This window comes from Lissotriton vulgaris, chromosome 8 (genome assembly GCF_964263255.1).
Source record: "Lissotriton vulgaris chromosome 8, aLisVul1.2, whole genome shotgun sequence".
NCBI lineage: Eukaryota > Metazoa > Chordata > Amphibia > Caudata > Salamandridae > Lissotriton > Lissotriton vulgaris.
Genome location: NC_141696.1, coordinates 206,103,928 through 206,680,643, shown reverse-complemented (window position 1 = coordinate 206,680,643; position 576,716 = coordinate 206,103,928). Strand labels below are relative to the sequence as shown.

The following is a 576,716-nucleotide window of genomic DNA, read 5'->3' as shown; positions in this document are numbered from 1 at the left end:
AGCAGAAGTGTTGAAAGCATCTTGTCTGAAAGGAATTCATTCTGCTCAAATAGCAGAGTTGATTGCTTTAATACGAGCATGTGAATTAGGGAAAGAGGTGAAAGTAACCATAGTGACTGATAGTCAATATGGTTATGGAGTTGTTCATGATTATGGACAGCTCTGGTCCCAATGAGGCTATTTGACCTCTGCAGGAACACCTATTCGGAATGCAGAGTTTGTGAAGACACTGATAGATGTAATACAGTTATCTGAAAAATTGGCTGTGGTAAAATGTTCTACTCATAAAAAGGGTGAGGATTATATCACAAGAGGAAACAGTTACGCTGATGCAATTGCAAAACATTGTGCAAAGAATCAAATTTCAATCAATCGAGAAAAAACTGAAGAACATTTTTCCAAGTTCTTTAATGCTAACCACTGTAGTTGAGACTTGGCAGGAAGTGAAGCAGATGCAGGAAGAGGCAGGAGCAGAGGAAAAAGATATCTGGTTAAAATCAGGCTGCAGACAAAGGGAGGAAGATGAAATTTGGGTTTACAAATATGAAAGACCAGTAATGCCCGATAGCATGATTTCAGATATGGCCCAAATGTACCATGGTCAAGCCCACATTGGTAGAGATGCTATGATTTGTCTCTTTAGACAGACTTGGTATAATCCAAAATTCAGAATGATTGCCGAAAGTCTGTGCCAAAGATGCTTGATCTGTCAACAATTTAATCCAAACAGAAAAAATGTTGTAAGCTTGGGAACCATAGGACGGAAGGGTGGCCCATTCACAAGAGTTCAGATGGATTTTGTTGAGCTACCTCCATGCAACAGACTCAGATATGTTCTTGTGATAATCTGTTTGTTCTCTCGATGGGTAGAAGCTTTCCCCACTTGGAGGAATGATGGATTAACTGTTGCTAAACTGTTCTTGCGTGAGATAATACCACGCTTCGGATTTCCGGTGACCATTGAGTCGGACAGAGGCCCGCATTTTCAAAATGAACTTATGCGAAGCTCTGGATATTCGCCAGAAGCTGCATTGTGCATATAGACCTGAGGCTTCGGGAGTAGTTGAACAGGTGAATGTAACAATTAAAAACAGAACTACAAAGATGTGTTTGGCAACAGGAAAGCAGTGGCCTGATGCTTTGCCACTTGTTTTAATGACACTGAGAAGCATACCTGACAGAAAAACTGGATTAAGTCCACATGAGATCTTGATGGGCAGGGTGATGACACAGGCCTATGTACCAGTTGATAAGTTGTTGACGATTAATGATGACATCATACTGGATTACTGCAAAAATCTGTCTGATCTGGTAACTTCTGTGCTCCACCAGGTGGGAACTGAATCAAATTCCAAAGAGAAAAATCCAGCTCATGATCTAGTCCCTGGGGACTGGGTACGAGTGAAAGTCCATCGCAGAAGGAATTGTTTGGTACCAAGGTGGCAAAGACCACGTCAAGTTATCTTGGTCAGTACTACTGCAGTTAAGTGTGCTGGACTGAAAAGGTGGGTTCATGCTAGTCACACCATCCGTGTGCCTGAACCTGAATACCCATACGACGGTGAAAGTACAACTGACTCTGATTCTGAAGGTGAACCAGAAAAGAATCCAGATATTGAAGATCGACAGGAATGTCGACATCTGGAAGTATCAGAAGCCAGTTCTGCGTCTAAAGGTGAAGGTGAAAGGGAGAGTGCTGAAATACCTGATTCAGAAGATCAACTTGAAGATTGAGAATCGGTAAAGACAAGCACCAGTAGAGACGCAAAAGAAAGTAAAAAGAAAGTTGCTGAAAAGAAGGAAACTGAAAAGCAATCTGAAGACTCTGAAAGCAGGAACGGAAATCCTGAGACTGGGGAAGAGGAAGTAACTCACAATAAGGATGAGATTCCAAGTACCAGTTATGAAGGTGTTCCTAACAGAGTAACAGTAGAGAAAACCAAATCTGATGAAGACAAAGACATTGTGAAGGTCATAATTAATGATACAGCAGAAGACACTGAAAGTGAAACTGATGACAGTGCAGACAAAACTCCATTAAGAAAAAGTACCAGAAAAAGAGCTTGGAGAGTGGAGCATAACTCAATAGAGCCAAAGACTAAGAACGTCTGTAAAGGAGACAATTGGCCTAAAGAAGCTGGTGGATTGAGATTCAAAATAGTGAATAAAACAAAAGAGCAAGAAGACCAAGTAAATGAGATCACCAGCCAGAAAGAAATACTTGGAAAGAAAATAGCGACTATTCAAAGGCCAAAAAGAGTAAGACGTCCAAATCAGAGGTATAAGTCACCTGAGTGGACATATATTGTCCTGCCACCAGTTGAGGAGGTTAATAGTAGTCAAGAAAACCTGTACAACCCAAAGCCAATTGGGAAAAGTGAGTAAAGAAGTCAACTAAGAAATAAAAGATAGGTGCCTAAAGTATATGATACTAAAGTAAAAAGCCTGAAGTCCTGTGAGACAAATATTGTAAATATAGGAGAGGTCGGAGCTGACAAAAGTTCGAAGAAAAATTGTTAGAAAAATCTAATTATGGTATAATTTAGAATAGTTATTGACATAAGGTCGAAGAAAACTTGTTAGTGTGTTGAGTGAGATGTGCAACTTGTAAGTGACATAAGGCCGAAGAAACGGTGTTAGAGAAAATGGCAATGAATAATCACAAAACAAAATGTTCTATTTTTAGAAAATGGTGTAGATGCTTTACAATATGCATGGGGTTGTTGATTATATTGTGGATAATTTTAGCTATTGTGATCCTTTCCAAAGTAATTTAACAAAATTAAAACCGAATGTGAGTTCAAGTAAGCCAGTCGAGAAAGAAAATGTGCATGAAACTCATGTGTACAAGCCAGAGTTGCATCAAGATAGGTCTATAAGTGATTACACCAAAAATACTTTTTCAAAATTATTACTTGAGTACATTAAAACTATGAATGTTGATGACTTTTATGTTTGTGTAAAATTACCAGCATCAGTGTCAGAAGGGGATGTCAGAATACGCTCTGCGGGATCTGGTTGTTGAGATAAGGGTCCACCTCCTGACGTTACCAACATCCTGAATGCAAGAACACAGGGTGTTCGCACTGTCAAGCGAGGGACAAAGGGAAGGGAAGGGGTCAGCAGGGAAAAAGGATCTGAAATGACAAAACAACACAATGTATACATTAAACAAGCACAATGTGACTACTCTCATACACTCTCACTAAACCCTTAATACCTGATAGAGCCTTGTGATAATTCCCACTGAGTACATGAAGCTTCTGTATGTATACGGGAGTTCCTAAGAACAAATCACATTTAAGAAAACAGAGATTATACTTATGACTGGCCAGGACATATGTCATATAATGTGAAAGCACCATTTAGGAATAAGCCATATCCCTCTTTACCCTGTTGAACTGTGGCTTAGAAACATCCCTTCCCTTTGATGGATATGATGAAAAACAGATGGATAACATAAAGAGAGACTTCTCCATCCAAAGCGCTTCCTACGGTTCCATCCGACGTGTGGAAGGCAAGTAAAAGAAATACCAAAAGCTTGAATACGGAAACGGGTAGTTGCGACCACCACTACCGTTCCGCCTGGAGAACAAAGGAACAGTTTTATATATACGCAGACAGAAACGGCAACACGTGGTTCCTATCACCACCGTGTTCCGCTCTGAACAATCCTCAGAACAAAGTGTCACTGTTAGCTCTTACCGGAAACGGGTAGTTGAGACCACCACTACCGTTCCGGGCTTCTACAGAGCAAACTTGTATTAAGTACCTACGGTAGTGTGCAGCAGCCTACCACAACACTCCGCATTTGAATGGAAGAATCCACTTGTTAGTTTCAGCACGGCAACTCGAGGCTGGTACCTCTGAGTTCCGCCCAGATTCAAAAAAGCACAAGGGAAAGTTCAAGGCACTCCGCTTCCAGTAAATATCACTCGCAATCCCAAGATTTAAAATACACCACATCCGGCGAGCGTCTCTCGCTAAAGACTTACCCGGTATCCCTCTTACCGGCAACCATGGGGCACTAGGAGTTCCGCACCAGGAATCCAAAAAACGGAACAACAGAAGACAAAGGCGTTCCTCACTCGGCATCAGCGAGTGAACACCAAACAGGAAATTGAATTACGCGCATCGACCAATAGCGCATGTCAGCAATATACTCCTCCTATCCAGGAGGATCATGGGAGTTGTAGTCTTACCCATTAGGCAGGCGCAAGGTAGTCCGGTCCTGACATGGGTGACATATCACCACCTTCCTCTTACATATGGAGTAACATGTAGTGTAATTGCAAGTTTGTTTTACATGACTGGGAAATTGGAATATCATTATTCCAATGTAGATGAAATATTTGCAAAATTAAAAATTGATGGTACATTAAATAAAAGAAAGCCTGCAAAGGAAATGGGAGAATATTTCTTAGAAGTAGATGAATTAGCACATGAATATGCTTTTAATCATAATTTGACATGTAAAATGAGAGTTGAGGAGAAGGCATTCTTAAACATGGTTGAGGAAAGAAGAACTGCTTACAAACTAAATGAGAAAATGAAACATGCAAAGTCTAAATATTACACATTTGATGATGAGAATATTGAGGATAAGAATGTGAATGTAGCAATCAATATAGATGCACCAATGTTGGGAAAATTGTGTATTAGAAGAGACAACTCAATGTATGACAATTATTTTGTGGGTGCAAGTCAATGTGAAGATACCTATAGAATTATAGGGGGTTGGGGATTTAAAGGAGGAAATGATCCTGTTTTTCCTGGAATTTATTTTATTTGTGGAAATCGAGCCTAATATAGATTACCAGACCATTGGTATGGGACATGTTATGTGGGTTTGGTCTTTCCTAAAATTTTTCATGTAGATAGAGGTACTGATGGAAAGCATGAGATAGGTAAAGTTCTAAGTCGAAAAAGAAGGGGAAGTGTGTTAGAAATATTAGGTGATGTATTTGGAGCACTGATACCAGCAGTGGGAATTTCATTTAATGCAAATAGAATTTGAAAATTGTCTACAATAGTGGATCGATTATCAACAGATACAGGAGGAGGATTCCTGATGGTAAATACTGAAATGGTTGCCATGAGAGCCATGGTTATGCAAAATCGACTTGCCCTTGATATAATTTTAGCAAAAGAGGGAGGAGTCTGTGGAATTTTGAAAGTTCAACATTGTTGCACTTATATTCCAGATAAAAGTCAGAATATTGAAAAGTATATTATAAATATTACAGATTTGCATAGAGAAATTGAACCACTGGAGGTTGAAGGTATCCTTGAAAGGCTGGGTAAAAGTTTCTCAGCAATTAAGCATTGGTTTCAAGAAATAGGTAGTACAATTATAGGTAAAATACTAATACCGATAACAATCTTTGTGATAGTAGATTTTATGATATGATTATGCTGTATATACAAAGGTAGAAGAGATTTTAGAAAGTCAATAAGGAAAAGGAATGAGGAACAACAGGCAAGAATGAGAGAAAAGAATGAAATAGAAATGGAAGAAATAAAAGAAAAGTTTTTCAAAAATTCAAAAGAGAAAGAAACAAAAGTATAGATGATATTAACAAAAGAAATTGAAACATGTTCTGCTAAATTTTCCAAAATGTTGAGAGTTATTTGGTGATAAAATCACCAGATGAGGGAATTGATGGAGCGAGGTGGCAAACGCAAAATTTTGTGTACCCCTCTTGAAGTCAATGTCCCATAACGATAACATTTTCTAAAGGTGTTTTGTGAAATTAACCAACCATAGAATAAGATGCAACATTTTATTATACATGAGAGTACTAATTTTGCTTACATGTTGCCATATAATTAATTAATATGTGTTATCATTGTGTTGTGAATTAATGTGCAGCTTAAATATAAACAAACAAACAAACAGACTAAATGTGCTTATTGTATACGTTTTTGTGCTAAGAAGTGGTCGATTATGTAAGTATAAAAATCATTTGTGTGACTTGTTTGCTAGGTAACAACTAATGGGAAACATTAGTATGGTGGGAGGTAAACAGAATGGGTTTAAATTCAATAACTAACACAAATTTGTGTTTGTTTCTATGATAGTTCCAAAAGTGGCTTCTGAGGCCTAGATAAAAATGGACGCTCGGGTAAACAGTGAGCAAGAGCTGGACAGCGCAGGCACGCCAAAACCTGCAAGTCAGAGTGAACAGCCTGTGCTCGATGAGGTTCAAGGCTGCCTTGGCCCAGAACCTAGGATGGGTGCCAGACATGGACGCTTGAATTTTGTGATCGTGAGAACGGGAGTCGATGTTTCAACTTAAGGAAATAGCTGAGCTATGGACTGTCCTAAAACAAAGACCCTTTATTTTTCTGCTGAACCAACGAGAAAATGATGTTGTAATGGTGAGATGATGCTCACCCACCTCGAATTTGTCCAATCAGAGTTTGAATAAGTATGATAGTAACTTTTTAGATAGATTAAGTTAGGGAATTAAGGTATAAAAAACCCTGGTTTTGTCTAGAAGGAGTCGCTTTTTTGATTTCTACTGGAAGTGCTGCCGACTGATGACTGATTCCTGGATGTAAGACTATTATGATTTATTTGTTTGCTTTGCAGGATTGAAGGATAAGATGAGGGTGTTAGTTAGGGATGTTAGGAGAGAATGAATTTGGAACTATCTGTTCTTTGCTAAACTTTAACTGATTTCTAAAATAAGCGATTTTTCCTGAGCTCTAAATAAAATAATCATTTTGAAATAAAGATTAAGATTTTACTGAATAAAGAATTCATTAATGCATAAATGTCAGACATAATAAAGTTTTTCTTTTAATAAAATTGGGAAAATGGAATTTTAAAAGCTGGTCTTGTGATTTTCCTACGCCTAATTTTCTTTCTAGCAGATCCATTGCCACTATGGTTGTGCGTATAAATAATTAAATGTTTGAATAAAACCATGGTAAAGTGTAATAATCTATAGGTGTAAATAATAACTGATTTAAATAGGTTTTAGACACTCCACCAAATGTTACAGCATTTCTCCAGTATGATTCACCAAAAGCCTTGAAGCTAAGTGTAAGTGTACAAGAGTAAACATGCAGTGTTATGGGCCCCACTGACGAATGGTTGTGTGTTTAAAGGTTTCAGGGTAATGGTGAGTAATGATTAGAAAGGATTTCTGGAGCCGCGCTGTAGCATAACCACCTACAACACGGCCTCCAATCAAGTTGCGAAAATCATCCACAAACATTGGAAAATCATCCATTCGGGGCCCAGAGAATGGGACAAACCACGTTTTGCATACAAGAGGTCCAATAACCTAAAGGACCAGCTGGTGTCCACTCCTCCTAAACCCGACACCGGGAAATAACCTAATACCATCCTAAATACCTGGGGGCTCCCTAAAATCACAGGCCACTACCCCTGTACGATTGCAGTGTGTGCCACCTCACCAGACATACCAAAACTCTGGATCTGGAACCAGGCAAGACCTGGACCCAACGTCACCACACCAATTGCAACTCCAGCAATGTAGTCTACCTCCTATCATGCTCTTGTGGCTTACGATACATCGGCATGACCACACGAAAAATAGGCACCAGAGTGGTAGAACACAGAAGCACCATCAGATGCAAGAAAAACATCAGTAAACTGACTGACCACTTCCTACTCCATAACCACACCCCCAACGATCTAACTTGGACAGTAATTGAACAGTTCATCACCAGTGGGCATGACAATGAAAGAATACTGCTCAACAAGGAGCAACGATGGATTTACCATCCCTTCCTTAAAAAAAATGGACTCAACTACTCCATCCCATGGAACTCTCTCAGCCTTTAATACCCTGTAGACTCAGCTTCTGCAATACTCCTCCTTAATGGTCCTCATTATACTTATGTATGTCATGAACTAGGCGCAGCCTTTGGCCACAACCCCCCCCCCCACTGATGTCCCTAGTGTCAACACGTGTCGTTTTTGCCCCAGACACATTTGCATAACCACCTCCCCGCCCCATTTAGGTACTTGAGGCATGTGGGCAAACTGACTGCACTGTAATGCACGACACACTCTTTGAGCATGTACCGCGCTGACTCACTCCTGCGCGGTACCATAGGCGTGCTGGCGTGCTGACAGGGCTCTCTCTGCGCATATGCCGCCTTACTTGGAACTGAACATGCGCCTCCTCACGAACACGTGTTCCACCTACGCTCATGCGCATAGCGGCCCCATCTCGGCACTGGCAGTCTGTCTACCATTACTTCCAGGTGCCGGCAATTAACTACAACATAAAAACATCACCGCCACCCTCACTCAGGTTCCAGAGGTTGATAACAGCACAACAGGTACTCCGCAGACCTTGGCCCAGAATCCTGTGAGTATGATGACCAACTCAGACAACTTCTGGGTAAGCGCTTCTCTCCCCACAGGTTGTCTAACTATCAGTGGTCCCTCATTTTTCTTTCTAGGGTCAGATCACTTGCCGAATCACTCCAGGGAGCATTCACAGCAAATCGCTAGCGTGAGAATACAGTCCTTACGCTCCTGCCACATAGTGTGTGTGATGCTCGCTCTCTAGCCTCACCAGCCCTACGATATCTCCAGATAAATATCACTAACAGTACCACCAGTACTGTTACACCTTCGCCGTTTTTTAGTCTCCCCACGAAGCACTTAAAAAACGGCAATCTCGTGTTTTGTGTGACCATAAGCAACATGCTAAATGACTTTCTCTTCTGTACGTCTTGTTTTTGTCATACATGTTGTATGTTCAGGTATGCTTGATGAGGGAATCCCCCTCTCACACCTATAGCACCTTAGTGAGTGCGACACATAGTCTTAACACACTCACTGAACTGTTTTTAACCTGCACCTGCACTATTTAAGGTCATGAGGAAAGCCAGCATTACTAAAGGCACTGGCTGAAACATGTCGACCAACACTGGATGTAGGAGGTCTTAATCTTGCCACCATAACATCCACTTGACTTGTTTTTAACCGCTGACGGGGGCCCAGTTATTAAAATGTAATTTACCCTCGGGTACTGGGACCACCGTTAAGCTATTTTAACTTCACTTCACAATCCACCACACTGCACTCTCAGTAAAATACCTGCCCAGCTGTAAACAGGCGTCGAAGCACACCTGGGACACACTTGGTGTCACTGGGTGGGCCCGATGATGAAGCATGCCCCCAACTAGGTTGGTGGGTGAAGGCTTCATGAAAACACCCAATAGATGCCTGCTGATAATACAGTTCAGAGTTCTATAAATGGTCACACTTAGCTAGTCCTTGTTGATAACATATAAATCCCTGGGGATACGGACTAGCTTTCTAGTCCTCTCTCTCTCTCTCTTGATTCGCCCATTTCTGAACACAGCCCACCGACAACCCAGCACCAGGAGATCAGGCACTGTTCGCATCGCCCTAAAGCCGGCCCTGACTTAAGCAGTCAGCAGTGAATCACCAAAAATAAATCTTCTACGTTGCTCTTTGAATGTACATCTGGAATGCCGGGATGTGGCCAGATCTATAATTGAGATCTCTAATGGATGGAGAAAAAAAAAGAAAGTTTAAGCTTGAAGTTTTCATAAGCTGGATTTGTATTACTGCTTTGTGGCTAAAGTTCACAATTTTGGAACCTTAACCTGAGAAAAATGCTTCACTGTTTTTATTTCAGCGAGTGGTTTCCAGGCGGAGAGATTCTTCACTTCAGAGAGAACATGGGCCTCCAGATATGTTTATTTTGTGAGACAGGTAGGTTACAGAATCTCTGTGTAAAGTTCTGTACACTATGCAGGCCACCTTGAAAAAGATTCTGGTATGAATCAAGAGCCAATTTAGAATGCTCAGGGTCAGAGAGATATGGTCAGATCTTCTAGCTCCTGAGATTTACCAAGCAAAAAAAGAATTTGGGGGAATGCCAAATTCTAGGGAATTTCTGTAATGAGCCTTGCAAGAACCTGTATTGGACTACTGTTTTAAAGTCTTCTGTAGGCATAAGGGATTTGTTTCTTCAGAGTAGTCTGATTTTAAAGTGGGCTGTCTTTCTAAAGCACTGGTGTGGGATGGAGATGTTCAAGGTGAAGCTCTGTAATTTTGCGCTCCTGATGAAAGAATGTTTGCAACCCAGTAGATTCATTTGATAAGGGCAAGTTCTAGGATTTTTGGGGCCCTGGGCAAAAGGGGAACGTGCAAGGCCCCTCTAATTTAAATATACTTGATCCATTCAAGGCTGTTTGCATCTGAATAGATACCCCTGCTCATGAAGCTGCAGCCCCTACCTCTCAGCCACCTTTAATCAGCTCTTAACAGCTCATCAAGGGCTGAAGGTGTGAAGGTTGCTTATCTCCATACTACCAGGGAGCTAAACAGCAGGGCAATAGCCATCCTGCTGTGCCTCCGCATGGGGTGGAGGCCTAATTGCTGGACAAACCTGAGTTTGCAACTGGGAATGAGGAGGAGGGCCCCCCTCTCCTCTGGTTCCCCTTGCTACACCATAGCAGTAAGGCCAGGGGAGGGGGCCTCCTGAGCTGCCACACTTGCAAAGTGGCACCTTTCATGCCGTGGTCCGACTGTCGCATTGCTGCGGGACCCCAAGTTGGAGGGCTGACAATGGGGCCCTCGGCAGCGGTCCACACTGCCTATGCCTATTGCCTGCCCTGCATTTAATCCAGCCAAGTCTGAACTGGAGTACAGCAGTGACGAGGTGAGAGCAACCGGAATTCAGGTAACTGTTTTTTTTTCTTTCAGGTTGTGTGCTGACATGAAAGCCTAAAGATCCACTAGTGCCTTTGAATGGTCTGCTGTGTATGCAGGAGAGGTTCAAGTAAAGCTGAGTGTCATCAGCATAAAAATGAATTAAAAGCAGCTAAGGGCTCAATGTACAAGTTTTAAAGAGACAGGTACTCCTTGTATAAGTTGCAATGAGATGGAGACACAGTTTGTGAGTTTGGTGTGTACAACAATTGTGAGGCTGGTGCAGCTTAGAAATGCCACTGAGACCCCATTGGCTCTTCCAGTATTTCAAGCAACAAGACATGGTTGACCGTGTCAAACCCTTGGTAGATCCAGGAGGATGTAGAGGCAAGATGTGGTAATGTCAAGGGTGAGCATCCCATCATCAACTACTTTAGCTCCACTGTTTCTGTGCAATATACAGATCTAAAACCTGATTGTTGACTTAATTGCAGATTCTTAATTGTCTGATTTTCAGGATTTGTAAGGGTTTTTCTTTTACCTGTTCGCCGTGGCAGAGCACTGCTCCCCTAGCAGCAAATCCCTTCCTCCTTGGTGCCCATGGGCTCTTTACGTTCACGGCGCAATCATCCTACAGCCCCTTGGTACTCGAAAAATTGAAAGAAGGTAAACTAAACTGTAAAAAACAGGAACGGAATTCGAATCAGCTTATGATCCTGTAAAGAGACATAAATACAAACAAACTTTGAGTAAATATAAAGAACTGATAAGGAGCGAAAAAGCGTTATACTTTTCCCAAAAAATAGAAAATGTCAAGAACTCCTCTAAGGAATTGCTTATAACAGTAATGTTCCTTACCTCTCCACACACTCAAGAGAATGTACCAAATCGATCTCTGTGGGTCAAGATTGCCATGCACTTTGTGCATAAAGTTTTATTAGTATTATTATTAAATTAGTTTTGTAACGCGTGCAGCTACCCAAAAAGGGTTTCCCGGCACCTATCAAACAAATTGCTAGAAAAGGAGCCGTCAAGAACGATTTGCTACTAAAAGAGCCAAGTTTTAAGATTTCTTCAAAAACTGAGATAGGACAGGTCATTTTTCAAGGACACCGGAAAAGAATTACAGATTTTTGGGCCAAGACAAGAAAAGGAACAGCCTTCCATTCTTGCAAGTTTAAATCTGGCAATCACGAAGTCTCTGTAGACTGTAGAGCGCAGGGGACGAGAACGAATGTAAGGATGGGTGAGCTCTTGCAGATACGCTGGTGCCACACCTTGTTTGATTTTAAAGATGTAACACAGGGTTTTAAATTTAAGTCTTTGATCAATTGGAAGCCAGTGAAGGTCATGTAAATACGGCGAGACTGAAGCCTGTCTAGGAACTTGACAAAGAAGGCGTACAGCAGAGTTCTGAACTACCTGTAGCTTTCTCAGTACCGTTTGGCAGCTACCGAGATAGAGAACATTGCCGTAATCGAGGCGAGAGGTGATGAGTGCCTGGACTACTGTGCGTTGGGTTGAGGCAGGAAGCATCCAAATGATCTTACGAAGCCACCTCAAGATCGTGAAACCGATGGCAGCAACACTCGCCACCTGTTGTCTCATAGAGAGACTATCATCAATAATGATGCCCAGATTACGGACAAGGGTGACAGGTAGGGGAAAGGAACCCATTTCCTGAGGCCAATGGTGAGGGCCCCATAGGTATTTGTGCTTGCCCAGGATAAGGACCTCAGTCTTATCCCCATTTAACTTCAAACAGTTAAGGCGCATCCACTCTGTCACTTGCCGTAGGCTGCACTGAAGGGCAGATGTCGTAGCGTCTTTAGTGGTGGAAAGCGAGAAGACAATCTGCGTATCATCCGCATACGAATATAGGGAAAGACCCACCTCTTCCACAATCTCTGCCGGAGGTCTGACATAGATGTTGAAGAGCAGGGGGATTAAAATGGATCCCTGTGGGACTCCATGTGCTGATACGCAGATCTTAGATGATGCCTTAGCAGAAAAGACTTGAAAAGTGCGACCCTCAAGGAATGAAGTAAACCAAGATAGGGCAGTGCCGTCCAGCCCAAGAGACCTAAGGGCGTTAAGCAAGATGTTATGTGACACAGTGTCAAATGCGGCACTCAAATCTAATAGACTAAGTGCCGCAGTTTCCCCTTGATCTAAATGCTGGCGCAGTTTCTCAGTAACCCCAAGCAGAGCAGTTTCAGTTGAAAAGTTGGCTCTGAACCCCGATTGTGAATAATGAAGAAAGCCAACTTTATCTATGTGTTTTGTCAGTTGAGTATTGACATGTTTCTCCAAAATTTTGGAGAAAGCCGGAAGCAGAGATATAGGTCTAAAGTTAGATAGTACAGAAGGATCTACTTCGGCCTTTTTCAACAAAGGGATGACCATGGCTCGCTTCCAATCGGGGGTACCAAGGCCTCCCAACTAGAGGCGTTAAGAAGATCGATTAGGACGCCTGCAGATGTGACAGAGAGATGACAAAGGATGTTAATAGGCAAAGGATCAAGAGGACACCCAGATTTAATACTGTTTCAACAATTTTGGAAAGACGCCTCTTCAAATGGGTGCCAGGAAGAAATCTTGGCTATCTGGTCACAATTACTGTGATATGTAGGGTCAAATGCAGGAGCCATACTATACAAGGAAGGGGAAGGAGCAGAGAGTGACTTGTAAATAAGTTCAACCTTCTGAATAAAGAAGTCAGCAATGTTGTTACATTGATTTTCATCAAGGAAAGGAGGAGGAGGAATGGTATCAGAGCCAGCTAACTTCTTCACTACCAAAAATAGAGCCCGAGAACTATTAGATTCCTTAGTTATTGTGTTAGCAACGTAAAAAATGTGTGCCTCTTTACACGCTGAATGATAACTTTTAAGAGCAGCTTTGTAAGCATCTTTACAAGTTAAAGAGTACGATCTCCTCCATCTTCTTTCTAGTGCTTTAATAACTTTAAGATCGTTTGTAAACCATGGGGCAGGGGGGTGATGAGTAAAGCTGTGTTTGGGCACAGGGGGCAGACAGATGTCAATGGCATTGGTTAGCAAGTCCGGGACAGCAGTATTTAATGAAAGCAAAGGTAAAATAACATTGGGTATGCTAGTAGACAGAATAGTATTAAAAGACTCCATATTCAACTTGCCCCAAGATCTGAGACTACCTGAGCTAGTAGGAGGGGCCACTACCCTAGATGTGGAAGGTTGCAGGTTGAATGGAATTTTAAAATGGTCAGATCAGTCTAACTGAAGCGCAGGAGTACTACAGTCATAGCAAAAATTTGACAAAATTGGATCCAGAAAGTGTCCCGCCTTATGAGTAGGGCCCTGATTGCATAACCGTAAGCTTAGAGCCTCCAAATCAGATAAAAAAGTGCGGCAGATGTTATTCTGATTATCTTCTAGGTGAATGTTCAGGTCACCTAGAATTGCTAAATTTGCTGCCTTTAAAATAAAGGGAGCGATAAGGTCAGGGAAAGTGGAGACCCAGGGGCCGGGCTTCCCCGGAGGGCGATAAATTAAAATGCCAGACAAGGTCAGCTGAGGGGATACAGAGAGTTTTAAAAAAGTCGCTTCACACTCTGTGATGGAAATAGCTTCAAATTTACAGAAATGAGTAGATTTATAAATTATAGCAATCCCCCCGCCTTTGCCTGTGGCTCGATCTTTCCTGGCAATGACATATTCAGGAGGAAGAGCAGTGGCAATGTCGGGGCCCGAACTGGCATGAAGCCATGTTTCGGTCAGAAAGAGTGCATCTGGATGTTCAGTACTAAGAAGGTCAAAAATATGCTGCTTATTTTTGGCCAGAGAATAACAGTTAAGGCTTAAAAAGTACAAATTCTGGCGACATGCAATTTTGGAAGAGGTGGTGCTGTGACAGACCTGAAGTCAAGTAAAGCCGCAATAAGGAGGAGTACATACAGCGTATTTAGGAGAAATATATTTACTAAGTCTGGGAAGTTGCACAGCTGAGTATGTAATTCTCTTACTTACAGTGATCACATGTTGGCCATAATTTCTGGCCGCTGAGCGCGTCCGGGCGTGGACGGGAGCAGACGGGCTTGCCTCTGGTGCGCCCGCTGCGCGCTGCGTGTTGCGCGCTTGCATCTGTCCACTAAAATAGAGTCAAGGACCATAGAGTGCGGCTAGAATGTCGCTCGAAATGATACCAGCGAGAGGTGTCTGTGCGGCTAGAGAGGCTGAAAGTCAGGGGGCGGCCATACCATAGAGTATGGGATCATGCAGAGCCAGGCAAATAACTACCACAGGTACAAATTTAAAACGATTTAAAAAAAAGAACTTTCCAAATGAAATACAACAAAAAAGTATATATAGAACTAAATTCTAAAGCAGAGAGTTATGTTACATTTGCATAACCTGATCATGTCTTAATGTTATTATTTATTCAGTGTTCTAATTCCATTAGAACTTTATTCTAGAATGTTAGACTCCTGGGTATTGAGTTGCACTGGTACTCTGGAGCTGTTCAGTGCCTGTTGCTGTGCTGCTTATATATATACAGTAAATAATTATGATTTAATTAATTTTGGAAGATCTTTTAAGTACCTTAAACGAAGGAGGCATTCTTGGATCTAAGGTGAAATTACTTACTACTGACACATAGTTTGTAGCAGTTTGACTTGGCGGGGAGCCAAGTTTGGGAAAGTTCACTGATCTAAAGAAAACACAAATAATAGACTTAATGGCAAAAACTAAATCATGATCTCCTACGGAACCCTGCCCAGTGGCTGTGGTAAAAATGGCAGAAGAGGTAGTAGCAGATAACTTGTTAAGAATTGTTAACTTGATCTTTAAGACAGGAGTATTTCCAAAGATGTGGAAAGCAGCCTCAATTCGGCCCATTGTTAGAAAACTTAATTTAGATCCATAGGACATTAATAATTACCGTCCTCTATCACTATTACCTTTTCCTGCCAAACTCATAGAGAGAGCAATGAATATACAGCTTTTGGAATATATAGAGGCACATACGTGGCAAGATGAATCAGAACACAGCTTTAGAGCCGAACATAGCACAGACTCGGCCTTGATCAAATAGGTCAAGAAAATCAGGGAGGTATTGGATAATGGTGGGAAGGACTCCCTCATTCTATCAGATCTGTTGGTGGCCCTCAACACTGTCCATCACACCATTTTAGTGGAGAGGGTAGCAGCAATAGGAGTGCAGGGAGTAGCTCTCCGTCTGTTTGAATCTTTTCTGGAACACAGGACACAATTTGCAGCTATGGATTCGTACAAGTCCTCTTTTATCCAGCTTCCATATGGAGTACCGCAGGGCTCTTCGATGAGCCACACTCTTTTAATATATATATATTGCAGCCCTGTCTCCAGTTGTAAGATACTTTGGGATCACATTACCTCTTACGCTGATGACACACAAATTATTGTAGAAGTCATGGATCAATCTCACACCATTAGTAAGCAATTTAGTGACTGCATATCAGCAGTAAACTCTTGAATGAGTTTTAACTGTTTACAGTCAAATAATAATAAAAACAGAGGTGGTGCTGTTTGGTAATGACCCCTCTTTTTGGTCCCCTAGCTGGTGGCCAGTGAACCAAGGTAAACTACCTGAGCCAGTTGAAAAATCCAAAAATCTTGGGATGATTATAGACAACAAGCTTTAATTTGGGAATCTGATTAATGCCTTGACATCATCCATCTACTTCATTCTAAGGAAAATTAGGACGATTCTAGTATATATACCAGAAAACACCCAAAAGCTGGAAATATCAGCTTTGGCACTGGCAAGACTAGATTATTGTAATGGTCTTTATCTCAATCTTAGGGCCAAACAGCTTAGGAAACTACAGGTACTCTGCAAAATACTGCAGCCAGAGTTTTAACTCATACTCCTAAACATGTTTCGGTTAGGAAAACCATCAAGCTGCTGCACGGATTGCCAGTGAAGAAGAGGATCCAGTGCAAGGCTTTGTGTTTTGCCTAGAAAGCCTTGCATAAACAAGGACACAGCACAATACCTAAGCCAGAAATTTAGACTGTACATACCTACTAGGATACTTAGGTCAGCTAATCTGAACCTTATGGTGGTACCAACATTTAATAGAAAGAATTGGGGTGGTAGATGTTTCTACCAAGGAACCAAACAATCTGGAATTTACTTCCATTACCCATTCGATCTGTCAAGGCCGTCTGAATCCAGTTCCTCAGGGTTGTGTGATGCTCTATGGGGGCCCACCTCTGAATCGACCCAAGTCCGGTTTGCAGCACGCACAGACTTTTGGGAGCGATTGAGCGAGGGAAAAAAGAAACAGGGAAGGGGACTGCAGGGATGTAGACCTGCAAGGGAGACAAAAGCAGACAACAAACGGTCAACACCTTATCCTTCCCTATTCTATCGATCTCACTCGCTATATGTTAGATTCTGTTCTCATACCTGCATGTAAAACGAGATCTCCTATATCCTGGATGCTTTTAGAGAGATAGATTCACAGTTTTGAGTTCAATATCTCTAGCTTCTTTTATATAGGAACTATATCAAAAATAGAACGGATAGAGGCGATTACACTTCTTGTAATCCAATGTAGTAAGGAAAGAATAGTTACAGGAATCCTTGTAACAGCAGGACTCCTCAGCTAGGTCTTCCCCCTATACGTTGCAGCTGTGGGTGAAATTATATCATAGTGCCACTAATACTTCTTAGATAACACATAGTCATGTAAAGAACTTGAAATATAAGATAAGCTGAAGGACAAGGTAATGGGTGTTTTAACCTCTCTGCACGAGACAAGCCTGTCTCCTCCAACAGAGAGAACAACCTCCAAGCGCCTCTAGGTGCGCACTCCTCCTCTGCACGAGTACGCTGGAAAATGCGACTCAGCCAACAGAGGAGACTGCGGGCATTTTAACCTCTCTGCAAGAGACCAGCCGGTCTCAGCCAACAGAGAGAACAACTGCCCAAGCGCCCCTAGGTGCGCACTCCTCCTCTGCACGAGTACGCTGGAAAAGCGTCTCTGCCAACAGAGGAGAATACCAAGTTTCCCCACGATACCTGAGACGAGGTCCAATAAAGCCGGAGGCAGCAAATGCCTTCTCCTGACACCGGTGGACGGTAGTCTCGTCTCCGCCAGTAATCCTGCTGTGAACGAACTTGCCGCTGTGGACCCAAAGCACGTAGAAACAATTATCGGCAGCGCTCCTTGGCGTTCTTGCCGTTTTGTAGCCTACTGGGTGTGTCGGAGCGACGCCGCGCTTGATTTCCACCTGGTGCAAGAGCGCGACTCGCGCTAAGCGTCATGGGAGACGTAGTCTTTACCGGTTTCTTTGGTGCCGTATCCCACGCATCTCGCGTGTGCTCCGTTGCGGTTTCTCCTCAAAGGTAATCACGCAGCTAGTTTAATAACCGGTGCCGCTTCAGCGCGGTTGTGACACGATCCACCATCTCCATTCTTAAATTTAGACAGGAGTTGAACATTTGACTTTTTAGTGTATCAGATTTCTGGTAAAGATACATTTTTATATTTCAGATCATTGGTTAACGCCAGGACACAGCTTGGTATCAGTGCGCTTTACAAATCTCACTAACATTAACATTCCATGGGCTCACATCTGCGGCTCTGTTTCCATTGGTCCCGACATGCCATGGAGTCCCCAGCTCCCATCTTGTTTTCCTTCAAGTATGCTTTGGCTATTTTGGACCTGTGCAGTGAATTCTGGAGCGACCTCTACTGCATGCAGGCTTGTTGATAATGCACATACAGGAGAAATTCGGCTACCACAGCATCTTAGAACATACGCATAAATATATTTTAGAAATTAGTATCCTGAACTTTGTGTTTTTCTTGTAAATGTCTTCTTTTACCATATGTTATACTGTGATGTTTTTAATAAATTATCACTTACTCGCTTACCCGTCGCGCGCTGTTGTGATCTCCAAAGAAAGTAAATTCAAGGAAACTCGTTATAATAACATTCAATTTACATTGTGTCATTTTTATTGAAACGTATTCATTTTAATATGGAAAACCTTTCAAAGTGTCGTTTTAATTCTATTTATTTATTCGAGTGCTTGTGGATACATCGATTTTTTGTTTGTCCGTCTGGTGTGTAAATCAGTATTCGAAAGATTATGAGGGCCCTAAGGGGCCCATATTTAAAAAAAAATTATGCCAGAAACCTTCGCGGGAGTGTACTAAACAACTTCCCAAAGTTTCCTGGCGATCGGATGAATGCTGTTTTAATTCTATTTATTTATTCGAGTGCTTGTGGATACACGATTTTTTGTTTTTCCGTCTTGTGCGTACATCAGTATTCGAAAGATTATGAGGGCCCTAGGGGGCAGATATTTTAAAAAAATGTAGGCCAGAAACCTTCGCGGGAGTGTACTCAACAACTTCCCAAAGTTTCCTGGCGATTGGATGAATGCTGTTTTAATTCTATTTATTTATTCGAGTGCTTGTGGATACACGAATTATTGTTTTTCCGTCTTGTGCGTACATCAATATTCGAAAGATTATGAGGGCCCTGGGGGGCCGATATTTTTAAAAAAATTATGCCAGAAACCTTTGCGGGAGTTTACTCAACAACTTCCCAAAGTTTCATGGCGATCGGATGAATGGTGTAGTAATGCATAAAGGACAAACAGACAGACAGACAGACATACATTTGTTTTTATATATTAGATTATAACCCAGTCCAAGATGGTCAAACCACTTTCAGCATTGTGTCACATTCTTTTTGGCTCTATACCAAATGAGCCCATTCCGAGTTTAGTTGCATTGCAAAAGTGCTTGCTTAATTGCGCTCTCTCTGGATTCATGGAATATCCGCCTTATCCATTTCTTGCTTGTTTTTCCTTGCTCTTGGCTTTCCTAGATGGCCTTGACAGGTGGAAGGGTATTATGGTTTCCAGTTTTTTCCTTCCTGCTGGATAATATTTTCTGGAGCATCTCTAGGTTTTAACCACAATGTGGCATCTGGGTTAGTTACTGCCGATATTAGGGCGTTCCTATGCACCAAGAAGATCATAAACCCTATGCCAAATAAAACGTGTTCTTGCCAGTATTAAACCTGTTGTTAGAGAGGTATTGCGAGCATAGGTAAAGTAAGGGGTGCGGGGTGAGCTTAGCTAAACTTACACTTTTAGCTGGTATGGGATTTGTGAAGTTAGAGGATGGTTTCAAATCGAAAATGGGCTCAGCCAGGTTTTGCTGCAGTTTTGCTGCACTGACATATTTAATGAAGACCAAGTTGCCTTGTGTCTGTCGGGAAAAGTAATTTGCTTGTGGTCATTTTTCGAGGTAAGAGCCTTTCGTTGAGGGTTAAATTTCGTAGTTTCTATTCAGAGATATAATTTGCACTTTGTCAACAAATAAATGAGAATACTTTTCACAATTATTTTTGGAATATGAGGATATTAATTATGAATTTGTTTCACAAAACCGTAGAGTTTTCTTTTTCAGAGTTTAGTTGCTTTCTGATGAATGGCCTCAAGAACATGATTTTATTGGACCTGCACTGTGTACGTAGGTCAAAAAGATTTTTGTAACTGCGCCAATGGCAGTCCGCTGTTTGTAGACACCTGTTTCATCTCTCAACTCTCTAGTGAACCATGGTGCAAATGTATTGTTTTTCAGTCTGTTTTTTTAAATACAGTGAGCAAGTTCGTCAGTCACCTTAGTCATGTCTTGGTTGGATTGCTCTATAACTGAGTTTGCATCAAGCTCAGCTGAAGTTTTTGAATAATTTGCAGTGATTTAGATTTCAGCACAGACTGGTCAACGCTGTTCAAGTTTCAAACCCAGGGGCATATTATCAACAACTAGCGATATTTATCGCTAAAGAAGCTTAGCAACATTTTTTTTATCGCCAAGCATCGCCGGATTTTATCGCAAAGATATCGTGCTATTAGCAACGTTTATCTCCAATGTGATAAAATATCCGGCAATAGCGCCGAAATGCGTGAATATCGCTGGGAATCCAGCGATATTCAGGCATTATCGCTAATAGGGTCTTAACCTGAATATCCACCTCCCATTGGATATACAGGTTAAGAACTGGTCTGAGCAGGCGTTAGTTTTCAGCGATATTTGCGCTTAGTGCGAATTTGTTTATCGCTACGCCTGCCTTGCTAATAGGCGATAGCGACGTTAGCGACTGTTTTCAGTTACTAACTGGTCGGGTACGCCCACTTTGCATGTCATTAGCGATAAATATCGCTGACATGCAAAGCAGGCCCCAAACTGCTCGCTATCACCTAAAAGTTTTCGCTTACTGATGTTAGCGACAGCTTGCTAATAGGGGGATGAAATTATTGACGCTTTGCGGACGAAAACGGTCGCAAAAGCGGCAATAATTTTATTTCGCCTGCCTTGATAATATGCCCCCTAATTCTTTGATTTTTTGTGTTTATCGCAAGGTCAATGTCTTTGTCAGAGGAGGCAGAACAGAACAAGCAAGAGTTATACCATTCCACTGGAATAGGAGTGGGGCATCAAATATGTCTCTTTGTGAAGATTAGGAGACCCAGGGTTGAAAACGTTCAATATCTGGTTCCAAGAGCAATATTATTCAAGGTCATTATTGAATAGGAAGAGGGAAACCTTTTTATGCGGGTGAGGGTGAGTCAGTTGAATCGCCCCAATGTAAGTCGAAATCTCCCACGATGATATTTTTTGCAGTAGAACTTAATCTTTCATCAAGGAGATCAGTCAGTTGTTCAAAGAAAAGGAAGTTCTGCTATGAGGATGAAAGATCATATGAAAGGTTGTGGGGTTTTCTTCTAATGCTTTTACCTCTGCTAGCAAATAATGAGAGGAGGAAAATGTATAATTTCTTTTGCATTGAATGGAGAATTTGTGGATTGGTGTGACTCCCGCCTGCTGGTTTCTCTTCTCAGTTCAAGCAGACGATAAAGTATGTGGAAGGTAGAAGCAGGTCAAGAATCAGTGGAGAGGATTCAATGAGCCAGGTTTCCAAAAGGAAAAATAAGTACAGGATATCATTCTGTGACACACCTGAAATTTCTTTTTGTGTTTGGCCATTAACCTTTACGTATTGAGCAGTCCTTTAATGAGAACAAGTTGTGTTTTAAAGTGGGGCCTGAAGAGATTGGAAACTGAATGGCATTACTAGGTTTAACAGAGGTCTTGCTTTCCCTTGAAATATGGACACTATGGTTTATAATCATTTCAGCACTATGTTTAAAGTTTGGACCACTTAGGCGAGAAGCACATTTGGTGCAAATATGGCTCAGCTTTGCAAAGAGAGTAGGGCAGTTTGAGCATTTAATGATACATTGTGCATTACAAGTTGAGCAGGAAATGAGGCATGCAGCAAGTTAGGCAGGTTGAGGAGTTAATGAGGTAAGCTGAGGAGTAAATGATGCAGAGCAGTGAATAAAATGGGTTAAGCAGATGGTGGGCCTGAGGGTACAGTGAACAGGATAGGAATACTTCTCAATTGGGCAGGGTGACTAGTGACCACCCAGTAAAATATTCTTCTGATAATGGCCAAACTAGCGCAACGCACAGCAGATGCTCCACGTTTATGAAACTGATGCCTGAATGTGTTATCAACATGTATGTCCAGTCAGAATGATTGTGAGATATCTCAGTAATACCAGAGTGGCTTTGAAATATTATATTTGTCATGCACATACCTTGCAATTATAATCATTTTGGGAGATATGGGATCAGAACAGAAAGACAGGTAGACTAACATTCTTGATTTTAGGGGAAGAATATCGTCCTTAAAGCTTTCTACACCATTTTCATGCCCTTTCTCCATACATGTCCTTTCCCCATACATCATTACCCCTTACCTGCTATTCTCAACCTTATTGATGCTAGGTTTTTCATATTGCAAATGTATTGCCCTGGCAAGATATACAAGGAATTACAAAACGTATTAGTTATAAAGTAAAAAACTGGATTACTACATTCTGATTTATTATACATGTTTACAAAACAGTGAATGTAACAGCAATAATGCAGTACTTCCGTAACAGATTGGGGATAATATGTGTGGATTGCATTTAGATATATATGAATATGTAATCAACACATGTCAGTAATGAAGTTATTAATTTTAGAGGGGTTCCCCACAAGAAGATTTACAAAGTAATTTAGTAAAACAGAGAAAAATGTAATTGGTTAAAATACACCAAAATCATCAAAATCAGATCAGGGGACCCAGATATATGAATTCTTAAAGTTTTATGCCAAAACATGAGACAGTAAAGTGGCAATCAAGTCACTATTTGTGGTTGACCGGGACCTAGCCGTAATTTCAGGCTGACTGCGATGAAACGGAGGACAAATACAACAAGCAGGTCATCCTGGTCAAATACTTTATCTTCTAATCTAGTCTCTGAAATAGAAGTCAAAATCTTCTGATAAGTGGTATTTAGACAATCAAGTTAGAAATATTAGAAGCGAGGGGGGCGTGGCCAAGACCCAGAGCGAGATGGCTGCCTAAACCACAAGCTCCGTAATATCTGTTCTCCCCTCGTCGATCCGCCACATGAATACAGTTCCCCGAGGTGGGGATACGCACAGGAAGGCGGGCACAACGGCTGGCGTTGCCACCTGCCACTAAAATCTGCCAGCACTGGCACCCGCAAGCCTTGCAAAGTTGCGCGCTACGGCCACTGTGAAGCCAGGGACTCAAGTTTGACACCCTGCCGATGTGGGAGCCTCAGTGATGGCATCGGCTGCTTCCGTGCTCTGGGATATACCTGCACTCTGTCGCCACTTGGATCACAGCCCAGCCCTGCAGAGATCGTCGGATTTCCTATTGAGTCCTGCGGTCCTTCATGAGTGAAGCAGGAAACCAATAGTAGCCCGTGAGTGCAGCTGGGATTAGTGCTTGGACTCGGGGCCTCCTTTTGCTCAACGCGCCACACCGGAGGCGAGGTGAGAAGGAGGGGGACCCCCAGGTTTGTGAGCGGAGCTGAGGACTTCTCCCCCCTTCCCCATATCATGCAACACGCCTAACACGCTACCGCCTGTCTTGTGAGGGATCGCTTGGAGTCACAGTAAGCCGTCAACTCGGCAATCAGCCTGAGTAGTGCAACCAACATCGGCCTCGCTTGGCACTGCCAACTACACCGTTGGTGAGGTGAGATGACAGGGGCCAGCACGGTGGTAGTGGGGTTGCGGGTCCCTCTCCCCTCTCATGGCCCACCACGTCAAAAAACGTTCCTCCTGTTTCGTGTGACTGACCAGGGTGCGGGGCTCGCTCCTCCTTCTTCTTCCAGGAGGCAAGGGAGCATTGCGGTGAATGGCGGAGGCCGCACACAACGCCTCCCCATTGCAGACTCTTGTGTGGAGCTGGAGCTCAGTGTATAGATGGCCCAAGGCTTTCATAGCCTACAGAATAGCGGCATGCTAGAGGGTGGCGAGTAGAATTCCACAGGGTGATGATTTATTGACGCTCTGCAACGGGTCCACTTGCCATTAGTATGGTTGCTCACTACTAGCCCACGTTGCAGTGACACTGTATTGTCTCACCTCCCCGACTTGATCCCCTTGCTATCTGGCAGCCGGGTGCTGAGGGCCAACACTGCTCTGGAAGTGAACTGTAGCAGGGACCTGAATTGGCAGAAGGTGAATAAGTGGTCCCCGAAGACAGTTTGTGGCAGCAATGGAGAAGGGCAGATCAGCGGGCACGAAGGGGTCCAAGACGGTGCAATCTAACAGGCTGGACCCCTATACCCTCCCAAAAGACATGCTCCAGAGCCGCCAGTCCAGGGGTAGTTCTGCTAGTGAGCAAGGAGAAGAAGATCAGGAGCTGTCCCTTAAAGACATCATGGACGCGATAGCCAGCGTCAAGACCTCCTTGGAACATAAAATAGTCACAATGGCTATTGACGTCACCTTGATACGGGCAGAGCTCACCAAGCTCAACGAATAAGTCAAGCAAGTGGAACTTACCACCTTTAGCCTTGTGGGAGATGTTGCCCAGCTCCAAGCGGAAATGCAGGACATGCAATCTTTTCGTAACATTGACAAACTAAAACTAGATGATTGTGAAGGGCACCTGTGTCGCAATAACCGACGCATCTTGGGGGTACCGAAAAAAGCTGAGGGGCAGTCCCCAGACCTCTTCGTGGAGGACCTTATACTTCAACACTTAGGTCTCAGCAAGTTTTTCGTCATTGAGAGGGCGCATAGGGTCCCAGAGGGTCGCCCTCAGATTGGGGCGTCTCCGCGCCCGATACTGGCCAGAGTGGATAGGGATGTTATCCTCCAGAATGCTAGGACGGGGTCGCCCTCCACTACGAGAAGGCTTACATCTCCTTTTTTCTGGACTTCACACAAAGAGTGCAGAAGCAGAGACGGTGATTAATGGCTGAAAAACAGACTCTCAGAGACAAGGGACACAAGTGCTCCATGTTATTCCCTGCAAGTCTTTGTGTGGAAGCAGAGTGAAAAACTTGGTTCTTCAAGCGGCCAGAGGTTTCAGCTGTCTGGCTTGAACTCCACACGGACTGTGCCGCATGTGATCGTTCTGCTGGAAAGGACATTGCCTCCCAGCCACAGGGGTCTGAATAGAAGAAATGGCTCCACTGGAAGGGAGCATTCCGGTGGCAGGCTGGGACGGTACCGGGCGGTATGGTGCCCGACCATTCTGGGGGTTGCCCCCTTTTGAGGGCCACTGCCCAGATCTACTGTGCGGGACTTTCTTGGGGAACTTTATGGTATTCTGATGGTGAGGGGGGACATGGACACGGTATGCCACGTCCTTACACTTTCTACTTTTAGTTCAGCTACAAGGCGACAGGCACTCTTCAGAGTTCTATATGGACAGTTTTACGCCCGGAGTGCAGGGCAGCATGGTGGGGGGTTGTTGGGTTTATGTTTTTGTGTTGTTCAATTTTTCACATCAGCAATTGATCTGGACTTTCTAGCAGAGGATGCTGCAATCTTTGCTTAACGAATGGGTACACAGGGAGACAAAATGTTAAGATACTGAGTTGGAATGTTAATGGCCTGGAGGACAAGATTAAACGTAACCTGGTGATCCAATATATTAAGTGGCAAGCCCCAGATATTGTCCTATTACAAGAGACACATCTGATTGGCAATTCATGTGGGTGAAGCTATAAAATGGTGGCACATGCAGGATTTACCTCCGTTTCGTGGGGCGTGGGTATCATGATGAAGAACTCTTTCCCCCTTGCTGTGAGCTCCACTTGGATAGATACATTGGGGTGTCGGGTACGTGGAAAGGACGCCCCATTACACTTTTGTCCATATACGTTCCACCAGGACTGCATGGTACCACCTTTGCGGACCTGGGCTCTATCCTACTCACCCTCCAGATGGCCTACTGATTCTTGGAGGCGACTTGAATGCAGTGGTCTCAGGCGCATTAGATCAAACCCCGCACTGGAGGTGGGTCCCTCCTCTCACTGGCTACCAGAGTTTCTCGATACAATGGGCTTAGTGGATGGTTGGAGATCACATCATCCAGATCAGAGGCAATACACTTTTCATTATGGAGCTCACCACAGTCTCTCCCATTTAGGCTACTGCCTTGTTCCCGCAGCACAAGTCACACACATATGCGAAATCAAGCACTTGGCTAGGGGCATATCTGATCATTCACCAGTGTGGATACATGTTGTCCTCAATCACATTGCAGTGGGGCAACTAGCCCCCATTAACCCATGGTATTTCCGGGATCCGAAGATCCGTAAAGACCTTATTAAAGCCATAGATAATTATTTTCTGGATAATGAGGGGTCAGTGTGCTCATCCCAGTCATTATGGGAAGCCTTTAAGACTGTCATCCGAGGCCAGGCCCTGTCTTTGATTTCTGGAGCTAAGAAAGAAAAACACAAAGAAGTTCTAAATATAGAGGCTGACATCCTCAGGTTAGAGGGGGACCTTGAAGTGGGAGTGACACCGGAGAAGCTTCATTTGCTGAAGCAGCACGACTATAAGGCCTTAGTGACGGACAGTGTCAAAGCGCTAGGCAAGGAGCGATTGGGCAGGATATACAACCTGGGAGACAAAGCAGGGAAACGTATAGCGTGGCTCGACAAAAAGGAATGGGCAAGCAGGCTAGTTCCGGAACTTAAAGTTGATGGTGATACCTCACTTACGGAGCTGCAGGCAATTGCGGATAGGTCCGCCAATCATTTTGGTAAAATATATACGACCATAACATCGCATTCCGAAGAGGACTCTCAGGAATTATTACAAGACATCAAGCTCCCCCAGCTCTCCTTAGCTGACCGTACATATTTGGACAGGGAATTCACGACGGATGAGATAGCACGAGCAATCCGCTCCGTAAACTCTGGGAAGGCCCTTGGTCCTAATGGACTTCCCATCGAACTGTACAAACGTAGGCCCAACAAATTGGCACCCTATCTGAGGGCCATGTTTGAGGTAGCTAGGGAGGGTGGTATGCTGTCCAGGGAGCAGAGGATCACTACCATAGTCACAGTACATAAAGAAGGTAAACCCAGGACAGACTGTGCCTCATACAGACCCATTTCCCTCCTAAAAGCAGAACCCAAAATCCTGGCCGAATTCTTGGCTACTCGCCCGGTCAAAATATTGAACACTCTGGTCCATCTGGACCAATCCGGCTTCATGCCTCACAGAAACACGGCCTTAAATTTGCGCAAAGTTCACAGAGTTGTGGGTAGAGCACCTACCATTCACGAGCCAGCGGTACTCGTGTCCTTGAACGCGTCCTATCAAGTGGCCCTACCTTTGGGCTGTGTTGGCTAAGATGGGCTTTGGCCCAAAATACATCCAGTGGGTCTGTCTCATACAGTGAGCCTCTGGCTCAGGTGGTGGTTAACATTAAACTATCAGCCATGTTCCGACTTAGTGGGGGAACATGTCAGGGGGGCCCACTTTCGCCGCTACTTTTTGCTCTTTTCCTTGAATCTCTAGCGGCCTGCATCCGTAGAGACCCACAGATACGGGGGCTGAGATGGTCCCCGGAGTAGGAAGACCGCATCTCACTCTATGCGGATGATATATAACCGTATCTTGCCTCCCCCAGGAAATCCCTGATTGCAGGTGTAGATATCCTGGCTATATTTGTTAGATTATCTGGCTTTACTGTCAACTGAAGACGTATCCAATACAGATCAACAGTGTGGGATTCAAGTATTTAGGGATCTTTGTCTCCCTCGACTCCTCACTCCAACATGTCCAAAATCTTCTTCCACCCTTGCATAGGCTGAGAAGGGACATAACCAGATGGAAAACACTCTCCCTTTCACTATTGGGCAGGGCCGCCCTGTTTAAAATGATGTCCCTTTCCAGATTCCTCTATGCTGTTCAGAACACTCTAGACTTTGTCCCTGTGCAATACTTTAAGGAAGTCGAGAGCCCCCAGAGAGACCTGCTATAGGAAGGAAGGCCACGCATTGCCCTGAATAAATTGACGCTACACTGGTATGATGGAGGCATCGGTCTCCCTGATATCAAAAAATATTACTGGGCACCTCCGCTAACACCTGGCACCTATGGTTGTCCTGATGACCCTGGCTACGCCATGGATAAATTGCTCCTCCCCGGAGGTAATTATGACAGGTCATTATACACACGGCCTGACCGATACTCACTAACAGGCCCCACCAGACACACTGTCCAAATTTGGCATGACGCTACTAACTCGCTTGGGTGGGGTCAGAGATTGACATTAACGACTCCTCTTTGGGACTCCGAGAAGCTAGGCAGTCTATGGAGATCAAAAGGGTTTGACAGATGGAACCTCATCGGGATTTTCTATATCAAAGATACTTGGGGAGAGGGTGGGGTTAAGTCCTTTCCCGAGCTTCAGAAGGAATACGATTAGGCGGACTTGGAGTATTTCCGGTATGCACAGGTGCGGCACTCTCTTCACTCTCATATACTGCGGGGCACTACTCCTCCTCATGCCTCACCACTGGAAGATAGAAAATTGGACGGGCACATCCCAGAAAAAACTATTTCCCTAATATATAAGAAACTTGTAAATAACATGGAAGACCGCCTCCAGAAATTGCAGGTGAAATGGGCAGGGAACGGGGTAGAGCCTGATGACGAGGACTGGGTTAGGCGGTATCCTCTCCTACAGGAGTCGCTATACCGGCACAACTTAGATTAGTACAGCTCAAAATTCTCCACAGGGTATATATTACGGGACCCCAACTGGTATACATGGGGAGAGCTGATGGAGGGGACAGCAGGAGGAGATGTGGACACATGGGTACATTTATGCACATAATCTGTGAGTGTGCTGCTATAAACTCATTCTGGCGCAAGATCCTCAACATTATCAACACAGTACTCTCAGTCAATCTCCAACTAGAGGCTCGTAGGTGTCTCCTAAACATCTGGGAGCCTACTGATCTCAACACTCACCAGACACAATGGACCACATTAGGGTTCATGATCGTGAAAAGGAATATTGCACATCTTTGGGGTGTCTCCCACCCACCCACAATAGACGCATGGGAGAAAGACCTTGATTGGTGTATGTATAGGGAGAAGACGGTTTACTTGGCCAGGAGCTGTCCCTAAAAGCGGACTCAAATATGGGGCCCTTGGAACACCTACCGTGGAGAAATATGTTCACCGCCTCGTTGTATTGCTCATGAGGACCCCTCTTCCCCGTAGCATTCCTTTCCCATGTAATGACGTACCATTTCCCATTATATGTCATTGCAGTGCACAGATGTGTTGATTCCTCTGTAATGTCTACAATTAAACCGATGTATGTTTAAATAAAAAGATTTATTTAAAAAAATATATATTTGAAGCATTTTTCTAGTACTTTCAGAGGGAGAGACAGGAAATAAAGATTTTAATCCCATCTAGGCATGTTCAGGCAAAAGCCTAGCAAATCTTACACATTGAAAAAGCTTTGAGGTTTTATTTCCATGTGACTGCACACTAACTCTAATATGCAGTGTACCCAATTTTATATATTAGTAATTACCCTGTGGGTAAACAAGGCACACTACAGGTGACTTATGAATATACAAAAATAGGCTTTTCCTACATGGCAAAGAAACGTTTTGATACCATGTGACACTGCAGCGTGTTTAAACCTCAGCCCAGCCAGAGCACAGTGGTAAATTCTTTTACATATACATGACTATTGTAAATACACACTGTAGCCTACAAATGTCATTTAATCTTCCATAGAAAACCAGTATATTAGGTAATATTTACAGAATTTTTGGGAAGTTAAATAGGCCAAAATTGGAATTCCACTATGCATATGTTAAGGGGAAAGCACAGATGATTTACTACTGCTTAGCAGTGGTAATGCACACAGAGTCCTACAGCCAGCAAAATCTGATAGTCAAAAATTGGTGAAGCACAACAAAATTGGTGTCATTTCTCACATTTTATAATATTATTGAAGTTTATTGATATGGATTACAAACAGCATACCTATGTTGTGCACTCTGCTTGTTTTGTTCATACAAAAAGTACTAAAATTATTAAACAAAAACTACAAAAGTATACAGAGGTATGTAGATGATCATATGGTGATATTTAGTACACAATAATAATGTTCAATTAAACTATACAATTGTATTTCAGAAGTCTCGCTTATAGCCTAAGGGTTTTGTATAATCATTTTTCAGGCAGTCCGTCTTAAACTGCAATTAACATTGAATTTAAATCATCAGGAAAGTTTTAAGTTTAATTCCTCTTAGGTGGAGGACTTGACCCTTATGTCTTCTGCAATAACTTTGTAGTTTAGAGGACACACATCATGTCTTGTCAGAACAGTGTAGAGAAACCCCTGGTGCTCGCACTAGGGTTTCCTTGCTGTCTCTTCTGAGATGTTGATTACAATGCTGTTCAGAAAGGATCCAAATGGCATTAGGTTAGTCCGAATCAGATTTGGAACCCGTCTTTCGGACCGACTCAGACACTTTTCTGAACTACCGATTATTATGGTTGTAAACCGGTTGGACTTTCCAACTCGGTTCCGAATGGCATTCGGAGTAACTGAGTCGGTCAGAGCCAAATCGTAGTGGTCTACGGACCTCGTGTCCGACCGAACAATTAGGATGTCGGATTCGGACAGCCTTTCCAAATAGGAAGTTCCGACATGAATCAGCTGTTAGAATTTGACATTGGGGGACCCTAGCTGGCCACCCCTTCACCAGGTGGTCTCAGAATGGGCCCGTGGGGGAACCCATGGGTCCCCCCTTCCATGCATGCACAGTGTGGCAAGCACCATGGGGTGCCCCCCACAGGGTGCTTGATTTTCCTCAAGCACCCCTTTGTTGAATGGGAGCCCGTGTAGTCAGTCGGAACAAATGCTTTCATTGAAGTCAATGGGAGTCCGACCGAATGGTGTTAGGAACCATCGTAATCAGTCGGTTGGACTCCATGAACCCTAGTCGGTCAGAAAGCATTCCGAAACCGATTCGGTTGGAATGCTTTTCCGCACAACATCGTAATCAACCCCTTAGTAGGGTTGATGTGCAAGCGGTTTATTGTCAGCACCTGAGGCCTCCTTTGAAATATTAATGACATTAGTGCACCAGAGACATGCTGCATCTGACAGAAGCAGCAGTGCTCCGGGGCACAGATCAGCTTTCCGATATTGATCAGGATGGCAGAAGTACCTTTGGAAAAAAAGAGCTCTTCCTTTTCAGTGGTATCTCATCCATTTCTGCTTGGCGATTGTCACTGGAGGACGATCTCAGAGCAGGAGTTCCTGGCACAAACAACAACGTGTTACATCCACAGGAAGCACCACTATTGCATAGGACAAGGCTACCAACACCTACATGGCACTGCCAACATTTTAACCACTCTGGAGGTGAATTTTAGGGATGCGCCACTCAATCTGGCCTGTCATGGGGTTTTTAAGAAGCAGTATAAACCAGGAAACATAAAAATAATACCAACAAATTATATATGGAAAGGGAAGGGCCCTTGCTGGTATCAGGACACATACCAACGCCAGAGGGCAGTCCATGACTTAGAGAAAGAATGGGTGACTGATAGAACTCCCTCACAGTGATGATGAGATACATTCCTGACAACATCTATGGATTTAACTGTGAGACCAAAGATATCTACAGGCTGTGGCCTGATCAGTGGCATCCAAGAGCCTGGAGTCCAAGAGTGAGCCTAGGGTAACTAAGGACTTCAGTTGAGATCTGTCACACACTATACCAACACGTAGACATGAGTTCAGTATTTTAATAATGACCTCTTTTCAGTAATGTTTAACCCTGGGCGAGGTTCGCGGAGTCGGACTCCGCGGAGCTACGCGAAGACGCACTTGCACTCCGCGAACTACGCGTAGCTCCGCAGCCATGCGTAGTTGCTTGCTAGACCCGTTCGCGCGCCGTTTTTCGTCTTCGGGAGCACGGTGCGCGTGTTCGGGGCATTGCCTGCATGCTTGGGATGGCTAGCGCGCTAAGTTACCCAAGAGGTTTGTCCCGCCCGCTTGCGTTCCCTTATTTCCTGTTCCGGGTCACAAGTAACGTGTTCGGGTTGTGCAAGACATGTTCGGGAACTCGATCTTACCAACAAGCATCCTCGCGCGTCCTTATGACGCTATCGCGCATCCAAATGACGTTATCGCGTTCGCACAGTCGCACAGAATTGTGCGGGAGGGTTTACAAACATGGTGGCACACGCGACCGGGAAAATGCGAACGCAGAACCAAGGTAAGCTATTGCCCCGCACGCGATAATGTTATTCAGCGCGCGAGAACTACGCTACGCACCGGATCGCGGAGTAATCGACAGCTACGCGTTCTTCGCGGAACGCGGAGTTGCCGAAACTCCGCAAACTCCGCGAACGGAGCGTAGTTCTTCGCCCAGGGTTAGTAATGTTACCTTTGTTAGTTATATGTCATATTATATTATGTATAGCTTGTTGTATATTCACTCTGTGCATTTTGGAATGTGAGGGTGGAGGGAAGGAGACAGTTTGCAACAAACCTAGGAGATGGACACTGTGGGGTCCTCCTCCTGTAAAATCGAATAAACTACAACTTACCTTTAAACATGTGGTCCCTCCTTTCATCATTGTGATGACGAGCTGCACACCCACAAAAGCAGTCAGTGGGTTGGCATTTTAAAATACAAGGACCACTAGTGGGACGTCTTCAAGGATAATGTCTTACATTTGCAGGTAGTTAATCACCTTTGAGCTGCTACAGTCTAGTTAGGGTAGTGGGGTGCGCAGTTTTTTTCAGTAATATATCTTCCAGTCTTGTATCACTCAGGTGGTTGTGCGCATGACATACCTTAGATCAGGTCGGTTACCCATATGACTTAGATGCCGTGTGGAACTAGCGCGGTGCATCTTGAATACTAGGGGGCATTGAGTTGCGTCGCCCTTGCACCACACAAGGAGGCACAAGGGCTACATAATTACTAAATTAGATTTAAGCCCTGTGTGGCTTGATCAATCTAGATTAATGTGTGCTGCATCCTGCAACACACATAGAAAGAGGAAAATGCCTCTGGGAGTTATTTTTGTGCTGGTTGGTGTCCTTACTGCATAAACAACCCTGCCTACAATGCAGGCACCCTCGCACCATGATGCAAGAGTACCTACGTTGCCGCTAGGCTGCTAATTGTGCACAGGCAGAGGACAGGAATGCACAATATTTTGTTAGATATGTGCACCGTCTTTCATGCAGCACAGCAACATGTCATGCTGCGTATTGCCCTTTATTCAGCAACTTTAGAAACAATGCATCTGATGTTAGAGAGGCGTGGTTAGAGTCATTTGAATGCTGAGTACAGAGCATTTCACTACAGTGGCGTTGAAACTGTCCACTGGAATTTATTATGGATTGTTTCACAGCATTGTTGATGTCTATCGGATGTTATTTTGTGTAATCCTGAAGGAGATTTATCAGCTATGGCATTTGTAATGAGAATAACTTACATTACATGCATAAATGCAAGCAGGAAGACAAGACTGTAATCTAGTGAATGGAAGAAAAAAACATTCTTAGTTTTTTTCTACATTTGTGGATAAGCTCAAAATATTTGAATTACTGAGCTAAACAATGACAATATAGTTAATCAATCTTCCAGTGACTACAGTAGTCATTGTTTCAACAATTTATGGATTCGTTTAGCATACTTGGTATTTTCCTTTAGTCATACCATTTTAAATAGCCACAGACCTAAGTTTTAATAGTTTGTTGACAGTATTCTCTGTGGTCCTACAAATTATGGGCAGTTTTATGACTTTATAAAACAACAGAGGAGTGACTAAATAAATTGAAAAAAGGATTTAAAGTGAAGTGAAACGTGGAAAAAATAATAATTTTTTATATATTACCCTCACTCACCCAACTATTGGGTGACATGCTTCATCATTGAGTAGTTTTCACCGGACAGGTAAAATACCTGTCTGGTGTCCTGCGACACCTGCAGTTGCAGTGGAGCTGGATTGAATAAAAACCTGACAAGAGGAGAGAGAACAGCACTCCAATAACTCAAGAAAAATCATGAGTTAGTGATAAAACTGGAGGACAAAGGCGGGGCCATAGTCCTAATGAGATACACATATGTACGCGGAAGAGTGCCTACGCCTTCTGTCAGACACTACAAGCTACGAGACACACCGTAGTGACCCTACAACACGGATCATGAACAAAATTGGAAGCCTGGTCAGTGAAGGTATGACCAACGACTGGATCACCAAACATGAGGCAGAGTTCCTTATAAACATGGAACAGAGAACACCTAGGTTCTACACGCTTCCCAAAATCCACAAAAACAGGACACCACCCCAGGAAATCCTATAGTGTTGGCTTTGGCATTGGCCCAGCACTTGAACCTCTGTCGCAATTTTGCAATTGGTTTTTAAGATCCATTGTGCAAAAGTCCCCGACATATCTCAAGGCTACGAAAGATGTTTTATGCTATCTGAGAGATCTGGAGGTCAACATCAATGAGGACCTGTTCATAACCAAGGACATCGAAGCGCTCTACACGAGCATCCCCCAAAGACGCACCCTGGAAGTGGTTGAACAAATTCTTCTGAATCAAGATTGGATCTCCATAACACTGAGACATTTAATTATGGAATGTACGGAGATGGCCCTCACCACATTTTTTTTCAAGTTCAAGGATGTCCTGCACCATCAGCTTTTCCCGCCCAGCATGGCGTGCCTGGATGTCCACCAATTCGAGAAAGACTACATCTTCAACCCTAACAACCCATTCGCTCAGCAGATGAAAATGTGGAAGCGATATATAGATTATATTTTCATTGTGTGGCATGGAATACCGGAGGAAGCCACGAGTTTTGTGTAGTGGGTTAATAGCAAAGACAATCATCTCAACTTCACCCATACCATTGAAAAGAACCACAGTATATTCCTCGACCTGGATATCACCCTGATGACCGAGGAGATCTCCACTAAAGTACATGTAAAACCCATGGATAGGAACAGCTTATTATTGTACGACAGCAACAACCCCAAAGCACTGCACCAAAATCTGCCAGTGGGACAATTTCTCAGAATACGGAGAAATTGTTCTGAACTTGAAACATTTAAAGAACAGGCAGAACACCTGGAGACCAAGCTTCTGGCAAGACATTACCCGAAACAAATGATCAGAAGAGCCAAGAAAAGGGCCAGGAATAATAATCGGGAAGCACTGCTGGACACCAAAAGAAAAGAAAAATCCTACCGCATGGTATGCATAACCACGTACACTCCTGCATTAAACAAAGTCCAAAGCATTTAAAAGAAAAAATGGGCAATTCTTAACAGCGGACATTGACAGTGGGCACCACACCTGTTAGTTTGTAAGAGGACTAGGAACCTCAAGGACGACCTGGTACACTCCAAAATCAAGCATGATGAGGATGATTGTCAAAATACCCTTTGGAGCCAACCAAGGCCCACAGGCCATTTCCCATGCAGCAGTTGTGTCTGCTGCCCCCTGACTATCACCACAAAAGAAGTGGATATTAGTACTAACAATCCATGGAAACTGAAGGACTTCAGCAATCACAATACAGAGAATGTAGTCTAGCTCTTGAAATGCCCGTGCAACCTGATGTATGTGGGTATGACAACAAGGAAAGTAAAAACACGGATCAACGAACACCGAAGTACGTTCCTGTGTAAAAAAATCGAACACCAGACTGACAAAACACTTCCTAGACCTAAACCACAAGGAATCAGATCTGCAATGGGTGGTACTGGAAGTTATGAAAAAAACAAAAAACGGATATCATTAGAAACCTGCACGTCAGGGAACAATGTTGGGTATACCGGTTGCGCACATGGGACCCAGGCCTGAATGACGAAATCCCATGGCTGCAGTTGGCACGGTAATCCATCTACAGTGTCATAATCACTCCCAAAACAAAGCAACATAAAGGACTAACAGCTGGGTACGTAGCTCTGAAATGGGTTACTTAAACGGGTACACTCCGTGAATATCTTGAAGTTGCATACCTAATCCACTCATCTTATCACTCCCATCATTTTAACATGGGCAGACTCAGAATACACGGCAAGTATGAATGGCCTATATAAAAAAAAAAATTAAAACCCTGGATATGATCGCAGGAAGGAGAAGGGCCCACCCACATCACACGCAACATTACTCCATCTTGGTAATACTTGGTGTTTGCACCGCTAAGGTCAATTTATATCATGCACCCCCACTTGGGGATGAGACACATCAACCATCATGCACCCCGGGTGGGAGGAAGATGGCGGCGGGTTGACGCTGGCCGTGAGAGCTCTGTCCCTGATCGGGAGTTGTCTGGCTGTACTGGAGTACTTGCACCCTCTTAGCAAGGTGGGAGGAAGATGGCGGCGGGTTGACGCCGGCCGTGAGAGCTCTGTCCCTGATCGGGAGATGTCTGGCTGTTCCGGAGTACTTGCAGCCTCTTAGCAAGCTTTTCAACTACAATTAAGCGGTGAGCATAGGTGGATGCTTATTTCCCTTTAAAACATTCCTCTTTTACTAATTTGCTGTACCTTTCTATTCTGCCGTGATCCCACTGAGAGCGAGCCGAGCCCTGCTGAGGGTCGAGCACGAGGACCCAGAGGCTCGATGGGCGTGGATGCCAAATTTAACATCGGACGCGGCGAGGCCGGGGACCGAGGCGAATGAAAGGTGATCGGTATAGTGAGCCGTTCCTGTATATGGTGCAGGATTCAGATAGCATCAGCAAGAGTCTACCCTCGAAGATGCGGGATTACGGCGGTGAGCGAGTATCGGTCTTGGGCCAGAGAGGAGGGAGGAAATTTGTCAGGTGCCTGCAGTGTGTCTACCATATGTAGGGTGCCTGAAGAATGTCATAAAATTACACTTGGGGACTGTTTGAGGCCACAGTTATGAATACAGACCTCCTTTGGTACGTCTACAGGTCCCAAAAGGATGGACACTGACATAAACTTTAAGGCTATACAGACCTCCTTAAAAACACTGAAACCCGCAACAGGAGAATCAAAAGAGAGGAAATGGCAGTTTAGAGATTGAGGAAACACCAAGAGTACTAGAAGTCGCGGTCACAGCTCCCCCAATAATAAGGAGTAGATATCTCCTCCGCTCTTTACCTGAGAGGGAATTCTCACATTCGTCCTTGAATCGAGCTGACTGCTTGCTCCCTGTCCCTTTGACTCCGCGGCAAAAAAAAAAAGAGAAAGGAGGAAGAGAAATAAAATTGAAGAGTTGAAAAAACAGAAAAAAAGTTTGGCTATACTAAAACCTGTTCCCTCTCTGAAATCATATTTCAAAATAATGGAGAAAACGGTATCTAGTTTAGACGTGGCGAGCAAGCAGGCAATGCCGCAGACTGAATCTCAGGTGCCTACTACTGCCCCTGCGTCCCGCTCCAGTTCCTCTGTGACGTCTCAAAATAAGTATGCTCCTCTGTTGTCAGAGCCGGAAACGAACCTGGGAGATTTTACATTTAGCACTAATCTACAGGATAGTAGCGGTGAGAATTCTATTTCTCAGACTTTCGCTGGGCCTCCATCAGGTACTATCCTACAAAAAGCAGTTAGTATTGCTGGCAGTTCCTCATCTGAGGCACCCGATCCCCCATGGGAGGGTGTTTAAAGAGTGCATTGTCAACAGCAACAGCAACAGGAAGAGGGAAGCGGAAATATGGAGAGCCTACTTAGATCCCTCCGTGAAGATCTTTTGGCAAAACTATTGCCCAAATTTGGAATATCTGAAGGAAATCTGAAGGACATTACTGAGAAGTGTACCAACCTTGAAAGTAAACTAGATGACATCTGTACAAGAACAGAGGTGTTAGAAGGGGAGGTAGCAGTGCCAGTCTCACAAGCTCATTTGAAAAAGATATCTGAATTGAAAGCTCAGAATCAGACTCTACAGCAGGATATGGAACGTTTGGAGATACATGCAAGACGGAATAATTTGAAATTTTTTAAAATTCCTGAAGGAGCTGAAAATGGAGATGTAAAGTCCTTGGTCTGTAAGCTGCTGAGGGAAGGAGTCTTGAAGGATAGACCTGATATCAACCTCGAGAATGAAATACAGCAGGCGCATAGAGATCCCTTCAGACGTCATCCTGATAGGAGTGCCCCTCGGAAAATTTTGGTAAATTTTCTTACATACTTAGTAAAAGAACTGATTTTAGGTAGGGCTCTCATTGATCCAACACTTCAGATTGATTCCTCCAAGTACTTAATCCGCTCAGATGTAGGCAGAGTGACAGCACAGAGGCAGTGGGAGTTGGGGTCCCGGATGCAGGAATTGAGAGGGTTAGGGGCTCAGGTCATGATGAAGTTTCCAGCCGCACTACGGGTGGTATGGAATAATAAAACATACAATTTTACGTCCCCTCAGGAAGTCGATAGCTTTCTTATTAGTTTGAAAGAAGCTTAACCTTTCGATAAATATTATAGTAAACTATACGAGAGGAGTAAATATCGTAAAAATCTGATTGTGAGAGCATACTGGGCTTAGATAATTGGAGCACAGCATATATAGACAAATACATACTTATATAGGTGTGGAAAATAAAAAATGAAAAAAAAAATATGAGGGGCACTTATCCATAGAGGAAAACAAAAAAATAATAATAATATACATAAATAAGTAATTAAATAACACAAAAATATAAGATGAAAATTGGGTGTAGGTAAATTTTTTACATAGCAGACATCACTGGGGCCGGAATCCAGATTAGGGATAGGGCCCTCAAATGGCGATACAATCGCCAAGGCTTATAAGGGGGGGTTCCTCAAGGGGGGAGGAGTGGGGTGGTGGGGGTGAGGGTCTCAAAGAGAAAAAATTTTCCTCATATTTCTAGAAAAGCTTGGTTAGACATGATTCAAGTCCTAAATAGAGTAGATATTGGAGCCAAATTAGTTATCAGATATCTTTTCTCCTATGATGGAATATGGACAATAAAATAAAAATAATACGTTGGAATGTCAACGGGTTGAGGGAGGGTAGGAAATTTAATAGAATCTGCCAATTTTTGAATAAGTCTTGGGCCCATATTCTTCTTCTAGAAGAAACCCACCTTGAGCAGCAGGAATGTAAGGTAGCTTTTAAAAATCAAAAGTGGGTACAGGATCTCCTATGTTCTAAACAGAGTGGTAACACCAGAGGAGTGGCTATAATTATTCGCACCAATAGTGGGATAAGAGTCGAGAAATACGAAACTGATTATACAGGTAGATGGCTGACCGCATCTTTAGTCATAAAAAATACACGGTTGACATGTGTAATCTATTATGGGCCAAATCAGGGTTCTCCAGTGGCTCTGATAAGCTTAAAAACTAGCCTTCTTGACTTGAATGCTACTATTATTTTAGGTGGTGATTTTAACTTGGTAATTGACCCAAGTTTGGACTGCACTTCTAGGGTTGCCTCCCCCCCATTACATAAATCAAAGAGAGAGCTCAGAAGTATAATGAGGGATTTCAACCTACTGGATGTCTGGAGGGTTAAGAATCAAAAAAATAGAGACTATTCATTTTATAGCCATAGACACAGGCATCATTCGCGCATTGATTTCTTCCTCATTGACCAAGGTTTACTTCCTGAGACCATGTCCACTTCTTATATTCCGGCCATATTATCAGACCATTCCATGGTAGAATTAACGGTTAAATTTTCACAGGGTATACAAGTCAGACGGTGGACCTTGGATAGATCCTTACTTTTACATGAAGGGTTAAAAAATGATCTGCTGAAGCAAATGGCGGAGTATTTTAAGTTTAATAGTGCCACTGCATCCGATCAAACAGTGTGGGAAGCTTTTAAGTCTTATTTAAGGGGGGCATTTACCACCATAGTGACACAGAGAAATAAGACCAGGAGGAAGACAGAGGAAGATTCTTTACTCAAAATAAAACAAAAAGAGCAACAGCTACAGAAGGCCTCCTTAGAACAGCAGACTAACTTGATTGCCATTGAGAAAGATCTAGAGAGCTTAAAAGCTAAATATCAGGCTAACCTGGATAAAATCATTAAAGAAAGGTGGGATGCAAGCAGACTGCAGAACTTCTCCTATGGAGAAAAATGTGGCCGCATCTTGGCATGGAAGGCCAGATCTGATCGAGCTAGGAATCAAATAAGCAGATTAAAGATACAGAGCTCTGGAGACATATCATATGATAATGATGAGATCCCTGTAGAAGTTAAAACATATATGCAGAATTTATACACGGGGAATAACGATAAAACAACAACCGAAGGCGCAGTTCATTAGTTAGAGGGGTTATGCGTTCCACAGTTAACTGAGGCTGATAGTTTGTTTCTGGGTTCTCTAATTAAAGAGGGGGAGGTCTACGATCAGCTGAAAAGAATGGTTAGGGGAAAAGCAGCTGGCCCAGACGGGCTTCCAGTGGAAGTATACCAAATAGGATCTGATATCATTGTTCCTATCCTCACGTCCTTATTTAATAAAAATACATCAGGAAGGAGAGCCTATCCCACTGACTTGGTTGGAGGCCACAGTTACGTTGGTTTTGAAGCCCAATAAGGATACCCTGATTGTCGAGTCTTATAGGCCAATCTCGCTGCTAAATACAGATTATAAAATCTTTGCAGGTGTTTTGGCGGCAAGATTGGCCAAAGTAATCAAATCAGTGGTCCATGAGGATCAGAGGGGTTTTATGCCAGGCAGGCAGCTAAATGAGCTGACTTTCCAGGCCATTGCTGCAATCGACTTTGCTACAGAGGAAAAAATCCCCTTAACTATCGTAGCCATCGATGCCGGCAAGGCCTTCGGCCAAGTTAGTTGGTTGTACTTGTGGGAAGCTTTATCAAAGTTTGGTATTCCAACAAATTTTATAGCATCCATAACAGCATTGTATCTTAATCCCAAGGCCAAGATTGTTGTGAACAATTTACTTACAGACTGGGTCCAAATAACACGTGGCACCAGACAGGGATGCCCCCTCTCCCCCTTATTGTTTAATTTATATATAGAGCCCTCAGTTATTAAGTTAAGATCGGATGTTTTAATTAAACCTTTCTGCATGAATGAATTACATCTAAAATTCGCATTATACGCAGATGATCTTTTAATGTATAATTCTAATCCTGAGGTAGCAATCCGCCGACTATTTCATCAGGCGGAAGTTTTTGGAGAGGCCTCAGGATATAGAATTAACAAAGAAAAAACAGAGGTCATGCAGTGGAACCAGGAGGATCCACTCCCCGAAACGAAGCCCCGGATGAGATATTTAGGAATACATCTGGTTCAGAACATCTCGGAGACATCTCAAGTAAATTTAGATAGAGTCTACAAGGACATCTGTGGGCTCTTGCATTGTTGGTCTGGACTGCCACTAAACATCTTCGGGAGAGTAAATCTAATAAAGATGGTTATTTTGCCAAAGGTTACTTTCCTCTTTAATTCAATACCCTTGACATTCAATCCTAAAGATATAGCCAAATTACAGGGAAATATTGGATCTTTCATCTGAAACTCTAAATCGCCCAGAATCTCCTTGAAAAAATTGAGAAGAAAATTGAAAACAGGTGGTCTTGCTATGCCAGACATACTTCATTATTGCCACTCTTTTCATTTTAAAAACTTTAGACAAATGGCTGATAAAGCTGATACATCTTGTTTGGGACAAATATTTCAGGCGCTACTACATGGTATCCCTCTAGGGCACGAATTCTTCTTATTTAAATTTGGGGACCCTAGATTTTACAAGAAGGTTAGACTAAAGGTGTTAGATACGGCTCTGAGGAATTGGGTGTTTGTCAGAAAAAAGCTAGGCATACCATATTACACACCTCAGGCCCCCATATGGGATTCCCCGGGGACATCGGAATGCCTCAGAGACGGATTATCGCTTCCCCTCAAAGCAGCTAGTATAATGCAGTGGCAGGATCTCCTCGATAACTCACAGCTATTGGGGTGGGACTCACTCTTTAGGCTGACAAATTGAACTCTCACTAGGTTCAAATATTATCAGTTATCTAGCTGGTGGACTACCATTCCGTGGGATTTAACAACTAACCCTAAGATTGAACTGGTGAAGAGAAAAGGGAGTTGGAAAAAAGAGATTTCCTTTTGGTATGAGGCACTGAACGAGAAAGACGAAGTCACAGAATTTGAACTTAATAAGCTGTTGGGAGGAGCGGAAGCTTTGCAATGTGATAACTTACCAACTCTATGGGGAGATTCTTTTAAATTGCTAAATACAGTGGTGAAATCGGCCCCCTTAAAACGGAATCATTTGTTCACCCTGTATAGAGCATACATATCCCCGAAAAAATTGGTAAAGATTACGAACCTTGAATATTGTTGCCCACGTTGCAAAGCCTCCGCTGTGGATGATTTGCATATGTTTGTAGAGTGTCCAAGATTGTTACCCTTTTGGTCTAAAATTGAACAATTCATAACAGAAGTTTTGGGTATACATCTTGTGATTACCCCAAGGATGATTCTCTTTGGCCTTGGGGTAGAGTACCAGCTTAAAGATATGAGGACCAAATTTATGTATTATGTAATGATTTTAGCTAGGCGGGAAATTTGTAAGGCCTGGAAGTCAGAGAATGTTCCCACCTTTTCCGAGTGTCTGAAATATATTATATATATAAGTGAGTCTGATATAGCATGCAACAGTTCTAGCCAGGATAAGATCTGGGCGGCCCTTGTGGCATGGCGGAACAGATGAGAGTATTCCGATGATTTCACCTGGGTAGTGTTGGCGCTTGGTCTCCAACCTAACCAAGGGCCTCCCATTTTAAAGGGTATGGAGTGGACAAAGCAAACAGCTAAGCCTAGAAGGGTTTCTCTTTCCTCTTCAGTCTTGGGATTAAATCCTTGTGGCCGGTACATCGTAATATGGAGAGGTGGAGATTCCCTATCTAGAATACCCATTATTGATATATGAGGAATACAGAAAAAAAAACATCATGCACCCCCACTTAGTGATGAGATACATTAATCATTACGCTGGAATAATATGTGGCTAACTTTTCTAAATATTTGTATAAATGATGAACAATGGTGCCCATACTGAGATCATCAACACCTCTAATATCCTGTGTTACAGTTACACTGCCGTAGAAACTTGGACTATGTCGGGCTTCAAATTATTTTTAAATGTGTCAAGTGGGATGCCAACACCTTTTTAGCATTTATTTTGCCGTTATCAGAACGCAGGCACCCGCTGATGCGTTTTGCAAGTCCAGGCAATGCCTGACTTCAAACAGTGGACACAACGCGCATGCGCGATATGCACATGTGCATCGAACACATGTGCGTTATTTATTCTGTACGTCTACCACACCCACAATTGGAGAGAGAAGCTGAAGGCACACACGCTTTCTACCCAGAGGTCAGGGTCATTCCCTCCCAAACCACGCCCATTGATCAGGGTTGTAGTGTCTCATAGCGGGACACGCAATAGAAACCTCACTTCCTCAGGCATTTCTTTGGAGTACTATCCTGACGGGAATAGTGATATTTAGACACCCCCCTTTAGTGGATAATTTTTATTTTCATATAAAGATGCAGCCCTTTAAATATATGGTCCTGATGAATGCTATGTACCCTCCGGGGACACTTAGCAGAAACATGTTGGTCACATCTAGCATGGTGAAGGGATATAAAGTTCCCAAATCACCACTCACTTCTTTTAATACCATACAGTTGCCCAATTAATTAAAAGTAAGTCTTTACGACAACTGCAATGGTTTTTAAATCACTTTCACTATTCACGGTCCCCCACTTAGTTTAGAAGTGCATCCCTGTCTTCAGGTGTATGCCTGCCCTCTATCAAACCGAGTTTTTAGAGGGCAAGGACGGCCTGTGATGAAGCATGGCACCATGTGATGTGTGAGGCTAGTCCTTCATTTATTATGAGATGCCCCCACTTGACGTGCATCTCTAAAAGTCCTGTAGTAATCCCAACTAAGGACAGCCCCATTTGTGTTTACATGTCTGAAACTTACCTGTAATCTGTTATTAGTCTTCCACTATTCGAAGTACAGGAGACTGTTTCTGGAAGCCCCAATGTCACAATACATTTCTGGACACCCAAATCTCATAACACATATGTATTGGGCAAATGCCCTCAAGAATCAGCCACCTTCTCAGGAGGGAAAAGACAAAGGCAAAAAACCTCCTTGCTGGAGGAAGACTTCAAAAGGTTGAAAGAAAACCGTAGTCCAGAATCCGATAGTGAAATTCTTAGGCAGCAAGGAGTCAGAATCACCTAGTAGAAGGCACGAGCAACATGGCTTTATTGCGACACACCTTCCTACAGTACCGAGACCTTTATATAGTAAAAGAATAGTAAAGATAATTACATCAAACATTATGTGACAGGAAATCCAAAGGATTGGGAAATCTGAAAGGAATCAAGGAAGAAACAGCCATGATGGAAAAAGGAAAGGAGCAGAAACGAAAACCTGAACCAGACTAGCTGAAGAGTCCTACTGCCAACTCAAACGAGATGAGCACAAAAATGGAGTAGGAAGCAAAAAAGTCAGGATTGTCGTGTTTGAGCCGGTGGGGCCAAGAGGAGCCTAGGAGTAGAGGATAGACAGCACAAGGTGAGTGAAATTCACAGCTCATAGCTGTGGACTCCATATGGCATTTCCTCAGAAGTATGCAAGCTAACATGGTTCACAGACCCACCAGGTGGCCGAGATGCTGCAGTTGCAACAGTGTGGGAAATAAGGTTAAATACATCACGATGGAAGAAGAGGTTGAACCAAATCTAAATCCAAATGTAATTTCTCTGTGTGAGAGATGAGGGTGATAGTAATTTCCCAAAATGTAATATAGGTAGGCATGGCAAGAATGTATTCATGATGATTAATTTATGTGAGTGAGTGAGTGAGTGAGTGAGTATTTTAATGATGTTGCATGTTTGTAGATTGAATGGTCAAGGTGTAGCTCAAAAGTAAACCACTACCTAACTAGATAGTATGTAATGACTCATCTATGTGTTCAGATTATATTCATATAGTTGTATGTATACTTAGTGAACTATTGAGAGGTACTCAACCGATTACAGGAGTGCAAAGGTAGTGAATATGTGATTTTAAAACGACATGATTAATGATTGACTGAAATCACCAGAACTTTAGCAGTGGTAAAGTGCACAGAGTCCTACTGCCAGCACAAATAAGATCAGCACACAATAGAGGAGGAAGCCAAACAGTTGGGGGCGGGGGGCACTCTGATTCCCTGTTGGTGTGAAATTTGAGACTTGTGATGTCTAATGTGATTATAAAACAACCTGGTTCACACCTTATGCCATGGGTTTTCCTCAAGAAATCTTTTGTGTCCCTAATGTAGGGGATCAAACCTGTGACATATGGAAAAAGGAGAAAGTCATTGTAAAGAGAGGTATAGGGAGACACTAAGTACATTGCAAACTGCACCAGTGTCATATTATGCAGGACTTGGAGAATTGAGGACACCAGTGAGGTGCAACACCATAACTCACCCCCTTCAGCACACCACAGGAAAGTTTGCACTACTTAGGGCAAAAGACCCTACACTCAACCCTAGGGTATACGACCCCAAAACACTCAGCACTGCATCTGACTGGGCCAAAGGTTTCAGTTTAAACAACTGCCCAGGATACATGACCCCATCAACGCACACAACTCGCAAACCTGACAGGATGGAAACTTTGAGGTACAACAACTGCACATCGTACACGACCCCAGAGTGCACACAACTCGCACACCTGACAGGACTGAAAGTCTCAGGTAAATCAACAGCACTGGATATACGACCCATCAACACACAACTTGAACACCTGACAGGACCGAAAGTCTCAGGTAAAACAACAGTACAGGGTGTACAACCAGTAACTTGATAAGATTCTGCATAGCCAATGCCACACACTAGACCCCCACACACGAGAAATTAATGGTAGCATACTAAAACAGCATTGCATAAATAATGTCACACTAAAAAAGAGAAAGAAAAAACAGCACACCTGCAGAAAATCCGAATTGCATTAAACAATCACACTATGGCTGAAATCACGTATGGCATAAGACAAAACCATTGCAACACACTCAGCAAAAAAAGTAACTGCATACCCTCTCCTACCTTGCATCCAACAACTAGATGAGGAGTAAGCATAGACAACATAGCCTCACATCCTACAAGGGATCACAACTACCCCCCCCTTTTCTTCCAGGAGCAACTACTATTCATAAAATACACAAATAAGCATACTCTAAATAAAGTACTATCATAAGCGACCAACAACACAATAAAAAAACTATGCACTGTAAACTGAAACGTCATTCTGAACTCCAACTTGTGTCATCTTCCATGTCTTGCGACCATCAGCCACAACACGTTACCATTGATAAAAGAATTTGGAGTAGCCCCAGAGGATCATCTGCACCAACAGTTTTCATTTCCATGTACTTCGGTTCGTTGAGCTGCTCTCCCCGGGAGAGCTGCGGCGGCTGAGGTTGGTGGTGGTTCATGTCACCGGCCTCCCTTTCCCACCTGAAGCCCAACCCCGGGCTTGCCTGCTGGCTGAAAACAGAGATGGCGGCACGCAGGAGTAAATGGTGTTCGATGGCTCACAGCGTGTGCATGCTCCCAAAATGTCCTGGGACAGCTCACGTTCTTGCATGTCTATAGAGATGCCGCTGATGTTTTCACAGCACACTCAGATGAGCCCTTGACAACAGTAAGAGGAGCCGAACTGCAAGGAACGATTATCTTGTGGCCCATTCAAATGCTGCACCATCGTAACGGCAACTCGGCAACTCAATTTGGCATGACCCCATCATAGCGCCACTGTGGTAACACATTTGATTGGAATGTAACTGGTCACCGCAGCCAGCGCCTAAGCTTTGTAATAAAAGCTCACAACGTTTCTGGTTACTTTAAAATAAACGCCTCAAAGTACACCCCCAGGGCTGGCTTCTGCAGTGTCCCGGGGTGCCCACACCTGGGACACTGCTGTTTGCTATGGCAGGGCCGGAGCGCGGCTCCCGCCCTGACAATGCCTGCATTGCTTCATGGAAGCGGGAGCTGGAAAAGCAATGCCAGCTCCTGCACGAGGCGGGGAGCCGGTGGGCCCGTGGGGGCATTGGGGCTCCCCCCACAGTCCCCAACTGTGATGCTTATTGTACTTAAATGTTGTTTAAAAAAGTGTCTGTACAGTAATCTGTGTATTTTTTAAGATGATTACTGATGTAATTAATTAAGCTTGTTTTTAAGTCTGTACAAAGGTATAGTTGAATGATGCCACATATTTTTAGATAGTTGGTTGAAGATGCAGTACACATGTGTCGGTTGAAAGACGTTCATATAAGGTGTAGTTAATTATGCTTCATTTTTTGTTCTCTCTACAAAGGTATAGTTGAATGATACTGCATAATTATAGATACTTTGGTAAAGATGCAGCACAACAGTGCTGTTTGAAAGATGATCATATAAGGTGTTGATAATTAGGTTTCTTTTATTAGTTTATGCAAAAGGTAAAGTTAAATGATACCATATATTTTAAGATAGAATGATGAAGTAAGGTGCTGTTAATTAGGCTTCTTTTTGTAGTCTGAGCAAAGGTATAGTTAAATGATGCCACATAATTTTAGATAAAAAGATGAAGATGTACAATAAAAGTGTGGTTTTAAAAATGCTCATAAAAGGTGTTAATTAGCCTTCTTTCATAAGTCTGTTGAGAGTTATATTTTAATGATGTCGCATATTTGTAGATTGAATGGTCAAGATGTAGCTCAAAAGTAAACCACTACTTAACTAGATAGTATGTAATGACTCATCTATGTGTTCAGATTATATTTATATAGTTGTATGTATACTTAGTGAACTATTGAGAGGTGCCTGACCGATTACAGGAGTGCAAAGGTAGTGAATATGTGATTTTAAAACTACATGATTAATGATTGACTGAATCCATATTCTGCAATCACCCAGTTAGTATCCAAGCACTACCCATGCACTCATGCAATGACCCAGGCACTACCTCATGCACTGCTACAATCCCTGAGCACAACCCATGCAGTCCAGTCATTGCCCTGTCACTACCCATGCACTCCTACAATCACCCAGCCAGCACCATGTACTTATCCAATTCACTTTCCTTGCAGTACTCTAATCATCCAGGCAGTAACACATGCACTGGTACAATCACGTGTGTACTGCCCATGCAGTCTTCCAATCACCCAGTCACCACCTTGTACTTATCCAATCACTCTGACAAAACCCAAGCACTTATAAATTCACTATGCACTCTCCTTGCAGTACTCTCTTCATCCAGTCAGTACCCATGTATTCATGCAATGACCCAGGCACTAACTCATGCTCTGGTACAATCCACTATGCACTACCCATGCAGATCTCTAACCACCTACACACTACTGATTCACTCTTCCAATTACCCAGGTAGTACTCATGCACTCCAGTAATCCACCTGTCACAACCTATGCACTACTCCAATCACCCATCCAGGATCATGTACTTATCCAATCACTCTGCCAAAACCAAAGCACTTAAAAGATGTACTATTGCCTCTCCTTGCAGCACTCTAAACATCCAGCCACTACCCATGCACTCATGCAATGACCCAGGCACTAACACATGCACTGCTACAATCACCTGTGCACTTCCCAGGCAGTCAAGCCATCGCCCTGTCAGCACCCATGCACTCCTCCAATCACCCAGCCAGCAGCATGTACTTATCCATTCACTCCTCCAATACCCAAGTACTCATAAATTCATCATGCACTCACCTTGCTGTACTCCAATTATCCAGCCACTACCGATGTACTCATTCAATCACCCAGGCACTAACTCATGCACTGCTACAATCAAATGAACACTACCCATGCAGTCCAGTCATGTCCCTGTCATTGCCTATGCACTCCTCCAATCACCCAGCCAGCACTATGTACTTATCCAATCACTCCTCCAAAACCCAGGCACTTATAAATTTACCATGCACTCTCCTTTCAGTTCTCTAATGATCCAGTCACAACCCATGTACTCATGCAATGACCCAAGCACTAAGTCATGCACTGGTACAATCCCCTGTGCACTACCTATGCAGACCAGCCATCGCCTTGTCACTACCCATACTTTTCCAATCACCCAGCCAGCCCCATGTACGTATCCAATCTCTGTGCCAAAAGCCAAGCACTTATAAATTCACCATGCACTCTCCTTGTAGTACTCTCATCATCCAGTCAGTACCCATGTACTCATGCAATGACCCATGCACTAACAAAAGCGCTACTACAATCCCCTGAGCACTACCCATGCAGTCAAACCATCTCCTTGTCACATCCTATGCACTCCTCCAATCACCCAGTCACCACCATGTACTTTTCCAATCACTTTGCCAACATTCAAGCACTTATAGATTCACCATGCTCTCTCCTTGAAGCACTCTAATCATCCAGTCACTACCCATGTACTCATGCAATGACCCAGGCACTAACACATGCAGTGGTACAATAACCTGTGCCGTGCCATGTAGTCTTCCAATGACCCAGCCAGCACCATGTACTTATGCAATTTCTCTGCAAAACCCAAGCACTTATAAATTCACCATGCACTCTCCTTGTAGTACTCCTATCATCCAGTCAGTACCCACATATACATGCAATGACCCAGGCACTAACACAAGCTCTACTACAATCCCCTGCGCACTACCGATACAGCAAGCCATCTTGATGTCACAGCCTATGCACTCCTCCAGTCATCCAGTCAACAGCATGTACTTTTCCAATCACTCTGCCAACATTCAAGCACTTATACATTCACCATGCTCTCTCCTTGCAGTACTATAATCATCCAGTCAGTACCTATGCACTGATGAAATGACCCAGGCACTAACACATGCACTGCCACAGTCCCCTGTGCACTACCCATGCAGACCTCTAACCACCTACACACTACTGATTCACTCCTCCAATTACCCAGGTAGTACCCAAGCACTCCAGCAATCCCTCTGTCACTACCCATGCACTACTCCAATCACCCATCCAGCATCATGTACTTATTCAATCACTCCGCCCAAACCCAAGCATTTATAAATTCACCATGCACTATACTAGCTGTGCTCTAATCATCCAGTCAGTACCCATGTACTCATGCAATAACCCAGCCACTAACACTTACACTGATACAATCCTCTGAGGACTACCCATGCAGTCCAGCCATCTACCTGTCACTACCCATGCACTCCTCCAATCACACAGCCAGCACCATTTACTTATTCAATCACTCCGCCAAAAACCAAGCACTTATACATTCAACATGCACTCTCATTTCAGTACTCTAATCATCCAGTCAGTGCCCATGTACTCATGCAATGACCCACATACTAACACATGCACTGCTAAACTCCCCTGAGCACTACCCATGCAATCCAGCCATCTCCTTGTCACTACCCATGAACTCCACCAATCACCTAGCCAGCACCATGTACTTATCCAATCACTCTACCAAAACCCAAGCACTAATACATTTGCCATGCACTCTCCTTGCAGTACTATAATCATCCAGCCAGTACCCATGTACTCATGCAATGACCCAGGCCCTAACACATTCAGTGCTATAATCCACTGTACACTATCCATGCAATCCTCTAAACACGAAAACACTACTCATTCACTCTTCCAATTACCCAGGAAGTACCCATGTAGTGCAGGAAATCCCATGTGATTTCAAAAGAAAGCATTCCATTGGTTTTTTATGTAGAAAATGTTTTTTTAGTAATATAATAGTATATTTCCATATAGTTATATTAATAATATTACATTTTATTTAGATATTTTTCATCATCATTCAGAAAGACTTACCATGACCAAAAAAACACAAAAGGGAAAAGAAGAAAAGAAACAATACTATTTAAAGAAAAGACAACAGCAACAATTAGATTGCATGTGGGAAAAAAGAAAAAGTCTTGCGGTAAGAGAACAAAATAATTTATTAAAAGGCGTTCAAGAACTAGAAAGGGTTTTGAAAATGTAGAAAATAGAAAGAATACCTCAAGAACAAAGAATAATGAAATGAAAAAAAGACAAATGAATGGCAAATCACGTTCTGAAAAAACAATCTATGCTAAAAGAAGATTCAATTGGGTGAAATAAGGAAACAAATGTTTCACAATAGAGTAGAACAAAATTCATTAAAAGATGGCACGGAATACAAAAAAAGATCAGCATCTTATAAAAAGATAAAGACAGATTGAAACTATTGTTGGAAAGGCTTTTGAATTAAAAAGGAAATTATTCATTTTAGCTTTAAACAGAATGTGATCATTAGTTAAGCCAATGCATTTTATGAAGGCCAAAAGTAAAAAGAAGAGACTAATTATTAGAACTAACTTTTGTGATTTTTTTGGGTGAATGGAAGCATCCTACAAGTTCGGAGCCTTTTTTTAATGAAGAGAGCTATTTTCAAATCAATACATTAGTTCATGCAGTTGATACCAGTGGTCGTGCTTATGAAATAAAAAATGGTTCTGCAATTGAAAAAGAAAAGATGGTTCCTGGAAATGTAGAAGAAGTGATAGCTAATGAAGTTCTAGGGAGATGTACTAAAGCCCTAGTGTATACTTGGGATTGTAGCAGTATTTGTAGTATACAACAGGAGTCTATTGATATTTTACTCAATTTGTTACGAGCGTACAGTAAAAAAGTGTTAAACAAAATATTAAGATACTGCACAGACTAGAGCCTTGCAAAGTGAGAAAAAATTCGGGGTTGCAAGGTCATTCTCTTGTTTGTCTTTCTAGAAAAGTGTGTAAAAGTGTTTTTCATCATTTGAGAATGTTAGCAGTATATCACTTTCAACTGCAGAAGTTAGTAAGAAGATTGTACTACGCAGAAAGTCCAGTAATAATTTTAAGTGATTTAAACAGTGCTCTTTTACATGGGTCAGTATCATGATGTAAAAAAAAGTTTCTGATGAAATAGAGTTTTGTTACTTTGGTTCTGAACAAGAATGTAGAGAAAGTGAGAGATTGATAGAAGTAGGTGTTGAAAAAGATGTGGAAGATAGTAGTCCTGAGAAGTTTGAAGAAGAAATTATGAAGTTGAAGGTAAAAGACCACACTATGTTTGTATTTGTTGTTGATGAACTCACTATAGAAATCAAACTAGGAATGTTGATCTGCATTTAAAACTTGAAAAAAGAAAAAAATGATAAATGGAAGGAATTTACAACTTATTTGTAGGTAGAAAATTGCTTTGATTTGGGTAGTGATCAACGTATTTGTAAATATTGTTATAACAAATTAGAGGACAACAAAATACCTGCTAGAGCTGTACAAAATAACCTAGAGTTGGTAGGTATTCCTCCGAACTGGTAGATTTAAATACTTATGAGTCCATTCTAATTCAATCTGTGCACCCATTTCAGGCTATTGGTCGTATGGAGCATAAAACTGGTAAGTTGCCTCCTACAGATTTACAAAGAGATTAAAAGGAAGAGTTGTGCATTTACCTTTAGGTTTAAAGCAAAATATTGAAATTATTAGTGTAGAGAAAGAGGAATCTGAACCTGTAGTTATCCTGGGTAATGGTGTTCCTACGAAGAGTCGGAAAATATGGCAAGAATTAGTAGATGTGAGCAAAGTGCAAAAGGCTGCGTTATATCTCATAAAAAAACAATGATTACTACAACCGTGTATGTGGAAGAAGAAGAAATAGTTTTAGGGGATGATAGCTAAATTTCAAGTGGCTAAATTGAAAAAGTGGACATCTCCAAAAGTGAAGAAATTTATGAACATTTAGTGTACATCCTTTATATTCAAAGGAAGTGATTGGAAATACTATTGAATTATTCCAAATAAAGAAAGCGAAGGGGACTCCCATGAGTGTTTGGGAAAAAAGTTTGGAAGCTCGTTGTTTTCCACAGCTGTTCCCCACTGGAAAAGGTGGACAATATAACGGACGACCAGTACAGATTCCCGCATCAGAATATTGTACAACAAGATTGCACTCAGAAGATCCAAGATTTCGACAATGTATCCCATATATATTTCATCTTTTGTTTGAGAGACTTGTCTGGACTTTCATATGCAGTCAACCACATATTAAAAACAGGAGTTCATCTTCAAAATGTTTCTGCAAAGGAACTCATGGACAAAGTACAACAGAGAGACGATCATTTAGAATCTCAATTGATTCATTTGATGGCGTGTCAACGTGGTACTAATGAGTATTGGTATCATCGTCATGGAAAACTTAAATGTATGTTATGGAACTTAGGAGCCCCTACATGGTTTGTTACGCTAAGCTGTGCTGAATATGCATGGGACGATTTACTTGAATTTCTTTGAGAAGCAAACTCAAATATCAAAAACATTGAATTCAAGACACCTGGAGAACTGTGTTCCTTGGATCCTATAAATGTTTGCAGATATTTTAATCATAGGTTTATTTATTTATTTATTTATTTTTTGCATTTGTATGGCGCTCAGCAACACAACAAGGGTTTCCCGGCGCCTGTGACAGTGAGTTGGATAAAGGAAATGCTGAGTTTGTTGATTAGCACAGTTGTTTCTGAAACAGCCAGGTTTTTACGTATCTCCGGAATTTAGTGTAGCTATCTTCTTTCCGGATATGCAGGGGGAGCGAGTTCCACAAAATTGGACCTCTAACAGTGAAGGATCTCCCGCCAGTTCTTTGAAGTCTAAATCTAGGCACGGCGAAGTTTGAGGCCGTTTGGGAGCGGAGGTTTCTTGTTGGCAAGTAGGGGGAGGCTAAGGCTTGAAGATAGGAGGGAGCCGTTTTATGTTTAATTTTGAACATGTAGCTCAGGGTTTTGAAGCTGATCCGATGTTCAACCCTGAGCCAGTGTAGTTCGTTCAGGTGTTTTGAGACTCTTTCAGCCTTTGGAATCCTTCTCAAGAGTCTTGCAGCGGAGTATTTGAATTTAGGTTTCAAGCTATGATGTCTTTTATCTGCAATAAAAACAACCCACCTCTTGGAGAAGCTATTGATCTCTTTTGGAGAATAGGAGTACCAGGCTAGAGGTGCTCCTCATATGCATATTCTTTTTTAATGGATCAAGGATGCACCCAAATTTGGAACTGATTCGGATAAGACTGTCTTATCTTTTATTGAAGACTATGTTACATGTGCTATACCAAAAACAAGAGAAGAAAATACCTTAAGACAATAAGTCTTACGGTTTCAAACTTTTTTTTATTTTTTTATTATGCAAGTTGAAAAATAGATACATCTCAAATATGATTGCATTGTCATTTCATATTTGATTATATACATATCCTTAATCCTTATGGTAGCCACAAAAAGACTAATGAAAACTGATTAACTGAAAGAACATAAGGAAAGGGTAAAAAAAAACAACAACAAAAACCACCACAGTACAATTCATTATACAGTAATCCACCGTTCCCCGCTCAACAATTATATTTACAATATTTACACTATTTAACAGCATTTTACGGGAACACGCTATAGCTCCTCTTTAACTTCTTTGTTTTTCCCTAAGCCAGTAAATCATAGGGGCCCAAATCTTATAGACTTGCTCCTTAGCTCGTCACCCCTTCTTCTCATTTAATGCTATTTCTTGAGTATATATATTCAGAAGTCGATAAAACCATGCAGAGTACTCCGGTGATTCAGAATCCTTCCAAGCCGTGGCTATCAATAATCTAGCTACTGCCAATGTAATAAATACAAAAATTTTTGGAGATGATGATAGACCAGCTCGATTGTCATATCCAAATAGCATTAGTGGCAAGCTTAGATTTATTTTCTTATTGATTATTTGCTCCCAAAATTCTTCCATACCCATATTTAGAGATGACAATTTACTACATGTGGGAAACATATGTATTATAATTGCTGGACTAGTTTTACATCTAGGGCAGTTGTCATTTTCCCGCGTGTCCTAATTAAAGAGTTTTGCGGGCGTATTGTATAGATTGAATAGGGTTTTATAATGCTGACACTTAAGATTTGCTCAGAGAAAGATTTTTTTTGCCAATTCCAGTGACATATCTAGATCAATTTACTCATCCCATTGCTTTTCTGACCGTTTAATCTCAACTTTTTCCAAATCATCAGGAAGAGTTTCCATCAGGCTATTATAGTAGTCCCCAATCTTCGCATTCCCCGATAAACCATATCTAATACTGGTATAGCACCATGATTAAGGGTCCCTTGGGCAAAAGTCTTCAAGTAGCCCCAAATTTGGATATATTTGAACTGGGACCACTTATCTATCCTCTTTGCTGAACCAATTCCGAGAAGGGTATAATCTCTAGTTTTTCATCTTACAAATTGCCAATTATTTCGGTACCTGCCCGTTCCCACCCTTTCGCCATGCCATCATCTATTTCTGCTGGAAGCGTTGGTAGCCCCCATAAAGGGGTATACCTATTATACCTTGGGATGTTCAATACTTTACTCACTTCCGTCCACACCCTCCAAGCAGCTTTTATACATTTAAATCAGGTCTTTTTCTAATAGCTGGGTTCTAGTTTCTTTAGAAACAAACCCAAAGCTTCCTGACCTACAGCTAGGTGATAAATAGAAGGTAATTCATTTCCCCTCCTAAGCCTACGCGTAGTTAGAAGAGGTCCCATCTGTTGCAAAGTCACTGCCCAGAAATAAAATAACAAGTTAGGGGCGGCCCATCCACCTCGATCTTGCAAAAGTGTTTTAGGGATCGCCTAATTTTCTGATACTGCCACACAAAATTTGAGAACATTGCTTACATTTTCTGGAGGGCTGTACCTGACAGTTCAAAAGGAATAAAGTGAACTAGATATAGAATTTTTGGGTAGATTTTCATTTTCAGTACATTAACCCTACCAACTATCGTTAATTGAAGTTTATCTATCCACCTTCAGTCAGTGCCTATTTCATCCAGCATTGGATCAAGAATATTTGCCCATAGTGTATCCAAATCGGCTTCTACCCTAACCCCCAGATATACTGCCAATTCAACTTGCAGTTGATCTTAAATATTGTATTGCTTTGAGCAGGTTATCTGTGTCTTGCCCTTGTTCAGCAAATATCCTGACCTACTCCCAAATTCCCCCGCCATCCTTTCAATTCCTTTAATTGCTACCTCTGGCTCAGACGCAGTGATGGCATTGTCGTCCGCATAAGACAGCACCTTGGTTTCATAACCATTGGCTATTATTGGCTTAATTCCAGGGTTCAAGTGTAGTTGCTTAATAAACGGGTCTAAGGAGATAGCAAAGAGAATTGGGGAGCATGGGCACCCCTGTCTTGTCCCCCTGGCTACCTTTATTGCTCCTGAAGTATTTCCCATAATTTGTAATTTGGCAGTAAGTCTATAATACATCGCCCGAATTGCTGTAATTATCAGCGGGCAAAGCCCTCGCTCTGATAGCGAGTCCCACAGATATTGCCAGGCCACGCGGTAAAAAGCCTTCTTGGCATCTAAAAGAATTAAAGCCATATTTTCCCCCTTAGCCACTGCTATATCCAGTAGCAATTTCACCCGTCTTATATGATCAGTGGTTCCTCGGCCAGGAATAAAGCCTTGCTGCCATGGCGAAACTAATTTGGCTATAAACATCTGCAGCCGGTTTGCTAAGGTTTTTGAATATATCTTCGCATCGGAATTTATTAATGCAATCAGGCGGTAAGAGCTGGTAGCTCTGCTGGCTTCCCTTTTTTGGGGAAAATTATTATATCTGTTTCCCGCCAAGAGATAGGTGGAATTCCCCGATACTGTACATCCAAAAATAAATCATGTAGTATTGGAGCCAGGTCTGACTGAAGCAGCTTATAAATTTCAATAGGGATTTTATCCGGACCGGAGGCCTTTCCTGAGGTTAAAGAATTTATTGCATTTGGTATTTCATCCAATGTAAATTCTCGTTCCAATTCTGATTTCGTACTTTCCTCAGTCTTACTCATGCCTATATCCCCTTCCCCATTTGGTTGTTGAGCTAGATCAATCAGATCTACTGGATATAATTTGTGATAGAATTGCTAAAAAATAGCTATAATTTTTTCCATATTAGTTTCATATTGGCCTTCACTACTCTGTATTTTCATTATGTTGTTTCTAACCACTCTCTGCCTAGTTCGATGGGCCAGCAATCTGCCTGCCGTTTCCCCATATTCATACATTTTCTTCTGGTATGCCTGGTATGTCTGAGCAACTTGTACCTGAAAGAGCTTATTTATACCTGCTTTTCAAATTGCTATTTTAATCTGCGCTTCTCTTAATATCTCCTGTCCCCCTTGAACTATTGTTTGGTGTGTATTGCCTCTAATTCGGTCAGGTTTGCCATTAATGCATTAACCTTATTACGTTGGTCTTTCCTTCTTTCCGTAAACCTGCTTTAAAAGCATCCCATACAGTGGTTCATGGGGCACCTTATCTATTCATATCGAAATATTCTCTAGCCCATCTTTTAATATGACACCTAAATGCCTCATCTATTAGGAGTTTGCGATCAAATGACCATTGAGGTATTTTCCTTCCCTCTAAATCCCGCCAGCTTATTCCCAATAGCAATGGATTGTGATCGGAAAAGATTTGGGGTAGTTTACTTTTTGCCATACTTTCCAGCATCATAATAGGAACCATAAAATAGTCTAAGGGCACATACTTTTGGTGTGGGTGTGAATAATATGTATATCTGGGATCCTTGGTATTTTTATATATCCAAGCATCCAACACCCCACATGTTTCCCTTCAAGCCTTTAAAGCCCAATAGGCCTGTGTTTTCCTACCCTTATATTGAAAGCCATCCTATCGAGAGATTCCCTGGTGTATATTAAAATCCCCACATATTATTAATGGGGTTGGCCAAGAAGCAAGCTCAACCTCAAGATCACACCAAACTCTGGGATCATCCTCATTTGACCCATAGACAATTACAATTGTAAGCCCTATTCCTAAAGTGACAATAGCCCATCTCCCCGTTTATCTGCCTACATTATGCCGCATAAATATTGCAACTCCCCTTATCGTTGTTTGCGATGAGCAGACTATGATTTTATAGCCCCTTATCTGCAGATAGTTCTTATTGCCCCATGGAATATGGGTCTCCTGTAGACAAATAACTTCTGGATTCCAAAACCAAAGAATCTCATATACCCTATCCCTTTTCTTTTTATTATTCAACCCTCCGGCATTTACCGAGCAAACCCGTATTTTATCCATACCGATTTGTAAAAAAAACACAGTTTAAATTGACCACCTTTCCGATTTAACCCCTCCCATGCGACCACGATTTTGCGGAAGTGCGGCACTTCCGCAAAACGGGCGGGGCCGCGTCGGCCATTTGCTGACGGCAGCACCACGGAGGTAGCGTTGCCGTTGGCGAATGGCCGACAGACGCATGGAAGGGGTTAATGTTCTTCTTTTTGCTTTCAATCTCTTACACCTTGCTAGTTTTTCCCCCTTTTAAGCCACTTCAAGTTCTACCGTGAGCCACCCCCTCCCTGTGCTCACCCTCCCCTTACCCGACCTCCCCAAACTCCCCCCCTCCCAGTGTCTCCCCCATTAGAAGTTTCCAGACATAGGTCTGGCTTAAGATGAACACGAAGCCACACCCCAATCCATTATCCCCATCCCTTATATTTGTCAGGGTTTAGCCCTTGCGCCTACCTAAACTACAGTTCCCAGGTCAAACGGGCCTGAAACTACATGTCCCATGAGCCTTTGCCGCCGATCGGATTTAGAGCGGTCAGACTGAATGGGCGGCGCTCGTGATTTGTTGTTCGTTCAGCTGGAGCGGCTGCTCTCGTTTCTCCTGAGTTCCAGGGAGCGTATTCAAGGGGAGTGTTCGGCCGCGTCTGGCGTCCAGCCTTGGGTATCGTTACCAGCAACTTTGACTTGCCCTTTTGATTATTTAGAGGAGCGCCGTTGCGCTCGTGTTTACTGTACCTATTAAGACAGCCCTGGCTCTTTGAGGAATCGTGTTTGTTTCCTCGTTTTGTTTCCTCGTCTTCCCTGGCTAGGGAGGAACTGGTGATTTGCATGTTGCACCTGGAGTGCAGGGTACCCTAATTCAAGTGACGGAGTGCAGGGGGAGTCCTCCGCATTGCCGTCATGGAGACATGACGCTATTTTGATTGTTCTGTGTGGAATACAAATGCCAAGGCGGGCGGCAGTGGCATATACGCTACACCTCACCGTATTTGGTTTTGATTTGAACCTTGAAGGATTATATAAGGCATTCATTGGTATAGATGATGCAATCTATATCAGTTGCTTTGAAATAGGATCCAGCACATTATTTTTTGTTCATCACGTTCTCCTCCTGTGGTGTTTTAGGAAGCAACATATTGGCCAAGATTCGATTGGCAATAATGATTAATTTACTTTGAGTGATCTCACTCTGGGGGTGCGTTACTTTTATGAACAGCATACACTTTAGATAGCGTGTTGATGATTGCCATGTTTCTAACTGTGCTTCTTGTGTTGTGTAGGGAAAAGAAGGAAGGGAGAGTACCATCGTTTGGATGCTAGAGTCATAGTCAGCACAGGTCACCACCTATTTCAGTGAGACTTTAATGAGAGTTGACTTAGGAAGTGTACTAATCTGTTTATTTTGTTTTACAGCTTCCTTTCCTTGCTGTCCCTTCCTTCCCCCCCCCCTGGGTTTTCCCCTGTTGGGGTTTTCAGTATCGCTCAAATACCCTGTGTTTATACGTTCAGGGTGTTTGGGAGGTCCGGAGGTGGAGCTTATCACTGCGAGCGAATCCTGCAGAGTGCTTATCCTAACAATATTCATTATTTAAAAAAAGCACACATCCTACACCCATGTCAAGCGAGCAATGAGTTAAGTACTACCCCACGTTTGACCATCTTTAGGTATTCTCATTGCTTATTTAGTTCATCTAGGAATTCTCTAGCTTTGATTTCAGAACTAAAAAAGCAAGACTTATCTCCTACAACAACTTTCAATTTTGCTTGATTCATAAGATAAGCCTGCATGCCTTTCTCCTGAAACTGATTTATCATTTGCCGTAGGCGCCATCTCCTCTCTATAGTGACATGGCAGAAGTCCGGCAGTGCAAAAAACTCCAAGCCATCCACTCAACATTTCTTGTCAGGTCTAACTATTTCAAATATTATCTGCCTGAGAAGGTAGATAGCAAAATATACTAATACAGCTCTAGGTCTACTGTCAGCTCTGTTACATTGCTTGGCTACCATAGGAATTCGATGGACCTGTTTAATTACTTGAGCCCAGTTCCAGCCTGTAACCTCAGGGAGGGCTTTTGCTAGGATATCAGCCATAAAGAGGTGCATGTCCGTATCCCCTTTATCCCCTGGGATACCCAAAAATCTTAAATTATTTCTTCGCTGACGGTTCTCTTGATCTTCCAGCTTCCACTGAAGGTCAGCTAGTCTTGCCTCATGTGACTCAGACTGTGCTTGGACTGCACCAAAATCCATTTCCAGATTCTCTGTCCTTGTCTCCAATGTCATAAGCTGATCTGAGATCTCCCCACAGACTTTGGCGATTTTTCGAACTGACCCTTGGATTTTACGTATAGCTGCCTGTGAGCATCTGTTGTCTTGTCTACTCTCCTCACGGTGAGCTAATACTGATTGTAAAATGGTATCCAAGTAAGCGTTTGAGTTGTTTTCCAGCCCAGGTAGTCATTCTCCTATTTCCCCGATAAGAAGATTGGTAGGCATATAGTCCCAATTTAATTTTTCCTGTTCTTGCCCTCCTTTCAGATCAGGGAGAGCCGATACCTGACTAACTTTCCTTCTGGTTGCAACAGAATCTTTCCCGATGGTGTCCAAAAGGCTCTTACCTCCACTCGAGCTCAGCATTGCAGGGAGTCCTCCACTGATGTTGTATTAGATAGTGAATGAAAGTGCTCTGACATTTCCTTTTCTATATCAGTCATCTATCGCCTGCTGTGCTGAATAGCATAGTCACATTTCGATCTCTGCATTTGATGTTGGTGCCATTTAACGGATTTTTTGCCTTAACCCTAATCTTATTTTTAGTAGCCAGCATTGTAGCTTTCGCTTTTCTTTCTTTGTACTTGATTTCCAGCAGGGCTCACTGAACATGCTTCATGTTCTGAAAGAATTGCTTGAGTGGCACATGGTCTACTTGTATTTGCTGTGCTTGAGGATCCACCCCCTCAGCATTAGTCGTGTTGTCTTGAGTTGTATTGACACTCTCTGTTCGATTTTGCTCCCTTTCTTCTTCTACTGCTCCTTTACCACTAGACATCGGGAGCTCCTGAGTCTCGCTTCCCATCATCTGTTCATCCCAAGTCGGGGGCAAGACAGTCACTAGATCATCACATTCTGTTTGTCTTGGTGCTACCTGCCCCCACTCCTGTGTATTTACTTGTGGAGTTTGCATTTGTGGAGTCGCGGCCTCAATCAGTCCTCCATCTAGCCCCTCACCATTTTGCAGCATCTTACCATCCTCCCGCCCATCAGGTTTCCATGCTCCGGTAAGCAGTTCCGCAATTGTCGGGCCGGGTTTGCGCTGCTGATTCACCTCACCTTTCCCCTTCCTCTCAGAAGGCTCCTTCTGGGTTGCAGTCTGCCCGGGCGTCCAGGTCGCCACGGAGCTCCTCCCGGTGTATTGCAGATTTCTGGTGCGGGTCGGGTAATCTGCGTTGCCGCAGTTGGGCTCAGCCCATTGATCGCCGCTTTTCCACGGGTCAATACCGCCGCTGTAGTTGGGCCCTTCAGCGTCATAACTGTGAATATTTCCCCGTACCCTTCACTAGAGTGCCATCAGCTGGCACGGGAATCAGCTTTCAGCGTTCCGTATATCCTCTGGCAGGTAAGTCTCAGCTCCTGCTGCGTCAGTGCCACGATTTAGGAAGCAAGGGACCCCTATAGAAATAGCTAGCTATAACAAAGGGAAATAAACTAGTATATGGAAATTATAGCTAGCAAAGGTGGCAACGGAACTTATTAATAAAAATACCTCTCTATACGTGAAATATTTAAATATATTTAAGAAGCACCCTAATACAAACAATGTATACATATAGAAAAAATTCTTCTCATGATACATTTATTTACTTATTTTTTGTATAGTTCATAATTCATTGAATATTACAGAATTTCAATTGTGCATATAGGATTCAAGAATAAGCATTTCAAAAAAATCTAATTAAATTAAACAGCCAACATAAGTATATACAGATCCAGATGATAGACGAAACATTGATTCAGGCAGTGCGGCAGATATCTACAACGCGCGTTTCGGCATACACACCTTCATCAGGTAGCCGTCTATTGCTCATATAACTTTATTCTGGATGTAGAAAATGATATAATGTGGTTCATCAATTCTCTACTTTAAATTAAGGTTCTGCAGAGCTGAGGGAACATGTAGATGATATTGGCCACAAGACTATGATTACATCTTGGCAGGGACGTCTGAAACACGAGCTTCACTTAAAAGACGATTTCGAATAACCGGAGATGATCTCCTGGATATAAAAGATTGCGATCCAATAAGGCTTTCTATCAGAAATGCCGTCCGTCAAGGATAAGACCAAACAGCCGGTAAAATACAACCCAAATGGACCGGGTAATATCTCCTAAAGGGTCCAAAACGCCCCTCGCTAGGATGTCATAGGCTGAGAGTATGCTCTGATAAGAGTGATACAAACCAATCAATAAAAAATTTTGGAAATGCTTATTCTTGAATCCTATATGCACAATTGAAATTCTGTAAAATTCAATGAATTATGAACTATAGAAAAAAATAAGTAAATACATTTATCATGAGAAGAATTTTTTCTATATGTACATATTATTTGTATTAGGGTGCTTCTTAAATATATTTAAATATTTCACGTATAGAGAGGTATTTTTATTAATAAGTTCCGTTGCCACCTTTGCTAGCTATAATTTCCTTATACTAGCTTCAGTGCCACAAGACAGGAGGGGGTACAATGGCAGGTCTTTTCTTGAAGTAGACAAAGCACAAGTTCCAAGGTTAGCTTTAGCATTCTTTTCCTACCGCTGGTGGGTGCATTTCATACGAGTGGGAGATCGCGATGGATCAGGGTGTTAGCCTCGTAAGCAGTGCCTCAGCAATGCCCCAGCCTTCCGCCATCTTGCTTCTCTCGTTGACCAAGTCTCTGACACCCACAGGTATTTACGGTTTCAAACTCATCGATGTGGCAAATACTGTTGATGGAAATACAAGTCAAAGGAAAAGTTTTATACCAGAGGTCGTTTTGGATTACCACGTCCAGTAATATCCAAAGAAAGAGTCATCAGTTTCATGTGAACAGTGAGGCATACTATCGCTAGAAAATCTCGAAAAAATACTTACAATTTAAAAAGAAGTGACCAATCAAAGTATATTAATGATTATAATCCAGTGATTTTGTCGATGTGGAATGCAAATATGGATATCCAGTATGTTGCGGATAATTCCACTGCTGTTGCTCAGTATGTAATGTCATACATACCAAAATCTGAAAAGACTGAGTTGAAAGAAATGTGGGAAGAAATTTCCCAAAAGAAGACTCTTAGAATCAAATTGCAAAGCTTTAGTTTGAAGATGCTGTCCCATAGAGAGATTGGATCCTATGAATGTTCGGATCGGTTGACCTCTGCAAGTTTATATTCAAAGTCAAGAGGAATCATTTGGGTTAGTCCAGGTCTTGCTGCAACACAAAATCGAGGAATCAAATCTATACAAGAAACGAAACATTTTGCATTAAATGAACCGGAAAGCACAGATATTGTTAAAATAACCATGTTGGATACGTACTATCCAAATAGAAGTCCCCATGTTGAAAACATATGTCTCTATGAAGTACTGTAATATTACAGCTTTAAAGGAAATATTACAGAGAACATAAATGAAGAAAAATATGCATTGATTGGTTCAGAAGGATGTTTGGTGAAACATAGTAAAGGAAATCTGATTAATCACAGGAAACTGAGTTGTGCTACTCCTGATAAAAAGGAATGTTACTATTTATCACTTCTGCAACTCTTCAAGCCTTGGCGTACTAGAATGGAATTACCTGGAGATTTTCAGTGGTATGAATAATCTTTTAAATGCATGTAAAGATAGCATTGAATGCACAGTTTTTCCAAATTATCTCCAAACGTTGAATGAAGAAACTGAACAGGAAGCTAGTATTGCAGTTGAGATTGCTAGAGACAGTTCTCAAGATAGTCAAAGTTCTGCTCCACTGAGTGAAGATCCACTAGGATAACCAATTCTTGAAAATGAAGCTGCAATAGCTATGAGTGAAGTGGAAACAGCAATGCATCAAGCTCAACACGATATTAAGGACTTAGGAAAATCAAAAGAGCAACTAAATATTGAACAGAAAGAAATATATCAGCAAGTGACACAACAGATCGAACATGGTTTACTTCATGAAGAAAAGAATGCAGCTGCACCTCTTTTAAACCTATTCAAATGCATATCAGTGGTCAATCTGGTACAGGAAAAAGTTTCTTAATTAAAGTTTTGACCAGTTATTTACAGAAAACCACTGAATCACATTTATCTTGTGTTGTAACCGCTCCAACTGGGTTAGCAGCACACAACATTAAAGGGATTACATTATATTGTTTACTAATGCTACCTGTTGAACATGAAAACAAGTTGAAATATCACAAGCTTTCTGGAGAAGCTGGTTATGAAGTTTCAAGAGTACTAAAGAAAATTAAACTTCTGATTATTGATGAGGTGAACATGGTCTCAAACTTAATGCTTGCCTTTGTGCATTTAAGAATGTAGCAAATTTCAAAAACAGAATATAATGTGTTATTTGGAGGAAAACATGTGATAGTTTTCGTCGATCTACTGCAACTTACTGCTCTAAAAGGGCAACCAGTTTTTAAAACACTTGTGCATGAAGACACCAGAACATCTTTGGGAAGTATTGGAAATGTCAACATTTGGTCATATTTTGAATACAAATAACTTATTAAAAATATGCGACAGGCAAATGATGAAGATTATGGAAGCATTCTTCAAGATATAAGAATTGTTGTATTGACAGAACATGGTAAAGAAGCTTTGCAAAGTCGACTACTTACAAACTTGTTTCCAAATGAAAATGTTGCTCCGGAAATAATATACAAAAAAATTGGAAAAAAGAAATCTATAATCTGCCTAATGCCAAGACTGCAAGAGTGTCCTACATTCAATGAAGAACTTTTGAAGCTAGAAAAACAACAAATAATAAAAAAGGAAGACATTGATAAAATAGAGCATGAAGGAATTACTATTATTTTAACGGAAAAAATAAAAATAAAATTGGATTAATTGGAAAAATCTATATCTAAGGCTGCTTGCTTAGAAAAGAATGTATATGTATGTGAAAACTGTCTGGTAATTTTACGACGCAATTTGGATGTGGGAAAAGGTTTAGTAAATGGAGCAATGGGAAAAGTTGTTGATTTTGTTAATTATCAAAATAGAGACGGAATTGAATTTTTGAAGATTACATTTGATCAGATTGAAGAAGTAAAACAGATTGAACGTTGTCCTGTTTGTTTCTTACTTGTTAAAGATTTGTATGTTTTTAGAAAACTGTTTCCTCTTTTTTTAGCATATGCAGTGGCTATTCATAAATCTCAAGGTTTAAGTATAGATAGTGCTTTGGTAAACATTGGAAGTACCGTGTTTAAAGCGGGAATGGCATATGTTGCATTGTCCCGAGTCAGAACTTTATCTGGATTGTATTTGATTGATTTTGATGAGAGAAAGATTAGTGCAGATGCAAATTGTGTAAGAGAGTATAATCGGCTAAGAAGACTGTAAGCTTCCAACTTAGGTGAATATCCTGTATATGAAAAGCATTTAGTATGTCGAAAACAAACATATGAGAAACTCTGTAGTGAGGTTGAAAAAAAATCAAGAGAATGTTGAGATGCCAAACAAAAAGAAAAAGGACAATGTTGAAGAGATTGCAGGATATCAGTTAGAAAATAGATCAGGTATCAACTGCTTTGCTAATGCAGTTGTGAACGTTGTATTTCCTCTACAAATCTCCAACAACAAATTATGGAGAATCGAGAAAAAAAAATTTGTTCCTTGTTGCATTCTATTTTTGAAAACTTGAGAACTGATAAAACTGAAATCCTAAGTGTTTCTGGCATTTGGAATCTTCTGGACATATGTCCTGGTTCTTCACAATTTACACAGAGTGTATAGCAAGATGCTCAGGAATGTCTTACGTTTATGCTTGCAGTATTGGAAGATGAAGGAATACAAATTGAAATTCTGTTTAGACTTCATTACAGATGGGAACATGAATGTGAAGATTGTACATTTACTTCTACCACTAACATAGACACTGAAATATTCATATATTTGACAATACCAGATTGTAAAACAGTGTCTTTTAACAAATTAGTTAAATCAGCTAATCAAAATATGGAGTGCAGACACTACAAATCAGAAAATCAACATTATTTATAGAAAGATGTGGACAATGTATCCTTTTAATGACACAACATTGTAGAGCAGATGGAAAAAAACTGGAAACTAAAAAGAAAAATGTTGTGGCAAGTCAACTATCAATAAGAACTTTCCAAGCAGTGGCAATTATTTTCCACGATGGACCTTCTACAACATCTGAACACTACACTGTGCATTTGAAGTGCAATAAAGGATTGACACATTTTAATAATGCCCATTTGCATTTCAAACATCGGTTGCCTAGTTAATTACAAATTCATACCTAATGTTTTTTATGCCAAATTTCTGAGAACATCATTCGGACTATTGGGGAGATGTCAATATGAATTAATAAAATTATTTTGGATATTTTTAATACAAACGATTCTCAATGCAAATGATATCAAGAACATCATTTAGACTATGGGAAAGATATCAAGAATGCCTGATTCAATTATCGTTTCTGTTCTTTGATATTGTATTTAGAGAATTGTTTTAGAAAGAAGCATTTCATATATTTGATCTTAGTATTCTATGCAATGTTATTGAGGATGTTTATTTTAGGAACTGTGAACAGATAGTTGAGTTTGTTGTAAATATTTTGAACACAGATTTGTTTTTATATATACATGTGTATATATATATATATATTTTTTTTTTTTTTGCACTGAAAAGACCATAGGTGTCCAGGACATTATAGTTATTTGCACATTTTACTTGAACAATACCTTAGAAATTCCGCTGTTTGAGTTAATTGAGCTAACTAGAACTTGCGCCCCCGCAATGCACTGCTGATGATGTCACATAATACATCATTCATGACATGGCCAGTGACATCACTGATGACATCTCAAATGACATCACTGATATTACTGATGACATCATCCAGTGAATGTGTTACTCTTTAAAATTTAAATATGTATTATATAAATACCAATCTGTATTGAAGAATGAGTGGATGTATAAGTGTCTGGATGGAGGATTTCATAGGTGTGTGACTCACTGTTTAAGTGAGTGATTAAATGTGTCTTACTGAATACATGGGTTAGTGACTGAACTGTATGAATGTCTGTATCAGTCTGTCTGTTGTTTAACCTGTTGCATCAGTTGGCCAGTATCTCTATTGCTGTCTATATGGATTATTAATTAGATGCCTGAGTAATTGTATGGGAGACTGAGTGTTTGTTGTTGGGTGGGGGGGTGTCTGTGCATAGATGTGTGAGTGGTTGATTGACTTTAAGAGTGCAGGTTGAAACAGTTCTATGGGTGAGTGACTGTGTGTATGGATGTGTTGGTGAGTGAATGGATGTCTCAATGGTAGACGTCCAAGTATGTAGAAAAGTAAAATGCAGTGTATGTGAGAGTTGGAGTATATAAGTGACTATATCTGAGAGTCAGTGATTGTGGGAGTAGCTGTATGGATGAGTGTATGCTTGTATTCGTGATTATATAAGAGAGTAAGTATGTGTTAGTATCTGTATGAAAAACGAGGTGGTGTGTGTGTATAATCGTATAGGTTAGTAAATGGAACTCCGATGGTTTCTTTGCATCACTGAGTAGGATGAGTGCATGACTAACTAGGATGAGTGGTGGTTTGTGAGGGCCTGTATAGGTGTATGAGTACATATGAAAGTGTTGTATTGATCAGTGACTACATCTATGAATGGTTGTATGGATGAATGAGTGCATATGTCTGTAGACCTAGGAATTAGTGAGTGGGTTTGTAGTAACTGGTGTTGGTGTGTGAATGGTTTTGAAAATGGTAGTCTGTGTTTTACAGGGGGTGTATCAAAGGTTATATAAGGTGTGAGGAGGTGCATCAGATTGTCATGTGGATGATGTCATCAGTGATGTCATTTGAAGATGTCATCAGTGATGTCACTGACCATGTCATGAATGATGTAATATGTGACGTCATCAGCAGTGCATTGCGGGGGCGCGAGTTATAGTTAGCTCAACTAACTATAACGGCAAAATTTCTATGCTTTTGTACGAGTGAAATTTGCAACTAACTATAACTTCCCTGAAACCTATGGTTTTTTCAGTGAATTTCAAAGGTTTTTTAAATGCTAATTTGTAACTATAACGTCCCTGAAACCTATGGGTTTTTCAGTGAATTTCAAAGGTTTTTTAAATACTAATTTCTCATTATTTTCTTCTTTAAACCGATAGTTTTTTCAATTATTTTAAATTATCACTTCATTGTCAACCTAGTGAAAACAGTCAATATCCCCAGTTTTCCAGCAATAGCTTCTACACAAAAAAAATCGTCGCAAATGAGAACAACAACTAACGGTAATAATATACAGAGTAGACGTCCCGGTGCACAAATTAACACAAAAACACCAGGTCTCGATATTTTCAACCAGCAGCCAAATTTGGGTGCGATCCAAAAACAGGTAATAGGCTACATTTGCAGTACAAATCTAACATCTGCATTTTTCTGGTGTAAACCAGGACGACTACCTACAATGTGAATGGGATCGCAATGCAGAATCACATCCAAAGAGCAACATGTGTCATAGACTTACTGATCACGCAGTTCAAACACCCATGAAGGCGACAACACTCACTGCCACCAGCCTCAGGACGTCCCCCCCGGACCACCACCCTCCCTACTACCACAGAGGCATCGCATAACAGGACAGCGGACCTTCCATAAACTGCATGGTCACTCAGCCACACTATTCTTGAATGTTGGCAGATATGGCAAGCAAATATGTGTGTAGGACGCAACTCATCCATAAATAATAATAATGCACACAATATCAAGAGTAGCGGTGATGTGCTGGACAGAACTTACTATATAGATCATAAACCTCTCCATCTGTACATATACTGCTGGTGCTTGTAGTGTTGTGCACAATCGATGCAACCATGTTACCTCAGGCAATGGGGAAGATCTCGGACATGCAGCTGTGTTGTGCTCCCCTGCGAGAAGAAGAGCAGTGGGCTGGTCCAAAGTACGCCACTCCAGCGTAGGAGTAGGAATTAATAAGTCGGGGATCTGGGCGCGGTTCACTTGTGAACTGCGAAAACCAAGGAGTCTGCAAGAGCGTCGGGCCTCATCCTGCCACGTGGCTGCCGCCATGACGCAGGTCTCCTCGACACAGGCCCTCTGCGAACCCAACGGCACAGCATGGCAGACTTATGTCTGTACAGACTACTGCCTTCCATCTACACTGCGGACAGCAGGGCTCACAATTCATATGGAGTGGTGATTGCAGACCACGCAGTCCAGTATGCAAAAGACATTGCTACCAGTGTGGCCCCCCAAGACTACGCAACATCCAAGAGTCCGCACACGCTGAGCGCCAAAGGTATCACTAGCTCCGTGCACCACAAATCAACGCCACGTGGCCTTTTCGAAGCAGCATTTAATAGACAAAAGACATTGCTACCTGTGTGGCCTACATGCACCACGCATCATCGCACGCTGCGTACACGCTCAGTGCCAAAGGTACTACTAACTCAGTGCACCACATGTCAATGCCACATGGCCTTTGGGAAGCAGAATTCAATAAACTAAAGACATTGCTACCAGTGTAGCCTTCACGGACCACGCATCATCGCACGCTGCTTAAACGCTCAGTGTCAAAGGTTCTACTAACTCAGTGCACCACAAGTCAACACCACGTGGCCTTTTCGAGGCAGAGTTCAATAGACAAAAGACATTGCTCCGAGTGCGCCCCCCCGAACCACACATCATCGCAGGGTACATACACACTGAGTGCCAAAGGTACTACTAACTCAGTGCACCATAAGTCATTGCCATGTGGCCTTATTGAGGCACAATTCAATAGACAAAAGACATTGCTACCAGTGCAGCCCTCGCGTACCATGCATCATCACAGTGTACGTACATGCTGAGCGCCAAAGGTACCACTAACAGTGCACCATAAGTCATCGCTAGGAAGAGTGAACAATTTGATGTCAGCAGTGAGGTATATTATCACTCGAAAATCATCCCAAAATACTTATAATAGAAAAAAAACAGAAGAATCGAAGAACATTAATAATTACAATCCGGTGATTTTGAAGATGTGGAATGCAAATCTGGACATACAATATGTTGTAGATAACTCAACTGCTGTATCTCGCGATGTCACGCCATACATTACCAAACCTGACAAGACAGAATTGAAAGAAATGTGGGAAGAAATTTCACAGGAAAAGACACTTAGCAAAAAAATGTATAGCTTCAGTTTGAAGATGCTTTCGCATCGAGAAATTGGATCCTACCAATGTTCGAATCGATAGGCATCTGCAAGTTTATATTCAAAGTCAAGAGGAATCATGTGGATAAGTCTAAATCTTGCTGCAGCACAAAATTGAGATTTAATATAAATGATATAAAACAAGTTAGTGATGATATAGAGTTACATTTCTTTGCTAGTGAAGAGAAGTGTACCGAAAATAATAGTTTGATTAGTGTAGGGTTTGAAGAAGAGATAGAAGATAATACTGATGTGAAGTTTGAAAAAGAAATAACAAAGTTTAAAGTAGTTTCTGGTGAAAATGCCAACTATGTTTGTATTTGTTGCTGACGTAATCACTATAAAAGTCTTTCTAGGAATGTAGATGCGTTTTTAAAAAGTGAAAAGGAAAACGATGATAAATGGAGAGAATTTACTGCTGATCTGTTTGTGGAAGGTCGTTTTGAGTTAGGTACTGTACAATGTATTTGTAAATATTGTTACAGTAAATTAGAACAGAACAAAATGCCAGATAGAGCTGTCTATAATGACTTAGAATTAGTAGGTATACCCCAGAACTTAAAGATTTAAATATATATGAGAGTATCCTTATACAATCTGTGCACTCTTTCCAGGCTATAATTCATATGCAGCCTAAGATAGGTAAGCTGCCTTCAACAGATCTATAAAAAAAATTGGAAGGAAGAGTTGTGTATTTACCTTTAGATTTTAAGAAAAATGTTGAAACTGTTAGTGTAGAAGACACAATACTGAACCTGTTGTAATTCTTGTTAATGATGTACTCACAAAGAGTCGGAAAATATGGCAAGAGGTAGTACATGTCACAAAAGTCCAAAAGGCTACATTATATCTGGTGCAAAACAATATTTACCATAACATTGTAAATGCAGAAGGGGAAGAAATGACTTTAAAAGATGAAACATATTTCAAGTCGACAATTCAAGAAAAGATGAAATTTACGAACATTATACTATACATCCTCTACATTCAAAAGAACTGACAGCACATACTATTGAATTCTTCCAGATGAAAAAAGCAAAACAAACTCCCATGAGTGTGTGGGAAACAAGTTTGGAAGCTCGTTGTTTTCCACAGCTCTTCCCTACTGAAAAAGGTAGACGATATGATGAACGACCAATTCAGATTCTACCTTCAGAATACCGTACTTTACAACTGTACTCAGAACAACCAAGATTTCCTCAGTGTATTCCATAAAAGTTTCATCTTTTGTTCCATACACCTACACTGCGGACACCAGAGCTCACAATTTAAATTGAAACATGATTTATTTATTAGAGAGAATTGTACTCTATATCCTCGAACTTTATCAAGAGAAAGTGACTAAAAACATTCCTCGATGCCTCGAATTGCGATTCTGTGGCTCGCCCGCACCACGCATTATCGCTGCCTGCGCAGACGCTAAATGCTTCTGATGCCCCTATCTCAGTGCACCACAACACATGCATCCTTTCTGATACAATATTTTGTGTATCATTTCACATCTGCTGTAGTACCTCAGCGTTTCAGAAGTCATGAATCCTGTATGATAGAATATCTTCTGTATGATTTCATATCTAGTACCCATACCTTAGTGCACTACAAATCATTGACCCATTATGATTGAATCTGTGTGTCTGAGCCAATGATTACTGTTGTACTTGTTGCCAGCACCAACCATTCCCGGAGGGTTGGCTTACAATCACACCACACGCATCCACCACCGATGTCACTGGACTTGTGACCCTGGTAATAAAAAGGATTTGAGCGCACGTGCCCGTACTCAGTTCCACTATCTATCTGTGTCCGTGTGTTCTTTATGTATTCAACATGCTGCCCTTGGGCCCTACCACATTACATAGTGCTCTGGACAGCGCATGCAACCATCTTACCTTTAACAATGGCGGAAAACTTTAGTTATGTAACTTTGTCTCGGTCATTGTACAAGTACGTATGTTTAAACTGCATCATGAGAGTACTGCAAGAGAGTGTACAGTGAATTTATAAGCACGTGAGGATCATCGTAGTGATTGTATAAGTACATATGTTGGCACAGCCTAACTCTGACAATGAGCTTGTCTCTAATTAGCTGCCCTCAATGTGCCAAAAACTGAAGCTTCAACTTTCCATGGCCCTGAATTGCTACAGCTGCAACACTCACTAAATGTGGAATAAACATTCACATCCACACAGATGTGTCATGCCCACCATCTTTCTTGTGTGGACCTATGGATGAATGTAGGGTCAGTAATTCCCCCTACCTTCCATGTTGGCCATGTTGTGGGACTTGGCTCACAGAGTGACACATTGATGCTTGCGACCCAGGTGACGACAGCACTACAACAAGGACACCCGCATCCAGTGTTGTCAGATTTTCTAAGCTTTCAATAGCCCACAGCCAACCTAAAAGTAGCCCAAAAGTGCTACTTTAGAGAAGGTGGGGCAGGGACAGCGTCAAGCACACGGTGAATGCATTGGAATTGATGTTGCAGCAGGATGGCAAGTAAATATTTGTCTAATAAAGCGCTTTAACATACTACTTTGCTGGAGCGCTGTATATATATTTCTAATCTGGCAACTAGCACAAACCAAAAAAACAAACTTTTACCACACAACTGGCAAAATATAGCCAATTGTGCGTGATCAAGCCCCATCTGGCAACACTGATGCCACAGCCACTCCCTCACAGTTGATATACACCAACACCACACCCATCCAACCCAGGCATTGCTAATATAAAAGACCGGGCACACGTGCTCTACGCCATTTTAGAATTTAGAGTGCGTGGCCTCACTTCTCACTTAGTTAGTAGCACCGCAAGCACTAAGCAGGTGTACAACCTGCAATGATGATAGGTGCACTAGAATGTCCTCTTCCATGGGGATATCAAGACTCAGTTCCAAATGTGAGACCTATTACCTAGCAGAATGGAGCTAGATAATGGGGAGGGTGCAGTGACTGCAAAAAGGTGAGCAATGAGGCCTTGGTGCGCAGCGTCGGGCAGATACCTCTGGGTGGAGGGAGTGGATGGGATCCAGCAGCCTGAATCCAGAAAGACGGCAGAGAGATTTAGCCGTATGCACTCGTTTATACTCTACTACAGCGTCGGATTGGTAACGCAGGCACTGGTACAATGCCCGAGGGGCCGGGGCCCAGTTCGTACTGTGGGCTGCTTTTTGGAGCAGTCTGGGAGGCAGATTTGGGCGTTGTCGCTGTTGTTTGGATACAGCCAGTGAATCAGGTGGGCATCTGAATGGCCTTTCTGGAGGCACTTTCTTTCGCAGGGCCAGCCCATTATTGTATGCATACCTGGCAGGGCAGGGAACCTAAGCAAAAGTGGCCTCACATGTTTTTAAGTAACCAGTGTGAACAAATCCGTGCATTTTTTTTGCATCTCCCCCACCCCCTTTTCTAAATACAATTTCACCAAAGCAGTGTTTTAAGGAAAGGCAAAATGCCAATGTGGGCCCTTTTTTTTAGAGTGCCCGCTACGATTTTGAATCCTAATCCAACCCTGCTCTCCGTTACTAATTCTGTACTATCTTTCAGATGTAGGAGCTTCAGAGTACCTCTAGATTGTGGCACTTGTTTGAAGACAGAGCGGTGGAGTAAAGGTAAGCTGTGATGGTTTTGTGCACAGTGTGGGCACTCAGTATCCCTCCTCATCTCTTTATCTCCCTTACACTCTTTCTATCTCCCTCTTCGTCTAACACTGTTTGTCTCTTCCTCTCTCTCTCTTCCTCTCTCTCTCTTCCTCTCTCTCTGTTTCTCTCACTCTTCCTCTCTTTCTCTGTTCCTCTTCCTCACTCTCTCACTGTTTCTCTCTCTCTCTGTCTTTCTCACTCTTTCTCTGTGTTCCTCTCACTTTCTTTCTTTTCCCTCTCTTGCTCTCAATATTTCTCTTTCTCTCTGTCTTCCTCTCACTCTTTCTTTCTTTTTCTCTCTGTCTTCCTCTCACTATTTCTTTCTCTCTCTCTCTTTTCTTTGATGGGCCCATGATGCACAACCCTATCTTGCTTTTTATCTAGCAGGCTGTGATTCACGAATCAACCCCCCCCCACACCACCACAGCTGAACGCGTGTAGAACCTGTGATGATGCGTGGCCATCCTGACAAAGCGTGAGAAGGTTGCTTCGACACATGGTGGACCCTCTTACACACACGCCGGTGGCAGAAGGTGAGCAGAGCGACTTCTTTCCGCAGCAGCGGGCAGTCACCTCTGGGCGGTGGGAGTGGATAGTGTGCAGCAGTCTGTGCGCACAAGAGCGCACAGACACCTCCAAGCAGTGGGAGTGGTTGGGGTGCATGAGCCTCAATCTGCATTGGGGAAACAAAGAATTACGCATCTGCAGTTGTATGTACTCAACAAATACTAATTCTATACTATCTTTCAGATCACCAAACTTGAGGGCTGCGCTATCTCCCGGCACGTGGTTGGAGACACACCCGTGGCACAAAGGAGAGATGCAAAGACACCCTCTCCATCTCTTCCTTTCTCTCTCTCACACTTTCTCTCTTTCTCTGTCTCGTTCTTTCTTTCTCTCTTCCTCTCTCTCACTCTTTATCTCTCTCTCTTCCTCTCTCTCACACTGTTTCTCACTTTATCTCTCTCCCTTCCTGGCTTTCACACTGTTTCTCTCGTTGTCTTCCTCTGTGTCACTCTTTCTCTCGGTCTGACTTGCTCTCGCACTCTTTCACTCTTCGTCTCTCACTCTTTCTCTCTCTTCCTCTCTCTCACTCTTTCTCTCTCTTCCTCTCTCACACGGATTCTCTCTTTCTTCCTTGTATCTCACTCTTTCTCTCACTTTCTAGGTCTTCCTCTCTCGCACACTGTTTCTCTCTTCCGTGTAGCTCACTCTTTCTCTATCTTCTTCTCTCTCACACTGTTTCTCTTTCTCTCTTCCTTGTATCTTACTCTTTCCCTCTCTTACTCTATCTCTCTTTCCCTGTGTTCCTCTCTCTCTCTTTCTCTCTTCCTCTCCCTCACTCTTTCTCTCTTCCTCTCCCTCTCTTCCTCTCCCTTTATCTATCTCTCTCTATCACCTTTGCTGGACGCATGACGCACCATCTTATTTTTCTTTTTGTCTTGCAGGCTATGAATAACAAATGCACCAGCGATGACATGCCACGGCTGTAAATAGTTATATTTCCTGTTGTTTTGTTTAAATAAAATGTTTTATTTGTAATTCTATACATGACTAAGATTCGTACTTGTCTAACCGCACAGGGACACATCCGGGCCCAAGAAGGTTGCTGGGGATATGCTGGTGATGTGGGAAGAGGGTGCATTACCTGGTAATGTGGGGGGACGCAGCGTGAAAGGGGTATCGCTCACAGAAAGACCTCCGGTATGTTTTCAGAACTGCCTCAGACAGATGCCAGCGGACTGAATCACAAAATGGCTTTTCAATGCTCATATAGTAAGACTTATGAACAGTTCGTACCCAGGCTCGCAGAGGGAAAACTGCTGCCAGTCCGCTTGACTCACTGAGGCAGAACTACGAGCCATCCACTCCCAAAGCATCAGCAGCGTAGTAGCTCGCAGAGGTACAGGCACAGCAGTATACTAGCTCGCTAAGGTAGGCAGCTGCGAGCCAACAGACTGGCTTCTAAAGGCATACCTCTGAACTGGTAATGTTGGGAACAGGGAGCGTGAAAGCGTTATCTTCCTACTAGTTTCCTGAAGTGGAAGTCGTGCTGCCTGGCGCTCAGCTGTTTCTCCTTTATTGTTAATAAATCTTAAACTTTCACTGCGTCCAAATCATCATTCCACAGAGCTCCGCTATATTAAATTGCCCCCGGAACCTTTCTTTTATATTTTCATTCGATGTGAGGCACAAGATGGCTGCTAACACTTCCTGGTTTAAAGTGTTAGCAGCCAATCAGAGGACACTTCCTGCTTTGAAGAGTTAGCAGCTAATCAGAGGCAAACCTGTCCTCAGGAGTAAGGCACTGTCCGGTTTTATATATATATATATATATATATATATATATATATATATATATATATATATATATATATTTTTTTTTTCCCTTTAATATCTCAAAAACGACTAAACAGATTTACACCATTTCACCAAAATTGTGCTTTCTGGACCAAAACCTTTATCCCTGCCAAATTTAACGTAATTCCGTTCAGCAGTTTAACCTGTAGCCATCTCTAAAGTTTCCTATGGAAAATCCATTGAGAATATACGTGTACACACACCCCTTTTTTTATAACCCCCCCCCTTGACCTTCACCCCTAAACTTTCAAGATAGGAGCTGATCAAAAAAGAGAAGCTTTTTTAAAAATTTCGTAAAGAATCATCAAAGGACGCCAAAGTTATAAGCAGATGAGAGCTCCAGGAGTGGGGCCGCGCAACCCCCTCCCAACATGAGTGAAGCCCCAAGACTACGAGGACCCCAGTGGGCACCCCAGCCCCAGCATGCCCCGCTATTATTTTTTAAGAAATGCCCCCGGTACCTACCCATCCTGGGGTCTCGTTAAAATAAAACACAGGAACACGCGACCCCAGCGCAAATTACGCCAATTTTGATTGTTTTTTAAATTGGGGGCCCTGGGGGTCCTTCTGGGACCACCTGACCAGGCCTAGGGGGTCAGGGTGTTCCTACTCTGCCCCTTCTCTTGCTTTCTACCTTTGATTCTCTATTTTCTAGCGAATCGCTTCTACCGAGCCACAAGATGGCTGCCAACATTTGCTGGTTTGCAGTGTTGGCAGCCAATCACAGTGAAGCTCGTGCACAGAACTTAGGCTCCGCCCAGATATCAAAATGTTTATTTTTCTATTTTCTCAGCAACTACTAAACAGATTTTCACCATTTTTAAAAAGGTCGTTCTCTGACCCACACACTACTTTTGTGCCAAATGTGGGGTAATTCCTTTTAGTAGTTTTGGCTGTAGCCTTGCACAAAGTTTATATGTGAAATTAATTTTTTGAATCGTATTTTTTGAATTTCTCAAAAAACGACTGAACGGATTCACACCATTTAAAAAAAAGGTTGCTTTCTGAACCAAGCTCTACTTTTCTGCCAAATTTAGGTTAATTCCGTTAAGCAGTTCGGGCTGTAGCTCGTCGCAAAATTTCCTATGGAAATTAACATTTGGAAAACGTGTTTTGGGACCCCCATTTTTAGCTCAGCCCCCCTGAAGAATCACCCCCAAACTTTCAGGATCATAGCTGACCTTGATAGACTTTTTTTGGGTGAGCAATGAGGCCTTTCAGGAAGATTCGTCAAACGATGCCAAAGTTATTAGCAAATCAAAAAATTATTTTCCTATGAAAACTAGGTTGTAACTATAACTACCTCCTGGCAACCGCCAGTAGGATATATATATATATATATATATATATATATATATATATATATATATATATATATATATATATATATATATATATATATATGTATATATAAAGTTCACATCCTCCCCATAGTCGCCGGGACACCAGGACATCGGTGCATTTCAGGGGCAGAGGTAACCCTGTGTCCAAACTCTTGTTCACAGCGCGTAGCCACCGCTACGCAAATGCACTCACTTACGAAAAAAACTAGATCACTTCAATCACTCTTTGCGCTTTCCAAAAGTAGATTTATTATTTCATTTGCTGCATCGTGAATACGGGCAAGGAAAAAACCCCAACGCGTTTCGGCGAAGAACTCGCCTTGGTCACGGGTAATTTCATCAAACGTGCACAAACAATAAATAAAGTTACAAGTGACAGATAATCAAAATAAACAAAGGACTCAAGCCCACAATATCGCGCCCATCTTTGAATGGAGTAAATGTTATACTTCTAACATCTAACCAGCTTCATAAATTCACCAGTGTGAATATTTAAATCAACCTGCATGATTAATCTTTATCACTACAAGGGAGGAATTATTTATATGGCACCAGAAACAATTTTTTATCAATTCCCGACTTGCATGAATATTTTGAGCTATAGCATGTCACGTAGTAATTAGTTTTACATAACATTTTGACTCGTATCCTCCGAACGAGTCATGTAGTAATTACCAGATTTAGCATAACCATTAACCAGTTGGTTGTAACCAAAAATACATTTCCTCAGTGGGTAACGTTTCAATACATCACATTACTACATGTTTTATATTGTTGTAAAGCCTCTTGACGGGATATATTTTACATTCCCCAGTGAGAGTTCCAAAATACAGTCCAGAAATATTCTGAATCCATTCTTATAGCCCCAGTGGGATTCTTGTCCGGTGCACAGCTACACTCCCATATCCTAAAATTAAGAAGAAACGGAGGGGGGGCGATCAGAGAGAGATAATGCTACGTACGGCCATCTTTGAATGGAGTAAATGTTATACTTCTAACATCTAACCAGCTTCATAAATTCACCAGTGTGAATATTTAAATCAACCCGCATGATTAATCTTAATCACTATAAGGGAGGAATTATTTATACGGCACCAGAAACAATTTTTTCTGCGGACTAAAATATATCGGCAGCACAATTAACAATGTGAAGATACGAATCTTGGAACACCAACGTGCCATCTGCAATAAAGATGTAAATTATCCGGTGGCACAGCACTTTGCCAAGGAACATCAGAGTAATAGGGATCTATTACAATATTTTGGCATAGATCATGTTCCGATAAATCCCAGGGGAGGTGATAGACTTTTGAGGTTACGTAGACTAGAATCCCGCTATATCATTGATTTACAAACAAAACATCCACATGGGATGAATAGTGGAGAGGAATCAATGGTACACTTAGGAAAATGAATGAATAACTTCAAATAGTTTTCTGGCTAACTTATCAATGAATCTGATAGTTTTTTGTTTTTTATCTTGTGCTATGTTGTCCGATATCATGAGACTTTATGGAGACAGAGGCCTCTGTACTCCAATTGATTGAATGCTGCTTTGTAAATGTAATGATATTATCATTGGGACATGCCTATGATGAATTTACTAATAATGGATTTTATTCAAAATCACATGGAGCAAGCGGAGGTAGCTGGTGATATGCCGATCCACGGCTCTATAGGAAAGTTACACCAGCCCTGCGGCCACCAGGCCGATACACAGCTAGATGGGCATTATAAATGGCTAAAAGACACACTATAGCGCATATTTTATGCGTTCCAAGATGGCCGCACCTTTCGCAGAGGCATACATGCGATCTCGATACCCATTTGAATAACACTGCTGGGCGTGTCAGAATGATGTATATAGGTAGCCGCCTGACGGCGCACAAAGTTAACACTGATGAAGGACTCACGTCCGAAACGCGTCTGTCTGCGACTAATGGCGAAATGAAGAAACATCTGCCTGTACCCCGGGAGTGCTGAACTTTGTTTTCATAGCGAAGGAAATGGAGTGTGAGCCATTAATTTTGAACGTGTGTACCATCGCGTTTTGAGCACCCGCTCGGGAGTGACCTGTGATTCATGGTACAACACGAGCGTCGATATATATATTAGTGGGAGACAAACCTACAAAATAAAGCACTAAATAACCGTGAAAGTGGTGCGCGGCGTCTTCTTTATTGAGGATTTCTTTGCTTTCAAAAATTAAGCGAGGCTGTCCCATCCCTCGCCGCCAGCGCCAGCTGTTGTCTGCTCCCCCCGCCTGGGACATTTGCTGTGTGATATATATATATATTTTTTGATACATTACTTTCAATGCGTATAAAATAAATATCTGAAACAAACACCATATTTATATAAGGGCTTTACAGAGGCAGGGACATTTTAAGGATTTCGGGGGAAAAGCTTTGAATTTATAATCCAGTTTCAGCTCTTTCATTACCTCTTTGGCCAGTACACAGGCACACTGCTCACTTATATTATTGCATATAATATTTTTGACCCCTCCTATTTCTCATATGCGAGGCCCTGTTTTGAGCTGCAACATGCTTTTTAGGTCTCGCCTGGCATTGGAGCGCGCATGCGTTCCTCGCCTGTGAGAGCCATAGTCAACAAGTCAGTTTCGAGAAGGGGACTAGAGTACCGCCCCTCAATTTCATTGGGTAGCATCTATGTTAAACGTTGGCTTCCCATTGAAAAGGATGGTTTTCGAATGCCGCCCTTTCACTTTCTTGGACACCCCCAAGGACTCGGTCGCCTGCATTACGGCTGTCGTGACAAAGTTTCTTATCAGAAGCTTTGTCATGCTGCCTTGCATGCGCCCGTACCCTCTGTGATTGGTTGGCAACTTGCAAATAAGCAGTGTGATCGCTGGGCATGGACATTGTCAACCAATCACAGAGCGTACATGTGCGTGCAAGCGGTGTGAGCAAGACACGCTATAGACTCACTGTCCCAAGGGCAGCAACGGCGCCTATTCGTTTAGGTCACGCGACTCCCTTCCCCCCGCCCCTCAGGAGAAACAGACGGTACGCGCGACTTCTGTTTCCGTCCCTCCCTTTGCTACACATCTACAAGGATATATAGCAGATACTACTACGTAGAGGTTACCCGGGTCTCCCTCAGTCAGCCCCACTGACAGCCTAATCTTGTAAACTATGATTAACAGGCTGTGTACCCCAGTATGTAAGGTGCAAGTGAACAGTCAGCTTCACTAAAGGTCCAAGGAGTATAATAACACCACAAGTCCCACCGTTTCTATGTTACCCAGTATGTAAAGAAGCACATGATCAAACCAGCACACCACAAAGGTATTTAGATGGTTGTGATGATGGGGAGGAGGGAAAGAGTATGAAGAGGGTCAAAAGAAAACGAGGCTGCAGCCTGAATCAGCTGATAACAAAAACAGTCTGTTATGATTCAATTCGGCTTTTAACCCCTTTGCTGCTAGGCCTTTCCCCCCTTATGCTAACCCTTTTTTGGGTGCTTGGGGTAGTTAGTACTTAGGCCCCTGTAAGTTTTGGACCACATAAGGTATCCAGATGTTTGAAAGCAATATACTGTTACATCTGCTGTACCCTTCTGGTTGTGAGGATACATTGGAATTGTAGGTCCACCAAGAACCCCAGAGCCAATAACTGAGCAGCGTCTTGCAATGGTTTTTTTTGCGTACCGGGTATATAGCAATTAATTTGGGAAAATATCAACAGGGAAAAATTGGTATGAAAGTCGCCTATGTACTTCTGAAATAGGAACAACATATAGAGTTTATGAACAGTAGCTATTTGCACATCTCCGAAATTGTGATTACCCATACCAGCATGTGAATTATAGGTCATTTTTCAAAGTGACTTCTTTTTTACACATTGTCTTACATTTGGAAGGCAGAAATGCATTGAAAGTCGATAAGAAGTGCTCTACAAATGTGTGTTCCCCTAAGACTCTCGATAAAAATTGTACCTCACTTGTATGGGCAGGTGTAGAGACTGCGATAGGAAATGGCCCAAACCGCAATGTGGACACACCACATTTTCACAGTGAAAACTGACCCTTTTCTTGCAAGGTGCCAAGCTGTAGATTTTGAACCCTAGCGCTGCAGCACCTAGGGGAATCTAGCAAACCCATACATTTTTGAAAACTTGACATCCAGTGTGGTAGGACATTTCTGCCGGCACGGTGATTCCACACATAAATATGTGGAAAATGTGTTTTTTTAGGCTAAATTTGAGGTTTGCAGGAGATTCTGGGTAGGAAAACTCTGGCTGGTCCACGCAACTCAAGCCGTACCTCGCTGGACTCCCTCAGGTGTCTAGTTTTCAGAAATGTGTGGGTTTGGTAGTATCCCAAGATGGGCACTGAGTCTGGGGCCGAAAACCCAGATGACCCCCCGTTTAAAAAGCAGGTTGTTTTTGTGATAGGTAATTTTGATGTCTCCTAAATAAGTTTAGGGCCCTTGCCTGTTGCGGGTACTTGACCCACCCACACAAGTGAGGTACCATTTTTCTCTAAAGACTCTGGGGAATGTGGGGTGTGGAAGTTTGTGGATCCACGCAGATTCCAGAACTTCCCACCACATAAATATGAGGAAAATGTTTTTTTTTTACAAATTTTGAGGTTTGCAAGGGATTCTCATCCTGGATTTACCTGGTTTCTAGTTTCCAAAAATGTATAGGTTTGCGAAATCTACAGCTAGGCACTGTGCAAAAAAAGGGTTCATTTTCACTGTGAAAATGTGGTGTGTCCACATTGTGTTTTAGGCTGTTTCCTGTCGCTGGCACTGGGCCTACCCACACAAGTGAGGCATCATTTTTCTCAGAAGACTTTGGGGAATGCGGGGTGGGTGGAATTTTGTGGATCTACGGAGATTCCTGAACTTTCCACCAGAGAAATGTGTTTTTTACAAATTATGGTTTGCAAGGGATTCTGGGTAACGGAACCTAATGAAAGCCAGACAAGTCACCCCATCCTGGGTTTCCCTGGTTTGCTAGGTTTCCCTAGGTGCCAGCAGAGCTAGGGTTCAAAATCTACAGCTAGGCACTTTGCAAAAAAAAAGGTCAGTTTTCACTGTGAAAATGTGGTGTGTCCACGTTGCATTTTGGGACATTTCCTGTATTGAGCACTATGCCTACCCACACAAATAAGGTACAATTTTTCATAAAAGACTTTGGGAAATGTGTGGTGCATGAAATTTTGTGGATCCATACAGATTACAGAACTTTCCATCAAGGAAATATGAGGAAATTTTGTTTTTTTAAACTAAGTTTGAGGTTTGGAAGGGATTCTGGGTAAAAGAACCTGGTGAGAGGCACACAAGTCACCCCATCCTGGATTCCCCTTAGTGTCTAGTTTTCAAAAATGTACAGGTTTGCTAATTTTCCCTATGTGTCGGCTGCGCCAGGGCCCAAAATCCACAGGTAGAAACATTGCTAAAAACAAGGACATGCCTCGTGGGCTTTCTGCTGCCCTGGGGGAATATCAGGGGGTGGGGTTGGGGGGTGTTGCCCCTATATGTAAATGTAAATGTGTTTCGATTTATATAGCGCACTTTAACCCAAGGGTCCCAAGGCGCTTGCTTAGGGAACCCGTCCTGGTATTCCCCTGTGAGATATCCCGGCCGGGTATCCACAAGGTGAAAGCCAGGCATCCCGCCGCGAGGGGCCGTAGTGGAGATTAAGCAAGCTATTGACCAGAGCCGCAGAGTGTGACCCCGTGAGTCGAGTAGGCACCGGAGCGAGAATTGTCGACTCCGTGGAATTTTTGAGCCCGAGACCCGCTGAGGCGGGGAGTCGAACCCTGGTCCACGGCCGATCTCAGCTTCTGGGTCTGCCGCCTCTAACCACTGAGCCACGCTTCTCCACGCTTCTGCCCCAAGGGGGGCAGAAAGACTGTGGCAATTAGTTTGGGGGTGGAGGCATTGGCATGCCCATTTTGGGCAGCCCCCATGCATAAACAAAGGCAGCGTATCGCTGGCGCCTAGTGTGCTCTCTGATGCCCCCTGGGGGGCAGATCAGGGTCTACTGCCCCAATATGCCTCGGGGGCAGAAACACTGTGGCATTTTGGGGGCATGGTAGGGGCATTGGCATGCCCATTCTGGGCAGCCCATACCCCTGAATTAAAAATAAAAATATTCCCTGATGCTTATTGGTCTCTCTGTCCCCACCCACGGGAGGCAGATAAGGGACTTTTAGTCCCTATGTGCCTCCTTGGGGGTGGGGGGCAGAAATACTGTGGACATTTTTTGGGAGGTGGGGGCATTGGTATACCTATTCTGGGCAGCCCCCACCCCTACGTACATTAAAGGAAATCCCCGGTGCCTTGTGGGCTTTCTGCCTCCCCCCGGGGAACAGATGAGGGAGTACTGCCCCCATATGCCTCCTCGGGGGCAGAAAGGCTGTGGCATTTTTTTGGGGGGTGGGGCATTGGCATGTCCATTTTGGGCAGCCCCCAACCCGAACATTGGGGAAAAAAATCCCTGGTGGCTTGTACCTTTCTGCCCCCTCAAGGGGGCAGATAAGGGGCTATTGCCCCATCTACCTTCGAGGGGAGCAAAACGACTGTACCATTTGGGTGGGGGCAGGGGACATTGGCATGCCCATTCTGATCAGCCCCCACCCCAACGTATATGTAAAATAAAAAAAAATCCCTCAGGCCTGGTGGGCTTTCTGTCTCCCCCTGGGGGAAGATCAGGGGCGTCTTCCTCCTGGAGGGGGGGCAGAAAGTCTTGTGCCTTCTTTGGGGGGGTAGGGTGGTGGCATTGGCATGCCCATTCTGGGCAGCCCCTAACCCTGGCATATAAAAAAATCCCTGGCGCCTGGAGTGCTTTCGCCCCCCCCCACCCCCATAGGGGGGGAAGAAAGGTTGTCTGGCATCATTTTATGGGGGAGAGCAAAGGCCTTTGCCCAAGGGATCACTCCCCTATCCCTGGTGCCTAGTGGGTGGATCCCTGCTTGGGGATCGCCCTCCTGGGGCGATCTCCAAGCAGGGATCCAATAGGGAATGTACCATTGAAAATGGGAGATTCTCCCCTCTCCCATGTTTTTCGATGCTGGGGTGGCTGAGATACCCCCACATCCACAGAAGCTGTAAAACTGAAATTAAGTTTGTTTCTTTTTCATTATACTGACGACGGTGCACCATGCACGCAATTTTCATTACAATAAAAACAGCCAGTTTGCTTTGGGAAGTTGGAGAAGCTCTTCCCCACCTCCCAAAGCAAAAATAAAAACGTGGAATCCCTCTGCTGTTTACAGCAGAGGGATTCTTTTAATGTGGACTCTTGACTGAATGGTTCCATCTTGAGCACACTGGCACTTATGCTCATGACAGAACAATTCCTTCCTGAGCATAGAAGGGGTTAAATACTACTAGCAAATGGAAGTCCAAATGCACCTCACTGCCCCTCCAATGTGAGTATGCCAGTCGCATTGAGATTTCAACATAACGACCCTATATTGACACATGTCCAGGCCAGCTCTATTAAGTCTGTCACCTGGTCCATGGGTACATTGTCGTCTTCTATAAGTTAGCATGAGCTCCTCTCAAGTTGCCCACTGCTTTGCACATGTTACTACAAGACTTTATTTTTGCAACTATCTCTATTGCCATTTTCACATGAGAACCGATCGCTGTGTTCACACTCTGCAGATTCCTGGGATTTTGTTAGAACATTGTAAGCAAGGTCTAACAACAGTGCCCTGTGTTGTTTTGTTCTGGCAAGGACTTAGCACCTAGACAAAACATACCATTGCAGCTTTTTGGTACAACGTACTTTGGTCTTATTGGAATATACGAATAGGTAGCAGACACTTGGAGAGGGACCCTTCCAGAGAGAAGAATGAGATAACACCTATGATGTAGATCTACCATACTATAGGCTAAGGTATGGGGTCTGCAGCCAAAGCCCAGTGATCTTCTAATATATAATACCACTTTCTCCTCGCCCTCCTCTAATAATGCTTTAGTTTCAATGACAGTTATTAAATGGTTCAGAAAATAAGTAACAAACATATTCCAATTAGATCCAAGAAAAAGCTTTCTTTTAATTTACCAGACACATTTTACTGTTTGGAAAACTTTTTTTTGCACGATGGGTTTAGAAATCGTTATCGAATCTGAATTTGTAAGGGAAGTGTTCTGCACTTCCCTTCCAAATGCTGAATCAAATTCCTAAGTATCTATGGTTTAGGACCGTAACTCCGTTTGTAAACCATTGATAAGTTACTGACATGGGTAATGATTTGCAAAGAAGAGGGGATCCCCTTTGGTTTCCTTTACTTTTGGGAATTAGTGTCACACATTCTGGTAGCAGGCAGTAGTCCAAGGGACAACTGCCAACTCTCAATGTAGTTCTTGATATTCAAAAACGTTTTTTGAAACAGCCTTGTTTCTTGGTTCCTTTATGGAAATCGGGCTGCTTTCAAAACAAACAAAAAATTCAATTTTGAAATGCAATCACAGGATGGTGGTCTTCTGTCCCTAGCAGGCCCCATACCTGTGATTGTACCCAATTGCAGGGGTTTATAAATTGCAACCTGCCAAATAATAATCAATAGGAAATTTGTTCTGTGATCCCCTAGGACTCTTTATTTTGAGAACCAGCCTATTAGTACATAGATTGATACGCAACATTAGAAACGGGTCATGTCAGGATTCACCAATGTTTATACTAAACTTTTGGGTGAGGGGGCAGAGAACGGTTTTTTAAATACAATTGATTTTAGCAATTTAAGCACACACGATTCAAGACACTAATGGCGGCCTATAGGGTCTGGAAAGGGATTACAAAGAAAATTGGCCCAGGAAGGTATAATAATTATACACGACTGTATACGAACTGTTCACTACCGAGGGACATTTTTAGGGATATTACTATGAGGGACTGGAATAGCAAGGGGATTGTGAAAGTGGGTAATCTATTGGATAGCCAGGGGAGCATACTACAGTTTGGGGAGCTGCAAGTAAAATTCGGGCTAGAACTTTGTAGTTTCTACAAGTACTTGCAAATTAGAAGCTTCTTTATGCAAAAGCAGGGTGGCCCTGTAGGGCTGGGTCAATGTAAAATCATGGAGTATATAGAAGGCTCTAATATGTGCACCATTAGGCAGTTGTATGCGGAGCTGAAAGCAAGTAAAACTGACGACAGGGGGAAATATGCTCTAAAATGGACAGAAAAACTTGGGGCAGAGTCAGAAAGTTTTCAGGTATCTCTTGATCTGGGAAGAACGGTGCTATGTTCAGCTACCTTACAATCCCAACATTTTAAGACTGTATACTCACTGTACCACACTCCGGCTAGAATTGCCCAATGGGGCGGTACGACTGGAATAACATGCCCCCGCTGTGACTCAACTGATGCAGACATCGTACATATGTTTGCACAATGTCCTCAATTGTACACCCTAAAAAATGCCATTGAGGAGTTTATGGATAGCACGCTAAAGATTAAGATAAAGCTTAAAGATGAACTAATTATTTTGGGGGTGGGGGATATGGCAGATGGATTGCCTGTAGAATTCATGTTTGTCTCCCTTGCGGTGTTTCGTATATGCATAGCAAGAACTTGGTTGGACAAGGCTCCCCCCCCCCCCCGTTTCAAGTATGGAATGCAAGTCTACTTGCTATGTATAATCTAGAAAAGGCAATTTATGATAGGAAAGGTAGGAAAGCTAAGTTATTAGGTCAAAGGATATGGCAGCCTATCACAAACTGGAAAAGCCGCAGGCTAGAGATAGGACAGGCGGGGGAAGTGTTGATACCTGCTATGTAAGGTCTGGCATATAAGGTGGGTTAGGTCAATACGCAAGTTGTGTATCTTTCTTTTTCCTTTATGGTTGTTTATTTCTTATTGCTTGGAAATATATTGTATGTTTATTTGGGGGTCCTCTTATGATGCCATGTACTAGAAGCACACTGTAATTTGGTTATGTTGTATAATAACCTGATGTACTGTTGTGTGCTGTAACACATACTGGAACTTTGCAGAAAAATTAAAAAAAATGCTTAATAAAATATTAAAAAAAAAAAAAAGAAACGGGTCATGTCGCAATTTGCTACCACTTTTTGCAACCAGTATCATAGTATAACTGGAAGTCACTCTCTGAGTTCCTACAGTCTCCTTTAAAAGCACCTCAAGGCTTGATCTTTGTTCCCAACTCTTCGACCTGTATGTGATGCCACTTGGCAACCTACTGCACAAGAATGAGGTTTCGTTCCACAAGAGATACAGCCGAAGTCCTGCGAACTCTTGCATCTCTAATGTAACACACTTGATGAAGTCGATGAATAAAAATTAATGGACAAAAACTGAATTATTTTCACCTTCCCTCATGCTCAACCAGGAGCTTTCACAACCTCAATGGATCACGTAACAATCATGGTATTCGTCTAAACTGCTCACCATGGCTAAACTCCTAGCTCTCATCATGGATTTAAAACACATCCTCGATACAAATGTTTCGCATAAGTAATACCAAATATAAAATCTGATATTTGCCTCTCGGGAAAGCTGCAAAATACATGTTACAGTTATCTCATGGGCAGGATATGGAAATGGGATACTCAGAGGTCTCCACAAGGTCCGACTCACATTCGTCAAAGCAACCCTTCAGTGGAAGACAGCACCACATACAAGACTGACAGCCTCACATGCATGTTATAAGAAACAAAGCAAGATGGGAGTTCACCTTGTAAAGACATGGTGGTGCCTCTTATATGATATACATGTACAGTACCCCTCACTGGTTAAGCAATCAAATTACTGTTTTTCTCAGGGCACATACAGGTGTCAAGTGTTTGTTGAAAGCATATTTTTCTTTTGTAAGCACATTCATAAAAGATACTAACCAGGACAGTCTACAAGAACATATGTGAAAAAAGGCTATTCTTTGTTGTCTTGTTTGTCATTTGATACATTTACAGATGGTACATAAATCCATACCTTAAACCAAAAATTCAATTTCTAGTGATTATTGCCATATGTGTACTCATACATGTTCTGTGAAAAAACATAAAACATTGTGTACATATAGAATAGCATAAACATTTAATTCTTATGAACAGTATAGACGTATTTCATTACTATAAATGGGAATTATTGGATTATGTCTTCTTTTTCAACCAGTTCAGATATCACTGTATAAGTGCTTGAAGGGACAGAAGTGCGCTAAGTTATGCTGGCCCCCTATTGACTCTGGGAAGGAGGCTGCAGATGAGTTGTTGGTAACAAAATGGATCCCTCCCTGGCCATACAGCGTAATTATTCATGTTCTATCCCTTCCAGCATCTAAATGTGTTATGCACCTTATTTGAACTCCTCTAAAAATTATTGTTGACAGTCCTCTTCAGGACCAGTGCTTGGTGTGCTGCTGTATCTGAATAACTTAGCGCTGGGGACTCAGTTTTCTCTAGAACCTATACCAGCACAGACAAGAACTATTTTCATCTAAATATTCAACCCACTGCATAGGAAAGTGAGGGGTTCTAAAGCTAGCTAGCCCAGCTGCATACCTCTCAGCACTGCTGTGCTCTTCGAGCTACATAAGAAGTTTAGCTCTTTATTTGAACTCTCTGATCCTCAGAGAGATACCATGGAACAAGGATTATAATTCACTTCAGTAGGAATATAGCATTCTACAACGCATGCTTTTGCGTTCCATTACAAAGCGATGATCGTTACAACAACCGTGTTGTTAGAACGGGATACAACATGTACTATTCCAACTCCACTATGCGCAACAGTAGGGAAGGTGTTAGAATAGTAAATCATACTATTCCTTAGGTTGTAGCATCATCTAGAGCAAGTCGATGTAATGACTTGCGCTGTAAAGGTATTGCGTTGTAACAACCGCATTGTAAAGGTAGCGCGATGTAACAACCACATTGTAAAGGTTGTCCCCCCTCCAGTAGATCTTAACTAGCTGGAGACCAATCGAAATGCAGTATTTTGCCATTGTATAGATGCCCGGTTTACAATTAAGTTCAATCGATATCAAAAGTGCAGGCACCAACCTATGGAACAAGTACAATGGTAACATAAAGTTTTATGTACATTTATTTACTGGGAAGGAACAAAAGAGGCCACTGGGCTCATGAGTAATTCTTACAAAGAATGCTCCCTTGCCACTGTTGGAGGGGCTGGACGTTGTGCTATCAGGAACTCTATTGTGCTTTTCGTTCTTTATATTTCAACTCCACTCTTGAGCCTTAAAGAAAGAGTAATGGAAATATTGAATATCTTGAAATGCCCTTGAAATTCAACTAGCGAGTTCACAATAGGAAATGGTTAAAAGGTTTCATGGTTGAGAAGTTTTTGATTATGTCGAAAAGTAGTCAATTACACATACTTGAGCAAAATAACAATCAATGTTGAATATGCTCCTGAAAGGCAGAATAAATAACTCTATATTTACAATAAATCTGATGCTGTAGATGTGAGCTCAGTTTTATAAGGGCTGTCATATGCTATGCTTTGCTGTTTAGGTTTTGAATGACTAATTATTATTATTATTATCGTATTTAATATTGGTCTAAGTATCGGAGCATGGCACTTTACAGATATAATAATACTAAGATCATATCTGGAAGACCAGATATATCTGAAATGTGGAAACATATAAAGCAATTTTTCACATTCAATGTGAACTGGCTCAGAGCTGACCACAGGTATGATTATTTCAATATGCTTAAAACTACTCAATGGATCGAACCAAAAATAGTGAACAAAACCAAATTGTTGCTGTATATGGTGAGCTGAAATGCTAATTGTGCTAAGGCTAAACAGGGATACGATAAAATAACACAACTAACAACCTGATCTGTATGACGATACAGAAGAATTTTCCTCTGTTGACGTTTTTTCCAACGTTTACATTTTCAATAGCTTTATCAATTCTCAAAGCTTAAAAAAAAGATTAAAACGTCTGCTAAAAGGAATTTTGGAGGAGAGGATCTGTGGGATGTGAGAGAATTAAATTCTCTCACGAAAAACTTTTCTGTGATGGTAGCAAATTGAGTGCTACCAGTAGTAAGAGCACAACAAGGGCCAGATTTACGGAAAAATTGTGTTGCCATTGCATCACACAAAGTCAGTTTTACCAAGCCATTCAAAGCCACCATGAGTGGCCATATGTTGCTTAGCAAATCTGGAGTAACGCAAGGCAGCGTAAGTTGCTGCTTTGAGCTACTCTTCGTCGGGAAGCATCTACATGCTTTTTGGCTCATTTCCAGATTTTATCAAGACTGGTACACCTAGGAGATGCACCTGTGCGCCAGGGAGAGGTACAGAGTCCTCAGAGGATTGTGGTAGCTTTCTCAGCAAACCCCAGAAGAATTTCGTTTTATCTCTACTGATGAAGGATATAATCCAGAAACACATGGGTCTAGAGATTAACAGCACTAACCTGCACCAACTTTGGTGAAACACTCTGCAAAATTTCTTTTTATTTTTTTTTAAATATTTTTATTAGGTTTTTACCATCATTTTTTTCCCCTAACCCAGGGGTGTGCAGCACATCACTATTTACAATCCAATTTTCTATACACCATATCGTTGAAAAGATTCTCATCGTTCATAATTTTCTACAAAAATATATACAAAGAAGCATATACACTACATACAAAAAAAAATAGAATAATGTCCAATAATTAGTTATCACTAACCTGTAAAGAAAGAAAACACTTATATTTAATACAAGCCCGAGAGGCCCATCATCATATACCTCTAATCAATCCACCCAATTGGTCCCACAAAATGGCTATACTTCCTCCTTCCAAATTGATATTGGCTCCCATATTTTCAATCCCAATTTCCTCCCCTTTTTTCCTTTTCTAGCATAGATTGCCTTTTCCAAATTGTATATATTTAAAATCCTGGCTAGCCACTTTTGGAATGTGGGTGGTGCCTGGTCGAGCCACGCTGAAGCGATACTTAATCTCAATACAGCCATTGCTACGAAGATAAAGTAACATCCTTCTCCCAGAATACCATCTGAGTTCACCCCGAGCAATATTACTGAGGGGGTTAAATTAACAGTTAATTTTAAAGCTCCTTGCAAAAATGTCTTTATTTCTTCCAGTGTTGCTGATAAGTGCGGGCAGGTTGCAAATATGTGTACTATATCAGCCTGGATACTTCCACATCTTGGACAGTTAATTCCAGTAACCGCTCCCCATTGCACAAGTGTTGCCGGAGTATAGTTAAGACGATAAAGTGTCTTATAATGCTGTGCCTGCAATGCTGCAGAGCATAGTACATTCTGTCCCAACTCTAATGAGACTTTAAAGCATTCCACTTCTACCTCCAGCTTACCTGCCCAACTTTCCCCCCACTTGTCCATATCGTCTTGTCTTAATTTAAGTAATTCAGCATAAAACTTTTTAATTGTGCATGTAACTCCCTCCTGTACCACCTCCAGTATGGCATTTTTCTCAAAACCGCTAGGGCCCCCCCTTTTATTTGCCAGAAAACGTCTTACTTGTAGATACTTAAAATAATGTCTTGTATCTATGCCATATTTCGCTTGGATCTCGGCAAACTGCATCATACCCTGGAGATCCATCAAATCTCCCACCCTCATAATTCCCTTTCTTTGCCATACCGCAAACACCGCATCGGAGAAAATATCAAGAGGAAATATTGGGTTATTCTTCATTCTTGTATATCTATTAATTTTCCCCAAGCCATACTTTTTACAAAAGGCCTTCCAAATACTGTGTGCGGGCATAAGGGTCTTAAACCGAGTCCTCTTAAAATAGGCTGTGTTAAAGTGTCTGAGAAGTATATTATTTACCTCCTCTCCCATTAAAAGACCATATATTGCTAATGTTCCTAATTCGTCCTCCCCCTCCGCCTCTGCTCCACCTATCAAGCCAGGCATATATTGTAGGGCAGCAGCCCAATAATATAGTTTCAAATCTGGTAGTGCCCAGCCTCCTCGTTCTCTTGGTAATGCCATGAATCTTAGTGCTCTTCTAGTCTTACCTTTAGACCAAATAAATCTATTAATCATAGCTTCTAATTTTTTAAACCAGAAATTATCAAACATAAGTGGGATTGCCCAAAAAATATACAAAAATTTGGGAAGAACGAGCATCTTAATAATATTTGTCTTACCAACTATCGAGAGATGGAGATTATGAAGTCTATCTAAATCCTTACCGACTTTAGTCATAATAGGGTCAATATTTAATTCTACCACCTTCTCCAAATCTGATGTGATTATAATTCCAAGGTATATTCCCGACTCAACCACCCGCCGATCCTGACATATTGTTTTATCATTTTTAATTATTTGAGTCTTGTTGGTATTTAGGGAGTACCCTGATACTTTTCCAAATTTCTTGGCCTCCAATTCCACCTCCCTAATAGCCTCTGTGGGTGTTGATGTTATAACAGCCATGTCATTGGCATATGCAAGTATCTTACAATCCCCTCTATATGTACTTATAGGAATTATATTCTCGTTCAATTCCATCCTGCGGATCAGTGGATCCAGGTACATAGCGAAGAGCCTCGGGGAGCACGGGCAACCCTGTCTAGTTCCCCTATTGATTTGTATTGTTTTTGTTAATCCTGAATTTATCCTTACAACAGCCATCGGGTCCCTATATATCACTTTTATTGCATTAACAAACCTCGCCCCAAATCCTGCCCTACTTAATACACTCCATAGATAGTCCCAGGAGACCCGATCAAATGCCTTCTCAGCATCTAAAAGTAGTGCCGCAATCGGGTCTCCTGCGACTTCCATTTTATCGAAAAGGGTTATAAGTTTCCGTGTATGGTGGGTAGTTCCGCGCCCTGGTATGAACCCATGTTGGTTATTGGTGATTAGTGGTGTTATAATACTTGCGAATCTTGTTGCTAAAACCTTTGAAGAAATCATTGTATCAGTGTTCATAAAAGTTATTGGTCTATATGACCCAGGTTCCGTGGATTTGTTTCCTTTCTTCAGGATAACTACAATTTCTGCAGCTGACCATGAGGCTGGTATCGATACCCCCATCTGAGCCTGCTGCATAGTAACCACTATGTCCTTCCCCAGCACTTTCCAGAAAACCGTATAGAACTCTAGCGGTAACTTATCCGGTCCGGCTGCTTTCTCGGAGGGGAGATTTGAGAGGGCCATTTCAACCTCTTGTAAATCAAGTGGAGTATCTAATCTCCTCCTTTCTTGATCTTCCAGTTCCACCCTTGGAGTATCATTCAAGTATGCTGTTATTTCCCCTATATCCTTCCCTTGCTGCTCTTCGTACAGTTTCGTATAAAATTGTCTAAAAACTTCTCTAATCTCCTGGGTATCTGTCACCACATTCCCGGAACTATCTTTAATCGCTTTTATCTCCCCTAGCACTGTTTTTTGCCTTGCTCGGACTGCTAACGTTCGTCCTACTCGTTCGCTTACCTCATGGCACTTCTCCCTGTTTGACACATATATTTTTGCCGCCTTAAGTGCAATATATTCCTCTGCCTCCATTCTTATCTTAGCTAGTTTAACCCCTTTGAAGCTAATGACGAGCTGGGCTCGTCATGGCGCTTACCTGCCGTGCGCTCATGACAAGGCCAGCTCGTCATGAAATAATGTAGTACAATCATCTGCAGCGCAGGACGGGAAAACCCACAGCAGCAAAGGTGTTAATTATGGCAAGCTCCACCGAATTATCAGGTGGTATAGTTACTGCCCTTGCTGCATTCGCTGCACATTCACTCAACTCTTCCTCAGCTAAAAATATCTTTTTTCTTAAAGTTTGATTTTTGTGTTGTTCCTGCTTCCTTTTATTTACACTATAACTTAGGGTCTCCCCCCGCACTCCAGCCTTAAAACTATCCCAAACCATACCTTCGACTGTAGTGCCCCTATTTATTGCCAGATATTCTTCAATCCAGCACATCATATGCTGAATATACATCTCGTCTTGTAAGAGTGCTCTCTCAAAAGTCCATACTATGTCCCCTCTTGAGGTTGCTGTCCCTGTTATGGTTATAATTAGGGGATTATGGTCAGCCAATAAACGTGGCAGCCTTTCAATCTGTAAGTTTGAGATATAAGTACTACTAGCCAGAAAATAGTCCAATCTTGTACTCACCCTGTGAGGTGCAGAGTAGTATGTATATCCCACCTCTCCTGACTTTAGGACGTCCCAAATATCTAATAAACCATTATTCCTTGCCAGAGACCAGACTGCTCGGAAAACTATTTTTTTCCTTCCTTGGTATCTTACAGACGGTCCTAAGCCTAATCCCAGCGCCCCACCTCCATTGATAATAAAGTCTCCACCAAGCACAACACGGGGTGCCCAGGTAGCCAATTCTACATCTAACTGCTCAAAAATTTCTGGGTCAACCCCTGTAGAGCCATAAATAGAACCAAAAGTTATCCATTCCCCGCCCACTAAACATTCTATCAAGGCCCATCTCCCCCAAACATCTTCCAGTTTCTTCCTGGTGGTGACGCCCCTCTGTCTTGATAGTATTGCAACTCCCCTATTCCTAGACGCCTGTCTTGAGAAGGGTAAAACAGCAAACCCCAATTGCTCCAACAACTGTACTTCAGATGCCTGGATATGTGTTTCTTGTAGGAGCAAAAAATCCAATCTCAAACTTCTTATTAAAATAGATACTTTCTGTCTCTTTTGTCTATCATTTAGACCACACACGTTCCATGTCATTATCTGGAAAGCCATCAGGGAGGATCAAGTGTTTGGTCAGATCTTATTTTACCCCTCACATCAAACATTATATTAGACAAACATAAATTCCACTTGTGTTTAATATTCGACGTCTTCTGATTTCTCTTTTTTGTCCCCCTGTAGTAACTTGTTACATTGTGCCCCACACCCCCCTCACACACCCTCCCCCTCCCCTGTGTTCCCACCTCGACAATCCCGCCCTCCCTACTGGCAAATAGGTCCGCAGGACCTATGTGTGACAGCTGTGACCATGTGGGAGTCTCGTGCCCTCCCCCTCCCCTACCGTGATGCCTACCATAACACACCGAAAACACACCAAGCCCCTAAAACATGCACATCCCTCAAGTTATTGTTGATCTATATTCCCTTCCTTTCATTTCCTATCACATAACATCTAGATCTACATCTAGTTCTTTTTACCTTCTTGTGATGCCAGAGCCACTGTACGCTCCTTATCAGCATGTGACATATTCTCTTTTAACCATGTCAAAAATTCTTGGGCTTTGATCTCAGAGTAAAAGATCTTAAACTGGCCATCCCTTACCACTTTCAACCGACTGGGGAACATTAAATATGCCTCAAACCCTATCCTTTGAAATGGTGAGATCAGCTCACGCATTCTCCATCTCCTTTCCACTGTCGTGTGGCAAAAGTCTGGCCTTGCAAAAAATTCCACCTCCTTATACCTACATTTAGCCTGCGGTTTTGCCTTTGCCATAATCTCCTCTCTCAAAAGATAGTTGCCTACATATAGAAGAATTGCTCTAGGCTTAGCTGACCGGTTTCCCTTACTCTGTGCAAATGGGAATCTGTGCGCCCGTTGTATTTCTACTTCCCAATTCCAACCTGTCATCTCCGGGAACGCACCTTTAAATAATTCAATAACAAATGCCCGCACATCCTGCCCCTCCTTCCCCTCTGCCACACCCAAGAGTCTAACATTGTTCCTTCGTTGTCTATTTTCGAAGTCTTCCAACTTCCATAAGACATCCGATGTTGTTTTTTCTTGTTCTTGTTTAAACTCCTGCCATTTCCGAAATTCGTCCTCCAAGTTACCAGTTCGCTCCTCAACTTCTGTAACCCTTCCCACCAAGTCCGCATATAATTTATTCACTTTACGGAGAGAGCCTTGTATCTTTTTATTTTCTTGTCTTGCTCTGAGACTCTCCACTCTCGCCTCCACCTGAATCTGCTTTAGCATTGAATACATCATATCAAACCCCGGAGACGGTTGTCCATGACTCTGCCTCTGTACCTGGTCTTCCAGAGGGGGAGCCTCTGCCCCCTCTTGATACAGCTGCGATGTTGCAGAGTAATCCCAGCCCAGTCTTTTTATCACCTCTGTGTCCAGAGGACTTGTATCCATTCTTTTTTTGCTTCGTCGCTTTTTTGTTAGATTTTTTTACTTTCTGCAAGAGGGTGATCTTTGGATGGTATCCTCTCCTGTACCTGAGGTGTCATATGAATTTGAGACTAACCCAGATGCTTTTAAGTCATTTTCCGTGTCTGAGGGGCTCGATGCAGATATAGAGACAGTTCCTCCCCCCGTATCCCCTTCATCCTCCTCACCCTTCATTCACAGAGTAGAAACAGTCAAAATTTCAAGTAAGCATTTAAATTGACTGCATTTACCAGGATGCAAAGGGGCGAACTGTGCTGGGAGGTGAAGCAGTGTGCTCCCATCCCCCTTCTGTTTAAAAAGGCTCCCTTGAGCCACTGGGCTGAGGAGCTCTTGGAGATGCACCTGTGCGCCAGGGAGAGGTACAGAGACCTGAGAGGATTGTGGCAGCTTTCTCAGCAAACCCCAGAAGAATTTTGTTTTATCTCTACTGATGAAGGATATAATCCAGAAACACATGTGTCTACAGATTAACAGCATTAACCTGCACCAACTTTGGTGAAACACGCTGCAAAATTTCAAGTAAGCATTTAAATTGAACTGCATTTACCAGGATGCAAAGGGGCGAACTGTGCTTGGAGGTGAAGCAGTGTGGTCCCATCCGACGACTTTAAGATAGAGGTGTAGCGAGGAGTAATAGATGTATTTTGCCTTGTTTCCTCTTTCTAAGTCTGGAGTTTTCTGCAGCACACATACAAAGAGGAAAATGGCTCTACGGATTGTTTTTGTGAGGGAAGGTGTTCTTTCATACACAAAAATATTCGTGCCTACAACTCAGGCACCCTTGCACCATGGTGGAAGGGTGCCTGCATTGGGGCTAGGCAGCACACAGTGCGCCAGTGTAGGGAGAGAGCAGGAATGCACTATATCTTGATGGATATGGTGCATTCCTGCCTTTTCCATTTGACGCAGTGCAGGATGTTGATTTGCTGCATTCCGCTGCATCAAATAATGATAAATCTTAGCACTAGTCCGTGCAGTCAAAGGTCGTGTTTTATAGAAAATCTCTTTAATAAACTATGAACAAGTGTTATTCTTGTAATAACCACATTTCTACAAAATAATAACATAAATATAAAACCACTCCATGAATAAGAAAGGTGCAAGGTGCGCGTCAGCCCCAGGTTTTAACAAAGAGCCTACTAGGCCCTGAGAGAGTCGAACATTGAAAAATTAGCAAAAATACAAACAAATGATTGCCACTTCAGTCATTACTGATGACTTTTTTATTAACCAGATAAAATACCTTCAACTTAAGCACACAAGAAACTAATTACATGTCAGCTTACAGAGATGCTAAATATACATTACTTATTTATCCAAGTTGCGTCAACGGAATCGGTTTTTATACCATAATCTGTATATATTTTTCTAAAATTATTTTTTACACAAAAGAATCACTTTTTTTTAAAAACAGTAAAAGAAGCAAGAGATGAAAGCAAAGAGTCTCATAATTTTGAGTCCGGGAGACATGAAAGCACCGGTTTAGGGATTTGTCCAAACTCAACTAAATGGTCAGTCACAAGTGTTCACACAATTTTTGGTCCTGGTGATTTGAATGGATTCTCAAGTATTGGGTAATCTGTGTTGTTTCCAACACAGCATTGTCCTACGCCACTTCCTCCAAGGTTCCTGCAGCCGCCTGCACAGTGAATGCTGCAACAGAAATCTGCTGCCTTACTTCTTCCCAGGCTTTGGATTGATCAGCTTTGTTCTCAATATCAAACATGGCGTCGTAGATCCCAGGGAACGACTCTCCTGCATACTTATTTTGACTACTGGGTGCGAAAATGATGTGCCTGTACATGCAAAAAAGAAAGCATAAACAGATTGTTACAACTGCATAATTAGGATTAGGATTTTGACAAAAATTTCCAATAATATTCAATGATCATATTAGCTTTAGTAGACGTTTAAGCTCTCGGGAGAGTTTGACCGACCGAGTACAATGTATCCGGATGATTACAGATACGATTTGGTTGGACTTCCATGGACTTCAATGGGAGCCTACGTTCCAGCAGAATGCATAGCCTCCGGTTGAAGAAAGGGGTGGCTGGGGAAAATTGGGAAGCCTGTGGAGGGCACCCACTGGTGCCTGCCACACTGTGCATGGCTGGTAAGGGGGAACCCATGGGTACCCCCACAGGCCTGATTGGGAAGGCTTCAGATGCAGGGGGCTTGCTATGGGCCCCCAAAGTCTTATTCCAGTTGCTGATTCAAGTTGGACGTCATGATTCGGAAAGGGTGTCTGAATCTAGCAGCATACTCAATCATTCGGAAACGCGGCCCATAGAGATGTACGATTCTACTCCGTACAGCTCGGTCATTCCAAAAGCCAACGGGTTCAGATTGGGATATTCCTAACGCCTAACTTGTATTGTACTCAGGTGGTTGGAAACCTTTCTGATTTGGTCGGAAAGACACTGTTCCGATCCGATTCGGACGGAGCAAATGCCGTTAGGAGGTCTTTCTAACCACATTGGAATCAGGCCCTAAATGTCTTTAACCAATCTGAGGATATTTTTATTCATGCACTGATGAATCTGCAAAGCCCATCCGTTTCAAAGGAGTTCACTTTCTATGATTGAATATCTATTTCTGTTGCTATGTAAACCTTTCGGATTCTTTAATTACGTGAGAAAAGTACCAATTACTGGGTGAAGTATATCACCAAATTCGATAAAAACTGATATATGCCATGTGTCTTGGGTTATCAACACTGCCAGCATATGCTGGGTGTCATTACTTGTCTTTTGGTCTTGCTGAAACTCTATATGTGATGAAAATTATTTGAGTGGATTTTAGCCTAAAGAGACCATGTGATGAATTTTTTCAAGCTAAATCTGTTTTTTTGTTGTTTTTACAGTTGAAGTGCAATTGAGATACTAGGGGGAACGCGTCACTCATCCTTTGTCTGCATTATTCCTTGCACTACTTGGGAAAATCAGACCTAAAGTTCTATGCACAAGAATTCTATTTGATGTGATAATGGTTGATGATGTCGTATGAAATACCTCTAATTGTTTTTCCAGTGTTTTACAATTTATTTGTTTGTAGCAGGGGAACACCGGACATGGGGATTCGACCCCAAAGATAACTCATGAATATGAAATAAAAGGGCCTGATGTATTTTAAGGTTAAAAGCCATTTTTGGTGCTGTATTTGCAGGTGGTATATTTATTGCCCATGGCTTTTGTCCAGAATAAGTGATTTATGCCCACATGCATCATTGAGAATTGCATTCGCAAACGGTGCGAATCGCAATTTTCGGCCGTTTGCGAATGCAATTCTCAAATTTGGGATGCATCATGCTTTTCGCAATTTTAGGAATTGCAACCATGTTGCGATTTCTAAAAATGCTATTGCATTTAAGAAATCGCAATTTGAGATTTCTTAAATGCAATGCATGAACATTTTTAATTTGCGAATTCGCAAATAGGAAGAGGTAAATTAGCATGAAGTTGACCTTCATGCTAATTTGCGAAAACTTTCAAAAATGCACAAAAATGCATTTTTGAAAGTTTCATGTTACACACACACATGTGCTTGGGACATGTGTGTGTGAAACTTGCACTTAAAGTTACATTTCAGGGGTGCAGGGGGGGTTCCTTTAGGACCCCCCTCTGCACCCTTGAAAATGTATTCACAAATTGCGGTTCGCAAAATGCTAATCGCAATTTGTGGATGCCTTCCCATTCATTCCTATGGGCCTCTTGGCCCATAGAAATCAATGGGAAGGGATTCCTTAATTGCCATTCGTAAATTGTGAATCACAATTAAGGAATTTTTAGAAATCGCAAATAAAAATGCGATATTTTGATGCATAGCAATTTGCGATTTCTTAATTGCGATTCCTCATTTTTCGCAATTAAGAAATCGCAAATGCTAACTTTGATGCATGTGGCCGATAGTCTTGTTTTACCGTTTTGCCTGGTGTACCTATCTGCTGTTGGCCACAGAGGGTAATTTCAGTTGATTTTGTACATTCTTACAGTTGCCCTTCTGGGTGGGGGCGGGGTCTTAAGTGTCCGGGTGGGGCTAAGTTTCATCCCAGATGATCTGCTTTTTTGGGCATTTTCTAACCTGCATGTGGCTGATAGTTTTTAGGGTGTTCTGCAACAAACAACAAATTCATGGCAGGAATATTCTAATGAATCCCAGCTACTGGTGATTTCACAGCAACACATCCCAGTCCAATGTTTTTTGCAAACTGTGCCATTCCAGACAGGGGCCAGCCTTATTCAAACCAGCCTTGGTCTTGCTCCAGTAAGAACAGTCCAGCACAAACTGCCAGGCTAGGTCACACCAAAAAGGGAAAATAAGCATTTCCAGGCCAGTGTTGTATTACTAAGGTGTCTTACTCAGTAAGGTATAGCTTTATACTTGTGGTGCTGTGAGCCAGGGATTGCATTTAGGGCATCTACTGGAACCAGCTACAAAGTTATAGAAGAAATGTATGAATTAATCTCACCCATTAGCAATCACTCGAGCCACACCAGGGTACAGAGCCACGTTCCCTTTATTCTCTATACCACATTACTTGTCACATGCTTGTACGCCATTTAGTCAAATAAGTACGTGTCTGTGTGTGTTTGTGTGATTGGTGATTAATGCATGTTTATACCCTTTTAAAAGACTTCTGCAGGAAGTATCAGGGATACAAGACAAATATCTTTGCTGATTTTATTATAAATGTTCTCCAATTGCTTGGGGTCTTATAGTAAGTAGTCTGTGGGACACTGATATTATTTTATTTTTAGCTCGTTTTGCTAGTCTACCTGTTGCTGGTTTTTCACCGTTGCAGCTTTAGGAGTTTGTGAACGCCTGTGAAAAACAGATTTTAGTCTTGGCATTAATGGATTTTTCACAGTCTCATATTAGGGGTGTCAGGGAAAATCAGATTTCTTGCCAAAAGCAGGGTAATTTTGTGCAATTTTAGTCCAGATGTTTGGTGGTGATGCCACAGATAATATTTTTTAAGAATTTTGTTTTGCTATCTTATTATCTATGTTGCTGCCCTAGAAGCCTCCAGGGGGATTGTCCGGCCCCTTATTTTACACTTATTTCCATAATTTACTCCACTACATTTTACTCTGGTCGTGTGTGTGATGCCTTATGTGCTGTGTAGTGCGTTGTGTGCAGGTCTATCTGATGCTCTTCTTGGAGCCATACGGGGCCCGACTGATCCCTAAATATTATCACAGATTTTTTTCCCATGCCCTCTCCCAAATATGTTGTATATCAATCTGCTGCCCGTGGCATTTTGTGTTTTGTTAATGCCACGTTTTTATTTTTGCAGAATTCTGTGTCATTTTTTAAGTCCTCCTGTTGCTCTTTCAATGTCTATGTGGAAGGCCCTTCCTGTTCTTGTGCTACAGGAAATACATGTATTTGTCAGTGCCCACATGATTCAATTAGGTTCCTAACTTAATACCTTTGTATTTATTACTGGTTTATCTTATCTCTTTGCAGTATGCCTCTGTGAATGTGGAGGGAGGTAGGTCAGACTCACTGGTTTCAAACAATCACACCAGATTTATGAAGACTCCTGTGATATCAGGTTTTCAAGAAGGGTTTGTACCTAGTTAATACACTTTTTATAGTTGTCAGTTATTGCACAACTAAGTACAATAGCCAAGTCTGACAGTCTGCCCAACTATCTCACCATGCCTACAGGTAGGTGACAGTCTAGTCATTCTCTCTTCATGAATTTCCTGACTCCAGATCTCTCACCTAACCAAGAAGAACTGAAGATGGCACTGAGGAGATCAGTATCTGCCAAGAGTGTGGCCTGTGATAAATCCAACACCTATGCAACGAGCACCATTGTGCAGTGTAGCATCAAAGCCCCTATCTTACTGGCAGAAGTATGCAAAACAGCATACTCTGTCACACCCACTTCTGGACCGCAAGATGTTTGGAAGTGGTCCTGGATCTTATCTGCCATCACCACAATAATTGATTCATCAGAGAAAAGTCCCTTTCCCTCAGTGCTGAGCTGGCAGCAGTCATGACAGAGTGAGGCAGAATTGTTCTAGCAAACAGAACAGGAACCTGATGAGGTAGGAGCAGTACTCGATCATAATTTTCTTTAACATCTCCTTTTCCATGAAAATAAACTTCTCCAGGCCCCCATTCAGACGAGGGAGGCAACAAGTGGACCCCAAATGCCGCCATTGAAAACACATCTAGAAACTTGACAGAAGTCAAGCTAGAAGTGGTCATTGCGAAGAGGATGGTCATGTCATTGTTCAAGTACAGAGTGGCTCTGAGGAGGTCGACTTCTATTGAAACTGCTACGATACCACCAACTGCCCCATCTTCTTCAAAGCAATAATTCCAACAGCAACCCCCACCTCAGCCCCAGCCCACCCTAAGCCAACGGATTCCAGCTGTACAACAGGTACTATGTTTAGCATTTAAAACACACCGTATATCCAGTTTGGAATTTTTTCACAAGTAGGAATGAGGAACATTTTGCAGGCTGTACACATTGCCTTATTGAAGTGGGTAGTGGGGAGATGAGCAGACATTTTGGCACTAGGGGCCCATTTGAGAAACAAAAATGCAATTAAATGTGCAGAGCATCTAAGAAAGATTGATCCAGTATCCGAAGTAGTCCAAGGTGATGGTGATGACAATGGCACAGACGATGGTGGTACATGAGTCCACCTAGGTCATCACAAACATGACAGATATCCCCTTCACCATATTGCAAGTGCCATTGGCTATGATGTACTTGTAATACAGTGGACTGTATATGCATCACGTTTGTGACTGAGTAACCTGTCCACCAAACTCTAATTCAGGCCTTCTAATGCACCACAGCACTCTGGGTCATGTTTAAGGGGGTTAATAAGAGGGCATCTACAACCAGTACTGCTTTTTAAGAAGTCCATCACCATGCAGCATAACACATACAGCTATCACGGTCCAATTAGTATTCATTGCTTCAGTCGATGAATGGCTTTAACCCAGCAGTGCCAGGACTGAATTAATTGCCATGACAAAAACAATAATGTTATCTCTGCCATGTCAGGTGCAGATACTTCTGTGGGCTCCATTTTGCTCATTGCATCAGCCTGACCGTGCATGTCTTCCTCATAAAAGAAAAACCAGACCATGACATAGTGATTTTCCGTCGCAGAAATTGCACACATTTCAGACATTTGTTTAAAGTCTAGAATCAGCTGACAGCCTGTAAGTGACCTTTACATGCTCTCATGCAGGGGATATCAACCCCTTGTAACTCCTCATTCTAAGGCTTTCAAAGGTTGCCTGTGCAGCACAAGCATCTCAGTGAGAGGTGGAGAGGTGTGGTGCAGCGGCCAGGGTAGCTGACTTCGGAGCACAGGGCTCACGGTTTGATCCCCGGCTCCAGCAGCAGCTCAGCTCAGCACCATGTGACTCTGTCTCTCACTTCATTTCCACATCGGCCCCCAACACCTTGAGACCAGTAAGGGTGAGTAGTTTGAGCTTTACAAATACAGATTTAGTGACTGTCATGCAAAAAAAAGACAACACATCTGCCAATGTGAAGGCACTGATAGTTGGTCAATGGAGGCTTATGCAGTACATCAACATGCTTACAACCTTAGAGGCTTTGATACTGAAGTCAGAACAGTAAACCAGGCAGTACAGTCAGTGAAGCCTTCCCATAGCTGAACTTGCTGCAGGACGAGTAGCATAAGGTGTAATGCATGCTTCTAGATCACCAGGATAATTATGCTGTTGGTTTTGTGGTCTGCTTGCTCCTTGATCTAGAGGCAAGTAGGCTACAGCGAGGGATATCCCAATACCAGGAAAACCTTTGTGCCGCTATTCTGGATCTGCAATGCAAACATTTGCTATATACATTATTTTAATTTTCAGCACAGAAAGCCTTCAAGTATAGCATTTCTTGTGTAAAGAGAGTGTGTGAACAAAACAAGAGCCTGCAGCATATGCCAAAGAAGAAATGAAGCACCTTTTCACCAAGCTCTGCAGAGCACAGTAGTGTCGGACATGGGGTACACTGACGTAGACAGAATTACATCTTGAGGTCGATTCTCAGTCTGCACAAGCAAACTCCAAGTCTAATTGTTTACCCAGTCACCCTTCCATTGGACCTTCTTGACTAAAAGCTTTTTTTCTAGGCTTTATTCATTCTCCTTGCGCTCAGTTACGAATCATTGGCATTTATTAATATTTTTCCGCTCTTGCAATTCTCGTCCTGATGGCGACCCTCCAAAAGAATACAGGTTGAAACGTTACCAGTATTAACAATTGGAGCGCTAAAAATATTGGTTGATCGTATTGAACTACAGTGTGATGTAGATAATTGCCTTGGTTCTCAGAATCTTCATGGATGGTCCAATGTTTTGTTCTGTATATACAGTTTGTTTCAATCCTATGTTGTGTCTTTCACTGTGTGATCACCTGAACTCTGAGCAATGTTTTTTTTGCTAATCAACTTAATTGATTTTGCTTGAAGTGAAACGCAAGAAAGAGAAAAACAAGAAACAAATGACACGAAATCACAGTACAGCATATGAGATTGCATCATGACATATGGATTACTGCACACAGTGCAGGCAGAGCAAGGTGAAATAAACATTACCTCCCCTCCCTGCGGTGCAGAGAGGGGGACCCCAGAGTTAGAGGAAGTGATCAGTCTAGTACCCCCAACCATTTGCCCCAGATCTTGCGATGTCGGGCAAGGCAGCCCCTGCCTTTGTACAGTGTGAGTTCCTGTGTAGCGCACCAGTCTAGTCCCCGGCGCCATTTGGCTATGGAGGGTGAGGTTCTTCCATGCGGCTACTATGTAACGTTTAGCTACTAGGACTGTTACTAAGAATGTCATGTCGGCCCTGGACCCATCTAACCCGTCGATAATGCCCAATAGTATGTGTAGGGGATTGTGAGGGACATGCCATGTGAAAGAAGTCCGTGGGGTCTGTGCTGCACCGCGGACACTTTGGAAGCATGCCTGATGTATGGAGGCGGTTAGGGGTGAAATAGGAGGTGTGTAGGTAGTAGAGCTGGACTAGGCAAAGCCTAACCGAAGCAGTGATGGTTCAGTGCGCCATCAGGGCATCCCCTCCAGTCTGCCTCTTCTAGTGGGCCCACCCATGTCTCCCACCTAAGTTTTAAGTAATCAAGGGATGTCAAACCATTATTTGTTAGTGATCGGTATAGGCGGGAGACCCCTTCCCGCACCAAGGTTGCCCATCATAACCTGAGCCTCAAGGGGGCTGTGTTCTGGTAGCGAAGTGCCAGTTGTTATATGGGAGTCTAGGGCATGACGGCAGGGCCGGACTGGGAACTGAAAGCAGCCCTGGCAAATTTTGCCAGACCAGCCCCCACCCAGTGCGTAGCGAGCGAGCAAGCCCAACCGCTACTAAGGGGGTCGGGGGGGGTCTTCCCCCCAAGAAAGATTTGGAAAAAGACAGACCAAAATGGTGAATTTTACAGCACATTTTTCATTACATATTCAATTGTATCAACTTTCAAAGCACAGTAAATAGTAGATGATGACCTTAAAGAGCACCAGGTTACCCACCCAGTCATATGTCCCCATTGACATTCTTTACAGGTTCATGTTAGCAAGGCCAGTCCAGTTTTGTTTTTCAATTAGAATTCTGGGACTTGTATTCTTATTTAATCTAGTATACAACTAGAACTACAAGGCCCAGAATTTTAAGAAAAAGGTGCGACTAGTCTATTTAGTCAGGCACTGACCTGTGAAACTTACTTGGTAGCAATTAACTTGATGCATAATAGCAGGAATGAGTGAGAGATGAAATGCATAACATTTACAATATTGGATTGAGAACGTCATATTAGGATCCACCTAGCTACAACAGATGAGTGATAAATGACAGCCTCGATAGCAATAGTCCTGGTACATCTCTGTATAATCCCCCAGATTAGGCGAACACCCAGCAGGCATGTACTGTGTACATGCCAGCCTTGGCAAATAATCTTGATCTCAACCAGCAGTGATGACAAGTGATCCAAAGGAGTGCACCAGTTACAGGCAACCAGAGGAGATTTGTCTAGGCTCCATGCAGGAGAAAGAAGAATGTACAGCATAGACATGAGCTTGATATAAGAAGGTAGATTCACCTAGCATCAACAGAGGAGCAATCCAACGCATAAAAGGGTTGAAGGGGTTATAGGCAGCCAGCATATATACACTCTGCATCCACCCAAGAACGACAGGGGGCGGCTTGATGCTTGCACCAGATACAGGTTGTCATTGTAAATTTAATGCATTACTAAAATGACCCTCCTTTTCCCAAGTGTCCAACAATATAATACACTCTGTGGTAGGGTATCCATTTTCAGGTGGGTTAAATGTGCAGTAAGTACTCAATTGCAGACTGTAGTCTGATACTTATATTCATTATAGTGATGTTGTAGCTGGCAGCATAGGAAGGTAGCTTTAATCACAAAAACGGCTCATATTTCTTGGGAAAACACATCTACAACACTGTCTTTACCAACCAAAGGCTTTACAGTGAAGCCTTTACTACACATGCGTTTATCATGCATCTGCCTTTACCACACATGATAATTATAAGTAAATTAAGTACGTTTATAAGAGAGTAAGGATAGCTTTAGGGGTGGGTAGTGGTAAATTGAGTTAAGGGTAATTTTAGGGTTTAGAAGTGGGTAGTGCTAAAGGGATGTAAGCAGTTTTGTGTGTCGTAGTCTTAGTTTGCTTCTATCAAATGAATGAGATAAACAACGAATAGCAATGATTTGTGACTTTAAAGTGTGGGATTGGAAGCAATGTCTGGTTACAAGGAGGGAAGTTGTCACCATACACAGACAACAGCTTCTGATTTCTTCATATTTCCATGGGAGAAAGCTTCCTAAACGGAATGGGGCCTAGAGAGAACTTCTGGAATTGGGACTCAAATCTTCAACTGTCAGGGTTACAATCCTCATGTCCTTTGCACAGGAGTTTGAGGACACAATATTACGTGAAAATGTTAAAACCGCATTTTTACCATCTCAGACTACTGAGTAAAAGGAGCAAGAGTAGGTTAACATAACAGAAATCTACACATTAACCATGGACTATCTCAGAAGAACTCCTATCCTATGAAATTCAAGATGCCATTGAAATCATCACCACAAGCACCAGGCCTGCACCTGGCTCACAGGTCAGCCTACATCACCTTTAGGGTGTTTGCCTCTTTCACAAGAGTTGGTTGCCACTTACTGCAGGAGATTAAACTCTATGCCACTAAGTAGGAGCTACACTCCTTCTTTGAGACTCGAACAATCACCCCAAACATACAATTACCCATGAATGGCAACCACTGATACCCCATTAATGATCTGTGCATTTCACCAATGAAAGTTCAAAGGAGTTGGTTAGAATTGGTCTGTTCTACTTATCACGGTGTGTCAAACTTTTCATTGATAAACTCCAATTTTCTTTTTGGAATTTAAATTGTGAGTGTGGTGTCCCAGAGCACCTACGTTCTGCATAGGTCTACTTTGATTATAGCTTTCAATGGAATGATCAAGGGGGTAATGCAGCCCCCTGTAGCCCATGTGGTACATATGAGCCCCCGACCTTTCAGGGGACCCTATTCATCACTAATAAAATTAATCTCTGTGAGATATGAGAGGGTCAGGGGTCCCTCTTCACATTCTGCATGGGGGCCTCATCATTTCATGTTACACCACTGGGAATGATCTGTCTCCATTAGGGTCCAGGTGATCCTACAACACCAGTCTGCTAATCTCACTGCAGCCTTAAAAAGGTGCACTGTGTTCCCACATCACAAGACCTCCAATAGTTGAGGAAGAAATTACAGTGTTTGCCTGTAATATGAATCTCGAAGAAAAAAAACGTTAAAAGCCTCACTTCGAATAGTCTACATCTCCGCAATCTGCCAGTGTATTACAGGTCCTAGTGCAATGAAGAAAATAGGCCCCCTATTTAAACTGTGAAATACGGCAGTAATCAGGGTTCTGTGGCTCCTTCTTTCCCTGGAACCGGTGCCTATGCACCAGCTGCACCCTGGTGTCTCTGGTCTTCTGCTTCCCAGGGTACATGTCCTATCTCTCCTCACACCAACATCTCTAACACTCTCCCAAAATATCCAATCTCTGTAAAACAGAACAAAGCCTCACAGTCTATATCCTCAGCTCAAAATTCAACCATTTAGAGGTGTTACATCTGACACATAGGTTTGCTGTATTGCCTGTTTTACGCATGCCTCGCTGGCAGAACAATTTGTAAAATCACCCAAGGCCGATATTGTTTCCCCTTTCACACTTAAAACAGCAAAAAAATAAGAAAATGCACTTCTAAATGTGTTCACAGTTGCACATTTATTTGCGAATGATAATTGAAGTTAACAAAATCAGAAAAGGAATTGGTTTAAATGAAAACAAATATCTTTAACATTAGGTTTTATTGCTGGGTCGTGTTCGAGCCTTTGCAGAACCTAAAAAATATGAATAAGCAGTTTTTTTTCTGTGGAAATGTGTCAGCCTACCCAACTCACCCCCATGTAGCGACCCCCCCCCCCCCCCACACACACACACCAGTGTGTACCTCCTTTGATCTCTAAAATCTAACGCAAAGCACGATCTGATCAGGGGCAACAGGATGGCGTTCCAAACAGCAGTAAAACATATTTCTGCGGCTGACATTGAGCATATGGAAATCTAAATTACCCCATCCGTGCCCCGAAGAGAGGAACAGATTTACTCCCCTCTCCATGCCCCTAATGAACCTGCATTCGTAAGAGGAGACAAAGACCACCTTTCTAAAAGGAGATGCCTGATTGGGTCTCCTTTGAGACCCAAAGCCTGGCCTGGCCCAATCACGCAACTCTATTAAGCAGGGACTGGAAAACACCGCAAGGACACAGGAGATATTAACTGGTGTATTTTGTATTAGCATTTCTACCGTGACTTGGGACGGCCAAGGGTCATGTTTGGGTGGGCCTGGCCCACCCGCTAGAACCGGGCCTGATGAGACGTGGGAATGGGAAATCAATCACGGGCGGCAGCACAAAGTTAGCCATGACATTCACCCCTCGAGGCCCTCCTCCTGGATTCCGGGTTGCATGCATGTCAGGCCTGCCTGATGCATCATGCATGTAGCATGTTTCGACCTCGGAGGGGTGATGGCTCATGGATGGCTATTACATGGAGGATCGATCGGGCCGGGGTCCGGGATGGCCGTCGAGTCAACAATCAGAGGAGGGCAGACATAGTCTAGTAGGCTAAGCGCTGTGTATAACTGGTAAACAGGCATGTAGTATGCAAGCATGCTGTTGCAGAGGTGCAAATGAGAACACAGTCTAAAATTCTTTGCATGCATTATGAGGCACCCAAATGGAATAGTCGTATTTACAGTACAGTTACTGAAGTCTGGTAATGTTAGCATACACACTATAGCAGGCTTGAATAGGCACATTTTGCTACAACTTTCTGCATGTGTTTGTTAGTCGATACACTCAGGGCCGGCGCTAGGCATGGGCAGCGTGGGCAGCGGCCCAGGGCCTCGCAGCCAGGGGGCCTCGCGCTTTCAAATGCTTCAGAGTTTGGAGGCCCAGGGGGCCCAGGAGGCCCAAGGGATGTAATCAATATCTGCCTGCCTTGGCCTAATCGCCGCATCTGCATGAGGATAGCAGCGATTAGACAGGTCATTCAAGAGCCCTCACCTGTGAAGTGCGCCCTGCCCCTGGTTGAATAAGAAGCAGGATAACCTGCAGGGCGCTAAAAGAAAGAAAGAATGACGGCGCCTCACACTGAAAACAGCTCAGCTCATCCAGGACTAGGGAAAGGGAGCATAGAGTAAATGAAAGGGGTGCGAAATACGGAATCAAGTGAGAGGGGGCGGGGGGAGCAGATAGGTGTGATAGCAGCCAGACAAGAGGTGCAGGAAGAGTAGCACAATCAGAATGTAAAATTGGCTGGACTAGGGCTTTCAGTGTGCTAGGTCCCTCGAGTCTTTACCTGGTGGTAAATTAAAATCGACATTGAAACAGGCCCCTACCGGACCCTATATTCATGTCCTTTACTTTACCTACAAAAACAATGATCCTGTATCAGCACAATAATTGTATAACAGGGTGGCCGGGTTGGACATTAGGGCAATCAGGCAGTGTCTAATGGTCCAATCTGCCAGGTTAGTATTTGACCTGTTTTTTGGGCTGTTTGTTTGCCTGCTTTATGGTCAGATGAACATGTTTTTAATGTTGATTCTCATGATATTAAAACAAACATTGCCTGCAGCAAAATCAAATTATGCAATCTCTCATACCTTACAAAAAACGTAAACAGCATGTCTTTACAAGTTAAAAACTGCCCTAATTTTGACACTTTTCTAGCTAACTAATTCACTAATGGGGGCCACTTTTATTTCGGTGCTGGGCCTATTTCCTGACCCTATGAGCAGGCGCGGTTCGTCCATTGGGGCGTGGGGGCGTAGCCCCCCTGCCCAACGCCGCCCGCAGCTCCCTCATGACAATCATGTCAATGAATCAACATGACGTCAGACCGCCGGGTGGGCGTCATGTTGATTCATTGACATGATAATGCACAGACGGCAACACAAGTACGCATGCGTGGGGACGGAGGGGGAATTTTTACCCGTGCCCACGCATGCGCACTTGTGTTTTGGCGGCGTTGCGCATGCCCTTCAGGAGCCCTAATGGGCGTGCTGCGGGCGAGAGGGTACCTGTGCCCCTGGCGCCAGGATTGGCCAGGGGCGCTGTGAGCCTGTGACGTGTGCGGGACCGGCAGCAAAGTAAGAGTGTGTTTTTCGGTGTTTAGCTTGCACAAATGACTTGCGATAGTTCAGTGTGTTAAAGCATCTGCTGCAGAAATGTGTAAATACATGAATGATGGATGGATGCAGGGTGGGTGGATGGATGCATGAATGATGGATGCAGGATGGGTGGGTGGATGGGTGGATGCATGAATGAATGATGTATGGATACAGGATGGATGGGTGGATGCATGCATGATGGGTGGATGCATGATGGATGGATGGGTGGATGGATGGATGGATGGATGGGTGGGTGCATGAATGAATGATGTATGGATGCAGGATGGGTGGGTGGATGGATGGGTGGATGCATGAATGATGTATGGATGGATGCATGCATGATGGGTGGATGCATGATGGATGGATGGGTGCATGAATGAATGATGTATGGATGCAGGATGGTTGGGTGGATGGATGGATGGATGCATGAATGATGTATGGATGGATGCATGCATGATGGGTGGATGCATGATGGATGGATGGGTGGATGTATGATGGATGGATGGGTGGGTGGGTGAATGGATGGATGCATGAATGATGTATGGATGGATGCTTGCATGATGGGTGGATGCATGATGGATGGATGGATGGATGGGTGGATGGATGGGTGGGTGGGTGCATGAATGAATGAATGATGTATGGATGCAAGATGGGTGGGTGGATGGATGGGTGGATGCATGAATGATGTATGGATGGATGGATGCATGCATGATGGATTAATGCATGATGGATGGGTGGGTGGATGGATGGGTGGGTGCATGAATGATGTGTGGATGCAGGATGGTTGGGTGGATGGATGGGTGGATGCATGAATGATGTATGGATGCATGCATGCATGATGGGCGGATGCATGATGGATGGATGGGTGGATGCATGAATGATGTATGCAGGGTGGGTGGGTGGATGGATGGGTGGATGCATGAATGATGTATGGATGGATGCAAGGTGGTTCGGGCTCGATCGCTGCGGTGCAATATGCAAATTAGTTTACGCCACACCACTTTCAAATATCACCAGCCGCCCCTGCCTATGAGGTCACTTCCTGTCAGGTTAAATCTTATGCAAATTATAGGGGCCTCGCATGTTCCTATTCTGCCCGGGGCCCCACAAATCCTAGGACCGGCCCTGGATACACTCTGCAGCAGCAATCCTAGAAACGATGCCAAAGACGCACTAGAGTGTGGCCTAGACTAAGGCTGAACCTGAGGCCAGCCACCACCCTCGCTCCGGAACAAACAAAAGCCACTGCGCTGTCGGGCCGGGGCCTAGGCCCTTGCCCCTTCCTTAGGCCCCGTTTGCTTTTAATTGTGGCCCGGTTGCGACGTTCACAGACACAGTGCCACCACCCATTAATCCGATCAGCAGGTGGATTAGGACAGGATTGCATGCACTTTTAAAGTCGTTAATACATTAGACAGGCTCACCTGCGGGCTGCAGTCAGGAATTAAATTATGGGGTGCGTGCCTCTTTTTCCCAGGCTCTGTCTCTGGCTGGCCTCTGAGATGCCTGCCTCGACCTCACCTCAAAGTCACACGCAGTTTTCTCCCCATACGCATGTGCATCATTCACCACCAGCCAGCAGACCCCACCCTAACTAAGGCTGAACCAACTATAAAACTGTGGCGCGCAGAGGTTGTGACGTCTGCGGACATTTGCACGCTGCGCGCGTCTACGTAACCGACGTCATCATCATGGTCAGGTGGTTTCCAATAAATGATAATGACGACGGCCTGATCATTCATAGTAGCCTGCCTGCTGCCTTAAATAAATGAAATTGAAATCGGCGGACACAAACGGAGCACCAGCATGAGATTTGTTATGCTCAGACAGGCAGGAAGCCTGGTTGTGCTTATGTAAGTTTTGGTCTGACTCCCGGTCGGACCAAATTGGCCCCAGCAAAACAGAACCGGCCCCCTGTTACAAATCCGGCCCGCACCCCATCCAGCCTACCGGGGGATTGCCCGGTGCCCAGAATGACCAGTCCGGCCCTGCATGATGGACTTGTAGGTATCGATAGAACTGGGACGGTGAAGGGCATGTCGGGATTGTAGGTCTGCAAAGGAGCCAATATGATTGCTGACCCATAAGTCCCCTAGCTGATAAATGACAATAAGCTCCCAGTTTCTAAAGCCTGCCAGGTTTGCCACCACCCACAACCATGTACTCTGCCAGAGCGGTGTGTGTTGGGACAGTTTATTCTGCAAGTGAGATTGGTGTAGGGCAGCGCGCCAGGCCAACAAGACCACTAGGGTTGCTGTGGGGAGGTCCTTAGGAATGGGGGATCCATATAGCATGGCCTGAACATGGGGAAGACCCAGGTCGCTGAGTTCAGCTCTGTAGGCCCGTCCTGCCCAACCCCCAGTGAACCAGTCATGGACCACCAGGAGACGGGTCGCTAGGTAATATTGGTAGAGGTGTGTGAGCCCCATACCCCCATCAAAGGGTGGAATCTGGCAGAGCCGAAGGGCCATACGAGGCCTGCGGAACCAGGAGAATTTGGAGAATGTGAATAAACCGGAGAAGGATCATCATTTTGAATAGGGCTATACGCCCTAGTGGGTTGAGTGGTAGGTTACCCCATTTTCGGAGGTCTTGTTTGGTTTTGGAGATGGGGGGGGGGGGGGGGAGGGAGGGTCAGGTTAAGGGCCCAGGCCAGGTCCTGTAGCAAAGTGATCCATATTTCTAAGTATTTGAAAGTTTGTCGACAGATAGGAATGGCGGACTGCCAGTCGAAGCAATCCCTGGAGATGTGCAAGGGAACTAATGTGGACTTGGCTGCGTTGAGACGGAGATCAGAGATCCGCTCGAAGGAGTGTAAGATTTGAAGGCATCAGGAGCCAGAGCGGGCCGGCCCTGCCAGGAACAGCAGGACATCGTCTGGGTAAGGCGAGATTTTGTCCTCTGGAGATCCTCCCGAATGCCAGCCCCGGACCCAGGTGTCGGAGCAAATGAGATGGGTGAGGGGCTCCATGGCTAGGGCGAAGAGGAGGGATGAAAGGGGGCATCCCTGTCTCATCTGCCTGCCTATAGGTAAGGTATCAGAAAGGATGCCGTTGACCTGCACCCGCGCCGCGTGTTTGGAGTACAGGATGCAGACCATATGACGAAACTTGGGGCCTAGGCCCAAGACTTGCAGGATATCTTCGAGGTATGCATAGTCCAGCGAGTCAAAGGCTTTCTCAAAGTCGACTAGGAGAAGCGCTAGGTAGGGGTCAATTCCTGATGGTGAGCCAAAGTCACGTGGAGACGCTGCAGTGTCTGGTGCCACGTGCCGGAATGAACCCACATTGTTCAGGGTGGACCAATTTTGCAAGATACGGTTTGAGTCGTTGAGCGAGGGCTGTGGCAAACATCTACATCTCCGTGTTGTTCAGGGAGATGGGGCAGTAATCAGTGCATATCGAGGAAGGGGGTTGTGTTTTAGGGATGAGGACTATGGTGGCTGTATCCGTTTTCAGAGGGAAGGAGCCTTTGTTGATGGCTTCCTTGTAGAGGGCGACTAGGTGGGGAGTGAGTATGTCCCTGTAAGCGGAATAATACTCTTGTGGGTAGCCGTCCAGGCCCGGTGTCCTGCCACCTGCAACTAGTGAGGTGGCTCCCTGTACGTCATCAGCGGAGAGTGGGTACTCCAGTCTAGCCGCCTCGGCTGCAGACAGCTCAGGGATGTGAAGGTCCTCTCGGGCGAGCATCTCCGCCAGGGAGGAATTGGGTTTCCGGGTGGAGTAAAGTTCCGAGTAGTAGCACGTAAAGGTTTGGGCGATCGCTTGGGGAGAGCGCGAATGTTCCCCGTTGGGTCCCGGATCTCTGGAATTATCTGGGTTGCCAGGGGGTACACTGACCAAATTATTAATGAAGTAAATTACATTCCCAATAAGTGTTCAATTAGAGGTAGCCAGATTTTGAAACATTTTGCGTTGATTGTTCGGGTCATACATGATTTTTCCTTAGCTACCCCATTCCAGAGTTTCATATATCATCTATTTAACATGGGTGGGTCTGTCATTTTCCAGTCCGTTGCTATTAGATGCCATAAACAGGTAGTGCACAAGTGTCCTTTTTCATTTGTCCATATCTCGAGGTTTACAATCTCTCAGTCCCAAGATAAGAATCTCTGGTGGATCTGATATCGGGAACCAATAACACGTTTGATTCGAGAGAGGGTTCCCTTCCAGCAGTTTCGTAATTTACTGCAGGACCAACGATTGTGTTGGGTAGGTTCTTCCTCCTCACCACATTTATAGACACATCACCTGCATTTTCGGTTAGATCTATATACATCGTTGAGGAGTAAGGTACCAGCGGTACATCAGTTTATATCTCTGTTCTCTGTGTAGGACATTTTTATGTTCTGTGGTTATGTCTTCCCACAGTTTTTCCATTCTCTATCTAATATATATCTTCCCATTTTGTCTAAAATGCTTTTTTATATATATCGGCCACCAGGACCCACTTTGTTGCATTTCTGGAATGTGAACACATGTGTAATACATATTTTGTCATCCTCAGGGTTATAGAATTAATTTAAAAAATGCAAGCCATTATTCAGAATCGTTTCATCTGTGAAAAATGTATACATTTTATTTCAGTGAAGAACTTATTTTTTAACTGGAGGACTGTTAATACTGGCCTTTGTTATGAATTTCAGACACACTTTCAACTATCTGCAGAAACATTTTGCTCAGTCACTTTGTTGAAAGAAACCAGTTTAAATCTGTAGCTAAGAAAATCATGAATGGATTTAACAGCACTCATGAGTCCTCGGTTTTCAGTGCCGCTAAAGTATGCACTCTTTTATTGACTAGACCTGCTTCACCAGCCAGTCTCTAAACCTTCCCTTGACCTATTACTGAAGCCAGATACTAAGCCTGGGGTCTTCAAACTGAGGGGAGGGACCCCCCTTACCTCCCTTCTCACCCCCTAAGGGTGCCTCGAGTGGTCTGGGGGGTGGAGGGAGGCATTATATCTTAGCTGGGAGTATGTGTCAAAAGGGAAGGGACTCCAGATATCCTTGAAACCATCCTATCCCCATTTCTAATAATCACGCTGTGTATAGTTTTAAAAGTTAGTAAGCCATGCCTGACCAGAACGATTGCATTTTAAAAACAGTAACAGAATTTCAATGCAAATTTTTTAAATAAGTCTAGACATATTTAACCATTGACAATTTAATAGAATAAATGCGGAAAATTCGTAGGGATCGGCCTGATTGGTTTTCCCCCACTGCTGAGCACCGCATTAAAATGTTTTAAGACCACCTCTTCCTGTCCACAGCCATTTGTTCATGCCTCCCTCCATTCGTAAGAGACCTGCTTCTCCTACCCCATCATTGACCTCACCTCTTATCTATGGTGTCCATGTTCATGCACTTTAAAAAATGAATGCCACTACTGGCCCAAAAATAGTGCATGTCTAGGAGAAATGGCGGTGCCACCTGTTGGTTTCTCCCTTCTTCTCCTTTTCGACCAAGAATAAATTAGGAAAACAAGAATAAACAGACAAAATACCAAAAAAAGAAAGAATATTTAAATTAAAGACGGCTGAAAGCAGACCGGATGAACCACAAAAAAAAGACAACACAGAGGCAGCCTAAAATCAGATGGTACTAGTCTGGAAGGGAGGAGCAAGATTCTGGTATCTTCTAGTGTGCCAACCCCCCCAAAAAGGGCGGACACGCATGTGTTGTGTGATGACAATATACTGCAAGATTATTCTATGTTGCTTATGCTTGTCTCACAATGGACAGTACAGTGAAAACGACGCAAGAGAAAGGGTACAGAAAGTAACATCTACACAAAATCAGAGCTTCATGTGGCTCCAAAGTAGTCTAACAGATGAAGAGTATTTCTCAAAAGAACTAAGCATATGCTGATGTTTTTTCAGGGAAATATAATCAGAAAACCCACTTGATATAGCTGTATCCTAGTGAAATCTAACCAACTATCATTATTTTTGTAATGACTTTTTTATTTAAGAAAGCATTTTTGCCATGACTTTAATACTACTTCTAGCTCTCATGCCAGAAGACACTGGTGTCTTCAAAATTTTGTAACAGATTAGGACTGGTGTTAGTGATGGGATTTCTGGTTGGCTAGGGCATGCGCCTAAGCCAGGCAGAAACCACCACTCTAGTCAGGGCAAGGGAGTTACACACTACCCTTGCTCACCTCCTTGGTAGCTTGGCACGAGCAGTCAGGCTTATCCCAGAGGCAATGAGTAAAGCGTTTGCGCAACACACAGCAGCAACACACTAGGTACACTACAAAAGAAACTCCATCCAGGTTATATAAAAATAGCCTTTTTATTATCCAAAACACATTAGAATCATAGCCACACAATATACACTGTGCCAACTGGCACTAGGCAATATTTACAGGGGATTACATACAGGTGACAGGGCCAATCGGCCCACTGTCAGAATCATCACAAGCACAAGTAGCAGAAAAAATACCACAAGTAACCACTGGTAAAATACTGTACTCAGCATTATATCACCCTAGCAACATAAACACATGATGCATAAATCACATTAGGCAATAAGTCACCAGCATGAACACATTATCCTAACACCAGAAGCATAAACACCCTGGGCATAAATCACCTTAGCCTAAAACGCAGTAGGACATTTGGCCTAAACACTGAAATGACCCCAGGCCAACTGGCCTTTCACTGGGGCTCTAATGCCCTATGTCCAAAAAGTCAGGGCGCAAAGATATGGCTTCTCAATTAGCCCTAGGGCTGCAAAATCAGCCAACCCACAGGGCGAAATACGCTGTGGGCTTGGAAGTGTATCTCACTCTCTTCTCATCACCAAATGAAAATGCTTCCAAAAGAAAATGGCACTGGCACCAACTGTGCCATGGAAGCCTGCTCCGGAACTCCGAAAATAAACTAGCCCAAATGTTGCAGCTACCCTCTCTCTCTTTCTCTCTCGCTGTGCAGCTGTAGAATTTGTAGCTCCGGCACCAACTGTGCCTGGATGAGCCCTGATCACAGTGCTCCGCCTGCTGCCAAAAAAAGAAATGCCCCCTTTGTTGTAGCTTCCGGCACTCGGGCGGTGCAGCTATGCTCTCGCCAAATTCGGCACCCAATGTGCCTGAGGAATGCTGACGCGGCTTCCCATTCAACCCCCACTCACCGGGGCTTTGCGTGTAGACTCCTCCGGTCAGGGAGACTCCTTCCGACTTGGGGTAAGAGTCCCCGAAGCCCCGGTTGAGCCCCTCCTCTCGGGGCTCCGGTTTTCCTGCTTCCATCAGGCGCCTCTTCAAGGCTGCATTCACGCAGCACAGCTGCTCCCTCATTATGGGGAACCAGGCGGGCAGGGCATGGAGGGAAGTCTCTGGCGGCTGTCTTGCCCAGAAGACGGCAATGGAGCCCGTGAGGCTCTGGCTCCTCTTGGGCATACGCAGGGCTCACACCACCTCACGGGTGCCCTGCCTTCCTCACCTTGACTTCCCTTGTGGCAACCCACCACAAGGCTTCCTAGGGACTCAGCTCCGCCCCCAGTCGCTACGGTTCTCTGGCAAAACACGGGGTAGGCTCCCGCCTTTAACGTGCATCAAAATGCGGGGTGGGCTCCCGCTCACGGAACCCAAGTGCGGGAAAGGCTCCCACTTTCAATAAAAGAACACAAAGTGCGGGTGGGCTCCTTCTCGATCCCTGCGTCATGCAGGGAAATCCTCACGCCGGGATTCTCTCGGGATGCCTCTGCAGCCCAGCGCTGCAGTAGACAGGCACTCCTCTTCTCCTGGCAATAAAGAGTAAAGCGCTTTCAAGGCTCTAGAGTGCTCAAGGTTTAGGGGACACAGCTGGGCCCAGGCAGGCCAACACACAGGGCCCTCTAGCAGGGAGGCAGTCCCTCGTGGCGGTTCCTCGTGGGGCCTAGCAGCAGCAAGTTCCCTGGAAGCACAAAAGCACAACATTTTCATGGGGTCACAGCCCCAATATTTATACCACATTTCTTCTTTGTCTGCCCTCGCACAGGGCTTGGGGGAACCAGCCTTAGCTGGTTCTGGGGGGTTTTCAAGCGCTTTGTTGACAAGGCTCCTCTTCCCCTTTGTCAGGTGGGGGCTTGTCATCAGACACCACAGGGGGGTGGAGCCAGCGTTCACCTAGCAGGCACAGACCTATTCAGGGAACTACTCCTCCCACTACTCCAAAAGCAGATGTCACATTCAGCCTCGTGCTGACTCACCCTGCCCTCCCTGGAGCCACACACACATCACCAATCCCTGTCACTCAAAAGTCAGACATGCAATCCACATCAGGCAGGCAGACACATAGCACATAGAAATGCCAACTTCTAGAAATGGCATTTCTAAAACAGTGATAATAAATCTGCGCACACCATTGCGCAGCAATTATTATTACTATTCCAACTATACCAAACTTGAGCACCCTGCTCCTCTCATATCAGGAATTACCACTGAAACACTTATCAGGGAATCCCCAATTTATTCCTATGGGAGGGCAGCCTTACAGCAGTGAGAACCCAAAATGGCTGTTTGTCACTGCCACAACATGTCACACACTTAAGGTAATATTATATGGGGTTATGTGGCCCATGGATAGATTGTCGACATTGCTAAATTAGCATGAGTTTTGCTTGCCTTATGCTGCTTCTTTTGCGCACGCCTGTGCTAAGAATTTGTTTTTGCGACGTTTTGCCTCTGCCCTTTACATGATACAGATTGTTTTTCACAGTTACAGCTTTCCCTTCAATTCTGTAAGAACATAATGTGCAAGGACAATCAACAATGTCTCTTGTTATTCTGTTCCGGTCAGTCCCTATTACTTAGACAAAACATGTTACCAACAGCTGCAATATGGAAGAATCATGCTTTGATATAGCATTGTTGCATGTTTTTGAAACACACTCGAAGAAAGCCGTTCCATGGAGCTGACCTCTGCTGTTCCTATGATGTAAACTTTTGCATTTAGGCTTTCAGGAATGAGATCTGCTAACAATGCCTAAGAGATCTTCTGATAAATAAAATAACTTATTACTGCCAAGGTGAGGGTGATTAGGCCTGATTATTTTGCCTTTTTCACAGTCTTTATAAAATGACGACTCCTTTTGTATTCTATGGTATTGTAACAATGCTAATGATGTTAGCTTTATGCATTTTGCTGCTGGCAGTGGTTTGCATATTGTTTTATAAATCACTATAGTCAAAATAAACATTTTGAACTTATTTAGTGACTCTGATTATTCTTATTGTGGCAAGTGCGAGAGAGCGAAAGATTGTCTTGTTCCTGTGACTCTGAGGTGAGTCGGGAGTGCTTGTGTTCTGGGTTATCTAAACATTCGTAGCTTCTTGATATTTGTAGGAGACCGAATGAGACACTATTGCTATTCGGTTGGGATTTTGGGTACTAAGGTGATAGGAGGTACACCCCTATTTACTGAGGTCCCGTTTTCTTGTGCATAGTTCTGTGTATGAGCAGAATCCCCACAACATGGCACCGCAAACGTTTGGTCTTGTTCTTATCTGCGAAACGCTTGAGTAGTGCTCGTGCTGGTCCACAATTCCCTCACTTCTGTTTCCGGAGACAGCTGTGATGGAGTAACCTCCTATATTTACATTTTTATAGATTTATTCAAGCTTGAAGTTTTAAAAGGTATTTATTTTCCTAATACCCGTGTTTGCGCTGCCACTCTTTTAGGTTGTTCTACTGTCTTCTCTATAATGGCTGTAGTTGATATTCCGGCTCATAGCAGAGCCGCGCTGACGGCACACTTGACTCGTTATGCGGTCCCTGATGCGGGGGCGCACTTATTTTCGGGGTGGAAGCCAATCTGGCTCACCAATTTGAAGTTTTTTATTCTTGGGTCACCTTTCCTGCGGTGGAAGGCACTGATATGTTTCACACTTATACTGCCACTGCCGTTCCTCAGCAGTATCAGCCTTATAGAGCTCTTGAGATTCTGCTTACAGCTTGACAACACCGTATTTGGTTTAATGGCACCCTTCCTCCCAAAATGACCGCAGTCTGTTTAGGCCCTTTGTCTATCGATGGGGCCACATGGCCCGTTTTGGCTGGGTTTGCCCCACACCCCCATTGCTTTTACATCTGCGACTCTGGCATAGCTCCGCATCTTACACACTTCGTTAATATGCATATATAGAGTTGTAATACAATACATAACACACACCATCTAAGTGGTACCACCTGGCGCTGCTGTACAACCTGCTAGTCCTGGTGGCGTGACCATCTCGTTGTGGTTAATTCTGTAATGGGCAGGAGCCCACTGAATAAGGATGAATTTCCTTATTGGCTTGCCGAGAAATTTGGACAGATAGAAGCTGTCTTTCCTAATACAACTCCTGATGACAAACACAGGATCTTAACTATTAGTTTACCTAAAGACTTTATTCCCGAATTGAGGATTGTAACACCTGGGGCAGGGTGTTTGCAGCAGTATATTCTATGTGTTTTGGCGCTCACGTCATGACCTCCCCTCTCCCTTCTGTGATTAAACTTGTTCAAGATGAACACGGAGACGAATCGGCTGTCGAGCTGGGGATAAGACTGGTGGGGGCGTTCAACGTGGTTGGTGATATGATCCTTGCGAACGTCAAGGGCGATGCCATTAGGTTTCAAGTAGCAAACCCCTTAGAAGCGGTTGCGGAGACCACGAGAATTACCTAAGATTATTGAGAAGGCTTACAAAACCATAGGCCGCAACAGTCTGGGAAATAAGCCTGCAAATCAAAAACAAACGCAGTCTCTGAATCAACAGAAAGCCCAGCCTGAGAAGGATGGGTGCCCTTTCTTTCCTAAAAAGAATTGGCAAAGAAAGAAGAAACAGGGTTCTTAACAGCAGAAGCAGGGTTCGCGTGCAAGTTCACCGACCCCTTATGCTTCTGACCGTACTAATGACTTGCGTGACCACGCTAAAATTAAGTCTACTGATAGATTTCATGTTCCTGATCAGCGTACTCCTCGTTCTTTACAGGAAACATCAGGCTCACAAGCCGGTGGAGGTGATCGTCAGGATTGGGGTAGAAGTCAACCTGCGTCACAACCTCTTGAACAGCCTCAACAGGTGGCAAAGACAACAGGTACATCTCAGTGGACACTGTCAAGTTACACCGTGTGGCCGGTTCTGAATAGTGTGACACCTGCAGTTTTGTTCAACGCAATATCCTTAGAAACATAGACTTTGTCGTCATCTGCTGCACACGGATGTCTGCTCATAGGATGGACACTGTAATTGATCTTCAACCTTTGCAACAATCCTCTTCTGCAATGGATATTGTGCGCCCTTTTCCGGCTAGTGATTCCATGAGTGAGATGTCATCTAGCCCACGAGTACAAATGGCTGATTCGACACTTTCACTTTTGCTTGCAACCCCGGTGAGTGCCTGTGTTGGAGAACCGGCAAACCTTTCTTCTGGCTCGTCCTCCTCATCATCCAGTATGTCTGAGACACCGCCGACTAAATTGCGTATTTTCTACTCCTGGTTCAAAAAGACATACTTCGTTCCCCCATGGACCTACATTTGGTTGGCGCTCATCCTGATTTTCCTCTTTATGTCAATTGGGTTTGTGACAGTGTTCTTTTACTTATAAATAGCCATTATCTCCCTGAACGCTCTGCAGTAAAAATGGTAGATGGTACTTTGGCTCCTCACACATCTTCCCATATAATGAAACGTGGCCAGTCTCTTGTGAACATTTCAGCTTTCTCAGTTCCTGAGGGCATCGTTTGGGACAAAGTAGCCTACGAAATTCATGGCCCGACTGAGGTTCTTCGAGTTCCATACATGTTTCGTGTCTCATTAGGAGACATGGTGACACAGGGCATACATTTGGATGATTGGGTTGTGCAGGCAGTTTATCTATTGTTTTCCGATTTAAAATATTATGCTGCCTTTAATGCTGAAGATTTGCATTTAAATTCTGCCAATTATGCTGATCTCTTTTGCTATCAACATTATGGGCATCATTTTGTACACAAAACCAACACGTTGAGACCTGTTTTTAATTTTACCCAATGGGAACATTGTACAACTCCCTTAGAGGGGATTTCTCAAACTCTTAGAAATAAGTTCACCTATTTTTCGGATTATAAATGACTAATCCCGAATCCTATTTATTTAGGCTTCAAAAATCCTCTACATCTAATTGCCTGTTATCCCACACTAAACTGATTTACGCCAACTTCTTTAGAACACAGTTGGCTACACACGGTTATGACCATTGGAGACAGACTATAGATTTAAAGTCAATCTGGAGCACCAAGCCATGGCAGGTTCAGGGCAGGGCATTGTGGCATTACATCGTGAATGCCTAATCCCAGCTCGACTGTTATTTCTGAATAAGAATATTTACCAAACATCCTGTTCTGGCCTCACAACTGTCAAAACTTTGAATACACCTTCCAGTCCTTCCTTAGCTGAATATGACAACTGGCGATTACAACCTAACTACACTATTGAGGCTTTGCAAGCTCTGCTTCAAAATGCCTCTTTGTTTTTTTTTTTTTAAGTCTTTTTATTGAAAGATTTTACTATTACATACAGGGCACGGCAATGTTACTAACAAAATACATCACATTGAGAGAAAAAGCAGATAAAGCAACAACAAAGAATAATAAAAGGAGCTACATCCAGTTAGAGCAAAGAAATAAAGAAATTTGATCAAAAATATCAATCCAAGTTCTACAACGTAAAACTAATCAAGCAAAGTTTCCATTCTATAATGTTTCCATAAAGTCACTTATATCTCACACAATATTACCAACATAGCAATTAATACCTTATATGTAGTCCTAAATCACCCGGATTTTACTCACATCTAGGTTTTATTCTATTGCACCCTCCTTCCATCGCGTAATAGGATCCCATATTAGCTTACCCAGTTTCCTTCCCCTTTTTCCTTTCCGTGCATAGATCTCTTTCTCCACATTGTATGTTGTTATTAATTTGGCCAACCATTTATGGAAAGTAGGTGGTATAGGGTCAATCCATGCCGAGGCTATGCATAATCTCATAACAGATAATGCTACGAATAAAAATTCCCTCCCGCTAGATAATTGTTCGTCCTCCAGATTTACTCCTAATAATATAGTTCCGGGAGTTAACACCATGTCGGTTCCTAAAATATTATTTATGAAACCTTCAATATCTTTTTTTAGTGAATCTAGATGAGGACACGTTGCAAATACATGTTTTAGATCAGCATCAAAACTTCCACACCTATAACACTTAATACCCACGGTGCCTCCCCATTGTGCTATTTTTGCAAGGGTATAGTATAAATGATACAACGTTTTATAATGTTGCGCCTGCAAGGGTGCTGAGCATAACAAAGAGTATCCCTTTTCTAGAGATATACCAAAACTTTCCCCGCTTATATTAAGATTATCCTTCCATTTTTCGTTCCATTTTTCGTAATCATCCTGTTTTGATTTTATCAATTCAGCTTAAAACCTCTTAATAGTGCAATCTTCCCCTCTTTGAACTACTTCCATAATTGGATTGCGCCTAAAACCCAAAACACCTCCCTTTTTGTTCCAAAGGAAACTCCTAATTTGTAGGTATTTAAAGAATTGCCTGGTATCTAGCTTAAATCTAGCCTGTAATTCTGAGAATTGAAAAATCCCTTGATCCCCCATTACATCCCCTATGGTTCTAATTCCCTTGTTTTCCCACTCAATAAATGTGGGCCTCGAGAAAATATCTTGTGGAAGATTTGGGTTATGTGAGAGTCTGGTATACACATTATATTTCCCCAAACCTATTCTTTTAGAAAAACTTTTCCAAATTGTATATGCTGCTATGAGCGTCTTAAACTTTGTCCTCTTGTAGTAACTAGCCTCTGTAAATTTCAACAACACATTCTGCACTTCCATTCCCAAGGTTAGTCCATAAATTGCCAGTGTTCCAAATTTACTCCAACCTTCTGATTCTGCCCCTCCCAGCATGCCAATCATATTTTGGAGAGCAGCTGCCCAATAATAAAGTTTTAATTCTGGTACTCCCCAGCCTCCCCTCTCTCTCGGGAGTGTCATAAATCTAAGGGCTCTTCTCGTTTTCCCCTTTGCCCAAATAAATCTATTAATTATGCACTCTAGTTTTTTAAATATTTTGACTTCAAATAACAAAGGTATTGCTCTAAATAAATATAAAAATTCTGGGAGAACCAGCATTTTTATTATATTTGTCCGCCCCACAATTGACATGTGCAAGTTGTCCCACCTATCCAGGTCTTTCTCTACTTTCTTAATTAAAGAGATAATATTCTTTTCTACTAACGCGTCCAACATGCCTCTTTGAATGTTTCTGAAATTGGATGGTTGGTGTGCCAAACTAATACAAATGCATGCCAGTTGCGTTTCTATAATATTACACCTGTTTTCATTCAGACTAAGCCTGACCCTCGTTATCCAACTCTTCATTCTGTGACTACATACTCGGTGGGTAAGTTATGCCAACAGTGATTAGAACACTCCACCCTGGCTTCTGTGAAACAATCAATCAATCAATCATAGCATTTGTAAAGTGCACTACATACCCTCAAGGGTCTCAAGGAGCTGGGGGGGAAGCTGCTACTGTTCGAAGAGCCAGGTCCTGACAAGTCTTCTGAAGGTCAGAAGGTCTTCGGTCTGCTGTATGCGGATGGGGAAGGTGTTCCATGTGTTGGTGGCAAGGTGGGAGAATGATCTACCGCCGGCAGTCACTCTTTGGATGCGGGGGTCGGAAGTTCTTGAGGTCCTTGGGGTCCGCCATGGGTTTCTTGAGTAAGGCGTTGATCTCTGTGTGCTTCCAGTTCTCCGGGGAGGTCGCTGTCTCGAAGGAGAAGTTGATGGTTTTCCAGAGATAGGGTGCAATAGTGCTGCTGGCTTTGTTGAAGATGTGGTGTGGGCAGGGGTCTTCCGGGGATCCGGAGTGGACGGTGTTCATGATCTTGATGGTGTAGTCGTTGTTGATGTTGATCCAGGCGAGCAGGCGGTTGGTGCGGGTGGTGGTCGTGGTCGTGGGAGCAGGGGTCTCAGTGGTTGCCGGGGTGGTGAAGGCGTTGAAGCTGTCGTGGATGTCTGCGATCTTGCGATGGAAGAATGTGGCCAGTGAGTCGCACAGGTCTTGTGAAGGGAGGATGTCGTTGGTGTTGGAGCTGGGGTTGGAGAGTTCCTTCACGATGCTGAAGAGCTATTTGCTGTTGTGTGTCTTGTTGTCTAGGTGGTCTTTGAAGGAGGTCCTTTAGGTGGATCTGATGAGGGCTGTGTAGCTTTCCGGAGTTCGCTCATGGATCCAGTTTTTTCTGCAGGTTCTCTTGGAGGCCTGGAGGTCTTCGGCGAACCAGCTGGCTTTCTTCCTGGTGTGAGTGTTGGAGGGTTCCTTGAGCGGGGCGAGGGTGTTGGTGCAGTTGTTAATCCACTGTCTGAGGTTGCGAGCGGCGGTGTCTGGGTCGGTCGGGTCTGCAGGTGGGCTCCGTGCGATGGTGGTGGAAAGCTGGTCTTCCATGACTTTGCTCCAGCAGCGGCGCGGCATCTGGTGGGTGCAGTGGTGCGTGGTGGGTTTGCGGAAGGTGAAGAGGATGCAGCGGTAATCGGTCCAGTGGAGCTCGGTGGTGTGGTTGAAGGAGACGTGGGATCTTGCGGAGAAGATGGGTCAAGCGTGTGGCCGGCGGAGTTGGTGGGTGTAGTGACGAGTTGTCTGAGCCCGAGGTTGGCGAGGTTTTCGATCACGGTGGTGGAGTTGGTGTTGTTGTTGTTCTCGAGGTGGAAATTCAGGTCCCCGAGGAGGATGTAGTCCGTGGAGGCGAGGGCGTGTGTGCTGACGAGGTCGGTGATGGAGTTGCTGAACTGTGCTCAGGGTCCGGGGGGTCTGTAGACGAGGGTTCCTCTGAGGGTGGTGTTGGGATCGGTGTGAATCTGGAAGTGCAGATGTTCAGCAGTGCTGAGGGTGTCGTCTGTGTTGGTTGAGACTTTGAGAGTGTTTCTGTGGACGATGGCGATTCCTCCTACTGCTCCATTTGTGAAACAACACCTTTCCCTCTTATCTAACGATATTGATTTGGCTGACTTTCTCCTGGGCCCACGTAATCCAAGAGCCAAGCGATTTATTTATCCGCTTATAATGAAATTTAGAAACATTTACAGATGGAAGCTGCCTTCCGTCTATGTTAAATTGATCAGGCTAATTTAGAAATGTATACCGGTTTATCACAATAACATGATTTGGATGTATCAATGTATTTGAGTGAACGCTGGTATGTGTGCCAATTTCACAAAACCGTGATGTGGGAGAGTACAAGAGTTCTGGAGCCTAAAATAATGTATGTATGAAACGTAAATAAGTGTGCAACTTAGGTCATACATAAGAACCAATATAAACCGCTGTGAGAAGTGTTTTTAATTCTTGTGAGAGAGTGAATTTCACTATTGGGTTGCACTGCACCCACTGGAAGCATGAATATAATGTGTCCAATGAAAAAGAGAAATATATCACAGTGGTATTTACCATGATACCTTCCACATGATGGTGATGTGAATACAATGTGTGATAAATATTGAGATATGCTGTTTATCCCATGTGTTTTTCCTTACAGAGACTTGGCAAGAATACCAATGGTATTATTTTGAATGCTAGATGTAGGCATATTGGATAAGTACTAGAGACCTGCAGGCATAGGTACTATTAAATTATCATTTCATTGGAAACAGTGAAGTAGGGTGTAGTGTAGTTCCAATATTCCCAATAGGCTCTGCGCATTGGAATAACATAAGCGGTAGTTTAGACGTAGGACTGAGGTCATCTAGGTCTTTACTGAATATGTTAGACTTAATTAGGTATGCCAGCTAGCTCAGAGGTCACTAGAAACGTTCTCGAGTGAACAGGAAGGAGTTAACTTTCCTGAATATACAAGAAGGGATTAGTTTCTGACAACCGCGTAAACATGACAACTTTGCTCCCCTAGAATAAGGAGTATATCTCCAGATTCGTGTGAAAACAATAGACAGCTATTTCACTCAGTCAATCGTGCATGCTTAGTTTCACCACGTAGTGCAGAGAAATAGAGAGACGGGCGTTTTCAATAAAAGTGGTTATTTATTGAGCAGTCTTCTTTCTCATGCAAGAGAAATGAATTGCCACAATTGCAATACTTATCATGAAGTAAAGTGCGTACAGTAAAAGGAGTATTATGAAATAATACTGTAAAAGCATTTATGTGGTTTCTGAACCATAAGATACTTAAAACGGATAAAATATATACATACTTAAAATCATTGACTAAACGTGCTCAACTGGTGCTTCTAAGATACGCCTACACCGGTGTACCTAACCTAAGCCTAGTACGTGGGAAGGAGTAAGTGAGCTGCAGTTTAAGTTAAGTTATTTTTGCCAAGAATCTGAATCAAGAATTCTCTAAGGATCTAATCAGCTCCGTACCTTGGTTATAGAATGAAGGAGGTCTTGTATCTCTCTCTCAGGACTCTATCTCCCAGCAACCCGCAAGGGTGACTGGAAACACTGGAGCTGGATTTCTCGGCAGGAGAAAAGACAGCGTCTCTCTCAGTGCGTCAATGGGAGGGTCGGCTTCCTTCGGCACTCGCATCAGCTGGGCGTCGGGCAAGTAGATAGTCGATCTGCTCCAAACCACCGTGTGTTTGCTTAAGGCAAATGCTGGTATATTTATAACTGGATGGTGCCGAGTTTGACGTAAGGTTGGACATAAGACGTCACTAAGAACTGGCAGTTCTTTCAGGACTCCAGGAGTTCTAGGACAAATCAAAACAGAAGCAGGGGGAATTCCCGGGCTGCTGGAGGCTTGGTTTGTTTAAAGAACGCGTTGTACTTTCTAGGAGTTTAGGGGAGTAGCCTTGCCGTATTTGGACTGCATTGGCTATGACTAAATATGGATATGATTCTTATGCCTTTATAAGGATATGATTTGTTATAACCACATAAGGGCATGTATCGGGAATATTTAGATAGGGTCCTAGATACGTTTACAACAAGGGATCTTTCTTGGTCGTGAGGAAGTAAGCCAGGGAGCTGGCTTCTGAAACATGTCGACCTTGTAGAAAGTGACTCATTACAGTACACCATCTACACTTCCCCATTTTTACTATTTCTAGCTAGGGAAGGCAATAAAGATTTTTTTTTCCACTAGCCAGGGAATTTTTAAATGATTTCTTTCACTATTTTTCATGACCCTACCTCCCCATGCACTACATATAATCCCTATCACGAATAAAAGTGCTCCAGCGTCTACGTAGGTCGTAGCAAGCCCCGCCCCGTAGAGGGCCGGGAAGACCCCAATGATGAAGCATGACACTGAATCAGGTTTCATTGTGTGTGGGGTATTGTACAATTTCATTAGGATTGCCCTTCTAACATCAATGAGAAGGAGCTTGATTTTTCAGTACCATCCTTTTGATTAAAACCATTAAGATATCAAGGTATCAAGTAAAATAACGGTGGAATCTCTGTGTTATAAAACAGTATTGAGAGGAGGATGATTTTACTTTTTTCCTCTTCACTCCTGATTTGATTTCTAGAGTAATTTAGAAAAAGTCCTTGTTGTAGTGAACAACAGCATTAACACACTTTCTACATGTATTTACACCTTAGACAATGTTGTTTCTTCTGTAATAGATATTGTGCAAAGTGCTGTTTCAGTGTTATATAACGGTCAGAATCAGTTAAGGTCAGTCATGCAATTTGCTTGGACATTGCAGACACTGAAAATGGGTAAAGTGCCTTGGGATTATTTGAATGCCACTGCTTTATTTTTGCCTTTTCACCTTACTGATAAACAGAGGTTTATGTACATGAAAGATGCTGTATATATGCTGTTACATATTGAACAACTGGAGCCTTTGCCGTTCTCTGTAGCAGAAACGGACTCTGCTGTTTGGTTAATTCATTCTATATTTTCCAGCATTTCTGGAGGGTTCCGCTTAATGTTGGCGCTGGCAGCTGTAGTCCTGCTTCTTCTCATTGTGCTTCATAATGGCTGCTCGCTTTGTGGCTCTGCACCGGCCAGCCCAGCTACAACTGTACCGCAATCGCCTGTATGAGGCTTTTGGATGCTTGTCTTTAGCAACGCTTGGCGTCAGTTACGACTTGACATTTCGCTTTGCCTATTATACTTGCGTGCAACCAGTGCTTCATTGCAAACGATGTCATTTCTCCTGGGCGAAGGAACTTTGCTAATCTGACACGTGGTTTCCAATCCCTGATTTCAGCCGGTTGATGGGTCCCTTGGAGGCGCATGACGAAGCTTGTTCTGTGGATGGTCAGATGACTTGTGCATCTTTACTTGGAATTTTGGCTCAATGGGATATTTGTGCAGTTGCGCAGACTTTCCTACAACATAGTTTTAATTGAATACCACACAAGTTTACCAATTCTAGTTTTGGATGCTCCTGCTTGTAAGGAACATGATGGTTCCTTCGACTTACTTGATTGGATGTCATCCCTTTTTTCTACCAATGACAAGAATGAACTATTGGAAGGAATTGCATTACTTTGCACACAAACCATCATGGATTGACTACTTAGGTCGTTACTACTACTCTGTCGGTTATACAGACTCTTTTTTCAAGCTCAGAGCACCTTTAACTTTTTCTTCGAACTTTCCCTTTCTTCTCCGATTTGACTTTTTTTTTTTTAAAGTCCTTCAACGGTATTTTGAACACTGCCTGGCTTTCGAACTCTGTTTTTGTTCTTCTGTCTATGTCCTACTGACTTCCCTGGGGGAGGGTGTTGTATGGGGTTCTGTGGCCCGTGGATACATTGCCAACATTGCTGTTAGCATGAGTTTTGCTTGACCTATGCTACTGCTTTTCGGCATGCCTCTGGTAAGAATTGTTTTCGCGATGCTTTGCCTTTGCCCTGTACATGATAACAGATTGTTTTTCACGTTCTCAGCTTTCCCTTCAATTCTGTCTGAAAATATTGTGCAAGGTCGATCAACAATGTCTCTTATTATTCTGTTCTGGTCAGTCCCTATTACCTAGACAAAATATGTTAACAAAAGATGCAATATGGAAGAATAGCGTTGTTGCATGTTTTTGAAACACGCTCGAAGAAAGCCATTCCATGGAGCTGAGCTCTGCTGTTCCTATGATGTAAACCTTTGCATTTAGGCATTCAGGTAGGGGGTCTGCTAACAAGGCATAAGAGATCTTCTGTTATATAAAACAACTTCTTACTGCCAAGGGGAGGGTGATTAGGCCTGATTAGTTTGCCTTTTATTAAATGACGACTCCTTTTGTATTCCATGGTATTGTAACAATGCTAACGATGTTAGCTTTATGCATTTTGCTGCTGGTCATGGTTCGCATACTGTTTTATGAATCACTATAGTCAAAATAAACATTTTGAACTTATTTAGTGATTGATTATTCTTATTGTGGACAAGTGCGAGAGAGCAAAAGATTGTCTGATTCCCACAACTCTGAGGTGGGTCGGGAGTTCTCCTGTTCTGGGTTGTCTAAACATTCATAGCTTCTTGATATTTGTAGGAGACCTAATTAGACACTATTGCTAGTCGGTTGGGATTTTGGGGACTACGGTGATAGGAGTACACCCCTATTTACGGAGGACCTGTTTTCTTACGCATAGTTCTGTGTATGAGCAGAATCCCCGCAACAGTACATGTCCTACCTTTTACCTACAATACACCCTGCCCGTAGGGCTAGCTAGTGCCTACCTTAGTGGTGCCTGACATGTGGTAAAAGGGGGGTCACTGACATGACACACACTTTAGGTGCCACGTCACAGCGGCAGTAGCACTACGCGCACAGGCCCTGAAATGGCAGAGGCCTGGGACAGGTTTGAAAGGCTACTTTGGTGGTTGGCGCAATCAGCGCTGCAAGCCCACCTGTAGCATTTAATTTACCAGCCCTGTGTATATGAGATACCACTTTACAAGGGACTGACAGGTAAATTAAATATGCCATACAGATGTAGACCAATCCTCACCATATTTATCACAGAGAGCACACGCACTTTACACTTGACAGCAGTGCTAAAGTGCCCAGAGTCCTAAAACCACGAACACCATGTCAGAAAAAAGGCTAGGAGGAAGGCAGAAAGTTCATGGATGAACCTGCACAAAGGGCCACATCCAACACAACCCCCTTCCAGCCAAAATGCAGGGTAGACCAATCACCACCTTGATGGGCTTCCCTGCTTTGAGCGATAGAAGACGGACGTGGGCCCGCAACTGCAGGGACACCTTCCAGTTCTACGGCACTCTGAATCCATGTGGTTCCCTCTGTCAAAGCTCCCAGGACCAACTAGGCTACCCCACCTGTTCTTCCTAGCTGTCCAAGGCTCTAGCCCACCCAGATGTCTCTGGTCCTCACCAATCTGCAGAGAGGGGCAGGAACCCCTGGCACATAGTAACATTTCTCCACTATTCCTCTCAGTGTAGTTCTAAGCTGCCACTGATCCTCTAACCCAGGGTCCGCACCCTCAGGCTGACCAGAAGTCACGGGCGAGGCTCTCTTCCCCCTACCTCTCCTTCCGGAGTTCCGCCCTCTCCTCCTATGAGAGGCAACCTCAGAACACAAATCTCCCACCAGTTCAGGGACGTTGACCCTGCAACTGATTTACCAACCTGGGATCTGAACCCTCAGGTGGCACCGGGGTCAGAGGGGAGGACTCCCTGCCTCTGCACCCCCTTCCAAAGTTCTGCACCCTCCCAACTCAAGTGGTACCCCTAGAAGCTACATTGGTCAGGACACTCTGTACAGTTGTCCTTCCCTCCAGGTCAGGCATACCCTGAACCGTGCCTCCCAACCCAGGGACTGAACCCTGCGGTTGAACACTTGCCCTGTGCACCATGACTTCCTTGGGAGCACACATGCCCCCAGAGGGTAACACATAACTGATGTGTCATGTGAAAGTCTGCCTGGTGCAGATCTCCCATCCCCTGTCAATCTGTGTGTGAAGATCCCCCAGGACAGATGTGGCGTGACCATGGTCATTCCTTGGAGACTCAGCCCTTCTGGCTGGCCCCTGACCCACTGGTCCTTCCACTGGGACTCTTTCCCCTTCTCATCTCTCAATCTGGACATCTGCACCCCCCACTTAGGAGTGGCACTGCCAGACACCAGAACTGATGGAGGCCTGCTTACACACACTCCAAGTTCTCCTGACACTAGGAGCTCCACCTCAATGGGCGGCCCATCAGGACAGACTAGGCTCCCTACCTGGTGTTCTCTTAAAAAACAATCCAGGCCCTGAGCCAGAGGTTGGGCACTTTCGGGACATATCCCAGTCTCACTCCTTCTCCTAGGAGACAGGATGTGAGGCCCTACAACCTTCCCACTAGAACAGGACCTAGCTGGGCTACTCTGAACCTCTCCCACCACTCTGGAATGGGAAATACCTGAGCCACTCCCCTTAGGGTCACTCCCCAATGCCTCTTCAGAATCTCTGGCAACCACCCAGAGGTCTGCCTCCCGTGCAAGTTCCATAGGATCAGAGAACTCACACTCCAACAGGTGTTGGCGCAACCCCGGAAAACAATTACTGAACATGTGCTCTCTGACAACTAGATTGAACAGCCCTTTAAAATCATTTGCCATGCTAACCATCACCCAATCCTCCAGTGCATCACAACACACATCCACAAACTCTCCCCAAGACTGGCGAGACAGTGTTCTAGGGCCCCTGAACCTCAATCTGCACCCTTCTTCCCAGGAACCAGGCACCATACTTTGGCCTCTGGCAGTGGGACTTCCTGCACTGGACCCCATATTGCTGCCACCACTGCACCTCACCCTCATTGGTGAATCCAGACAACTAAAACTGCCCTCAAGGGTTAACCTACCCTCCAGAGCTAGTTTCTCCCTGGTGACGGCCCTCTCTGCCTCCACCATCCTCTACTGCGCTAGGACCCTCTCAGTCTCTAGATTCTTCTCTTCAAGGCCCAAAACCTTGAGACTCAACTCCTGGGCCAACAAGGCCTTTTTTCCTCTAAGGCTAACTTCCTATGCTCCAACTCCAATTTTTGAGCCTCCATATTCTCATGGCTCTCCTTCTGGAGCTTTTGTAAAGCCAGCTCCTGCTCCCTTTCTTCCTTCCTATCTACCCGCTCCCCTGGGGACAGGGAAAGGGATGAGGGTGCTGCCCCTGGAACTGGACACTGCAATGGACTCCCTATCTATGGGGTCCTCACTCTCTACTGGCGTCCCTGCCCTTCCATCTTCTTCCTCCTCTTCAAACTCTTCAGACCCATTACCCTCTTGGTATGCGGACTGGGAACCCTCCCTCTTATAGTTCTCCAAGAATCATATTTTATCCTGCCACCGGAGTAGAGACTCCTGAAGGTCTTGCTGGGTCTCTGACCCACTAATTTCTATGAATCTCTCCTCACATAAATCCATTAACTCCCCCCTACTGTATTTGAACAGATTATAAAACCTAAAGGTAGAATCCATTTTGTCAAGGCACCAAATAAACAGGTACAACACGGGAGACCTAGGTGCAAGAACTGAAGCAAGAATAAACAATTCCAAAAAGAGATTTTTAAGGAGAAAAAAAACCTCAGGAAAAAATATCCCCAAACATATGATTCTCTAAATGCAGAGTTTGTAGTCCAACCAGTGGTCGCTGTGGTACTGCGCAAACTCAAGTCCAATACTCACCGCTGACAACCAATGTTAGAAATTGGATTTCTGGTTGGCTAGGGCATGCGCCTAAGCCAGGCAGAAACCACCACTCTAGTCAGGGCAAGGGAGTTACACACTGAAGATAACCCCTGCTCACCCCCTTGGTAGCTTGGCACGAGCAGTCAGGCTTATCCCAGAGGCCTTTGTAAGGTATTTGTGCAACACACACAGCAGCAACACACTAGCACACTACAAAAGAAACAACTCCACATAAGGTTATATAAAAATAGCCGTTGTATTATCCAAAACACATTAGAATCATAGTCACAAATTAAACACTGTGCCAACTGCCACTAGGCAATTTTTACAGGGGATTATATACAGGTGACAGGGCCAATAGGACTACTGTCAGAATCATCACAAGCCGTAGAAATAATATCACAACAAGTAACTACTGGTAAAATACTGTACTCAGCATTATATCACCTTAGCAACATAAACACATGATGCATGATCACATTAGGCAATAGATCACCAGCATGAACACATTATCCTAAACACCAGAAGCATAAACACCCTGGGCATAAATCACCTTATCTTAAAACACAGTAAGACATTTGGCCTAAACACTGAAATTACCCCAGGCCAACTGGCCTTTCTCTGGGGCTCCAATGCCCTATGTCCAGAAAGTCAGGGATCGAAGACAGGGCTTCTCAATTAGCCATAGGGCTGCAAGAGCAGCAAAGTGACAGGGTCAATACACTGGGGGCGGGGGAGTGTACCTCACTCCCTTCTCATCACCAAAATAAAATGCCACCAAAGGAGAATGGCACTGACACCAACTGTTACACAGGCTTCCTCGGGGTACAGCTCCACCCCCGGTCAGGTGGCCCGCCTGGCTTCCTGTTTTCTCTGCCGGTCCGGCGGCTCATATACAAGCCCACGTTTAGAGGCTCCCGGCGGGGTAGGCTCCTACTCCAGTTCATTGGCAAAACGCGGGGTAGGCTCCCCACTTTAACGTGCATCAAAATGCAGAGGCCAGGCGCTCCTCTTCTCCTGGCAATAAAGAGTAGAGCGTTTTCAAGGTGCTAGAGTTCTCAAAGTTCAGGGGACACAACTGGGCCCAGGCAGGACAGTATACAGGGCCCTCCAGCAGGGAGACAGTCCCTCTGGGGGATTCCTCCTGGGGCCCAGCAGCAGCAAATCGCCTGGAAGCACAAAAGCACAACATTTTCATGGGGTCACAGCCCCAATATTTATACAACATTTCTCCTTTGTCTGCCCTGGCACAAGGCTTGGGGGAAACCACTCTGAGCTGGTTCTGGGGTTTTTTGCAGCACTTTGTTGACAAGGCTCCTCTTCCCCTTTGTCAGGTGGGGGCTCGTCGTCAGACACGCCTCAGGGGGGCGGAGCCAGCATTCACCTAGCAGCCACAGACCTATTCAGGGTCAGGGTACTCCTCTTCCAACTACTCCAAATGCAGATGTCCCATTCAGCCTTGTGCTGACTCACCCTGCCCTCCCTGGTGCCATAAACACCTCACCAGCCCCTGTCACTCAAAAGCCAGACATGCAATCCACATCACGCAGGCAGACACATAGCACATAGAAATGCCAACTTCTAGAAGTGGCATTTCTAAATAGTGATAGTAAATCTGCGTGCACCATTGTGCAGCATTTATTATTACTATTCCAACCATACCAAACTTGACCACCCTTCTCCTCTCATATCAGAAATTATCACTGAAACACTTATCAGGGAATCCCCAATGCATTCCTATGGGAGGGCAGCCTCACAGCAGCCTCACAGCAGTGAGATACCAAAATGGCGGTTTGTCACTACCAGGACATGTCACACACTTAAGGTACATGTCCTACCTTTGACCTACAATACACCCTGCCCACAGGGCTAGCTAGGGCCTACCTTAGGGGTGACTGTCATGTAGTAAAAAGGAGGGTCACAGACATGGCACACATTTTAGGTGCCATGTCACAGCGGCACTGCGTGCACAGGCCCTGCAAAGGCAGAGGCCTGGTATAGGTTTCAAAGGCTACTTTGGTGGGTGGCGCAATCAGTGTTGCAAGCCCACCAGTAGCATTTAATTTACCAGCTGTGGGTATATGAGATACCACTTTACAAGGGACTGACAGGTAAATAAAATATGCCAAACAGGTGTAGACCAATCTTTACCATATTTATCCCAGAGAGCACACACACTTTACATTGGACAGCAGTGCTAAAGTGCCCAGAGTCCTAAAATCACCAACACCATGTCAGAGAAAAAGCTAGGGGGAAGGCACAAAGTTCACGGATGACCCTGCAAAAAGAGCCACGTCCAACAGCTGGCAGCAAGGATGCATAGACATACAAAGTAAATATAATTAGCTGCTGTATTTCCCAGCAATGATTCCATTAGTTCAGATATCCTTCATTTAAATTATACAAACCGTGGGCCCCATTATATACACCATGAATACTTCATATATGCATTGTTTCTCCTTTATTTTTTACCTAGACTATAATGCTGACTCTGTTGTATATTCCATGTAGATTATCGTTAAATTGCATTTTTTCAGACTAGTGACTCAGTGATTGCAAAAGTTGTCTATTACCATCCAATTTCCAGAAAACATCCGTACGTTGATATTAATGAGTGGTTTTAATTCCCCAATCAGAGCCATTAGTTTTTCATAATTTACTTTTTTTTATCACAACCTTTACAAAATATTGATGTACAGTCGGGGAAGTGTGCCACTACAGAACTAGAGCCACAGACAATTTTCTAATCATTATGTAAGAATTTAATATGTAGTATGTATTTCTGTACTTTGACAAGAAAACCTAATACAAATATTTAAAAAAATAAAAATAGGAAAATGGGAATTTCCTCTTTCTTTCAATGCTGCATCTTAACCAACATGTATCATCTTGACTAGAAGCATGGAAAAAACTAATAATACTTCAACTCTAGAGTGTCAAATTGACAAACCCATCGCTTTCGATGGTAATATGAAGATGTTCTCAACTAGAGCTCAACACAAATTGTGCATCCTGAGGAAAATTGAATTTTATACGGCCTAGTATGTCCCCTATCGTGTACCCCAATGTTCCATGTCTATGCATTTACCCTCCATGGCCGAAAATGAAGACGCAAATGCATTTGCGTCCAACGTTAACATGTCCTCTACCAGATCCACCATGTATGGATCGATAATTCAGTCTTTAACCATGCCATGCCAACGTCTTTACATGGTATACTTTCACGTTTTCCTGGCTCTGTCGAGCTAGGCCCTGATTTCTGTCTCCGAACCCCTTCTGCCTCTGAAAGCTGCCGTTTAGGTATGCATCCCTGACCTCTGCCTTACTTCCTGCCAAGCGAAGCGGTGCCTGGCTCAGCCTGGCCTGCCTGCCAAGACAGTATTTTGCCTTCAAGTTATCTGTTCAGCCTCCTCGAAAACACATTCCAGTCTAGTGATATAGGTAAACATATTCCCGGCTGCAGAGCAAAGGGCCCGGCCTTTCTGTCTCCATGCAAGTAATTTACTGCTCCCGTTGCCATAGTAGGCCCATGGCCCCGCGCATTGCACCAAGACACGTATGCACCCACTAGCATTCAGTAGTGTAGCCTCTGCCCGAGAGACCTTTTACTCCAGATAATACATCCTCCAAACATAAGATACCAGATATGTTATAGGTCCAAGTCGTTCTGACATCCCAAACTTCTGTCTCCTTTACTAGTGCTAAAGTCAAGCCCCAGTTCTCCCCAGTTACACGTCCATGTCACGTCATACTAGCTGCGCGCGCATCTGCACATCTTGCTGACTCTGCAGATTACCTCTATGCATCCACCCACCTATAACACTTTCTGTGACGTCCACATCACACACCTCCGTGTACGCCTATAACACGCCTTCTTTTACGCCCCCTGCTACGCACATGTGTTCTTATCTTCTCCTTTTCACTTGTTACGCCTCCTATATTCAATGCAATTGTACCGTTTTACTATATATATTGTGCACTGTCAATAAAATGTTGAATATCCCTTCCTGAACCTTAGTGGTGATGGAACCCGATGTCCCTTGGCTCGAGCTAAAGAATTAAAGCCCGTATGACTCAGATACCACAGACTCTGCCTTCATTTTTATTAAGATTGAGCTATCATTTAATGCATAGAAACATGTTCCGGTAAATTTATTTACCACAATCCCAAGACCTTCTTTATATTCTGTGGTGTAAAAAAATCCTGGCACATAATGAACAAGGTTCTGACAGAACTGCAGTCTTTAGAGATGCTCATATGTAATTTACATAAACCAAACTTTTTTGTAAATATATAGTAAATTTTTACCTGTAAAATCCCCTGCCTGGAAGACCAAGTGGGTCAACAAAAGCTCTTTCCAAAAGCATCAGCTGATCATTCATTATTCGTAGACCAATAATGCTGTATAAAAAGAAATGTTACTTTGCTTAACATAAATTTAACCTTTATTTAAATGCCTTAAAATGCTGCATACAGTTGTGATAATAAAATAATAACTAGAAGTTGAATAAATCACATTCATCAAAGCTTTTTTTGAAATTCCTTTTCTGTTTTCATACTCCGATTGAATGTTTAACCAGAAGCTTAGAACTAGTGTGTGTCTGAAAAGATGCCTAATGAAAATCAGAACCCAGAACTAGGGTGTATCTGAGAAAATGCCTAATGACAATAATACAGGTAAAGGCACTTTAATTTGTGGGACCCGTTCCACTATGTGTACTAGACCCTGAAGGTGTGTATAAAGAGGTTTATTTTCTGGTACCCCTGAAAAGCAAATGGATTAGTTAAGATGTAAAAATCAGATCAACAGTGTTTCAGAATGGAGGACCACAACAATTTACTTTTGGTATGTCTGGTCTAGATTACAGATGTGTGATCTGACCTGAATCATCACCTTTGAGTGCAGAGCTCCACTTAACTTTGCTATGTGGGTAGGTTGGGTCCTTTTCAGCAGGTCTTGAACAAGGCATGACTTTAAGGATTGAGTAATGGATAAGTCTCATGGGGTGTTTGAGGAATTTGTTGAGAAGCTCAGTAATCTGTTGCAAAAGTATATATGAAATTCTTTTTGGCATCCCGCTCAGCACAATTCACGGAGCCATTTAATTGTTTTGATCGTAACCACTTACTTTGAAAACTGATGAATGTTCACCGATGGGCTGTGATGGTAAGATAACATTTGGGGAGAATATTATTCCAGACTTTGACTTGTTTATAAACAAACAAAAGTGAAACTGCAATGTCCAGAGCACATTTATTATCTCTGGTTCGATGACCTAAGTAATATAGCAAACAATATCATGTTTCATCATTCATGTCCTTGTAAGGTCATCAAACTCGCTACATGCACAGCCATGGTACATTCTAATTTAGGCACTTGCTAAAGAAGTTCCTCTGATTGCTAAGATCATTGTGGCGAGCTCCAATGCTAATTTCACGCCTTGGGAAAAGTAAGAATAGTCATTTCTCATCACATGAAGTTCAGCAGACCACAACGTGGCATACACCACTTCTTTCTCTAATAAAGTGATCTTGACTCACTGATAAGATCAACCTGCTCTCTGGGCAGCAGGGCTGGAATTTGAAAAGAAACAATGTGGAATATTCTCGATTCTGCCATCTCCAATGGTATTACCCATAAAAAGAATTTTAGCTTTCTACTTTTAATTAAAAATATGGTTGTGTGTAGTACAACAGAGCATATTTAGAGTACTTTGATGACCAAGGAACCTATGTCCTCCCATAACTAGAAATGGAGATGACATATTAGACCGTCCTCAAACTAGCAGAACAAGTGTTTGCACACATTCTTTTATTTTCCAAGTCTCAGGCCTCTCCCACAGGCCATTTATGTCCACATGGATTTGCTGAGACCAGACATCACACTCTTACCTCTTGTCTACTACTTTCCTGAGTTAAAACAGAAGTGCTTCATGAGTTTATCAATTTTACTTACTCCAACTTCGGATCAATTCACCTAGCCTGATCTGCATATCTTCCACTCCATGAAATAAAGCATATATCTAGTCTGTAGTGAGAAGCAGCACTGGTTCCCTGAGAAATCTTCATCAAGTAATCTATGCCCTCACACTTTTCAAAGGCATCAAATCTCCTTCACACTCATTTCACTTCTCTAACTTTGCAAGTGAATCTTAATTTGTGAAGAGAAATATCTCAGCATTAGTTTATGAGCTCCTATCAAGCTTTTTGGTTTGTTCATGTGATGAAAGTGAGCTTGTACTTTGCGCACAGGAGCAGCTGAATATCTGTTCCACTGGTATGTGCCCACACCAAACTCGTGTCCAAACACATCAGAGTGCATTTATAAAAAAATAGTTTCTTTTTTGGGGCTAAATAACAGTCATTTGTCATTCAATTCACAGTGTGCTCATCTCAAAAGCAGAGAGGCGAAGAGGATGGACAACCTCTAACTCTCTCACTAACATTGATAAGTACCACTCCTGGAGAAACAGTGTGGTGTATGCACCGAACTGTGTAATATCCTTCACAAAGTGCACCTTTCGTTCTCCACAGTGCAAGAGAGACTAAGCTGGCATGGGCACCCCTGGTATAGGGTTCATATACTTCGTGTTTGCTAGATAATCTGTCAGGACATCACCATAATGTATCTTCTTCTGCCAATAGGTGGTCTGTAGCAGGTAGATGATACTCACCCTGACTGCAGCACCTCAGGGCACCAATGCTCAGATGTGACCACAAAAAAGCACTGCCATCTTGGAGGTTAGGCACCACAAGTCCTGCTCCAGATTCTCAGGGAGGCTAACTCTCCCTACCAACATTGCAGATGAGAAGGGAATTAGGAATGACGGAATATAGAAGATAATACAATGAAGCCATCTCATTTGCCAAAGAAAGATCAGAGGATGGCTGGGCACAATACAATTTGCAATGTAACTGGTAGAGCACCATTGCAATCCTCTTAAATGGCTGAAAAAACGAAGCCGCCCACCAGTTTACTGGACTATTCAGGCACTCTCAGAGCAAAAACCTATGCCTACAATTGGCTTATCCTTGGCAGAATTTCCTAGTAAAGAATCTATAAGTATGACATTCACAGAGATCCTTAGGCAACGATAACCAGGTCGAAAACTAGTTATTTACCGATCTGACGTAAAATAAAGTAGGAAACAAAAGTTGATGTCCACTGTTGTTATGTCACATGGGGAGTGCTTGCATCAACCTATGCTCCCCCCTCTGCGCCTTGTTCTGTGCAGACACTAGCAAGGCATCAGAGTGGTAGCTCGTAGGATCATGCACACTTGTTGACCTCTCCTGGGTCTCCCCAGACCATAGAGCTGTGGATGAACATAGGCGCAGTGCTGTGCTTGTGCCAACTGTCACATTGCATTTATTTTTTATTTGAACAGGGTGAGGGTATATACAGAGGGCGGTGTGGTAGGGTGACAGGAACCCTTTGGTTATGGGGTGGATGTATGTGCAAAGGCTATACATAACATAGAACTGTACATGGGTAAAACTGAATAACAGTGATGTTTTTCACCCTGGGGTTCTGAATAACATCATGGACAACTCGAGTTTTGCTTGTTTGTATATTTTGTGTTATTTAGAACATGTGAAACACCCCTCATTATTCAATGTTACCATCTATAATTCTAAAAGTAACGAGGCAGTGCATGTAAATGTTATGCATGGAACAACATTTCTAATTGACAAATTCTCAAAAGACTGAAACACTGGGGACAGTCAGGACACATCTATTAAATAGGTATACTTTGTAAGTTTTGTAACAAGAATACAGAGGATAAGTGTACTAATCAGCACACTCTTCATAAGGAACATTAATATATTAATGAGCACATTTAAGATTTAAGAATGACTTATGACTGAGGGAGAGATCTGTACATTGTCACCTGTAGGGTACTTCCAACATAATATCACTAATCTAATTTTTAAATTGAGAGATTTAGTAAGGGGCGGAGCATTTCCAACTCTGGGTAAACACTCCAGGATTATATATCTGTCTGAGAAGGTCATCAATAATTTTAGTTTGCTTTTTCTTAATTTATATTTTGTTTTTTGATTAAGCTACATTATTAAAGGGCTTGGAGAAACTCGGGTGACATAATTGTATTAATCATTAGAAACAACACAACAGTTCAGACCACTGAGGGCCATAACAAGATTGAAAACTGATTGAACTTACTTATCCATGTCCAGTTGCTCAAGTCGGTTATGAAACTCAGTGGAAGTCTTCGTAAAGTTTTCCACAGCAGAAAAAAGTGAGTCTGGAAAAGTTAAATATTTTGAAGCGTTAAAATGATGAGACAAAGGGAGGGCATCTAGCTTAACATTTGAGACCCAAATGCATACATTTCTCTGCTAATTGCATAATAATAGACAGATTATGCACAGTTAGCATACGAGCACACAAGGCAGATGCAAACCCGTTCACTAGCATCAACCCTATGGCCACTTCGGTGAGAGTGAAGGATAAAAAAGTATTTATGGTGAAATTTGCCTGAAAAAGTTTTAGACAAGTTTTGTTAGACCATTGCATGCCAATACTTACCAAATGATACACCATATTGCTGAAGTTGTGTTTTATGCTGCTGAGCAATTTTATAGATGATGTCAGCATAACTTTTCAAGGCCTCAGCATAATCCTGTGCATTAAATGGGATGATCCTGGAGTTGGCTAGTTCAAAAACAAGTCCTCCACGCAACTGTGCTACCGTCAATTGCTTATTAAACGTAGGGTCATAGAATCTTTCTACCAGCTCGAAGGTGTCATACCCAGTGTGAAAAACTGGGAAGTTAATGTACTCATCTGTTTTCTACAGAAAGGGAAATTTGTATGAAAACATTAGTCATTGTACGGGCCTTAGCTGTTATAAATAAAACAGTCTTGTTGATTGATGCAAGTCAATTGCTTGTAATTATCTGCATAGGTAATTAATTAATGTTATGTGAGCAACAATAAGAACGTTTAGTGAAAATCCCCAGGTAGACCGCTCCATTTCAAATCTGAGGCATTCACTGTCTGGAAAGTGCTTTCCTTTCAAACATCATCTTACACAAAAATCATACATTTGGAAAGTTCTCATCATTCCTGCCCCCTAGTTAAATTTGGGATTACTGGAGTGTGTAATTGGAACTAGCTATGCAGATTCTTTTCATGACTTCGGCACTGAATGTAGGCAAATCCAGCAAAATGTTCCTGTTATGTTGTACCGGGTTGATCATTACACCCTAATCTAGCATAAACACATGTCAGGCCTATCATACAATGTATCACCCACATGGGCTGTGATTCATTCCAAAGAAAATACCAAATCCAAGAAACATCAAACACTAGACAAGACAGATTTCAAAACTAATTATCTCATATTTTAATCAACTGTAAATCATTTTATTGATTATCAGCTTTCCTAAAATCTAATGCAAAGAGGCACACACTACTAGGTTAAATTATTTAACAATTGCACACTACTTTTTATTTACCTCAAATACTGGTGAAAACAATTCTAAATAAACTGCTTTCCATTCAAACACAAATCTGTTGTTGAGCTTTTGTCCATATTACATGCCACTAATTTGGCATTACTTTCTTTTTATGATGAATCTGATATTAATATCCGATCTTTAAAAAAGTCTCACTTTGGCACAACCCCAACATAAAGACCAATAAACCTATTTCTTTCTGGAATTTTTGGATTACAACTGCCATTTTATATATCAGTGAGCTTTGTCAATGAGATATGTTTGATTCTTTTTCAGAATTAGGAACCAAATACCATTTACCGCGATCTGACATTTCTAAATATGAACTGGTATGTAAATCCATTTTAGATGCTTATAATAATTTACTACCATTTGCTAAACTTTCTAATATGGAATTCTATCAAAGCCTTTTTAGTAAATCAGGTCATATTGCTTCCAAAGTTTTTTTTTTAAACTCACCATTACTTCAACCCTTTTTGTTAACTTAGCCCACAGATGGTCTTCGGACTTAGATAATCCTTCTGCTATACAATCGAAATCAAATTGGTTGCGTAACATTACAGTGTGCTTCCCTGCTACTCTGATACAAACTAATATACACCTGCTATACACATTTTTTTGGTGTCCAGCTAAAGTGTTTAAGGTGAAACTAACTGACACACCAAACTACTGGCACTGTAAAACACATTTGGGAAGTTTGCAGCATATACTGTATGATTGTCCTGTTATTTCTTACCTTTCGGATAGAAGTATGGGATATTATTTTACAGATTTTCAACTACAAGTTCCTTTATAAATTAACATACTTATCAATAAAGCTCAGGCCTTTTCCGATTTACTAACTAGTGATTCTAAGCTTTTTGACTTTCTCATATCTACATCAGTTAAATTAATCACTTCCAACTGGAAAGATGCAAGCTTACTATCTGGTAAAGTTTGGTGGAATTGCATAATGTTTCTACCATGTGGTCAATATTCACTATTATGTCCCCGTAATGATTCTACTGTTCCTAATGCTAACATAGTTTACTCTGGACTCTTATACATACACAACTCTAATGTATTATAAGTCTACAATATCTTAGTTCTTCAGTTCATATTGTAGCCATATACATGTTTTTTTCTCTCTTAAAGTATTAGTTCACAATATTTTATAATATGAATATGTAAATTAGTGTTATTATGCTCTTTCATGATCTCCATGGATTACTTCTTATAACTACAGTACTACTTTCTGTAGGTTTATCAATGTTATACATGCGGATCTTCAGAAATTTTTTCTTTCAACTAAAACTAATACTGCACCGCCCTCTGTGCTTGTAAAACGGACAATTTAGAGAAACCTTGTCGATTTGGAGTTTCTTACAACACTAGGTTTATTAGCAGTGGTAGCCAGAGGTGAATTGCCATTAAAATAAAAGTATAAACCTATACATTCATAGCTTTATTTTCATCTAAAGATATTGAAGGATTTGGAAAATGATTCTGACAGCATTTTGGTGTAATATGTGTTTATTTTCTCTGCAAAACCCCTCTAAAGAACCAAAACTAAAATCCACCACCAACAGTATGTGTCTTGTGTTACAGATGTGTCTATGTATATCTTTGTGCTTAGCTGTTTGGCATCTGGATGCTCATATTAGGTAAAATTTGAACTTCTTTAAAAAAGTATTACAATTAATTTAAAAAACACAAAACCTATACATTATAAACAACTTAAACTCTGATGAGTGAAACAACTTATATCTAAACCTGTGCTTCATAAAAATGGTACACTTGCCTGTAATACCTGCTCTAACCTTGAGCTTATTCATATAGCGTTCATTTTAAGCACCTTTCTCTCTTATCTTGTACTACTTTTCAAAAGGCAGATGTATGTATGCATATGTTTTCCTATCCTTGCCATAATGAGTGCCCTACAACAGTAGTGGTTCTTCTATTGGGGTGTTGAACCCCACAATGAGTCACCAGGAGTGTTTATATTTAAAGTTCAATGTTTCGTGAAAGTAGTTGTTTCCTATGTTTACTGGCTGCTGCCTTAGTTTGGCAGGTAGGCCGTTGCAGCCTGGAAGGGTGGGGCCAATCCAGTGTTGATTGGCAATGGCAGCCTCAGGCAGCAGGGCCAAAGACAGGTTGGACAGATCTCGGACTCTGGCTAACCTGACATACGCTTTTCAGGCCTCTCAAAAATGAAGAGGGAACACAGCGCAGACCTATGGTCTCCTTTTTGAGTGTTTGGTTCACCTGCCCCAAACAGTCCTTGCATTGTTCTCATGCAGTTTTAAATATAAACAGCAAGAGAGCCAAGCCTGGGTTATTTCTGGTGGTCAGGCTGGCTCGTCCCCTGGGGGCTGTGCATACAAGGCAGTGCAGGGGCAGGAGAATTGAAGGACATCACCAAGTAGTAGTTGGCTTTATTTTAAAATGCATGCACTGGCAATGCTTTTCTTTTCCCCTTATGCACAGCATCAATTACTGTATTGTGCACAATGGAAGTGGAAGACAGCAGTTGCCATTTTTCTTGCACTCCAGCAGGTCCCACAGAGCACCTGCTAGTTACAGGAGGCCTGAGTTACTTACCAGGCCTGGCTGTTCTTCGGACTCAGCAGTCATTGGCACTCAGCATAACCCTGGCAAGTTATATGATTAAATAATAGAACAAAACCAATAATAGTTTCAGTAATAGTAACCAGAGCACGAGGGATTAGAACCGTGCAGTTAGAGAAACAGTCAAACAGTAACTATACCTGGTAGGTATGACCTCAGCCAGTTACCTTTGAAAAGATATTCTAAATTCAAAAAGTAGGTTCTTTAAAGCCACAACTCAATTATACAACTATGTGATAATAACAGACTTTGTAATCTACACTGTAAATATAAATATGTGAATCTGTTTTTATTGACACTCGTTCTAAATAATGTGTTCCGCACATTCATGTTCACAGCAATGTTAAACAACAATAAGGACTCTGCATACCGAGGGACTGTTCTCAAGTGCCCAAAATATGTGCTTGGACCCCTAAAACATGTCGAAACAGTTCGTTACCTGCTTCAATAGAGATTTTGGTGTTAAATGTGGCACAACACTTGTATTACCATAATACAGTCAACAAAAACATACACCTAGCCCTAAGAGCCCACGTTTGGTGTGGCTGAAGACCTTCATCATCTCGAAAATGCTCTGACACATGGCATTTTGGTCCTGTTTGCAGTAAGACAAGGAATTACTGAAATAAGAGAAAGGTCAGGGCCTAAGCACCTCCATTGATCAGAGTCGAGCTAGGAGTGTCTTATGGTGTCCCCCAACCACAGGATGGCATATCCTCACCCAGCTATCCTCAGAACACTGCTGGACTTGCAAAAAGATACCAGATGGACTGAACCTGCTGCAATTGGCTTCTGTGATCTGTGAGAATCACCTCAAGGGTTTGGACCACCTTCCACTTACTGACAAACACAGTGCCTCTGATTGCTCTCCCGGAGGTCCCAGTGGCCTTGGATATGTATACCAGTGAATGAATAGGTACCAAAAGACATTTGGGAACTTTTTCAAAACTTTTGCACCAGAGTTCCGGAGCTTCAAGGGGCTGAGAAAAGTGTTCGACTGGCAGGTGCATGGCATCAGATTGAATGTCCGGTTTGGCCCGCGAGTATAAGAGTTTCCCCTCAGAAAAATGACAAAGTCCTTTTTCACATTAGGATTTGAAGCTTTTTCATATGATAAGACAACATTAGCTTTAAAGTCTGCAATTTTCCCTTCTATATTTCAAAAGTTTCTTCTGTATTTCTCCCCGAACATATATACCACACCACTCTAAAGAGTCACCAGCCGGCAGTGCCCCACACCAACTACTGGCACACGTTTTGAAGTTATTCCCAGTACAGACCTGTCAAAAAAGACTTAAATCCAAAGGATGTTAGAGAGGCTATGATGGTATTGTGTGGGGAAAAAAGTAAGCACACAAACTTCTGCAAGTAGATATTACAAGTTCTGACCACCTGTTGTACTGAATACTGATATTTAGTATAAATAAAATTGGTATACAAAGCTAGGGGTGTAAGGGTTTGTAGGGGAGTAGGCATACTCCAATGCCATCTGTAACAAATGAGGAACTGGAGTGTATGCTCAACAGGGATTACCCCAAGTAATCTAAACAATATTGGTGGTACATTCAAAATTGACCTCCCATGCCACCACACGCATATTGTTTACCAACTCCAGACACCCCCACAAGTGAATTCTGCACATTTTATTAAGTAATCTGTTCAACATAGAAATGTCCAGTTGACTCCTTCTAATAGCAGTATCTTCCTGGTTGATCTTTTGGGTGGTTGCAGTGATAGTGCCAAACAATCTGGCAAGAACTCAAATGTGTGAGTTGCAGGGCACAGGGGGAGAGTTGGTTAATCAATGCTGTGCTTTGAAACAAGTCTTCAGGAGACCCAAGTACTCAAGAAGCACTGCAGCATGGCACAATATTTCCAGTATCTTAAACTTCATTGGGTGGAACACTGGGCACAGGAACATGATGCAGCTTTGATAACTTTCATGGACGCAAGAGCCAATGTCTTTCTCTTTCAGGAGATCCATCTTCCATTTAATCAATAGAACATAGTTTGTTAGAAGAGTCTAATCATAAACCTCTTCTGAATTGGGGCTGCCTGTTACAATTAGACACGGAGCAACTTTGACTCTCAGTCAGAAAAACGTGGATACAAAAATAAACGTGGGCTAGAACCGTCTTGGAGCACTGAAAGGGAACTAACATCACATTTGCTAACTTGTACCACTTGAAGATAGATGATCCTGCTGCTACTTATGACCTAAGTTTTGTAAGAGGCCACTATGTGAGTGGTGGTCACTGGAACAATATGTTCTTGGAGCAAGATCGTTCTGTTAGACACTTCTGGCAAACCCTTCTGTGGATGGCTTTAACTCAGATAATTTGCAGGACACCTGGCATAGATTATATCCATCTGAGCATGGTTATGTTTAAAACTCTCACATTTACCAGTGATAAATCTGCTTCAGGCAAATTCTAGTACTAGGTTGAAGGCCTTGTGGAATATATTAGCAGCAGTCATCAAAATCTCAATTCCTTAAACAGATATTCTGGTGGGTTATTGTGAAAAACTGCCTCGTTTTGATAAATCAATAGACCCATCCACAAACATAGCATTTCTTAAATGTTCCAAATGTTTTCTTTAGTAGCTAACCAGAGCAGCAAGTCAATGCCAAGAGAACTATGTTACCAGTAACAGCGCAACTAAGCCAATAAATCGCGCTCCCCTGAATTTTGCTTATCTGAAGTGTTTTTTTCTGAACTGTGTCTCTCCAAATCAAACACCTCTCGATTTAGAATGGAAGTTGTGAGTTTTCCTTACCGAGCTATTCTGTCAGGCTCTAAATTGAACCTTTCATTTCATTGTCTTAGCTCTGCCCCTCTGTCTTCAGTACCCTTTTTCTACTGATATCTAGCCTTTTGTTGTCAACATCATGGTACTATATACATCGATTCCAATCAACACCCTTATGTATTCTCTTTTTCAACTGAGTACATGCTTGGGTGCATTTGTTTCTCTGAACCCTGTCACTTTAAATCTGCTTCTTCAAACTCTCTGATTCACTTTCCCTGCCAGTGCACAACACAAACCACTCATGTAATTTGTGATGTGTAGAAGACCCCCTCTCCTGCACAAATGTTGCCTTCTTACTAGCATATGTGCTTGACAGCTGGACTTGTAACTGGACATAGTATCTTCCTCAACTCTAGAGCAAATATTTTTCATGCTTGAATTCACTTCCACTTCTCAGGAAGATTCTTGGATTCCATTCCTCCTACCCTAAGCTTTCCTTCTGCTACTTTAACTAAATCCCCCCTGCTACAATCATCTATGTATTGCTGGCAATCACATTGTTTCTTATTTTTCAACTCTCACTTCCAAGTTAGCACTGTTTGAGCATTCTCTTATATCTCTCCTTATTTCTTCTCCACCCTGCCCATTACAAGTTCTTCCAGCTGTGCTGTCACTTTTAGTTTTAGCCTAATGCAATTTCCGTGTTGTCTGATTTGCTCCCAAAGTCTCTCCCCGCTTTCTTACCTGTTAGCCTATGCTAAATCCCTGGTGAGTGACCCTCTATGGAGTCTATTGCCTCTTCTGCCCTCTGATCACGACTACCAGACCTATTTGCTGCTTCTTCAAGCATTCACCTCCTTCTCTGAAGTATAATGGGAATCTTTAATGGGGAGTGGCAACCTGAACCCAAACTCAACCTTCTACAAGATCATTTATAGATGCTCATCATCGAGTGCAACCTTTCCTGAAGCATGTGCATGCTCTCTCCTTAATCATTCTAGAACAACCAATCTATTCATATTTGGACATTTCAATATCTGGTTCAGCAGGGAGTATTTATCCAACCCTAACAGGATATTTTAGACCCTGGTGAGCGGCCCCCGTTGTCAAAGCAGTCTATGGCCTCCCGTACCCGCTGCTGAGGACCGCCAGTACTATTTTCCGCTTTGAAGTCTGAATGCTTGCCCAGTGAAGTGAGCAGGGAGCATGGGGAACACTGGGTAATTTTCCTAAATGGGACTGCCATGCCTCCTGTGACAGTCCCAGGCAGGGAAATGTAGTGATGATACCCCGCTCTAAATAGGGCTGGGTGAATCACTATGACCTGGCAGCCTTGTGTCGGATGTACAACCCAGGTGACAGTTTCCTGCAGTGGATCTAGCTGGGTCTCTGTTGGTGCAAATCCTTAAATCTGATTTGCCTTCCCTCCAGATGAGGCAGATGAACCGAACATTTGCTAAGGCTTCTGCTCTGCCAAACTTAATGAGTCGCTAAATCTTTCATTACAGTTCTTCAGTCTATGCATCAGCACATCAACAGTTCACAAGATCTAGCCATTTGTTTCATGTATCCTTGACATTATCTTCATAGCTGAGTAATTACTTCTTTACATTTAACACTCTACTGCCTTACTCGGCTATCCTAAAGCAACATTTATGAACAAAATGCAAACAACAAAAACAAGTTTACATTTCTAAAGAGCACAATAAATAGAATGAAAAGCATGCATGTACTTTATAGGTAAAATAACATGGTAAAAAATAAAACATTTTCCTGTCTATATTTTAGAAACAAAATAGGAATCCCCATTCCTCTTGCCCCTGTGAAGCTTTTCCATGAATTAATATATAAGATATTGTTTATGTTATTGCTACTGATATGTTACACATACTAAACTTAAGGCCCAGTTCTTTCAACATTTTATAAGTAAAATAAAATGACAGATAACAAAACATCCTTTAGTACAAGTGTAGTAAATTCTCAAATCATTCACCACAAGGATACAAATGCACGCACCAATAAAGAAATCTCAAATCAAACTGCAAATAACTTACTGGATTTTTAGTATATCGAACTCTGCCAGCTGCAACACCCAATCGTTGAAAGAACGCTTCAAAGTCACTCCCAGATCCCAATTTGTTCATTCTGCATAAACAAACAAAAACATATATAACCGTAATATGCCACAAATACAAACAGAATAAATGTATGTGGTTTCTAATGATTATTTATTTTTTGTTAAATTCTTTACTCCCCATATAACCTGAGACATGAGTGGTCACACCAGGAATCATACATACATGGTCAATAAAAAAATATTGATATAAATTTGCATGTAAATAAAATGGTAGAAATAAATGAATTTTGGATGATAAGCATGTGAAAGATTTAGAACAACATTTGTAAAAACCCAGTCAAGGCTAAGTCAGCTATAAATGTATTACTACCGACTCCTTGAATGCCCCATCTAGATACGCCAGAAAAGGAAATCTGAAGTAATACTAAAAATGTGCTTGTAACTTTGTCCTATAAAAGTCCATTTAAGAGAACTATTCCCTGCCTTTTAGTTTCAAGAGGAAAGCTAGCTGATGAAGTTTGTTGTTTAATTGAGAAACATATGCGACCCTGAGTTTAGAATCTGGGCCAGTTGCTGCAGTTATGCTTCCTTTCCAAATATTTACATTATGTCTGATTTGTTGAAAAGATTAAAAACAACTATTTCAGTGAAAAAAAACCTTAAAAAGTAAACACTTTTGTGAGTTTTGGGTATGTTGCCTGCATATCCCATAAAATATCGAAATAATATAAAAGGCAATAAGTTTATGTAACAGTTTTGGCAAAACATTCATTCCGTCTACGTTCACCAATAGGACATCTATATGTTCATGAAAATATAATGCACACATTTCTGCTAACACTTAAAAAGGTGAAAGATTTGCTATGTCAAATTTGCCTACCAGCAAAAATTGTGTATAGAAATCTTTTAACATTCAACACATTTAACAATTTTGCCAATGTTGTAATACACTTCTAACCCTTCAAAACACGCTTTTCCCCCCCATTTTTCATCTTGTCTTATGTTTGTCAGTTTCATTGAAATGCCATTAAGTTACGGGAGGCAGTCATACCAGTGTGGGTAAGACATAGCAGCATTCAGGTGAGCTATGTATCAATAAAACAGTATCAATGCAGCTGACAGACTAAGGTATAAATATTTTTTAAATCTGGCACACCATAAAGGTTACATTTTCTTCACAATCCACTTCGATTTACAAAGAAAAAACAATCCGTAAACAAAGTCAGTATGTGATGTTCAGTAAAAGAATGGAACCTTACATGGGAAGATCTTTATTTTCAGGGGAAGGAGTCTTTTTAAGCCAACTTTCATACAGAGATTTTCCTTCAGAATCTTCATCTGGACTTGCAATCTGAAAAAAAAGAAAATAGCATGTAATGCACTAAATGGGTAATCTCACGGTATTGTGGCAAGCTTCAACTGAGCTTCAACTGAGCTTTATGACCCACATGTCAGGGTATGATGGATACCATAGCCGGAAAGATCAAACATTTAAAACAAATCTGATAGGGTCCACAGTGTAAAGAAAACACAAGGGTGCATGAGATTTCCAGCTATTTCAAGGCTTTTAAGATTCTAAAATGTTTTCGACGTTCTAGAATTAGAAGCCAGATAGTCCAACTCTTCCATCAACTGCAGTCCGATTAGAATATACATTTGTAGCAATGGAGTCCCACAAATACTGGCAAACTCAAACAAGCATTTACAATGCAACGGTTTCGCCTTTGGAAAAGTTAGAGCTATTGGCAATGTAAATGACAATGCCATTTATTTATCTGTTTTCAAAACCAACACATAAATACAAATTGTCATTTACAATCCCAATAGCTCAAACATTTCCAAAGGCGAAACCATTGCATTGTAAATGCTTGTTTAAAAAGTGCCATGACACAACCAGCGCTAATGTGATTTAAACAAGCATTGCCGTGCGGAATGCATAGATGGGGGCTGCAGCATTAGAGAGAGGCGGAGGGAGTTGTGTGCGCACGAAAGCACTTAATGAGCCATGAGGGCTCGTAACTGCAAAACAAGGCAGGCTTAATGAGATAAGAAAGGCAGATGGCGGCTGCATGCGTTCACGCGCACATGCACGCAAGCTTTAGGCCAGGAAAAGCTTGTGGGTAGCACTTTGAAAACCCCCTTACTAAAGTTGAGCAAGCAGCGCATACGCTGCTCTAGGCTCAACCTAAAAATAATCACTGAAAAAAATGAAAGTTAATGTGGCGTTATAGTTACATGTTGAAATGAGATAAGAACTAGAGTTTAAAAGATTGAAAATAACATTAAATTCACCTGTTATGCACTGCTTATGATCTCTCATATTACATCACTCATTGTATTGAATGACATCTCAAATGACAACATTCATAACATCACTTAGGAAATCATCCTGTTACTGTCACAGTTTCCTATAGGGTTTGTGGACTTAAGTAATTCAACACCCCACACATCTGCCCAATTTTCTATCATCAATCTATTAATTCTATCACCAGGCAAGTGATAATGGACATACTTTTTACCATAAGCTGGACGCATCGGTCATCTGTCAAATAACCTACCTTTCATAGAGATTATCCTCTTTTTATTGGTGTTCAACTGCCTAACAAACCAAATGCCTCTGTAGACTTTAATGGGGCCACCCCCTTTTCAAACTTTAATCATCTAAAAAAAAGAGTTTGTACTCAATTCACCTTAGCAAATAACCTTCTTAGAGGCTTCACATGTCCTGCAATTTTCAGTCAAGAGTTTGACAGAAATGGATTTTCCACTGATGGCACACGTTTTTGCCAGGCCCTATGTACAACCCTCTATAGTTTGTTGAAATACATTACACACATTCCAGAGATTAGCATGATGGCTTACAACCTTAGTGCCATGTTTACAACCACAATGGGAGTTAAACTATCTCCAAGTATTTGGAATGGGGAGCAAGGGTGGGGGTTGCAGGGTGGTAGTAGCATCTAAAGTGGTGTTGTGTTGGTGAACAATGCGTCCAGTTTAGACCAGATTTTTTGTTTTTTCTTCAAAGTGCTTATTAAGTGAGTTTAGAGAATTATCTGCTCCCCTGTTAAATTGAACCCATTCCCACAAAGTGTGGACTGAAAGTTTGGAGAGATCTTTACACTCTAATAGAATGGCTTTAAGACCGTATTAGACAAGGATATCACATAAAAAGCGATCCTCCCTGTCTAGTCTATGGTTTGTATCAGAGTCGAGAATACCAAGAGCAATAGAGGCAAGGTTAGGAGTTCAGTTCCTCTGTAGAATTTGCAGGATGGTTTCGCCGACTTCCGACTGAATATTTTAGAGAAGGACAAGTAGAGTATCATATGTTCTTACCTATTTTCTTTCCTGCAACTCCAGCAAGTGTCAGAGTTGAGGAGATCTATCTTAAAAAGCTATCCCCCTATAACCCTTCCTCCATCCCCTCACTCCTATTCCTACCCTGCTATTTCTCCTTTTCCCTCCTTACTCTCTTGCTGTCTCCCTCCTGGCTAATCTCTCACCTTGGTACTATTCTGGGGTAATCTAGCTGATCGTTAATTGCTTTGCAGTTCTTCTCTCCTCTCCATTATAGAAGACATAAGATACTAGGTACTAATACCATCGCATTACACTGCTATGCTGCATCACTTTGACCTCATGATGCGTCTACGTTAATGCAAATGGTGATGTACCCTACTAGAACTCGCATATTCCATTATGCAACTGTTTCTCTCTGTCCTGTACTAAGTCCATAATTATTGCTTTGTAAAATGTTCAATAAAATTAATTCTCAAATGTAAAAAAACATCCCTAAGTAGGTCACAGGTACAGTCTACATTTTTCGAATACATGCAAAGCCTTAAAATCTTCAGCAAAGTTATGCAAGTAAACATTCACACCTTATAAAATCCTCTATACATAGAACTGGTCTATAGCACTGCCTAACAACTACTTGTAATGTAATGCAATGTAAATTGATACTTGTATAGCGCACTACTCACCCGCAAGGGTCTCAAGGCGCTTGTACGAATACCGCTGTGGAACCCATCCTGGCTTTCCCTGTGAGGTGTCCACTCCTGGGCACCCCCAAGGTGGAGGCCAGTCATCCTTAGCGTTGTGGGGGCCGTTGTGGAGATTAAGCAAGCTATTGCCCAGAGTTGCAGAGTGGGACTCCATGATTGGAATAGGCACCGAGACGAGAATTATCAGGTCCGTGGAATTTTTTAGCCCAAGACCCGCCGAGGCGGGGAATTGAACCCTGGTCCCGGGCTAGACCTCTGCATCAGGGTCTGCCGCTCTAACCATTGAGCCACACTTCTCCACGAGACATACTTATCATGAGTATGTGCCCAGACACCAACTGGTGGATAATATACTGTAAACAGAAGCTTTGTCGTTTCTCACAGTTTTTGCACGACACACTTGGCTTTAAGCCACAACCTACTATGTAACATGCCTTTATAACCCACATCGGGCATGTGCAAGCCTTTATCTTGTTACACATTGACTACTACTTGCACTCCAAACGTTGCTGGTTTGTAAATGGCCCAGAACCTAATTTTCAACTTGCACAACCACACTTGTCTCCAGTTAGTCACCTATTTCCATTCTATACACCCACATGTGTACAAACAGTAACTCAATGTTGGATGTGGTGTGGTGGCTTAACTGTCCACTTCCGACCCAGGCGAAATAGGGGCAAATAATGGCACTTGACCAAAACCTTGTTGCTAGGTGATGTAGGCGAATTAACTCATCTCTCTTTGCTTCAGCCCAAAACCAGAAGTGCTTAGAATTAGGTTAATTGCATGTATGATGCACTATATAAATAAATGCATATCTGAACATCTCTGACTTCGTTGGTGATCTCTCACCGAGTTCTATGCCCACAATATCTACACTGCTTGGAGGGGCAAGACAGAATCTGTATCCTTCATCGTTTGCTTTTTTAACGGTGTTGGTACAGGAAATACACAGTGAATGTCATTTTAAGGAAGCAGTAGCGCTGCCAATCACTCTGCACCCAGGATAAATGGAGGCACCGAACCCGACAATGGCAGGTAGTCTTGCACAGGCGGGAAGCTGAACTTGCGCGAGCCTCCTTTGTGAGCTGACTGGCTCGTCCGATCGGAATCTATACGTAATAACGCAAAACAACAAATGCGGTCTCATAAGCACTTGCAGCCTTACCTAAACAGCCAATATCTATCACAAGTCAGTCAGAGGACGACTGGGAGAAAACATTTACTGCTGACAACTCTCCCACTGCTGTCACTGCTTAATTTGAGTAAGTGGTAGTAGCAGGTACTCCCACTAGAATTCATTTTAGGGGGCCGGCACACGAACGGGAAAACAGAGGAAGAAAGACAGACGAAAGTCACCAAGGATAAAAAAAAAATGTAGGGACTAGGCGTGGGCGGAAAATCCATTCCGCTCGCGGATTTTGCGGATTTTCGGGAAATCCGCAATCCGCGAGATTTGCGAATTTCCCGCAAAATCCGCAAATCCGCGAGCAGCGGATTTTGCTCGCACTGCTCGCACTGTTCGCGTGAGTTCGCGCCCCGCGAATAAGTGCCAAATTGCAGAAATACGATCTTAGCAAAACTGAAAGTAACTACTTACCAGGTTCAAAAGTTCAGGCTCATCATTAGTAGCCATTTCCTGGAGTGCTTCCTGAGGGGCCCCTCCAGAGTTCAGTTGCCAGTTGAAACTATTATGTGACCCTGCTCTGAACCTCAGAATAGTTACACATATGCCACAAAGGTCCTGAATTACAGCTAAGGGAGACAAGCAGGAGCCAGGCTGGAAGTTAAAATCCATTAATCAGCCCCTAATTCATTATTGTCAGTTGGGGCAGGGCAGGTGTTGTAACTAATTTTGCAACAATGAAAGCACTTAGCAAGTGCAAAAGATCACTAATCAGGGCGCACTAAGGAAGCAGGTGCCAGCTAAAAAAATATTCTGTGACACATGAATCAGCCCCAAATTAATTCAGGTCACTTGAGGCAGGGAAGGTGTGCTTTGCTTTGCCGAAAATAATGTACACTGGACAACCTGAGGGTGTGGTGATGAAACAGAGGGTGGCATGGGTGGGCCAGAGGGTGGCATGAGTAGTCAGAGAGTGGCAGTGGTGACAGAGAGTGGCAGTGATGAAGAAGAGTGTCCCAAACAGGCTGGACACGTAGAAACAACAAGTTCGCGAAACTTGCGACCCGACAGGTAAGTTCGCAATTTGCGAAAGTGTACAAAACCCTCGCGAACTGGCAGAAACACGGGCGAACACAAAAAAAAAAAATCCGCAAATTCGCGGGAATTCGCGGATTTTGCGGATTGCGAATCCGCAAATCCGCAAAATTCGCGAACGCGAGATCCGCAAAATTCGCTCATGCCTAGTAGGGACCTGCAAGAGTAAGATAAGGGGCCATGGAGTGTCTGGCAGTGTATGGAAGAGCTCCCAGCCTTGGTATTCGGCGCACAGGTATTTAATATCGCCGCTGTGGTTTCTGAGGTGCGCTTTAAACACATTAAACACTGCCCAGAGTAATATGCACCGATGCGTCATTATGTCGTGGGCAACACCTCAAACAAGTGCTTTTTAGAATTTGTAGCTTCGACTTTACAACGTGGGGTCTCAAAAAATAAAGGATTTCTAACTGCAGTATAGGTCCACTCTTGCTAGTGAAAAATGCACACTACAGGTTTTAGCAAAACACAAAGCTTAGCCAAAGGAACACACTTAAAACCTCTGGCCGGTTACACCTTGCACTGTTTATCACAGCAACGGTTTACGAAAAATGCACTAGTAGCTTTCCGACTTGATAATCGTCAAGATTATAAAATTGCTATTTACAAAGTCTCAGCCTTTTACACACACTTGGAACCCTGGGTCTGTGACCAGCTCTGGGGTCGACAGAGGGTAGCGCGCCTACCAATTGCTGATGCCTCCCATGCAGATTGTTAACGGCCCACACTCACCCGGTGCACGTACAATCCGGCTGAAGCGGAACCTCGGAATACCCATAGGCAGTATGTACTAAGGCAGCCATGGCGAGCGACCTCTGCTGCTGTAGATAGACCCTGAAAGTGGAGTCCGGAAGAAGGGAAGGAAGACTGGAGAGTAATCATGTTCTCTACATCTCTGTTGATCGAGTCTGAACCCCACTCTAGCACGGCATTCACTGCTGAACGGCAGCTGCATTAGAGCAATCATATCCGGGGCAAAGCAGCAGCAGCAATACAAATATATAACCAACTAAAAAGAAGTATGTACAATACAATTACATTCCGTACAGTACGGAAACTCTTTGGCATGCGATAAAAATGTAGCTGAAATGCGATCCAAACATTGGAATCAAATTCAATGCACTGGCAGACGCTGACAAAGCAAAACGGTTTGGTTTTGTTGTGCATAGAGTATCTATACATGCACACTGTGACCGACGTACACCATACCTCCTCCACGTATGCATACAGAGCACTGCACACGGACCAACAAAGTGCCAGACATAATTGTACACATGCACAAAACAAGTCAGGTCCCGGGCCGTGCTGTGATTCGCTGACGTCACGGGGGTGTCCCGGGCCGGCAGCCAATCGCAGCGCGGCCCGGGACAAAGGGGCGGGGCTTAAAAAAAGCACCAGAAACGCCCCCGAATCGCGTTTTCGTGAGAAAGCGCGATTGACAGCCTCTGCCTCCCAATGGCTAGCCTCCATTTATGGAGCTAGCCAATTGGAAACAGAGGCTGTCCTAACCTCACTACTAAAAACAAAAGATTTCGACTGGGAGGGGCTTCGCCCCTCGCCAAAAGTCGAAACCTAAAAAGACCAGATATGTCGCCGAGTCCCTCCCTTCACAACCTGAGCCCAGATGGAGATTTCTATGCAGTCTTCTGATATATATATATATATATATATATATACACACCCATATCTATATATATAGATGTAGAGGTATACTTAGAAAACAAAATAGAAGCAAAAATATTCGGCAACAAAACGGCGGGTAACTCAGTATTACACTCATCTAGCTTCCACCCCAGGCACCTAATATAAAGCATTCCCTAAGGGGAAATGCTTATATTAAAAAGAGTGTGTAGCAACCCAAAAGATCTACAATTAGCCCAACAAGCCAGTAGAAAGAGATTTTTGGATTGGGGGTATTCCAGAAAAACACTAGATGCAGCCATCAAAAAAACGATCTAGACCGATCCAACCTACTAATACCAAAAAACAAAGACAAAGACAGTGACAAAAACAATGGTCAAAAAGAAAATCCAATGAAATTGAGACTGATTTTGGCATTTAACAAACAAGATAAGCACTTAGAAACATCATGAAACAAAACTGGCCTATGTGAAAGGGCCTGTGTCAGTTTTACGCCTGCTGTCAGGCAGGCGTAGGATTTTGACGCATTTGAGTCCTAGAAGTGGCGCAGTGAAATCTCATAGATTTCACTGCGTCACTTCCATGACCCTTTCTTGCGTCAATACGCCCCCTTGCATACATTATACCTGGCGCAGGTATAATGTGGCGCAGGGGTTTACAAAGTGACGCATCTCCCTAGATGGAAAAGAAAGTGAAAAAAGGTTGCCCTTGTGGATTCACCACTCGCACTGAGGTTGCAGCACTCACTGTCACGGGTGGAAGGACGTCAGCGCATCCTCCGGCATTCCTGCATGCCATACGCGTTTCGAGCTGGCTAATCGCTCTTGATCACTGGCACCCTGAATAACGAGGCAGGTGAATGTTGACCATCAGTTTTATTTAAATATCAGGTCCCGCCCAAGTGGGCGTCGCACTTGAGCATTCTGGATGCTGTAGTTGGTTACTACGCACGAGTGCGCTGCTTCATGACACAGGGTTAAAAATGTTTGCCCGGTTGGGCGGAATGTCAAGGGGATTAGCTGACTGTCCCTCCAATGTCAGCCGTGGCTTAGGCTCCCAGAGCTCCTGAAAGTGCTTGCATGTTAGAGCAAACTGGATCCGCATAGTCCGCGGCGGGGCTCATCCGTGACCGGACAGGCCGCTTGTATTCTCTCCAAAAAAGGTTGCCCTTGTGGATTCACCACTCGCACTGAGGTTGCAGCACTCACTGTCACGGGTGGAAGGACGTCAGCGCATCCTCCGGCATTCCTGCATGCCATACGCATTTCGAGCTGGCTAATCGCTCTTGATCACTGGCACCCTGAATAACGAGGCAGGTGAATGTTGACCATCAGTTTTATTTAAATATCAGGTCCCGCCCAAGTGGGCGTCGCACTTGAGCATTCTGGATGCTGTAGTTGGTTACTACGCACGAGTGCGCTGCTTCATGACACAGGGTTAAAAAAAATTTTCAAAATATATATATATATATATATAACACACAAGTTTGCCCGTCATGGAAGGAACCCACAGACCAGGTAGGTATAGGCCAAAGTTCTTTATTTCAAGCAGCAGCAGACGAGACTGTTCAGGAGGAAACAAAGTATCTAGCCAGCCGACGCGTTTCGTGCTGAACGCACTTCATCAAAGGCTGTAGGCTTCTGTGACACGCAATCGGCTTGTTCATGCACCACGTGAATTTGAAAAAGCTGTCCCACCCATGTGGGCGTGGCCGCACCGCGGCCTGCTGGTAGCTGTAGTGCCGGTTTTACTCCAGTGAGTTGCCTAATTGCGAGCACAGTTAAAGTCTTACCCCAGTGGGTTTGCGCCTCCTGCCACTTCGAATGCCGCTGTGATTCACCATGGAAATAAATGGCACCAGGTCTCCATATCCGGGGTGCCATGCGACTCCTCCAGTGGTGGGCTGTTTTCACAACCCCAGGGAACTCCTTCCGCGGCTCAGGCTGGCCGCTAATATAACACACACAAGTTTGCCCGTCATGGAAGGAACCCACAGACCAGGTAGGTATAGGCCAAAGTTCTTTATTTCAAGCAGCAGCAGACGAGACTGTTCAGGAGGAAACAAAGTATCTAGCCAGCCGACGCGTTTCGTGCTGAACGCACTTCATCAAAGGCTGTAGGCTTCTGTGACACGCAATCGGCTTGTTCATGCACCACGTAAATTTGAAAAAGCTGTCCCACCCATGTGGGCGTGGCCGCACCGCGGCCTGCTGGTAGCTGTAGTGCCGGTTTTACTCCAGTGAGTTGCCTAATTGCGAGCACAGTTAAAGTCTTACCCCAGTGGGTTTGCGCCTCCTGCCGCTTCGAATGCCGCTGTGATTCACCATGGAAATAAATGGCACCAGGTCTCCATATCCGGGGTGCCATGCGACTCCTCCAGTGGTGGGCTGTTTTCACAACCCCAGGGAACTCCTTCCGCGGCTCAGGCTGGCCGCTAATATAACACACACAAGTTTGCCCGTCATGGAAGGAACCCACAGACCAGGTAGGTATAGGCCAAAGTTCTTTATTTCAAGCAGCAGCAGACGAGACTGTTCAGGAGGAAACAAAGTATCTAGCCAGCCGACGCGTTTCGTGCTGAACGCACTTCATCAAAGGCTGTAGGCTTCTGTGACACGTAATCGGCTTGTTCATGCACCACGTGAATTTGAAAAAGCTGTCCCACCCATGTGGGCGTGGCCGCACCGCGGCCTGCTGGTAGCTGTAGTGCCGGTTTTACTCCAGTGAGTTGCCTAATTGCGAGCACAGTTAAAGTCTTACCCCAGTGGGTTTGCGCCTCCTGCCGCTTCGAATGCCGCTGTGATTCACCATGGAAATAAATGGCACCAGGTCTCCATATCCGGGGTGCCATGCGACTCCTCCAGTGGTGGGCTGTTTTCACAACCCCAGGGAACTCCTTCCGCGGCTCAGGCTGGCCGCTAATATAAATGTAAATGTAAATGTAGACGTATTTGTAAAGCGCACTGTTACCCCGGAAACCAGTGTGTCCTGGCGCTGTACTCATACCGCCAGGGAACCCATCCTGGCTTTTCCCCGTGAAATGTCCACTCCTGGGCATCCCCGGGGTGCAGCCAGGCATCCCTAGCGCTGTAGGGGGCCGTTGTGGAGACTAAGCAAGCTATTGCCCAGAGTTGCAGCGTGGGACTCATGCTCAGAGTAGGCACCAAGGTGAGAAATCAGGTCCGAGGAATTATGAGCCCAAGATCCGCCGAGATCAGCCAAGGTCAGCTGAGGCGGGAATTGAACCCTGGTCCCAGGCCAGGCCTCTGCACCAGGGACTGCCGCTCTAAAAAATATAACACACACAAGTTTGCCCGTCATGGAAGGAACCCACAGACCAGGTAGGTATAGGCCAAAGTTCTTTATTTCAAGCAGCAGCAGACGAGACTGTTCAGGAGGAAACAAAGTATCTAGCCAGCCGACGCGTTTCGTGCTGAACGCACTTCATCAAAGGCTGTAGGCTTCTGTGACACGCAATCGGCTTGTTCATGCACCACGTGAATTTGAAAAAGCTGTCCCACCCATGTGGGCGTGGCCGCACCGTGGCCTGCTGGTAGCTGTAGTGCCGGTTTTACTCCAGTGAGTTGCCTAATTGCGAGCACAGTTAAAGTCTTACCCCAGTGGGTTTGCGCCTCCTGCCGCTTCGAATGCCGCTGTGATTCACCATGGAAATAAATGGCACCAGGTCTCCATATCCGGGGTGCCATGCGACTCCTCCAGTGGTGGGCTGTTTTCACAACCCCAGGGAACTCCTTCCGCGGCTCAGGCTGGCCGCTAATATAACACACACAAGTTTGCCCGTCATGGAAGGAACCCACAGACCAGGTAGGTATAGGCCAAAGTTCTTTATTTCAAGCAGCAGCAGACGAGACTGTTCAGGAGGAAACAAAGTATCTAGCCAGCCGACGCGTTTCGTGCTGAACGCACTTCATCAAAGGCTGTAGGCTTCTGTGACACGCAATCGGCTTGTTCATGCACCACGTGAATTTGAAAAAGCTGTCCCACCCATGTGGGCGTGGCCGCACCGCGGCCTGCTGGTAGCTGTAGTGCCGGTTTTACTCCAGTGAGTTGCCTAATTGCGAGCACAGTTAAAGTCTTACCCCAGTGGGTTTGCGCCTCCTGCCGCTTCGAATGCCGCTGTGATTCACCATGGAAATAAATGGCACCAGGTCTCCATATCCGGGGTGCCATGCGACTCCTCCAGTGGTGGGCTGTTTTCACAACCCCAGGGAACTCCTTCCGCGGCTCAGGCTGGCCGCTAATATAACACACACAAGTTTGCCCATCATGGAAGGAACCCACAGACCAGGTAGGTATAGGCCAAAGTTCTTTATTTCAAGCAGCAGCAGACGAGACTGTTCAGGAGGAAACAAAGTATCTAGCCAGCCGACGCGTTTCGTGCTGAACGCACTTCATCAAAGGCTGTAGGCTTTTGTGACACGCAATCGGCTTGTTCATGCACCACGTGAATTTGAAAAAGCTGTCCCACCCATGTGGGCGTGGCCGCACCGCGGCCTGCTGGTAGCTGTAGTGCCGGTTTTACTCCAGTGAGTTGCCTAATTGCGAGCACAGTTAAAGTCTTACCCCAGTGGGTTTGCGCCTCCTGCCGCTTCGAATGCCGCTGTGATTCACCATGGAAATAAATGGCACCAGGTCTCCATATCCGGGGTGCCATGCGACTCCTCCAGTGGTGGGCTGTTTTCACAACCCCAGGGAACTCCTTCCGCGGCTCAGGCTGGCCGCTAATATAACACACACAAGTTTGCCCGTCATGGAAGGAACCCACAGACCAGGTAGGTATAGGCCAAAGTTCTTTATTTCAAGCAGCAGCAGACGAGACTGTTCAGGAGGAAACAAAGTATCTAGCCAGCCGACGCGTTTCGTGCTGAACGCACTTCATCAAAGGCTGTAGGCTTCTGTGACACGCGATCGGCTTGTTCATGCACCACGTGAATTTGAAAAAGCTGTCCCACCCATGTGGGCGTGGCCGCACCGCGTCCTGCTGGTAGCTGTAGTGCCGGTTTTACTCCAGTGAGTTGCCTAATTGCGAGCACAGTTAAAGTCTTACCCCAGTGGGTTTGCGCCTCCTGCCGCTTCGAATGCCGCTGTGATTCACCATGGAAATAAATGGCACCAGGTCTCCATATCCGGGGTGCCATGCGACTCCTCCAGTGGTGGGCTGTTTTCACAACCCCAGGGAACTCCTTCCGCGGCTCAGGCTGGCCGCTAATATAACACACACAAGTTTGCCCGTCATGGAAGGAACCCACAGACCAGGTAGGTATAGGCCAAAGTTCTTTATTTCAAGCAGCAGCAGACGAGACTGTTCAGGAGGAAACAAAGTATCTAGCCAGCCGACGCGTTTCGTGCTGAACGCACTTCATCAAAGGCTGTAGGCTTCTGTGACACGCAATCGGCTTGTTCATGCACCACGTAAATTTGAAAAAGCTGTCCCACCCATGTGGGCGTGGCCGCACCGCGGCCTGCTGGTAGCTGTAGTGCCGGTTTTACTCCAGTGAGTTGCCTAATTGCGAGCACAGTTAAAGTCTTACCCCAGTGGGTTTGCGCCTCCTGCCGCTTCGAATGCCGCTGTGATTCACCATGGAAATAAATGGCACCAGGTCTCCATATCCGGGGTGCCATGCGACTCCTCCAGTGGTGGGCTGTTTTCACAACCCCAGGGAACTCCTTCCGCGGCTCAGGCTGGCCGCTAATATAACACACACAAGTTTGCCCGTCATGGAAGGAACCCACAGACCAGGTAGGTATAGGCCAAAGTTCTTTATTTCAAGCAGCAGCAGACGAGACTGTTCAGGAGGAAACAAAGTATCTAGCCAGCCGACGCGTTTCGTGCTGAACGCACTTCATCAAAGGCTGTAGGCTTCTGTGACACGCAATCGGCTTGTTCATGCACCACGTGAATTCAAAAAAGCTGTCCCACCCATGTGGGCGTGGCCGCACCGCGGCCTGCTGGTAGCTGTAGTGCCGGTTTTACTCCAGTGAGTTGCCTAATTGCGAGCACAGTTAAAGTCTTACCCCAGTGGGTTTGCGCCTCCTGCCGCTTCGAATGCCGCTGTGATTCACCATGGAAATAAATGGCACCAGGTCTCCATATCCGGGGTGCCATGCGACTCCTCCAGTGGTGGGCTGTTTTCACAACCCCAGGGAACTCCTTCCGCGGCTCAGGCTGGCCGCTAATATAACACACACAAGTTTGCCCGTCATGGAAGGAACCCACAGACCAGGTAGGTATAGGCCAAAGTTCTTTATTTCAAGCAGCAGCAGACGAGACTGTTCAGGAGGAAACAAAGTATCTAGCCAGCCGACGCGTTTCGTGCTGAACGCACTTCATCAAAGGCTGTAGGCTTCTGTGACACGCAATCGGCTTGTTCATGCACCACGTGAATTTGAAAAAGCTGTCCCACCCATGTGGGCGTGGCCGCACCGTGGCCTGCTGGTAGCTGTAGTGCCGGTTTTACTCCAGTGAGTTGCCTAATTGCGAGCACAGTTAAAGTCTTACCCCAGTGGGTTTGCGCCTCCTGCCGCTTCGAATGCCGCTGTGATTCACCATGGAAATAAATGGCACCAGGTCTCCATATCCGGGGTGCCATGCGACTCCTCCAGTGGTGGGCTGTTTTCACAACCCCAGGGAACTCCTTCTGCGGCTCAGGCTGGCCGCTAATATAACACACACAAGTTTGCCCGTCATGGAAGGAACCCACAGACCAGGTAGGTATAGGCCAAAGTTCTTTATTTCAAGCAGCAGCAGACGAGACTGTTCAGGAGGAAACAAAGTATCTAGCCAGCCGACGCGTTTCGTGCTGAACGCACTTCATCAAAGGCTGTAGGCTTCTGTGACACGCAATCGGCTTGTTCATGCACCACGTGAATTTGAAAAAGCTGTCCCACCCATGTGGGCGTGGCCGCACCGCGGCCTGCTGGTAGCTGTAGTGCCGGTTTTACTCCAGTGAGTTGCCTAATTGTGAGCACAGTTAAAGTCTTACCCCAGTGGGTTTGCGCCTCCTGCCGCTTCGAATGCCGCTGTGATTCACCATGGAAATAAATGGCACCAGGTCTCCATATCCGGGGTGCCATGCGACTCCTCCAGTGGTGGGCTGTTTTCACAACCCCAGGGAACTCCTTCCGCGGCTCAGGCTGGCCGCTAATATAACACACACAAGTTTGCCCGTCATGGAAGGAACCCACAGACCAGGTAGGTATAGGCCAAAGTTCTTTATTTCAAGCAGCAGCAGACGAGACTGTTCAAGAGGAAACAAAGTATCTAGCCAGCCGACGCGTTTCGTGCTGAACGCACTTCATCAAAGGCTGTAGGCTTCTGTGACACGCAATCGGCTTGTTCATGCACCACGTGAATTTGAAAAAGCTGTCCCACCCATGTGGGCGTGGCCGCACTGCGGCCTGCTGGTAGCTGTAGTGCCGGTTTTACTCCAGTGAGTTGCCTAATTGCGAGCACAGTTAAAGTCTTACCCCAGTGGGTTTGCGCCTCCTGCCGCTTCGAATGCCGCTGTGATTCACCATGGAAATAAATGGCACCAGGTCTCCATATCCGGGGTGCCATGCGACTCCTCCAGTGGTGGGCTGTTTTCACAACCCCAGGGAACTCCTTCCGCGGCTCAGGCTGGCCGCTAATATAACACACACAAGTTTGCCCGTCATGGAAGGAACCCACAGACCAGGTAGGTATAGGCCAAAGTTCTTTATTTCAAGCAGCAGCAGACGAGACTGTTCAGGAGGAAACAAAGTATCTAGCCAGCCGACGCGTTTCGTGCTGAACGCACTTCATCAAAGGCTGTAGGCTTCTGTGACACGCAATCGGCTTGTTCATGCACCACGTGAATTTGAAAAAGCTGTCCAACCCATGTGGGCGTGGCCGCACCGCGTCCTGCTGGTAGCTGTAGTGCCGGTTTTACTCCAGTGAGTTGCCTAATTGCGAGCACAGTTAAGGTCTTACCCCAGTGGGTTTGCGCCTCCTGCCGCTTCGAATGCCGCTGTGATTCACCATGGAAATAAATGGCACCAGGTCTCCATATCCGGGGTGCCATGCGACTCCTCCAGTGGTGGGCTGTTTTCACAACCCCAGGGAACTCCTTCCGCGGCTCAGGCTGGCCGCTAATATAACACACACAAGTTTGCCCGTCATGGAAGGAACCCACAGACCAGGTAGGTATAGGCCAAAGTTCTTTATTTCAAGCAGCAGCAGACGAGACTGTTCAGGAGGAAACAAAGTATCTAGCCAGCCGACGCGTTTCGTGCTGAACGCACTTCATCAAAGGCTGTAGGCTTCTGTGACACGCAATCGGCTTGTTCATGCACCACGTAAATTTGAAAAAGCTGTCCCACCCATGTGGGCGTGGCCGCACCGCGGCCTGCTGGTAGCTGTAGTGCCGGTTTTACTCCAGTGAGTTGCCTAATTGCGAGCACAGTTAAAGTCTTACCCCAGTGGGTTTGCGCCTCCTGCCGCTTCGAATGCCGCTGTGATTCACCATGGAAATAAATGGCACCAGGTCTCCATATCCGGGGTGCCATGCGACTCCTCCAGTGGTGGGCTGTTTTCACAACCCCAGGGAACTCCTTCCGCGGCTCAGGCTGGCCGCTAATATAACACACACAAGTTTGCCCGTCATGGAAGGAACCCACAGACCAGGTAGGTATAGGCCAAAGTTCTTTATTTCAAGCAGCAGCAGACGAGACTGTTCAGAAGGAAACAAAGTATCTAGCCAGCCGACGCGTTTCGTGCTGAACGCACTTCATCAAAGGCTGTAGGCTTCTGTGACACGCAATCGGCTTGTTCATGCACCACGTGAATTTGAAAAAGCTGTCCCACCCATGTGGGCGTGGCCGCACCGCGGCCTGCTGGTAGCTGTAGTGCCGGTTTTACTCCAGTGAGTTGCCTAATTGCGAGCACAGTTAAAGTCTTACCCCAGTGGGTTTGCGCCTCCTGCCGCTTCGAATGCCGCTGTGATTCACCATGGAAATAAATGGCACCAGGTCTCCATATCCGGGGTGCCATGCGACTCCTCCAGTGGTGGGCTGTTTTCACAACCCCAGGGAACTCCTTCCGGGGCTCAGGCTGGCCGCTAATATAACACACACAAGTTTGCCCGTCATGGAAGGAACCCACAGACCAGGTAGGTATAGGCCAAAGTTCTTTATTTCAAGCAGCAGCAGACGAGACTGTTCAGGAGGAAACAAAGTATCTAGCCAGCCGACGCGTTTCGTGCTGAACGCACTTCATCAAAGGCTGTAGGCTTCTGTGACACGCAATCGGCTTGTTCATGCACCACGTGAATTTGAAAAAGCTGTCCCACCCATGTGGGCGTGGCCGCACCGTGGCCTGCTGGTAGCTGTAGTGCCGGTTTTACTCCAGTGAGTTGCCTAATTGCGAGCACAGTTAAAGTCTTACCCCAGTGGGTTTGCGCCTCCTGCCGCTTCGAATGCCGCTGTGATTCACCATGGAAATAAATGGCACCAGGTCTCCATATCCGGGGTGCCATGCGACTCCTCCAGTGGTGGGCTGTTTTCACAACCCCAGGGAACTCCTTCCGCGGCTCAGGCTGGCCGCTAATATAACACACACAAGTTTGCCCGTCATGGAAGGAACCCACAGACCAGGTAGGTATAGGCCAAAGTTCTTTATTTCAAGCAGCAGCAGACGAGACTGTTCAGGAGGAAACAAAGTATCTAGCCAGCCGACGCGTTTCGTGCTGAACGCACTTCATCAAAGGCTGTAGGCTTCTGTGACACGCAATCGGCTTGTTCATGCACCACGTGAATTTGAAAAAGCTGTCCCACCCATGTGGGCGTGGCCGCACCGCGGCCTGCTGGTAGCTGTAGTGCCGGTTTTACTCCAGTGAGTTGCCTAATTGCGAGCACAGTTAAAGTCTTACCCCAGTGGGTTTGCGCCTCCTGCCGCTTCGAATGCCGCTGTGATTCACCATGGAAATAAATGGCACCAGGTCTCCATATCCGGGGTGCCATGCGACTCCTCCAGTGGTGGGCTGTTTTCACAACCCCAGGGAACTCCTTCCGCGGCTCAGGCTGGCCGCTAATATAACACACACAAGTTTGCCCGTCATGGAAGGAACCCACAGACCAGGTAGGTATAGGCCAAAGTTCTTTATTTCAAGCTGCAGCAGACGAGACTGTTCAGGAGGAAACAAAGTATCTAGCCAGCCGACGCGTTTCGTGCTGAACGCACTTCATCAAAGGCTGTAGGCTTCTGTGACACGCAATCGGCTTGTTCATGCACCACGTGAATTTGAAAAAGCTGTCCCACCCATGTGGGCGTGGCCGCACCGCGGCCTGCTGGTAGCTGTAGTGCCGGTTTTACTCCAGTGAGTTGCCTAATTGCGAGCACAGTTAAAGTCTTACCCCAGTGGGTTTGCGCCTCCTGCCGCTTCGAATGCCGCTGTGATTCACCATGGAAATAAATGGCACCAGGTCTCCATATCCGGGGTGCCATGCGACTCCTCCAGTGGTGGGCTGTTTTCACAACCCCAGGGAACTCCTTCCGCGGCTCAGGCTGGCCGCTAATATAACACACACAAGTTTGCCCGTCATGGAAGGAACCCACAGACCAGGTAGGTATAGGCCAAAGTTCTTTATTTCAAGCAGCAGCAGACGAGACTGTTCAGGAGGAAACAAAGTATCTAGCCAGCCGACGCGTTTCGTGCTGAACGCACTTCATCAAAGGCTGTAGGTTTCTGTGACACGCAATCGGCTTGTTCATGCACCACGTGAATTTGAAAAAGCTGTCCCACCCATGTGGGCGTGGCCGCACCGCGTCCTGCTGGTAGCTGTAGTGCCGGTTTTACTCCAGTGAGTTGCCTAATTGCGAGCACAGTTAAAGTCTTACCCCAGTGGGTTTGCGCCTCCTGCCGCTTCGAATGCCGCTGTGATTCACCATGGAAATAAATGGCACCAGGTCTCCATATCCGGGGTGCCATGCGACTCCTCCAGTGGTGGGCTGTTTTCACAACCCCAGGGAACTCCTTCCGCGGCTCAGGCTGGCCGCTAATATAACACACACAAGTTTGCCCGTCATGGAAGGAACCCACAGACCAGGTAGGTATAGGCCAAAGTTCTTTATTTCAAGCAGCAGCAGACGAGACTGTTCAGGAGGAAACAAAGTATCTAGCCAGCCGACGCGTTTCGTGCTGAACGCACTTCATCAAAGGCTGTAGGCTTCTGTGACACGCAATCGGCTTGTTCATGCACCACGTGAATTTGAAAAAGCTGTCCCACCCATGTGGGCGTGGCCGCACCGCGGCCTGCTGGTAGCTGTAGTGCCGGTTTTACTCCAGTGAGTTGCCTAATTGCGAGCACAGTTAAAGTCTTACCCCAGTGGGTTTGCGCCTCCTGCCGCTTCGAATGCCGCTGTGATTCACCATGGAAATAAATGGCACCAGGTCTCCATATCCGGGGTGCCATGCGACTCCTCCAGTGGTGGGCTGTTTTCACAACCCCAGGGAACTCCTTCCGCGGCTCAGGCTGGCCGCTAATATAACACACACAAGTTTGCCCGTCATGGAAGGAACCCACAGACCAGGTAGGTATAGGCCAAAGTTCTTTATTTCAAGCAGCAGCAGACGAGACTGTTCAGGAGGAAACAAAGTATCTAGCCAGCCGACGCGTTTCGTGCTGAACGCACTTCATCAAAGGCTGTAGGCTTCTGTGACACGCAATCGGCTTGTTCATGCACCACGTGAATTTGAAAAAGCTGTCCCACCCATGTGGGCGTGGCCGCACCGCGGCCTGCTGGTAGCTGTAGTGCCGGTTTTACTCCAGTGAGTTGCCTAATTGCGAGCACAGTTAAAGTCTTACCCCAGTGGGTTTGCGCCTCCTGCCGCTTCGAATGCCGCTGTGATTCACCATGGAAATAAATGGCACCAGGTCTCCATATCCGGGGTGCCATGCGACTCCTCCAGTGGTGGGCTGTTTTCACAACCCCAGGGAACTCCTTCCGCGGCTCAGGCTGGCCGCTAATATAACACACACAAGTTTGCCCGTCATGGAAGGAACCCACAGACCAGGTAGGTATAGGCCAAAGTTCTTTATTTCAAGCAGCAGCAGACGAGACTGTTCAGGAGGAAACAAAGTATCTAGCCAGCCGACGCGTTTCGTGCTGAACGCACTTCATCAAAGGCTGTAGGCTTCTGTGACACGCAATCGGCTTGTTCATGCACCACGTGAATTTGAAAAAGCTGTCCCACCCATGTGGGCGTGGCCGCACCGCGTCCTGCTGGTAGCTGTAGTGCCGGTTTTACTCCAGTGAGTTGCCTAATTGCGAGCACAGTTAAAGTCTTACCCCAGTGGGTTTGCGCCTCCTGCCGCTTCGAATGCCGCTGTGATTCACCATGGAAATAAATGGCACCAGGTCTCCATATCCGGGGTGCCATGCGACTCCTCCAGTGGTGGGCTGTTTTCACAACCCCAGGGAACTCCATCCGCGGCTCAGGCTGGCCGCTAATATAACACACACAAGTTTGCCCGTCATGGAAGGAACCCACAGACCAGGTAGGTATAGGCCAAAGTTCTTTATTTCAAGCAGCAGCAGACGAGACTGTTCAGGAGGAAACAAAGTATCTAGCCAGCCGACGCGTTTCGTGCTGAACGCACTTCATCAAAGGCTGTAGGCTTCTGTGACACGCAATCGGCTTGTTCATGCACCACGTGAATTTGAAAAAGCTGTCCCACCCATGTGGGCGTGGCCGCACCGCGGCCTGCTGGTAGCTGTAGTGCCGGTTTTACTCCAGTGAGTTGCCTAATTGCGAGCACAGTTAAAGTCTTACCCCAGTGGGTTTGCGCCTCCTGCCGCTTCGAATGCCGCTGTGATTCACCATGGAAATAAATGGCACCAGGTCTCCATATCCGGGGTGCCATGCGACTCCTCCAGTGGTGGGCTGTTTTCACAACCCCAGGGAACTCCTTCCGCGGCTCAGGCTGGCCGCTAATATAACACACACAAGTTTGCCCGTCATGGAAGGAACCCACAGACCAGGTAGGTATAGGCCAAAGTTCTTTATTTCAAGCAGCAGCAGACGAGACTGTTCAGGAGGAAACAAAGTATCTAGCCAGCCGACGCGTTTCGTGCTGAACGCACTTCATCAAAGGCTGTAGGCTTCTGTGACACGCAATCGGCTTGTTCATGCACCACGTAAATTTGAAAAAGCTGTCCCACCCATGTGGGCGTGGCCGCACCGCGGCCTGCTGGTAGCTGTAGTGCCGGTTTTACTCCAGTGAGTTGCCTAATTGCGAGCACAGTTAAAGTCTTACCCCAGTGGGTTTGCGCCTCCTGCCGCTTCGAATGCCGCTGTGATTCACCATGGAAATAAATGGCACCAGGTCTCCATATCCGGGGTGCCATGCGACTCCTCCAGTGGTGGGCTGTTTTCACAACCCCAGGGAACTCCTTCCGCGGCTCAGGCTGGCCGCTAATATAACACACACAAGTTTGCCCGTCATGGAAGGAACCCACAGACCAGGTAGGTATAGGCCAAAGTTCTTTATTTCAAGCAGCAGCAGACGAGACTGTTCAGGAGGAAACAAAGTATCTAGCCAGCCGACGCGTTTCGTGCTGAACGCACTTCATCAAAGGCTGTAGGCTTCTGTGACACGCAATCGGCTTGTTCATGCACCACGTGAATTTGAAAAAGCTGTCCCACCCATGTGGGCGTGGCCGCACCGCGGCCTGCTGGTAGCTGTAGTGCCGGTTTTACTCCAGTGAGTTGCCTAATTGCGAGCACAGTTAAAGTCTTACCCCAGTGGGTTTGCGCCTCCTGCCGCTTCGAATGCCGCTGTGATTCACCATGGAAATAAATGGCACCAGGTCTCCATATCCGGGGTGCCATGCGACTCCTCCAGTGGTGGGCTGTTTTCACAACCCCAGGGAACTCCTTCCGCGGCTCAGGCTGGCCGCTAATATAACACACACAAGTTTGCCCGTCATGGAAGGAACCCACAGACCAGGTAGGTATAGGCCAAAGTTCTTTATTTCAAGCAGCAGCAGACGAGACTGTTCAGGAGGAAACAAAGTATCTAGCCAGCCGACGCGTTTCGTGCTGAACGCACTTCATCAAAGGCTGTAGGCTTCTGTGACACGCAATCGGCTTGTTCATGCACCACGTGAATTTGAAAAAGCTGTCCCACCCATGTGGGCGTGGCCGCACCGTGGCCTGCTGGTAGCTGTAGTGCCGGTTTTACTCCAGTGAGTTGCCTAATTGCGAGCACAGTTAAAGTCTTACCCCAGTGGGTTTGCGCCTCCTGCCGCTTCGAATGCCGCTGTGATTCACCATGGAAATAAATGGCACCAGGTCTCCATATCCGGGGTGCCATGCGACTCCTCCAGTGGTGGGCTGTTTTCACAACCCCAGGGAACTCCTTCCGCGGCTCAGGCTGGCCGCTAATATAACACACACAAGTTTGCCCGTCATGGAAGGAACCCACAGACCAGGTAGGTATAGGCCAAAGTTCTTTATTTCAAGCAGCAGCAGACGAGACTGTTCAGGAGGAAACAAAGTATCTAGCCAGCCGACGCGTTTCGTGCTGAACGCACTTCATCAAAGGCTGTAGGCTTCTGTGACACGCAATCGGCTTGTTCATGCACCACGTGAATTTGAAAAAGCTGTCCCACCCATGTGGGCGTGGCCGCACCGCGGCCTGCTGGTAGCTGTAGTGCCGGTTTTACTCCAGTGAGTTGCCTAATTGCGAGCACAGTTAAAGTCTTACCCCAGTGGGTTTGCGCCTCCTGCCGCTTCGAATGCCGCTGTGATTCACCATGGAAATAAATGGCACCAGGTCTCCATATCCGGGGTGCCATGCGACTCCTCCAGTGGTGGGCTGTTTTCACAACCCCAGGGAACTCCTTCCGCGGCTCAGGCTGGCCGCTAATATAACACACACAAGTTTGCCCGTCATGGAAGGAACCCACAGACCAGGTAGGTATAGGCCAAAGTTCTTTATTTCAAGCAGCAGCAGACGAGACTGTTCAGGAGGAAACAAAGTATCTAGCCAGCCGACGCGTTTCGTGCTGAACGCACTTCATCAAAGGCTGTAGGCTTCTGTGACACGCAATCGGCTTGTTCATGCACCACGTGAATTTGAAAAAGCTGTCCCACCCATGTGGGCGTGGCCGCACCGCGGCCTGCTGGTAGCTGTAGTGCCGGTTTTACTCCAGTGAGTTGCCTAATTGCGAGCACAGTTAAAGTCTTACCCCAGTGGGTTTGCGCCTCCTGCCGCTTCGAATGCCGCTGTGATTCACCATGGAAATAAATGGCACCAGGTCTCCATATCCGGGGTGCCATGCGACTCCTCCAGTGGTGGGCTGTTTTCACAACCCCAGGGAACTCCTTCCGCGGCTCAGGCTGGCCGCTAATATAACACACACAAGTTTGCCCGTCATGGAAGGAACCCACAGACCAGGTAGGTATAGGCCAAAGTTCTTTATTTCAAGCAGCAGCAGACGAGACTGTTCAGGAGGAAACAAAGTATCTAGCCAGCCGACGCGTTTCGTGCTGAACGCACTTCATCAAAGGCTGTAGGCTTCTGTGACACGCGATCGGCTTGTTCATGCACCACGTGAATTTGAAAAAGCTGTCCCACCCATGTGGGCGTGGCCGCACCGCGTCCTGCTGGTAGCTGTAGTGCCGGTTTTACTCCAGTGAGTTGCCTAATTGCGAGCACAGTTAAAGTCTTACCCCAGTGGGTTTGCGCCTCCTGCCGCTTCGAATGCCGCTGTGATTCACCATGGAAATAAATGGCACCAGGTCTCCATATCCGGGGTGCCATGCGACTCCTCCAGTGGTGGGCTGTTTTCACAACCCCAGGGAACTCCTTCCGCGGCTCAGGCTGGCCGCTAATATAACACACACAAGTTTGCCCGTCATGGAAGGAACCCACAGACCAGGTAGGTATAGGCCAAAGTTCTTTATTTCAAGCAGCAGCAGACGAGACTGTTCAGGAGGAAACAAAGTATCTAGCCAGCCGACGCGTTTCGTGCTGAACGCACTTCATCAAAGGCTGTAGGCTTCTGTGACACGCAATCGGCTTGTTCATGCACCACGTAAATTTGAAAAAGCTGTCCCACCCATGTGGGCGTGGCCGCACCGCGGCCTGCTGGTAGCTGTAGTGCCGGTTTTACTCCAGTGAGTTGCCTAATTGCGAGCACAGTTAAAGTCTTACCCCAGTGGGTTTGCGCCTCCTGCCGCTTCGAATGCCGCTGTGATTCACCATGGAAATAAATGGCACCAGGTCTCCATATCCGGGGTGCCATGCGACTCCTCCAGTGGTGGGCTGTTTTCACAACCCCAGGGAACTCCTTCCGCGGCTCAGGCTGGCCGCTAATATAACACACACAAGTTTGCCCGTCATGGAAGGAACCCACAGACCAGGTAGGTATAGGCCAAAGTTCTTTATTTCAAGCAGCAGCAGACGAGACTGTTCAGGAGGAAACAAAGTATCTAGCCAGCCGACGCGTTTCTTGCTGAACGCACTTCATCAAAGGCTGTAGGCTTCTGTGACACGCAATTGGCTTGTTCATGCACCACGTGAATTCAAAAAAGCTGTCCCACCCATGTGGGCGTGGCCGCACCGCGGCCTGCTGGTAGCTGTAGTGCCGGTTTTACTCCAGTGAGTTGCCTAATTGCGAGCACAGTTAAAGTCTTACCCCAGTGGGTTTGCGCCTCCTGCCGCTTCGAATGCCGCTGTGATTCACCATGGAAATAAATGGCACCAGGTCTCCATATCCGGGGTGCCATGCGACTCCTCCAGTGGTGGGCTGTTTTCACAACCCCAGGGAACTCCTTCCGCGGCTCAGGCTGGCCGCTAATATAACACACACAAGTTTGCCCGTCATGGAAGGAACCCACAGACCAGGTAGGTATAGGCCAAAGTTCTTTATTTCAAGCAGCAGCAGACGAGACTGTTCAGGAGGAAACAAAGTATCTAGCCAGCCGACGCGTTTCGTGCTGAACGCACTTCATCAAAGGCTGTAGGCTTCTGTGACACGCAATCGGCTTGTTCATGCACCACGTGAATTTGAAAAAGCTGTCCCACCCATGTGGGCGTGGCCGCACCGTGGCCTGCTGGTAGCTGTAGTGCCGGTTTTACTCCAGTGAGTTGCCTAATTGCGAGCACAGTTAAAGTCTTACCCCAGTGGGTTTGCGCCTCCTGCCGCTTCGAATGCCGCTGTGATTCACCATGGAAATAAATGGCACCAGGTCTCCATATCCGGGGTGCCATGCGACTCCTCCAGTGGTGGGCTGTTTTCACAACCCCAGGGAACTCCTTCCGCGGCTCACGCTGGCCGCTAATATAACACACACAAGTTTGCCCGTCATGGAAGGAACCCACAGACCAGGTAGGTATAGGCCAAAGTTCTTTATTTCAAGCAGCAGCAGACGAGACTGTTCAGGAGGAAACAAAGTATCTAGCCAGCCGACGCGTTTCGTGCTGAACGCACTTCATCAAAGGCTGTAGGCTTCTGTGACACGCAATCGGCTTGTTCATGCACCACGTGAATTTGAAAAAGCTGTCCCACCCATGTGGGCGTGGCCGCACCGCGGCCTGCTGGTAGCTGTAGTGCCGGTTTTACTCCAGTGAGTTGCCTAATTGTGAGCACAGTTAAAGTCTTACCCCAGTGGGTTTGCGCCTCCTGCCGCTTCGAATGCCGCTGTGATTCACCATGGAAATAAATGGCACCAGGTCTCCATATCCGGGGTGCCATGCGACTCCTCCAGTGGTGGGCTGTTTTCACAACCCCAGGGAACTCCTTCCGCGGCTCAGGCTGGCCGCTAATATAACACACACAAGTTTGCCCGTCATGGAAGGAACCCACAGACCAGGTAGGTATAGGCCAAAGTTCTTTATTTCAAGCAGCAGCAGACGAGACTGTTCAGGAGGAAACAAAGTATCTAGCCAGCCGACGCGTTTCGTGCTGAACGCACTTCATCAAAGGCTGTAGGCTTCTGTGACACGCAATCGGCTTGTTCATGCACCACGTGAATTTGAAAAAGCTGTCCCACCCATGTGGGCGTGGCCGCACCGCGGCCTGCTGGTAGCTGTAGTGCCGGTTTTACTCCAGTGAGTTGCCTAATTGCGAGCACAGTTAAAGTCTTACCCCAGTGGGTTTGCGCCTCCTGCCGCTTCGAATGCCGCTGTGATTCACCATGGAAATAAATGGCACCAGGTCTCCATATCCGGGGTGCCATGCGACTCCTCCAGTGGTGGGCTGTTTTCACAACCCCAGGGAACTCCTTCCGCGGCTCAGGCTGGCCGCTAATATAACACACACAAGTTTGCCCGTCATGGAAGGAACCCACAGACCAGGTAGGTATAGGCCAAAGTTCTTTATTTCAAGCAGCAGCAGACGAGACTGTTCAGGAGGAAACAAAGTATCTAGCCAGCCGACGCGTTTCGTGCTGAACGCACTTCATCAAAGGCTGTAGGCTTCTGTGACACGCAATCGGCTTGTTCATGCACCACGTGAATTTGAAAAAGCTGTCCCACCCATGTGGGCGTGGCCGCACCGCGGCCTGCTGGTAGCTGTAGTGCCGGTTTTACTCCAGTGAGTTGCCTAATTGCGAGCACAGTTAAAGTCTTACCCCAGTGGGTTTGCGCCTCCTGCCGCTTCGAATGCCGCTGTGATTCACCATGGAAATAAATGGCACCAGGTCTCCATATCCGGGGTGCCATGCGACTCCTCCAGTGGTGGGCTGTTTTCACAACCCCAGGGAACTCCTTCCGCGGCTCAGGCTGGCCGCTAATATAACACACACAAGTTTGCCCGTCATGGAAGGAACCCACAGACCAGGTAGGTATAGGCCAAAGTTCTTTATTTCAAGCAGCAGCAGACGAGACTGTTCAGGAGGAAACAAAGTATCTAGCCAGCCGACGCGTTTCGTGCTGAACGCACTTCATCAAAGGCTGTAGGCTTCTGTGACACGCAATCGGCTTGTTCATGCACCACGTGAATTTGAAAAAGCTGTCCCACCCATGTGGGCGTGGCCGCACCGCGTCCTGCTGGTAGCTGTAGTGCCGGTTTTACTCCAGTGAGTTGCCTAATTGCGAGCACAGTTAAAGTCTTACCCCAGTGGGTTTGCGCCTCCTGCCGCTTCGAATGCCGCTGTGATTCACCATGGAAATAAATGGCACCAGGTCTCCATATCCGGGGTGCCATGCGACTCCTCCAGTGGTGGGCTGTTTTCACAACCCCAGGGAACTCCTTCCGCGGCTCAGGCTGGCCGCTAATATAACACACACAAGTTTGCCCGTCATGGAAGGAACCCACAGACCAGGTAGGTATAGGCCAAAGTTCTTTATTTCAAGCAGCAGCAGACGAGACTGTTCAGGAGGAAACAAAGTATCTAGCCAACCGAAGAACATGGAGCACAGACCTAATTAAGTGCAAACAAATCTTCTTTATTCAGCTGTTCACCAGTCGGCCATAACGCGTTTCGGTACCGTAGTGCCTTGATCACATGATATATATATATATATATGACATCACTCCATAGCGTGTCATGTGATCAAGGGCCAAGGGGGCTCGAAAAGCGTCATGGCGGAGGTGCAGGGAATTTGCACAATAAAGAAAATAGCACCTTGAAGACTTGGGTCCGCCGTCGTCCTTGTACTGTATAAGTTGTTGACTTTCTGCTGCATATATATATATATATACATATATATATACAAGCAACAGTACACAGGAAGAAAACAGCCACCAACAGCCTACTACACGGTCATAGCTTCCATCCCGAAAAACTAAAGAAAACCATTTCATTTGGAGAACTCCTCAGAATGAAAAGAAACAGTTCTGAGGTAAGCGAAATGGAAAAGAAATTTGAAGAAACTAAAATGAGATTCACACAACGGGGATACAAATATTCTGATATCGTCAGAGGAGAGACAGAAGCCAGAAAGAAAACAAGAGCTGAAACACTGCTAACGAAAGAACAGAAAAAAACAAATACTGAAGAGACAAACTTGAAAGCTGAACCACCGCGTATGATCATTACATACAACAAAGAAAGGTACAAAATTCAAAAAAATTCTGACCAAGTATTGGCATGTAATCCAAAAAGATCCAGATATAGGCAGAAATATTGGGGATCGGCCATTGATGACCTACAGGAGAGCGCCTAATCTCTCGGACCATCTGGTACACAGCCACTTTGAAATCAAAAAAGTAAACAATTGGCTTATAGATAAAAACAAAGGATTTGTCAAATGCCAGACTTGCAAGGCCTGCAAGATAGGAAAAAACCTCAAGAACATAAAAGACCCAGCGGGAAAAATCTTCACAATAAGAGAACACATCACCTGCGAAACCACATTTGTGGTATACATGCTTAAATGCTACTGTGGAAAAAGTTACATTGGAAGCTCCATGTGCACCCTAAATGCAGGTGACGTGAGGTTGTGTCCTCACTGTTGATTTAGGCCTCTGATTCAGAGCCATGATTAACACCTGGCCAGGCAGAGCTGTAATTTTTTGTTTTTACGCAGAACTTTGGCAATGTTTTTCAAATCCTATTTTTATTTATTTATAGCTTGATTTATTTATTTAGCTTCAACTCCACCCAGCAGAGTTTCCATATCACTGTACCGTGCATCACAAGACACACAGTCTAAATAAATAGACCTGATGTCTATCTATCTACCGCCCTCACTCTATCACCCTCACTCTATCTATCTATCACCCTCACTCTATCTATCGCCCTCACTCTATCTATCTACCGCCCTCACTCCATCTATCGCCCTCACGCTATCTATCCCCCCTCACTCTATCGCCCTCATTCTATCTATCGCCCTCACTCTATCGCCTTCACTCTATCTATCACCCTCACTCTATCGCCCTCACTCTATCTATCTATCTATTCCCCTCACTCTATCTATCGCCCTCACTCTATCTATCTATCTGTCTATCTATCTATCGATTGCCCTCACTCTATCTATCGCCCTCACTCTATCTATCTATCTATCTAACTATCTATCTATCTATCTGCCTCTATCTATCTATCTATCTATCTATCTGCCTCTATCTATCTATCTATTGCCCTCACTCTATCTATCTATCTATTGCCCTCACTCTATCTATCTATCGCCCTTACTCTATCTATCTATCTGACGCCCTCACTCTATCTATCTATCTATCTATCTATCTATCTATCTATCTATCTATCTATCTACCTATCTATCTATCTATCTATCTATCTATCTATCTATCTATCGCCCTCACTCTATCTATCTATCTATCTATCTATCTATCTATCTATCTATCTATCTATCTATCTATCTATCGCCTTCACTCTATCTGTCTATCTATCACACTCACTCTAACTATCTATCGCCATCTATCTATCTATCTATCTATCTATCTATCTATCTATCTATCTATCTATCTATCTATCTATCTATCTATCTATCTATCTATCTATCTATCTATCTATACATCTATCTATCTATATCTATCTATCTATACATCTATCTATCTATCTATCTATACATCTATCTATGTATCTATCGCCCTCACTCTATCTAACTATTGCCCTCCCTCTATCTATCTATCGCCCTCACTCTATCTATCTATCTATCTGTCGCCCTCACTCTATCTATCTATCTATCTATCTATCTATCTATCTATCTATCTATCTATTGCCCTCACTCTTTCTAGCTATCGCCCTCACTCTATCTATCTATCTATCTATCTATCTATCTATCTATCTATCTATCTATCTATCTATCTATCTATCTATCTATCTATCTATCTATCTATCTGTCGCCCTCACTCTATCTATCTATCTATCTATCTATCTATCTATCTATCTATCTATCTATCTATCTATCTATCTATCTATCTATCTATCTATCTATCTATCTATCTATCTATCTATCGCCCTCACTCTATCTATCTATCTATCTATCTATCTATCTATCTATCTATCTATCTATCTATCTATCTATCTATATATCGCCTTCACTCTATCTGTCTATCTATCACACTCACTCTAACTATCTATCGCCATCTATCTATCTATCTATCTATCTATCTATCTATCTATCTATCTATCTATCTATCTATCTATCTATACATCTATCTATCTATCTATCGCCCTCACTCTATCTAACTATTGCCCTCCCTCTATCTATCTATCGCCCTCACTCTATCTATCTATCGCCCTCACTCTGCCTATCTATCGCATCACCACAGATTCACTCAGCACCACCACAGCATCACTTAGGGTCACCACAACATCACTAGGCGCTACCACAGCATCACTGAACGCCACAGCATAACTCGTCGCCACCACATCACTCAGCGCCACCATAGCATCAATCTGTGCAACCATTCAACAACAACTGGTTCAAATATGTTCATTCAAAGTTTTAAGCTTTATTACAAATGTCATGCGAAGCATGAATGCATCAGCTCGACAACTTCTGCTGCCCGTATTTAGGAGAGTGGACAGCAATCAGACGCGCGCTTTCCCATTGTCAGATTTCACCTCGGGAGCGCGCGTCTGATAGCTGCGCATGCGCGGTGCAAAGCCCTGGCTCTCACACAGACACAGGCAGCCCCCACCCCTCTGCATGCACGCACGCACACACACACACAAGCGCGCGCATGCACACGCAGGCACACGGCACACATACAGGCACACATACAGGCACACTATCCCCTGCCTCGCATTCTCACAGTCACGCATGCGCACACACATTCCCTCGTGCACACACTCCCTCTCCCCTCCCCCACAGGCATACACACAGGCACGCACAGACTTCACATCAGCCCTGGGCCCCACTCACCGACTGCGCTCTTCCGGCGGGGCTCCTCACGGCACGTCTTCTCTTCTCAATTGGGGCTCCCTCAGGTCAGAGGAGCCCCGCAACAGGCGCCACACTCCTCCTTCTCCCTGGCCCCCTCCTGGGGACCCGGGCTACACCGGACGGCAAGGCGCTCCATGCGCCGGCAGCTCGCGGACCTCGGGAGGCGGGACTTTCGGTCGGCCGCGAGCAGATTGGCCGGCCGGCCAAGAGCTTCCGGGTCGCCGCGGGCAGCGCGGCGGCACTCTCGCGATCAACACAAAACAGGAGCTGTGCACGCGACTGGTTCTTTTTTTCTGAGCGTCACATCGGTTTCATCAACCTAGAAAAAGCTATTGAGCATTCTGCGCGCACACTTAAAGGAACCGCATTGATGGCTGTTGCAGATAAATGAAACAGGATTTTGAGATTGTATCTTTCTGTGGCATGCTGTTTTTGCCAGAATGCAGACTTTTAATGGTAGTCACGTAGCCCATTTTGTGGCTTGTTAGGCAATGCACATTTGCAGTCCACACTAGTAGTATAACGTCAATGTAACAGTAACATTAAAGGTCAGGTTTGGCAGGTAACCAACAGGGGTCAAGCTACCTTACATGGCTCACCCCATGATTTTGTCAAGGAGGCTAATATCTAGTTATTTTCAGATGAAAGCAGCTGGTTATTCCTGAATGACTGCATTTTCGCTCTTTGGACATGGAACTCCTGTGCCAGGACACATTGCTGAAATAAGGTCGGAAATGGTCTTCAAGCAGAATCCTGACCTCTGAGGGTGTGCCGGAGTTCGAAAAGAGTAAAACGCAGAGTATCTGTTGAACCTTATTTGTAACATTTTGCCAGATACAGTGTAGATGTGTAGCCTATAGTAAGATGCATCTGCCCTGTGTTATGCATGTAGTATGTCCTTGCAAAGGGTACCATACTTACAGGTTCTGACCTCCAGACACATTATGCAGTACATCTATGTAGAGAAAAGTGAAGGGCCCAGTTAGTGGGGAGTGAATAGATTTTATATGTAAAGAATTGGTGAACTCTGTCACCAGGAGGTACAGGTAAAAAGGAGTGCCCCCCTTGCAAGACTATCAAGTGTCACAAGTGTCCCCAGAGCCTGGTACTAGGGGGCAGTTCAGCTGTCGCTCCATCATATGTGGGCGTACTCTCTCAGCGACTTCCTGGCCAGCAAACCCTGGTGCTTTGCTAGTGGTACCTATAAAACTCCAGTGCACTCTCATCGACTTGCAGACTGCCAATAACAGCAGGGGCAACATAGGACAGGCTGGAAAAATGTTGACTAAGGGCACCAAATCGTAGTTTTTCGTATCATGCAAGGACCTTCAGCCTTAAACACGGTCACTGTACCAGAGTGATTGTTAGTCCAATTTGTTTGAGAAGACAGATGTGCTATCTTACGAGGGTAAGTGCATACACGCGAAGAGATGTCCATCAAAGAGCTCTCTTGAAAAAAATAAACTTGGCCTCGGGCAAAGTGGCTGTAGAAAGGAAAATGAATTAAGGACTAGGGACATGACAAAGGAAAACACATGGAGGCAAAAGAGGAATGAGGATCGCATCTAGGAGGGCTATCTGTGACACCGGACTCTATGTGCTAGGCAAAGCTAAACTGGTCTTTTTATGAGCAGCTAAATGCAAAGATATACAGGGCATAGGACTGAAACTAACATTTCAACTAATACGAAACTGAAGTCATGAAAAAGGTATCCATAAAACAAAGTTCAAATGAGGTGCTTCTTAAATGGCCACCTTGCCCATCCATATTGCCTGCATCCAAAGAGAGAGAGAGAGAGAGAAAATGATCATGCAAACATGGAGGCTTCCAGTGTCAACCTGTCTGACAGATTCCAACTGCCCCTCCTCCTCTTGCATCACGCAAAGGGCTCTGGGATGCCCTTTCATTTTTTTTCGTCCCCACGAACTGTGCCAGGCACGGTGTCTGCTTCCTCCTGCGGGTACTAATATTTCACTTCTGTTTTGGATTTTCGTCACAATAAAATACACTGAACATAATCTTCACAAAAGTTTTTTACAAAAGTTTAAGGTATTGCCATTATAAATTACAATAACTTTTATTTAAGTATTAATTATTTAAAAAAATTAAAAGCAATTTTTATTTGTAATATTAATACATCTAAGTCACGTAAATACAACACATTGCATTACAAAGGCTATAAGTGTCACATTTGCAGAAGTTAAAAGTATTGGCATTGTAAATGACAAAGCTATTAATTTCGCTATTTTCAAAATCAACACAGAAATAAAAAAAATTGTCATTTACAATACCAATAGCTCAAACTTTCCTAATGCGAGACCTATTGCATTGCAAATGCTTGTTTACTATTGCAAGGCTATCTGTTCCCACAGGCTAGAATGGGGAGTTTGCTCATAACATCTTATAAGCATAACTACCCCTGGGAGCAAGATAGAAAAATAAAGTTTGATATGCCTAAACTCAGAACGTTAAAATGCATCTTTTAGTGATGGTGATTTTTACATTCTGTGTTTGAAAATACCACTTTTAGAAAGTAGGTATTTTCTTGCTAGCCATCCAGTGTGCCTCTATTAGGATGTATATTGACTGTATGGCTTTGGAATGACAAGGCCTGGGGGATGCAGTAGCTCCGGAGAGTTTAGATGAGTCAGGGCTGGGCAGAATAGACCTGGGATGCATTTAGAGTAGAGGGAGGATATGGTATGCCAAGGACAATGCTGTCTCCACCTCCTGCGGGAAGTTACACCAGAGAAGACATAACTGGTTTTGACTGAGCACAGGGCTTCTCTGCCACCAGAGAACAAAGGATTTTGTAGTATAAATATTGGGGCCCAGACCCCAGACTTTTAGATCACTTCTGGTAATCAAGAGGAACTTTTTGCAAAGGAGAAGAGCTGGAGAAACTGAGGAGGAATACTGCCCCTGTGCTGTTTGCTGTCTGGGGTTGACCTGCATTGGCTAATTTCTGCCAAGGAAAGGTAAAAGGACATTGCTGTTTGCTTTGTCCCCTGCCTGAGGAAGATCTACAAGGGATTGAAGGAGAGCTTGCCTCCTGTTCTGAAGTCTCAGTGACACAATGACTTCACCCCCAGCTCCCCTAAACTTCCTTACTGGGAGTTCTGACCCGCCAAGAGGTGCCTGTAGCTGTTCTGGGCCTCTGGAGGTTGGTTTAATGTTGGGGAGCTGGAAAAGCAACGCAACAACGAGAATCATGATGCATCCATACCTGTTTCCGACGCATTTCTGGAGAAATTGTTGCAACGCATGCCCGCAGCTCAAGAAATCGCTGTGTAGTCAGAGATCCCCACCCCGATTCCGAAGCAAGCCCTGCTGTGCGGCTGTAAGAACCCACACATTGTCCCAGATTGTCACAGTGCATTGAGGCACCAGTTCTGTCGCATCATTGGGGGATGTATTAAGGAACCGACGAATCACCTCTCCACGCAGTAAGAAACCGTCACATCATCTCCTCTCCGGTAAGGAACCAACGTATCACCTTCCCTGCGCAGCAGTACTGAATCCACCATCACCTCCCACGGAGCAAGGAACCAATGTATCACCTTCCCTGAGTGTAAGGAACCAACGCATCACCTTCCCCTGCAGCCCTTTCTGTTTGTGCGTGCGACGCATTCAAGGTACTTTGTGTGAAAAGTGTTGCATCTGCAATTCGCTTCGAACTGAACTATTTCTACCAATTGAAAGTCATATTTGTATTACTGTATTGTGTAGTTTTGCCGATTTGGTCTTGTTTGGTTTAGATAAAGATTACCTATTTTTCTAAAGTGGTGTGGTGTCTATATGTAGTGTTTGCACTATTTTACTGTTTGTGTTCACAAACGCTTTACACACTGCCTCCGAGATAAGCCTTTCTGCTCATGCCAAGCTACCGAGGGGGTGAGCAGGGGTTATTTTAGAAGTGTATTCCCCTTACCCTATTTGGAAAAAGGTACCTACCTCTGCCATCTAGTGACCCCCTTTTCTAACATTTATTCAGAAAGCTTTATTTAAAAAAAAAAGACTTGTGTAAATACATCTCTATTTTTGAAATATCAAGCTGAATGCATTACACAAATCATGGGAGCTAACTTTAATATACTGCATACCAGCTGGTCTGAAATGATTATTAACCCTTTCCCCTCTTAAGATATCAGTCGGTATTTGTTAAATACATCGTAAGTGCTCACTTTTAAGTATAAAGCATCTGCATACTCTGTGATAATCTTTGTCGATCCAGTTCCCAAAATCTCAGTCACCCACTTACTTCGCCAAGGGACCAAAGATGCCACTCTCTGACCCTGCTATGATAATGAGAAAGCCTTGGCACATTCATCTGTAACACCTATGAGTATTGCGTCGCATTCCGCCACATGATTGCGTCAGTGCATAACGTGGCTCAAAGTCTAGACCGTCACCCTCTTCAAAAGTGTGCAATAGGGGCATTAGGGTTGAACTGTGTGTGATATTTGAAAGAAAGGTCTTCAGACTTGAAATGTAGATCTTCAAACAAAGTTTAATCTTCACAAAGAATCTCATCCAACCAGGATAACAGCTAAATCAACTCTGATCATTTCAAGATTCTCTTACATAACAGTCTTAGAATATACATGTCACACAACCATAGAGATAAGAGGAAACTCATTGCAACCATAGAAAGTAGAGAGAGGTAGGATATCACACATCTCCCTTCCTCATAATAAAATATTACAGATAATCTTTCAAACATAGTCCTTAAGATAACTAGGGCATTTAGTAAGTCTGGAAGATCTCCTTGGTTCATCTGGGCGAGACTGCCCATCCCAAATTAGCCCATTACCATTAGAATTGCTGTTTGCTTCATGATCTTGTCCTGATTCCACCTTGTTATTTCTCTTAACAACAAACACCCTATTAAGGTTCCACACCTGATGGTCCTGTGTCTTAATAGCATTAGAAGAAACCTTAATCACAACCATAGGATGCATAAACTTGGGTTCTCCACTCCTGACAATCCAGGACGTCAGATGGGAACTACATCACCAACAGCAACCTTTGTAGATATCACAGCATTCCTTTTATCAAAGTAATGTTTCCTTTGTTCAGCTTTTCTTTTAACCTTATCCATACCTTCTTTATGATCATACACATCTTCTTTCCCTTTAGCTTCAGCATATTCATGAACCCAAAAAGGTTCAAGTAAAGTATTTGGTACTCTACCTCTAAATAAAAGAAAAGGTGTTTTCCCAGTTGTCGAATGCGGAGTAATTCTATATTCCTCCACCTTTCTGATTACCTTTTTTTTCCAATCTAAGTTATATGATTTTGACGAATTTATGACCTCCTTAATCACTCTATTAAATCTCTCCACCATTCCATTTCCCTCAGGATGGTAAAGAGAACTTTTTTTATGCACAATGCCACATGCACTCAAAAATATCTCCATCTCTTTCGAGATTAATTGTACACCATTATCTGTTAGTAATGTTTTTGGCATACCTTCCCTAGCAAATAAAGACTTGAGACACGTAATAATGCATTTGGAATCAATGCAATTCAAAAAAGAATTCTCAGGACAACGAGAAAAATTGTGAATGACAACTAAAATAAAAACTTGAGCATCTTTAAAATGCAAAGGACCTACAATGTCTAATGCAACATCAATCCATGGACCTTTGGGGTGACTCCTTATGACCATGGGTTGAACTCTTGTACTTCTAATTTTATCACTCATATAACAAGCATCGCAATCACGTATAATTCTCTCAATCATTTTATCCATTCCTGGCCACCAATATGAAGAACGTATTCTTTCCTTGGTTTTAGTAATACCAGGGTGACTTAGATGAGCCAAGTGCACAATATCTTCCCTCATACTTGAAGGAGGAACCAGCTTGGTACCCCTAAATAAAATGTTTTCATCCACACTCAATTCATCTCTTACGCACCAAAACGGCTTTGTGCCATCAGAACCCTTCTTGAAACCTTCCCACCTTTCCTTGATCAAATTCATTACCTCTTTAATAGTAACATCCGATTCAATTTCTTCAATCCATTTTTCTTTAGACATGCATTCAGAATCAATTGCACACACACATTCAAATTCCTCCTCAATCTCATCCTCTACTTCATATCCAGAAGGTACAAAAACGTGACAAAGTATCTGCTACTCTGTTATTTACTCCAGGGAAATATTCTACTTTGAACGATTACTCCTGCAAACCGATAATCCATCTAGAAATGCGGCCTGAGATTAAATCCAGCCCTTTTTTTTCAAATATTTCAACCAACGGCTTATGATCCGATCTAACCTCGAAATCAAAACCCCATAAAAATGTCCTTAGTCTTTTTTATAGCCCAGTAAATAGCTAACGACTCACGCTCAACTACTGAGTAACGACTTTCTGTATCTTTCAAACTCCTAGAAAGAAACAACACTGTACTCTCTCCACCAGGACCAACTTGTTGTAATACAACTCCTAACCCCTTTTCGCTTGCATCAGTTGTTAAAACAGATTTTCGTCTAGAATCAAAACTTCCAAGAAACGGCGCACAACTTAATTTATTCTTAATCACACTAAACTCCTCTTGACACTTATCCATCCATTCAAAATGCCTGCCTTTCCTTAACAACACTCTCATATTGGAAGTCATGTCAGAAAATCCCTTCACAAATTTTGCATAATATTCAATCATGCCTAAAAAACTCATTAGCTCTTCCTTACATGTAGGAACAGATACATTTTTAATAACCTCAATCATTTCATTTTTAGGTCTGATTCCCTGTGCAGAAATATTGTGACCCAAGTAATTCAGTGACTCCAAACCAAATTTACACTTTTCTAACCTAATGGTCAAGTTACAATCACTCAACCTACTTAAAACAGATCTGATTCGCTCATTGTGTTGAAATACATCATCACCATATATCAACACATCATCCTGATATATGCACACACCTCCAAGACCCTTCAAGACTCCTTCCATTACACACTGGAAAACTGAAGATGCTGAAATGAATCCAAAAGACATCCTTTTGAACCTATATGTACCTAACAGAGTTATAAAAGCAGTGAAATCCCTACATGCCTCGTCTAACTCTACCTGATGATATGCTGAGGTCAAATCAATCGTACTGAACATCCTTGCCCCACCCAACAGCATTAACATCTCGTTGATATTGGGCAAAGGATATCTATCCACAATCACACACTTGTTTAATTGGCGTAAGTCTATGCACAAACAAAGCTCGCCATTAGGCTTGCGTGCAGCGACCACCGGAGCAAGCCACTCAGTCCCTTCCACCTCTTCTATAATTCCACCTTCTTTTAATTTGTTAATTTCCTTCTCCATATCCTCCTTTACTGCAATGGGTACACTCCTCACCTTACATGAAACCGGAATGGAGTTGTCTCTTAGCTTTATCTTATGTCTGTACCCTTTGAGACACCCAGGATCAAGCCTAAAAACTTTAGGAAAATCTTTTTGAAGAGAGTCAGATAACTCAACACTTTGAACACTTTCTACATTTAGAATTTTATCCTTTGACAATATTACAGGATTTGCATATTTATCACTTAACAAAATTTGAGGATCTGCATTGGGATCTAAATATATACCCATCTCTCCTTGATGAATCCAGCTCAATATGCTGTCACCCTTCTTTGAAATGTAGATTTTTCCCAAGATCATCCTATCCTTGTACTCTATTAAACCCTAAAAATAGCCATGTAATTTTATTGGCTCACCTCCATAAACCAAAAGGAATGATATCCGGTTTTAACATCTTAATCTTGCCCTTCAAACTGTTAACATAAAAATCGTCAGAGATGATAGTTATCTTTGCACCTGAATCGAATAACACTTTTGTGTTGTAACCATCTACCTTGATGAGATCAAATGGACAAGATTTGGATTTCTTAGATGTTCCATCATGTACCGATGATACTATCTGTCCACACTCACAATCTTCAAGACTCTCATTACTAGCGTCATCATTGAATACCGCAATTCTTTTAACTCTAGCAGTTAATTTGCTTTTGCAGACTGATGAGAAATGCCCTTTTTTTACACTTATTACTGGTGTTACCAAGAGCGGGACATCTCTTATCATTCGCTAAATTACCAATCTAAAACATTTTATGGCAGTGTTGCTTCCATATTTCTTTTCTTTGCTAACATCGTCTTTTGTGTGCATCTTGCTCCTAACATCTTGATTCTTGCCCATCATATTGCCCTTTACATTTACAGTTTGTATATTGGTCTCACCCCCACTGTTCTTTTTAATGATAGCAATGCACTTCTAGGAATGTTCTATCCTTTTTGCAAACAGAATGACCTCATCAAGAGTCGGCTCATCACGCAACCACAATTCATCCCGAACCTTATCCATATGACATCCTAACATAACCTGGCCACGAATGTGCTCATCCGTTAACCCTTCAAATTTACAGCACGAAGCTAATTTCCTCAAATCAGTTAAGTACGTTTCAATAGTTTCATCTTCCTTTTGTACCCTTTTCCCAAAAGTATATCTTTCCAAAATAGTGCTAACCTTGGGAAGAAGGTGTAAATCTAGCTTTTGCATGCTAATCTCATATTCATTTAAATTATTAGCTTCAGCAACAGGTAACTCTGGGAGATGATCAAATACCTCTTGCCCTTCAGCCCCAAGGCAATGTAGTAAAAGTGCAGTTTTCCTTTCTGCACTCAGTGAAGTGCCACACACTTTAGCATAACGTTCAAATACACTTTTCCATTTTTTCCACTTAATCAGTGGCTTTCCTGGACTTTCCAAAAAGAAAGGTTCCGCTGTAACGTTCTGCATGACTCATTTTTTTTTATTTAAGAAAAGGAAAGAGAAAAAAAATATATATATATACACCACAAAGTACAACTAACTGCAGCTACCCTCTAAGCTATACAAGCAAAAACGACTAAAACTCTCATATATTGCCTAAGTAAGTTATGCAGACAATTTTTTTTTATATTAATGCAAAATTAATTAGAGAATATCGTTGGAATGTTACATGAAGAAACTAAAGATTATTATTAAAGACCGTTGCATTATTAAAAATATATTGCTGTAGATTACATTGATAAGCTGAATGATTCAAATAAAATTGTGAGGGCGTAGAAGTCACTGTTGAAAAATATTCCAACTGTGCGAGTCGCTGTATATTATATAATAGGTTTCAAAGTCACTGTTGAAAAATATGCCAAGCGTGCGAGTCGCTGAATATTATATTGTATTAATAAGTTTCATGAACAACTCGCTAGCAAAATGTGGCGCTTCCCTATTTCCTTTTGGAAAAAAATTGAAGAAATTGCATATAAATGCGTAAATTAATGTTGCCTTTACCGCTTCAGGAAAATGCTGTTGCTGTCGCTTCAGAACAGTAATTTAACTAGAAGACTTATCCGCTTTCCGTGACCTGGGCAACACAGCTGATTATCCGATGCGCTTCCGTGGCCTGGGCAACACAGCTGAATTTCACAAAATGGCCCCCACGTCGTGTGTGCTGCGTGATATGTGGAGCATACACGCACAGACACACTTCCTGATGATGACGCGACCCTCTGAAGTTCCGGCACGGAAAACCAGAAACAACAATGTCGGAAAGAACAGAACGTTCCAGGCCACGCGATCAGGTAAGCAATCTTTCAACATTTTAAATGATGCAAGTTGAGTTGTAGTTGTCTGTGAAGACAGTTCTCTGGATGAAATGCAGATATCAGTTGACGGCAGACCATGCAAATGTATCAATGTTTAACTCAGTAAAAATGCTTTACCTTGCACAGTTCAAACGCTCCAATATTTTCTTAATGAAGGCAAACATAAATAAAACGAAGTTCCGACGGGAAGAATGGGCACACTTATTCACTTCCAAGAAAAGAGAATAAAGCACACGATATGCTCACAACAGCGATGCTACTATAATGATAAAAAAAATATGCACAGCTAATATGTTGATGAGCATAGATGAAATGTACTTGGCTATGCACATCGAGGGCTCCCAATCAACTATATTCAAATTAATGTCTTTAATTTTTATAGTGATAAGCCTGTGTCGATTAGTGAAAGACCCAAATATTAATCTTCCTCCAAATTTGAAACAAGATGTATAACCTTCGTAAATCAGATATTATTGAGGATTTGGAGGACTCTCCGGGCACCGGCGGTCCCCCAATCACCGGACTCTGGTCTCCAGTGGATGGGAGTAACGATCCAGCCTGGCTGCCGAGTGAATTTCTACTAGAGTTCCCTCTTCTTACGGAAGTAGCATTTAACCGGCTGGCAGGGGGGATTTCTTCCGGTTCTCCTTTGGACCCTGTGCCACATAAGATCTGGAAGGAGTACGAGGAAGAATTGTTTCCCACCCTTCGCCTGATTTGCAACCAATCTCTTGCCACGGGTATTGTTCCAACCCAGTGGAAGCAGGCTGTGATATCTCCCCTGCTGAAGAAGCCCTCCTTGGACCCAGAATGTTCCAAGAACTACAGGCCCATTTCTTTGCTGCCTTTTCCGGGTAAGATTGTTGAGCGCTTGGTTAGTGCAACCCTTTCCAAACATCTGGAACAGCATCACTTATTAGAGGACGATCAATTTGGATTTCGCCCGGCTCTTGGGACCGAAACGGCTTTGGTCAACTTCAACGCCGTGCAGACAGGGGTCAGGCAGTGTTTCTGCTTGACATGTCTGCCGCCTTTGATACGGTCAATCATGAGATCCTATTGGGCCGTCTAAGTGATGCTGGGGTGAGGGGTTGCGCTCTGATGTGGTTTCGGTCGTTTTTGCGGGATAGACAGCAGGCAGTGTCCTTGCCCCCTTTTCAATCAGCGTTTTCCCATGTTCCACACGGGGTGCCGCAGGGTTCAGCTATCAGCCCCATCCTCTTCAACCTATACTTAAGACCTCTGGTATCACTTATCAAAGCTTATAAAATCAAGATAATAAACTACGCTGACGATACTCAGATGGTCCTTTCTTTTGAGGGAGATGAATCGACACCTGTGGAGGTATTCCATAACTGCTTACGGGATACAACATGGTGGCTAAAAAACAACGCACTCCAGTTTAATGCCGGGAAGACGGAGGTGCTTTTTAGCGCTGGTAACAAAATCTCCCGTCCACTTCCTGACAACTTCTGGCCTCCGGAGGCAGCGACTAAATTGCGGCCGGTGGACTCAGTCCGTAACCTTGGGGTCATGCTTGACTAGAAGCTTAGTATGGAAACACACGTAAAGAAAACGACTGCCTGCTGTTTTTCTATCTTACAGTCCCTGCGGAAGATTCTTCCACTCCTACCTTTCCAGGCACGTGCACAAGTGGTAAGATGCACGATCCTTAGCAGGTTGGACTATTGCAATGCCCTACTGTTGGAGTCCCCTGGCTTTTTGCTGGACAGACTCCAAAGAATGCAATCATCGGCAGCCAGATTGGTTCTGGGGCTTCCTAGGAGAGCACATGGGCCAGCTGCTTTGGCTAAACTGCACTGGCTCCCTTTGAGACAGAGGATCCAATTTAAAGCTCTATGCCTCGTCTTCAAGGCCCTCCATGGATTGGGCCCTCTTCCCTTACAAGCGAAATTTGCTTGGTATACACCAACCAGACTGCTTCGCTCTTCAGCGGCGAGGCTGGTGAGGGTGCCCAGATTCAGAAAGGTTAGATCAGGGGGTAGATCTTTCGAGGTGGCCGCGGCCAAGCTTTGGAATCTACTCCCGTGGGAGATAAGGCAAACCAAGGAGCTTCTCCTCTTTAGGAAAAAGGTCAAAACCTGGCTGTTTCCCACACAACTTTAACTTGTGCACTCCATTCTGTTCCGCCTAACTCCGTCCCGCCCCTTTTGAGCCTCCAGCGCCAGGAAGCCTGTGAGGTGACAGTGCGCTCTATAAGTCATATAAATAAATATAAATAATAAATACATTTAAGTCTCTCACCAAAAATTAAGTCCTCCTGTGTTGAGATCCTTATGAAGAGCTGCCGACTACGCCACTGTGATATTTGAAAGAAAGGTCTTCAGACTTGAAATGTAGATCTTCAAACAAAGTTTAATCTTCACAAAAAATCTCATCCAACCAGGATAACAGCTAACTCAACTCTGATCATTTTAAGATTCTCTTACATAACAGTTCTAGAATATACATGTCACACAACCATAGAGATAAGAGGAAACTCATCTCAACCATAGAAAGTAGAGAGAAGTAGGATATCACACGGTGCTCTCCTTAATAAAAAATAAATAAAGTCATTGGCTAAGTAGAAAGAAATACGATCAACTCTGTTGAGTATCCCAAAATTACAGCTGTTTTTTTAGCCACCTGCCATTATTCCTCAGTGTTATCACCCATACTAATGTATAAAACATGACAGCTCTGCCTCTACTAATTTATATATTGTTGTATCTAGACATCCTCTATAGAGAAATATGATAGAACACTTGTCTGCTATGGTAATTGGCTCACAGGCAATTTAGGTGGTGCCAGGAAATATAAGCATTTAATCCTCTAACATGGCTACGCAACCTATCAATCCACTGTTGTTCTCGTTTAAAACAGAAAATATTTTATCCCTCACTTTGGATGGAATGTTAGGTGTATCCAGAACTGCCCATGTTAGGTCGGTCATGGAGTGATTCATCTCAGGGAAATGTGTCATTCGTTTAGTCAATTAAATTACTTCTATGCTACATGATCCTTATTTTAACCTTTCTAGTGGTTATGCCCACATATAGTAAGTTGCAGGGGCAGCGCATGGGATAGATGACATTTTCAGAGTTGCATGTTGTGTACCTTTTTCGGACCCAAAGTTATCTTCAACCCACAACAACAGTCTTAGTGGTTTTAGTGAGTTGCAGACTTTACAAGATCAACACCGGTGGTAAATTCCAAAACTCCAGGCTCCAATATAAATTGATTCTCCTGAGGTCTGGCACGAACAAAACTTTTTCTAATACTGATGCTCTTTTGAATAAAAACATATATATATATATATATATTTTTTTTCTGGTAGATTGGTTTGTGGCTTTCTGTGCTGATTGTGGGCTGGTGATCAATCATGCTAAAATAAAGTTCAGGACCTTCAGCCCACATAGGTCCTTCAGGGGCCACGGTCAAGCTGGATGGTAAACCACTGGAAAAGGTGGCTGAGTTTGACTGCCTTGGAATACAATTAACTGGGTCTATGTCATGGTCTCCCCAGATTAAAAATAATCCTGAATCTAACCCAGCATGCTGCAGCTTTCCTAAGCTTTCCTAAGGCTCTATAGGTCATCTAGAGTAAGACGTATATCCCCTGAGGTTAAGGAATGCAGGGCTAAGGCAGAAGAAGTGCATTCTATGGGGCTACGTTATGGGGCATCGGCAATTTGTCTGCACTCAGAGTAGCCGAGAACTCTTTCCTTAAAGTACTAGCCAGTCTTCCTACAAATACCCCCTTGGTCCCATTACAACATGATATGGGCATTAAACCAATAGTCAATAAAGCCCGATTAAGACCATTAATGCACGAGTGTAGGCTTAAATATACCCCAGTACTGGATGACTACCTCAAAGCTTTCCAAGAAGTGGTGCCATTACATACCTCAATTAAGAACAAGTGGATAAGTTATGCAAAGGATTCATTAACCCAGCATGGCCTGGAAGATTTTTGGTCTACCCCACTCCTTCGGTACAATGTTTACCTAGGAACACCCTGAAGGAGGTCAACTGGGGCAACTTCTTTAAAAATGAAATAAGGTTGCTAAATAAGGGTCCTTAACATATATTTTTTTAGATTTTAAGCCTGACATTGCTTTTGAACCTTGTATAGATTTGATCCATCTCCCCAGGGTTAGACAACGCTACATTAATGTTTGCTTTGGCACTGTGCCTTTGCTCACTGTTCAAGTTAGATGGACAAATGACTCTGCTTTAAGTACTGTTTGTCCGTTGTGTTGCCAGGCAGAGGTATCATTGTCCCATTTTATTTTATTTTGTACAAGCTATGCATGGCCTAGAAAATTCTGGATTGTCCCCATCTGTAAACAGTTGGGGTGTAGACAGATCCAGACAGCTCTTAGGCTCCTTTGTATAGAGCATAGCCAGTCAGTTATCTGTGCGGTTACAAAATATCTTTACTGGAGCTGGTCCATCAGAGGTAGAGCACTGGGATTGTATTTTTGGCCAATTAAAGTTCGGGTATATTAGTAAGGATCCAAGCTTCTTTGTTTGATTGCCCAGGTTTATAGGGGAGAAAGCTAAGGTTGCACTTTTTTGACTTATAGTGCAGGTATGGTGGTGAAGATTTGGAAAGTTAGTTCATTTAAGTGGCATTTAGGGGGCAAACACAAGCGGACCCTATCTACTCTATTAGCTGTAATGGAAACGATAGGCATGATGTAATGTTGATTACTTTTAATTTTCCAGAATTATTACCTTGAATCTATTTGTATCTTAGTATATTTTCATATTTTTTCAAATCTTTTTATATTTGTAGCCATTATTATTTTATAGGATGTTTTCGAAACTATATATATGTATGATTGCTTCTATATGCTATTGTGGTGCTCTATGTTTTATTTAGTTTTTCTGAGCAAAGATCTGTGTACTTTTATGGTTGTGGAAAAAAAAATGAATAAAGTAGTTTAAGTAGCCCTAATCCATTCGAATGTAAGATATGCCAGTTTTTGTTAACAATTCTCTTAATGGGATTTGAAGCTGACCAGAAGGTTGTTACACAGATGGTTCTATTTGGCTGTGGTCACTCATTTGTTTTTAGTAATGCCTACATATAATGATTTCTCGCTCTCTTTCGTGCTTAGGAAATTACTTGATCTGGGTAATGTCTGTCCCTAAAGTTGATGCTTAATTTGTCTGCTTGAAATTGTCAATGTTAGTTCAATTTATACATAGACAAAGGAATTGGCCATATGGAAAATTCTGTCTAAGGCAACTCTAGGAAGGTAGGATGCGTCTAGCACGGTTACTCTTACTTTTTCCCTCGTGTCAGTATGTTTTTGACTAGTCGGACTGGGATCCTGCTAATCAGGACCCCATTCACTGTGCTTCCTCCCTAAATTGACCATGATAAGTACTTCTGTTCCTCCACAATTGGCCACTGCTATACCCTTTTAAGTCTCACATGTACGGTACTAAGGTACCCAGGGCATAGGTACACCAGAGGTCTTGTATGGGCTGCAGCATGTATTGTGTCACCCATGAGAGACCACAAGCTGTGACTACAGGCCTGTCATTACAACCTGTGTGAGTTGGGGCTTGCACCTCTCACAACAAATATATGTTTCCTTATATCTGTTGTCTCTACACTTAAAACCTATAAGTCACCCCGTTGGCAGGCCTTTCAGTCCTGAAGACAGGGTGCTTGGTTATAAGTTTGAGGGATTCCATGCATGAGCAAGATACCCCTATAAACCCGGTAGTTGATTCTCCCAGCTTTGTAAGTACGGTCAGCCATTTAATTACATATAGTGGACATTAGTCATCACGAGATGTCTAACAATATAGTGGCTGCATCAAACCCAATCATGTTTGGTATCAAACATGTTGGAATCATATCCCAACACTGATTCCATCTTTCGCAGTATGATCCCATGTACTGGGGGCTCCCTTGAGGTACCACCCTGTACTCTCAGTTAGAGCCTTTCAGGGTCTGACAGCAAGTTAGTGCTGCTGCAGACCCCAGAAACGGTTATTCCCTCCTACTACTGAGCCAAACTCGAGGAAGGTAGAACAATAGGCTTCCTGTCACAAGGAGGTGTGATCACCTACCAGACAGGGCATAGTGTGTTGGGCTGGGGGAGGGGCGCTTACCAGCACCACCAGACTGCTTTGAAGTTACATTTGGTGCCCTCCTTGCATACTTTAGTTTGAGTCTGCATAGGGATCCCTGGGCTCCCGCTCTGGTGCAACACTTGGCAAAGGATATGGGAGCATCCTCCCTCTATCCTGCCCTTTCTCTGGGAGGGACTCCTGAGTCGTTCCAACCCTTTCCCTAGGGTACTTAAGGGCTTACCTGTGGGTGGTTGCTTAGATTTGTCATGGTACAAGACTCAAGTCTGAAACCACTTCACTCTTTGACCGTCTGGGCAGTTGTACTACCCCTGGAACGAAGATTGCATCAAGGGAGACTCCTGCTGCTCATGGTCTTGCTGTTCTGCAAGTCTTCTTCGTTGACTGTGCTTGTGCTTCTTCCAGGATCTTCACCAGACCTGTGGGCGATAAGGACAGCCAAAGTAATCTCCCTTGGATTCACTTCCCTGCAGGCACCGTAACGAAGCTGACTGGTTGCTGCTCCTGATGTTCCATGGACTTTGAAAGGCTCAGCAATGTAGGAGGTGGTTCTGCAACTCCAGATACCTGGCCTGTCCCCTCTGCAATTTTGCGGCCAGTATACCTCGTTGGAACTGCTGGGACCAAACCCGTGAGCACCATGTCCATTGCCAAGGTTTTTGGCTCTGCTCTCCAGAGATTTTCGGCCTACAAAAAGCTCCATCCTACAGAATCTCTCCCTGCCAATTACAGCATCCTCACCACATCCTCTGCACCGTGGGCTTCATTCTTGGTGAGCTGCTCAAGGTCCTCTTGCGACTCCTGTGCCCTTGGCCTATGGATCCTCCTGAAGGTCTTTTTCTGCTCCAGTGGGCTCCCATACTTGATCGGGGCCTGCTTTGACTCCCCTGCTGGTGACAAGTCCCTTTCAACTTGCTGGTCCCAACGCTGCTCTTTCTTTGCTTTCCACATCAGTTGTTGCTGCAAAGGCTTGTTGGTGCCCCCACCGGACACTGACGTGGTATAGCTTGTGGACAATAAATACATATTTTATATATACACTGTGTGGTTCCCTTTTGTTTAGCCTACACTAAATGATTAACCTGGTAAAAACAAGCTGTATAACACTCCTCCTGGATTAGCCTGAAGCCTGCTCTTCCCAGCTACCACATCGAGAGCTTTCTATTCTTATCTAAGACCACTAAACTCACCATAAGGGTTGCCTGGGTTAGTGCAAGGTGGATCACTTAAACATGTGTGCACCATATACTAAGCTAGCCTTCTACATGGACCTAGGATGTAAACTTATATGGACAGTATATTATTTCTGTCAGTGGGCTTGTGGTACACTTTTGTAGTCAATTTCCCACCATGAGCCATAATGTTCAAATCAAGAAAAGAAAATGAAATGCTGGAAATTTAAGCCGTGAAGTGTAGGAAGGGATTTCTCAAATTCCGCCAGTCCAAAACATTTTAACTGACTCTGAGTCACCTTGCAAGATTAGAAGGACCTTGTTGATGTACCGACGCCATAGTCTGATCTTGTTCTCAAACGGATTATGTGGTGAATAAATAAAATCCTTTTGAAACTTGGAAACTTTTAAACAGGCCAGAGGCAGCGCAAATGTACTTCCCATGGAAGTCCCATGGGATTGAAGATACAGTTTTTCATTGGATTTTCCAATTTCTTCTAGGAGTGCGAACTTTGCCAAATTTAGGAATCTCCTCAATTAACCATAACCTTCTTGAGGGATGTTTGTATAAAGGGAAACATTATGAAGACCAACCAATGTTTCTGTGGGGGGATTGTAGCAGTATAGATGCTGCCAAATGAATCCTCCCGTAACCCCTTACCCCGGAAGGGCCAACACACAATGTAGCACTCACTGGCCAGGCATGGTCAGAGAGTATAAATAAACGGACGGAGGTTGTTGCTTGTCATTTCCAGCCCAAACAGTGTTACTGGTGTCCATGTGCATTCATTACTGCGCTGCCACATAGGGCCCATCATGGTGTGCTGTCACGCCTGCCAGAGTGAGCACCATAGCACAGGTGATGAGGGCGGGAGTTCCACCTTGTGCCTTCACCATCATCGCGGCATAGCCCCTATTCCCGGCCCGTTGGCCCGGTGGAGCGCTGTCCGGCCTGTGCTGCGTGCTAAGGAGGATTCTGCATGCTCCCACGACGGCATGCCTGTCTGATCGTCACTCCCCCTACCACATGCTTCCGAGGTACGAGGCTGCCCAACACGCCTCCCTGCATGCCGTATCTTTCCACGTGCCCTCCTGCAACGCTGGTGCTCCCGGTTAGGCCCTGGTGGAAGCCCACATCGGGCCGCGAGGTGGGCGCATGCACAGAAGTGTCCCGCTGGGCCCTGCTGCCTCTCACGTGACCCAATCATACCACCAGCAGCATCTCGCTCCTGCTGTGCTGCTCCTGCTATCCTGAAGGAGGTTCCGCGGTCGCGTGTTCAAGAGCTCCTGCATGCTGTTGCAGCCCCTCCCTGTACTCGGGGGACAATTCTGTCAATTCTAGTGACCATCAAAGGCTTACCGACTCATGCAATCCTGACCTTGCCATTGCCCTTCCTTCTGATTTCACTGTTTTTAGGCGCGACAGACCAATCGGGCGTGGTGGAGGGGTAGCACTTGCCATTAGAAAAACCCTCTCCTGCCACACATTTGATCTCGACCACCTCAAAGACTGTGAGGGCATGGGTTTTTCTATTAAAATTAATGCCTCCATCTCCTTTTCGGGAGGTCTTATATATCGTCCCCCTGGCAACGCTTCTTCCTTTCTTGACTCTTTAGATGAGGCCCTGGGAGCACTTACATTACAGTACTCTAACTTCACCTTATTAGGAGATATGAACCTGCATCTAGAGTCCGGCGTTGACCCCTACGCCATCTCCTTTCAACATTCATTAGATATCTTTGGATTAGCCCAACGTGTCACTGTTGCAACCCATCTCGCGGGACATACCCTTGATGGTATTTGTTCCAACCTTACAACTTTGACTACATCCCCTCCGTTACCTCAAATCTGGACTGACCACTTTTTCATTCCTTTTGATATCAAAATCCAAGTTCCTGCTGTACTCAGCAAGAAACGTTCACACCCCTCCTTCACAGTTAATTGGAGGCAAGTTATGCAACGCATCACGCAGGACCCTCAACCCTTACCTAAGTCCCCTGAACCAACCAGAGACGTGATACTTGACTCCCATAATTTCCATGACTGGATGGATCAAGTTGTTTTGGCTAACCTCGAACCCAAAAGCCAACGTACGAAACAACATAAAAGTAAACTCAATGCACCCTGGTTCTCTCTGGCCTTATCTGATAGTCATCTTATCTGCCGAAGGCTCGAGAGAAAATGGAGAAAAACATATGATGAGGCTGCAAGAGCACTCTATGTCCAACAAAGGAAAATATATCTTTCCAACATAAAAGTGGCAAAAAGGGAATTTTTCACTAAAGCTATAAATGATGCCCAGCAAAAACAAAAAAGCATTTTCACTATAGTTAAGTCTTTCACCCACCCCAAATCCCTTGCACCAGAAATCCCACCGTCTGTTAGCCTATGCAATCAAATCGCAGATTTTTTTGTAGATAAGATTGCGAACATCCAAAAAGACTTCCCTCCTCCTCTAACCACCTCCAAAGAGGTAACAGATAACTATCCTCCGCTCTCTAGTTTTAAATCAGTTTCCCTCCAACAAACACGTAAGGCAATCCTTGCATGCAAATCAGGAGCCCCCACCGACTCTTCCCCTCCCAGTATTCTCCATCACTTGATTGATATTGTCAATCCCCTCATTAACACCATCATTAATGAATCTCTTGAATCTGGGATAGTGCCCAATGACTGGAAGAAGGCCATTGTGAAGCCTCTGATGAAGAAGCAAAACAAATCCCCCACTGATCTTACCAACATGCGCCCCATCTCGTTGCTACCTGTTCTGGGTAAGATCACGGAACAGTTAGTACACGAAGAGCTAAAAACTTTTGTAGAGGCACGTAACATTCTGCATCCTCTACAGTCGGGATTTCGTTCCGGTCATTCGACCGAAACTGCTTTAGTTGAACTAGCTGACTCCATCAAGTTCTTGCAGGATGGGGGCAAGCAGGTTGTCCTCATCCTGCTTGACCTAACAGCAGCTTTCGACACTATCTCACATGTCATCTTGATAAACAGACTGCGAGAGATCGGTGTGACAGACATAGCTTTGGGATGGGTTAAATCTTTCCTATCCAACAGGTGCCAAACTGTGTCCTTGGGTCCCTTTCTGTCCAGCGAGAAACCAATAACATCAGGTGTTCCTCAGGGGTCCATCTTAAGTCCTCTCTTCTTTAACATCTATATGGCACCCCTTCTCGCTGTGATAGAATCTCACGGGATCCTTGTCACGTCATACGCTGACGACACACAACTTGTCGTCACAATTGACAAAGAGTATGCGGGCGCAGAGTTGCGTTTCCAAAACTGTCTCTCGGACGTTTTCCAGTGGCTTAACAAAAACCACCTAAAATGTAACAGTGCCAAGACTGAAATCATCCCGCTGAGTAGAAACCTATCTTTTTGTCCGAAAGAGTGGTGGCCCGTAGGATCTGAGGTTCCCCCCAGTGCGGTACCTTCAGCACGGAACCTGGGCGTGCAATTCGACTCATCTCTTTCTTTCGATGACCACGTCAGGATCACTGCGGGACGTTGTTTCTCAATTATAAAATCCCTAAAAAAATTCTTTACTCTTCTCCCCACCGCAGCTCGAAAATCAGTCACGGTAGCTGTAATACTCTCCCGCCTTGACTACTGCAACGGACTAATGGCGGGAGTAAAAAAATCCACTCTAAAAAAACTCCAAAGCATACAACACGCAGCGGCCAGACTGGTGCTGGGACTTCCTAGAAGGTCATCAGCTTCAGCGGCGCTGAATACCCTCCACTGGTTACCTTTACATAAAAGGATTCTTTTTAAACTTCTCCTTACTGTTTTTAAATCCCTGAAAAATACAGGACCTCATTATTTTGCAAAGCGTTTTATACGTTACAACCCCTCACGTTGCCTGAGATCTTCCGGTACAAATCTAATTACCATTCCACGATTCAAGTACAAAACCCGGGGTGGAAAAACTTTCACCGTACTGGCAGCAAGGGCATGGAACAACCTTCCAATAAATCTTAGGCTAATTGACAAGGAGAGCCTTTTTAGGAAACTCCTAAAGACATGGGTGTATCAACAACCAGACACCTCTGTATTGGCAGCCATCTAGTCTCAGTCTTTTTTTTCAGCACGTTTCACCCCCTGCACATCAGCTTAGCGCCAAGATGCTCCTTTGGAGCGAATGTTTGCGCTCTATAAATATTCATAAATATCAAAATATCAAATATCAAAGGAAAACAAGGAAGAAGGAAAAGTGTATCACATATAACGAATGCGAGGAAGGCAATTAAGAGTCAAAATCAAGAGAAGTACAGTGCAATAATAAAATTCAACTATTACAAAGACACAGTGGAATAGGCGACTAGAAAGAAGGTAAGCAAGCACTTCTCAAGACAAATACACCCATTGTGCTACGCCTCACCAAAAAGTAAACACCTGAGCGGCCCAATTCACCAAGCACACACGCCAAGATGGATAACCAAGCTGGTTAGGCGGCACCACAACCACCCGCCCCGCAAGGGGGGCCACCAGTCTCCCAACAGATGGCGCAACATTCACAGATCAAAGCCCTGCCCCCATTCTGTGAACTCATTGACCCGGTCACCGCTCGGTGGACCGTCTGGATCAGCAGGCTACACAAATATTTCACAGCAACGCGTGAAACGGATGGGGCAGTAAAATGGTCGCTGCTAATGCACTTTGTGTGGGAGGAGATATACAAGCTAATTTCTCACCTAACTGACACCGGTGCACCCAACGATTACAATGCCGCAGTGACAGCTCTGAACGCCTATTTCGACCCTCAACATAACTCTGATTATGAAAGGTTTAAGCTACGCCAGGCACGACAGAGAAGGCAAATCAATGGATGCGTTTCATGCTTTTCTCAGGGAACTAGCCAGCACATGTACGGCCGACGACCAGAACAAGGAGGTAAGGGACCTGCTAATACAGGGTACAGGGGTGTCGAAACAAGAACCTCCGGACCCTTGTCCTGCAGCAACCTGGCATCACTCTTGAAGATATCCTCATAATGGCACAATCACATGACTTGTCGGATGCCAGGGCAACTGCGATGGACATAGCCATAACACAACAAGGCGAAAAACCTTTAGCCTTCTAAACAGAAAGAGCAGATGATGTGCGCGCACTGACCCGAGATGCTCGAGGGAGATGGCCGAGCAGGAGTACGCAAGGGGCGTGTTGCGGATTTTGCAGAAGGGAACAACACCACCAGGAAGAATGCCCTGTGCAAGGCCGGATATGCTCAAAATGCAGCACCCCAACAACTTTGCAGTGGCGTGCAGAGGAGGACCACGGAATCAAGGCACCTGAGGGAGGAGACCACCATCCAAATTAGTGAAACATCTGTCACTAGAAGACCATGAAGGCCCAAAGACATCCAGGACAAGAGTTCGACCACGACACTACCTAGAAGACTCCTTCACCAATGAAGAAGGCGAATGCTACCTCATATCATTCGCTAGCGACCTCAAGTGGAAGGTTTGAAACTGTGTCTAGAAGTGCGTCTGGGAATGTTGCCTTGCTAGGTGGAGGTCTGTAAAGGAGCAGGAAGTTACAGGTGGAAGACGGTGTAGGATTGCATCTTGTTAGAAGAGCCTCACAATACTTTATGGAGATGTTGTCAACTTTAGTGATATGTATTGTTTGCCTGAATACAACAGCTAGACCACCTCCTTTTTTGGCTATACGATTTTGGGTGATTATTTGATAGCCTAGTGGAATGGCTTCATGCAGGACTGGAGCCATATCCTCTTCCAACCATGATTCGGTTATGAATAGTATGTCTGGTTTTGCATCGGTGAGAAGGTCGTAGATGTGATGCTTGTTTTTAGAGAGGGATCGAGCATTTATTAGTAGACAGTGTAGGTAGTGGCCTTTGGTGATAGTGGGACTTTATTTTGTAGAAGAGTGATCAGTATTGTGTGGGTGTGTAGCAGGTGTGTTTTAGTGCTGGTATTAGCTGTATTAGGATAGCAATCGTGTAGCTGTTCTTTATCGTGTTCCTCATCCAGCATGCTAAGAAGACATTTGATGGGTCTGCATGTGTATGTGTTGGAGATGGTGTTTGAGAATGAGTTGGAGTGCTGTGTTGCTTTTGTGGTGTAACATTGTTGTGCGGTAGACTTGGGGAAGCAAAGTTGTGAGGTGTGGCATGTTGCTTATATTTTTTGCATGTGTTAAAGGCGGAAGGTGTATGAGTCAGGGGAGGTGGTGCAGCATGTGGGTCATGTCGTAATGTTCTAAATTGTCCAATGGATGAGCGACGGTTAGAAGAGAGGTGCTGTATTGCTGTATCTGTGTTAGGTGTGGTGGAAGAGTGAAAGCTTGGCATTGGAGTTTGTTCCTTTGTGTGCTTTGAAAGGTGGGTATATGTATGTATTTTGTGATGGTAAGTATTATGAGGTGTTACGCTCTGAAGATCTTGTTGTGCTGGTGTGTGTGATATGTTTTGCTTTTGAGGTGTGGTGAAAAGGGGTGCTAATGTATATGTTTCATGCACCTGATTTGGTTGTGTAGTATTACCACTTCCTGGACTCAGCTCACTGCAATCTGGGGCACATGTAGGCTGCAACTCACAAGATGGAGGAGAATGATTTGGGTTGCCTGGGCAGGTGTAAGGAGGGCTCAGACTTGCCTGGTAGCTGCATAGCCAATGGTCTGCTGGCCTGGGGGTGGGGTCTGGGCAGCTGCACCCTGCCTTCAGGATTGATAACGCCTGCCATAGGGGTGACTGATAGATATTTAAGTGTAGTGATTTAGATAGATATAGTGAACCTATATATTAAGTAAGTGGTTCAAGCACCAGCTTACACAGTCTGCTGCAGCAGGCTTGTCGTCTCAATTTGAATGGTCTCTCAGGGGTGGCATAATACATGCTTCAGCCGATGGGAGGCCTCTGGGGTACCTATGCCCTGGGTACATGGTGTACCATATACTAGGGACTGATAAGGGTACCCCAGTTTCGAATCTGGAGTGTACCTAAAGTACATACATAACCAATTTAGGGAGAAAGCAGATAAACTGGGGTCCTGATTAGCAGGATCCCAGTCAGACTAGTCAATAACCAGAAAAATACCATGAAAAAAATGGGGGTAACTATGCAGTCAGATTCCACCTTCCTACAGAGTCTATGGCATGACTTACTTTAAAAATATCAGATCACAAATTGTATGTTAGAATGTGTGGAGTGAATGCTTTCACCCTCTCGATGCATGTGATTGACAATGTTGTGTATTTGTTTTACAGAAGAATCCTGGGTTCAGGAATATAGGTGACAAGTAAGGTGCATGATATTATAATTTCACAGTTCCTTTAAGAGCAGGATTGATATTGGTGGTGACAGTGAATGTAGTAGTCCTGAAGAAAAGTGAGGTGAGGCTACTTCCCACATAACGCTGGGTGAGTACAGCACTTTCATAACATTACTGAGAATATTGCAAATTAAACCAGGAGGATGGTAGTCTCCTGTAAAGCAATGAGACTCTTTGCCCATAGCTATTTATGTGTTGTTTGTACTGTTTTGTTTGTCACTCAAGGATCATTGTGGACACACTTGTGATATCACACACACTGTGCACTATTCTTTTTTCCTTTTAGGAAAGTGTCAATTTTCCACCAGTCTACATTGGGGACCCAAGTTCCTGGTAGGAATATTTTGATTCAATGTTGCATGTTTACTATTATTATTCTCCACATTATCACTTATTTTGCAGTTGCTATTAGACCACGGTCCTGAAGAAAGCTGGACAGTTGATTCCATACAGCTGAAACATGTCGACCACACTGCACTGCGCCACTGTATGGTCATATCTTCAGACTATTAGGCGTGCTTTTAATCTTGACACTAGAACAGTGCCTATTAAACATATTTTCTGTTCTAGTAGTTATTTTTATATGTTTCACCTTCTTATCACTCACTTTCACTTAGCACTGCACATCATCAGCACCACTTGAAATACACTGTGGCTAGTGGTTCAACACGGTTATCCATCTCTGCACCATCATTTGATGGGTTGGGCGAGATTTGGATCCACCATCCGTATCCCACGTGATGATATTCCGCCACAATGGTGGGCTGATGGGAGTTTTTCAGCCTAGTGTAATTTCATATTGTTGATCCTTGTTTGGCTTCAGAACAACACACATTTTTGTGACCAGGCATCTCCTGTTAATTGTTTTGTAGTCCTGAAGAAAGCCACCGCCCCTAAGTGGCGACTGAAGGTTGGCCGAAACATGCTGACAGACAGTTTGGATGGACCATCTTATGGTTTTTTGACACTAGCTAGGTACCCACAAAAAATTAGATATACTTATGAGTGGTAGTTTTAACCATACATTGAACCATTAATCACTTAAACTGCATTGTGAAAAACAAAAATCATTGCTCCACCCATTTTTTAAAGATAATAAATGTGGTTATGTATTTTTCACAAAGTAAGCACATCTACATATCATACACAACAACAATACCCCGCAGAGAGGGAGGCGAGCCAGGTATAATATCATAAGTCACTAAACGTGATGCATCATATAATACATCAAAAACAACAACCTAATTGTGTGCATGCGTGGTTAACTCTGCCCGTGCTCCGACCCTGTTGATGGTTACACAGGGTGTGTGGTAGAGGCCCTATGATAAAGCATGCCACTATTAGGGGGCGAGGGCACTGTTATCCCATAACATGGGAACCCAGAGAGGTTAATAATTTCTGAATCTTACTTCCTCAACTTCTTGGTATGTGATAGATTTTAAAGAAGTAACTAGCTATTTTGAAATTTAACTAAATGTGAGACATTCCAGAAAAATAAACTGAGAACTGGCTGCTATGTTAGGGGTAGGAACAAAAGCCTTGCAATCAGACACAATTCAATTGATAATGGACTGTTCTTTCCATTGTTTGTGAACAGTGGTACCCCGTGGAATATCTCTATTACCTCTACTTTTATTCCTTAGGGATTTCTATTTAAGATTAGAAAAGTTTCATGGGCAACCCTTAAGAGCTGTACTTTCTGTAGACCATGTTTTAAATAATAAGGTGATCTTGGTCGGGCCAATACTTTGAAAATAGTTTAATTTGCTCTCTGAGATGTGCAGTCATATCTTGTGTGACTAGGTACACATATATGTTATGAATTAAACTGCATGTGACACCAGTAAGAGGGAAGTCCACCTGAGAATATTGAGCTGCCAACATAAATCCAATCTTCAATTGAAGAAGGCAATATCCATAGAGGATTTTATGGATCAAACCAACATGCTCCTAAAGGCAATATATAATGTCATATTTCTAGTAACATATACAGTCAGAATTCAGTATGGATTGTGAACGAGAGCAAATGCTCTCCTGCTTCACAAGGACCATTTGCCATTTAAACAGGAGCTAATGGTGTACAAGTGCCTGTGACACTTACACGTTTCTAGCCTCCCTAGTTGTGATTGAGAAATTCTCTGAAAAGTGTAGCGTATATACGAAGAAGTCCTATTTTTAGAGCTGGTGTTTGTTAAGGCCTTTGATTTTATTAAAATAACATGTAAAGTATACCTACTTAAAGAGGCTTTCGGTTAGCTCCCTTCCTCCAGTGGTCTCCTGCTGTGTTCTTCATATTTGGCTTCCACACATTACAGCATACATCACGGGGCAATAGGTCAGCCAACTTCAGCTACTGGCTAAAATTCACTTCGAGTGACTGCATTTTGCTCTTAGACAAGAAGCATATCCACACACAATGCATTTTCTTTCAATGTCAGAGTTTTTAAGTTAGTTTGTTTAGCCATTGTGCTGAGAGCAGGATATGATAGCAGGATGCTTTTTTATTTCTTTTGATGTGAGCACACGGTACATTCCAGCTTTATCAGTGCCTTTCTCCTCCTAATCCATTAGTAAATTCAGTGGCGTAGATAGGCCAGGTAAGAGTGGTGAAGGCCGCTGCCCCTAAAACTTGTGCCGCAAGGGGCGGACTGCTACGACACTGAGTAAATTCCTTCTGGGCTGGCCTTTGTTTACCTGACCGCTGCTATGACATATGTCACAGCATAGCTGATTGTATCCATTTGAAATTGTCCTTTATAAAGTATGCAATCAATGAAATGCATTATAACTGCATTCGAGTGGGTCACTTTATGATATATCTCAATTGGGGACTACATTTACACTTGTAAACCAATGTGGTCTATATGTCCTGCTTAAGTGGCTTTCTAGTTGGCTTTCAGTGATCTTGTATGTTGAACTTATATAGATAAGGTTTTGAAAAAACCATGAAGCAATAAAACTGGAATTGCCAAAAGCCTGATGGGCAGCATCAGACCTGCGGGCTTTGAAAACGCTTGTTTAGAGCTAAATAGTTTTTTGGTGCATTTGTCTGCCATGCCCCAATTACCTGAAATCTCTGAAAAAAAGACTTCCTTCTTTATCCTTCATGTAATCATTGGTATTCTTTCTGGTTGTGGCTTGATCTATTTATAACCAAGTTCTTCCGGTTCAACACAGCCAACCACAGGTCTTGACCTGCAGTCCTCTGACCCCCTCCATGTTTTGATTGCATGCACTGGCCTTCAGCACCACCTACCAATTGGGGGGAACATAAAGGTATATCCTTGGAAGTTAACCAATCTCCGAAAGGAGTTCTGTGTTCTTTCCATCCTGGACTAGGGTATGACAAATGTCTGACATGCTACGCGTGACATCTGTTTATTGACAGTGGCTGATCATTCCCTTCTCACCATTCATAGAAACTGTAAATTTACTACTTGACCCAGTCTTCAATTGTATTATTCTCAGGGTTGAGGTCTTCATCGAGATGCTTTCTTAGTTGTAGGTAGAGCACTGCATCTTATTAAAAATTAAAAGTTGCTAAAGCCCTCCTGCCATCGATTCAAAATAAAAAGAAATGTGTACAACTATAAATCATACACAGGAACAAAGCACAGTACCTGATCGCAATAAAGGATGCCATAACAGGGATTGTCTTTATTGAAAGACTTAAAACAGTTCAGATGGTTGGGCCAATATTCAGTTGTTGCAAAGGATATGTGCCGGCAAGTGTCTAGAAGGATCTAGCTTCTGGGAGCTCATTGGAAAAAATAGACGCAATACATGCAATACTCAAAGTTGTTACCTCTTTTGTCAGATTATACACCAGTTTGTATAGTAGCGGTGTACAGTCAACTCTTAAAGTGTAGTTGCCTGAAAGAAAAAATATATTTTTAAGTATAGACATAGACTCATCATTGCACGCATTTTAGAAATATCTTTTGACACAGAGTTAGTGAAAATGATAGGATGGCATTTTGTACTCCATGACACACAGACGAGAGACATAAAAATACAACTTTTTGCAGGAAAACAGTTTAATTAAACTGCTATTTGATACATATTTTTAGACGAACGTACAATTATCCATGACGTCGTAACAATAGGAATATTTAGGGCGAAGTACTGTGCGATATCTTAGAGAGCAAGAGCCAAGGTCAATTTCTCGACATCATTTGCAATCTCATATTGGTAAGAAAACACTTTGTAAATGTCCATTTCACATCCATTTCTAGCCCACATTAAATGCACCCATTAAAGAGCAAGGTAAAGAGTAGAGAACAGAGTCATGAGTAAGTCATATACAATATAATGACTAGACAATATTTAGGAATGAAATGTCACTTCTCTATCAGAAGGTTAATTACAGCTCTGGATTAATCACATTTGAGAGACCCTTCCCTTGGCAAATACACAGAACAATGCCATTTTAAAGTACCTGGTGTACAGTGTCATTCTCTCCCCCTGCTTGTTTTCCACCCCCCTCTAAAAAAAGATAGCTGGCCATCTGACACTTTCTGCCTCACGCCACCTTGAAAAAAACATCATAAAACATCTTAGGCACATTTGTGACCCGCAGTTTCCCAACCTGGGGTGACTGGATCCGGGATGTGCAGATTTGGTAATCTAAGATGCAGAAACACCAGGCCCCCTTCACAGTGTACAGATCTGAAGCCGGTGAAACTGTGGGCAGAGGCAAAGCCCGACCAAAGCACCACGGGAGCCTGTGGCAAATGTAAAGGAAAGGGGCCCATTATTTGGTCGGGAAGGGAGAATGACATGCGGAAAAGAACCAGGCGTCCCCAGGCTCCAGGAGGAATAACTTGCGGTGTCCGTTCTTTGGTGCACTCCTAGCAACTGCACTTGGAGATCCTGTCCCCTAACGTCCCAGCACCAAACAACTGGTAACTTGTTACGAGGCTCCTAATGTTCTTCTTCTTTCCTTCAGCCCCACCAATCTCCCCCCGCATCCATATACAAACTTAGAAAAGAAACATACAATCCCTCAATCCTCTGTGCAATTACCATCTTAACTTCTCATTCACTCTCAATAACCAATTGCTCTGGTAATCCAACTCAATAAACATGCTAGCGACGGCACTCGCTCACATGCTACCCAGCCCAGACATATCTAATCTACTTACCTCACATCTTCCTCTCCTCTAAAGCCCTTGAGGTTGTGAAGGGAGATAGTATGAGGTGAAAGACCAACTCTCCCCTTGCTTCGTTTGGACCAGTAACAACTCATGGGAAGGCAGGTGGGGGGCAGCTCTAGAGCACCTGCCACTTCTCTACACTCCTTGAGTCTGTACATAATTGTGAGAGGAAAGGACAGGCACATAGGAGGTAGGAGTGGCTCTGCTGCACTAACTACCCTGCAGGTAGATCAGGTCTACAGGCATTAAGGGGATGTGGAACAAATGATGACAACAGCAGAAGCCTGTTCCCCACATGCTTTGGCTCTGAGGAGGCTACATGCCTGCCGAGCCACATGTCTTCGGCTTTGCTTCCCATAGTTCTGGTGGGGAAGCCTAGCAAGGCAGCTGCAGGATCTATAGCCTCCTCGCAAGGTGTAATAAATGCTGTTATATATGGGTACTAATACCACTGTTGTATAGAATCACGATCTACTGAATCATTCACAACACACAAAACTCCTGGACTCTTTTGAACACTTGCAAAACAAGCCCCCAGTAGTTCTGTGAATGTGGTGGCACAGCCAGCCTCTGAGCACTGCACCGTCAATAACAAAAGTCATTTTCTAGGTAACTGTATGTACTTGAATATCATTACTGGCAGGAAGGAAAGAACATATTTAACAGCAGAAAGAAAACCCAAAAGTTGCCAGTTTTTAGGTCTCGCCTGGCATTGCAGCGCGCAAGCGCTGTTCGCTCTGTGAGGACTTCTTGGAATCGATATACTTTCAGAAGTTGTGTTTCGTCTCCGCCCATAATTTTCATTGGTGTTTGTCAATTTGCGTCATTGATTATGCTGAACGGAGTGTGATGAATGTACAGAAGGCTTTTTAGCCCCTCCTGCTTGCCACCCTGTCCTCTTTTGGCCCCGCCCACCCAGACTGGATCTTTTACTGGAAGCTTACCACGCTCTCCTTTAAAACACAGTAAGCACTCTTTTATTTTCATTGTCGGAGCGGTCCGCTTTGGATGCACTTACGGCACCGTTTTTCAGCGCCGTCCACTTTGGCTGCGCTTGTTTGTTTGCGGCGCCGCTTTAGGTGATTTCGGCGCCGCTTAGAGTAGATTTCTCTACCTGCCTTCACAGAGAGACACTAGGACACCTCTCCAATAGCAACCTTAAAGCAGACATTTTCAAAGTGTGTAGCTCTAGGGTGGGGGAGGAAAGCACTTGCGTACCCGGTGTTGCCAGGCAGGAGCTGCTGTTAACCGTGTCCGTGTGAGATGCCGCGGTTGCTGTTGTAACGTGAGGGTGGGCGCCAGAACCTTTGGGGTGCGGGTGAATGGGGCGCACCCAACCTCATTCCCTTTCCCTCTCAGTGCAAGCAGCCCTGCTCTTCCGCAGACTCTGCTCGGTGGATTTGCTCAAATAAAGGGCCCCTTTATTTGGCGCTAATGTTTTGCCATCTGCCTCCCAATTTGATTTCCATCATCTGCGCAGCTCGCTCACTACCATTCAAACTCGAGCGGCGGCCCCTGGACACACTTCCTTCTGTCTGGGACACGCCCCTGGCGCTTCCTGGCACGGATGCTTTTCCCGGACTCTCCTTATGCAGCCTGATGCGGCACCTCCATGGCAGGTCCGGTAATACTCGAGCCTCATGCTATCCTGGAACTGAGGAGACAAACTAACATTACCAATAGGCAGGGCTTTAAGTGGGATGAAAAAACTGGGGGTCTCGGAAAGGGGCGTGGCCAATGTAATTAAGGGCGTGGCTTAAAAACACAAGCTAAAAATCTGTGCTTAGCATAGTGTGCCACCCGACTTGTATTTTCCTGTTTCTGTCATTGCATCCAGATATATAATACAACAAGTAACATCATACCAACAACTAGTCAGGACTATTGGCTTTTTCAATGGTTTTTAGTTGCATAAGATAAATAAACAGCAACTATGGCTTGTTGTATATACAATTGAAAAAGCTTCCACTTAGAGCCCTGATTGACACCACGACCATGTTGCTGCTGTTGCTCCTCTCTTTAAAGGATTCCCTTTCCCAAACAATGCTCACCTGGCATGACATTATGCCGTAACTTCTACACTAGTGAGTAGTGTGACCACGCGCACATCTGATGTGCCTGCTGCCTGTGCCATGGCACAAAACAGAGCCCAATAGAGACACGTTTTGAGGCACCTTTAAAACAAGCATTGGCATAGCCAATAGGTCTCGCTTTTGGTACCTTATAAGTATTTAGTTGTGCAGCACAATATCCTTGGGGCAACAACATCAGCTGTTGCATGGCTAAACACTTAGAAGGTCCCAAAGGCGAGACCTATTGGCTATGCCAATGCTTGTTAAAGAAAGAATGGGTGACTATACCTCAACCTTGCTGTTAGATGAAGTGGCGCAGTGTGCAGCACAGTGGAGGATCCAACACCTTATAACAAGTAACCCTGGGCGTAGTTTGCATAGTCGCGATATGCTACATGCAGTTTTAACTACGTCGCGCTACGCGTAGCTACGCAAACTGCGTAGTGCGGTAGAGAAATGTTGTTTGCAATGATTGCACAGTGCTGGATGCTTGTCCGCACTGTGCAATCATTGTGAAAGGCAAAATGCACAGTGCAAGCGGTTGTTTTCTGCCGCTCGAGTAGATTTGTACTCGTGCGGCAGCATTCTCAACGTGGACTGGTAGTTTCTCATTGCGAGCAGTCCAGAGCATACGTGACCACTCGCAATGAGAAACCTGACCTCCCCGCATTGAGAATCTCACTGGGAGGTTTATTTTCCACGCTCGCCATCGGCAACTTGATATTGCCGATTGCGAATGAGGAAAAAGTATCGCCAGGATGTTGATTTTGCTCGCTCGCGGTCGCCAACTTGATGTTGAGGACCGCAAGCGAGCAAAAAATGCCAGCAATGCTACGCGTTTTTGCACTGTGCTACGTGCAATTTGCGTAGCGCGTAGATGCGCTCGCTATACAAACTCCGCAAACGTAGCGTAGTTTTCCACCCAGGCCTAACAACAAGCTGCATCCTGCATGGCATAACTACACTCTGCAAGTATAACAGTGTAACAAAAGTGCATGACAGAGAACGGTTATTTTCCAATGTGCCAGTGGTGAGTGATAAAGATAGTGAAAGGTTTCAATACAAACCATTATTCCTGGAAAAGGAAGCACAGTCTCCTCCATTATGTGGAAAGACCAGTCACATAGGCTGAGTAACAGATGAGCGCGCCCAGTGGCTAGCACATGTTCATGAAGGAGGACTTCCAGAACACTTGGCCATTGGAGTGATAATCCTACAGATCATCCAGCTTGACAACACAAAGATTTTTAGAAAGTGGCATAAAGGAGTAGTTGGTCTAATTCCTACACATTACTGCTCCTTTCCGATGACTGAAATGGAGTGTTGCCCCCTGCACCGCCTGACGTGTGTACTCAAGAAATTGTGGTGTACCCCAATATATTACATCATCACTGCTGCAAGATGTCCAACAAACAGGACACTCTGAAACTAACTATTAAGCCGGGGATCAAGGACATCATAAATTCCTGACTTGCTTAACCCCTCCAATGCTCATGATGGAATGGTTCCGTCATGAGCATTGGTGCTCCTGTGCTCATGATGGAACCATTGCGTCATGAGAAAAGGGGCACTGAATCCCTCTGCTGCAGAGAGCAGAGGGATTTCCCTCTTTTGTTTTTTATTGGCCTTGGGAGGCTGGGGAAGAGCTTCCAAAATCAAATGAGGTGACATCAAAATTACCTATCAACGTTGCCTGTTGCGGGTACTTGGGCCTCCCACAAGTGAGGCACTATTTTTATTGGGAGACCTGGGGGAATGCTGGGTGGTAGGAAATTTGTGTCAGCCCGGTGACGTCACAACTTTTCCACACAAAAATGTGTGGACAAAGTGATTTTTCAGCTAAATTTGAGGTTTGCAGCGGATTCTGGGAAAGAAAACGTTAGTGGATCCACGCAAGCCATACCCCCCTGGAATTCCTTTGATGTCTAGTTTTCAGAAATGTGTAGGTTTGGTAGGTTTCCCTAGCAGGCCGCCGAGTACAGGGCCGCCGAGCACAGGGCCAACATTCAAGTTGACCACCCTTGCAAAACCAGGTAGTTTTGTGACAGACAATTTTGAAGTCACCTCAATACGTTTTGGGCCCTTGCCTGTCGCGGGTATGGGGTCCCACACGAGTGAGGCACCATTTTTATCAGGAGACCTGGGGGAACGATGGGTGGTAGGAAATTTGGCTTGGCAGTTCGGGCTGGACTGTTCCCATGAGGCACAGGGTCAGACTGATTTGCATATAGCCATGTCTGAACTGGGTTGGCAGAGTGGGCTAAAGAACGGTGATGGATTAAACCCAGATCTTTTGACTGGGTGTGAGTGTTTGATTGATTCAGATGCTCCGTCCATCACCACCCCCTTTTGTATCCCACACGAGTGAGGCACCATTTTTATCAGGAGACCTGGGGGAACGCTGGGTTGGTAGGAAATTTGCGTCAGCCCGGTGATGCAACAGTCTTCCCACACAAAATGTGTGGAAAAAGTGATTTTTTTTCAGCTAAATTTGAGGTTTGCAGGGGATTCTGGAGTGAAAGCATTGGGGAATTCATTTGAGCCATACCTCATTGGAATACCCCGGGTGTCTAGTTTTCAGAAATGTGTAGTTTTAGTAGGTTTCCTGAACTGTCCGCCGAGCACGGGACAAAAAACCCCAGTGACTCCCCCTTGCAAAACCAGGTTGTTTTGTGATAGGCAATTTTGATGTTGCCTCAATACGTTTTGGGTCCTTGCCTTTTGTGGGTACTTGGGCCTCCCACATGAGTGAGGCACCATTTTTATCGGGAGACCCGGGGGAACCATGGGTGGTAGGAAATTTATGTCAGCCCGGTGATGCCACAACTTGCCTTCAGAAAAATGTGTGAAAAAAAGAGATTTCTTCATCTAAATTTGAGGTTTGCAGGAGATTCTGAATAATAATAATAATAATAATAATAATAATAATCTTTATTCGGTTTTTTAGCATTTGCAAAACCATAAAAGATGACATTCAATCATTCACAGTAAAAATTTGCAGTTGAATATACATTTAAAAGAAGAGAAAGTGCCTAGAATTTACGTGACCTATAGAATTATCTTTTTAGTTTAAAGATTGTTTCTATGTCTCATAATGCACTTTAAAAAGTTCAACACATGATACACAATGGTTTCAGAGTCCAGAGATTGAAGTGCTAGTATAGCTGGACGACATTGTCTATAACCCCATTTTTTTAGTAAGGGGATAAGCCATATTTTTCGGTGGGTGTGGAAGAACTTGCAAAACAATATTGTATGCATGGTGGACTGTTGAGAAAGATCATCGCAAGGACAGAGGTCCAGCTGAGTTTTCCAGTTATTTTTTTCCGGAAATGTCACAAGTCTGAAGAAGAGGTTCATTCTGAACCTTGTTAAAAGCATTTTTTCGTATGCGGTGATCTCTAAAGTAAAATAGAGCTGGATTTTTGGAGACTGCTGTGTTAAAATCGCATGCATGGTAGATTTTTTTTAGATCAATGAAGACAGTCTCAAAGATTCCAAATGGCTCAATGCAGTCTGTTTCAGTTCTTTTTTGGATATGTCTTTTAGGTCTTCTGGTTTATGATAATATTGTTGTAGACCCATGTCGGAAAAGAAGTGTCTTACATAGGAGAGCCAAGCTATTTTGTGGGCGTGGTCCAACTCCATAATGTCCTGTACGATGTTTTTGGTCAGAGTATTCTTTTCTGACAGCCAGACTCGCCTCCAAAGTAAAAGAGGTTGGATTTTAATTAAATCCTCAATGTATGATATTCCAAGTTCTATGTGTGAGGCATAGGTGGAGGTACCTCGTGGTGTTGATAGAAGGAATCTTATGAAAGTGTTTTCCTCTTTTTGAATAGAGCCAGTAGCAGTATGACCCCAGATCCCTGCGCCGTATAATGCGATGGATTGGCATTTCGCAGCATAGATCTGTAGTAGTTCTACCTGGGGTTTTTTCCCAAGTTTGTTTGAGAATTTCATTAATGCCATAATTGCACGTTTAAATAAATGTCTCCTAGCCTCAACCGCCGCTTTCCAATTTAGGGCGTCATCAATCATAACCCCTAGATAGGGATATTGTGAGGTCTTTTCTATTTTTTGTTTTTTCAAGTAAATGGATTTAGGAGCTTTTCTTGGTCCACCGACCACCATGACGAAAGTTTTTTTAATGTTGATGTGCAAGTCCAGAGCACCCATGAAATCTGCATATTTAGATAAGGACTTCTGCAGTTCAATGGGGGTACGCGCTAGTATGACAGCGTCGTCCGCGTATAATAGGGCGGGGATCAGGCGGTCTTTTGCTCTAGGGAGGTCCCTTCCTCCTCTCAACATGGTCTCTTCTAATCCATTGGTGTACAAGGAGAAGAGGAAGGGGGCCAAAACACAGCCTTGCCTCACTCCCCGCTCTATTTTGAATGGCCTCGTTAATTCGCCTCTTGTCCCAAACCTCACTTTCGCCGTGGCTTCACTGTACAGCTCTCTTAAAAAGTCCAGAAGAGGGGGATCTACCCCCATTTCGCTCAACAGTGACCAAAGCTTAGCATGCGAGACACAGTCGAATGCGGAGGACAAATCTACATAAACCATGTAGATGGCACCAGGTTTGGCGTGGGTGTACTTTGATGTTAACAAGCTTAGATTTAAGGCCTGTTCGATGGTTCCAAAACCCTCTCTGAACCCGAACTGCAGGTCCGAGAGGATCTTTTTATCTTCTGCCCAGTCTTGTAGTTTTTCAAGGAGGACTCGGCCCACAACTTTGCCCAAAGAGTCAAGAAGCGATATTGGTAGATAGCATTTAGGATCTTGTCGGTCCCCCTTCTTAAAAATTGGTACCATGGTAGAGGAGGACCATGAATCTAACAGACCAAGTTTGGTTGTTGCCATGCAAACTCTTGTAATTATTGGTACCCAGAGGTCAGGAAGATGTTTGAATAGATCGACTGGGACCCCATCAGGGCCGGGGGCTTTCTTGGTCTTGCTTAGGGATAGCGCCAGTTCAAAGTCCTGCAAATCCACTTCCAGTGGTATAGGATAGGTTACTACAGTGGTGGTATACTGGGATTCTTCAGTGCTAGATGTCAAGTTGAAGATTTTCGAGAAATAATTATCCCACGTGTCCTCATCAATAGCCACGTCGATTTTTGGGCCGTTGGAATCGGTTAGGAATGGGGTTTTAACTATTTTCCAGAATGCCTGGCTGTCTTTCGTGAGTGCACTCCGGTGCAAAGCATTCCACAAGGATTGTTTAAGCTCTTTTTTCCTTGTTTTTCTGATGGAGTTATACTCCCGTCGGAGTGATTGGATATTTAACTTGTCTCTGTTTGGTTTTCCGAGAGCTTTCCTCAGATTAGTATGCGCTTTGGTACAGTCTCGGTTAAACCATCCTGCGGAACTATTTCGGTTAGATGTTTTAGTTAAAAAGTTTTTAATTTGTTCTATTATAATGTTGAAGTTTTCCAATATTTGTTTTGGTTCCGCACAGGGATCGAGACAGATCATTATATTATCATATGCAGATGTTATTAATTGCTTTGTCAAGATGTTAGGGTCCACTTTTTCCCATCTTATGGTAAATCCGTTCCTTTTGCCCAATTCAAGCCGATTCTGGGTTAGTGCGGATGCCATAGTTGTCATCAATGTTATTGGTTGGTTTATTTCTAGGTTTAGGCTTATGGCGGAATGGTCGCTGAGGTTGTTTTCCAACATTTTGAAATTGTTAGTTTGAGCTTTCAAAGCTTCTGTGCCTATTACATAGTCCACGGTAGTCTTATGGCCCCTTCCTCTGTACGTTGGTTCCAGTGTGTTATTCGGTTGATGGATAGGATTTAAAATTTGCAAATCCAAATCAGACAGTATTTTATTCATGGCTGTCCCTGCTCCTGAGTGGATAAAGTGGACTAAGGGGTTGTCGTGCTCGTCCACCAGACCACAGGTATCGTTGTTGGGGCAAGGATGTAGGTTAAAATCTCCTCCCCATAATATGTGAGCATTTTCCGTTTTCTGTTTAGAGTGACAGTGTTCGGTTATTTTTTCCTGAATTATAGAAAGAATACGCAAAAAGTTTTCGTCCTCCAAATTATTGTATATATTGATTATAGAAATAGAGAGTTTTTTCCCCAGCATGACAGTGAGGATCTGGAAATTCGATAGTAAATCTACCTTGAGAATCTTCATACCTGGGATTGTATTTGCCAGGTAGATTACCAGACCCCCTTTTGGTCTGCCTGAAATGCTGGGAAGGGCGGGGGATGTAAAAGTCCTGTACCCTACAAGGTGGAGGGACGCCGTTGCCCAGGTTTCTTGTAGGCAAATGATTTGAGTGTCCTTTAGGAAGCCAGCGGCCGTACCATCCTCGATCTTGTTTCGGAGGCCGGCCACGTTCCAGAAGATCACAGAAAGCTGGGTGGACATATTTTCTGAAGCTGTGTTTTCCATTTGTGGGGGGACTGTGATAAGGACGGGGGAGGTCACAGTTGTTTGTGGGGGCTCCGGGGGTATATTTGTTGGTCAATCGACAATTTCCAGGCCGCTAAACCTGTTCGAGGTTGGTATGCCCATCCAGTTTTGTCCGTAGATGTTATCTCTGTAACTGGGTCCATAAGGTTGGTGGGGTGGTCTCTCCCATTGTTCCCAGTTTCTGAATCTATTTTGTGCGCCGATGAGCTGCCATGGGGCCTCTCTCTGCTGATGGTTCTGATTTACTGGCCACCAGGAGTTATTCGGGTCATTAAGTTGTGGTGGTAGTTTGGGACCAGTAAAGTCTAGCTCCCATGGCTGTGGGATTGGTTTCCGCCAGATGTTATCATTATCACGTAGGTAGTTGGTATTGTTGAACCTTTTTGGATAAAAATACGACAGAGATCTTGTGGCAATCCCTCCTGAGGAGTTATTGTATTCCCAGGAGCAGATATAATCGGCTATGCTGGGGTCCTCAAACGTGATAACTATGCAATCCCCCCGGATGGTTTTTTTCCTGTGACCTACCCACGAGGTACGGGATACTGATGCTATTTTGCTTTTCCAGGGTGGCGGGACGGGGCGATTTGTATTCAACCAATACTGGACTTTGTTCTTTAACGACCAGTTAGGTTCTGTCCCCTCACCTGTAAGTTCGGGGACCCCCGTCATAACTACCACAAATGGGGATGCCTCAGGGGGCAGGTTTAAAATAGGTCTGTGATCAGTAATCCCCCCCTGTTGACCTTTTGTTTTTGGAGCATTTGCATTAGTTGTAGCGGGAGTTTTAGGAACAGTTGTATTTATTGTTGGGGTATTTACTGTTGGTGTCGGGTGGGAATTGGTTTGTGAGGGAATGGTCAGAGGCTTTGGGATTGTTTTTTGTGCAGTGGGAGGGTTTGTTACTGTGGGAACTTTTACTGAAATTTGTTTTTTGGTCTGTGGTGGAGGTAAAGTTGCGGGTTTCTTATGTACGGGAAGTGTGGTCGTGGGATTTGGGGCTGGTTTAGGCTGGGGTTGTGGGAGTATTGGTTTGAGGGAGCCAGAGATTTTTATTAATTGGCTCTCAATATTGCTGAGTCTGGTTTCTAAAGGGCGAATGTAGGAATTTAGGAGGGAGGCTATCTCCTTAATTAGCCTCGCTGATTCCCTGTCTCTGCCTGATTGGTGTGGTATAAGGGGTTCTGGTATTAAGGAGTCTTGGAAATCTTGTGGTACATGATGGATTGTTACAATATTATTGTTTGGGGGAACCGTGGGGTGGGATAAAGTTGCCGGGTTTGTATCACCGACCAAAACTATGTGTTCGGACGGTTTGAGATTTTCAGTGTGCTCTGGAGTTTTCCTAGTTTTCCTTTTCTTTATGGCGCCCTCCCGCTTCCCTCTCTTTTGCCTTATTTCTTCTGGGGTTGGGTCAGGGAAGATGTCAGGGGTTTTCTCTAAGTCGCTCTCTGTAAAAGTTATGGATAGTTGGGAAGCTGAAAGGTTTACATTGTTTGGAAGGCTGAGTCTATTTGCAGTCGCCGAGGTTTGGTTTGGCGCTGACTGTAGTTCTGGGGTTCTTGCGGTTGCTAGTAGCCCCATTGAGGAGCGGCGTGCTATTGCAAGTTCGGATGAAACTCTTCCCTCCATTAGACTTATGCTTTGGTCTATGAAGGAATTTGCTTTAGCTAGAAAGTCATCCATTGGACCTAACAGTTTTTCTCCTATCCCGTTCTTTTTAGATTTTTTCTGCTTGCTGGATCTCGTATTCATTTTTCCGTGTTATGTTGCTAGGAGATCTTTCTAAGCTGTCTGACAGGGTTATTGTAGAGGTCAAAGAGATGATGGTTATCTGTGTCAGGATGACCAGTGTGTAGTGCTTAGGGATATGGGCCGGACCGGACTCTCACGATCTCGAACGGCCTCAAACGGCCCGCTCTTTGCCCGGTCTTCGCCCCGGCCTGCGTCCCGCGTGCGTCCCGCGTTGCGGGATGGGCCCCTCTTCCTTTACGCTAGAAGGCTGGGGGCGTGGCCGCCGGGGGAAGAGGCAGCAGCTGTGGTGAGCTAAGGCTGCTGGTACTCGCAGTCCCCCGGTAGGCTTGCCGCTCTCTTGACCTCCGCTGTACTCAACCTGGGAGCGAAGATGGCTTACCACCCACTGTGGGCGCTCACACCAGGGAGAACCGAGGCAGGCAGGTGATGAGCGGCACCCGCGAAACGGGTGTCGCGAAAGGTCAGCGTTGTATGCAGGCAGCAGGTTGTCCTTGCAATGGGAGTCAGGTTATGGCCAGGAACACACCACTCTGTGTGCGCAGCTCAGCGCTTCAAGAGGCCGAAGGCTGGGGGCCTGGCCACCGGGGGAAGAGGCAGCAGCTGTGGTGAGCTAAGGCTGCTGGTACTCGCAGTCCCCCGGTAGGCTTGCCGCTCTCTTGACCTCCGCTGTACTCAACCTGGGAGCGAAGATGGCTTACCACCGACTGTGGGCGCTCACACTAGGGAGAACGGAGGCAGGCAGGTGATGAGCGGCACCCGCGAAGCGGGTGTCACGAAAGGTCAGCGTTGTATGCAGGCAGCAGGTTGTCCTTGCAATGGGAGTCAGGTTATGGCCAGGAACACACCACTCTGTGTGCGCAGCTCAGCGCTTCAAGAGGCCGAAGGCTGGGGGCGTGGCCGCCGGGGGAAGAGGCAGCAGCTGTGGTGAGCTAAGGCTGCTGGTACTCGCAGTCCCCCGGTAGGCTTGCCGCTCTCTTGACCTCCGCTGTACTCAACCTGGGAGCGAAGATGGCTTACCACCGACTGTGGGCGCTCACACCAGGGAGAACAGAGGCAGGCAGGTGATGAGCGGCACCCGCGAAGCGGGTGTCGCGAAAGGTCAGCGTTGTATGCAGGCAGCAGGTTGTCCTTGCAATGGGAGTCAGGTTATGGCCAGGAACACACCACTCTGTGTGCGCAGCTCAGCGCTTCAAGAGGCCGAAGGCTGGGGGCGTGTCCGCCGGGGGAAGAGGCAGCAGCTGTGGTGAGCTAAGGCTGCTGGTACTCGCAGTCCCCCGGTAGGCTTGCCGCTCTCTTGACCTCCGCTGTACTCAACCTGGGAGCGAAGATGGCTTACCACCGACTGTGGGCGCTCACACCAGGGAGAACGGAGGCAGGCAGGTGATGAGCGGCACCCGCGAAGCGGGTGTCGCGAAAGGTCAGCGTTGTATGCAGGCAGCAGGTTGTCCTTGCAATGGGAGTCAGGTTATGGCCAGGAACACACCACTCTGTGTGCGCAGCTCAGCGCTTCAAGAGGCCGAAGGCTGGGGGCGTGGCCGCCGGGGGAAGAGGCAGCAGCTGTGGTGAGCTAAGGCTGCTGGTACTCGCAGTCCCCCGGTAGGCTTGCCGCTCTCTTGACCTCCGCTGTACTCAACCTGGGAGCGAAGATGGCTTACCACCGACTGTGGGCGCTCACACCAGGGAGAACGGAGGCAGGCAGGTGATGAGCGGCACCCGCGAAGCGGGTGTCGCGAAAGGTCAGCGTTGTATGCAGGCAGCAGGTTGTCCTTGCAATGGGAGTCAGGTTATGGCCAGGAACACACCACTCTGTGTGCGCAGCTCAGCGCTTCAAGAGGCCGAAAGCTGGGGGCGTGTCCGCCGGGGGAAGAGGCAGCAGCTGTGGTGAGCTAAGGCTGCTGGTACTCGCAGTCCCCCGGTAGGCTTGCCGCTCTCTTGACCTCCGCTGTACTCAACCTGGGAGCGAAGATGGCTTATCACCGACTGTGGGCGCTCACACCAGGGAGAACGGAGGCAGGCAGGTGATGAGCGGCACCCGCGAAGCGGGTGTCGCGAAAGGTCAGCGTTGTATGCAGGCAGCAGGTTGTCCTTGCAATGGGAGTCAGGTTATGGCCAGGAACACACCACTCTGTGTGCGCAGCTCAGCGCTTCAAGAGGCCGAAGGCTGGGGGCGTGTCCGCCGGGGGAAGAGGCAGCAGCTGTGGTGAGCTAAGGCTGCTGGTACTCGCAGTCCCCCGGTAGGCTTGCTGCTCTCTTGACCTCCGCTGTACTCAACCTGGGAGCGAAGATGGCTTACCACCGACTGTGGGCGCTCACACCAGGGAGAACGGAGGCAGGCAGGTGATGAGCGGCACCCGCGAAGCGGGTGTCGCGAAAGGTTAGCGTTGTATGCAGGCAGCAGGTTGTCCTTGCAATGGGAGTCAGGTTATGGTCAGGAACACACCTGAGATTCTGAATAAGAAACCTTTGGGGGATCCATGCAAGCCATACCTCCCTGGCATTCCCTAGGTGTCTAGTTTTCAAAAATGTATAGTTTTGCTAGGTTTCCCGGTGTGCCGGCAGAGCTAGGGTTCAAAAACGACAGAAATGCACTTTGCAAAAAAAGGGTCATTTTTCACTGTGAAAATGTGGTGAGTCCACCTTGCGTTTTGGGCCATTTCCGGCTAAGGGCACTAGGCCTGCCCAAGTGAGGTACCATTTTTCTTGGAAGACTTTGGGTAATGCGGGGTAGGTGGAATTTTGTGGATCCACGCATATTCCAGATCTTTCCACTGTAGAAATGTGAGAAAATGTGTTTTTTTGATAATTTTTTAGGTTTGCAAGGGATTCTGGGTACCAGAACCTGGTGAGAGCCAGTCAAGTCACCCCATCCTGTGTGTCTAGTTTTCAAAAATGTATAGGTTTGCTAGGTTTCTCTAGGTACAGGCAGACCTAGGGTTCAAAAACTACAGCTAGGCACTTTGCAAAAAAAGGGGCAGTTTTTCATTGTGAAAGTGTGGTGTGTCCACATTGCGTTTTGAGCCGTTTCCTGTTGTGGGCACAAGGCCTACCCACACAAGTGAGATACCATAGGCTTTGTCCCAGAAAAATGCCAAAACTGTGTAAAAAATGTTGGTTTTCTAACAAAAGTCTGCTTGTCCCTGAAAGCTGGGAAGATAGTGATTTCAGCCCCATAACCCCTTTTTTGATAACATTTGCAGGGAAAAAAAAAACACTTTCATCTATAGCTCATTTTTCCCATTTTTAAAAAAACAAAACAAATTTAGCAGTATTTTTGTTAATTTATGGGTTCTCTCCAGGGGAATCCACAAACCCTGGGTACCTTTAGAATCCCTGTGATGTTGGAAAAAAAATGCAAATTTGGCGTGGATACCTCATGTGGTCAAAATGTTACAGGGGCTTAAGCGCGAACTTCCCCAAATAGCCAAAAAAGGGGGGGCCCGAACACCTTCATGCTTGAAGCCGAGATAAAGAGGACTACCATCAGCTATGACAGAAACTTTGATGTAGCTTACTTTATAATCTTAGATCAGGTCTGTCTATTGATCATAGATCTTGGACCTCAATGGGATAAAAGTCACCCAGGCCACAATGTTCTGGTACCATACTAATGGACATTTTGTTTTGACTCATTTGCGAAGCGGTCACTGCAAAATGGATCCACTAAAAGTGCACTTCCACATCCAATGATCTCTGCAGCAAGTATTCCACAAGATCCCATATTCACTGGCCATAAACATACCCCTTCTGTATATGCTCATAACTAAGGCCCTATTCACCTGTTAGAAATGTCTACTCAAATCCACTGTACCCATCCTTTAGCCAATTTACTATGATCTCAAGCTAACAGTCGATTCCAATAATACATTTAGGGCAATAGTAGGGTAAGTGATGGATAGTGTAGGTGTAAAAATTACTATACCCACTCCATTGAGTGCAACAGTAGGGTAACTGTTGGATAGTGTAAGGGTAAAAAATTACTATTCCCCATTATGTTCCTTATAATGCGTTGTAATGGCATGCGTTGTAGTGACACACGTTGTAATGGCATGCGTTGTAGTGATATGTGTTGTAATGGCTGTGTTGTAATGGCATGCAATATAAAGGCAGTTGCATTGTAATGACTGCGTTGAAAATGTAGTGCATTGTAATGGTTGTTTCTCCAGTATTGGGTGTCACTTCTGCAGTCGTGTCCATGTCCACATGCAGTAAGGAATCCAGTTCTTTATTTTACATCTGCAGTCTTGTGTTCATTTGTATCAAGCACACATGGAGTACGGAGTCCAGTTGTGATGTGCACACGTGGAGTAAGGTGTCTAGTTCTTAACACTGCATATGCAGTCTTGTGTCCATTTCTAGTGAGCACAGATAGAGTATGGACTGCAGTTCTGCTGAGCACACGTGGAGAATGTGGCAAAGCTATGGTAAGTAAACATGGATTATATTGTCCAATTCCGGTGAGTGCACCAGTGTGAAGTACAGTTCTGGATTTCATACCTGCAGTCGTGTCCAGTTATGGTGAGCTCACAAGGAGTATATAGTGCAGTTTTGGTGAGCACAAGTGAAGTAAGGAGCACAGCTGTCATGCACACACATGGATTATGGGGCCTATTTCTGATACATACACGTTAAGTACAAAGACAAGTAATGAATGTCACATCGCAGTCTTGAGTTCAATTCTGGCCAACACGCAGAGTAAGTAGTGCAGTTTTGCTGAGCACACATGGAGTATGGAGTCCCGTTCTGATAGGCACACATGAAAGATAGAGTCCAGTCCTAAAGGTGACATCCACAGTCTTGTGTCCATGTCAGGTGAGCACACGTGAAGAAAGGACTAGGGAGATCAGACATCTGGTTTTCCTGGCATTTTATTGTAAATTTTCCAGTTGCAAAGTTAAAATGCCATGCAAAACTTCATATGATCCCGCAAAGAATTCTGCAGCACATGTCAAGAAACCATTTGAGAGAGTTAGATGCAATGTTTTAAAGTTACATAACATTCTTCCCTCTTTAACACACAAATACTCATATTGGGCTTATTGGCACCTTTGTGCCACCCTGTCCTATGATCTGATCTGGAGACTCATCTCCAGAAGGCATATTGGAGACAGGCTAAACAAAGTCTAATAAAAGGCTGAACAATAGACATCTTAGAAAAAACAGTGCATCGAAATTGGTAAAGAGAATAAAGGCTCTATAGACAAGGGCATGTTTAAACAGTGAGGCTGAGGCAACAGGATCGAGGGAGAACTATGGATGGGGCAGAAGTAGTGAAGGGGCAGAAGCCATGACCGAGCACAATAGTGGTGATGCAGAGTAACACGAGAATTTATTATTTCAAAGAAGGGTTTATTGGACAACAGCCTAAATATTACAAATAAAGAGACGATCACAGCAGATTAATCCAAAAGTCAGACTTTTTGGGAACAGTACACAATGAGCCAGGAGAACGCCGGAGACCGTAGAGGGGTAGTAAGTAACTCGCTGGAAGAAAATAAGCACCCGGGGTTGGTGCAAAGTCCTTATACATAGCATAGCATCTTGGCGCTGTAACAGGTGGTACTGCTGTAGCTTAGGGTGCCCCATCCTCCTCAAACATCTGGGGAGACACAACTGGAACAAGTGTCTGGAAACTCAACAGTGCCCTCCGTTGTCGTGGTTTTGACTGAACCCGCTAGAATATTCAGCTGTGTAGACAGCTTGCGAACATCTCTGTGGCACCAGTCTGCGTATAAAGAAATGCTGAAATAAAGAAGTGCTGTCTATTTTCCTTTCAGTTCCTGATCCCTTCTCATTATCTTCCTGGGTATGTAGCAGCACTTAAAGCATGCTCTAGATTGCTTTTGATAAGACCTGCAGAAGCAAATGGCAGCCACAAACAGGAAAGGATGCTTGCATTCCATGAGCCAGGTTACAAGAATTGCAACTCCTAAGCTCAGATACACATTGCATGGCCCATCCCAAATACCTGACTCAATACTGGGCGTTATTTCCATTTAAGACGGCAGGTATTGCCATTTTTTGCAAAGCGGGCTCCTGCCTACAAGAGGCTTAGGTGACACGAGATAGGGAAGGATGCTACCTCTTACTCAAATACCAACTACACGCAATAACCTTGATTAACGTCTACGCTCCCAACCAGTCTCAGGACACATATCTTAGATACCTCCTCAAGGAACTAGTTAAACAAAAGGATGAACATCTGTTCATCAGAGGGGGACTTCAACTTGGTATGGGACCCTGAGCTAGATCACAGCACGGCTACCTTTCAGGGCGCTGTGAAGGGTATGCCCAGACATGGGTCCCGTGCTCACTACGCCATTGGAGTCAAGCTATCCTGGCTGATGATGGCTGACTCTTGGTGGCCCCCGACTCTGGGCACTGTACCCACACCCACAGACCACGCACGCAACCAGGGCTTTATACTGGATTCCACGCTCACAATGAACAAACAAGTCAACACCGTCTCTTCCTCTTGCTTCAACACCCTGCGCATGCTCCAGAAGATCTTCGGATGGATCCCCACCGAAACCAGAAGACAGTCACCCAGGCCCTCGTCACCAGCCAACTGGACTACGGGAAAGCCCTCTATGCCGGAACATCCGCCAAACTCCAGAACCGTCTCCAGTGCATTCATAACGCCTCCGCACGACTCATCCTTGACATCCCCCGCCACAGCCACATCTCAACCCACCTGAGAGACCTCCACTGGCTCCCCGTCAGCAAAAGGATCACGTTCAGACTACTCACCCACGCACACAAAGCACTCCACAACTCGGGCCCAGAATACCTCAACAGCCGACTCACGCTCCACACCCCCGCTCGCCATCTCCGCTCAGCCAACCTGGCCCTCGCCTCCATCCCACGGATCTGCAGAGCCACCGCTGGAGGAAGATCCTTCTCCGACCTGGCAGAAAAGACCTGGAACTCCCTCCCCACCCACCTACGACTGACCCAGGACCACCTCAGCTTCAGGAGGCACCTCAAGACCTGGTTCTTCGAGCAGTAGCAGCCCCCCCAACCCCAGCGCCTTGAGGCCCTGGCGGGTGAGTAGCGCGCTATACAAATTTTCTGATTGATTGATTGATTGATTAACCGGTCCTAGGATGCTTGATTCCGGTCCAGGAAAGACATGGCTTGGTAGTTCGGGCTGGAATGTTCCCATGAGGCACAGGGTCAAGACTGATTTGCATATGGCCATGTCTGAACTGGGGTGGCGTGGTGAGCAAAATACCAATGGATTAAACCCATATCTATGACTGGGGGTGAATGTTTTGCCAATGTGTTACATTCCGTCCATCACCTTGTGTGTTTTGCTGTTAGCCCTATGTGGGAAGGGTATGCCCAGACGTGGGTGCTGTGCTCACTACACCACTTGAGTCAAGCTATCCTGGCTGATAGCCAGAAACCGGTCCTAGGATACTTGATTCTGGTCCAGGGAAGACATGGCTTGGCAGTTCGGGCTGGACTGTTCCCATGAGGCACAGGGTCAAGACTGATTTGCATATGACCATGTCAAGTCAAGTCAAGTCAGGTGATTTATATAGCGCGCTACATACCCAGAGGGTCTCAAGGCGCTTGAAGAAGGATGGGGAATTACTTGTCGAATATCCAGGTTTTAAGTTGCTTTCTGAATGCTAGGTGGTTCTGAGTGAGGCGAAGGTGAGTGGGAAGTGAGTTCCAGGTTTTAGCCGCCAGGTAGGAGAAGGATCTACCTCCCATGGTGGTTTTGTTGATGCGAGGTACAGTAGCAAGGGCTTGGTTGGAGGAACGTAGCTGGCGGGAGGGAGTGTAGAAGGAAAGTCGTGTGTTGAGGCATTCGGGTCCAAGTTCGTAAAGTGCTTTGTGTGCGTGGGTTAGGAGGCGGAAAGTAATCCTCTTATTAACGGGGAGCCAGTGGAGGTTTTTCAGGTGACCAGAGATGTGGTCTTTACGCGGGATGTCTAGTATGAGTCTGGCTGAAGCGTTCTGGATGCGTTGTAGTTTTTTCTGGAGTTTTGCAGTGGTACCGGCGTATAGGGTGTTTCCGTAGTCCAGGCGGCTCGTGACCAGTGCGTAGGTGACCGTTTTTCTAGTTTCGGTGGGGATCCAGCGAAATGTTTTTTTGAGCATGCGAAGAATATTGAAGCAAGATGAAGAGACGGCGTTGACTTGTCTGTTCATAGAGAGTGAGGAGTCCAGGATGACGCCTAGGTTCCGTGCGTGGTCCGTCGGGATGGGTGCTTTTCCAAGGGCCTCTGGCCACCAAGAGTCATCCCAGGCGGAGGGGGAGGTACCTAGGATAAGTACTTCTGTTTTGTCTGAGTTCAGTTTTAGACGGCTGTGTTTCATCCACTCGGCTACTTCTTTCATTCCTTCATGTAGGTTGGTTTTGGCAGTGTTAGGGTCTTTGGTGAGTGATAGGATCAGTTGAGTGTCATCAGCGTAGGAGATGATGTTGAGGTTGTGTTGGCGTGCGATGGCCGCGAGGGGGCTCATGTATACGTTGAAGAGGGTGGGGCTGAGTGAAGAACCTTGTGGCACGCCGCAGATGACTTCAGTGGCTTCTGACTTGAATGGTGGAAGGTGGACTCTCTGAGTTCTTCCGGCAAGGAACGAGGTGATCCTTTCCAGTGCTTTACCTTGGATTCCGATGTTTCTGAGGCGTTGTATTAAGGTGCTATGACAAACTGTGTCAAAGGCTGCGGAGAGGTCGAGGAGGATGAGGACAACTGTGTCTCCATTGTCCAGTAGAGTTCGAATGTCGTCTGTTGCTGCGATGAGGGCGGTTTCAGTGCTGTGTTTGGCTCGGAAGCCGGACTGTGAGGAGTTGAGGGATTTGTTGGTTTCGAGGAAGGCGGCGAGCTGGTTGTTGGCAGCTCTCTCGATGACTTTGGCCAGGAATGGAAGGAGCGAGATGGGGCGGTAGTTTTTGAGTTCGGTGGGGTCAGCTGTGGGTTTTTTCAGAAGGGCGCTGAGTTCGGCGTGTTTCCAGCTTTCCGGGAAGGTGGCGGAGTTGAGGGAGCAGTTGATGACGTCTCGGAGGTGTGGTGCTATGATGGAGTCTGCTTTGTTGAAGATGTGGTGAGGGCATGGGTCTGTGGGGGATCCTGAGTGGATAGAGTTCATCAGGCGGATGGTGTCCTCAGTGGAGATTGGGTTCCATTCATTAAGGATGTTCAAGGGGGGTGAAGGTACGGCAGAACGTTGGGTGGGTTGGTCTTCGGGTCGGTTGTCGAAGCTGTTGTGGATGTCTGCGATTTTGTTGTGGAAGAATGAAGCTAGGGAGTTGCAGAGGGCTTGAGAGGGGGTGATGTCGTTGGAGTTGGCTGAGGGGTTGGTAAATTCTTTGACGATGTTGAATAGTTCCTTGCTGTTGTGGGCGTTGTTGTCTAGTCGGTCTTTGAAAGCGGCTTTCTTGACAGTCCGGATCAGTTGGTGGTGTATACGGGTGGCGTTTTTGAAGGCGTCTTTGGTGCTGGTGTTTGGGTCTTTTTTCCAGGCCTGCTCAAGGGAGGGACAGAGTTTCTTAGATTTCTTAAGATCATCGTTGAACCAGGAGGCGTTTTTGCTGCCTAGTTTGATTTGACGTTTTTTCAACAGTGCTAGGATGTCGGCGGTGTTGGATAGCCATTGGGTGAGGTTAATGGCTGCTTGGTCGGGGTTTGAGGAGTTGGCAGGGGGATTTTGAAGAAGCGATGAGGAGATCTGGTCGATGGTGATTTTGTTCCAGTTTCTTCGCAGAGTGGGTTGAGGCTGGTTGTGGGTTGTGGTCTTATTGTAGATAAAGTGAACGCAGCTGTGGTCCGTCCAAAGGAGAGCTGTGGTGTGACTGAAGGAGACATGTTTGCTGGAGGTGAAGATAGGGTTGAGTGTGTGACCTGCAGTGTGGGTGGGGGTAGTGACAAGTTGTTTGAGTCCGATGTTGGCGAGGTTGTCCAGAAGGGTGGTGGCGTTGCGGTCATTGTTCTTTTCCAGGGGAAAGTTGAGGTCTCCCAAAAGAATGTATTCCTCGGAGGGGAGGGCGTGTGGGGTGTTAAAGTCAGTGATGTCTTCACTGAATTGTGCACGGGGTCCTGGAGGCCGGTAGAGGAGGGTGCCTCTGAGTGTGGTCTTGGGGTCGGTGTGGATCTGGAAGTGAAGGTGTTCGGCGCTAGCGAGATTGACGTCTGAGCTAGTTGAGATGCGGATGGAATTCTTATGGACGATAGCGATGCCTCCTCCTGTTTGGTCTGTGCGGTCCTTACGGATGATCTTGTATCCTTCCGGGATTGCAATGGTGATGTCGGGGGCTGAGGAGGCGTTCATCCATGTTTCTGTTAGGAAGGCGACGTCCGGAGAGATGGTGTCTAGTAGATTCCAGAGGTCGATGGTGTGCCTGTGGACCGAGCGGGTGTTGAGCAGGATGCATTTTAGGTGGTTGGTGTCAGATAACTGTTTTGTGTTCGAGGATGAGGAGTTGTTCTTGGTGCCGTCGAACTTGCAGGAGTTGCAAGAGAAGGGTCCATGGATGTGTCCCGGAGCGGCTTGGACGCAGTTGGGGAGACGGCCGGGGTTTAGGGCTAAGAGGGTGGTGGCGTCGTATGTAATGCGGGTGGGGTGGGTGGTACGAGGGGCAGGGGGACTGGCGCTGGGCGCGGTCCAGGCGCGGACGGGCGTAGACGGGCTTACCTTTGGCGCACCTTCGGCACGCATGGGGCGCGACCGCTGCACGTGAACGCTGCGCGCAAGTGCATCTGTCATAAGTGGATGGTGGAAGGGGAGGGGCGAGGGGGGGTCAGCTGGGAGGCGGGAGCGGGGTGGAGCTAAGGGCAGGGAGGCACAAATAATAACAAACCAACAAAATGGCGGCAATCGGGTAATTGACCAGGACTGGGGTCCGATCTGCAGTGTCTCTAGTACAAATGGCAGTGGAGTTGGCAATCGGGCAGCGGAAGACTGCAGGCAGCACAACAGCGCGAGTCACACAATTTCTGTCTAGCGCTGCTTTCGAAGGTGCCTCCGCTATTATTTAAATATTAAAGGGCGGGCGGGGCAATCACACGCTATCTCGATACGCCGAAAGTTATGCAAATAATCAGTTTCTAATACATGCAGCAGTATAGCAGAGTGAGGTGGGCAGTCAATAAGTTATGCAGGCTGAGGCAGTGCAAAGGCTTGTAGTGCTACGATACCGGTACGAGCAGCGGGAGGAGCGGCCGTTTCTGCTGGTAGCAGGACATGTCTAAACCGGGGTAGCGTGGTGAGCAAAATAATGATGGATTAAACCCAGAACTGTGACTGAGGGTGAATATTTTGCCAATGTGCAACATTCTGTCCCTCACCTTGTGTGTTTTGCGAGGCGATATCTGCGGCACTGAAGAGAGTATCACAGCCTTGGGTTTGGTGGACACTTGACGATATAAATCGCTGGACACACAAGACTATATCTTTTTCTCCCACGTCCACCGCTGGTACTCACCCAACAACCATGTTTTCTTCACACTCACTTATTCGGTCCCTTGGGTTGGCGTGTATATCTGATAGCTCTATCTCAGACCTCATACACCTCGAGATGACCCTGAAAGGTGCCAACGTGGTGAACTGCCCTGACCCCGCTGGCAGCTCTGTCCCACATCCTATGCGACCCGGTCAATGTCGAAAAGATCCGGCGAGAGATTCAAGTCTACTTTGAGGTGAATGCCCTACCTGATATTGCTGGGCATATCTTGTGGGACACTTTTAAGGCATGAGATCAATAGGTTTGTGTGGCAAACTTTATAATCTGAATAATCCAATGGTAATTTGAAAAATAAACTGGTTAATCACAGTTGGGTGCTGATGTGTATCTCCCTCTGACCAAAGGGAGTCAAATGATACTCAAATTAATGGTAGCACTGTTTCAACTAAAACAGTGCCCCCATAAAACACTCCACAGGGGTAGAACCCCTGTTCTATCGAAGGTAAACAAACTCAAACTATTTTCTTTAGATTCTTCACATTTATTTTAAACCATGTTGAGCCACAATGGTTTTCAAGGATATCATCTTCACAAGTTCTTTTGTTTATAAATTCCAAAATTGTCATTTAGATACATAAATCCGAATTGCTTAGGATCCTGATATAGGATTAATGTTCCCAATGCATTTCGGGATCAAGCCCTTTATCAGGGGAACGTTCTGTGAAGTAAAATAAATTGTGACTCAAGGGGATCGTAGCTTCCACAAGTTAACAAAGTCAATGAATTACATGCACACAAATAGAAGCTAACTGAATTTCTTAAAGGAGCAATTTGCGCCATGTTAATAAATCCTTCAAGTGAACCAAGGTGCAACAAATGATATAGACGTCATTGCACAGAATGTAAACGAAAACATAGGTGTCCTGAGAAATGGTCAGTCCAGCACGCTATGTGAATTTCGTGGAAAAAACAGGTGAAACACTCAATCATGCTTTTTAAAAAAAAGTACGATGGTGACACGTGAACATAACTTAAGAAGAATGGTGATATGAACAGGTGTACAAGTGAAGTCAGCCGTGCGAGTTTTAAAACGCGATAAGCATTTATAGAGTGTAAAACAAATAAACCAAGAGGTGCTGCCCATAAAATATAAAGACACAGTGCTCAAGTGTACTGTGAAAACTTACGCCAAAAATTCAAGTGGTCCTTTACGGTATGTAGCTGAGTGGAAAGCATTCTGCATAAATAATCCATTTTCGCTGAGCTCTAGGCGATAAGATGAAATTAAAATCAGTAACCGCCATTAGAAGGAAAAGCGATGGTGTCATCAGCTCATTGCAAATTAAATTCTTACCGAGTGATATACACGATAACTCCAACGGCGTGCTTCAAGCTTAGTTGGAGATCGCGTACCGATCCAAATGTCTATAGACACACGCCCGCAAAACGCGGAAGTTAAACACAAAAACCGTCCACATCTTGAGATGGGAAGTATTCAATATGATTTCAAACTTCATTGTGAACTTGGGTCCATCTTGTAATGATGACTATCGATATATTAACACAAGAAAAAGGTGTTAGTTAAAAATAAAAAGTGCACAATGGGTGAAATACGAGAAAAGGGACAAAAACATGTGGAATCATCACCGATATGTTAACACAAGAAAAAAGCGTAGGTGAAAAATTAAAAGTGGGTGAAATGCGATAAAAAGGGACGAACACATGTAGAATCATGACCAATATAACAGAGTAACACAAACATAAGTGTAAAAAATATTTAGTAACCACTGACTGTGAGTCATTTTTTCTAAAGCATTTGTTCTTCGTTAACACAAAAATTATGAATAAAAATTATGAATGAAAACCACTTTACAGATAACAATTGAATTCTAAGCGTTCATTAAGGCCCTTTGGGTAGCAAGCGTCCAATTTTTTTTATCCAGTACATTTCACGCTGCAGCAATTTCTTCCTGTTATCAACGCCTTCCTTCACAGGGACGACTTCCAAGACCAAAAATCTTAATTGACTCACATTGTGCTTGTGTTTGGTAAAATGGGCTGCAACTGGTGATTTTTCAACGTGATTTCCTATGGTACTTTTATGTTCGGTTAATCGTGTTTTGATTTTCTGTTCAGTTTTTCCCACGTAAATAGGCCTGAAAGGGCACTTTAGGAGATAGATCAAATTCTTAGAATCACACGTAACTGTAGTGAAAAACCTGATCGGAGCACCCATGGTGGGATGAGTCATTGTAGTACCTCTGATAATATTATTGCAATGTCCGCAATTCAAACAGGATAAAGTTCCTTTATATGTGATACCTTTCAGTTGAGGTGCTGTGTTTATAAATTCTTTGAGATTTCTACTGAGTTGGTATGCGAACAATGGTAGATTATCAAAAATACCTTTGAAGTCAGTTTCATTACATATCATTGGCCAATGTTTAAGCATGATTTTCTTGATTTGGTAACTTCTTGTTGAGAACTTCGATACAAACACAGATCTATTACTGGATTTTTCTCTTTTTTGTAAAGTTAGTAGATCTTTACGTTCAGCTTTATCAGCTCTTTCAGCTGCTGATGCTAAGATTTGAACTGGGTATTTTCTCTCTTTAAACTTGGTTATGATCTTCTTATTCAATTCATACAATTCTGGCTTGGAAGAATTTATTTTTGCTCTCAGTAATTGGGAATATGGTAAGTGTCTCTTAAGGGCCATCTGGTGACAACTATTAAAGTGCAAGGTGTTGTTCCTATCTGTACTTTTGGTGAACACGTCCGTTTCAATCTTATTGCCATGTCGAGTGATGAACACATCAAGGTATGTGATTTTTTCCATGCTCGTGGAGTAGGTGAATTTAATATGAACATCATTATTGTTGATGTAATCAATGAATTCCAATAATCCATCCAGCAACCTTTCCACATGAGGAAAATGTCATCAATGTTACACCAGTATTTTAAGATTTTGTTGGACCATCGCAGACCAAATAGAATGTTATCGTTTTCAAACCTGTACATGAACAGATTTGCGTAGCTGGGGGCTGCGCAATTGCCCATTGAAGTACCGGACAGTTGAAGGTAGAACTCATCGTTCCATCTAAAGTAGCTATGGTATAAAGTAAATTGAACAAGCTCCAGTAAAAAGATTTTCAAATCTTCTTTGATATCAGGGTTTATTAAAAACGATTCAATTGCTTCCATGCCTCTGTTATGTGGAATTGATGTGTATAATAAATAAACATCAATAGTGCATAATGTGATTACGCTTTCTTCTTCCAGTATGACATTGTGTATTTTGTTCAAAAAGTCTGTGGTGTCACGTACATATGTTGTCATCTGTTTTATGATTGGTTGCAAGTGTCTGTCTAGATATTAGCCAGTAGGTTCGTGGATGGAGTTTTTTGTTGATACAATAGGGCGGAATGGTGGTTTGTGTAGGTCTTTGTGCACCTTCAGAAACATGTATAGGTCCGGACTCTTGGGGTAATCCTGAATCAAATATTTCTTGTCTTTCTCAGTAATCACTCCAGTATTACAAGCCTTGTCAATAATTTCTATGAGCATTTTCACGAATCCCACAGTTGGGTTGGTGGGTAATTTCATATACAAATTCATGACAAGAACATGGTCATTAACACTTTGATTGTAAAATGAAGAGTCCAGAATGACAAGAGCACCACCCTTATCAGCTTTGCAACAACGGATGTCTTGATTGTTAGAGATTTGGGTAAAGGCTTGTTTTTCTTTGGTGCTCAAGTTAGTGATTTTCGAATTGGGTTTTTGAACAATTCCTTTATTTCTTTCAATGTGATGGTTTTGTAGGAGTCAGAAATATTGTGGCAGATTGGTGCCATAAATGTGCTTTGGCTTCTCAAACGCATCAAGGTTCCTTCTGTGGATGTTGATGGTGAAGTTATCACGTTATTGAAAAAAAAATTCAAACGAAGATTTCTCATTAATTTGAAAAGGCTGATTTCAGTTTCCAACTCATTAGAGTGATATGTTGATACAAAGGATGTGTCTACGCTTTCTGTGTTTAACTTCCGCATTTTGCTGGCGTGAGTTTATAGACACATGGACCAGTACGTGGTCTCCAACTAAACTTGAAAGACATCGTTGGAGTTATCGTGTATATCACTCGATAAGAATTTAACTTGCAGCGAGCTGGTGACACCATCACTTTTCCTTCTAATGGCGGTTATGTTTTTAAACGCATGATTGAGAGTTTCACACGTTTTTTCCACAAAATGCACATAACGCGCTGGACACACCATTTATCAGGACACTTATGTTTTCGTTTACATTCTGTGCAGTGACATCTATATCGTTCTTTGCACCTTGGTTGACTTTAAGGATTTATTAACATGCCATTAATTGCTCCTTTGAGAAATTCAGTTAGCTTCTATTTGTGTACATGTAATTCATTGACTTTGTTAAATCGTGGAGGCTACAATCCCCTTGAATCACAATTTATTTTACTTCACAGAACGTTCCCCTGATGAAGGGCTTGGTCCCGAAATGCATTGGGAGCATTAATCCTATATTAGGATCCTAAGCAAGTCGGATTTATGTATCTAAACGGCAATTTCAGAATTTATAAACAAAAGAACTTGTGAAGATGGTATCCTTGAATACAATTGTGGCGTAACATGGTTGAAAATATATCTGAAGAATATAAAGAAAATTGTTTGAGTTTGTTTAACTTCAAAAGAACTGGGGGCTCTACCCCAGTGGAGTGCTTTATGGGGACACTGTTTTAGTTGACACAGCGCTACCATTAATTTGAGTACACTTTTACGGCAACCTTCCATTGCACCATCATCTCAATTGTAATCGTCTGAACCCTGGAAGCTCGACTTGTTGAAAAAGACTGTCAAAGGACATTAAGACCTTGGAACAATTGGACCACACTACACCCTTGTGACGACGTAAGACGCAGCTTGCCTTGCTCTGCTGCCAGCTGAGGGCACTACGGGTGAACAAGGCGGAAGGCTTAAACCTTATGCTTAAACAAAAATAGTATGAAGGATGGGACAAGTTGGGCAGGCTCCTGCACCCAAATCACCCATGCCCATATCTCCAAGATTAAGAATAGAGAAGGGATGTGGGCCACCTCCGAAACTGACAAACGAAGGGCACTCCACTCATTCTACTCTACCTTATATAGTCAAGGCGATACATCCCTAGGAGACGTTGGCCCCTTCCTCGCCTCTTGCCCATGGGCACCTCTCGACCCTATCCATGCACAAAGTTTGGAGGCCTGATCACACTGTCCGAAGTACACCGGGCATTGAAGGATCTACCAGTAGGCAAATCCCTGTGCCCAGAAGGCCTTATGGTCTCCTTCTACTGCTTGTTTCTACCCCAAATACAGGACCACCTCCTTAATCTTTTTTACTCCATCTCCTACGACACTAGTCTTACAGCCACGATGACCATTGCAGAAATAGTTCTTATACCGAAGCTAGGGAAGAATTTGTCACTTTGCGCACCTTACTGCCCCATCTCCCTCCTAAACACAAAAGGCCAAGATCTATACCGGCCTGATAGACCCAGACCAGGTTATGTTTATATGCCAGAGCCAGGGAGCGGGTAACATCCGGCGCATAGCGCACTTGGTAGAGAAAGTCCAGCAGCGGGACATCCCGTCTTGTTTACTCTCCCTAGACGCTGAGAAAGCTTTTGATAGGGTGGACTGGACATTCCTCTGAGTGGTCTTGCAAAGGATCCGGCTTGGGCCAATTATGGTCACCAGGAAAATGGCACCCTATGTCGCCCCCACGAGCAGATCTGGGTTAATGGGCTTCTTTCTCCCCCGTACACATCTGCAGAGGTACCCGACGAGGCTGCAAGCTTCCCCCCCACTCATCGCTCTGGCAGTGGAGCACCTGTGCGATAGCTATCTGCCGGTCACCTAATATCAAAGGTATCCTGTTGGCAGTGATGAACATAAGGTTGTTTCTACTTACTCTGACCACCCTCAGGGATTCCAACTCCACTGGTTTCTCTTCTCCATGCGTACAAACAAATACCGGCCTCAAGATTAACACTGCTAAATCACAGGTGCTGAACCTATCACTCTCTCCACAGGAAGTCCTTGAATTTAACACACCATGTTCCAATGGACGAACCACCCGATCCTGTACCTAGGTCTTGATGTGACCTCCACACTGGCCTCATGGTCCCAAGCTAATTGGCTGGAGTGACGGCGCTCTGTCCTGAAAGACGTGAGGTGTTGGAAACTCCTACCTATGTTGTGACTGGTGGTCTCAACGCAGTAAAGATGTCAATATTGCCGAAAATCTTGTACCTATTTCAAACTCTCCCTAAACATATTCCCCAAACAGCCAATATAAGCCTCCAGAGAGATATGAACTCCTTCATTTGGGGAAACGGCCAACCAACGTTCTCCAATAAGGTACTCATGCCACCCAGAGATCGGGGAGGACTTGCCTGTCCCAAACTCCACGTTTACTATTAGGATTCACAGCTTCGCTATAACTCTGCGAGGGTGGTTTACGAAAGCGAAATACACTGGTTTCATATGGATCATGCAGGGGTGTGCAGACATCTCTGGGACTAAGCCTAGCTTCCAAAGCAGTCACCACCCCCAGTGCCTACATAGCCACCCCAATGAGAACAGTTCTAGACATATGGGACAAAATCGTGGTTCCCAAAGGCCTCACTTCCTACCCCTCTCCCAACACCCCATTGGCCCAAAACCCAAACTTTCCTCCGGCTTTGCTAACCCACTCCTTCCTAGCCTGGGGAGAGGGGGAGTGCTGCACGATCTGTTATCTCTTTGAGGTGTAAACCTTTAAAACCTTTGATCAATGCAAAAAAGACTTCCACCTCTCTGACACGACAGGACTGCAATAACAATATTACCAGCTCTGACATCGGTTACTCACACCTACTAACATACAAGGGGCAACACGCCCGCTCACTTTGTTTGAGACACGGGTGCAGTCTTTTGATGGCTCGCCGGGACTGATCTCACGTACATACCAGGTCCTACAGCCGCACCCCTACCAAACACAACGGCATTTAGTGAACTCAGGTACTATTTACACAGAACAATAGCAACAACTTTGGCATGACATTCTTAGGACCTACAGAAGCATCTCTCAGTGCGCAACTGCCTAAAAAAGTAATGACCCACTGGTATTACACACCGGTACGGTTACAGAAAATGTTCCCCAACTCCTAACCTTTGTGCTGGCGCTGTAACTACGCAACAGGCTCCTTCCTCCATATCTGGTGATCTTGCCCACTTTTAACTCTCTTTTGGGAGGAGGTCTTGAGCCACATCAAAGACACAGTGGGGTTCCCCATAGTATGGGAAACAAACCCTTGCCCTTCATTGGAAAAAACCCTCCACCCTACCCATCCCGCTGTGGTTCACTTGCCTCTGGCACACTATGGCAATGGAGCTTTTAACTTCCTTATCATACACTCACGCATTCTTGGCAACCATTGCTAGGACATCTTTCCAAACTAGAACATTCTTGCTTCAACCCCCCCGCCTCTGCGCCCTTCTATTCTTTGAAGACACACTGTGACACACTGTTACCGCGCGAAGATGAACTCTCACAGTGAAGTAGCCTACTCTATAACGGGTGTGCAACTCCCTACCCATCCCCCTTCACCCTGCCACTACTACCCCAATCCCTAAACCTCTCTTCACGCCCCCCATTGTATTTGACCAGTCTTCAAGTTGCGACTTCCCTTGGCCCCCTCTCCCTCTTCCCACCCTCCCTCGTTATCTTGTTTTACTATATCAAATTAGTTCTCTGTCTTTATACCGCAGCACCCACTCATTCAGGCTGCGTGATCAAACTGTATGTTTTCCACTGTGAAATGTACCTATGCTCTTCTATAAATATCTAATAAAACAGATTTTCAATAAGAAAACGTTCTATGGCAGAAAAATACGAGGAAACACTTGTTGTCTCCTTAACATAAGTAATAAAAAAAATATATACCCTTGGGATTTTACAGGTGCGTGTTTCAGTTGCCCCGATTGCTGATTTTCATTTAGACTAAGACTCTCGGGCACTTCACACTATGTTTAAAACTCCTGGTTAAGTGCTGACAGCTTTGACTGGTATGGAAACTGAAAGAGATGAAATGTAAACTATTTGACTAGGATCACATCAATTAAAACCCAAGTTTAAGACACGTCTATGTGGACGGACAAAAGTCAGTCAGTGTCAGGCTGGGGCCCCTTATAGACCAGTACTTCTAAGAAAGCCTGGTCTTTTGGTTCACAGGGTCATACATACCATTACATGTATGTTATATTCAGACATGACCATTTTCAGATCGATAGTACAAACGATAGAGATACAAACAAACAATAAACACCCTGAGGCACACATGCATGCACACACACATACACACATGGACATGCACCACTCATGGAGGACCACAGATGGCAATTAGCACATGAAGGTAGACACAGCGTGCTTGCCCAGGTACACACACCCACAGGCAGAAAGAACACATACAGATACACAGCTTCTGATGCCCCTCTTACAGACTGCACTGTCTTTATCACTGTGCAGATGTCGTGCAACAGTAGACTCCAATGGGAAAATGACAGCGGCCCCAAAATAACTGCCTGTTGCCCCGAGCCTCATCCCATTTGCTGCATTGGGACAGCATTGTGAAATAAAGACACACACAACGCTGCTGGCACTGGAGTGTAATGAATTGAAGGTTGGAGGCCTGAGGTGTGCAAGAAGATTTTGTTATGTGTGTCACACCACATGGGATGTTTAAGCCTTCTAATCCAGCAAGAACTGATAATCATTCGCGGACGAGGTGCCCTCAAGCCTAAGGCCACTTACTTTTTCTTTTTCTTGCCGTTAAGAACCTGAGATGGCGGTCAAAGTGCATTGTAACAAGCAGCGACGAGGAGGATTTAGGAGGGGCTAGAGGCAACCTGGGAAGGGTGGGAGGCTGGGCAAGCAGTGTTGTGGGAGTGGTTTGTGGAGACGGGTGAAGGTGGAGCGCTGGGGCAGTAACACCATACCGAATGTAATGGAGCTCAAAGCAGAGCGACTGAAAGAAAAAAAAGAGTCCCTGGAAAAACAAACCCATAAAGACGAAATCGTAAATATCCTGAAAGTTAGGCAGTGCACTGTGGTAGGATACAAAGGACAACAAGGCAGTACAAAGAAGGATTAACTACTAAAGGGGAAGCCTTTTTGGAAGACAATCCACATTACCAATAAAAAGCCAATGGGTGAGCTGTAAGCCCATACAGTGAATTCAGCATGTCTCGAAGGATAGCACACACGCGTTGCCTAGGCTAGACCTAAAAGAAGACTACAGGCTCATCTTCTTTATACATGATCTCTATAAAGCTGTTTTACAGCTGTGGGATCCTTATCATTGTAAAAAATTATATTCTAGCTAAACAGATCTTTCTAACATCATGGAAATTAGATGAAATAAATCCAATATATAATTAAAAGGGCTATAGGTGTGATCAGAAAAATTATCACCTTCCTTCTTTGCAGGAATGTTTATTAAAATTGATTCAGAAATTCAGACTAAATCAGGTTGAGGCCTGGTATGACAAGAATGAAATTATGCCCCTCCCAAATCCAAGCAGGATTTAAGAGACGGGCAGAAACTCTAGAACAAATATGTATCCTGAATCTGATCACCAAATACGATTTTGAGTAATGGATGAATTATATATTATTTGTGGCTCTAAAACATGCATTTAATTCAGTAGGGTACCATTTTCTTTGGAGTGGCTTGCTTTATGAAGATAAGGGCCCCCCATGAGTGGATATTCTCAGAATAGGTCGCCCAGAGCATGGGGTCTACTGGAGAATTATTGGTCAGTTTTCTTGTATATAATAGATAGAAAAGCATGCACGCAGCAGCTGTTTAATTTACATCTTAATGGTTTGGAATCTCACCTTTGAATGGGATTGCTATATATAAATGGCAGGTGCCAGATGCACTAGTATTCTTTGTTTTAGTTTTTTAAATGCTTCTTGAGCATTGTTCACCCAGCTTGTTCCCAAGTAGGAATGGATTCAAATGAAACTTGAACAAACTTTTTGGCAATGAATCTGGTTTTACTTCTAGTGCATGCAAGTGCCAGAAATCTGCTCCATTGTTTGCCAAGACCTTGGCAAAGACTGCAAGACACTTCCCTTGTCATTTGTGGCTTTTGCCCAGGACATTTATGTACATTATAAGGGCATCCTAGAGACATGTTTTAATCATGTATATGTTCATCAATAGAGCAACCTAGGTGTTAAGGGAGGGACCAACATGTAAAACAAGCAAGATCACAGTCTATCCAATGCCTGAGCTACATTAGGTTTAACTTTTTGTAAATAATTGAAATCAACTTTGGAACACACCAGATCATTAACATAAAAATATATTTGAATTTGAAAAGCAGAAATACTGGCTACAGGTAATGCAAACTCTGCAAAAAAAACAACATGTAGCACTATGTTAGTTAAACGCATTGCAAGCTGAAAAAATAGCTATCTCTTAGGATGTCTAAAATTACTCTTAGGAAAATTAATTTAAAATCCATCAAAGATGGTATGTAATGATCCAATGGAACTGCAGAATATAATGTCCAGCCAAGTAAAACAATCTGAATTAAGAGTGTAGCATGCCTGATCCATCATAGATATATTTCTTTAGGGAGACTTAGGGGTCGATTAGGATGGCGGACGGACAAAGTCCGTCCACCATCCTGTCTGGGGCAGGTACCGTCCGCCACAAGGGCAGAGGAACCGTGCCCCCAATTAGGATGCACCCGCCACAGTGGCGGGTGCATCCCGCATTTTTAACATTGCGGGTGACGGTGCTTAAAGCACCGTCCGCCGCAATGCCAAAAATGCATGTTGTGCGTTTCACAGCACAACATGACAGGCACCGCGCGGTGCCTGCCATGTTGTACTGTGAAACGCAGGGGGGTACCATAGGTACCCCATGTGCACCCCCCCTTCACCCTGGGGGCCCACAATGGATCCCCAAAGCAAGAACCGTATGCCTTTTCGTGGCGGCATTGCCGCCACGGAAAGGCATTCCCCTCAGCCTATCCTAATATGGCTGGCAGTGTCTGATAGACTCAATACCAAAAGATCCCTGTACCCTGGACGTTGGTTAGCATACGCCTAGTAGACATGAGTACATGATTGTCTGGAAAATATATTATTTAATTCCAGACACACCCCCTCTCTATTTATGTTGATTTTATCTCACTCTTCGTTGTTTGTCACACCAGGGAGCTATTCCTCTAGCTTCTTGTTCAGCACCTTTCTGTTTGCACTTTTTGCTTTGACACTGTTTTCTTCTTGGAAAAGGAATGGCAACATTTGATGAGAAAGGGGCATAGAATCGGTAACATCTGCCAAGTTCCCCTCGGGTTGTTCGCCCGTGAGGTGCCTTCCTTTCCGCCACACATTTTTTCATTTTTTCATTTATTTACTTGTTCAAGTGTGGGTGGATGGACTGTCTCAGTGGGGCAGACATCATTGGATATGTTGAGTTGAACCCTGCCCGGAATCTCCTGTTTTAAGTGACAAACAGTGGTTTGTTGTGGACAGTAAGGCATTAGAGAACACACACCTAACCATAAATAGAGAGGGGGTGTGTCTGGAATTAAATAATATATTTTCCAGACAATCATGTACTCATGTCTACTAGACGTATGCTAACCAACGTCCAGGGTACAGGGATCTTTTGGGATTGAATATAATTGAGTGGAGGGCGATCCCATAGGTACCCGGTTTTCCCTCTGAGCTCCTTTTTGTTAGTATAAGTGTCTGATAGACACCGCCCCCATATTAAACCTTTTCCTCCGCGGTCGCAAGGCAACCGCGGCAGAAAAACGGAGGACGGTCTTCCCGTCCACCACGGTCCCCCCGCCATTGTAATATGGCGGGGAGGAAATAGGTGGCGGACGGGCAAGGATGGCGGACGGATTGCCACCGCCTGCATGGCGGTGGCGATCCGTCCGCCATCCTAATGGGCCCCTTAGTTGGTAATATCAGTGTCTGAATCTTTATTCTGGAAAAAATTCAATTAGGATTTATAGACTCCGCATGTAGCAAAAATTGGCAAGGCAAATGGGTCCAGTGTTGCCTGCTAGCCTTTTGACTTTGTTAATACGCGATTTTTGAAAAAAGTTGTTTTGGGGAAGTTGACATCATTCTAAAAAAAATTTTCAAAAGTGGCAAAAAGGAAAAAAAATTGTTCTCAGTAAGCTCTCATTGGCGAAGAAGTCCCTTCGCACCGAAGGAGCCTGTTTGTGCTACTTCTGAATCCAATGGCATAATGTTGTCACTCACAGTGAAGTTAGTCAATGGCTGATGTGAACAGACCAACTCACGCAAGTGCTGTGGTGGGTGGAAGGAAAGTGTGAATGACACAATAACAGACAACACCGGACCTAATGAAAGGACTTTACAAGTTAGCACAGGATTCGGTGACATTCCTAAAGAATTCGGCCTACAGCCCTAATCTTCTGTATGACCTTGGCACTCCTCAGTGATTTGTGACATTTTAATGCCATAATTGAGGATGTGAAAAGCACAATGTTATTCGCAGTAGAAACAACAGTTGAAATAGTATAGAAAATTCAGAACAACCGAGGCTAACAAATCCCTTGGTTGCTTGATCGGATAAAGCAAGGGCGCAAAAACCATGTTCTGAGGAAAAAAAAAGTTATGTATTTGAAACCCCAAATAGGTAATGTTAAATAGAGGACAAGTTTCTGGACACAATGACTATAAATCAAGTTATTTTTTATCTTAGGAGAACATCATCACTACACAGCACTCTTTAAGAATTAAATGTCTATGGTGTTCTGATCATACTTGTTAGTACCTTCTACAGAAGAGTCACTGTTGATGTAAGCAACCCCTCGATCCTGGAGGACTTTTGCTTTTTCCTGTTAATAAAAACAGTTTAACATTTTTAGCACAAAATAACTGTTATGCTTTGATGTTTTTGCCATGAAAAGGTAAACATTATTTAGAACATTGGAATGTTGGGAGCTCCGTTGAAAACAATGGAGTGCAGCAGGCTTTTAATGGCCGGTAGAAGCCTGGTGTAGCAACATTCTAATGATGCCGTTCACAGCTCCTGCTGAGAACAAAGGCCTCACAGAGACCGAGGGGATTTTAACCCCCTCAGGCCTTTGCTTTACAAATTAGAACATTCTGCTCTCTCGGGCAGAATGTTAAATGGCATTAGAGCCCTCCGTAGCGGGCTCCACTGGCCATTAAATGCCCGCTCCCTTGTTAAAGGCCCTCACCTTAAGGCTACATTATAACATAAGAATGTTGGGAGTTCCATTGAAGACAATGGAGTGGCTCAGGTACAATGATGTCTGGTATAAGCCTTCTGCTCCAACATTTCAGTGTTTGTATTTCTGTTTCCCCCTTTTAATTTAGAAGATTCCACTGTTAGCCAGTGGGATGTTCGAATAGTCTTCCAGCTGTTCTGTCTCAGGATATAACAGCTGTTATTGCCCAATCGTTATAGGCCCTTGCCTGTGCCTATAACTATGTGAGGAGAAGGAGGAGAAGGAAGCATCCACGTAACATTCCATCATCTCTGAGTTCTATGTTCAGACATAACATCTGTTTCGTCTGAACATCACACTTTGGTTCAATATTTTTTTTTATTAGTTTAAAGAGCTTTATTGAAGTAAATAGGAACAAAGGTACAACATTGCCACATTAAAGCAATGATTGTAGGAAAATTACAAAAGATAGTATACAATATGTATGTCCATAGTAAAATGAAAAACTGATATAATTACTATTGTCAAAAAGCAAAAAGAACAACTAGGAACAGTAATACAGAATTAGGTACCTTTGTAAATTAGCATTTCAAAGTTATAAATAAAGAGATAACATAAAGAGAGAAGAAAAGAAGGAGAAAGAAATCAACATCCATACCAAATATACTTAATAAGAAAGTCCGATAACGGACACCATAAAAGTTCAGAAAACAAAGTGATAATATAATATCTTAACATGATGAATATAAAAAGAATAAATCACAATACTCATGGCAGCTGAAAAACAAAAGTATTGTCTTTGTAAATTGTAAATTGTTGTGTCTTGTAAAGCGCACTGCTACCCGGAGGCCTCGTAGCGCTATAGACCGCTGGGGAACCCGTCCTGGCTTTCCCTGTGAGATAGTCCCTCCTGGGGGTCTCCAAGGTGAAACCAGGCATCCCCGGCATTTGTGTGGGGCCGTTGTGGAGATGAGGCAAGCTAATGCCCAGAGTTGCCGAGTGTGATCCCTGGTCGGAGTAGGCACCGATGCGAGAATTATCAGTCCGCTGATCCTGGTCCAAGACCCTGCCGCGTCGGGAATCAAACCCTGGTCCCGGGCCGTTCTCTGCACTCGGGTCTGCCGCCTCTAACCAGTGAGCCACACCTCTCTACGCATTACAGGTGAGGATAAATAGTTGGTGAGTGGAGACCAAAGGGTTTCCTTTCGAAGAAGTTGGTGAGAGGTGATGGCAGAAGCTCTATCCAGCCTATGATGATAACAGAGACGTTTAGCGACTTGTACAGCCCTCAGTCACAGGATATAAGGCTATATAATAAAAGCCCTCACCCTTGTTATAGGTCTTTGCAATGGCTCAGACATATCACTCGGTTCTGTGGTCTTTTAAGAGCCGTTAAGGTCTTCGGCAGAAGGCTGTATTCCTTAAGCACATGTTTAACATGACATATGTGGATGAGATGTTTGGATTTCATTACAAGAACGGAGGCTACATTATGCAAAGACTTTTAATGCAGTCTCCAAGCAGCCACATGAGTCATAATACAAAGGTTGCAAAAGAACATTGAAACAAGCTAAGACATGACAAGCATCTGCCTCTTTTAAATGCGGCTCCGAGCAGATAAGTAACCTCTCTCTCTCTCTCTCTCTTTGAAATTTCGTTATTTTGCTGTTAATTTTTAATTATATAGTTATAAGAGATATTGGTGGCCTAATCCCCCCTCACATCCCCCCTCTCCCCAATGATCTGCAATTTATGGAGATCACCCCCCTTTCCAGTCACTTTGTGTGTCTTTGATGTAATCCATAGTGTAATTATTTTCTCTTTCAGCTCTTCATAACTTCATTGTTAAGGCGATCTATTTAAACCCATACCGCTAACCGGCAGCACGTGTATAATCCACATTTCCCCGCTCGTGCTGCCGGTAGACGGGTCACCATCCCGCGCGCGCTTGACACTTAGACGTGAGTGAGGTGGGAGTCTTTCTCTCACCCCTGCTCGTACGAGGCGTATGTGAGAGACTCCTCTATAGACGCGGGGACATGCAAACCGGCTTTACCTTCTCCGATGTATACCGCGATGGGACTGCCGCAGCCGAGGCATATACGGAGATAAAGCCTGCCACGGCCAAGTCGCGCTAAATCCAATATTAGAGGAATTTCCCTTGGCAACAAACACGCTTCATGCATAGCTTGCCAAGGGCCTTTCCTCACCCTCCTCGATCGTCAGTTGACCTTCAGCTGTTTTTTCTCCCTCGTCAAAAGCGTCGCACGATAACAGTTTGTAATACAGGCCTGCCCCCTTCATTTAATCGCTCATTCTATTCATATTGAAAAAACTAAAGCCATGAAAAATGGAACAACTGTCTGACTCTGATTCAGAGCAGGCTAGCACCACTCTTCCTAATTTTGATAAGGGGGGTTTTAGATTCTTACTCCAAATAGAAATGAGGTCATGCATGTTAGAGACCCTTGGCCAGGTCATGCCTTACAAAATACCTCTGCCCTCTCAAGAGGATGGGTCTGATGAAACCCCTTTCTATGATAATTTACCTCTGACAGGCAAACAAACTAAAAAAATCTAATAATATTGAATTTACTGTCCCTGTGAGCACAGGAGGTCCTAGCGCCTCTTCAGGTATGTGGGGTCTTAGCACCTCAAAGCAAATTGGAGGTCCTCGCACCTCGAACCAGAAGATTGTCCATAGCGACACATCATCTATGGGTGCCCATCGCGGCCCAAATATTTTGGATGCCCTTAGCAGCACGTTGTCTCATAGTGCTCAGAATATCATGGGAGACTTCAACGATGATAATTCAGACGTACCTGATGAGTACATACTAGCCCTAGACGATGAGGATGTTGGCCTTTTTGACACAGAGGATGAACTTCCTACTTCTTCAAAAGGTAATATTCTAGACCCCTTAGGGGAAGAGATGTTTTCTCCCCTAAACTTAAAACATCCTCGTTCCTCTCAAGGTCCCTTCAGGATCATGTTTCAAAGTTTATTAAGAAATGGATACGCTTTCCCCTTGAAAGGGAGACTAGAAATATACTTAGAGCGGAGTGCTCAAGGCCTTATATTGACAAAAAGGCATGTCATACCCCTAATCTGGATCCTGAGCTAATACAATTCCTCTTCAGGCTCGGGCATGATCCTAGGAAAGGGCTAGAAAAATCCTTCGAGGGCTGCCAAGAACGCCTGTTAGATGTCCTTGGCCCCCTTAATAGGATACTTTACTCTGCAGAAGAGTGCCACCTTCATGGTACCCCTCTTAATACCGATTTAATTAGAGGATGGAGCCAAAGATTCTTCTGGGCAATGCTAATGGGAGCATTAATGCCGAAAGGCGTAGGTTATTTCTATATAAGCTCGACCCCAAACTTTCCGACATGGCCGAGAAAGAGCCTTCTTCTAATACTAAAGGCCTCCTTTTCAGAGAAGAGCTTATCGAATCCACTGTAAAAAGATTTATGATAGATTTCTTTCAAACTCCGTTTCAAACTACCTTACCAAGAGACATCCCTATTTCCTTAGAGAAAGAGAAAATAGTAGAGGAGGAGCTCTCCTTTGGATTCTTTAACTTTCATGAGTACATTTTTCCTCGTGGGGAAAAAAGGGAAAGGTTGGAGACCTGTAATAAATCTGAAAAACCTCAACAAATTTCTTGTTTACAGGCATTTCAAAATGGAGGGTATCCACCTCCCGAGAGACCTTCTCCTGAAAGAAGACTGGTTAGTAAAATTAGACTTAAAGGAAGCGTATTTCAGCATTCCTATGGCCCCGATCCATCAACCATTCCTCCAATTTATGTGGAAAAATCACCTTTACCAGTTTCAAGCCCTTCCTTTCGGTCTTTCTTCCGCTCCATGTTGTTTTACAAAGGTCATAAGGGCGGTAGCCTCCTTCCTGAGGTATTCGCCTTATCATCTACCTCGACGACATTCTGATAATGTCTCAAGAGCTCCAACAAATTCTCCTAGATCTGGAAACGGTCATGAACCTTCTAGAAAGCCAAGGATTCATTATCAACAAAGAAAAGTCCATCCTAACCCCCTCGAAATCTCTGGAGTTTCTGGGCTTCACTCTGGACACTTCCAAGTGTCTCCTTCTCCTACCTCCCTCCAAAATATCAAAGATCAGGAAACAGATAATACATGTCTTAAAACAAGAAGATCTCACTTTGAGGGAACTAGCCAGACTCCTAGGTCGCGTCTCTTCCTCCATTCAGGAGATTTTTCAAGGCCCTCTGAATTACCGGGCCTTGCAAAGGATAAAAGGGAGAGCTCTAAGGTCCGGTCTCTGGTACGAAGACCGAATCACACTAGATTTGGATGCCAAATCAGAACTAATCTGGTGGCTGGAAAACTTGGAAGCATGGAATGGGAAAGCAATCTTTGGTTCAGAACCAGATTTTGTTTTGGAATCGGATGCTTCCCTTCACGGTTGGGGTGCATGCCTCCTGGACCAGAACACGGGAGGGATCTGGTCTCGGGAAGAATCATCTCACCACATAAATTTTCTCGAACTCACCGCTGGCCTATATGCTCTTATGAGCTTCAAACATTCTCTTCAAGGTAGATGGGTCATTTTGAAGATGGACAATATTTTGACAGTGGCCTACATTAATCGTTTGGGAGGTACGAAGTCTGCTGACCTTTCAAACCTAGCCAAGAGACTCTGGATGTTCTGCCTAGAACACAAAATTGCCCTCAAAGCGGAATACTTCCCAGGGAAATCGAACATCTCTGCCGGTTGGAATTTCAGATTCCTATCGGACTTCAGCGACTGGAAACTCAACGTAGCTGTTTTTGACTCGCTGAATTTGATCTGGGGTCCTTTCGAGATAGACCTTTTTACGAGCTGTCTCACTTCTCAACTGGAGCATTACTTCAGCTGGATGCCAGCCCCCGGTGCTCTAGCAGTGAACGCATTCCTTCAACCCTGGTTAGGGATCAACGCATATGCTTTTCCCCCATTTGCAATGATCCAGAGAGTCTTACAGAAAGTGAGACAAGACCAATGCTCTCTAGTTCTAATAACTCCCTTCTGGCCATCCCAGGCATGGGTCCCCACTACTCTAGAGCTAACATTCGACCTTCCCTTTCAGATACCTTCTCTAGAGAACCTCCTTACAGACGTAAACGGAGATTCCCACCGCCTGACCCAGACAGGGAGTTTGAACCTTCTTGCTTGGAGAGTGTCAGGAGATCCAACGAAGTCTCAGGACTTTCGACATCAGCTGCTACTCTCCTCAGAGAGTTATGGGTGCCTGGAACTCACCACAGATACAATAACATCTGGAAATCGTGGGTTCTTTGGTGCCTGGAAAGGAATTTGGATTCCATACAGGCACCTATCGTTGATGTGGTAAACTTTCTGGCAGAACTTTTTGACAAAGGTTTAAGTTATAGATCTATTAATTGTTATAGATCTGCTATCTCCATAGGTCATGTTCCTGCCAACGGGAAAACAGTCGGTAAAAATGTCATCGTTTGTCGAGTAATGAAGAGTATTCGTCTGAAGAGACCTCCGACACCAAAATATAATACCCTCTTTGATGTTAACTTGATTCTAGATCTTTTCATCTCATGGCCCGACAATTCTCTTTTGAATAGAAAACTTCTCTCCATTAAACTCGCTACTCTTCTTTGCCTTAACTCTTGTCGAAGAACAGATCTTATAATTTATTCGGAGTTAAATTTGAAGTTTACAGAAGAACCAAAACCATGTCTGACTCAATCTTTTATCCTCGTTTCGACCCTTGCCCGAAACTTTGTGTAGTTGAATGTATGAAGATGTATGATCAAAAAATGTCTAACCTTCGCCCTATTAATGAGAAACAACTCCTCATTTCCTTTATTAAACCTCATAAAGCCATATCCTCTACTTCCATTGCTCAATGGATTAAGTCCGCTATGAACTTAGCAGGTATTAATGTGGCCAAATTTCAAGCTCATTCACTTAGAGGTGCTATGGCAAGTAAATAGCTATGTCTGGAGGTAAGTTGGATGATATTCTTAAAGCTGCAGACTGGTCTAACGCAAGTACCTTTGCTAGACACTATTGTAAACCAATTGAACACATGTCTAATGTCGTTTTACAAGGCTACCAACATGCATAATTTAGCCTTCGTTCTTGTAATGAAATTGCGATTCTCCTATTACCATACCTAGAGAATCTGGATTTCATTAAAGACACGGAAGCGGACAATATTCCACCCATCCCATTCCCTTGTGTTTGGTGATTGGTGAATTCTTGTTTATTCACACTTACAGCTTTATTATTTCAATTGTTTATCATTGACATGTTGTTTCAATTGTTTCTCATTATGATGTTTCAATTGTTTTTAATTGACATGTTATACTTTGATTCAATTTTCATTTGTCTTGTTCTGTTTGTGAAGAACCCCCTTTTTTGGTCATAAGATTTTCATTACTTTCTTTCTTTTCAGATAATCCTTCTTCATAACCTACGTTTATGGATATCTCCATGTTTGGTTACCTTCACATCTCCTTTGGATGAAAGCCTTCAAGTCTTCATTCGTGCTAATGAACTTCCTTATTTTCTCTTCGCCTGATTTAAAAGAGGCAGATGGTTGTCATGTCTTGGGGCTGGAAATTAATCTGACCACAATCTACTCTTAGTTACGTTTCAAGGGAGGGACAAGGGCTCCTGTCCCGATCTGGCAGTTTCGGGCGGAGGCTCTACAAAATGAGGTGTACAGAGACTCTGTGTCCACACACCTCTCCCGGTATTTTGATGAGAACGCTGAATCGCCAGGTTCCAGGGGTTTGGAGTAGGACACTATAAAGGTGGTCATGAGGGAGCATGGCTTTGCCATGACATGAGGAGTAGATTCGTCTCTCACCCATACTATTTTAACTTTAGAGAATCGCCTGCAGACCATGGAGCTCGAGGCGCTGACAGCACCTGAAGTACGGCCTGACTGACGGACTTGCGCCGTTAATATCAGGAAGAGGTATGAAGACTAAGTGACTTTGGGCCATATGTAGGTGGGGCATTACCGGTCGGTAACGGTGAAATTCGGTATATTTCACCATTACCGACCGGTATTTAGGGATTTGAGATGTAGGAGGCAGGTTTCAAGGATTCAGTAATTTACCGAATCGGTAATTTAAAGAATCGGTAAATTACCGAATTCTTAAAATACCGAATCGGTAAATTACTGAATCCTTAATGTAGGGAGCACTCAAGTGAGTGCATTTTTCATTTAAGGATTCGTTATTTACCACCAACTACAAGCTGTCCTGTTGTTTCCCACTATAGCTTCTATTGTATTGGTGAATATCGAAAACCTTTAAAAAAGCAAATTTGTGCTTTTTTAAAATTGCCATATGGCAGTCATACATGCCCTTAGGGCATGTATGTGTGCCACATGTGCACACATGCACAATCCAGATGTCCAACAGGGTGTCAATGTGACACCCTGCCACCCTTGAATATGTTCCCCCTATTACCGATTCAGTATTTACCGAATCGGTAATAGTGAATGGCTTCCCCAGGCCCATAGGAATGAATGGGAATTACTGAATCGGTAAATACCGAATCGGTAATACCGAATATTACCGATTCTGTAAAATTTACTGATTCATTACCTACATCACATTTACCGATTCCTAAATACCAAATCGGTAAATTTCGGCATTTAGGAATCGGTAATATGTGATTACCTACATATGGCCCTAAGACTAGAAAGTATCCTTGGCTCACTAGCATGCTGAAGGCGATAAACTGGGACTCACGTTGGGATGGTTGTTGAGGTCAGCGATTCCCAAGACCCTGGTGGGCGCAATACATGACAATGCTGGTCTCTGGAAAAATATGCAAGCACACATTAATGAGGTGTTTGCGCAATATTATGAGAGACTGTATTCCTCTCCCCGGGGGCCCTCAATGCCACAAGTGTCGGACTACTTGCGGGCAGCAAGTCTTCCCCCCTTACCACACTGCAGTTGTTGGACCTGGTGCAACCACTTCAGATAGAGGAGATTAACCTAGCAATCCGCCAGATGGCCCGTGATAAGACTCCGGGCACGGACGGGTACCGTGTGGAGTGTCACATGACCCTTGGGACCACTCTTGTTCCTCATCTACTGGAGATGTACCGGAAGGCACACCAACAGGGATTCCTACTGTGATCTCTTTGTGAGGCATCCGAAGCCGGGCAGGGGCCCCCCTGAGGTAAGTTCTTATTGCATGTTTTTAATGTTTAACATTGATTATAAGATTTTGAGTAAAGCCTTAGCCAATAGTCTGCTCCCGATGCCTTGCACATTGTTTAATTCTGACCTATATGGGTTTGTGACACAAAGAGCAAAGCACTTTAACCTCGGATGGTTGTGCCATATTATAGATGCAGTGAATGGGGAGGCCGATCTACCGTTGGTGGTCTTCCTGGATTTTGAGAAAGCATTTGATACGCTTAGTTGGTCTTACCTGTTTCAGGTGTTGGAGGTGTTCGGGATAGGTCCTATCTTTCTGGGTTGGGTCAAGCTCTTAAATACAGCTCCGATGGCATGGGCCGTCAGATCTCGTGGTCTTTCCCTTTTGCCTGGATTGGCACATGGTGTCTTTTTACGCAGACGATGTGTTGATGTACCTCAGGGATCATGCCCAATCACAACCGTCCCTTTATGACCTGCTTGAACTCTTTGGGGAGATGACAGGCCTCAAAGTCAACTGGGATAAGTGTTGTATTGTTCCTCTGTGCTGGAGTGAATTAGAACACAGAGAAGAGCCAAGAGTGGTGCACCTCACCTGAATTTTCGCCACTTTACGCTATTGTGGGGTAAATGTATACCATGATGACAAAGACCTCTTAGACGGCAAACATGATAAGGCCTTGGCCTCGATTCACCAGTCCATGCATATTTGGATTTGGTTGGCCCTCTCACCCATGGGCTGGGCCTCGGTGGTAAAGATGCTAATTCTCCCGAAGCTCCTATGTTTCTTTGCGACTCTGCTAATGATACTGTTCAGGTCCTTTTTCGGATCGTTGCGGATCCTGGAGTGTGAATTTTATTTGGGGACCCACTCAGAAAAGAGTCTTGCTATCCGTGCTTCAATGTCCCATGCTCATGAGGGGGACTCAGGGTTCTAGACATGGAACTATATTTTACAGAGGCCCAACTGCAATGGCCTATGCGCTGGCTGGCCAGAGATGGAACTATTGAAAGTAACATGGTTCAAGCAGACTTGAGGGACGTAAACGTTACTGGATTGGCTGTTCACGCTGGGAAGACCAGCTAGAGAACTGGGTCTGCTCAGTTGAGTTGCTAATCTTGTTTGGAGGCGATATATACAGACAGGGCGGGCACCGACCCCTTATGTGCCACAGCTGCCCATTTGGCGCGTGTCAGCTTTGAGATCTGTGCTGGCTGTCCATGATCCCTCCCCATGGCAAAAAGCAGGAATCACCTAATTGGCTGATATATACAATGATGGGATCCAATTATCTTTTCAGGGCATGCTTTATGAACTTGGTGCGTGTCTCTTTCTAACATACAATGCTCTTATGGCGGTCATTGAGGACATATGGGTGCTAGGACAAGTAGAGCCACTGTTACACCTGGGACTACAATGCTTTTTGAACAATGGGCTGGGCCATCGGGCGATTTTGGTTCTCTATGAGACTTTACAGGGGGGAAACATGGACCCCTTAGCCTAGGTCAAACTTTAGTGAGACGATTCTATTGGCACGGAATTGACCTCCAAGCAATGGTCCACGGCTATGGAGTGGGTGAAGTGAGTTTCGTGTAATGCCGGTCTAAAAGTCGTCAGTTCAACTATGTGCATCAAACTTACCTCACACCACATGGCCTCCACAAAATGTTCCCTGCTGTGTCCCCTGCATGCCCGAGATGTGGCCACATGGATGTCACATTCATACACATGGTTCGTAAATGCCCCCTTCTGATGCATGTTTGGACTCCAGTATAGGTGTCGTCCATGATTGATAATCAATTGCCAACAGACCCACTCCTTTGCCTTTTGGAGATTACACGACGCACACAACGTACTAAACATTATTTGAGGTTCGTTGACCTGGCTTTGACCCTCTTTAAGCGACTCATTGCCATTAAATGGAAGGCCCCTCACCTTCCCACGATCATGAACTGGGTACAGCTGACTCATAAATGGGTTCTTGCAAAGGCAGATGCCATGACACGTGAGCTTAAGGTGTGGGGAGGGGGAGTGGCCGCGATGTGGGACACCTACGTCATAAACTTGTCCAATAGTTTGAATTCATCCCCCTGCCAGATGCTGACCTCAATTCGGAAAGCTATATGACTTCCTACGTTGATACGTTAGTTGGCTTAAACGTTCACATTCACATGTTTTGCAAACTCTAGGGAGGGGCCGGCATTTCCCTGGACAGAAGTATGTAAAGGTTCCGCTTGCTCCTTTGTTCCCTCAGAGACACTCAAACTACATCTCTCATGTTATGACATGCTCCTATCATTTCTTAGTTCCTGTTAGCTGCATTGGGAAGCACCAGCTAGACAGTTTTAGGAGTTATTGATTTTCTTTTGGTACTTTTTATTGTTTTATAGTTGTGCTATAACATTGGCTTCTCTATGAGATATGAAGTTTGAAATCCTATCCTGTTCTTATTCCATCTTATTAGATGCCCCTTTATGGCCCCTAACACACTGTGAAATTTGCAAACACATTCTACTACATGTCAACATATAAAGATGTTTGTTGCACCCCCGCATGAATGTGAATATTACTGAATCCTGTACTGTTCGCAAAGACTTTTTGATTGAAAATGCCAATAAAGAAATAAAAAGGGAAGAGAAGTTCTCCAAGGGCAGAATAAAAAGAAGAATTTGGAGGGAAGGCATTGAATTAGAAGCAGGGAAGTGAGATAGACCAGAAAAATCATCCAATCATGGTCAACGGGCTGACCCAGAGTCCACTCGGTTTTTATTGTACTGTAGATAATACGTCTTCAACAACTAACAGCTATAGTTGTTGGTATGTCAAGACCTAAAAAACAGTATTACATTATTAAACATAATTATATTTAAAAAATGCGTCTTAACGTACCTCTGCCCATTCAGTTGAACCCAGTAGTCCGAATTCTTCAGCATCCCAACTAGCAAAAATAATAGTTCTTCTAGGTGTCCACCCTGAAACAACATATGCCAATTCAATCAGCAATACAACGGATGCTGATGTTTTCCATTGCACTAACAGAAGAATTAATTATTAGACAATCTCCAATTCATCACTAATATATGTACCTCCTATTTACATCATTTATAAATGCAGTACTTTAGTATGAGCCACAATAGAAACACACTTCATTGGTATAGGGGTGTTGGAGTGAGAGCAGGCATTATGGGCAGAAAGCAGATACAAAATATATGGTGTACACCTGTTATGAGTACCTACATTACCAATTTTTTAAATGATTTTCTAAGTTACTTCCTGGAGAATGTTGGTGCTCTCAGTAAAGTATAGGCATTACTTTGTCCTAGTTTTGCCTTTGATGTCCCAACAGTATATTTATGTGATCACTTTTAATTCTTAAGCAAGGAACAAGGAAAAATGGAGAAAGGAGGGACCGATCTATACTGTTATTTCAAAATAGGAGACAATCAATTCACCTATTCCTATGCCATAAATTCAATGTGGAATTAATCAGACATTCTAGACATCAACACTCGCTCAAGGGAACATGATTTCACATTTTATTTTTTGTAATCAACATTAATTCTTTTTATCTCAATTCTTATTCTCTTTTTTTCTTTAAACAAACAAAATGTTTTTTACAAACTCTTTATACACCATATACCACTATATACATACTTATATACACATCTATATACAACATTTAACAACATAAACACTTTTGATAAAAGTACAAAATGACAAAAAATACAAACATTTTCTTTTTTCACCCTAAAGAAATGTTGCAGCAAAGGCTGAGTGCCCTCCCATGAACTCTAGGGGGTGCACTAGGAGGTAGTCAGACACCAATGGTTCAATACATAAATTCACAGAACCTAATTCAAAAAATGTGTCACAGGGCATTAATTTCCAAATTAATTTCAACACAAGGACTCCTCCATTTGGAAAGTGTTGACGCAGTCGCGTTTCGGCCTTCCAGTAAATCTGGCCTCTTCTGGACAGGTCGATAAAGAACAAGGGAAATTCAATCCGGCAGCTGCAGGCAAAATGGGCCACTTCAAGGACCACCAATAACTTCTTTAGGTCAGCTGGTTTAGAAGTGTATTCAATCGCATCCCACTCTCTTTTTCTTTTCTCAGTTCACGGGCTCACTCTACTAAGCGACTAACTCCTCTATTCACCACCGCACAAAGCCGCCATCGTGGTTGGGAATTTAATTCTTAATTCTTAATTCTTAATCATCATAGACCAGGAACAGGACAGCAGTCTATGTGTTTGATGTCACCAGGTCACTAAAACTGTACAATTGCATTACAGAGGGAGAGGGGAAAATGGTACTAGGCAAAGTGTTCATTCATATGAAGTCAACGCAAACACATGATCACATGGTTCCACACAACCTTTCTGTCTGTCTAGTCTGGTCCGCCGTCCCTTCATATGATGGAACAAGGAGTCCAGTGAGGAGACTTAAGATTCAGCTATAGGCCTCTAACTCTAGCAACACTAAAGACATCTAATTCCTCTTAAGGCCAATGCCATGGCTTCTGTACCCTATTGTTCTTGTCGAACCCCAATTGACAATTGAATAAAAGAGGGATGGACCTCATCTCCAAATCTACTTTTCATACAAAGAAAAAAGAAAAACAAAACATTTTTAAATACATAGCCTGTCAAACACGGGAGTCCTTTTGACATTTTATAAATTAAAAACATTCTCTAACGTGGACTGTTTCGCAAAAGAGAACACTTGGCAACAGATCATCCCGATACTTGGTCGCCCAACACATTCACCCTGTGGCCCACTGCTTTTTAGTTGGGAAATATGAGGTTGGCAGCCCCCAAAATCTCCCTTAGGAAGCTACACCCCTGTTTAAATGTCTATGTTAAGAATTGACCCTTGCACTGCCCATCATTTCCCTCAGGGTAGACTTTTATCAGTCCGTGTCCCACAGATGTGAGGCAGGGACACTTTAACCAAGTTATTTGGTTTGCCAATACCAGTTCCATCTAGCAAATGCTTGGTTGTTTTGATTTAAGGCATATAAAATGTTTGGCTACTAAGCATGAAGGGTAGACCAATAGTAAAAGGGTAAAATATTGCCTCAAATAATTTACATTGGATTCTTTGAGGTTTTCTCGACAAGAAGGCTTAAGACACATTATGACATTCTTGCCACAGATTTTGTAACATCTATGCACCCATCCTATTTGTGGCTCAGCACTGTTACAGTTTATGAACATAAAACTAGATTCCATCTAATCCCTTCACTGAAAGAGTGCATCGCACAGAGGTTAGTAAAGTCTGACATTGCCAAATAGGTAATAAACATACTTTTAGACTCCATTGATACACTTGCTGTGCTCACTAGAATAGCAGTTTTTAGTCACTGTGATTATTTGATGCAAATAACATCACTGGTAAAACATGGCATGGAAGTACCAATTAACAGATATGAGGAAATCTAGAAATCTGTGTATGACAACATTGCTGCTTAGCATTGGGAAGGTTGTGGGTGATAGGAGAACAAACTCAAAATGTTGATGCTTGGATGCAAAAGTGATGACTAGTTTTGATTCCACCTAACGTCGTGCCAGTGAATTTACGACTCTTTGCTTTTTTTCATGAAGTTCTGTTTTCCCTAATCCAAATCTCTGTCAAGCCTCCAGCTGTAGCCTTGTCCTGCTGGATGAACCCTTTAGTAATCATTTTGTTGATCAAGAAGAGTAAAATAACTGAATTGCTAGGGAAAACGTGCACGTTTTGAGGTCTTTGAATATATATATTTACTTTGATGTGTCTAATACATTTAGCTTAACAGAGCAATAGTCTACCGTGTATTACCAATTTAACAATGTACACTGATACATGAATCCTTAAGTCTTTCTAAAATATTTCCAGAATAAGACTGTTTAACGAAATCAGACGAAGCCACCGAATGGTTTAAATCTACTACTTTGTCTCCATCCACTGAGCCCAGCTTTCAAGATACCCCAAAGGTGCCTAAGGCAGATCGATCGTAAACTGCAAATCACTTGTTAGCAACTCGTCAGAGCTTATTTAGCTTTTCATCAATCCACAGTCAACAGAACAAATTAGTGAGAAAGCACATGCGCCAGCTTTACCTGGCAGATGGCAAGTCAAGGAGGCACGCAGTTTATTTATTTTTATTTATTTAAGCTTATACCGCGCACAGCTACCCACAATGGGTTTCCCGGCGCCAAGGATAGACTATAGAAGAAGGAGGGTGTATCACCTGACTTGAGGCCACAGCCGACTATTGTTCACGCTTAGTAAAAAGCAGAGTCTTCAGAGCCTTACGGAAGCGGAGTAGGTTGGTCTCTGATTTTAGTGCTAAAGGAAGGGAGTTCCAGTATTTAGGACCCAACGTAGAAAAGGAGTAGAGTTGAGCAGAAAGCCACTCCCCCAGCTAAGCACAGGAAGGCACGTTTATTTCCTTTCCACGCATGCGATGGCGATGTGTAACCTGTGTCCAGATGTTTCTGCAGATTCAGTTCGATATGACCATCATGCAGATTATTCTACATGAGATGGTGTTGCAAGAGTAAGATGAGTATTCTTTTGAAGGAGTTAAAAGAAGAGGTGATCCTTCTAGGGGTGGGGTGGAGTCCCAGACTCTGGGGCTGCTCCAGAGAAAGCTTGGTTGAGAGTTCTTGAAGCCTGGAGGATTCAGGAGAAGAGAATCTGTGCTCTGGAGTGATCCGGCTCCACCAGACACTACCACTTACTTAGCCGGACAGCTGAGAGAGCTTGCATGGATAGCACTGTGGACAATGTAAGTTCATATGAATATTCTTTAGAGTGCTTTGGGAAGCCTTTTGAGAGAAGGAAATTGGAATAAAATGTTCATATCTTCTGGCGCACGGCTGCAGTGAGGGATGCTTTCAGGGAAGCAAGGTGGATTTTTGGCATTCCGGTTAACACAGAAATGCGATGGTCAACACTCAAGAGAACTAGAGCTTGTACAATAGACCTTAAGCTGTCAGGAGGAATGATGACAATGTCAGGCGGAATGAAGGCCTTCATTCCTTGTAGAAGTTTGATTTGGAAAGGTGAACTTTTATCTAGGATACTGCCGTGCACCTGCATATTTAGCTGGTTTCCACTATTACAGACTTGTGTGTTGCATCCAGCAGTGACTAAATTGGAACATCTCGGGGTGAAATGAGGAAGACCTCTGTTTTCATCTGGTTCACTTTGATGTGATGGTAAAACACGCAGGATTGTAGGACCTTTAAAGTGTTGGCTAGTTTGAGAACGTCTTCAGGAGAGGCGACTCAAAGACACTAGAGTGCCTTTGGGACAGAGGTGAAACAAGTTGTTTGATTGGTTTAGAATTGGGCATAGAGGCTCCATGGATACATTGAAGATTGCTGGAGAAACAGTAGATCTTGGGGGGCCTTGTTGAAATTGCAAAACACTTGATAGTTGGCTCGCTGGTTTTATTTGCTAGGAGTCGATAGACAGGTATGACTCGAAATACCTCAGAACTTTCCACACATTACACTCTTGCATTCTTGGCCATATCAAACTCTACTGACAGCCTAAGGAGGATAAGACGCCAAGAACTTGCTTTCTTCTAAGATTTGGAGTTCCTGATGTAACATAGCAGTCTCTGTGCAGTCCACCAATCCAATCCACCAGGCCGCCCAATCGTGTCAGGGTGTGATTCCATCCTGGAACCGCTGTCTAAGTATGTAGATGTTTTCCTAAAACCGTTCTTGCAGGAAATTCCATCGTACCTGCGTGACACCATGGATTTTATAAATAAAACTGAAGGTTTCCCCTTTGATCCTGATATTAATCTACTAGTAACAATGGATGTGTCACCATCATACACACAGATCCCTCGACAGGATGGGCTTGAAGCGATGGAGTCATTTTTGGAATCTAGATCCAGACCACACCGGGTACCTACGGAGTTCATCCTCAAATTGGCATCAATTTTGCTGTGGAAGAATCTTTTCAAATTTGACAATGAATTTTTCATCCAAGTCAAAGGTACTGCCATGGGCTGTCCATTCGCGCTGGAGATGGCGGTCCTGTACATGGCAAAATATGAAGTTCGGTTTGTGTATCACAACAATCCATACATTGCACATTTGAAGCAGTGGTACAGCTACATTGATGATGTTTGGTGCCTGTGGGAGGGGCCCCAGACTATCCTTAAAGAGTTTCACACATGGCTGAATGATCGCTGCCCGGATATCAAATTCAATCAAGCATACAGCAATCAAACCTTTGCATTTCTGGATGTCAATGTTAAAACTACACCCAGTGGTCTGATTACTACGTTACATACAAAACCTACTGACAAAAATAATCCTCTCCACTACAAAAGTTACCACTCTAGAAACCTGAAGAATAATTTGCCATTTGGCCAATTCTTGCACATAAGGCGTAATTGCTCGAGACGCGAGGACTACGAGCTACATGCAGACGTGTTTATCAACAAACTTTTGGAAAGAGGGTACCCAAAGAAACTGCTGAAACACTCTCTCAAAAGGGCATGGTTCACTCCTAGGGAAAATCTACTAACCAAGAAAATCAAGCCTTCCCCTGATCGCCTAGTTTGTGTTTTCACGTTTGGACCGTACACAACACCTGTGAAAAAGATCATACCCAGCAACTGGCATTTAAACGAAGGAACTATACACAATATTAGGTCACCACTCTTTGCTTTAAAAAAGAACAGGAGCATTTGGCAACAAGTCACAATCGCAGCAGGACAATATAAGAAACCAGCTACGCTGTGTACCCTAAAAATCTTCCACCTGTTCAAGGGTACCACAAATGCGGGATGTGTCCACCACGGAGGGGAGTTTATTCACTAATGGCCAAAGGCACTGGCGCCATACTGAATTCACAAACTGTAAATCAAGAAATGTGGTGTATGCCGTTTCATATCCGTGTAAGAACGTTTATATTGGTAAAACTTCCCAAGAAGTGCGGCAGCGCATTGTGCAACATTGCTCACAACTTGAGAATAACATTCTCAATGCCCCAATGGTCAAACGGTTCATAGCTTCAGAACATAAATTTGATGTTTTTACATGGACTGTGCTGGCTCTGATTAAGAAGAAGAATCTAAGAGGGGGCGACCCTGAAACACCATTGGCCCAGAAAGAGGCATTTTTGATTTTGAAATTCAATACGGCCCTGCATGGCTTGAACGAAATCACAAAACTGTACACTTAAATGCAACACTTGTGAACTATATGAACTACATGCCCCAGAAGTCCATGAGGCGCGTGACCTTTGAATTCCTGTTTCAGGTCGATGAAATAGCCATCACTGTTACCGCCTCGGCGGTGCTTGCTGGAATCAGATAAGCGCGAAGGACTGAGAAGCTCCCTTTCATTCATTCCTCTAATTATAGGCAAGTCACACTCTGCCGCTGTTTCAGATACAATGTCAAAACAAGTGAAAATTATTAGTTTTACTGAGTGCGGGCTTTTTCGTGTGCAGGAATAGAAAGGATTTGACTAACGCAGACCCGGCAAAAGTGCAACCACATTAATTGGCGGCGTCTGTCGAGCACAAGGTAACATTGTTTCCAAACTGTGTTTTGACATCGCGCGCACCGCTCACTTACTTTTAAAACCCACACTAGAGCCCTTACATTTGTTTCACTTGTTGGTTTTAGAATTGAACACGTACCAGATTATTCTAAAGAGTGAAACATGGTGGGGGAGGTTTCACAGCAATTTCAGTTTTTTTATTTTTTAGAGCGAGAGACAGAATCCAAGCCCTGAATAGAATCCTGGAACTGCAAGGGATTCGAAATGCGTTGGCAATGAGCATGGGGGAACGTTGATGGGGTGTGCCACGAGGGAATTAGTTGAATAATATTTTCCCCTCAGTGCTGACAACACCGGGCAGCGTTATCTGTATTCCCTCTCACTCACACAGGCAGAACTAGAAATGTGTCTAAAAATAAGTCAGTGTCAGCCTAGCATACCAATTTGAACCTAGGACTGGTTATATTTTTGGCTTGTATGTACTTCTTTATTTTCACTGAGATGTTTTTGGTTTAAAATATGCATTTAAATGTGATGATAAAGTATGATTTAATAATGGGTCATTCCTTTTAAAGACAAGCAACTGATTTGAAATGTCTTTTCAAAAAAACTAAATTAAGCTGAATAAAGCTTATAAACGTTAGAATTAATAGTCTAAGGTGTTGTAATCGGATCTAGGAACCTATTTAAATATTCCTGATTCATGCCCTTATGTGGTTATAACAAATCATATCCTTATAAAGGCATAAGAATCATATCCATATTTAGTCATAGCCAATGCAGTCCAAATAAGGCAAGGCTACTCCCATAGACTCCTAGAAAGCACAACGCGTTCTTAAACAAACTAAGCCTCCAGCAGCCCGGGAATTCCCCCTGCTTTTGTTTTGATTTGTCCTAGAACTTCTGAGAGTCCTGAAAGAACTGCCAGTTCTTAGTGACGTCTTATGTTCAACCTTACGTCAAACTCGGCACCTTCCAGGTATAAATATACCAGCCTCTGCCTTAAGCAAACACAGATCGGCTGTCTACTTACCCGAAGCCCAGCTGATGCGAGTGTCGAAGGAAGCCGACCCTCCCATTGACGCACTGAGAGAGACGCTGTCTTTTCTCCTGCCGAGAAATCCAGCTCCAGTGTTTCCAGTCACCCTTGCGGGTTGCTGGGAGATCGAGTCCTGAGAAAGAGATACAAGACCTCCTTCATTCTATAACCAAGGTACGGAGCTGATTAGATCCTTAGTGAATTCTTGATTCAGATTCTTGGCAAAAATAACTTAACTTAAACTGCAGCTTACTTACTCCTTCCCACGTACTAGGCTTAGGTTAGGTACACCGGGGTAGGCGTATCTTAGAAGCACCAGTTGAGCACGTTTAGTCAATGGTTTGAAGTATGTATATATTTTATCCATTTTAAGTATCTTATGGCTCCGAAACCATATAAATGCTTTTACAGTATTATTTCATAATACTCCTTTTACTGTACGCACTTTACTTCATGATAAGTATTGCAATTGTGGCAATTCATTTTTCTTGCTTGAGAAAGAAGACTGCTCAATAAATAACCACTTTTATTGAAAACGCCCGTCTCTCTATTTCTCTGCACTCCTGGTGAAACTAAGCATGCACGATTGACTGAGTGAAATAGCTGTCTATTGTTTTCACTCTGGATATATATTCCTTATTCTAGGGGGAGCAAAGTTGTCATGTTTAAGCGGTTGTCAGAAACTAATCCCTTCTTGTATATTCAGGAAAGTTAACTCCTTCCTGTTCACTCGAAAAAGTTGCTAGTGACCTCTGAGCTAGATGGCATACCTAATTAAGTCTAACATATTCAGTAGAGACCTAGATGACCTCAGTCCTACGTCTAAACTACCGTTTATGTTATGCGCAGAGCCTATTGGGAACATAGGAACTACACTACATGGCGCCCAACGTTTGGTAAGGCGATAATCTAACACTAGATACTAGAGTAACTCAGTCGTGCTTTTCACACAGACTCCTTTTCCCATAATAACTCCAATAGACGTCTGGAGTGGGTAAAAGGTTAGTATCCGCCAGAACTTAGTAGGATGAGAATCCTATGTATTAGTTTTTGGTTTAGTCAACGTTGAAGGATACAGTGTTCCAAAATATTGTGCACCTAATCTTTGTTTCCTTGAAACTTGATCTGCAAACTTTTTGTCAGCAAACATGACGGAAAGTGACGAAGAAAGGGAGAGCGCTAGACTAGCAGCTCAACTTTTAGCGGAAGACACAAGTCTCCAACAAACAGACCCGGATGCACTACTCATCCCGGTAAATGTAAGGAAATCCTTAACTATAAAACTTATAGAGAATGGAATATCACCACGAGGTGGTACAGTCATATTTGTGGTAGAGGCCCATGAATTTCGGCAGACAGAGGTATTCTATTCCTGGATACATTTTCCAGCAGCACATGGTGTGACACGCGAGTTCCACTACTACAAAATAGAGGAATCTCCAGAGGAATACGCCCCATTCGAGGACGTTGAAATTCCATTAGCATACCAAGAGCACGAGCTCTGGTTTAAAGGCACCCTAATACATCAAAATCACATTACCAGGCTTGGTCCACTAGGTAGACCAGGAGCCACATGGCCGGTTCTAGCTAGCTATACACCACATCCCGACATCGAAAAAATGTCAGACCGAGAACTTTTAGTTCAAATAAAGGAATTAACAAATGCATATAGACAATTAGTTCAATTGACAATTGACGGTACAACCTACCGCCAAAAAATAAAAGAAACAGACATAGCAGACCAACCTTTTGAACTTGCCAGAATAATTGAAAAATCCAATGAAGAACTAGGTAGAGATAGTTTGGGTGGGAAACCACTAAAACCCCAACTAACTGAAAATCCTGAAAAGACTTTCATTAAAAATAATCTCAATTCTCAAAAGAAGAAGTGGGAGGGTAATAAACAAACCACTCCCAGAGAAAAACAGTTTCAGTCCAGAGGATGGTCTCCTCAACGAAGAGATAGATCTCCAGAAAGAGGAGGCAAGTCTCCCCAAAGGGAGCCCTCTGAAAAAAGATACCACCTTAGAAATAGGGACAATTTGAGAAAACCTGACAGATATCAAGATATTGATACACGTCCCTCTCGATCTTTTCAGAATTCCTCACAGAAATCGGAAAGAAGAGGACGGTCAGAACACAAAGAAGAGCACGTCAAGTCCAAAGACAAGGAACCTGCTCATCAAAGTAAACAATAAAAATTTCCCAGAAAGAAGGTAGCAAGCATTAAAATAAAACATGCCGAGGATCCCGAGGACACAACTGAAAAACGGAGAGTGGGCCCAGACAATGCTAGACAGCGCAGCAGAAGTGACCTTAGCTCGCAAGATCTTGATGAATCTTATGGAGACAGTGGACACGAATGAATACATTCAAGTAGAAACTGCAGACACCAGAGCTAGCATACCCCATAAATTATACAAAATAACATTACGTATAGAGGGGGACAAAACTAGGAAAATAAGAGGTCTCTTTTGGGATAACTTATCTAAAGGCTATGATATCCTGTTAGCTGAGAAAGACTGGCCACCAGAGTTTGTCAGGGAGTGCCCACATGGCGAAGAAATGGTTATGCCTGCCTTCTCAAATCACGTTCCAATTCATAAAAAATACACATTTGCTAGAAAATGGGCAGTGGCCCAAGCCCCTGCATTATATAAAAATCATGTAGGATGGGATGAGTATTCTCCTCAACATGATTTAGGGGTGGGGTAGCACACCGTAGTTTATACTCAATATTAAACCAGTTCTCTTTGTCCGAATCGCGTGCACACCGGTGACGTGCTCAGCCCGTGTTGCACGTAATTTGCTAAACAACATCTATATGGAACACCTTCAAGCTCCATCCAGTGGCACAGCTTATTTCAAATGCATATGCAGCCAATTTTTCACTTCTTCACACTTTTCATAGTTTCACGTTCATTTCTGTTCATCATTTTTACACATTCATCACTCTTTACTTCCACATGCCAGGAAACGGCATTTTTCCAAGTTTCTTATATTAGTTTACCTCCCAAAAGGCTTTTAAAATCGTCTTATGGAAACCTGTGTAACCAGCCCTCCCACCAGAGTTTTAAACTTCACATTTTTACCCACTTCTTAAACACGCAAGCGTTTCTGCTAGCTTACCTGCTCTCTAAAAACTCTCTTAAAACAAAGTGGCAGATAGACAGCATGAAATGACCTTGCTCGAGGTGGGAGGAAGTTTGTTTGCATAGAGAGCAGGTAAGCTAGCAGAAACGCTTGCGTGTTTAAGAAGTGGGTAAAAATGTGAAGTTTAAAACTCTGGTGGGAGGGCTGGTTACACAGGTTTCCATAAGACGATTTTAAAAGCCTTTTGGGAGGTAAACTAATGACGACATAACCTATTAAGCATTTGGATGCGAAGAAGAACTTGCGCACAGATTATACATATAGCCTTCTGAAAACGTAATGAATTTAGTTAATAGCTGGAACAATATTAATGTATATAGTACCGTTGTTGATTAGTGACGGAGAGAGAGTTAATTTATGTATTTTGTACTTGCAGTCACCCCTGAAGAAAGGCCCTGAGAGGCCTGAAATGCATTGGGTTACAATAAAACTGCTTTTCACGGATTTTGGCTTCAGCACGTGTTTTTGCTAAGAGGTTCGGATGGCCCTGCATTTACATAAGAAACTTGGAAAAATGCCGTTTCCTGGCATGTGGAAGTAAAGAGTGATGAATGTGTAAAAATGATGAACAGAAATGAACGTGAAACTATGAAAAGTGTGAAGAAGTGAAAAATTGGCTGCATATGCATTTGAAATAAGCTGTGCCACTGGATGGAGCTTGAAGGTGTTCCATATAGATGTTGTTTAGCAAATTACGTGCAACACGGGCTGAGCACGTCACCGGTGTGCACGCGATTCGGACAAAGAGAACTGGTTTAACATTGAGTATAAACTACGGTGTGCTACCCCACCCCTAAATCATGTTGTTCACAATTTTCAGCCCTTGGGGGTAAGCACCCGGACAGCAAGGAGAACTTAATTGACATTTGGCAAAAGGCTCGACATCATTCCCATGCCAGGCGGAATATCTTTAATCCTGGAGTGTGTTTTATTTAAGTTTAAATATGACTGCCAAGTATTTCATGTGTATGGTAAAAGAGCATAAAAAGCGTCACAAAAAGCGGTCTTGTTTAATATCTGTGCAGGAAAAAATGATTTGCATGGTATTTAGTTAGATTCCAGTTATGTTAACATGTAGATATAATTGATGCATTATGGGAATTAGAGTAATTGAGAGTGCACGAGGAAGGTCAAGCATTTCACAGGTGCTAATGATGTTGATTGAAGTGGGCGGATTATGGAGGGAGGAGCGCTAGTCATGTTTAAAACGAAGTGGCAGATAGACAGCATGAAATGACCTTGCTCGAGGTGGGAGGAAGTTTGTTTGCATAGAGAGCAGGTAAGCTAGCAGAAACGCTTGCGTGTTTAAGAAGTGGGTAAAAATGTGAAGTTTAAAACTCTGGTGGGAGGGCTGGTTACACAGTTTTCCATAAGACGATTTTAAAAGCCTTTTGGGAGGTAAACTTATGACGACATAACCTATTAAGCATTTGGATGCGAAGAAGAACTTGCGCACAGATTATACATATAGCCTTCTGAAAACGTAATGAATTTAGTTAATAGCTGGAACAATATTAATGTATATAGTACCGTTGTTGATTAGTGACGGAGAGAGAGTTAATTTATGTATTTTGTACTTGCAGTCACCCCTGAAGAAAGGCCCTGAGAGGCCTGAAATGCATTGGGTTACAATAAAACTGCTTTTCACGGATTTTGGCTTCAGCACGTGTTTTTGCTAAGAGGTTCGGATGGCCCTGCATTTACATAAGAAACTTGGAAAAATGCCGTTTCCTGGCATGTGGAAGTAAAGAGTGATGAATGTGTAAAAATGATGAACAGAAATGAACGTGAAACTATGAAAAGTGTGAAGAAGTGAAAAATTGGCTGCATATGCATTTGAAATAAGCTGTGCCACTGGATGGAGCTTGAAGGTGTTCCATATAGATGTTGATGAGTATTCTCCTCACCATAAAATCCAGTTAAAAAATCAACCTACTGCTCAGAGGCAGTATCCTGTTAAGCAGAAGCTAAAAAACAAGTCATAGAGATCTTAGATCAACTTGAATATCAGGGGGTGATTGAAACATGCACCTCACAAATGAACAATCCTTTGTTTCCTGTCTCCAAGCCAGACGATTCATATTGTCTAGTTTTGTACTTCAGACATCTAAACTCCTGCTGTAAAATCTTTGCAGTACAAAACTCACACAAAGCAGCACTAATGAATAACATTGTGCGCAAAAAATATAAAACGACATTAGATATTTCAAATGGATTCTTCTGTCAAAACATAGCACCAGAAAGCAGGTATTTGACCGCTTTCTCCAGCATGGGAGCCCAAAAGCAATTTTGTCGTCTCCCACAGGGATTCAAGAATAGCCCCGGATTATTTTCAGCCAGGGTAACAGAGTTACTACAAATGTATGATGATGAGGCATTATCTTATGTCGATGATATCTATCTTACAGACGATGACCTGGAGACACACTTGAAAAGAGTGAACACCATCATACTTGGGTTCGCATCTGAAGGGTACAAATTCAACTTTAAAAAGTCACGAATTGCCCTCTTAACTGTCCTATTTTTAGGATATGAATTATCAAGTGAAGGCAAAAGCCTAGCAGACAACTTATTAGAGAAGTGTGCAGTACTGCAAACTCCAAAAACGCTGAAGAACTTGCAATCGATTCTAGGTTTCCTGAATTTCGGAAGAACATACATTCTAAATTATGCAGAGAGGGTTAAACCTCTCTACGAATTAATGAAACCTGATTTCAAACCAATTAATTGGACTCAGAAACACACAGAAATTTAACGATCATTACAAACAGACGTTAACTAAAACAAAACTGCAAACATGCGCAAACTAACGCAACCTTGTAATCCGAGTCATCCCAGGAAGATGCGGATTCACATACCTGACCTCTAATGAGGGAGAAACGGTACCAATAGCCTACAAATCACACTTGTACACACAAGCTGAAATGAAATTCAGTTCTACTGAAATAATTCTGTCTGCGGTTCAAACGGCTGTAGCAAAAGAAAAACCCCTAGCTCATGGGAAGAGGATATCTGTTTAAACCCTTGAAGCAGTAACAAGACCTAGCATTACAAATGCTATGGCATTAGATCCAAAATGGATACAATGGGTTAATTCTCTTGATACAACTGACGTGATACACGCATTTGGTCCCAAAATGAAAAAACTAGATGATCTGGAATACGAAAATTAATGTCCTCTGTCAATCGAAATTCTGCCTCTCGAACGGTACACCTGTGTAATCTACACGGACAGATTTGCACAACACTACGTTGTGGAAAAACAAATTTACAACGCAGCGTGCGCGATTGTTAAAGGTCGCTGGCGCTTAGGTAAATTCAGACCGATGCTCACTAAAACTGAATCAATCAGAAAATGTGCAGCTCAGCGAGCTGAACTACTAACTTTAAAGATGGTGCTTGAAAATACCGATCGCGAATTCCCCACACTATTAGTGTGCGATTCGCATTACTGCATCAAATCTTACATTAATTCCATGCAGACCTGGATTAAAAACGGTTACAAAGATGAGACCGGTGCCACAATAAAACATAAAAAACTATGGGAACAAGTAGTTCTTTTGCAGAAAGAACTACGAAAGACTCACGTGATACATACGCAGAGTCTTCAATGTGATGGCGTTCATGTTGCAGGGAATTCATTGGCTAACAGAGCCAGGGCGGCAGCTATTCAATCGGCTTCCATAGCTACAAAAAAGCGTATGAAAAAACAAATAGACGGTGAAACGCTGCTAGCAGTAAAAGCCTCATTGAAAGGCAACTATGAGGCGTTACCTCTAAATTATCCACTCGGAAATACATACATAATTGATGCAAACTCCGTTCCTTTTGCTCAAATCCCTGGAGTGGGGGATAGAGTAATTCCAAACAGAAAACGGAAGGCTTACTTGATTCAAGAAGCACACATGGGAATGGGTCTGAGGCACCAAGAGATCTTGAAATCTCTAATAGAATTACAATCAGAATACTGGTGGCCGGGAATGAGCGTGCAAGTTTATAACTTTGCAATGGATTGTCAGGACTGCAACAGAGATCGCAGTTGTGGACCGGACCAGACACCTGCCCAGACACCTCTATTAGACAGCATCAGGCTATCTATACGCAGACATCCAGACGGAAGAATGCGACCCCATAATTATTAAGACGAGATTCATTTAGATGAGGCCCCAGCGCTCGGCTGAAGCCAGAACTGTTATAAAAGATTTGCGAGTCTTTATCGGCACATACGCAATTGGCATGCTACATTCTGACCAGGGTCCTGCGTTTAACTCTCGGGCTTACAAGGAGGCCATGGCCAGCATGGGCATTGCATTGCGGTACTCTAGTCCATTCCATCCCGAGGGAAATGCGGTAGTGGAGAGAAAAAAACGTGACATAAAGCAATCTATAACGGCGAGGGTATTAGGTTCGGGTGATGGGTGGGTCAAACATTTAATAAGTGTCCAACGTAGTCTTAATAACCTGCCAAGAAATTCTCTAGGAGGTATCAGTCCATACGAACTTTTGTTTGGTACTAGAATGATCATCCAGGACCTGGATTGTCACACTTCAGTGGTGAAACAAAAAACCTTTGATATCAAAGATCGTTTGGCTGTTTTACAGGACTTAAAAGAAACAAGAAGAAGTCTAAGTAACGAAAAACTAAAGCCAACGACCACTGAAGAAAAACCACCTGTCCCAGCAAGACCTGTCTGGATTCCAAAGATTGGGGATCTAGTCAGAGAAAAGATCGCGGTGAAGAAGGAATGTGGGCCTTCTTAAAGAAAAGCAGTACCTGTCTTAGCTGTCAGCGGAACAAGATCAGTAGTACTACCCTTGCTGGTAAAAAGGAGAACCGACTTGTATCAATCGACCTGGTAAAACCACAATCATGTGGCCAATAATAAGTAGTAGGCCCAGTGGACTCCCAAGAAGTAGCAGAAGACCAAACCTTGCTACAATCCAAGAGGTTCAAACTGAAAGACTAATCACTTTTGATAAACCTGCAGTGAATAAAAAAGGACTATGCAACAAAGCCATGGAACTTGTGCCTCTTAAAACTCAAATTGCAACAGTTCGTCAAGAAACACCTGTCTACAACGATGTAGCCTTGGACTATACTAATGTGACTAAAGGAAATCCGGAAGCAATTCCAGCAATTGACAGAACTACATCTGGCTACTTCATCAATTTCGATGACTTTTCTGATGATCCAAGTGAACATGGAGACAAGCCAGCAACAAAAACTTTCAAAGAAAAAATTACAGAACTCTTTCATCAACTTGGAGAAACATATCTGGTTTCACCTTGGATTGAACTATGGATTGTTTTAGGTGTACATTTCCTCCTGCTATGGCTCATCTTGGTTTTAAGTTTGGGTAGATTTATTGATGGAAAATACAGTACAATGGACACAGCAAGTCAGAACATCAACTTGGTGTTACAACCACATAGATCTTCTCACATCGAAAAAAGAGAACTATCATCAGTTAACATCACAGCCATTCCTATACCTGGTGGTGTAGCTTGGGACAATACTGACTATTAAATCTATGGCCCGGTTGAGCTCTTGAAATATCACATAAATTCAAGATTTCTTTAAGTGACTTTTTATCACCTAGTACTTTCTCTGATGATTGGGACTTTGAAAATAATAATAATATGATGTCAGGTTTAGAAATGTCAGCAAAATTTACAGAACATGAATATTTACAGGGTTCATTGAATTATGAAGAAATGTATTGCTTCAATCACTTTGGGCATCATTATTTGCATAAATCTGATAATCCTAGAAATGTTTTCAGTTCTAATCAGTGGGAACATTGTCCAACTCCGCCAAAAGGCAGTTCAAAAACATTTTATGAAAAATTCCCATACTTCTCAGGGTTTAATATCACTGATCCAGAAACGTTTTATTTTAAAATCATGAATAAGACAGGAGTGAAAAACATGTTGACAAATACTAAATTGATTTATTCTGAAAATTTTTATGAAAAAATGTCTACATTTGGTTTTGAATTTTGGAAAAACAACATTGAGACAAAAACTGTCTGGGGTACAAAATAATGGCAGGTACAAGGTCTAGAATCATTATTTAGAGCTTGCATGATCCCAGAACAAATAATTTTCCTGAATGACACCATTCAGCAAACAACCTGTCTTGGCCTAGCCAAGATAAAATATTTAAACAACCCATCTATACCAAAGCCTATGCCTGATAGAAACAACACTACATATGAGGGGTTAGACGTGTCTTATATTTTACAACAAAACAGAACTATTCCTGATTGGAACAAATGGTTGATCTGGCCCACAGACACTAATAACTGTCAAGATAGATTCCTTAACAAAATACATGGGTTCAAACAGAATAGGCCAGACCCAAGATATTCCCAGAGACAACATCCAGGGATTATAACAACATACAGTGTAGGAAAACTATGCCTAGATTGGCTACAGAAATCCACACTACCCGAAATTAAGCAACACTTGACTTTACTTAAAGAAGGTGCTGACTTGCGAGATATCTTACTGGGACCTCGCAAACAGCGTCAAAAACGTTTCATATACGCCGGTATATACTCAGCTTACAATGAAGCTTGGAAAATAACACAAATTGAAACTGCAGAAAAATACGAGAAATTGATCGTATTCATTTGGAAAAATCACTTTCTGTAGTGTACAATGGGTTAACGACTCTGTCCTCCAGAATTTATTCACTGGACAGCATTGTATCATCTGCTATTGATATAATAGAACAGGATATGCTAATGTTACAACATGGCCAGTCCCAATTATGCTCTATTGTACAGCTAGGCTGGACGTTACAAAACCTACGTTCAGACAACGTGCCATGGTGTCTAATCAACATAACGTCATTATTCTCTATCTTTAACCTTACTGATAGACAAATCTCTTTGGCACAAAGAGCGGCAGACTATACGATACTGAGCATTGAAAAACTTGAAAAATTGCCATTGACAATGTCAGAACGACCGGTCATTGAATGGATAATACATGGCACCATTTCAATCCCAATAACAACTTTTCAGTTTCAATACTGCCAAAAGTATATACCAGCAGGCCTGTATGAAAGGTTGGGTAAAGGATACATCAAGTCAACCTGGAATTTGCCTTATACACATAGATGTTGGAGTGGGGGCAAGAAAGAGGTATTTCTTAGTGGTAACAACTGTAAAAATTCACTAAGCGGGACACTTCTGTGTCAAGGTATTAACTTGCATGGAGCCTGCGAAGGTTCATCAAACAACCTTTCATGTCACCAGCACGGCACCCCTGCTACACAAATAGAGCCTTTTTTCAGACAGCTTTCCAATGGCAGCTACGTTGTAATAAATGACCGCAGCTGTTGTGGCATGGTGCCAGGAAAAGCCTATCTCGTGAGCATTACTTCCATGGTCACTTGTTGTATGCAAGTATTGTATCCAAACAGCAATCCAGACATGGAGGTGGCAATATGGCCTTCTTTGAATATCTCTTCTATACGAATTGATACTTTAAGCAGAATGAAGTCTATTCTTTTACAGACAACTGTGCCTTTAACCTCGTCCAAAGAGACGTATGATCTGCAAGTTGCAAGGACAGCGGCAGAGATACATACCCTATTAACGAAAAATTGACCCGTGCATTTCGTAGAAATGTTAAGTCAAATCTTAAACATGTCTGATACAAGTGGCATCGCACATGTATTTAAGACAATTTTTTCGGGACAGATAACACCCTTAGAAGCAGTTCTTGGTATCTTCCCGAATTTTGTGCATTCTGTATTTGGCGGCCTGCCTCTTCTTTTGGGACTCGTAGCAGGAATTTTATTTTTGTTCCTTCTGTTCCGATATGGCAAACCAAGCCACAGACAAAACCCAGGCAACAATGGGAGACACGATCCTAGCAATGCGATACCGAGAACGGATCACTAAAGTCCTCAGATTGGCCCGGCTAAGAGATCTGAATACTACCTGGTTTCTTTCATTCAGACCAATCTGGCAAGATTGCATCTTACCTGTTCTTCGATGTCTGCTATGCGGAGAAGAATGCGTGTTGGACGTCTGTCTTACACTACCATCAGCAGTACCTATGGATATCGATACTTTGGTTCCGTAACGGCTCATGCAACGTGTTGTCCCCAGCGGCTACCTATTCTGATGACGGCATTCGTTGAGACTTCACCATTACGATTAGGTGGCGGTGAAGTACGAGATGAAAGCGGCACCACACAGCTACAACCTTCTGTGAGCATTGCTGATGTAGAAATCGATGATGGCAATGATTCTCACATATGCACTATTTCAGCTTTTTCAAACCTGGTCCAACTTTCACCTACTGTTGTAGACAATTTTTTTTTTTACCAGCCTATCTCAACTGATGTTCTCTCCTAACAACAGGAATACCTTTTGAAATAGCGAGCACACAGCGTTCCCTGAACTTTGAATTCGGCCTTCAGTTTTTTATTCATAATACTCCTTTTACTGTACGCACTTTACTTCATGATAAGTACTACAATTGTGGCAATTAATTTCTCTTGCATGAGAAAGAAGACTGCTCAATAAATTACCACTTTTATTGAAAACGCCTGTCTCTCTATTTCTCTGCACTCCTGGTGAATCTAAGCATGCACGATTGACTGAGTGAAATAGCTGTCTATTGTTTTCACACGACTCTGGAGATATACTCCTTATTCTAGAGGGAGCAAAGTTGTCACGTTTATGCGGTTGTCAGAAACTAATCCCTTCTTGTATATTCAGGAAAGTTAACTCCTTCCTGTTCACTCAAGAACGTTTCTAGTGATCTCTGAGCTAGCTGGCAAACCTAATTAAGTCTAACATATTCAGTAGAGACCTAGATGACCTCAGTCCTACGTCTAAACTACCGTTTATGTTATTCCAATGTGCAGAGCCTATTGGGAATATAGGAACTACACTGCAAAGGTTTATTGAGATTCAAATTGAATAATCTCCCTCAACACCTTATTAGTTTTTCCAATATATGGGTGGTCCAGCCCAGGGAGTCACGGACCCAAGCCTTGCTTGATCTTATCTGCTATGAGTACGGCAGTGGCCCTAGAGCTTCAACTGCTAGAAGGAGAATCATTGAGGCCCAATCGGCCTTACAGCTATTGTGAGGATGGCAGCTGCCCAGGCAGGAGCTACAAGTGCCACGAGGTTCACAGCAGCCCTATCAGGGCTACAACTGTAGTGAGGTTCATGCTGACTCATTATGGGGTTCGCCATGGCCAGTTGCCCTGCAACAACTGTGGTGCCGGCATACGCCCAGCCAGAGCTGCCTTTGACTGCTTAGCCAGAGTGAGCCTCATCTGCTAAGTTGGAACGCACAGAAGCACCCAGACCTACAAGAGGCATCAGATCCCTCCAGGCGGCAGCATAAGGGATGGACAAGGACCAGGCCTAGCTCCCTCTATGGCCTATGAGGGACTACACCTGAACACCACAACTCTCTGCCTGCTGTGATGTAAAACCAATGATTTCATACTAGCTGACCACGAGGGACTATGAACTGAATTTCTATATGCTACACAGCTGTGGGTAAAAAGGTGATCAAACAAGTGAAATTATTGCACATTTGACTAGTGGTCCATCCACACCTGACCCTTATTTATGTATCGGCCATAATTGTTGCGGGAAAAGTTTGTCTAATGTGATGTGGGTGGCAGGTAGAATGGATGTGGATAAGGGTGTAGCACCACATGAAAGTTGGGACCAGGATTCCTGCCCTGTATGCTGGATTGAAATGTATAGTATCAAGTAAAATTAGGAGATTAAAAAGTGCATTTGGTTTCTGAAAAAAACAAAGCAAGAAACAAGCACGGGGCTGGACTCAAATGATTATGTATGTTGATTGAGTGTTAAGTTCTGAACTTGTGCCCCCACACTTATACATGAGAAGCATGTGACTTCTCATCCTCGCTAGCCTGTGAGATAAGTGTTTTTCCTTCCTGTGCCCAGTTCTCCCGCGGGCCACGTCAGTTTTTCCCACAGCTGCGGCCCCGCCCCCCTGCAATCCCATTTGCCGCCCGCTCCCACCTCCCAGCTGCTCCGCCCTCCCACATCACCTCATATGGAGGCTGCGCCTGGACCGCACCCAGTGCCAGGACACCTGGACCCCGCGAACACCACAACGCCCGACACTGCTACGATGCCAAAACCCTCCACACACTCAACACTGGACGATTACACACCTGCTTCCTGGCCGCCCTGAAGCGCACCCACGGAGCTTTCACCTGCCGGAACTGCAGCTTCACAAGCATCCGCCCCACCATGCTGCCGACCAGGAAAGAACTCAACCACCTCAGATGGATCCTTCTCAACACCCGCTCCGCCCGCAAACATGCCGTTGAACTCTGGGACCTACTCGACTCAACCTCCCCAGACGTCGCCTTCCTGACGGAGACCTCGGCACCCGACACAGCCATAGCCGTCCCGGAAGGCTGCAAGATCCCCCGCAGGGACCGCACCAACGGAGCAGGAGGAGGAATCGCCATCGTCCACAGGAACACTCTCAGAGTTTTGACCAACACTGACGACACCCTCAGCACCGCCGAACACCTGCACTTCCAGATCCACACCGACCCCAACACCACCCTCAGATGAACCCTCGTCTACAGACCCCCGGGACCCCTACCACAGTTCAGCGACTCCATCGCCGACTTCGTCAGCACACACGCCCTCGCCTCCATGGACTACATTCTCCTCGGGGACCTGAACTTCCAACTCGAGAACAACAACAACACCATCTCTACCACCCTGATCGAAAACCTAGCCAACCTCGGACTCAGACAACTTGTCACAACACCCACCCACTCCGCCGGTCACACGCTTGACCCCATCTTCTCCGCAAGCCCCCACGTCTTCTTCAACCACACCACTGAACTCCACTGGACCGACCATCTCTGCCTCCACTTCACCTTCAAGAAACCCACCACGCACCACCGCACCCAACAGATGCCTTGCCCTGCTGGAGCAAAGTCACCAGACCAGCTAACCACCACCCTCGCCCAGAGCCCACCTGCCAGCCCCACCGACCCCGACACCGCCGCCCGCAACCTCCGACAGTGGATCAACGACTGCGCCAAAACCCTCGCCCGATCAAGAAACCCTCCATTAGTCACACCAACAAGAAAGCCAGCTGGTTCACTGAAGACCTCCGTGCCTCCAAGCAAACCTGCCGAAAGCTGGAGAAGATCTAGCTCCGTGAACGAACACTGGACAGCAACGTAGCCCACAAGAACGCCACCCGCAGACACCATCACCTCATCAGATCCGCTAAAAGGGCCTCCTTCAAAGACATCCTAGACAACAACGCGCACAACAGCAAAGAGCTCTACAACATTGTGAAGGATCTCTCCAACCCCAGCTCCAACACCAACGACGTCTCAGCCTCGCAAGACCTGTGCGACTCGCTGGCCACCATCTTCCACCGCAAAATCTCAGACATCCACGACCGCTTCAATGCCACGACCGCCCCGACAACCACTGAAACCTCCGCCCCACGACCACCATCCGCACCAACCACCTGCTATCCTGGGCCAACATCAACGACGACGACACCATCAAGATCATGAACACCATCTTGAGACGGCTGCAATGCATCCACAACGCCTCTGCACGCCTGATCCTCGACATCCCTCGCCGCAGCCACATCACACCCCACCTGAGAAACCTGCACTGGCTCCCGGTCAACAAGAGGATAACCTTAAAGCTCCTCACCCACGCACATAGGGCACTCCACAACACCGGACCAACGTACCTCAACAGATGACTCAGCTTCTACACCCCCACCTGCCAGCTCCGCTCCACCGACCACACCCTCGCCAAAGTCCCCCGCTTCCGAAGAGCGACCTCCGGCAGCAGATCGTTCTCCCACCTCGCCGCTAAGACCTGGAACACCCTCCCCATTCACCTACGGCAGACCCAAGACCTGCTGACCTTCAGAAAACTCCTCAAGACCTGGCTTTTCGAGCAGTAGCAGCATTCCCCCCCCCAGCGCCTTCAGACCCTCACGGGTTAGTATTGCACTTTACAAATGATATGATTGATTGATTGATTGAAGTCTGGAAAGCGGTGTACATGGCCAGGAGAAGTGTGGCTCAGGGGTTAGAGGCGGCAGACCTGGAGCTTGAGTTCGGCCCGGGACCAGGGTTCAATTCCCCGCCTCGGCGGGTGTTGGGCTCAAAATTCCACGGACACGTTAATTCTCGCTCCGGTGCCTTCTCGACTCACGGGTTCACACTCTGCGACTCTGGGCAATAGCTTGCTTAATCTCCACAACGGCCCCTCGCGGTGGGATGCCTGGCTTTCACCTTGTGGATACCCTGCCAGGGTTATCTCACAGGGGAATACCAGGACGGGTTCCCTAAGCAAGCGCTGAGATGCCCCAGGGTAAGTCGTGCGCTATATAAGTTTCATTCATTTCATTTCATTTCAGGTTTACGGAGCCATAGTAAATGCACTCCATTACCCCAGTGGGAAGCAATCTCAACTTACATGGTCGGGGTTCGGTAGCCCGTGTTTTGTGGCTCCACAAAAGAAGTCTGGCCTGTAGTTTTTCAGATAACCTGAGAACATGTCGTGGATATTCATAGCACAATGGTGCCCACTCCTGTGTAATGCTTGAACAACCACAATGACGGTTATTCTTAGCATACTTATAATTTTATTGCTACTGCAGTTTGAGGCCTTAACTTGCAAGTTTCATGTATTCTTGTTGCATTCATCTGTCAGCATCGATTCATACACACACCCATTCATCCATCCACTCACTTACATAACCATTTTTTCTTGAATGCATCTATTCATCCATTAATTACCCATGCACTATCACCCACTTAGTCAAAGATACATTCACCCACCCATCAATGCACTTTCATTCAGCCATCCATCCGTGCACTCACATATACACTCTTCCATTTATTAAACAATTGGAATGTTCACACTCATCCACTTACTCATCCCCAAAACCACACATACAACGAATCAATAAAGTACCTACACCTGTGAAATAATCTATTGGCTTTGCCAATGCCTGTTTAGATCATTTGTCACTAGACAAAAAATGAATACATTAAAACACCACCAACATGACGGTGCCACTTTAACATGTACGATGTATTAATTTCTCGTGAATAATGTAAGAAATAGATCTGGCAAATAAAATTGGTATTGGAACATATCTTTCACACACAACATGTGAATTTGGATCTATTATGTCACAGTGTTAATGCACTTTACTAGTGCATTATGGGCATGGTAGTAAGCAGGCAGAGCTTTGGCAATCCTCTGATGCATGTTTTTTTGCCTTATCCTCAAGCCCATCTTTGAAAATGTAGCCTAATCGTAAACATGTTTAGAAATGTAGTGGGTGGAGCAATTAATGATTTCTTTGTTTAAAAAGTAGAACTACCATACCTTCTTTTACAAGACTGCCAAAACTTCGTACAACCTCATGTAGAACAGCTGCTCCATTTCCTGGATCAATACCTCCAAAGACCCAGGAATCTCGATGACCGCCAAAAATGATGTATCTATCTGTAGACATAAATATATACCTTTAATAATGAATCCCATTTTTGGCCTTGTCTGAATAGGAATGAAAAACTGATAAACGATGCAAAGCGGATTTAAACCTACTGTTATCCATGTACACAGTTTTACAATTCCGAAATAAGAATACATGTTTCAGTGTCTAAAAGGGAAAGGAGAAACCCTTTAAGACCCAATACATGATTTTGGTTAACTAAAACATACTATTATTCTCACATAATTGCTATCCATTAAATCACTTGAAATATAAAACTTTATATTTAACACATTTAGAAATATTCAGTAACTCCTTTAAAAATAAGAGGAATTTGGTTATTTATGTCGAATACATTACATTTATCAAGTTATGAATTTTATTCTTTAACAAGTCTGACTCTATTTTCCTGATCAGAAGGCCGATCGCCATAGATCTCAATTCATCCAATTTTAAACAACATTTCCATAGTCAATTTTTCACTGTGGGAGATCAAAATGATGGTATACAAAGTCTGAATTGCAGCTAGTACCCTGGGATGAATTTTAAGATTCCTCGAGTTGAATTTTAAGATTCTTCAGTTTGCCCCACAATATTTACCTACTGACCAAGTCAAATGTGAATCTGAAGTCCACATAATAACAAAACAATAAAGAAGGCTAACCCTGGTTGGGTGCTCTGATTGGCCCACTCCATATGTGTGTAGTTGAATGAGTCTCTCTAAAGCCTGGTTGCAACGTTGGCAATAAAACAAACACATTGACCCAGTTCAGCAAGAGGTTTTAATTCTACTGTTGTGCAAGGACTAAGCACTGATAATAATAGTCTATATTTGGCTGGCTCAACCCGTCCCTTTCTAATAAATTGACACCAACAAGGCTTCCCTTCATAGTCTAGTACAATGGCAAAGGCCAAGACTGCTCTGCAATCCAGTCTCAGAATTTATGTACAACGTGTATATCTTTTTAATGAGTTCCTGGGACCAGCCATGTGGCCAAGGCGTCTTCTGGGTCAGTTTATGAGATCCAGCAGATTTTGCAAGGACAGTTCTTTCTGGTTGTAAATCAAAAGTAGGGCCATCATCATCAGGAAGCTCAGAGAACATGTAGGAGAGGGGTACTTGTCCTCTACTATGAGATATGAATAGTGAATTAAACTGCGGGATGAGCCCAGAACCACAATGTTCTTCATGTTGCTCTAGTCTAAAGTTTTCGGCATCATATCTCTCCTTTCTTGAATGTCAGTGGCTTCTTCGCTTATGCTAGTTTATTTTCTTGTGTCGATTTTCTCAGAGCTGTACTTTTTCTGCCATCCCCAGGCATGAATGGCTCGAATTTTAGCATGTACTACTCTATGATTGATGTGGGTTACTCCATTGAATCCCCCTTTTTATTAATCACATCCCTTTGGCTTTTTCAATCAACTTCACACAAGCGAGAAGAGCACGGATTGAAGCCAAGAGGTTATAATTCATAATTGCCAGCATGCACCATCTTCAAAACCAGCATTTTTACTGTCAGCAACTAAACAGTACAAATGATACTTTTGTTTTTTTTTGTTTTTGGGGATGGATGATAAATTAAATAAAGTTAATAATAAACTCGATATTAGGCATTACATGGGGCTTTGTTTGAAAGGTCTCTTGTAAAACTATTATATCAGATCTATACAGAAACACTTCATTAAATGAATAGAGTCAGCAAAGGCTAAGGCTTTAATGATGACTGGCCCATCAAGTCTACGTTATTATGCTGGTCTGGAATTATCGTTACCAAGGCATGGTGATTCCTGTGGTGGGTAATCATTAGGGATTACATGCTTTTGTTAATAACATGTGGGAATAATATTTCCAGGACAGTTCCTGCATGCCTTCACCTGGAGTTTCCCATACAATCTCTTCTAAGAAAAACAACTGTGTAAAATACATTTCTGGCCAATCATTATGAGGATCCAAGGGCCTGGTTTATATGTGCATTATATCCTATGGCACTTGTAATAAGATGAACAGCATATCCGTCATGTTTGTGACTGAGTATCTTGTCCGCCAAAATAGAAATCAGGCCCACGTGTCTGTGCCGCACTATTCAAAGCATCAATCAAATAATGATTGGCCTACATTAGCTGAACATAAGCACGTAAAAAGGGACACATTTAATCTTCGCAAATTGTGCATCACCCAAAAATTGCTTTCAATATCAAAGAATGGAAGTTATGCTCAGTTGGAATAAAAGAGGGTTCTCTTTTTGTTTTACAAGTGTTTATGTAAGATAAACATTTGCAGTGCTTAAATTGAGCTGGTGGTTGCCGGCGGGGGTCATCAGCATTCACTTTTGGGGTCCACCATTTATTTTATTGTATCACACATTTACCAAGAGCAAAAGAGGGAAAAACAATTCACATGCCAATTGTTACTTTTAACAAATTATCAATCACAAATCCTACAGTTAAGCCTCCCATCACAGACCTAACCATCCATCCAGAAGGTTCTCTTGCACCAATGCTGCTCCCAGCAACACCGGTACAAAAAGGGGTGGTGATGGACGGAGCATCTGAATCAATCAAACACTCACACCCAGTCAAAAGATCTGGGTTTAATCCATCACCGTTCTTTAGCCCACTCTGCCACCCCAGTTCAGACATGGCTATATGCACATCAGTCTGACCCTGTACCTCATGGGAACAGTCCAGCCCGAACTGCCAAGCCATGTCTTCCCTGGACCGCCACCCCAGTTCAGACATGGCTATATGTAAATCCGTCTGACCCTGTGCCTCATGGGAACAGTCCAGCCCGAACTGCCAAGCCATGTCTTGCCTGGACCGCCACCCCAGTTCAGACAACACGGCACCAAACTACCCATACAGGCACAGCAGTGTCACACTTCACGTAATGCCTGCACCGGCTTCAACTACTACACTTGCTGGAGTCCATGGGGCATATTATGAAGAAACAGCTTTAAAATTATCAGCGCTTTAGCGGCGGGAAACTGCCGCTAAAGCGGCGATAATGGGCTTGTTAATATGCCCTTGTGAATTCCAATAGAAGCCCATGTTCTGGTGTGAACATGAGCTTCTATTGGAATTCTCTACGGCATATGAACAAGCCCATTATCGCCGCTTTAGCGGCAGTTTCCTGCCTCTAAAGCGGCGATAATCTTAACTCCGTTCTTGATAACATGCCCCCAAATTCTTGAACCTCATGCATAATGCAAGAGATTCTGCGGAACAGGTTGTAAAGAGTGTAAATCTAAGATATCTTATCTTATCTTATCAAGAATTTATACAGCGCACGTTCACCCAAGGGTTTCATGGCGCTAACCGATATACTCTGGGAAACTACCACTCAAAGGCTGAAGGAGGACTAAGCCAATGCATGGACAAATAACCATGTCTTGAGAAGTCGCCTAAACTGAAGGAGAGTGACACAGGAGCGGATTTCTAAGGTGAGGGAGTTCCACAGTTTAGTGACAAGCGTTGCAAACCTGTGTCCTCCCTTACGTTGGAATTTATAACGAGGGACGGTCAAGAGGATTTGTGATGCAGAACGCAGGTTGCGCGGAGGAGTATACTTGGGCAAAAGTTCTTGAATGAATTTGGGGCTGCGTGCGTGAAGGGACTTAAACGTCATGCAAGCAGCTTTAAAGAGTGTGCGCTGTGTAATAGGAAGCCAATGGAGTTGCTTCAACAACGGTCTTGCAGATCGCCAGCGCGGGAGACGATAAATGAGTCTGGCTGCCTGATTTTGAGCCATCTGAAGGCGTTTACTGAGGGCAGCCGGAAGGCCCAGGTAGATGGCGTTGGCGTAGTCTAGGTGTGACAGCACCAAGGCCATCACAACCTGGGTCAAAGCGGGCTGGGTGAGCATCCAGCTGATCTTCTTTATTTTCCGGAGCTGGAAGAAACACGATGATACCACTGAGTTGACTTGAGGTTTTAGTGAAAATTCTTCATCAATAAGTACCCCTAGGCTTTTGACAGAGCTGGATGGGTTAGGGGGAAGGCCCAGATTGGGAGGCCAATAATGTGGTCCCCAGAGGAGCTTACTTTTACCAAAAAAGAACCAGTTCTGTCTTCTCGGGAATCAGTTTCAATTGGTTGCTGTCAATCCACTGGCATATAAAGAGCATGGTGGACTGAAATTGATGGACAGATTCTGGGGAGTCATCGATAGTAAAAGTGAGTTGCAGATCGTCTGCGTAATTAAAAGTAGTGACTTTAAAAGTTTTTAGGGAGTGAAACAAGGGAAGCATATAAATGTTAAACAAGATGGGTGATAAAGAAGTGCCCTGGGGGACCCCACAGGTGGTGTAAGTTTAGAGGATGAGAAAGGCGGCAGGCCGACTGCTTGCGAACGGTCACAAAGAGAGGACCTAATCCAGTTGTGCGCAGAGCCGCAGATGCCGGCTAGTCTGACACAGTCGAGAAAGATGTCATGGTCGACCGTGTCAAACGCAGCCGACAGATCGAGCAAGACCAGGGCCTGGGGAGTGCCCAAGTCTGCATTCTGGCGTAAGGAGTCCAGGACTGCTGTAATGACCGCTTCAGTTGAATGAGCTGGACGAAATCCGGCTTGTGCAGAGTCCAAGATGTCGAACTGTTCGATAAAGCTGGAAAGATGAGATGTTACATGGGCTTCCAAATACTTTGGCCAGATATGGCAGCAGAGAGATTGGCCTGTAGTTCGATAGAATAGTGAATTCCATGCCTGATTTATTTTGCAGGGGCATCACCACTTCCTCCTTAAATGAGTTAGGTACCACACCTTGAATCAGAGAGGAGTTAAGAAGACCCAGTATGGGAGAAGGAGAGGCAGTAATTACATTTTTTAAGACATGAGGGGGGCAGCAATCTCGTGGGGAGCCCGACTTGATTCTAGCCGTGAGAGCAAGCAAGGACGGAGCGTCCAAAAGGGGGAAGTGATCAAAGAAAGGTTTGCTGGGAATGTAAGTGAAATCAGGGGGGGGCAGGAGAGGTAACTGGGATACTAGACTTAATAAGTGTAATTTTATCCAGGAAGTACTTGTTGAGGGTATTACAAAATTCTTGTGTAGCTATAAGTTTGGGCTGAGTTCTTGCAGGATTCAAAAGCTTATCGACGATGGAAAAAATGTCCTTTGATTTATTATTGGACATTTCAATTGCATTAGAGAAAAATTCTGATTTTGCTAGAAAAATGGCCTTCATGTAGGCAGAACGGGCAGCTACAAAGGCCCTAAGGTCTGGAGAGAACCACTTGTGAGCGTCAGATTGGCGCAGGGTCTTCAGCTTTTTCAGTGGGGCCTATATGTCGCTTGCTTTAGTGAGCCATTCAGAAATATTAGCTGCAGATTGTTTAAGATCAGTATTATCCTTGAAAAACATCCGAGGTTGGAGCATGCCACCTCTTGCAGGGGTCGGCTTATTCTGTTCTCTGACTTCACAGTCAACTCGGGTTACAGTCCATTTGTCCCTGTCTATTGCAGCAGCATTTACATATATAAATGAATGTCGAGTCGTCATCTTCTGGCCTTTTTGGTTGACTAAAAGAGTGTGCTCCTGAGAAATGCTCCATCAGTATTAAAGGAGAATCGTCATAAGATAAGAACACCAAGCAGAACTAACAAAAGCAAACCAAATGACATATCCAAACCGGAATTATTTTACGTAGAAGATGACCTATCAGATATGCTTCTCACATGTCATATGTACATACCAGGAAATGATGCACATATTCAGAGAACAATGTAACTTAGTTAGTTTCTCGTGTGTGCTAAACAGCTGACTTTACTTTTAGACAACAGTGGTCCTTTGGAGTAGAGAGGTTGGAGAAGAATAAAATATAGACAGAATCGTGACTACATTGGTTTAGACCTATCCAGCCGGACAGAGGTCTGATATTTACTTTTAAATCAATAGCAAGAAAATGTTTTAATAATACACAAGACAGGGCACAAGCCTGTACCCCACTGATCACACAATGACATACACACAAAAGGAAACAAAACAGAGGGATTTTTAGGCAAAAGCTCAGGGTTAGTTGCACTTCTAGTTTTGACAATGTCAAAGTACAACAACAATAAACCAAAACACCTTTACATATCTAGTACACATCTTAGTAAGTATAAGGTGTTTGAAGGGTGTCAACGGCGTTTCGATCCGCTTTCTGGGTCATGCGGATCATCATCAGGACATAATATATGCCTAAGGGTAGCCTTAATTGCCTATGAAAGGAGGGAGGAAAATACAACAGAATAGGAGTTAGGAGGACCTACAGGGGGAACCTTGTGAGAAAACGCTCAATTTATACATATACACGGCAGGTAATACTGGACCTACATATGCCCATGTTTGCTTTCAAAAAAGGCAAGAACATCAAGGACCAATTAGTCTGAGCTGCCCTACCAATAAAAAAAGAACAACAACCCGACACTGAATGACCTGTGGTCCCTAACACCGCTGAAAGGCCACTCTAGGTGCGGTAATTGTGTGGTGTGCAAATTTTCTGTTGAGTGTTAAGAATTTGTTTTCAATGACATCAGAAATGAACTTAAAACATTTACAAATTGTAATACATGTAATGTAGTTTATGCCATCTTTTGCCAGTGCGACAAAATATATGTAGGGCAAACCACCCAGAATTCGTCTTCGCATCTCCCAACACAGGAGCCGAATAAGGTGCAAAACAGCAAATGCTCCCCGGGCTCTGGGGCAAAGCGTCGAGGGGTAGGACGTCGAGACCTCGGACGAGGTGGACGTCGAGGAGTTCACCGGCGTCGACACATCATCGACGTCGTGATGATTCCCAAAGAGGCAGGCGCTCGCCGTCGAGGCGACACCGCCGTTCGCCATCAACGTCGACGCGAAGATCGACGTCGAGGAGAGAAAGATCGCCATTGAGGTGAGGACAATCGACGCCATGGAGTTCCTCAACGTCAGGAAGGTCGACGTTGAGAAGAAAGACGTCAAATAGATCGACATCTAGGGGTGAAAAGTCGAAGTCGAGGCCCTGGACGGTGTCTAGTGCCTCTGTGGTGAGCGTCTCATCGTCATCAGTGAGTCACCTGACGCGGCGGCGCTCGCGCTCAGAGAGGTCGGCCTCCAGAGTATCCTCCACGAGGCCTGCTCTCAAGAAGAGACGAGTCCTTAGGTCACCGAAATCTGATTACTCCCGGACCTACTCACCCTCAAGGCCAAGAACTCCTCCTCCTCCTCCTCTTCATCCTCCTCCACCACCTCCACCACCTCCTCCTCTTCCACCACCGCCTCAGCCTCCACTACCAAGCCCTGTGGTTTCGACACTACCTGTTCAGCTTCCGCAGCCCCCAGGGCTAGTGGTTCCTGCAAGGCCCAGAAAGCCAAGGTCAAGATCCAGAGGGAGTAATCGCTCTCGCACTGAGCGTCGATCCTCGACGAGGTCACGCCATCGTCGGCGGAGGGACAGGTCGCAGTCCAGGTATACGGACTCATCTAGCGACAAGAGGTATTCTGCCACTTTGTCGGACTCTCCTCCAACTAGAGTGTCCCCAGTGGATGACATCGTGACTTTCCAAGATGTGCTGCTGAGGGAAGCAGCATAGTTGGGGATCACATTGACTGTGCCCACCCCTACCACTTCTGTGATCTTTGAAACTCTGCAGCGCAGACACCTCTCTCGGCCTTTGCTGCCTTTGGTGCTGGGACTGGAAGAACGAGCAATGGAGATGCTTCTGACACCGGCCTCGGTGAAGTCGGCGCCATCGAGACTTCAGACGAAGTACAGGCCCCCGGATTCTGATCCAGCATTCTTGAGAGCGGATCCTGTACCGGATTCTGTCATTGTGACAGCGGCCAAGAAACAGCATTCTACTGCTCCGTCGTCTATGGTTCCTCCGGGCAAGGAGAGCAAGCACATGGATTCGGCAGGAAGGAAAGTCTGTAGCATGGCTGCCACTAAAATGAAGGCAGCCAGTGCATCAGCGCTTTTGGGCAGATATGATCGCTCGTTGTGGGAGTCCCTGCAACAGTTCATTGAGCTCCTCCCGAGAGACAGGAGGGAAGACTTCCAGGAGATTCTGAATGAGGGCATGATGGTCTCAAATCAGGTCATCAGTTCGGCGGCGGATGCCTCTCTCCTGGCCATGCATGGGTACTCCCATGGCATTAACTTGAGGCGATATTCCTGGCTGGCCTTACCTCTCTTAAACCCAAGGCGCAATAGCGGATCGCTAATTTGCCCTTTTCCGGATCCACCCTCTTTGCGGCTCATGCGGACGAGGAGATGGCCCGCATGAAGGCGGAAGTGGAAACACTGAAAGCTGTAGGCTTGGAAATAATAACAATCGCTAATAGGACAGTCAAGTCTCAATAAATTAATCCTTGCTCAACCCTTGGTAGCTTGGCAAATGAGCAGTCAGGCTCAACATACGAGACAGGTATGTCTAAAGCATTCAATAAAATCCAAAACAGTAAATACGTAAAAAGAAACAACACAATAAAAATCCAACATCAATTTATAACAGAGTATATTTTTACATTTAAAATGACACTAAAACGACAAAAATCCAATAAAGAGAACCGGAGATAGGAATATTTAAAGATGAAATCAAAAATTGTGCATTCTAGCACCAAAAAGCCACTCCCGGCTATCTGGTTCTGCTGCACCGGCACAAAGTCAAAGTTTTAGGCTAACAGAGGTCACACATTGTCTATACTATATTCTGTTGGATACACCTACACTGCTCCTACCAATCAATATGAAGATACCAACTTAAATTGTAGCCTCTCATTTAAAATGCCTTCACAATTATAGGTTGCTTCATTTATATAAACTTTATTAATCTGTTAGCATTCTCTAATTTTAGAAGTCACGAACCCCCTGAGAAGGAGTTGCGGTCCACCAGGGGTCCCTGGACTGCAGGTTAGGGACCACTGATTTGGCACATTAAAGGCTGACTTGCTGTCTCTCCCTCCTGCATGTCCCACTGCGTTTCTCTCTGTCTCTCGACTCTCTCTCGCTCTCTCGCTCTCTATTTATTTCAAATTCTGTCTCTGTATGCCTCACACCCTCCCTGCAGCAAACATTGTAACCAGAGTTTTAACATTCTTTCATTTAAGCAGGTAAATTATCACTAAGGTTCTTTCATGACAATATTTTGCTTCCATTAAAGCTCTTCAGAGGAACTCAACTTAGGTAAGTGGTGCTGACTTAAAATGCTGTTGAAGCTTGGGTCATTTGAAAATGAGTCAGTGTTTTACTGGTAAATGAATACAATAAAAAAACACTACATCTACCATAATGGTATGGAGCCTACTAAGGTTTGCATTACTGAAGGCAAACACCTGTGAAGTGTCCTGTGTTGCTTTGTTTAAGCGCTACTGCGAACGATGCTAGCAGTTTCAGAGTGTTTACCACCCTCAGTTTCTGTGGAAATGTGAGAGGTGTAATGAGCCTTTGAGAACAGAATATCTAAGATTTGTGCAGAAGCTGGGTTCAAGTGGTCCGATGCTCTACATTTGGCACACTGGTCAATTTAAGCCATTTCTAACTGAACAGCTGAGTTGAGTTTGTATGAGATAGTTATGAACTGTCCTATGCAACTTCCAGCCACTACTCCAGGGTCCCCATCCTTACTTGGCTTGTAATTGAGGGATGATGTGACTCTAAGCTATGGTAAAACAACTGATTTGATGTCTCAATAGCTTCTGTTGTCAGGTCAAGCTGCCTTTCCTACAAGCCATGACAGAAGCCTTTCTCCATCTGCAAGCAGGGACTTTGTACATGTGAAAATGCAACAAACGTCTGCAGCTTGAAGAGGGAAGCCTCCCATCAGCCTGATTTATTTTATTTGGTGTATTTTATATTTCACAATCTTGACCAGAAGGCATCAATGCACTTCACAATGTTTACAAGGTGGTATTTGTGAGGTTTACAAAGTACATATCAGGGTAGACAAAGTGGAGTGTTGCTTTCAAAGGGGCTAGGTATATTTTTGGGGCACCTGTGAGGGTTGGTTTGCCATAATCCAGCATGGGGAGGATGAGGGCTTGCACCACAGACTTAAGGCCATCACTGGGTATAAAGGGTTTGACTTTCTTTAGGAGTTTCAGTGAATAGTCAGAACTTTTTTCAGAGGCATTAATGTGCCCCTTCATGCTTAAGTGACTCTTAAGTGTAATTCTCAGGACAGGTTGCAGTTTAGTGCAGTGATACTGTTGAGCCAGTTAGTTATGGAAGGGATTTTTCTTTACGTTGGATGAGGAGTTCAGTTTTGCTAGGTTTGAGTTTGAGGTAGTTGCTCGTTAGCCATGATTGAACTGTGTGCAGAGTGTTATTTAGGTAAAGACGTTCTAGACTAACAAGATTTTCATATAGAGTTAGGCGTCATCCGCAAATAGGTGGTAGGCAATTTCGGCTTGTTTCAGAATCACAGCTTAAGGTTCCATATAGAGGTTGAATAGAGTAGGGGACAGGGTTGACCCTTGAATACTTCCAGGGACAAACTGTCACCTTTTCACACCAATATCCTTTATGTAATCATGACATGAAATGGCTTTGAACTTTTTCTTCTGTATTTACAAACCATTTCATCATGTGTATATACTTGTGTTCATTTATTTAGCATTCACTGTAAACATATGCTCAGAATGAAACATTGCTTTAATATGTACAGCACCTTTGCATTTCATGCATAGCAACACTCTTTAAAATGCATTTTAGAATATGTTTTTAGGCATGTTTTAGCAATTCATGTGATATTCTATTTTAGTATGTTTAGCATGTTTAGCATTTAGTAATGTCAATCATTCGAAACTAGAGTGGGTGTTGTCTTTCGATTTAGATACCCGTAGATAGGTTTCCCGATTCATGCCTTTATATAGGCACAACTCCCATTGTACTCATTTAGGCATAGAATCCCAGTCCTTATTTAGGCATTATCCATGCTATCCAAATACAGGCATGGTAACCTACATCCGTCTATCCCACGTCACAACGAGTACTTAGAAACTAGACCCTTAAGCCATTGGGACTTTCCCTGCTTGGATTGTTGATTTCTCCAAGAACTAATTTATTATACTTAAACAACTACTCCTTAGGGGTTCATTCATGACGTGTTCCTCTGCCTGACTTTATGTCCTAGGCACCTTCCATGATTAAACATACCTTCACTTACCATAGCAAACCACGGCTTGATTCTGCTCGGCTCCCCATGGCAAGTTCGGAAGGAGTTTCAGTTCCCCGCCTGATGCATTGACCAAACGCTGTCATCCTGCTCGCAGGGAATCCAGCTCCCAGTGTTCTGACTCCCTTCGCGGGGTGTTAGACTGTTAGATCTGGGGGTCTCTAGTTGGCAGAGGTAAGTACCTTTGTCCAAGTAGGGACCCTTACTTCTAGTAAGGGTAAGGGGATACACACTGTTGATAACCCCTGCTCACCTTGGCACGAGCAGACAGGATTATCCCAAGGCAATGTGTAAAGTATTTGCAGCTAACACGCACAGTAACACAGTGAAACACCACACAAGTTGTTTATAAACATATCAATATCTTTATATCTAGTTTAGGCACGGTCAAAAAGGTCTACAAATCAACATACATAAATAATAGTTGTTGCAAAATTAAAGGTTCTCTTCTAGTGTTCTTTTGGTCTCTTAACTCAGTTCCTTGTAGCACACTGATGAAACAAATATCTGCAGGCTCAATGGTCTGTGAGCCGTTGTTGCCAGCGTGGGTTAATCAGGGAAAATGATTTCTGTAGCAAAGAGAATGCCCCCGCTATAGCATGGAATGTGCTGCACTGATTTGTGGGGGGGGGGGGGCGCGAGTCAACTACTGCGTGGTGAGGCGGCAACACTGTCAGCTGGTAATGCGGGATTCGGCGCGTCTCCCCTGTGTCCTAAAAGGCGCGCGGGCCAACTCCTGCGTTAAACCTGTACTTGCCCAGACAGATTGAAAGAAATCACACCCCTCCGTTGTGGTGCGCGAGGACGCGGTGCATGGCTCGGGGGCGGTCAATCGGTGCAGCCTCAGGCTTACGTGGTGGCAGCTTCGGGGAAGTGTGAGGAGACGCCTTGCGCTTCCACCTATCACAGCGGGCTCTTGCGTCGAGCCTCCAGGCTCAGGGGCACCTCCTTCAATGGCAGCGCAGCTCTCGCGTTGACCCTCCAGACTCGGGGGTGCCTCCTCCAATGGCAGCGCGGCTCTCGCGTCGAGCCTCCTGCTACAGGGAAACACTCTCTCCCGCTGGGCCACGGGGACTCCGGGCCTGCGGCGGTGTGCTTTGGAGTGGCGATCTCTGGGCCTGGGTCAGCGATGGCGGTGAATTTTGGCTCAAAGAAATACCGGCAAGACGGGGGGCACAAGCTGAGTCCTGGCCCCTCTGCTGACAGCCTCGGGTAGTGCACAGGCACGCACTCTCGAGAGCTGGGTTAAAAGGAAAAGAGGCATGGCAGACCTCACTCAGCCCCGCTGTGTGCCGATCGCACACCGAGCCCCCAGGAGCATACGGGCACTCAAAAGGCAATCTTCAACACTCCAGGCTGTGAGCAGAGACACTCACACAGCTACTTGTAGAATGTTTCTTTGGGAACCTTGGTATCCCTGCGTTCCTAACAGGAGGCCAGCTCTTATCACGCCCTTGGAGACTCTTGTAAAACACAGCACATAGCAAAGTCTTTTCCTTAAGCAGTTGGGGGCACAGCACACAGCAAAGTCCCCTCTTCTCTCCTTCAGTGGATACAGCAAACTGCAGGTCAACCCCAGAATACACAGCAAGGGCAGTCTTCCTCAGTCTTTTCAGCTGATCTTCTTGGGCAGAGATTCCTCTTGATTGCAGAAGTAGTCTAAATTACAGGGATTTCAGGTCTTACTTTTATACCCCAAAATTCTTTATTCTTCATGTGTGTGGGGTCCAGGATCCAGTCCCAACCAGTTCTGGGTGCCCTCTGCCAGGGCATGTCTTCTTCCTTTGTGAGGGGAGGCCAGGGCCATCAGACACACCACAGGAGGTGGAGCCAGCATTGTGGAAGGCAGGCACAGTCCTATTCAGGCCCAGGTGCAACTCCTCCCACCACTCTGAGTGTAGATAGGTCTATTCAGCCTAGGGCTGACTCCCCCCCAGCCTCCTGCAGCCGGCCCCAGCCCCTGTCACTCACAAACCAGACAGTCAATACACAAACAGGCAGAGGCAAACAGAAAGGTTGAACAGGAATATAGCCACTTTCTAAAAAGTGCTATTTTCAAACACGGAATTTAAAAACCATCTTTCCTAAAAGATGCGTTATCAAATTCTGAGTTCAGGGATACCAGACTCCATATGTCTATCTTGCGCTAAGGGAGATATGCCGGCAAATATGATACACAGCATTCCCCATGTTACAAACTCATTAGCACAAGTTTGATAATTCAAGTAGTATACATGTGTTTCCACCATACAGCAATCATACATTCATGAATAATTAAATCCTTTTTGTCTTTGGTGTTGTTTAATTTCTGGAGACGTCACAACCAACACGTGTTTTGTCGTTAGGGGAATGTAACCCACGACTTTCTCAAGGCTGTTAGGTAAAGAAAACGAACACTGTAACCTTTTGTTTTGATAGTTATATGATGCTATGTACATTTAAATACATTTGGTGTATCAACTTTACTAGCGTGATTAGGTGGTGTTCAGAGTTGTGCAGTTTTTACATTAGGTACATTGATTGTTACAGATATAGGTGCATATTTAGATGATGTTCAACTGGTGATCTACATGGTATACTTCTGAAAATACAGAAGGTGTATGGCCCATTTCGAAAATATGGAGAAACCAGTGTTTCTATTTATCACCGTGCAGCACGACTATCAGCATGCAGAGTGATCTCTTCCGAACAGACAGTGCTCCTAAGGAGTGCCTCTACTTATGATATCATGCATAATGTAAGGAATGCTTAGGGTACCTATTCTTCTTTTTATTGTTCTTTCTGTATTAAAGAAAGCGGAAAGAAATTAGAGACCGACCTGAGTTAATTATAGGCGTCTTCACAGTTTAAGTTCTTCTGTTTTTGTCTGCATCTGACATACTTACAGTTGTTGATGTGTAACACTTGGGGCACCTTGAGCCTCTCTGAAGAGCCTTGCGGGCTCTAAGTAAACATTTGCCGCCTTGGGGAGCCTCGGGGCTCATAGACCAATTTTGCCCTGTCGTTGGAGTCCCCCACTGGGGACTCTGAATGCACAGAGGCCCGTGGAGCAAAGATCGCGCCACTGGGGGGGCGGACACCGGCAATGTGTCCCGACGCCCCCCATCTCCTCACGGAAACACTCCCGACTCACCGGCTCTGCTGCGGGGAGGCTCCATCTTCACGCCCTCTCTCTGCGGCATCTCCCTGCTGCCGGTACTCCTCCTGGCGGCCCCGGGGCTCTCCCTCACTCACGGGAGCCGCGGCGGCCCTCACTCGGCCAGCTTCTCCTCCTCTCGGCCAAACTTCCTTGTTGCCTGGGGAAGCCCTTCCGGGTAGCCAATCACGGAGCTCCTCGCCAGTGACGCGTGAGGAGTCTCTGCCAGCTGGGCCAATCCCAGCGCGGCCTTTCTGTGACGTCGGCGGCTGCTTCCTCTCGGCCCGGGGCAGCGGCAGTGATCGCACGGGGACAATAACGAGGGGTGGGCACCCTCGAAGCAGCAATTATCGGGGCAATGCTGGGTGGGCACCGGTGCCGTAAATTAAAGAATAAATCCGCACAATACGCAGGGTGGGCACCTGCTATTCCTCACGCAAAATGCGGGGCGGAGGAACGCTCGAAATAAAGCAAAAAGCGCTCCCAAGCGCTATAAAGATAAATCAAGCACTCCTAAGCACTAGCAGGAACCCAAAAAGTCCAGGACAAAGAGAGGGAGCACCAACAGCTCCTATCCAGGAAAGTCCTCCAGATTTCCAGGGGCTGGGCAGGGCCCAGGGAGGCAAGCCTTTCCCTGGGCCCAAGCAGCAGCATGCCCCTGGCAGGATTCAAGTCAGAAAAAAGAACATTTTGAAAGGGGACACAGACCCTTTTTATACAGAGAAATCCTTTGTCTAGCAGGGTGCAGGCAGTGTGAGAACCAGCTAGAACTGGTTATAGGGGATTCCTTTCACTGGCCAGGCTAGGGACATCAGACGCACCCCAGGGGGTGGAGCCAGCATTGTGTGGGAAAACCCAGCCTCATTCAGGACCCTCAAACCAGACGGTGAATCCACAAGCAGGCCCAGGCTCACTCCTGGAGCCAGGCTCCAGCCAATCACACGCCAGGCACAAATTACACAAATATGCCAACTTCTAAAAGTGGCGCTTCTACACTAGACACAATCATGCCGCATATATCATTGCGCAGCATTCAATCTCACGGGTTCGCACATACCGAACTCGACCCTGCACTCCCCACAGATCAGGAACTACCATGGGCATACATATTCCCCATTCATTCCTATGGGAGGGCAGGTCACTCTCACCACACACACAGAGAGCTCATGCACTTTACACTGTACCACAGTGAAAAAGTGCGCAGAGGCCTAAAATCACCAACACCAGGTCACAGAAACAGGCTAGGAAAAAGCAAAAAAAAGTCTCGGGGTGAACCTGCCAAAAGGGCCGGGTCCAACACAGCTCATATCTCTTATACGAGAAACAAGACTGTTCTATAAACCTTTTTATTGAAACTCCTGTCTGTTCTTTCTGTGTAACTCTGCAGAAACTAAGCATGCACGATTGACTGAGTGACACTGTTATCTATTGTTTCCACGATTCTGAGACTGCTCCGATTCTAAAATGAAACAAAGTTGTCATGTTTATGCGGTTGTCAGAAACTAATCCCTTCTTGTCCATTCGATAAGTTTCTAGTGACCTCTGAGCTAGCTGGCACATAAAGTAATTAAGTCTAATATACTTGATAGGGGCATACTGACCTCAGTCCTATGCAAAAAACTATAGTGCATATTATTCCAATGCGCAGAGCATATATGGGAAATAGGAACTACACTACACCGTTTTTAGCTCTTACCTCAGGCTCTCGTCGGTCGTGTGTAGACTCCACAGTGATGGTAGGAGTTGTCCTGCTGCAAATCGCCCAGCACTCCCCAGACTTGACTCCACTTGCGAGGAGAGCATGTAGTGGTGAGGCGTGTCACTGTTGCATTTTCAGCGTGGCGTGGGGGCTGGCCAAAAATGATGCCCAGGGCCGTCATTGGTAGCGCTTATGCGCGCTACAAGATTGACGGCCCTGGGACTCACAAACACAGTACGTCGCACACTGCACCACCACCACTATGCTAGGTGGTGCGTACGCTGCAGCATTTTGCAAGCAGGTGTGCTTGCGCTTCAATTAAATAATTTACAGCACGTCACTAGTGTCGGGGGCCACGCAGCACTGGTAGTCTGTTGCGGTTGCCTTTATAATTTATTTGGGGACACTACTGTCCCCAAATAAATTATAAAGACTGCCGCCATGGGCCAGTGAGAACACGCTGCTAATTTAGCTCCTTTTAGTCTACTATGGGAAAATGCTTGGAGAAAGCGAAAAAGATTGTCTTAAATATGTAAATAAGAAAAACTCCAGCACATTTTGATGAACCACTCATTATGGGAGAGTGTATTGGAGATTTAGTGTCCACTTGCATGCAAACCTCCTAAGCCTTCTCTAAGTACGGGCTCACATGCCATCAATACACTGTCCAGAAGCTCTCCTGTCACGGCGCTATGTGAACTCCGAGGCCCCAGAGTGATCAGGTAGCCAGGCATACTGCCGCTTGTTGTCTTAAACTTCATCACTACCAGAGGCGATGTTTTTTTTCTTCCAAGGACTCTGACTCGTGCCTGTACATTTTCACCCCACATTGTGTATTTTAACATGCATACGTTTTTTTTAATTTTACATGCGTGAGATAAAGCTATCATTCAGTACAGTTATGCACATGATTACTACATATAATGTTCCCTGCTGAAAGTACATCCGCCTGCAGTCTGTGTAAAGTTCCTGGTATTTAAGCTTAACCTATGACAGGTGATGGACTAACTTGAGGATACAGCGGCCACGTGAGAGCCGAAGGGCGGATGCCCCTCACAGCCACTTACACGGCTGCAGTTGGGTCACGGACAGGATTATTATGAGTTCAAAAGTCTATAATTACAGGATTGGATGTGCGTCGCTCCACCTCAGCTTATAGCAATATTTATTTAGCAAAGCATGAAACAAAGTTGTGGGATGTCGCTATCGTTGGTGCAGCAGGAGCAGTGCACCAGGGCCCTATGCGGGACTCCACATCACAATTATTACTTAATTGTACTTCCCGATTGGGATAGAAGCGGTCCACTACTATCCTTTCTTTAATTTTTTTAATTTTTGTTTTTGTTTTATATAGCGCAAACTTGACCTGAAGGTATGAGCGTGCTTTAGATGAGGACCAGTTACATTACAAACAGACACAATCATGTTTATGTTCACAGGGAGCTTAAGTGATTTGCCCAGAATCACAAGATGTTAAGCGTCTCTGCCGAGCATCGCAACCCGCTTCCCCAGCTTCGATGGCGGCCACTCTAGCCGTCCTCCCCACATTGCCGTGCAGCCGCTACCCCCAAAATAGTACTGCCTGGGGCTGACTGCCCCCACCGCCTACCCTATGCCGCTGAGCAGAGATATAGAACCAGCAGTACAGTGAATAAAAAGAAATAGTATTGTTCTACCATTGTGTAATAGTCATGAAAACATACATGAATATAAATGCATTTATAAAAAAAAGTGCGTACTCCTCAGATGCCTGACTAGATGTACCCAGGTGTACCTAGCATGTGAGTAGGTGCTATAGAGCCTAAGCCTAAAGCCTATAAGTCTAAAGCCTAGAGTCTGGAATCTAGATTCCAAGAATCCCACTAGGATTTCAGTCGAACCCCATTACCTGAATAGTGAGAATGTGGGACTTCATCCTGGACTTGAGATGACACTAGGGCTGGGCGTAGTTTGCGAAGTAGCGCTACACGTAGCTACGTGAAGTGGACTTCGCACTACACGAGCTACGCGTAGCACTACGCGAGCTACGCGAAGCACAAATGCGAACTGCTTAGTACCCTGTTCGCAATGTGCAAGATGCCGTTTTCAATGATTGCACAGTGCGGACAAGCATTGGGCACTGTGCAATCATTGAAACCGGCATCTTGCACAGTGCGAGCTGTAGTTTTCGGTCGCTCGAGTAGATTTTTACTCGAGCGGCAGCTTTCTCAACGCGAGCATACGCGACCACTTGCAATGAGAAACCTGACCTCCCCGCATTGAGAATCTCGCCGGGAGGTTTATTTTCCACGCTCGCGATCGGCAACTTGATGTTGCTGATCGCGAATGAGGAACAATTCTTGCTGGGATGTCATTTCGCATGCTTGCGGTCACCAACTTGACGTTGAGGACCGCAAGCAAGCAAAAAATGACCGCTGCACTACGCTACGCGTGTTTGCACTGTGCTACGTGCAGTTCGCGTAGTGCAAAGTAGCGCAAACTTCGCAAACTACGCTAGCGTAGCGTAATGCTTTGCCCAGAGTTATTTGACACCCCCCAAGGGATCGTTAGCCCACTGTCAGCTGGAGCGATGGCATACCGGAGCTGCAGCGTCTCTGGTCAGTGTGTTGGCCGCAAAGCCTCAGTTCCCTCCTGCTTTCTGATAGCAAGAGGTGCTGTGTTTGTACAGTCTATGTACGTGTGGTACCCATTATTCAGTATGAGGATGACGTTGGGGATTAAACCTTGTGCGCCGATGGGAGAGGTGTTCCTCCTGGAGAGTGTACTCATCAATTACTCATATGCGCTAAGGATGACATCTTAGCAATTTCGATAGGGAAAAACCCACCCTCGGCATGGAACTAGGTGAAAGGTTTAGTCCATAAAAGGCTGCATTCCTTGTAAGGCGTTATGTCTATGCAAGGCAGTCTGTCCTTATTTAGAGTTATGTCCTTATAAGGCTCGTTCATATGAAATAACAGGAGCTGATGTAGGGAAAGTGTACGATGTGCCCTGGACCTATATTAGTGTACCGATATGAAATATAACATCCACACCACCTTATACTTAACAATAATAATACACAATTTTGAAATACACATTTGTAACAGTGTCAGTGCATATGAATATCAAGCAGTCATTTAAAATGTTTCCTAAAAACGTTAAAAATATATTTTAAAACAGTTTAAAAAACGAGGAAAAGAGTTCGATATTGTTGTAAAGTTCCGCAAATCACAGTTCTAAATTAGTTCGATCACGCAAGTTGAACTACAGCAAGCGTACTTAGAAGGCCATGCTTTGAAAAGTGTCAATTTGCAAAAGTTATTTTGAAAATAGTAGGGGAAGTAAACATTCCATATTCATTCCCAGCACACGATGAGCCAGTTTCAGATTAGAAGTCCTGACTGGGAGACATAACATTATCGCTGCCTACTACAGCAGGGGAGAAACATTGCAATATCTTGCATAGCACGTCAAGTGTGCATAGATGAAGTTCCTCGTTGCCAACAGCTGGTGTGTAGGCAGTTGGTGTTGAATTTAATACCTCGGTGTCAATGCTGGAGCTGAAATTCAATTCAGTCGTGAAAGGCACCAGTGGTTCCTCAAGGAAGCCATGAATCAAGATGAGAATACGCTGGGGACAGAGTCGAGCATGGGACCACAAGGGCTCCAGCCTGGAGTCTAAGTCCGCTGGCGTCGCTGTCAGAGGTGTCAGACATATGTCCAACTTGCATTCGCTTCCGCAGAACAGGCATCGGAAGACAGGTACGATGCAGTTCTCAAAGACTGGTCTAAAGGATAAGAACCAAGAAGCACTTAGTTCTCATAGGCAAGGTGCACTAAAATGCTGTACCATGCACTCTGGGTAATGTCGTCCAGGAGCGCTTTCGCAATCTTGCTGGCAGATGGTCCGTCCATTGCGCAGCAGGTAGACGATAATCTGGATTCTAGCTAACACGAGCAGGATCAGAGGTAGACCCCCGAAAATGCTTCCAAAGACGGAGTGTATAAAGTTAGGAACAAATCCGAGGATTGTTAGGAAAGTGTTAAGGAATCCTGACCCTATGGTCTTAAATAGGTGAATAATGCCACTCGTATCAGGCATGTTAAAGATACGTCCCGCCATTTCTACAAAATGTAGGGGGTAATTTGTTTGAATTAGTGCCTGTATCTCTGTCGAGGACTTTGCAACTTGAAGTTCAAAGGTTGCTCGAGCGGAGGTCAGCGGCATGGTTTGCTGTAAAAGCATGGCTTTCATTCTGCTCAAAGCATCAAACTGTATCAACGAAACATTCAGTGAGGCCATACTAGTGCCTCCCTGACTGTATTTGTCGGAAGAAACAATACTTGCATACAGCAAGAAACCCTGGTGTTCACAGTGACCAGATTTGCAATGCCAGGAAGCATGGCACAACAACCTTGATCATTCAGCATCAAGTAACTCCCATTCAAAAGTAACTCAAGCACTGGTGTGATCACAGCAGCTGGTGTTACTTTGATGTGGCAAGACAGATTCGAAACTGAACCATTACAGGGTCTGTGTAAAACGATATCTTGTCATATGAAAGAACAGCTTAAAGCATTCTTGCAGTTGGTACCACTAAGAAAAACTTCTCAATCCCTCCTCCGGGTAATCTACCATTAATTTGCCGCCACTACTACGATTTACCATACTACGCATTTTTTACTTAGCAGAATCTTTTACTTCGCCTGCTTTAAGTTCGCATGCTTCTACTTCGCATATACCGTTACTTTGCAAAGTCAATTACTTTGCTGATGTGCAGCTCTGACAACGCCTGAAGCAGGAGAAGTGAGGAAGCATGGTGAAGCTTGGGACCACGAGGAGAGAGAGGTAAGTGGAGCTGTGTAGTTTTTGGGGTCATGTAGAGGGTTGTCTTTAAGGTTTGTAGGGTTGCGTGTATGTAGTGTAGAGTAGTGTATTTGGGTTTAGGGTAGTGGTTGTGCAGGGGGTTGTCATATAGGTTGTAGGGTTGTGTTTATGCAGTGTAGATTAGTGTATTTGGGTTTAAGGTAGTGTTGTGTTGCAGGGGGTTGTCTTTTAGGTTTTAGGGTTGTGTTTATGTAGTATAGAGTAGTGTATTTGGGTTTAGGGTAGTGGTCGTGCAAGGGGTTGTCTTTTAGGTTTTAGAGTTGTGTTTATGTAGTGTAGAGTAGTGTATTTGGGTTTAGGGTAGTGGTCGTGCAAGGGGTTGCCTTTTAGGTTGTAGGGTTTTGTTTATGTAGTGTAGAGTGGTGTATTTGGGTTTAGGTTAGTGTTGTGGTGCAGGGGGTTGTCTTTTAGGTTTTAGGGTTGTGTTTTTGTAGTGTAGAGTAGTGTATTTGGGTTAAGGGTAGTGGTCATGCAAGGGGTTGTCTTTTAGGTTGTAGGGTTGTGTTTGTCTAGTGTAGAGTAGTGTATTTGGGTTTAGGGTAGTGTTGTGGTGTTTGTGTAGTGTAGGGTAGTGTTTTAGGGTAGTGCAGTGGTGTTTGGGAAGTGTAGTGGTGTTTGGGAAGTGTAGGGTAATGTAGTTTATGAGGGTAAGGGTAAAAGAGTCAAAAATGCGTAGAAGTTGTATACTTAGTAGTATACTGCAAAGTAAATGCATATTTAGTACTTTTAAATGTATTTGCGAACTAAAAGCATGTACGGTTAACCCCTTCGATGCTGATGACGGAGCAGTTCCGTCATCAGCATAGGTTGGGCTGTGCTGATGACGGAACCACATGGGGCATGGATTTTGGGCATTGGAGCAGGGATGGCAGCGGAAGAGTTTCCGCGGCCACCCCCGGGCCTCTCCACACTTCCTGATGACTTCAGCGCGCACAGCACGCGCCGACGTCATCAGGAAGCGCTGGACGCGCTGGAAACCATTTGTTTCCAGCGCGTCCAGGAGAAAGAGGTAAGTTTGGGCTTCCGGTTAGATTGTTTTCCTCCTTCTCGTCTTATGCTAGGGGGACTGCTACATTAATCAAGAAGAATGTTCCATTTACGCTCCTTGGGCAGATATTAGACCCATGCGGGAGATATGTTATTTTATGGGGGAGGCTGGGTAATGAAACTGTCACCATTGCAAATTGCTATGCTCCAAACGTAGACACACCAGAATTTTTTACAACATTGTGGGGCAAAATAAATAGTGTATATTGGTTCCCTACACATTATATGGGGGGGTAATTTCAATGTGGCACTAATCCCTGCACAAGATAGGGCGGATGGCCTAGCACACTACAACAGTAAGGCAAGGGAGGCGCTGCAGGGCATTGTGGAGGAGGGGGGACTTATAGATAGCTGGAGGCACATTTGTCCTATGCGAAAGGAAGGCACACATTTCACCTCCTACACAGGCACATGGGCGCGGCTTGATTATTGCCTGATGTCCAAGGGCCTGACTCCTGGGCTGATTGCTGCAGCACACTTGGCCAGGGCGTATTCTGACCATTGTCCAGTACTGATTAAGCTGCAGATACCTGGGTATGATACACCTAGGCCTGCGAGAAATGCGCATGCGCGGCCATCCGCGCATGCGCATTGGTTAGCAGACGGCGGTGTGAACGAGCAGAGGGAGCTTCGGGACGCCGCGGACAAGGTAAGTGTCTTTTAATTATTTTTATGTTCCCATTTCTTAAAAATTAAGTATGTTCGGGAGGGGGGCATGCGGCGCGTAGTGGGGCTACGCGAAGTGCGCAGGTGGGCGTAGTTTCTCGCCCACTTTGCGTAGCTTCGCGTAGCCCCACTACGCTCACTACGCCCAGGCCTAGAAATTACCAATCCGGAAGGTGAGACATGCCGGGATAGTACTGGCATCTTGGATGTTTTCACAGCACACTACACGTGCCTGTATACCAGGCAAAACAATGGCGAAATAGATTTGGACGGATTCCATAGGGCGTTTTTGAGTGCACCCTTGGAGCTTGACGAGATACGAGAAGCGATAATGTCTCTGAAGAATGGTAAGGCGCCTGGACTAAACGGGCTGCTTGCATAGTTTTATAAAGGATATATAGACATAATGGCCCCGGTATTGCGGGAAGTTTTCGAGGAATCATTAGAGGTGGGGACACTCCCTTAATCTATGCGCGAAGTAGTGATAACATCTTTGTTGAAGCCAGGCAAGGATCCTAAGATATGCGATTCTTACCGACCATTATCATTGATGAACTGTGATTTGAAGATTTTAGCCAAGGTATTGGCGAATCGACTATCCCTGTTGATGACAAAAATAATACTCCCAGACCAATCCGGATTTGTTCTAGGATGGGCCACTACCCATAATCTGCGCACTCTCTACTCTCTTAAACAAACAGTGGCACTGGGGTTTCCGGTAGCTGCTGTGTTTCTAGATGCCTCAAAGGCATTTAATTCTGTGGAATGGCGATATTTATTTATTGTGCTACAGAAAATGGGATTCCCTAAGATTTTCCTTTCCTGGATACAATTGTTATACACCAAACCTACAGCTAAAATACTTATAAACGGCCATCTCTCTTCGTCCTTGTCGATAACGCGTGGCACTAGGCAGGGGTGTCCACTATCCCCACTCCTATTTGCCATTGCAATAGAGCCACTGGCGTGTAGACTCAGGCAACTACATCAAGACAGCGCGTTCAAATGCTTCCAGCGTCAAATCTCTATATCTCTTTATGCTGATGACGTAACGCTATATGTTACGGACCCTCAACACATCTTAAATGCTCTGTTGTGGGAATTCGTGGTCTTTGGTAGATTGTCAGGTGTTACCATAAATTGGGGAAAATCACAATTCTTTTCGATTACGCCCGCAGTCTCTGAGTTTCCCCTAGATTTCCCCTTGGATTTCCCCTTGGAATGGTGTAATTCTGATTTACGGTATTTGGGGTTTCAGATATCCAAGGATTGGGGGGCGACGCTATGGTTAAATTATGGCACTGCTATTACAAAATTGACTGAGACAGTTACGCGGTGGATATCCTTATCCCTGTCGATGGCCGGCAGAGTCTCGCTTATCAAAATGGTTATATTGCCCGTTTCTTATATCTTTTTCTTAATATTCCGTACTATCCGGGAGCCTTTTTTTTTTAACGCTGCGTTCCGAACTGATTCGATTGGTATGGGGTGGGCGACAGCCGCTGCTTAGATGGGCTGTCATGGCGCAACCATATGACATCAGTGCACAAGTGCATTACGCTTATCATTGGATGGCTCCCACACCGTTCATGCCGCAACTTGTTGTGGAATACTGTCTTGCTAGACCATACCCCTTAAGTGGTATTTTACATGGTCCTGGTAGTATATTGGAGACGCCACCTAGAACTGTGTCATGCACGATTGACGTGTGGCAACGCATAGCACGAATGTTACAGGTTACATTACTATATGCATCGCGCATGCCCCTTACAGATCACCCACGGCTAGTGCTTCTACAAGAAACTGGATTTCAGACCATGTGCCGGCGCCTACACATCGCTACCTGGGGGGACCTGTTTCTAGAGGGGGAATTTCGTACTATGGCGCTTTTTTTTCAAGATAGCACTCCCACACCCTTGGAAATTTTTTATTATGCACGCTTAAGACAAGGTATGAGGAACGTTCTTCCGGCTTCCCCAGAGAACCTGACAGCCTGGCTCAATTGAACACTATTTTATGCACCACAGATTGAACGCACTTGGTGTCTGGTATATATAGTAGTCTTAGGGCACAAAGTCAGGGGGTGGAAGGTTTGGCTCGTGGACACTGGAGCACAGATTTGGGGAAGGAAATCACTGATGAGCAATGGGGATATTGTTGTGCACTTACAGGTAACATTTCATCTAGTTGCAGATTTAAAGTTATTCATTATAAATTTTTACAGCGGATATATTACACCCCTGCAAAGACACATAGGTTTCAACTCGCAGATACGGATTGTTGTGAAAGATGTAAACGCCCGGGTGCTGGTTTTTTGCACTTAGCGTGGTAATGCCCAAGTATATGGCAATATTGGGTACAGGTTCACGGACCCTGGAGGATATGCTGGATATCACATTTGAAAGAGATCCCCTTATTATGGTATTGGGATATACTGCACACATACCCAAGGGAAGTAGGAAGTTTTTGGACATTGCTATGCTGTTGGCTAGTCGAAGATTGGCATGTCGTTGGGGGAGAGGGAGGGCTCCGAAATTTAAAGAATGGATGACAGATATGATATATTGTCAGGAACAGACTGATATATATGCAGAGACTCAACCAATAACATCCAGACCTAAGGGCATCTGGGGACCCCTACAGGACTATATACTACGCACGGGTACAGGGAACACTGACCAAGAGTCCCAAATCAGTGCTCAGGGTTTGGAGGACAAGTAGTAATATGTTTGCCATTCGTAGATCTGTGCTTGGACAATTATTTGTAACCAAATGCTAATTAATCTGGAGCATTTCTTTAACAACTTATGATACGGAGACGTGATATGCCATTTTCCTATGTTTGTATATTCCATGCCTTTGTCTTAGATTGTAATATGCCAATATTTGCTGTTTGGAACACCCTCATGGAAGTATTATTATCCATCTGTACCGATTGTTATCCTTTCGCAGATGTTTCAGCACCTGATGTCTATATCTCCATGAAATACCCTTGTGACGCATGTAATGTTTTATATATATTGTCATCTCAAAATACCCAAAATAAAGTTTAAAAAAGTTTGGGCCTCCGGTGGGGCGGGGGGCCTTTTCTCTGTGCCTTGACTGATGTCCCAATGCAGGGCACTTCTGGTGCACGATCGCTTACAGCGTCGCAATCGTGCACCAGTAATGCCCCCAATAGACACCAGGGATGTTTTATTCTGAGTAAAGGAGGCATTCCCTTGGGCAAGGGTCGCTTCCTGGGGAAAATAAATATTTCAGACTTTTCTGCCACCCCCCCGGCCTTTTTTTGGCCGATTCTGGACCCTAAGCCCACTAGAGCCAGGGATTTTAGTTTTTCTTTAAATCGGAAGCGACCCCTTGGGCAAGGGTCACTTCCTTGGGCCCATATTTTTTAAAAATTATTTGTCTTAATTTGGCCTTTCTGCCCTCAGGGGGGGCAGAAATCCCCTCTAAACACCGGGGAATTGTTTTTAGTTACATCGGAAGCAACCCCTTGGACAAGGGTTGCTTCCTTGGGCCCACATTTTAAAAAATATATATTCTGCACCCTGTGGGTGTAGATCGTTTTTTTAAATTTGGCCTTTCTGCCCCCAAGGGGGGGCAGAAAACCCCCACTAGACACCAGGGAATTCTTTTATTTTTAAATGGAAGTGACCCCCTTGGCAAGGGTCGCTTCTTGGGGGCACAATCGTTAAAAAAATTATATTCTGCGCCCCTTGGGGACAGACAGCCTGATTTTTTTGGCTTTTCTGGCCCCAGCCCACTAGTACCAGGGATTTAAAAATAAAGATTGTGCTTGCTTCCAGGGGACATATATTTGTTTATGTGTATTCAGCCCTTTCTCCCCCTATTTGTGACATAGCCTGTGACATAGCATGTTATAATGTGTATTGTTTTTTTTTTCTTGTAAAGTGTAATGTTTTATTTTCCCCTTTTTTGTTCTTGTTCAAGGCTTTTGCTCTTTAGACTGTTGCAGTGTGCGGTTTCGTTACTGGTGGTTCTGCTGTTTCTGTAGTTGCATGTGTTTGGTAAGAGACCTTTTTTGTACAATTTCAATGTAAATGTTTTTTTTGCAAAGTGTGTAATAATACCAGTATGTTTGGTTTCAGTTTTTTGTGATTGTAAAACATGTTTTGCATTTGTGCTTGATGTGTATTTTGTTTTCTGTAGATTTATGTTTTTTTCTTCTTTCTAGTGGGATATCGTTGACTATTTGCTGTGTCTTTGCAGAGTAGGTGCTGGTGAGTGTAGCTGTCTCTTGTAAGTAAGTTGTATAGTTTTTCATTATATAGATCTTTGTGATAAAGGCTTATTTTTTTTTACTTCATTTGCACAGTTTTGGTTGTTGAGTTGTTTGTGCAGTCTCCTTTCTTAATAAGGATAATGGCTAGCCGCCGGATTACTGCTCAGAAAGTTGTTGGAATGCTTTTTGATTCTTCCTCTGACCATGGTCCAGAGACTGACTCTGATTCTGAGTCAGTGGTGGGAGGTGAAGATTCAGGTAGTGAGTTTTCTCTCCACCCGGCATCATCTGATGATGAAGATACTCTGAGTGCTAATGAAGCTAATTTTGGTGTGGATGAAGTGCCTGTGTAAGAGGAGGACATTGCTGTGCCGATAGTGCGGCAAGAGGCATCTGGGCTGCAGCCTGGGACTGCAAGACTTTCCTGTTGGTATAGTGACACAAGAGGCAGCTGGGCATGGTGCAGCCGGCATTGCCAGACTTTACTGGTGTTCCAGGGTGTAGGGTGAACACTGAAAACTTTTTGCCGATTGATTTTTTTCAGTTGTTTATGGATGATGTGTTTTTGGCAGAGATTGTTGAGCAGACTAATTTGTATGCAGAACAGTTTTTGAGGGAGAACAGTGGCAGCCTTAAGCCCCATGCTAGAGCTACCCGGTGGACTCCCACAAATCTGGAAGAGATGAAGAAGTTCTTGGGTTTAACTTTTTTGATGGGCTTGCTTAGGAAGCTAGCTTCATATTGGTCTACTAGTCCCTTGATGGTAACTGCTATATTTCCAGCAGTCATGAGTCGTGATAGGTATTTGCTTCTGCTTTGGATGATGCATTTTGTCGATAATGGTTTAGCTTTGCCATGAGATCACCCTGATTGTGACCGTCTTTCAAGATTCAGCCTGTGATTGATCACTTTGTTGATCGATTTTCTGAGATCTATGCTCCTGGGAAAGAAATTACAGTGGATGAATCTTTGGTGTTGTTCAAGGGCAGCTTGTTTTTTAGGCAATACATTCCTAGTAAGAGGGCACGCTATGGAATTAAGCTGTATATGCTGTGTGACAGTCGGACTGGATATGTCTCTAATTTCAGAGTGTACACCGGTAAGGAATCCAGGATTATGCCCCCTGGTTGTCCGTCCACTTTTGGAGTGACTGAGAAAATTGTGTGGGAACTTGGTAGAGGATTATTTAACAAAGGCCATCATTTATATGTAAATAACTTCTACACTGGTGTGCGGTTGTTCAGGGATTGGCCAAAGTGGACACTGTTGCTTGTGGCACAATCCGCTCTAACCGTAAAGGTTTCCCAAAAGAACTTGTTTGTCAAAAGCTTTCCCGGGGACAGTGCAGTGCATTGTGTTGCGAGGAGCTTCTAGCTGTGAAGTTTTCAGACAGGAGAGATGTCTACATGTTGACTACCATACATGATGAAAGCACTGAACCGGTGACTGTTTGGGGTCAGGTTGCTGGAGCGCGCAAACCTGTGTGCATTTTAGACTATAATAGGCCCATGGGTGGTGTTGACAGAGTAGATCAGAGGTTGGAACCGTATGCTGCTCTTCGTAAGGCTTACATTTGGTACAAGAAGATGGCAACCCATCTTTTCCACTTGGCAACCTTTAATGCTTTTGTTGTGATCCAGGAATCTCGTCCTCAGTCAAAGATGACTTTTGTAAAGTTTCAGGAGTCTGTAATAGGCAGCCTTGTTTTAGTGGAACAGGCAAGTGTTCCTAGAGTTGGAGTGGTGGAGGATGTTGCCAGATTGAAAGATCGCCACTTTCCTGATCAAATTCCTCCTACATCCTCAAAAGACTTTCCCAGTCGGAGATGTAGAGTCTGTTGGCGAAGAGGTTTGCGGAAGGAGGTTCGTATGTACTGCCTGACTGTCCTTCTAACCCTGGGCTATGCGTACCTGCTTATATTAGAATGTACTACACGCAAAATATTTTTTGGGAGCATCGATGTGTGGTAAAGTGAACTGCCTGGCCTCTATTCTTTAATACTTTTTGTTCAGTTTCAAAGTTGGCATTTGTGTAGTGTATTTAGTTTTAGTAGTTGTGTTAGTAGATTTGTATCAATTTGCAATTTATTTTTGTTTTTTTATTTATATAAAAAAAATTCTTAAATATGATGTTGGTTTGTGTGTAATGGCAATTGTCTGGCGGTGTGCGTGGTCTGGCGCTTGGCTGGCAGTGTGTGTGGACTGGTGCTTGGCTGGCGGTGTGTGTGGACTGGTGCTTGGCTGGTGGTGTGTGTGGTCTTGCGCTTGCCTGGTGGTGTGTAGAGTGGCGCTTGCCTGGTGGTGAGCCTGGACTGGTGCTTTGCTGGCAGTGTGCATGGAGAGGCGTTGACTAGCGGTGTGCGTCGAGTGGCGCTTGACTGGCGGTGTGCGTGGACTGGCATTTGCCTGGCGGTGTGCATGGACTTGCGTTTCGCTGGTGATGTGTGTGGACTGGTGCTTGGCTGGCGGTGTGCGTGGTCTGGTGCTTGCCTGGCGGTGTGCGTGGACTGCTGCTTGGCTGTTGGTGTGGGTGGACTGCTGCTTGGCTGGTGGTGTGCGTGGACTGGCGCTCGGCTCGCGGTGTGTGAGTAGTGACTTAATGCTGGTCACTACACACAGTGCTAGCTGAGCGCCACTCCATGCAATCCATGAGTTTGTGTAGTTGCTGTGTCAGGAATGTGGGCGTGTGAAAGTGATGGGCCCTTGAATGGCGCTGTCTGCTGGTGGAAGTGTTGTAATGTGATGGGTCCGCGTCTGGCGGTGTGAATGTTTTGTATCAGTCACAAGTATGAAAGGTGTATGAATGGCCTGTAAAGAGGTTGGTGCCTTGAAGTGGCTTTACAGCTCACGAGCTGCGAGTCATTGGTTCAGTTTTTTTGTACATGTAATTGACAGTGCATTTTATTTTTGTGAAATCTCTTAATAATTAAATTTTATACACTGAACCATCACTCGCCCTCGTGCCAAATCCAACCAGTATGTGTGTGTGTTTGAGGAATAGATAGCTGTGCAGGAATCTTTGTCTCTTTAGTCTCTCCGCCAAGGTGTACATTTCACCTACGAATAACCTACCAATTGTAGATATTGTTGAAAACCCATGGGAGTACATTGTGATGTCTCTCTGGACTCCCCCGGGTATCTAGTTTCCAGAAATGTGTGGGTTAGGTAGGCTTCCCTAGATGGCCGCCGAGCCCCGGGCCAAAAAATCATGGGAACCCCCTTGCAAAACCAGGTTGGTTTGTGATAGGTAATTTTGTTGTTGCCTCATTAGGTTTTGGGCCCTTGCCTGTTGCGGGTCCTTGAGCCACCCATGCAAGTGAGGTACCATTTTTATCGGGAGACCTGGGGGAACGCTGGGTGTGAGGACATCTGTGGATCTACGCAGATTCCAGAACTTTCCACCACAGAAATGTGAGGAAAATGTGTTTTTTGTTGTCAATTCTTTAGGTTTGCAAGGGATTCTGGGTAACAGAACATGGTGGGAGGCAGTCGAGTCACCCCATCCTGAATTCCGCTGGGTGTCTAGTTTTCAAAAATGTATAGGTTTGCTAGGTTTCCTTAGGTGCCAGCAGAGCTAGGGTTAAAAAACTACAGGTAGGCACTTTGCCAAAAAAGGGTCATTTTTCACTGCGAAATTAAGGTGCGACCACGTTGTGTTTTGCGCCCTTTCCTGTCGCAGGCACTAGGCTGATCCACGCAAGTGAGGTACCATTATTCTCAGTAGACTTTGGGGAAGGCGGGGTGGGTGGAAATTTGTTGATCCACACAGATTCCAGAACTTTCCATCACAGAAATGTGAGGAAAATGTGTTTTGTTTGTCAATATTTTAGGTTTGCAAGGGATTCTGGGTAGCAGAACCTGGTGGGAGGCAGTCGAGTCACCCCATCCTGAATTCCCCTAAGTGTCTAGTGTTCAAAAATGTATAGCTTTGCTAGGTTTCCCTAGGTGCCGGCAGAGCTAGGGTTACAAAACTACAGGTAGGCACTTTGCCAAAAAAGGGTCATTTTCCACTGCGAAATTTAGAGGCGACCACGTTGTGTTTTGCGCCCTTTCCTGTCGCAGGCACTAGGCTGACCCACGCAAGTGAGGTACCATTTTTCTCAGAAGACTTTGCGAAACGCGGGTTGTGTGGAAAATTGTTGATCCACACAGATTCCAGAACATTACACCGCAGAAATGTGAGGCAAATTTGTTTTTTCCCAATTTTTTAGGTTTGCAAGGGATTCTGGGTAACAGAACCTGATGGGAGGCAGTCGAGTGACCCCATCCTGAATTTCCCTGGGTGTCTAGTTCTCAAAAATGTATAGGTTTCCTAGGTTTCCCTAGGTGCCGGCAGAACTAGTGTTGAAAAACTACAGGTAGGCACTTTGCCAAAAAAGGGCAATTTTTCACTGCGAAATTGAGGTGTGATCACGTTGCATTTTGTGCCGTTTCCTGTCGCAGGCACTAGGCTGGCCCATGCAAGTGAGGTACCATTTTTCTCAGAAGACTTTGCGGAACATGGAGTGGGTGCAAATTTGTTGATCCACGCAGATTCCAGAACTTTCCACCACAGAAATGTGAGGAAAATGTGTTTTGCTTGTCAATATTTTAGGTTTGCAAGGGATTCTGGGTAGCAGAACCTGGTGGGAGGCAGTCGAGTCACTCCATCCTGAATTCCCCTGGGTGTCTAGTGTTACAAAATGTATAGGTTTGCTAGGTTTCCCTAGGTGCCGGAAGAGCTAGGGTTAAAAAACTACAGGTAGGCACTTTGCCAAAAAAGGGTCCTTTTTCACTGCGAAATTGAGGTGCACCACGTTGCGTTTTGCGCCGTTTCCTGTCGCAGGCACTAGGCTGACCCACGCAAGTGAGGTACCATTTTTCTCAGAAGACTTGGGGAATGCAGGGTGGGTGGAAATTTGTTGATCCACGCAGATTCCAGAACTTTCCACCACAGAAATGTGAGGAAAATGTGTATTTTTAGTCGATTTTTTAGGTTTGCAAGGGTTTCTAGGTAACATAACCTGGTGGGAGGCAGTCGAGTCACCCCATCCTGAATTTCCCTGGATGTCTAGCTTTCAAAAATGTATAGGTTTCCTAGGTTTCCCTAGGTGCCAGCAGAGCTAGGGTTAAAAAACTACAGGTAGGCACCTTGCCAAAAAAGGGTCAATTTTCACTGCGAAATTAAGGTGCGACCACGTTGCGTTTTGCGCCCTTTCCTGTCGCAGGCACTAGGCTGACCCACGCAAGTGAGGCACCATTTTTCTCAGAAGACTTTGGGGAATGTGGGTTGGGTGGAAAATTGTTGATCCACGCAGATTCCAGAACCTTCCACCACAGAAATGTGAGGAAAATGTGTTTTTTTGGTAAATGTTTTAGGTTTGCAAAGGATTTTGGGTAACAGAACCTGGTGGGAGGCAGTCGAGTCACCCCATCCTGAATTTCCCTGGGTGTCTAGTTTTTAAAAATGTATAGGTTTGCTAGGTTTCACTAGGTGCTGGAAGAGCTAGGGTTACAAAACTACAGGTAGGCACTTTGCCAAAAAAGGGTAATTTTTCACTGCGAAATTGAGGTGCGACCAGGTTCCGTTTTGTGCCGTTTCCTGTCGCAGGCACTAGGCCGACCCACACAAGTGAGGTACCATTTTTCTCAGAAGACTTCGGGGAACGCGGGGTGGGTGGAACTTTGTTGTTCCATGCAGATTCCAGAACTTTCCACCACAGAAATATGAAGAAAATGTGTTTTTTTGTCAATATTTTAGGTTTGCAAGGGATTCTGGGTAACAGAACCTGCTGGGAGGCAGTCGAGTCACCCCATCCTGAATTTACCTGGGTGCCTAGTTTTCAAAAATGTATACATTTGCTACATTTCCCTAGGTGACGGCAGAGCTAGGGTTAAAAAACTACAGCTAGGTATTTTGACAAAAAAGGGTCATTTTTCACTGCAAAATTGAGGTGCGACCACTTTGTGATTTGCGCCGTTTCCTGACACAGGCACCAGGCCGACCCACCCAAGTGAGGTACCGTTTTTCTCAGAAGACTTTGGGGAACGCGGGGTTCGTGGAAACTTGTTGACCCACGCAGATTCCAGAACTTTCCACCACAGAAATGTGAGGAAAATGCTTTTTTTTGTCAACTGTTTAGGTTTACAAGGGATTCTGGGTAACAGAACCTGGTGGGAGGCAGTCAAGTCAACACATCCTGGATTCCTCTGGGTATCTAGGTTTCAAAAATGTATAGGTTTGCTAGGTTTCCCTAGGTGCCGGCTGAGCAAGGGTACAAAAACTACTGCTAGGCACTATGCCAAAAAGGGTCATTTTTCATGGCGGAAATTGAGGTGTGACCACGTTGTGTTTTGCACCGTTTCCTGTCGCAGGCACAAGGCCGACCCACACAAGTGAGGTACCATTTTTATCAGGAGACTTAGGGTAATTCAGATTTGTAAATCAACTGTTATTACCTATTGAGTTTTTATGCATTTCTTCCTTCCAAATTAAAGACATTGTGTGAAAAAGCAGTCATTTTGAAAAATTACCTATAATTCTCATGCTGGTATGAGTATTCCCAATTTTGAAAATGTGCAAATATGTACTGTTTCTAAACTCTATAATTTGTCCCCATTTCAGAAATACATAGGTGTCTTTCATACCGATTTTTCCATGTATACATTTTCAAAGAATATTTGTTTTAAACCCGGTACGTAACAAAATACCATTGCAAGTTGATGCACAGTTTTTGGCTCTGGGTTTGTCAGGTTCTTGGTGAACCTACAAGTCCTATATTTCCCCTCAACCAGGAAGGTCCAGCAAATGTAACGGTATATTGCTTTCAAACAGCTGTCATAATAATAAAAAGTTACAGGTGAAAACGTTGACACAAAAGGCTGTTTTTTTCAACTACTTTTCAATTTTTCCAATATTTAACTGTTAGTTTCTATAAAGAAACCTTCATGGATTTAGACAAATGACCCCCTTCTGAATTCAGAGAATTTTGTCTACTTTTTTAAAATGTATAGCTTTCTAGGATCCATTGTTGCTTTCATACTCATTTTTACCATTAACTGGAAGCACTAAAAATAGCAAAAATAGGCTCTGTCCCAGAAAACTGCCAAAACTGTGTGAAAAATGTTGGTTCTCTGACAAAAGACTGTCATTCCCTAAAAGCTGGGAAAATGGTGATTTCAGCCTCACAAACCCTTTTTTGATATCATTTGCAGGTAAAAACCCAGAGGCTTTCATTTGTAGCCTGTTTTTCCCATTTTTCGTAAAAAAACTAAAAGTTTACTGTATTTTGCTTAATTTCTGGGACTCCTCCAAGGGAATCCACAAACCCTGGGTACCTTTAGAATCCCCATGATGTTGGAAGAAAAGGATGCAAAATTGGCGTGGATACCTTATGTGGTCAAAAAGGTACAGGGGCCTAAGCACGCACTACCCCAAACAGCCAAAAAAGGCTTAGCGAGGAGGGGAAAAGGCCTAGCAGAGAAGGGGTTAAATCTTGCGCAGCAATGGTATTTGCGGTGTAAAAACATTGTAGTAAAAACTTCCGAAGTAATGGTCTTCTAAGTAACATCATATACTTCCACTCCTGCATCAAAATTAATATATATGGTAAATCCCAGGCTTTCTTAATGCATTCTGTACCCAATTTTTCATATGTGCCTGCCTGTCGTTGCTCAAGGCAATAGTGAAACTGAAATGCAGTGACCGGGTGATTTGGCCATGGATTAGCCACTCAGTTGACGGTAATTCAGCTACTGTAAATGGTAGCCTGTCCAGTTTTTCAATTTGCAGCATTGTATATTTAGCTCCCCTTTGTGCCATTTCCATCTGTGTATCAGTTAGATTGTATTCTGAAAACAGAGACGTACTGTTTATAAAACGCCAAGGCACAAGGCCTGCACGCAAAGATTGTAGCGTCCAGCTCAATAACATAATAGAATGTAACAGTGATTGGCCTTGTTGTAATATGGCTAAATCCTGTTCCAGTATGTTAATAGCAGAATATACAATGTTGCCCAATAAATATACGCTGGAGGTCAAAGTTGTTAACCCATTATCCACCACAGCAAAACCTTTTCTAGGTTTATACAGTCTATTTCCCGTATTCTTTCTGCGGCTTCTTGTTGGGAAATCTTCTAGATTTCATTATAGGCTGCATAAATGCCTGCATATTTGAAACGTTTTTGACGTTGTTTCCTAGGTCCTAGTAAAAGGTCCCTAAGATCCTTGTCTTGTGCGAGTAAAGATAAGTGTTGATTCACTACTGCAAGAGTTGAGGTCTCTAACCATTGTAGGCACAACTTCACAACGCTATACGATGTCACTACTCCTGGATGTTCTCTATGTACATAACGTGGGTATGGCCTATGCATACTGAGTCCCTCAGTGATGTGCAGGAACTGTTTATGACATATGTTTGTGTCTAAGGGCCAAACCACCCACTCCTTCCAGTTGGGGTCTGTTCTATTACACTCTAGTATGCCATCAACTATTGCCCCTTCCTTTATAGAAGAATTCTGCCACCCATGTGTTGGTGTAGGTAACCTTGGAGTGTTCAGGTCCTTCATCTTGGCTATTCCAAGACAAGATGTCTGTTGCACAGTCTCATTTAAAAAGGTAATCTGCTGTGGAATGAGGCATGCTCTAAGTAGTGCCCCTGTACCTTGGACTTGCTATTCCCTAGAAACCCCAAATCGATTTTGGGTCAATTTCGTCTTGCCAGAGTTCAAAACCCTGTTCAGATAATTAGGCCAAAAAGGAATCAGAATAAATCTGTTTAGTGTGTGTCAACATAATTTTCAGTGCTGATGTTGGGACAATCTTATAGTAAAATGAGGCTGGACCTGTTGTGTTAAATCCTAAAAAGTGTTCAAATTTCTGTGCAAACGCTTGAGAGCTAGTTTTTAGTGGTGTTGCGCAATGTTCCCACTGATGGTACTCAAATACATTTCTAGGTGAAATGGATTTGTGCAGGAAATGATGACCATAATGTTGATAACAGTACAATTTGTCATAGTCTGAAGAACTCTCTAACATTTCATTTTCCGAAAATGCAGTAGTTTTCTCTAAATCAGACAACATTTTATTTACTGTTTCAGTGTCCCAAACATCAGAAAATGTACTGGAGGTAATTAAATCACTTACTGATATTTTAAATACATGATTAATTTTTAAAAGTGTGGTTGGTCAAAATATGTTTAAATCAACCTTGTCCCATGATATACCATCTGGTATAGGAACAGCTGGGATGTTCACTGTTGACAAATCTCTTTGTTCACGATATTACGAAGTATGTGGTTTCAGGAGGATGTTCACCTTTCGGGCTGTGGACTCTTGTTGAAGATAATGTGCATTTATAAGCATACTAAATGTCAATACTAAACTTAGCCATAAAAGAAAAAACATTATCCCAGAAATTACCCAGAGTTCAACCCAAGGTGATACCAGGTATGTCTTTTGAAGAAAGAGAAGAAAGTTATTTGCTAGTTGCTTGAATGGTGTTTTTGCCGGCGTAGTTTCCGGCTCACTTGAATCCAGTGAAAACATATCAAAGTTAATGAAATAGTCAGAAGCAGTTCGATCAATTGTTGGAATTGCATCGGGATTAGTTGAAATGTTATTTTTATCACGATGAGGCTAGTTGATGTAGACGTCTGTATTCGGTCAAATTGCAACTTGTTAATTATGCTGATTTTCATTTTGATTTTAAATATTTGGTTCAAGTGGAACACTTTCCATAGCATTGTTGCTTAATCCTTCATTCCTTACAGGTGGCTCTTCAAACGCGATGAGTCTTTCTGTTTGAACTTCTTGGATTGTAGCTAGAGGAGGTCGTCTGCTACAGAGGAGTCCACTAGGCCTACTGTTTTGTAGCGGCCACATAGTGTGGTTTAATTAAGTCGATTGAGACAAATCTTTTCTACTTTTTTCCGGCAAAAGGAGGGAGCAGCACAGTTTTTGTTCCGTTTACTGCAAGGACTGGTACAAGTTTTTTTGTAAGAGGGTCCAAATTCCTTTTTGTACGCAATTTTCTCTCTGACCAGATCCCCGATTTTCGGGATCCAGAAAGGTCTTGCCGTGACTACATTGACTTCTTCAGTGGCGGTCTGCTTTAGATGGACATTGCTTTGTTTTGTCCTGGATTCTTTTAGATCTTGTAAAACAGCCATCATGGATGTCAAATGGTTTTTCATCTGGAAATGCCGTCATTCTCTCCCACTCAAAGAGCCCTTGAGTGCACAGCGTCACCGCACGCCTTGACCCACCACGAGCTCTGACTTATGAGCTCCTTCAGCCCTGACAGAACACGCAGCGTCATCGTACGCCTTGTGCCCCTCCTCGAGCCCCCGCAGAGGCGTATATATTATATAAACCATGCAATTAATTGTGTTAAGTCCTGATGATGATCCCTTTGCAACTAGAGCACGGGATCGAAACGTCGACTCTCTCTAGTAGACATACATCTGACCATTGTATATTATTGTATGTATGTGCTACTCTGGTGAACACTGTTAACACTGATTTAAAAAGTGCCCAAAACGCTCACTCCTTTTTGCCTGAAGAACCTTTTTTCCTACTGTATTCTTTCCTTTCCGTTCATTGTGTCTACTGCTTCAGTACGGTGCTGGACTGTGCCTTACTGTAAAAATTGTTTGTTGCTAATGTATTCAGACTCTAAACTTTTGATTCAACTTAAAATAAATTCTTTGTCCGGCTGGGCAAGGAAAAATATATAGCAGCCTATTGTGGTCTACATAGTATTAATTAATATTTTTGCTTTGCTTTGGACCTTTGTTTCTTTACTTGACTTTTTAAAATTTCACGTCCTCAGGTTAGGGTGGGCCTCAGCGTGCCCATACCGGCGATGGAACACTTTCCCATGGTCCTGACGAATGCCCAGTAAATTAAACGACAAGGGCAGAAACATGTTGACCCCACTTTAAGTGGAAATAGCCAAATAATTTATTTGGTAAATTTCCCTACACATAATTTTTAATATGTCAGATTGGCTACCTAATAAACTTTTTTTGTAAGACACAATCTGGTCATTTTTAATATTCACCACACTCACAACTACCTTCACAACAATTCAGCTCCGCAGTAAATCTGGCGTCGTAGCACACCGGGGAGGCATTCGGCTTCACCCGGTGGGGCCCAATGATGAAGCATGTCACCAACCATGTTGGTGAGTGAGGGCCTTCTATACAAATCCAATTGATTTGCACACTCTGTTCCATGCTCTTTTATCTTTTATGAACCTACACTCTTCCGTTGTTTATACTGGAAAGTCATGAGCTCCACCCTCTTATCTTTCTGCTCACTGTTGGTTGGATTTTGTGAGGGGCTGGGGAGGAGTCCAGGAAGGAGACTGACTCACTGACTCCTTCCCAGCCCTTCCTGAAATCCAATGAGCAGTACGTAGATGCTCGCAAAAAAGAAAGAATACTCGCTTCTTCCGTGAGTGTCTCGCTGCCGTATGTGAAGTGCACTTAGTGAATGCTCCGGTCCCATCCTGACTGCAAGGAGGCCTACTGCTGTATGCTAGCTGAGCTCTTCTCACAAAGCTTGTAATGTCAGCAGTATCATAGCGTGAATGAGAGTCAAAGCAGTTTTAATGAGCCTGACTTCAATCAGTTCCGAGGAAGGTACAGGCTGCGCTCCAATACCTTCGGATTGAGTTCTGCCACACACTCCTCTCACATGTGACAAAGCAGTATATACACATTTTACCTCTCCGCACGTATGCACCAATCTCTCCTTCATACATAGCAGTGCACGCACCCGAGGAAGCAATGAACACGCACACCCCTCACTTCTAGGATCATGCAGTATTCCGTACTTCATAGCGGTGTACAGGCACAGGTGAGGAAACAGTGAACACACGCAGCCTTCGCCTTTACCGTTCCGTCCTTCATACAAGTGTACACGCGTAAGTGTGAAAGAAGCAATGAACACACGCACCCTTCGCCTCTAGGTGCATGCAGTGTACCGTCCTCCATACCAGTGAACACAAGCGCCCTTCGCCTCTAGCCTCATGCAGTATTCTATCCTTCATTGCTGTGGGCATACGCACATGTGAAAGCAGTGAACACACGCACCCCTCTCCTCATTCAGTATTCCATACTTCAACGCATCTTTCTTTCACCAAGGATGTGCGCATTCAGATAAGACCACTGTGCACCGCCGCTGGTAGGAGGTGCCTTTTGTTCACAGTTTGTTTTGCGCACCCAATTCTCGGATTCTAAAATCAATGTTGCCATTGTTGGCCAAAACAGAACACAGCAGAACCGGACAATGAAAATAATTCACAGACACGGATAGTTCGCTGATACATCAAAATTTCAATAAATGAAACATTGGGTTGGAGTTGGGGAAGAAAGGGCACCCTGTTCCAGGATGGCATAATGGTGCGTCGAACCAGGCCTTCAAGAGCATGACACCCCAGTACAATAATTCCGGCCTGCAATTCAAAAAATATTTTGTATGTCTGCCTACATGTTTGCAAATACCGCCACTTCCCCCAGCTGCCAGCCAAAGATTGTTAGAGTAGGAATGTTTCCACTCGAAGAAGAACAGCAGCTTAAAACAAAATGCAGTTAGACACGTACATAAGCTTTGCTGTATATGGGCAAAGGATTATATCAGCATTCACAAAGATTTCCCTCTATAGCTCATAAAAATTGGCAATTTCTTAAATGATATATAATTGAATAGTATTGCTTCATTAACCTTCCTGCTGCCTCAAATTTACTTGACAATGCACCATTTGTTCACTCTTTTTTCAAACTTTGCTCGGGGGAGAACACCCTCCCCCCCAAAGTTTGTTCGGGCTCGCTTGCTACGCTTGTTCGCCGCAGTACGACAATAATTTTACGCCGCGCCACTTTCAAATGTCACAAGCCGCCAGTGACTTTTATTACTTTGAAATTAAAATACAAGCCACATCTTGCTCGAAAGATTGATCCTTGGTCTCTTTGGGTTTTTTAGTTGTAAATATAAATCAAAATATGCCCTTGAGTAAAGAAGAAAGCTCGCCATCAGTTATCTAGCCCCATTTTAACTCCCACGTAATTAGGAATCAGGGCTTTGGTGCTCAATGCCTGTGCTCTGACCCCTTTTGTGATGCCCCTGCTCCCAGTCTTCAAACTTGACTCCTTCAAACCTGATTGAATAAAAGATGGTGTGAGAGGCCTTGATGCCATGCTCAGACTGGGGAGACAGCCAAGCAAGCAGTGTTGGCGTTGCACCCATAGGGCAGCACAGCTATGGGTCATTTACATACAAAAGAAATGTTATTATAAATCACCGAGGTCCCTAAGATCGTCTTCAGCCAGCCTGGTATGTGTGCATAGTTTTAAAAGACAAGGATCGCTGGGAGATCCTTTCAAGTGAAGGTAGCACAAACCTTGAATGAGCTGCCAATTACCCTGAGAACAAACACAAATCTGCTCAGCATTAGCAGAAACCTGAAGATATGGCTTTTTCCTACTCAGCCGAAGCACAACACAGCTACCCGATCTGCAATTCCCTAGAGAAACCTCAGGGTAGAAAGACAATTTGATAGCGCTAAGCTGGGTGGATGCTGTGCTTGACAAAGGTTCAAATAAATGAAAAAATAATATATCACTTTCTTGATTAAGGTTCATTGCCACCCTCACTGAGTCCCTGCACAGAATGAGACAATGGGCACGGCCCAATGAGTGATAGTGCTGCAGCGCCTTCTGTTGCAGTTCTTCCTGGCACTCCACTCGACAGCCGCTGTGCATTTCAAAGTCATTCCCCCCTCTGGCTGTGTTCTACTTTAAAAGAAAAATAGGAGTCCTCAAGCCTGTTTTGCAGAAGGGCTAAGGTTCCCTGACCCCAGACTAGTTGGTGTTACATACAGTCCGGTCACCGGATGCATGTATGTGAAGACTAACATTGCAATGCTAAGCTGTCACAGCCTGTTCCTGTTCTAGTCCTCAGACAAAAAGCAGAACTGGTTAAAAGCAGGAGCAGGCTTCAAACAATGCTCTCCATGGTGGAGCAACCTGCTCCAAGCATTCACTTGGGCGGCAGAGAGTCAGAAGACTGGAATTGTTGCTGTAAAACTCCTCCCTGAAATCCAACCACACTGCATTCCACCAGCCATCTTGTGATGCACCTCTGCAGCCTTGACATATGATCATCAATTCAGAAGTTATAAGTCATAATAATACAAAAGCTAAATCAGATACTGTGCTCTGAACCCTTGATTCAGTAAAGTAAATGGAAGTGCATGATAAGGCCAGGTTTTTACAAACCATTTAAGTAACTTCTGGCTAGAGGACAGACTGTCAGAGGAGTTCTTTCACTCACACAATTGCAGATATTGACCTGCAGGGGTTTGTGATGGGTATCAGAGAACAGCCACTGGGACAAGTTAGTGATAGGAGCAATGATCAACACATTCAGCCTCCCTGATGCTACCTGTAAGTAAAAGCATGTACGTATGGAGTTGGCTTGGTGCAAAGGGAGATGGCATGTAGATTATCAATTACTGTACTGTTCGGCAGAGCATTTTCATTTTTACATTGTTCTCAAGGGTAGACTGACCATAATTAATTAAAAAGAGCAAATGCCATGGGGTTTGGCTGTCTAAAAGACTTTGGGGGCCGGCTCACCTGCTGGTCCTTAAACTATGGGCCTGATTTAGAGTGCGACCGACGGGCTACTTCGCCACAAATGTGACGAATATCCCATTTGCCGTATCACAAGGGCATTATATCCAATGTCACTTGGCTATCCTGTACGCTGTATTACAAGTGGCATTGGATATAATACACTTGTAATACGGTGAATGGGATATAATCCATCACTTTTGTGACCGGGTAGCCCATCTGCGGAACTCTAAATCAGGCCCTACATAGTAATATAAAAGTCAAAGGCCAACCCTGTTAAATACAATTTACAGGCCAACCTTGCAACATTCAGTGGTTGCAAAGACCTGGCTGTGTCAGGACAACTGTGGTAGAATGAAGTGCAACTGACCTGGCTCTACAGATCCTCTGATTGTTCCAATTACGTCATAGATCCTGGTTACTTTGTTGTTGGTGTAGACATGCATTTTGACCTTTCTAAAAAGAAGCGGGAAAAGACAAAGAGTTATGGTTTGCATAAATTTAAGGGAAGCAAGACAATTGCTTAGGTAGCTCAGGGTATCAAGGTCTCACACTGAAAAGTCAATTATATTTAAAATGATATGAAGCAACTAAAAGGAGAAGTGATTGCTCAACAAATACAATAGATATCCATATATATTCAAAGTCATAACTTAAATTGATGTACTTAAGTATGTGCTGCTTCATACAGCTCATACTGCCAGTCTGCTGGGAATCTAAGATCATCTGGAAATTTAAGACCTGTTCTTTTTAAGTTATCCTGCTCAATTCCTGGTAACCAGCTGCTTATGTGCTTTAACATTGAGACATGTGAGTGACATTTATGTGCTAGTTATATATCCTCAACTAAATTACAGCATTTCATGAAAGCGTAACATTGCTTAAGGTTTTCGTTTAGATGGGACAGCTTAGCTCAGTACTCACAATACAGATCAGATGTAAACTGATATTTATCCATCCAATACCAAAACAAACACAGGCAAAGCCAATGGGTCTCACTTGTGAAAATGCACTGCACTGCAGACTACTGGCTTTGCCAATGATTGTGTTTGTATCCAAATGATGCAGTGTGTGAGCATGTATGGCAACCATCATGGAATAGTTTTCCTTAAAGCCTAAAAAAAGGCATTTCAAGATGGCTACCTTGCATACACACATATGGTGACCATTTGGATTGTTTTTTATTTTAAAAGCACACCTAGATGACAGCTGTGTGCACACTTATGTATGTGCAATGGCTATCATGAAATGTGAGTTGAATGTAAATTAGAAAGCATTTCAAGGTGGCAATTGTGTGCCTGACTGGCATTCATTTTGAAATTGAAGGAAAAGCATTCAAAGGTGGTCACTCACTGATGCAGCAGCAGGAGGCAGATGGAGCAAATGGCAAGGTTCTCTTTGCGGGGTTTAGGGCTACATTTTGAATAAAGTAGAAAGGGGCAAGGAAAGAATGTAAAGCACGGACGACAAGTAAAGACAGAGAGCGGGAGGCAATGCAATCCATGACATCAGCAGTGGATAGATACAAGTCATCCAATCAAAACATGGTGAGACTGAAATTCTTCTTGGGTGTGACAAACACAAGAATAAGAAAGGGAACCATCAAATCAGGAGGAGGGAACTAAGACAGACAAGGGAAGGCGGCAAATTATGAGCAAGGAGCAGATATACAGCCCACTCTAAGTCTATGTAGGATACAAAAGGTTGACAATAAATATCTAAATCGGTTTATAAACGAGGCCTGAAAATGGCTACACACTCATAAAAGAATTAACTAGAAAATAATTGAGTTAATATATTTGCTGGATGTGAGTTAAATACAGCTTACAGCCAACACCTAAAAAGAGAGAAAAAAAACCCGCTCAGGTGGCACTTTCCATCTTTATAACATCACACATTACATTATCTGAAACATGAAATTCAACATTACATTATTTGTATAAATTAAAGGAAATTACTAATCGTTACAAATGTACAAAATCACACTTATAAATGTATAAAATGTGAAAAACCAGTGTGCACTACCCACTATATACTTTAACAGTGTTAAACAAGGAGTAATGTATGATGACACTTCAGTAGCATACTTACAAAGCAATATATCTTCCCACCAATATGGCATGCTTTGGATAAAGATTCATAACCTGAAAAGAAATTGTGCACTCACCAATTTCCTGTATTCCCCACTTAACTAGCTTCATTATCTCACATACTGTGTTAATAAGAGCTCTCGCCAACTTTCAAACAAGGCTGTGACTGGGAGTTAAGTTTAATTAAATACATTAATATACACAACTTGTGTTATATTCAAAACCAGATTTTTCGAAATGTTCCAAATATAGTAATACAGAAAGGTGGTTAGACAACAATATGTATGTTGCACTTACTAGATATTAGAAAACTGACATCAAATTACTGAAATTGGACAACAATTAATCAAATGTATGTCATAGGAAAGAGCAGAGGTCGAATAGGTTTTCAAGTCAACTTGACTCATGCATCAAATAGGGCAGTAACAACTTAAACACACCCAATTCAGACTATGAAGAGTCTCTGGTAAAGTGGCATCTGTGCCTGTTTTAGTGTTTTCTACATACAGAGCAGCTCTCCTTGCTTAAATGCTGAAAGTTTTTTTAATAACCTTTATTTATCTTTTTTTTTAATAAAGTCACAATAGGTATACAATTACAAACCCTGCGGTGAGATGGGATCCACGGGAAAGTGCAAAATGTGTAGGTAGTACATTATTACTATTGCATTACCAGTTATCTTGTGTCAAAAAGCTTGTCATTAAAATATCAGAGATATCAGGTCAAATCCTCCTCAGTTGTACATTCACTTGCATCCGAGACATGTTGACCACTTAGATTTGCATCAGGGTTTAACAACAAATTGTATAACTCCCTCCATGTCCCAAGATCCTCTTCTAATTTTTCATCCCCCCTACTGGCCTTCATGTGGGCCTCCTCGGCCAACGACCACTTACGCACATCCCTTACCCATTCATCTACTGTGGTGGTACGCTTTCCCATTCATGTTACTGCTACCCTGTGCATTGCTAAAACCAGGATGAGTTGCAAGAGTTTATAAACCATCTTGTGCTTCTTGGCTTTTGTAATATGTCAAAAGTAAGCAGTGTACCATGAGGGCCATGCAATAGGTCTGTTGTTAATTAATAGAAGTGAATTGTACCATATAGGCAATAGTAGGAAGGATCCCTGCGTCACTGAGGTAGGTGAAACCAAAGGGCGTAGAAGAGAAGAAGTATGCTTGAATAAAAGGGGATTAAGGCATGGGGCTTTAGAGGTAAAGCGAATTACCTCTTGGAAGGATTATGGAAGCAGTAATTCCTGTTCAACAGAAAGCCAGAGGGGAGAAAAAGGGGAGGGTTCCTGAGATAACCAGCGGGAAGCTTGTCGAAGGGAAAAGGACTTATGATAGAGGCGAAAGTCTGGAAAGTTGGTACCACCATTAAGTTTAGATTTACGTAAGTTGAAAAGCGATATGCGGGCTTTTTTCTGCTTCCAAAGAAATTTGGACAACACAGAATCAATGCGACGGAAATATGAGGTTGAAATACGAAGTGGGAGCATGGATAATAAGTAAATCAGAATAGGGGCAATCATCATTCTGATGGAGTCAAGACGGCCCCACCAGGAAAGAAATAGTGGATTCCAAGAGGTGAGTAGTGAGTCTATTCTAGAGATGACTGCATTCATGTTGAGTTGAATAGAAGAAGAAATAGAGCTAGAAAAAAAGAACACCGAGATATTTAATTTTTGTAGAATTCCAAGCAAAGCCAGTGGCTGTGAAAAAGTGGGGGAGACAAAATTTGGTTAAAGGAAGGATCTCTGTTTTGTCAGAATTTATTTTGTAACCTGAGACCAAGGAGAATTTCTGAAATTCGTCTAATAAAGCGGGGACTGAGGTAGTCGGGTCTGAAATAAATAAAAGAATATCGTCAGCATATGCAGACAATTTAAGATGGCGTTTACCGTACGGGAAGCCAGAGATGGATGGATTATTGCGTATGGAAGTAAGGAAGGGTTCAAGCGCTAAAATAAATAAAAGAGGTGATAAGGGACAGCCCTGACGAACTCCACGGAGTGTGAATGGGGAGGTGAGTTGACCATTAACGAGAACAGAGGCTTTGGGCATAGAATATATCAAAGAAATATAACCTCATATTTCCGTCGCATTGATTCTGTGTTGTCCAAATTTCTTTGGAAGCAGAAAAAAGCCCGCATATCGCTTTTACACTTACGTAAATCTAAACTTAATGGTGGTACCAACTTTCCAGACTTTCGCCTCTATCATAAGTCCTTTTCCCTTCGACAAGCTTCCCGCTGGTTATCTCAGGAACCCTCCCCTTTTTCTCCCCTCTGGCTTTCTGTTGAACAGGAATTACTGCTTCCATACTCCTTCCAAGAGGTAATTCGCTTTACCTCTAAAGCCCCGTGCCTTAATCCCCTTTTATTCAAGCATACTTCTTCTCTTCTACGCCCTTTAGTTTCACCTACCTCAGTGTCGCAGGAATCCTTCCTACTATAGCCTATATGGTACAATTCACTTCTATTAATTAACAACAGACCTATTGCATGGCCCTCATGGAGAGCGAAAGGTATCATTTGGGTACATCATCTTTTTGATGGGTCATCCCATTGCTCATTTCCTAAATTTCGTTCTCAATTCCACTGCCCTCCTTCTTTTGCAAAGAAATTCCCTATCCTTATGGAAACCATTCTAGATCGTTATTACTCTCTCCCCTCTGAAGACCTATCAGCCTCGTCTTCCTCTCTACTCACTGTCCTTTCTACAACTCCTAAAGCTTCCATCATTTACCGGTACTTCTCAGCCCCCAACCCAGATCGTCTCAAATCAAAATTAGAATTGTCTTGGGAAACGGATTTACATTCTTCATGGCCGACTTCTCTTTGGGACAAAATATGGGCCCGATCCTTGAAGATTTCCCGTACTGCCTCTCTCACTCAATCCCTATTTTTCTTTTACCACAGACTATACCTTTCTCCTCTTTTTATCTCTCGCTTTCAACCCGACTCTGTATCTACTTGTTGGACCTGTAATGCCCCCTCTGCAGATCTTTTGCACCTCTTCTTTTTCTGTCCTTCAACTCGTATTTTCTGGTCTCAGATATTCTCTCGCCTTTCTCGTATTTTTAACATCTCTATTCAATGCTCCATTTCTTTTGTATTTCTTGGTAGCCTTTCAGAAGATTTAGATCTCCCCCCACATTCTCATGGTCTTTTTGATCTTATGCTGGCTCTTGCATTACAACATATCGTCTCTAATTGGAAATCTTTGAACAAATTGTCTCTAAATTGTTGGTGGAATCTTGTATGTCAGTCACACAGACTTGATGTTGCCTTTGCTTCCTCCTGCAAACCTTCCCGAAATGTTGAACTTTACTGGCTACCTCTTACTCTATACCTCGATCAATCCGCCAAAAAGAGTTACTCTCCAATTTCTTCGGATAATTTCAAGCCCCCCTGAACACATGTACTCTTGCCTGCAGTTTCCATGATATTTTTCAGTCTCAATGTTGTAATTATTTAGCTTTATATTGATCTCCTTTACTACATATTTTTAATTCAAGCAATTATTGAATATGATGGTTTTTACTGTACTTTTTGATTGACATTTAATGTATTTTCTATTTTTACTTATCCATCTTCTATGATAAATACCATGTTTTCTTTCCCTCTCTCCCCCCTCCCCCCCCTCCTCCCTTCCCCATAATTCAAAATGCTTTGTTTTTCATTGTGATATCGGCTGCTTCTCTTTACCTTATCCCATCGTATGCCTTTTTTCTCATATTTTGCTGATGTCACCTTATTGTAATACCTATTCTTCTCTAATAAAGCTTTTAAACTCAAAAAAAAAAGTAAGCAGTGTAGTGGTGTTGTATCCTCCCGAAAGCCTGGACCCCTTTCACTAATTCCACCACCCGGGTCCAGAATGGAATACACCTCAGGGCATCCCCATGCTAGATACCGAAAATCCACCCTTTCTGCGCTGCATCGAGGGCACGCATCTGAGCGGTCCATGTCGATACAGGGCAGTCTCACTGGGGTCATATATGTGCGGTGTAAGTAGTAAAAATGTATCAACTTGAAGCACGCATTGCAAGATACAGTATGTGTGAGTGTATTTATTGCTTTCCACTTCTTCTCGCTTAGGGTTTCCGGCACATACCTATCCCATGCTGCCCGAGCTCTCGGTGGAGGGCCCAATCTGTCGACCCTTATGGCATTATAAAGGAGAGAGATAAGTCGTCGCCATTAACCACATGTGAGCATTTTATCCAGAAGTTGTGTCGTCGGCAGGACATTGAAATATGTAAGCCATAGTAATACAAATCCAACCTGGGGGCTTCCAGTCGCCCTCCTCATACAGTCGGGTTAAAGTGTTCAAGGCAACTCTACTGCGATGGCCAGCCCAGTATAGGGTACCACTACTGAGTTCAATTGCTTGAACACTTGCATGGGTATATTGCACAATTCGTTTTGGAGCACGTACAGGCAATGTGGTAGAACTACCATCTTAGACACCACCAGCCTGCCAATGAAGGAGAGAGGCAGAGTGTTTCAGAACGTCACTGATCACTTTAGTGCTTTGATCACCCTATTCCCGCAGCACCTCGAGTATCTCCTCCAGTGTGAGTCGTGCGTCTAGATCCTTCTGTCCCGCCAGCTGGAGGCGCGTCAGTGCTAATCTCCTTAAGAACGGGACATAACAGTCTGCCCGGACAAAATTCCGAAAGTTAACCGACTTCTACCTGTCTGAAAGTCAAAATTCTACTTTATGTGGTACATGTGCCTGACTTATGCCGACTTGGCCTCCAAAATGTATTCGAAGCAGTGTATATATTGCAACTCTTCCACGCTGAATCTCCCATTGAGTATTTAGAAAATTTAGAAAATCAAACTAAAAAGTGTCTTTCAAAACAGGCTTCTTCAGGTTTAGTTTTTTGCTGACATGCTATGGTCAGTGAGTACTCAAAATATAAAACCATAGGAAAAAAAATCCCTAAAGGCTAACACAAGTGTTTTTTTTATTATTACTCCTGAATGAGATGTTAATTTCTTGGCAATGTGTATGAGAGTCGAATCCTATATTCTATTCTAATATATGCTGTTGACCACATACCAAGCAGCTATTTCAATGTTAATGAACAGCTCAAAAGCTATATCCTCCTAGGATCCTACAAAGCATCAGCCATCTTATTAGTTCACAGTTATCTAGTATGTGTAATCAGATGCTTTCACGAGGATGTTTTCCTACCATGTGGAAACAGGCCTGTGTATTGCCGCTTCTAAAAAAACCAACTTGAACATAACGGACCCGGCCAATTACCGTACTATTGCAAGACTCCCTATGCCTGCGAAAATGATTGAGAAAATAATAAATGATGAACTCTACACTTTTATTGCAGACAATCAAATCCTACACCAGAGTCAGTTTGGATTCAGAGCAAGTCATAGCACTGAGACGGCTCTGATAAAGACCACAGAGGAAATTTGCACTGCGCTGGATGGCGGAGAGTCAGCAGCTCTGATTCTGCTCGACCTATCCCCGGCATTTGATACAGTGGACCATACACTTCTGGTTCAACGATTAAACACCATAGGTATAGGAGGAAAGGCCCTTTTCCTTTTAACGTTGTTTTTATCAGAGAGAACCCAAACAGTACACCTGGGCGATTTTAAGTCAGCACCTTTTGTCTTGCCTTGTGGGGAACCGCTGGGCTTCTCATTGAGCCCTACACTTTTTAACATTTATGTTTCCAAACTCACTCCTCTGATTAGAAGTTTTGACCTAATCCCTACTTCCTATGCAGACGACACTCCGTTGGTAATTTCGACAGTGGACAAGGAAGTTAATTACTCCCTCAAACTACATGACTGTATGATCACCCTGAGCAACTAGATGAGTAGGCGCTGCTTTAAGTTGAACTCAAGCAAAACTGAGGTGGTGTTGCTTGGAAACCTTTTTCCACCGTGGTTGCCAGCTTGGTGGCCAGACACCCTTGCCCCCCTCCCACACCAGTAGCCAAAACTACAAATCGGGGGGTCATTATAGGCGAGAAACTTAATTTTAAGTCTCAGGTTTCTAAGGTTGTGTCTTCCTTATTCCTTACCATTAGAACCTTAGGCAAGATTCTCCCATTTATTCCCAAAAACACCAGAAAAACGGTGATGACCTCCCTGGTTTTATCAAAATTGGATTATTGTAATGGTCTATATACCAACCTCCAAAGTAACCTACTCAGAAGGCTGCAGGCGGTGCAAAACCCCGCCGCCAGACTAGTCCTGGATGTGCCCAAATATCAGTCCATTAGGTCAGGTATCCAGGAATTGCATTGGCTGACAGTTGGTCAGAGTGTTAAATTCAAGGCTCTCTGCACTGCACATAAGGCACTGCACAGAGAAGGCCCACAATTTCTCTGGGACATTTTCAGTTGGTATTCTCCTAATGATCTTTATGTTCGGTCAATGCCAACTTGATGCCCACCTCCAGATCGGAAAAGATGAACTGGGGTGGAAGGAGTTTCAGCTACAATACCATCAAAATAGCAATGTAACTAAACAAGTTAAAGAGATTTTTTGGGGAAAAGTAATTTAACGACTCTGTACCTTTACTGCATGAAGATTCTGGATAAGACGTCCTCCGGCCTCGCTCATCCGTTCCTGGACTGTATGCAGAGTGAGCCTCATCGATTGGCTGAGTCCAACTGAGACCGCAAGTAGGGTGAAGCAGACACCCTTGATGTTTCCCCAGTCCGGTGCCCTCTGCCGATTGGATTGGCGAACAAACAGGGTCAAGACCTCACTCCCCTGTGCATCGGAGCCATCGCGGGGACCCTATTGCAATCGGAGATACACTGACTCCCTCAATCGGTTGCTGCCGCCCAGGGCAGTAAGCCCCAGCTGATGGGTACATCACTGGAGGAATCGGCTGATCGATCGCTCCCCGATAGCAGCCCAGGAACTCCAGTCGTGGCTGCACTGGAGAGACCCCTTGGGCTGATCACGGGAGATAGCGGAGTCTGCCCCAGGATACCAACAACCCCGTTTCGTACCTCTGTTGTGGATTGCTCACCGCACCGCACTGGCTCACTCCAGGAGCCTTGCAGCTGCGGAGTTCCTGCCTGCTGCATCGGCGAGCCTCGGGAAGTGGAGATTGTGCCGTGCCCTGTGATGCGGTCCCGGGAGGTGGAGTCTGGCCCAAGGATGCCAGCGGCCCCACTCAGACCTTAGTTTCTTTTCTTGGCCCCCACGACCCACCAGCTGCTTCCAGCCCGACCTGTGCAGTCCTGGTTGCACTTTGATCCGGTCTGGGAGGAAATTCCGGACCAAGGACGCCAGTGGCCCCACTCGGATCATCTTTATCTTCACTACTTGGCCTTATGTTCTCTACTTGGTTACCAGTTGCTCTGCCTCCGGCCCGTGCAGTCCTGGTTACCATCGCACGCTTCAATCTGCTGCAACCAGCATATCATGATCACATGGAAGAGCCCCTTCGACGGCATACCCTATTTATTTATTTACTTATTTTATTTAGTCACATCTGCCCGCCTTCCCCAGTTCACCTTCTCCTCCTGAATCGGCGCCTGCCCCCTGAAGTGAGGTGTGCCACCGGGATAATATATGAGTAAAAACACACTTGATATAGGGCTATGGGTGTCAAAGTTTTGAGTTCAGCCTTATAGCTTGCTAAGAGAAACCTTGTTCTCACATGCCATCTCACGCGGTGTGAAGCCTTTTTCTTCCAAGCTATTGCTTCCCTAGCCAGCATTTAAAATGGCTACCACCTTAACAGCAGCCATCTTGTAACGGCTCCCTTCCAAGTTACAAATTGTGTACCTATTGCAGATTCTCAAATTTGGCAGACATCTTGCAACGACTACCACAATAATCGCAGCCATCTTGTAACTGTTCCCAAACAAAAGACTAAGCCATCTGGTACTGCGGAATATCATCTAATCAACACTGAAACAGCATCAAGCTTGTAACTAAAATTGCAGCCATTTTGTAACGGCTAAACCTTAGATTATCAACAACAAATCAGCAGTCTTCCTGTTATGGACCCCAACTAAACGGCAGCCATCTCATAACAACTATCTCTTTATTACTATTATCTCAATCAGCATTAAAACCACCCAAGCCAAATGACATTTGCTATCCTGTTATGGACCCCAACTAAACGGCAGCCATCTCATAACGACTATTTCTTTATTCCTATTACTTCAATCAGCATTAAAATCACCCAAGTCAAATGACATTTGCTTACACTCACTAAGATAGCTTTCTTCTCGCTACAGCGTCCACCAAAACAACAGCCGTCTTGAAACAGCTACACACAGAAGGAGAATTAGCACTCACTAACAGCCATCTGAGGACCGGAGCTCAACCTATATGTTTTATGGTCGTTCCCCCACTGTCCAAAAGAATTTCACAGCATGGCTGGACCAAACATGATACCGGAAGGTAACAGCGCATACTCTATTCAATACCCCCATAATCTATCAAAGTGCCTCTAAAACCTTCAAACACAATCTGCTCAGAAAAAACCATGATAACCTATTCCTAGATCCCTCCTTCAATTCCAAAAAGGCACTATAATCAATAACCTCATTTTTCACAAGAAAAATAGCAAAATGTCGATCGGCCTTCTCTAAGCTATTAACCATCCAGGACCATAAAAATATTCCCTACGGAACTAGGTGTACAACGACACCCGCGCAAAACCTCAGAGCTACACTGAATAGAAAGCCCTATAAAAATGGCACTGTGCTCATTCAAGCAGCTAACAAGGACCTATAACTATTTGACAAATACTTCTTCACCCTTAAAACCCACACCATCACCCAATCCAGTTTCTTTCAGGACCTAACCACTCCTACCACCCCTTTATCTCCTGATGATCAACGACCTCCTACTTCACCCAGGACTGGTGAAAGTAGCATCAACAACTCTCATCTTCTCTGTGCCTTAAAAAGCCAGTCCATCACACCACCCAGTGTACCTCAAGACCTAACTACTCCCACCACCCCATCAGCACCTCCGGAAGATCTACAAACCCTGCCTCCTCCCAGATCCAATGAAAGAAGCGTCAACAACTCACCTCCCTTATCACTCATCGCATCCGCTCCCTCATCTAGATCTATCAAGAGAACCAACAACAATGCCCCCCTCTCAACACCTACCATCATCTATCTCCCTCCTTATCAAGACTTACCCAAACCCTTCCTTAAGTCACCTCCCGAAAGTTATAAAACGTTATCCTAGAAATCAGAAACATCTTACAACTCTCTGAAAACTCTCTTTCTACACTTAAACATCTTGAAAAATCTCTAGCAACCGTCGATAAGGTGATACAAACTATCCCACTACCTCCAACCAATCGATTCTTGTGCACATTCAAACTCCCCAACAACATAACGGACCATGAAATCCAAACACTACTACTGCTATATGAAACTCCGGTTTGCCCTACCACAAATAAAGAAGAATACGCTATTCTCACAGTCAACCCAAGCAGAAATTCTCATCCAATACACAGAGGAATAAACCTGAATAACCTTTCAATCATTAACCGCTAACACCGAGAATCTTGAGCCAACTCCAAAGATTTCCTCAAACATGTTCAGCCCCAAAACACGCCTCTGACATCGCCGACCTCGCCCTCAACAGGAAAATGGATATAATCATCCTCACAGAAACTTGGCTCAATGAATCATCCTCACCATGCCTTGACCTTCTAGTCCCCCCTGACTACAACATCATTAGACTAGACAGAACACACAAGATAGGTGGAGGCATAGCTTGCATACATTGTTCCGACATCACCAGCTCAAAGTTTCACTCGGAACCGCTAGTCTCTTGTGAATACCTCGGGATTTCTGTTAAATTATCAAGTATCCATACCCACAAACTACATATATTCTACCATTTACCAGGTTCGAACGCAGAATTCACAGAATATCTTATGGAAATCATTACTTCAAACTCTGCCCCTCACTCCAATGACATATTCCTTGGCGATTTTAATCTCCTCTGGAATAACCCCTTGGACAAGCAGGTTAACGCCCTCAAAACCTTCCGGTTTTTCAAGCGCAGACTCGGAACGCCACTTTCCTACTGAGACGAGCAGCTGCAGTGAAAGCACCTTGAGGGAAGGATCAAACGCTACCCTTCTATCTGGGATGAGGACGCCCGCCCCCCCCCCCCCACCTGATCTTAACTGATGTGAGGCCCTGACGAAGCATAGGCTCCTCTGGAGAAATTAAGACAATGATTCACTGTTCGTATTGACTGCACCCACTACCCTGAGTTATACAAGGGCATATGATATTGACACCACCCCAGTACCAAGGTTGCCCTCCTGTCCTGAAGAAGACTCGCAGGCTGAGGCCCCCACTCACCCCTAGGCGCTAAGTCGGGTCGAAACGTCGACGCCCATCAATACCCCACCTGGACCACGAATTCCCCCATTATGAAAATGTGCTACACAAGGATTTTTACTGTGTTCCGTATGAAAAACAAATTAGATTGAAAACTAAATGTGGCCAGTCTGTATAAGTGACTGAGATCATTCGACCAGTCTAACCAAAATCACCAACTCTTGCTTCTTCTATTCATCCCTTCATCACTTGAGCACTCCTTTTCTTGCACATCCTTAGGAGTAACCTCCACTGTGTACCTTAAGTGTCTAAAAGTAAATGAAGTAACAATTTACTGTTGAAATACTTTGGAATTAAAATTCTTTGTTTCCAATATATTGTTCTTGGTTGTTGCACCTTTAGCTTAATGAATGAATTAAAACTGTGAGCCATTTATGCCAAGGCTCTAACAAGCGTTTACAAATAATGATTGTAGGTTTGCTTTAATCAATTTAAATCAAGTTCTAGGACCCTTGTTTTTCATAGTGAACTGTACCCAGGCCCAGGACCATTTTGGGTCACCCCATTTTTGATAATGGCTCAAAACCTTCCTAGCAGACCATTCCCTGATCCAAGCTATCTCAACGCTGACTCACACAAAGGGTGCCACTCTCGAATGGATCATCTCTAAACAAAATACGATTGAATCGCTCTCGGTTCCTCCTTGTGACCGGTCAGACCATCACATTATCACCTTCCAAATTTCCTCAGCTTACAAGAAAACTTTCTCGCAACAAACCAGGCGAAACATTGGATATGAGACACAAAAAACATTGATTGGAACAACCTTGCCTCCCACTGTGAGAAGGCTCACACTCCCCCAACAACTTGTCAGATGTCAATAACCTCACTGCTCACTACAACTCCTCAATGATCAAAGTCTTCGACCAAGCCGCTCCACCAAAACTCAAAAAATTTCTGGACAAAGACAAAAACCCATGGTTCAGCGGTGCACTGAATGAATAGAGACGTGAACTCAGATCAACGGAATGGAAATGGAGGCAACATCCATCCCCCCATCATCTTAAACTTCTCCGGATATCGAGAAATTCCTACAATAAAAGCATCCTACCATCAACAAAAATATTTTTTTCAGATCAGAACTAGACAAGGCCAAAAATAGACCAAAGAAACTCTTCGAAATTCTGAAACAACAATCTAACAAATTAGCCAAATCCTCACTCCTAACATCGAAATCACAGCTGAATAGTGAAGAATTTTCCTAATTTTTCAGAGCTAAAACAAACTCCCTCAAACTCAAGCTTAGTACGGCGGCAATTAACTTAGTCACCACAAAGAGCAGTCAAGCCGATAATTCTGTACTACATGAGCTGCCGCTGCCCAAAATTAACTCTCACTGGTCTACTTTCAAACTCTACTATCTCAATGACATCACAAATATTCTAGCGACTACCAAACTCAACAACCACTTTAATAACCCAGTCCCCTCAAATTGCTTACCTCACCTCTTCCATATCATCTCACCTCTTTGGACCAAAATCATCAATGCCTCGCTAGCACAAGATCACATCCCGGATTGCCTAAAAACGGGTGATATTACCCCATCCTAAAATAAACAACAGCAGACAACTCTGACCCTAACAACTTCAGACCATTAACCAACATTCCCATGCTATCCAAGGTCCTGGAAAAATGTGTTCAGCAACAACTGAACTAACACATCTCGAACTTTAATCCACTGAACACCCAGCAATCGGGTTTCAGACCTGGGCATAGCACAGAAACAGCCATCCTGCACATAGTAGATGACGCCCTTCAAGCCCTTGACTGCAACAAAACCTGCCTACTAGTCTTACTCGACATATCATCAGCCTTCAATACGATCAATCACAACAAATTACTAAGAAGACTAGAAAACAGGATGGGTTTATCTGGTAAAGTCCTTCAATGGTTCAAATCCTTCCTGGAAAAAAGAATGCAATCGTACATGATCAAGAACAATCTCTCTGTTTCCTCACCTAACCTACTAGGAGTTCCACAAGGCACCACCCTATCTCCCATGCTATTCAACCTATACATCGAACCACTAACTGATCTAGTACAGCAGGCGAACATCTTCTTTCACATGTACGCGGATGACACCCAACTGTACATCAAGATCTTCTCTATCAAAGAGATAAGGACAATTAATCTAGCTATCGAAAAGACTGTCCAATGGCTATCGACCAACTTCCTCAAGCTAAACTCTCAAAAAACAGAGTTCCTTTTAATCTCCCCACTGAGACAAAGTAGTAGATCAAAATTATCACTGCTCTGAACTGCACGCTGATTTTGGTGAAATCCTCCATATCATTTGGAATCACTCTGGATAAGAACCTTAACATGCAAAGTCACATCAACCTGTTGACTAAAAATGCCCGCTTCCACCTCAGTTATGTCAGAAAAATGAAACCATTCCTCGAGAACTCGGACCTCAAAACTGCAGTTTAGTCCTTAGTTATCTCGAGGCTGGAATACGAATGTACCACCCTCTCAACCGCCAATCTAAAAGCCTGTCTCAATGCTGCAGCAAGACTCTTAACAGGATCTAGGAAATATGACCACATATCGCCACACCTGAAAAGCACTCAAATGGCTACCCTACGAAGCTTGAATCCACCTAAAAATGGCTTCCATCACTCACAAGGCGCTACACCACAACACCCCCCAGTACCTCGCTCAAAAATGTACCTTAGCTGGAGGAAACAGACATTCAAGGAGTGCAGACAATCTACTTCTGAAACTTTCACGATTCAAGAAGACTAAAACTTCCAACAGAGCATTCTCCGGAGCAGCGCCAAGAATATGAAATTCGCCTCCACCATCCATCAGAAAAATCTCCTCTATTCCTCTCTTCAAAAAGGAAGCAAAATTATTCTTGATGAGCAAATTCCCTCCTTAAATCCGCACAATCACGACATCAGCTTTACAACCTCCTAACTACCTCTACTCTCGGGTCAATGAGACCGCGAAGTTAAGACCTGCACAAACTTGAACTTACTTTCTTGTTCAGAACTATTCTCAATGCTGCTATTCTCTATTAGTTTTATATTATGTTTTTTTATGTATGCAATGTTCTCCATTAAATGTGTACACCCTGCTCTTTATGTAAAGCGCTCCGATACCCTATCTTGAGTCTGGTTCGCACTATAGAAAACTCTAAAAAATAAATAAAAATAAAATAAATAAATCAAGGAATGGAACTCCCTTCCTCTTTATCTTAGGAGGATTTCCTTCCTTCTTGAATTTAGGAAACTACTCAAGACATGGTTTTTTAGAAACTAGCTTTTCCTGACACAGTATGCAGAACCGGAAGCACCTAGACACCCACTGGTATTAGTTAAGCATGGGCGGAAAATCCGTTTCGCTCGCGGATTTTGCGGATTTTCGGGAAATTCACCATCCGCGAGATTCGCGAATCTCCCGCAAAATCCGCAAATCCGCGAGCAGCGGATTTTGCTCGCACTGCTCGCACTGTTCGCGTGAGTTCGCGGCTTCCCAGTACTAAATTGCAGAAATACGATCTTAGCAAAACTGAAACTACTTACCAGGTTCAAAAGTTCAGGCTCATCATTAGTAGCCATTTCCTGTAGTGCTTCCTGAGGGGCCCCTCCAGAGTTCAGTTGCCAGTTGCAACTATTATGTGACCCTGCTCTGAACCTCAGAATAGTTACACATATGCCACAAAGGTCCTGAATTACAGCTAAGGGAGACAAGCAGGAGCCAGGCTGGAAGTTAAAATCCATTAATCAGCCCCTAATTCATTATTGTCAGTTGGGGCAGGGCAGGTGTTGTAACTAATTTTGCAACAATGAAAGCACTTAGCAAGTGCAAAAGATCACTAATCAGGGCGCACTAAGGAAGCAGGTGCCAGCTAAAAAAATATTCTGTGACACATTAATCAGCCCCAAATTAATTCAGGTCACTTGAGGCAGGGAAGGTGTGCTTTGCTTTGCCGAAAATAATGTACACTGGACAACCAGAGGGTGTGGTGATGAAACAGAGGGTGGCATGGGTGGGCCAGAGGGTGGCATGAGTAGTCAGAGAGTGGCAGTGGTGACAGAGAGTGGCAGTGATGAAGAAGAGTGTCCCAAACAGGCTGGACACGTAGAAACAACAAGTTCGCAAAACTTGCGACCCGACAGGTAAGTTCGCAAATTGCGAAATTGTAAAAACCCTCGCGAACTGGCAGAAACACGGGCGAACACAAAAAAAAAATCCGCAAATTCGCGGGAATTTGCGGATTTTGCGGATTGCGAGTTCGCAAATCCGCAAAATTCGCGAACGCGAGATTCGCAAAATTCGCCCATGCTTAGTATTAGTGCGCTATACAAATTACAATAACATAACATAACAATATGGAAGAGGTTTCTGTTCTTGCGTTAATCTGCTTTGCCTCATGGCCTAAGGCATGAGCCTCATTTGAGAAGTGTGAAGCTCAAAGCTTGAGATGATTGTAGATGCTAAAAGAACCACTGGTTGGTTTTGTAAGACACTGTGGGAATGACATGAGATCACTTGAACTCCTGATGGGGCATTAACAGATTTACCTCGTCAGTCAAGAATTACCAGGCCACAGTAAAAGCAGGCCCGAAATATTTCAGGCAGGGACTAAGGCAAGTGATAGCAGCCAAATACAAAATGGGTCTGCTCACAAACGGCGACTGTCTTAGGCTCGGGATTCCTAAAAATACCTTGTAATATACTCCCTCCTGAGAGCCAATAACAAGAGCAGGGTCCACTCATCTCACTCATAGAACCAGCAGAGTTGCCTTAGCCTGATCTCAGCAAGCATGTCCACCCTACTACATCAAAATCTGTCCTGCCAAGAAAAACACATCATAGCCACACAAAACTCAGGCAGCAGATTTTCTGCTCATATGTGCTACACAAGACACCAACTGGCTAAAGGTGTTACCAGCCTGCCTTTCAACTTTTCTCCAACATGATCTACATATGACAATACTAATAGAAACATTTATCTCATTGCAACAATCACACAAGCAACCATAACTAGCATCTCAATTGACTATATTTCACAAGATGGAAGAACACATTTGTAATAGAAAATGCTGTAGGAGAATTCACCTTTTTGCATGCTATGCAGAGCTTTACTGCTTTCAGTGGATAGACATTACTTAAAGCCACAGTAATGTGGCACGCAACTGCACCATCAATATAAGTGACTTTAAAAGCATGGCATAAACAGACAAGTAGGGAACCCCTGATAGGTTATGAATAGTTGTGAAGGGGATGCCACACTATGGGCAAGAGTAACCCATCCATGAAGAAGGCAAACTGAAATCGTGCTGTGCTACTTTGAATGACAAAAGAGAAGCTGTGAGCTACTCTGCTGTAGATAAGGGGCAGTTTCCTTTCTTATTTGTGTTCTGTCTAGTAGACGTCAAAGGAGATCTTCAATTTAAGAATGGCTCACTGGTTAGAGCAGGCAGACCCTGAAGCAGAGGTCAGACCCGGGACCAGGGTTCAATTCCCGACGTGGTAGGGTCTTGAGCTCAAATGTCCACGGACTCGATAATTCTCGCTTCGGTGCCTGACCTAATCATGGGTTCACACTCTGCAACTCTGGGCATTAAGCTTGCTTAATCTCCACAACGGCCCCCCGCGGCGGGATGCCTGGCTTTCACCTTGGGGATGCCCTGTAGGGGCTATCTCACAGGGAAAAGCTAGGACGGGTTCCCAAGGCAAGCGCTTAGAGACCCCTGGGTGATAAGCGCTATATAAATCCAATATACAATACAATACAATACAATACAATACAATATAATTTACCCCTAGCAACTCACCCCTCAACTCTGATAAAAGGTGACACACTAGATATTTTATGATCAAATGTCTATCAATAGTGTGCTAGCAATTATGTTGTTGGTTGCCCTTCAAAATAGGATTACTCATCATACATTCATTGTGTAAAATGTTAAACATATTCATAGGTGACAAGTAGCCTATGTCCCCTGTAACTCTGCCAGTCAGTAATGGAATTTAAGCCAACAAGGCAACGCCTTTTGAGAAATGTAGCTACGCATTTAGCATTGTAAACGTGGGCTCAAAATCCCAGCATGCTAAGCGCCTTTGGCATCAGGACTGGTTGAAGGTGTCACATAACGCGGGACGAACTGGCAGCTGGGAATGATAATTCATAAAAAACAAAAGGCAAAAAGAAAAAGCAATTTTTTGAAAAATTATTTTATGTTCTCTAAAGGGACTCACACATTTTGGATTTTATTTAAAATGTATTGATTTATTTTATGGATTTGTTAGGCGCATAAATATTCTCCGGTGGGATCTCTCTCCGCCTGAGCAGCCTGCAAAGGTCACAGTTCAATGAGGAAATTAAAGATCAAACAGCCAGGTTTTCAAAAGATTTATTAAAAGAGGGTAAGTCTGAGCAAGAGCATAGCTGTGAGGGTAACTGATTTCAGTCTTTCGTGACCAAAATAAATGCATTTGTGGGCATACCGGATCTAAATCGATGTGCCTGGATGTTGGGTTGCAACTTGTTTTTAAGATAATATGGTCCTTTACCATGCAAGGATTTAAAGACCAGACACAAACATTGTAAAAGTGCACGCTTTTTTATGGCCAGGCAGTTGAGGAAAAGTAATAGAGGTTCAGAGGGAAATCGCAGTAGATTGCAGAAAAGGTGAGCCGCCGTGTTCTGAACCACCTGAAGTCTAGAAAAAAGGCCTTCATTCATTGCATCCGTGAGGGAGTTCCCATAATCCAGGCGGCTCACTATTAACGCTTGAATCAGGGTTTTCCTTTTTTGAAAAAGATCAAAGTGCAAAGCCTTCCTGAGCATGCCTATCACATCGAAACATGCCCCAGAAGTTAATTTAACATGCTTATGGATGGAAAGGTTGTCATCCAGGAGAACACCCCAATTTGTTGCCATTTTTGGGGTGGTGGGAGACAGTCCCAGTTCAAATGGCCACCAATCGATTGACAAGACTGCATGTGCCTTCTCAAAGAGCAAAATTTCTGCCTTACTGAGCTGAAGCTGAAGGAAATCCGCTGTCGTCCAGGACACCATTTTTAACATTCAATTTCAAAATTAAATTTTAGTAAATTCCGTATTGGGGTCCATAGTGACGAAAAGTTGGGGTTATCAGCATATGAAATCGTATCAAAACCCCACGACTTGATAACCTTGGGCAGGTGAGACTTTATCCAGGCCCGTAGTTCTGTATTTGTAGAGGTCCATTTGTACAGTATGGGTTTGCTCCGATAGAAAGTCCTCCAGCCATATCAAAGCTTTCCCTCTGACACCAATCTCCCCCAATCTCTGGATTAGGATTGAGTGAGAGATGGTATTCAAACTAGCTTATGATAGATCAAGGAAAACCAACGTAGCAGAGTTCCCCTCGTCTAAGGAAAGTCTGATTGTGTCAGTGGCCTCCACCAAGGCTGACTCTGTGCTATGAGAATCGCGGAAGCCTGATTGGGAGGTATCTAAAAGGGAATGGGTTTCTAAAAAAGACACTAATCTAGCAGCCACTCATACACTATTTCACCAAGACTAGACACTCCTGGTTGGTTCCCCGCAGACTACGGCTGTGCAGCTGTCTGAAGACCCTCTGGAGCCTTTCTCCAGGGGTCAAAAGTCAGAATCTCCGGAACGAATCACCTGAATCACCAGAATCACTAGACATGTCCTCTCACCCCTCCAGAACTCCCATCGGTTCCCAACTTGGGGCCTGGATCCCTACAGCGCATCCATCTTTTGCCCCCTCCCTCCTTGAGAGAAGTTCCCTCTGGTTGTTTTGCTTCCTTTTTTCTTTTTCATTTTTTGTGTGTGTTTTTTGTAGTTTTTTTTCATGAATTCTATAACATTGGCGATAGTTCTCTAGTATTCTGACAGTCTAAAGAGTTCCCTTTAGATAATGAGACGGTCTTACTTATTATGAGGCTATGCATAACATGTACCCAACGAATGTATGGCTGTGTCAATGATACAACTCCTCACAGGACACTCAAACTGTGGAATAGCTCTTGATTCCCAGTTCTCCCATCTGGGTTCAAATACCCCGATCTGATGCCTCAGGTACCCCAACCGCTTCTTCTCTGGTTAGGAACTGCATACCCTGTGATTTACTTAACCTGTCTGTGGGTGTGTATGCTGGACCTTTATTCACCCTTTGTCCCCCTGCCCCCTTTGTAGACTCCTCTTCAACTAAAACAAGCCAAACCCATCAACATCCTGGTACTTCAAAGACCCCACCCGCAACAAATCCTCCACCCAAAAACAGGAAAGGAAAATTTTAAAAAACAGAACTACCAATATCACCGGCTCCTGAAGTCCTTCCACCCACTAGTCAAACCAGCAAACTGCAGACCAGCCCTAGAAGACACAGCATGGGCAGTCCTTCTCTTCAGTCTCTTCAGCTGTTCTCCTTTGGCAGAGGTTCCTCTTGATCATGAAGTAGTTTTAATCCTTTTTCAGTCAGAATTGTAGTCTTGAGTTCAGGGGTTTCACCTCTTATATTTATACTCCTGAATGCCTTTAAAGTCTTTGTGTTCAGGGGGCTCTGAGCCCGGTCAACACCAGTTCTGGGTGTCTTCCTGCCAGTGCACACCTTCTTCCTTTGATAGTGGGGGTCTCGGCCCCAGACACTCTGCAGGAGGTGGGGCCATTTCTTTGTGGCAGCAGCCCAGGCCTCTTCGCATCAAAGGGCTACTCCTCCCACTACACCAGATGCAGGCCAGCCTGTGCTGTCTCACCTACTCATATCTGGTGTCAGGACACTACCCAGACCCTGACACATCCAAACCCAGACAGTCAATACACAACCAGGCAGAGACACACAGGATGGTTAGGACAAGAAACTAGCCACTTCTAAAAGTGTGGTTTCTAAGCACACAATTTAAAAACCATCTTCATAGAAAGATGGGTTATTAAATTCTGAACTCAGGTACACTAAACCTCATCTCTCCATCATATGCCCATGGGAAGATATGCTGGAAACATGTGACACAGCATTTCCCATTATGTCCTTAGGGCAAGATGGCCTTGAAACAGTGAAAAACGAATTTGGCAATATTTCACTGTCAGGACATGGTACCCACCTCTGTACATGTCCTACCTGTCACATACACTACAGGGGGTACCTTGGGCCTACTATAGGGGTGTCTGATGTGCATAAAAAAGGAAGGGTAAGGTCTGGCAAGTGGGTGCACTTGTCAGGACAACAAGGCAGTTAACAAACTGCGCGCAGGCACTGCAGTGGCAGGCTTGAGATCTCTCTTTAGGGCTACTTGTGTGGGTAGCACAATTAGTGCTGCAGGCCCACTAGTAGCATTTGTATTACCAGCTCTGGCACACACAGTGTACTTTACTGGCGACTTTACTAGTAAGACAAAACATACAAATTATGGACAACCAATTACCATAACATTTTATACAGGAAGCACTTGCACTTTTACACTGATCAGGAGTGGCAAAGTGCCCAAAGCATCTAAGTCGGCAACACAATATCAGAAAAAAAAGGTCTAGGAGGAAGGCAAAAAGTTTAAGGAACATTAGCCAAAAAAAGGACCAAGTCCAACATAAGGGATATGTGGTATGCATTGGTAATTAGATTTGCTGGGATGGCACAAATGTATCTAATAGGGAAGCCAGTAACACAACTCGGATTTCCTGGTTCTACAGTGCGAACTTTATAATGAGCTAGGGGGCATATTTCTTTAGTTTCAGTGTTTATCAATTGCCCTGCTTCGTGAACAGGTATGAGCACACTTAACATACAACTGCAACTACATATGCTTGATATTCTTAGCAACAATAAGAGGATGATCAGCTGAACTGTGGGAGGGTCAGTGGGTCATGCTGAGGGAAGGGAGATGTAAGGGAAGGAGGAAGAGAAAACTGAGTGGAAGTTACTTGAAAATTCATCGGTGTGGACAGTGACTTTTGAGGAAATAATGGTACAGAAAGGCATTGAAAAGTATGGTGCAATCATTTACAGTAGTGTTGATGTGGTAAACCTCATGTGCCATGACACATAATCAAGGGAGTTCTCGACCTAGGGATATACAAAAAGTGGTTGAAGAGATGTGTGAATTAATCTCAGCCTCTGGTATTTGCTCGGTGCCGCATACCAGTCCATCGTTATTTTGCACATCATGCCAACTGAGTTTAGATCTAGCCATATGCATATCAGTCTGGACACTGCTCCAATGGGAACAGCCCGCCCCAAACTGCCAGGCCAGGTTCAGCCTGAAAACAACACAAGTCACTCAAGACCAGTTTCACCCTTATTAGGGCTCCTCAGGCAGGTATAGCTTGGTTCCAGTGGCAAAGTGTGCAAGGAAACCACGACTGGGCCATACATTTCCCACTTAGGGGAATACATTGAAGGATACAAAAAAATTATGGATAGAATTCTTGAATTAATCTCAGCCAATGGTATTTACTCGGGCCGCACCCTAATCCGAATTGCACGGGAAGGGAGCTCCAGCTACTAGGTGCATCGGTCGAAGAGGATCGTCTTTGAGCCAGGGAACTTTTTAATTTTGGGTGTCTGATAGTGAACAAGCACTTATTTCGTGAGATTCGGGAGTCCTGAGATATTTGAACAATTCGGTTACATAGCTCGGTTTGCCCATATGGATGGCTTTGAGCGTGAAGCAGTATATTTGATTCTAGCCCCAAGTGGGATCTTTCAGGATAGGGAAGATGTCATCAAATATTATTTTATCTTAAGCTAGTCAGGCTGTGGAGTGTAGCTGCTTTAAAAGGCTTCAGTGTTTCCAACAGGAGGCCAGATAGAATATAAGTGCATGAGCTGCAGTCTTATATTGATCATTTGAGAGCAGATAATTTATTCTTTTTAAGTGTAAGTAAAAATGTACACTTTGGGAGTGTTTTTTTTACAGGAAGTTCAAATGAAACTGTGCTGTCAATGAAGCAGCCCAATAATGTTGCTATTTTAAACGTCTCACTGAGTGCACTATTGCCCTAACACCTGCCTTGAATGCCCGGTGCACCTATGGTGTATAAACGTCATATGTGCCAGCCAACAATTGCAAATTATGACTTTGTACAGGTCAGTCAAAGAAAATACAATGATGAAATTACACTGCACTGGGTTTTGCAGGGTGTCTTCTGGCTCTTTGTCAGATCCCTAAAAGCTCACTGCCTAAGGCATTGCCGCTGGTAAAAACTTCACCAACTTCCGTTTTCGCATTGTTTCCTTCCTCGGGCGATAAGCAGCAGAGCAAAGTAAATTGCATAAACATATGTACCTAGATAATACAGAGAAAACTAGCTTGGCACCATCCTTGATCCTATATAGAGTAAATGTGTGTTTCTCCAGTTTAAAAAATAAATCCGGAATATATGGGTAGGTTTGGGGCATTGTGTCCCTTCCCTATTAAAAACAAAAGAGACTACAAAAACAATTGTTGCCATTGAAAAATGTTGATGTAATAAACCATGTGATCACAGTGTAGTAGATATATTTCTTTATGACAGTGACGGCAAAAAGATTCAAACAGTTTGTCCCCTGTTTTAGAATGTATTTTAAATATTTTTTGATTTAGAGTTATAAACATTGTAAACAGAATTATCAACTATTGTTTTCATCGGTAATGTAAATTTTTTGGGCATGTTCGCAATATCTCCAAATACTGATGCAGAATGTGAGAAAGTGCCTCCTTTCTACATGTTCACATCCCCCCTTCTTCCAATGTTTGCTGACTGGTATTGATGGGTGTTGAACTCTGCACCCTAGGGCATGACGGTCCGGGCCCCAGTGTATGTGCTTGGAGCACTAAAACATGGTAAAATTGGCTAATCACTGTAGGAAATTGGGCGACGGATTGAGTGGGGTGAAGAAGCCCTGCTCAAGAAGCAACCAAAGTTCTTGTAAAGGTGAAAGAAGCTGTTACACAGTCGCTTACAATACGGCCCGTGACCTACCCAACTATTTCTCTTGCACTCTGTGCTATGTGGGGGACAAGCTGTTCTCTTACCTGCAGGGAGGTGCCTTTTGCGCTGGTGAGCCGTCGTGGATGTTTGGGGTGAATCTTCATGGCAGTTGGCCCACCGTTGTAGTCCTCGGCGCTCCTTTCCTGGGGGACATGTTGGAAGCTCCCATAGTTCTCCTTCCCAGAATTCCTGGGAAGGAGTTTTCTAGTGACCAACCCATCATGGCTGCAGTCTCTATCTTCATAGTCTTACTATTCCAATCCAATGTGGCAGTCTTATTTTCTGTTGGGATTTCCTGACCTCGGGGTATATAAGAAGTAAGATGTGTATCTTACTTGCGTTGCAACCTTTCTTCACTCCTGTAGGTGTGCTTCCACAATCCTAAGACCTTCTTTCTGTTGACGTTTCAGTTTAGCTGCTCCCGTTGTCATGCTGATTTCACTCATTCTCTGTTAGGGCTTTCTCTCCTGTGGCCGTTCCTTTTCCTGCTTTCGCCTCTGGTGGTACCTGTATCTAGTTTGAGTCTGCTGGGTCCTTGCCTTCATCATCAGGAGCCCACCAACATTATCGGAGGACATTTCCCTTTGGGGTTTTTCATCCGATGGGATTTTTCTGGAGGGCACTATCTGCTTAAGTGCATTACGTGTCAGGGGCGTTGCAGCACCTGCCCGATGAGGAGCACACCCAAATGATGGAGCATGACACCTTCTGGGTGCGTGACGGCACTTCCTCCATTGGGAGGTTATTCCATAGACCTGACTATAATTTTTTCTCTCAGCAACTGCACACCCGCATATTTAAACTAGTGTTATTAGGGAGTACGTGTGCTGGACCTTTTCAAAAGCTCACGGTTCCTCTTGTTTTGAGAATATTTGAATTTACAACATGGCCATAATAGTATCGTGCAGGAAAGTACACCAAAGCCATCAAAAAGTTAAATGTCCTATAAGGACTGTAGCACATGTTGTGCCATCCACCCGGCTGACACCGAAAACATGGCTTCAAGCTTACCTGTATAGAGTACTTGTAAAAATTCCCCTCTTTGACAACAAAGAACCCTACTTATAATGTATGTCGCTCCGAAGTAAGACTTGTAGCCCTCAAAATAGTGTGCCCAATATTTAAAAGTGGTACATGCAAGAATGTAATATTGGCTTGTAGCTACAGTGATTAGCTTCCAAAAGTAATTTTACTGTGGATGGATGTAACTGTCCTATGACAAAAACCAAAATTCTGAATAAAATCATGGCTCTGCTGTATGTTTTAAGAAAAGTTACTGGAATAATTCAAACATAATTTTTAAGGTTTATTATTTATTAAAAATCCAATTTAGTGTTGAAGTTAGATTTTCAATAAATATAAATAAATATAAAGTTAATAGTTAGACTTTTTTGGCCTCATCCGCCAGTATGGTAATTACCATTAGCCTGCTGGCAGAAGGCCCTATCAGTACACAGTATTAATGAGTGGAGAAAAATATTCCCAAAGGAGGAACAATAGCTTAGGCATTTTCACTAAAACACCTTGGTGTGAGGTTCAGGTAGGGCAGTTTGAGAGGGTTCAGGAGCTTCATTAACTTGAAAGGGACCAGGATATGTCCAGCACATTCACAGTTAGACCTAGGGCAGAGCAGCCTATTGTCCCCCAGGTTCTCTGTAGCAAGTTTGGCACCAGTCTTGTGAATGGGGTGAGCTGATTCCAGAGCCAGTTTGGTGTAATTGAAGTGGAGAGGATTTATCATTTTCCCAAACACACTCTGGCTGGTATGCAATCTCTCTTCAAGGGTAGAAATATTTTACCATGTTGAATTTGCCTCTGAATAGTGCACTATGGGATAGTTTACATTAAGGAAACAGAGTGCGTTGCAGAAATGGGAATAGCTGCCCCATGGAGACATGTTTCTCATTGGTTAGTGAGTATCCAGGGATCACTCCCAACCACTGGTTAGTGAAACTTACAAAGATGGGACCTCACCCACAGTTGAGGAGAACATTCACCAGACCTTTTGAAAGAACAGAAGACCAGCTGTTTAGGACCTGTTTGAAAACCTGGAAGGTTGGATCTGCTCTGACTTGTACCCAGAACTGAAAAGGAAATCTAAATATCAGTTTACTGACCTCTTCTGCAGCTACAAGGACACAACAAGCTGCAAGATGTCTTTATCCTGAAGTGCCAAGCTGAAAAGAAGCAACTTTGACCAAACTCAACCTTGTTGGGGGCCTCTGTTGGGGAGAATCCTTATCACTAAATTCTGTTGCTCAGGTCCTGGGAGCCAGTGAAGTGACCAAGAGGAGCTGGTCCTACAACTCTATAAGAAACAGGACTTCTTAATAATTTAGACTTCCAAGTCCTTTAGAGCATCAGGTGGAAGTTATGGAAAATGTGTCAAATTTAGCTTGCCCCACTTGAGGATTTTGAGTTCAATAAAGTTTGAAGGTCAAAATCTTGACCCATCCAAAGCACAGAAAGTCTACACCCCAATTTGGGGACTTCAGTGGTTGTGAAATATGAATTTTCCCACTCTGAGCTTTCCTTGCCAAAACCATCGACCTTAGCAGGCCCTTTTCCAGTTGACTTCAGGAGCAGATCAGCAGATACAGCCTGCAATCTTACCACACTGAAGTATTTAGACTTACATTTCAGAGGTAAAGTCAGAAGGTAAAATCTGTGACTGGGATTAATCAACTTCATGTATCCAACTCACGCTCCATCACGGTCAATATGAAATCATGCCTGGGTCCCAGTCAAACGTGAACAGTGACTAGTGATTGGCACTTTACTTTTTCTTAGCGCTTTTACCTTATACCTGTAAAAGTTCTTAGCCCTGGTTCCCCTTATTAGATTTTTGCTTTTTTAGTGTCATTTTGCTCATTACATGTTTCGCTTCACTCTGAGATTTTTTATTTTGTTGAGTTTTGACTCTTTCGCCGTTTTTCTACTGCTAAATACTTTAAACATTTGCCTAAGTTATGTTGGACTGGGGGTTGAGGCCATGTTTAAATTATTGAAATTGGGTTTTACCATGACAAGTTAGTGGTGTTAGTCCTTGTGGTGGACTTACATCTACCCTATTTAATAACCCACTTTCTTACATAGAACAATTTAAAATGGGCAACTACAAATGCTGGTGATAGGGTCAGGTTTAAATACAGTTTATTCACACACTATACATCGGAACAGGATCTCTAACCAAGGGTGGTGAGCACAGAAAGCAGTTCATGATGACAAACACCAACAAATGCAGAAAGGAAAAAATAATAATTGCCCACATGTCTACCTCTTTGAGCATGCATTGACAATGATTTATGCAGAAGGCAATTATGGTAGTGCTTAGGTTGTAGGAGAGCATAGGCAGTTAGCAGTCAGATTTCCCTGGTCTTTGTACTGCTAAACTGTCTCTATGTTCATGGGCTCAACTAATTAAACAGCACCAGGTTGATGGCATCCACATCCATCTATGAGTGGGCAAAGAAGCAGCCAACTACGCTAAAACCAAAGAATGTTGAAACCACTATGAGCACTTGATGAGGACTAATTTTCAATGTATTAATGGCTATAAAACTGACATTCATCTCCTGGGAAAGAAACATCAACACGGTCCATGCTGTGTGGGTCTAGACACAACTCCAGATTTTCTCTTTAAAGTCCACAACATACTCTGTGAAGGAACAAACAAAGGTTGCTTCAAATCCCTGCGACCAATGCTGTAAGTTTTGCAAACCCATGCTTTTTCTTTGGCTACTGAAAAGGCCCAAAATTACCTACCATTGGATCTACATGCACTTCCTCACCAAGTGTTTTTTTGCAGGAAACCTAAGACCCTGCTTTTTAATTGGGTCCTGCCAGTTTGGATTTCTGTTATCATTTTCCTCCATAGTCTATTTCAAAGTAGTTGTCCTTTGGAATGCATAGTTCCAACAAAATACGGTGATAGTGCCGTCTACAAAAACAGATAATATAACAACCTAAAAAATAAGTCACCTGGAGCTTAAATTTTTTATTAAGACGTATCATTAGCCCACATATGAAGGCTGTTTTAAGAGAAAACATCTTCTAATTATCATTGCTCCACAAAGTTCAACTATGCCTTCAACCAAAGCACTGAGTGGAACAAACCAGAACTCAAGTCTTGGCCCTCCTTGCAGGCCTGCCTAAGAATACCAAACAGGCTATACGAATGAAGGGTTTTATTCGGAGCACGGGTACTCCGTGAGTGTCCAGGCGCTAAGACTAGCAACAAGTCTTAAAGTAAACTAGAGCAGTGGGTACCCTGGATGGTGGAGGAAAGGAGACAAGTTTTCAGCTTCCTATGAAAAATTTCTCTGAAGGAAGGAGCCGAAGATTCAAAGGGAGCTGGTTCCAGGACTTGGCAGCTAAGTACGAAAATGTCGTACCTCCCTTCTTCGAGAATTTAAATCAGAGCACTGCCACCAAGGCAGTTGACGCAAAGTGCAGAGCACTAGCTGGCCAGTAAAGGAGAAATCTGTCCGCAAGATAGCCAGGAATGGCTTGACGCGGAGCACGATGGATCAGAGACAGGGATTTGAAGAGAACCCGCTGCTTAATAGGCAGCCAATGAAGAGATCTTAACAGAGGTAATCAGACAGCAATTCTGACCCTCAACTATAAGAAAGGGGCCCACCCTTAAAGCCAAGGCCAAATGTAAATTAAGTGCACCATAAACAAAGAACTCCTGAAGAAAGACCCAGCGTGGAGAAAACATCTGGCCACACACAATGTTCCAACCTGGAATTCTGTTGAGTAAATAATTTGCCATGCTGAGGATTTCACAGCTGTGTGGGTGTGACCACCTCAGCTGGGCAAAAGTGCCTCGAGGCCCTCCCCCTAGTGACAAGGGAGAGTGTCAGACCTGGGTGCTTCAGTTTTAAGCCCTGAAGTGCATAGGGCAGAGTGTCAATCAGTGACACCTCGTTACAGAGTGGGCTGGGGTCAACAAGTCTCCCTGACCCCAGCCCACTCTGTGATGAGTGAGGGACTGCTGCCTCCCTCAATGGCTGCCCTAAGGGCAGCCAATGAGATAAGGCAACAGTCCCAACTCCCCTGGTGCCCCCAAGGCTTTCCTCTCCGAGAGCTGCAGGGCAGGTACGTTTTATGTTTTTGAATGTTTGGCGCGTGCATGTGTGTATGTATAAATGTATGAATTTGTTGTGAGTGAGTGTTGTTAAATGGGTGTGTGTGTGTGAGTGTTTGTGACTGCATGGGTGTGAGTGTAAATGTGTGCGTGTGTGGCACGCCTGTCCCCCTCTTAGCCAAAACTACCAGCCAGCACTGATATACACCATAAGTTAGTTATTTACAAGTAGCGGATTACCCCAAAATGAGGATATATTTAGGAGGGTATTCAAATAAAAGTTGTATATTTTTTTATAAATATCCTGTAGTCAGTGGCTAGTATTTTAAATAATAATTTTTTGGCCATGAAAGTTCAGAAATATGAGAAATGCTTCATGTAATGGAAATGTGGTGCAAAGTGTAACTAATTTAGTTTGCTATGCTGGGATAATTATGTGTTATTATTGTTTCTTCTTTGGCTGTGGTCACTGTGTCGCCCACATCTGTAATTTTCCTTTTGTAACCTTTCTCACCCGGGATGGATTTATCATCCATGGCACACTTTTTTCAGAAAGCTGGGATTTATAGGGAACTGCACAGTTTTTCCTTTCTTTAGAAATGTTATTCTAACACGAGTCGGAGTGTTCCGGTCTATTTTTATAGTATTTGGATTTATAAATTGTGATTGGTTATGTGGGCAGCGACCAAAATGAAAACCGCTCATTGCTTGCTATCAGATGTCTCTGCGTCAAGAGGCACGTCCTTGCCATGACCCTTACGTCTGTCAAGGGCCCGATGACTCATTGGCCAGGTCACAAATACAGGGTGCGAATGGCGCATCGACTTTTTGTAACTTTCGTTGCATTTGTGATGCGGATAATGTACTAATCCGCTGCATAGAAACATTTATATTAGTTGACGATCACAAATACTCATGCCTCTTGCAAATTAGTGAATCAAGTTACGTTTTGCGACCATCTATGAATAGCTACAAATGCATAGATCAAGGTCTGTGCGGGACAACAAATCGTCAACTCTTGTGCGCATTACCCAACATGCCAACACTGTAATTTTAAGTGAGGTGGGACAGTGGCGTAACGAAACTTGAGGGGGGACCCCCTGCAAACTACATGGAGGGGGCCCCCCTCCCATTCTCCGTGCCAGTGTAGAGCTCTCAGGCCAGCGACCCGCCATACTGCAGGAGATGCGGGTCGATCGTTACGCCACTGTCTCCAATACAGCCGATATAAGTAACACTGGATGGTGGAGTTAAAGGTTGGGCTTAGTCTGCCAGCAGGCTATCATAAATGGCGGTCTATTCATTACAGGGTCCCTGCCATCAGTAGGCCGGGGAAGTGTGCCCAATTTTAGGTGGGTTTCCTGATGCAGACTCCTGTCATGATATGCCACATAGGGTCCACTCATCGCTCAGTTTTGACAAAGTGCATCCACTGCTCCTTCTCGTTTCGGTTTTAAAACATTAGACAATGCGACAATGCAGTATTTTAAAAGCAGATGTAACTACAAAGAGCAAATTTCGATAATACATTTTCATTAGCAGATAATAGCAATCTTAAGAGGCATTGCATAGCTTCATACACACTTTGACTCTAATTCCATCAGTCTCTCTCTCTCTTTCAGTCAGACAGTCTCTCTCTCTCTCTCTCTCTCTGTCATTCAGTCTCTCTCAGTCAGTCAGTCTCTGTCAGTCAGTCTCTCTCTGTCAGGCAGTCTCTCTCTCTCTGTCAGTCCGTCTCTCTATGAGAGTCTCTCTCTCTCTCTCTCCCTAGTCTCTCTCTCAGTCAGTCTCTCTCTGTCAGTCAGTCTCTCCCTCAGTCAGTCTCTCTTTCAGTTTTTCAGTCTCTCTCTCTCTGTCAGTCTCTCAGTCTCTCTCTGTCAGTCTCTGTCAGTCAGTCTCTCTGTCAGTCAGCCTCTCTGTCAGTTAGTCTCTCTCTCAGCCAGTCTCTCTCTGTCAGTCTCTCTCTCTCTCTCTGTCACTCTCTCTCCCAGCCAGTCAGTGCCTCAGTTTCTCTCTCTCTCAGTCAGTCAGCCTCTCTCTCCCAGTCAGTCAGCCTCTCTCTCTCAGTCAGTCATTCTCTCTCTACCTTAGTCAGTCAGTCTCTCTCTCTCTCTCTCTCTCTCTCTCTCTCTCTCTCTCTCTCTCTCTCTCTCTCTCTCAGTCAGTCACTGTCAGTCAGTCAGTCAGTCTCTCTCAGTCAGTCAGTCTCTTCCTCTCTCTCTCTGTCAGTCTCTCTCTTAGCCAGTCCCTCTCCTAGTCAGTCAGTCTCTCTCGCAGTCAATCAGTCTCTCTCTCTCAGTCAGTCTCTGCCTCCCTCTCAGTCTCACTCTCTCTCTCAGTCAGTCAGTCTCTCTCTCTCTCTCAGTCAGTCAGTATCTCTCTACCTCAGTCAGTCAGTCTCTGTCAGTCAGTAAGTCTCTTTCTCTCTGTCAGTCAGTCAGTCTCTTTCTCTCTGTCAGTCAGTCTCACTCTCAGTCCGCCAGTCTCTCTCTCTCTGTCAGTCAGTCTCTCAGCCAGTCAGTCTCTCAGTCAGTCAGTATTCAGTCTCTGAGTCAGTCAGTCAGTCAGTCTCTGCTCTCTCTCTCCATTCTCTCTCTCAACTCTGTCAACTCTATCTCCACTGTCTCACTCTCTCTCCACTGTCTCTCCACTCTCTCTCCACTCTCTCTCTCCCCTCTCTCTCTCTCCACTCTCTCTCTCCACTCTCTCTCCCACTCTTTCTCTCCACTCTCTCTCTCCACTCTCTCTCTCCACTCTCTCTCTCCACTCTCTCTCTCCACTCTGCCTCTCCACTCTGCCTCTCCACTCTCTCTCTCCACTTTCTCTCCACTGTCTCCCTCCACTCTCTTTCCACTCTCTCTCTCCCCCCACTCTCTCTCCACTCTCTCCACTCTCTCCACTCTCTCACCACTCTCTCCCGCCACTCTCCCTCCACTCTCTCTCTCCACTCTCTCTCTACTCCCTCTCTCTCTCCTTTCTTTATCCACTCTCCCTCTCTCTCTCTCTCTCTCTCTCTCTCTCTCCACTCTTTATCCACTCTCTTTCTCTCTCTCTCCACTCTCTCTCTCCACTGTCTCCTGTAATGGCAGAGTTTTTGGCTTTATTTAGCAGTGATATAGATCATTAGTCTTGCTCGCATCTAGTATAGGTATTCTTAGCCTGTGTTGGCCCTTTTAAGCCTTTTTTCCAGATCTAGAAGAGGATAGCTGCTTAATATGCCTTTATTCTTGACTTTCACCTGTCTATTGCCTATTGGCTTTGACATATTAGACACTTTGGTATGGTTTATGTAGATATTTTGACAAAGCTAAGGAGCATTTCACCCCTTTTCAGGCCTACAGGCCTAGAGCTACAGGGACTCCATCTTGATGAAGCTGAGAGGCTTTTCAGGGCAAAGGCAAAGTTTATAGTTATAACTGTTGTTCGCCCTAAGCGGACCGGAGAGAACCGGCCAGAGCTGAATCTAATCAGGAATTGTTCCCGGGCTCAGGTCTCTAGACGAAACAAGCAGACTGGTCACTGTGGGAGCGTCTAGCGCAAGGAGCCTGGTGCATGGGATTGGTGGGAGGAAGCTGCTGGCTGGAACTTTCCATGAGGAAACAGCATTCTATATTTGTGAAGTGCAGAGGCGGAGTCAGTCAGTCAAGCAGAGAGTCAAGCAGAGGGTCAGTCAGCCAGAGAGTCGAGCAGAGGGAGTCAAGCAGAGAGGGTTCAAGCTGGAGAAGAGCTGAGTTGAATAGTGAGCTGGAACTGAAGGAAGCAGTCAGAAGCAGTTGCTTATCAGGAGGAGGTGTGAATAGCTGGAGTCTGAAGTAATGCCTTTTAGAAGAGATAGAGGAGAGATCGTGGACTAACCTATGGGAGCAGATGGAGTTGATTGGACATTGGCGCAGAGACAGAGTGAATAAGCTAGTGGAATGAACGGTGATCAGAGCGGCAGGAACCATTAAGATTGAAGACGGGAAGGTGGAGACAGTTCGTGTGGGGGAGAGGAGTCCAGAGACAGAGTGATCAGCGCAGAGGTGTACCCAAGAGTGCAGGAGAGAGAGAGAGTCTGAGATGAGCCAAGGCACAGACGAGAGAGGAACCCAGATGACAGCTAGAACAAGACTTCACACTAATCAGGTGATATTGTTTTCATCACATTAGCTACACTTACACTTTATGTCCAATCTTTTCCCTTTCAGCGGAGTGTTCCTGTTATGTTTAATCTTTTCTCTTTAAAGCGGTGTGTTCTACCTATAGTCTTTGTCAGATTTGTGTGAAGGTTTATATTGTACTAATAATAAATGACCCCATTAATTAGTGAATTAGTGTGCATGAGTTCTTTTATGATAAAGTTATCCTGGCTTCAAAAAAGGGGAGTAGGAGCGCTTAAATCAGGAAATAATTCAATCACATAGTGTGTATATCTTTGTCCTCATACAGTAAGGATAATCTTTCCTGGTAGGTATTACTGTTTGAACAGATGCTACCCCTGATCAGGTAAGTAATAGTGAGGGAGAGAGGAGACTTGCAACCAAGGGACTAAGTTAGTACACCATCCCATAATATTATTGTAGTAGCAGACCCTTAGTGAAGAGACTTCCCAATATATATATATATATGTATAGGTGTTCATAGGAATGTGGTCGTCGTTGATATGCGGCGTTAATGAGAGCACTGGGGGGTCGAACCAGTGTGTATACCCACTGGATTGTGGCTTGAGTAAATGAGAGCACTAGGTAGTCGAACTAGTGTGTAGTTTCGCAGGATTGCGAACAGTTTGGAAAAGGGAGCATTGGGTTCTGCAGGCCCATGTGTAGACACACCAGATTGTGTGTCATATCTGCCCTAGGGTAGAACGGTCTGGGTCAGGGTGGCCGCGAGACCAACTGATGTGAATAAGTGTGGTGTAGGGTATGGCTATCCCTAGTAATCAGTGAGTATTCTTAGTATCCCTATAGATTTAGTGGTGTTTTTAATAATATGAGCTTGTATATTGCGAGTTCCCCATCCTCAGGTAGGTACCAGGTGCCTGGATATAGGTGGTTCTGGGGAGGGAAGGTGAGTACGTTCTGGCTGGGTTGGAGGGGCCCCTGGGGGCTGATCCCACCTACTCAGAAAATCCAGCCATTACATCTGGCGTAGTCGTCATCTTACGAAGCCTGTGTGCCTGGCCATGTGCTTAGATTGTTTCCCATGTGTTGTGTAGGAGTGCCCTGAGCGCCAGCCATTACATCTGGCGTAGTCGTCATCTTACGAAGCCTGTGTGCCTGGCCATGTGCTTAGATTGTTTCCCATGTGTTGTGTGGGAGTGCCCTGAGCGCCAGACATTACATCTGGCGTAGTCGTCATCTTACGAAGCCTGTGTGCCTGGCCATGTGCTTAGATTGTTTCCCATGTGTTGTGTGGGAGTGCCCTGAGCGCCAGACATTACATCTGGCGTAGTCGAACAGTTTACGAAACCTGTGTGACCTTGCCATGTGCTTAGAGAGTTTCCCATGTGTTCTGAGGGAGTGCCCTGAACGCTGGTTCCATCTGGCGTAATGTTGCAGTTTATGTAGCCTGTTAGACCTATGGGCTTGAACAGTTGCAGCGTGAGGAGATTGCATTACATCATGGCATTTGGTTTATGCAGGGTGGAAGGAATGGTTTTCATCTTGGTGTTTAAACTGTCAGAGTTGAAGGATGGCATTACATGAGGAAGCCAGTTACATCTATGTGATGGTCCAATTGTATAAATGTGTGTAAAAAATACTTTTAAATTGCCCATTAAATTGCTTGCTGCATCTGCTTATGCTGTGCAATGTGAAATGTGTTCATTATAATATGATCTGTGGAGTTCTTTGAATATAGCTCCTTGTAAATATGACTTGTGAATAGCGCCATATTATTGTGACTTGTGAGGTGCATGTTCTCATGTTGATCTATTGTGTTCCTTGTGCATTGCGCCTTGGATACATTGTTTGTGAAAAGCTTGTCTTGTAAATATGGCTTGTGAATAGCGCCATATTATTGTGACTTGTGAGGTGCATGTTCTCATGTTGATCTGCTGTGTTCCTTGTGCACTGCGCCTTGGAAATGTTGTTTGTGAAAGGCTTGTCTTGTAAATATGGCTTGTGAATAGCGCCATGTGGTCATGGCTTGGACAGGGCATGTTATCATTACGTTTGGCAGGAGAGAGCTGGATCTCTCTCGGGTGCTTGGGGATAACGTTTTTGAAAATATGTGTACGTGTCATCTGTAAACGTGAAGAAATGTGCTAATGATTTTCCCATGTATAAATGGACGTTGGGAAATGATTCTGCTTGAGCTGCCAAAGGGTTAATATCTTGAGTTGAGATGGCAGTCTTTATTATTTTTTACATGCTGTCAACATGCATGGTTATCTGACCTGACTATAAAAGTCAGTGAATTATTTTAAGGATTATTTGATGGTTTGATTTTCACTTTTTGTTTGGTTCTTTGGTCTGCCTATGTGCTTTGTCAGTTTCTTGACGGAAAGGTAACATCTTGTGTTTTGAGAAGGGTTCTGTTCATTTCACATTCCTTTTGAAATGCGTCTACGAATTTTTGTGTGGGTTTGCCTTGGAACTGATGTGGTTATAAATCAACCAGTCTGATTACGGGGAAAGCTGTGTTCTTTTAAAATGAGTGAAATGTTAAAAAAAATGGCCCGTTAGAGTGCACGCTACGAGCTGTTTTCATTAATTATTTCTGTGAGGGGTTTCCATCTAGACAGGAATGTGCTGGTTTGAGAATAATAAATCTTGCCCGACTGTGCATGGTGACATGTGCTTTTAATTAGTAGAAGGCAACCATGTGCCTTTGAAAGAAAAAATGTTAAAATGTAACATTATTATTTTCCCAAATGTAAATTAAAATGTATGCTTTTATAAATGTGTCAGCAAAACATTAAATTAAATACAATGTTGAAATGTATCTGCATTTTATGTTGTTTTACAAATTATTTCTTTTTTCCCCTTTCTAAATAAGTGCCCATATTTTGAGTGTCTTGCCTTTAGCTGAATTAGTTGGACTAAAGTCTTTTTAAAAACTGGAGCTTTTTTAATTGGCAGTACACTGTAACAGAATTGTTTTTTTTAAAAATGCTAGCCTCCGTTAGTTAGAAAATAAGGCATGAGAAATTTGTTTTTCGACCTTGGCAGACCAGCTGGTTTGTGCAGACGAGTTTTTTCCTTCATTCTGCAAGTTTCGATCACGTCCCAGTTCGTTATGATTGGCTACAATCCAATTTTCTTCCGCGGATGGCTTGTTTATGTAAGGGAGGGGCTGGTTTAGAGAGGCTCATCATATTGCAGTGTTTAAAGTAGCTTCCCACTGTAGCATGGCTCCTGCCCTGAAGGGAGGGGCTGGTTTAGTAAGGATTAGGGTATGTTAGGCCCTACTAATGTTATTAAAAGTTAAATTTTGAATGTTTTTAATTAATTAGGATATTTTCTTTTCAATAATGAAAGGCACCCGGGGTGCTTTTTAAATGGAAAATTTTATTTTACAAGAATAATGATACTTGTTCTCTTGTTCCTAGGTTGCTGGGTTGTGGTGTTGGTGCGTCGGCCCACCCCCCTCCCACTCCCTTTATTGTTTTAGCTTTTTACTTTCATGTTTTTATTTTAGTTTATTATTTTTGGATGATGGAACCAGACCAGACCAGACCAGACCGGGTAATGGATGGCCGCATTGGAGGAAGTGTCCGGATACCGAGGATGCAGGGTGGTGGCCTACACTGAAGACTTTTGGACTACGTTATTTAATTCCTTAGCCTGCGTTTTTTGTTGACATCACTACGAGCAGGCCCCACTTAAAAAAAAAAACAAAAAAAACACTCCAACATGTTTTATTTGTTACAGAATTTTAAAAGGATTTCATGAATAATCCCTTGGACAAGCAGGCCCCACTTTTAAAGCAAAAAATATGTCACCTATTATAGTTTTTCTGTTTTCTTCAAAACAGTTTTTGCGTGATTTCAATGAAGGACTTCTTTTTTGAATGGTGGTGCCCATATGTGTTCTTGATGTTACACCAGCTATCTTGTAGAAATGGGGTTATAGTTTTTTTTTACTGTTCTTACATTTTCACCTTGATTGATCAAAGGGTGGTTACCTTAAAATTTGGATTGTTCTGGGTGGTGTGTCTTTTAGTATGATTATGTATTAATGTTTGCCCAAACCTTGACACAGTTTGTCATGTTTATTTCTCAGATTTCACTTTAAATTGACAAATGTCAGCAGGTAGGCCTCATTTAGGCCTATTGTTATTTTCATCCCACAAACAAGCCCCTACACCAATAGTTTCATGAGTCATCATTAGCTTAAGTTGCCTATAGTACGTAGGGCTCATTTAGGCCCTTTCTTGTTTTCTCATTAGGAGTTGAAACACATTTAGTTCTTAAGTTGACAATAGTAGGTAGGCCTCATTTAGGCTTAAGTTGTCCGAAGTAGGCCCCATTTAGGCCCCTTGCTGTTTTCATTCAACACATAAGTCCCTACATCACTAGATTTCACCAGTTATCATTAGAAGTTGAGGCACATTTAGTTTGAGGATGCTTTGGTTAGTTTCTGTTGTTATCAGATATGTTTCAGCATTCAAGTCAAGGGTGCTTTGATTTGTTTTTAGGTTTCTATTCCCTACAATTGAGTTTCAGGTGGAATTTCCTTGAGTTGTCATTGTTTTTAGGGAGTTTTTTAGGTTTTGATTTGTTGATAGATTGTGTTGATGTTTGTTTATCTAGATGTTATTGTTTATAAGATGTTCGCAAGATAAGGATCTAAGGGTGGATGGCAGAGATATTTAGCAGTGATATAGATCTTAATCTTGCTCACATCTAGGATAGGTATTTTTAGCCTATGTTGGATAGATTATGTTGATGTTTGTTTAGATGGTTGTTGTTGTTTATTGATGCTCGCAAGATAAGGATCTAGGGGTGCAATGTAATGGCAGAGTTTTTGGCTTTATTTAGCAGTGATATAGATCATTAGTCTTGCTCGCATCTAGTATAGGTATTCTTAGCCTGTGTTGGCCCTTTTAAGCCTTTTTTCCAGATCTAGAAGAGGATAGCTGCTTAATATGCCTTTATTCTTGACTTTCACCTGTCTATTGCCTATTGGCTTTGACATATTAGACACTTTGGTATGGTTTATGTAGATATTTTGACAAAGCTAAGGAGCATTTCACCCCTTTTCAGGCCTACAGGCCTAGAGCTACAGGGACTCCATCTTGATGAAGCTGAGAGGCTTTTCAGGGCAAAGGCAAAGTTTATAGTTATAACTGTTGTTCGCCCTAAGCGGACCGGAGAGAACCGGCCAGAGCTGAATCTAATCAGGAATTGTTCCCGGGCTCAGGTCTCTAGACGAAACAAGCAGACTGGTCACTGTGGGAGCGTCTAGCGCAAGGAGCCTGGTGCATGGGATTGGTGGGAGGAAGCTGCTGGCTGGAACTTTCCATGAGGAAACAGCATTCTATATTTGTGAAGTGCAGAGGCGGAGTCAGTCAGTCAAGCAGAGAGTCAAGCAGAGGGTCAGTCAGCCAGAGAGTCGAGCAGAGGGAGTCAAGCAGAGAGGGTTCAAGCTGGAGAAGAGCTGAGTTGAATAGTGAGCTGGAACTGAAGGAAGCAGTCAGAAGCAGTTGCTTATCAGGAGGAGGTGTGAATAGCTGGAGTCTGAAGTAATGCCTTTTAGAAGAGATAGAGGAGAGATCGTGGACTAACCTATGGGAGCAGATGGAGTTGATTGGACATTGGCGCAGAGACAGAGTGAATAAGCTAGTGGAATGAACGGTGATCAGAGCGGCAGGAACCATTAAGATTGAAGACGGAAGGTGGAGACAGTTCGTGTGGGGGAGAGGAGTCCAGAGACAGAGTGATCAGCGCAGAGGTATACCCAAGAGTGCAGGAGAGAGAGAGAGTCTGAGATGAGCCAAGGCACAGACGAGAGAGGAACCCAGATGACAGCTAGAACAAGACTTCACACTAATCAGGTGATATTGTTTTCATCACATTAGCTACACTTACACTTTATGTCCAATCTTTTCCCTTTCAGCGGAGTGTTCCTGTTATGTTTAATCTTTTCTCTTTCAAGCGGTGTGTTCTACCTATAGTCTTTGTCAGATTTGTGTGAAGGTTTATATTGTACTAATAATAAATGACCCCATTAATTAGTGAATTAGTGTGCATGAGTTCTTTTATGATAAAGTTATCCTGGCTTCAAAAAAGGGGGGTAGGAGCGCTTAAATCAGGAAATAATTCAATCACATAGTGTGTATATCTTTGTCCTCATACAGTAAGGATAATCTTTCCTGGTAGGTATTACTGTTTGAACAGATGCTACCCCTGATCAGGTAAGTAATAGTGAGGGAGAGAGGAGACTTGCAACCAAGGGACTAAGTTAGTACACCATCCCATAATATTATTGTAGTAGCAGACCCTTAGTGAAGAGACTTCCCAATATATATATATATATGTATAGGTGTTCATAGGAATGTGGTCGTCGTTGATATGCGGCGTTAATGAGAGCACTGGGGGGTCGAACCAGTGTGTATACCCACTGGATTGTGGCTTGAGTAAATGAGAGCACTAGGTAGTCGAACTAGTGTGTAGTTTCGCAGGATTGCGAACAGTTTGGAAAAGGGAGCATTGGGTTCTGCAGGCCCATGTGTAGACACACCAGATTGTGTGTCATATCTGCCCTAGGGTAGAACGGTCTGGGTCAGGGTGGCCGCGAGACCAACTGATGTGAATAAGTGTGGTGTAGGGTATGGCTATCCCTAGTAATCAGTGAGTATTCTTAGTATCCCTATAGATTTAGTGGTGTTTTTAATAATATGAGCTTGTATATTGCGAGTTCCCCATCCTCAGGTAGGTACCAGGTGCCTGGATATAGGTGGTTCTGGGGAGGGAAGGTGAGTACGTTCTGGCTGGGTTGGAGGGGCCCCTGGGGGCTGATCCCACCTACTCAGAAAATCCAGCCATTACATCTCCCTCCACTCACTCTCTCCACTGCCTCTCTCTCCACTGCCTCTCCCTCCACTCTCTCTCTCTCCACTCTCTCTCTAAACTCTCTCCCTCTCTACTCTCTCTCCACTCTCTCTCTCTCTCCACTCTCTCTCTCCACTCTCTCTCTTCTCTCTCTCCACTCTCTCTCTCCACTCTTTCTCCACTGTCTCCCTCTACTCTCTCTCAACTGTCTCTCTCTCCACTCTCTCTCCACTGTCTCCCTCCACTCTCTGTCTACTCTCTCTCTCCTCTCTCTCTCTCTCTCCACTGTCTCTCTCCACTCTCTCTCTCTCCACTCTCGCTCTACTCTCTCTCCACTCTCTTTACTCTCTCTCTCCTATGTCTCCACTCTCTCTTCTCTCTCTCTCCACTGTCTCTCCTCTCTCTCTCTCTCTATCTCCACTCTTTCTCTCCACTCTCTCTCTCTCTCCAAATTTTCCACTCTCTCCCTCCACTCTCTCTCTCCAATCTCTCCACTCTCTCCCACAAAGTAGTATGCGTTCTAACAAGAGTGTTTACCTGAGGGCACCATTTTGCTGCCTCGTCCCTTCTCATATGAGCATTGCCCTATGGAGAATGCTTTCTCTGGGGCCGCCACCCCCATCCTTGTCCTTGTCCCTTCTCATAGAAGCAGAGCCTTGTGGGGAATGCTGTCTCTGTGGCCCCCACTCCCATCCTTGTCCTCTCCCGTCTCAGAGGCTGTGCCCTGTGGGGAATGCTCCCTCTGGGTCCCCCACCCCCATCCTTGTACTCTCCAGTCTCAGTGACGGTGCCCTGTGGGGAATGCTCTCTCTGGGGCCCCCACCCTTGCCCTCTCCCGTCTCAGAGGCTGTGCCCTGTGGGGAATTCTCTCTCTGGGGGCCCCACCCCCATCCTTGTCCTCTCCCGTCTCAGAAGCTGTGCCCTGTGGGGAATGCTCTCTCTGGGGCCCCCAACCCCCGCCTTGTCCTCTCCTGTCTCAGAAGCTGTGACCTGTGGGGAATGCTGTCTCTAGGGCCCGCACCCCAGCCTTTTTCTGGGCCTGGCTCTGACTGAAGAGACTTGTTATATTGTTTCTCTTCAGTCCTGGGTCAGCCAGGAGCTCAGAGCAGGCTGCAAAGTGCAGCTACCTGAGAGAAATCCACTCACAGCTCTCTACCGATGAGCTGAGGGGCCCCCTTCATGTACTGAAGACTGGGGGCCCCCGCACCGCGGGGGCTGCGGGGGTGTTTGTTACTCCCCTGAGGTGGGAGTGCCTCTTTCATAGCCCCACATACAAGATATTTATCATAAGTCATAAGCATCAACATTGCGAGTCAAAGGACGTTTTCCACCCGTAACAGAGGTTTTGCAGATAGCAAAACACACTCTTGTGGTTCTAAGGCCTATGTTTAGGTATTGTACGTGAGCTGCAGTATTCAGATATTTAAGTTTAACCTGAACCAAAACTTCAGTTCGCGAAAAACAGAGGAGTGTTTAAAGCCAAGGAATAGATCTTGTAGTTCCGCTTGGACATGCAATCATCTGTTAAGGAGGGGTGGAACAGGTATACATGCTATAGGGCAGCCCGGATGGGAAGCCACCGAGATGTAAACCTCTTCCAAGAGTCGGCGCCAGTATGGACTATAGCAACATTCTCCCAGGGGGCAGTGTAAACACAGGCCTGCAACAGACAAGTCAATCAATAATTATATACAAATATTTCTGGTCAGCGACTGAAGGTGCCAGATCTCCAGAGTGTTCAAGCCACTGATCTGGTTGGGAAACCCACCCACCACTGCTTCAGTCATGGAAATGGCTTTTCTGGTGCCATACAATTTATCGTCGTGATGATTATTCCCTCTACTTACCTTTTGGGGTTGAAAAGATAGAGGTACTGTCTAATCACATGATTAGTGCAAACAGAATGCATTTACCACGCACGCCTTTACCGCAAATCATTTACTACGCAAGGTATGTTTATTAAAGGTAAGTTAAATCCTTACATACTTAAATAGGATAAAAATCAAAACAAATCAAACTAATTCTTAAATGTATATATTAGCAATTTTAAATTAATGTTATTTCATTTTTTTAGGGGGGGAGAACTCCCTACCTCCCTTTTTTAAGGTCTCGCCTATCGCAGTGCGCATGCGCTGCTCTAGGAGAGGGCCTCTTGGAATCGCTTCAGACTTCCAAGAGACTTCTCTGTGAGGGTCTGCCTACTCCAATACATCCTACTGGCCTTTGCGTGTGGCTTTCAATAATGAAAACACGCAAATGGCCAAAAGCAGGTGTATGTCCCACTTTTTTTGTGAACATTCACTCCCATGACCTATGGGTCTTGAGAGTGAGCTGCGGTGCGCAGGCTGTCAGCTGCATTCCTGGTGTCTCAGGTTACACGTGCTGCGCCGTGCTTTCACTTGTTATGTAATGCAGCACCGCTTCCTCAGACGCGCCATTGTTTCCCTTATCCATGCCCTTCGTGTTGCTTGTTATGCGCTGCTGTTTGTACAAATGCTCCTGTCCGTAGCTCCAAGAAGTTGCCGTCGGAGACATGTGAGCAAATAAAATCAGTCAGCCAGTACTTGTCTAAATCACAGTACTGCTTGTGACAAGCAGGCAATAAATGTAATTCAAAACCCGCCACCGAATTACGTGCTCTTAAACACGACACGTAAGGGAGTGATTCATTACAAGTAAGGCTAAAGTCCCTAGATAGCTTGATTTAGATTTTCTGTTTTTATCAGCATATTGATATTTTTGACAGTAAAAAACTGCTTTTTAGTTGAGATACTGCACATTGTGAGTGTCATGCTGGAGAAAAGAACGCCAAGTTTCTAGAAAAAAACAAGGGGGATCCTAAAGGTGGCTGTGGACCAAGGGTTTAAGTCAATTAAGGAAAAACAACGGTCCAAAGCAGTTTCAGAGATATGAGGCAATGATAAACAGACCATAATAGGCTGCTATATATTTGTCCAAGTCCAGCCGGACAGGGAGTTTATTTTCATAATGATCATTGAATTTATAACATCTCAGTACATGAGCAACATTTCAGAAATAAAGGGCACAATCCTGGGCTTTACTCAGGACAGAGAACACAGTTAAAAGATAGAGGATAGCTTTGTAAGAAAAAGGAAGAGATTTCTCAGGCAAAGGAAAAGTGAGCAAGCTGGACACTTTTTAAATCAGTGTTACAAGTGTTTGCCAGAGTAGTACATACAGAACTTAATACAAATTGGTTTCACTGTATGGCTACTTAAAAAGGTCGACGTTTCGATCCTGCGCTCTAAATTACATTGGGATCATCATCAGGACTGTACAAAATTACTATGCCTAGTTAGAACAATGATGCGCCTCATTGGTACGGGTTTTTGAGTCCAGTATGAGTCAAGTCTCGTTTGGGGCTCAGAGTGTTGGTATAATAACCAACTTCCGTAATTGGCTCGGTTTTGATCAATGGTACGGGATTTTCGAGTCCAGTGTGAGTCAAGGCTCGTATGAGGCTCAGAGCGTCGGTATGGTAACCGACTTCAGTAATTGGCGCCGTTTTTCAAGGTTGATTCAATGGGGTTGCACAATGCAAATTGGTCTCGGATTGAGGGTAGCGGTCCTTCGGATGGTTGGATCTGTGACGTGGAGGATCAATGTCCGTGCGTGTCGTTCGAGCTAGTACTGGCTGTCACACGCCATTCACACCTAGTGCTAACAACCAATCAAAAACATATTTACCAAGAGCAACTTCTTTCACTCCGGGACACAAAGACGATACGAACATTGTATATTCAATTCAGTGCTGCCTCACAGGACATTGCATTGACAATATATGTAAACTGTGATTACACTAACCTTGTTGAAAAGTCATCACTGAAGCCAGGCCCTATGTTGTATGAAACATTCAGGTTTCCTTTCCAGGTCTTGTCTGGTGGGGGGGCTCCTCCCATGTTACTGTTTGAAAGAATAAAAAAGATTGATGATTTCCGTGATTTTATTGCAATATTTGAAAAGCGTGCTCACTTTGTCAGACATCACATATACAAATTACTATTCCTTCCTTCCATCACATTGTAAAGTTGTAGGTCCTAAGCCCATATGCTGAGTATTGATAGACACAGACACAGAGTATATGCTTAGTGAACTGACCATAAGCATGTGCACTCTGGCCCTTTTATTAGCAGACCTACATCACTTGTGACGCCTTTGGTGGATGGGTGTGGGATGTGTGCAAGTCCAGCGCTCATGGGAGTGGTTGGCAAATGTGGGCCTGTTGACACTAGAACGTGTCCAGCCGGACACTACATTGTTTCCAAATTTTATTAAAATAAAACAAAGTACAACCTGTGGGATGAACTGAAAACAACTAAACGCCACAGTCTCTAGAGGCAGTCCACAGGACAACAGTGGACGGGTGCAGTTGGGAGCCCCCGGGCATCTCAGAACATTTTATAATTTATATAACAACAAAAAGAGAGATAGGGAGAGTTATGGAACACTCATATTCCCCGGTTAAGTCTATCAAACAAGAAAAGAGTGTCCTATGGTATTCAAAAGGCCACAAAAAGGAGCAACAGAAAAAGGAAACTGGCCTCACTTAGGTCAGTTAATAAAGCCCTCACTCACCAACCTGATGGTGACATGCTTCATCATCGGGCCTTCGGGGTCCAGTTGAGGGTGCCACAGGCTTACTGAGGGTGCCTGGCGTTGAGGGCGGTGTGCCAATTACGCTACCACCCCCCTCCCGTGACCCATGGTGTACACTGATTACACCGAACAAGTGCAGAAACCTAATTTGGTAAGCCTCCTAAACCAGGAGTAAATGGGAAGAATCCCTCTTCCTTTTTGCACTTTTTTGTCACCCCTTTTTTTCACTATTCACGTCCCTAGGTCAGGGTGGGCCTTAGCACGCTCATACCGCCGGGGTTTAGTACACTTTATTAGTCCTGACGAATGCCTGGTAAATTTTCACTGTTTTGAAGGCAGAAACATGTTGACTGACAGTAAATAATTTTGGAAACAACCACAAAACTAATTGTGGACTAATTTCCTATACTAACTTTTAAATCTATGTCCCAGTAATCAAATAATAAAAATGTTTTGAATACACTGAAGACATTTTTAATCCTTCACCACCATTTAATTTATCCTCACTGCACGCCTGAACTCACACGAAAACCCGCTCCGCAGTAGACCTGGCGTCGAAGCACACTAAAGAGGCACTCAGCCTCTTTAGTTGGGCCCGATGAGGAAGCATGTCACCACCAGGTTGGTGAGTGAGGGCTTTCTTAACTGATCTAAGTGAGTCCAGTTTCCTTTTTCTGTTGCTCCTTTTTGTGGCCTTTTGAATACCATAGGACACTCTTTTCTTGTTTGATAGCATTTTATAATTTAACCTGTTACCACTGGGCACGAACACTGTGTAGGCGGAGTCCGGATTCTTTGGCAGCCTGTCCGTTGGATCAATGTCCACTTCCGAACTGTTGGATGGTCCTGCCTCCTCTTGTGGTGATGTTGTTGTTTCAAACAGTTCCAACATGGTGCCTCAGGAGCATCTGTGATGCCCTGATTCAAAACTTTCTCTTAGGAGATCTGGGCACTGTGATGCCAAGTCTTGCCAGGACTGGGATGGTGTCAAAGATGTTTTGAACGTTCTCTGAAGCCCCGGTGCCTCCCGGTAATCTTGTCCAAGGAGCAGCTTCCAGATCATCTCTCGTACCAGGATACCTTAGTGCAGGAATGCCCTTGAGGCCCTTTTGCGGGGTTGCCACGTGACCGTGTGGACTGTGCAGGGCTGCTTGTGGACCCCCTGGGGGCCGCTGCATGATCACTAACAGAATCGCGATGAAGTTGTTTGTACAACTACCATGGTCCGTGACACAATGATTACTGTGCTTGCCAACAGGTCACAGGTTTGGATAGGCTGTCAGTCAGTCTCTGGATACTTGATCTTTCATTTTGATGGGATACCTTGGTCTCTTGGTGCTTTAAGGGTGCAAGGCTCCACCCTGGTGATGAGTTGCTCCTTCACTGGATTGGTTGATGCACATGGCAATGATGATATGATTGCCATTAGACCTGAATGACAGGTGGTAATGATTTGCTTGGAGTGAGGGTGACTGGAGGGACTTCACAGCCACGTATCACGGTATCCTTGCTGGTGCCGTTCTTCTCCCTTGGCACCTGCGGTCACGAGCAGGGATACCATCTGCCTCAAACTGCACATGCTCCTTAACTGACAGCTGCACTGGGAAGCGTAGGGGGAGAGCCCCAGTTTGCGCTTGCTGGCAGCTTACATGTTGTTCTCCCATTGAACTGTCTCCAGGGTGATCGCTCCGCCTTGGTAGCTGTCTTGTGTCTGCGGATGCACTCTTGTAGTGGTACGAGTCCACGTTCTTATCTCCTTGTTGATCTCTCCAGCCCATCTGTGGTGGTCCCGTTCTTCAGGTTGACAGGATTGTCACTCTACTTTTCTTCATGATGTGGCGTCATGTCACATTCTCTTCATGTTGCAATCCTTGCAGATTGCCACTTGGGAATATGCAGCCCTCCTCATGCCTGTAATAGGCGATGTACGAAGCTGTTTTAAGGCAGTGTTGGGGGCACTCCCTGCATAGTCTCTGGCCCGCTGCGCAGCTGTGCTTCTGCAGTTGAGATGTAGATGCTCACTTACTGCACTCAGCCATGCTAGGCCTTTACTCCCCTTGTTTTTCCGGGGAGCGTTGGGCATGTGCCGCATCTTTAGCGGGCACCTGGTGGGCAACCAGGATCTTTCTGTAACTTGCTTTGTCTCTGTGAGGGTGCTTCTGCTCTCCTTATTTGTGGTGGTGGCCATTCACCACTAGGGGGTATGCAGCGCTGCCTTCCTGACTGCAGTGGCAGCAGACAGCGCTAGGGAGTTTGGTGTGTGCAGCGCACTGTATTCATTGAGGCTTGCTAGTGGTCTAGCAGGTCTTCTTGCTGTGGTGCACAGTCATTCTCCTCTTAAGGAAATAGGCATCCGTCTTGGTCAGTCTACTTGTTGTTGCTGCTTGGGAGCACAGGGGACTACAGGCACTTATGAGGCATTGCCAGTCGTCTTCTGCTTGTCATGAGTGTTTGGAAGCGCCATTTCATTGCAGACTGCCGTGTTCTAGTGAAATACACCAGCTGGCCTACAGGTGGCGGTGTAAACTTCTCCTTAACTCGCAGCATCTTCTCAGATGTCTCATGTTGTCACTCTGCTCAGAACGCAGCCTTCATCTGTGTCTTGTCTATAGCGCCACGTGGGCTTCACGTCGGTGCTCGCCAGCTCTCACAGCCTCGTAGTAGGCGAGTGGCTGCAGTAGCGACAAGGCCAGGTTTTACCTTCTTCTGGGTGGCTCACACGCTTCATGGGCAGGTTGCAGCAGGGACCCACTACCACCTCTTTATACTCGGGGAGATCTCCAAGGCAGCACGGTATGGGGTCATAACCCCTGCTGGTCTCCATTGTGAAGGTGTGGGCCCTCGGCCCACATGCTAAGTAATGATAGACACAGACACAAAGTGTATGCTTAGTGAACTGCCCACGAGCATGTGCACTCGGGCACTTTCATTAGCAGGTCCAGGTCACTTGTGATGCCTGTGGTGGATGGGTGTGGGATGTGTGTGTGGCTGTTAAACTTGTGCCTGCTGAGACACTAGAACATGTCCAGGACACTGCACACATTACAAATGCATATTCTTTCATTGTTCTAGCAAATGTAAAGTGAACCAAAAGATGTCGGGTAGATGCAGCACATATGGTTTTCAATTCCAAAAAATTGCTGTACTTCACCATATCAGTTTTTGAACAGTGTATTTATTTATTTATGTATAACGTTTTATATAGCGCAAACTTGATCCCGAAGGATATCAAAGCGTTTTACAATTTGAGGCAAAGTACGGAAAACACATCACCAAAAGACACATAGACAAAGTCATTATTCTAAATGCTTCACCGGTAAAATGTGATAGCACAGACACTGTCACAAGGGCCTAACCGCCAGAAAAAAGAGGGTACCATGCCTCACTGCATTGTTTTAAGGTAATAAGGCACACATCTTCAGAACCATTTATTTGTTTTCCAACTGCTGTACTAGTATAGTTTGCTACATGGTAAATGGTCTGTAAACAGGCACCAGGGTATTCACATAGGAATTTTTTAAATACGAAAAATAGTATTCTTGCATGGCTTTGTGAATTGGCTACAAAGCATCTAAATGGGAATTTTTTGGGAATGTTCCTGTACAATTAGAAGAGATAGAAAGAAGTGTGTGCCCTCTTTGCACTTTTACTAATAGTGATGCGTGTATTTCGGGGTCAATTCACCAAAACTTTACAAAGGCATGTAAGAGTTTGTAAAAGATTCGTCCTTCAGTACTACTTTCTGTAATCATGAATGGGTTTTTTATGGGCTGCATCTTAACTTCTATAACCTTAGTGGAAAGAGAAGTTCCTGCCTCAGTTCTATAAACCATGTGCAATCATTCAAAAAATGGACTGATAATCAATCTTTCAACCATTACATTTGGGTAGTTCTCACACAGGCCTCTCCGGCCCCACTTAAGAGCCTGTTTTACTAGTTGATGGCTTTTAAGCACAATCTACTAATCCAATTCCTACTCATCTGTTCTCAGATCTTATTAAGCTCATCGACACCAACTACCTTTACTTAGATATAATGTATAAGTCATTAAAGTTCACTTTTGAACAATTCTTCTGCAATACTGTTATCTCAGGAATTTCTTTTGTGGAATCTATTGGTAATTTGTCAAGAGAAGGGGGCGTGGACAGTAAGATGGTAGACAGAATGTGCTGTTAGGGAGCTCCATCGCCCGGCTGCTTAATCCTGAAGCATCCTGCGCGGAATGGAGGTTTTCTTGCTTTGAGGCCATGGGGAATGCACTGCTGTGCGCTGTTGCCGGGTCTGGTGGCTTAGTGGACTAATGCATCCACTGCAGGAGCCTGTGTTCGATCTCATGGTCACAGGTTCAAATCCCGGCGGGTCCACTCAGCCTTTTATCCGTCTGAGGTCGATAAAATGAGTACCATTGAGTAGGGTAACAATAAACATCTGTTATTCAGCGCATTGAGACCCATGGGTGGGAAGTGTGCTTTACAAATACAAGTGTTATGTTATGTTATGTTTATGTTATGTTGGTGAATTGGTCCAACTTGGGGGTCCCTTAATGAGCCTTCGGCCTCAGATGCACACCCAGGCTGATCGCGGCCTGCAGAGCTCTGGCATACTGCGATGTTTAGGGGGCCCCTGGGAGAGCCCCAACTGCGGGCGTTAGGGCTTGTGGACACATACAGGCTGTCGACTGTGGCAGAAGGGGGCAACTAGCTCCCCCGGCAATTTCGGCACAGCGAGTCTGAGGCGCCCTTGAGCACTGACAGGAGGCCTTGTAGTGCAGTGTGGCAGTTCGCAGATGCCCGCTGATCAAACTCTCCTGTGAAAGCAACTTACCAATGGTGGCTCCTCTACTCAGGAGGAGGGGCATCACCCCACAGCTCAAAAGGAAAACTAAAACAATAATAATATATTGTTATTATTATCATTTCATTTTTCCTATTGCAGTCAGGGTCTCGGTTTCATGCAGGGGCAGGGCTGGTCAGACGGAGGGGGGTGGGGAGGGGGAGTGGTGGCACTCTCGAAGTGTGCTTGACTGTTTGGCCGGCCGAACAGTCATGCGCACTTTTCGTGTTCCCCACCAGGCTGTAAGGAAGAGCCTGGTGGGGAACATGCAGATCCTCCCAGTCAGAGTCTGAGCGCCGAACCACTGTTCTCAGACCATCACAACACTGAATTACAGCATTGTGATTAACTTAGGGAAGCCTGGGAGCTCCGGTGCTTCCTGCTGCTGGGACTGGAGACCCGAAGAAGGAAGATGAAGAGGACGGAGGAGAAGCGGCGGCCGGCCTTTCCCAAGTAAGTGCTCTTTTTTCATCCCCCCGCGCCTCACACCCCACTTCTGGTAGCAGCCGGTACTGCAACTTGAGCCAGGGGAGGGCAGCTGCGCGAGGTGAGCTGGCCTGGAGGCCCTTTAGAACCGCCATCTATGAGCCTTGGAGGCCCCAGCAGTTGGTGGTGCCTGCGGGGGACTGAGTGAGAGCTGCTTCCCCAGCGCTGCTTCAGCGTGTGAAAGGCCTGCCTCAGCAGTACTACACAGTACTACCCAGCGTTTGAGGAATACGTCCCTTGCCCTATCTTGAACACTGCTGACTGCCTCTAGACTGGAGAATTTCATAGAGCAGGTATTGGCTGGTGCTGTCACGGCCCCTTGTGTTATGGAGGGAGGGGGGGCAGCGACTGTACATTGAAATCCTTTGGCCTGGTGGGCATTGATCGTTCCTGGAAGGGGCGGCCCTCATGGCCTAGCCTTGAGGCATGGATCTGAGCCATGTGGCTTCCATCTTGGCTCCTGGACTGCCTGTGGTGACCCTGTATGGCCTTCTGACACTGCAGCTGGAGGACAACGGTGAGGCCAGCGGGCCTGAGGTGCTGACACTTACCCCCAAGTGGACTCTTTGGAAAGGACAGACTTCAAAGACAGGTAGAGGGTAAACTCATCACGCAGTAAAACCCCACACAGCAGGGCACCCACAGAATCACCAAACAGGGGCATCGGGGCACAATGGAGCGCTCGCCAGAATATCAGGAGGAACCATCGTGTGCTGCCCTCGTGGAGGCCATACAGAGGTCCAGGGTAACACTAGAGGATCAAATTGAAGGCGTCTCAATCAAGGTGAATCTTCTCATTGCAGACTGGCATAAGCTTGCAGATAAAGTCGACACTGAGGAAGCGAACATCACTTTCCCCCAGATGGAAGCGCACCAACTCAAACAGCAGGCAGCATGACTGATCGCTGTCGCTGGTACTCTCGAAGATCATGTGCAGGACGTGGAGGAGACATTGCGAAGGAACAACACACAGCGCCCTGGTTTCCCTGAGCATGCAGAGTCAGTCTGAGAAGTGGTTCCTAGAACATTGGGTGAAGGCAGAACTGCGCCCAACAGGACTCTCAAGCACTTTGATCAAAAAGCGTGCTCACTGAGCCCTGGCTCCTCCTGAGGGCGCCAATTGCCTGCTTGCTGAATTATCGCGTCAGAGATGTTATCCTGCCAGCAGCTAGTGAGCCACAATTTGAGGGTAGGAACATGGCAATTTATCTTGGCTATACCCAGAAAGTGCAGGAGGGCTGTAAAACCTTCCTGGAAGTCAAGAAACGTCTCCACACTATGGTACTGTGGTACATGCTACTTTATCCTGCTAAGTTGCGAGTTATGCCCTCATTGTGGGGCTGGATTTAAGAGTAAACTTCCATTGGAGTGTATCCCGTGACGTTTTGGAGCATGCTGGGTGGTGACTGCAGTGTGAAATGCACTTACCACTTTGGTGTTACTGATTCAACAGATTGCGTTATATTTGGGAATGGAGGGCTAACTGAGTACTATTGGGCCTTATACTTCTCTATTATGAGAGTGTTGCCCTAGAGGGGGTCGGGACTCGGGAGTGAAGAATGGTGGGGTTTGATTGCGGGGCGCGGGAATCTTCCTTGCCACATGTGTGTGTATGAGTAGAATCACAACCGAGGGCTCGGAAGGAAAACCCATGCTATCCTCTGATCTGTGCAGTGGGGGAGAGGTGCTGTCCTTATTGAGTGTGGGTTGTAGAGTATTGGAGTAGGTGTAATATAGGGAAGTGAGGGTGCACATACTTCACATCGATTTCTTTGGGCATGTACATGGTTCTTGTTTAATGCTACTTGACAGGGATGGGAGGGTGGGAACTTTTCTGGTTTCTTAGTTGTATAGGTGTTTGGAGTCAGTTGCCATCTTCATATGAGGGTGCATGGTCGGAGCAAAACGTGCTTGATGTAGATTGCTGCCCCGATCAAGTATAACATTCTTTCTTGAAACGTGCTGGGCTCTGGGTCCTATAAGAAACAATATAGAGTGTTGACCCTCCTTAAGTGACATAGTGACATGTTGTTAGCATAGCCTGCATCCAGAAAACCCACTTCACAGACACTGAGGCCTTGAAAATTGCAAGGAAATGGAGATGGCAGGTCTATTAAACTAACTACTCATCTTTCTCATGGGGGTGCTGATCTGCATTGCCCCTGGGGTACCATTTGTATTGATTTATATGGAGGCGGATATCGAAGGACGGTATATATTATTGCAGGGCAGATTGAATGGTGTGGACATGGCCTTTGTTAACACTTACTGCCCCAATGTGGATGATTTGTCTTCGTACTTCACGCTGAGGAATGTGTTGTCCCTGGCGGTTGTCACAAGATTGACATGGTGGGTAACTTCAACTGCATTTTAGATGGTGTGCTTGACCACCACCCACCACGGAAAACCACTAAGCCCATGATGACGTCCAAGCTACAGGTGGTTATGGAAGGGTTGAGGTTGTGCGGTGCATGGAGGGAGTCACACCCGACAAAGCGAGAGGATACCTACTTTTCAACAATGCATGGTACTTTTAACAGACAAGATCATGTCTTATTGTCTACTCGCCCTGCCCCCAAAGTGCTGGAGGGAACTCACCTGTCCCGTTATCTTTCGGATCATGCTCCGGTAACAAGTCTGTTGGGATGGGGTGGTGGCATTAGGTCACCAAGCATGTGGAAGTTCCCACCTGAAATATTGCAAGACACTGTGGGCAGCAGGGCCGGTCCTAGGCATGGGCGGTATGGGCAGCTGCCCAGGGCCTCGCGCTACCGGGGGCCCAGCCACCGGCCCCGCAGTAGATCGCAGAACAGGGGGCCCACCTCCGGCCGGCCCGTCATGAAATTAGGTTAAAAAGCGCTGCGCGCACTCGCGCAGCTGAGACAATAATTTACAGTAAGGCAGTCCGTCAGTCACCGTGCACGCACCTCACCACCTAGCTTAGTGACCACCTAGACTGGTGGTGCCTTAGTGATGGTGGTGGTGCCGTCTGCCGTGCGCAGTGCGCGGGCGCCAGGCTAGCCCGTTAAAGATGTGGGTCCCAGGGCCGTCAATCTGGTAGCGCGCGAAAGCGCTTCCAATGACGGCCCATGACATCATATTGACCAGCCCACGCTCTGCAGTTAACAGCACTGTGACGCAGCATGCACCCCGTACGCGCGCTCCATGGCCAGGAGGCGGGTGGAGTCGGGAGTTGGTTCGGGACGCGGGCCCCGTTCGTTGTTGATTGGCATAAGTTGGTTAACGTCTTAAGGTAAGAAGTAAGACCTGCTGCTATATTATATATACATGATGATGATTGCATACAGAGAGACTCCTGATCCATCGCTTGTCGTCATTCATAAGTTTCCAGTGGCGGATCATGGTGACATTTGCAAGTGGTGGGGCGTAAAATGATTGTGATACTTCACCGTAGCGAGCGATACTGGGGCCTTCATATATTCTCAATGAATCTGCCTCTGCCGCATATTGCACATTTTTTAGTTTGCCGGAACACTGAACACTCGAAGTGGGCAACCAGGTCTGAATCTCGAAGTCGGCTCGCCTCGCTCAACATGCTTTGATTCTAGGCATATCACCTAATCTCCGTGCTTAAAAAATTATTGTGGCCTTATGCATCCATGCTAATATTTTAGAAGAAGAAAGCGGGAGAATTAAAAAAAAACGTAATAAAAACAAGTAATCGGGAGAATGAATGTCTCACATTGAGCTCCATTTAGGGAGAGGGAATTTCAAGCGGGCGACGGACAACATTAAGCCATTTTATGGCTTACAAAATCGGTGGTCCCGCCTGAATCAGGTGACGGTCTTGGAATTCTGTAATTGAACTGGTGCTCATGTAAAGCTTTATAAACTTGCAACAAAAAAAACCCCTGCTTTAGGGGATAGTCTCAGGCTAACAGCCGAATCTTCCAAATTCATGGGAAACTTAAGTATACAAAACCTAAAGGCGACGTTCAGCTGCTGTTTTCTTGCCTCATTGATAAGTTTAACCATGCATTGATAACCATGCAGCGTTTTATTGTGTGCGTCATGTTTTGCAGCGCAGTGCGTTTTATCGTGCCCAAAGCCCATATTGGCCTTGCAGCCCTATATACAACAATGGGTGCGTGCTGCAGCACTGCTACTGTCCTCTCCCACGCTCAATAACTCTCGATAGCAAAATACTGTGCCTTCCCCTTCGGCCGCCAGGCGCCAGCGTCAGGTGCATTGAACCGCCAATCTAATGGTGTATCCTTTGCAGATGAAGTAGAATAAGAGTTGACTGTGGAACATGATGAGCGCTAAGCAGGTGTCCCAAGGCCACTGTCATAAATACACCTCTTTGCTTGTAGCTTTTGGTGCGTGAGGAAAAAGATGAGCGTGTGCCACATGGTGCTGGAGTATGTTGGTGATTTGCCATACATACTCGCCAATTAATTTGTTGTGAACATATATATTTCCATGGCAAATCACTGCAGAAACCCAATAACATAGTAACCTAGTGAGCCTAGGAGCTTTAGTTTGGGGGTTTTGGTGTGAGATGTGTTTTTCTCCAGTATTATGTGGTACATTATGAATAGGGCTCCCGGTTTTATGGTATGTATGGTATTTATTTTTTTGCCATTTCTGTCTGTATTTATCCACATTTATTTGTTGCCAATTTTATCTGTATTTATCCATATTTATATCTGGTTTTGTGGAAAAATAAAGCTGAAATTACTATATTTCCACAAATAACTAAGATCAAAAGTCCTGCAAGTCACTTTCTGTGATGTCACTTCTTGCGACACAATATGCAATTAGAGGGGCCTCACATCTTCCCTTTCGCCCGGGGCCTCAGAAGGCCTAGGACCGGCACTGGTGGGCAGGGATACGCTAGCGGGCACACTGACTGATTTCTTTTAAATGAATTGGGCCTCTATTCAAAGTTGGGCGTTGGAATGGAAGGTAATGAAAGCGGTATTGCGGGGACGATGTGTAGGATTATCCAGCAGTGGGCTTGGGTTTTACAGGAGGAGCTTCTGCAGGAAGCATTAGCGGAGCTACAGTGGCTCTCTCTGGACAACTTGGATGGTCTAGGGGATGAGGTAGAGATTTTGCATCTGGTTGCCTCAGTGAGAGATTGACTTGAGAGTTATGCTCTGAAATCTTACAGACTGTTGTTATATAGGGAGGGAGACAATGCTGGGCAACTTTTGGCCTGAGTGCTCCATAGGGAGACGCCACAATCCCCTATATTGCATCCTAAGACCATACAGGGGTGGAAAGCATATACCCAGGGTAACATTGCGGCAACCTTCAGGGAGCTTTTGGGACCTGCCCAGGTTGACCTGACACAGGTTCATTACTGACTTTCTAACCAGATTACTGATTCCGCTGATGGAGGAGGTGGCGGTACAGGAATTAGACACAGAACTCACAGTTGAGGTGATCAGGCGGTTAGACACCGGGAAGAGATGGATTCCCAGCTGAGTTCTAGAATGCCCTAGACTTTAAGCAGAGATTGCTTGAGGTGCATCTCGAGGCTCGTGAGCACGTTATCCTGTTTCCAACTATGTGGGAGGAGTGTATATCCCTAGTATTGAAGCCCAGGACACATGCCTCTAATTCGACTGCCTACAGTCCGCTTACAATGATTGATACAGACATGAAGGTACTGTTTAAGGTACTTGCCCTTAGACTGCGGCCGGTGATCACGCAACTGATACACAACGATAAGTGTGGTTTTATTCCAGGGCTTAGTAGCACAATGAATCTTAGGCGATTAAATCATGTGATGCATCAGGTGGGGGGAAGGGGAGACCATGTCACTGCCTTACAGATGTCGGCTAGAGTAATATTCCCTAAGAAGGCCATAGTAATCCCTACCTTGCGAGTGGAATGAGCACTAGGGGTATTATCAAAGTTTTTTTTGCTTTGGCATAACATGTTCGGATACATTTACCAATCCATCTTGCAATACCTTCCTTAGATATGGGATTGCCTTTGTGTGGTGGAGAAAAAGCAACAGATAGCTGCTTTGTTTTTCGAAATTGTTTGGTTCTTTGTACGTTATATAGTATAGCTCTTCTAACATCAAGTGTGTGTAGAATTCGTTCTGCTACAGAATCAGTTTGAGGAAAGAACACACGTAACTCAACTGAATGATTGACATGAATGACAGAAACTACTTTAGGAAGAAAATTAATGTTGGTTCGAAGAACCACCCTATCTTTGTGAAGCTGAAAGAAAGACTCTCGTGTAGTTGTCTGAAGTTCACCAACTCTCCTTAGTGAGGTTACTGCTATAGAGAAAACAACCTTCCATGAGAGGAATTGTAATTGATATTTATGCATTGGTTCAAAAGGTGGACCCATTAGCCTTGAAAGGACTATATTTAAGTTCCACTTTGGAGCAGGGGGAACTCTTGGTGGTATCACCCTTTTTAATCCCTCCAAGAAGGCTTTAATTACTGGTACTCTGGATAGAGAGAAGTGTTGTATATTTTGCAAGTTTGCAGCTGCTGCTGCTAGGTGTAAACATATGTATATGTAAGTCATGTTTGCCTGCTATCACATATCTGAGGTATTTGCGATGAGCCGGGTGAATTGGAATGTGAAAGTAGGCGTCATTTTGATCTAGAGCTAGACATAAAGTCATCCTGCTGTAAATAAGGAAGTACTTGCTGAAGAGTCACCATGTGAAAGCTCTGACAGTTTGTATTTGTTTAACTCTCTGCGATCTAGAATAGGTTTTAGTAAGCCGTCCTTTTTGAGAATTAGAAAGTAAAGGGAATAAACCCCTAACCATTGGTACTGAAATGGGACTGGTTCTATAGCCCCTTTGAGTAATAGAGATTGCACTTCTTGTTGAAGCAAGTCCATTTGGTAGGAAGGCCAAATGTGACCTGATGAAAATAAGAACAAAAATTTTGTTTCTTGGAGCATTGCATGCGGGCAATTTTAGATTTAGACACATACCAGGGGGCATCTGGTTAGCGTGTAAGCGTGTAAGTTTTATTAAAGGACAATTTCAATCCAATTAGTGTTCATTGGTGTTAAGTAAAAAATGGAGCTTTGCCTATCTCATGATTCTCAGGTGAGGAGGAGAAGAGGGAATGACTCATCTATCATTCCTGTAACATTTCTTTACAGTTTGAGGACTTTTTGGTAGATAAAACAACAATCCACAGTGTAGATATAGCACAACTATTGATCACCTGAATAAGAAGAGGCACATCCGCAGCACTGCCATGAAAGAAGAAATCCAAAGGGGCTCACAAAGAAATTGAAATTTCTGTGGCATAACAAGAAAACTGGAGGCTTAAGCAGAAAAAGTCCAGACCCCAAAGTTTGTTTGTTAAATAAATACAACTAAAGAGAAGGCGCTGTGGCAACAAAACACCATGCTATTGTGCACTAATCTCAGCATCCAAGTCACCAAACACGTCTTGTGGTACTATGAGAAGTTCACCCTGCCTATTAAGTTCTCCTGTGTTTTTTGTGCTTTTTAGGCCACTAGGTTTATGATCTATATTGTGGCATCAAGAAATGATGCAGAGATATGAGCTGCCCTATTTGTTCAATATAGGAAAAACGGTTGACCCCCAAAGAAGGCAATCCTTTCCATATGTGCAAAAATGTTGTCTGGTGTAAGAAGGACATAAACCTCCCTGAACACTGCTACAGCTAGATTCCTGAAAAACACTTTGTTTTACATGTAGCCTATATCTCCTTAGCTTCCTATCTCTGAATAAGACACTTGTGAATTAAACCTTACTATTTTGAGAATTAAGTTCCATAGGAATATTGCACTAAAAACACCTTATCTTGTGGTCACTGTCAATGTTCCCACTAATTTTTTTCCTCCTTGTGCGGCAGTATAAGGTCTCTGTGCGCTGCAACTAAGGCTATGTGCGCCGGGAACCAGACAGCGTATGTGGTACAGCGCCAAAGTTCACGCCAAACCTTTGCTTAAAAAGTGAAAAGAGAGTGCATTTCTACACATGTAGCGCCACATGAAGTGTCTTAAGGCAGGTTTTCAATTTAGATATACACGCAATTACATTAATTAGTTACACAGGCAAGTACACTTTGGATTTAGAAAATTTAGAAAATCATAATAAGATTTTACTGAAGATCCTCAGCTCAAGGACTGTTCATAGGGTGGGGAATGTTGTGAGCCTATACAAGTTCACATATATACACAACTACATTACATATTTACAATTAGACGTGAAAGCTACAGAGTAACGTCTGGATATCCCGTCAGAGATAGTTTGTTCCGATGCATCATCCAGAGAGGTCTTCTAGATGCCACAACCCTCCCGCATTGTGGGACCGGAGCCTGAGAAGACATGCATCGGTAGTCTCTGAACTCGCTGGCAGCCCCGGCCTGAGAAGATTGCTGTAGTCAGTCAGGCCTGCTCATATTGATTCTTAAGGCCGAAATTAAACTTTGTTGCATGGTGACTAGCATGGACCATGTCTGAAAGTCACCTTAATTGTCAAATGGGGAATAACCAGCCCTGTTCGATGGGAAAGGGGCTCTGGGACAGCGCCCAGGGCAACACTAGTTTGTAGATTTTAAGAGACTATATAATATTTAGTGTGCTGTTGATGTATTGTGTGTGCTTTTATGAAATGCTACCTTTATCACCAAAGTTAATATTTGACCGGAAAAAAAGGGGTCGTAAGGGTGAACAGAGAGTCAACACACAGGGCAGTGTGAGAACTCAAGAAAACACATGTGCTCACTCCTGTGTAGTGCTAAAAATAATAACAATTTCGTTATCTGAATGTGAGCAGTGGAAGGATACAAGTCATCCAATCAAAAGGATGGTAGAGAAACTATGGTCCAGGAGAAGAAAAAACACAAGAAGAGCGGCAAAAGCCATCCAATAAGAAACTAGCTAACTAGATTGACTGTAGAGCCAACCAATTAAAACAATTTCCTAACCCAAAGCCCACTGTTCAGTTTTACCCACAAGAGGTATTTTGACAAGTTTTTTTAATTGGATTTAAATTGCTGTAAAACATCTCTTTGCACTTTCTTTTTCAGATATGTTGAAAAAAAATCTCATGATAACCACACATTGAACTTCGTTATTTTCCCTTAAAACACAATACCTGAGTAACTAGTTATACTGTGTATTCAAAGTAGAATGCTTGTTAATTTGTATTATTGACTATTCCTTCTAATTATTTGTTTTGCACTCCTCTGTTGTAGCCCATCATAAGCTATAGTGAGTGCGGTTTGAGGTGGAGCCCAGCATTTAGAGTATTTTTTTCTGCTGCATTTGCTTCACTCTCTGGATAATGTCCTACTATAATATAAGTGAGGGTTGTTCTATATAATTATTATACGCTTTGTGGTCAGTGCTTGCCTAATAAGGCATTATGTGCATACTCTAGATGCCATTAATCTATGATTGAAAAAAGGGTTGTTTCTTCACGGATACCAGGATAGAGGCCCACATTTTGTAATTGCCTGAATGTGTTTCAGACTTGCTATCCGTAAAGGCATGTAGTGAATAGTGAATAATTATGTAGTCTCTTGTTCGATTCAAATGTTTTGTTCGATATTTTCACTGCCAAATGCTCTTAAAGGAGACTGAAGTTTAGAACCTGCTTCTTAGGCATATATCGTACTAAAACGTAAACCACAGAAAAAGTGCCAGCATCTTTGTTCTCTGCTCTTACAACGGAAACAATTTAAAAATTGCATGGTAATAAAACAAATCCAATCCGTTGTAAGCCAAAAAACAAGTCCTAAACAACAAATGTATATTTGTTAATCAATTCATGCACCCATGTGCATACATTAAACCATGTGTGCATTCACAGTTGCACACGTGTCATCTACTCACACAGTCGTGCATTCCTCTTCCTGTATGTCTGACACTGTATGTATGCCTTTGTACTGTTGTCTATAGGGGCATATGTGTTGTCTATTTGCTCTGATGCACATATGTCTTGGTATGCCTAGATGTCCATTTGTTTGCTTGCATCTTTATCTCTTTGTGCTTGGGGATCTGTGTTTGCGCGTGCATAGTCTGCCATGCCCCACTGTGACTTCACCCAATTAATAAGCCAAACCTATTCGCCCACCTCTACTTTAAATAGAAGCCAATCGCCCTGGTTTGGCTAGATCCCCAAAGCTTTCACAGCAGCCACTAGTCAAGCACTGTGCGCAACAGAAATACACTTGAGATGCGCATAGCACATAAATATAGAAAAAAGACAACATCAGGACATCTTTAAGTATTTTTACAGAACATAGATGTGTTAAGAATAACTTGAACAAAAAATGAAAACATTCCAAGCAGTATGTGTAAAATATGATTTTAACTACCATCAGTGAATAGTCTAAATGAAAACGAATTGCCAGGGCCCCAAGTTGGGGAACCGAATACCCAGACTGTTTAGTTCTGATTTCACCTTATGCCTTTAATCCACCACCTGCCCCTTTATTTAACAGGTTCCCCCTTTTACCTTTGTCACGTATTTTGGTCTTTCTCTTCCTCCTCCTTTCCCTCCTTGTGTGTTTTTCACTCTCTTGCTACTTCACTAAAATGTATCGCAGTCACTGCCTTCGAATTCGGAGGGATATAAATGATGAGCTAATTAAAGAAAATGCTGTAAATACCTACTGCATCGAGGTCTAAGTATTAATTATGTAGTGCATTGCAGGGTCTGCACAAGGTAGTTGAGTTTCGAGATGTGCTTTACTCATCTATTTTACCTGTTAGACCTTGGCAGAAGGAAACTGGCAAAATGTGGAAAACTATGGAAACAGCCTATGATTACTATGTATGACTATAGCAAGAGCAGAACGTCGAGCACAAAATGCACCAATCCATATCACCAAGTCAACACCAGGATACCAGAGAGCCACTTACGTTTTTTTAAATATATTTATTTAGAAAGTTTTCTATAGCGCAAACTTGATCCCGAAGGATATCAGAGCGCTTTACAATTTGATGCACAGGTAACAAATCAGAACATTAGTCTAACATTGGGAATCTAATGGGCATTGCCTAGGCTCGACCTAAAAAGTAGTGCCTGAAAAGGGAGCAGTGGAAGGACACAACCAATGGCTCACTGCTCCAGAGGAGGGACAAACAACACAAGAGGTAAGGATAGCATACGGAATCTGACAAGTAGGATCCAAGCAAATGTGAGTGACAACCAAACCAACCAATGGCAAGAAATGGGGAGGCTCCAAGCCCACTATAAGCCCACCACATGTCTCAGAACAGACAGCGCATGCGCTTTTAGGCAAGACCTAATAATCTGTAAAGCCAGAGGTGTTTTCCCTCCACCCCTTTATAGATCTTCTTTACAGCCATTTGATATATTGTGCTCTCTCTCTCTCTTCTTCCTGTGTGCGTCTACCCTGCACGCTTCCGTTGCTCTCTTGCCCATTTACTTCCCCATTGCTCTACCTTGCTCTCCATCACCTTTAATTTGATTCCCTCCTTGAACACTCTGTGTTGATTCCCTCACCCAAACCCCCCAATGTCGATTCCGACTAACCCTCTATGTTGCTTCCTCCAGCCCTCTGTGTAGCTTCCGTCCCATCGAGCTCCACAGCCTCAGCCCCAGAGCTCTCAATCTTGCTCCATTATAAACATCCTCCCACAACCAGAACTCACCCAGAAACCTACATGCAACTATTCTCACATGTAACATACAAGCATTGGAAACCCCAATAATTCATCTTTAATGGAGCCAAGACGTCTTGGCTTTGCCTATACTTGGAAAAGTCAACACCAATTACAATGTAAAATTGCACTAAAACAAAGAGAATTTACAAATGTTAGCAAATACAAGTCAGATTTAAAATTCACCCAATCACACAACACAAACAATACACATAGGGCCTGAATTAGAGTTTGGCAGATACCATACTCCGTTGAAAATGCATCTGAGTAGCGTCTGTTTTTTTTAACATTTAAAAATAAATACAGATAAACAGGTGTTTCTCTGTATTTATCTGGACTGTATCTGTATATGTAAGAATTTCATATGGTGTAAAGTAGGCCAAATATTTTTAATAATTTTTTTTCTAAATTTTGCTAAGAGTTAAAAGCAACAGCAGGCCTCAGGTCCCTAACATATGTGTGGCATTTGGCATTTTATGTTATATTACCTTCTGTCAACACAATGCTTAATCATAACATTGTGTCCACCGCAAAAGCCAGCATTCCATCATTTCCGAGGGAACCCCACCCTTCAGTCTTTCTTATAATTGAATTTATTTAATAAACTCTTTTTTAATCTATTAATTGATTAAGCCTTATCCTCAGCTCTCTCATCCGGAACTATGTAATGCCTTAGGATGCATAGGAGAGGTTATAGTGGTCAGTTGTAGTGTGGGCAATGTGGTGGAGATATACCGTGTTGTAGTATAGCAGGTGTTATCACTACAGGCACTGTTCACAATTCCAAGTCATACCTGCAGGGGGAAACTACGCTGCTTCATGCACGGAGCAACTTGCGCAATGGGGCTTTGCGGGGGGTGGCCGACCGGAATGAGGCTCGCCCCCCCGGGGAATTTGGGGCCCCGGGAGGAAGGGTGGGGGGAAGGTTTTAGACGGGGACAGGAAGGGACTTTGGGCTGGTTGGGCTGGCTGGTGGAATTTGGGCTCTTTTTGGGCTTGGGCCGATAAGAGCGGCCATTTTTGTTCACTGTGCACCATTTCGTGGGACAGTGACCCAGCAGCCGGGGGGCATTAGTGATCGTTGTGGTATTTTTAGTTGAGGGCCTTTAGCAGTGTCTGGGCTGGTAGCGTCGGGTTTCTCAGAAAGATATTTTGGAGTGCGGCGTGAGTTGCTGGACTGGTTGAGCAAGATCGGGTGGTAGAGCGGGCGACCGGCACGGCAGGGAGGGCATTCGGCGGCATGGGGGAGAGGTGCGCTGGGAATGTGGGGGGGGGTGACGGGGGTGGTTTTGCCTCGGCATGCTGGACTTCCCTGCTTTTTTCTTGGCAGGAGCAGTTGGCGAGGGGCTCGGGTGAGCAGCTTGCGGCTCCAACACGCCGAGGGGATGGGCCGGCTCTGCCTAGTACGGGCGGTCGCGCTCCAACGAGGGACCAATGCGTGCTGACAGCGGATGGCAGGGACATAGTTCTCCAATGCCCCCCTCCCGATGGGTCGATCCGGCTGCCGGGCAACGGGGATGGAGCGGAAATTTGGCAGGATACTCTGACTACCAGATGGAGGATAGGAGAAGGGGGAGTGTGGATTTAGGGACACTGATAACGGAGTGCAGGGACAGGGCAGGTTTGAGTAGGGTGCAGGCTGGAGAGGTAGTGGTGGCGGGAGGTGGAGAGATAGAGTCGGAGGAGGAGGGGGAGCTTCGGGAGGGGGAGGGGGAGGCGAGTAATGTTGTTGGCAGTGTTTTACAGGTACGCCCCCGGCAGACGGTGCCACGAGTGACAGCCCCCCCAGCGGACCTGGTTAGGCGGCGGGATCCGGTGAGGACGCCAGCCTTGATGCCAGGTAAGACCGGTGCAAGAGTGGGGAGTGGCTTGGGCGGGCCTCATGGAGGCCAGGCAGCTGGTGGAGTGGATGGCGGATGCCAAGTGTCAGTGGGGACGGATGCTGGGGGAGGGGAGGAGGTGAGATTGGTGAAGGGCAGGTACATGATGGATGCCGGGGTGTGTACGGAGGCGGTGGGTGGCGCGGCGTCGGTGAGTACGGGGACGGGTGAGGCGGCGAAATCCGGTGGGTCGGCGGCGTCCAGCACCGGGGCGAAGGAGAGCTGTGAGGTGCCGGTCAGGAAGCTGCCGTACATGGGGGTGGCGAAGCCACTGGGGGCGCATTTGTCACTGGCGACTAGGAAGAAGATTTGGAAGGGGGAGTATGTGGAGATTTTGAAGTTGCTCCACAGGGAGTTGATGGCCAAAGAGGGGTCGAAGGAAGAGGAGCAGGAATTTGCTAGGCGACCTAAGGTGCCAGTTACCATAGAGAACTGGTTGGCGGCTTTTCTGATATATGCCAGCGTGTACTGTGAGAAGTACCCCGACAGGGCGGTCGCTCTGTTCAAGTACATGGACGTGGTGCAGCGGGCGCAAGTGACCTACGGAGGTAATGCTTGATCGCATTACGACGAAGAGTTTCGGGCGCGCATGGCGTCGGATCCGGAGGCAAAGTGGGGGGAGTTGGATGCGGACTGTACCAACAGACGATGAGTGGGGCAAAATTTGGCCGCACCATCTACACGGCCAGTGGGTTGCCGCTGGCGCCGCCCCTTTTTTCGGCCTGCCCCACCCGTGAGGGGGTGGGGGCGGGGAGAGCCGGGAGCAGTCACAGTGTCGGGCCTGCTGGGACTTCAACAGAGGTTCCTGTCTCCGGCAGGTGTGCTGTTTTTGGCACGAATGCTCCGCATGCGGGAGGCGCCACCCGGAGACGCGCTGTTGGGGGCTTGGGGGGGGGGGCCAGTATCCGGCTCCCGTGCCCAGCAGGGGGAGGGGAGGAGGCAGGGGGGGCGAGTACCCTGGGAAAAGGCTCGTACACCAGTTAGGCTGGACCGACTGGAAACTTTTTTGAAGGCTTATCCGCGGGCGGACGATGCGGCCGTGCTGTGTCGGGGTTTCAGGGAGGGTTTCCGGTTGGGATACGAGGGTCCGCGGATCGCTCGATGGGCAGAGAACCTGAAGTCGGTGAACGCACACAAGGGTATCGTCCGGGAGAAGCTCTTTAAGGAAGTGAAGGAAGGAAGGATGGTGGGGCCTTTTGAGGAGGCGCCATTGCCGGAGTTGATCATTTCACCTATTGGAGTGGTCCCGAAAAAAGAGCCGGGTCAGTTGCGGCTGATTCAGCATCTCTCATGGCCGGAGGGCGCGTCGGTGAACGGCTTTATCTCAGCGGAGTTGGCATCAGTGTCGTACTCGTCCGTGGACGTCGCGAGGAGGTTGGTGATGACGGCAGGTCGGGGGGCGCTCATGGCGAAATGCGATGTAAAATCGGAGTTTCGGTTGCTGCCGGTTCATCCGGCGGATCATCAGTTGCTGGGGATTCAGCTGGACGGGCTCATTTTTGTCGATAGAGCACTTCCTATGGGGTGCTCCGTGTCGTGTGCCTTGTTTGGGAGATTCAGCTCCTTCTTGCAGTGGGTTTTTTCCTGGCGCACAGGCTCTGAGGCGATAACGCATTACCTGGACGACTTCTTCCTGGTGGGTTGGCCCGGTTCGACGGACTGCCAGCAGCGACTGGACAGTTTTACGGACCTGATGGGTTACCTGGGGGTTCCTTTGGCGCCAGAGAAGACGCAAGGGCCCAGCACGGTGCTGTCGTTCCTCGGGATAGAGCTCGACTCAGCGGCCATGGAAGCACGCCTACAGGAGGAAAAGCGGGCGGCAATGGTGGACTTGGTGAAGGGCATGTTGGTCAGGCGAAAGGTGATGGTGCAAGAGGTGCAGGTGTTGCTGGGACATTTGAACTTCGCGTGCCGCGTGGTGCGGGCGGGGCGGACCTTTTGTCAGCGGCTGGGGTTGGCCTTGTCCGGGTTGACGCTGTCCCATCATCATGTGCGCCAATCGGCGGGCTCGAGAGAGAGGATCTGAGCATGTGGCTGTCTTTTTTGGAGCGTTTTAATGGTGTGCGCATGGCGCCCCCGGAAGACTGGGAGTGGGACGTGACGATGTCATCGGACGCGGCGGGAGTCGGAGGTTTTGGACTCTACTGGGCAGGCAGGTGGTGTGCGGAGCAATGGCCGGAGCAGTGGCAGGCGGGGGGTAGGAGCATTGCGTTCTTGGAGCTGTTCCCATTGGTGGTGGCTATGACAGAGTTGGCGCACAAGCGTGTGTTGTTCAAGGTGGACAATATGTCGGTGGTGCAGGTCGTGAACCGGCAGTCCGTGAGGGAGCCCCAAGTGCTGAAGTTGATGCGCGTGTTCGTCTTGAGGTGTTTGGAACACAATATTTTGTTCCAGGCTCAACATGTGCCGGGAGTGTACAATGACATTGCTGATGCTTTGTCTCGTTCACAGTGGCGGAGGTTCCATGGGCTAGCCACGGAGGCAGCGACGGACAAGACAGAGGTGCCGGAGGAGCTGTGGTTGGTGGGAGAGCGCGGGTCGTTCAGTTGGTGAGGTCGTCCCTGGCAGCGTCCACGTGGAAGAGTTATGAGCAGGCCTGGCTGGAGTTACTGTGGTTTGGAGCAGTAAGGCAGCGGGGCAAGTGGCGTCGGGAGGAGCAGGTGGTGCGTTTCATGCTGGGGTTAATGGACAAAGGACTGGCGAGAGTGACGATCGCGGGAAAAGTGGCAGGGTTGGCTTTCATGGGCAAGCTCTGGTGGGGTTATGCCCCCTCGGCGGGAGAATTGGGGGGGCGTCTTCTGGAAGGTTGGGAGAGGGAGAAAGGTGCTCGGGCGCGGAGGAGACGGCCGATCACGGAGGCGATGCTGGAAGGTCTGGTGGGCCGTTTACCGGTAGTGTGCAGGGATCAGGCGGAGACGGTGCTGTTTTCCACATTGATGTCATGGATGTTTTTTGGAGTCTTTTGGGTGTCGGAGTTGGCGGGTTTGAAAGGACGTCCGGGTTTGACGTGGGGGGAGGTGGAGTTACGTGGCCGGGAGGTGGCGGTGCGGCTTCGACGGTCCAAGACTGATCGGCATGGGAGGGGTACTTGGGTGTTGTTGGGTCCTGGGGGAGCGGAGGCGGTGTGTCCGGCGGAGGGGGGTAGAAGGCTGGCGGAACGGAGGGGTGCAGGATGGTGCGGAGGTCTTTGGCTGGAGAGGGGTGGGACGGGTGACAGCTGCGCAGTTGCTGTGGGTCCTGCGGCACGCCCTGCGGTCTATGGGTGAGGACCCGAAAGAATTCGGAACGCATTCCTTCCGCATCGGGGCGGCGACGGAGGCGGCGCGGAAAGGTTGGGGGAAGGAAGAGATTAAAAAGCTGGGGCGCTGGAAGTCAGACTGCTATAAGACATGTCAGGATGCGAGGGGTAGTGGTGAAGTAGACTTGAAGTTTGGGGCTCGCTGCTCACATATGTCTCTTTGCAGGTGCAGTGGCGGGGCCTACGGCGGCAGCAATGACCATATACGTGGTGGGCCATTCTTTTGTAAAGAGAGCGGAGAGGGCCGAGTGGGAGAAATGCAGGAACCTCAATCTGGAATTGGATGAGCAGTTGTTTAGGTGTCATTGGAGGGGAAAGGGGGGCATGCGTTGGCACGAGTTGGTGCCGGTTTTGAACAATGTTGTGCGGGGGGGGGTCTGTCCGGATGTGGTAGTCATCCACCTGGGTGAAAACGATTTAGTGCAGTGTAAGGGACTGGCACTGGTGAAACAAATGAGGAGGGATTTGCTGGAGATCAAGAGGCAGTGGGCGGGGTGTTATGTCATCTGGTCAGAATTCATACCCAGGAGGTGTTGGAGGGGGGCGGAGAGACCAGGAGCTATTGACAGGACTCGGAGGAAGATTAACAGGGAGAAGGAAGGAGTGGGTAGAATGGAGCACCCGGAACTGAAGTATGGGGCGGTCTACTTTTTCATGGAGGATGGAGTACATTTGTCAAGATATGGGATGGAGTTATATATTGTGCAGCTGAAGGAGGCGGTAGACCGGGCAATAGGGGTGCACAGGTATCCAAAGGTGCAGGGATCCTAGGGGGGGTCAAAAGCCGTATGGGGCTTTCGAGTGGCGCTTTTTCCTAGTTAAACAGGGGGGGGGGGTAGGATAGGAGGAATGAGTTTTACTGGCTGAGGGGGAGGGAGTGTACATATGGCAGATGTTTAAACAGTTGAGGCAGGCGTTTGGGTAATTGATAATGATGTTTATGTTGTTGGCGGGGAACTGTTAGGGGTGGGGGTGGGGGTTTGGTCAGGTATATGTATAGTTAGTTAGGCCTAGTTTTGTACGGCAAAGGCCAAGGTTGTGGTATAATTTCAGGATGCACCAAAGCGGCCTTTATCACACCTTACATCTGTCTCCAGTCGGTTCTTCCCCTCCCCGTCTCCCGATGGGCCCCAATGGGGCTTTGCGGGGTGGCCGACCGGAGGGAGGCTCGCCCCCCCGGGGAATTTGGGGCCCCGGGAGGAAGGGTGGGGGGAAGGTTTTAGACGGGGACAGGAAGGGACTTTGGGCTGGTTGGGCTTGCTGGTGGGATTTGGGCTCTTTTTGGGCTTGGGCCGATAAGAGCGGCCATTTTGGGTCACTGTGCACCATTTCGTGGGACAGTGACCCAGCAGCCGGGGGGGCATTAGTGATCGTTGTCCCGCCCGCCCTCCCTTTAGGACAGGCTTGTTGGGGGAGTAGAGAGGAGTATGTACGGGGTCATGGCCGTCTGGGTTGGGAAAGGGGTTTTGTGGGAAGCAGGTGCTTTCTGAGTTTGGATTGGCTGGATGTGTTGTCGCTGGGAGCAGGTGCGGGAAAGTTTATGTAGGATGGCACTTTTTCCTAGTTAAAAGGGGGGGTAGGATAGGAGGAATGAGTTTTACTGGCTGTGGGGGAGGGAGTGTACATATGGCAGATGTTTAAACAGTTGAGGCAGGCGTTTGGGTAATTGATAATGATGTTTATGTTGTTGGCGGGGAACTGTTAGGGGTGGGGGTTGGGGGGTTTGGTCAGGTATATGTATAGTTAGTTAGGCCTAGTTTTGTATGGCAAAGGCCAAGGTTGTGGTATAATTTCAGGATGCACCTGTTTCCCAATAAAGCGGCCTTTATCACACCTTACATCTGTCTCCGGTCGGTTCTTCTCCTCCCCAGTCTCCCGATGGGCCCCAATTTGGTCTGCTGGTTGGCGCGGGCCAGCAACCCAACCCGTGGTTATGGGGAGGAGCTAGAACCACAGAGTAACAGGATGTTCACCTAAAAGGGACAGACTCTGACGAGTGCAGAGCGAGTAAGGAAAGACAAGGGGGGTGTGCAACACATGTGACAACTTAGACGCAATGACAGAGACAGTAAGGGGCCAAAGACAGAGGGAGAAAATATAAAGTGAGACAACAGAAAAAGGCTGTGCAAAAAAAAAGTGAAGGCGTTAGGTGAGCAAAAGAAGAGTGAATTAAGGGCCTGGCTAAGAGAATAAAATGGAGCGAGAAGAACTGAGGCGGGAAAAAAGTAGGTGAAGTCTTGAAGAGAAGTTTAAAAGCCCAAGGGGAGGAAAATGGTAAATGTATTAACACCGGTACACAAATAAATTACGACAAGCAAGAAATCATTGTCTTTCTGTCACTCCTCTTGTTGGCTAATTGTTAGTCTGTAAAATGTACATGTAGTTGAGAGGGTTAGAAAGGAAAGACTTGAGGTGCAGTAATATAAAACCAACTAATTGATAAGGTGACACGAAGGCTATATGAGGATTGGTTGTTACTGTCCCCGGAATAGAAAACTACATTGGGCAATTAGTTTGTTTATGATTGTTGTGCAATTATATTAATGGCTCAGTCAATATCTTTGTAGATATTCCAAGTGGCTGTCTGCCGAAATGTAAATCAGGCCCCTCGTATTTCATCTGAGCAAAGTGGCCTGTCCCTGTGCCTTGATGGTGCAGTCACACGACTTCTCGGGCTGGCTTCAGCATAGATCTCTGGCTCGTTGACACTTACCAGCATTTGAGTCTTGGCAGCTGTGAAAAGCCCCTGCCAATAGCTCTCGATGGCCAGGCAGTGTGTCTGTTTAGGATTGCAGGAAACATCCTGTCATGTCACCCTTGCCTGACCCTGATGTCGGGACAGGGAAGGCGGAGGCGGAAGGGGAGGGGCCGGAAGTGCGGGGAAAGTGGCGGTGATAATATGACGTAGCCTGAATAAAGAAGGTGCCTCCGAAGCTCCGTGGTTCGAGTCTTCCTTGAGGGGCCCGGGCACATTACAATGGCGACGAGGGTGGGATATTGACAACCCACCACTTCTGCCCCCTCGCTGCGAGCGTGCAGCCGAAGACCTGCCTGCTGAGCGCGTCAGCGCCAAAAAAGCACGAAAACGCGATCAAAATCACGTGGAGGGTCGCGCGCTGCATGAAAGCTGTGCCAGACTGAAGACAAGAGAAAAGGGTGAGTCCAGAGCAGCGACTACCCTTGCAAGAGGCAGAAAGAGAGACTGAGGCAGACATTAGGAAAAAAGACCAACGTCTCCCCGGCGGGCATCTTTGAGTCAGGCATCGTCCATAGGATAACACTGGCTCTCACCCCGGCGGCCATTTTGAAGTCAGGCAGTTTCATAAAAAAGCCTCAAAAAACGGTGAATTCTAGCAAATAAAGCCTCGCCCGGCCTGGGGAACCTGCACCCTTGCTCAAGATGTCAGTAGAAGCTGACACTTCATGCCCAGCAGCCACGGGATCCACCCAGCAAGTGCTGCAGCCGCATCCAATGTCGCTAGGAGTGTCATATCTGCGCCCATCAGAACCCCTAGAGCTGACGTCCGGGAACGGCATGGGCCCCAAATGGAAAAACAGGGCTGAGGACTTCGGGGACTTCATGATGGGGTCTCACGTGCAAGACTCCAAGCAAAAATTGATAGCGCTGCGGAATCTGATAGGGAAAGATATCGCACAGATCATCAAAGAATTGCCTGCTGCCAGTGCCGCCTCATACGAAGATGTGAAAGGAGCTCTAGATCGGAAGTTTCTCCACAAACGAAACCTAGACTACGAGCAGTATACGTTTAACCTTGCGTCACAGGAAAACCATGAACCAATGTGTGACTTCATTGCGCTCATTCGGCGGTTAGCACGATATTGCGAATTCGACTCGTTTAACATCGAGGATGCATTGCGACTGCGCATTATTGAAGGGTGCCAGTCAGAATCACTACACCGCCGATTGCTGAAGAAAGACTAAACGATTGAAGAGATAGAAGAACTCACTCGCATTAATGATCAAGCGGAAGATCATGCCAAGAAGATGGAAGCCAGCAAGTCCGAGAAAAGGGAGCAAGCCTTCCGAATGCAGTCTCACGCAGACCCGAAGCGCCGTTCCGACCACCGCAACTTGGAAAGACCGACAAGGACCTTCCGTGCAACCTCCTCGCGCACCGGAACCAGAAGCAGTCGGAAAAGCAGACCAACCTCAAAATGCGGACAATATTATCCACACTCAGGACAGTGTCCTGGCATAGGACAGCAGTGTCACCGCTGTGGAAGAGAAAACCACTTCGAAGTAGCCTGTGAAACGCGGAGGTCGGAAATGAAGACAGCCAAGTCAAGCTCAGAAACCCGCCACCATGCAAGAGCAGTGAGGGGAAGGAAAAGCCGCTCATCCAGCTCATCAAGGTCGAGCGCCCAGTCGGTTAACTCCTACAGATCCCGGAGGTCGACGTCTCGGGAGTCGTCGTCTCCCACACCTGTCTCGCATGACAGTGAGGAATGCGTATGCATGGGTTCCGACCCCGACAGAGTGAAGAAATACCCAAGATTGAACATTAGAATAGGGAGTCACCTCGCCAAGTTTGTACTAGACTCCGGAGCGTTCTTTAACCACATATGTGCCATGGAATACCAAAGCATGAAACCTCAGCCGAAGCTGGAACCAGCCGCCGTTCGAGTTTACACCTGGATGTCCATAAAACCCCTACCATGTCTGGGACAATTCCGCACGACTCTGATCTATAAGGACCGACAGATCCAGGCTCACATCCACGTGATCGAGGGTACAGACGCAGCAGACTGCCTTCTCAGTCTGCCGACAGCAGAATGCCTCAAACTTGTTGAACTTTTGTACACGGTAGACGACTCCCCAGACATTGTCAACAAGTTCCCAAATCTCTTTAAAGGCCTTGGGAAGCTCAACCAGTTCAAAGTCAAACTGCACATCAATGAACAAATATCACCGATAGCGCAACATCACAGGAAGGTGCCGTTTCATCTGCAACAGGCAGTAGATGACGAGCTACAGGACTTGCTGAGGACAGACATCATTGAACGATCCACAGGACCCACACCCTGGGTAACGCCAGTAGTGGTAGTGCCCAAGAAGGGACAAGACAACAAAGTGCGCCTGTGTGTGGACATGCGTGCCCCGAATACGGCTAATGAGAGGGAACAACATCCTGGACCTCATATCAGTGATATGATTGCTCGACTCAATGGGGCAACTGTTTTCTCGAAGCTGAATCTCAACATGGGATTCCACCAACTGGAACTACATGAGAAATCCCGCTACATTACCACCTTTACCACCCATCAAGGCCTGTTCCGCTATAAACGTCTAAACTATGGAATATCCTCAGCTGCTGAGATATTTCAGGAAGCTATCCGGCGGGTCATCCAGGGCATCCCAAATGCCTTTAACTAGAGTGACGATATCCTGGTCTTCGGGGAAAATCAAGCGGAACATGACAAAGCCTTAGACCGAGTGTGTCACGCCTTACTCAGTGCTAACCTCATGCTCAACCCGGATAAATGTGCGTTCCACAAGTCCACACTAAAATTCTATGGACATATCTTTCAAAAGATGGCATGAAACCAGACCCTGGGAAAGTGTCTGCCCTTGCAGACACCCCACAGCCACAAGACATTAGTGATCTCCGGTCATTCTTGGGGATGGCAAGTTATTGTGCCCGTTACATTAAAGACTACGCTACCCTCAGCTACCCACTTAGAGAACTCACCCGCCAAGGTCAGCATTAGCAATTCCAGTGGTCACCTGCGTGTGAACACGCGTTCAATAAAATCAAGAAAGCTGTGAGCACTGCTATCAATTTGGCATATTTTGACACCAAAAGAAAGACTGAAATCACTGTGGACGCCAGCCCTGTCGGCTTGGGCGCCATCCTGGCTCAGTACAACCATGAAGTGGACCAACGTCATGTCGTCGCTTATGCCAGTCGCAGTCTCCACGATACGGAGAAGGCTTACTCACAACCCGAGAAAGAGAGCTTCACGGTTGTGTGGGCCTGTGAACATTTCCACCTGTTTGTGTATGGGAAACACTTCACACTCATCACAGACCACCAGGCGCTCATCACCATCTTTGCCAACCCTCGGGCGAAAATGCCCTCTCGAATAGAAAGATGGATTTACGCTTGCAAGACTACATCTACACCATCGTCCATAAACCTGGGAAGGCAGAAACCCCAGCGGATTACATGTCACGGCACCCGCAGTCTCACACCCCAGATCGATGTTCTGTAGCAGAAGAGTACTTTCACTTCGTCATTGACAATGATTGTCCTCCAGCGGGGCCATTAGAAACAATTCGTGAAACATCTACTCATGATCCCACAATTCAGGTCATCATGGCCCAGGTACGCACCAGCTCATGGAGACATCTAGACGGCAGTCACCCAGATACTGCGGCTGATACTCAAGAACTTGTGGCGTTCAAGCACATCCAAGAAGAACTATCAATCAGCACGGATGGGTTATTGCTGAGAGGAGGGAGGATAGTCATTCCTCAGTGACTGCGACAAGGGGTCATCAACTTAGCTCACGAAGGACACAGAGGAGTAGTAGCTACCAAGAAAGCACTCCGAGAACGCATCTGGTTTCCCTCACTTGATCAAATGGTGGAGGCCACACTTAAGGACTGTGCTTCATGGCAGCTAGTGAGTCGAGACGAACCGCCAGCCCCTCTGCAGATGTCTGAACTACCAGACGGGTGTGGCAACAAGTGGCTATTGACTTTTTTGGTCCGTTGAAATCAGGCCGATACATTATCGTCATCATGGACGAATACTCTCGTTTTCCCATTGCTCATCAAGTATCCTCCATCAAAGCGACGGCCGTCATTCCCGTCATCGATGAAATGTTTGCAGCATGGGGAATCCCTACGGGAGTAAAAACAGACAATGCACCACCGTTCAACGGTCATGAATTTGTCAATTGTGCAATACATCTCGACTTTAAACATCGGAAGATTACTCCCTTATGGCCTCAGGCCAACGGCATGGTTGAACGATTCATGGGGACCCTCAAGAAGACGGTTCAGCAAGCAGAACTCGCTCACCGCGACATCCAGCAAGCATTGAATGAAGTATTGAGGGCATATCGGACCACGCGGCACAGTACTACGAATCAATGCCCTGCTACTCTGATGCTCCAGCGAGTTCCTCGCACGCGGCTGCCCTTTTCAAACACCGTCATGCAGTCTAGAACTGTGACCACTGATCATGATACCCTGGTGAAACTGAATAAGGAAAAGAAATCAAAGATGAAGGACTATGCTGACCAACGCAGGCATGCGAGGCAGACGGACATTCAGGAAGGAGACTGGGTGCCGGTGAAACGCGACCGTAGAACAAAGGCGGAGTGCCGATACCTCGCACACCCACTGCGAGTCTCCAATCGGAAAGGAACTATGATCACGGCTGAGTCTGAAGGCAAACGGATGACTTGAAACGTGTCCCAATTCAAAAGGTGCAACCCCTCTGCTCACACTCGAGTCCAGGACTGTGGCTCTAGCACAGACTCGTCGAGCCAAGGAGGAAACGGTAAAGGAGCACGTCCCAGCCCAGTAAGACATGAAGATGCCAGGGATTGACACACCTCCGAACAAGCACAAATCAGCCGTCCACGACGAACAACCAAGCGACCTATTCGACTCATTGAAGAACTCTAAGAGACAGTAAGCTTCATTGTACAAAAGGGGGAGGTGTCATGTCGCCCTTGCCTGACCCTGATGTCGGGACAGGGCAGGCGGAGGCGGAAGGGGAGGGGAAAGTGGCAGTGATAATATGACGGAGCCTGAATAAAGAAGGTGCTTCCGAAGCTCCGTGGTTCGAGTCTTCCTGAGGGGGCCCCGGGCACATTACACATCACATTAAAGTTGCATGCAGTGATGAAATATTTGCACTATATTCCTTTAGCGAAAAGTATTTCTAGTCTTCTTATAGCTAGACACAGCATAAAGAAACTCGAGGGGGCCTCCCTGCAAGGCACGCAAGGGGGCCCCTCGAATCTCAGCAGCTTGCTGGCGAGGTTTTGACTTTAACTGTGGGACTAATAGCTGCCCTATGGGATGTTTTGACGCCTACTGTTTCCAATCTCCCCCACCTCTTCCTCTCTTTGTTGTAGCCCAGACAAAGTTCATTTACATGCAAATGGTCTTTTAAAGACCTGTGAAGTACTCAGTGCGGCTGTTGTGTGCCGGGGAGCTGTCTCACGACGGGGGTGGGGGGGCTGAAGCAGAAGCCCTTTCAGCACAATGGGCTTTGCGCGCCTGCAAGCACTATGTCTCTCCTCTGCCTCACACCTAGATTTTGCGCCAATCGCGTTTAAAAGTCTTGTGGGGATGTCTCACAGTGTGCGCGCTAAATTCAGGACACTGCGCGCTCCGTGTGACCATCGTGGGCACGCGCCCGGCCGCGCACGTTAGTGCGCGCAGTGGTCACTGTTATTTTTGTCAATTCCTGAATTGAGCCAACACTCCATTTATCAAAGTTTTGTTGAGTAGCATTATAGTCATTTCATATGCCTGCCCCGCCCACTGTTATGCCTACATTAATTAGCAGTAAAAACCAAACCTCATTGTTTTTGAAAAGTCTCATCCCACAAAGTTGAAACAGAAAAGATTTTTTACAATCCTTGCAAGGGTTGGTACAGGGAAAATAAATGTAGATTTAATATGGAACTTCTATTGCACTTGTTTCTTCCTCAGTTAGAAGGAGAGCACTTATTTTGTCCCCTTTGACTATAGCTTGCAACCTATTTACTAACGAAAGGCGGATATCTGATGTCAGCTGTTGCATCCGTTCCTGGAGAAAGAGAAGCATTTCCTTGGAACTGATGTAGTTGTCAGATTACTTTTCTTTTTTTTAGGTCTCGCCTAGCGTTGCAGCGCTTTTTGCTTTGAGAGGCATGCAGTATATACTGTAGTGTGGAAGCTTTGTGGAAGCTCCGCCCACTCTCTGTCCATTAGCTTTTGTCCTAAATGCTGCCTTCCGATTAATTGAGGTTGTTAGTCCCTCCTCATTCATCATTTGTATCCTTCCACGGCTATTGGCCCCTTTACTCCTAACACTATTTTCTTTTAGGTGTCGCCTAACATTGCAGTGCGAATGCGCTGCCATCACTTTGAGAGGCATGTAGTATATACTGTAGTGTGGAAGCTCTGACAATCTCTGCCCATCGGTTTTTGTCTTAAATGCTACCTTCCGATTAGTTTGAGGCTTGTTAGTCCCGCCTCATTCTTCATTTGTATCCTTCCACGACTATTGGCCCCTTAACACCTAACACTATTTTCTTCCCTATCTCCCCACCCCACCGCCTTCTCTCCCTCAGTATAAGACTTCTCACCCTCCCCTGCCCCCTGCACCACCCCCCCGCCCCACTCCCGTTTGTGTTTTCTTGCCAGCCGGCACTTCTGTTTTCATCTTTATTATTGCCACCTTGAAATATGCGAGTTCAAGATGTGTGCTGTACAAAAACTCCTCGTGTTTAATTAACTAGATTTTATTGTTACTCTAAATATAATAAGTCTCTAGGCAACATTCGGGATATGCATGGCAACTGACGCCTCTTAGTTCACAAATGGCATTGTTGTCGGGCGGGAGGAGTGGCAGCATTTTAACTCATGCTTAAAACAAGCACTTTTAATAACTTCCTCTCAATTCAGTGCTATAATCTTGCGTACTGAGGTGAGGCGGTAAAGAAATGCACTTTTTTTAAATTCTGAAGAGACTTTATCACACATTTACAACATGTTTACTGTATGAATAACATGCCGATCATTTTCACGGCTCACCCACTGGCTCGTATACACTTGGCTTGTCTCCGGCTGGCTCTACCTGCTAATTAATATATTGGCTTTTGCACCTCTAACAAAGAGAGATGAATAGATGCATGACAGTGAGCCCGGTAGCTGGTAGAGAAATAGACTGGTGCAGACAAACAGAAAGTCAGTCTCCATTGCCTCACGTCCGAATCATCACTTTCAATAACCTGGGAATCTGCCGGCAACTCCTGCATGCCCCAACCTCATCCCCCTCACCTATTCTTAGCAGAAGTGGCAGATTCTGAGCTGTGCCCTCCTGGTGCAGAGGAGCATGGCAGTGTCTGTAGAAGCTCTGGGATCCCTAGCCTCTCCGGACAGGCACCTAAGCCTTCCGGGTGTCTTCGAACTCAGGAAAAATGAATACATTTTGTTCTGTGCTTTAGTCGCCCCTCTGGGAGCACTGTCTGGTAGATGGAGCTCTGTGTTAATAAACACATTCAGGGAGGTGGTTGTGAACAAACAAACAACAGCCAAAATACCATACATTTTGAACGTGTAGTTAAATACCTGCTCATCGAGTACCTCATTGGCTGATCATTCCATGGCACTACCAAAATTACATTTGGACACATTTGCTCAACTGTAAAACACTCCCTTCTATGGGGCATTTAACAACTCTGGGCTTTTGGGTTAGGTAACCTACTTTGGATGCTGTGTAAAAGAGTAAATACAAAAATTAATGCAATGAAACTAAGCAACCAGTACTGTCTAAAACACTGTGTAAACTGATACGCATTCTGGCATTTTGTTTAGTTAATATCGATTTTCTCATAGATGCGAGTAAAGTACTCTTAATATCTTAATGAAATCTGCACACATAACTCATAGCGCCAGGCGACCTTTGACAACTAGGCAATTAATACATTTTCATGTGCCCCCGAAGCACCCCTACCCCCTTGGCAAACTTCATTACCTCCTACTGTTTGGAGGATAACCAAGACAAATAGTCTAGAAAATGAAAGAGAAGCTGGGATTCGGATTCACATGCTCCGATCCCGATTGCGTTGGTTAGTCTGTAAGCACTACTTTTATAAATGAGTTTCGCATTAGTAAAGCACCACGGTGTGCATGTGTGGCAACACTTCACCCATGCGGCACATGCCAAGCGATTGTTGACACAATCCACACTTTGCATCTTTTTCAATATATTTTGCACACAACATACATTCACTCCAAAAATAAAATGTGTAGGTAAAAAACATTGCCATTTACAACGTCAATAGCTCTAACTCACAAATGCGAGACCTATTTGCATTGCAAATGTTTGTTATTAAAGAGACTGACCGCAAGTTAACATCTCACTTTCATTATCTTACATGTTTCTTGTGATAATTATCACGGTGCCATGTTCTAATCTTCAAAACTAGACAACCTGTTTCTCTTGCTGACAGCACAGAATCTGAGAAGCCAATAATGAAGGCTGGCTCACCGTAAAAGCTTCTCTGCATCATGATATCCAATGGGATGAACTGGGATACTTGGAAGGCTCATGCCTTCATCAGCTCTATAGCGAAAGGTGTACTCTGTTAACGAAGAGGTGTGAAAGCATTATAAAGTTACAAACTAATGTTTACAAGCATTGGAAAATGTATGATATGTTTTCTAAAACAAACTATTGATCTATTGTAAATAAACTAGGTCCATATTTTTCGAGTTTTATACATGTACATACATTAGAGTCATGTCAAAATCTCAGTGCACTTCACAATGAATGAATGAGGACTTCTAAAACGTCAAGCTTGTCCTGCCACAATAAATTGGTCACCTCACACAGGTCATTTACTTTTCACCTACAGAATTAGCTCTTCAAACATTTTGGAAGAAGCAAAGCAGTGAGAAATTGGAATGGCCTGTATTTCAATTTAGCATTAACCTAGCCATTAAGAAAGTTTTCTCTTCTTTTCCTTCTCATATGGACATGCACTCATGGGCAGTCATCAATTTTTTCCATTTCAAGCACAAGAACATTATGACTGACAGAAGGTGACATTTAAGGGCATTATTCTAGAGAAATGCCCCATGTAATGGTTATAGTGTACTACAAATCTAACATTGTTTTCCTTGCAGCACAAGGTATGTTTGTGTTTAGACTGATTCTTTTACACGTTCAAGAGACTAGTAACACAAGAGACTGACCACATCCAGCTACAGCATCAGTGGTACCACATACAATAAAAATGGGCCACTTTCCCCCATTTGGGAACTTTTCTTGAGTCTGCTTTTCTTTTCTGTGCCCTATTATTCTGAGTCTGAGTGTGGTTATTTTGCTCTAATGTGTGTTTTTCTTTTGTATTTGTGCTCTGCGAGCGGGCCCACTTTGCTGCTTGCTTTCCCGCCGATTGCCGCTTCCACTTCCTAGCACTCCTTCCAGGACCTACTTAATGGAGGCCGCAGCTAGGCTGCACCAAAGACGCACTAAAGGCAAGCCCATCTGCACTTGTCTTGGCCTGGACCACACCCAGCACCAAGAACCCTAATTCTTCCACCATACGCAGCTACATTGCCGACGACCTCCAGTCACATCGACAATTGCAACTGCTGCTGGATATTTCCACGCAGCACTAGAGGACCATTCTCCTGGCCAGCACCGCTGCTTCACCTACAAGCCCGAAGTAACCAACAATGCCAGAGACACTGCAAACATGACTGCTTCCACCATGCCGACCACGAAAGCCCCAGCACAACTCCACAAGATTCTACTCAACGCACAATCACTCGGCTAATACGCCACAGAGATCTGGGACATGATCTCACCCCTCTCCCCAGATGCCATTTTCCTCACAGAGACCTGACTGAACCCTGCCTCTGCACCAGACAGCGCCATCACCAACCCCCCAAAGGCTACAATCACTGAGGTGGAATTGCCCTCATCTTCAAGGACACCTTCTGCTGCACGACCTCCTCAGACTACTCAACCCGATAATGAAGCATCTAAACTTCCAACTCCACACAGATAGAAAAAGCACCGTCACAGACACCCTCGGCTACAGACCATGCCCCAGCTTCTTCAACACCATCCCTGACCTCATCACCCCGATCGGCATCGAGTCTGAGCACTACATCTTCCTAGGGGATCTCAACTTCCACCTCAACGACCCCAGGGACACCAAGACAACAGATCTCCTGGAAAACATGAGAACATCGGCCTCAAGTAACTTGTTACCAACCCTACCAACATTACAGGACGTGTCCAGCGACAGCCAGGTCTCACAACTCACCTGGATCAACCACTTCAGCATCTGCTTTACCATCTCAGGACATATCAAAACTGGCACCATGCCCAGCAGCATCAAGCGCAGCAACTGAAAAAAAAGATCTCAGAAGACTAGTGGAACAACGCTCTCAACTCCCACCTCCCAGACACACCATCCAACCCGGACAAGGCTGCAAAGAACTTCTCCCAGTGGATCACAGAATGCACTGACACAATCACCCACGCCAAGCCAGACAAATCAGAAGGACTGGACAAGATCTCAGTCATCTTCGAAAACTTCAAACCCCAACCCCCAGCCGTGGACAGAATCAGTCTACCTACACCCATTACCATAAACACTGAACACCTGCTCACCCATGGGGACACTCGCACAACTCAAGCCACAATCTCCATCATGAACTCCGTGCATTCAGAAGCATCCACAGACCCCTGTCCCCACGTCTTAAACCTTGGGAGCAAGACTATTGGCGATGAGTTTAAGTAAGTCCTGAACACTTCCATCCCCTTGGCTGCTTCCCTGAGGACTGGAAACACTTTGAAGAGAGGCACCGCTGAAGAAACCATTTGCTGACCCAACCGAATCATAGAACTGTCGGCCCATTTCCCTGCTACCATTTCCAGCAAAGGTTCTTGAGAAGGCAATTAATCAGGAACTCACCAAACACCTGGAACAGCCTCCTGGACCTCTCTCAATCCGTATTCTGAGCCAAACAAAGTACTGAGACAGCTCTGATCACAGCCACAAACGACATCAGGGCCCTCCTGGACCATGGCAAAAAACACACCACTTACCCTCCTGGACGTGTCATCCACCTTCGACACCGTCTTCCATCACATCTTGATTGGCAAACTACACCACATTGGAATCCAGGGAGACCCGTTCAAATGTATCACCTCATACCTCACCTGAAGAACTCAAAGAATCTGTCCCCCATCATTCACTGAAGAACCCAAGAAAATCATCAGTGGTGTCCTCCAAGGTTCGTATCTCAGCCCACCCTTTTCAACACATACGTGCTCCCTCTGGCCAACACCATCAGATTGCACGGAGTCAACATAATAGCCTATGCCGATGACACCCAGCTCGTGCTGTCAGAAGACTCCTCCACAAACAGAGCCAGCTTCTACAGATGTATGATGAATGTCGATGACTGAATGAAGGACAACTGCCTTAAGCGCAACACTGACAAGACGGAAGTCCTCATACTCGGGAACATCTCGCCATGGAATGTCGCATAGTGGCCTTCTAAACTCGGCCCATGCTCCCGCCGACAGACCAGGACCACAATTTCAGCATCATCTTGAACAGCAAGCTATCTATGAAGAAACCATTACATGCAGTCTCATCCACCTGTTTCCACGACACATCCTCTACGAGATATTTTTGTGGCTCTCAGTTGACTCCTGGACTGTCACGTTGGCCCTTGTAACCAGCAAGCTGGATTACGGACACACATTCTACGCAGGAGTCAACGAACACCTCTTGAAGAGACAACAGACAATACAAACCTCAGCGGCAAGACTCAACCTTGACCTCCCTAGACAGACCCACACCACACCCCACCTCAAGAAGCTACACTGGCTCCAGATCCAGAAGAGATGCCAGGTGAAGATGTTGACCTATGCATACAAAGTCCTGCATAACAAAGGACTAGCATACATCAACAAATGCATAACCTTCCACCAATAAACCTGACACCTGCGATCCGCCGCCCTCTTCTATGCAGATAAAAACCCCGGATCGAAGAGACAACAGTGGAGGACGCTCATAACACCTGAAGCCAAAGCTTGGAACAACCTTCCTTTTGCACCTCAGACTATCCCATCACTTCGACAATTCAGGAAAGGACTCTAGACCTGTATGTTTGAAAGAACAGATCATCACAAAGCAGATAACAACTCTTGTCTCTTGAGACCCTCACAGGTGATTTGGCACCCTTTATAAATCCTTGATGAATGTTTACAATGATGTAGGAGTATGTGGAAGCTGGGACTTTCAGCCTTACCTTTTGCTGGATACCCTGGAGTAAGAGGGTCTCCTGCTCCTTTCGGGTTCAAAACATTCCCACGATGAACACCCCCTTCAGGAAGGTTCCAGCCATTTGGGTAGGGCTCAACCCCTGGAGCACAGTAATCCGCCGGGTCAGAGAAAAGAATGATTCCTATAGCTCCAGCATTTATTGCATTCTTCACCTGCAACAGCAGACCAAAGTACATGGGTTGAAAATCTCTCTGAAAGAACATAGTTGTATGCTGCAGTTTGCCCTTATCCTATCGCTAAACAATATCTTGCTGGCAATATCTACCCAGCACAAGACTAGGATTTACTCAAATATGCCCTAAAAGTATAATTTGAGTTTTGTTTTCCATATTTTATTTTCGTACAAACATTCACAGTGTGATCCTTCATTTCATTTGCATGTCTGAAATTTCCACTCCAGCAACTACATCCAGAATGCATCAGTTTCTTTACATCCAACTTCCAAGCATAGCTAACTTTTTCAATAGTAAACATCCTTTCTACTTCTGATCCAGTTTGTGAAGTGGTGACTCCTCCACATTGGCGGAGGAGCGCCGCCCCACTTCCAGACACAGAGCCAGCAAACAAAAAATTAAACTATTCTCAAGCGTCATTTTATTTTTCATTTGCCGTCTCTGAGCCAGCTTGTGCATGGAGGGGTGGGGCATGGAAGAGAGGAAGAGGAGTGCTTGTGCACTCTCTAAGTTTGCATATGTGTTTGGCCAGTCGTCTCAGGAAGACTAAAACACACATGACCACTTTGGTTTCTCCAGCCCGGCTGCATTTAGCAGCCGGGCGGGTTTGGATGGGCATCTGTTCCAGGGGCTGCTGGGACCAGGAGGAGGCCAGCAGGAGTGATGCAACTCGGGAGATGGTCGGCAACTTCAGGTAAATGTTTTTATTATTCTCAACACATCCCCACCATCCCCCTCAACACGCGCTCTTACCCTGGACTCCCCCACCTGCCTCACCACCCGCCACTGACTTTGTTTCTGTCTTTCAGTTTAGTCACACTGGCTCTACTCTACACTCTGTACCAAACAGTATGCATTGACCTTAACAGGTACCTCAATGAAGCAGGAGCGTTGAAGATGCACATGCATGAATAAACTTGACGTGTCTGTAGTTCAAATAAACTAGTACACGTACAACTATTTACTCCGCGGCACAAATCGTAACTATTGGATAACTTTTGTGCAAGATTCGCAATTTACAAAGGAAAACTATCTCATGATGTATTCCTTTTCCATAGGAACGGGCATCAATTGTCCATGCGTGGCTTAAAGTTTAGAGGAAGTATGTGCCACCATTGTAATCTTGAGCAATTGGTAATGCAATCATCTTTTTTTATGTACTTCTTTGTCATTGAGAATATTTCTAAAGATATGAGGGAAAAATAAATGGGCAAAGACTCATGAAAGTCTTGTGCCCAATTTAGGCCTGCATTAGCCAAGACATTTTCATTTTGCTAAAATAATATGTATAATATACTTTCTTACAGGGACTTTCAGCCAACCCTCTTCTTACATTGGTATGTTATTGTGTTATTCACATTCGTTTTCTGCCCACTACAGCATACAGTGCTGGGCAATGGGTCAGACACTTCAGCTATTGGCTAACTTCACTGTTAATGACTGCTTGCAAGGGGTTAATATTAAGATTCAGGTGCTCTGCAAGATGCATCAGATACGTGTAATTAATTAAAAAAAGAAGTGCTTTGCGGACTTCAGTTATTTAGGCTTACTGGTCATCTGTCTCCAAAATTTGATTGTGTCAAAATATGAGGTCTAAATTGAAGGAGACCATTCTGTGTACTCTTAGTTATACTAGGAAACAGGGTTTCTTTTTTAACATCCTTCCATTGCAGGACCCGCCATCCATTCAATCTTTTGTATTTCATGGATTTACTCTCCAGTCATGTGTGGATATCTTTGACTGTACCAGATAAACCAGCTCTTCCAGAAATTGCAGAGAATTTGGAAGTGGTTGGAATATTAGTAAGAAGTGTGGGCCACTCTAACATCTGAGGTTTTCCTTCATTTACTTGTCATCCATGATGTGTACCAAATGGTGTTCATCTGACATTAAACCTCTATAGCTTTAGTCTACCAGATATTGGCCAATAGGCTCTTCGCCACTCCTCTCTGTGGGTGGCGGTTGAAGGTGGGCAAGAAAGACCAGGTGGAAAGGTTCTGTATGTTCACCTTCGCTTTATCCCTTATATGATGTTGTGTGCTACAGGTTTCTTGAGCCATAGGACTATGTGAAATCTACTGTTATCACCAACTGAGTAGATTTTATTACGTAGTGTATTCTAACTTAAATTTCAGATAGCAGGAGGCTGTAGTTTCTTTCATTGAAGACTTCATCACCTGTGAGTTTTACTATTTGTGCTTGAACACTGTCAACCTGTGGCAGTAGTACATTCAACATAAAACCACATCACATTCACAGTGTATCTGTACCATAATCATGATATGATTTGTTTTTTTAGGTCTATATAATCAATGTCAATGTTCAAACAAGAAAACAGATCAGTGTATTATGGAATACTCTATTACAATAAGAGAAGGCTCTGTGAATATTTTGAGACTTTTTTTTTTCGTATTAAGGATATAGTGTGAAGATGAATCCGGTAAGAATGTTTTATAAAAATAAGTTCAATGGGACTTAGTAGAGGAATAACTTGTATATGGGTAATATATTACTTGGTTTCCTCTGAAAATTGATCCGTATCTTGCAATGACAATCTTTCCAGTACAGTTGATCCCAATGTCCCGCTCAAGTTGGAAAAAGTCTTCTGTTCGGGCATAGTTCACATACACTAGATCACCCTAGGAAAGGAAAACAGTGAATGTTGAACTGTGAAGATGCAGCACTGACGGGGTACAAGAGTGAGGACGCATCAATGAAAATATAACAATGAGAATAAAAGATCAACTAGAAAACAGTTGGCTACAATGCAGAGGATACAATACTGAAAATACAAAAGTGAGGATACACGAGTGATGATATATGAATAAAGATGCTAAAGTGAATGTGTATAGTTCTGAATGATTCCACCATGATAAGGCATTCAGCAGATAACTTTTTAAGAACAGTGTTGGAAAATAATAGCTTCATACAGTACTCAATGATTGTTCATCAGTATAATGTTCATAATTTCTCTTATTTTCCTTTGTAAAATTAAACTCCAAAACCCATTTGCTGGGTCTCTGTGCCACCTTTCATACTTTATGTCTCAGTTTACTCATTGGCTCCTTGTGTTTTCTCCCCATCTTCCTGTTCATCAGGAGTCCACCACTCAGATATCAGATAGAAGTGCTCAGCTATAATAAAAAAGGTGTGCCACTGGAAGCACACAGTAAACTACCACACTTTGCTTTATTCCCCAAATCATCATGCAGACTGTACAGTGTGTCAGTAGAACTGCCAAGTCAACTCACTGACACTGTACAGCACACTTTGACCATGCACAGCATTTCGCTGTCTTTCAGCTAGGTTTGCACTACACAAACATTACATACAATCTTCCAGATTCCGTTTTCCTTCTTTATTTGTTTGTATTGTCTACCCCACCCTATTGCTCCGCCTCCATCTTTGGTTTGCATGGAGGCGTTCTGCAGCAGCCCTATGATGAAGCATGCCACAACATGTTGTGGGTGTGGGTAGTTTTTACAAAGTGAAGGTGCTCCTGATGCATTGTTGTACGACTTGCAACTTGGCAAAAACCGTGACTTCAAGTTACCTTACTTTCTTTTGTGTGTTTGCACTGACTGGAATGACACAGGAGTTCACAGAAAGGCATTAATAATACAGTCATCCTAGTGGCTATAGCTTATAATTGGGTATTGTCTCAAAGAATTGGGAAAACAGCACAGACTGCACTGGCACTTAGCAGTATCTTGGGGCCTTTTAGCAATTGTTAGAAATGGGGGTCTCTCGTTGGCAATGGTTTGCACTTTTGTCCAAGTAGGGAGATACAATTCTAATATAACCCCTACTCTCGCCCTTGGTAGCTTGGCACGAGCAGACAGGCTTATCTCAGAGGCAATGTGTAAAGCATTTATGCACACATACAGTAATACAGTGAAAACTCCACAAATGGACACCACACCAGTTTAGAAAAATAAGTAATCTTTATCTGAACCAAACAAGACCAAAACAACAAAAGAGGGTAAAAACTGTTTTGTCCAAAGCAAACTATAGATGCAACACTTTCAACACAAAGTACCCTGGATGCGTCAAAATCATAAACAAAAAACGCCACAGGGAAGGTGATGAGTCTGTTCCTTACATTCATCGGTTCCCTAAGCGCAGGTAAGGTGATGTGTCAGTTCCTTACTGAAGAGGAGGTGATGCATCGGTTTCTTACTGTGGCCCCAGCGTTTTTGTAGACGTGGCACCCCGGTGCAATTCATTGGGATTTGGAGATGCGTCGGTTCTCGATGCGATGGCGCTGCGTTGATATCTCCAGCCATGATCCCACAATGCATCAGTTCTTGCAGTCGCACAGCAGGGCCTGTGTCGGAGTTGGTGTGGTGATCTTGGTCTTTGGAGATTGGTGCACAAGACTCGGCGTGCAGTGATTTCTCCAGCTGCGGGCAGATGCTGCATCAGGTTCTTCAGTGGCATGAATGTGATGCATGAGAATTCTTCCCGCACAGAGGTGTTGTCAGAAACGGGTGCAGATGTGTCACTCCTCTTTGGTTGCCTCACTTTTCCCAGCTCCCAGGAGCAGGAACAACCTCCAGAGGCCCAACACAGGAATAGGCACCTCTTGGCAGGTCAGAACACCCAGCAGGGAAGTTCACAGGGAGCTGGTAGTGAAGTCTTTGTGTCCCTGGGACTTTAGAACAGGTGACAAGCTCTACTTCACATCCTTGGAGATCTTCTTCAAACAGTATGCACAGTACAGAACAAAGTCTTGGTCCTCTCCTTGGCAGAAACAGCCACTGCAAGCCAACCGCAGACATCACACAGCAAAGGGGCAGTACTTTTACCTTCAGCTTTCCAAGCTCTTCTCCTTAGCAAAGGTTACTCTTAAGTCCAGAAGTTTTCTAAAGTTCTGGGCCCCAATATTTATACTCAATTTCTCTTTGTTCTCTTATGGCAGAGAGGCTCTGCGCTTAGTCAAAACCAGTTCCTTCCTTTCTGGTACAGCTTCCTGGCAGGATGTGGAGACAGCATTGTGTAAGGCAGACCAGGCTCATTCAGGTCCAAGGAAGTCTCATGCCTCTATTCAAAATGCAGCCCAGGTCTATTCAGCACAGCCATGACTCATACAGGAAAGGCAGGGCACACCCCACCCCCTCAGTAGCTGTTTACAGTGAATGCATTTCACCAGCCCCTGTAACTCCAAAGCCAGACAGTCAACCCACAAACCAGCAGAGGCACACAGGATGGGTAAGGAAGAAAATACCCACTTTCAAAAAAGTGGTATTTTCAAACTGACAATATAAAAATATTCTTTATAAAAGATGCATTTTTTTATTCTGAGTTCAGGCATACTAACCACCACTTTCTACCTTGTACCAATGGGTAATTATGCTTATAAGGTGTTATAAATAAACTCACATTCTATCCTCTGGGACAGTTAGTCTTTCAATAGTGAAAAACAAAATACACTATATTTCAATATCAGGACATGTGCCATACCTGTCCTACAAGTGCGACAAGCAGGTCGGGGGTCACAGCCGATCATTGCTGTAGCATGATGAGCCGGTTAAATGCAACAAACTGTAATCGCTGTAGAGCGAAGAGCAGGTCAGGTATCACAGATGGTCATCGCTGCAGCACAAACAGCCCACTAAGCTTCAAGGACAATCATTGCTGTAGCGCAAATACAGGTGTTGCACAGCCGATCGTTGCAACCGGTTACTATCAGCACAAAGAGCTAGTATCACTGGAACTGCACATTTGAAGTCATTGGAGCTGGCAGATTCTTGCCCACGAGCAGACCTGTTCACGGGCACGAGGAGCCTAACCTTCAGGATTTATACCTCTTATTTAAGAGGAGTACACTGTAATGCCAGCCAAGGGTCCAGGACCAAAACAACATGGTAAAATTGGCCTAACCTAATTGGAACATTTAATTTATTTGTAAGTCCCTGTACCTAGGGTCTGTAAATTACATGCTAATAGTGGGCAAAAATCTGCAAACTTGTTTTTCACTGTTGAAAGGTTTGCTTTCCCAAAGGAAAAAGCTGGATTACACCATAGCAGAGCAGCTAGAAAATTGATTCACAGACTCATTTAAATAGAAATATAAAATCCAACTTAATAGTTAAGTCAAATTTTATATTACTATTTTGGAAATGACACTTTTAGAAAATTGCCATATTCCTACTTAGGACAAAAGGGCAGTTTTTCCAGTGTCATGTGACTTGAGATGGCTCCCCCTGTGGTAAGAAATAGAATGCTCTGGGTCAAAGGACCTGGGTGTGAGGAGGTGCTTTTTTAATTCAGTAGGATGGTCTAGGAGCTGTTCCCTGCCCCTCCCTGAGTTTCAATGGATTCCTACCCTGTCACTGGCAGATGTAGTTCACACCTAGGCCTGCCTTCCTTTTGGCTTCCAAGACAACTTGGCTCCACATACAATGGGTCAGACCATCTCCAATCTATCTACATTCTAAAAGGAAGCTTTGTTGTTTCAGAGACATCTTTATGCTACTGCCTAACTTCAATCTACCTCTATTCCTCCTCTCTCATTATGTTTTGACTCTAAGAACCTGTTCCCTTTTTTTGCCTTTGGAGCAGCGTAATTTTGCCTCTACCCTTCCATGTCACAAATACGCAAAACATATGTGCACTTAGCACTAGATATTCAGTGCGCCCTAATGTTATTAATGTAAAGTGATGCCTTTGATGAATTCCTGAAGTGCATTCACTGTAGAACTAAAGAATTATATACACTGTGAGCTTTAATCTTAATAAATAGATCATGGTCTTAAAAATGTGATAAAACAGTCCTCACACTCTTAAAATGTATTTAATTTAGAAACTAGAAAGTTTTATGTAAAATGTGCACTAATGTTTTAATATATGCACTTATAATGTAGTTCCAAGTCACATTTATACACATGTATTCCAGTTATCTCATCTTTATGCAACATGTAACATGAATCTAATGTACTGAAATCTTCCATTCATTTGTGGTTATATGTGCACATGCACATTAAAAGTGCACTATTTACTTAATATCTTAAATTGCCATGACTATTCCTGTATTTCTTTACCGTTGTCAGTTTTCTGCTTGCGTGTCTTTCCCTTGCAGGTACTAGAGCATGGTTTGTTAGTTTGAGAATAGAGTTAACACTGTACTAGGATAAAGAGTCTGAGAAGAAAACCTTGACACGGAACATTGCGAGCCAAAGCATTAGCTGACAGTTCCTATTTGTAATGGTGCAAATAGTCGCAGGTAGTCAAGGATATTATCTTTCCCAGGGGTGTTGATTTAGAGATTCTGGTGGATGTTCACACTGTCTGAGGTTTCACCACTTTCCTTTGGACTTTGAGAGGTGTACACCTCCATGCTTATCCCCTTTGACTCTTAGCTTAGAGTGGCTTAGGCTAACATTTATAGCCCTTTGCTCAGTAGACTTTTGACCGAGCTTCTGAGATGCTGACACCTTTCCGCAATTTCCACACATTTTCCTATTTTTCTACATTTCTTTGATTTTTGAGATCCCTTTAGATGTATTTATTGAGTTTTATATAGCGCTGGCTAGACCCGTAGGCATCAGAGCGCTTTACATGAGGATCAGTAAATTACAGGTTACAAGTTAAATTTGCTACGAAGCATAATCAAACATAGGATTAAAAAGCAGTGTTAAGGTAAATTTGTCAGAGGAGGGGGAGGAAGGAGACAAAACAGGGAGACGGTGAGAAACTGTGTCCAATGTCCGGCTGGGTAGGTGACGGCCAAGGGGTAGAACCAGGGCCAACCTCCTCTATAGCGGTCTGGCAGCTCCACAAGGCGTTGACCATAATGCTCGGACTCCGTTGTCAAAGGGAGGGGGAGGAAGGAGACAAAACAGGGAGAACGTGGAGAAACTGTGCTCAATGTCCGGCTGGGTAGGTGAAGGTCAAGGGGATGACCCAGTGCCGATCTCCTCTATAGCTGTCTGGCACCAGGCATCGGCCATAATGCTCAGACTCCCCTGTCAGGGGGGGTTGGGAGGGTGGAAGGAAGACAAAACAGGCAGATGGGGAGAGGCTGAGCCGGATGTCTGGTTGAGAATTGGAGAGATGAGAAACCCACTGTCCATACAAAATCCAGATGGGCATGGGGATATTGTATCAAGGCGCCATCAGCAGGAGGCTCGATAGCTGGGAGAGGCAGACACCAGAGATCTGGAGAAGACAGCGGGCGAACGGGGCAGCGGGCAGGCACCATCTAAGAGTCAGGCATTTTCCTGGCCCGATCATACAGTAGACATCAGGTCGTTGAAATGCCCCCAGGAAGGAGCGCCTATGTAAAGGGGGATCAGAAGGGATGCCCCAACAGCTCAGTTTAGGAGTGGCCCAGAGCCTCCGGAGTCCCCCTCGGAGGTGGTCAAGACTGGTCCCAGTCGCCATCTTGAAGTCAGGCACTGCCCTGAGAAGGCTCTGCAAAGAATAAATTGTCCTCAACCAAGTCCTTTGGCTCGATCGCTATATCAGGTGCACCTCCTACCTTTTGGGACAATTGTGGGAACAGTCTTTGTTCCTCGTCCCGGAGTTATCTGTGTCTTCCCCTTAGGAGTCACACTCACAAGGCTCAAGCGGTGCATGCTGAAATCGCAAAGTGGTACATGCTTGTGTGTCTCGCCCGCTTCTACCCTTCTCTGCAGCAGGTTAGGCTACTCAAAAACGGTCCTGCGGTCAGTGGCACAGTGCAGGGCACTCCTATCGTTCCATTCCCCTCTGAAGCAAGTGGCGGCCGGTGGGCTTGTTGGGACAGTTGATTCCAATCCCAGTTTGAAGGATATCTGCCAGTTTGTGAGTTTCTCCAGGGCCCACCGATACTCCTACCGAAGTCCCGGTCTCCCAGGAAGTCTCGGCCCTTCGATAGCGGCTGCCCCGCACCGATGTTACAGGCAAAACAGGTCTCCCACTGTAGCAGCCATCCCCTGCTGAATACCATTTTGTTTGGCAGTTGTGTAAATGAGCATGGGTGGGGTAGGGCCATGGTGTAGGGTGCAGCTGCACATATCAAATACGTGTCCATTTCCTGTACCAGGCATTCACACTGAAGTCAAACAAGTTAAAGTAAGTAGAATTCCTCAAAGATATTAAAGTATGATTATTAGAACCACCGTCCATTTGGAAGGGAGAAAGGAAAACAAATGATGATCCTAATGCAGATGGAGAGGGGAACTTGGATTGGGGTAGGGCAACAAAAATATAACACATCAGGGAGCGTCAGGGAAATCAGTCTATTTACAAGGGGAAAAGACATTTTTGTCCACAAAGATGTATCAGTCAAAGAGTCAAGTGTCCTTCTGGTCATCCTCTACTAACACAATTTCCAGATCCTCTGAGTCTGATGCAGGCATGCGGCTGGCCGGTGCAGGAGCAGACACCACATGGGTTTGGGACACACGAGGGGTAGGGGGGCAAACAGTGTGGGCCAACGACAGGGGGAGACATTGTCGGTGGTATGGGAAGGGAGTTGAGAAACAACAGACGACATGGCTGTGGCCAGGGAATTGACGCTGGTGAGGAGGGTGGCCAGAGCTACAACAACCTTCGCTCGCATCATGCCTATCTCCAGACACACCTGCAGCATGATGCGAGCGGACATGTCTCGCTGACCCTCACACATCCACACAAAGCCCTCTGCGACAGCCACAGGAGGAACAACACAGGGAGTGGAGGAATGTGGTGCCTCAGGTCCGGAGCAGATGTTGTGGTTGAGCAGGCAGCTACGATGAGGAGGACTGGTTGTAGGGGATGCAGCTGGAGTCCCCGATGGAATGGGGGCCTCTGGAGGTAGGAGTTACATTAGGTTGGACTTTGAATTGAATGATTTTAGACTTTCTCTTCCAGGGGATCCTCATCAATAGTCATAAGCATTAGAATATTCCCGCCCATGCGCGGGACCCCGGAAACACTATATTATATGTGCCCCACATATATATATACATATATATATATATAAATGATATATATATAAAAACAAGCAATAGCAGCCAAATCACATTAGAGCTGAAATATGCTGTGAAGAATTTCCACCATACATGTATAATAAGCATTAGAAACATGAGAAACAACACCAAAGATTGTTTAGAAACTGTTTTACTGCTCAGAAAGCAGTAGAAATTCTCATAAGTCACTGGAAGCATAGGAAGCTCCCAGGCTGCATTGCAAACACACAGTCTAAAAAGACTGAAAAGCTAACCGGTTGCTGAATAGCAATAAACTGACACCGTGACTTTAAGGCACTCATGACCCCCTGTATCCCATCATGCCCCAGGGGTGACAGTTAGGTCAGTTGTTCTTTCCGGCTCCTTCAGAGAAGGACCCTGGTTACACAGCTCCACTATTTTTCTGGTTTTTGACAGAAAAATACTTCATTTTTGACAACTTTTACTCTTACTTTGACATTTAACATCTAGTCAAGTAAGATACTGCCCATTTTCTTCTGAGAAGGCCTTCACTCTTTGACAAATGTCCTTCTTGTGGGAACAAGAAGGCAAAATCAGACAATCACGACGTCTGCATCCTATGTCTGCCTGAAGATCATGATCCAGGCTCCTGTCCACATTGTGAGCACCTGTCAGGAAGAACTCTCAAAGACAGGGAGAGGATTCGCATTTATGGCCTGGCTCACAGGGCTTCAAGAGGAAGATCACCGGTGAAGAAGGGCTCCAGAAGGTTCATACATTTTCAAAAAAGAAGTCTTCATACCCTTCAACTTCAGCGTTGGGCTCGGCGCTGAGAGAAGAACCACAGGTGGAGTTTTCCTCTTCAAAACTACCGTCGACGGCGGGCTCGCCGTCGAAGAGATGACCAGGTACGTCGACGACGTCGAAAGATCCAGCTCCGTCGTCGAAATCCCCTCCGCCGACGTCAACCGGGTGACGATCGGCGTCGAGGAAGGCGACTCCACTGCCGTCAACCGGGCGACGGTCGGCGTCGAGATCCATTACCCCTCCGCTGTCGTCAACCAGGCGACGACCTGCGTCGAGAAGTGTGACCACTCCACCGTCGTCCAAGAAGCGGTGCTCGGCGTCGAGGACCAAGACCCCTCCGCCGTCGACAGTAGCTCATCGATCGGCGTCGAGGACGCAGTCTCCGTCAGTGCATCGTCGGCGCTCGGCGTCGAGGGTGCCCAATACCCCTCCGCCGTTGTCGCACAGGCATTCGACGTCAAAACAGAGAACTCCGTCGACGGCCGACCATCGCCGTTCGACGTCGAGGCAGAGAGCTCCATCGACGACTGGACATCGTCGTTCGACGTCGAGAGAGAAGCCTCCGTTGACGACAGGACATCGTCGTTCGACGTTGAGACAGGGAAATCCGTCGACGGCCGGTCATCGCCGTTCGACGTCGAGACAGAGGACTCCGTCGATGGCTACTCATCGCCGCTCGACGTCGAGAGACTACAGACCGTCTCATGGACATTCGAGGTCGAGATTGTTTGATCCTCCGACTCCTCGAAGGCGTTCGACGGCGAGAGAAGAACGCTCGACGTCGAGGCATTCAGATGCAATCATGGTGACGTAGTCTGCTTCTCATCATTCATCTTTTCGGTCCTCTGGCTCCTCAACTGAACCTTCAAGGTCCAGAAGCCCTGTACACAGATCTCCTGAGCTTCGACCAGATCTATCGGCCGAGCGAATCAGGTTGTCACCTAGATGGTACAAATCTTTGGACCATTGGCGAGATTCTGGGGCTACCAAGCGTATGCAGGAATATGCCAGCCCACACCACAGGTCTCCGCTTCAGGATCTGGTGGAGGAGATGGACAGGCGTAGTCCTCCCAGGCGCAAATCCCCTGTGAGACCACCCACCAAATCGCCCAGAAGATCCCGATCTCCTCGAAGGGAACCTCGAATGGAAGGTCGGATCAGGTCTCGCTCTCCTAGGTGCAAATCGCCCGTGAGATCACCAGCCAGATCTCCCAGAAGATCCCGATCTCCTAGAAGGGAACCTCGGACAGAAGATCGGATCAGATCTCGCTCTCCTAGACAGGAGGAGTGTTCAAAAAGATCACGGGAGCGGAGACACAGTGCTCACCGTAGACGTCGACGTCTACTTCCTCTACCTCTTCTACCAGATCGTCCAAGAGGGACTACTCCCCTACGTTGACGGACAGTCCTGCGTCCAGGTCCTCCCCAGTGGATGACATTGGCACGTATCTGGATGTACTGCAAAGAGGAGCACTTAAACTGAACATCGAGATGTCTGTCCCTCAAGTAACAACGACAGTCATTTTTGAAACTTTACACAAGAAAGCCATCTCCCGGCCTCTGCTGCCTTTAGTCTCGGGGATTATGGATCCTGTCAAGGAGGTTTTCCTAACCCCAGCAGCAATCAGAGCGGTACCAGCCCGCATTCAGAAGTACAAACCGGCGGCTTCTGACCCGGTGTTTGTAAAATCTGACCCTCCAGCAGACTCTGTGATTGTGGCAGCGGCGAGGAAGACACATGCTGTTGCTGATTCCTCTTCAGTCCCGCCAGATAAGGACAGCAAAACACAAGACTCCTTGGGTCAAAAGGTTTGCAACTCAGCTGCTTCCTCTCTTAAGGTTGCTAGTGCAGCTGCGCTTCTGGTTCAATATGACAGAGCCTTATGGGACTCGATGGAAAGATTCAAAGCCAAGCTGCCAAAAGAGGACCAGCAGGACTTTGAAGAGACTGTTACAGAGGGGTGTCTGGTGGCGAATCAGATGATAAGCACGGCTGCGGATGGGGCAGTGCTTTCGGCTCATTCCTATTCCCATGGAGTTTGTGCCAGAAGATCGGCCTGGTTGCGCCTTACAGGTCTGAAACCGGATGCTCAGCATCGGATTCTAAATCTTCCCTTTTCGGGTTCCACTCTCTTCGGAGAACATGCGGACGAAGAGATGACCCGAATGAAGACTGAGCTGGATACGGTGAAGGCGGTGGGCTTGGAGAAGAAAAAAGAATTCAAGCGCCGCTTCAAGACCAACAGGGGGAGAGGGGCTCAACCGAGGGTTCAAATCCCTCAGTGGTCCCAAAATAAAACTCAAGGGAAACCCAAGTTTCGAGGCAAGCCCAGCAGAGGTAGAGGAGGTCACCAACAGTCCTCCAACACCACAAGAGGAGGAAAGGCCTGAACAGAGGCGTCCTCTGGCGCCGTTGCCCACTCCAGTGGGAGGAAGTGCTTCGCAACACCTGGCAGAGTGGGTCAGCATCACAGGAGATCAGTGGGTGCTGAATATACTGCGCAATGGATACAGGATACGTTTCCGTGCTCTTCCGAAGAGCATCCCTCCAAAGAGCTCTTGCCCTCACCAGCTAAGCTTGCTCCGACGAGAGGTGAAAATCCTACTGCAAAAAAGAGCGATAGAGGAGGTTCCTCCCGCTCTAAGAGGAAAGGGAGTTTACTCCAGATATTTCCTTGTCCCCAAAAAAGATCAGGAGGACAAGTTCAGACCAATACTCGACCTACGACTATTAAACAAACTCATTGTCAAAGAAAAGTTCTGCATGTTAGCGCTTCACCAAATATGTCCACATCTTCAAGCCGGAGATTGGATGTGTTCGGTGGATCTGCAAGATGCGTACTTTCACATCCTGATTGCGCAACAACATCGCAAGTACCTGAGGTTTGTCGTAGGGAACAAACTCTACCAGTACAAGGTGTTACCCTTCGGTCTCAAGTCCGCACCACGAGTCTTCACCAAATGCATGGCAGTGGTGGCGGCTTTTCTTCACAAGAAGGGTCTCTTCATTTACCCATATCTGGACTACTGGCTCCTAAAAGGTCCATCTCCGGTACAAGTAACGCACGATCTGCAACTGTGCCTGCACCAGCTACACAGACTCGGCCTCCATGTGAACCTGGAGAAGTCAGTCCAGCGGCCTACACAGTCCATCCACTACCTCGGCTCTGTTCGGGACACAAGCTTGGGAAAAGCGTTTCCTTCGGAGGAGAGACTTTTTTCCATGAGTCAGAAATGTGGGATTCTGCTAGAGTCTCGGCTTCCAACAGCCCGACAAGTAGCATCTCTACTGGGTTCCATGGCGTCCTGCATTTTTCTCATCCCAAACGCCAGGCTGAGAATGCGTCCTCTACAACAGGCTCTGGAGGATCAGTGGGACCAAGCGACAGGGCGCTGGGAAGATTGAATCACTCTTTCCCAGGCGACGAAAGAGGCCATCAAATGGTGGACTCGGAGAAAGAATGTGATGGTGGGGGTGCCGTTTCACCAACCCGTTCCTTTCCAGTCTATAGTGACGGATGCCTCCCTGCAAGGCTGGGGAGCACCCATGGGTCCGCTTCAGATTCAAGGCCAGTGGTCTGCGCAGGAGCAGACATACCACATCAACATGCTGGAACTCAGAGCGGTATTCCTGGCTCTCAAAGCTTTCCTACCAGCGATCAAATCCAACTCAGTCCTAGTTCAGACGGACAATACGACCACCATGTTCTATCTGAACAAACAAGGAGGCACAAGATCTTGCCCACTCTCTCGAGAGGCTCAGACAATCTGGAATTGGCTTCTCTCTCGAGGTCTCACAGTAGTGGCAGTGCACCTTCCAGGCGAGTTGAACGTCAAAGCAGATGCACTCAGCAGGCACTTCGAAGATCAGCCAGACTGGGTGCTAAACGACGAAGTAGTAGAAGAGCGTTTTCGTTGCTGGGGTCGTCCATCCATAGACTTGTTTGCAGATGACGAAAACACCAAATGCCACGCCTTCGCGTCCAGGTTCCACCGGCCAGGAACGCAGGGGAATGCTCTACTGTTGGATTGGGCAGGGATGTTCGCATACGCGTTTCCTCCCCTAACGCTGATTCCGAGAGTAGTTTCCAAGCTCCTCAGGTCGAACATGGAAATTATCCTGATTGCTCCAGATTGGCCTCGGCAGTGGTGGTATCCGGACCTTCTACATCTGTCTGTGTGTCCACACAAACGGCTCCCTTGCAGGCCGGACCTGTTGAGCAAGATGAACGGGAGGATAATGCATCTCAACCTCCCATCATTGAACCTAACAGCATGGCTCCTGAGGTCCTGCAATATGGACATTTGAACTTGCCTCCCGAATGCATGAACATTTTAAAGGATTCAATAAAGGACAAGATAGAAGGTTCTTTAACTTGCGCACAAATGTCTAAAGTGTATGAAAAATTCTCAAAGCTGCTACAATGGACAATAGTGACGTCTATCTAGCGTCATAAACAATGTAGTAAACTACATATAAAACATTTATACACAATATATCCCGAGCAGTTGCAATCCGTGTGTAGAAAAGCAATAGAACAAAGGAAAATATTCCAATTTCAGTGTCAATCTTCTTCTTTAATGTTCTTATCAGATCATAGGCATTTCTTCAGATCTGAAGAAATGCCTATGATCTGATAAGAACATTAAAGAAGAAGATTGACACTGAAATTGGAATATTTTCCTTTGTTCTATTGCTTTTCTATACACGGATTGCAACTGCTCGGGATATATTGTGTATAAACATTTTAAAGGAGGCTAAGAGACCTTCCACAAGAGCGTCCTATGCATTCAAGTGGAAAAGATTTTACTTGTGGTGTAGAGATCATCACTTGGATCCGACTAAGGGGCAGGAGGACGTCATCTTACCATACCTCCTTTCCCTAGCAACTGCTGGTTTAAAGTACACTTCAATTAGAGTGCATTTGTCAGCTATTGTAGCATACAGAAAATCACCTGATCAGATGTCTTTCTTTCAGGTTCCATTTGTTAAGGACTTCCTCCAGGGGTTGAAGAAAGTGTATCCCCCTGTGCGAAATCCTTCTCCTCCTTGGGAATTAAACCTAGTTCTATCCAGGTTAATGTCTCCTCCTTTCGAGCCCATCCACAAGGCTTCCTTACAACATCTCTCTTGGAAGGCAGCTTTTATGGTGGCGATTACCTCTGCGCGCAGAGTAAGTGAGATATAAGCGCTCTGTGCGATGGAACCATATACTATTTTCCACCACAACAGAGTAGTCCTAAGGGCTCACCCATCTTTCTTGCCTAAGGTCATCTCTGATTTTCATATAAATCAGTCTATTTCCCTCCCTTCCTTTTTTCCAAATCCTACGACCCCAGCCGTTCGGTCACGTCACTCCTTAGATCTTAAGAGAGTGCTTAAGTTTTCTTTGGAAAAGACTAAAGGGATTAGGAAAACGGACCAACTGTTTGTGAACTATGGCTCTATGAGAACAGGTTTTCCAGCGGCCAAGAGGTCCATCTCCATATGGATTGTCTCTTGCATTAAATTGGCCTATCAGCTGGCAGGCAAACCTTTGTTGATGTCTCCAAAAGCGCATTCCACTAGAGGGAAGGCCGCTACAGTAGCTTTCTTGCATGACATTCCAATGTCGGAAATATGCAAGGCTGCAACCTGGAAATCAGTTCATACCTTTACGAGGCATTACTGCCTCGAATCTGATTCCAGGGCCGATACTCAAGTAGGGCAAGCCTCCTTGAGGAATCTGTTTGGGTAGTCTATAGTCTACTCAGATTTGTTGATGAGATTACTGTCTTATCATTCCTTTGCCCGCAGGGATGAGGAGAGGCTCGCTACTCTATTCTAATGCTTATGACTATTGATGAGGATCCCCTGGAAGAGAAGGATTAGTTACTTACCTGTAATCCTAGTTCTCTTCTAGGGGTATCCTCATCAAAGTCATAAGCAACCCTCCCGCCTCCCCGGGCAAAGGATACTCTTTAATAAGGAGATTTTGTTAACCTATTTGTTCTGGGTTTGTTTTTCAGTCTCCGAAAAGAGCAACTGACCTAACTGTCACCCCTGGGGCATGATGGGATACAGGGGGTCATGAGTGCCTTAAAGGCATGGTGTCAGTTTATTGCTATTCAGCTACAGGTAAGCTTTTCAGTCTTTTTAGACTGTGTGTTTGCAATGCAGCCTGGGAGCTTCCTATGCTTCCAGTGACTTATGAGAATGTTTATGCTTTTTGAGCATTAAAACAGTTTCTAAACAATCTTTGGTGTTGTTTCTCATGTTTCTAATGCTTATTATACATGTAGGGTGGAAATTCTTCACAGCATATTTCAGCTCTAATGTGATTTGGCTGCTATTGCTTGTTTTTATATATATATTATTTATATATATATATGTATATATATATGTGGGGCACATATAATATAGTGTTTCCGGGGTCCTGCGCATGGCTGGGAATATTCTAATGCTTATGACTTTGATGAGGATACCCCTGAAAGAGAACTAGGATTACAGGTAAGTAACTAATCCATACTTGTATATAGGAGAGGATCAGAAACTCTTCTCTGAGCATCAAATCTTGGTATTAATCTTCTGTATGTCTCTGACTTCTACTTTGTCTTTTACTGGTATCCCTGAACTGGTTTAGGAGTTCGGGTTATTCAGTTGCTATTCTGTACATTTACAGCATGGTATTGAGATTTATCTTAACCCGACTGTTAATCTGTAATAAACCTGAACTATAGTCACTGATTCCTGGTCCTTATTGTGTATCCAAATGGGTTACACTGTTGATTACATTTGTTTGATTAAATGCTAACGCCCTTTACCTCTCCGTCAGCAAAAAAGGCCTATTGGATCACCGATGGTAAGAGTGTTGGCCCAGCACTTGATCACCTCCCTCTCAACCCTCTTCATGTTTTCTTTCCTATATTTTGAGTATTAGATGTGCTTTTTTTTATTCTTGTCCTTATGTATGGAGTTTATTATTATGTTCTACTGTTCTTAGTGTATCACTCCACACTGTAAAGCGCTCTAACGTTTGAGGGCCATATTGGGGCTCTATAAGGCTGCATAAATAAATAGCTATATTTTATACCAACTAAGAATGTTTAACAATCTTTCTACCCATGTCATGACTGACAGCCCTCAAAAGCAGTTTCTCAAAAAATGCTTACCCACATTTTTACGGAAAAAGGAAGTCTTTCATCCTGTATCCTGGTCTAGAGCAAGGAGATTATTTTTGTCCTACTGGTGACCTGTGCTACAAAAAGTGTAGGGATGCGTCAGACAACTTGTAAGATCCAAGCAGCTGTGCTCTCAGAGTCTTTTGTTTTCTGTAATATTCAGACATGTCAAAGGCAGAAAACCTGTTTTAGCTCAGACACTGAAACAGAGATATCCTCCAACGGGCCAGTAAAAATGTCACCTGATGTATTCAAAATTGTGCTTGCAGTCTTGAGCAGAAATGGAGTGAACGTCAAAGTAAAGAAGTTGCCTGGTATACAGAACACCTGCAGGTTTTTCTGCAACTCCTAAATGTCAAGTAATAGGCCCTTTTCAATTCGAAGTCTACCAGACAGCCCAGCTGTCTGGTTTGCTAAAGACATCTTGAGGATATTCAGAAAGCTTCCCTGGTAATGCATTCTGGCCATTGCTTACCATTGGCTTTGTGTTTTGTAACTAGGGCTCCTGGTTTTATGCTTTTTATTTTTTTAACGTTTCCATCTGTATTCATCCATAATTATTTTGTGGCCATCTTATTGGTATTTATCCATATTTATTTTGTGTTTTGAGAATACATGTAGCTGTAAAATGCTATATTTTCACGTTTATTTACCTCTTGGACAGGCACTCACAATTGGCTGCCTGTCACGTTTTATCAGATTAAGCAGCTGCGTATAACAAAACACTCCACTCACGGGTACATATTAGCGTTATACTACAAATATATGTTAACATATGCCTATATTTTATGGAAATCTCATCCTCTTTATTAACTCTCCATGCTGTTGCTTAGAATTCATGAAAGACAGCATGGAGAGTCACTTATAAGGAGCCCAATTTTCAGTATTTGAGGTGCTTTTATAAATAAATACTGGCAAGAAACACATTGTGTTCTGTCTGTATTTTGCTTTAAAAATCTGTAAATATGGAAATCTGTAATCCTTATTTGTAACTCACTTTATCTAGCTTTCTATTTGCTGGCTTTATTTGTTTTCAGGTGTCCAGTTTCTGTTCCTCCTTCCCAATGAGCAAAGCCTTTTCACACCACCTCTCCTAGTATTCTTCCACAAGTGCTCCTTTCTGTAAAAAGGCCTGTAAATCTTGTTCTCATCTTGTCACATTTACTGTGCATTCATAGACAGAGGTCAAATGTCAGGCTGCGTCCATGGGAGCTGGGTGTTTACTTTACTTTCCTTGCCTTCAAAGTGACAAGATTCATGTAACACTCTTGCTGGATATTGGAGGTAGAGGGCAACAATTAAATGAACTGTTTAATTATTTTAAAATACATCAGAATTAGAAAAGCACAAATAAAGTACATTTTTTGTTAATTCTGAAGAGTGTTGGACAAACATACTTTAAAATGATCAAAACAATTCAATACACTAGGTGATGCTATTTCCACATGTTATTCTTTGTGCACTGTATAGTTGTATTAGTAAAATGGTATGCCTGCACAAATGTATTGGTCATTTCAATTGAAAATATGTTGTCTGTAATGCCAGTGTGGTACCACACCATGCATACTCCACTCTATGCCACTCCCCTCTTCACCATTCTACGCCCCTGCAATCTACTCTGCCCCACTACACTTTACACCAGGCAACTGCACGCTGCTCCACTGCACTCTACTCTGCACCCCTCCACTCTACACCTCTCTACTCTACTCTGCATCACTCTATTATATGCCAATGCACTCTACACCACTCTACCCTACTTCAGTCTAGACCACTCTACTCTGCACTCGCCGCCACTCTACTACATGCCATTCTCACTCGACGCCCCTCTACTCCATGCCATTCTGCACTCTACACCACTCTGCTTCAGGCCATTCTGCACTCTACGCCACTCTACTCCATGCCATTCTGCTCTCTACGCCAATCCACTATAAGTCAATCCATTCTACCCTACTGTAGTCTGCGTCACTGTAGTCTGCGCCACACTACTCTATACCAATGGACTCTACACCACTGCACTCTACAAAGCTATACTCTGTAACGCTGCACTCTCTGTTACTGAACTCTATGCCACTTTAATCTGCACTACTGCACTCTATACTAATGTACTCTTCGCCACTGCACTCTGTAGCACTCCACTCTACTCTACACCACTCAAATCTATGACACGCATTGTATACTTCTGAATTCTATGCTGCTGCACTCTAAACCACTGCAATCAACACCACTACACTCTGCAAGACTCTACGCCAATGAACTCTATACCAGTCCACTCTACTCTACATCAAGCCACTATATGCCACTGCACTCTACTCTGCACCACTCTACGCCACTGCACTCTATGCCACTCTACTCTACACCACTGCACTCTACTCTGCACGACTGCTCTCAATGCCACTGAACTCTACGGCACTCTACACCACTGCACCCTATGACGTTCTACTCTGCAACAGTAAACTCTAAGCCACTGAACTCTATTCTACTGTAGCCTGCACTACTGCATTCTGTGCTAATGCACTGTACGCCACTCTGCTCTGTATCACTCCAATCTATGCCACTGCACTCTGCAGCACTCCACTTTACAGCACTGCACTTTATGCCCCTTCACTCTACAACACTGTACTCTCCTATGCACCACTGTACTCCACTCTACACCACTCCTCTTTGCACCACTACACTCAACGCCACTGCACTCTACTATACAATGCTTTAAACTATACCACTGCAGTCTACAATGCTGATTTGTACGATGCTAAATTATATGCCACTGCACTCTACACCACTATACTCTGCATCACTCTACTCCAATGCACTCTACATCATTCAACTCTATGCCACTCCAATACATGACACTCTATGCCATTCCACCAAACGACACTACACACCCCTCTCCTCTACACCACTACTTTTAGCCATGCTAAACAGCAGCCACGATGGTGCACGACATGGCTATAAAACATTGGCAAAGTCCATAGCTCTTGAACAAGTCAGACCTGTTGGCTTTGCCAATACTTGTTTAAATAAAGTTACTATTTAAGAGTGTAAGGAAGTGGGAAATTCACCTTGAATCACTTGCGTACTGCATGGCATAAACCACTTCAATGCCTCATCAAGGGTAGTAAGCGCTATATTAATGCACTACCAAATACAGTCTGTGACTGGCTATGGGGAATTACATTGTTGGGCTATTCAAGAAAGAGGTCATAATCTTAATGTGAGACGTGAATCAACTGCGACATGGTCCAATCAATCCGATCTACAAAGATAAACTGGTTTCTCTAAAGAATTCTTGGTTCACCGTTAATACAAGCAATGAAGGAGCTTCAACAAGATAGAAATGCTCTAACTCAAAGTAAACTGGGTTCTGTGAGGACAGAAAGGCTTATTCATTGTAGCATGGGTCAAGCAGTGAGACATTCCCTAAAGAAAACACATATGGCGGCCACAGGGAAGGCTGTGTGAGCAGCTTGGTCCCCGCTCTGGTGGCCTTATTTATGAAGGACTTGCGCCGCCGGTGCGTCACTTTTAACATGGGAAAAAGTGACGCACCGGCGGCGCAAGTCCTTCATAAATAAGGCCACCATGGCCTTATTTATGAAGGACTTGCGCCGCCGGTGCGTCACTTTTTCCCATGTTAAAAGTGACGCACCGGCGGCGCAAGTCCTTCATAAATAAGGCCCGGTTTGGAAGGAGGAAAAAACATGACGCATTTTACCTGCGCAGTTCCGTAAAAAAAAAAGGAAATCGGATCCTGATGCTGGTCGTGATTTTGTTGGAATTAAAAAAGAAAAATTCTCTGTACTCTCTTTGTATTCCAAAATCTGCGTTTGTGCTCGACTCACCGGTACTTGGGGAGGAGTCTCCTGATTTCCCGCGAGTGCCAGTAAACTGCTGCTCTCTCGCTACGCTCCGGATGGTGTCCAGGCTTTTACTTTTTGGACTGATTAGATCTCTGGTTTGGCGGTTCCCGGCTCTGTTCGTGGGATTACACCGGCAAGTGGTTCGTGGGCGTGGAGATGTGCGGGGCAGAATGTCTCCGAAAGTGAACACGCGCAGTATGAAAACAAAGTCACAGACTGCTCCGAAGGAAGGCATTGAAAATGGCAACGATGGAGAGCCCGTAGAGAAGGGTGAGAGGGGAGAAGTCAGCAGCACAGACTCCCTCAGGTACAAGTCAAAAGAAAGGGGGCGAGCGTTTTGCGAAGTCTAGTGTTGCTGTGCACTCGACGAAACAAGTTACATAAACTCTCCCAGCACTATTTGAAAAACTAATCTCTAAGAATACACAATCTCAATTATTAAGCGGTGAGAGCACAGTAGTAGATACTCTTGTTGCTGTAAACAAAGAAATCTGCTGTATCTCTCCCGTTCGAGACACTGTATCAACGGTTCCTTTACCTGCTGTAATAAATGTATTACTTGTTGGCATAGAGAAAGAGGAAGGAATTTGCAACAAAGCAATCCCGGGGGAGGGCATTATGGGAGATGGAGTCCATGAGAATACTCTTTTGGAAGGTATTACTGGCAGCTTGGATAATCTTGCTTCGGAGATAGACTCGTTGGCATTAAATGAGGGTGCTTTTGTGCAGGACTTGACTGGGTCTCAAGATATTATTGATAATTTCTACTCTATGTCTGATCATTCTTCAGATGAAAGTACAAGCATAAGTAAAGATTGGGCCGATTACTAGGAAGAGGGCAGCAGTGTCAATGATGAGCTAAGATCGAATGAGGCCTCTCCAAGATCTGCAATAACCACTGTAAAAAAGTTAAAAACTAGAAAAACTCGGCATGTGAACTCTAAGAATAAATCTTTAGATATGGGTGTGGCCCCTTCAGAGAATACTATATCGGGACCCCTTCTTGAAGAAGTTTCTGGGTCTGATGCAGCATTTAGGTCAGGGGAGCAGAGCCCTGTTCAGGAGATCACTCTATCAATGATTTACCACACTATGATGGAACACAGAGCGGAAATAAAGTTAGAAAACACTCGTACCCAGGCAACATGTTGTAAAGTACAGAATGCGGTACGGCGAGTGATTAAAATATGTTCAGATACCTCGATCAGAGTAACTGAAGCAGAGACAAGAATTTCAACTCTTGAAGACGACCTGGCTGCTCAGAAAGCTGAAATTAACTCTATCAGAGCCCAACGTGATGATATTAGTTTTAAGCTCTCTGAGTTGGAGAATCAAGCATGCAGGAACAATTTACGAATTTTAGGTATTCCAGAGAAAAAAGAAGAATTAGATGTCCGTAAATTTGTTTGCGAACTTTTTGCTGAGGCATTTCCAGAACTGACTCTGTGGGATTGGTCAATGGAGATACAGAGGGCGCACAGGTTTCCTTTTGCCATTAAAAAAGGAAGGCAAGGGGAGGAAGATCGTCCTAGAGCTATCCTTGTTCGGTTCAGTAACTTTCTAGCTCGAGAAACGGTTTTTGGGCTAGCCCGGCCCAACAAAAAGAGACTGGCAAAAGGTTGTAATTTTTTTGTTCGTCCTGATTTTTGTCAGTCTACAGTAGTTAAACGCTGGCATTTGCGACAGCTTATCCCTGGGTTACAAGAAAAAGGAACGACGGTCTATCTCCAAAATCCAGCTAAGCTAAAGACTATTGTAAAGGGTCAAACTAAGTTGTTTTTTTCTGAAATTGAGGCTAAGGAATATTTGTTGTCTGGGGCGTGGCTTGGACGCCGATCGGGATGGTGGCGTGAGCTTGCAGCTCCGCGCAGGATCCCGCTAATTCTCCTGAAATCAGCACCCGGAGCGACCCCTGGTCGGCTTGACTGGCCTACGTAGAGTTGGGGAGCCACTGGGAGCGCAGGAAAGCTTTTTTGGGGGTTCGCTGGCCCCGTGGAGACCTCGTGAGACGACGGCAGAGGTGTCGCCCGGAGTGTGAAGAAGATGGCGGCGGCGCGGACCGATGGCCTCGGAAACCGAAACTGAGCGGACTTGGCTTCGACTGGCGGGGTGGTCCGCACCAGCGAGATTGGAGCTGTGGGACCTATAGACGGGGTCCTGAAGGCGGGGAGATCGGTGCCCAACTTCTGTTCGGGGCACCTGGGGGCGACAACTCGTCTCTACTCCTTTCCCCTCCCCCACCCTCCGGTCCTGGTGACTGCGAGGAGCACGGCGCCGGTCCCCCTGCCCCCTGGAGTATGGGCAGTGTGGTGGTACCCTGTTGTGATCACTGCTGAAGCACGTCCCACTGGACAGTGGTTGTTGGGGCTTGGGCTTGGCGAGGCCCTCTGCCCGTGCGGTGACGACGGAGCAACCTAAGATGGCGGCTGCTGGGGGAGCGACCACTACGGAGCAGGGCCAGGAGGTGATGGCCGCTCTACCTCGGGTCGAAGAGGGCTCCCCGCCGATGGTGGATCAGGAGCAGAGGCTCCACCGCCGCTTGGATGCCATACTGGAAGCTATCACCTCGACCAAGGAGGCATTGCAGCAGGACATTGCGCAGGTCGCCACGGGGCTGGGGCTCCTGCGAGCGGATCACGCTAAGTTGGCGGATAAGGTGAAGGACCATGAACAGCTCTTATTGGACCTGAAACCAGCAGTGGTGACCACGGAACATAAGATAACAGACATCCTGACTCGACTGGACATGCTGGAACGACAGGCGGAGGATGCCGAAAGCCGCAACAGACGGAACAACGTGCGGGTCGTAGGCCTGCCGGAAAGGATTGAGGGGGAGGATGCGGTGGCCTACATGGAGGAATGGTTCCGGACTGTGGTGGCACGGGAGGGACTCACTTCCTTCTTTACGTTGGAACGAGCTCACAGGGTTCCGGCTCGTCCACCGGCGCTTGGCCGCCCCCCCCGACCGATGGTGGTGAGGCTCCTTCATTATAAAGACCGGGACCTCCTAATCCAGAGAGCTCGGGCTTCGGGCCCCTATGAGGTGGAAAACAGTAGGGTCACGATCTTCCCGGACTACACTCAGGCGGTCCAGAAGAATAGGGCGTCATTTCTGGCAGTGAAGAAGGAACTGAGGGAGGAGGGCATCCAGTACTCCCTGCTCTTCCCGGCCAAGTTGCGGATAATCCTGGATGGGACCACGCACTTTTTTCAGACCCCGGATGAAGCATGGCTGTGGCTGGAATCATACAGAGCTGGCACGGACGGGAATCACAAAAGTCGACGAGATCAGCCCAAACCGCCTCGGGTCCGGCAGTCCCAAAGGATCCGCTCCCGCAATAGGCGCCAGCGAGAGAAACGGGAGGCCCAAATGGCCGCGGACAAGAGAGAGGCGCTTGCAGCGACGGCGGCCATTACGAGATCGCAGCCGGAGAGTGAACTGGCAGCGACGGACTCTGACGACGGCGGCAGGACCGGTGAGGAACTTTCGGATGCGGAAAGCTCGAAGGGGCCGGTGGTCACCCCCCAGACATCTGATGAGATTTTCCATGGCTGATTTTTCATTGGGACTTGGACACGATTTTTGGTAGGGTGGCATCCTGTTGGACCTGGGTGGGTCGCGGGTGGGGCGCTGCATTGACATGGCGGGATGGGGAGCGCGGGGCACGGGCTCCGCTTGCCGGGTCGGCGATAACTCACCCCCCCCAGGGCCCTTAAGGCCTACTGTGGTGGCGACCACAGGTTAGTCTGATGTGTGTTTGGTTTCAGGTTTGGATCGGGGCTGACACCGGGTTTGTGGGCTCTGTCCTGGGGAGTGGGGTTTGGGGAGTTCTCTTTTCAATGGTTTGTTCTGAGGGGGGCAACTGCTATGGTGTGGGTTTTGGCTGGCTGCACTGGAACTGGATCGCTCTGTGCTGGTATGGGGACGTTACCTAACTTGAAATGCCTAACGTGGAATGTCCGAGGGCTGCGAACTATGGTCAAACGCCGCAAAGTACATGCGTATTTGGTGAGGAGGGGGGTTCAGGTCGCCATAATACAGGAGACTCATTTAACGAAACAGGAGTGTACCGCATTACAGAAGAGATGGCGGGGACAGGTTTTTGGCACCACTTACTCAGCGTTCGCTAGAGGGGTACTGATATGGGTGAGGGCGGGGATACCGTTTCAGGTGCTGAATCAAGTGGTGGATCCCGAGGGCAGGTATGTGGCGGTGGAGGGGAGGTTATATGGTAGAGATGTGGTTCTCAGCTGTGTATATGCCCCAAATGTTGATCAGGCCCGCTTTTTCGATGCTTTGTCCGGGTCCTTGAGCCTCCTTCCTAGCGGGCCCTGTGCTATTGGGGGGGGACTTTAATTCGATCACCGATGTGGCTTTAGACAGATCCCACCCTCCCCTGGTTGACTCCCCGGTACGCAAGCTAGCCATGCATAGGAAGGATTGGCAGGATAGGTGGGGGCTGTTGGATGTGTGGCGGGAACAACACAGGGATGTTAGGGACTACTCCTTTTTCTCAGCACTCCATGCCCTCTATGTTAGAATTGATTCGGTACTATGTGGTGGGTCCCTAGCCCCATTGGTCTCTCATACGGAGTATCTGGCCAGGACCATTTCGGATCACAATCCTCTGCTGGTACATATCCAATGGCAGCGGGAGCGTTCTGCGATTCCGACATGGCGGCTCCGGCCCGACACGCTGGAGGACTCAGTATCAGTATTTCGGTGAGAATGAGGGTACGGCCACGTGTAGATCCACTGAATGGGATGCGATGAAAGTGGTGGTGGGAAGTGTATGCTTGGGTAGGTTCTCGAATGCTCAATTGTCGGTGCTGAATGCGCTTGCCAGTGCGGAGGAGAAACTGAGGGAACTAGAGCGGCGTAGGCCGACCCGACCGGAATTGCAGGCCCGGCTGCTGGAGGCGAAGGAGGTGGTAGCCACCGAGACGGAACGGCTCCGAAGCTATGATTACAGACAGTACGCCATCAGAGCGCATGCCGAGAGGGATAAGGTGGGGACGCTCCTGGCCAGGCTTGCTAATCCCGAGCTCAGAGGCTGCCCGGTTCTAAGCATCAAAAATGCACAGGGGAAAACGGTGTATTCCCAATCGGCGGTGCTGGAGTGCTTTCGGGCCTATTATGCGGAGCTGTACGAGAGTCAACTGGGAGTAGAGGACCACGAAATCGCGGAGTATCTGGAGTCAGGGCAACTTCTGGTACTGGACGATGACGATGCAAAAAACTTGGGTGGGCCTGTCACGCTGGCCGAGATCAGGACGGCCATTAAGCACATGGCTCGAAATAAAACGCCCGGTGTGGATGGCCTACCAGTAGAGTTCTATCAGAAGTACGTTGATAGTTTGGCGCCCAGACTGCTGTTGGTGTACACGGAAGCCTACAGGTTGGGGGGTCTGCCCGGGTCAATGAGGGAGGCGCTGATAGTGCCGTTGCTAAAGCCTGGCAGGGAAGCGACTGATGTGAGGTCCTACAGGCCATTGTCTATGCTGACGGTGGACTACAAGATATTGAGCCGGATTTTGGCCACCAGGTTGGCTCCACACATGACGGACCTGGTGCACAGGGACCAGGCGGGGTTTATCCCCACGAGAAGCACGGCGTCAAATATCCGCCGCCTGGTTGGGATACTGGATGATATAGTGGGCACGGATGGTACCCAGGCGGTGTTGTCTGTGGACATTGAGAAGGCGTTTGATAGTTTGGAATGGGTCTATCCGGATGAAGTGCTGGTGAGGTTTGGTATTGGTGAAGGGTTCCGCAGGTGGACGAAGGTGCTGTATTCCTCGGCAACGGCGCGAGTACGCCTGGGCGGTTTGGTATTCGCGCCTTATCCAGTTGGTAGGGGTACGCGACAGGGGTGCTCCCTTTCTCCTCTTTTGTTCGCATTGGCGATGGAACCCTTGGCGGTGCGCGCTAGATTGGGAGACAGCTATGCTGGGGTTGCAAGCGGTGGGCAGCTGCACCACATCTCGCTATACGCGGATGACCTGCTGCTATACATGGAGGACACGGAACGGGCTCTGGAAGGGGTGATGGACATGCTGTCTGAGTTCGGCCGGCTGTCGGGCCTCAGGGTTAATTGGGCGAAGACCTGTGTCTTCCCGCTCCGGGCGGAAGCACCTCGCCCCGCACGTGACTTGGGGGTGATCTGGGAGCCATCTTGTTTTACTTATTTGGGAGTCCGTATCTACCACGAGGCCGCGGACCTATTGGAGGGCAATATTGGACGGTGCGTACGGGCGCTGAGAGGTAGTATGTCCTTTTGGGCATCCCTCCCCTTGACGGCGTTAGGCAGGATTGCTCTGTTGAAAATGGTGGCGCTCCCACGACTCCTATATTATTTTCGAACGCTGCCCATCTGGATTCCTCAGAGGATCTTTCGGGACTTACGGACGATGGTTATTGGCTTCCTTTGGGGGCAGGGCCGCCGTAGAGTGGCGCTGACCACGTTGCTTCGCCCCAAGATTGAGGGAGGGATGGCCGTCCCTGATTTTGAGTTGTATTACCTGGCAGCGCAGCTTCAGGTTCTTACACAACATGTGGCTAGGGTGTTCAGAGGGCCAGAGTGCAGCCGTGAGCAGGGGATACAGCGCCATGTCCTGGCCTATATTGTTATACAGCAGAAGCTGGAGCTGCGTGGCCTCACCATGGAAGAGCGGACACTCAGGTTGTGCTGGCAGAGGAGTCTGAGGAGGGCAAAGGCGACCCGACCGTATGCACCGGATATACCGATAGGCATGCTGACTGCACTGCCGCACGGGGGCGATTGGTCCCCACTGTCGGACTGGGAGGAGTTGGGTCTGCAAGTGGTAGGGGACCTGTATGTTGATGGGACGTTGGTGCCCTTTGGGGTACTACAGGAACAGTTTGGGTTGCCAGAGGGGAGCTTCCTCTTGCATGCGGCGGTGGTGACGGCCATTCAGAAGCACTGGAAAGGGGGGCTCATTGAACCGGACACGACTATGGCATGTCAGTATGTAGTGATGGCTGCTGGTACCTTTAAGGCGGTGACCTGCCTACATAACAGGATGCTGCACGAGGGGCTGGATCCGCTCCTGTGGCTGAAAGCAAAATGGGAGGCGAGCGTAGGTAAGCCCATTCCGGATACGGTGTGGAGCCACATTCTTAAGCGCACGTGGAAGGGCACGTGGAATGCGCGCTTCCAACAGGTGCACTTCTTTGTACTACATAGGGCCTACTTGACTCCGGAGAAGATCAAACGGTACTTCCAGGTGCAGGACGCGCGGTGTCCGAGGTGTTTGGCGTTGGAGGCAGATATGGATCACCTGCTCTGGAACTGTCCGAAATTGGGAGCTTACTGGGCGGAGGTAGGGGACCTTCTAAATGAGGTGACTGACAGGGAGGTGGAGTTTGATATGGCGGCATGCTTGTTGCTCTGGTTCCCACACACTAAACACACTAAGGTGACAAGCAAGTTTATTGACCTAGGGCTGATACTGGCGCAATGAGAGATCACCTGGCACTGGAAGTCTAGGGAGGGACCGTCTGTGAGGAGGTGGATGAATGACTTGTTGAGGTGGTCCGAGTGCGAGAGTGTGCTCCGAATGAGGCAGGCTGTTAAGCTTGACAATGAAAAGTCATTAGAGTCAGCGCGTGCATGGGAATTGATAGTACAGGCTTTGCGTGATTCATTGGTGGAGGATGAGGACTGACCTGATAGGATTCAAGGACACCACGAGGCTTATGGGAACGGGAGTATTAGCATATCTGTAGCAGGACCCAAGCAAGAGTCGGGACCATGACACACACCATTAGCGGTTGCAGGCGGGGTGGGATTAGGGGTTGTTTAGGGGTGGGTTAAGAGCCGGGAGACAGGTTGGATACGGTAGCGATTCTGGATTACTGGGTCTGAGGAGAGTGGGAGGATAGCGGGGGGCAGCAGGGGAGCACGGGACCGACATGACGAGGCCCCCGTAGGGAACGAGGAACAGGACTGCAGCGACTCCGTATCGCTAGAATGTTGGACTAGGATGGCTGATGTTGGGGATAGATTGGGGTTGGGGGGGTAAAATGCAGATACGTAAAGCGATTTCGACCATTGTCCCTCAGGGACGCTCACCATGATGTCTTGCTGCTAACTAGGATGCTGTGCCGCCCGGCCTCCGGGATGCGGGCTGAATGGCTGTGTATGGTTTAAGCTCTTATGATTGATGCGGGGGGACACCATGAGTGTACTGGTTGAGCAATTGTATGTGATGGTTTCTAATTCTGCAATAAAAACAAATTAAAAAAAAAAAAAAAGGAATATCTGTTGTCTGTATGATGTGGTTAGGGCTTGGTTGGCCGGTGATGGAGACGTGATTGTTCTGTGCGAGCATCATGCTTAAGGAAACTTTAAGTTATGGGTAACAAAATAATGTTATTCCCCTTCCTGACCTAGTAAAGGGGGTGGGGGGCGGCACTCCATATTTTCAGGGACTGATGGTCCTTGTGCCTCATATGGTGGGCTGGGTGGGTTGGGTTGGGGGTGTGAAGCATTGGGAGGGGGTGGGGGAAGGGAGGGATGAAGGTGGGGGGGTGGTGGACGGGGGGTGAAAAGTCAGCAGCAGCCATGATCTTTGGTGCAATTGGTTTGGTTTTTCTGAAACTATTTTGTTTAGAGAACTGTCATATAAAAGTCGAAAAGAGACACGTACATATCATGCAAAAAAACTTGTCCCTGTTTTTTTTTCAGAATATGGATAGGAAATTAAGGATATGTACGCTTAATATCAGTGGGCTCAATGACATAAAAAAAAAGAGACATGTTGGCTAAGATTGTTCAATTATCACAAATTGATATATTATGTTTACAAGAAACACATATTCCTTGGAAAAAAATAGGATTAGAGTTAGTGGCATGCTCAAAGCAAACTGGGATTAAGAGTGGGGTTGCCATTCTTATAAAAAGGGGTTATAAAAATGGGTTTAGGGACATGTTCTTAGATTCTGGAAGACAAATGGGGGCGGTGGGTAATTGGAGAATTTAAGATTAATCAGAGTAGATTTACGTTGTGCACTCTATATGGCCCGAATTTGGATGATTCTGAGTTTATGAATTTTATTAACACCAAATTAGCATAATGGCCTCAACCAGTGATCATGTGCGGGGATTTGAATATACACTTGGAGGCTAATTTCGATATTAGGAAAAATTTGGGGTATATTGGAAGAAAACATCGGACTTTTAGGGCTTTACGGGATTTAATTGTAGAACATGGGCTTAATGATGTGTGGAATCTGCTTTATGCAGAAGATCCTGGGTACACCTTTTTTTCAACCCCGCACAAAAAATGTGTTTGTTTAGATTATTTTTTTATTTCGCAGCAATTGATAGGAAAATCTGATTTTGAGATTCTGCCTAAACTTATATCTGATCACAACCCCTTAATACTGGAACTGATTTTGGGTCCACATACAGGTGATGGGAACCGGACATGGTCTTTTGAAAGAAATTTATCATTGGATGAAGAGTACTGTCAACATATGGCTAAAGTCATACAGGAGTTTTTTAAATTTAATAATAAAACTGCACCGAATATGATAGTCTGGGATGCCTTTAAGGCAATACTTAGGGGAGAAACCCTTAGTTATTCGAATGTAAGACGCAAAAGAAGATGGGCTAAACATAAGGATGAAAGCGATATGGTAATGTGGGCAGAACGCAAATTAGCCAATGAAATTAGACTAGGCCAGGATACAGCAGCGGCGCAAAGAGACCTAACTATCAAAAGGGCGATAGTGTATTCTAATATTGCTGACCAAATTGTGCTCAAATATAATCAATATAAGGAATAATCTTATGAATTTAGCAAAAAAACTGGGAGAACTTTGGCAAAAAGGCTGCGGCAGAAAGCAGTCTTTAATGATATTTCAAAGATTTTTGGTCTGAATGGGATCCTACAGGAAACCAAAGATGGGGTTTTAGAAGCTTTCCATAAATGTTATCAATCCTTATATAGTGCACCAACAGAAGAGACGCTAGGGGGGCATATGGCCGCGGATTATTTGAAAGATCTAGAGACCAGGGAACTTACTGAAACGCAAAAAGCATTGCTATCTGTACCCATAACTTGGGAAGAAGTGGAAACAGCTTTATTGGATCTAGCTCCAGGTAAAGCTATGGGTCCGGATAGCATTCCACTTGAATTTTTTCGCACTTTTAGAAAGATACTGAAAAAAGAGCTAATAGAAGTTTGTCAACAAGCTTTTGTGGGCAATCCCCCTGATTCTTGGTCTGAAGCCACTATCGTAATCTTTAAGAAAAAGGGAAAGAAGGATACCGACATGGGGTCACACAGACCAATTTCGCTTCTTAATGCGGACAGCAAGGTCTACTCAAAGATACTGGGCACCAGACTGAATGATCTCATGCCTAGTTTAGTTTCTAAGAGACAACATGGATTTATTTCTAAGCGAGATACAACTGACCATGTTAAAAGAATTATATCTCTTCTGGATTGGTCACAAGCTACAAACTCTCCTGTCGCGGTTGCCCTGTTAGATGCTGAAAAAGCATTTGACAGGGTTTCCTGGAAGTTTTTATGGTCTACTCTAACTTGGAAAGGATTCCCGGTGGAATTCATTAAAGCAGTACAGGCATTGTATATCAATCCGAAGGCTGCAATCCGTATTGCCGGGAATTCTTCAAAAAATGTAGCAATAACACGGGGGACAAGGCAAGAATGTCCTTGTTCCCTCTTGTTATTTGCTTTATATATCGAGCCCTTTTTAAATAGACTAGAAAGTGATGTTGGAATCATTCCGGTTCCGATACATTAGGCAGCGTATAAAGTGTTTGCATACGCAGACGACATTGCAATTGTTACTCCCGAAATTAAGGCTGCCTTACCAAAGATAGTTGAAGCAGCCGAGAAATTTAGGGGGTATTCGGGCTACAAATTAAACATCTCTAAAACACAACTAATTAATTCAGAGGTAGGACGCCCAAAGGATATGAGTTTTGTGTCTGAAACCCTATACTTGGGCATCAAAATCTCAGCAAAAGTAGATGACATAGTGCAGCTGAATACAGATCCTATATTAGGTTTGGCAAATAAAACACTGGAAAGGCTGAACAAACTCCATTTATCTCTATGTAGACGGAGCAACGTTTTAAAAATGTAAATTTTTCTGAAATTTTTATATTTATTTTGCACGATCCCTCTTCTTTTTCCCACATCTTTTTGTGTTAGAACTGACAGACTGTGCTCTAGGTTTCTCTGGAGTTATCGCAGATCTAGGAGGGCTATGAAATGGTGTATACTACCCAGAGATAGAGGAGGTTGGGGGATTCCTAATTTTCGTCTCTATTATTGGGCTGCACTCTTGAAACATATGGGTGTTTTGATCTTCCATGATGTCACAAGGAAGAATCGGCTAGCCCCTCAATCTACGAGATGGTATTGGGTAAGGAGGCGAAGCGTGCGTATAATTGAGCCCAGCTACTACAAAAAAACGAAATTTAAAATTATATTGACTGCTTTTGAAATATGGATAAAAGTAAAAGACAGATTTGGTTGGAATTCAAATCTGAATTATTATACACCTTTAAATAACTGTTCTCTATCACCGGAGGTTGTTAGGGATCAGGTGATGGCTAGATGGTATGTAGCAGGAATATGCATATTGGGCGATTTATTTCAGGGGAATCAAATACCTTCCTTTCTCTTTTTACAGAATAAATATAATTTGGCTAGGACAGAATTTTTTAGATATCTTCAACTACGAAGTTTTCTGGATTTAAAAAATACACAAAACCAAATAGCTATTGATAAAGTTGGTATCTTAGAAGCAATAAGGGTAAAACTGAAAATAGGCCCAATTTATCAACTTCTGTTAAAAAAAACTAGAGGATGATTTGGGTGCCTGGGAGGATAAATGGCAAATCAAACTAGGAATTGACAGAATAGATCTGGCTAGAGCAATTGAACTATCGACAAAAGTTCTATTTAACGGCCCCCTAAAAAGTCAACATTTTATGGCCTTATTTGATTTATACTATACCCCTGCGAAACTGGCAAAATGGAAATCTATTAAAGGGGACAAATGCAGTCAGTGTGGTGCCATTGCTGCAGATCCTGCTCATATGTTTTTTTACTGTCCAAAATTAAGTCAATTAATTTCTAATGTCGAAAACTTCCTGAATGCTAGTCTGGGAACCCAGGTGCAATTATCATCAGAAATGGTCATCATGGGTCTGCAGTCAAATCAAGCTAGCGGGAGGACGGAAGCAGAGCAAGGGTTTCTATTTATTTGTATGTCAATTTTTCGGCTATGTATAACAACTCAATGGCTAGATGTAGAACCACCAGTCTTCAACAATTGGCAATCCAGATTACTCTCGTCGTTTTATTTAGAGACTGCAGTTTACAAATCAAAGGGAGTTAGAAGAAATCTATTTGGTCAGAAACTTTGGTCTCCTTTGTCAAATTGGATCTGAATCAATGAACTACTGAACTGCTGCTTTAAATGGAATTATGCGGTAATATATTGTGTTGATTTGGTTTTATTTTGTGTATAACCTGACTGTGAAGATGTACTTGGTTGCTTGCTGACATAAATGACAATAAAAAACACTTAAAAAAAAAAGGAAACAAGTTGAAAAGTGTCAATACATTTAGAAAGGAAACCAGAAAGCAAAAACAGTAGTATTTAAAATAAATAAATGTGATCAGCACAATGCCACATGTAGTAATGCAAAAGTTACAACACTTAACCCGAAATTGGCTTCATTACAATCTGCCTTTCGAACAATCTTTAAAAGCATTAAAACATTACTCCTTTGAGTTGATGCTGAAAATAGTCACTGCCAAACTGATTCCAAAGCTGCCATACGGGAGAGAGGCTTTCCCAGGGAAATTGGGCGTTTTCCTGAACAGTTCACGGAGTGCAGTATTTTTAGAGGCACAGGTATATGCAGCCACGAAGTCTGTTGTTTTATTGAAACCACAGTTTTTTTACGCAGAGAAATAGAAATAATTGGCTAATTTCTATTCTCCCACTCCTAAACTTTTTTATTATCTGTTTATTAATGGTGTGCTTAAGCTATATGGCAATAGAAAAGCACACTGACTATCATGTCATGCTCACTATAAGAGGTGCTGTAATTTATGGTCAAAAGTGAAAAACCCCTCTTTTTTATGCTATCGAAAAGGTACATTTTAAACATCATTTTTTTAAAATCAAAAATGTGCTCTAAACCATCTCCTTTACATGAATGGATTAAGAAGTTGCTATTGGCTGATTATTTTTAACATAATGTTGCTAACATTTTGTGATGACTCTTCTTTTAGTCTTCTTTATGGCACTTGCCACTTTAATGGACTTGATTGTTTAAATTAAGTATTTTGACTGATTGAATCAAAAAATGATCAAGTAAACAAAAAGTGCCTCATAGTAACGTGTTTGATAAAGAAGGCCCATATCAAGGTGAAACAATTAAAAAAGAGGTCGCCATCCTTTTGACAGTGAGATAGGCCCATTGCGTGCCCGATAAACAAGTGAACATTGTTGGTTTGAGGTCGGTGGCTGGTTCTGTGGAAAGTTTTAACCTTCAGATCTTGACTCCTCTTGGATGTCGAAAATCTTCAGCTGGAAAATCCTGCTGTTAATAAATGGCCATAACACCACAAGGAGATTCAGGATGAATCCCACCCACTGAAGCCAGACGCTCAGAGTTGGAAAAACAATTGAAGTAACCAGGGTCTTTTTGAGAGGGTGGCGGGGTTGGCATCACAAGTTGTTCTGGACCTGCTGTAGTTTGCACACAGGGCCAGGAAAGGCTGCTATTTTAAAAACTTTAATTACTCCAGTGAGAGGTTTTTTTTTCTATTGTAGATTTATTCAGTCACAGATGTCGCTTTTCGCACGCTGTATGGGTGTCCTCACTCCATATTTAACGCTGAGCGACACATTATTTGAAGCAGCACCTGTAAGATAGTCAATGGCTGCAGTCCCAAAGATAAATATATATACCTTTTTAGAAGGCACTTAAGATGATGTCTGGCAAATATAAGATAATAAACAGAAAGTTAACTTGACTACTATTCTTTTCAGCTCAGTTTACCTATAAACAGCAGCTGCTCCTCCGCTATGGGTGAGAATCATCGATCCCCCCACCGATAGCCAGCTGAGGGAAAGGAAAAATAAAATGATAATAAAACAGTATTATTATCATTTTATTTTTCCTCTGGGCGGAGCAGAGTCTTTGGGGACGAGGCCATGCCATGACTGGCCTGGAAGAGGAGTGGTGGGCAGCACAGGATGGCCAAACTATCATGCGGATTGACATCTGTTTTTTCCCTCCACAGACTCCCCTTCATTGTTTGCCATCCTCACAATCCTCTAAAAACTCTCCAAAACTCTCTTCTCTCCCCCTCAGATCCCCCTCCGCTCCCCCTCTCCCGCCACCCCCTTCCCGTCGTTTTCGCCCGCAAATCGTCCCTCTCCCCGCCTACCCGCCCGCCGCCCACCTCCCAGCTGACCCCTCTTCCCCCAGCTACCCCATAAATGGCGGCCGCTGCGAGGCCCGACGCGGACGCGCGCAGCGGGCGCGCCTAAGGCAAGCCTGTCTGCGCCCGTCCGCGCCTGGACCGCGCCCAGCGCCAGGACCCCTGGCCCCCACCGACGCAAGATGACCCGACAGACCACCGCCGCCGCCCTCAACGCACTCAACACCGGCCGGAACCCCGCCTGCTGCCGAGCCGCCCCCAAACGCTTCCACGGACCCTTCACCTGCACTACCTGCAAGTTCACCTGCCTCCGAACCTGCACCGCACCCGCCAAGCCAAGCACCAGCAACAAGCACCTCAAGTGCATCCTGCTCAACACCCGCTCCGTCCACAGACATGCCGTCGAACTCTGGAACCTGCTCGACACAATATCACCAGTCGTTGCTTTCGTCACTGAAACTTGGATGAACGCCTCCTCAGCCCCCGACATCGCCATCGCCATTCCGGATGGATACAAGATCATCAGGAGGGACCGCGTCAACCAGACCGGAGGAGGCATCGCCATCGCCCACAAGAACACCATCCGCATCACGACCGACGCCGACGACACCTTCACCGCCGCCGAACACCTCCACTTCCAGATCCACACCCACCCAAAGACGACCCTCAGAGGCACCCTCATCTACAGACCCCCAGGACCACGCACACAATTCAGCGAAGACATCACGGACTTCATCAGCCCACACGCCCTCCCCTCCGCCGACTACATCCTCCTAGGGTACCTCAACTTCCACCTGGAGAACAACAAGGACCGCAACACCGTCGCCCTGCTGGACAACCTCGCCAACCTCGGACTCAAGCAACTGGTCAACACCCCCACCCACTACGCCGACCACACGCTTGACCCCGTCTTCTCATCCAGCAAGCACATCGCCTTCAACCACTCCATCGGACTTCACTGGACCGACCACAGCTGCGCCCACTTCAGCTTCAGGAAAACCACTACCCACCACCACCCGCAACAGGTACCCCACAGAAGCTGGGGCAAGATCACCGCCGACCAGCTCACCACCTCCCTTAGCCAGAACCCACCTGCCAGCACACGGGACCCCAACGAAGCTGCCCGCAACTTCACGCATTGGCTAACAACCTGCGCCGATGACCTCGCACCACTGAAGAACCCTCCCAGCAAACCCAGAGGCAAGAAGGCCCCCTGGTTCACCGATAAACTCAAGGACTCCAAAAAGACCTGCCGCACCCTTGAGAAAGCCTGGCTGCTCGACAGGACCACTGACAACATGACCGCCCTCAAACACGCGACCCACAAGCACCACCAGCTCATCCGCACCACCAAGAAGAAATCACTGAAGGAGCGACTGGACAACAACGCCCACGACAGCAAGGAACTCTTCAGCATGGTCAAGGAGTTCTCCAACCCCAGCACCGGCAACAACGACATCACCCCCTCACAAGACCTCTGCGACTCCCTCGCCTCGTTCTTCCACCGCAAGATTGCCGACATCCACAACAGCTTCGGCACACCATCCTCGCACCCAACCATCGAACCAACTCACCCCACCATGACCCTCTGCACCTGGACCGCAGTGACCACCGAAGACACAGCCCGCACGATGAACACCATCCACTCCGGTTCTCCGACTGACCCCTGCCCCCACCACGTCTACAACAAGGCCGACTCCACCATCGCACCCCAACTCCGAGATGTCATCAACACCTCCTTCGACACTGCCACCTTCCTGGAGAGCTGGAAGCATGCCGAGCTCAGCGCCCTACTAAAGAAACCAACAGCGGACCCCACCGACCTCAAAAACTTCCGCCCCATCTCGCTCCTCCCTTTTCCTGCCAAAGTCATCGAGAAGATCGTCAACAGACAGCTTGCCGCCTTCCTCGAGACATATGGATCCCTTGACCCCTCGCAGTCCGGTTTCAGAGCCAACCACAGCACCGAGACCGCCCTCATTGCAGCCACCGACGACATCCCAGCCCTTCTCGACAACGGGGAAACAGCGGCACTCATCCTCCTGGACCTCTCCGCCGCGTTCGACAGTGTCTGTCACCGCACCCTAGTCCAACGCCTCAGCAACACCGGCATCCAAGAGAAGGCATTGAAGTGGATCATCTCGTTCCTCGCTGGAAGAACACAGAGAGTCCGCCTCCCCCTGTTTCGTTCCGAAGCCACCGAAGTCATCAGCGGCGTCCCGCAAGGATCATCACTCAGCCCCACCCTCTTCAACGTCTACATGAGACCTCTCGCAGCCATTGCACGCCAACACAACCTCAACATCATCTCCTACGGCGACGACACCCAGCTGATCCTCTCCCTCACCAGAGACCCCGACACCGCCAGAACCAGCCTCCACGAAGGGATGAAAGACGTCGCCGAGAGGATGAAGAACAGCTGCTTGAAACTGAACTCAGACAAGATGGAAGTCCTCATCCTTGGACCATCACCCTCCGCCTGGGACGACTCCTGGTGGCCCCCAGCCCTGGGCATCGCCCCCAAGCCGACAGACCACGCACGCAACCTGGGCTTCATCCTGGACTCCTCCCTCTCGATGACCAGACAAGTCAACGCCGTCTCCTCTTCATGCTTTCACACCCTCCGCATTCTCCGCAAGATCTTCCGATGGATCACAATCGAAACCAGGAAGACGGTCACCCAGGCCCTCGTCACCAGCCGGCTGGACTACGGAAACACCCTCTACGCCGGAACCACAGCCAAGCTACAGAAAAGACTGCAACGAATTCAGAACACCTCCGCCAGACTCATCCTGGACATCCCTCGACGCAGCCACATCTCCAGCCACCTGAGGAACCTGCACTGGCTCCCCGTCAACAAGAGGATCACGTTCCGACTCCTCACCCACGCACACAAGTCTCTCCACGACCTGGGCCCCAAGTACCTCAACGACCGCCTGACCTTCCACACGCCCACCCGCCAGCTACGATCCGCTAGCCTCGCCCTCGCCGCCGTACCACGCATCCGAAGAGCCACCGCCGGAGGCAGATCCTTCTCCTACCTGGCGGCCAAGACATGGAACTCCTTCCCCATCCACCTTCGGCTGACCCAGGACCACCTCGCCTTCAGGAGACAACTCAAGACCTGGCTGTTCGAGCAGTAGCGGCCCCCCTCCCCCAAGCGCCTTGAGACCCTTCCGGGTGAGTAGCGCCCTATACAAGTGGATTGATTGATTGATTGATCTCCATAACCCGAGTTGCATTGCCAGGTGAAGAACAGCAGGCGCTGGCTCCCAGTCCTAATTGGAGCGGAAAACAAACCTGCTCAGGCCAATCCCAGTGCTTCTCTCATACTGTGTAGCATGAGAGACGTGCTGGGATTGGCCATGGGGAGTCTATAAGCCTTAGTACCTACACAGCAGGTAGGTGAAGAGTGGCAAAGCGGCGATCGGCAGATACGTTATTTTCTTTTTTTGTTTATTTTGTCAAACGTTTGTTCCCTCACCCCATCCTCTTCCTCCGCCCAGCCACTCTGCCGCAAGACCAGCTGCTCCTGCCTCTAAATTGTGAACCTGGCTTTGATAGTACTTTGTAAGCAAAATCCACTAATTGATTAACATACTACATTTTGTATAGCAGGAGAGGTCTTGCTGCAGAGGATGCTAGGAAAACAAGCAATCTAAAATTGCATGAGGTTTAAAAGCTCTTTGAGATACTCATACTTTCTGAAACAATGCAGGGGACCTGCAAACAGACAGTTTCCCCACCTGAGAGAGAGAAGGTCGGTGAAGTGGAAACAAAACCACCTATCTTTTATCCTTTTACACAGCGCATGTGAGGCTTGGTCTGAAAAGCAGGCTGCAGACACTGATGAGTTCAAAATACCCGATGAACACTGCAAATAAATAAGGGCGCGGACGGCACTCCAAAAATGGATTCAACAACAATACATAGTCAAAAAAACAGCCAATGATTTCGGTGCTGTTAAGGGGCTTACATTTCATAAATAACATGTCAGGACCTCAGTTCCTAAACTTCTGAACACATCTAATGAAGCAATATAGGAGTGAGAACGTCCACTGATCATAGAAGGAGATGCATCATTCTCATATGTGAGAAATCTGCAGATGAATGCAGATAGTATCATGGTAGCAGGTAAGATGTTCCAGTCAGAGATCCATCAATCATGAGAACTTACCTTGGATTCCCTCTTAGTTGGGGGTGCATATTCATACCCTGTGGATCACTCCAACATTGCAGAATAGTATATCATTCCCTTTTCTTGCATGCATCCTCACACAGGCGGGATCAGGTTGCTTGTGATGAAGTAGGACCCCAGTTATGGTGGTCATACTGTAATCACTGCACTGTGGACCTTTGGTTGTGCTGCACTCTCCATGCACTTCGTCTTACAGCTGCTCTGGTGCATCTACAGGGCTGTGTGTCTTTTGTCTGCTGGTGAGACTTTCCAACCAGGTTTGGAAATTGGGTGTGCCTCACACTCGCTGCTGCAGGAGTTGCCTTTTTGGCCCAGCGTGGCCTTGTTGGTGGCAGGAGCAAAACCCTGCTTCCCGCATTGCTAAATCTGCTTTTGACTATAAACGTTTAATGCACAGCATAGAAGAAAGAAAACAAGCTGTAGAAAATAGTGATAAGGATGTCGAATAACTTTTAGAAATGTTTTAGCATTAAAATTAGGTATGCTACTCAGCAGCAGTTATCACATGTAAGTACTTCCTGGTGTTTTTTTCTCTTCGCTGCTAATGGGTATTAGTTCTGTCCATCACAAAATCTAGTAGGCAGATATAATGATTAAATGAAAAGTGAGCATCTGACAATTGCAATACTTCTGGAGACCTTTCACATAATTGTCAATTCCAATATCTTGCCATGTGTGGATTATTTAAGAAATGACATCAGTACCAAATGGTTTTTCCCATATTCTAGAAGCAACATTGATAACATCTGATCTTGAAGTCAGTAGAAACGTTTGCTGCTTTTATATTTACCTCTGGTTCACCTTGCGCTGAAAAAGCATTGTAGGGTGGCACTATATCCGTAATATTCTCATATCCCTCAGGCGGTGGCTCGAATAAGGAGGTATTAAAGATCTAAAAAAAAAAAAGCAAAGTTTAAATTATCTCCATGCTCATGCCTGCACATATCACAGACTTTGTAGCACAGTTTAATGTAACTCTTTGGTGCTCACAATAAAAACTCTAAGCAGGAAAAAAAATGAGCGGATAATCCAAAAGATCGGAGTTCGAAGCTGGAATTTTGTTACAAACAGGAAACAGCATTTACAACTGTGTTGAGGCGCAAGGGGACAGACAAGGCAGACACATGTGGCTGGTTTTATAAATATTTATTTACTGCGGAGAGTGCCGGGAACTGTCCCATCCGGTTACACGGCTGACTCTCTATGGGGCACATGCATCAACCTATTTAGGAAGTGCAAACGGTGCGAATCGGTAAAATCGGCCGTTTGCACTTCCTAAATACGTTTTTGGGATGCATCAAACTATTTTTCAGAATTCGCATTTTTTTGCATTTCTAAAAAAATGGGAATGCATTTAAGGAATCGTATTTGTGCGATTCCTTAAATGCAATGCATCAATTTTTAAAAAAATGCAAATTCTGAAATTGGAAGTGCAAATTAACACGAGGTTGACCCTCGTGGTAATTTGCGAAAATGTTTCAAAATGCAAAAAAAGTCATTTTTTACACTGTCATGTTACAGACACACGTGTCCTTAGGACATGTGTGTGTGAAACATGCACTTTCAAATGCATTTCAGGGGTGCAGGGGGGGTCTTTTGGACCCCCCCCCCGCACCCTTGGAATGCATCAACAAATTGCGAATTTGGAAATGCCTTCCCATTGACTCCTATGGGCCTTTTGGCCCATAGGAATCAATGGGAATTGCGAAAATGCACTTAGGAATTCGCTACTTATTTGGAATTCGGTAAAAATTGCGATTTTTACCGAATCCCAAATGAAAAGCCAAAAAAAATGATGCATACCATTTTGCAATTCCTAATTTGCGATTCCCTAAAAATCGCTAATTAGGAATTGCAAAATCAAACCATGATGCATGTGCCCCTTTATCCCCGACAACGCCGTATGCGCTCCGAGCATCCCCCATCATCACGTAACGGGGGAACAATAGAGCGCTACTCTACATATCTCCCTTTTTAACAATACTACAATCAAGCACAACATGGTATAATGGGAGTAGAGTCACATGACAGTGGTTATACTTTCATGTCGTACTCACGATACTTTTTTGGCAGCACTACAGCTCTCCCCGTGCGGGTGTGTTTCAACGGGGTGCATGTCCTATTGTCTCAGCTACCACTGGGTGGGGCCTTGTTAGTTGTCTCTGGTGTTTGATGCCCCGCACTCGAGCCTCCTGCTCCTTGGTTCTCCTGCTGTACCTGTCGTCCTGTGTCTTCTAGATTCCTCTGTGTTTTGGTGGAGCTCATCTCTTCAGCATTGGTGCTCATGGTGCTAATACTTGGTGCTCCTGTGTCGGCCGTATGTTCCTCCTCGTCCAGATCCCAATCATGGTTCTTTTCTGGTTGCATTGCTCCCGTCTTGGCCCACTTCAACACTTTGCTGCACCTGGACATTCTGTCTTTGGACCATATCTTTCCGTCACACAAGGTAGATCTAGTGCAACTTGCAGGGTCGTACTAAACTTGCTGTCACCCTTTCTCCTCAACTGAGCAAGCTTCACTCTGACCCATTCCCCTCTTTCCTATGACGTTTCTTTGACATTGTGCTGCCTGTTGTAGTGGTCTGCATAGATCTTTTGCGCTTTTTCCAGGTTACTGCGCACTACCGCAGGGGACCATTTGCTCTGCACTGTCTGATGTTTCCACGTCACATTTCTGGTAAATGGGTCACGGCCTCTCAAAATCTTAAATGGATTATATCCGGTCTTGGTGGGAGTGATACGGTACGCCCATATTGTGCATTTAAGTTCTGTCTCCCAATTCTTCCCTGCATTGATGGCTGCTTGTACTGACCCAATGATGACTCCCATAAATCTTTCAGCTAGGCCGTTCCCAGCCGGGTGATATACCAGGGTGTGTTTTGTCCGTATTCCATTCCATTCCATGAACGCGTTCCATTTATCCAACGTGAATTGGGGCCCATTGTCGCATGTTATGACTCTCTGAATACCTTCTCTCAGAAATGTGGAGGTGAGTATCGCAAGTATGGTGTCAGTGTCCACTGTTTCACATATCTCGATTTCTGACCACTTGGAATTCCGGTCTACGTGCACAATGGCATACTTTGGTACGCTCTGCGCGTCTAGAATGAGACCCAGGATGCCTACTGCCAATTCGTCCCATGGATTGACCGAACTGCGTTTGTGAGTGAGAAGGTTTGGGCACACATGGTGGCTTGCCTTCTTGTCGGTGCTTTGTCCGTCCTGGGTGTAGGGCTCCCTGGTGCACTTTGCTCGTGCTGGCTAGTTGCCCCTGCTTGGGACGTGAGGTCCTCGCCTACGCGGTCTAGTCTTTGGTGCTCCAGGTTCAGGTGTCCTGCGGCTGCTTGGCTACCTTGGAGTGCTGTGGCGTGGGGCGCCTGGAGTGGTTGCAGCTACACCCTCTGCGTCCCTTTTGTGTGCCTCCAGGGTGCTCGTGGGGCCAGGTTACTGAGAGCTGTGCTTCACTGCTGGCTGCCCTGTGTAGTTGCATGGTGCGGCATCTAAGGGTATGGAATGCTTTGGGCGTTGCAGGCTGGGGCTTAACTCTCACGGGCCCTCCTTGCGTGCTCCTCCTTAGTGGTGGTCTCACTCTCTCCTCTTGTGCCTGCTTGACATAGCAGGCCAGTCAGTGTTCTGTAGGGCTCCCCCTGCTCCCTTTAGATGAGTGCTCCTGCCTCCGCTTCTGTGCCTCTGTGCTCCTGCCTTCCCCCCGATGGGGTAGGGGCACTGCTACCCTCAAGGTGCTGTATGCACTCGTGATGACGGGGACAGGGCTGGCCAGCTGGCCTGTTTGTCGCAGGCTCACCTGAGTTTTTAGCCGCGGTGAGGTTCGGGCGCCTCGCGCCGTGTGGCTGGTTTTATCGTGGCTCCTCTGCCGCGCTTTCCTTGCTGATACAGCCGCCCCAGTGCGTGTGTACGCCGCGTCGCGGGACCGATGCCGAGTGTCCGCCCCCCCCCCCAGCCTCGTCGCCAGTTTGTGGTGAGGCGCAACGTGAGAGACAAGGAAGACACTCGTGGCTGGTTTTATGAATATTTATTTACTGCGGAGAGAGCCGGGAGCTGTACCTTTCGGTTACATGGCTGGCTCTCTATATCCCCGACGTCGCCGTATGCGCTCCCAGCATTCCCCGTCATCATGTGAATGGGGGGAACACTAGGGCGCTACTCTACAACAACCCAGGCCTAACCACGGATGCTGTGTCAATGCAAGCAGGACAATGCTTGCCTTAACCACTCATATGCGTGGTTGAGGCAGTCAGCGCTCTAGATGCAGCGATGGCCGGGGGGAAGAACAGGAAGGATCGGGACAGGAAGGACCGGGACACAGCTTAGTAGGTAGGGCTGGGGGTGGGGAGGGGTCGTTTTTAGGGCTGTGGGCTGGTTTAAGGGTTTCAGGCCGGGGTCTAGGGTCACAGTAGTTTTTATGGCTCAGGGGGGGACGAAAAGGGCAGTTTTCATGGCTGGGGGGCAGTTTTTGGCTTCATGGTGGGGCGCGGGGGTTGGAATAGTTTTTTTGACCTTGAAGCCGGGTTTTAGGGCTCAGGGTAGGGGGTCAGGGTAGTTTTCATGGCTGGGATAAGTAGATTTCGGGACTGGGTTTTAGGGCTCAGGGTTGGGGGGCTGGGGTGTGATCTTTACCAGGCATACACCTTTACCAATCATGCCTTTATAACAAAATTTGTTGTAAAGGTATGCAGGGTGAAGACGCTGTTGTTGTTAAAATCGCATGGTTAAGGCATGCGTGGTTTAGAGACTCGTCCATAATACAACCCTTACAAACAGATTCATTTGCAAACAGGCCCACAGCACATGTGAAGTAACCCTTCCCTATGGTATCAGGATAACGGCAGTCACTAATGAGTTCTGTGATCACATAGAACAAAAAGGTCAAAGGTAGAGTTCTATCACAGGCTTACAGAGCTAAACTATAACACACAATATGCAGTTTATGTACGATAGGAAATAGTGATTACCAAAAGATTTCAACTCCATCAATCAATATTTATTATGAAGGAAATGGCTGGCTTTAGACTACTGACGATTCAGAAAAGGGGGTGGTGATGAATAGAGTGTCTGAATTAAGCAGACCACTCTTACCCAGTCCAAAGATCAGGGCTTGATCCATCACCGTTATTTAGCTCACTGCACCATCCCAGCTCAGAACCTGGCTATATGCAAATTAGTCTGTCCCTGGCCCAGTGCATCATGGGAACAGGGCAGACCAAACTACCAAGCCAATTCTTCACCGGAAAGGAGACAAGCTTCCGGGGACCAGTTTCTGGCATTTCAGCCGTCGTCGGCCCTGCTTGCTTGAATCCTGATGGTGCAGTGAGCAAGGGACTCATGTCTGAGTATACCCTGCCACACCTATAGTGGCCAAAAACGATTCAGAAAAGGGGGTGGTGATGAACAGAGTGTCTGAATTAGACAGATCACTCTTACCCAGTCCAAAGATCAGAGCTTGATCCATCACCGTTATTTAGCTCACTGCACCATCCCAGCTCAGAACCTGGCTATATGCAAATTAGTCTGTCCCTGGCCCAGTGCATCATGGGAACAGGGCAGACCAAACTACCAAGCCAATTCTTCACCGGAAAGGAGACAAGCTTCCGGGGACCGGTTTCTGGCATTTCAGCCGTCGTCGACCCGGCTTGCTTGAATCCTGATGGTGCAGTGAGCAAGGGACTCATGTCTGAGTATACCCTGCCACACCTATAGTGGCCAAAAACAATTCAGAAAAGGTGGTGGTGATGAACAGAGTGTCTGAATTAAGCAGACCACTCTTACCCAGTCCAAAGATCAGGGCTTGATCCATCACTGTTATTTAGCTCACTGCACCATCCCAGCTCAGAACCTGGCTATATGCAAATTAGTCTGTCCCTGGCCCAGTGCATCATGGGAACAGGGCAGACCAAACTACCAAGCCAATTCTTCACCGGAAAGGAGACAAGCTTCCGGGGACCGGTTTCTGGCATTTTAGACGTCGTCGGCCCGGCTTGCTTGAATCCTAATGGTGCAGTGAGCAAGGGACTCATGTCTGAGTATACCCTGCCACACCTATAGTGGCCAAAAACGATTCACAAAAGGGGGTGGTGATGAACAGAGTGTCTGAATTAAGCACACCACTCTTACCCAGTCCAAAGATCAGGGCTTGATCCATCACCGTTATTTAGCTCACTGCACCATCCCAGCTCAGAACCTGGCTATATGCAAATTAGTCTGTCCCTGGCCCAGTGCATCATGGGAACAGGGCAGACCAAACTACCAAGCCAATTCTTCACCGGAAAGGAGACAAGCTTCCGGGGACGGCTGAAATGCCAGAAACCGGTCCCCGGAAGCTTGTTTCCTTCCCAGTATAAGAATTGGCTTGGTAGTTTGGTCTGCCCTGTTCCCATGATGCACTGGGCCAGGGACAGACTAATTTGCATGTAGCCAGGTTCTGAGCTGGGATGGTGCAGTGAGCTAAAAAACGGTGATGGATCAAGCCCTGATCTTTGGACTGGGTAAGAGTGGTCTGCTTAATTCAGACACTATCTTCATCACCACCCCCTTTTCTGAATCGTTTTTGTCCACCATAAGCATGGAAGGGTATACTCAGATGTGAGTCCCTTGCTCATTGCACCATCAGGATTCAAGCAAGCCGGGCCGAAGACGGCTGAAATGCCAGAAACCGGTCCCCGGAAGCTTGTTTCCTTCCCAGTATAAGAATTGGCTTGGTAATTGGTCTGCCCTGTTCCCATGATGCACTGGGCCAGGGTCAGACTAATTTGCATGTAGCCAGGTTCTGAGCTGGGATGGTGCAGTGAGCTAAAAAAGGTGATGGATCAAGCCCTGATCTTTGGACTGGGTAAGAGTGGTCTACTTAATTCAGACACTCTGTTCATCACCACCCCCTTTTCTGATTTGTTTTGTCCACCATAAGCGTGGAAGGGTATACTCAGATGTGAGTCCCTTGCTCTTTGCACCATCAGGATTCAAGCAAGCCGGGCCGAAGACGGCTGAAATGCCAGAAACCGGTCCCCGGAAGCTTGTTTCCTTCCCAGTATAAGAATTGGCTTGGTAGTTTAGTCTGCCCTGTTGCCATGATGCACTGGGCCAGGGTCAGACTAATTTGCATGTATCCAGGTTCTGAGCTGGGATGTTGCAGTGAGCTAAAACACGGTGATGGATCAAGCCCTGATCTTTGGACTGGGTAAGAGTGGTCTGCTTAATTCAGACACTCTGTTCATCACCACCCCCTTTTCTGAACCGTTTTTGTCCACCATAAGCATGGAAGGGTATACTCAGATGTGAGTCCCTTGCTCATTGCACCATCAGGATTCAAGCAAGCCGGGCCGAAGACAGCTGAAATGCCAGAAACCGGTCCCCGGAAGCTTGTTTCCTTCCCAGTATAAGAATTGGCTTGGTAGTTTGGTCTGCCATGTTCCCATGATGCACTGGGCCAGGGTCAGACTAATTTGCATGTAGCCAGGTTCTGAGCTGGGATGGTGCAGTGAGCTAAAAAAACGGTGATGGATCAAGCCCTGATCTTTGGACTGGGTAAGAGTGGTCTGCTTAATTCAGACACTCTGTTCATCACCACCCCCTTTTCTGAATCGTTTTTGTCCACCATAAGCGTGGAAGGGTATACTCAGATGTGAGTCCCTTGCTCATTGCACCATCAGGATTCAAGCAAGCCGGGCCGAAGACGGCTGAAATGCCAGAAACCGGTCCCCGGAAGCTTGTTTCCATCCCAGTATAAGAATTGGCTTGGTAGTTTGGTCTGCCCTGTTCCCATGATGCACTGGGCCAGGGTCAGACTAATTTGCATGTAGCCAGGTTCTGAGCTGGGATGGTGCAGTGAGCTAAAAAATGGTGATGGATCAAGCCATGATCTTTGGACTGGGTAAGAGTGGTCTGCTTAATTCAGACACTCTGTTCATCACCACCCCCTTTTCTGAATCGTTTAACTACCCACAGCCGCTGGTTGAGATTGTGAGTGCCTTAAATATTCCTAAATGGGCTTCAATGTCAGTGGTAAGTATTATGGATACAAATGCACATATCCCTATTAGGTATGATGTCAGAGGATGGTTCTCAACCTGCCTATCCAAATCCAGGGCCGGAGGCCCCCCCTTCAGAACTTTTTGGGTGCTAGCCGGACATCTGGATCTAGATGGATGCGTGTTCCTGGCTGAGTCTTTGCGTGTCTCTGATGGAGAATAAGGGTCGCTGCGTCTGTTCCTTTCCCCACCTCCACCCCCTAGTCTTCTTTGCCGCCCTTACGTGCCCCATCCTCACCTGCCTCCCCCTTTGTGTCATGTGTGTGGATGGAGGGATCTTTATCATTAGAGAAATATTGATGTAGTTACCTGCTGCCACAGAACCATTTTGTATAATCTTTTGTTGTTTAAGTTGGTTTATCATTCACGAAATATTACAGGTAATTGGTCAACCATCACTGGTATTGCATTGGCTCTAAAGTGGAAACTCTCTTATTGTGCCTGCTTTTGTACCGATTATAATAAAAACATGTTTAAAACAAAAAGTATGATGGCAGAGTGGGTGCATGCCTGTGATGACACTTTTTAACCAATTTGGTCCATCTTCTATCTGCTGAGTATTCTTTTGCCACCTTTGCAAACTGCTAAGACTACAATGATCATTAGATACCCTTTATACGCAGACAGAAATTCCTTGATGATCTGCCCTGAAAAAACAGATTTTTGGCATGAATACAAAAATTGGAATAGTTTATTGGCCCTTGCCAAATCAAAATGTTTAAGGATAATACATATCCAATTTTCCGCCTATTTATTCAGAGGATTATAGAAAACCCCAGGAAATACATTTGTTGGCTGTAATGTAAAACATGGGGGGTTATTCTTTAATAACACACAAAGGCCACCATGGGTCAAGACAAAAAAAAGAGTGGAAGGAATGCAGGGGGGATTCCTTTTTATAGGACGAATTCTCTCACACACTCGTGGGTGACCTGCTTCGTCATAGGGAACCTCCTCGCACTGCAAACCTGGTGGCACTGCGGGCTACAACCCCCTCACTGAGAGGAAGGAGCTCAGGAATGTTTTGATTGTTTGCAACACGAGGTATACTAAAACCTATGATGAGCCGGGTGTGGAGGGAGAGCTTAAGAAAGAAAGTGTTAGTGAGGATAAAACTAACTCCCTAGTGTGTTGACAAACAATTGTATCAATACACCCAGGGGTCAGGTTTAAACCCAATTACACCACCATACCCAGAGAATTCAAACTAGCATGGTTGCTTGTGATCATAGGGTCGACATGTTTCAGCCATAGGGCCCTCCGTAGAGGTTATTCTTTAAGCCCACTAATCAAAATCTACTAAACTATGCGTATCTCCACTGTAATTTACAGTAGCAAGCTCAGAAAACGTACATTTCCACAATTATTTGATCAAGTAGTGGAAAGAGCAGATAGACTTTTACTTAATTTAGGATCCACTTTTTCCATAGAAACAGTCGAACTGGAGCTTGGCGCTAGCTCCGCGCCGGTGGCTACCTTCTAGGCTGGCTTTTAATTTAAGCATATCTCTAGTGCTTAATTTGAGCCAGTGGATGTCTATGAGGAGCAAGAAAGGAAAAAACAAAGCAGAAAGGTGGAGAAAGCAAAATACAGTAAACCTGTGATAAAGGACTAAAACAGGAACATGACCTGCAAGAGTGAGATAAAGTGGCAGTGAGTGTTTGGTAGTGAATTAAAGAGGCCTGAGGTGGATTTTAGACTATGCAGTCTTTGAATTATGTACTGACATTCAATTGCACTGGCCGTGGGGTTCTGAGCAGAGCAATGGAATGCCTAGCTCCACCCACTGCAGTTGATCACTCAACATGCCTGGACTGCAGCCCGCTGTGCCGCCTTGCTGCTGGCCATGTTATCAGGTCGTGTTTGGTTGTTTTGGGCTCTAACTCTGATTAGGATACTCCAACGTCATCACCAGGGACCAGGACCCAACGGCAAAACTCAGCCCAGTGGTTGAGCCGCTGAGCACCGGCAGGAGCCAGATGACGAGCAGGGGGAAGGGAGCACTGCTGCCTGTTGTCCACCCGCATGTGGTATAGGCAGAGGTGACGTCATGTAGGTCCCTCGCAATGCAGCTTGCTCCCACCTGCCCCACCACCCACCTTCATTTGCTGCTGATCCCAGAGCCCCTAATGTCAGGTGTACCTCGGATGGAAATTCCCCAATCATGGAAGTTGGCAGAAATAGTTACCATCTTTAAGAAGGGGGATCGAGCACTTCCAGTGAACTACAAGCCCATGAGCCTTGTAGATTGTTTGCAGAAAATTCTCTGCAAACAGGTGCTTGCCCATCTCCAAGATTGGATCTGCGAGGAGAATATTATTTCAGAGTGGCAGGCCGATTTTAGGGCACAAGTGAGCACCCTAGATCAAACTTCCGTTTCATGTGTATCTTTTGGAGGAAAGTGACTATCCACAATGGCAATTTGTACGTTGTCTTTGTTGATCTATGAGCCACTTTTAATATGGAACTTAGATTAAAACTATGTGAAGTCCTAGAAGATATGGGTGTGCCGGCTCCCCTTCTGAATATCTTAAAAAAGCTTCATGCGAACCCCCTGGCACAAGTGAGGTGGTGGGATAATGGGGATCTAACGGAGACGATTCACATTGGTAAAGGAGTTAGACAGGGGTGTGTATTAGCGCCCACCCTGTTCATTAATGATGTTATAAGTTTTTTGAGCAGGGGTAGTTGTGACTCTCCGAAAATAGGAGGGCGATGGGTCCCTGCACTCTGCTTTGTGGATGACACTCTGCTGCTCATATCTAAGTCGCTGCAGGAGATCCAAAAGTTGCTGAATGACTTTCAGGCATTTTGCCTGGAACGGGGGTTGGAGCTAAATAGCTCCAAAACAAAATGTATGCTTTTTTCTCCCGGACTAAAGACTAAATGTAAGAGATGGCTCTATGTGGGTGGCGCCCCCTAGAATTAGTGATTATCTGGGCATCAAACTTACACAGACATGAGTTGGGTCCCACAGCTGGAAAGAGTGCAGCTATCCCTGATTCAACAAGGAACATAGTGAAAATCCACAGGAAAACTATATCTAGAAAGGTGGCACGGCGCTAGAGATTTATAACATCAAAGCTCTAGGTGCCGTTTCATATGGTGCAGAGCTGTTGGGTTGTTCAAATTCTAGTGAACTGCCAGTAATTGAACACATTTTTTTTTTAGCTCCCTGCTGAATCTTCCGGTGTCCACCCAGCCGATTCCACTTTACTTAGATATAGGCCAGAAAAGAATTGCTCATTAAATTATGCTAAGAATGTTCATGTTCTGGCACCGGCTATGGTCTACTGCAGCACTTTTGTCCTATAGAGTGGGCCTCCATGAATGAATGACTCCAACTTGTGTGGACAAGATCTTGTGGATGGGCAAAATTAAGAATTTGTTACAGAAATTAGGACTAGGTGCATACTTGAGTCAACCAGAAACCCATAGTCAGATTAATAAATCCAGCCTCAAAGCTGTATACTGGGGCACTATTGAGACTGATTTGATAATGAACTGTAAAGGATCGCTTTCGGCTGCTTTTATGAATTTTAAGCTGACATCGTCATTTGAGGCTACAACAGATGAAATTGTGCCCCCGCTAGCAAGGAAACTGCAGCTTCGGTATGGCTGCCTACCTGCAAATAATTTTAACGGCAAATGGTGCAAAGTAGGAGACAGGGTTGAAGGAAGTTGTGCCTGTTGCCAAGGGGTACTTGAGTCACTTGAGCTTGTTCTATTTTTTTTGCCCCTTGTACAACCAATCTCGATCCAAATTGATAGCCCCTTTATGTAGAAACCTGGGAGTAAGTAAGTACAATGAGGCGTATAGAATACTGCAGACAAATAAATCTCGTATGATCGTATTCTGTACAGCCAAGTTCATAATGGCTAAGTGGATCAGGCATACCAAGAGTTCCCCTGATAGTTCCTATCATGTGCCCGACTGTATGGTTCCTGCTAAAGCTGTATTGTGGGCTTTGTACTATTTTGTGTGAACATTGTTCTTTTAATATCCCTCAAGATACTTATTAAGATTTATTGTTGATTTTATAGTATTTTATGATGATTTTTCCCCAGTAAAAATAATGATGTAATCCTTATCGCTCTATTGTGTTGCTATTGTAATGGACTAGGAAGGAGTATTTTTGATGTTCTATGTCCTAATTGTAATCGTTTTTGTAAGAGTCTTGTTATATGGTCTACTTTTATGATCTATAGTGATCGAAAATTAAGTTCTTTGATTTGCTCCTGCTAGACCTCTCCAGTCACACCCTGTATGAGTTTGGCAGAGGAGAAATCTAGAAGATGCCCAACGATGCCAGCCGGACAGTGTTTTTTGCCCATCAACACAGTTAGGTAGAGGGAAGAGCAGCGGATAGTATCGCTGTGTCAAGGTTGAACCCAGTGCCTGCGGAAGCGGGCCAACTAGGTCCAGGTGTTGCTTGCGGTGCCCAGTGTTCCCCCACCCACTCCTACCGCTCATATAGCTCCCCCTCCACCCAGTTGAGCCGCAAACGGGTGCTTTGGCCACTGCTTGCCTGCAGCCCACCAAGTACAATACAAACGTGATGAGATAAGATACACTAAATAAGACCCACCTAAAACAAATAGCGCTGCAATCCAGGCACCCCAGATGCAACTGCTATGGCACTGATGAAGTCTGACAATGGGCCAGCTATGCACTGCTTGCTCATAGGCACTACCAAGATTGCTAGGTCTTACTCTCTCAGTTTGCGCAGCGAGCCCAGGAGAAAACAAATATTCCAGGATAGCAGGAAGCTAACGCACAGAGTGTTCATTGAGCAGAGATCCGGAGGAGCACCGCACCGGCAAGTGCAGAGGCAGCAGGAATTGGAGCTAAAAATAAATCCACCACTCACTTAAACTGCCCCGCGCTACAGCTTACAGGCACCCCAGTAGAGGAACACAGTAAAGACAAGGCCTTATCACAAAGGGCCAAGGAGCGCATGAAAAAGGACACTAAAAACCTGAAGAAAAAAATACTTGTCTCTCACTCGAATCCCTATATGCATCTTGGAACCCAAATAGACTGTCCTAACAAAGGAAGGCCCCCTCAGAGACTAAGGCCAAATCCTCTAAATCCCCCACATCAACGGCTCAGAAACTTTTCCAAATCTTTCAAACCAAACATTGTAGGAAACAACGCATCCACACTAGACGCAGCCCACAGATTCAAACCGCCAGGTGCCTCTGAGGTCTTGTATACTAAATGTGCAGAAATCATTGTAAACCCACCAGAAGCAGTCCACAGAACTATACCTCCAGGTGCCCCAGAGGTCCTGGTGGGGATGGCCGGATAGCTCACTGAGCACAGCTCAAAACTTGAGATCCACAACTGCTTCTACTCAAACAGAGCCCAAAAGACACCCACCACTAAGCCGCCTTTTAGTGGGGAACACCATTTGTTTAATATCTGTTTATTGAGCAAAAGCAATTAGGAAACAATACATTTCACAGGTAGCAGAAGGGAAGGGGCAAGGGAGTAGCAGATAATCAGCACAAAAAGCAAACCCCTCAAAGGAAAGTTCAAATACTTGGTATGAAAACAAAGAAAAAGCAATTTTGAAAGATGACAATATCTATGAATGTGGGCCAAGGCAAAAGTCCAGGATTTGAAAGTCAATCATGTAGGAGAAGATTCTCCTACACAGCCCAGGAGGGCCGAAAGTGAACCAAGGATCCACGGGCCAGTATAGACAGGATAGGCTACCCCGGAGGGATCCCAGCTATACATAGGAAAGCAAATAGAGACACAAAATTGTCAAAATTTGGCAAAACAAGGCTCCCGCCCAATCTTAAGGCTCAAGGCACAGTGCAGCAGCACTGATACATTTTGTGGCAATCAACATGTGAAACTATATTAAACAGAGAAAAAAAAGGGAAAATGAGAGAAATATGAAGAGAAGGCAGAAGAGAAAAAGTAAAGATCTAGGGGAAAGAAAACCAAGAAAACAAAAGGGAAGAAGAAGGGGGAAAAGGAGAGATGGATGCTCCAGAGGGGAGTAGGGGAGGGACCAACGACAAGTCCCAGAATGGAGGGCGGGGATTGCTGGAATCAAGGTGGTCATCTAGCAGGCGTCACAAATTACTCCAGGGAATCCAGCTGTCCTCCTCTAGAGTAAGGTTACAAAGGACTATCAAACAATTGCAGGGCCTTCAATCTAGGAGGCTTTAGGCGTGAGTGTTCAATTCTAGTAAGGTGATGCACTAGAGAACGCCAGATGCGGTCAAAGCGAGTGTCAGAATGGGCAAGACGGGCTGTAAGCAACTCAAGGGAGAGAACATCCCATAGGCGAAGAAACCATGCAGCAATAGGCAGGGGTGGGGACGTTTCCAGCAGGAGGCAATGGTCTGATGCGCTGCGCCGAGTAAGTGAAGGATGAGATGCCAGTGGGCCGAAGTCATGGCCCTTAGCGCAGTGGGTCGAATGCCTAGGAGTGCCAGGGACAGCTTAGAAGGGACTGGGAAACCCACAATGTCCTTAATATGGCTGAGTACATCCTTCCAGAACACAGTGAGTTCTGAGCAAGACCACCAGAAATGTAAAAAATCCCCCCTTTCAGCCTGACACCTCCAACAAAGCGGAAAAGGTCCCTGGGAACATCTGGTGAAAGCGAGTAGGAGTATAATACCACTGTGCTACTAGTTTATAGGCAGATTCACGCTGTGGGATACTACGGTATACCTTAGGAATGTCCTTCCATAAGCGGTCCCATTCTTCCGGGGAAACGTCAGTAGCCAAATCAGCGGCCCAGCGAGTTTGGTAACCGTAGCTTGGTAGATGCCCAGAATGCTGAAGAACAGAGTAGGTCTTAGAGATAAGGCCTTTAGACCTGTCGAATCTACGAACCAGGATTTCAAAGGGGGTGAGACGCAGAGTCAATTCCCGGAAATACTCGGAAGCGGAGAGCCAGTGACGTACTTGGTAGTACTGTAGGTGCTCCTTATCAGATAAGCGAAAGAACTGTTTACATTGATCAAAAGAGCGAAGAGCAGAGCTCTGAAAAAAATCCTGGTTGACCCGGTGAGCGCAGGAGGAAACACAGGATTGCGTGTGAACGGTGTATTAGGAGAGGAGAAAGTCATGGGACCTCGAGAGAGTGCAAGCCATCCCATACCTCTAGGACTTTTCATGTCTGTGTCACCAAGTATGCACTGCTTGGACGTGCGGAACGCGGGAGCCAAGCAAGGTCCCAGAGCGGTCTACAAGCTACCGTACGGTCCATGTGGATCCAGTGTTTTTCACGTTCAGGGACTATCCATTCAGAAATAAAACAGAGGTGGCAAGCCCAATAATATTCCAGCAGGTTGGGGCAGGCCAGTCCCCCCGTGATCTGGGAAGCAGGAGTATCCTGTGGGAGAAGGAGGGGCGCGATTTCACCCAGATGAACTTAGTAAATTCACGCTGCAAAGCCTGAATATCTGCATGAGGAACGGGGTTGGGGAGAGACTGAAACAAATTAGGGAGAAGGGACACCTTAACTGCCTGAAGATGGCCCAACCATGCCAAAGGAAGCCCCTCCCACCGTTGCATCTCCTCGCAAACAGAGTTCAGAAAGCGAGGCCAATTCAAGGAGGTCCAGGATGAAAATGTAGGGGTTAAGTCCAGGCCCAGGTCCCGTCTGGACTCATCAGTCCACTGCACAGGTAGAAGATCCCGTAGGCGCTGGAACTCCAGTGCTGGGAGCATGAGGTTAAGAGCATGAGATGTTTCCAAATTAATACGATCGCCCGAAGCTGCCTCGAAAAAAAGGCCAATTCAGCCGCCGCAGGCAGGGAAGACGACGGAGAGGTTAGAGATAGTCACAGGTCATCAGCAAAGAGGAAGGCCTTGTGTTACATCCCTCCCATACGGATGATCCGGATATCCCGGTGGCAGCGGGTGGCAATAGCCAGGGGTTCAACAGCATGCGCAAAAAGAAGGGGAGAAAGCTGGCACCCCTGTCATGTACCCCGGTGAATAGAAATAGGGGCAGTGGTAGAGCCATTAAAATGTATACGAGTAGTGGGTTTGGCATAAGGGGCCTTCAATTTAGATATAAAGCCCAGTCCCAATCCAATCTTCAGAAGAACCGCCCATAGGAAGCCCCAGTCCACGCGGTCGAATGCCATCTCGGCGTCAAGGTACTCTAAACAAATGGGATGGCTCTGATTCGCGATTTTTCCACCAGGTGGGTAAATCGATGGATGTTACCTTCTGCTCGGCATAAACTGCTGCCAACATATTAAAGTAGCGACACACAGCAAAGGCCATATTTTGGACCAAGTTTGGACCTCTGATTTCGACATCTCTCCCCCCGTAGTCTCCCCTTGCTCCTGGTCTGATCCTTGTTTTATTTCTTTCTCCCTGAAATACATACCGCTTATCCCCCCCACTCCGATCAGCAATCTCACAACCCGTAATTGGAAAAGAGCAAACCAGGCCGAATTCCATTCCACACTGGCTGCCACCGCTCCCAGTGGCCAGTCCTCAGTTGCTTGCCAGGCTCTCCATCTTGAGCAGTGGCTGGTGTCCGCTAGTAACAAAGTTGCCCCACTGAAGGTCATAAAAACTAAACGTCCCCATGACGCCCAAAGGTGGTTTACAGAGCATCTAAAAAAGGACAAATTGTCCCTCCGTCAGGCAGAACGCCGCTGGATGCGCAACTATGACCTGGAACTGAAATCTACTTATGTTGTCTTGCTGAAACTTTACAAAAATTCCATCCTGCTTGCCAAGACTACCTACTTTTCCCAGAAAATCACTGACTCAGCCTCCAAAGCCAAGGAGATCTTTTCCATCGTTAATGATCTCGCTTCACCGGACCGAGTAACTGCACAACCTCTGCCTACACAGGCTCTCTGTGATTCCCTCAATTCCTACTTTATTAATAAAATTGAAACTATTAAAAATAATATTCCCTTTCCTTCCTCCCCCTCCCCCCCCAGCCTTACCTCCTGCTAATTCTTTCCGGCAGGATGTCATTCCCCCGATTTCCACAACTGAGTTTGTATCCCTGTTGAACAAAGTGAGCTCGGGCTCACCCAATGATTGTTGCCCCCCACAGATCCTCAAGGAGGTTTTTTTGGCTTGTCCGGATCCCCCGCTTGCATTGCTTAATAACTCTTTAGCCACAGGCACTGTCCCTGACTCATTCAAACGTGCTGTTGTGGTCCCCATTCTAAAGAAATTGAATGCTGACCCCTCGGTCTTGAGCAATTTTCGGCCTATCTCCCTCCTTCCCTATCTCGGGAAGATTCTGGAGGCCCATGTTGCTGGCTGCCTCAGTGCGTTCATTGAGGAATCTTCTTTTCTGGATGCCCAGCAGGCTGGCTTCCGGCCGGCTCATTCCACCGAAGCTGCAGCCCCTCATAGCTTCCCTCCGTCATAACCCGGTTCCCATGTTTAACTATGCTGATGACCTTCAGCTGGTTTTCCCTTCCTCCCGTGCCAACTTCCAATCCACCATGCTCTCCATCTCTGAGTGGATGTATCATAGCCAGCTGAAGCTTAACCCCGATAAGACGGAGCTGGTTCTGTTGGGTGGGTCAGCCAATCCCTGGAGCACCAACTTTTGGCCTTCCTCCCTTGGCTCCCCTCCCAACCCTGTCGATTCGGTGAAAAGTCTTGGCGTAATTATCTGTAGTGACTTGTCAATGAAGCCTCAAATAAATGCAGTTACCTCCTCCTGCTTTTTTCACCTTCGCAGGATTCGTAAAATCTGCAGGTTTCTGACTACAGAGGCGCTTATCCTCGTCAATATGGCCTTAAATACTTCCCGGATTGACTGTGCTAACACCCTCTATGTTGGGATTCCTGCCTACCAACTGCATCGGCTACAGCTGGTGCAAAACCAGGCAGCAAGATTAGTCTTTCACCAGCCTATACACCAACACGTCTCGCCTCTACTGAGGAACCTTCATTGGCTCCCAGTAGCTAAGCGCTGTTTGTTTAAACTTGGATGCACCATTTTTAAGGCCATATCTGATCTACCCCCATCATTCATTGCATCTAGAATCCAGCGCTATGCCCCCCTGCGAGACCTGCGTTCTTCCTCCCCACAACCTGCTTGTCATCCTGTGGTTCAAACGGAAAAAACATGGCGGTCATTGTTTCTCCTTCCTAGCCCCCAAGTTGTGGAACTCCCTCCAGAGCAACCTCAGACTTAGCTCCAGCTATGCCTCCTTCTGGAAGTTGCTCAAGACTCATCTTTTCCAACAAGCCTATGAGTAACTCATGCACCTGTTTCTCGCCCTTCCGTTCTGAGCGCCATAAAACCGCCTGGTGACCGTGCGCTGTAAAAGTTCTTTTAACATAACATAACATCAGTGCCCTGATGATGCCGAATAAATCCCACCTGGTCGGGGTCAATAAGTCTTGGTAGATGGAGTTCCAGGCTATTCGCTAGAATTTTTGTGAAGAGTTTAGTGTCAGTGTTTAACAAAGGAATGGGGCAGAAGGAAGCCGCCAAAGTTGGGTCCTTCCCAGGCTTAGGGGCCAGGACAATCTCAGCCTCATTCATCGTGGGCGAGAGGCCCAAAGTATCCGTAAAACTATTAAAGAGATGGAATAGATGTTCCCGTAACTGCGGATAAAAGGCTTGATAAAAAGTAAGAGGAAGACCCCGGCGTATTGCCCGTCGGGAGTTGCTACAGGGCTTTAGAAAGCACTTTCTGAGAGATAGGTTTGTCAAGCACTCCCTTAAAGTAAGGGTCAATCAGATCCCAGGGGCAGGCAGCATAAAACTTCTCGACCGCCTCCGGAGAGCAAGGAGCCTGAGTATAAAGCTCCTTGTACAAGGCGATGAGGGTATTGCCCTTGTCCCTCTCCGAGGTGGCCTAAGAGCCAGCAGGACCTCTGAGCTTGGAGACGTGAGAGCGAGCAGTCTGGACTCTTAAGCGACGAGCCAAGCACGCTCCAACCTTGTCGCCCGACGTAGAATTTCTGTTTAAGGTTGACAAGCAGTCGTTCAGCCTTGTTAGTGTGGTGCAAGCAGAGTTGGCCGTGCAGGGCAGTCAGACGGTGTTTATTAGCAAGAGATGGAGAGGCATGGTCCACACGTTCCAGGTCTTTAATATCGCGGGAAAGAGTGGTCTCAACCAAGCGGGCCTCGCGGGTTCCGGGCAATGGATATAGAGGTGATGACCCCTCAATGCATCCCATCGAACATCCTCAAGCAAATCCTCAAGGGTATTAGACGCAAAGAAAGATTTGATCTCTTTCCGGATATCGGCCACGTCCACCAGGTCGCGAAGGGCTTGAAGAGGCAGGTGCCATCGTGGCAGGGGATCATCTCGAAGCGCGGGAGTTCATGCATAATCAGGACATGCGCATGATCAGAGATAGAAATTTCTGAAATATCTGCCGCGCAGAGATCCCGCACCAGGAGGAGCGAGAGAAAAAAGTGATCAATCCGCGAATATGAACGGTGAATGTGGGTATAGAATCCCTGGAATTTGGATGAAGATATCTCCAGGCATCGACCAAGCCAAGGTCAGTAATGGCATTTTTCAGTTGCGCCAACATCGCCCCTGAGACCTGGTGCGTCTGTGCTGTACGATCCCACTCGGGATCCCAAACTAAGTTAAAGTCGCCTCCAAGAACAATAGGGGTAGAGACCGCACGCAATAACGTCCCCAACTGCTGCCACAGATATATGTCCTGTTTCTGATTGGGGGCGCAGATATTAACTAAAGTGCAGGAGCTCCGACCCTAAGCCATATCGAGTTTTAAAAATCTCCCCTCATCGTCAGCTATGCATTGGGAGGAGGTCGCTCCCTAGCCAGACTTAAAAAGAAACACCACCCCACCAGTCTTGGTATGAGAACTTGCCCAAAACTGGGTGGAATATTAGCGGTCGGACATAAGGTGAGTATCGGAGGAAAGCAGGTTAGTCTCCTGAAGAAAAATCACATCAGGATCGTGCTGGCATCAGGATCGTTTCGGGAGAGATAGCGCCAAAGTTGGTGTCGTTTAGAGGGAGAGTTGAGGCCCTTTACGTTAAGGGAGAGGAAAGTGACAATGTGAGTCATTGTGTAGGAGAAAGGGTGGAGCGTGAATTAGGGCCAGCAGCAAGCAGGAAGAGGCAGCACTGAAAACCAACTAGGGGGAGACGTAAGGTAAGGAAGAAGATGGATCCTAATCTTGAAAGACCCTGTAGCCCGCCCAAACGCGCATAAGTGGTAGAGACAGAGGGACAAGGGCATCAACAGCAACCACAAAGCAAGCAGGTGGGCAAAAACCCAGCCAATCCCCCTGACAGCCACCAGGACCCTCCCGCAAACCAATCGTGACAAGACCAATCAAAAAACAAGCCCGACGCATCTGAAAAGGACTGGGAAAAGAGATGGAAAAGAAAGAACCAAATAGAAGAAAAAAGACATAAAAGATAAACAGGCCAACTGGGCCTCAGCAATGGTGAATCTAAACGGGACAATCTGGTATCCCGAAGGCGGACCATCCCTGAGAAGTCACTCCCTTATAGGACTCCAACAAGGGGGGTGTTGGACACACACGAGGCACAGAGACTCCGTCAGCAGCATCCCGTGCAGATCTGGAAATGAGGCACACTGAGGACCAGTCACTGGGTCCTAGCGAAGGGGCCCCACTGGAAAGGCCCAGGATGAAGGCAGAGCCAAAAACATCATAGCGTCATGGTGGCAAGTTCGCAAGGGACGGAGAGGCACTCAGGGACTGCACCTGATTAATGGCCTCCTGTTTAGCCTGTGCAGAGTCAAGGTCTCTTGAGAGGCGCCTCGAACAAGGTGGAGGAACAGTGGACCACTCTGGTTGAAGGGAGCCCATAGGACGAGTACCAGAAGGAGGAGGATCATCGCTTTCTGGGTCAATAGGAAGATGGAAAAGACGGTGCGCCTCTTGCAGGGAGCGGACACTCCGACGTCTACCCTCCCAAGAGAACATCAAGGCAAAAGGGTGACCCCACTGGTATTTAATTGCAAGGTCCCTCAACTTGTCAGTCACAGGTTTGAAGCTCTTCCTGCGCCGAAGAGTAGAGGGTGCAAGATCCTGGAAGATCTGGACAGAGAGACCATTGTAAGAGAACGTTTGCACTCCCTGCACCCTGCAAAGTATGGCCTCCTTATCTCTATAGAAGTGGAACAAAGTGAGGGCGGTTGCGAGGGTCAAGTACCCGGTGGGCCCTGTCAGGAATGTGTGGAGAAGTGCCCTCCCCCTCCGGGATGGCATGAAGGTCTGCTGTGTATGGTAGATTATCCGACCCTTCCGTTCCCAATGGAACACCTCTAATACGGAGGTTGTTCCGCCTACTACGGTTCTCCAGGTCTTCCTGCTTCAGCTGAAGGGTGATATTCTGGTCCTCTAGCTCAGCTACTTTCTTCCATAAGCCATCAACATCCTCCATCCTAACATCCATTGTGCGTTTGAGACCATCCAATCTATCACCGAGTTCAGAAACCTCTCTGTGAATGTCCTGCAACCCAGCCTTGAAGTCCTGGCAAAGGGAGCCAATCTCTGTCTTGATCTCCTGCAGAAATGCCGAAATATACGCCTGGGTGATGGGTACCCCAGAGGCCGGCGCCCTAGATGGCGGCAAGGATGAAGCAGGGTCAATTTGCGTGTTGGGGAGCGATTTGGACCACAAGGAGGTCACCGGATTCTCTCTGGAGGTCGCAGCGTCAGGTTCCTTAGCCCCTCTTTGCTTGGGAGGCAGAACTGCGATAAGCTTGGGTGGTGAGGATTCTGTCTTAGGGGGGCACCCACAATGAAATCAAGGAGCGTGCAAGCAATGCCCCAGAAGAGGCCAATCCAGCATTAGGGGGTGTGGGTATGTAGATAGGTCAGACTCCGGATCGCCGGGCGATGGGGTCCCATGCCCACAGTTCCCATGCGTGCAGGCTTAACCAAATTGAGTCCAATCAAAGGTAGCGGTGTTCCAAGGAGCCAACAACCAGGATTACCAAGCCAGGCTACACCCCCATAGTAGACTGTGGGCCCCAAGATGCGTGAAGGGCACCAGGTTATAGTAGGGCTAGGCGGGCCAGGCAAGGATCAACGTTGGAGTCGTTGGATGAAGGCACGACTGCGCTGGGCCCAGGGCTATCCCTCACGAGAATCAGGGGGTTCCCAAAGGCCACAATAAGCTATGGAAGTTGTCAGCGGGGCCCAGGGTGCAGGAGATGCCAAGGCAGCCAAATGGCAAAGAAAGAGTCACAGTTGAGGCCCCAGGCAGACGATCCTCACAGCCGAGGGCTAGGCATCAGGCAGGGGCACCAGCGTCAGGGGTGTGTAGGCCTCATAGAAGGTCAAAATGGCACCGGGGCCGGGGAACACCACGGGAATCCTCCGAGCCATGGCGCCCTCAGCATTGCACCCCCTGCCCTGGTACCACCGGCCTCCTAGAGGGCCAGCAATGTCGATTCTGCACGTCAGGTCTGGTGGCAGCGGCAATTCACTGGATACGTGGGGCTCAGCAGGCCTTGTCAGCTCTCCGGCTTCCTCCAGCAAGCAACAGCGTACAGCGGGCGACCCGGCCTCTGGCAGACCCACAGATGGTGCCCAGGTGTCGCAGTGCCCCTGATTCCCGCCGGGAACCATGCGCCTCACAGCAGTGTCACAGGAGAGGGCGTCCGCCGCCGCCCGAGGCTCCTCCTCAGCAGATAGAGTAAATGGTGGCGAGATCTGCGCGGCCACCAGAAGGCAAAGTTGTCGGAGAGAAGGGCCCCCGGGCGGCTCCCACAGCAGCAAGCACTCACAGCGCTGGACCCTAGAGGAGGTAGGGGCCACTAACGAGTGATAAGGACAGTAGCGACCGGGTAATTAGAGAAAGCGGGAAGAGCCGGAGCAGAGACTCGATGGAAGACATCTCACTCCATGCGCGCCCTAGCCACGCCCCCGGGAACACCATTTGTGATGTTTAGCGGAATCGACAACTCCAAAGTAGCCTAGAGCCGACTATAAACAAAAGCACAGACTGGTTTAGTGACGCCGCCACGGGTTCTCCAAAAAGTAATATCATGAAGAAATGGACGCAAATCTGGGGCAAGTGGAATCACTACCGGGGTGACATATGAGAACCTCCCCTGCCTGAGCAAGAATCAGACAGTAGTGACTAATTTATACACCATACTACGGCAAGATCAGCCACACTCTACTAAACACGAGAGATAGAGAGGGGTTGAGGCAGTTGAATTTCTTGTACAAGATCCTATGACATGTCTATATTTCGTTTGGACTATCATTGATATATGCTAATGCTTATCCAGTATTGTATCGCCAACTGAGTGTTTTGAGCCAAATGTTCAATAAAAACTTTAAAACCTTTATTTTTTAAAGTAATATCATGGTATACTATTTACTCCAGAATATATCTTGCGTGGAAGTATGGATATTTTAAACAGGGCAAACATTCTTCAAATATGAGACACATTCCAACCACAGTACACTACACTGCTGAAGGCTTAAAAGCATTCAATTTAGGACATTTGCCAACTACGCAACTGGTGATCCCAAAGAATCTATCCTGGCTAAATGTAAGGGCAGAAAACGTGCCCAAAAAGATCCTGGCAGAGAAGACCAAATTTGCTAGCTGGGGCATTCTGTTACAGGACCCCTAACGAGAAAGGAACCTCACATGTTGGCAGGAACTGCCATCTCTCAGACATTTAATCCATAAGAAAACAGTATACTTAGAGGACAAACGCATGACTGCTGCAAAGACATCCTGTCAACCTTGAACATATAGTGCTCCTTTGGTTCTAGCAATCCAATGACAACTCACACAATTATATCAGATACACCAGATCTGCCACCGTCATGCGAACGAGGGCGGTTCGTTTCCACCCGGCAGGGAGGAACTCATCACTCCTAGCCGTCCCTCAGTACAAAACAAGACCGAGCCACAGAAGCCAGTCTCAATAAAGCCACTCACAGTCATCTCATGGAATGTCGCAGAGACAAAGTCCACTACCTCAAACAAAGAAGCACAAGACTTTCCCCAGAGTGGCGATATGCTGTGCCTGCAAGAGGCTTGGACTTCCGCACCACTATCAATCCCAGGCTTTACTGAAATTTTGCTCCCTGCCAAGAAGATCAATCTTTTTGGAGGTATTTCCACTTACAGAAATCTGGCACTAGACATAACAGCTGAAAAAATTGGACTTTCTACTGACTTGGCCCTAGAAAGGCATCTCCAAGGGATAAAGATAAATAGGATGAATGCATCCATATTACTAATCAATGTGTAGGTTAACTGCAGAGACTGTCCAAGACTAGACGAGATGGAAGAACTTCTGCGTGCCTTGAAATACCTAATCCACGCCCATCCCTCTAGCGAGTTACTCATCGCCGGCGGACATCAACACACGCAGGGTGAGGGAAAGTCTGGCGGACAAGGGAGTAACAGATGCAGCATGGAACATGCTAAACAGAATCCTTAAAACTTACCACCTTAAACTAAGCCCAAAACAGGTCCTCCAGGGTAAACCTCCCAATGCTCCTAAACAACCCCCTCTTCTCACAGCGACCAGACTTTTTAATTGAATTAGAGGAAACTAGCGACCACTACCATTAATTGCCACATTTGTACTGCAGCCACGGGTGGCTCAGACAATAGACATCCTAGGCACCCCCATGGGGTAAGAATCCTATAAGATCCTAGAAAGAGTAACATGGAGGAAGGTAAATACTAAGAACCTTGTAGCCTGTATGTCAAAATAGCTACGGGGCAGTAATCATACCTCTGGTGCAAATACCTTTCTGTAGTGGCCTAAAATGATGGCAGCTCTGCACAACCTACTGCAAGGGGGAACAAAAAGTAAACACAGGGCGCTAATGGAATAGATCCGTTCCCCCACCACCACTACAACACGGCTGTGAAAGACAGCAAGAGGAACCTCAGGAAGGCCAAGCAGCAACATTCACGAAAAAGGATATTGGAACATCTTAGCTATTGCCACGAAGCAGCATAACGGGCTACTATGGCAACATAAGCAACAGCAAGTGGAGGAGCAATGGCTACATGTCAAATTACTGTAATATTGCAATGAGTTGGACTTCTGGAAATATATCAACAGCACTACACTACACAGATAATTGCAATGATGTTTCGGCTGTATCCTCGGTCAGTCACGTCAAGAACTTGCACTGTAGGGGCGTGGCTTGGTGCCCTTGGAGTGTGGCGGCGCATGGATAGAGCTCTCCGGTGTGCCGGGCGGACTACGCGTTTTCAGATGACCCACCACTGTGCAGGAGATGGATTAGGCTTTGTAAAGAAGGTGGGCATGCACTGATATTATCAGCGACCCCACTAACGCAGCTTACAGAGCTTTATTTCACAAAGTAAGTCTGGTCGTGGCTCCGTTTTCACTGTGGCCGCCATTTTGTTTTTTCGCGCGACCACGCTTTTTCTCGCCTCCTCACCAACTAACAATACGGGTGCATCAGATTGTGCATCTCATTCGCCTGCTTCTTAAAATACCCAAAGGATGTGGCTATGCTACTTATTACACTGGCAACAACGTTTTTTGAAGAAATTTCGTACTGACTGTCACTGAGGTAAACATTCTGTGTTATGAATGGCAGCCATTTTGTGTCTACCGGGTGTTGTGGTGATGTTTCCTCACACTGCTATTTTTTCTGTTCTAACAATTTAATTCCTGTTTACTTTTGCCTCAATTATTCCAGGAATGGGGAATTCATGTCTTCTGCTTTCTGCTATGGAGCTCCATTTCACTATGATGCTTATCAGTTGTTTGAATCCTCCTTCTACATATTTCTCTCAATACACTGCGTCCCTCATTGCATCATTTTGAAGGGATTTTCATACCCTGCAGCCTCAACTTCATCTGCATCTTCACCTGAAGGAGGTCCTACAACGTTCCACTACTTGTTCTGCCCAACTAAATATTGGTACTTTCTTGTTTGCGCACAGTGACCCCATTTGCTTGCTGCCAGTTTGACTTTTCTCTTTCATAGCTGTCCATTCATACATAATCTTTGTCTCTTGGTGCTGTACCTTATATATATCCGTTCCTCAGGAGATGTTGTGAGGGCGACTCATGGGCAGACTAAAAACAACACATTCCTCATCTTGTAAACCAAAAAACATATTTATTAAAAATTCAAGGATTTTCTCTGAGTTTTCCAGATTAGACGATTTACAGGCATCTTGCTCTCAGAGTTTGGAGACAAAAATGGATTCCTCTTCTGCTGTCTCAGGGAAATCTAACACCAAACGGATAAAAAAAGATCCTCCCTCACCACCTAAGTCAACTTCGCCAGTCTCTATGGAGCTTTTGTTGGAGGAAATTAGAGCTCTCCGACCCATCATGGAAGAAACTAATGCCAAACTGAAAACTTTAACAGATAACTGGCCTCAACTGGAACAACATGTCTTTTCTCTACAAGATACTTGTGTCAGCGTGTCTCATATGCATTCACAAGTCTCTTCGCTCCAATGGCAAGTTGAGGACCTTGAAAATCACAATAATCTTTGTAATTACGGCCTGGGAGAGGGCATTGAAGGATCTGACCCTCTCACTTTCTTCAAGTCATTTCTTCCTAAATTGTTGCACTTGCCGGAGGGCACGATGCTCAACATCCAGCGCGCACATCGTTTAGGCCGAGTTCCTTCCCATTCTTCAACTTTACAACGTCCAAGAGCAGTCATCCTATACTTTTTAGAATATACAGATCTACTGAAAGTATTAACAGCGGTTAAAACATCTCCACAAATCACTTGGTCAGGCTCTTCTTTGTTTTTAACACAGGACTACGCCAAGGCCATTGCAAACCGACGTAAAGCATTTCTAGGCATGAGAGCTGATCTGAGGTCAATTGGGGCCAGATATGGTCTTTTCCACCCATGCCTATTCAAAGTTACTTACAACGACAGAACAATGACATACGAAGATCCTGTGCGTCTTCAAAGCTTCATAAATTCCTGTCAAACGAACACGATGGATTCTTCGGGACCTTCCTCTTCATTCACTGCTTGAGACGGTATTATCCTTTGAATGGATTTTTCTAAGCTTTGTTCTTTTTACTAACGGTTCTAATTCCATGTTTTGCAGCTCCCAGTTTCTCAAATAGTTACCAAATGTATTGTTATTGCTCAGTATAATATTTCATTGTACACATGTTTATTGTTCATGTTGGTTAATTTTGTTAATGTCCTTTCCAGTAATCCTTCTTATCATTATTACTTTTTGTCTCCACAGATTCTATTTCTCTGTTTTCGTGGTGTCCTCCAGGTTCCCTGTTTGGCTGACCCTGGTGTGTCGCCTATCCCATGTGGTTCCACCCCTTCCTCGTGTTTTCCGGGTTGTGTTTCCTTGATTTCCCCTTTTGTAGGTATGTTTTCCTTTTGGTTGCTTAACATGTTTATGTTCCTCAATGTTGTCCTATTCCCCTTCCTTTCTTCTTTTCCTCAAATGTTCTCCTACTTTCCTTCTTATCTTCGCTTCTTATTCTATTTTTGGGTGTCATTCTCTTTTTGCCTTCCTCTAGTTACTTTGATATCTTCTATGGTCAATGTACTCATCTTTATTGTGACAATCACTTCTGACATTTACTTTACTACTACTTCTCTTCTTTCCTCATTTTTCATCTATCACTACCGTCTGTTTGATCTGGGCCTTCTTTTTTCTTTCTCTGCTCGTTTTTTTGGTACGATGTGCTTCTAATATTCCATGTCATTAAAAGTTATTACTTGGAACATTAAGGGTTTGAATTACCCTATTAAGAGACAAAGAATTCTGTCTCATTTAGCCAAACTAAATGTTGATTTTGCATTCCTACAATAAACTCACCTTTCAGATACTGAATCATTAAAACTGAAGAAAGGTTGGGTAGGTGAAGTTTTTTATTCTTTAGGTGATGGCAAACGTAACAGAGTTATGATATTGTGTCGTAAGTCCCTTGCATACTCTTTGCTATCTCAAGAATCAGATACGAATGGTAGATGGTTAAATGTTCAATTATCTCTCAAGGGTGTTCCAATCTCTCTTCTAAATGTGCATGCGCCCACAGGCGGTGAACCTACTTTTTGGCCCACGTTAGCCATCATATCACTCATTGTATGGATGATAATTTTATCCTAGTGGGAGACTGTAATCCAACTTTTGATCCTTTCATTGACAGGAACTCCAAAGGCACTTTCGTTCCTAATAATTCCCACAAGTCCTTTGTTCCGGCAATCACGCAACATAAACTTATTGATGCCTGGCATCTTTGTAATCCGGCTACTAAAAAATTTACCTTTTACTACCCATCCCATCATTCTCAATCGAGGATTGATTATATTTTTGTCTCTCACATTATTGTGCAAACTCTTACTAATGCAGAAATTGACCCCATTCCATTGTCAGATCATGCCCCTGTATCTATGAGCATTGATATTCTACCTAAAACTATAGGTCCTAAACTATGGCGTTTTAATAACCCACTTCTTCTGGATTCAAAGTTTACTGCTTCTTTTACCAGTTTCTTTGATGAGTTCTTTGAGATTAATGAAACTCACTCCATGCCCTCTTCCACCTTATGGGATGCGTTTAAAGCCGCAGCAAGAGATTTCATACTTGGTTTCGTTGCAAAAAAAACGAAGAATTGACGTAAATCCTCTGTGGATCCCTTCAGCAGATTAAGAGATTGGAACACACTTATTATACCTCACATTCCACAGATTGTCAAACGGCCCTTATTAATGCTAAGATGCAATTCAACCAAAAATCTACGGAAGGTGCTTCTTTATTTCTTTTAAAATCTAGTGCGAAATTTTATGGGGGCAAAAATAAAGCGGGGAACATTTTGGCTAACTATTTAAAAGTTAGACATAATAAGCTAAATATTGAATCTATTTATGACGCGAATTCTGATTTGAAGCATAAGGACGCTGACATGTTGAATGAATTTTCTCTCTTTTATAAAACACTATGGGGCATATTACCAAGCAATAGTGATAATTATCGCTATTGCTTGGTTAGAGACAAAAATTTACAGCTGAGCTGCGGCGATGTTTACCGCAAATAAACCTTGGTATTAACAAGGTTTATCGCAAATGCGATAAAAATCGCCGCAATGCATGAATATCGCTGAAAAGTCCGCAATATTCATGCATTACCGAGCTAATGCTCTTAGCCATGTTATCCACCTCCCATTGGATAACATGGCTAAGAACTGCTCAGGGCAGGTGTTAGCTTTTGGAGATATTCGCGCTTAGCGCGAATATCTCCAAAATTTGGTAATAGGAGATAGCGATGTTAGCGACTGTTTTCAGTCACTAACATCTTGGCACGCCCACTTTGCATGTCATTAGTGATAAATATCACTGACATGCAAAGTGGGGCCCAAGATGGTCGCTATCACCTACTAGCTGTCGCTAACTGGTGTTAGCGAGAGCTAGGTAATTGGGAGATAATTTTATCTCCGCTTTCTTGGCTTTTAAAGCCAAAAAAGCAGAGATAAACCCCCTTGATAATATGCCCCTATATACCTCTGAAACTCAACCCAATACCCAATCCTTATCACATTTTTTCTCTAGCATTCACAAACCCCAACATTTTCCTCCTGATCTCTCTTCTTTGGAACTAGACTTAACACAGCAGGAATTACTCAAAGCCCTCCAACACCTTAAAAAAGACAAAGCACCAGGACCAGATGGCTTCACGTCGAATTTTACCTCCATTTTTCCAAATTAGTATTGCCTAAATTGTACTCCCTTATAGATTCTTTCACCACATTAGGTAGTTCCTCGGGCTCCTTCTCTGAAGCACACATATATCTTATACCCAAAGAAGGAAAGGGCACTAGTCACTGCAAAAATTATAGGCCCATTTCCTTGGTTAATATTGATTACAAAATCTTTGCCAAAGCATTAGCGATACGATTAGATTCCTATTTACCAGACTTGTTAGGCAAGGAACAATCCAGGTTTGTTAAAGGGCGATTCATAACTGATAATACAAGACTCCTTTTTAACGTTTTATCCAAATCCTCACATTTAAAACAACCCCTTGCAGCAATTGCATTGGACGCTGAAAAGGCGTTTGATAGAGTTGAGTGGATTTATTTGTTTTATGCCCTCAAATGGTTTGGTTTTGGCCCTGAATGTATTTCTTTAATTTCCCTTCCTTACTCCATCCCCTGTGCGGCGGTCTGCGCCAATGGTTTAGTGTCTCCATTTTTTTATTTGGGAAGAGGTGTACGTCAAGGATGTCCTCTATCCCCTTTCCTTTTTAACCTGGCCTTGGAACCTTTTCTTTCTAAATGACGTCAGAACCCTAATATACATGGCTTTCAATCACTGCACTCCCATGTCAAACTTGCAGCATACGCTGATGATATTTTACTATTCTTGTCTAACCCAAATGATTCAATCCCTGCCTTTCTAGTAGAGGTATGTGAATACTCCTAAATTTCCGGGTACAAATTGAATAACGACAAATGTGAGATTTTACCTTTAACAAAATATACTTTTAAATCAGATTTCAGTGCCTCTAATTTCACTTGGAGTCCTACTCATATTAAATATCTGGGATTGCATGTTACTTCTTCAATTTCAGATACTGTATCACTTTGTATGAATAAATGTATTCAAAAGATATCGGATTTGTCTGCCAGATGGCATCCTCTTTATTTATCATGGTGGGGTCGCCTTGACACCATAAAGATGATGTTATCTCCTATAAATATATACACTATCTCTAACATCCTGGTTCCTATTCCCACTAAATTTCTTAAGAGGATTAATTCCACTCTCTCTTCCTTTTTATGGAATAATAAAAAATCTCGAATGTCTCTTCTTAGGTTAATACGTCCCAATACGGATGGTGGAGTTAATTTTCCGGATTTTCCGGTTTATCAGAAGACATTTCTTTTACGACAAGCCTCTCTTTAGCTATGAGATCCCACTGATGACTGTCCTTTATGGACCACAATTGAACGTCTCTTCCTGTCCCCTTTTTCCTTTGCTGAATACCTTTCCTTCACACGTAAACCACAAGCATTATCCACTCCCATAATCAAATTCACTTCCAAATTACTTTTATCTTCCTCCTCTTTTCCTCATATCAACTATTCTCACAGTCGAATTTCATACCTTTCTCGTCACTCAGTCAATTATTTAGCTTACCTGCCTCATTCAATCATAAATACCTTTTGCTTAAGGAAGCAGTGATGGTTACCTATACCTCTCTTATTACTCCTAATTCTACCTCACAACTTCATAACTTTTTAAAAATCACATCTAAGGCTTCCGTCATATATAGGTATCTCCATAGTACTGACACTATTCGGCCAAAATCCAAAGTAGAAGAGTTGTAGGAACGTGATTTTGCTACATCTTGGCCAGTGTCCTTATGGAATAATATATGGGTCAAAATTTGCAAATCATCCAGAGCAGCTAGCATAACGCAGACATTGTTTTTTTTGTATAACAGACTTGTCTTTAAACCACATGATTTAAGCAAAAAATTTGCTACAACACCAGATGTTTGTTGGACATGCTCCTCCCCGAATGCCGATTTGATTCACAAGTCATTTTCTTGTCACATTGTACATCATTTTTGGAAACAAGTATGGTCCCAAAATAACATGATTTTCAGAACTCAAATTTATTTTTCTTTTACTCATGTTTTTCTGGGAAGCCTTTCTTCTTGTTGGGAAAATGTTACACTTAATGTAAAAATCATTGATTTGTTGATAGCAGTTGTGTTCCAGAAAATTACAACTAATTGGAAAGACTTTTCAAAAATTTCTTTTAAAGCATGGTGGTACAATGTCTGTCATAATCACAGGCTAGATACTTCCTTTGTCTATCCTATACACATGGCAGCGAAACGTCTAGATTTATGGTTACCTGTTACGATGTACCTTGATGCTTGTGTCAGTCGCTCTTTTAGGCTGCAGCCCAGTCAACAAGAAGTCTCAAAACCTCCATGATTACCCTAAATGTTCTTGATTTCTTTAGTATTTTACAATTTTTTCATGATTGCGGTATGTCATTTTACTTGTTTTACTTTCAGGCCCATTTGATATAATATTATTGAAGTAATGTCTTAACTGATTTTTCCTGTACGATATGTATTTATGTTTTGTACTTTGTATTGACACCCCTGCTTCTATCAATAAAATTTCTTTCAAATTTAAGAACTTGCACTGTAAACCCTTCGAACGCGGCAAATGGTTCCGCCTGGACCATGCCTCAGTGAATCCCACAACAGAACCGTACATCCCCTAAGGCCGACGATCAGCCTCATAGCAACCATACTTCAACTCTGACATTTGTGAAGCATAACTGGGTTACTAAAGTACTGAAGAGAATAAGAAGCAACGGGGACCCAGGATCAAACAGGCTCCCTGACTCCTTATTCACCCCATTATGCCAATACTGCTTTACAATTGCCACTATTTCAGACTCTTGGCATGGATCAATTTTACACCCAGTCTTTGAAAAAGGTGTCAACTCAGATCCAGTAAACTACAGAATTACTGCTTTGTTAGGCATTGAAGCTAAAGCATACACAGGTGTCATACTACAGTATCTGGAAAGCTGGGTCAGGGATAAGGACGTTTTGCCATTTTTCCAGTAATTTTCAGGGAAGGAGCATCAACCACTGACAATATTTTAGCACTGGCTTACTTGGTGGATCAGGCCTCTTGACCCAGCACCCCCTGCTTTTTGCCTGCTTTGTGGATTACCCTGCAGTATTTGGTGGGGTTGAGTAGCAAATAATCTGGAGCTAATTAACCAACTGCGGAATTATGAATAAACAGCTGCAGGCAATATTCTCCATTTGCTCACAAACATTGGTGAGAATTAACTAATACAGAACACAGTAGCACCTAAAGTCCACTCAGATAAAGGCCTAAAGCAAGGTTGCGTCCTGGCGCCCATGCTCTTCAATTTGTACACTGCAGATCTTGGGCAATGATTGAAAGCTGCAAACACGTCCATACCCCAAATGAGCAAAAAACGCCTATTACTCATGAAATACTCGGATGGCATGGTCGTCATGGGTCATAACAAGAGAGGGATGCAACAAGCACTGGATGACCTAAATATCTCTAAAATTGAAAACAAATTGGTTGGGAATTGCACTAAAGCAAAGGTTGTCACTTTTGGTTGATTTTGTTTGGTTTGACCACGGTACTATTTTTAAAAGTTATGAATTGTAGTCCAGAACAACAGCCTAGCCCTGTTGACTGGCAGTTCTGTGCAGTTGCTACGTGGCTGGAGAACTGTGAAAAAAGACTGGGAATAATTCACAAATGACTGAGATGTACATTCTGCAAATACACCATCCTGCAATGCCATCAGTAGGCCTGGATATGCCTCATCTAGGGAAGACTATATATTCCCCCATGTATCTGCTGCAGACATTGTCAAAGGTAAGAGAGGTCTGCCCAACAAATTTGACAGAATAAGGTCCAGCAAGAATGTGTCTGAATGCTCCAACAGACTCTTAGCCAAGGGATCTTGATTAAACATGGATTTGAGGTAACAGAGGCACCAAGCCAATTGTTGGAATTATGGGGAACAGTATCTCTTTTCCAACCCTGGCAATGCCTGGATGGAATGTGTGTGTTGCCACAACTCAGATGACAGGTAAAAGACTTTGGATGGGTGGAGCTAGCTGCTCTTCATGGTCCTCTCCCCATCCCCGTAAGCGATACGGAGCTTATTGGAGAAAAAGGAGAGAAGCGGGAAAAGTTATGTACTTGAGCAAGACGGTGCATAAGCTATTACTTCACGACTGCCATACCAGAGAGAACGTTTTATATTGTGTTCAAGAGAAATTGTGGCAATGAGACAAAAAGTTTACTGTACACATAAAACACTTAAAATGTTGCATTTCATATTCTTCTGTTAAAATGATAATCGTTATTCATGATTAAGCAGCTGCTAATTTCTCAAAACGTTCTGAAGCCTCTTTACCTCAGATCCATTCTCATCAGTAATTGAGATGTAGTTCGGCATGGTCGCATTAGGGTAAGATAACAGGACATCATAGTGAACCAGCTCTACTGAATGCAGTCCAAATTCCTCCCACTCCGCTTTCATTTGGTTTGCAAGGATAAGGTTCTGCTCTGTTCCTGCTAGACGAGGTAGCCGTGTAAAATTCCTAAATTGAAACAGAAAGTTACAGGTATTGATGACAAGATAATAAACCCAAGTACTTTCTCATAAATACAATAAAGTTATAAAGCCAGCTATAAAGTCAGTTCTAGTGACCCAATGTGCAAGAGATTCTTAAATCCTGTGGCCACCAGTCCATTGTAGCACACAGCAAACTTCTGAAATATGCTTGACTTGATTACCCTTGTCTGTGAAGACAGCAGTAAATCCACAACAGTAGTAGTACATGACATAATAATTGTATTTTTATATATGTAAATATGGCTTCGGATTCTGTTTTTGTAAAAGTGATCAACATGAACATTAAAACATATAAATAATTGGCCCGAAAACAAAATCTGCAATCCCGCATAAATTACCCATTTTAGGCATGGTGCGGTTGAGAATATGGTCTCCCGGGGCAGGTTTTGTGGCTTAAAGATTTCCACTTTTCTACCTAGATGTCTTAATAACTTTTCACTCTTCATATAGACTCCACTTAAGACATTTGCTTGGCCAAGGTTTCAAAGGACAAACACTAGCACAAAACTGCCAGGAACAGCCTGTACATAAGCCAATGAAGGGCACTGCAAATGTTTTGCTCCTTTGATGAGAATTATGCACTTAGATGATGTGTAGTTATGTGTATGAAGGGCATCCCAGACAGCAACAGCGGGCAGTGCTAAGATATCTTTGAAGTAGACTGGGCTAGGTTAATCAGTAGTGGGTGGAGTTGGAGAGGAAGGAAAAGTTTTGAGGGGTTTTGTAAGACTGGAAATAGAAATTGCATCAGTTTAGAAAAGGTGTGATAGGTCAGCTTGGAAACCTTCTAGGGTTACAGAATTTCCCCATTTAAAAGTCCTCGCATGATCCACTGGCACTTGAGGGCCAGCTTGCATTAAGAAAAAGAGAGGGGTTTGGTACTTGAGACTCCTGCTGCCTAACAGGGGGACATAGTCAAACTTGTTCTTTCCTCAGCCTTGACACTATTATTCACTGACCTTACAATGGAATCAGAGGAGCTAGTTCGCTGATTTGATATCAAAAGCTCAGCTTTCTCAAGTGGTTAGCTGCTGGAGGAGCCTCCCACAGAAAGCTTCTGTGTGTAAAAGAGAGGGGGTCCTGGAATCCTGAAGAGCTAAAGCTGGATTGTATTTAAGAAAACCGGATCTATTCTTTAATAATTTTCAAACATGTGATGTTGAGCCAGAGACAACATCAAAATATTATCAGTCAAATATGGATTGAGCTTCAGCCTCTGCCTGAAAAGTCCCTTTGCTGCAGACAAGGATTTTGTTTCCACTTCTGGCTCACGCTCTTAGTAACTCAGTAATTTGCTAACCATCTGTTAGCCTTCTTAGGGGAGATGAACATTGTTTTGCCAACAGTATATGTTTTTATCTTGTTAAATGTTAAAGGCTTTACACCTGATTGGTTCTTTGGGAAAATGTATGCTGGACTGCAGACATCAGATATGTTTATTATGAAAAGCTACAACAAAGGCAGTAAGCCAGACACATTTATTGCAACAGCATACAGCATGTAGCAATGATTAAAACCATTTCTGCCACTAGCTCTAATGACATATGAATAAAAGCATTTGGCATGATCACATGCACACCTACTTGTAAATGATTGTGCTTCAGTATCTGAGCTGATGGACAGTCCATTAGTTTTTGATTAATATTTTATTTCACGCACACACACACACATATATATATACACACACACACACACACATATATATGGCTATAGAGAGAGAGAGAGAGAGAGAGAGAGAGACACTGAATGCTTAACTGCAAAAATATCATCAACTAATGAAAAAACTAAAGGAAAATGACTCTATTATCATCCGTAACTCCGATAAAGGGGGAAATGTAGTCATTTGGCCCAGGCAGGAATATATGGAGGAGGCCCTTAAACAAATTGGAAGATCACAATTGCTACAGATTGAGCTCTAAAGTTGTTATGAATGCGAAAAAAGATTAATTATTTGGCAAATTACTGGCATGGAAAAATAAAGGATTAATTAATCAGGAAGAACTTCAATTCCTCAAAAATTAATACCCCCGAACGCCAGTGATATATTTCATCCCAAAGATTCACAAGGATAAATCAAAACCTCCAGGCAGACCAATAATTTCTGCGAAGGACAGTTTATTGGAAAATGTATCAATATATATAGGCTCGTTATTACAGGAACATGTGAGAACTTTACCGTCATATGTACAGGACACTAGGGATTTTTTAAGACAATTGCATGACTTCCAATGGGAAGATGACTATGTCTTGATATCAATGGATGTGTCTAATTTATACACCTCAATTCATCACAGGGATGGGCTTAAAGCGATTGATTATTTTTTGGGCACAAGGCCCATCAAATATTACGCACATAACAAGTTATTGATTGATATTACCAACTTCTGTCTAAATAACAACTTCTTCATGTTCCAACAGCAGGTATACCACCAGGAGAGAGGCGTAGCGATGGGCGCGAGTTTTTCGCCCAGCTACGCCTGTCTCCATATGGGGTGGTGGGAGGAGAAGGTTGTTAAAATACAACATAGGAAATATTGGACAGAAAATTGGATTATGTGGGTTCGCTTTATTGATGACCTGTTTTTAATATGGCGTGGAGATACAAGTGCTGAGAATTTTATATGTGTAAACAATAACAATGATTTGAATTTGCAATTCACATCTGACATAAGTGCAAAAAGTATATGTTTTCTGGATGTGGAGGTATATGTGCATGATAAGATACTGCATACACAAATACACCGTAAACCCACAGCAGGGAAAACAATTTTACATTCAAGTAGCTTCCACCCGCTACACACAGTGCACAGTATACCGTATGGTGAAATGTTGCGCATTCGTAGGGTGTGTAGCAAGGAGAAAGACTTAAAAGTAGCACAACAAGAATGTAAATTGAGATTTCTTGCAAGAGGCTATGGGCATAAGATTATAGGTCAAGTGATTGCACGCACTAAAACCATGTCTAGAAATGATTTGCTATTCAAACCTTCACGTAGTAAAACAAAACAGTCTGCAACCAAAGATAATATGTCCATCAGTCCTAGGCTTATCCTAACGTACAATAAACAAAGGAACAGCCTAGTGAAAATAATCAAAAAGAACTGGCACTTGGTAAGGAGTGATCAAATAACAGGGGATAAAATGCCAGCTTCCCCTGTTATCACTTTCAGAAAAGCGTGCAGTACTAGTGGCCACTTAGTCAGTAGTAGCCCTGAAGTCTCTGTTAACACCAATTGGCTTACAAAACGTAAAGGCTTTGTGCGGTGCACAACCTGCAAAGCATGTAAATATGGAGAAAGTAAGACCACATTCCATACACTGTTTAATGACAAGCCCAGGACTAATAACAAATTGCTAACTTGCAAATCTGAACTTGCAGTTTATGTACTTGAATGCACGTGCGGACTAAGATATGTTGGTAGCACTCGTCTCCAAGTCCATAAGAGGGTACTGCAACATTTATGGGCGATTACCAATAACGATAGCTCTTACCCGGTAGCCCGGCACTTTAACGAAATACATAACAAAATCTGAACCAGTTGAAGTATTATGTATTTGACAATGTTCCTCCATTAAGACGAGGAGGAAATAGAGACGCAGTACTCAGGAGACTGGAGACAAAATATATCTTAGAGCTAGACAGCAAGAGTCTGCATGGCCTGAACACAACTGAGGATCTATATACATGGCTGTGACGACAATGTAATTTTAAAAATAGAAACTTGTAAATACATGAAGTAAATTTTGGTCTGTCTCTTCCACCCCCTGTAAATAAATCAGTTTTTATCAGTAGTTCCATGGGCTCATGGTATAGTGTTAAAATAAATATTGCACTAGGCACAGTGACACTTTATGGTTAATTATAAATGAAGTTTATTTATTTATTTGCACTTTATGCACTTTTTATAAGCTCATCTTGCACACATCATGTACTGTACCTTGGTGTTGAAATACTCGAAAAATGTATTGGGCCCTAAAATAGTTCAGAATCTGAAAATAAAGGGAACACATAGGCAATCCTGCTTCATTCCAAGATCAAATTGTGAGAACAACAAAAAACAAGAACATTATGATTTCATGAAATTCTTATCAAGTGTGATTTTAACAATATGTATTTATACAGGTATTGTTTTAGTTCTTCGAATATTGCACAAAAATTAGACAAATAATCGCAATTATATGATCAACTTTGCATTTAAGCAGTTCGCAAATGTAGCAGGTTAAGTAAATTGCGTTGCCATTATGTGCATTCCCTTTTAAGAATCTGTTTTTATTATATTTATAAAATGGGAGTTTTATAAATATTTATGAATAACATTATTGCACATGATAATAGCAATGGAACATTTCCAAGTGTGTACTGAACGCCATGATAATTGCAATGTTGAAGTACATGTTAGTCTGTTTTCGAGTTTTATTGCTCACTTTGCACGGTGTCACTTTAAAAACAGGAAAAGAAACTTGAGCACGTCATGTGATCAAGGGCTCATTGTAGCCCGAAACGCGTCGTGGTGGCAGCAAGCACTAAATAAAAGAACTGAAGCACATATTGAAGTGGAGTCCGTTCTGTTTCCTTTTTGAAGCATCAAAGGAAGGTTTTTTCGAAACACACATATATATATATATATTCACTGAAAAAACCATAGGTTATAGACCATATATAGTTAGGAATTCGCATTTACAAAACCTTATTTTACTCACACAAAACCATTGAAATTCCATATATAGTTAGTTGCACTAACTATATATCGCGCACCCGCAATCCACTGCTGATGATGTCACATATTACATCATTCATGACATGGTCAGTGACATCACTGATCACATCACTGATGACATCTCAAATGACATCACTGATGACATCTCAAATGACATCACGGATGACATCACTGATGACATCTCATTTGACATTACTGATCACATCACTGATGATATCATTCATGTGATAATACGATGAACCTCTTCAGACTCTAATATAACCTTAGATACAATCAGTGTAAACAGACACTCACAGACTGTCACTCATCCATGGAGTTACTCACACACCTAGTCAGTCATGCAAAGAATCAATCACACCTCCATTTCCTCAACTATACAGTTATACAAACTTTACTTATTCAAACATATACTAACACATATTTACTCTCTTATACAATCCCTGATACAAGTTCACAATGATCCATACAGCCACTCACACATTCACTGGCTCTTATGCACAGTTATTTATATATGTCAACTCTCATATGTACTGTGTTTTACATATGTACTTACTTTGACATGTAGCACTGAGATATCCATTCACTCACCAATACACTCATGCACACAGTCAACCGCCCATACAGCTGTTTCCACATGCACTTTTGAAACCATACATCTAGTGAATCAACTGCTCACACATCTATGCACAGAGTCATACACCTCCCAGCCACCCACACACACACTCAGTCTCCCATACAAATACTTGGGCAACCAATCAATAACCCATATAGTTACTCATATAGCTACTTATCAACACATGCAACAGTTTACAGAACAACAGACATAATGTTGCACAAATTAAGACAGTTTAGTCACTAACCCATGCACTCAGTGAGACACATTTAATCACTCACTCATACAGTCAGTCATGCACCTACTAAATCCTTCATCCAGACACTTATACATACACTCATTCTTCAATATGTAAGACATATTTTAACTTTACAGAAACATACAGTCACTGGATGTTGTCATCAGTGATGTCATCAGTGATGTCATTTGAGATGTCATCAGTGATGTCACTGACCATGTCATGAATGATGTAATATGTGACATCATCAGCAGTGGATTGCGGGTGCGCGATATATAGTTAGTGCAACTAACTATATATGGAATTTCAATGGTTTTGTGTGAGTAAAATAAGGTTTTGTAAATGCGAATTCCTAACTATATATGGTCTATAACCTATGGTTTTTTCAGTGAATTTTCAAGGTTTTGTAAATGCTAATTCCTAACTATATATGGTCTATAACCTATGGTTTTTTCAGTGAATATATATATATATACATACATATATAAACATATATCATCTGTATATCTATATAAATACAAACATAAATGCATGCATACATATACTTATATGCATACAGATGCATGTTATTTACATGAAAGTTGAAAAAACACTAATAAAAGCAAAGCTAAAAAGCCACCTCATTACAAACAGAATGGCTTTAACTTAAACGAGGGCGAGATCTATTGCATTTTCAATGCTTGTTTACTTTGGTTCCATCAAGAAGGCATTCAGATGTGTCACACATTTGCCATAAATTCTGAATGTTAGCACTCTAGTTGCACATTAGATCACTGTAGTAAAGCTACTGCTCACCAGGGACGTCTGCTGCTGGTATTCAAAGTGCATGTTTCAGTCTGCATGTCAGAATTTTTTTAATGAAATAGAAGAGGATTTGAGAAGTCACTCAAAATGATCCCTAATTTTTCTTTCTGAAGCACTAATCATACTTTCTATGGCAAAATTAACCCCCTCATGTTGATCATTTTTAAATTGAGTGTTTTCAGACTTACCACTTCATTCCAATCAAGATGGCTTCTGGTGTGCCATACTTTTGTCATAAGTAAGACTGTTAGCGCTCTAGTTGTTCTTTAGAACACTCTGGGACATTCTGTCATTGGGCTATACTTGGGGTACATCTGGGCGATATTTGGGCTACATTTAGGCTCTTTTGTCTCTGGTGGCCATCTTGGGAGACTGTATGTCAGAATTTTTTAATGAAATTGAAGAGGGTTTGAGAAGTCACTCAAAATGTGCCCTAATTTTTCTTTCTGCAGCACTAATCATAATTCATATGACAAAATATACCCCCTCATTTTGTTCCTTTTTAAATTAAATGTTTTAAGAGTTACCACTTTATTCCAATCAAGATGGCTTCAGGTGTGCCATACCTTTGTAATAAGTAGGACTGTTAGCGCTCTAGTTGTTCTTTAGAACACTCTGGGACATTCTGTCATTGGGCTATACTTGGGCTACATCTTGGTGCTACATTTGGGCTCTTTTGTCTCTGGTGGCCATTTTGGGAGACTGCATGTCAGAATTTTTTAATGAAATAGAAGAGGATTTGAAAAGTCACTCAAAATGTGCCCTAATTTTTCTTTCTGCAGCACTAATAATACCTTCTATTGCATAATATACCCCCTCATTTTGTTCCTTTTTAAATTAAATGTTTTAAGAGTTACCACTTCATTCCCATCACGATGGCTCCAGGTGTGCTATACCTTTGTAATAAGTAGGACTGTTAGCGCTCTAGTTGTTCTTTAGAACACTCTGGGACATTCTGTCATTGGGCTATACTTGGGCTACATCTGGGTGATATTTGGGCTACATTTGGGCTCTTTTGTCTCTGGTGGCCATTTTGGGAGACTGCATGTCAGAATGTTTTAATGAAATAGAAAAGGATTTGAGAAGTCACTCAAAATGTGCCCTAATTTTTCATTCTGCAGCACTAATCATACTTTCTATGGCAAAATATACCCCCTCATGTTGTTTCTTCTTAAATTAAATGTTTTAAGAGTTACCACTTTATTCCAATCAAGATGGCTTCAGGTGTGCCATACCTTTGTAATAAGTAGGACTGTTAGCGCTCTAGTTGTTCTTTAGAACACTCTGGGACATTCTGTCATTGGGCTATACTTGGGCTACATCTGGGTGATATTTGGGCTACATTTGGGCTCTTTTGTCTCTGGTGGCCATTTTAGGAGACTGCATGTCAGAATGTTTTAATGAAATAGAAAAGGATTTGAGAAGTCACTCAAAATGTGCCCTTATTTTTCATTCTGCAGCACTAATCATACTTTCTATGGCAAAATATACCCCCTCATGTTGTTTCTTTTTAAATTAAATGTTTTAAGAGTTACCACTTTATTCCAATCAAGATGGCTTCAGGTGTGCCATACCTTTGTAATAAGTAGGACTGTTAGCACTCTAGTTGTTCTTTAGAACACTCTAGGAGGCTGCAGTAGAACACAAAGGAATCAACTGACAGTCTCTGTCCTTGTTGGATGTACATGTTTTACTGAGAATGTCAGACTTCATTTTCACATGACTGAGAAAGATAATGTGAATTTACAGAAAATATGCTTTCAGTTTAGCTTATAGATCCCCTTCCAAACCACTGTGGGAAAATCATGAGATATTAGTTTTCTTTCAAACAATATTCATGATATCACAGCAGAAGGTTTTTTCACATGGTAAAATCACCTTAGAACCCACCACAATTCCTAAAACGAGTATGGTACCATCAACAAATGATTTATAATGTAACTAAAGTCCTAAAACCCTCTATTAACTACAATGCTTTTTAATGAGGTGCTATCATGTATATTGGTCCCAAGATGGCTGCCAACACTTCTTGGATGAAGTGCTGACAGCCAATCAGATCAGATGTGTGGTTAGGCTCCGCCCAGATATATATCTTTTTTTGAACCTAAATTACTCAAAATCCACTGGAGCACATATATTGAGACCTAGCAAAGGCACATCGGGCTAACAGTCCCTACAATTTTGCCAAGTTTCGTGCAAATCCATTCAGCCGTTCGAGCTAAAAGTGAGGCCAACCGCCCTATGGAAATTAACATGGGAAAAACGCGTTTTGGGACCCCCTTTTTTCTCGGCCCCCCCTTGATGAAACCCCCCTAAATTGTCAGGGGCTGCTCAGAAACGAAATGTTCCATTTTCCTGAAAATTTCAGCCAATTCCGTCCACAAACGCCAAAGTTATTAGACATAGAATTTTCAAAAATCCCATAGAGAAAAAATCCTAACTATATATACCTACTGGCGACCGCCAGTAGGTAATATATATATATATGTATATATATATATATATATATATATAAATATAAATATATATATATATATATATATATAAATATATATATATATATATATATATATATATACACACACACACACACCAATATATATGGCTATAGAGAGAGAGAGAGACACTGAATTGACATAACTGTAACAATGTACACTTTATACGTTTACTAAACTGTTATGTTCAATATGTGATGGTGTCTCTACAATATTCTGTTTGTTCCATTTATATTGTGCTCATAAACAGACACACTTTTTTTGCCTGAACCCTTTACTTAATGTTGTTTGTCCGTTCTGGTTAGTAGGACGCAGGCTGTGTCCCACTTGGAGTGTTTCCCCTACTTTGTGTTATATTTTTATTGCATATTAAATGCCTGTCCAGCTGGACAGAGAAATATAGTACTGATTGAGTCTATATTAATTTGTTAAGTACTAGATTATCGCCTAGGGACCACTGTCTTTAGAAATAATTGAAATTGAAACTAATTTCATATGATGTGTAGAAATGTGTTTATTAATGTGTTTTAGTCATGCCACATTTTCATGCAAAACATAATTTTAAACAAAATGGAGGCTATCTCTGTCGCTCACATCTTCTTGCTAGAGGTTCCACAGAGCACAGTTAAGCTGCAGTGTAGTAGTTTATTTAAACTTTCATGATTACATTGCTTTCAATAAACTTTTCCCTGTTGTCTATGACTTGTAATATTTGCCAAAGTCTCTTCCTTTGCCTTCCGCGGTGATCACTAGTCTGTTCATTCGCTAAAAGTTTTATTGTTCAATGTTTCATTTTAGTTGAAGCAGTGTTTATCAAACTGTGGGCTGCAACCCGCTGGCGGGTTTAAGCCCATTTCTGGTGGGTCACAAAAATCCAAGCAATATCAACTCTCCATTTATTGTCTCACATTTGCTTTAAATACAGAAGAAAAATGTCAGGCTATGTCTTCCGACAAATTCCTGTTCATCCTTATGTTTCGCCTGCACAGCACTTTCACTGTCCTTGTGAAATCTATTGCATTTATTATAAATCTTAAAAGTGGCTTACATCCCACCCTTGCTTTCCATTGGTTCACGTGCTTGCCACTTACTTTTCCTCCATTTCTATTGATTGTTGCATAGTATTTCCTGTTGCTCTTTGTGTGCTCTTTCTTATCAGTACTGCTTTCATTCACTTTGGTGGTACTTTTTTTGTAAAGATTTTTGCATTCACATGCTCTGTGCTTGTTTACCTAATCTCCCTGTGGCTGCATGCATTTTAAGCATGCATGTTTTACATGGCAGTGCACGGAGTTTGTAGGATTTGTAAACTGGCTGCTATGCAAGTATGCATTTACCAAAAAAGGCTAAGGACCCCATGCTTGGCCATGTAAAACTAGTATGCTTGAAATGCATGCAGCCATGGGGAAGAGTCATTGTAGATCCCAGTGACTGAATTACCCCCCTTTTAAGTCTCCTTGCATATCCTTGATCTGCAAGCGCAGTGTCCTAAAGCCCTGTTAATTACTCCCGGATGTCCCAGGAAGAACGTCATTGTTAAACTGAATCAAGCAGATGGATGTGTACAATCTCTCACTTTACCATAGACACATAAAAATTTTACTAGTTTAGATTTTATACAAGATACACTGATATGCATAAAAAACCTCTGCACACTTTTACAGAGGACTAAAAATCACTCCTACCACAGTTCTAGACACTGTAAATGAACCTTACCAATAAGACTTAATTTGCCGACTTTCGAATGGACGTAATTCTGGATCAGCCTGGCCAGGATTTCAAAAGTGTGATGTGCTGATCACTAGTATTTGAAACACAAGTGCTCCATTAGCTGATCTAGTTGAGAATACTTACATTGACCCTTCTTGGATCATTAACTCTCTTTTTTTTTTTTTTTTTAATTTTTGGAAAACCTTTATTTTCAAATCAGTCCACACAGCTATTTAGCCTTACATTCCGGAGGCTAGGCAGCATATCATCGGTCAATCGGCTGGTGTACAAGAAGCATATTACCAAATCGTACAAAGGTTTTTTATTTTTAAATTTTTTAAAAAAAATAACTAAGATGAAGAAGGGAAAAGCACCAAACTAGTGCTAAGAAACAAGGCAATTTAAACATTTGTGTAACAGAGCCCGATCATAGGAAAAGCTAGGCCCAATAACATAAAAACAATCTGAACAGCACTCATTGCAAGACCCTGGAGGGGGGGAGGATACAGGATACATCCGCTAATAGAACGTGTGTTGGAGCCATAGGCTACGGGGACATTCGTTCTTCCAGGGGGTCGGTGTCAGGAGGCAGGCAAATATCACCCCTATACTCGTTCCAGGCCCCCCATATCTTCTGCCACTTTTTGGGTTTACCCCTGGCCATGTACACCGTCTTCTCTCGGAACATGCACCAATCCATGTTGGCCTTCCACTGTACCACCTTTGGGGCTGTAACAGCACCCCACATCTGAGCAATATCTCGTTTCGCGACCATGTTCCCCAAGGTGACCCATTGTGTTTGTGCACTATTATAATCAGTAGGACCCCACACATTCAGGAGGCAGCGCCGGGCCTCTGCCATAACGTCTACCCCAGTCACCTCGCTCATGATCATATGTCCAGTAGGAGGCGACCACCCGGCACTCCCAAATAATATGCATGAATGTGGCTAATGCACCACAGCCACGCCTGCAGAGGCCGTCCACTGAATGACCCATGTGTATCAGCCTGGGACCCGTCACGTACACTCTATGGAGAATCTTTAATTGAACCAGCCGCAGCCTGGCCGGGATCGCCACCTCCTTGGGGGAGGACACTGCATATTACCAGTCTTCATCATCCAGCTCAATCCCATCACGCACCCACTGGTCTCTCACCCCAAGCAGGAGGTCCGTACGGACATTGATGAGGTTTTTTATAGATTAAGGAAATGGCACTGTCCGGCATATGGCCGTCCAGCACCCTGTCCTCCAACGGGGAAGACTCGGGGATCTTCTCGCCCTCCGGCATCGCTGCCAGAATGGCATAACGCAGTTGGGCGTATCGGAAATATTCCGTTCCACCCAACTGGAACTCTGTCTGTAAAAGAGTAAAGGACTTTATCTCCCCTTTCACAATCATATCTTCCACCTTGGATATGCCTATCATGTCCCACCTGTTGAATCCCTTCGTGAGCCATAATTTGCCCAGTATTTCAGATTCAAAAAGAGGAGTTGCCGTCGTAAGCCTACCCTTCCACCCCTATGACTTTGTGATTGCCCGCCATATGTGTACAGCTGTCTTCGTCGGCCCCGACATTCTACCATCCAGAGATCTCGAGTATAGCGCTCTATGATACTTCCCGTCGTCCATGACCCACCGATCCATGGCATAACCTGGGCTTACTGCTGAACCGTAGAGGCCGTGATTAAGGGCTGCTAGCTGGGAAGCCCAATAATATCTCCGGATGTCAGGCAACGCTATGCCTCCGTCATACCATGGGAGCGTGAGCTTCGTAATGGCGATGCGTGGCCTGCCATCCCAGAGAAGGGTCCGCTGCAAACCCTCGACCTCCCTAAAGTAACTGGATGGGACCGGATCCTGGGTATTTTGAAGAGCATACAGGAATCTGGGCAGGGACATCATTTTAAACAGTGCCGCACGCCCAGGCAGGGAAAGCGGGAGTTTCCGCCATCCCTCTACGTCACACCGGAGACGTACGAGAGGGGGGAGCAAGTTATTCGTGTAGCGTACCTTGGGATCCGTTGAAATATAGATCCCCAAGTATTTGAATCCCTGCCGCGCGACCTGTATGTTGCAGTCCCTTGGAAGCCGAGGTGTCCCACCTCTCAGCACGTATAGGTGTGACTTCGACCAGTTAATAACCAGGCCAGAGTGCCGACCAAAAAGACGGTGCAAACAAAACAGGTGATGGACCGAATGTGAATCAATGTCACACATTCACCCCAGTCCGAAGATCTGGGCCCAAATCCATCATTTTTTTGCACTCCACACCACCCTGGGTTAGACAATGGCGATATGCAAATCAGCTCTGACCCTGTGCCCCATGGGAACAGTCCAGTCCGAACTACAAAAGCCATGTCCTTCGCAGAACGGAATCAAGCATCCGAGGACCGGACCGGTTTCGAGGTAACACCTCTCATCAGCCCGGCTAGCTTGACTCCAGTGGTGTGGAGTGCCTGGGACCCACGTCTGAGCATCCCCAGCGCACTTAGGGCGGAATTTGCAAAAAAAACAGGTGATGGACCGAATGTGCATCAATGTCACACATTCACCCCAGTCCGAAGATCTGGGCCCAAATCCATCGTTTTTTTGCACTCCACACCACCCTGGGTTAGACAATGGCGATATGCAAATCAGCTCTGACCCTGTGCCCCATGGGAACAGTCCAGTCCGAACTACAAAAGCCATGTCCTTCCCTGAACGGAATCAAGCATCCGAGGACCGGACCGGTTTCGAGGTAACACCTCTCATCAGCCCGGCTAGCTTGACTCCAGTGGTGTGGAGTGCCTGGGACCCACGTCTGAGCATCCCCAGCGCACTTAAGGCGGAATTTGCAAACAAAACAGGTGATGGACCGAATGTGGATCAATGTCACACATTCACCCCAGTCCGAAGATCTGGGCCCAAATCCATCGTTTTTTTGCACTCCACACCACCCTGGGTTAGACAATGGCGATATGCAAATCAGCTCTGACCCTGTGCCCCATGGGAACAGTCCAGTCCGAACTACAAAAGCCATGTCCTTCCCAGAACGGAATCAAGCATCCGAGGACCGGACCGGTTTCGAGGTAACACCTCTCATCAGCCCGGCTAGCTTGACTCCAGTGGTGTGGAGTGCTTGGGACCCACGTCTGAGCATCCCCAGCGCACTTAGGGCGGAATTTGCAAACAAAACAGGTGATGGACCGAATGTGGATCAATGTCACATATTCACCCCAGTCCGAAGATCTGGGCCCAAATCCATAGTTTTTTTGCACTCCACACCACCCTGGGTTAGACAATGGCGATATGCAAATCAGCTCTGACCCTGTGCCCCATGGGAACAGTCCAGTCCGAACTACAAAAGCCATGTCCTTCCCAGAACGGAATCAAGCATCCGAGGACCGGACCGGTTTCGAGGTAACACCTCCCATCAGCCCGGCTAGCTTGACTCCAGTGGTGTGGAGTGCCTGGGACCCACATCTGAGCATCCCCAGCACACTTAGGGCGGAATTTGCAAACAAAACAGGTGATGGACCGAATGTGGATCAATGTCACACATTCACCACAGTTCGAAGATCTGGGCCCAAATCCATCGTTTTTTTGCACTCCACACCACCCTGGGTTAGACAATGGCGATATGCAAATCAGCTCTGACCCTGTGCCCCATGGGAACAGTCCAGTCCGAACTACAAAAGCCATGTCCTTCCCAGAACGGAATCAAGCATCCGAGGACCGGACCGGTTTCGAGGTAACACCTCTCATCAGCCCGGCTAGCTTGACTCCAGTGATGTGGAGTGCCTGGGACCCACGTCTGAGCATCCCCAGCGCACTTAGGGCGGAATTTGCAAACAAAACAGGTGATGGACCGAATGTGGATCAATGTCACACATTCACCCCAGTCCGAAGATCTGGGCCCAAATCCATCGTTTTTTTGCACTCCACACCACCCTGGGTTAGACAATGGCGATATACAAATCAGCTCTGACCCTGTGCCCCATGGGAACAGTCCAGTCCGAACTACAAAAGCCATGTCCTTCCCAGAACGGAATCAAGCATTCGAGGACCGGACCGGTTTCGAGGTAACACCTCTCATCAGCCCGGCTAGCTTGACTCCAGTGGTGTGGAGTGCCTGGGACCCACGTCTGAGCATCCCCAGCGCACTTAGGGCGGAATTTGCAAACAAAACAGGTGATGGACCGAATGTGGATCAATGTCACACATTCACCCCAGTCCGAAGATCTGGGCCCAAATCCATCGTTTTTTTGCACTCCACACCACCCTGGGTTAGACAATGGCGATATGCAAATCAGCTCTGACCCTGTGCCCCATGGGAACAGTCCAGTCCGAACTACAAAAGCCATGTCTTTCCCCGAACGGAATCAAGCATCCGAGGACCGGACCGGTTTCGAGGTAACACCTCTCATCAGCCCGGCTAGCTTGACTCCAGTGGTGTGGAGTGCCTGGGACCCACGTCTGAGCATCCCCAGCGCACTTAGGGTGGAATTTGCAAACTAAACAGGTGATGGACCGAATGTGGATCAATGTCACACATTCACCCCAGTCCGAAGATCTGGGCCCAAATCCATCGTTTTTTTGCACTCCACACCACCCTGGGTTAGACAATGGCGATATGCAAATCAGCTCTGACCCTGTGCCCCATGGGAACAGTCCAGTCCGAACTACAAAAGCCATGTCCTTCCCAGAACGGAATCAAGCATCCGAGGACCGGACCGGTTTCTAGGTAACACCTCTCATCAGCCCGGCTAGCTTGACTCCAGTGGTGTGGAGTGCCTGGGACCCACGTCTGAGCATCCCCAGCGCACTTAGGGCGGAATTTGCAAACAAAACAGGTGATGGACCGAATGTGGATCAATGTCACACATTCACCCCAGTCCAAAGATCTGGGCCCAAATCCATCATTTTTTTGCACTCCACACCACCCTGGGTTAGACAATGGCGATATGCAAATCAGCTCTGACCCTGTGCCCCATGGGAACAGTCCAGTCCGAACTACAAAAGCCATGTCCTTCCCAGAACGGAATCAAGCATCCGAGGACCGGACCGGTTTCGAGGTAACACCTCTCATCAGCCCGGCTAGCTTGACTCCAGTGGTGTGGAGTGCCTGGGACCCACGTCTGAGCATCCCCAGCGCACTTAGGGCGGAATTTGCAAACAAAACAGGTGATGGACCGAATGTGGATCAATGTCACACATTCACCCCAGTCCGAAGATCTGGGCCCAAATCCATTGTTTTTTTGCACTCCACACCACCCTGGGTTAGACAATGGCGATATGCAAATCAGCTCTGACCCTGTGCCCCATGGGAACAGTCCAGTCCGAACTACGGTCCTTGGATGCTTGATTCCGGTCTGGGAAAGACATGGCTTGGTAGTTCGGACTGGACTGTTCCCATGAGGCACAGGGCCAGAGCTGATTTGCATATAGCCAGTGTCTAACCCAGGGTGGTGTGGAGTGCAAAAAAACGATGGATTTAGGCCCAGATCCTTGTACTGGGGTGAATGTATGACATTGTTCTACATTCTGTCCATCAACTGTGTTTTTTGCAATTTTCACCCCGAGTGTGCTGGGTATACTCAGATGTGAGTCCCAGGCTCTCCACACCACTGGAGTCAAGCTATCCAGGCTGAAGAAGGCTGATAGCCAGAAACCGGTCCTTGGATGCTTGATTCCGGTCTGGGAAAGACATGGCTTGGTAGTTCGGACTGGACTGTTCCCATGAGGCACAGGGTCAGAGCTGATTTGCATATAGCCAGTGTCTAACCCAGGGTGGTGTGGAGTGCAAAAAAAACGATGGATTTAGGCCCAGATCCTTGTACTGGGGTGAATGTATGACATTGTTCTACATTCTGTCCATCAACTGTGTTATTTGCAATTTTCACCCCGAGTGTGCTGGGTATACTCAGATGTGAGTCCCAGGCTCTCCACACCACTGGAGTCAAGCTATCCAGGCTGAAGAAGGCTGATAGCCAGAAACCGGTCCTTGGATGCTTGATTCCGGTCTGGGAAAGCGTTGGCTTGGTAGTTCGGACTGGACTGTTCCCATGAGGCACAGGGTCAGAGCTTATTTGCATATAGCCAGTGTCTAACCCAGGGTGGTTTGGAGTGCAAAAAAACGATGGATTTAGGCCCAGATCCTTGTACTGGGGTGAATGTATGACATTGTTCTACATTCTGTCCATCAACTGTGTTTTTTTGCAATTTTCACCCCGAGTGTGCTGGGTATGCTCAGACGTGAGTCCCAGGCTCTCCACACCACTGGAATCAAGCTATCCAGGCTGAAGAAGGCTGATAGCCAGAAACCGGTCCTCGGATGCTTGATTCCGGTCTGGGAAAGACATGGCTTGGTAGTTCGGTCTGGACTGTTCCCATGAGGCACAGGGTCAGAGCTGATTTGCATATAGCCAGTGTCTAACCCAGGGTGGTGTGGAGTGCAAAAAAACGATGGATTTAGGCCCAGATCCTTGTACTGGGGTGAATGTATGACATTGTTCTACATTCTGTCCATCAACTGTGTTTTTTGCAATTTTCACCCCGAGTGTGCTGGGTATACTCAGACGTGAGTCCCAGGCTCTCCACACCACTGGAGTCAAGCTATCCAGGCTGAAGAAGGCTGATAGCCAGAAACCCGTCCTTGGATGCTTGATTCCGGTCTGGGAAAGACATGGCTTGGTAGTTCGGACTGGACTGTTCCCATGAGGCACAGGGTCAGAGCTGATTTGCATATAGCCAGTGTCTAACCCAGGGTGGTGTGGAGTGCAAAAAAACGATGGATTTAGGCCCAGATCCTTGTACTGGGGTGAATGTATGACATTGTTCTACATTCTGTCCATCAACTGTGTTTTTTGCAATTTTCACCCCGAGTGTGCTGGGTATACTCAGACGTGAGTCCCAGGCTCTCCACACCACTGGAGTCAAGCTATCCAGGCTGAAGAAGGCTGATAGCCAGAAACCGGTCCTTGGATGCTTGATTCCGGTCTGGGAAAGACATGGCTTGGTAGTTCGGACTGGACTGTTCCCATGAGGCACAGTGTCAGAGCTGATTTGCATATAGCCAGTGTCTAACCCAGGGTGGTGTGGAGTGCAAAAAAACGATGGATTTAGGCCCAGATCCTTGTACTGGGGTGACTGTATGACATTGTTCTACATTCTGTCCATCAACTGTGTTTTTTGACCAAAAAGACGTAGCACATCACACACCACAATGAGTGACTTACAAGGAGAGGTGAGGTATAGCAAGATGTCGTCTGCATATAGCGACACACGGTCCTCGAATCCAGGGGACCACCGTATTTCGTTTATATCTGGGTGAAGTCGCAGCCACGCCGCCAGCGGTTCAAGCGCCAATGCAAACAACAGGGGCGACAGGGGGCAACCCTGCCTGGTGCCTCTGCGAAGAGCAAAGGACGCAGATACACGACCATTAACCGTTACGTTGGCAAGCGGGCTAGCGTACAGGAGCTTGACCCACCCTATGAATTCCGGACCAAATCCGAACTTCGCCAACACTGCCCACAGATAGTCCCACTCGAGGGAGTCAAACGCCATCGTAGCATCCAAAGAGGCCAAGACGGCTGGCGCCTTGAGCGTGTGGACCCTTGCGAGGATCATTAACTCTCTTGACTGATTATTTCAAAAAGAAAAGTTACCAGCATGCCAAAGTGTAGTGAAGGCTCCGACTCACTTTGGGCAGTCAAGAAGAAACTGCCGGCCATTCTCAGATGTCACATGGGGAAGAATCCAAAAACACACATAGGGTTAGAGGTATGGATGGGTGTGGTCTAACTGAGTTAGTTGCACGCAAGCATTGTCCCCAGCCGTAATGCTGCCAATGCCCGTGAGTACGGCTGTTGCAGCCTTTCGGACTCACGCATGCTCAGCAATTAGCCTGCTTGGAGGCAGCGCACCAATACAAGAGGTGTATCTCCATGGAGCACAAACGTTGTGGTGGGACACAGCCTCATTGAGCACGTTCAGGATAGTAGCAATGCAGGCTATACTGCTCTGACTAGGCAGCAATTGCGAAGTCCACACTTTTGTCTATTCTTCCTTGGGAGCCCTCTATGCTAAGTTTGGAATGTGCTCTCCCAGCCTTCCTTAACTCAGCCATGAGCCAACCCCCAGCACCAATTTTCCAAAGGGAAGCTTAGACTGATGCAGTGGCAGAGTGCAGCTGACTAAGGGAAGTCAACTGCAAGTCATTAATTGATGAGGACTTCTTTGATTTGTGAAGGGGGGAATTACTTTATCACTAAAGTGACGATACACATTCAAGCCTACCTGGAAAGGTATACACCAACCTATGAAGACATACCAGACAGTCCCCATGCAAGTTATATTATTATTTTATTTTGAAGTTGAACAATTAATATTGAGACCACCACCTGCAGGGTCAGAATTCAGAGTCCCTATAACTGTGAAATAAATGCTAATGCTGAGCACGGGAAACCCCCCACTCAAATTAAGCACTGCTTGTGAGTATTCAAAAGGAATGTAAACAACACAAACACTGTCGGAGGTCAAGACCCCATTCTTTCGCCTTGGGTCCTTGTTACGCTTCACGATAATTCAGGTTTGTAACTGTGTTTTCTCCTTGATGCAGTTCTGGCGAGAAAACGCTAGGAACAAAATTGCTCTTATGTTTCTATTTACACATGTTGAACACGGCTCAAAACCCCACTTACTATTCCTCCTCTCTCGTGTCCCAAAACCCCACACTGCTTTTTTGTGTTGCACTGCAAAACAGGCTGCTGTACAACATCTCTTAAAGTAGCAAGCATTGGCATAGCCAATAGGTCTCGCCTTTGGGACCTTATAAGTGTTTAGCCATGCAACAGTTGGTGTTGTTGCACCAAGGATATTGGGCTGCATAACTAAATACTTATAAGGTCCCAAAAGCAAGACGTATTGGCTATGCCAATGCTTGTTGAAATTGGGGAGACCTGACCAGATTTAAGGAAATCAGGGATTGATCTTAGTAGTAGTGAGGCATTAACCAGCCCAGAGATGGAGTAAAGATAGTCCTTGTAAGAGGGTAGCAAATGTGGTTAGAGGGCTTTAGTGCTGTAAGGATTTTGAGAATCGTGCTTTCTTCAAAAGTTTTGAATGAGCTCCCTGTAGCATTGTTTTCGAGGGAGTGAGCTGAGAGACCTGGAGTTTCAGCCATCTGGGATGGGGGTTGCTGCAGGTAGGTGTGAGGAAAAGGTGCTCCATACCTGACCTCAGGTCATATTCCATCTTTCTTGTCTTTTCCATGAAGAAGGAGGCAAAATCCTTGCAATTAGGTTATGGATTAATACTTGTGGGGGAAGTGTTGGGTTGATTATTGGATTGAAGTTTGATCAGATCAAACAGATTTTGTTGGTGATTATTTGCTTTATCTAATTGGCTTCTAAAGAAATTCACTTTTGAGTTTCTTATCCTTTTGTTGTAGACGCTCCTCAGAGATCTCAGGTGTGTAATATTTTCAAGGGACGTTGAGGATCTCCATGCTCGTTCAGCTAGCCTAAGCTTATATTGACGGACATTACCACCACCTTCTCGTCTGTAGCACAGGCAGCCAATAACAGCACTGTCATCTGTCAAATATTGATTGCTGTGTTCCTCTCAGGTATAAAGCCTGTCTGATCAGTATGTATGAGTTAATGCTTATAGACGATGTTTAACATCGATGGTGCCCGGTGGGACGTCAAGTCCTAGGGGTTGTGGGGGTGGGCCTGGTTTAAGATAGGGAATTATTAATGCCACCTTCGTAGAAGGAATTAGGAGTCAGTCCTCCAGCACCTTCCGGTAGACTCTGCAGTGTGGGGGTCAGTTGAGTACCATAGGTGGTGGAAACCATGGATGGGATTGTGAAAAGACTGGAAACTTTGATCAAACAATGCAAATTTTGTGATATAAAAGATGAGGAGGCCATGTGTCTCAGGATAATTGACATTTTCTGTCACATTTGTTTAGGAGTTGAATACTGAGGAAAACTCTCCGCCTAGACAGGATGCTCCTGGCTGCAAAAGCAAAGGAAATAGTGGAACAGCAGGAGGCGACAAAGGAAGCTGGCTCTGGCCACAAGTCAGCACTAGCAGTGAAGAGTCAGTGAAATACCACTTGCCCTCTACCCAATGGTTAATTTGTAAAATAAAAAGTGCTGCCTCCTGACTAGAATCCCGGCACTTATTAACCTGGAGACGACTTGGCCTAATGGGTAGAACTATCGATTTCAGAGCTAGACAATCCGGTTAGAGTCTTAGCGTGGCTCAACATCCTGTGAATCTGGGGAAAATCATGTGCGTTCTAAATAAGCATCGTTAACTGGTGCTATAAGCACTGGTGCCGAGGATTAGGTGCCGATGCTGAGCACCGGAAAGCACCAGCTCAAATTAAGCACTGCCTCTACCACTGGTTGAGAAGAAGGGGGCCATGATAACTGTCACCAGACAAGGCAAGTCTGCTACAAGGGATAGCTCCCATTTCAGGCCCATAAACCCACCCACGGTGACCTCAGAAGGGGTCAGGAGTTAAGTGGTGGAGCCTTTACCTATCAGCAAAAGTAAAGAACAGCAGGAGTGAGGGAGCGGGGCTGGACTGCAGCCTGTGGTCACTATACGATCTTGTATACAAGTGCGTCCGCCCTGTAGACTGACTGAAGAGCTGTAAGACTTTCAGTTCTGACAGAAAATTACCATTTAAATTGGTGGGTGGAGGATGTAAAGCCGGGCACTGGGACCCGATTGCGATGACTGTCAATGAAGGTAGGGGCAAAGGGAAAAAAGGAAATGACATCTTTGGGCGTGGTGGCAGTATTCGAAGGGACGAGTGTACAAGTAGGGAAATAAAGGAGAGATGTTGGCTCCCCTGTAAACCCTGTCCACCTCTGTTATTGTGTCTTCTCGAGTCTCCTACGACTCTATACTTGTCATGTTATTGTCTTGTAAATCCATTATAATCAAATATGTCAAACGAAAACTAACACTCCCTGAACGTACTGCTATATTAAATACAAGACTTGGTTTAATTTAATAACACCAGCACAGCATTTGTTTCTGAAGTCAGCTCACCTTCTCTTCTAACACAACAAAATGTTGTCCATTATATGAATGGAACTCAGATTACATTGCTCTGATTGGCAATTCCATGCAGTACTTCATACGAGTGACGAGGCACCAGAGCCCTTTCTATGGACAGGTGGCACACTACACTGAACATTGTGGCTGTGAATGAGAGGGAGTTCACGTGGCTGAAAGTGAACTTAAATATTCTGCTCCAATTGGAAATTAACCACAAGTCACTATCGTGCCTACTGAGATCAGGAATAAAAGGGACATGCTAGTTTGGTATAAATGCAATGGGTCTTAAGAAATAGGTTTCGTTGGCTTGTCCTCAGACAGTCAAAATGCTTAGTATGTATTTAGTAAGGTTTTCGGAATTCAAAGAAACCACAATTAACTTCTCTGAATCAAAACTAGAATTGAGGTTCTGTAATTTCCAAGTACACTAGATTGCACAACTCCATTTTAAAATATGGGTTCCATTTTGTACTGTGCCACCAAATTGTGTTGCCCTCACGTAGGCTCTTGAAGGCAGCCTGACTAACGAAGTGACCTGGCCTCACTCATTTGAGTTTAATAAAAATGTTTTCTTTATATTCCAGCTTCTGTGTCAAGTTCTTCTTTCTATTAGTGAGACCCCTGAGATTGAAGATTTCAAGTTCTTCAAATGGCGCCCAACGTAGGGCTTCATCAGAGAAGTGACTATCCGTGGGAGTGATCTTGTCAGGAGACAGAAATCTACTGAGGAGGACAGGACAGGATTCTACTAAGAAGGTACTCTGTGCACAGAGGTTTTGGAGATTCTTTGTCTCTGCAGCCCAGTATATTTCTGATCTTCCTGATTTTGATCCTCCACATGATGTCACTCCTGACTGAGAACCCTTTTTTTGGCGTGAGTATTCTAAAAAAGACTGTTAGGTCATGTAGAACTTGACAGTTAGAATTTAGATAACCTTTTGATTAGTAGGAGTAAGAAGTACAAGTGGGTCGCTCCCACGACTTTGTTTGGTTTCTTGGTTTTGATTTGGTTATTGCAATTACCAAAGCCGAGGGGTTGGTTTCTTGGTTTTGATTTGGTTATTGCAATTACCAAAGCCGAGAGGCTTGCATATTTGCGAGTATATCGTTTTTGATAACCCCTTGAAGTTTGAAGCTAGATTAGTGAGCTATAAGATGCCTGGTCTTGGCAAATTTAGGACTGTAGCTTTGGAATTTTGGAATTTGTGTTGGCCAACTTTAGATATGTTTGGATTTTGGATATGCAAATTGCAATTTGTGTAGGCAGGTAATGAGGAGATTTTTCTCTATTTGGTTTTGTTAATCGGTGCACGTACGAAAAGTACCTTAACCACTACTTTGATTATAATATTTGCATATTCTGCAAGTATTTTTGGCATGCCTGTTTTCAAGCTCACATCGAAGAATGTGTTGCTTTTTTTAAAGGTACCATAGTGTGATGTGAAGTAAATTAGCCGGCTCCCCTAGAGGGAATATCTAAATAGGTTTAGATATAAAAACATATTTCTTCCTTGGTGATTTTGTATCCCCAGGGAATTAAAATATGACATAATGCAAAACAAGGATCCTTTGTTCTGCGCAAGTGTGTGTTTTGGCTTCTTGGATATGCAGCAGTCTGTTTTTACAGTCTTTTGGAACACTATTGAGAAGAATTCTTGTAAATATGACTTACAACTAGTATTTGCAAATGGTTTGGTTCAAGTACAGTCTGTGGGCTGTCCTTTGTTTCTGTCCTGAGTATTGATTTGTGGGTTAAATGTGTATTTAAATGTCTATGTGGTTTTCCCATTAGTGCAACTTCTGTAAGGGAATAGCGTGGCGCTATTCACGAAATGCATGGCTAAAGCGCGCCGTATTGTGTGTCCTGAGTGTTTTGACCCCTTTCTGTTTATGTCTGAAATGAGCTCAAATGTGTGTTTGTGGTTTTTTTATGTTTTCAGTCTATTAAGCAAAATGTCTAAATGCTTATAAAAATAAAATTAAAATTCACATTCACTAGGAATAGAAAAGGCCCCCAAAAACGAATGGTGTGTTTTGTAGAAAACCAAACTTATAGCATTTTTTACTTACATACATTGTATTAGAAATTTCCAGGCAAACACTTCAGCTGAAGTAAATTCTTGCTGAACTCAGACGCACCGTGCTCATGTTACAACCCTGAGAGACAAGCTAAATAAACAGGAGTATTTACTCAGCCAGGACTTTGCCCTCAGTTAAACACGGGTGAATCTTTGCATTTCAGAATGTTGTTTTCAAAAGGTTCCAAAACTAAGGTTCATTATTTTGTATTACAGGAAGACATTTCAATTAAGGGTTTTCCTCTCTTTAAGCATTTTTGTAAGCATATTCTTGGGTCTGTTGCTAAATAAAAATTGTCCTTTTTAGAAAGAAAAAAATGTGGCACCAAATTTTGTCATGTTTCAAGTTATTCAGAAAAGGGGGTGGTGATGAACAGAGTGTCTGAATTAAGCAGACCACTCTTACCCAGTCCAAAGATCAGGGCTTGATCTATCACCGTTTTTTAGCTCACTGCACCATCCCAGCTCAGAACTTGGCTATATGCAAATTAGTCTGACCCTGGCCCAGTGCATCATGGGAACAGGACAGACCAAACTACCAAGCCAATTCTTATACTGGGAAGTAAACAAGCTACCGGGGACCGGTTTCTGGCATTTCAGCCGTCTTCGGCCCGGCTTGCTTGAATCCTGATGGTGCAATGAGCAAGGGACTCACATCTGAGTATACCCTTCCACGCTTATGGTGGACAAAATGATTCAGAAAAGGGGGTGGTGATGAACAGAGTGTCTGAATTAAGCAGACCACTCTTACCCAGTCCAAAGATCAGGGCTTGATCCATCACCGTTTTTTAGCTCACTGCACCATCCCAGCTCAGAACTTGGCTATATGCAAATTAGTCTGACCCTGGCCCAGTGCATCATGGGAACAGGACAGACCAAACTACCAAGCCAATTCTTATACTGGGAAGGAAACAAGCTACCGGGGACCGGTTTCTGGCATTTCAGCCGTCTTCGGCCCGGCTTGCTTGAATCCTGATGGTGCAATGAGCAAGGGACTCACATCTGAGTTTACACTTCCACGCTTATGGTGGACAAAATGATTCAGAAAAGGGGGTGGTGATGAACAGAGTGTATGAATTAAGCAGACCACTCTTACCCAGTCCAAAGATCAGGGCTTGATCCATCACCGTTTTTTAGCTCACTGCACCATCCCAGCTCAGAACTTGGCTACATGCAAATTAGTCTGACCCTGGCCCAAGAATTGGCTTTTGTAGTTTGGTTTGCCCTGTTCCCATCATGCACTGGGACAGGAACAGACTAATTTGCATACAGCCAGGTTCTGAAACTGGGATGGTGCAGTGAGCTAAAAAACGGTTTTGGATCTAGCCCTGATCTCTTGACTGGGTGAGAGTTTTCTGCTTCATTCAGAGACTCTGTCCCTCACCACCCCTTGTTGTAAATATGTTTCAAGTTAGGCTTCTGTACTTAGGCTTATAAATGAATGTGTCTAAAATATGTTTCAAGTTAGGCTTCTGTACTTAGGCTTATAAATGAATGTGTCTAAAATGATAGGTAAAGGATGCTGCTTGCTTTTTATATGTGCAATTATCAAAAATGATTGGATTCATTAAAAATAATTATTAATTATGAAAAATAATTATTAAAAATAAGTGCTACAAAATTCGTTTTTTACTATTCATGAAGCTTAATGCTCATTCTGTGACCTCCTAGCATTATAATTTAATTTAAGTTGTGCTGTCCTGCATATTGAGGACATTAGCATATGGAATTTTTCTAAGGATTTACATGGGATATGTCTAATGTCCAATCTCTGCAATTTGTAAAGAACATTCTGAGGATGATTAATATGTAACACAATTATAGGATATTTATTTTTAAGTGCCCCTAATATCAAAGTCGAATTTGGGTAAAATAGACCATTCAAACAGCTTTCTTGCCATTTATATTAGCTTTAAAGTGCCTTAGGCTTCAGTAAATGCATACATTTAGGTATAATACAAATTTACAGGTTGTTATGTTATTATGTTCTGCGAATTATTCAAAGTAAATGTTTTAATAATCTAAAGAATGAATAGATTGTAGCCCCTAAAAGGAGTAATATATATAACATGTGTTTTTAAATAGGGTTGATTATTGCAGGTTAGAAAGAGTTGGGAAGGCTTTTTGTTTTTGTCAGCCTCAGAGTGAGGAAGAGAGAAAGGGCTAAGGAGCATGGAGTGCGTGAGGCAGATTTTGACCTTAAGGTCAGTGAGGTGGGAGTTAGGAGTAAGTGTAAACAGGTGGAGAAATCATTGCTTGGAAAAGCAGGGCCTCAAAGGGTTGGTTGGCGCACAGGACACGCAGAGTGTCTGTGAAAGAGTTTTATTTTTTTGGAAAGTCAAAATTAAGGTGGTTTAGCATGTTTTCAAAAGATGGTTGGTTACAGTTGATATTTTGTGTGTTCTGTGCAGTGTCAGCAGTATGTTGAAAACAGATGTGTTTTTTATTATTATTATGACTTCTTTGAAAACAAATGTTTGTGCGTTTTACATACTTTTGCATTTTATCCTTTTATGAATTGTTCCTGTTGGTCCTGTGTGTCAGAAGCGACACAGTAAGTTGTATTTGACAGCCTATTTCCACTGCCTGGTGATCTGCTGTCAAAAGGAGGGTAAGGATTTTAAACCTGACAAATTAAGCAGGCCCGAATATTGGGTTTTGGGCTGGAGGTTCACAGTGCATAAAGTACATGACATGGTGTTGTGCGTCACCGCTCATTTATATATGCTATTGTTTTGTCTACGCTTTTTGTGCTTGATATACAGCAATTATATCTGATGGCTTGACTTGTGCATTTTGTGCATTTTTTTTATTTTATGCATGTTTTTGTTTTATGTTGTTGCTTGTGATACTATTACAAGTCCCCCTGTGTTGTGAAGGGATCTTCATGACGATGCATATCGCTGCACAACAGTTGGGTTGATTTGCTAAATTTCACAGATATGATATTTTCAACTGTGCACGAGACAGACAACACTTCACCAGTGTATGTCTATTTGGCTATGAATAGTATTTAAGAAAAATAAAAGAAATATACAGGATCAAAGTGTGTCACCTGCCGTTAGTCACATTACTGCCCCCTTCCCTTAAAGGAACAAGCAGCCATAGATTTATGTATCCTGATTGGACGTAAGGATAAATTATAGATCTGTGACTCTTGTACATGGTGACTTCATTTCTATATTACATTAGTCAGTTTTGTTCTGCTTCCTAAGTAGTGTATGGCTTTGTACCATAAAGGAAACAAGGTTTCATTTTTCCCTGAAGAAGGAACTGGAACATTAGCTGAGGTTACCGTATATGGTTTAGCGGCCAGCGGTAAAGCTAACCTTTGTGAACTATTTTTGATTTTTGTGTATCACCCATACTCTTGGTATTGTGTCACATGCTTGACTATCAGCCAAGTAATTTCTTGTTCTTCCTATAGATTTTTTTTTTGTTGCTTCTCCTCTGACCGATGTCGCATCGTGCCTAGTTATTGGGGATATTAGCTGTGTCCTAGTTCCATTTCTCTTTTCCATATTCCTTTCACCAGTCAGCCCATTCATTATTATTGTTGTATTGTTCAGGTTCACACTTCCAGACTGCAGTAATGTACCAGGAACCCCTATATTATGTATAAGTCCCTTTTGTATGATCAGACTGGTTTTTAAGAATTTTCTTTAGGCCTACTTCGAGGTTTTCCAATCTGACTGTCAGGGTAGTGATGGACTGGTTAACTGACTCAATACTATAGTAAGACAAGTTTTCCACCTCAATATTTATTTATTTTATTTATTTATTGACATTTGTAGAGCGCGGCGAGATACCTTACGTTTATTTTTTATTTTTGAACATGACAAATTTTCAATGACTATTTTAATTTGTTTTTTTACCCTTTTGTTCCTGCTGCTTTAATTTTTGGTGGGATCAGATGTGTTCCAAATCATGGAAATAGCAGGACTCTCTAGTTCTTGTCTTTTGCTTCCACATTTGATCATTAGCAGACTCTTACTTTTTTGCTTCAACTTTCTCTTGCTGGTTCTGTCCATCTAACTACCACCTCTACCCTCCTGTCTACATGCGCCCAACCTCAACATTTTCTGTGGTTCTGCTTTCTTCCATTACCTCTCACCATTACTTCTCTCCTCTCTGCTTAGTTTCCCCATGCAGGTTCGGTCTCTTATGAACACAGACAGCTTACCCACATGTTCCCCTTCAACTCTCATCTCTCCCCCAGCCTCATAACTTATTTCCTTGTTCTGCTTCATTTGTATCCATGTCTTCCCTTCCATCCTCTCAGAGCATCTGCATTTTTTGGGTGATTCTGTCCCTCTTAAATCCACCTACCCCTCAATGCTCTCTCTTTTTCTCATCCTTCCCTCAGACTCTTACCTTACCTTACCATGTGTACTCTATCCCTCTTACATCCATCTCTCCAAGTTCATCCAATTTCCATTTGGTTCTATCTCTTATATACACCTATCTCTTCAATGGAGAAAAAGGACTGGGAGAGCTACTGCAAAAATATAGGTTCCACTAGATGGTGGCCCTAGCATCCATGCCAAGAGCAGTGCGCAAATTAGTATTTAAAAAAGTGAGTGAAAAACCTAATCTTGAGTAGTGACATAGATGCAGCCTCCAGATATCAGAATAGCAGATATATTTCAGACACCTTTTCTAGCTTAAGGCAACCTTACTTTGATTTTAATTTGCGCTCAGGACAAAAAACGCACTTCTGAGATTCAGGTATTTTTACCTCCCTTTTGAGGCTTTTGATGGTTCATGGAAACTAAAAGACTGCCCTGACAAGTCATGTAGGATGTGCAAGTTAGTGAAAGATTCCATTGAACATATATTGTGCCTATGTCCAGTTCTACTAGACGTGCGGAAAAACTATTTAAAGTCAATGTTTAATGCTGTGGGCATAAGAACAATACCAGAGGCTGTATTATTGTGCTTTAAAGGCGGTTCTGTAAAAGTGGTGGGCAACCTTGTAAAATTCTTGACACATACGGTTAAACTCTGGGGGAAAAATACTTAACTTTGTCTTTAATTTTTAATTAAAATGTATTGAATTTTAATGGTGCTTTTTAATCAGCATTTTGTGAAGTTTTATGTTAAGTAATTATTGTATATAGTTTTATGTAAACTTTAGACAATAAGGTATTCTCTCACTCTCCTCAATGCTTAACACTTCACATCATCTCTCTGCCTGACTCTTAGAGTACCCATTGATTCTGCCCCTCTTACTTCCACCTGTCACTGGTCACTCTCTCCCCCCTCCACTTTAGTTCTCTGCTGGCACTGTGTCTCTGACCAGCTCCCATCCATGTGCTACCCTTCACCTATCATCTCTCACTCGAGCCTTGAACCTTGTCTCACTGTTTCTGAATCTCTTACATCCATCAGCCTCTTATCTTTCTCACTTATTCTGCTTCTCTTTCACTTCCTCTCAACTCCCTGCCGCACACTTCATCTCTCAACTCTCCCCATCCTCCAATCTTTTCTCACTGATTCTGCCCCTGTAATGTACCTCTCCTCTCCCTCCGTACCCAGCCTCCTACCTTCTATTGATGATCCTGACCTCTTACATCCACCTCTCACTTTCTCCTCTTCCTCCTACTTAAATTCCCCTAATGCTTCTTTTATATCTACTGTTCCCATTCATGCACTATCTTGCACCTTTTATTTTTCTCTCCAACCTCAAGATTTTTTCACTGGTTCTGCACTCTTTAGATCCACCTCTTCCCTCCATGCTCTACTCCTCATGTTTCAGCTCTCCCCATCTCTACTCTCCTCTTGCTGGTTCTGACCGAGTAACATTTTCTTCTGATCTCCTTGTGTTGATCTTCACCAATCTTCCCCAAGTCTCTTATTTTGTTTTACTTGTTCTCCTTCTTTACATCAACCTCTACCCTTCCTCTATCCCAATCCTTTTACCAGAGCCAGCTGGTGCCTGAGGCCGGTAGACCACCGCTGCCTAGTATCAACAGGCAAAAAGAAGCTGCTTTGAACAGCTTTGAAAGGCAAAAAGTAAACACCCAAACTAACAGTCAGTTTGCATGTTTGCTTTTGTCAGTACTATATCCTTTTCACACTCTTCACACATTTACAAGCCATAGAGAAGCTGAGCATTCTCCCTGAAATTCACACCTGTGAAACACAGAAGCATGCTTGGGTGGTGATGCATTTGTAGCATTGTCACCCCAAGCCCATCAGAAACCATGATACAGTGGGGCTGTGGAAGGGTCAGCCCCTGTTCCTACCCTGTCTTCTGATGGGGTTGTCAGCAAACTCATGGCAAGGACACAGACTCGAAGACTGAGTGAACCAGAAGAGAAGAGCTGATACGTGAAAAACCTGTCTCAGTACCAGTTTATAAGTTGGACTGTTTCCACTGCTGTGGTTTCTCCTGACCGTTTTGCTCCCCACAGGCCAGGTAGTGTTTCCACACTAAAGCCTAAGCAGGCTGTGCAGGTTGCCACACATTGGATCAGCTTTCTTAGTCTATGATCACACTGAAAAATCTTTGGGCTGGGAATCACCTATGATCATACAGTGTCACCTACCTGAGAAGACTGTCACAGCATGCTGACTTTTTGAGTTTCCAGTAACAGAGCCTTGTTGCATGTGTAAATAAAGATGGATTCCCTAAGTAGTAACCATAATTGTACACTGAGCTAGGACAATGGTTCAATATGGTTTGTTGGCACTATTCTCTCATGTATCTCCTGTGTTGCAGTATTTCCTGTTTCCGAGTTTGAACATAAACATATATTTTGTGAAAAGCAGACACTATTTTAGACTATTTTAGACTGACAATGTCTACTCTTGAGTAGGAACACATTTGAAGGGGTGGAAATGCTTCAATTGCAAAGAAAAGTAAATGGAACACTAACTTTTTTATAAATCGCTTACTTTAACACATTCGCCGCTCTGTAAATATGTTTTATTAATAGCCAATTCAAACTTGTGACCTGCTGACCATTGCAAATATGGCATAAATAGTTGCAAAAACAATTTTCACCTGATTTAGCAGTAACGTTTACAATAAGACCCACATGTGAATGGCGTTTGCTCCTGTTTTGTCCACTAGGAAGAGAGGAAACAACACAGGCACAGTACACATGGGATTATAATGGTGTTCTAAAGAGAAGGGAGCTTAGAGAGCAGAATGCTGCGAACTAGAGAACATGAAGAGAGGTGATTAATGGGGCGAATGTTGCAGACATGAAAATGTGTTGATTGAAAGGGTAAAATGGATCATATGGTTAAGTGGGGATTACAGAAGGGAAAAGACAGGAGTGCAGTTCTTACATGAGAATGAGGCACAAGAAAGTGGTGCAGACTGGTAAGAATGTGTCGCACATGACCTGTGGACCACGTTTTATTGAAAATGGGCCAAAAATACCATCTTCTGCCATTTTTCAATGTATTCTTTAGGAGGGTGAAACCCCTAAACCACTTGGAAGTGTGAGGCATGCCTGGCATACAACAAATTATTAAATGTTTCATTAAGAACCTCTGCATTCCAAAGTTCATCAGTTTCCCTGCCTCCTACCATTTTGCATGGATTCTACCCCTCTCACATCCTTGTCTTTTGGATGTAATGCCCTCCACCTTGGGCCAGATGTAGGTAGGCATTTACCGGTCGGTAACGGCCGAATTCTGCCGTTACCGACCTGTAAATGCAATTTGAGATGTAGGGCCCTGTATTTTACAGAATCGGTAAATTTACCGATCGGTAAATTTACCGGTTCTGTAAAATACCGAATCGGTATTTTTTCCGATTCGCTAAAATTGATATGTAGGTGGGACTCTTCTGAGTCCCACAAGCATTACAGAATCGGTATTTTACCATCAAATATTATTTGATGGTAAAATACCGATTCTGGTGTGCATGCACATGTGTGCATGCACACCTGTGCCATATGACAGGCAGACCTGCCCTTAGGGCAGGTATGCCTGCCACATGGCCCCCGAAGCTTTTTTTGGGGTGCTAGAGGGTGTCAAAGTGACACCCCCTGCACCCTTGTCAGAATCGGTATTTACCGATTCGGTAAATACCGACCGGTAATGCCCCATTCATTCCTATGGGCTTCAAAGCCCATAGGAATGAATGGGGCATTACCGGTCGGTATTTACCGAATCGGTAAATACCGAATTTTACCGATTCGGTAAAAGGGAACATCTGGATTCCCTACATACCAACCCCTCACATTTACCGAATCTTAATTACCGAATCGGTAAAATTCGGTAATTTTCGGTAATTAAGATTCGGTAAATGTTACTTACCTACATCTGGCCCCTTGTCTCTTAATCTCTCTACCAACCTGTTCACATGGTTTCTGCCCATTACATCAATCTCGCCTCATACCTGTCTCCCTTTCTGCCAGCCCAGGCCTTTAAGCTGGCTGAAAAAAAATGAGTGGGTCTCTAAAAGGGGTGTGGTCTATGTAATTAAGGGTGTACCTTAAACAGGTAATCTAAATTTCTGTGAGTCCACATGGAGTTCAATCTGACCAGAACTTTGTTTCCTCTCTGGGCTTACTGTGATCGAAAACAGAAATGTAACACAACAACTGACATACATCTAAAAACAGCCAGGAATATTGATTTTGTCAATGGTTGTCAGCTGTTTAGGATAAATGAGTAACAACAAAAAATTATGTTACTTTTACCTTGTCACTGTTTTGACCAATGAGTGCCTCCTTCACACACATTTGCACAGAATCACATCTGCAATTTGAATACTGTACTGTGTTGTTCTGTATTCTCTGCAGAGAGGCCATGTATTGAACGAACATGCATTCTGAACACCTTTTTGACCCCTAGGTGGGCACAGTGAGAAAGTTGTACTGCCTTCAGCCTCAACTTCAAAGCTCTTAATTGTAGCTGAGGCCACTTAGTACAAAGTGTGCACCATACGAGAGTAATATGCTGTGAAACGAATTACAGAAACACACATCCTGGAAATACCTAACATTTTTAAGGAATGCTAAATTAAGTGAAGCATGTGAACTAAAAACAGGAACTAATATGCTGCCATGTATTACTCTAACATGCATTGTCAGACAGAGACAGGAAATAGTCCCCAGCACCGAAATAAAAGTTGCCCCATTAGTGATTTAGGCAACTAGAAAAAAATCTGTATTTGCAAATTAGAGCAGTTTTTAACTTGTAAAGACATACTGTATACGATATTGTAAGGTATGGAATACTGCATATATTTGAGTTGACATAAGCAATGTTTGTTTTAATATCACGAAAATCAACTGTAAAAAATGGCTCATATGACCATAGAACAGGCCTGTAAACAACCAAAAAAACAGCCTGCATACTGACCTGACAGATTAGACCGCCGGGCACAGCCTGGTTTGATTGCCCTGTAGGTCAGTCTGACCCTGCATACGTGTCATATTTTCGTCGTGCAGACACTAGACCAGTTTTTTTGCAGGTCAAGTAAGGACATGAATATAGGAAAAAATATGGGGCCCATTTCAATGTCCGTTCTAATTTACTGCTCGGTCTAAGACACAAAGTCGTGCTCCAGCCACGTGTTTATGCTGGGTCTGCTTCTCTGCCTGCACCTCTTGTCTCACTGCCATACTCACACCTATCTGCCCCCCCTTTTCTCACCTCTCTGCCTCCTTTTCCAAGTATGGAGAAGGTCTCCATCCTTGGTGAGCAGTTTTCACGTGACAGGACGTCATTCTTTCCTTTGTTGTGTGCCCTGCAGGATATCCTGATTTTCATTCATACAAGCAAAACCAAAGGGGATGATGGACGGAGTATTGAACATTGCAAGCACTCACCTCCAGTCAACTGATCCGGGTTTAATCCATCATCATTCTTTAGCTCACTCCGCCACCCCAGTTCAGACAGGCTTATATGCAAATCTGTTTGACCCTGTGCCTCTTGGGAACAGTCCAGCCCGAACTGCCAAGCCATGTCTTCCCTGGACCGGAAACAAGCATCCTGGGACCGGTTTCGGGCTCACAGCCTTCATCAGCCAGGCTATCTTAAATCCAGTGGCAAAGTGAGGAAGGGACCCACGTCTGGGCATACCCTGCCAACTTAGGGCGAACAAAGCAAAACCAAAGAGGATGATGGACGGAGTATTGAACATTGCAAGCACTCACCCCCAGCACTCACACCCAGACAACTGATCTGGGTTTAATCCATCATCATTCTTCAGCTCACTCCGCCACCCCAGTTCAGACATGGCTATAACTGACTGGGGGTGAGTGCGGTGGTGACTGGCAAGGCATCAGGCTCGCTCGACTGCTCAGCCAGCTGCAGTCAGGGTTCCTTTATGCGCTGGAAGCTGATATGCTGCAAATGAACGGACCCATGACCACTCCGGCCACCGCAGTCAGCTGTTGTATCAGTTGCGGGATCCTTGCCGCGGGAACTCATTGCAGCTCACAGTCGGCAGCTGTGAATTCAACTGCCGCCAGCTCGTGCCATGGCCTGCAGCCCTTTATGTAACAGGTCCCACTGCTGTATAAGTGAGTCTGACAGAAACTCACACTTTTGACCTCACTGCCTAAATGTGTATCAGAAATAGCCATGATTGGCACGCACTGACTTGACGGTCAGTTAAATTTATCTTTTTGGATGCCTGGTCGCATTGTGAATCCATTCAATCCAGTCACAGTGTACGTTACACAGTGGCAAGCAGCAGCTTCAGCCAGCCCCGGCCTAAAGTCTAGCGAGCAGCCGTTCGGCGCACCACGTGCTGCCTGTCACACTCGCAAATGGTTTATTATAATTAATGTAGCAGCTAGCGCTCTCCGGGCTGCAGCGCTTGACACAGCTGAGGATGCACTAATACGCATGACTTTGCATTTCAGTGCAGTGATGCAGACCACCACCCTTAAATGTATTAGTGTAACGCCAGATACGTGGTACTTGGCAGGGCTGCATGCAAGAGCCCGAGACTGCACTGACTCACAGCGACCTTTAGTATATTTTTTTAGCTGGTTCCAGTCATCGTGAGTTTTTGGCCTTATTTTTAGAGAAGTTGACATGTGCTGCAAATGGAATGGTCTCGAGGTCCCTTTGCAGGAACAACATTAGAAACTTAGTGAGGGAGTGAGGGTGAGCAGGGAGGCGGAGTATTATGCTGAGAAAGCACTATGCAATTCACTTCTCAACGGTCTGCAGTCTTTTAGTCTGCTTGGAAATAAAAACAGGATGCATTTTGACATTTTATTCCAGTATTCCCAAGCACAAACCTTTTATGCATCAAAACTTTATATTTTTTTCTGGTGTTCTTTTGATATATATCTGCTGTTTCCTTAGTGTCCGTGTGTAGCTGCTAATGTATTTTAATCACTATAAGAGAAACATGAAATAAATATGCAAAGTTGAAGTCAGTTTTCCAAGACTGCTAATTTCCCACTCATGCTCGCCCAAAGTGTACTTTCTGTGCAAATCCCTTCATGAACTCACGGATGTGCGTTGCTATGCTAATAACTCAACGTGCTCTAGAAGAGTGTCAAATAGCAAATGGACAAATGTAATCACATTAAAAATGAGGTCATTAAACTTAAGATTGGTTTCAGAGGCATGGCCTTTGTCTCTGTGGCAGCCTATCCAAAGCATTAATCCTGCATTATAAAAAACTACTTCCGTTTTCAATTTCTAGCTATCACCAACTCCTCAGTTTGCTGTGGTGGGAATCTCTCTTTACTAAATGCTTCTCTCTATTGACTATTTCTGGATTTTAACTTCAGCAGTACCTGCATTTACTTTGTGCAACCTTTATTATTTATAATATTTTTATCTGTGGTTCGTGTATATCGCTCTGGCAGCTTTCCCACTGCTTCAGAGCAGAGAGGAGGTATGATTGAAAGTTGGGGTAAGTTTTGCAAGAGGCTGCCTGTATAAATGTATAAAAGTCGATAGTACCGTCTCTAGAAGGACGAATATGTGACGTTATTCCGCAGGATAATATCCCGCATACCATTAGTCCGCATTTTTTATAACGCAAGTGTGTTCATAACGAAATACCATGAGACCCGCAAACATTTACTCAGGACACCACAGATAAGCAATTTTGCCTCAGACGTAAAAGGTGGAAGAGAAACCACTTTCTAACTATCTACTAGACATGACTTAAGCCAACTAGGCACCGTCCCTGAGATGTCTGCCTTGGGAAGGTTTGAATTATATTAAGACATTATATGGTTCCTAAGACAGCCGAAATGGTGTCATTACACAGACACTGCTGCCATGTATCAGCACTTGTAAGTCATCAAACAATGATGGCACCATTAGTTCTTTGCTGTACCCAGCTAGACAACCATATCGAGGCATTCTTTAGATTATGTTTTTCTGTAATTGCTTTAAGTTGCATAGAAAACAGTTTTTCATGCAAAGAACTTGAACCCAGTTTTTCAGAGATGTGCCTAATGTTCCAGGGATCATCTGAACTCAAGCATTTCTTTTTGGGCAGTGTTTTTTTATTGGGTGACTTCCAGATTCTGGGTTTTTAGAAATGGGATTTCTGGTTGGCTAGAGCTTGCGCCAAAGCCAGCCAGAAACCACCACTCTAGTCAGGGCAAGGGAGTTACATGCTGAAAATAACCCCTGCTCACCCCCTTGTTAGCTTGGCAAGAGCAGCCAGGCTTATCCCAGAGGTAATGTATAAAGCGTTTGCGCAACACACACACAGCAGAAACACACTAGGCACACCACAAAAGAAACTCCACACAAGGTTATATCAAAAATAGCCTTTGTATTGTTATAAACACATTAGAAACATAATCACACAATATACATTGTGCCAACTGGCACTGGCAATATTCACGGGGGATTATTTACAGGACCAGGCCAATCGGGCCATGGTCAGAACCATCAGAACAGGTAAGTAAATATAAACCACAACCAGTAACTACTGGCACAATAATGACCTAAGCATTATCACAGTCACATTAGACACCATCCTAAAATATCCTAGCATGACATTAGGCATAACCACATTAGGCCCAAACCTAATTAGCATAAACACATTACGCACTAGGCCTCACCAGCATAAAAACATTACGCCATCACTTTAGGCATAACATTATGCATAAATGACATTGGGCATAAACATATTAAGTAGTGCACCACAGTAACACCACTACAAGGTGCATACATCACCTTAGGGCCTTGCGCCCTTTCACCATCCCATCTATGACCCCCCCCCCCCCCCAGGCCAGCTGGCCTCCTCTAGGGGTCAAATGCCCTCTGTCCCGAATGTCAGGGGGTTAAGCAGCCACTTGCAGTGAAAGCAAAAAGTGCGCAATGCGCTGGCACCACTGTGCCCCCTGGGTCCCCTTCTGTGGCTCCTCAATACACTGTGGCCTAAACGTTGCAGCTGCCGCTAATTGCGGTGCAGCTGTGCAGAACAAAGATGGGCACTGGTACTTACTGTGCCCCCAGTCCCTCACTGGGACTCTAAAACCCAAATGCGCCCAAACGTTCCAGCTGCCTGCGCTTTTGCAGGGCAGTTGGGACTGGCACTTGCACCATTGTGCCTCTGACTTCCAAAAAGAAATGCCCCCAGATGTTGCAGCTGCCTGCTCTTTCGCAGGGCAGCTGGGACTGGAAATGGCACCACTACGCCCTAGAAGTCCCCTCTAAGGCTTTGAATCCACTTGTTCCCACATTGCAGCGGACCCCCACAACAGGAAGGACCACTGTGGAGGACTCGGCCCCCTCAACCAGTTGAGCCAAACTCAACGGGGCTCTCCAGGGACCAAGTACGAAGCTTCGCTCTCCTCCACTCACACAGGGGTCTCCGATCACACGCGAGATCTCCTTCGGACTTCCCCCCTCGCTGGGGAGGCTTTAGCGGGTTCTCCTTCAATCCTGTGGGGGCAGGCACCGACAGTGTGCCTCGGACCCCTTTCTACTGCTGGATTCAGGGCTCTCCCTCATGCAGGGGAGCTCCGCTTTCTTCACTGGCCACAGCTTCCATCTTACGCCCACCCACAGTCAGGCAAGGCTGACTGGCTTCCTGGTTGTGCCGCGCGTGGCAGTTATTTCTTTCCCTCAGCAAACGCGGGATGGGCAATGGCCTATCACACAAGAACATCTGCAATGCAGGGTGGGCACCTGCTCTTTAAAAATGCATAAGAGCGGGGTGGGCACCCGCTGTTTTCAGCACAACCAGCGTGGTCACGGCAAAATGCGGGTGGGATCCAGCTCCTTCCGCGATGCGGGGGAATCCCCACGTCAAGATTCCCTCAGTAGAGGATGCAGCTCAGTGCTGCAAGGCCCACACGCTCCTCTTCCCTGGAGCAGCAGCCCAAACAGTGCAGCGCTCATGAAGTGCCTGAATCCCCCAAGCTTCACGGCAAGGCTGGACAGGGAATCTAGCACTAGAATATTCCAGCGCTCCCAAGGTGCTAAGTCTAAGACAAGATCCAGTGTATAGGTCAGGGGGGCACAAGGCTGGGCTCAGGCAGGCTAGCACACAAGGCCCTCAAACAGGGAGGCAGTTCCTCATGGCAGTTCCTCCTGGAGCCCAGCAGCAGCAGCCCCCCAGTGACAGAACATGCACAGGAACAACAACACTTCATGGGGTCACAGCCCCTATCTTTATACCACTTTTCCCCTTTGTCTACAAAGCACAGGGCTTGGGGAAACCAGTTAGAACTGGTTCTGGAGAACTATTTTTACCAGGCTTCTCTTCCCTATTGTTAAGTGGGGGCTCGTCATCAGACACACCACATGGGGGCGGAGCCAGCATTAACTAGGGCAGGCACCATCCTATTCAGGGACCAGGGATTTCTCCTCCCACCACTCCAAATGCAGATGTCCCATTCAGCCTAGCGCTGACTCACCCTGCCCCTCCTGGAGCCACACACACCTCACCAGCCCCTGTCACTCACAAGCCAGACATGCAATTCACATCAGGCAGGCAGATAAAAATAACACAGAAATGCCAACTTCTAAAAGTGGCATTTTTAAAATAGTTATAATAAATCCTTGCACACCATTGCACAGCATTTATTATCACTATTCCAAATATACCAACCTTGACCACCCTGCGCCTCTCATATCAGGAAATACCACTGAAATACATTATCAGGGAATACCAAACGCATTCCAATGGGAGGGCAGCCCCACAGTAGTGAGAAACTAAATTGGCTGTTTGTCACTACCAGGACATGTCACACACTTAAGGTACATGTCCTATCTTTTACCTACAATGCACTCTGCCCATAGAGCTAGCTAGGGCCTACCTTAGGGGTGACTGACATACAGTAAAAGGGGGGTCACGGTCATGGCACACACTTTAGGTGCCACGTCACTGCGGCAGTGACACTGTGCGCACAGGCCCTGCAATGGCTGAGGCCCGGGATAGGTTTGAAAGGCTACTTTGGTGGGTGATGCAATCAGCGCTGCAAGCCCACCAGTAGAATTTAATTTACCAGCCCTGGATATGAGATCCCACTTTACAGGGGACTGACACGTAAATTAAATAGGCCAAACAGGTGTAGACCAATCTTACCATATTTAACACAGAGAGCAGACACACTTTATACTGAACAGAAGTGCTAAAGTGGCCAGAGTCCTAAAACCACCAACACCATGTCGGAAAAAATGCTAGGAGAAAGGCAAAAAGTTTAGGGATGACTCTGAAAAAAGGGCCAAGTCCAATATGGGTACAATACCAGAATGGAATAAACTGTACATTAAGGATAACAGCTCTTGTAGTAAAGGTGGGCAGAGCTACAGTGGTGTGGAATTCTTGAAAATGTGTTCTTGTTTAAAAGACAAAGAGGTACAGAAATCTTCTTGCCCTGTAAAGAAATCAATTTCTCCCAGCCTCTAGCTAAATTACTTACATGGGTTGGCACAGATGCATTACTAATCTTCTGCAGCTTCCCATGAAACCCTGTTCTACTTAGCTCCTTGTCTGACATGTTAGAAGGACAAGCCTTTAAGCCCACAGGGATGAGGGTAAGTATTGATATGTGTTTTCAAAGTGCTGTGGGAATCGTTTTGTTGGTGAGAATCACACTCTAAACTAGTGAATCCCGCAATAAATGTGATCATTGGAACACTAGAGAGCAAATCAGTTCATAACGACAAACAAACAATCTGACAAGGGTTTCATTGATGATGTGTATTTTCTAAATTCTTTTTAATCATCAACTTAACATTATATGCAAAGTGCAAACGCTGTAGTGCTCTAGTGTGTGTGAAAGTATATAGAACATAGATATAAGACTCTGTACGCCTCTGGTTCAACAAGCAATTTTGAATAAGATTGGATTGCATGTCATTGCATATTCATAACAATCACTTTAGATAAATGACCCAAGGGAAAGATGTTCACATTTTGACCCAAGCAGAATGAACGGGTCTCCTCGGGACCAAGGGGCAGATGTATTAAGATTCCATTTTGTGATTCCTAAATAGCGATTTTTAAGGAATCGCTATTTGGAATTCGCAAAATGGAATGTATGAAAAAAATCGCTATTTTTTTGCGATTCCTTAATCTTCCTTATTTGCGAATTCGCATTTTGGGAATTCGCAAATAAGGAATAATTTCCCATGCATTCCTATGGGCCAGGAGGCCCATAGGAATGATTGTGAAGTAATTCTCATATTGCGAATTCGCAATTTGCTAATCGCAATTTGAGAATTATTTCAAGGGTGCAGGGGTGTCTCAAAGACACCCTGCTGCACCCCTGAAATGTACATGTGTGTGCATATGGCGCACATACATGCCCTATGGGCATGTGAGTGCGTCACATACCACCATCAAAAATGCTAAATTGTGCATTTTTTAAAGACTTCGCAAATTACCATCAACTACAACTTGGTGGTAATTTGCGAATTCTTAAACAGAAATCGCAATTCAAAAATGTTTCATACATAGCATTTAAGGAATCGCAAAATTGCGATTCCTTAAATGCTATGGCAAAATAAGGAATCGTAAATTTTTGCTATTTCTTATTTTGCGATTTTTTGATGCATACCAAAACATGCAAAAAGACTTTTCGCGATTCGCAAAGGCCGAAATTCTGCGAGTTTCGGCCTTTGCGAGTCGCAAAAGGCTTGATACATCTGCCCCCAAGTTTTTTGTCTTAGAACCAGCCGGACATGGAGACAGAAACCCAAAAGACATATGTCAGTTCTGGATATTCTCCACTTTGGAATTCAATAGCCAACAAGACTCAACATTGTACACTACTCACCATTGAGAGTGTAAACTGCCTAGTGTGCCACTTCATGCAATTGTCAAAAAAACGGACAAGGACTCGGGAAGTCCGCCCTGCGAAGGGATCATCACCATGATTCTGCTTAAATATACCAACTTATGTGACCCAAAGGGTGACACAACCTTACAAATAAGTAAAAAAGAGGGGTGCTAAGTAAGTTTAAAACTAGGAGGTGCCGTTAATGATTGTAAGTGGCACACCCTGTGCTGTTCTCAAGTAACTGGCCAACCGCGTCTCAATTATAAGATCAATGGCGCGCATCGACCGGCAAGCAACTGTCGCGTGATCCAACTGAAACAAGGGGAAGCGTGCTACTGCCAACAATGAGAAGCACATGAGTGTCCTGTAAATAGTACACCATGATCATTAGTCACTCGCTATACAATACCATTAAAAAGATTAATATGCACATTGACCCATGATCAACTACCGCATGATTGTGCACAGCTGGGTAACATTGCCAGTGCCAATGGAGAAAAGCTAATCTATATACGACAGGAAGTTCCCTCGAGGGCAACAATATTACAAACAAGTACACATCATATCCATAGTGCGGGGTCTCATATTCAGCTTTGAAGACTCGTAGTTGGCAGGGTTTCCCCTGCCGATTAATACCCAGATTCCTTTTTCAGACGTTGTGGATGTGTATGCAATGAGAGTATGAATGTGTAAGGGTGTTGTGTTTGGCTGTGTGATATCAGGGGCATATGTATTGTTATAAATTGTTTTTTCACATATAATCATTGTCACCTTATTTTGTCTTTTTTGTATGAACCATGAAATTATCCTTTGATATTTGTATATTGTGATTACATGTGTTTTTACTTAAACGAATATATATAAACTTGAAAGCAATGCTCAAAACAGAAAAATAATAAAAATGTTCAATATATTTTTGAATAAAATAAAAAGTTTGCCTTGTATCTGTCACCTTTGATATAAATTATGTGATGTGTACTTGTTTGTAATATTGTGGCCCTCGAGGGAACTTCCTGTCGTATTTTGCTTTATTCTTTCTCCTCTGTTCCCTGGCCGTACTTTAAATGTTGAGGGGGTCCCATCATTCCTGCTTCTTTGAAAAGCTAATCTATAGTCATCTACCCATGTTATAGCTGCAAGAAGCCACCATTTATTGCTGTGCAAGCTGACAAAAAGTGTAAACATTTACTCACAACGGAATAAACCAAACACGGCTAACGTTCAGTGTCATCCAGGTAGGTGGTACTAATGAAACAAGCATTGGAAATGCAATAGGTCTCGCAGCATTAGAGTTAGTGCTTTTAGAATTATTTATGGGTTTTTTTGTAAATCTTTAGCATTTTTGTTTCCTGTAGCCAATGCTAAAGAATTTAAAAAAAAGCCATAAACATTTCTAAAAGCTCTAACTCAAATGCTCCGAGACCTATTGCACTGTGTGAGGGTGAGGGGTTGAGGGTGAGTGAGGGTGAGGGTGGGTGAGGGTGGGTGAGGGTGAGTGAGGGTGAGTGAGTGGTTGAGGGTGAGTGAGAGTGAGGGTGAGTGAGGGTGAGTGAGGGTGAGTGAGAGTGAGGGTGAGTGAGGGTGAGAGTGGGTGAGGGTGAGTGAGGGTGAGGGTGAGTGAGGGTGAGTGAGGGTGAGGGTGAGTGAGGGTGAGGGTGAGTGAGGGTGAGGGTGAGGGTGAGTGAGGGTGAGGGTGAGTGAGTGAGGGTGAGGGTGAGTGAAGGTGAGGGTGAGTGAGGGTGAGGGTGAGTGAGGGTGAGGGGTTGATGTTGAGGGGTTGAGGGTGAGTGAGGGTGAGTGAGGGGTTGAGGGCGAGTGAGAGTGAGGGTGAGTGAGGGTGAGTGAGGGTGAGAGTGAGGGTGAGTGAGGGTGAGAGTGGGTGAGGGTGAGTGAGGGCGAGTGAGGGTGAGTGAGGGTGAGTGAGGGTGAGGGTGAGTGAGGGTGAGGGTGGGTGAGGGTGAGTGAGGGTGAGGGTGAGTGAGGGTGAGGGTGAGTGAGGGTGAGTGAGGGTGAGGGTGAGTGAGGGTGAGGGGTTGATGTTGAGGGGTTGAGGGTGAGTGAGGGTGAGTGAGGGGTTGAGGGTGAGTGAGGGTGAGTTAGGGTGAGGGGTTGAGGGTGAGTGAGGGTGAGGGTGGGGGGTTGAGGGTGAGTGAGGATGAGTGAGAGTGAGGGCGAGTGAGGGGCTGAGGGTGAGGGGGTGAGTGAGGGTGAGTGAGGGTGAGTGAGGGTGAGTGAGTGAGGGTGAGTGAGGGTGAGTGAGTGAGGGTGAGTGAGGGTGAGGGGTTGAGGGTGAGTGAGGGTGGGTGAGGGTGAGTGAGGGTGAGTGAGGGTGAGGGGTTGAGGGTGAGTGAGGGTGAGGGTGAGTGAGGGTGAGGGGTTGAGGGTGAGGGGTTGAGGGTGAGTGAGGGTGAGTGAGGGTGAGGGGTTGAGGGTGAGTGAGGGTGAGGGGTTGAGGGTGAGTGAGTGTGAGGGTGAGTGAGGGTGAGGGAGTGAGGGTGAGTGAGGGGTTGAGGGTGAGTGAGGGTGAGGGGTTGAGGGTGAGTGAGGGTGAGGGTGAGTGAGGGTGAGGGTGAGTGAGGGTGAGGGTGAGTGAGGGTGAGTGAGGGTGAGGGTGAGTGAGGGTGAGGGTGAGTGAGTGTGGGTGAGGGTGAGTGAGGGTGAGGGTGAGTGAGGGTGAGTGAGGGTGAGTGAGGCTGAGTGAGGGTGAAGGGTTGAGGGTGAGTGAGGGTGAGTGAGGGTGAGTGAGGGTGAGTGAGTGAGTGTGAGTGAGGGTTCAAATCGGTATTTGGGGGGTAGCTTTGAAATCAGTAGTCTTCGATCTGAACCGGGTGTGTTGGAATGTAAGGTGTCTGGCAGTGGATTAATGAGTCATGACCTGTATTTAAGACCATCCGCCTCGATATCAGGCGAGACGAGATTTACTCGTACAACCGTGGGCTTCTGAGCAGAGCTTCGGGCATAGACACTTTGTTTTTAAAATAAATTAAACACTGCTCTTAGTCCCAAATCAGACACTCTATCACTGACGCTTTGGGAGCTTACGGGATTATTGCCCCAGCTACCATGTCAGGGAGGGAACGAGAGAAGCACCGGGAAGCCAGCAGCTCCCAGTGCAGGATATGGGCTGCCACGGTATACAAAAAGAGAATGATAGTAGGAGACTCGTAAGTCTCCTACTATCATTCTCTTTTTGTATACCGTGGCAGCCCATATCCTGCACTGGGAGCTGCTGGCTTCCCGGTGCTTCTCTCGTTCCCTCCCTGACATGGTAGCTGGGGCAATAATCCCGTAAGCTCCCAAAGCGTCAGTGATAGAGTGTCTGATTTGGGACTAAGAGCAGTGTTTAATTTATTTGAAAAACAAAGGCATATACGCGCACAGACAATTATATAAAATCGGTGCACCAATGGTGCCAAAGTAGGAGATTGCGAGGGCGTTAAAGTTTGTGGTCATGAAGAGAGCACTTCCTCCTCCCCCACGGGGTCTGCAGAAAAGAGCAGAGGAGGGAGAGAGGCTTGAATGGAGCGAGGGGAACCTGCATAGATAATGAGCCCCATTCACAAAAATGCACGGAGAGGGGGAGGGGAGATGCTCGCAGCCTCTGCTGAGAAGGAGCTGAGTGCAATTAGCTGCATCCATCACAGAGAAGAGGAGGGGGCTTGGGGGATGGGAGGGGGAAATGGGATGTGCCAATTTGCCAGCACATACAAAAACATCCGCTTGCTGCCAAAGGCAAGTGACACTTTTCCAGACAGGGGGAGGGGAGACAAGCATGGGGGAGGGGAGTTATGACTTATAAAACCAACCCCACTTTAAAAATGTATAATACGCCATTGTGAGCGAGCGGAGATAAATACATGCCAGGTGGTGGGTGCCCAAGTGTCACTAAAGCTAGGGAAATGTGTGTGGGGCTGGTCCGACGTGGCGCTCTGAGTGACGGACCAGGAAGTTACATAGCGCCTTCGATTAGATCTGGCAGCTGTTTAATTGGACAACAACAAAAAATCAAATTGGATTGTAAAGAAATCGCTAAACCCTTTCATGTTATTTTTGCACACCGCAAAGTGAAAGAAACGGGGCACGAGAAATTGTTCACCTAAGTCCTTTATTGGTGGGGAGGGGGCACATTTTATGCGGTGGCTCATATGGTGGCTTTAAGTTTAGTTGTGCTTGAATGATGAAATTGCACGTCTCGGCCGGAGCAGGGGGCGGAGCAGGGAGAGCGGGCTTTGGAATGTAATTGACACGGCCGGCCGGTCGTGAAACTGAAAGCATGGCCGGCCGGCCGTGAAAGCCTTTGATGCGGCAGGGGAAATGCGAGACGGCGGGGAGGGGGCGGAGCGGGTAAACAAAGACGGACGTGCACGCGCTTTTAAGCTCAATGCGCATGCGCATTGAGCTTAAAAGTCACGGGCCATGCAAGGAATCGCCACGATTCCTTGCAGTGTGGATAAAGAGTAGATAAGTCCCAATACTCTCGCCTTGCTCGATGCGCATGCGCATCGACAGGCGAGACCTAAAAATGTGTACCATACCATCAGACAGGGGCCTCAACAAAAAATGAGTAAAGCCATCGGCAACCATACATTTCTGGTACAAACTTACTTCAAAAATCGGGAAAGGAGCTCAACTCGAGCTCTCATCTCCTTCAATGCCAAGGACGACCGCCTCGGGCGCTGGCTGCTTTACTAATATTTTGTGGAGGCCCCTTTCTGTTGCTATGGTACATGCTGTGATGAGCTCCGCATGTCGAACTTGGAGAAGCTGATGTTATGTTGGTCCTTTCTCACTTTCCTTCACCCTGCCCTGCGCGTGCCCTTTCCAGCGCGTGATAGGTCAGCCTCAGCTGGAATGTTGACAGCTGAGGGCTGTTGTGACAGTTGGCAATGAACGGGCGAACTGCATGCTGAGCAGACGTGCCCTTGGTGTGCTGTTGTGACTGAATAAAGTTATTGACGACCAATTGTGTATGCGGAGTCGTCTTTACAAAATTGGCGACGAGGTGACAGCACGCCAGCGAACCTACGATAAGCCTGTAAAAAAAAAATGAAATAAGTAAAATATTTACGAGAAGAAAAACGGAAATAAGAAACGTACCGGAAGAGTAAAAGACTAATTGAAGAAAATAAAGGTACTGTTTAAAGACTTGTTGAAACCATTTGAAGTAACTTAAAAAAAAAAAAGCAGAGTCTAAAAGAAATGAAATCTTGGACCACTTTAACGTGCGCATTTTGTGGTTGAATACTTGGTGATAAGGAATTGAACTTTAGATATACTTGATCAGCCGTGGCATTTGCGCAGTGCGCCAGAGGAAACCGCATCAAGCATTTCACTGTACTAAAAGCACTAAGCGAAGAGACTGGAGGCACAAGTCAAACGTGGAAGAAACACTCCTTGAGGCATCTTCAGTGTTAAAAAGGAGAATACGCTGGGAGAAATACCTCAATTCTGACAACATCGTGTGAAGATTATTCTGAGGAGAAGCGTTCGACACTTCAGCGCACGTGACGTCATCGCGCTAGGCGCCATCTAAAGTGAACTAAAGACTTAACCTGCACGCATATTCTAACGCGAATAATGAGCGTAAGCAACGTTTAAAGAAAAAAAAAAGAAGAATTTGGCATTGTATCCTTTAATGTGCAAAATATAAAGGGAAAAAAAAATCTTCAAATAATAAGGTATTGTAAGAAAAAAAAAGAGCATAGCAAACAGCAATCTGTATAACCTTCAGCCGCCAGAACCATTTTTGAAGGGGGAAGGTACGCCCACAATAAAATGGGAAGAATGGAAAGAATATTTTTGCAACTACATTAGTACTTTTGACAAGGAAGATGAGGCATTAAAACCAGAAGAGAAGGAAAAAAATGTGTTACATAGTTTAGGGGCAGGAGGATTAAAAGTATACAATAACATTGCAAAGAAGGTCCATGAAGGGGCTGACAGTAACGTTTTTGAGGATGTTATAGAGGATCTAGATGCATATTATAAGCCAGTGGTTTGTGTTGCTGTACACAGGTACAAATTTTACAGGAGGATGCAGAGTAAAGAAAAAAGCATAGATGAGTGTGTGGCTGCTTTAAAAAATATCGCAATCACATGTAAGTTTGGGGGTTTACACGATGATCTCATTAGGGACCAAATAGTGATGTGTACTGCAAATCAGAATATACAAGATACCTTGTGGGCCAAAGGCGAAAAACCCTTACAACAAGTTATAGAAATAGGTAAAAAAGCGGAACTCACAGGAAGATGCGCTAAGGAAGTGATCAGTGAGAACAAACAGAACAGAAGAGAAACAGAAGAGACCAGTGTAGTGGCTAGAGTAAGTGCTACAAGGAAAAAATTTAGCAACCTTAAAAGCAAGGAAGTCGACAGTACAAGAAAGTACAATAAGGAAAGTACTCAAGGTGAACTAAGATGTTATCGCTGTAACAGTAACAGGCATTTAGCAAATGACTGGAACTGTCCAGCGAGGAGCACTAAGTGTAGCAAATGCGGACTGGTAGGACACTTCCAGAAAGCATGTGAAAGAAGTGGTAAAATGAAAGTTAAGTATGTGCAGGAAGAAGAGGAGGATGAAGAAAACTCATCAGATGAGTCAGAGTATAACTTTTGTGTATTAAATGTAAATGAAATAACAGGAAAAAGAGAAGACAGGGTAGGTCAAAAGAAGAAACCTGTTTGTGAAATAGCAATAGGAGGAGTGGAACTAAAAATAATCGCTGACCCAGGGTCACCCTACACCATAGTCAACCAGATGGTGTGGAATGAGAAGTTTAAAAAGGTTCTGGGTAAAAAGTTGGAGGAACCTGACATTACACTAAAAACTTTTACAGGGGAAAAGATTGGACTTCTGGGGTACAGAGAGTTACCTTTCTTATTCAAGGAGAGAGAAATGCACAGTAAACTGTATGTGGCAGCGAGGGGTCCATCAGTGCTAGGTTGGAGAGACCAGGGTAAGCTAGGCATAACCCTAGACCCCAACCGCTCAGAACCAGTTCTTGTTGTACAACAAGAAATAACACGTGACAAGAACATAATAGAAAAATATCCTGGAGTATTTAGTGGACAAATTGGTAAGCTAAAGGGATTCCAACATAGAATCAAACTAAAGGAGAACGCAATTCCCTGCTTACACAAGGTACGACACATACCAATAACACTTAAGGATGAAGTTCAAAATGAAATCAACAAATTACTAGAAGCTGAAATTATAGAACCAACTGAGTCAGCGGAGTGGGTCGCACCCTTAGTTGTCGCAAAAAGACCTAATGGCAGACTGAGATTGTGCATGGATCTTCGCGATCTTAATAAAAACATCTTAATTGATCAATACCTATTACCAAGAATAGGGGAGATGTTGTCACTCACTAAGGGTATGTGTGTGTTTTCTACCATTGATCTAGCAGCTGCATACCACCAGGTACAATTGCATCCAGAAAGTAGACATCTCACCACCTTTATATCACCCTTTGGATGTTTCAGATTTAAAGGAGTCCCTTTTGGCATAGCATCAGCTGCAGCCTTGTTTCAAAGGCTTATGCAAGAAATATTTAAAGGCGTTAAGAACATTCTCATCTTCCAAGATGACATTTTGGTAATGGGAAAAAATCAGGAAGATCATGATAGCAGACTCCACCAAGTACTCAAAAAATTAGAAAAGGGCGGCATGACCGCGGAGTACAAGAAGTGCAAATTCAACAGAAGTAGCGTAAACTATTTGGGACATGAAATTACAAACGAAGGAATTAAGCCAAAGAAGGAACTAATCAAGGCAATAAGTGACGCACCAAAGCCAACTAACAAAGATGAGATTAGAGCATTTTTGGGACTTGTTGAATACTATTCCAAGTTCGTAAAGGATTTCTCGACCAAAACCTACCAAATTAGGTCACTACTAAAAAACAAGAACAAATTTGAATGGACAACGGAATGCGAGGAATGTGTCAAGCAGTTAAAAAAAGAAATATGCGCAGCACCACCACTGCAAGGATTTGACAGAGATTTGGAGTGCATCATCACCACGGACGCAAGTGGAAGAGGAATTGGTGCAGTACTTACCCAAATGGAGACGACAGGAAAGGAACTGACCATCGCATTCGCCTCACGTTCTTTGACAGAAACAGAAGAGAGGTACTCAGTCATAGAGCGTGAGGCGCTAGCCTGTGTGTGGGGTATGGAGCACTTCCGTCAGTACATTTGGGGCAAGAAAATCATACTACGATGTGACCATAAACCGCTAACCAAAGTGTTAACTGTAAAAGGGTTGTACACAGCGTCACCCAGACTAGCACGCCTTTCTATACGGATTTTAGATTATAACTATGAGGTACAGTACTTGCCAGGTACAAAAAATGTGGTGGCAGATTTTTTGAGCAGGCTACCGTTGAAAAACAAAGAAAGAGTTGAGCAGGAAGAAGAGTTGTGCATGGCAAGCGTATGTGAGGAATTTCCTACCATCAGTAAAGAGGAGTGGATTCTGAGTAGCCAAGATGACAAAACTCTAAGGAAAGTACATGAACACATTATCAAGGGTTGGCCAAAAAAGAAGTGTTTGGAGGAGGAATTAAGAGCATTTTGGGAAGTGAGAAACGAACTTACAACAGAAGATGAGCTCATTTTCAGACAGGGGAAAATGATTCCACCAGAAAGCCTAAGGAAAAGAGTAATGGACATATGTCATGAAGGGCATTTAGGAGTAAACAAAACAAAACAGAGGATTAAAAGTTGGTATTGGTGGCCTGGATGTGACATGGAGATTGAGAGAATGATAAGACACTGTGTGACATGCGAAAATGCTGACAAAACCCAGACTACACTCAGACCAATGCTAAAACCTATAAAGTTCCCCAACATGCCTTGGGAAAGGATTGGTGTGAACATAACTGGTCCCATAAAATGGCAAGGTGAACAGATGTATATAATTGTTATGGTGGACCATCTATCAAAATGGCCTGAAATTAAAGTATGCAAAAAAGTGGACACGAGTGACATAATAACATTCATGGATGACGTATTCACCAGGGAAGGTATACCAAAAACCATCATTAGTGACAATGGCAGCCAATTTACCTCGGAGGCTTTCAAAAAGTTCATAGACAGGAATGGCATCAAACACAAAACAACATCAATATATCACCCTGCTGGAAATGGTGCAGTGGAAAGGTTCAATCGAGTAATAAAAGGAACCATCCAGCTTGCCAACAAAAGTGGAAAATGTTGGAGAAAAGAAGTAAAAGAGATGATATGGGGGTACAGGATTACACCAGGCGAAAAAACTTTAGCAAGTCCATTTGAAGTCATGAGAGGTAGAACACCCATGTCAAAAGACAATATTGGATGGCTTAAACAAGCGAGATCATCTAAATGGTCAGTGGAGACCATTAGGGAAAGAATAAAGAATGCACAAACTATTCTCAAGGAGAAGCATGACAAGAGCAAGCACTGCAAGGAAGTGTGCATAAACGTTAGAGACAAGGTGAGGATAAAAAGAAGTGGACACATAGTAAAAGGGGAAGACAGATATTCCACACCACTAGAGGTGGTAGAAGTATTTTGTAACTCCGCATTACTCAGTGATGGGAAAGTATGGCACGCTTCAAGGATGGCAATGTGTCACAATACAGAAGATATGGAATATAAGGGAAAGAAAAGTAGTACCAAACTAAACGGACACCATCTTGATAGTTCAGATGAAGAGGAGAATGCAGAGGACAACAACTTTGGTGCACATGAAGGTCGTACAAGCACCCCGACTCGGATGACTCAGAAAGAAATAGAATCGGTCGGAATGGATAGGATATACGACTCAGATGACTCTGTGGAACCACAGGAAAGTGCAACTACAGGAGGCACAGACTCAGAATATGAAACCAGCGATGAAGGGGAACTAGGGTGTCATGCCAACTCAAAGGAAACAAGTGACATTGTAAATGCTGAACACATATCCAAACAAGCATTTAAAATGCAACGGTTTCGCCTTTGCAAAAGTTAGAGCTATTGACAATGTAAGTGACAAAAATGTTATTTATGTGTTGGTTTTGAAAACAGATAAATAAATGGCATTGTAATTTACAATGCCAACAGCTTAATCTCTCGCAAATGTAAGTCATATTGTACCCTACTGGATGAGCTCAGCAGACAGCAATTACTACCACACACACACACCCAGAGCCAGCCACACACACACACACACCCAGAGCCACACACACACACACCCAGAGCCACACACACACCCACACCCAGAGCCACACACACACCCACACCCAGAGCCACACACACACACACACACACACACACACACACACACACACACACAGAGCCACACACACACCCAGAGCCACACACACACACACCACCCAGAGCCACACACACACACCCAGAGCCACACACACACACCCACACACCCAGAGCCACACACACCCACACACCCAGAGCCACACACACACCCACACACCCAGAGCCACACACACACACGCCCAGACACCCAGAGCCACACACACCCAGAGCCACACACACCCAGAGCCACACACACATACCCAGAGCCACACACACACACACACCCAGAGCCCCACACACCCACACACCCAGAGCCACACACACCCACACACCCAGAGCCACACACACACAGAGCCACACACACACACACACACACCCAGAGCCACACACACACACACCTAAGAGAGCTAGCACAGCGAGGGGGCAGGGAAGCAAGCGCAGCCAGGGGGCAGGGAAGCAAGCGCAGCCAGGGGGCAAGGAAGCAAGCGCAGCCAGGGGGCAGGGAAGCAAGCGCAGCCAGGGGGGCAGGGAAGCAAGCGCAGCCAGGGGGCAGGGAAGCAAGCACATCCAGGAGGCAGGGAAGAAAGCACAGCCAGGGAAGAAAGCACAGCCAGGGGGCAGGGAAGCAAGCACAGGCAGGGGGCAGGGAAGCAAGCATAGGCAGGGAAGCAAGCATAGCCATGGGGCAGGGCTATAGTCTTTGGAGTGAGGTCATGACTAACGTACACATATTTGGAATAATAAGCAAAGACGCAAAGTAACTGAAGGCTGCCCACAGACACCGCAAGTGGTCAATCCTAAGCCATCACTCTCTTTAAAGAGTAGCACACTTTGAGCCTCTGGATGAGCACGCCCACGCCCACAGCCCTGTACCGGCGTATATCCGCTGGAGCAGCGGGTATGGCGGCTACCATCACTCACTCTAGTCATGCGCCAGAACCAGCACTGTCAACGGGGAAGGCTCAAACTTTGTGCATGAGTGAATGGTTAGGTTCATCTCTGGACATAAAGTGCCATTTCATGTTACCCCACGTGCTCTTCAGACCAGGGGTGGGCTGCACCCCGGGGCTCTCATTTCGTCTGCCTCAGGGAAGGGAGGTCTTGTCGTCCCGTCCCCGGCCTGCCTGACTTCCGGGGTCGCGGCAGCGGCCAATAGCAGCGCGGCCCTGGGTTGGGGAGGCGGGACAGCGCCTCACAGAGGATCTTCGGTTTATTTAATGCGATTTTATATAGCGCAAACATTACCCGAAGGTGTCCGAGCGCTTTACAAAAGAACCAGTTGCGATACATAAGTAATTAGGATTACATAAAAGATACAACCACGGAAAGAGCCTTCAAAAGAAACAAGGTCATTTTGGGATTCGGGGGCGGGAATCGGGGGCGTGTTTTTCACGCTCTCCCCTTCCCATTGGCTGGAATTTTACCTTCCAGAGGAGAGGGCGGGACTTAAAAAAAGACTCAGAAACGTCCCCGAATCGCGTTCTGACTGGGAAAGACTGATTGACAACGATGTCTTCCAATGGCTAGCCTCCATTTACGGAGCTAGCCAATGGAAGAAGGGGCGGATTCAAGTCCCACATACTGTAAACAAATGTTTTCGCCTGGCCGTAGCACTGCTTCGCAGTGCTACGGCCAGGTCGAATCCTAAAAAGTTCTACCTGTGGAAACTCCAACCTTACTGACTACATCAGGGTTCTCCAAAGTCGGTCCTGATGGGGCGGATCCATGCCAGATTTTTTTGATAACTACATTTATCTAAATGGGGAAGGATGAAAGAAAGAGGGAAAGAAAGAAAGAGGGAAAGAAAGAAAGAGGGAAAGAAAGAAAGAAAGAAAGAAAGAAAGAAAGAAAGAAAGAAAGAAAGAAAGAAAGAAAGAAAGAAAGAAAGAAAGAAAGAAAGAGGGAAAGAAAGAAAGAGGGAACAAAAGAGGGAAAGAAAGAGGGAACAAAAGAGGGAAAGAAAGAAAGAGGGAACAAAAGAGGGAAAGAAAGAAATGTGTTTAATGAATGTATTAATTACAAGAGCCTTGCAGACAACTAAACCGGTCAGGCAGTCCTAAGAGGATGTGGCACAGATTATCCAAGTGCAAGTCTTCGACATCTAGGGTTTTTCAAAAGGGAGTAATCAACACAAAACCCATGACTACTTAGGGAATCTTTAAAATTACTTTCAACAAACAATCTAATGGCAGGGTGAAATACCAAGCCACCTTTGAAGGGCCATTGGTTTTAAAATAGCTTTTTCTCCATAAATAAGTCGGTCCTACTGCCTTTGTTGTAGCATTTCTCTACCACACAAAAATGGCAAAGCAAGTACTATTTTTCAGTGGAAGAACACACTTTTCGCCTACTCAAATGCAATCCGTTGTGTTTCCTAAATCTAATTTTCTGTTGATTACATAATGCAAGTGAATGCGCTATTCAAAGATTTGTATCTTTGACCTGTAACAACTCCGTGTGGATTTTCAAGAACCAAGCCACCGCATAATTTCTTCAATACTGAACCCATACACAGCAAAAGTACATTATTTGGTACACATCGGTCATTTAAATGCCTCTTCAGGCATGCAGTTTTGTATTTTACAAAGCTACGCTGCAGATGCTCTATTGAGTTAAACTAGGAGAGCTCTGGTTTTGTCCATCTCGGTTGTACATGGGGCACAAATGAAGTGAAATTGACATTTAAGTCTGCTTATCATTCATCAAAATGTAAAAAGGATTACAAAACTACTTCCGCTCAGTGACCAGGACGATTCTTTGGGTTCACCGAATGCAGCTTAAAATACTGTTGATACAAATGCTGAATCCGTTTATAAGCTATACAATGAAAAACAATACCTTGAGCCTTATTCGGGCTGTTAACAATCATTAGTCCTCTCCAAGGCAGCCTCAGGTGAAAACATTTCCCAGCCATGCCATTTGCAACCGTCATACTTTGAAAATGTTTCTTCCTCATCAGTAAACGTTAGGAACAGGTTACCGTTTCAAGTACTTTATCCCACCTTCCCATGAGACTATTCTCCAAGGCCTTTGTCCAGGCAGCAACAAAGAACCAGCGAACGGTTAATCCGAGTGCCATTGAAAGTATTTCTGTAAAACACTATTAGTGTTTCATTGTTTCACTTTTAAGCGCTTGGAAGCCTCCCCAAATGTCGTGGACAACGGATCTGAAAAGTAGGCGAAACAGCCCTGCCCGGCTTGTTCTGGAGCCTGCAGTCACCAGGTGCACAGTGGTGAAAGTCAGTGCGGAAATTCACCTCAGGGCTCCGGCAGCTGTGCACAAAGTCACGAGCACCGGCTTTAGCCAATCACTGACGTTCATTAACTCTGCCTGGGGACAGCATGCGCACAGGCAAATGCAATATGATTTCAGTTTAAACGAAGTGCCACTCTTACCCAGGGGAGTTGCCAGAAAAAACTCTGCTACTTATTTACAAATGAAGATTATCAGACAAGCGATCGAACGAAGTGAGCCCTCCTTGTCAAGATCAGTTTAGGGGAATTATCCCCTTCCTATTGTTTACAATGAATTTTATTTTCATTGGGACAAATGGCTGATTTTAAAGCCCATTTTGTGAAATTTACGTAATTGTGTGAAATTTCAGGGAACTTCTTCGAAATTATGCCTATTTACTTTTTTTTTTAAATCAATGTTTTAATGGTATACGCTAGCGTGAAATGTGCCCTCGTACTACATTCGAAGACACATTTATTTCATGATAAACAAGTCAGTCCCGGGCCGACAGCCAATCACAGCGCGACCCGGGAATGACGTCACAGGGGTGTCCCGGGCCGGCAGCCAATCGCAGCGCGGCCCGGGACAAAGGGGAGGGGCTTAAAAAAAGCACCAGAAACGCCCCCGAATCGCGTTTTCAAGAGAAAGCGCGATTGACAGCCTCTGTCTCCCAATGGCTAGCCTCCATTTATGGGGCTAGCCAATTGGAAACAGAGGCGGTCTGAACATCCCTACTGAAAACAAAAGTTTTCAAACTGGGAGGGGCTGTGCCCCTCGCCAGGTTCGAAACCTAACAAACTGGGAGGGGCTGTGCCCCTCGCCAGGTTCGAAACCTAAAAATATAAGGGTAGTAGGCATACAGAAGACGTTGGCGAAGCAAGTAAGAACACCAGCAGTTTTGGCCGAGTTCTATTCAAACCAAACAAATATAAAGATTTCGTGTGTGACTGACAATTACGAAATGTTACTGTTGTGGGGGGGAAATTTCTGTGTTAACCTTCTTTTGCTTTCTAGGGAAAGAGATGTGTTATGTTGGTCCTTTCTCACTTTCCTTCACCCTGCCCTGCGCGTGCCCTTTCCAGCGCGTGATAGGTCACCCTCAGCTGGAATGTTGACAGCTGAGAGCTGTTGTGACAGGTGGCAATGAACGGGCGAACTGCATGCTGAGCTGCATGCTGCTTGGTGTGCTGTTGTGACTGAATAAAGTTATTGACGACCAATTGTGTATGCGGAGTCGTCTTTACAAAAGCTGAATCATCCGACAGGTGCAGTAAATGTAGAGTGACATGAAGAACACACACTTGCAAATAGGATTTTAGGATGTCACATTGTTAACTGTGGAATACAAAATGCACGTAGAATACAGCTGTGGCAGCAGGTTAGGTTTTCATCTGGTAAGCAGAAGGAGAAAGCAGTGTGTTGAGTGGAGGCAGAGAGGCCACAGTAATGTAATGTAATGTAAATTGCATTAATATAGTGTGTAAATCACCCGAAGGTCTCTTGCACCGACATCAGACAGAAAGTGAAGGACAGAGAAATTAGAAAAGCCAGGTTTTAAGGATTTTGCGGAATCTGAGATAGTTAGATTGTGCCCTAATAGGTAGGGGCAGGGAATTCCAGGTTTCAGGAGCTGTTTTACCGAAGGACCTATCGCCATTTCTCACAGTACGAACTTTGGGAACCTTTAAGAGCTGCTTGCTGGAGTATCTGAGGGCTCTGGCTGGTATGTGGGGTTTGAGGTTTTTTTCCAGGTAAACCGGCCCTTGTCCATGGATGGTCTTGTGTACTAAGCAGCACAGTTTGAATTGGATACGTTTCTTAATGGAAAGCCAGAGCAAGGTCCTAAGGGAAGGATCTGATGGGGTACGGGGAGGAAGGTCAAGCACCAATCTGGCCACGGTGTTCTGCAACACCTGCAGTTTTGCCAGAAGGTTTTTGTTTATGGAAGTTAATAGGGCATTCCCATAATCAATGCGACTTATGATAAGGCCTTGGACTAGATAGTGTCCGTCATTGCCTGGAGTGCAGGGGGCACTCTGAGTCAGTGTCTAATCCACACTGCAGCCCACACCATCTGCAGCCCAGCACCGGCCCTTATTGCAGGGACATTTTAAGGATTTTGGGGGCCCAGGGCCAAATGTATTATGGGAGCTCAGTTTTCGGGCCTTTTCATGCCTTTTTTGGCCAGGTCACTGACAGAGCACAGGCACATTCGTCCCAATTCTAAATGTGTCTATATTTATTATTCAAGGACAGTGACGGGTGTTTTCAATATTGTAATACAGCAGGAGTTCATTAATATTACTGCAAATTTCTGCGACACCCTTCTATTTCTGACATGTGAGGTCCTGTTGAGATCTAAAAGAAACTATTTTATGAATGTTAGACGAAACATAAAAACCGCATTCCTCTGCATAATGTATGTGATAGACTCTCACACATCAACCACATTAAAACAAATTAAATGTATTTGAAAAAAACTTGTTGAGGAATTATTCAAGGTCATCAGGGCAAGACTCTGCAGAACAGAGCTGGCTGTATCAGGGGGCCCCACTGAAAGGCTGGGGCGCTGGGTTAGAGCCCACTTTTGCCATGCCTTAAAACGCCTCTGTTTTATGGGGACTCTTACTGATTTACAGCATTCTGGTGAGGAGCTACTAGCCTCAAACCCTAACAGCTCAGGTACAAGGAATGGGTGGGGCATGTGAAAGGCCGCCCCCCATAAGTGACAGACACATTGCAGCGGAGCTCCAAGACGCGTGTAATTTCAAAATTGAGCAGGAGAGACAAACCATGCCAACGAAGCAGTGTGATCTTCGCTGTCAGTGGCAGTGGACTGCTGATGACGGTTTGGCGCACCACCGCCATCAGCAAATCATAGTGAGGGTCCGGGCACTGGGGGGCTACATTATGCAGTCCTTAGGGCGAGAATTGCCACACCAGGACAAAAATCTGTCTTCCATGCTTCCAGTCTCTCTGGAATCGCCCAATATGGGTAAACTGGTGGTGCTGGCAAACAAGTTATATAACAATATCCTTAAATCAACAGTAAACCTGAGGGTCAGAGAGTGCACCCAATTAGCACATGGCCCCATCCAACAACTTTACAAGGTATCCAGTTTTCATTAAGAAAGGCAACTACTTCCACACTGGCTCTTTCATTTACAACTCACAAACCAAGCTGTGGTGTACCATGGAATCCTCAAAACAGGGCCGAAACGCCATTGACACTGCAAGGCCACAACAATGGCAGACTGTCCACCCTATAAATATGTTTGATATAACACAACACAATTCTTTGGAGTAATGTGGTATTTATTTATGACACCCTACTGTCACCTGCGTCTAGTGGCAATAAAAAGGTAAACCCTCGTTGAGAATATTTCAACTGATTTAATAGGACAGATACATTCACAACAAGTAACTCAAGCAAAAGTATTTGAGGAGACTTACCGTAAGAACTTTCTGATATTTTCTGCCTTCATTTCGGACAATAATTGCTCTCTCTTGTTACTCTGGTTTTCAAAGGTTTGTATCTCTCTTTTAGATCGACTGGATCCTGACAATGCACCTGGATACATCAGTCAATGAACAGAAACATTAGAAGGGGAACCCAGCAGATCGAACTATAAACATTACATCTCCAACATGCACCGTACCACTTCCACTTGTCTGGTTTCTTGCACATGGAGGGTCATTTGTTAATGAGTTGGGCAAAAAGCAAACTATAGAAAGCTATTCTATTCTTAAGATAGTTATGTCTGAGGATGAATGGGTAGAGTCAAACAACATTAACACATTTTAAAATACATTTTTAAAAAATGTACCTGAATACAATTTAAGTAAATCAAGAAAGGAGGGTTGTCGAAGAAACTAATGATAATTCTTTACACGCAAGACAAACATTTATTGGAAAGCCATAGGGCCGTCTTTCCCCAATTTGTTTGCCTTGCTCCTTCCTTTTTGCTGATCGCATTTTTGATGGCCTTAGGACTCTGCACTTTATCACTCCCAACCAGTGCTAAAGTGTGTGTGCTCACTTCCTAAAACATGGTAACATTGACTTACACCCAATTGGCGCATTTAATTTACATACAAGTTCCTAGGAAAGGGGTAACACATGTACCTGAGGCATAATTCTAGTGAGTCTGTAACATGAATTTTGCTACCTACTTAAGTAGTCGGTCAAACATGACTCAGTCCTGACATTGCAGCCTGTGTGTGAAGTTTTAAACTGAAATTTTAACCTGGCAAAACAAATATTTTGCCAGGCCAAAAACTACCTTTTTAATGTACAAGACAAACCTATAGTAGGCTCTATATTGCCCATAGAGCATGGTGCAGTTTATTCAAAAGTTGGACATGCTTTTTTAAGTTTTAGTGTCCTCGTAGTAAAACACTCTTTAATTTAGTTTTCACTATTGCAAGGCCTACCCCTCCCATAGGATAAAACTGAGTTACTTTATCACATTTATTAAGTGATAACTTTCAATTGGGAGCAAGTGGGAATGTCAAGTTTGGTTTCTAAAGAATTGTAATTTAAAACCCTCATTAATGGTAAAGTCAGATTTGAAGTCACAATTCTGAAAATGCCACTCTTAGAAAGTTGCCATTTTCTTGTCCAAATCATTTGGTGCCTGCAGCCTGTATCGTGAGTCATATGACTAGGTGTAACTAACAATTGGTCTTGGTGTACAACTTCCAGACAGTGAGACAAAGGGGAATAGTTGTTGGCAGGGTGGGACAGCTCTGCTTTGATAGACGGGAGGAGCAGCCACCTACCACCCATGCACATCACAAAGGCTTTGCCTCAGCACACTCAGAAAGGGTTTCATACTTCTTTTTTTGTGCCCCCAGGCAAACTTGGGGCCAGGGCAGGACAGCAAGAAATCCCAAACTCCTCAGAAGGGGTGGAAACCTCCAGAACGTTCTTCCACTCCAAAGTTGGCACCATGTGTGTAATATTGGACCCCCAGACCCAAATCCTAGGTACACATCTGGCCTGTGAAAGAAGGACTGCTGTGCTGCTCTGCTGCCCGAGTGAGAAGGACTGGATCTGCATCTTGAACCCAGAACCACCAGAGTGACTTAAGGGGCTAGTTGGCCTACCTCCTGTTCAGAACCTCAGGGGAAGAAAAGGCTCCAACCTCCTTGAACCCAGCACTTGGACTCTGTCTGCTATGAGTCATGCTCCCAAAGTGGTGCCACCTTAATCCTGGAGCCTTGGAGGTGGGCCTGAAGGTGCTGTGCCAGCCCAGCTGTGGTCTCTTGGAAAATACTGATGCAGCACAATGCATGTACTTGCATCTCCGCATTGGAACTGCCACTGCACGACACATCCCTGACGCAGGACCTCGTATCGCAACTTCTTAGGAACCGCTTATGCACAACAAATCCTCGAAACATGATCTTGCAATTCTCTGCAGCCAGAAACTACTGCACTTTGCTCAGCAGACCTAACTTAATCTCTGTACCTGGCTCATGCTCCATCACAGTCAGCCCGAACTTATGACTTTGACCTGGTCCGGGGTGACTGGATAACCACAGTTGTTTTTAAGTAGTACTTTTACCTAAATCTTTAAAATTGCATATCTCCAGTTCTACTAATTGGATATTTGTTGTTTTGGTGTTAAATCATGTATTACATTTTTTTCTATTTTACAGAATTGGCATGGGATTTTTTTGTGTAGGGTTTTCACCTTATTACTGTTTGTGTACTGCATAAATACTTTACACATTGCCTCAAAGTTAAGCTTGGTTGCTTTTGAGCAAAGCAAAAAGACGGTTAAGCATAGGCTAATTTGGGGTGGGTTTGTGTTTCACCAAGACAAGAATTGGGGTTGCTGTTTGGGTAGGGTTTTACCCCTCTCTACTAGTAACCCCTTTCCTACAGTATAATTAATCAAGGCTATGTTTAATTGTATTAGAAAAAGCTAAATCTGGCTCTCCCTTGGACCCATGCCCACCCAAGATGTTGGTGGTTACACCAGCGAAAATGCAGCTTACTGGAAATCTGCTCAGATTATGTCTATTCAAAAAATAGGCCAACATGGACTCTTCAGTTATTGCAAATTACCAGCACATCTCCATAAATAAGATCTTGGACCATCTCAGTCTTGGTTCAGATCTGCGCACAGCACGGAGACAGCCTTGGTAGCAGTGTTGAAGTCCATAAGATGTTCTTTGGATGTCAACACTACATCTATGCTTGTGCTCTTATATCCGACCACAGCTCATCAACACTCTGTTGCATGCTAGATTATCACATAGGCTAAATGAAATAGGGATCTATTGGACAGCTTTAGAGTGGCATCAAGACTTTTGGGAAAATCAATCTCAAGTCATCTCGCTGGGGACTTTTAGGTCTGGACTAGAACAATGATGATTGACAAGGGATTCCCCAGGGCTCCTGTCTGAGCCTCACTCTGTTCAATATATATGTGGCCCCACTTGCTTGCTCATTAACACCTTGACTGCTACAGCAATTCCCGCTTGGTGCTGAACTCTTCAGATTTCCATTGTTCATGACGATCTCAGCTCGTCATAAGCACACGACCAATCATCATGAGCATGGAAGGGGTTAAATCCTTCAGCCTTGAAATTGTGTCTTATGCTGATAACACTCAAAAGAGGTACCAGCCTCCACAGGATGCAGCTGCTGTGGAAAGCACTCCCTTTTCTTCGGCTAGCAGCTAGAAAATCCGAGTTGCAAGCTCTTACTGTTAGCAGGCTTGACTTCGGCAATGCCTTATTGGCGTCCGCAAATGAGACACTGCTGTCTAAAGTGCAGGTCGTGCAAAACATAACAGCACAGCTTATTTCTTATCTTCTCCCAAGATCAGCGGATACTCCACTTTTGAGATAGCTTCACTGGGTGCCGATCAGAAAGAGAATAGTATTCAAAATTGGTTTGACTTTTAAGAAAGGGCCTGGCTACTTACAACAGAGGCTTAAAAGCTATCACCCAGTGGGGAACCTGCGATCTAAAGACAAAGCACTGCTTACTATCCTTCGCATTCATAGGTCAAGGTGTGGTGGCAGATCTTTTTCATATCTGGCTCCCACCTATTGCAATAAGCTGCCTTGCCATACTTGCATGTTCAAGGACTATACTAAATTAAGAAAATAATTAAAGACTGGTCAGTTTTAATCTCAGCTCTTTGTTTGCTACTATATTTGTCCTCGGTGACAGGTGATTTGTGCACCAAGCACACTAAAGTAACCGAACATAACACGGTTAAATGCTCGGAAAAGAGTGGCTCGTTTTATAAGGTCTGCTAGACTCTTGTTAGAATATTACTATAGTTCTGTAATAAATGAATGGACCACTTCCTTCTCAAAAAGAACTTGCCGTTTTTTCTAGGGGCGTCTAGGCGATGATTCAGGGGATGAGTTGTTTTTTCAATATCAGCAACTGGGTGACGCTATTAAAAATGTTCTCTCAAACCCGTTTTAGAGCAGCCACGATGGTTTGAAGTGAATTGTTCAGCGGCAAATTGTCATGTGACAAAGGCATTGGCAGGGATTCCCAGGGATGCCAAGGTCATCAGGGAGTCCCAACATGTCTATAAATTGGCCATCAAGGAGAGGAAGCATTCTTTGTATCAAAAATATTGGGAAATCCTTTAATCAATCCTCCCAAAATTGAAGCTAGGTTTTTTTTCGGAAAGTGAATAGGCATCAGCAGCAAGATGCTTCACCTAACCAACTTCTAGGGCCCGATTCACAGAACTAACTTAAGACAAAATCCTAAACGTACTACCATTTTGGTATTCACAGAAGGCACTTACTCGTTTCGGTATTCACAGAAGGCACTTACTCATTTCAGTATTTACAGAAGTTAGGAGTCCTAATGTTAGGACCCCTAAATGCCTTCTGTGAATACCAAAAGTCTTAAAATTAGGATTTTTCTTAGTTTAGTAGTAGTAAAGTTAGGAGCCCTAACTTTAGGACTCTTAAATGCCTTCTCTGAATACCGAAAGTCTTAAAATTATGATTTTTCTCAATTTAGTAGTAGTAAAGTAAGGACTCCTAACTTTAGAACTTCTAAATGCCTTCTGTGAATACCGAAAGTCTTAAAATTAGGATATTTCTGAATTTAGTAGTAGTAAAGTTAGGACTCCTAACTTTGGGACTCCTAAATGCCTTCTGTGACTACCCAAAGTCTTAAAATTAGGATTTTTCTGAATTTAGGAGTAGTAAAGTTAGGACTCCTAACTTTAGGACTCCTAACCTGAGAAAAATCCACATTTTAAGACTTTTGGTATTCACAGAAGGCATTTGGGAGTCCTAAAGTTAGGAGTCCTAACTTTACTACTACTAAACTGAGAAAAATCCTAATTTTAAGACTTTCGGTATTCACAGAAGGCACTTACTCATTTCGGTATTCACAGAAGTTAGGAGTCCTAACGTTAGGACTCCTAAATGCCTTCTGTGAATACCAAAAGTCTTAAAATTAGGATTATTCTTAGTTTAGTAGTAGTAAAGTTAGAAGTCCTAACTTTAGGACACTTAAATGCCTTCTGTGAATACCGAAAGTCTTAAAATTAGGATTTTTCTGAATTTAGTAGTAGTAAAGTTTGGACTCCTAACTTTAGGACTCCTAAATGCCTTCTGTGACTACCCAAAGTCTTAAAATTAGGATTATTCTGAATTTAGGAGTAGTAAAATTAGGACTCCTAACTTTAGGACTCCTAACCTGAGAAAAATCCTAATTTTAAGACTTTCGGTATTCACAGAAGGCATTTGGGCGTCCTAAAGTTAGGAGTCCTAACTATACTACTACTAAACTGAGAAAAATCCTAATTTTAAGAGTTTCGGTATTCACAGAGGCATTTAAGAGTCTTAAAGTTAGGACTCCTAACTTCTGTGAATACCGAAATGAGTAAGTGTCTTCTGTGAATACCAAAATGAGTAAGTGCCTTCTGTGAATACGAAAATGGTAGTAAGTTTAGGATTTTGTCTTAAGTTAGTTCTGTGAATCAGGCCCCTAATCTGCAATATCTCAGGCCAGGAGTGGGTTATTCATTTTCCCATATATACCAAATGGAGAAAGATAGAGTGTGAAGGTATACTGCAACAGCATCTTGCCCACTCCAACCACCTTCAAGTCACTGTACAGGAAGTAGAGAATGCAATCCAATTTAGTGCAGGTGCAGGGCCAGACGGGAGCCCCATGGATCTTTGTAAATGTAATTTGGATCTATGGGGTCACTTACTTATGAATTTATTTAATAATTCTTTGTTTTTGCAAGAGCCCCCGAGTCTTGGTCCCTTTCTACGATAATGCCGATCTTCAAGAAGAGTGACAGAGTGTTGCCTAAATGTTATAGGCCAAACTCACCAGTTGACAGCTCTGTAAAAGTTTTGGGGAGAGTTATCTTCACTCGATTGCAGACGTGGGGCACTGACAATAACATTCTATCCCCTTGCCAGTATGGGTTTCGCCAAGGGCTAGGTACGGTGTAGCAGTGCTTGAATTTACACTAGATAGTAAGTAAATACACTACCAATGAGCGTTGACCACTGTACCTGGCCTTTATGGACTTGTCAACCACTTTTAATTATGTAAATTGGAGCATATTGTGAGCTATGTTAATCAAATTAGGGGTAGAAGTCCTTTTAATCAACTTTTTACACAGTTTCCATAAGCATTTAGGTGCAAGGGTACGAAAAGGACAGTCAAGGGAACGCTCTGAAGCCTTTCCTCTAGTCAGTGGGTACGCCAGGGGTGTGTGTCGGCACCCCAGCTTTTCATCTTAATGATTGAACACCCATCTATCAAGTCCTACCGGGGATGAGGCAAAAAGCACCAACTCTTCTGTCCCAGCACTATTATATGCCGATGATGCAGTTTTGTTGGGTAGAACACCCCGTGCTCTGCGTACCTCGGTAGAATCTTTTGTGTCATTCATGAGTACCCTTGAAATGAAAACAAATTTTGGGAAATTCTGCATAATGGCTTGTGGGCCTGGTAAAAAAAAACTGGCACTCTAAAACTGAATAAACAACAACTTAACGCAGTACAGAACGTTTTGCTATTTGGGCTTGGTGTGTGCCTCAGGCAATACCTGGCAGCCACAAGTAAACACTCTCGTCTGAGACTTGGAAGAGTGGCAGGCTCCCTGTTTAATTGAGTCAAGAAGGAAGGCAGTGCTACTATGTCCCCACTACCTTAAAGTTTATAAAATGCAATGTGTTCCTACAGCATCATATGGGCCAGGAGTGTGGGAACACCATGAAGCCAAATCCATACAGGCAGAACAAAAACAGAATCTGTATGTGGGTAATGAATCTCCTTCATTCTGAGGCTAATTTCATTTTGCACTCTGAATTAAATTTAGAATATATTTTAGAAATCATCAAATTGGCACCTCTCCTGCTTTGGGTAAGTGTGTGGAGTAACACTGACTGAGGCAAGTTTTAACAGAGTAGTAATAGTGAACTGCCTTAGCCAAGATAATGGGATCACCTGGATTGTTTAGTGCTCCTAGTTCAGTTATTAAAGCAGCACCTATACTTCGTTTTAAAAACAATTGCACTGATCACTTTGGCAGCTTTATTTTAACTTAAAACTCACCCCGGTCCACTGCAAGCTTCAGGCTTGATTGTTGTGGAGGGTGTTTGGGGCGGAAGCAGTCCCCACGTCCTAGCGCTATTAGCCTTCGAGCAGAGGCGGAGCTCCGCCGGTCACTTGACCTAGAGCCAGTCCTCTACTTGAAGCAGATGACTGGCAATCCGCGCTGAGGACACGCGCTCGAACCTAACAGTGCGCTTGTAAGTGGTCTCGCCTATTTACTTTTTAATCTGTTGAAACAGCACCTATACTTCGTTTTAAAAACAATTGCAGTGATCACTTTGGAGTAGAAAAGGAGCTGGCAGGTTCCAAAACTGTAGCTAAGCCTCCACCACTGAGTAGGCAACAATGTGACAATCTTGCCCAATTTTTCACGGACAAAATCAAAAAAATTCATGGGGAAATGGCGAACCAGAATTCAACTGGACCGCCTCAGACCCGCTCCATAACGTCAGCCTTGATTTCACCCTTGACAGCGATCACCACTGCCTCAGACCTGGAATCTACCATAAAAAACCCTGATCCCAGAGCCCATTTAAATTACTGGCCACTCCTAAATATTGATGAATTCAAAATTATTCTAAATAGTATAAAATCTGGATCGCCTAAAGATCCCCTGCCCATCGCCACTATGAAACAATTGGATACCCACCACTTGTCGGTGATTCTCAACTCTCTTAATGCTTCCTTACGGGAATCCATTGTACCGGCTCAGTGGAAACATGCAATGGTTACCCCACTTCTGAAGAAACCTATGGCTGACAGTGAAGTGCTTGCTAACTACAGACCAATTTCCCTTCTTCCAGCCTGTTCCAAGATACTTGAAAGGCATGTCCACTCTCTTCTTTCTCAGTTTGTCAACACTAAAAATCTCCTCCACCCTTCCCAATCAGGTTTCCGCTCTGGCTTCTCCACAGAGACAGCACTTTTAGGTGTCACGGAGAGGCTTCGCCATCTTCTTGATGAAGGTCAGACAGTCGCACTCATCCTGCTGGATTTGAGTGCGGCTTTCAACACTATCTCTTGCACACAGCTTATCCATACCTTGAAATCCTCTGGTATATGTGGTGCTGCCTTGGATTGGCTAATCTCCTTTCTGGATTTGCGCACTTTTCAAATCTTCTCGGCTACAGCTTGTTCTAAAATTTAATTATCACCTTATAGGGTGCCTCAGGGTTCAATCCTGAGCCCACTGCTTTTTAATCTGTATGCCAGGCCTTTGGCCGACATTGCGGACCAGTCTGGCCTTACTCTTTTCACATACGCGGATGGTTCCCAGATTGTTTTTTAGGTCTCGCCTGTCGATGCGCATGCGCATCGAGCAAGGCGAGAGTATTGGGACTTATCTACTCTTTATCCACACTGCAAGGAATCGTGGCGATTCCTTGCAGTGCCCGTGACTTTTAAGCTCAATGCGCATGCGCATTGAGCTTAAAAGCGCGTTCACGTCCGTCCTTGTTTACCCGCTCCGCCCCCTCCCCTTCCCGCCGTGTCGCATTTCTCCTCCCCTCTCCCCTCTCTTCCCTCCGCCCGCTCCGCCCCCTCCCCTTCCCGCCGTGTCGCATTTCTCCTCCCCCCTCCCCTCTCTTCCCTCCGTCTTGTTGTATGTTTTTGTTGTGTGTACGATCCTGGCACTCTGCAGCCCGCCAAAAACGAGCCAGCACACTCAGTTCCGTAGTTTATGGGTCGATTCTCGTTTGTAACACTCGCTTTAATATCCCCGGTAACAAATTACTTCAATGCACTGCGCTCCGTATTAACACAGCATGAATCAAGTGGCGATGTGTAGTTATAATGCCCTAAACACTGGTGTTCCACTGTAGTTACTGCACAAGTCCCATCTCTGCCGTACATTTTGTACGCAGAAATTAAGTTTAACACAGCTCGAACTTGAAACTAGAGGTGTCTGCCTAATTCTGAACGCCGAGGAGCAATTGCCGTATTATCCCTTCCTAGTTATTTTACTTTTCCTTTATCCCATGTCGATCTTTGGTTATGGAGGGGTCAACTCAAGTTTGCGCTTTTTATTTGGGGGGGGGCTTGTGTAATATGGAGTAGCAGAACCGGTGTTCTCGCTTGGCGTCCCGCAGCTGTAAAAGCAACCCCTGTACTATATGCCAATGCACGTACGGCTCAGATCTGAATCTGTAAAGCGCTGTAGTTTCCCGCGCTGGGTTTAAAGGGCGCGCATTACCACGTGATCAAACAGCGCGCGAAAAGCATCCCCACGTTCTGTATCACGCCCCCTGCAAATTTAGACTTTTTTTTTACGTAGCCGCCATGCTAGAGTCAGGCTACGTTGTGGTCGTTTTGCAAAGAGACTCCCACAGATGATGATAAACACCCACAGGCACGCACTCACACGGAAACAGTCGCAAACACACAAACACTTCTACAACAGATGTCCCTTCAACCATTTTCTAACAAAGACTGACAGAGACACACAGACCTTCCCAGAATAAATGCACGTGAAAACGGACAGACACGCACCAGGACACACCACACAGACGCACACTGTAGGGGTGTAACAATGTCCTACCACTCACGCCTCCAGGGTCACCAGGTCACGTGCATGTTACCCACCTGTGTGCCACTGCTGTTATTTCAATAATGCCCAGCTCTGCTGATACAAGTCTTCTAGACAATATACACAACCACCCCATCCACCACCACCACCACATCCACCACACACACACACCCCCTCATCCTCAAACACCTTACCCTCACACAAACACGCTCCCCTAAAACTCATCATAACACTCTCACACTCACGACACTTCACACACTCTCAGACGCAAACAACATCACTCATCCTCACACCCTCACACCCCCTAACACTCACCCCCTCACCCTCACCCCCTCAACCTCACCCCTCACACACTCACACTCACTCCCTCAACACCCCACCCTCACCCCCCTCACACCCCCTCATGCACCCTCATTCACCCTAACACACCCTCACACTCTCACACAGCCTCTCACACACCCCTCACACACCCCATCACTCACGCTCTCACACACCACCTCACACACTCCCTCACTCACACTCTCACACACTCCCTCACTGACCCTCTCTCACCCGCTCAGCCTCACCCTCACTCTCCCTTACACTCCCTCACCCCTCAACATCCCTCACTCTGCCTCCCCTCCCCTCACACTCACCCTCACCCCCCTCACCCTCAACTCCCTCATACTAACACCCCTCATCCACAACACCCTTAACACTCACACCACTGACCCACACCCTCACCCTCACCCCCCTCACCCACCCTCAACATCTCACCCTCACTCACCCTCAAACACTCACCCTCACTCACCCTCACTCATCCTCAATCACCCTCAACCCCTCACCCTCACCCACCCTCAACCCCTCACCCTAACTCACACTCACCCTCACTCACCCTCACCCTCACTCACCCTCACTCTCACTCACCCTCACACTCAACGCCTCACCCTCAACCCCTCACCCTCAACACCTCACCCTCAACACCTCACTCACACTCACTCTCATTCATCCTCACTCAACAACTATCAACATCACTCACCCTCAACCCCTCACCCTCAACACCTCACCCTCACTCACTCACGCTCAATGCCTCACCCTCAAACACTCAACCTCACTCACCCACCCTCAACGCCTCACCATCACTCACTCACCTTCAATGCCTCCCCTTCAACTCCACACCCTCACTCACCCTCAACACCTCACCCTCAACACCTCACCCACCCTCACCCTCACTCACCCTGACCATCACTCACCCTCAACTCCTCACTCACCCTCAACACCTCACTCACCCTCAACCCCTGACTCACCATCACTCTCACTCATCCTCACTCACCCTCAACACCTCACCCTCACTGACACTCACTCACCCTCACTCACCCTCACCCTCACTCACCCTCACTCTCACTCATCCTCACTCAACCACCCTCAACCTCACTCACCCTCAACGCCTCACCCAACACCTCACCTTCACTCACCATCAACATCTCACCTTCACTCACGCTCAAAACATCAGCCTCAACCCCTCACCCTCAACAACTCACCCTCAACCATTCACCCTCACTCACCCTCCCTCACCCTCAACTCCTCACCCACACCCTCAACACTTCACCCTAAACACCTCACTCATCCTCAACCCCTCCCCCTCCCCCTCACTCACCCTCACCCTCACTCACCCTCAACACCTCACCATCACTAACCCTCAACCCCTCACCCTCACTAACTCTCAATGCCTCAATCACCCTTCCCCTCACTCACCCTGAATACCTCACCCTCACTAACACTGAACCCCTCACTCACCCTCACTCTTACTCTCACTCACACTCTACACCTCAGCCTCACCCTCACTCACTCACCCTCAACCCCTCATCCTCACCCCCTCAACCCCTCACCCCCTCACCCTCACTCGCCCTCACCCTCAACACCTCACCCCCTCACCCTCAACCCCTCACCCTCAACACCTCACCCTCAACCCCTCAACCTCACTCACTCACCCTCAACCCCTCACCCTCACTCACTCACCCTCACTCACCCTCAACCCCTCACCCTCAACACCTCACCCTCAACACCTCACCCTAAACCCCTCACCCTCAACACCTCACCCTCAACACCTCACCCTCAACACCTCACCCTCAACACCTCACCCTCAACACCTCACCCTCAACACCTCACCCTCAACACCTCACCCTCAACACCTCACCCTCACTCACCCTCAACCCCTCACTCTCCCTCACTCACACTCACTCTCACTCACTCTCACTCACCCTCACCCTCACTCACCCTCACTCACCCTCACTCACCCTCACTCACTCACCCTCACTCACCCTCAACCCCTCACTCACCCTCACTCATACTCACTCACCCTCAACCCCTCACCCTCACCCACCCTCAACCACTCACCCTAACTCACACTCACCCTCACCCTCACTCACTCTCACTCTCACTCACCCTCAACCCCTCACTCACCCTCAACACCTCACTCACCCTCAACCCCTCATTCACCCTCAACTCCTCACTCACCCTCACTCACCCTCACCCTCACTCACCCTCAACCCCTCACACAGTGCAATAGGTCTCGGAGGATTTTTAGTTAGAGCTTCTACAATTGTTTATGGCTTTTTTTATTTGTAATTCTTTAGCATTGGCTACAGGAAACAAAAATGCTAAAGATTTACAACAAAAACCCATAAACAATTCTAAAAGCACTAACTCTAATGCTGCGAGACCTATTGCATTTCCAATGCTTGTTCCCTTTCTAGCTCCAACCCATTGGCACCCTCCTGTTTAAAACAAGGCCTCAGGAACATATCAACGTGGATGACCCAAAATCACCTAAAGTTGAATGGTGAGAAAACTCAGGTTCTTATCCTAGGTAAGCAGAAAGAACTATGGTGTCCGTCTCACTGGCCGGATGAGATGGGCAACCTCCCTAAGCCAACTAGCCATGTGCGCAACCTGGGTGTCATTGTTGATGACACATTTTCCATGCATCAACAAACCGTTAAATTGACAGCACTATGCTTTACCATATTAAAGTGGCTTAAGAAAATTCGATGGATGCTGCCTTTATCTACTCAAAAAAACGTGGTTCATGCCCTCATCACTTCATGGCTCGACAACGGCAACATCCTATATCTGGGCTGTAACAAGTCTGTGATCTGCAGACTTTAGCTAGTTCAGAATTCTGCAGCAAGACTTCTTTGCAAAATCCCCAGATTCTCCCACATTGCTGGACATTTTGAGGGATCTACATTGGCTCAGGGTGGAGAACCGTATTAAGTTCAAAGCCCTGAGCTATATGTTTAAAATCAAGACAGGCACTGCCCCTCAATATCTTCAAGCGCTTGTCTGTCCCTATGTTCCATCCCGCCAATTAAGATCTGTAACCAAGGGCAACTTTGTGATACCCAGGGTTAAACTCTCCAGATTGGGTGGGAGATCCTTTTCCTACCTGGGTCCCACTCTCTGGAATACCTTGCCTTCTATCATTCGGAAAGAAACTAATTACACCCACTTCCTCAAAATTCTTAAATCTTGGCTTTTTGACCAATAACTCCTGATCACTGTTCTGGTTCTTGATCTCTGTCCGCTACGGCGCCAGGAAACCCTTTTTGGGTAGCTGAGCGCCTTACAAATTAAAATAATAATAAAAATCCAATAAGAGGGTGGTTAAGTCTAGGTAAACCACATATACTTCCTCGCAGAGAATCCAAGAAGCTAATTTTAAACAAACTATTTGTAATTACTATTTTACTCTTGCGATAGGAGACACTTCACAGCACGTTCCAGCTGCCTCTCCTGCGCTCCTCATCGGCTCACTGCCCGTGGCGGCCAATGATGACGGTCTGTAATTTGCCTTTTTCCTGCCCCTTCTTCTTTTTGGCTGGTCCCGTCTTTTCTTCTATAGTTTGTGAGCCCCCTGTAAATTGCCATCATCATCATCTAGTCGAGGCCAAGACACACCTGCCATGCTACTGCCCTCTGATGCCAATTGTAACCCTCATTGTGTCTTTTGTATATGGTGCTTTTATTTACTGCTAATGTAACCAGTCTATTTGATTTGATCAATAAAGATTTTTGAAACTTTTTTTTTTAAAGAGGGATCCATTGGGGTACCATTGGAAAGGGGAAATTCTCTCCTTTTTAATGATACCTCTCCCGTCCACCTATGTCTTCGGGTGGCTGAGATAGCCCCCTGAGCACGTAGAAAGGGAAACTGAAATGAGCCTTTAGGCTCATTTCAGTTTCGGTTTCACTGAAATGACGTCAGCGCGACGTGTTCACTGATTGTCATTTCAGGGAAACCGGGGGGGGGGGGGCCTCAGGAGATGGGGAAGCTCTTCCCCAGCTCCGGAGGCTCTTGGGGGGTAAAGGGAATCCCTCTGGTGCAGGCACCAGAGGGATTCCATGTGCCAAGGCGTCATATGCGCGGGAGCCGTCCGATGCACATGAGCACTAATGCGTCAGAGGGCTCCTGCGCGTCTGACGCGTCGAAGGGGTTAAGTAAGTGCTGGGATGAGGAAAGACAATCTGAGTGACAAACATTGCAGGATAACTTTCTCATTTTTAAGATTTCTTCATTTACAAACAGTGTCCACAAGTTCAGAATAGGTGGTGAATTCATTGGGAATTGTTTGCAACCAGCTCAAGCTTGAGAGTACTAGGCACAGTCAGTGATAATTTGGTCACTTTCTACTGCAGGTTAATTCTGAGCTGCATATCAGGGTTTCCACTCTGCAGTGTTATCTACAGTAATATTTGGGAAGGTCATCATTTATTTCGAAATTTTGTAAAAACAGTAGCTCTTGCAACAGCCATGACTAAATAATTTGCCAATGTCCTGACTAGTTTGAAATATATTGCTGTATACATAAAGGAAGAATAATTCAATTTTAATCACATAGCAAATAATACCCACTAGGCTCATCCACAAAACAGATGGTGTAAATGCAAAACTGACTCAACAGTATTGCAAAGATGGATAACTCATTAAACAGGCTACTGATTACCAAGGAACATACCTGCAAAAAAGGAAAAAAGGGGGGGGGGAGGGGTCTTGATGCCTTGCACTGTAAAGAAATTGCAAGGGGTGAATTTATCTCACTGCTGAGGAGGTTTGCATATATTAACAATAACATTGTCTTGGAGCTTATTTTGCCCTGCAAGTAAATTCTTTCAATGGATACACGCTCTGTTAGGATTCCTGCCACAGCTCACTTCTCTTGACTATCACAATATACCATCATGACTCATATCATTCCTCCCAACACTTATGAATGAACATACATCTTGTGCCCGGACTTTTAATCATATTATATGCTGTTGGCAATAGCTAGCTGCAGCTGGTGTTCCCTGGTTTGTTTGAAAAGGCTTAATAGCTTTTACAAATGTTTTACCATACGTATGCAAGGCCAGGTTTCAGGCCCCACGGAAACATCAAGAACATTTTCCATAATAAGCATCAAGCACTTGCATAGATGACCTCAACGTGAACCTTCAGTAAGCCAGCCCTCATTAAATAAATCCCCTGCACCTGTTCCATGCTATAAGCAATTAGAATGTGACCTTTGTGTATATTCTATAAACACTTTCTAGAAGACAGCCTAATCAAATTATTAACCTGCACCTGTTCCTTGCTATAAACAATTAGAACTGGACATTTGTGAACATTCGAAAGCACCTTCTAGAAGGAAGCCCCATCAAGTTAATTATCTGCACCTTTTCCTGTAAGAAACAATTAGAGTGTGAACCTTATGAACATTCTAAAACAAGCTTATTTAAAGGCCATCCATACCCCTTCACTTTACGTCTTCGCCTGCCACATACCTGCTTTCCAACTCCCAGGACTCTGTCGTGCCAGCTCCCTTGATTCACCGACTTTGATCTCACTGCTAAGATCGTCTCGCATTAGTCTTGCACCTGGATGGAAAAAAGAAGAAGAAGACAAGGGGAGACGGATTAACAGACTTGATTTTACTAGGCACTGAGCCCAATCCCAACATCTTGCTGCGAACAAAGGTAACCAGCGTTTTTGTTCAACTTGTACATACTTTTGATAGGACTCTGCCAGAGAGGACTACGGTGAAGCTAATCCCATCCAAATTTACTTGAGAGTTTGATGCTGAAATCATACTCACTACCGTTTTGAAAAGTTTGATAAAGGAGTCTCTACGGACAATGTAAATGAAAACAAAACAACAACAAAACTAAAGGTTGGTTGAAATGTAAAACGCTTAGTGAGGTGATAACTTAAGAGATATAGTTAATACTAGGCTAAAGCCATAATATGTGTTCGTTTTTAGGTATTGCACCATCCGGTGCCATTCATCAGACTGGTGTGAATGCTTGCTGCAGTGTTGATGTTGAGTAGACGAGCCATAGCATCCTTCCATCCCACTCCCCTTGCCCCTGGAATTTGCAACCAGAGTATTGTCTCCTCCTGTGAATCGACGGCAAGACTCGAGAACTAGCGTCGCCGTCCCATTGGAATCACCTGGAATCCAGGTAGGGGGCTGTTAGACTTGGTATCTTTTGGTGTGTTTCCCCTGAGTTACTGCTTTCTGACCTCCCGGTTTTGACTCTGTTTTTGCTGGCGTAGTTTTTCTGAGCCCTTTTCTAACTGCTGATCAGTGGTAAAATGCAAGTGCTCCTGTGGTAAATTGTGGTATAGATTGGTGTTTCCTTGAATGGATATTTGATTTACTTGTTAGTCCCTAGTAAAGTGCACTGAGTGTGCCATGGCCTGTAAGTCAAATGCTACTAGTGGGCCTGCAGCACTGATTGTGCCACCCATGTGAATAGCCCTGAAAAGGTTACTCAGACCTGCCAATTCAGAGTCTGGGCGCAGTTTGTAACTGCCATGTCGACTTGGCCAGTGCACACAGTAAACATCCTTTACAACGCGGTGTTTACACCGCACGTCCTTTACTACGCAGCTATTACAACGCAAGTCGTTACTACGACTTGCGCTGGAGGGCCCTCTTGTTAAAGGAATAGTATGATTTTCTATTCCAACACCTTCCCTATTGTTACGTGGGCTGGAGTTGGAATAGAAAAATAAACTAATCCACAATCCAGCGCCCTCCAACACAAGTCGTAACGACTTGCGTTGTAATAGCTGCGTCGTAAAGTAACGCAATCATTTTGATCGCGTTTTACTGACGTACATCCGTGCACACACTTGCCAATCCCTAACCTTCCCTTTCTCACATGTCAGCCACCCCTAAGGTAGGTCCAAGGTACCCCTGTGGGCAGGGTGTAGTGTATGTGAAAGGTAGGACATGCCCTGGTGTGAGTGGCATGCCCTGATAGTGACTTATTACCAATTTCGTGTTTCACTATTGCAAGGCCACCTGTTCCCCATAGGACCAAATGGGGAGTTTGTTTATAACATCTTATAAACAGAACTGTCCCGGGGAATTAGGTAAGAAAATAAAGTTTAGTATCCCTGAACTCAGAATCTAAAGATGCACCTTTTAGTGAAGGTGATTTTTACATTCTGTGCTTGAAAATACCACTTTTAGAAAGTAGGTATTTTCTTGCTCAGGCATCCCGTGTGCCTCTGCTGGAATGTGGACTGCCTGTCTGGGTTTTGGATGATAGAAGGCTGGGGAGCAGGAGTGGCTCCAGATAGTCTAGGTGGGTCAGGAAATGGCAGAATTTACCTGTTCTGCATTTGGGGAAGGGGGAGATTTCCTTGCACCTCGAAAGGCCTGGTCTGCCTCTGACAATGCCGTGTCCACCTCCTGCCAGGAAACCACACCAGAGAAGTCAGAACGTGTTCTGGCTGGACACAGACACTCTCTGCCTAGGAGAGCAAAGGATTTTGGGATATAAATATTGGGGCCCAGACCCCTGAACTTTAGAACTCTTTTGGACCAAGAAGACTGCCAAGAAGAAGAGCTGGAGAAGCTGTGAGGAGGAACTACCACTTTGCTGTGTGCTTTGCTGTGTTGGCCTGCAGTGGCTGCTTCTGTCTTGGACAGTGAAAGGACTGGACTGAACTTTCTGCACTCTACTTTATGAGTTTCTCCAAGGGCCTGAGGTAGAGCTTTCCCCCCTAATCAAGAAGTCTCAGGAATAGCAAAGACTTCAAGCTCTTCTGCCCTCAGCACTAGGGACTGTGTGTTTTGTGCTGCAAAGGAAGAAAAGCAACCCGACGACGACTACGACACTGCTGCCGACTCCGTGTCCTGATGGCAACGCAAAGGGCACAGCCGCACCCCGAACCTGGGCTTACCGGCGATACCTGCTGATGCTGCCACCGAGCCGCTGCTTGCACCGCGACCTTTGGGCACCGCACTCCGCACCGCCTTGCTTCAAGATGATGCCTAGGTTTCCCTGACGACGACGCTCCACGCCAAAATCGACACCATTGCCTGCAACGTGGTTTGAGGGTACCACTCGTAAAGTTACACAACGCACCGCTCTCATACCATACCGCAGCCTTGGCCTACCAACGCCTGCGCTATCTAGTACAGTTCGTCAGCCGACAACATCGCTTCAGTAAAGACGACAACGCTGCTTGCACTGTGACCTGCTAGCATCGTGACGAGCACTGCATTCACCTTGCACCTCGAGCCTGGTCTCACCAATGACGCCATCTGACTCTGCCACTGAGCCGCGACCTGAGGGCACCGCACACTGCACCACTGCACAGCAGCACCCGATGCCTGCCGACGCCACAGCTGCTGACTCCAACAGAGAGGAGATCGATCTGCAACGCGTGTGACTTCGAGGGCCCCGACGACTCCTGCACCGACCTCAGGAACTGACGCCTGTGGACGCTGTGCTTTCAGAAGCTCAACGGGAGGTCACAGACACCCTGCATTTATAAATGGTACTGTTTGCGGGTCTTTCTGATACCGTAGCTGGCCCGCAACGCCGCAGTTAGCCAGAACTGTTTGGATTTGTTTGCTCACAACACCGTGATAATCCCGGACAGAGCTATCGACATCAAGGAACTGTTCTTCAAGCATATTTTGATAACTGAATTTTTTAAGTACTGTATTGTGGATTTTATCGTTTTTGGTCTTGTCTTATGTATATAAAAATATTGGATATTTTTCTAAACTGATGTGGTGTCCTTTTGTAGTGCTAATACTGTATTCCTGTTGGTTATGTGCAAATGCTTTACACACTGCCTCTAAGATAAGCCTGTCTGCTCGTGCCAAGCTACCAAGGGCATGAGCACGCGTTATATTAGGAGTGGAACTCTCTTATTTTGACTAGATTGGTGGTTTCTGCCTGGCTTTGGCACATGCCCTAGCCTACCAAAAATCCAATTTCTAACATTGGTTGTCAGTGGTGAGGATAGGACTTGCATTTGCACTTCACCTACAGTGATTGGTGTGAACTACTACCATATCGCAGACCATTCCATGCCACATAGTGGTTCTTTTTCTTTTTGGCATATTATTGATTTTGCAGGTTGAACTTGCTACTTCGTTATGCCTGAATCAAGAGCAACATATGTTGCATCCCTGTAAATTGCCTTTTAGGAGGATAGGTTGGATTTCTACAATGTTAGGGAATATAATTCAATTTGCAGAAACCTCAAGGTCCAAATCAGAGGCCTTACTAGGAAGGAGGAGCTACGAAAGGCGCTGAGGGCCTGAGTAGTAGCCAGACATGCCAGAGAGCAGTCTGGTGATCTCAATGGAGAGGCGGAGGAGCCTATTCCTAGGGTGGATGTGCTTTTGGGAGGGGGGAGCCCTCGAGGCCAGGCAGCAGTGGCCTGTCCCCAGAATAGCTGGAGGACAGGCAGGAAGCAAGAAGAGTTACAGTTGAACTGGAGAAGCTTAAATTAGCCATGGAGGAGCAAAGAATGCTGTTAGATCATGAGATCAGGATAAAGGAGCCGGATCAAAGGAGTAGAGCCAGCTCAGATGGTGGGAGCAACCCGACAAGACAGGCAGACAGAGTTGTGCCAATCCCTAACAATGTAGGCAAGGAATTCAAGAAGGGGGATGACATACAAAGGTGGTTTCAGGGTTACGAGGCAGCGATACACTTGAATGGGATCCCTGAGGAGAATTGAGGAGCAGGATTGTGGCCTTTCTTTCCAGTAGAAGCAAGGGATACTTTAATAGCTTTGGATAAGGGGTATCATCTCACCTGTGCTGACATGAAGGACGCCCTTCTCACTAAGTATGGTCTCATTCCTGCAAAGTACTGGGATCAGTTCAGGTCCAGTAAGACGTCTGATGCCAACACTTGGTTGGAATGTGTAGATGTGTTCTGCAGGTCACTGGATGGCTGGGTGAAGGGCAGTAATGTGACAGATTTTCAGAGGCTCTACAATTTGATTGCATGGGATCACTTGTCTTGTTTATGTTTTGCAGATCTGCACCAGCACCTAGTAGATAGTAAGCTGACTGACCCCAGGAAGCTTTCTATGGAGGCGGACCGCTGGGTGAAAACCAGGGTCCACATGAAAGCGTATTAGGGAGACCCAGCCAAAGGTGGGCAGGGTCCCCAGCAGAAAAGTGGGGGGGACAAGGATAAAACAAGTAGTTCTCTAAAGGGCCCCAAAGTAATACCCAGGGTAAAGGTTCTAATCCCCCAGGAGATAAGAAACAAGGCGTTCGTCAGGGAAGCCTGCTGAGACTGGCCCCCGCAAGTGTTTTGCATGTGACCAGGTGGGTCACATGAAGGGGGATCCCAAGTGCCCTAAGGGGGCACAGCCCCCCACTGATGGCAATCCAAGATGTTGGCTAGTGTAGCGCTTGGAGAGGAGGACTATCCACAGGATGGCGGGGGCCCCGCAGAAATGACCCTGTCAGTGAGATGGGGACAGTGAGATGGTCCCAGGAAACCTGGTGCCCCCTAACACAAAGAAATACAGCACCTTGGTGACAATCAATGGGAAAAGGGTAGAGGGTCTCAGAGATACTTGAGCCAGTGTGACCACAGTCCTGTGTCACCTGGTCTCTGGGAAGCAGGTAGTCCCAGGGGCATTCCACCAAGTAATTGATGTGGAAAATTCAGAGTGCCAGTGTCTGGTGGCACAGGTTCCCTTTGAGTGGTGGGGGGGCTCAGGTCCCTTGAGGGTGGTTGTCAGCCCTTCAATGCCTGTAGATTGTCTGCTAGGTAATGACCTGGAGCAGTCCTTATGAAAGGATGTTGAGCTCGAATCTCACTTGGAGATGCTTGGGTTGCCAGAGTGGGTATGCGGGTCCACTCAGTCAATGGCAGCCAGAGAGGGTGATCAAGAGGACTTGGAGCCTGAAACAGTGGCCCGAGTCCCTGCCAAGAGAAAGGGCAAGGGGCGTGTGAAACCGGCCCCTGAAGTTCCATTGGACTGGGAGGAGGCGTACCTTGAGGGGGGCGCCCCGGTGTCTACAGGGGGGAACAGGTAGCTGAACTGGGGGACATCTCTGAGCTGACCCATTGGCAGTAAGAAGGGGATCCCACCAGGGAGGAATTCTGCAAAGAGCAGAAATAGTGCCCTTCTCTGTAGGTTCTGTGGCGGCAGGCTGCAGACCAGGCAGGTGGTGATCAGTCCGGATCACATTGGAGGCACTGGGAGAATTATCTCCTGTACAGTGAGCCTAAGCTCGCTGAGCCTGGGTCAGCTCATGTGCTGGTGGTACCCCAGTGCTTCAGGACCTTCCTACTGGGTCTGGCTCATAACGTGCCTTTGGCAGGGCATTTGGGGCAGGAAAAGGCCTTTGAATGGCTTGTCACCCACTTCTTCTGGTGCAAAATGGGAAGACAGGCATTGCGCGTCCTGCCAAACTAGCCAGGCAAGTGGTAAGAGTGGGAGGAAGGTCAAAGCTCCTCTCCAACCTTTTACAGTTTTTGGAACACCCTTTGAAAGGGTGGGGATGGACATTGTAGGGCCACTGGGTCCCAAGACAGCCATGGGCAACAGGTACATCCTGGTCTTGGTGGTACACCCTAGTCTTGGTGGACCATGCCACCCGGTAGGTGGAGGCAAACCCTCTCAGCACAATGACGGCACCAGTGGTGGGCTGGGTGTTAATGGTATCTTTTCCCGAGTGGGGTTCCCTAGAGAGGTGGTTTCTGACAGGTGGACCAATTTCATATCCAAGTATATGACATCCTTGTGGAAAGAGTGTGGTGTAACCCACAAGTTAACCACCCCTTACCACCCACAAGGTAACTGTCTGGAGAGATTCAACCAGACCTTGAAGGGCATGATTAAGGGTCTAACAGAACCCATGAGGCGTAAGTGTGATGTCCTCTTGTCATGCCTTCTCTTTGCATACAGGGAGGTACCACAGAAGTCTCTTGGGTTCAATCCCTTTGAGCTTCTGTATGGTCACCCTGTGAGAGGACCTATGAGTTTGGTGAAAGAAGGCTGGGAGGCAGCTCCCAGGAAAACTCCCCAGAATGTGTTTAGTTACATGCTGGCCTTCAGAAACCAAACTCCCCGCTTCAGGAAACTACATCAGCGAACCTAGAAGCAAGCCAGGAAGAAATGAGGAAGTGCTATGACCAGAATGCCACTCTGGTCGAATTTCAACCTGGGAAAAAAAGTATGGGTCATGGCCCCAGTGGAACCTTGTGCCTTGCAGGTCAAGTGGCCTGGGCCATTTGTGTTGGTGGAGTGCAAAAGTAATGTCACCTACCTGGTAGATTTGTGGCCTACAAGTAACCCTTTAAGGGTCCTCCATGTGAACCTTCTCAAGCCCCACTTCGAGAGGTCTGAAGTGAGCATGCTCTTGGCGACAGATGATGGGGTGGAAGAGGAGAGTGAGCCTCTCCCTGACCTCCTGTCTACCAAGGAGCACGATGCGTCAGTGGAAGGTGTGATTCTCTCCCCTACACTGACTCCAGAGCAGCAGCGTGACTGTCACCAGTTGTTGGGACAGTTTGCCCCACTGTTCTCCCTGAACTCAGGTGTTGTTTACTGGTGTACCCATGACATGAACACCAGTGACAGCCCTCCTGTGAAGCACAAGATTTACAGGTTGACTGACCGGGTAAAGCCAAGCATTAAAGAGGAGGTCACTAGAATGCTGGTGTTAGGGGTCATCGGGCCCCACAACAGTCCTTGGGCCAGCCCAGTGGTCTTGGTCCCAAAGGCTGCTGCACCCGGTGCCACCCCAGAACTGCGGTTTTGTGTGGACTACCGGGGGCTCAATGCCTTCACCAGGACTAATGCACATCCCATCCCCAGAGCTGATGGGCTCATTGATCGGTTGGGAGCTGCCAAGTTGCTCAGCACGTTTCACTTAACGTTTGGGTACTGGCTGATTGCCTTAACCGATAGGGCCAAGGAGAGGTCAGCATTTTCAACCCCAGAAGGACAATACCAGTTCCGTATGATGCCCTTTGGGTTGAAGAAGGCCCCTGCCACTTTTCAGAGATTGGTCAACCAGGTGTTGGCTGGGCTGGAGGATTTCAGTGCCACCTACTTGGATGACACTGCAGTGTTCAGTTCCAGCTGGGAACAACACTTGCAGCACCTCAGTAATGTATTGAAGGTGCTGCAGAGGGCAGGCCTCACGATCAAGGCCAGTAAGTGCCAGATAACCGTGGGCGGCCAGCTACGCTCCGTCTGCGGAGTGTGCGTAGTTCCGCCTACTCCGCATTTTGCGGAGCTGGCAGAGCCATGCGGCACTACGCACGCTCCGCAGACGGAGCGTAGCTGGCCGCCACCCGCCTCCCTCCCGCCCTCCCTAAATACTTTAAAATAAAAGAACGCAATAATTTTAAAAGCACTTACCTTGCCGCCGCTGGCCGCCGCGTTCCCCGGGGCTCGTTCTCTTCCGCCTTCCGTATTTTGCAGTAATGCGCATGCGCGGACGGCCGCGCATGCGCATTTTCACGAGAAAATGCGCATGCGCGGCCGCCCGCGCATGCGCATTACTGCAAAATACGGAAGACGGAAGAGAACGAGCCCCGGGGAACGCGGCGGCCAGCGGCGGCAAGGTAAGTGCTTTTAAAATTATTGCGTTCTTTTATTTTAAAGTATTTAGGGAGGGCGGGAGGGAGGCGGGTTGCGGGGCTGCCGGCCAGTGGTTTTGCGGAGTGGGGCTAAGCGGAGTGCGGAGGTGGGCGTAGTTTCTCGCCCACTTCGCGTAGCTCCGCGAAGCCCCACTCCGCGAACTCCGCCCAGGGTTAGTGCCAGACCGGGCAGGTTTCGGTGGTGTGCTTGGGACACCAGGTAGGAAGCAGCCAGGTGGTGCCCCTCAACCCAAGATTGACACCATTCTGGCTTGGGAGCCCCCCAAGACCCAGACAGAGGTGAGGGCCTTCTTACGACTCACCGGGTACTACAGGAGGTTTGTTAAGGGGTATGGAACCATTGTTGCCCCATTAACAGAGTTGACTTCCAGGAAACAGCTCAAGAAGTTGATCTCCGCTGAGTCCTGTCAGAAGGCTTTTGATGCCCTGAATGGCGCCATGTGCACGGCACCTGTGCTCAAGGCACCCGTCTTCTCCAAGGAATTTGCTGTGCAGACTGACACTTCAGAGCACTGCATGGGAGCAGTGCGCTCACAACTGAATGAAGAGGGCCTAGACCAGCCTGTAGTCTTAGCCGGAGACTACTCCCCAGGGAACAGAGTAGGGGGGCTGTAGAAAGGGAAGCTTTCGCTGTGGGCTGGGCACTGAAGAAGCTGAGACCATGCCTGTTTGGTACTCACTTCCGGGTTCAGATAGAGCACAGGCCCCTCAGATGGTTGATGCACATGAGGGGTGAGAATCCAAAACTTCTGAGGTGGTCCCTCTACCTACAGGGATTGGACTTTACGGTGGAACACCGACCTGGCACAGAACAGGCCTATGCAGATGGACTGTCCAGGTTTTCCACCTTAGTGAAGAGAACTTCCAGGAGGGTGGGTAGTTCCCCCTACTTTCAGCTGGGGCGGGGGGGCATGTGTTAGACTTGGCATCTTTTGGTGTTTCCCCTGAGTTTTTGCTGTCTGACCTCCCAGTTTTGACTCTGTTTTTGCTGGTGTAGTGTTTCTGCGCACTTTTCTCACTTCTGAGCAGTGGTAAAGTGCAAGTGCTCCTGTGGTAAATTGTGTTATAGATTGGCAGTTCCATGAGTGGATATTTTATTTACTTGTTAGTCCCTTGTCAAGTGCACTGAGTGTGCCAGGACCTGTAAGTCAAATGCTACTAGTGGGCCTGCGCACTGATTGTGCCACCCATGTGAATATCCCTGAAAAGGTAACTCAGACCTGCCTATGCAGAGTATGCGCGCAGTTTGTAACTGCCATGTCGACTTGGCCTGTGCACACACTTGCCAGTCCCTAAACTTCCCTTTATTACATGTCAGCGACCCCTAAGGTAGGCCCAAGGAACCACTGTGGGTAGGGTGCAGTGTATGTGAAAGGTAGGACATGCCCTGGTGTGTGTGGCATGCCCTGATAGTTAATTACGGCCAATATTGTTTTTCACTATTGCAAGGCTACCTGTTCCCAATAGGATAAAGTGAGGAGTTTCTTTATAACATCTTTTAAACATAACTGGTCTGGGGAATTAGGTAGTAGAGTAAAGTTTAGTATTCCTGAACTCAGAATCTAAAGATGCATCTTTTAGTGGAGGTGACTTTTAAATTCTGTGTTTGAAAATACCACTTTTAGAAAGTAGGTGTTTTCTTGCTCAGTCATCCCGTGTTCCTCTGCTGGAATGTGGATTGCCTGTCTGGGTATTGGATGACAGAAGGCTGGGGAGCAGGAGTGGCTCCACATAGTCTAAAGCTGGCACCCCCACAATGCCTTAAGCTGGCACCCCCCAAACGATGTCGACCCACTAGGTCGGCGCCATCAGCCCCCTGGTACTCGGACGTCCTTAGAGAAGCCAAAATAGCATGCAAAAAACTAGAACGGATTTGGAGGACCAGCTATTCTGAGCCTGACAAGGAGAGGCTTAAAGTCGGCCAAAGGGCCTATAAAGATGAGATCAGGCAAGCTAAGAGGGTCTACTTTACGGACCGCATTGAGAAGGCTAAGAACTCAACAAAAGAACTTTTCGATACCGTCACCAGTCTGGCCTCTCCTAAGGCGGTGATGGTCCCGCCTAATCCAGAACTCTGTGAGTCCTTAGCAAAGTTCTTTCAGAATAAAGTTCAGGTGATATTTACCTCGCTTGAACCTCAGGTGGCCCAGAGCCTCCTTGAAACTCCCCACAGGAACTCTCATGCGGGATCCACGGGGGCTACTCTCTCAACCTTTAACCCTGTAGAGGCAGAGGAAGTAGCAAAACTGCTGCTGGCCACCAAATCAGGTTCACCTTACGATCCTTGCCCCACTTCTATTGCAAAACTGGCGGCTGTTCCTATCGCGAACCAACTGGCCGGGATTTTCAATTTAATGTTTGAGAAAGGGAACTTCCCTAAGATTTGGAAACGGGCCTCAATCAGCCCGCTCCTCAAAAAACCCTCCCTTGACATTGCGGACCCCAACAGCTATAGACCAATATCCAGGCTGCCACTGCCGGCGAAATTGGTTGAGAAAATTATGAACTCCCAACTTTGTTCCTTCTTGCGCAATTCAAAAGGTCTTGACTCAGCCCAACATGGTTTCAGAGAGGGTCACAGCACCGAGACAGCTCTGATTAAATCCACAGAGGAGATCCGGAAGGTGCTTGACGAAGGGGGCCAGGCAGTGCTGATTCTTTTAGACCTGTCAGCAGCCTTCGATACTGTCCACCATGCACTGTTGCTAGATCGGCTGGAGGGCTGCGGGGTTCGAGGCCAAGCACTCAAGCTCTTGGAGGCCTTTTTAACTGAGCGGGTACAAGTGGTGGCCATGGGGGAGTTCGAATCAAGACCTTTCGAGCTCCCGGGGGGGGTCCCGCAGGGGTCCTCCCTAAGCCCCACTTTATTCAACATCTACGTAGCCGCTCTCGCCCCAGTAAATAGATCCTTTGGGTTCGAGTTAACATCATACGCCGATGACACCCAGATTGTGGTCTCGGTGGTCCCGGGGACTGAGAGGGAGGTGGCAGGCAGGTTTCAGGATTGCATGTCTGCAGTCAGCTCCTGGATGGCAAAAAGCTGTTTAAAATTGAATTCATCAAAGACTGAGGTGATCATCTTTGGCCCAAGTAATAATCTTTGGAGCCCCAATTGGTGGCCCACTGATATGGGGTCTCCTCCTATCCCTGTTTCAAAGGTGAAGAATTTGGGGGTTGTTATTGATAACCTTCTCACCTTCAAACCCCAAGTCAATGCGTTGAGCTCCTCAGTACATTACACTCTGAGAATTATCAGAAAGGTTCTACCTTACCTTCCTGAGGGCAGTAGAAAGACGGTGGTGACAGCCCTCGTTCTCTCTCGCATCGACTATTGTAATAGCCTTTTTCTCGAGGCACAACAGGGGGTGCTCAACAAGCTTCAAGTTTTACAAAATGCGGCCGCCCGCTTGACGGGGGGATTGCCCAAGTTTTCCTCTGTCTCCAAGGAGTTGGACAAACTGCATTGGCTTCCGGTACGGAAGCGAATTAGGTTCAAGGCCCTCTGTATTGTCTTTAAGGCACTGCATGGCCTTGGCCCAGTGTTCCTTCAAGATCTTTTTCAGTGGTACAGACCAGGTAGACAACTGAGGTCGGCCAGTCTTGGGCTGGTCAAAACCACTCGGATCAAGAGGACACGCTGGGGTGGAAGGAGTTTTGTCAGGGGAGCTGCGATGGCGTGGAATTCCCTCCCTCTCTCCCTCAAACTCAATACAAATCTACTGGCATTCAGGAAGGATCTAAAGACATGGCTCTTCTCCCAATAAGTACCTAGATTTTCGCTTCTCTGGAATTATCACTTCAGCGCCTGGACGCCGACTGGTATCAGTGCGCTCTATAAGTGTAAAAAATAAAAATAAATAAATAAATAAAATAGGTGGGTCAGGAAAGGGCTGAATTGACCTAGGCTGCATTTGGGGAAGGGGGAGGAGATTTCCTCAAAAGGCCTGGTCTGCCTCTGACAATTCCGTCTCCACCTCCCGCCAGGAATCCACACCAGAGAAGGCAGAACTGGTTCTGACTGGATACAGACACTCTCTGCTTAACAAATCAAAGGATTTTGGGATATAAATATTGGGGCCCAGAACCCTGAACTTTAGAACTCATTTTGGACCAAGAAGACTGCCAAGAAGAAGAGCTGGAGAAGCTGTGAGAAGGAACTGCCACTTTGCTGTGTTGGCCTGCAGTGGCTGCATCTGTCTTGGGCAGTGAAAGGACTGGACTGAACTTTCTGCAATCTACTTTGTGTGTTTATCCAAGGACCTGAGATAGAGCTTGCCACCCTGTTCAAAAAGTCTCAGGAACAGCAAAGACTCCAAGCTCATCTGCCCTCAGCACTAGGGACTGTGTTTTGTGCTGCAACAGAAGAAAAGCAAACCGACTACTTCTGCAACGCCACTACTGACTCTGTCTCCTGAAGGCACCGCGGATGTCACTGCTACAACGCCGCTCCCCTGCACCGCAACACTGGTCTCACCGACTACCCCTGCTGACGACGCCTCCGAGCTGCTGCTCGGAACGTGACCTGTGGGCATCGCACTCCGCACTGCCCCGCTTCACTGCAATGCCTTGGTATCCCTGACGATGCCACTCCATGCCGAAATCGACACCGCTGCTTGCACCGTGGTTCGAGGGCACTGCTTGTAAAGTTACACGATGCACTGCTCTCATCCCGCACTGCAGCCTGCGCCTACCAATGCCATTGATCCAGTCGTCAGCCGACAACGGCACTTCAGCAACGACGACGACGCTGCTTGCACCGTGACCTGCCAGCACAGTAACCTGCTAGCACCGCGACGAGCACCACATTCACCTTGCACCGTGACCCTGGTCTCACCGACGACGCCATCTGCCACTGCCACAGAGCTGATGCTCGAACCGTGACCTGAGGGCACCGCACACCGCACCGCTGCACCCGACGCCTGGAGATGCCAATGCTCGTGACTCCAACAGAGAGGAGATCGATCTGAAATGAATGTGACTTTGAGGGCCCTGACAACTCCTGCACCGACCTCCGGAACCGGCACCTACAGACGCCGCGCTTTCAGAAGCTCAACGAGAGGTCGCCGATGCCCTACATTTCTAAAAGGTACTGTTTGCAGGTCTTTCCGACACCATAGCTGGCCCGGGACGCCGCGGTCAGCCAAGCTACCAAGGGGGTGAGCAGGGGTTATGTTAGGAGAGTAAATTCCTTATCCTGACTAAAGTGGCTTATGACATGTTCAACCCCTGATGCTCAGAAAAATATGTGAACAAAAGTAGTAGTGATATCTTACCTGGCATTTTGCAATAATACCTCTGTGGTCCTTATGAAAAAAATTAATGCAAATGCTACAAAATCTGCCCTAGAATCACTTCACCAGATCCCATGGAAGAGCATCAAATTTAAAATATTGTATGTTGCACTCAAAGTATACAGAGAGAGAGAGGCCAAAATGAATTTAAAAAGCTGTCAGGCAACATGCCCTTGGCCAAAACTTCATATGTAGCAGCAACCAGTAAATGTTCCTTATTCCTTTGGAAAGAAACACACACAAAAACATCAGAAAGCAAAGTGCTGCCTGTGAAACTCCCTATAAACTTGCCTCCAAATACAACGTGATGTCCATCCTGCTCAAGAAGAAATATCCTACATATTTCTTTCACAGCAGAGACCACCCACTCCTCCAGCCCTTTAGGGATGAGGTCCCAACAAGGAACAGAGAGTTCATAGTTTACTTTGGCCTGTTCATGATGACGTGGCCTGAAGGGTTATTTGTCTTACCACTCCTTTACTATCTCTACCTCCCTTGGCTACTGGGCCGGATCAAGTCAGTTACACACAACAAGTATGATGGAGACACAGATATTACACTAAAACTGGAAGGACTATGGGCCTCATTTATGAGGCTGTGCGTCACTTTTACGCCGCCGGTGCGTCACTTTTTGTGACGCACCAGTGGTGTAACAAATGCACCTTGTCGCGTCATATTTACAAAGTGACGCATCTAGGTAGATGCGTCACTTTGTAAACCCCTGCGCCACATTATACCTGCGCCAGGTATAATGTCTGCAAGGGGGGCGTATTGACGCAAGAAAGGGTCGTAGAAGTGACGCAGTGAAATCTATGAGATTTCACTGCGCCACTTCTAGGACGCCGTTGTGTCAAAATCTTGCACCTGCCTCACAGCAGGCGTAAGACTGATGCAGCCCCTTTCACATGGGGCTTGCCCCATGTGAAAGGACGCATTGCTGGAGTTGCGTCACTTTTGTGACACACTACAGCAATGTGTCACTTTTGCGCTTACAGATACGTCAGAAATACTGATGTATCTGTAACTCCTTGCGCAATGATGCGTCATACTGTAAATATGACGCATCATTGGTGTCGCAAGGAGGTCGCAATGAAAAGTGACTCATCGCTGTTTTCACGCAGCGATGCGTCACTTTTCATAAATGAGGCCCTATGTATCTTTAGTTCTCAACAACTATATTTGATCAATCAACAAATGGTGCAGACTAGCCACCTTAAACTGAACTCTTGCAAAACTGAGATTGTATCCCAAGGAAAGTGAAATAACTATAAACCTTCAGCTATCTTGACCAAAGAACTGGACCCTCCAACGGATAAATAACCTGAAGAAATCTGAAAGTGATTGTGGACACAAACCTCCCAGCAAGCCCTCAAGCACCTTATACACCAGGCAAACTCCTTGGCACATCTTAGGTATAAAGCACCTTGCACTTTTATCCTATTCTTTTCTCATTTAAAATAAAATGGTTTTCACCCAAGGGCCAGCTATTCTCGTGAAGAAGTACCACAACTAAAGCCTGTCCACATTCACCAATAGAAACACATCATGCCAGCATTCCAACTGCTTTATTGACTCCTTATTGATAGATGTTCTGCCTTCAAAATACTCTGAATTGCCTACAGGAACATTAGTGTGAAGGTTTCATTCTTCATCCATTTAAGCTCCGGACACACAAACAAGGCTCTCCATTCTAGACAAGCACCTTGACTGATCCCCCAACCCTAGAAGAAGCAGCACATCACTGGATTACCTCCTCCATACAAGCTGAAAAAACTATAGAAATTCATTATGACAGATAAAATAAATGTTGTACTTGGAATTCGAAAGTAAGTAAAAAGACACGGCTCTTGCCGAAAAAAGAATGCAGGGTTGTAAGGACCAATTAACAGACCGTAGTGAAGAGGAACATATGGAAGAGAGAAGGAAGAGAAAAAGAAAAGAGAAGAAAGAGGGAAGGAGTACATCAGAATGTGGCCCAAGAATCTATTCCTCCTCCTGGGTGGTAAGTATGCCTGCATGCACAACTATCTCTCTTGTTTATTCCCCTCCAGACACAAAAGCTTCCAAAAGATGCAGCAATACGAGAAGCATAATCTGCTACTCATCACACATAACAACAAAAGCTTTCCAATGCAGGCTATAGTTACACACTATCCCTACCAAGCAGAGGATGTATTACAGGAAGTACCCCAGGAGCTCAACAGGCATGTGTACTCCCGGGCATTTTGGAATTACAGACTGGCCTGCAGACATTATGTGGGCCCATCTGTAATACTGATAGCGCTTCGCGCTTGTACTCCATTTGCAATAGCGCTATCTCAAGAGGGCATTCCGTCATTTGCATGGGGGTGTGACCCCAGGCAAAGAGGGAATGTATGTGCCCCTGAGCCTGCGATGGATTATGGATTTGGGTGCAGAGGCAAAGAAGCTGTCAGGAAGCACACTGAAAATGCACCACAAAAAGGCGGAATACTGTCAGTGCGCCCACTGGAGGAGGGAGAGGGGGTCCCATGGAGCCCCCAGACATCTTCTTGCAGGTTGGTGCAGTCACTCACTGCATCTGCCTGCAAAGGGATTTCCAATCCCTCCTCTGAGTGCAGGTGGAATGCCGTCTGCACAGTAAAACATAGAGCAGCTTTGAAGTAGCCACTTGGGGCCTAATTATGATGTCTGCGGACTTACGTCCGCCCTACACCATAGTGATCTGGACCCGCTAGACCTTAGGTCGGTGGTTCCGACTGCAGTATTACGATGCGACTACCCAAAGGCAGTCACAAGCATCCATTCGTCAATGGATGCTTTTGCAGCAGGCAGAAAAGGCCTGTAGCACAAGCTTCCATTGACAAATGGTTGCTTGTAAACATCCCTGCACCATATAGCAGACACCACACGGTGCAAGGTTGTTAAGGGGGCACCATCAGAGCCCCCCATGCCCCATTGCAGAGGGCCAGGGGAAAAAGGAAGCCTTGCTAGGGGCCCCCTAAAACACTTTGACAGCCTTTTCATGTTGGAAAGCCTGACATGAAAAGGCTGTCGTAGAGTGTCATCATAATCCCGATGGAGGAAATGAGGCTGGCTCCGCCGTCATTAGTGGATTATGGTGGGTTCTGACAGGTTCCTTGAGCCCGTCAGTAGTGCTGTGGATGGTCCCTCTGTCCGCTACATCATAGTGCGGCGGGCAGACCGCAATCTTAGTTGTCAGATGGACCGCAACCAGCGGTAGGTAGGTTGTAGTCCGCCAGACATCGGAATCGGGCCCTTCCTAGTTCACTTGATGGGGGTAGCAGAAATTTGTGGCTGCCCTGAGGGCATTGGCTTCTCTTTAAACCCTTTACTGTGGCGATAATTTCGCCGCAGTGCGGGGGTTCTATTGTGTGGGCGGGGCTGAGTCGGCCAACGGACGTGCGCAGCACTACCAAGAAGTCTGGAGAAGTGTGGCTCACTGGTTAGAGGAGGCAGACCTGGAAGCAGAGGTCAGCCTGGGACCAGGGTTCAATTCCCGGCTCGGCGGGGTCTTGAGTCCTAAAAATGTCCATGGACTCGACAATTCTCGCTCCGGTGCCTACTCGATTCACGGGTTCACACTCTGCGACTCTGGGCAATAGCTTGCTTAATCTCCACAACGGCCCCTCGCGGCGGGATGTCTGGCTTTCACCTTGCGGATACTCTGCCGGGGTTATCTCACAGGGGAATACCAGGACGGGTTCCCTAAGTAAGCGCTTAGAAACCGCTCGGTGATTTGCGCTATATAAATTCCTGTACATTTACATTTACATTTACCAAGGTAATGCTTGCGACGGCCGTTGGTCGACGGCAGCAATGAAGGGGTTAATAGGGCTCACTTTGCCTGTTTACGCACGCTGTACCTATTTAAAGGAGTGCCATGGCGCAAATAAAGTAAGTGTACGATTTGTGTAATAAGGGCCCATATACCAGTTTGCTTGTGCATTCTATCCCTTATTTCACTGCTAGCTTAAGCACAGTGACAGATGTCAGCATAAGAACACAGAACTGTTCATCAAATGTGACACCAAACTGACTACAACACGGGCCGGCCACAATGCATTTACATTTTCTTCCAACCAAACTCTCAGTATGGTGTAATGTGCAACACGTCTCCTTATGAGCTGGTGAGGGGTGTAAAGTGGTATGACCATCAATTTACATAATACAATACAATGTCAAAACCAAACACCCACAAAACACCCCCTGCGCTCAAACTACGAACCTCTGTCACCAGTAACTCAAATCATAAAAACATTGTTACAGCCAAGAAGACCGCATGTCAGCACTGAAGAAAACAGCTACAAACATTGCTTGCTTCTTATATATTACGTTCCCAATCAGAAATATGCAATCGTTGTAAATGGCAGATGTTACTACACTACCAAATTAAAGTAATCTCTTTATACTTACCATAAATATGAAAGGCTGAGTCACATGAAATCGTGGCTTATATTTTACACACCGATGTAAACAAGGACTGATTAACTCATCAGCTACTCGCATCTGACAAGCGGCCACGTGCACATAGTCTGAATGTGATGACTCCAGGTCACCAAGAATCCAATGACGCATGTCTGGGCTTTTCTGTTACAAATGATTGCTTTCAGGTGTGTGCCTTCATTTCAGGCATCTAAAGCGAACCAGTTTTACAGCTCGCACAATACATTAACTTGTCAAATGTAAAACTAAGACTGGATCGCCGTGGAGTTGGTGATATGGAGTCATCTTGTAACTCAAGGCAGTAGAGAGGCGCCAGCGGAAGCAGCTTCAGGGGGGGGGGGGGGCAATGGAGGGATCAGGAAAGTCTAAACGTTGATCTATGACTCGTAGGTCATAAGACAGAAGCAAATAAATAAAACCGTAAGAAACAATATACTAGGAAACAGGTGTGGGGTGGAGGCTAACTGGCTAAGGGTTGGCAAAGGAACCAATTAAGATCCGACAAAGAGAGAGGCGGACAAAAGGTTCAAAGAAAAATAAGTAAACGACTAATGGAATGAGAGTGTGGAAAGATGGAAGAAACTAAACTATAGAAGGAAAGAAAGCAGAATGGAACGGAGGTTAGATAGAAGGAAGAATAATGGAAATAAAGAACAAGATGAAAATGAGAAAAGGAAAAAGGGAACCTTTGCTCTGCTGAACGATTCCAGAGGGAATCCTAAAAAAGATTAATTTGCGTTTGCCCCACACGATGTGCTATGGTTCAACGAGTGGATGTATTTTGGGGCAGATTTACAAGCCACTTGCGCCTCTTTTACGCCGCCATTGCGTCTCTTTTGTGACGCAGCGGCGGCACAAAAGATGCACCATGGTGCGGGGTATTTACAACATGACGCATCGGGGAGATGCGTCACTTTTTAAAGCCTTGCGCCAGAAGGAGGCGATCCTGCGCAGGGGGGGGGGGCATTCCGGCGCAGGAATGCCTCCTAAAAGTGGCTGAGTGAAATCAACAAGATTTCACTCAGTCACTTTTGTGGCCATACTGCATCAAAACCCTGCGCCTGCTTGAAGCAGACGTAAGGATTGACTCAGCATTTGACAGATAGGGCCCCCAGAGCATTGCTGGAGCTGCGTCGCTCTTGCGACGCAACTCCAGCAATGCGCTGTCTTTAAGGCACTGATGTGTCAAGCATCTGTGCCGTTTTTGCCCGATGGTGCGCCGAATTGTAAATGCAGCGCACTAATGGTGTCGGAGCCGTGGCGCACAATAAGTGGCGCCTCCCTGCTAATATGCAGAGATGCGCCACTTATTGTAAATCTGCCCCTTTATTTTTCTCACTTCTCTCTTTTTGCAACCATACACCTGCAGTCATTTCCTAGTGTGCTCGCCAGCAGCACCGACATTCTAGGACTTCCAGTTCTCTTTCAACGTCTTACAAAATCCCAGCATTCAAAGTAATACTGTACCAAAGCCAATGCCTGAAACCGGTTTGGGAACACATTTGGATCAGTTTAAAACGAGTTTTAACTCATAGTTCTAGTCCAACAGTTAAGGTCGGTTTAAACACATCCAGGAGATAAACTGCTTGCTTTAGACGCCTGTGCTGGCAGAGAACGAAGCCGCAATACACCGATCGAACAGGTGCTGCCAGTTTGTGGAAGAACATAGCACCTGCTGGAGGGGGGATGCAGGACGACTGCATCAGTGCAACGTGCACTTCGATACGATAGTGACATCTAAAATATTCCAACCAGAGAATTTATCAACATTTCCCAAAGCATGATTGTGCACCCGTTCCGTCTTTTCCGAAACTGGACATGTTTTTGGAATGTAGGGCCATATTATCAAGAAAGGGCGATACATTAGCGCCGTTTTTATCAGCAGGAAACTGGCGCTAAAGTGGCGATAATGGGCTTGATAATATCCCCTTGTGAATTCCCATAGAAGCCCAGGTTCTGGTGTTAACCTGGGCTTTTACTGGAATTCACAAGGGCATATTATCAAGCCCATTATTTCTGCTTTAGCGGCAGTTTCCTGCTGATAAAAGCGGCGATAATGTATCCCCCTTTCTTGATAATTTGACCCGTAGTTTTACAATTCGGAGGATCAAGAAAACGCAAACCGCAGCGAAGTTGTTAACTTACCGATGAGGACTCCCAGGAGGAAACAGGCCACGGCTTCTATGACGGCAACGCAGCGGGTGTTGCTGCCAGCCATTTGTACGGTGCTCCAGTCCCCGTCCTCACCAGTTCCGGCGTCCCTGCACAAGCACAAAAGGTGTTAGAATGGTTCGGAGTCCTGACTGCAGCTTTATATAGGTATTTTCAGGTAAATGTGAGCTCCCTGGCACCATCTGCTGGGCCAGCGATGGAATTGAATGAAATACAAGCATTTGCAATGCAACAAGTCTCGCATTTATGCGAGTTTAAGCTATTGGCAGTGTGAATAACAAAGCGTTTTATTTATGTTTCAAAAACAAAAACATAAATAAAAGGCATTGTCATTAACAATACTCAATAATGGGGAGCTCCCCCAATATTCACCCACGGAGGGACTCCAAGCGCTCACTTTCAGCAACCCCACCCTTCATTAGAACTGGCATACGGGGAGTTCGAAACAATGCAGTAGTAAATGGCTATTATTATTGTGATGAAGCTATGGGATAGGGAACATGCCCTTAAAACAAATATTTTTTAAACATCCTGCAGGTATCCCCTAATCTAGTTCTAAAACTGCACCCTAAAACTCTCACAGACCTACAAACAATCCAACCCAGCTGAACGCCCGGCGAGTATTTCAACCTTTACAAGACTAAGAGCAAAGCTACTTTTGAAAGACACGTTTTGTAATTGTATTGTAATTGCATTTATATAGCGCTTACTACCCCTGACGAGGCGTCAAATCACTTTTTCAGTGAGTTGCACGCTACTCCAGAACCCAAGAAGGATTAGTGGTGATTTATTATAGTGAAATAAGAAAGTAATTTGAGTGGTGGATAGGTTAGTCAGTTATTTGGATTCAGAAGGATAGCGGAGGGATAGAAGATGGGAAAAGGTTTGCATTTACTTAGCGCTTGTTTCCCTGATGGGATGTTGAGGCACTTTTTTGGCGAGTTGCGCGCTACTACGGAACCCATAAAGGAATAGTGGTGAATTAGTATGGGGAAATACAAAAGTAATTTAAGCGGTGAATAGCTTAGTCAGTTGTTTGGATTGAGAAGGATAGTGGAGGGATAGAAGGTTGTAGAAATACCATAGACATACATGCAAACATACAAACAGATGCATTCTGGGATGGTACCCAACAGAGTTCCCTTATATTATGACTGTCAGTGATGCTACCCTATACCCAATGGTGGAGCCTATATCTGGCCTTGGCATCTCTTCTTGGCAGCTGGTTCTCTCTGTGCCATGTATGTTCTGTATAAATACCATTGACATACCTACCTACATACATATGTACAGATGATTTCTGGGATGGTACACAACAGAGTTCCCCCATATTATGACTGTCAGGGATGTTGCCCTATACCCGATTGTGGCTCCTGTATCCGGCATTGGCACCTCTTCTCGGCAGCTGATTCTTTCTGCCACCAACAAGCACATGCCTTCACAAAGATCTTAAACCAGCCGCTGGCGTGCAGAAGTACCGCGGAGATGTAGCGGTTCTGAAAAGGTATCAAAAAATATCGAACATGGACTCCTATGGGAATTCTCTACGGCGTATTATCAAGCCCATAATGTAACGCTGTGCTTGATAATATGCCCCCTTGTAGAGACTGTACAGCCAATGAGCTTTACTTGTGACAACCTTAGAATAATAGCTCCGTGCAGGGAATGGCAGTCATTTATCAGCGCTATATTTACGCTTTTCTTAGCCTTTTCAGAATGACCGCTTTATTCATAAGCAGACAAATCTGATTCAAAACACAGATAAGAGGAACACGGCCATGACCTCTTGCCAGCACCACATTGGCTCTACCATCAGCAGGCCTGGTAACGTCTGGAGGAGCCAACCTAGTGCCAGCATCTGCAGTGGGAGGCGACTAGGCGCTACATCACCTTCAGGGCAGCACCGGCTACCTGGCACTGGGCTCAGGTTCAAACCTTTGCAGCCTCCTCAAACTGCGAGTAACA

At 44.8% G+C, this 576,716-nt stretch overlaps 1 protein-coding gene across 1 annotated transcript; it reads right to left on the bottom strand.

Annotated features, from left to right (window-relative positions):
* Positions 1-98,323: 98,323 nt before the first annotated feature.
* Positions 98,324-574,867, bottom strand: LOC147696878 (N-acetylated-alpha-linked acidic dipeptidase 2-like). Its single transcript, XM_086933986.1, has 20 exons — positions 574,725-574,867; positions 554,731-554,823; positions 539,279-539,396; positions 481,177-481,363; positions 448,022-448,123; positions 409,357-409,482; positions 406,635-406,821; positions 402,844-402,937; positions 368,685-368,783; positions 324,750-324,835; positions 282,854-282,973; positions 258,617-258,699; positions 247,122-247,185; positions 211,211-211,278; positions 153,714-153,805; positions 152,432-152,522; positions 144,088-144,352; positions 143,722-143,803; positions 139,845-139,937; positions 98,324-98,926 (listed from the first exon to the last, which is right to left on the bottom strand). Exons 1-20 carry the CDS (start codon positions 574,795-574,797, stop codon positions 98,737-98,739), a joined length of 2,313 nt encoding a protein of 770 aa, XP_086790112.1. The 5' UTR covers positions 574,798-574,867; the 3' UTR covers positions 98,324-98,736.
* Between the last annotated feature and the right edge of the window lie 1,849 nt (positions 574,868-576,716).

Excerpts from the sequence above, each read along its gene's own strand:
- LOC147696878 (XM_086933986.1), bottom strand. The coding sequence starts at position 574,797 with ATGGCTGGCAGCAACACCCGCTGCGTTGCCGTCATAGAAGCCGTGGCC. Across the intron at positions 539,397-554,730 it reads TCCTGGGAGTTGGAAAGCAG|GTGCATTGTCAGGATCCAGT; the intron begins GTATGTGGCAGG and ends TGATGTATCCAG. Across the intron at positions 143,804-144,087 it reads GCAATATGGTGTATCATTTG|ACTCACTTTTTTCTGCTGTG; the intron begins GTAAGTATTGGC and ends TAACTTTTCCAG.